Source organism: Cynocephalus volans, chromosome Y, assembly GCF_027409185.1.
Source record: "Cynocephalus volans isolate mCynVol1 chromosome Y, mCynVol1.pri, whole genome shotgun sequence".
Lineage (NCBI taxonomy): Eukaryota > Metazoa > Chordata > Mammalia > Dermoptera > Cynocephalidae > Cynocephalus > Cynocephalus volans.
The window spans coordinates 5546565-6123280 of NC_084479.1; positions in this window are offsets into that span (position 1 = coordinate 5546565).

Here is a 576716-nt window from a genome sequence, read left to right on the forward strand (position 1 = left end):
TACAGTGCGATTTCACGTATAATTTCCCACCCCAAACTGTTTGCAGCTCCGACACTGTTCTGACTACCATTTCTTCCCTTCAGTGAGATATGCTGGAATGGAAATGGGGAAGCTTCTCTGATGCTTTTTCACGGAGTCTTTGAAACACTAATCTCACAACCCCTTTCCACCACAGGCTCCATTGGGCTTCCCCATATAACATGCAATCCTGAATTGCAAAAGGCTAAATATGAGAAGCACATTCTGCTGCTTGTTCCCTTTGATTTAAACTTGCTTCTAAAAGCTCAACATCCAGTGAGTGTTTTTTGGCATAGATATACCACACTCTTTGGAAGCCTATTTGAATACCGTTTGCAGATCGATTTCGTGTATAATTTCCCAAACCAAGCTGTTTGCAGCTCTAACTCTCTCCTAACTACCACTTCTTCGTTTCAATGAGATATGCAGAAAATAGAAGTCGAAGATTCTCTGGCGCCTTTTTCACAGAAATTTTGAGACACAATTCGCCCAAGCCGTTTCCACCATCGGCTCCAAGGGGCTTCCCCATAGAGGTTGCAATCCTGAATTCCTACAAGCTGGATGTGTGAAGCACATTCTCGTGCTTGTTCGCTTAGAGTTAAACTTGCTTCTAAACGCTCAACTTCCACTGAGTGTTTTTGGCAGAGATATACAACACACTTTGGAAGCGTATTTGAATATCGTTTGCAGTGCGATTTCACGTGTAATTTCCCAAACCAAACTGATTGCAGCTCTAACTCTGTTCTACCACTTATTCGGTGCAGTGAGATATGCTGGTATCTAAATGGGGAAGCTTCTCTGATGCTTATTCACAGAGATTTTGAAACACTCATCTCACAACCCGTTTCCACCATAGGCTCCAATGGGCTTCCCCATAGAACATGCCAACCTGAATTGTTACAGGCTAGATGTGAGAAGAACATTCTGCTGCTTGGTCCCTTAGAGTTAAACTTGCTTGTCAAAAGGCAACGTCCAGTGAGTGTTTTTCACAGAGATAACCACATAATTTGGAAGCCTACTTGAATGCCGTTTTCAGTGCGATTTCACGTACAATTTCCCAAAACAAACTGTTTGCAGCTATGACACTGTTCTGACTACCACTTCTTCGATTCAGTGAGATATTTTGGAAGGTAAATGGGGAAGCCTTCTCTGACGCTTTCTCACAGAGATTTTGAAACACTCATCTCACAACCCGTTTCCACCGTAGGCTCCAATGGGCTTCCCCATCGAACGTGCAAACCTGATTCCTACAGGCTAGATGTGAGAGGCACATTCTGCTGCTTGTTCGCTTAGAGGTAAACTTCCTTCTAAAAGCTCAACGTCCAGTGAGCGTTTTGGGCAGAGATATACAAAACAATTTGGAAGCTTAGTCGAAGGCAGTTTGCAGTGTGATTTCGCGTGTAATTTCCCACACCAAACTGTTTGCTGCTCTAACTCTCTTCTGATTACCACTTATTCAGTTCAGTGAGATATGCTGGTACGTAAATGGGGAAGCTTCTCTGACACTTTTTCACAGAGATTTTGAAACACTCATCTCACAACCCGTTTCCACCATAGCCTCCAGTGGGATTCCCCATTGAACATGCAAACCTGAATTCTTAACGGCTACATGTGAGAAGCACTTTCTCCTGCTTGTTCTCCTAGAGGTAAACTTCCTTCTAAAAGCTCAAAGTCCCGTGATCGTTTTTGTCAGATATATACAAAACAATTTGGAAGCGTATTTGAGGGCCGTTTGCAGTGTGATTTAGCGTGTGATTTCCCAAACCACACTGTTTGCAGCTCTAACTCTTTTCTGCCTACCACGTATTCGGTTCAGTGAGATATGCTGGTATCTAAATGGGGATGCTTCTCTGAGGCTTATTCACAGAGACATTGAAACACTCATCTCACAACCCGTTTCCACCATAGGCTCCAATGGGATTCCCCTTAGAATTCGCAAACCGGATTCCTACCGGCTGGATGTGAGAACCCCATTCTGCTGCTTGTTCTCTTAGAGGTAAACTTGCTTCTTAAACCTCCAGGTCCAGTGAGTGTTTTTGGCAGAGATATACAGCATAATTTGGAGCCTATTTAAATGCCGTTTTCAGTGCGATTTCACGCATAATTTCCCACCCCACACTGTTTGCAGCTCCGACACTGTTCTGACTACCATTTCTTCCCTTCAGTGAGATATGCTGGAATGGAAATGGGGAAGCTTCTCTGATGCTTTTTCACGGAGTCTTTGAAACACTAATCTCACAACCCCTTTCCACCATAGGCTCCATTGGGCTTCCCCATATAACATGCAATCCTGAATTGCAAAAGGCTAAATATGAGAAGCACATTCTGCTGCTTGTTCCCTTTGATTTAAACTTGCTTCTAAAAGCTCAACATCCAGTGAGTGTTTTTTGGCATAGATATACCACACTCTTTGGAAGCCTATTTGAATACCGTTTGCAGTTCGATTTCGTGCATAATTTCCCAAACCAAGCTGTTTGCAGCTCTAACTCTCTCCTGACTACCACTTCTTCGTTTCAATGAGATATGGAGGAATCTAGAAGTCGAAGATTCTCTGGCGCCTTTTTCACAGAAATTTTGAGACACAATTCGCCCAAGCCGTTTCCACCATCGGCTCCAAGGGGCTTCCCCATAGAGGTTGCAATCCTGAATTCCCACAAGCTGGATGTGTGAAGCACATTCTCGTGCTTGTTCGCTTAGAGTTAAACTTGCTTCTAAACGCTCAACTTCCACTGAGTGTTTTTGGCAGAGATATACAACACACTTTGGAAGCGTATTTGAATATCGTTTGCAGTGCGATTTCGCGTGTAATTTCCCAAACCAAACTGTTTGCAGCTCTAACTCTGTTCTGACTACCACTTATTCGGTGCAGTGAGATATGCTGGTATCTAAATGGGGAAGCTTCTCTGATGCTTATTCACAGAGATTTTGAAACACTCATCTCACAACCCGTTTCCACCATAGGCTCCAATGGGCTTCCCCATAGAACATGCCAACCTGAATTGTTACAGGCTAGATGTGAGAAGAACATTCTGCTGCTTGGTCCCTTAGAGTTAAACTTGCTTGTCAAAAGGCAACGTCCAGTGAGTGTTTTTCACAGAGATAACCACATAATTTGGAAGCCTACTTGAATGCCGTTTTCAGTGCGATTTCACGTACAATTTCCCAAAACAAACTGTTTGCAGCTATGACACTGTTCTGACTACCACTTCTTCGATTCAGTGAGATATTTTGGATGGTAAATGGGGAAGCCTTCTCTGACGCTTTCTCACAGAGATTTTGAAACACTCATCTCACAACCCGTTTCCACCTTAGGCTCCAATGGGCTTCCCCATCGAACGTGCAAACCTGATTCCTACAGGCTAGATGTGAGAGGCACATTCTGCTGCTTGTTCGCTTAGAGGTAAACTTCCTTCTAAAAGCTCAACGTCCAGTGAGCGTTTTTGGCAGAGATATACAAAACAATTTGGAAGCTTAGTCGAAGGCAGTTTGCAGTGTGATTTCGCGTGTAATTTCCCACACCAAACTGTTTGCTGCTCTAACTCTCTTCTGATTACCACTTATTCAGTTCAGTGAGATATGCTGGTACATAAATGGGGAAGCTTCTCTGACACTTTTACACAGAGATTTTGAAACACTCATCTCACAACCCGTTTCCACCATAGCCTCCAGTGGGATTCCCCATTGAACATGCAAACCTGAAATCTTACCGGCTACATGTGAGAAGCACTTTCTCCTGCTTGTTCTCCTAGAGGTAAACTTCCTTCTAAAAGCTCAAAGTCCCGTGATCGTTTTTGTCAGATATATACAAAACAATTTGGAAGCGTATTTGAGGGCCGTTTGCAGTGTGATTTAGCGTGTGATTTCCCAAACCACACTGTTTACAGCTCTAACTCTTTTCTGCCTACCACGTATTCGGTTCAGTGAGATATGCTGGTATCTAAATGGGGATGCTTTTCTGATGCTTATTCACAGAGACATTGAAACACTCATCTCACAACCCGTTTCCACCATAGGCTCCAATGGGATTCCCCTTAGAATTCGCAAACCGGATTCCTACCGGCTGGATGTGAGAACCCCATTCTGCTGCTTGTTCTCTTAGAGGTAAACTTGCTTCTTAAACCTCCAGGTCCAGTGAGTGTTTTTGGCAGAGATATACAGCATAATTTGGAGCCTATTTAAATGCCGTTTACAGTGCGATTTCACGTATAATTTCCCACCCCAAACTGTTTGCAGCTCCGACACTGTTCTGACTACCATTTCTTCCCTTCAGTGAGATATGCTGGAATGGAAATGGGGAAGCTTCTCTGATGCTTTTTCACGGAGTCTTTGAAACACTAATCTCACAACCCCTTTCCACCACAGGCTCCATTGGGCTTCCCCATATAACATGCAATCCTGAATTGCAAAAGGCTAAATATGAGAAGCACATTCTGCTGCTTGTTCCCTTTGATTTAAACTTGCTTCTAAAAGCTCAACATCCAGTGAGTGTTTTTTGGCATAGATATACCACACTCTTTGGAAGCCTATTTGAATACCGTTTGCAGTTCGATTTCGTGTATAATTTCCCAAACCAAGCTGTTTGCAGCTCTAACTCTCTCCTAACTACCACTTCTTCGTTTCAATGAGATATGCAGAAAATAGAAGTCGAAGATTCTCTGGCGCCTTTTTCACAGAAATTTTGAGACACAATTCGCCCAAGCCGTTTCCACCATCGGCTCCAAGGGGCTTCCCCATAGAGGTTGCAATCCTGAATTCCTACAAGCTGGATGTGTGAAGCACATTCTCGTGCTTGTTCGCTTAGAGTTAAACTTGCTTCTAAACGCTCAACTTCCACTGAGTGTTTTTGGCAGAGATATACAACACACTTTGGAAGCGTATTTGAATATCGTTTGCAGTGCGATTTCACGTGTAATTTCCCAAACCAAACTGTTTGCAGCTCTAACTCTGTTCTGACTACCACTTATTCGGTGCAGTGAGATATGCTGGTATCTAAATGGGGAAGCTTCTCTGATGCTTATTCACAGAGATTTTGAAACACTCATCTCACAACCCGTTTCCCTCAGAGGCTCCAATGGGCTTCCCCATAGAACATGCCAACCTGAATTGTTACAGGCTAGATGTGAGAAGAACATTCTGCTGCTTGGTCCCTTAGAGTTAAACTTGCTTGTCAAAAGGCAACGTCCAGTGAGTGTTTTTCACAGAGATAACCACATAATTTGGAAGCCTACTTGAATGCCGTTTTCAGTGCGATTTCACGTACAATTTCCCAAAACAAACTGTTTGCAGCTATGACACTGTTCTGACTACCACTTCTTCGATTCAGTGAGATATTTTGGAAGGTAAATGGGGAAGCCTTCTCTGACGCTTTCTCACAGAGATTTTGAAACACTCATCTCACAACCCGTTTCCACCGTAGGCTCCAATGGGCTTCCCCATCGAACGTGCAAACCTGATTCCTACAGGCTAGATGTGAGAGGCACATTCTGCTGCTTGTTCGCTTAGAGGTAAACTTCCTTCTAAAAGCTCAACGTCCAGTGAGCGTTTTGGGCAGAGATATACAAAACAATTTGGAAGCTTAGTCGAAGGCAGTTTGCAGTGTGATTTCGCGTGTAATTTCCCACACCAAACTGTTTGCTGCTCTAACTCTCTTCTGATTACCACTTATTCAGTTCAGTGAGATATGCTGGTACGTAAATGGGGAAGCTTCTCTGACACTTTTTCACAGAGATTTTGAAACACTCATCTCACAACCCGTTTCCACCATAGCCTCCAGTGGGATTCCCCATTGAACATGCAAACCTGAATTCTTACCGGCTACATGTGAGAAGCACTTTCTCCTGCTTGTTCTCCTAGAGGTAAACTTCCTTCTAAAAGCTCAAAGTCCCGTGATCGTTTTTGTCAGATATATACAAAACAATTTGGAAGCGTATTTGAGGGCCGTTTGCAGTGTGATTTAGCGTGTGATTTCCCAAACCACACTGTTTGCAGCTCTAACTCTTTTCTGCCTACCACGTATTCGGTTCAGTGAGATATGCTGGTATCTAAATGGGGATGCTTCTCTGAGGCTTATTCACAGAGACATTGAAACACTCATCTCACAACCCGTTTCCACCATAGGCTCCAATGGGATTCCCCTTAGAATTCGCAAACCGGATTCCTACCGGCTGGATGTGAGAACCCCATTCTGCTGCTTGTTCTCTTAGAGGTAAACTTGCTTCTTAAACCTCCAGGTCCAGTGAGTGTTTTTGGCAGAGATATACAGCATAATTTGGAGCCTATTTAAATGCCGTTTTCAGTGCGATTTCACGCATAATTTCCCACCCCACACGGTTTGCAGCTCCGACACTGTTCTGACTACCATTTCTTCCCTTCAGTGAGATATGCTGGAATGGAAATGGGGAAGCTTCTCTGATGCTTTTTCACGGAGTCTTTGAAACACTAATCTCACAACCCCTTTCCACCATAGGCTCCATTGGGCTTCCCCATATAACATGCAATCCTGAATTGCAAAAGGCTAAATATGAGAAGCACATTCTGCTGCTTGTTCCCTTTGATTTAAACTTGCTTCTAAAAGCTCAACATCCAGTGAGTGTTTTTTGGCATAGATATACCACACTCTTTGGAAGCCTATTTGAATACCGTTTGCAGTTCGATTTCGTGTATAATTTCCCAAACCAAGCTGTTTGCAGCTCTAACTCTCTCCTGACTACCACTTCTTCGTTTCAATGAGATATGCAGGAATCTAGAAGTCGAAGATTCTCTGGCGCCTTTTTCACAGAAATTTTGAGACACAATTCGCCCAAGCCGTTTCCACCATCGGCTCCAAGGGGCTTCCCCATAGAGGTTGCAATCCTGAATTCCCACAAGCTGGATGTGTGAAGCACATTCTCGTGCTTGTTCGCTTAGAGTTAAACTTGCTTCTAAACGCTCAACTTCCACTGAGTGTTTTTGGCAGAGATATACAACACACTTTGGAAGCGTATTTGAATATCGTTTGCAGTGCGATTTCGCGTGTAATTTCCCAAACCAAACTGTTTGCAGCTCTAACTCTGTTCTGACTACCACTTATTCGGTGCAGTGAGATATGCTGGTATCTAAATGGGGAAGCTTCTCTGATGCTTATTCACAGAGATTTTGAAACACTCATCTCACAACCCGTTTCCACCATAGGCTCCAATGGGCTTCCCCATAGAACATGCCAACCTGAATTGTTACAGGCTAGATGTGAGAAGAACATTCTGCTGCTTGGTCCCTTAGAGTTAAACTTGCTTGTCAAAAGGCAACGTCCAGTGAGTGTTTTTCACAGAGATAACCACATAATTTGGAAGCCTACTTGAATGCCGTTTTCAGTGCGATTTCACGTACAATTTCCCAAAACAAACTGTTTGCAGCTATGACACTGTTCTGACTACCACTTCTTCGATTCAGTGAGATATTTTGGAAGGTAAATGGGGAAGCCTTCTCTGACGCTTTCTCACAGAGATTTTGAAACACTCATCTCACAACCCGTTTCCACCGTAGGCTCCAATGGGCTTCCCCATCGAACGTGCAAACCTGATTCCTACAGGCTAGATGTGAGAGGCACATTCTGCTGCTTGTTCGCTTAGAGGTAAACTTCCTTCTAAAAGCTCAACGTCCAGTGAGCGTTTTTGGCAGAGATATACAAAACAATTTGGAAGCTTAGTCGAAGGCAGTTTGCAGTGTGATTTCGCGTGTAATTTCCCACATCAAACTGTTTGCTGCTCTAACTCTCTTCTGATTACCACTTATTCAGTTCAGTGAGATATGCTGGTACGTAAATGGGGAAGCTTCTCTGACACTTTTTCACAGAGATTTTGAAACACTCATCTCACAACCCGTTTCCACCATAGCCTCCAGTGGGATTCCCCATTGAACATGCAAACCTGAATTCTTACCGGCTACATGTGAGAAGCACTTTCTCCTGCTTGTTCTCCTAGAGGTAAACTTCCTTCTAAAAGCTCAAAGTCCCGTGATCGTTTTTGTCAGATATATACAAAACAATTTGGAAGCGTATTTGAGGGCCGTTTGCAGTGTGATTTAGCGTGTGATTTCCCAAACCACACTGTTTGCAGCTTTAACTCTTTTCTGCCTACCACGTATTCGGTTCAGTGAGATATGCTGGTATCTAAATGGGGATGCTTCTCTGAGGCTTATTCACAGAGACATTGAAACACTCATCTCACAACCCGTTTCCACCATAGGCTCCAATGGGATTCCCCTTAGAATTCGCAAACCGGATTCCTACCGGCTGGATGTGAGAACCCCATTCTGCTGCTTGTTCTCTTAGAGGTAAACTTGCTTCTTAAACCTCCAGGTCCAGTGAGTGTTTTTGGCAGAGATATACAGCATAATTTGGAGCCTATTTAAATGCCGTTTTCAGTGCGATTTCACGTATAATTTCCCACCCCAAACTGTTTGCAGCTCCGACACTGTTCTGACTACCATTTCTTCCCTTCAGTGAGATATGCTGGAATGGAAATGGGGAAGCTTCTCTGATGCTTTTTCACGGAATCTTTGAAACACTAATCTCACAACCCCTTTCCACCATAGGCTCCATTGGGCTTCCCCATATAACATGCAATCCTGAATTGCAAAAGGCTAAATATGAGAAGCACATTCTGCTGCTTGTTCCCTTTGATTTAAACTTGCTTCTAAAAGCTCCACATCCAGTGAGTGGTTTTTGGCATAGATATACCACACTCTTTGGAAGCCTATTTGAATACCGTTTGCAGTTCGATTTCGTGCATAATTTCCCAAACCAAGCTGTTTGCAGCTCTAACTCTCTCCTGACTACCACTTCTTCGTTTCAATGAGATATGCAGGAATCTAGAAGTCGAAGATTCTCTGGCGCCTTTTTCACAGAAATTTTGAGACACAATTCGCCCAAGCCGTTTCCACCATCGGCTCCAAGGGGCTTCCCCATAGAGGTTGCAATCCTGAATTCCCACAAGCTGGATGTGTGAAGCACATTCTCGTGCTTGTTCGCTTAGAGTTCAACTTGCTTCTAAACGCTCAACTTCCACTGAGTGTTTTTGGCAGAGATATTCAGCACACTTTGGAAGCGTATTTGAATATCGTTTGCAGTGCGATTTCGCGTGTAATTTCCCAAACCAAACTGTTTGCAGCTCTAACTCTGTTCTGACTACCACTTATTCGGTGCAGTGAGATATGCTGGTATCTAAATGGGGAAGCTTCTCTGATGCTTATTCACAGAGATTTTGAAACACTCATCTCACAACCCGTTTCCACCATAGGCTCCAATGGGCTTCCCCATAGAACATGCCAACCTGATTTGTTACAGGCTAGATGTGAGAAGAACATTCTGCTGCTTGGTCCCTTAGAGTTAAACTTGCTTGTCAAAAGGCAACGTCCAGTGAGTGTTTTTCACAGAGATAACCACATAATTTGGAAGCCTACTTGAATGCCGTTTTCAGTGCGATTTCACGTACAATTTCCCAAAACAAACTGTTTGCAGCTATGACACTGTTCTGACTACCACTTCTTCGATTCAGTGAGATATTTTGGAAGGTAAATGGGGAAGCCTTCTCTGACGCTTTCTTACAGAGATTTTGAAACACTCATCTCACAACCCGTTTCCACCATAGGCTCCAATGGGCTTCCCCATCGAACGTGCAAACCTGATTCCTACAGGCTAGATGTGAGAGGCACATTCTGCTGCTTGATCGCTTAGAGGTAAACTTCCTTCTAAAAGCTCAACGTCCAGTGAGCGTTTTTGGCAGAGATATACAAAACAATTTGGAAGCTTAGTCGAAGGCAGTTTGCAGTGTGATTTCGCGTGTAATTTCCCACACCAAACTGTTTGCTGCTCTAACTCTCTTCTGATTACCACTTATTCAGTTCAGTGAGATATGCTGGTACGTAAATGGGGAAGCTTCTCTGACACTTTTTCACAGAGATTTTGAAACACTCATCTCACAACCCGTTTCCACCATAGCCTCCAGTGGGATTCCCCATTGAACATGCAAACCTGAATTCTTAACGGCTACATGTGAGAAGCACTTTCTCCTGCTTGTTCTCCTAGAGGTAAACTTCCTTCTAAAAGCTCAAAGTCCCGTGATCGTTTTTGTCAGATATATACAAAACAATTTGGAAGCGTATTTGAGGGCCGTTTGCAGTGTGATTTAGCGTGTGATTTCCCAAACCACACTGTTTGCAGCTCTAACTCTTTTCTGCCTACCACGTATTCGGTTCAGTGAGATATGCTGGTATCTAAATGGGGATGCTTCTCTGAGGCTTATTCACAGAGACATTGAAACACTCATCTCACAACCCGTTTCCACCATAGGCTCCAATGGGATTCCCCTTAGAATTCGCAAACCGGATTCCTACCGGCTGGATGTGAGAACCCCATTCTGCTGCTTGTTCTCTTAGAGGTAAACTTGCTTCTTAAACCTCCAGGTCCAGTGAGTGTTTTTGGCAGAGATATACAGCATAATTTGGAGCCTATTTAAATGCCGTTTTCAGTGCGATTTCACGCATAATTTCCCACCCCACACGGTTTGCAGCTCCGACACTGTTCTGACTACCATTTCTTCCCTTCAGTGAGATATGCTGGAATGGAAATGGGGAAGCTTCTCTGATGCTTTTTCACGGAGTCTTTGAAACACTAATCTCACAACCCCTTTCCACCATAGGCTCCATTGGGCTTCCCCATATAACATGCAATCCTGAATTGCAAAAGGCTAAATATGAGAAGCACATTCTGCTGCTTGTTCCCTTTGATTTAAACTTGCTTCTAAAAGCTCAACATCCAGTGAGTGTTTTTTGGCATAGATATACCACACTCTTTGGAAGCCTATTTGAATACCGTTTGCAGTTCGATTTCGTGTATAATTTCCCAAACCAAGCTGTTTGCAGCTCTAACTCTCTCCTGACTACCACTTCTTCGTTTCAATGAGATATGCAGGAATCTAGAAGTCGAAGATTCTCTGGCGCCTTTTTCACAGAAATTTTGAGACACAATTCGCCCAAGCCGTTTCCACCATCGGCTCCAAGGGGCTTCCCCATAGAGGTTGCAATCCTGAATTCCCACAAGCTGGATGTGTGAAGCACATTCTCGTGCTTGTTCGCTTAGAGTTCAACTTGCTTCTAAACGCTCAACTTCCACTGAGTGTTTTTGGCAGAGATATACAACACACTTTGGAAGCGTATTTGAATATCGTTTGCAGTGCGATTTCGCGTGTAATTTCCCAAACCAAACTGTTTGCAGCTCTAACTCTGTTCTGACTACCACTTATTCGGTGCAGTGAGATATGCTGGTATCTAAATGGGGAAGCTTCTCTGATGCTTATTCACAGAGATTTTGAAACACTCATCTCACAACCCGTTTCCACCATAGGCTCCAATGGGCTTCCCCATAGAACATGCCAACCTGAATTGTTACAGGCTAGATGTGAGAAGAACATTCTGCTGCTTGGTCCCTTAGAGTTAAACTTGCTTGTCAAAAGGCAACGTCCAGTGAGTGTTTTTCACAGAGATAACCACATAATTTGGAAGCCTACTTGAATGCCGTTTTCAGTGCGATTTCACGTACAATTTCCCAAAACAAACTGTTTGCAGCTATGACACTGTTCTGACTACCACTTCTTCGATTCAGTGAGATATTTTGGAAGGTAAATGGGGAAGCCTTCTCTGACGCTTTCTCACAGAGATTTTGAAACACTCATCTCACAACCCGTTTCCACCGTAGGCTCCAATGGGCTTCCCCATAGAACGTGCAAACCTGATTCCTACAGGCTAGATGTGAGAGGCACATTCTGCTGCTTGTTCGCTTAGAGGTAAACTTCCTTCTAAAAGCTCAACGTCCAGTGAGCGTTTTTGGCAGAGATATACAAAACAATTTGGAAGCTTAGTCGAAGGCAGTTTGCAGTGTGATTTCGCGTGTAATTTCCCACACCAAACTGTTTGCTGCTCTAACTCTCTTCTGATTACCACTTATTCAGTTCAGTGAGATATGCTGGTACGTAAATGGGGAAGCTTCTCTGACACTTTTACACAGAGATTTTGAAACACTCATCTCACAACCCGTTTCCACCATAGCCTCCAGTGGGATTCCCCATTGAACATGCAAACCTGAATTCTTACCGGCTACATGTGAGAAGCACTTTCTCCTGCTTGTTCTCCTAGAGGTAAACTTCCTTCTAAAAGCTCAAAGTCCCGTGATCGTTTTTGTCAGATATATACAAAACAATTTGGAAGCGTATTTGAGGGCCGTTTGCAGTGTGATTTAGCGTGTGATTTCCCAAACCACACTGTTTGCAGCTCTAACTCTTTTCTGCCTACCACGTATTCGGTTCAGTGAGATATGCTGGTATCTAAATGGGGATGCTTCTCTGAGGCTTATTCACAGAGACATTGAAACACTCATCTCACAACCCGTTTCCACCATAGGCTCCAATGGGATTCCCCTTAGAATTCGCAAACCGGATTCCTACCGGCTGGATGTGAGAACCCCATTCTGCTGCTTGTTCTCTTAGAGGTAAACTTGCTTCTTAAACCTCCAGGTCCAGTGAGTGTTTTTGGCAGAGATATACAGCATAATTTGGAGCCTATTTAAATGCCGTTTTCAGTGCGATTTCACGCATAATTTCCCACCCCACACTGTTTGCAGCTCCGACACTGTTCTGACTACCATTTCTTCCCTTCAGTGAGATATGCTGGAATGGAAATGGGGAAGCTTCTCTGATGCTTTTTCACGGAGTCTTTGAAACACTAATCTCACAACCCCTTTCCACCATAGGCTCCATTGGGCTTCCCCATATAACATGCAATCCTGAATTGCAAAAGGCTAAATATGAGAAGCACATTCTGCTGCTTGTTCCCTTTGATTTAAACTTGCTTCTAAAAGCTCAACATCCAGTGAGTGTTTTTTGGCATAGATATACCACACTCTTTGGAAGCCTATTTGAATACCGTTTGCAGTTCGATTTCGTGTATAATTTCCCAAACCAAGCTGTTTGCAGCTCTAACTCTCTCCTGACTACCACTTCTTCGTTTCAATGAGATATGCAGGAATCTAGAAGTCGAAGATTCTCTGGCGCCTTTTTCACAGGAATTTTGAGACACAATTCGCCCAAGCCGTTTCCACCATCGGCTCCAAGGGGCTTCCCCATAGAGGTTGCAATCCTGAATTCCCACAAGCTGGATGTGTGAAGCACATTCTCGTGCTTGTTCGCTTAGAGTTAAACTTGCTTCTAAACGCTCAACTTCCACTGAGTGTTTTTGGCAGAGTTATACAGCACACTTTGGAAGCGTATTTGAATATCGTTTGCAGTGCGATTTCGCGTGTAATTTCCCAAACCAAACTGTTTGCAGCTCTAACTCTCTTCTGACTACCACTTATTCGGTGCAGTGAGATATGCTGGTATCTAAATGGGGAAGCTTCTCTGATGCTTATTCACAGAGATTTTGAAACACTCATCTCACAACCCGTTTCCACCATAGGCTCCAATGGGCTTCCCCATAGAACATGCCAACCTGAATTGTTACAGGCTAGATGTGAGAAGAACATTCTGCTGCTTGGTCCCTTAGAGTTAAACTTGCTTGTCAAAAGGCAACGTCCAGTGAGTGTTTTTCACAGAGATAACCACATAATTTGGAGGCCTACTTGAATGCCGTTTTCAGTGCGATTTCACGTACAATTTCCCAAAACAAACTGTTTGCAGCTATGACACTGTTCTGACTACCACTTCTTCGATTCAGTGAGATATTTTGGAAGGTAAATGGGGAAGCCTTCTCTGACGCTTTCTCACAGAGATTTTGAAACACTCATCTCACAACCCGTTTCCACCTTAGGCTCCAATGGGCTTCCCCATCGAACGTGCAAACCTGATTCCTACAGGCTAGATGTGAGAGGCACATTCTGCTGCTTGTTCGCTTAGAGGTAAACTTCCTTCTAAAAGCTCAACGTCCAGTGAGCGTTTTTGGCAGAGATATACAAAACAATTTGGAAGCTTAGTCGAAGGCAGTTTGCAGTGTGATTTCGCGTGTAATTTCCCACATCAAACTGTTTGCTGCTCTAACTCTCTTCTGATTACCACTTATTCAGTTCAGTGAGATATGCTGGTACGTAAATGGGGAAGCTTCTCTGACACTTTTTCACAGAGATTTTGAAACACTCATCTCACAACCCGTTTCCACCATAGCCTCCAGTGGGATTCCCCATTGAACATGCAAACCTGAATTCTTACCGGCTACATGTGAGAAGCACTTTCTCCTGCTTGTTCTCCTAGAGGTAAACTTCCTTCTAAAAGCTCAAAGTCCCGTGATCGTTTTTGTCAGATATATACAAAACAATTTGGAAGCGTATTTGAGGGCCGTTTGCAGTGTGATTTAGCGTGTGATTTCCCAAACCACACTGTTTGCAGCTCTAACTCTTTTCTGCCTACCACGTATTCGGTTCAGTGAGATATGCTGGTATCTAAATGGGGATGCTTCTCTGAGGCTTATTCACAGAGACATTGAAACACTCATCTCACAACCCGTTTCCACCATAGGCTCCAATGGGATTCCCCTTAGAATTCGCAAACCGGATTCCTACCGGCTGGATGTGAGAACCCCATTCTGCTGCTTGTTCTCTTAGAGGTAAACTTGCTTCTTAAACCTCCAGGTCCAGTGAGTGTTTTTGGCAGAGATATACAGCATAATTTGGAGCCTATTTAAATGCCGTTTTCAGTGCGATTTCACGTATAATTTCCCACCCCAAACTGTTTGCAGCTCCGACACTGTTCTGACTACCATTTCTTCCCTTCAGTGAGATATGCTGGAATGGAAATGGGGAAGCTTCTCTAATGCTTTTTCACGGAGTCTTTGAAACACTAATCTCACAACCCCTTTCCACCATAGGCTCCATTGGGCTTCCCCATATAACATGCAATCCTGAATTGCAAAAGGCTAAATATGAGAAGCACATTCTGCTGCTTGTTCCCTTTGATTTAAACTTGCTTCTAAAAGCTCCACATCCAGTGAGTGGTTTTTGGCATAGATATACCACACTCTTTGGAAGCCTATTTGAATACCGTTTGCAGTTCGATTTCGTGCATAATTTCCCAAACCAAGCTGTTTGCAGCTCTAACTCTCTCCTGACTACCACTTCTTCGTTTCAATGAGATATGCAGGAATCTAGAAGTCGAAGATTCTCTGGCGCCTTTTTCACAGAAATTTTGAGACACAATTCGCCGAAGCCGTTTCCACCATCGGCTCCAAGGGGCTTCCCCATAGAGGTTGCAATCCTGAATTCCCACAAGCTGGATGTGTGAAGCACATTCTCGTGCTTGTTCGCTTAGAGTTCAACTTGCTTCTAAACGCTCAACTTCCACTGAGTGTTTTTGGCAGAGAAAAACAACACACTTTGGAAGCGTATTTGAATATCGTTTGCAGTGCGATTTCGCGTGTAATTTCCCAAACCAAACTGTTTGCAGCTCTAACTCTGTTCTGACTACCACTTATTCGGTGCAGTGAGATATGCTGGTATCTAAATGGGGAAGCTTCTCTGATGCTTATTCACAGAGATTTTGAAACACTCATCTCACAACCCGTTTCCACCATAGGCTCCAATGGGCTTCCCCATAGAACATGCCAACCTGATTTGTTACAGGCTAGATGTGAGAAGAACATTCTGCTGCTTGGTCCCTTAGAGTTAAACTTGCTTGTCAAAAGGCAACGTCCAGTGAGTGTTTTTCACAGAGATAACCACATAATTTGGAAGCCTACTTGAATGCCGTTTTCAGTGCGATTTCACGTACAATTTCCCAAAACAAACTGTTTGCAGCTATGACACTGTTCTGACTACCACTTCTTCGATTCAGTGAGATATTTTGGAAGGTAAATGGGGAAGCCTTCTCTGACGCTTTCTCACAGAGATTTTGAAACACTCATCTCACAACCCGTTTCCACCATAGGCTCCAATGGGCTTCCCCATCGAACGTGCAAACCTGATTCCTACAGGCTAGATGTGAGAGGCACATTCTGCTGCTTGATCGCTTAGAGGTAAACTTCCTTCTAAAAGCTCAACGTCCAGTGAGCGTTTTTGGCAGAGATATACAAAACAATTTTGAAGCTTAGTCGAAGGCAGTTTGCAGTGTGATTTCGCGTGTAATTTCCCACACCAAACTGTTTGCTGCTCTAACTCTCTTCTGATTACCACTTATTCAGTTCAGTGAGATATGTTGGTACGTAAATGGGGAAGCTTCTCTGACACTTTTTCACAGAGATTTTGAAACACTCATCTCACAACCCGTTTCCACCATAGCCTCCAGTGGGATTCCCCATTGAACATGCAAACCTGAATTCTTACCGGCTACATGTGAGAAGCACTTTCTCCTGCTTGTTCTCCTAGAGGTAAACTTCCTTCTAAAAGCTCAAAGTCCCGTGATCGTTTTTGTCAGATATATACAAAACAATTTGGAAGCGTATTTGAGGGCCGTTTGCAGTGTGATTTAGCGTGTGATTTCCCAAACCACACTGTTTGCATCTCTAACTCTTTTCTGCCTACCACGTATTCGGTTCAGTGAGATATGCTGGTATCTAAATGGGGATGCTTCTCTGAGGCTTATTCACAGAGACATTGAAACACTCATCTCACAACCCGTTTCCACCATAGGCTCCAATGGGATTCCCCTTAGAATTCGCAAACCGGATTCCTACCGGCTGGATGTGAGAACCCCATTCTGCTGCTTGTTCTCTTAGAGGTAAACTTGCTTCTTAAACCTCCAGGTCCAGTGAGTGTTTTTGGCAGAGATATACAGCATAATTTGGAGCCTATTTAAATGCCGTTTTCAGTGCGATTTCACGTATAATTTCCCACCCCAAACTGTTTGCAGCTCCGACACTGTTCTGACTACCATTTCTTCCCTTCAGTGAGATATGCTGGAATGGAAATGGGGAAGCTTCTCTAATGCTTTTTCACGGAGTCTTTGAAACACTAATCTCACAACCCCTTTCCACCATAGGCTCCATTGGGCTTCCCCATATAACATGCAATCCTGAATTGCAAAAGGCTAAATATGAGAAGCACATTCTGCTGCTTGTTCCCTTTGATTTAAACTTGCTTCTAAAAGCTCCACATCCAGTGAGTGGTTTTTGGCATAGATATACCACACTCTTTGGAAGCCTATTTGAATACCGTTTGCAGTTCGATTTCGTGCATAATTTCCCAAACCAAGCTGTTTGCAGCTCTAACTCTCTCCTGACTACCACTTCTTCGTTTCAATGAGATATGCAGGAATCTAGAAGTCGAAGATTCTCTGGCGCCTTTTTCACAGAAATTTTGAGACACAATTCGCCGAAGCCGTTTCCACCATCGGCTCCAAGGGGCTTCCCCATAGAGGTTGCAATCCTGAATTCCCACAAGCTGGATGTGTGAAGCACATTCTCGTGCTTGTTCGCTTAGAGTTCAACTTGCTTCTAAACGCTCAACTTCCACTGAGTGTTTTTGGCAGAGAAAAACAACACACTTTGGAAGCGTATTTGAATATCGTTTGCAGTGCGATTTCGCGTGTAATTTCCCAAACCAAACTGTTTGCAGCTCTAACTCTGTTCTGACTACCACTTATTCGGTGCAGTGAGATATGCTGGTATCTAAATGGGGAAGCTTCTCTGATGCTTATTCACAGAGATTTTGAAACACTCATCTCACAACCCGTTTCCACCATAGGCTCCAATGGGCTTCCCCATAGAACATGCCAACCTGATTTGTTACAGGCTAGATGTGAGAAGAACATTCTGCTGCTTGGTCCCTTAGAGTTAAACTTGCTTGTCAAAAGGCAACGTCCAGTGAGTGTTTTTCACAGAGATAACCACATAATTTGGAAGCCTACTTGAATGCCGTTTTCAGTGCGATTTCACGTACAATTTCCCAAAACAAACTGTTTGCAGCTATGACACTGTTCTGACTACCACTTCTTCGATTCAGTGAGATATTTTGGAAGGTAAATGGGGAAGCCTTCTCTGACGCTTTCTCACAGAGATTTTGAAACACTCATCTCACAACCCGTTTCCACCATAGGCTCCAATGGGCTTCCCCATCGAACGTGCAAACCTGATTCCTACAGGCTAGATGTGAGAGGCACATTCTGCTGCTTGATCGCTTAGAGGTAAACTTCCTTCTAAAAGCTCAACGTCCAGTGAGCGTTTTTGGCAGAGATATACAAAACAATTTTGAAGCTTAGTCGAAGGCAGTTTGCAGTGTGATTTCGCGTGTAATTTCCCACACCAAACTGTTTGCTGCTCTAACTCTCTTCTGATTACCACTTATTCAGTTCAGTGAGATATGTTGGTACGTAAATGGGGAAGCTTCTCTGACACTTTTTCACAGAGATTTTGAAACACTCATCTCACAACCCGTTTCCACCATAGCCTCCAGTGGGATTCCCCATTGAACATGCAAACCTGAATTCTTACCGGCTACATGTGAGAAGCACTTTCTCCTGCTTGTTCTCCTAGAGGTAAACTTCCTTCTAAAAGCTCAAAGTCCCGTGATCGTTTTTGTCAGATATATACAAAACAATTTGGAAGCGTATTTGAGGGCCGTTTGCAGTGTGATTTAGCGTGTGATTTCCCAAACCACACTGTTTGCATCTCTAACTCTTTTCTGCCTACCACGTATTCGGTTCAGTGAGATATGCTGGTATCTAAATGGGGATGCTTCTCTGAGGCTTATTCACAGAGACATTGAAACACTCATCTCACAACCCGTTTCCACCATAGGCTCCAATGGGATTCCCCTTAGAATTCGCAAACCGGATTCCTACCGGCTGGATGTGAGAACCCCATTCTGCTGCTTGTTCTCTTAGAGGTAAACTTGCTTCTTAAACCTCCAGGTCCAGTGAGTGTTTTTGGCAGAGATATACAGCATAATTTGGAGCCTATTTAAATGCCGTTTTCAGTGCGATTTCACGTATAATTTCCCACCCCACACTGTTTGCAGCTCCGACACTGTTCTGACTACCATTTCTTCCCTTCAGTGAGATATGCTGGAATGGAAATGGGGAAGCTTCTCTGATGCTTTTTCACGGAGTCTTTGAAACACTAATCTCACAACCCCTTTCCACCATAGGCTCCATTGGGCTTCCCCATATAACATGCAATCCTGAATTGCAAAAGGCTAAATATGAGAAGCACATTCTGCTGCTTGTTCCCTTTGATTTAAACTTGCTTCTAAAAGCTCAACATCCAGTGAGTGTTTTTTGGCATAGATATACCACACTCTTTGGAAGCCTATTTGAATACCGTTTGCAGTTCGATTTCGTGTATAATTTCCCAAACCAAGCTGTTTGCAGCTCTAACTCTCTCCTGACTACCACTTCTTCGTTTCAATGAGATATGCAGGAATCTAGAAGTCGAAGATTCTCTGGCGCCTTTTTCACAGGAATTTTGAGACACAATTCGCCCAAGCCGTTTCCACCATCGGCTCCAAGGGGCTTCCCCATAGAGGTTGCAATCCTGAATTCCCACAAGCTGGATGTGTGAAGCACATTCTCGTGCTTGTTCGCTTAGAGTTAAACTTGCTTCTAAACGCTCAACTTCCACTGAGTGTTTTTGGCAGAGATATACAGCACACTTTGGAAGCGTATTTGAATATCGTTTGCAGTGCGATTTCGCGTGTAATTTCCCAAACCAAACTGTTTGCAGCTCTAACTCTCTTCTGACTACCACTTATTCGGTGCAGTGAGATATGCTGGTATCTAAATGGGGAAGCTTCTCTGATGCTTATTCACAGAGATTTTGAAACACTCATCTCACAACCCGTTTCCACCATAGGCTCCAATGGGCTTCCCCATAGAACATGCCAACCTGAATTGTTACAGGCTAGATGTGAGAAGAACATTCTGCTGCTTGGTCCCTTAGAGTTAAACTTGCTTGTCAAAAGGCAACGTCCAGTGAGTGTTTTTCACAGAGATAACCACATAATTTGGAAGCCTACTTGAATGCCGTTTTCAGTGCGATTTCACGTACAATTTCCCAAAACAAACTGTTTGCAGCTATGACACTGTTCTGACTACCACTTCTTCGATTCAGTGAGATATTTTGGAAGGTAAATGGGGAAGCCTTCTCTGACGCTTTCTCACAGAGATTTTGAAACACTCATCTCACAACCCGTTTCCACCTTAGGCTCCAATGGGCTTCCCCATCGAACGTGCAAACCTGATTCCTACAGGCTAGATGTGAGAGGCACATTCTGCTGCTTGTTCGCTTAGAGGTAAACTTCCTTCTAAAAGCTCAACGTCCAGTGAGCGTTTTTGGCAGAGATATACAAAACAATTTGGAAGCTTAGTCGAAGGCAGTTTGCAGTGTGATTTCGCGTGTAATTTCCCACATCAAACTGTTTGCTGCTCTAACTCTCTTCTGATTACCACTTATTCAGTTCAGTGAGATATGCTGGTACGTAAATGGGGAAGCTTCTCTGACACTTTTTCACAGAGATTTTGAAACACTCATCTCACAACCCGTTTCCACCATAGCCTCCAGTGGGATTCCCCATTGAACATGCAAACCTGAATTCTTACCGGCTACATGTGAGAAGCACTTTCTCCTGCTTGTTCTCCTAGAGGTAAACTTCCTTCTAAAAGCTCAAAGTCCCGTGATCGTTTTTGTCAGATATATACAAAACAATTTGGAAGCGTATTTGAGGGCCGTTTGCAGTGTGATTTAGCGTGTGATTTCCCAAACCACACTGTTTGCAGCTCTAACTCTTTTCTGCCTACCACGTATTCGGTTCAGTGAGATATGCTGGTATCTAAATGGGGATGCTTCTCTGAGGCTTATTCACAGAGACATTGAAACACTCATCTCACAACCCGTTTCCACCATAGGCTCCAATGGGATTCCCCTTAGAATTCGCAAACCGGATTCCTACCGGCTGGATGTGAGAACCCCATTCTGCTGCTTGTTCTCTTAGAGGTAAACTTGCTTCTTAAACCTCCAGGTCCAGTGAGTGTTTTTGGCAGAGATATACAGCATAATTTGGAGCCTATTTAAATGCCGTTTTCAGTGCGATTTCACGTATAATTTCCCACCCCAAACTGTTTGCAGCTCCGACACTGTTCTGACTACCATTTCTTCCCTTCAGTGAGATATGCTGGAATGGAAATGGGGAAGCTTCTCTAATGCTTTTTCACGGAGTCTTTGAAACACTAATCTCACAACCCCTTTCCACCATAGGCTCCATTGGGCTTCCCCATATAACATGCAATCCTGAATTGCAAAAGGCTAAATATGAGAAGCACATTCTGCTGCTTGTTCCCTTTGATTTAAACTTGCTTCTAAAAGCTCCACATCCAGTGAGTGGTTTTTGGCATAGATATACCACACTCTTTGGAAGCCTATTTGAATACCGTTTGCAGTTCGATTTCGTGCATAATTTCCCAAACCAAGCTGTTTGCAGCTCTAACTCTCTCCTGACTACCACTTCTTCGTTTCAATGAGATATGCAGGAATCTAGAAGTCGAAGATTCTCTGGCGCCTTTTTCACAGAAATTTTGAGACACAATTCGCCCAAGCCGTTTCCACCATCGGCTCCAAGGGGCTTCCCCATAGAGGTTGCAATCCTGAATTCCCACAAGCTGGATGTGTGAAGCACATTCTCGTGCTTGTTCGCTTAGAGTTAAACTTGCTTCTAAACGCTCAACTTCCACTGAGTGTTTTTGGCAGAGAAAAACAACACACTTTGGAAGCGTATTTGAATATCGTTTGCAGTGCGATTTCGCGTGTAATTTCCCAAACCAAACTGTTTGCAGCTCTAACTCTGTTCTGACTACCACTTATTCGGTGCAGTGAGATATGCTGGTATCTAAATGGGGAAGCTTCTCTGATGCTTATTCACAGAGATTTTGAAACACTCATCTCACAACCCGTTTCCACCATAGGCTCCAATGGGCTTCCCCATAGAACATGCCAACCTGATTTGTTACAGGCTAGATGTGAGAAGAACATTCTGCTGCTTGGTCCCTTAGAGTTAAACTTGCTTGTCAAAAGGCAACGTCCAGTGAGTGTTTTTCACAGAGATAACCACATAATTTGGAAGCCTACTTGAATGCCGTTTTCAGTGCGATTTCACGTACAATTTCCCAAAACAAACTGTTTGCAGCTATGACACTGTTCTGACTACCACTTCTTCGATTCAGTGAGATATTTTGGAAGGTAAATGGGGAAGCCTTCTCTGACGCTTTCTCACAGAGATTTTGAAACACTCATCTCACAACCCGTTTCCACCATAGGCTCCAATGGGCTTCCCCATAGAACGTGCAAACCTGATTCCTACAGGCTAGATGTGAGAGGCACATTCTGCTGCTTGATCGCTTAGAGGTAAACTTCCTTCTAAAAGCTCAACGTCCAGTGAGCGTTTTTGGCAGAGATATACAAAACAATTTGGAAGCTTAGTCGAAGGCAGTTTGCAGTGTGATTTCGCGTGTAATTTCCCACACCAAACTGTTTGCTGCTCTAACTCTCTTCTGATTACCACTTATTCAGTTCAGTGAGATATGTTGGTACGTAAATGGGGAAGCTTCTCTGACACTTTTTCACAGAGATTTTGAAACACTCATCTCACAACCCGTTTCCACCATAGCCTCCAGTGGGATTCCCCATTGAACATGCAAACCTGAATTCTTACCGGCTACATGTGAGAAGCACTTTCTCCTGCTTGTTCTCCTAGAGGTAAACTTCCTTCTAAAAGCTCAAAGTCCCGTGATCGTTTTTGTCAGATATATACAAAACAATTTGGAAGCGTATTTGAGGGCCGTTTGCAGTGTGATTTAGCGTGTGATTTCCCAAACCACACTGTTTGCATCTCTAACTCTTTTCTGCCTACCACGTATTCGGTTCAGTGAGATATGCTGGTATCTAAATGGGGATGCTTCTCTGAGGCTTATTCACAGAGACATTGAAACACTCATCTCACAACCCGTTTCCACCATAGGCTCCAATGGGATTCCCCTTAGAATTCGCAAACCGGATTCCTACCGGCTGGATGTGAGAACCCCATTCTGCTGCTTGTTCTCTTAGAGGTAAACTTGCTTCTTAAACCTCCAGGTCCAGTGAGTGTTTTTGGCAGAGATATACACCATAATTTGGAGCCTATTTAAATGCCGTTTTCAGTGCGATTTCACGTATAATTTCCCACCCCAAACTGTTTGCAGCTCCGACACTGTTCTGACTACCATTTCTTCCCTTCAGTGAGATATGCTGGAATGGAAATGGGGAAGCTTCTCTGATGCTTTTTCACGGAGTCTTTGAAACACTAATCTCACAACCCCTTTCCACCATAGGCTCCATTGGGCTTCCCCATATAACATGCAATCCTGAATTGCAAAAGGCTAAATATGAGAAGCACATTCTGCTGCTTGTTCCCTTTGATTTAAACTTGCTTCTAAAAGCTCCACATCCAGTGAGTGGTTTTTGGCATAGATATACCACACTCTTTGGAAGCCTATTTGAATACCGTTTGCAGTTCGATTTCGTGCATAATTTCCCAAACCAAGCTGTTTGCAGCTCTAACTCTCTCCTGACTACCACTTCTTCGTTTCAATGAGATATGCAGGAATCTAGAAGTCGAAGATTCTCTGGCGCCTTTTTCACAGAAATTTTGAGACACAATTCGCCCAAGCCGTTTCCACCATCGGCTCCAAGGGGCTTCCCCATAGAGGTTGCAATCCTGAATTCCTACAAGCTGGATGTGTGAAGCACATTCTCGTGCTTGTTCGCTTAGAGTTAAACTTGCTTCTAAACGCTCAACTTCCACTGAGTGTTTTTGGCAGAGATATACAGCACACTTTGGAAGCGTATTTGAATATCGTTTGCAGTGCGATTTCGCGTGTAATTTCCCAAACCAAACTGTTTGCAGCTCTAACTCTGTTCTGACTACCACTTATTCGGTGCAGTGAGATATGCTGGTATCTAAATGGGGAAGCTTCTCTGATGCTTATTCACAGAGATTTTGAAACACTCATCTCACAACCCGTTTCCACCATAGGCTCCAATGGGCTTCCCCATAGAACATGCCAACCTGATTTGTTACAGGCTAGATGTGAGAAGAACATTCTGCTGCTTGGTCCCTTAGAGTTAAACTTGCTTGTCAAAAGGCAACGTCCAGTGAGTGTTTTTCACAGAGATAACCACATAATTTGGAAGCCTACTTGAATGCCGTTTTCAGTGCGATTTCACGTACAATTTCCCAAAACAAACTGTTTGCAGCTATGACACTGTTCTGACTACCACTTCTTCGATTCAGTGAGATATTTTGGAAGGTAAATGGGGAAGCCTTCTCTGACGCTTTCTCACAGAGATTTTGAAACACTCATCTCACAACCCGTTTCCACCGTAGGCTCCAATGGGCTTCCCCATCGAACGTGCAAACCTGATTCCTACAGGCTAGATGTGAGAGGCACATTCTGCTGCTTGTTCGCTTAGAGGTAAACTTCCTTCTAAAAGCTCAACGTCCAGTGAGCGTTTTTGGCAGAGATATACAAAACAATTTGGAAGCTTAGTCGAAGGCAGTTTGCAGTGTCATTTCGCGTGTAATTTCCCACACCAAACTGTTTGCTGCTCTAACTCTCTTCTGATTACCACTTATTCAGTTCAGTGAGATATGCTGGTACGTAAATGGGGAAGCTTCTCTGACACTTTTTCACAGAGATTTTGAAACACTCATCTCACAACCCGTTTCCACCATAGCCTCCAGTGGGATTCCCCATTGAACATGCAAACCTGAATTCTTACCGGCTACATGTGAGAAGCACTTTCTCTTGCTTGTTCTCCTAGAGGTAAACTTCCTTCTAAAAGCTCAAAGTCCCGTGATCGTTTTTGTCAGATATATACAAAACAATTTGGAAGCGTATTTGAGGGCCGTTTGCAGTGTGATTTAGCGTGTGATTTCCCAAACCACACTGTTTGCAGCTCTAACTCTTTTCTGCCTACCACGTATTCGGTTCAGTGAGATATGCTGGTATCTAAATGGGGATGCTTCTCTGAGGCTTATTCACAGAGACATTGAAACACTCATCTCACAACCCGTTTCCACCATAGGCTCCAATGGGATTCCCCTTAGAATTCGCAAACCGGATTCCTACCGGCTGGATGTGAGAACCCCATTCTGCTGCTTGTTCTCTTAGAGGTAAACTTGCTTCTTAAACCTCCAGGTCCAGTGAGTGTTTTTGGCAGAGATATACAGCATAATTTGGAGCCTATTTAAATGCCGTTTTCATTGCGATTTCACGCATAATTTCCCACCCCAAACTGTTTGCAGCTCCGACACTGTTCTGACTACCATTTCTTCCCTTCAGTGAGATATGCTGGAATGGAAATGGGGAAGCTTCTCTGATGCTTTTTCACGGAGTCTTTGAAACACTAATCTCACAACCCCTTTCCACCATAGGCTCCATTGGGCTTCCCCATATAACATGCAATCCTGAATTGCAAAAGGCTAAATATGAGAAGCACATTCTGCTGCTTGTTCCCTTTGATTTAAACTTGCTTCTAAAAGCTCCACATCCAGTGAGTGTTTTTTGGCATAGATATACCACACTCTTTGGAAGCCTATTTGAATACCGTTTGCAGTTCGATTTCGTGTATAATTTCCCAAACCAAGCTGTTTGCAGCTCTAACTCTCTCCTGACTACCACTTCTTCGTTTCAATGAGATATGCAGGAATCTAGAAGTCGAAGATTCTCTGGCGCCTTTTTCACAGAAATTTTGAGACACAATTCGCCCAAGCCGTTTCCACCATCGGCTCCAAGGGGCTTCCCCATAGAGGTTGCAATCCTGAATTCCTACAAGCTGGATGTGTGAAGCACATTCTCGTGCTTGTTCGCTTAGAGTTAAACTTGCTTCTAAACGCTCAACTTCCACTGAGTGTTTTTGGCAGAGATATACAACACACTTTGGAAGCGTATTTGAATATCGTTTGCAGTGCGATTTCGCGTGTAATTTCCCAAACCAAACTGTTTGCAGCTCTAACTCTGTTCTGACTACCACTTATTCGGTGCAGTGAGATATGCTGGTATCTAAATGGGGAAGCTTCTCTGATGCTTATTCACAGAGATTTTGAAACACTCATCTCACAACCCGTTTCCACCATAGGCTCCAATGGGCTTCCCCATAGAACATGCCAACCTGATTTGTTACAGGCTAGATGTGAGAAGAACATTCTGCTGCTTGGTCCCTTAGAGTTAAACTTGCTTGTCAAAAGGCAACGTCCAGTGAGTGTTTTTCACAGAGATAACCACATAATTTGGAAGCCTACTTGAATGCCGTTTTCAGTGCGATTTCACGTACAATTTCCCAAACAAACTGTTTGCAGCTATGACACTGTTCTGACTACCACTTCTTCGATTCAGTGAGATATTTTGGAAGGTAAATGGGGAAGCCTTCTCTGACGCTTTCTCACAGAGATTTTGAAACACTCATCTCACAACCCGTTTCCACCTTAGGCTCCAATGGGCTTCCCCATAGAACGTGCAAACCTGATTCCTACAGGCTAGATGTGAGAGGCACATTCTGCTGCTTGTTCGCTTAGAGGTAAACTTCCTTCTAAAAGCTCAACGTCCAGTGAGCGTTTTTGTCAGATGTATACAAAACAATTTGGAAGCGTATTTGAGGGCCGTTTGCAGTGTGAGTTAGCGTGTGATTTCCCAAACCACACTGTTTGCAGCTCTAACTCTTTTCTGCCTACCACGTATTCGGTTCAGTGAGATATGCTGGTATCTAAATGGGGATGCTTCTCTGAGGCTTATTCACAGAGACATTGAAACACTCATCTCACAACCCGTTTCCACCATAGGCTCCAATGGGATTCCCCTTAGAATTTGCAAACCGGATTCCTACCGGCTGGATGTGAGAACCCCATTCTGCTGCTTGTTCTCTTAGAGGTAAACTTGCTTCTTAAACCTCCAGGTCCAGTGAGTGTTTTTGGCAGAGATATACAGCATAATTTGGAGCCTATTTAAATGCCGTTTTCAGTGCGATTTCACGTATAATTTCCCACCCCAAACTGTTTGCAGCTCCGACACTGTTCTGACTACCATTTCTTCCCTTCAGTGAGATATGCTGGAATGGAAATGGGGAAGCTTCTCTGATGCTTTTTCACGGAGTCTTTGAAACACTAATCTCACAACCCCTTTCCACCATAGGCTCCATTGGGCTTCCCCATATAACATGCAATCCTGAATTGCAAAAGGCTAAATATGAGAAGCACATTCTGCTGCTTGTTCCCTTTGATTTAAACTTGCTTCTAAAAGCTCCACATCCAGTGAGTGGTTTTTGGCATAGATATACCACACTCTTTGGAAGCCTATTTGAATACCGTTTGCAGTTCGATTTCGTGCATAATTTCCCAAACCAAGCTGTTTGCAGCTCTAACTCTCTCCTGACTACCATTTCTTCGTTTCAATGAGATATGCAGGAATCTAGAAGTCGAAGATTCTCTGGCGCCTTTTTCACAGAAATTTTGAGACACAATTCGCCCAAGCCGTTTCCACCATCGGCTCCAATGGGCTTCCCCATAGAACATGCCAACCTGAATTGTTACAGGCTAGATGTGAGAAGAACATTCTGCTGCTTGGTCCCTTAGAGTTAAACTTGCTTGTCAAAAGGCAACGTCCAGTGAGTGTTTTTCACAGAGATAACCACATAATTTGGAAGCCTACTTGAATGCCGTTTTCAGTGCGATTTCACGTACAATTTCCCAAAACAAACTGTTTGCAGCTATGACACTGTTCTGACTACCACTTCTTCGATTCAGTGAGATATTTTGGAAGGTAAATGGGGAAGCCTTCTCTGACGCTTTCTCACAGAGATTTTGAAACACTCATCTCACAACCCGTTTCCACCGTAGGCTCCAATGGGCTTCCCCATCGAACGTGCAAACCTGATTCCTACAGGCTAGATGTGAGAGGCACATTCTGCTGCTTGTTCGCTTAGAGGTAAACTTCCTTCTAAAAGCTCAACGTCCAGTGAGCGTTTTTGGCAGAGATATACAAAACAATTTGGAAGCTTAGTCGAAGGCAGTTTGCAGTGTGATTTCGCGTGTAATTTCCCACACCAAACTGTTTGCTGCTCTAACTCTCTTCTGATTACCACTTATTCAGTTCAGTGAGATATGCTGGTACGTAAATGGGGAAGCTTCTCTGAAACTTTTACACAGAGATTTTGAAACACTCATCTCACAACCCGTTTCCACCATAGCCTCCAGTGGGATTCCCCATTGAACATGCAAACCTGAATTCTTACCGGCTACATGTGAGAAGCACTTTCTCCTGCTTGTTCTCCTAGAGGTAAACTTCCTTCTAAAAGCTCAAAGTCCCGTGATCGTTTTTGTCAGATATATACAAAACAATTTGGAAGCGTATTTGAGGGCCGTTTGCAGTGTGATTTAGCGTGTGATTTCCCAAACCACACTGTTTGCAGCTCTAACTCTTTTCTGCCTACCACGTATTCGGTTCAGTGAGATATGCTGGTATCTAAATGGGGATGCTTCTCTGAGGCTTATTCACAGAGACATTGAAACACTCATCTCACAACCCGTTTCCACCATAGGCTCCAATGGGATTCCCCTTAGAATTCGCAAACCGGATTCCTACCGGCTGGATGTGAGAACCCCATTCTGCTGCTTGTTCTCTTAGAGGTAAACTTGCTTCTTAAACCTCCAGGTCCAGTGAGTGTTTTTGGCAGAGATATACAGCATAATTTGGAGCCTATTTAAATGCCGTTTTCAGTGCGATTTCACGCATAATTTCCCACCCCACACTGTTTGCAGCTCCGACACTGTTCTGACTACCATTTCTTCCCTTCAGTGAGATATGCTGGAATGGAAATGGGGAAGCTTCTCTGATGCTTTTTCACGGAGTCTTTGAAACACTAATCTCACAACCCCTTTCCACCATAGGCTCCATTGGGCTTCCCCATATAACATGCAATCCTGAATTGCAAAAGGCTAAATATGAGAAGCACATTCTGCTGCTTGTTCCCTTTGATTTAAACTTGCTTCTAAAAGCTCAACATCCAGTGAGTGTTTTTTGGCATAGATATACCACACTCTTTGGAAGCCTATTTGAATACCGTTTGCAGTTCGATTTCGTGTATAATTTCCCAAACCAAGCTGTTTGCAGCTCTAACTCTCTCCTGACTACCACTTCTTCGTTTCAATGAGATATGCAGGAATCTAGAAGTCGAAGATTCTCTGGCGCCTTTTTCACAGGAATTTTGAGACACAATTCGCCCAAGCCGTTTCCACCATCGGCTCCAAGGGGCTTCCCCATAGAGGTTGCAATCCTGAATTCCCACAAGCTGGATGTGTGAAGCACATTCTCGTGCTTGTTCGCTTAGAGTTAAACTTGCTTCTAAACGCTCAACTTCCACTGAGTGTTTTTGGCAGAGATATACAGCACACTTTGGAAGCGTATTTGAATATCGTTTGCAGTGCGATTTCGCGTGTAATTTCCCAAACCAAACTGTTTGCAGCTCTAACTCTCTTCTGACTACCACTTATTCGGTGCAGTGAGATATGCTGGTATCTAAATGGGGAAGCTTCTCTGATGCTTATTCACAGAGATTTTGAAACACTCATCTCACAACCCGTTTCCACCATAGGCTCCAATGGGCTTCCCCATAGAACATGCCAACCTGAATTGTTACAGGCTAGATGTGAGAAGAACATTCTGCTGCTTGGTCCCTTAGAGTTAAACTTGCTTGTCAAAAGGCAACGTCCAGTGAGTGTTTTTCACAGAGATAACCACATAATTTGGAAGCCTACTTGAATGCCGTTTTCAGTGCGATTTCACGTACAATTTCCCAAAACAAACTGTTTGCAGCTATGACACTGTTCTGACTACCACTTCTTCGATTCAGTGAGATATTTTGGAAGGTAAATGGGGAAGCCTTCTCTGACGCTTTCTCACAGAGATTTTGAAACACTCATCTCACAACCCGTTTCCACCATAGGCTCCAATGGGCTTCCCCATCGAACGTGCAAACCTGATTCCTACAGGCTAGATGTGAGAGGCACATTCTGCTGCTTGATCGCTTAGAGGTAAACTTCCTTCTAAAAGCTCAACGTCCAGTGAGCGTTTTTGGCAGAGATATACAAAACAATTTGGAAGCTTAGTCGAAGGCAGTTTGCAGTGTGATTTCGCGTGTAATTTCCCACACCAAACTGTTTGCTGCTCTAACTCTCTTCTGATTACCACTTATTCAGTTCAGTGAGATATGCTGGTACGTAAATGGGGAAGCTTCTCTGACACTTTTTCACAGAGATTTTGAAACACTCATCTCACAACCCGTTTCCACCATAGCCTCCAGTGGGATTCCCCATTGAACATGCAAACCTGAATTCTTAACGGCTACATGTGAGAAGCACTTTCTCCTGCTTGTTCTCCTAGAGGTAAACTTCCTTCTAAAAGCTCAAAGTCCCGTGATCGTTTTTGTCAGATATATACAAAACAATTTGGAAGCGTATTTGAGGGCCGTTTGCAGTGTGATTTAGCGTGTGATTTCCCAAACCACACTGTTTGCAGCTCTAACTCTTTTCTGCCTACCACGTATTCGGTTCAGTGAGATATGCTGGTATCTAAATGGGGATGCTTCTCTGAGGCTTATTCACAGAGACATTGAAACACTCATCTCACAACCCGTTTCCACCATAGGCTCCAATGGGATTCCCCTTAGAATTCGCAAACCGGATTCCTACCGGCTGGATGTGAGAACCCCATTCTGCTGCTTGTTCTCTTAGAGGTAAACTTGCTTCTTAAACCTCCAGGTCCAGTGAGTGTTTTTGGCAGAGATATACAGCATAATTTGGAGCCTATTTAAATGCCGTTTTCAGTGCGATTTCACGCATAATTTCCCACCCCACACGGTTTGCAGCTCCGACACTGTTCTGACTACCATTTCTTCCCTTCAGTGAGATATGCTGGAATGGAAATGGGGAAGCTTCTCTGATGCTTTTTCACGGAGTCTTTGAAACACTAATCTCACAACCCCTTTCCACCATAGGCTCCATTGGGCTTCCCCATATAACATGCAATCCTGAATTGCAAAAGGCTAAATATGAGAAGCACATTCTGCTGCTTGTTCCCTTTGATTTAAACTTGCTTCTAAAAGCTCAACATCCAGTGAGTGTTTTTTGGCATAGATATACCACACTCTTTGGAAGCCTATTTGAATACCGTTTGCAGTTCGATTTCGTGTATAATTTCCCAAACCAAGCTGTTTGCAGCTCTAACTCTCTCCTGACTACCACTTCTTCGTTTCAATGAGATATGCAGGAATCTAGAAGTCGAAGATTCTCTGGCGCCTTTTTCACAGAAATTTTGAGACACAATTCGCCCAAGCCGTTTCCACCATCGGCTCCAAGGGGCTTCCCCATAGAGGTTGCAATCCTGAATTCCCACAAGCTGGATGTGTGAAGCACATTCTCGTGCTTGTTCGCTTAGAGTTAAACTTGCTTCTAAACGCTCAACTTCCACTGAGTGTTTTTGGCAGAGATATACAACACACTTTGGAAGCGTATTTGAATATCGTTTGCAGTGCGATTTCGCGTGTAATTTCCCAAACCAAACTGTTTGCAGCTCTAACTCTGTTCTGACTACCACTTATTCGGTGCAGTGAGATATGCTGGTATCTAAATGGGGAAGCTTCTCTGATGCTTATTCACAGAGATTTTGAAACACTCATCTCACAACCCGTTTCCACCATAGGCTCCAATGGGCTTCCCCATAGAACATGCCAACCTGAATTGTTACAGGCTAGATGTGAGAAGAACATTCTGCTGCTTGGTCCCTTAGAGTTAAACTTGCTTGTCAAAAGGCAACGTCCAGTGAGTGTTTTTCACAGAGATAACCACATAATTTGGAAGCCTACTTGAATGCCGTTTTCAGTGCGATTTCACGTACAATTTCCCAAAACAAACTGTTTGCAGCTATGACACTGTTCTGACTACCACTTCTTCGATTCAGTGAGATATTTTGGAAGGTAAATGGGGAAGCCTTCTCTGACGCTTTCTCACAGAGATTTTGAAACACTCATCTCACAACCCGTTTCCACCTTAGGCTCCAATGGGCTTCCCCATCGAACGTGCAAACCTGATTCCTACAGGCTAGATGTGAGAGGCACATTCTGCTGCTTGTTCGCTTAGAGGTAAACTTCCTTCTAAAAGCTCAACGTCCAGTGAGCGTTTTTGGCAGAGATATACAAAACAATTTGGAAGCTTAGTCGAAGGCAGTTTGCAGTGTGATTTCGCGTGTAATTTCCCACATCAAACTGTTTGCTGCTCTAACTCTCTTCTGATTACCACTTATTCAGTTCAGTGAGATATGCTGGTACGTAAATGGGGAAGCTTCTCTGACACTTTTTCACAGAGATTTTGAAACACTCATCTCACAACCCGTTTCCACCATAGCCTCCAGTGGGATTCCCCATTGAACATGCAAACCTGAATTCTTACCGGCTACATGTGAGAAGCACTTTCTCCTGCTTGTTCTCCTAGAGGTAAACTTCCTTCTAAAAGCTCAAAGTCCCGTGATCGTTTTTGTCAGATATATACAAAACAATTTGGAAGCGTATTTGAGGGCCGTTTGCAGTGTGATTTAGCGTGTGATTTCCCAAACCACACAGTTTGCAGCTTTAACTCTTTTCTGCCTACCACGTATTCGGTTCAGTGAGATATGCTGGTATCTAAATGGGGATGCTTCTCTGAGGCTTATTCACAGAGACATTGAAACACTCATCTCACAACCCGTTTCCACCATAGGCTCCAATGGGATTCCCCTTAGAATTCGCAAACCGGATTCCTACCGGCTGGATGTGAGAACCCCATTCTGCTGCTTGTTCTCTTAGAGGTAAACTTGCTTCTTAAACCTCCAGGTCCAGTGAGTGTTTTTGGCAGAGATATACAGCATAATTTGGAGCCTATTTAAATGCCGTTTTCAGTGCGATTTCACGCATAATTTCCCACCCCACACGGTTTGCAGCTCCGACACTGTTCTGACTACCATTTCTTCCCTTCAGTGAGATATGCTGGAATGGAAATGGGGAAGCTTCTCTGATGCTTTTTCACGGAGTCTTTGAAACACTAATCTCACAACCCCTTTCCACCATAGGCTCCATTGGGCTTCCCCATATAACATGCAATCCTGAATTGCAAAAGGCTAAATATGAGAAGCACATTCTGCTGCTTGTTCCCTTTGATTTAAACTTGCTTCTAAAAGCTCCACATCCAGTGAGTGGTTTTTGGCATAGATATACCACACTCTTTGGAAGCCTATTTGAATACGGTTTGCAGTTCGATTTCGTGCATAATTTCCCAAACCAAGCTGTTTGCAGCTCTAACTCTCTCCTGACTACCACTTCTTCGTTTCAATGAGATATGCAGGAATCTAGAAGTCGAAGATTCTCTGGCGCCTTTTTCACAGAAATTTTGAGACACAATTCGCCCAAGCCGTTTCCACCATCGGCTCCAAGGGGCTTCCCCATAGAGGTTGCAATCCTGAATTCCCACAAGCTGGATGTGTGAAGCACATTCTCGTGCTTGTTCGCTTAGAGTTCAACTTGCTTCTAAACGCTCAACTTCCACTGAGTGTTTTTGGCAGAGATATTCAGCACACTTTGGAAGCGTATTTGAATATCGTTTGCAGTGCGATTTCGCGTGTAATTTCCCAAACCAAACTGTTTGCAGCTCTAACTCTGTTCTGACTACCACTTATTCGGTGCAGTGAGATATGCTGGTATCTAAATGGGGAAGCTTCTCTGATGCTTATTCACAGAGATTTTGAAACACTCATCTCACAACCCGTTTCCACCATAGGCTCCAAAGGGCTGCCCCATAGAACATGCCAACCTGATTTGTTACAGGCTAGATGTGAGAAGAACATTCTGCTGCTTGGTCCCTTAGAGTTAAACTTGCTTGTCAAAAGGCAACGTCCAGTGAGTGTTTTTCACAGAGATAACCACATAATTTGGAAGCCTACTTGAATGCCGTTTTCAGTGCGATTTCACGTACAATTTCCCAAAACAAACTGTTTGCAGCTATGACACTGTTCTGACTACCACTTCTTCGATTCAGTGAGATATTTTGGAAGGTAAATGGGGAAGCCTTCTCTGACCCTTTCTCACAGAGATTTTGAAACACTCATCTCACAACCCGTTTCCACCATAGGCTCCAATGGGCTTCCCCATCGAACGTGCAAACCTGATTCCTACAGGCTAGATGTGAGAGGCACATTCTGCTGCTTGATCGCTTAGAGGTAAACTTCCTTCTAAAAGCTCAACGTCCAGTGAGCGTTTTTGGCAGAGATATACAAAACAATTTGGAAGCTTAGTCGAAGGCAGTTTGCAGTGTGATTTCGCGTGTAATTTCCCACACCAAACTGTTTGCTGCTCTAACTCTCTTCTGATTACCACTTATTCAGTTCAGTGAGATATGCTGGTACGTAAATGGGGAAGCTTCTCTGACACTTTTTCACAGAGATTTTGAAACACTCATCTCACAACCCGTTTCCACCATAGCCTCCAGTGGGATTCCCCATTGAACATGCAAACCTGAATTCTTAACGGCTACATGTGAGAAGCACTTTCTCCTGCTTGTTCTCCTAGAGGTAAACTTCCTTCTAAAAGCTCAAAGTCCCGTGATCGTTTTTGTCAGATATATACAAAACAATTTGGAAGCGTATTTGAGGGCCGTTTGCAGTGTGATTTAGCGTGTGATTTCCCAAACCACACTGTTTGCAGCTCTAACTCTTTTCTGCCTACCACGTATTCGGTTCAGTGAGATATGCTGGTATCTAAATGGGGATGCTTCTCTGAGGCTTATTCACAGAGACATTGAAACACTCATCTCACAACCCGTTTCCACCATAGGCTCCAATGGGATTCCCCTTAGAATTCGCAAACCGGATTCCTACCGGCTGGATGTGAGAACCCCATTCTGCTGCTTGTTCTCTTAGAGGTAAACTTGCTTCTTAAACCTCCAGGTCCAGTGAGTGTTTTTGGCAGAGATATACAGCATAATTTGGAGCCTATTTAAATGCCGTTTTCAGTGCGATTTCACGCATAATTTCCCACCCCACACGGTTTGCAGCTCCGACACTGTTCTGACTACCATTTCTTCCCTTCAGTGAGATATGCTGGAATGGAAATGGGGAAGCTTCTCTGATGCTTTTTCACGGAGTCTTTGAAACACTAATCTCACAACCCCTTTCCACCATAGGCTCCATTGGGCTTCCCCATATAACATGCAATCCTGAATTGCAAAAGGCTAAATATGAGAAGCACATTCTGCTGCTTGTTCCCTTTGATTTAAACTTGCTTCTAAAAGCTCAACATCCAGTGAGTGTTTTTTGGCATAGATATACCACACTCTTTGGAAGCCTATTTGAATACCGTTTGCAGTTCGATTTCGTGTATAATTTCCCAAACCAAGCTGTTTGCAGCTCTAACTCTCTCCTGACTACCACTTCTTCGTTTCAATGAGATATGCAGGAATCTAGAAGTCGAAGATTCTCTGGCGCCTTTTTCACAGAAATTTTGAGACACAATTCGCCCAAGCCGTTTCCACCATCGGCTCCAAGGGGCTTCCCCATAGAGGTTGCAATCCTGAATTCCCACAAGCTGGATGTGTGAAGCACATTCTCGTGCTTGTTCGCTTAGAGTTAAACTTGCTTCTAAACGCTCAACTTCCACTGAGTGTTTTTGGCAGAGATATACAACACACTTTGGAAGCGTATTTGAATATCGTTTGCAGTGCGATTTCGCGTGTAATTTCCCAAACCAAACTGTTTGCAGCTCTAACTCTGTTCTGACTACCACTTATTCGGTGCAGTGAGATATGCTGGTATCTAAATGGGGAAGCTTCTCTGATGCTTATTCACAGAGATTTTGAAACACTCATCTCACAACCCGTTTCCACCATAGGCTCCAATGGGCTTCCCCATAGAACATGCCAACCTGAATTGTTACAGGCTAGATGTGAGAAGAACATTCTGCTGCTTGGTCCCTTAGAGTTAAACTTGCTTGTCAAAAGGCAACGTCCAGTGAGTGTTTTTCACAGAGACACCACATAATTTGGAAGCCTACTTGAATGCCGTTTTCAGTGCGATTTCACGTACAATTTCCCAAAACAAACTGTTTGCAGCTATGACACTGTTCTGACTACCACTTCTTCGATTCAGTGAGATATTTTGGAAGGTAAATGGGGAAGCCTTCTCTGACGCTTTCTCACAGAGATTTTGAAACACTCATCTCACAACCCGTTTCCACCGTAGGCTCCAATGGGCTTCCCCATCGAACGTGCAAACCTGATTCCTACAGGCTAGATGTGAGAGGCACATTCTGCTGCTTGATCGCTTAGAGGTAAACTTCCTTCTAAAAGCTCAACGTCCAGTGAGCGTTTTTGGCAGAGATATACAAAACAATTTGGAAGCTTAGTCGAAGGCAGTTTGCAGTGTGATTTCGCGTGTAATTTCCCACACCAAACTGTTTGCTGCTCTAACTCTCTTCTGATTACCACTTATTCAGTTCAGTGAGATATGTTGGTACGTAAATGGGGAAGCTTCTCTGACACTTTTTCACAGAGATTTTGAAACACTCATCTCACAACCCGTTTCCACCATAGCCTCCAGTGGGATTCCCCATTGAACATGCAAACCTGAATTCTTACCGGCTACATGTGAGAAGCACTTTCTCCTGCTTGTTCTCCTAGAGGTAAACTTCCTTCTAAAAGCTCAAAGTCCCGTGATCGTTTTTGTCAGATATATACAAAACAATTTGGAAGCGTATTTGAGGGCCGTTTGCAGTGTGATTTAGCGTGTGATTTCCCAAACCACACTGTTTGCAGCTCTAACTCTTTTCTGCCTACCACGTATTCGGTTCAGTGAGATATGCTGGTATCTAAATGGGGATGCTTCTCTGAGGCTTATTCACAGAGACATTGAAACACTCATCTCACAACCCGTTTCCACCATAGGCTCCAATGGGATTCCCCTTAGAATTCGCAAACCGGATTCCTACCGGCTGGATGTGAGAACCCCATTCTGCTGCTTGTTCTCTTAGAGGTAAACTTGCTTCTTAAACCTCCAGGTCCAGTGAGTGTTTTTGGCAGAGATATACAGCATAATTTGGAGCCTATTTAAATGCCGTTTTCAGTGCGATTTCACGCATAATTTCCCACCCCACACTGTTTGCAGCTCCGACACTGTTCTGACTACCATTTCTTCCCTTCAGTGAGATATGCTGGAATGGAAATGGGGAAGCTTCTCTGATGCTTTTTCACGGAGTCTTTGAAACACTAATCTCACAACCCCTTTCCACCATAGGCTCCATTGGGCTTCCCCATATAACATGCAATCCTGAATTGCAAAAGGCTAAATATGAGAAGCACATTCTGCTGCTTGTTCCCTTTGATTTAAACTTGCTTCTAAAAGCTCCACATCCAGTGAGTGGTTTTTGGCATAGATATACCACACTCTTTGGAAGCCTATTTGAATACCGTTTGCAGTTCGATTTCGTGCATAATTTCCCAAACCAAGCTGTTTGCAGCTCTAACTCTCTCCTGACTACCACTTCTTCGTTTCAATGAGATATGCAGGAATCTAGAAGTCGAAGATTCTCTGGCGCCTTTTTCACAGAAATTTTGAGACACAATTCGCCCAAGCCGTTTCCACCATCGGCTCCAAGGGGCTTCCCCATAGAGGTTGCAATCCTGAATTCCCACAAGCTGGATGTGTGAAGCACATTCTCGTGCTTGTTCGCTTAGAGTTCAACTTGCTTCTAAACGCTCAACTTCCACTGAGTGTTTTTGGCAGAGATATTCAGCACACTTTGGAAGCGTATTTGAATATCGTTTGCAGTGCGATTTCGCGTGTAATTTCCCAAACCAAACTGTTTGCAGCTCTAACTCTGTTCTGACTACCACTTATTCGGTGCAGTGAGATATGCTGGTATCTAAATGGGGAAGCTTCTCTGATGCTTATTCACAGAGATTTTGAAACACTCATCTCACAACCCGTTTCCACCATAGGCTCCAATGGGCTTCCCCATAGAACATGCCAACCTGATTTGTTACAGGCTAGATGTGAGAAGAACATTCTGCTGCTTGGTCCCTTAGAGTTAAACTTGCTTGTCAAAAGGCAACGTCCAGTGAGTGTTTTTCACAGAGATAACCACATAATTTGGAAGCCTACTTGAATGCCGTTTTCAGTGCGATTTCACGTACAATTTCCCAAAACAAACTGTTTGCAGCTATGACACTGTTCTGACTACCACTTCTTCGATTCAGTGAGATATTTTGGAAGGTAAATGGGGAAGCCTTCTCTGACGCTTTCTCACAGAGATTTTGAAACACTCATCTCACAACCCGTTTCCACCATAGGCTCCAATGGGCTTCCCCATCGAACGTGCAAACCTGATTCCTACAGGCTAGATGTGAGAGGCACATTCTGCTGCTTGATCGCTTAGAGGTAAACTTCCTTCTAAAAGCTCAACGTCCAGTGAGCGTTTTTGGCAGAGATATACAAAACAATTTGGAAGCTTAGTCGAAGGCAGTTTGCAGTGTGATTTCGCGTGTAATTTCCCACATCAAACTGTTTGCTGCTCTAACTCTCTTCTGATTACCCCTTATTCAGTTCAGTGAGATATGCTGGTACGTAAATGGGGAAGCTTCTCTGACACTTTTTCACAGAGATTTTGAAACACTCATCTCACAACCCGTTTCCACCATAGCCTCCAGTGGGATTCCCCATTGAACATGCAAACCTGAATTCTTACCGGCTACATGTGAGAAGCACTTTCTCCTGCTTGTTCTCCTAGAGGTAAACTTCCTTCTAAAAGCTCAAAGTCCCGTGATCGTTTTTGTCAGATATATACAAAACAATTTGGAAGCGTATTTGAGGGCCGTTTGCAGTGTGATTTAGCGTGTGATTTCCCAAACCACACTGTTTGCAGCTCTAACTCTTTTCTGCCTACCACGTATTCGGTTCAGTGAGATATGCTGGTATCTAAATGGGGATGCTTCTCTGAGGCTTATTCACAGAGACATTGAAACACTCATCTCACAACCCGTTTCCACCATAGGCTCCAATGGGATTCCCCTTAGAATTCGCAAACCGGATTCCTACCGGCTGGATGTGAGAACCCCATTCTGCTGCTTGTTCTCTTAGAGGTAAACTTGCTTCTTAAACCTCCAGGTCCAGTGAGTGTTTTTGGCAGAGATATACAGCATAATTTGGAGCCTATTTAAATGCCGTTTTCAGTGCGATTTCACGTATAATTTCCCACCCCAAACTGTTTGCAGCTCCGACACTGTTCTGACTACCATTTCTTCCCTTCAGTGAGATATGCTGGAATGGAAATGGGGAAGCTTCTCTGATGCTTTTTCACGGAGTCTTTGAAACACTAATCTCACAACCCCTTTCCACCATAGGCTCCATTGGGCTTCCCCATATAACATGCAATCCTGAATTGCAAAAGGCTAAATATGAGAAGCACATTCTGCTGCTTGTTCCCTTTGATTTAAACTTGCTTCTAAAAGCTCCACATCCAGTGAGTGGTTTTTGGCATAGATATACCACACTCTTTGGAAGCCTATTTGAATACCGTTTGCAGTTCGATTTCGTGCATAATTTCCCAAACCAAGCTGTTTGCAGCTCTAACTCTCTCCTGACTACCACTTCTTCGTTTCAATGAGATATGCAGGAATCTAGAAGTCGAAGATTCTCTGGCGCCTTTTTCACAGAAATTTTGAGACACAATTCGCCCAAGCCGTTTCCACCATCGGCTCCAAGGGGCTTCCCCATAGAGGTTGCAATCCTGAATTCCCACAAGCTGGATGTGTGAAGCACATTCTCGTGCTTGTTCGCTTAGAGTTCAACTTGCTTCTAAACGCTCAACTTCCACTGAGTGTTTTTGGCAGAGATATACAGCACACTTTGGAAGCGTATTTGAATATCGTTTGCAGTGCGATTTCGCGTGTAATTTCCCAAACCAAACTGTTTGCAGCTCTAACTCTGTTCTGACTACCACTTATTCGGTGCAGTGAGATATGCTGGTATCTAAATGGGGAAGCTTCTCTGATGCTTATTCACAGAGATTTTGAAACACTCATCTCACAACCCGTTTCCACCATAGGCTCCAATGGGCTTCCCCATAGAACATGCCAACCTGAATTGTTACAGGCTAGATGTGAGAAGAACATTCTGCTGCTTGGTCCCTTAGAGTTAAACTTGCTTGTCAAAAGGCAACGTCCAGTGAGTGTTTTTCACAGAGATAACCACATAATTTGGAAGCCTACTTGAATGCCGTTTTCAGTGCGATTTCACGTACAATTTCCCAAAACAAACTGTTTGCAGCTATGACACTGTTCTGACTACCACTTCTTCGATTCAGTGAGATATTTTGGAAGGTAAATGGGGAAGCCTTCTCTGACGCTTTCTCACAGAGATTTTGAAACACTCATCTCACAACCCGTTTCCACCATAGGCTCCAATGGGCTTCCCCATCGAACGTGCAAACCTGATTCCTACAGGCTAGATGTGAGAGGCACATTCTGCTGCTTGTTCGCTTAGAGGTAAACTTCCTTCTAAAAGCTCAACGTCCAGTGAGCGTTTTTGGCAGAGATATACAAAACAATTTGGAAGCTTAGTCGAAGGCAGTTTGCAATGTGATTTCGCGTGTAATTTCCCACATCAAACTGTTTGCTGCTCTAACTCTCTTCTGATTACCACTTATTCAGTTCAGTGAGATATGCTGGTACGTAAATGGGGAAGCTTCTCTGACACTTTTTCACAGAGATTTTGAAACACTCATCTCACAACCCGTTTCCACCATAGCCTCCAGTGGGATTCCCCATTGAACATGCAAACCTGAATTCTTACCGGCTACATGTGAGAAGCACTTTCTCCTGCTTGTTCTCCTAGAGGTAAACTTCCTTCTAAAAGCTCAAAGTCCCGTGATCGTTTTTGTCAGATATATACAAAACTATTTGGAAGCGTATTTGAGGGCCGTTTGCAGTGTGATTTAGCGTGTGCTTTCCCAAACCACACAGTTTGCAGCTCTAACTCTTTTCTGCCTACAACGTATTCGGTTCAGTGAGATATGCTGGTATCTAAATGGGGATGCTTCTCTGAGGCTTATTCACAGAGACATTGAAACACTCATCTCACAACCCGTTTCCACCATAGGCTCCAATGGGATTCCCCTTAGAATTCGCAAACCGGATTCCTACCGGCTGGATGTGAGAACCCCATTCTGCTGCTTGTTCTCTTAGAGGTAAACTTGCTTCTTAAACCTCCAGGTCCAGTGAGTGTTTTTGGCAGAGATATACAGCATAATTTGGAGCCTATTTAAATGCCGTTTTCAGTGCGATTTCACGCATAATTTCCCACCCCACACTGTTTGCAGCTCCGACACTGTTCTGACTACCATTTCTTCCCTTCAGTGAGATATGCTGGAATGGAAATGGGGAAGCTTCTCTGATGCTTTTTCACGGAGACTTTGAAACACTAATCTCACAACCCCTTTCCACCATAGGCTCCATTGGGCTTCCCCATATAACATGCAATCCTGAATTGCAAAAGGCTAAATATGAGAAGCACATTCTGCTGCTTGTTCCCTTTGATTTAAACTTGCTTCTAAAAGCTCCACATCCAGTGAGTGGTTTTTGGCATAGATATACCACACTCTTTGGAAGCCTATTTGAATACCGTTTGCAGTTCGATTTCGTGCATAATTTCCCAAACCAAGCTGTTTGCAGCTCTAACTCTCTCCTGACTGCCACTTCTTCGTTTCAATGAGATATGCAGGAATCTAGAAGTCGAAGATTCTCTGGCGCCTTTTTCACAGAAATTTTGAGACACAATTCGCCCAAGCCGTTTCCACCATCGGCTCCAAGAGGCTTCCCCATAGAGGTTGCAATCCTGAATTCCCACAAGCTGGATGTGTGAAGCACATTCTCGTGCTTGTTCGCTTAGAGTTCAACTTGCTTCTAAACGCTCAACTTCCACTGAGTGTTTTTGGCAGAGATATACAGCACACTTTGGAAGCGTATTTGAATATCGTTTGCAGTGCGATTTCGCGTGTAATTTCCCAAACCAAACTGTTTGCAGCTCTAACTCTGTTCTGACTACCACTTATTCGGTGCAGTGAGATATGCTGGTATCTAAATGGGGAAGCTTCTCTGATGCTTATTCACAGAGATTTTGAAACACTCATCTCACAACCCGTTTCCACCATAGGCTCCAATGGGCTTCCCCATAGAACATGCCAACCTGAATTGTTACAGGCTAGATGTGAGAAGAACATTCTGCTGCTTGGTCCCTTAGAGTTAAACTTGCTTGTCAAAAGGCAACGTCCAGTGAGTGTTTTTCACAGAGATAACCACATAATTTGGAAGCCTACTTGAATGCCGTTTTCAGTGCGATTTCACGTACAATTTCCCAAAACAAACTGTTTGCAGCTATGACACTGTTCTGACTACCACTTCTTCGATTCAGTGAGATATTTTGGAAGGTAAATGGGGAAGCCTTCTCTGACGCTTTCTCACAGAGATTTTGAAACACTCATCTCACAACCCGTTTCCACCATAGGCTCCAATGGGCTTCCCCATCGAACGTGCAAACCTGATTCCTACAGGCTAGATGTGAGAGGCACATTCTGCTGCTTGATCGTTTAGAGGTAAACTTCCTTCTAAAAGCTCAACGTCCAGTGAGCGTTTTTGGCAGAGATATACAAAACAATTTGGAAGCTTAGTCGAAGGCAGTTTGCAGTGTGATTTCGCGTGTAATTTCCCACACCAAACTGTTTGCTGCTCTAACTCTCTTCTGATTACCACTTATTCAGTTCAGTGAGATATGCTGGTACGTAAATGGGGAAGCTTCTCTGACACTTTTTCACAGAGATTTTGAAACACTCATCTCACAACCCGTTTCCACCATAGCCTCCAGTGGGATTCCCCATTGAACATGCAAACCTGAATTCTTACCGGCTACATGTGAGAAGCACTTTCTCCTGCTTGTTCTCCTAGAGGTAAACTTCCTTCTAAAAGCTCAAAGTCCCGTGATCGTTTTTGTCAGATATATACAAAACAATTTGGAAGCGTATTTGAGGGCCGTTTGCAGTGTGATTTAGCGTGTGATTTCCCAAACCACACTGTTTGCAGCTCTAACTCTTTTCTGCCTACCACGTATTCGGTTCAGTGAGATATGCTGGTATCTAAATGGGGATGCTTCTCTGAGGCTTATTCACAGAGACATTGAAACACTCATCTCACAACCCGTTTCCACCATAGGCTCCAATGGGATTCCCCTTAGAATTCGCAAACCGGATTCCTACCGGCTGGATGTGAGAACCCCATTCTGCTGCTTGTTCTCTTAGAGGTAAACTTGCTTCTTAAACCTCCAGGTCCAGTGAGTGTTTTTGGCAGAGATATACAGCATAATTTGGAGCCTATTTAAATGCCGTTTTCAGTGCGATTTCACGTATAATTTCCCACCCCAAACTGTTTGCAGCTCCGACACTGTTCTGACTACCATTTCTTCCCTTCAGTGAGATATGCTGGAATGGAAATGGGGAAGCTTCTCTGATGCTTTTTCACGGAGTCTTTGAAACACTAATCTCACAACCCCTTTCCACCATAGGCTCCATTGGGCTTCCCCATATAACATGCAATCCTGAATTGCAAAAGGCTAAATATGAGAAGCACATTCTGCTGCTTGTTCCCTTTGATTTAAACTTGCTTCTAAAAGCTCAACATCCAGTGAGTGTTTTTTGGCATAGATATACCACACTCTTTGGAAGCCTATTTGAATACCGTTTGCAGTTCGATTTCGTGTATAATTTCCCAAACCAAGCTGTTTGCAGCTCTAACTCTCTCCTGACTACCACTTCTTCGTTTCAATGAGATATGCAGGAATCTAGAAGTCGAAGATTCTCTGGCGCCTTTTTCACAGAAATTTTGAGACACAATTCGCCCAAGCCGTTTCCACCATCGGCTCCAAGGGGCTTCCCCATAGAGGTTGCAATCCTGAATTCCTACAAGCTGGATGTGTGAAGCACATTCTCGTGCTTGTTCGCTTAGAGTTCAACTTGCTTCTAAACGCTCAACTTCCACTGAGTGTTTTTGGCAGAGATATACAACACACTCTGGAAGCGTATTTGAATATCGTTTGCAGTGCGATTTCGCGTGTAATTTCCCAAACCAAACTGTTTGCAGCTCTAACTCTGTTCTGACTACCTCTTATTCGGTGCAGTGAGATATGCTGGTATCTAAATGGGGAAGCTTCTCTGATGCTTATTCACAGAGATTTTGAAACACTCATCTCACAACCCGTTTCCACCATAGGCTCCAATGGGCTTCCCCATAGAACATGCCAACCTGATTTGTTACAGGCTAGATGTGAGAAGAACATTCTGCTGCTTGGTCCCTTAGAGTTAAACTTGCTTGTCAAAAGGCAACGTCCAGTGAGTGTTTTTCACAGAGATAACCACATAATTTGGAAGCCTACTTGAATGCCGTTTTCAGTGCGATTTCACGTACAATTTCCCAAAACAAACTGTTTGCAGCTATGACACTGTTCTGACTACCACTTCTTCGATTCAGTGAGATATTTTGGAAGGTAAATGGGGAAGCCTTCTCTGACGCTTTCTCACAGAGATTTTGAAACACTCATCTCACAACCCGTTTCCACCTTAGGCTCCCATGGGCTTCCCCATAGAACGTGCAAACCTGATTCCTACAGGCTAGATGTGAGAGGCACATTCTGCTGCTTGTTCGCTTAGAGGTAAACTTCCTTCTAAAAGCTCAACGTCCAGTTAGCGTTTTTGTCAGATATATACAAAAGAATTTGGAAGCGTATTTGAGGGCCGTTTGCAGTGTGATTTAGCGTGTGATTTCCCAAACCACACTGTTTGCAGCTCTAACTCTTTTCTGCCTACCACGTATTCGGTTCAGTGAGATATGCTGGTATCTAAATGGGGATGCTTCTCTGAGGCTTATTCACAGAGACATTGAAACACTCATCTCACAACCCGTTTCCACCATAGGCTCCAATGGGATTCCCCTTAGAATTCGCAAACCGGATTCCTACCGGCTGGATGTGAGAACCCCATTCTGCTGCTTGTTCTCTTAGAGGTAAACTTGCTTCTTAAACCTCCAGGTCCAGTGAGTGTTTTTGGCAGAGATATACAGCATAATTTGGAGCCTATTTAAATGCCGTTTTCAGTGCGATTTCACGTATAATTTCCCACCCCAAACTGTTTGCAGCTCCGACACTGTTCTGACTACCATTTCTTCCCTTCAGTGAGATATGCTGGAATGGAAATGGGGAAGCTTCTCTGATGCTTTTTCACGGAGTCTTTGAAACACTAATCTCACAACCCCTTTCCACCATAGGCTCCATTGGGCTTCCCCATATAACATGCAATCCTGAATTGCAAAAGGCTAAATATGAGAAGCACATTCTGCTGCTTGTTCCCTTTGATTTAAACTTGCTTCTAAAAGCTCCACATCCAGTGAGTGGTTTTTGGCATAGATATACCACACTCTTTGGAAGCCTATTTGAATACCGTTTGCAGTTCGATTTCGTGCATAATTTCCCAAACCAAGCTGTTTGCAGCTCTAACTCTCTCCTGACTACCACTTCTTCGTTTCAATGAGATATGCAGGAATCTAGAAGTCGAAGATTCTCTGGCGCCTTTTTCACAGAAATTTTGAGACACAATTCGCCCAAGCCGTTTCCACCATCGGCTCCAAGGGGCTTCCCCATAGAGGTTGCAATCCTGAATTCCCACAAGCTGGATGTGTGAAGCACATTCTCGTGCTTGTTCGCTTACAGTTCAACTTGCTTCTAAACGCTCAACTTCCACTGAGTGTTTTTGGCAGAGATATACAGCACACTTTGGAAGCGTATTTGAATATCGTTTGCAGTGCGATTTCGCGTGTAATTTCCCAAACCAAACTGTTTGCAGCTCTAACTCTGTTCTGACTACCACTTATTCGGTGCAGTGAGATATGCTGGTATCTAAATGGGGAAGCTTCTCTGATGCTTATTCACAGAGATTTTGAAACACTCATCTCACAACCCGTTTCCACCGTAGGCTCCAATGGGCTTCCCCATCGAACGTGCAAACCTGATTCCTACAGGCTAGATGTGAGAGGCACATTCTGCTGCTTGTTCGCTTAGAGGTAAACTTCCTTCTAAAAGCTCAACGTCCAGTGAGCGTTTTGGGCAGAGATATAAAAAAACAATTTGGAAGCTTAGTCGAAGGCAGTTTGCAGTGTGATTTCGCGTGTAATTTCCCACACCAAACTGTTTTCTGCTCTAACTCTCTTCTGATTACCACTTATTCAGTTCAGTGAGATATGCTGGTACATAAATGGGGAAGCTTCTCTGACACTTTTTCACAGAGATTTTGAAACACTCATCTCACAACCCGTTTCCACCATAGCCTCCAGTGGGATTCCCCATTGAACATGCAAACCTGAATTCTTACCGGCTACATGTGAGAAGCACTTTCTCCTGCTTGTTCTCCTAGAGGTAAACTTCCTTCTAAAAGCTCAAAGTCCCGTGATCGTTTTTGTCAGATATATACAAAACTATTTGGAAGCGTATTTGAGGGCCGTTTGCAGTGTGATTTAGCGTGTGCTTTCCCAAACCACACAGTTTGCAGCTCTAACTCTTTTCTGCCTACAACGTATTCGGTTCAGTGAGATATGCTGGTATCTAAATGGGGATGCTTCTCTGAGGCTTATTCACAGAGACATTGAAACACTCATCTCACAACCCGTTTCCACCATAGGCTCCAATGGGATTCCCCTTAGAATTCGCAAACCGGATTCCTACCGGCTGGATGTGAGAACCCCATTCTGCTGCTTGTTCTCTTAGAGGTAAACTTGCTTCTTAAACCTCCAGGTCCAGTGAGTGTTTTTGGCAGAGATATACAGCATAATTTGGAGCCTATTTAAATGCCGTTTTCATTGCGATTTCACGTATAATTTCCCACCCCAAACTGTTTGCAGCTCCGACACTGTTCTGACTACCATTTCTTCCCTTCAGTGAGATATGCTGGAATGGAAATGGGGAAGCTTCTCTGATGCTTTTTCACGGAGTCTTTGAAACACTAATCTCACAACCCCTTTCCACCATAGGCTCCATTGGGCTTCCCCATATAACATGCAATCCTGAATTGCAAAAGGCTAAATATGAGAAGCACATTCTGCTGCTTGTTCCCTTTGATTTAAACTTGCTTCTAAAAGCTCCACATCCAGTGAGTGGTTTTTGGCATAGATATACCACACTCTTTGGAAGCCTATTTGAATACCGTTTGCAGTTCGATTTCGTGTATAATTTCCCAAACCAAGCTGTTTGCAGCTCTAACTCTCTCGTGACTACCAATTCTTCGTTTCAATGAGATATGCAGGAATCTAGAAGTCGAAGATTGTCTGGCGCCTTTTTCACAGAAATTTTGAGACACAATTCGCCCAAGCCGTTTCCACCATCGGCTCCAAGGGGCTTCCCCATAGAGGTTGCAATCCTGAATTCCCACAAGCTGGATGTGTGAAGCACATTCTCGTGCTTGTTCGCTTAGAGTTCAACTTGCTTCTAAACGCTCAACTTCCACTGAGTGTTTTTGGCAGAGATATACAGCACACTTTGGAAGCGTATTTGAATATCGTTTGCAGTGCGATTTCGCGTGTAATTTCCCAAACCAAACTGTTTGCAGCTCTAACTCTGTTCTGACTACCACTTATTCGGTTCAGTGAGATATGCTGGTATCTAAATGGGGAAGCTTCTCTGATGCTTATTCACAGAGATTTTGAAACACTCATCTCACAACCCGTTTCCACCATAGGCTCCAATGGGCTTCCCCATAGAACATGCCAACCTGAATTTTTACAGGCTAGATGTGAGAAGAACATTCTGCTGCTTGGTCCCTTAGAGTTAAACTTGCTTGTCAAAAGGCAACGTCCAGTGAGTGTTTTTCACAGAGATAACCACATAATTTGGAAGCCTACTTGAATGCCGTTTTCAGTGCGATTTCACGTACAATTTCCCAAAACAAACTGTTTGCAGCTATGACACTGTTCTGACTACCACTTCTTCGATTCAGTGAGATATTTTGGAAGGAAAATGGGGAAGCCTTCTCTGACGCTTTCTCTGAGAGATTTTGAAACACTCATCTCACAACCCGTTTCCACCGTAGGCTCCAATGGGCTTCCCCATCGAACGTGCAAACCTGATTCCTACAGGCTAGATGTGAGAGGCACATTCTGCTGCTTGTTCGCTTAGAGGTAAACTTCCTTCTAAAAGCTCAACGTCCAGTGAGCGTTTTTGGCAGAGATATACAAAACAATTTGGAAGCTTAGTCGAAGGCAGTTTGCAGTGTGATTTCGCGTGTAATTTCCCACACCAAACTGTTTGCTGCTCTAACTCTCTTCTGATTACCACTTATTCAGTTCAGTGAGATATGCTGGTACGTAAATGGGGAAGCTTCTCTGACACTTTTTCACAGAGATTTTGAAACACTCATCTCACAACCCGTTTCCACCATAGCCTCCAGTGGGCTTCCCCATTGAACATGCAAACCTGAATTCTTACCGGCTACATGTGAGAAGCACTTTCTCCTGCTTGTTCTCCTAGAGGTAAACTTCCTTCTAAAAGCTCAAAGTCCCGTGATCGTTTTTGTCAGATATATACAAAACAATTTGGAAGCGTATTTGAGGGCCGTTTGCAGTGTGATTTAGCGTGTGATTTCCCAAACCACACTGTTTGCAGCTCTAACTCTTTTCTGCCTACCACGTATTCGGTTCAGTGAGATATGCTGGTATCTAAATGGGGATGCTTCTCTGAGGCTTATTCACAGAGACATTGAAACACTCATCTCACAACCCGTTTCCACCATAGGCTCCAATGGGATTCCCCTTAGAATTCGCAAACCGGGTTCCTACCGGCTGGATGTGAGAACCCCATTCTGCTACTTGTTCTCTTAGAGGTAAACTTGCTTCTTAAACCTCCAGGTCCAGTGCTTGTTTTTGGCAGAGATATACAGCATAATTTGGAGCCTATTTAAATGCCGTTTTCAGTGCGATTTCACGCATAATTTCCCACCCCACACTGTTTGCAGCTCCGACACTGTTCTGACTACCATTTCTTCCCTTCAGTGAGATATGCTGGAATGGAAATGGGGAAGCTTCTCTGATGCTTTTTCACGGAGTCTTTGAAACACTAATCTCACAACCCCTTTCCACCATAGGCTCCATTGGGCTTCCCCATATAACATGCAATCCTGAATTGCAAAAGGCTAAATATGAGAAGCACATTCTGCTGCTTGTTCCCTTTGATTTAAACTTGCTTCTAAAAGCTCAACATCCAGTGAGTGTTTTTTGGCATAGATATACCACACTCTTTGGAAGCCTATTTGAATACCGTTTGCAGTTCGATTTCGTGTATAATTTCCCAAACCAAGCTGTTTGCAGCTCTAACTCTCTCCTGACTACCACTTCTTCGTTTCAATGAGATATGCAGGAATCTAGAAGTCGAAGATTCTCTGGCGCCTTTTTCACAGAAATTTTGAGACACAATTCGCCCAAGCCGTTTCCACCATCGGCTCCAAGGGGCTTCCCCATAGAGGTTGCAATCCTGAATTCCCACAAGCTGGATGTGTGAAGCACATTCTCGTGCTTGTTCGCTTAGAGTTCAACTTGCTTCTAAACGCTCAACTTCCACTGAGTGTTTTTGGCAGAGATATACAACACACTTTGGAAGCGTATTTGAATATCGTTTGCAGTGCGATTTCACGTGTAATTTCCCAAACCAAACTGTTTGCAGCTCTAACTCTGTTCTGACTACCACTTATTCGGTGCAGTGAGATATGCTGGTATCTAAATGGGGAAGCTTCTCTGATGCTTATTCACAGAGATTTTGAAACACTCATCTCACAACCCGTTTCCACCATAGGCTCCAATGGGCTTCCCCATAGAACATGCCAACCTGAATTGTTACAGGCTAGATTTGAGAAGAACATTCTGCTGCTTGGTCCCTTAGAGTTAAACTTGCTTGTCAAAAGGCAACGTCCAGTGAGTGTTTTTCACAGAGATAACCACATAATTTGGAAGCCTACTTGAATGCCGTTTTCAGTGCGATTTCACGTACAATTTCCCAAAACAAACTGTTTGCAGCTATGACACTGTTCTGACTACCACTTCTTCGATTCAGTGAGATATTTTGGAAGGTAAATGGGGAAGCCTTCTCTGACGCTTTCTCACAGAGATTTTGAAACACTCATCTCACAACCCGTTTCCACCATAGGCTCCAATGGGCTTCCCCATCGAACGTGCAAACCTGATTCCTACAGGCTAGATGTGAGAGGCACATTCTGCTGCTTGATCGCTTAGAGGTAAACTTCCTTCTAAAAGCTCAACGTCCAGTGAGCGTTTTTGGCAGAGATATACAAAACAATTTGGAAGCTTAGTCGAAGGCAGTTTGCAGTGTGATTTCGCGTGTAATTTCCCACACCAAACTGTTTGCTGCTCTAACTCTCTTCTGATTACCACTTATTCAGTTCAGTGAGATATGCTGGTACGTAAATGGGGAAGCTTCTCTGACACTTTTTCACAGAGATTTTGAAACACTCATCTCACAACCCGTTTCCACCATAGCCTCCAGTGGGATTCCCCATTGAACATGCAAACCTGAATTCTTACCGGCTACATGTGAGAAGCACTTTCTCCTGCTTGTTCTCCTAGAGGTAAACTTCCTTCTAAAAGCTCAAAGTCCCGTGATCGTTTTTGTCAGATATATACAAAACAATTTGGAAGCGTATTTGAGGGCCGTTTGCAGTGTGATTTAGCGTGTGATTTCCCAAACCACACTGTTTGCAGCTCTAACTCTTTTCTGCCTACCACGTATTCGGTTCAGTGAGATATGCTGGTATCTAAATGGGGATGCTTCTCTGAGGCTTATTCACAGAGACATTGAAACACTCATCTCACAACCCGTTTCCACCATAGGCTCCAATGGGATTCCCCTTAGAATTCGCAAACCGGGTTCCTACCGGCTGGATGTGAGAACCCCATTCTGCTACTTGTTCTCTTAGAGGTAAACTTGCTTCTTAAACCTCCAGGTCCAGTGAGTGTTTTTGGCAGAGATATACAGCATAATTTGGAGCCTATTTAAATGCCGTTTTCAGTGCGATTTCACGCATAATTTCCCACCCCACACTGTTTGCAGCTCCGACACTGTTCTGACTACCATTTCTTCCCTTCAGTGAGATATGCTGGAATGGAAATGGGGAAGCTTCTCTGATGCTTTTTCACGGAGTCTTTGAAACACTAATCTCACAACCCCTTTCCACCATAGGCTCCATTGGGCTTCCCCATATAACATGCAATCCTGAATTGCAAAAGGCTAAATATGAGAAGCACATTCTGCTGCTTGTTCCCTTTGATTTAAACTTGCTTCTAAAAGCTCAACATCCAGTGAGTGTTTTTTGGCATAGATATACCACACTCTTTGGAAGCCTATTTGAATACCGTTTGCAGTTCGATTTCGTGTATAATTTCCCAAACCAAGCTGTTTGCAGCTCTAACTCTCTCCTGACTACCACTTCTTCGTTTCAATGAGATATGCAGGAATCTAGAAGTCGAAGATTCTCTGGCGCCTTTTTCACAGAAATTTTGAGACACAATTCGCCCAAGCCGTTTCCACCATCGGCTCCAAGGGGCTTCCCCATAGAGGTTGCAATCCTGAATTCCCACAAGCTGGATGTGTGAAGCACATTCTCGTGCTTGTTCGCTTAGAGTTCAACTTGCTTCTAAACGCTCAACTTCCACTGAGTGTTTTTGGCAGAGATATACAACACACTTTGGAAGCGTATTTGAATATCGTTTGCAGTGCGATTTCGCGTGTAATTTCCCAAACCAAACTGTTTGCAGCTCTAACTCTGTTCTGACTACCACTTATTCGGTTCAGTGAGATATGCTGGTATCTAAATGGGGAAGCTTCTCTGATGCTTATTCACAGAGATTTTGAAACACTCATCTCACAACCCGTTTCCACCATAGGCTCCAATGGGCTTCCCCATAGAACATGCCAACCTGAATTGTTACAGGCTAGATGTGAGAAGAACATTCTGCTGCTTGGTCCCTTAGAGTTAAACTTGCTTGTCAAAAGGCAACGTCCAGTGAGTGTTTTTCACAGAGATAACCACATAATTTGGAAGCCTACTTGAATGCCGTTTTCAGTGCGATTTCACGTACAATTTCCCAAAACAAACTGTTTGCAGCTATGACACTGTTCTGACTACCACTTCTTCGATTCAGTGAGATATTTTGGAAGGTAAATGGGGAAGCCTTCTCTGACGCTTTCTCACAGAGATTTTGAAACACTCATGTCACAACCCGTTTCCACCATAGGCTCCAATGGGCTTCCCCATCGAACGTGCAAACCTGATTCCTACAGGCTAGATGTGAGAGGCACATTCTGCTGCTTGATCGCTTAGAGGTAAACTTCCTTCTAAAAGCTCAACGTCCAGTGAGCGTTTTTGGCAGAGATATACAAAACAATTTGGAAGCTTAGTCGAAGGCAGTTTGCAGTGTGATTTCGCGTGTAATTTCCCACACCAAACTGTTTGCTGCTCTCACTCTCTTCTGATTACCACTTATTCAGTTCAGTGAGATATGCTGGTACGTAAATGGGGAAGCTTCTCTGACACTTTTTCACAGAGATTTTGAAACACTCATCTCACAACCCGTTTCCACCATAGCCTCCAGTGGGCTTCCCCATTGAACATGCAACCCTGAATTCTTACCGGCTACATGTGAGAAGCACTTTCTCCTGCTTGTTCTCCTAGAGGTAAACTTCCTTCTAAAAGCTCAAAGTCCCGTGATCGTTTTTGTCAGATATATACAAAACAATTTGGAAGCGTATTTGAGGGCCGTTTGCAGTGTGATTTAGCGTGTGATTTCCCAAACCACACTGTTTGCAGCTCTAACTCTTTTCTGCCTACCACGTATTCGGTTCAGTGAGATATGCTGGTATCTAAATGGGGATGCTTCTCTGAGGCTTATTCACAGAGACATTGAAACACTCATCTCACAACCCGTTTCCACCATAGGCTCCAATGGGATTCCCCTTAGAATTCGCAAACCGGATTCCTACCGGCTGGATGTGAGAACCCCATTCTGCTGCTTGTTCTCTTAGAGGTAAACTTGCTTCTTAAACCTCCAGGTCCAGTGAGTGTTTTTGGCAGAGATATACAGCATAATTTGGAGCCTATTTAAATGCCGTTTTCAGTGCGATTTCACGTATAATTTCCCACCCCAAACTGTTTGCAGCTCCGACACTGTTCTGACTACCATTTCTTCCCTTCAGTGAGATATGCTGGAATGGAAATGGGGAAGCTTCTCTGATGCTTTTTCACGGAGTCTTTGAAACACTAATCTCACAACCCCTTTCCACCATAGGCTCCATTGGGCTTCCCCATATAACATGCAATCCTGAATTGCAAAAGGCTAAATATGAGAAGCACATTCTGCTGCTTGTTCCCTTTGATTTAAACTTGCTTCTAAAAGCTCCACATCCAGTGAGTGGTTTTTGGCATAGATATACCACACTCTTTGGAAGCCTATTTGAATACCGTTTGCAGTTCGATATCGTGCATAATTTCCCAAACCAAGCTGTTTGCAGCTCTAACTCTCTCCTGACTACCACTTCTTCGTTTCAATGAGATATGCAGGAATCTAGAAGTCGAAGATTCTCTGGCGCCTTTTTCACAGAAATTTTGAGACACAATTCGCCCAAGCCGTTTCCACCATCGGCTCCAAGGGGCTTCCCCATAGAGGTTGCAATCCTGAATTCCCACAAGCTGGATGTGTGAAGCACATTCTCGTGCTTGTTCGCTTACAGTTCAACTTGCTTCTAAACGCTCAACTTCCACTGAGTGTTTTTGGCAGAGATATACAACACACTTTGGAAGCGTATTTGAATATCGTTTGCAGTGCGATTTCGCGTGTAATTTCCCAAACCAAACTGTTTGCAGCTCTAACTCTCTTCTGACTACCACTTATTCGGTTCAGTGAGATATGCTGGTATCTAAATGGGGAAGCTTCTCTGATGCTTATTCACAGAGATTTTGAAACACTCATCTCACAACCCGTTTCCACCATAGGCTCCAATGGGCTTCCCCATCGAACATGCCAACCTGAATTGTTACAGGCTAGATGTGAGAAGAACATTCTGCTGCTTGGTACCTTAGAGTTAAACTTGCTTGTCAAAAGGCAACGTCCAGTGAGTGTTTTTCACAGAGATAACCACATAATTTGGAAGCCTACTTGAATGCCGTTTTCAGTGCGATTTCACGTACAATTTCCCAAAACAAACTGTTTGCAGCTATGACACTGTTCTGACTACCACTTCTTCGATTCAGTGAGATATTTTGGAAGGTAAATGGGGAAGCCTTCTCTGACGCTTTCTCACAGAGATTTTGAAACACTCATCTCACAACCCGTTTCCACCGTAGGCTCCAATGGGCTTCCCCATCGAACGTGCAAACCTGATTCCTACAGGCTAGATGTGAGAGGCACATTCTGCTGCTTGATCGCTTAGAGGTAAACTTCCTTCTAAAAGCTCAACGTCCAGTGAGCGTTTTTGGCAGAGATATACAAAACAATTTGGAAGCTTAGTCGAAGGCAGTTTGCAGTGTGATTTCGCGTGTAATTTCCCACACCAAACTGTTTGCTGCTCTCACTCTCTTCTGATTACCACTTATTCAGTTCAGTGAGATATGCTGGTACGTAAATGGGGAAGCTTCTCTGACACTTTTTCACAGAGATTTTGAAACACTCATCTCACAACCCGTTTCCACCATAGCCTCCAGTGGGCTTCCCCATTGAACATGCAAACCTGAATTCTTACCGGCTACATGTGAGAAGCACTTTCTCCTGCTTGTTCTCCTAGAGGTAAACTTCCTTCTAAAAGCTCAAAGTCCCGTGATCGTTTTTGTCAGATATATACAAAACAATTTGGAAGCGTATTTGAGGGCCGTTTGCAGTGTGATTTAGCGTGTGATTTCCCAAACCACACTGTTTGCAGCTCTAACTCTTTTCTGCCTACCACGTATTCGGTTCAGTGAGATATGCTGGTATCTAAATGGGGATGCTTCTCTGAGGCTTATTCACAGAGACATTGAAACACTCATCTCACAACCCGTTTCCACCATAGGCTCCAATGGGATTCCCCTTAGAATTCGCAAACCGGATTCCTACCGGCTGGATGTGAGAACCCCATTCTGCTGCTTGTTCTCTTAGAGGTAAACTTGCTTCTTAAACCTCCAGGTCCAGTGAGTGTTTTTGGCAGAGATATACAGCATAATTTGGAGCCTATTTAAATGCCGTTTTCAGTGCGATTTCACGTATAATTTCCCACCCCAAACTGTTTGCAGCTCCGACACTGTTCTGACTACCATTTCTTCCCTTCAGTGAGATATGCTGGAATGGAAATGGGGAAGCTTCTCTGATGCTTTTTCACGGAGTCTTTGAAACACTAATCTCACAACCCCTTTCCACCATAGGCTCCATTGGGCTTCCCCATATAACATGCAATCCTGAATTGCAAAAGGCTAAATATGAGAAGCACATTCTGCTGCTTGTTCCCTTTGATTTAAACTTGCTTCTAAAAGCTCCACATCCAGTGAGTGGTTTTTGGCATAGATATACCACACTCTTTGGAAGCCTATTTGAATACCGTTTGCAGTTCGATATCGTGCATAATTTCCCAAACCAAGCTGTTTGCAGCTCTAACTCTCTCCTGACTACCACTTCTTCGTTTCAATGAGATATGCAGGAATCTAGAAGTCGAAGATTCTCTGGCGCCTTTTTCACAGAAATTTTGAGACACAATTCGCCCAAGCCGTTTCCACCATCGGCTCCAAGGGGCTTCCCCATAGAGGTTGCAATCCTGAATTCCCACAAGCTGGATGTGTGAAGCACATTCTCGTGCTTGTTCGCTTACAGTTCAACTTGCTTCTAAACGCTCAACTTCCACTGAGTGTTTTTGGCAGAGATATACAACACACTTTGGAAGCGTATTTGAATATCGTTTGCAGTGCGATTTCGCGTGTAATTTCCCAAACCAAACTGTTTGCAGCTCTAACTCTCTTCTGACTACCACTTATTCGGTTCAGTGAGATATGCTGGTATCTAAATGGGGAAGCTTCTCTGATGCTTATTCACAGAGATTTTGAAACACTCATCTCACAACCCGTTTCCACCATAGGCTCCAATGGGCTTCCCCATCGAACATGCCAACCTGAATTGTTACAGGCTAGATGTGAGAAGAACATTCTGCTGCTTGGTCCCTTAGAGTTAAACTTGCTTGTCAAAAGGCAACGTCCAGTGAGTGTTTTTCACAGAGATAACCACATAATTTGGAAGCCTACTTGAATGCCGTTTTCAGTGCGATTTCACGTACAATTTCCCAAAACAAACTGTTTGCAGCTATGACACTGTTCTGACTACCACTTCTTCGATTCAGTGAGATATTTTGGAAGGTAAATGGGGAAGCCTTCTCTGACGCTTTCTCACAGAGATTTTGAAACACTCATCTCACAACCCGTTTCCACCGTAGGCTCCAATGGGCTTCCCCATCGAACGTGCAAACCTGATTCCTACAGGCTAGATGTGAGAGGCACATTCTGCTGCTTGATCGCTTAGAGGTAAACTTCCTTCTAAAAGCTCAACGTCCAGTGAGCGTTTTTGGCAGAGATATACAAAACAATTTGGAAGCTTAGTCGAAGGCAGTTTGCAGTGTGATTTCGCGTGTAATTTCCCACACCAAACTGTTTGCTGCTCTCACTCTCTTCTGATTACCACTTATTCAGTTCAGTGAGATATGCTGGTACGTAAATGGGGAAGCTTCTCTGACACTTTTTCACAGAGATTTTGAAACACTCATCTCACAACCCGTTTCCACCATAGCCTCCAGTGGGCTTCCCCATTGAACATGCAAACCTGAATTCTTACCGGCTACATGTGAGAAGCACTTTCTCCTGCTTGTTCTCCTAGAGGTAAACTTCCTTCTAAAAGCTCAAAGTCCCGTGATCGTTTTTGTCAGATATATACAAAACAATTTGGAAGCGTATTTGAGGGCCGTTTGCAGTGTGATTTAGCGTGTGATTTCCCAAACCACACTGTTTGCAGCTCTAACTCTTTTCTGCCTACCACGTATTCGGTTCAGTGAGATATGCTGGTATCTAAATGGGGATGCTTCTCTGAGGCTTATTCACAGAGACATTGAAACACTCATCTCACAACCCGTTTCCACCATAGGCTCCAATGGGATTCCCCTTAGAATTCGCAAACCGGATTCCTACCGGCTGGATGTGAGAACCCCATTCTGCTGCTTGTTCTCTTAGAGGTAAACTTGCTTCTTAAACCTCCAGGTCCAGTGAGTGTTTTTGGCAGAGATATACAGCATAATTTGGAGCCTATTTAAATGCCGTTTTCAGTGCGATTTCACGTATAATTTCCCACCCCAAACTGTTTGCAGCTCCGACACTGTTCTGACTACCATTTCTTCCCTTCAGTGAGATATGCTGGAATGGAAATGGGGAAGCTTCTCTGATGCTTTTTCACGGAGTCTTTGAAACACTAATCTCACAACCCCTTTCCACCATAGGCTCCATTGGGCTTCCCCATATAACATGCAATCCTGAATTGCAAAAGGCTAAATATGAGAAGCACATTCTGCTGCTTGTTCCCTTTGATTTAAACTTGCTTCTAAAAGCTCCACATCCAGTGAGTGGTTTTTGGCATAGATATACCACACTCTTTGGAAGCCTATTTGAATACCGTTTGCAGTTCGATATCGTGCATAATTTCCCAAACCAAGCTGTTTGCAGCTCTAACTCTCTCCTGACTACCACTTCTTCGTTTCAATGAGATATGCAGGAATCTAGAAGTCGAAGATTCTCTGGCGCCTTTTTCACAGAAATTTTGAGACACAATTCGCCCAAGCCGTTTCCACCATCGGCTCCAAGGGGCTTCCCCATAGAGGTTGCAATCCTGAATTCCCACAAGCTGGATGTGTGAAGCACATTCTCGTGCTTGTTCGCTTACAGTTCAACTTGCTTCTAAACGCTCAACTTCCACTGAGTGTTTTTGGCAGAGATATACAACACACTTTGGAAGCGTATTTGAATATCGTTTGCAGTGCGATTTCGCGTGTAATTTCCCAAACCAAACTGTTTGCAGCTCTAACTCTCTTCTGACTACCACTTATTCGGTTCAGTGAGATATGCTGGTATCTAAATGGGGAAGCTTCTCTGATGCTTATTCACAGAGATTTTGAAACACTCATCTCACAACCCGTTTCCACCATAGGCTCCAATGGGCTTCCCCATCGAACATGCCAACCTGAATTGTTACAGGCTAGATGTGAGAAGAACATTCTGCTGCTTGGTCCCTTAGAGTTAAACTTGCTTGTCAAAAGGCAACGTCCAGTGAGTGTTTTTCACAGAGATAACCACATAATTTGGAAGCCTACTTGAATGCCGTTTTCAGTGCGATTTCACGTACAATTTCCCAAAACAAACTGTTTGCAGCTATGACACTGTTCTAACTACCACTTCTTCGATTCAGTGAGATATTTTGGAAGGTAAATGGGGAAGCCTTCTCTGACGCTTTCTCACAGAGATTTTGAAACACTCATCTCACAACCCGTTTCCACCGTAGGCTCCAATGGGCTTCCCCATCGAACGTGCAAACCTGATTCCTACAGGCTAGATGTGAGAGGCACATTCTGCTGCTTGTTCGCTTAGAGGTAAACTTCCTTCTAAAAGCTCAACGTCCAGTGAGCGTTTTTGGCAGAGATATACAAAACAATTTGGAAGCTTAGTCGAAGGCAGTTTGCAGTGTGATTTCGCGTGTAATTTCCCACACCAAACTGTTTGCTGCTCTAACTCTCTTCTGATTACCACTTATTCAGTTCAGTGAGATATGCTGGTACGTAAATGGGGAAGCTTCTCTGACACTTTTTCACAGAGATTTTGAAACACTCATCTCACAACCCGTTTCCACCATAGCCTCCAGTGGGCTTCCCCATTGAACATGCAAACCTGAATTCTTACCGGCTACATGTGAGAAGCACTTTCTCCTGCTTGTTCTCCTAGAGGTAAACTTCCTTCTAAAAGCTCAAAGTCCCGTGATCGTTTTTGTCAGATATATACAAAACAATTTGGAAGCGTATTTGAGGGCCGTTTGCAGTGTGATTTAGCGTGTGATTTCCCAAACCACACTGTTTGCAGCTCTAACTCTTTTCTGCCTACCACGTATTCGGTTCAGTGAGATATGCTGGTATCTAAATGGGGATGCTTCTCTGAGGCTTATTCACAGAGACATTGAAACACTCATCTCACAACCCGTTTCCACCATAGGCTCCAATGGGATTCCCCTTAGAATTCGCAAACCGGATTCCTACCGGCTGGATGTGAGAACCCCATTCTGCTGCTTGTTCTCTTAGAGGTAAACTTGCTTCTTAAACCTCCAGGTCCAGTGAGTGTTTTTGGCAGAGATATACAGCATAATTTGGAGCCTATTTAAATGCCGTTTTCAGTGCGATTTCACGCATAATTTCCCACCCCACACTGTTTGCAGCTCCGACACTGTTCTGACTACCATTTCTTCCCTTCAGTGAGATATGCTGGAATGGAAATGGGGAAGCTTCTCTGATGCTTTTTCACGGAGTCTTTGAAACACTAATCTCACAACCCCTTTCCGCCATAGGCTCCATTGGGCTTCCCCATATAACATGCAATCCTGAATTGCAAAAGGCTAAATATGAGAAGCACATTCTGCTGCTTGTTCCCTTTGATTTAAACTTGCTTCTAAAAGCTCCACATCCAGTGAGTGTTTTTTGGCATAGATATACCACACTCTTTGGAAGCCTATTTGAATACCGTTTGCAGTTCGATTTCGTGTATAATTTCCCAAACCAAGCTGTTTGCAGCTCTAACTCTCTCCTGACTACCACTTCTTCGTTTCAATGAGATATGCAGGAATCTAGAAGTCGAAGATTCTCTGGCGCCTTTTTCACAGAAATTTTGAGACACAATTCGCCCAAGCCGTTTCCACCATCGGCTCCAAGAGGCTTCCCCATAGAGGTTGCAATCCTGAATTCCCACAAGCTGGATGTGTGAAGCACATTCTCGTGCTTGTTCGCTTAGAGTTAAACTTGCTTCTAAACGCTCAACTTCCACTGAGTGTTTTTGGCAGAGATATACAACACACTTTGGAAGCGTATTTGAATATCGTTTGCAGTGCGATTTCGCGTGTAATTTCCCAAACCAAACTGTTTGCAGCTCTAACTCTCTTCTGACTACCACTTATTCGGTGCAGTGAGATATGCTGGTATCTAAATGGGGAAGCTTCTCTGATGCTTATTCACAGAGATTTTGAAACACTCATCTCACAACCCGTTTCCACCATAGGCTCCAATGGGCTTCCCCATAGAACATGCCAACCTGAATTGTTACAGGCTAGATGTGAGAAGAACATTCTGCTGCTTGGTCCCTTAGAGTTAAACTTGCTTGTCAAAAGGCAACGTCCAGTGAGTGTTTTTCACAGAGATAACCACATAATTTGGAAGCCTACTTGAATGCCGTTTTCAGTGCGATTTCACGTACAATTTCCCAAAACAAACTGTTTGCAGCTATGACACTGTTCTGACTACCACTTCTTCGATTCAGTGAGATATTTTGGAAGGTAAATGGGGAAGCCTTCTCTGACGCTTTCTCACAGAGATTTTGAAACACTCATCTCACAATCCGTTTCCACCTTAGGCTCCAATGGGCTTCCCCATCGAACATGCCAACCTGAATTGTTACAGGCTAGATGTGAGAAGAACATTCTGCTGCTTGGTCCCTTAGAGTTAAACTTGCTTGTCAAAAGGCAACGTCCAGGGAGTGTTTTTCACAGAGATAACCACATAATTTGGAAGCCTACTTGAATGCCGTTTTCAGTGCGATTTCACGTACAATTTCCCAAAACAAACTGTTTGCAGCTATGACACTGTTCTGACTACCACTTCTTCGATTCAGTGAGATATTTAGGAAGGTAAATGGGGAAGCCTTCTCTGACGCTTTCTCACAGAGATTTTGAAACACTCATCTCACAACCCGTTTCCACCTTAGGCTCCAATGGGCTTCCCCATAGAACGTGCAAACCTGATTCCTACAGTCTAGATGTGAGAGGCACATTCTGCTGCTTGTTCGCTTAGAGGTAAACTTCCTTCTAAAAGCTCAACGTCCAGTGAGCGTTTTTGGCAGAGATATACAAAACAATTTGGAAGCTTAGTCGAAGGCAGTTTGCAGTGTGATTTCGCGTGTAATTTCCCACACCAAACTGTTTGCTGCTCTAACTCTCTTCTGATTACCACTTATTCAGTTCAGTGAGATATGCTGGTACGTAAATGGGGAAGCTTCTCTGACACTTTTTCACAGAGATTTTGAAACACTCATCTCACAACCCGTTTCCACCATAGCCTCCAGTGGGCTTCCCCATTGAACATGCAAACCTGAATTCTTACCGGCTACATGTGAGAAGCACTTTCTCCTGCTTGTTCTCCTAGAGGTAAACTTCCTTCTAAAAGCTCAAAGTCCCGTGATCGTTTTTGTCAGATATATACAAAACAATTTGGAAGCGTATTTGAGGGCCGTTTGCAGTGTGATTTAGCGTGTGATTTCCCAAACCACACTGTTTGCAGCTCTAACTCTTTTCTGCCTACCACGTATTCGGTTCAGTGAGATATGCTGGTATCTAAATGGGGATGCTTCTCTGAGGCTTATTCACAGAGACATTGAAACACTCATCTCACAACCCGTTTCCACCATAGGCTCCAATGGGATTCCCCTTAGAATTCGCAAACCGGATTCCTACCGGCTGGATGTGAGAACCCCATTCTGCTGCTTGTTCTCTTAGAGGTAAACTTGCTTCTTAAACCTCCAGGTCCAGTAAGTGTTTTTGGCAGAGATATACAGCATAATTTGGAGCCTATTTAAATGCCGTTTTCAGTGCGATTTCACGCATAATTTCCCACCCCACACTGTTTGCAGCTCCGACACTGTTCTGACTACCATTTCTTCCCTTCAGTGAGATATGCTGGAATGGAAATGGGGAAGCTTCTCTGATGCTTTTTCACGGAGTCTTTGAAACACTAATCTCACAACCCCTTTCCACCATAGGCTCCATTGGGCTTCCCCATATAACATGCAATCCTGAATTGCAAAAGGCTAAATATGAGAAGCACATTCTGCTGCTTGTTCCCTTTGATTTAAACTTGCTTCTAAAAGCTCAACATCCAGTGAGTGTTTTTTGGCATAGATATACCACACTCTTTGGAAGCCTATTTGAATACCGTTTGCAGTTCGATTTCCTGTATAATTTCCCAAACCAAGCTGTTTGCAGCTCTAACTCTCTCCTGACTGCCACTTCTTCGTTTCAATGAGATATGCAGGAATCTAGAAGTCGAAGATTCCCTGGCGCCTTTTTCACAGAAATTTTGAGACACAATTCGCCCAAGCCGTTTCCACCATCGGCTCCAAGGGGCTTCCCCATAGAGGTTGCAATCCTGAATTCCCACAAGCTGGATGTGTGAAGCACATTCTCGTGCTTGTTCGCTTAGAGTTCAACTTGCTTCTAAACGCTCAACTTCCACTGAGTGTTTTTGGCAGAGATATACAACACACTTTGGAAGCGTATTTGAATATCGTTTGCAGTGCGATTTCGCGTGTAATTTCCCAAACCAAACTGTTTGCAGCTCTAACTCTGTTCTGACTACCACTTATACGGTTCAGTGAGATATGCTGGTATCTAAATGGGGAAGCTTCTCTGATGCTTATTCACAGAGATTTTGAAACACTCATCTCACAACCCGTTTCCACCATAGGCTCCAATGGGCTTCCCCATCGAACATGCCAACCTGAATTGTTACAGGCTAGATGTGAGAAGAACATTCTGCTGCTTGGTCCCTTAGAGTTAAACTTGCTTGTCAAAAGGCAACGTCCAGGGAGTGTTTTTCACAGAGATAACCACATAATTTGGAAGCCTACTTGAATGCCGTTTTCAGTGCGATTTCACGTACAATTTCCCAAAACAAAGTGTTTGCAGCTATGACACTGTTCTGACTACCACTTCTTCGATTCAGTGAGATATTTTGGAAGGTAAATGGGGAAGCCTTCTCTGACGCTTTCTCACAGAGATTTTGAAACACTCATCTCACAATCCGTTTCCACCTTAGGCTCCAATGGGCTTCCCCATCGAACATGCCAACCTGAATTGTTACAGGCTAGATGTGAGAAGAACATTCTGCTGCTTGGTCCCTTAGAGTTAAACTTGCTTGTCAAAAGGCAACGTCCAGGGAGTGTTTTTCACAGAGATAACCACATAATTTGGAAGCCTACTTGAATGCCGTTTTCAGTGCGATTTCACGTACAATTTCCCAAAACAAACTGTTTGCAGCTATGACACTGTTCTGACTACCACTTCTTCGATTCAGTGAGATATTTTGGAAGGTAAATGGGGAAGCCTTCTCTGACGCTTTCTCACAGAGATTTTGAAACACTCATCTCACAACCCGTTTCCACCTTAGGCTCCAATGGGCTTCCCCATAGAACGTGCAAACCTGATTCCTACAGTCTAGATGTGAGAGGCACATTCTGCTGCTTGTTCGCTTAGAGGTAAACTTCCTTCTAAAAGCTCAACGTCCAGTGAGCGTTTTTGGCAGAGATATACAAAACAATTTGGAAGCTTAGTCGAAGGCAGTTTGCAGTGTGATTTGGCGTGTAATTTCCCACACCAAACTGTTTGCTGCTCTAACTCTCTTCTGATTACCACTTATTCAGTTCAGTGAGATATGCTGGTACGTAAATGGGGAAGCTTCTCTGACACTTTTTCACAGAGATTTTGAAACACTCATCTCACAACCCGTTTCCACCATAGCCTCCAGTGGGCTTCCCCATTGAACATGCAAACCTGAATTCTTACCGGCTACATGTGAGAAGCACTTTCTCCTGCTTGTTCTCCTAGAGGTAAACTTCCTTCTAAAAGCTCAAAGTCCCGTGATCGTTTTTGTCAGATATATACAAAACAATTTGGAAGCGTATTTGAGGGCCGTTTGCAGTGTGATTTAGCGTGTGATTTCCCAAACCACACTGTTTGCAGCTCTAACTCTTTTCTGCCTACCACGTATTCGGTTCAGTGAGATATGCTGGTATCTAAATGGGGATGCTTCTCTGAGGCTTATTCACAGAGACATTGAAACACTCATCTCACAACCCGTTTCCACCATAGGCTCCAATGGGATTCCCCTTAGAATTCGCAAACCGGATTCCTACCGGCTGGATGTGAGAACCCCATTCTGCTGCTTGTTCTCTTAGAGGTAAACTTGCTTCTTAAACCTCCAGGTCCAGTAAGTGTTTTTGGCAGAGATATACAGCATAATTTGGAGCCTATTTAAATGCCGTTTTCAGTGCGATTTCACGCATAATTTCCCACCCCACACTGTTTGCAGCTCCGACACTGTTCTGACTACCATTTCTTCCCTTCAGTGAGATATGCTGGAATGGAAATGGGGAAGCTTCTCTGATGCTTTTTCACGGAGTCTTTGAAACACTAATCTCACAACCCCTTTCCACCATAGGCTCCATTGGGCTTCCCCATATAACATGCAATCCTGAATTGCAAAAGGCTAAATATGAGAAGCACATTCTGCTGCTTGTTCCCTTTGATTTAAACTTGCTTCTAAAAGCTCAACATCCAGTGAGTGTTTTTTGGCATAGATATACCACACTCTTTGGAAGCCTATTTGAATACCGTTTGCAGTTCGATTTCCTGTATAATTTCCCAAACCAAGCTGTTTGCAGCTCTAACTCTCTCCTGACTGCCACTTCTTCGTTTCAATGAGATATGCAGGAATCTAGAAGTCGAAGATTCCCTGGCGCCTTTTTCACAGAAATTTTGAGACACAATTCGCCCAAGCCGTTTCCACCATCGGCTCCAAGGGGCTTCCCCATAGAGGTTGCAATCCTGAATTCCCACAAGCTGGATGTGTGAAGCACATTCTCGTGCTTGTTCGCTTAGAGTTCAACTTGCTTCTAAACGCTCAACTTCCACTGAGTGTTTTTGGCAGAGATATACAACACACTTTGGAAGCGTATTTGAATATCGTTTGCAGTGCGATTTCGCGTGTAATTTCCCAAACCAAACTGTTTGCAGCTCTAACTCTGTTCTGACTACCACTTATTCGGTTCAGTGAGATATGCTGGTATCTAAATGGGGAAGCTTCTCTGATGCTTATTCACAGAGATTTTGAAACACTCATCTCACAACCCGTTTCCACCATAGGCTCCAATGGGCTTCCCCATCGAACATGCCAACCTGAATTGTTACAGGCTAGATGTGAGAAGAACATTCTGCTGCTTGGTCCCTTAGAGTTAAACTTGCTTGTCAAAAGGCAACGTCCAGGGAGTGTTTTTCACAGAGATAACCACATAATTTGGAAGCCTACTTGAATGCCGTTTTCAGTGCGATTTCACGTACAATTTCCCAAAACAAAGTGTTTGCAGCTATGACACTGTTCTGACTACCACTTCTTCGATTCAGTGAGATATTTTGGAAGGTAAATGGGGAAGCCTTCTCTGACGCTTTCTCACAGAGATTTTGAAACACTCATCTCACAATCCGTTTCCACCTTAGGCTCCAATGGGCTTCCCCATCGAACATGCCAACCTGAATTGTTACAGGCTAGATGTGAGAAGAACATTCTGCTGCTTGGTCCCTTAGAGTTAAACTTGCTTGTCAAAAGGCAACGTCCAGGGAGTGTTTTTCACAGAGATAACCACATAATTTGGAAGCCTACTTGAATGCCGTTTTCAGTGCGATTTCACGTACAATTTCCCAAAACAAACTGTTTGCAGCTATGACACTGTTCTGACTACCACTTCTTCGATTCAGTGAGATATTTTGGAAGGTAAATGGGGAAGCCTTCTCTGACGCTTTCTCACAGAGATTTTGAAACACTCATCTCACAACCCGTTTCCACCTTAGGCTCCAATGGGCTTCCCCATAGAACGTGCAAACCTGATTCCTACAGTCTAGATGTGAGAGGCACATTCTGCTGCTTGTTCGCTTAGAGGTAAACTTCCTTCTAAAAGCTCAACGTCCAGTGAGCGTTTTTGGCAGAGATATACAAAACAATTTGGAAGCTTAGTCGAAGGCAGTTTGCAGTGTGATTTGGCGTGTAATTTCCCACACCAAACTGTTTGCTGCTCTAACTCTCTTCTGATTACCACTTATTCAGTTCAGTGAGATATGCTGGTACGTAAATGGGGAAGCTTCTCTGACACTTTTTCACAGAGATTTTGAAACACTCATCTCACAACCCGTTTCCACCATAGCCTCCAGTGGGCTTCCCCATTGAACATGCAAACCTGAATTCTTACCGGCTACATGTGAGAAGCACTTTCTCCTGCTTGTTCTCCTAGAGGTAAACTTCCTTCTAAAAGCTCAAAGTCCCGTGATCGTTTTTGTCAGATATATACAAAACAATTTGGAAGCGTATTTGAGGGCCGTTTGCAGTGTGATTTAGCGTGTGATTTCCCAAACCACACTGTTTGCAGCTCTAACTCTTTTCTGCCTACCACGTATTCGGTTCAGTGAGATATGCTGGTATCTAAATGGGGATGCTTCTCTGAGGCTTATTCACAGAGACATTGAAACACTCATCTCACAACCCGTTTCCACCATAGGCTCCAATGGGATTCCCCTTAGAATTCGCAAACCGGATTCCTACCGGCTGGATGTGAGAACCCCATTCTGCTGCTTGTTCTCTTAGAGGTAAACTTGCTTCTTAAACCTCCAGGTCCAGTGAGTGTTTTTGGCAGAGATATACAGCATAATTTGGAGCCTATTTAAATGCAGTTTTCAGTGCGATTTCACGCATAATTTCCCACCCCACACTGTTTGCAGCTCCGACACTGTTCTGACTACCATTTCTTCCCTTCAGTGAGATATGCTGGAATGGAAATGGGGAAGCTTCTCTGATGCTTTTTCACGGAGTCTTTGAAACACTAATCTCACAACCCCTTTCCACCATAGGCTCCATTGGGCTTCCCCATATAACATGCAATCCTGAATTGCAAAAGGCTAAATATGAGAAGCACATTCTGCTGCTTGTTCCCTTTGACTTAAACTTGCTTCTAAAAGCTCAACATCCAGTGAGTGTTTTTTGGCATAGATATACCACACTCTTTGGAAGCCTATTTGAATACCGTTTGCAGTTCGATTTCCTGTATAATTTCCCAAACCAAGCTGTTTGCAGCTCTAACTCTCTCCTGACTGCCACTTCTTCGTTTCAATGAGATATGCAGGAATCTAGAAGTCGAAGATTCTCTGGCGCCTTTTTCACAGAAATTTTGAGACACAATTCGCCCAAGCCGTTTCCACCATCGGCTCCAAGAGGCTTCCCCATAGAGGTTGCAATCCTGAATTCCCACAAGCTGGATGTGTGAAGCACATTCTCGTGCTTGTTCGCTTAGAGTTAAACTTGCTTCTAAACGATCAACTTCCACTGAGTGTTTTTGGCAGAGATATACAACACACTTTGGAAGCGTATTTGAATATCGTTTGCAGTGCGATTTCGCGTGTAATTTCCCAAACCAAACTGTTTGCAGCTCTAACTCTCTTCTGACTACCACTTATTCGGTGCAGTGAGATATGCTGGTATCTAAATGGGGAAGCTTCTCTGATGCTTATTCACAGAGATTTTGAAACACTCATCTCACAACCCGTTTCCACCATAGGCTCCAATGGGCTTCCCCATAGAACATGCCAACCTGAATTGTTACAGGCTAGATGTGAGAAGAACATTCTGCTGCTTGGTCCCTTAGAGTTAAACTTGCTTGTCAAAAGGCAACGTCCAGTGAGTGTTTTTCACAGAGATAACCACATAATTTGGAAGCCTACTTGAATGCCGTTTTCAGTGCGATTTCACGTACAATTTCCCAAAACAAACTGTTTGCAGCTATGACACTGTTCTGACTACCACTTCTTCGATTCAGTGAGATATTTTGGAAGGTAAATGGGGAAGCCTTCTCTGACGCTTTCTCACAGAGATTTTGAAACACTCATCTCACAATCCGTTTCCACCTTAGGCTCCAATGGGCTTCCCCATCGAACATGCCAACCTGAATTGTTACAGGCTAGATGTGAGAAGAACATTCTGCTGCTTGGTCCCTTAGAGTTAAACTTGCTTGTCAAAAGGCAACGTCCAGGGAGTGTTTTTCACAGAGATAACCACATAATTTGGAAGCCTACTTGAATGCCGTTTTCAGTGCGATTTCACGTACAATTTCCCAAAACAAACTGTTTGCAGCTATGACACTGTTCTGACTACCACTTCTTCGATTCAGTGAGATATTTTGGAAGGTAAATGGGGAAGCCTTCTCTGACGCTTTCTCACAGAGATTTTGAAACACTCATCTCACAACCCGTTTCCACCTTAGGCTCCAATGGGCTTCCCCATCGAACGTGCAAACCTGATTCCTACAGGCTAGATGTGAGAGGCACATTCTGCTGCTTGTTCGCTTAGAGGTAAACTTCCTTCTAAAAGCTCAACGTCCAGTGAGCGTTTTTGGCAGAGATATACAAAACAATTTGGAAGCTTAGTCGAAGGCAGTTTGCAGTGTGATTTCGCGTGTAATTTCCCACACCAAACTGTTTGCTGCTCTAACTCTCTTCTGATTACCACTTATTCAGTTCAGTGAGATATGCTGGTACGTAAATGGGGAAGCTTCTCTGACACTTTTTCACAGAGATTTTGAAACACTCATCTCACAACCCGTTTCCACCATAGCCTCCAGTGGGATTCCCCATTGAACATGCAAACCTGAATTCTTACCGGCTACATGTGAGAAGCACTTTCTCCTGCTTGTTCTCCTAGAGGTAAACTTCCTTCTAAAAGCTCAAAGTCCCGTGATCGTTTTTGTCAGATATATACAAAACAATTTGGAAGCGTATTTGAGGGCCGTTTGCAGTGTGATTTAGCGTGTGATTTCCCAAACCACACTGTTTGCAGCTCTAACTCTTTTCTGCCTACCACGTATTCGGTTCAGTGAGATATGCTGGTATCTAAATGGGGATGCTTCTCTGAGGCTTATTCACAGAGACATTGAAACACTCATCTCACAACCCGTTTCCACCATAGGCTCCAATGGGATTCCCCTTAGAATTCGCAAACCGGATTCCTACCGGCTGGATGTGAGAACCCCATTCTGCTGCTTGTTCTCTTAGAGGTAAACTTGCTTCTTAAACCTCCAGGTCCAGTGAGTGTTTTTGGCAGAGATATACAGCATAATTTGGAGCCTATTTAAATGCCGTTTTCAGTGCGATTTCACGCATAATTTCCCACCCCACACTGTTTGCAGCTCCGACACTGTTCTGACTACCATTTCTTCCCTTCAGTGAGATATGCTGGAATGGAAATGGGGAAGCTTCTCTGATGCTTTTTCACGGAGTCTTTGAAACACTAATCTCACAACCCCTTTCCACCATAGGCTCCATTGGGCTTCCCCATATAACATGCAATCCTGAATTGCAAAAGGCTAAATATGAAAAGCACATTCTGCTGCTTGTTCCCTTTGATTTAAACTTGCTTCTAAAAGCTCAACATCCAGTGAGTGTTTTTTGGTATAGATATACCACACTCTTTGGAAGCCTATTTGAATACCGTTTGCAGTTCGATTTCCTGTATAATTTCCCAAACCAAGCTGTTTGCAGCTCTAACTCTCTCCTGACTACCACTTCTTCGTTTCAATGAGATATGCAGGAATCTAGAAGTAGAAGATTCTCTGGCGCCTTTTTCACAGAAATTTTGAGACACAATTCGCCCAAGCCGTTTCCACCATCGGCTCCAAGGGGCTTCCCCATAGAGGTTGCAATCCTGAATTCCCACAAGCTGGATGTGTGAAGCACATTCTCGTGCTTGTTCGCTTAGAGTTAAACTTGCTTCTAAACGCTCAACTTCCACTGAGTGTTTTTGGCACAGATATACAACACACTTTGGAAGCGTATTTGAATATCGTTTGCAGTGCGATTTCGCGTGTAATTTCCCAAACCAAACTGTTTGCAGCTCTAACTCTCTTCTGACTACCACTTATTCGGTGCAGTGAGATATGCTGGTATCTAAATGGGGAAGCTTCTCTGATGCTTATTCACAGAGATTTTGAAACACTCATCTCACAACCCGTTTCCACCATAGGCTCCAATGGGCTTCCCCATAGAACATGCCAACCTGAATTGTTACAGGCTAGATGTGAGAAGAACATTCTGCTGCTTGGTCCCTTAGAGTTAAACTTGCTTGTCAAAAGGCAACGTCCAGTGAGTGTTTTTCACAGAGATAACCACATAATTTGGAAGCCTACTTGAATGCCGTTTTCAGTGCGATTTCACGTACAATTTCCCAAAACAAACTGTTTGCAGCTATGACACTGTTCTGACTACCACTTCTTCGATTCAGTGAGATATTTTGGAAGGTAAATGGGGAAGCCTTCTCTGACGCTTTCTCACAGAGATTATGAAACACTCATCTCACAACCCGTTTCCACCTTAGGCTCCAATGGGCTTCCCCATAGAACGTGCAAACCTGATTCCTACAGGCTAGATGTGAGAGGCACATTCTGCTGCTTGTTCGCTTAGAGGTAAACTTCCTTCTAAAAGCTCAACGTCCAGTGAGCGTTTTTGGCAGAGATATACAAAACAATTTGGAAGCTTAGACGAAGGCAGTTTGCAGTGTGATTTCGCGTGTAATTTCCCACACCAAACTGTTTGCTGCTCTAACTCTCTTCTGATTATCACTTATTCAGTTCAGTGAGATATGCTGGTACGTAAATGGGGAAGCTTCTCTGACACTTTTTCACAGAGATTTTGAAACACTCATCTCACAACCCGTTTCCACCATAGCCTCCAGTGGGCTTCCCCATTGAACATGCAAACCTGAATTCTTACCGGCTACATGTGAGAAGCACTTTCTCCTGCTTGTTCTCCTAGAGGTAAACTTCCTTCTAAAAGCTCAAAGTCCCGTGATCGTTTTTGTCAGATATATACAAAACAATTTGGAAGCGTATTTGAGGGCCGTTTGCAGTGTGATTTAGCGTGTGATTTCCCAAACCACACTGTTTGCAGCTCTAACTCTTTTCTGCCTACCACGTATTCGGTTCAGTGAGATATGCTGGTATCTAAATGGGGATGCTTCTCTGAGGCTTATTCACAGAGACATTGAAACACTCATCTCACAACCCGTTTCCACCATAGGCTCCAATGGGATTCCCCTTAGAATTCGCAAACCGGATTCCTACCGGCTGGATGTGAGAACCCCATTCTGCTGCTTGTTCTCTTAGAGGTAAACTTGCTTCTTAAACCTCCAGGTCCAGTGAGTGTTTTTGGCAGAGATATACAGCATAATTTGGAGCCTATTTAAATGCCGTTTTCAGTGCGATTTCACGTATAATTTCCCACCCCACACTGTTTGCAGCTCCGACACTGTTCTGACTACCATTTCTTCCCTTCAGTGAGATATGCTGGAATGGAAATGGGGAAGCTTCTCTGATGCTTTTTCACGGAGTCTTTGAAACACTAATCTCACAACCCCTTTCCACCATAGGCTCCATTGGGCTTCCCCATATAACATGCAATCCTGAATTGCAAAAGGCTAAATATGAGAAGCACATTCTGCTGCTTGTTCCCTTTGATTTAAACTTGCTTCTAAAAGCTCAACATCCAGTGAGTGTTTTTTGGCATAGATATACCACACTCTTTGGAAGCCTATTTGAATACCGTTTGCAGTTCGATTTCCTGTATAATTTCCCAAACCAAGCTGATTGCAGCTCTAACTCTCTCCTGACTACCACTTCTTCGTTTCAATGAGATATGCAGGAATCTAGAAGTCGAAGATTCTCTGGCGCCTTTTTCACAGAAATTTTGAGACACAATTCGCCCAAGCCGTTTCCACCATCGGCTCCAAGGGGCTTCCCCATAGAGGTTGCAATCCTGAATTCCCACAAGCTGGATGTGTGAAGCACATTCTCGTGCTTGTTCGCTTAGAGTTAAACTTGCTTCTAAACGCTCAACTTCCACTGAGTGTTTTTGGCAGAGATATACAACACACTTTGGAAGCGTATTTGAATATCGTTTGCAGTGCGATTTCACGTGTAATTTCCCAAACCAAACTGTTTGCAGCTCTAACTCTGTTCTGACTACCATTTATTCGGTGCAGTGAGATATGCTGGTATCTAAATGGGGAAGCTTCTCTGATGCTTATTCACAGAGATTTTGAAACACTCATCTCACAACCCGTTTCCACCATAGGCTCCAATGGGCTTCCCCATAGAACATGCCAACCTGAATTGTTACAGGCTAGATGTGAGAAGAACATTCTGCTGCTTGGTCCCTTAGAGTTAAACTTGCTTGTCAAAAGGCAACGTCCAGTGAGTGTTTTTCACAGAGATAACCACATAATTTGGAAGCCTACTTGAATGCCGTTTTCAGTGCGATTTCACGTACAATTTCCCAAAACAAACTGTTTGCAGCTATGACACTGTTCTGACTACCACTTCTTCGATTCAGTGAGATATTTTGGAAGGTAAATGGGGAAGCCTTCTCTGACGCTTTCTCACAGAGATTTTGAAACACTCATCTCACAACCCGTTTCCACCGTAGGCTCCAATGGGCTTCCCCATAGAACGTGCAAACCTGATTCCTACAGGCTAGATGTGAGAGGCACATTCTGCTGCTTGTTCGCTTAGAGGTAAACTTCCTTCTAAAAGCTCAACGTCCAGTGAGCGTTTTTGGCAGAGATATACAAAACAATTTGGAAGCTTAGTCGAAGGCAGTTTGCAGTGTCATTTCGCGTGTAATTTCCCACACCAAACTGTTTGCTGCTCTAACTCTCTTCTGATTATCACTTATTCAGTTCAGTGAGATATGCAGGTACGTAAATGGGGAAGCTTCTCTGACACTTTTTCACAGAGATTTTGAAACACTCATCTCACAACCCGTTTCCACCATAGCCTCCAGTGGGCTTCCCCATTGAACATGCAAACCTGAATTCTTACCGGCTACATGTGAGAAGCACTTTCTCCTGCTTGTTCTCCTAGAGGTAAACTTCCTTCTAAAAGCTCAAAGTCCCGTGATCGTTTTTGTCAGATATATACAAAACAATTTGGAAGCGTATTTGAGGGCCGTTTGCAGTGTGATTTAGCGTGTGATTTCCCAAACCACACTGTTTGCAGCTCTAACTCTTTTCTGCCTACCACGTATTCGGTTCAGTGAGATATGCTGGTATCTAAATGGGGATGCTTCTCTGAGGCTTATTCACAGAGACATTGAAACACTCATCTCACAACCCGTTTCCACCATAGGCTCCAATGGGATTCCCCTTAGAATTCGCAAACCGGATTCCTACCGGCTGGATGTGAGAACCCCATTCTGCTGCTTGTTCTCTTAGAGGTAAACTTGCTTCTTAAACCTCCAGGTCCAGTGAGTGTTTTTGGCAGAGATATACAGCATAATTTGGAGCCTATTTAAATGCCGTTTTCAGTGCGATTTCACGTATAATTTCCCACCCCACACTGTTTGCAGCTCCGACACTGTTCTGACTACCATTTCTTCCCTTCAGTGAGATATGCTGGAATGGAAATGGGGAAGCTTCTCTGATGCTTTTTCACGGAGTCTTTGAAACACTAATCTCACAACCCCTTTCCACCATAGGCTCCATTGGGCTTCCCCATATAACATGCAATCCTGAATTGCAAAAGGCTAAATATGAGAAGCACATTCTGCTGCTTGTTCCCTTTGATTTAAACTTGCTTCTAAAAGCTCAACATCCAGTGAGTGTTTTTTGGCATAGATATACCACACTCTTTGGAAGCCTATTTGAATACCGTTTGTAGTTCGATTTCCTGTATAATTTCCCAAACCAAGCTGTTTGCAGCTCTAACTCTCTCCTGACTACCACTTCTTCGTTTCAATGAGATATGCAGGAATCTAGAAGTCGAAGATTCTCTGGGGCCTTTTTCACAGAAATTTTGAGACACAATTCGCCCAAGCCGTTTCCACCATCGGCTCCAAGGGGCTTCCCCATAGAGGTTGCAATCCTGAATTCCCACAAGCTGGATGTGTGAAGCACATTCTCGTGCTTGTTCGCTTAGAGTTAAACTTGCTTCTAAACGCTCAACTTCCACTGAGTGTTTTTGGCAGAGATATACAACACACTTTGGAAGCGTATTTGAATATCGTTTGCAGTGCGATTTCACGTGTAATTTCCCAAACCAAACTGTTTGCAGCTCTAACTCTGTTCTGACTACCATTTATTCGGTGCAGTGAGATATGCTGGTATCTAAATGGGGAAGCTTCTCTGATGCTTATTCACAGAGATTTTGAAACACTCATCTCACAACCCGTTTCCACCATAGGCTCCAATGGGCTTCCCCATAGAACATGCCAACCTGAATTGTTACATGCTAGATGTGAGAAAAACATTCTGCTGCTTGGTCCCTTAGAGTTAAACTTGCTTGTCAAAAGGCAACGTCCAGTGAGTGTTTTTCACAGAGATAACCACATAATTTGGAAGCCTACTTGAATGCCGTTTTCAGTGCGATTTCACGTACAATTTCCCAAAACAAACTGTTTGCAGCTATGACACTGTTCTGACTACCACTTCTTCGATTCAGTGAGATATTTTGGAAGGTAAATGGGGAAGCCTTCTCTGACGCTTTCTCACAGAGATTTTGAAACACTCATCTCACAACCCGTTTCCACCGTAGGCTCCAATGGGCTTCCCCATCGAACGTGCAAACCTGATTCCTACAGGCTAGATGTGAGAGGCACATTCTGCTGCTTGTTCGCTTAGAGGTAAACTTCCTTCTAAAAGCTCAACGTCCAGTGAGCGTTTTTGGCAGAGATATACAAAACAATTTGGAAGCTTAGTCGAAGGCAGTTTGCAGTGTCATTTCGCGTGTAATTTCCCACACCAAACTGTTTGCTGCTCTAACTCTCTTCTGATTATCACTTATTCAGTTCAGTGAGATATGCAGGTACGTAAATGGGGAAGCTTCTCTGACACTTTTTCACAGAGATTTTGAAACACTCATCTCACAACCCGTTTCCACCATAGCCTCCAGTGGGCTTCCCCATTGAACATGCAAACCTGAATTCTTACCGGCTACATGTGAGAAGCACTTTCTCCTGCTTGTTCTCCTAGAGGTAAACTTCCTTCTAAAAGCTCAAAGTCCCGTGATCGTTTTTGTCAGATATATACAAAACAATTTGGAAGCGTATTTGAGGGCCGTTTGCAGTGTGATTTAGCGTGTGATTTCCCAAACCACACTGTTTGCAGCTCTAACTCTTTTCTGCCTACCACGTATTCGGTTCAGTGAGATATGCTGGTATCTAAATGGGGATGCTTCTCTGAGGCTTATTCACAGAGACATTGAAACACTCATCTCACAACCCGTTTCCACCATAGGCTCCAATGGGATTCCCCTTAGAATTCGCAAACCGGATTCCTACCGGCTGGATGTGAGAACCCCATTCTGCTGCTTGTTCTCTTAGAGGTAAACTTGCTTCTTAAACCTCCAGGTCCAGTGAGTGTTTTTGGCAGAGATATACAGCATAATTTGGAGCCTATTTAAATGCCGTTTTCAGTGCGATTTCACGTATAATTTCCCACCCCACACTGTTTGCAGCTCCGACACTGTTCTGACTACCATTTCTTCCCTTCAGTGAGATATGCTGGAATGGAAATGGGGAAGCTTCTCTGATGCTTTTTCACGGAGTATTTGAAACACTAATCTCACAACCCCTTTCCACCATAGGCTCCATTGGGCTTCCCCATATAACATGCAATCCTGAATTGCAAAAGGCTAAATATGAGAAGCACATTCTGCTGCTTGTTCCCTTTGATTTAAACTTGCTTCTAAAAGCTCAACATCCAGTGAGTGTTTTTTGGCATAGATATACCACACTCTTTGGAAGCCTATTTGAATACCGTTTGCAGTTCGATTTCGTGTATAATTTCCCAAACCAAGCTGTTTGCAGCTCTAACTCTCTACTGACTACCACTTCTTCGTTTCAATGAGATATGCAGGAATCTAGAAGTCGAAGATTCTCTGGCGCCTTTTTCACAGAAATTTTGAGACACAATTCACCCAAGCCGTTTCCACCATCGGCTCCAAGGAGCTTCCCCATAGAGGTTGCAATCCTGAATTCCCACAAGCTGGATGTGTGAAGCACATTCTCGTGCTTGTTCGCTTAGAGTTAAACTTGCTTCTAAACGCTCAACTTCCACTGAGTGTTTTTGGCAGAGATATACAACACACTTTGGAAGCGTATTTGAATATCGTTTGCAGTGCGATTTCGCGTGTAATTTCCCAAACCAAACTGTTTGCAGCTCTAACTCTGTTCTGACTACCACTTATTCGGTTCAGTGAGATATGCTGGTATCTAAATGGGGAAGCTTCTCTGATGCTTATTCACAGAGATTTTGAAACACTCATCTCACAACCCGTTTCCACCATAGGCTCCAATGGGCTTCCCCATAGAACATGCCAACCTGAATTGTTACAGGCTAGATGTGAGAAGAACATTCTGCTGCTTGGTCCCTTAGAGTTAAACTTGCTTGTCAAAAGGCAACGTCCAGTGAGTGTTTTTCACAGAGATAACCACATAATTTGGAAGCCTACTTGAATGCCGTTTTCAGTGCGATTTCACGTACAATTTCCCAAAACAAACTGTTTGCAGCTATGACACTGTTCTGACTACCACTTCTTCGATTCAGTGAGATATTTTGGAAGGTAAATGGGGAAGCCTTCTCTGACGCTTTCTCACAGAGATTTTGAAACACTCATCTCACAACCCGTTTCCACCGTAGGCTCCAATGGGCTTCCCCATCGAACGTGCAAACCTGATTCCTACAGGCTAGATGTGAGAGGCACATTCTGCTGCTTGTTCGCTTAGAGGTAAACTTCCTTCTAAAAGCTCAACGTCCAGTGAGCGTTTTTGGCAGAGATATACAAAACAATTTGGAAGCTTAGTCGAAGGCAGTTTGCAGTGTGATTTCGCGTGTAATTTCCCACACCAAACTGTTTGCTGCTCTAACTCTCTTCTGATTACCACTTATTCAGTTCAGTGAGATATGCTGGTACGTAAATGGGGAAGCTTCTCTGACACTTTTTCACAGAGATTTTGAAACACTCATCTCACAACCCGTTTCCACCATAGCCTCCAGTGGGCTTCCCCATTGAACATGCAAACCTGAATTCTTACCGGCTACATGTGAGAAGCACTTTCTCCTGCTTGTTCTCCTAGAGGCAAACTTCCTTCTAAAAGCTCAAAGTCCCGTGATCGTTTTTGTGAGATTTATACAAAACAATTTGGAAGCGTATTTGAGGGCCGTTTGCAGTGTGATTTAGCGTGTGATTTCCCAAACCACACTGTTTGCAGCTCTAACTCTTTTCTGCCTACCACGTATTCGGTTCAGTGAGATATGCTGGTATCTAAATGGGGATGCTTCTCTGAGGCTTATTCACAGAGACATTGAAACACTCATCTCACAACCCGTTTCCACCATAGGCTCCAATGGGATTCCCCTTAGAATTCGCAAACCGGATTCCTACCGGCTGGATGTGAGAACCCCATTCTGCTGCTTGTTCTCTTAGAGGTAAACTTGCTTCTTAAACCTCCAGGTCCAGTGAGTGTTTTTGGCAGAGATATACAGCATAATTTGGAGCCTATTTAAATGCCGTTTTCAGTGCGATTTCACGCATAATTTCCCACCCCACACTGTTTGCAGCTCCGACACTGTTCTGACTACCATTTCTTCCCTTCAGTGAGATATGCTGGAATGGAATGGGGAAGCTTCTCTGATGCTTTTTCACGGAGTCTTTGAAACACTAATCTCACAACCCCTTTCCACCATAGGCTCCATTGGGCTTCCCCATATAACATGCAATCCTGAATTGCAAAAGGCTAAATATGAGAAGCACATTCTGCTGCTTGTTCCCTTTGATTTAAACTTGCTTCTAAAAGCTCAACATCCAGTGAGTGTTTTTTGGCATAGATATACCACACTCTTTGGAAGCCTATTTGAATACCGTTTGCAGTTCGATTTCGTGTATAATTTCCCAAACCAAGCTGTTTGCAGCTCTAACTCTCTCCTGACTACCACTTCTTCGTTTCAATGAGATATGCAGGAATCTAGAAGTCGAAGATTCTCTGGCGCCTTTTTCACAGAAATTTTGAGACACAATTCGCCCAAGCCGTTTCCACCATCGGCTCCAAGGGGCTTCCCCATAGAGGTTGCAATCCTGAATTCCCACAAGCTGGATGTGTGAAGCACATTCTCGTGCTTGTTCGCTTAGAGTTAAACTTGCTTCTAAACGCTCAACTTCCACTGAGTGTTTTTGGCAGAGATATACAACACACTTTGGAAGCGTATTTGAATATCGTTTGCAGTGCGATTTCGCGTGTAATTTCCCAAACCAAACTGTTTGCAGCTCTAACTCTGTTCTGACTACCACTTATTCGGTGCAGTGAGATATGCTGGTATCTAAATGGGGAAGCTTCTCTGATGCTTATTCACAGAGATTTTGAAACACTCATCTCACAACCCGTTTCCACCATAGGCTCCAATGGGCTTCCCCATAGAACATGCCAACCTGAATTGTTACAGGCTAGATGTGAGAAGAACATTCTGCTGCTTGGTCCCTTAGAGTTAAACTTGCTTGTCAAAAGGCAACGTCCAGTGAGTGTTTTTCACAGAGATAACCACATAATTTGGAAGCCTACTTGAATGCCGTTTTCAGTGCGATTTCACGTACAATTTCCCAAAACAAACTGTTTGCAGCTATGACACTGTTCTGACTACCACTTCTTCGATTCAGTGAGATATTTTGGAAGGTAAATGGGGAAGCCTTCTCTGACGCTTTCTCACAGAGATTTTGAAACACTCATCTCACAACCCGTTTCCACCGTAGGCTCCAATGGGCTTCCCCATAGAACGTGCAAACCTGATTCCTACAGGCTAGATGTGAGAGGCACATTCTGCTGCTTGTTCGCTTAGAGGTAAACTTCCTTCTAAAAGCTCAACGTCCAGTGAGCGTTTTTGGCAGAGATATACAAAACAATTTGGAAGCTTAGTCGAAGGCAGTTTGCAGTGTGATTTCGCGTGTAATTTCCCACACCAAACTGTTTGCTGCTCTAACTCTCTTCTGATTACCACTTATTCAGTTCAGTGAGATATGCTGGTACGTAAATGGGGAAGCTTCTCTGACACTTTTTCACAGAGATTTTGAAACACTCATCTCACAACCCGTTTCCACCATAGCCTCCAGTGGGCTTCCCCATTGAACATGCAAACCTGAATTCTTACCGGCTACATGTGAGAAGCACTTTCTCCTGCTTGTTCTCCTAGAGGCAAACTTCCTTCTAAAAGCTCAAAGTCCCGTGATCGTTTTTGTGAGATTTATACAAAACAATTTGGAAGCGTATTTGAGGGCCGTTTGCAGTGTGATTTAGCGTGTGATTTCCCAAACCACACTGTTTGCAGCTCTAACTCTTTTCTGCCTACCACGTATTCGGTTCAGTGAGATATGCTGGTATCTAAATGGGGATGCTTCTCTGAGGCTTATTCACAGAGACATTGAAACACTCATCTCACAACCCGTTTCCACCATAGGCTCCAATGGGATTCCCCTTAGAATTCGCAAACCGGATTCCTACCGGCTGGATGTGAGAACCCCATTCTGCTGCTTGTTCTCTTAGAGGTAAACTTGCTTCTTAAACCTCCAGGTCCAGTGAGTGTTTTTGGCAGAGATATACAGCATAATTTGGAGCCTATTTAAATGCCGTTTTCAGTGCGATTTCACGCATAATTTCCCACCCCACACTGTTTGCAGCTCCGACACTGTTCTGACTACCATTTCTTCCCTTCAGTGAGATATGCTGGAATGGAAATGGGGAAGCTTCTCTGATGCTTTTTCACGGAGTCTTTGAAACACTAATCTCACAACCCCTTTCCACCATAGGCTCCATTGGGCTTCCCCATATAACATGCAATCCTGAATTGCAAAAGGCTAAATATGAGAAGCACATTCTGCTGCTTGTTCCCTTTGATTTAAACTTGCTTCTAAAAGCTCAACATCCAGTGAGTGTTTTTTGGCATAGATATACCACACTCTTTGGAAGCCTATTTGAATACCGTTTGTAGTTCGATTTCCTGTATAATTTCCCAAACCAAGCTGTTTGCAGCTCTAACTCTCTCCTGACTACCACTTCTTCGTTTCAATGAGATATGCAGGAATCTAGAAGTCGAAGATTCTCTGGGGCCTTTTTCACAGAAATTTTGAGACACAATTCGCCCAAGCCGTTTCCACCATCGGCTCCAAGGGGCTTCCCCATAGAGGTTGCAATCCTGAATTCCCACAAGCTGGATGTGTGAAGCACATTCTCGTGCTTGTTCGCTTAGAGTTAAACTTGCTTCTAAACGCTCAACTTCCACTGAGTGTTTTTGGCAGAGATATACAACACACTTTGGAAGCGTATTTGAATATCGTTTGCAATGCGATTTCACGTGTAATTTCCCAAACCAAACTGTTTGCAGCTCTAACTCTGTTCTGACTACCATTTATTCGGTGCAGTGAGATATGCTGGTATCTAAATGGGGAAGCTTCTCTGATGCTTATTCACAGAGATTTTGAAACACTCATCTCACAACCCGTTTCCACCATAGGCTCCAATGGGCTTCCCCATAGAACATGCCAACCTGAATTGTTACAGGCTAGATGTGAGAAAAACATTCTGCTGCTTGGTCCCTTAGAGTTAAACTTGCTTGTCAAAAGGCAACGTCCAGTGAGTGTTTTTCACAGAGATAACCACATAATTTGGAAGCCTACTTGAATGCCGTTTTCAGTGCGATTTCACGTACAATTTCCCAAAACAAACTGTTTGCAGCTATGACACTGTTCTGACTACCACTTCTTCGATTCAGTGAGATATTTTGGAAGGTAAATGGGGAAGCCTTCTCTGACGCTTTCTCACAGAGATTTTGAAACACTCATCTCACAACCCGTTTCCACCGTAGGCTCCAATGGGCTTCCCCATAGAACGTGCAAACCTGATTCCTACAGGCTAGATGTGAGAGGCACATTCTGCTGCTTGTTCGCTTAGAGGTAAACTTCCTTCTAAAAGCTCAACGTCCAGTGAGCGTTTTTGGCAGAGATATACAAAACAATTTGGAAGCTTAGTCGAAGGCAGTTTGCAGTGTCATTTCGCGTGTAATTTCCCACACCAAACTGTTTGCTGCTCTAACTCTCTTCTGATTATCACTTATTCAGTTCAGTGAGATATGCAGGTACGTAAATGGGGAAGCTTCTCTGACACTTTTTCACAGAGATTTTGAAACACTCATCTCACAACCCGATTCCACCATAGCCTCCAGTGGGCTTCCCCATTGAACATGCAAACCTGAATTCTTACCGGCTACATGTGAGAAGCACTTTCTCCTGCTTGTTCTCCTAGACGTAAACTTCCTTCTAAAAGCTCAAAGTCCCGTGATCGTTTTTGTCAGATATATACAAAACAATTTGGAAGCGTATTTGAGGGCCGTTTGCAGTGTGATTTAGCGTGTGATTTAGCAAACCACACTGTTTGCAGCTCTAACTCTTTTCTGCCTACCACGTATTCGGTTCAGTGAGATATGCTGGTATCTAAATGGGGATGCTTCTCTGAGGCTTATTCACAGAGACATTGAAACACTCATCTCACAACCCGTTTCCACCATAGGCTCCAATGGGATTCCCCTTAGAATTCGCAAACCGGATTCCTACCGGCTGGATGTGAGAACCCCATTCTGCTGCTTGTTCTCTTAGAGGTAAACTTGCTTCTTAAACCTCCAGGTCCAGTGAGTGTTTTTGGCAGAGATATACAGCATAATTTGGAGCCTATTTAAATGCCGTTTTCAGTGCGATTTCACGCATAATTTCCCACCCCACACTGTTTGCAGCTCCGACACTGTTCTGACTACCATTTCTTCCCTTCAGTGAGATATGCTGGAATGGAAATGGGGAAGCTTCTCTGATGCTTTTTCACGGAGTCTTTGAAACACTAATCTCACAACCCCTTTCCACCATAGGCTCCATTGGGCTTCCCCATATAACATGCAATCCTGAATTGCAAAAGGCTAAATATGAGAAGCACATTCTGCTGCTTGTTCCCTTTGATTTAAACTTGCTTCTAAAAGCTCAACATCCAGTGAGTGTTTTTTGGCATAGATATACCACACTCTTTGGAAGCCTATTTGAATACCGTTTGTAGTTCGATTTCCTGTATAATTTCCCAAACCAAGCTGTTTGCAGCTCTAACTCTCTCCTGACTACCACTTCTTCGTTTCAATGAGATATGCAGGAATCTAGAAGTAGAAGATTCTCTGGCGCCTTTTTCACAGAAATTTTGAGACACAATTCGCCCAAGCCGTTTCCACCATCGGCTCCAAGGGGCTTCCCCATAGAGGTTGCAATCCTGAATTCCCACAAGCTGGATGTGTGAAGCACATTCTCGTGCTTGTTCGCTTAGAGTTAAACTTGCTTCTAAACGCTCAACTTCCACTGAGTGTTTTTGGCAGAGATATACAACACACTTTGGAAGCGTATTTGAATATCGTTTGCAGTGCGATTTCGCGTGTAATTTCCCAAACCAAACTGTTTGCAGCTCTAACTCTGTTCTGACTACCATTTATTCGGTGCAGTGAGATATGCTGGTATCTAAATGGGGAAGCTTCTCTGATGCTTATTCACAGAGATTTTGAAACACTCATCTCACAACCCGTTTCCACCATAGGCTCCAATGGGCTTCCCCAAAGAACATGCCAACCTGAATTGTTACAGGCTAGATGTGAGAAAAACATTCTGCTGCTTGGTCCCTTAGAGTTAAACTTGCTTGTCAAAAGGCAACGTCCAGTGAGTGTTTTTCACAGAGATAACCACATAATTTGGAAGCCTACTTGAATGCCGTTTTCAGTGCGATTTCACGTACAATTTCCCAAAACAAACTGTTTGCAGCTATGACACTGTTCTGACTACCACTTCTTCGATTCAGTGAGATATTTTGGAAGGTAAATGGGGAAGCCTTCTCTGACGCTTTCTCACAGAGATTTTGAAACACTCATCTCACAACCCGTTTCCACCGTAGGCTCCAATGGGCTTCCCCATAGAACGTGCAAACCTGATTCCTACAGGCTAGATGTGAGAGGCACATTCTGCTGCTTGTTCGCTTAGAGGTAAACTTCCTTCTAAAAGCTCAACGTCCAGTGAGCGTTTTTGGCAGAGATATACAAAACAATTTGGAAGCTTAGTCGAAGGCAGTTTGCAGTGTCATTTCGCGTGTAATTTCCCACACCAAACTGTTTGCTGCTCTAACTCTCTTCTGATTACCACTTATTCAGTTCAGTGAGATATGCAGGTACGTAAATGGGGAAGCTTCTCTGACACTTTTTCACAGAGATTTTGAAACACTCATCTCACAACCCGTTTCCACCATAGCCTCCAGTGGGCTTCCCCATTGAACATGCAAACCTGAATTCTTACCGGCTACATGTGAGAAGCACTTTCTCCTGCTTGTTCTCCTAGAGGTAAACTTCCTTCTAAAAGCTCAAAGTCCCGTGATCGTTTTTGTCAGATATATACAAAACAATTTGGAAGCGTATTTGAGGGCCGTTTGCAGTGTGATTTAGCGTGTGATTTCCCAAACCACACTGTTTGCAGCTCTAACTCTTTTCTGCCTACCACGTATTCGGTTCAGTGAGATATGCTGGTATCTAAATGGGGATGCTTCTCTGAGGCTTATTCACAGAGACATTGAAACACTCATCTCACAACCCGTTTCCACCATAGGCTCCAATGGGATTCCCCTTAGAATTCGCAAACCGGATTCCTACCGGCTGGATGTGAGAACCCCATTCTGCTGCTTGTTCTCTTAGAGGTAAACTTGCTTCTTAAACCTCCAGGTCCAGTGAGTGTTTTTGGCAGAGATATACAGCATAATTTGGAGCCTATTTAAATGCTGTTTTCAGTGCGATTTCACGTATAATTTCCCACCCCACACTGTTTGCAGCTCCGACACTGTTCTGACTACCATTTCTTCCCTTCAGTGAGATATGCTGGAATGGAAATGGGGAAGCTTCTCTGATGCTTTTTCACGGAGTCTTTGAAACACTAATCTCACAACCCCTTTCCACCATAGTCTCCATTGGGCTTCCCCATATAACATGCAATCCTGAATTGCAAAAGGCTAAATATGAGAAGCACATTCTGCTGCTTGTTCCCTTTGATTTAAACTTGCTTCTAAAAGCTCAACATCCAGTGAGTGTTTTTTGGCATAGATATACCACACTCTTTGGAAGCCTATTTGAATACCGTTTGCAGTTCAATTTCGTGTATAATTTCCCAAACCAAGCTGTTTGCAGCTCTAACTCTCTCCTGACTACCACTTCTTCGTTTCAATGAGATATGCAGGAATCTAGAAGTCGAAGATTCTCTGGCGCCTTTTTCACAGAAATTTTGAGACACAATTCGCCCAAGCCGTTTCCACCATCGGCTCCAAGGAGCTTCCCCATAGAGGTTGCAATCCTGAATTCCCACAAGCTGGATGTGTGAAGCACATTCTCGTGCTTGTTCGCTTAGAGTTAAACTTGCTTCTAAACGCTCAACTTCCACTGAGTGTTTTTGGCAGAGATATACAACACACTTTGGAAGCGTATTTGAATATCGTTTGCAGTGCGATTTCGCGTGTAATTTCCCAAACCAAACTGTTTGCAGCTCTAACTCTGTTCTGACTACCACTTATTCGGTTCAGTGAGATATGCTGGTATCTAAATGGGGAAGCTTCTCTGATGCTTATTCACAGAGATTTTGAAACACTCATCTCACAACCCGTTTCCACCATAGGCTCCAATGGGCTTCCCCATAGAACATGCCAACCTGAATTGTTACAGGCTAGATGTGAGAAGAACATTCTGCTGCTTGGTCCCTTAGAGTTAAACTTGCTTGTCAAAAGGCAACGTCCAGTGAGTGTTTTTCACAGAGATAACCACATAATTTGGAAGCCTACTTGAATGCCGTTTTCAGTGCGATTTCACGTACAATTTCCCAAAACAAACTGTTTGCAGCTATGACACTGTTCTGACTACCACTTCTTCGATTCAGTGAGATATTTTGGAAGGTAAATGGGGAAGCCTTCTCTGACGCTTTCTCACAGAGATTTTGAAACACTCATCTCACAACCCGTTTCCACCGTAGGCTCCAATGGGCTTCCCCATAGAACGTGCAAACCTGATTCCTACAGGCTAGATGTGAGAGGCACATTCTGCTGCTTGTTCGCTTAGAGGTAAACTTCCTTCTAAAAGCTCAACGTCCAGTGAGCGTTATTGGCAGAGATATACAAAACAATTTGGAAGCTTAGTCGAAGGCAGTTTGCAGTGTGATTTCGCGTGTAATTTCCCACACCAAACTGTTTGCTGCTCTAACTCTCTTCTGATTACCACTTATTCAGTTCAGTGAGATATGCTGGTACGTAAATGGGGAAGCTTCTCTGACACTTTTTCACAGAGATTTTGAAACACTCATCTCACAACCCGTTTCCACCATAGCCTCCAGTGGGCTTCCCCATTGAACATGCAAACCTGAATTCTTACCGGCTACATGTGAGAAGCACTTTCTCCTGCTTGTTCTCCTAGAGGTAAACTTCCTTCTAAAAGCTCAAAGTCCCGTGATCGTTTTTGTCAGATATATACAAAACAATTTGGAAGCGTATTTGAGGGCCGTTTGCAGTGTGATTTAGCGTGTGATTTCCCAAACCACACTGTTTGCAGCTCTAACTCTTTTCTGCCTACCACGTATTCGGTTCAGTGAGATATGCTGGTATCTAAATGGGGATGCTTCTCTGAGGCTTATTCACAGAGACATTGAAACACTCATCTCACAACCCGTTTCCACCATAGGCTCCAATGGGATTCCCCTTAGAATTCGCAAACCGGATTCCTACCGGCTGGATGTGAGAACCCCATTCTGCTGCTTGTTCTCTTAGAGGTAAACTTGCTTCTTAAACCTCCAGGTCCAGTGAGTGTTTTTGGCAGAGATATACAGCATAATTTGGAGCCTATTTAAATGCCGTTTTCAGTGCGATTTCACGTATAATTTCCCACCCCACACTGTTTGCAGCTCCGACACTGTTCTGACTACCATTTCTTCCCTTCAGTGAGATATGCTGGAATGGAAATGGGGAAGCTTCTCTGATGCTTTTTCACGGAGTCTTTGAAACACTAATCTCACAACCCCTTTCCACCATAGGCTCCATTGGGCTTCCCCATATAACATGCAATCCTGAATTGCAAAAGGCTAAATATGAGAAGCACATTCTGCTGCTTGTTCCCTTTGATTTAAACTTGCTTCTAAAAGCTCAACATCCAGTGAGTGTTTTTTGGCATAGATATACCACACTCTTTGGAAGCCTATTTGAATACCGTTTGCAGTTCGATTTCGTGTATAATTTCCCAAACCAAGCTGTTTGCAGCTCTAACTCTCTCCTGACTACCACTTCTTCGTTTCAATGAGATATGCAGGAATCTAGAAGTCGAAGATTGTCTGGCGCCTTTTTCACAGAAATTTTGAGACACAATTCGCCCAAGCCGTTTCCACCATCGGCTCCAAGGAGCTTCCCCATAGAGGTTGCAATCCTGAATTCCCACAAGCTGGATGTGTGAAGCACATTCTCGTGCTTGTTCGCTTAGAGTTAAACTTGCTTCTAAACGCTCAACTTCCACTGAGTGTTTTTGGCAGAGATATACAACACACTTTGGAAGCGTATTTGAATATCGTTTGCAGTGCGATTTCGCGTGTAATTTCCCAAACCAAACTGTTTGCAGCTCTAACTCTGTTCTGACTACCATTTATTCAGTGCAGTGAGATATGCTGGTATCTAAATGGGGAAGCTTCTCTGATGCTTATTCACAGAGATTTTGAAACACTCATCTCACAACCCGTTTCCACCATAGGCTCCAATGGGCTTCCCCAAAGAACATGCCAACCTGAATTGTTACAGGCTAGATGTGAGAAAAACATTCTGCTGCTTGGTCCCTTAGAGTTAAACTTGCTTGTCAAAAGGCAACGTCCAGTGAGTGTTTTTCACAGAGATAACCACATAATTTGGAAGCCTACTTGAATGCCGTTTTCAGTGCGATTTCACGTACAATTTCCCAAAACAAACTGTTTGCAGCTATGACACTGTTCTGACTACCACTTCTTCGATTCAGTGAGATATTTTGGAAGGTAAATGGGGAAGCCTTCTCTGACGCTTTCTCACAGAGATTTTGAAACACTCATCTCACAACCCGTTTCCACCGTAGGCTCCAATGGGCTTCCCCATAGAACGTGCAAACCTGATTCCTACAGGCTAGATGTGAGAGGCACATTCTGCTGCTTGTTCGCTTAGAGGTAAACTTCCTTCTAAAAGCTCAACGTCCAGTGAGCGTTTTTGGCAGAGATATACAAAACAATTTGGAAGCTTAGTCGAAGGCAGTTTGCAGTGTCATTTCGCGTGTAATTTCCCACACCAAACTGTTTGCTGCTCTAACTCTCTTCTGATTATCACTTATTCAGTTCAGTGAGATATGCAGGTACGTAAATGGGGAAGCTTCTCTGACACTTTTTCACAGAGATTTTGAAACACTCATCTCACAACCCGTTTATACCATAGCCTCCAGTGGGCTTCCCCATTGAACATGCAAACCTGAATTCTTACCGGCTACATGTGAGAAGCACTTTCTCCTGCTTGTTCTCCTAGAGGCAAACTTCCTTCTAAAAGCTCAAAGTCCCGTGATCGTTTTTGTGAGATTTATACAAAACAATTTGGAAGCGTATTTGAGGGCCGTTTGCAGTGTGATTTAGCGTGTGATTTCCCAAACCACACTGTTTGCAGCTCTAACTCTTTTCTGCCTACCACGTATTCGGTTCAGTGAGATATGCTGGTATCTAAATGGGGATGCTTCTCTGAGGCTTATTCACAGAGACATTGAAACACTCATCTCACAACCCGTTTCCACCATAGGCTCCAATGGGATTCCCCTTAGAATTCGCAAACCGGATTCCTACCGGCTGGATGTGAGAACCCCATTCTGCTGCTTGTTCTCTTAGAGGTAAACTTGCTTCTTAAACCTCCAGGTCCAGTGAGTGTTTTTGGCAGAGATATACAGCATAATTTGGAGCCTATTTAAATGCCGTTTTCAGTGCGATTTCACGCATAATTTCCCACCCCACACTGTTTGCAGCTCCGACACTGTTCTGACTACCATTTCTTCCCTTCAGTGAGATATGCTGGAATGGAAATGGGGAAGCTTCTCTGATGCTTTTTCACGGAGTCTTTGAAACACTAATCTCACAACCCCTTTCCACCATAGGCTCCATTGGGCTTCCCCATATAACATGCAATCCTGAATTGCAAAAGGCTAAATATGAGAAGCACATTCTGCTGCTTGTTCCCTTTGATTTAAACTTGCTTCTAAAAGCTCAACATCCAGTGAGTGTTTTTTGGCATAGATATACCACACTCTTTGGAAGCCTATTTGAATACCGTTTGCAGTTCGATTTCGTGTATAATTTCCCAAACCAAGCTGTTTGCAGCTCTAACTCTCTCCTGACTACCACTTCTTCGTTTCAATGAGATATGCAGGAATCTAGAAGTCGAAGATTCTCTGGCGCCTTTTTCACAGAAATTTTGAGACACAATTCGCCCAAGCCGTTTCCACCATCGGCTCCAAGGAGCTTCCCCATAGAGGTTGCAATCCTGAATTCCCACAAGCTGGATGTGTGAAGCACATTCTCGTGCTTGTTCGCTTAGAGTTAAACTTGCTTCTAAACGCTCAACTTCCACTGAGTGTTTTTGGCAGAGATATACAACACACTTTGGAAGCGTATTTGAATATCGTTTGCAGTGCGATTTCGCGTGTAATTTCCCAAACCAAACTGTTTGCAGCTCTAACTCTGTTCTGACTACCACTTATTCGGTTCAGTGAGATATGCTGGTATCTAAATGGGGAAGCTTCTCTGATGCTTATTCACAGAGATTTTGAAACACTCATCTCACAACCCGTTTCCACCATAGGCTCCAATGGGCTTCCCCATAGAACATGCCAACCTGAATTGTTACAGGCTAGATGTGAGAAGAACATTCTGCTGCTTGGTCCCTTAGAGTTAAACTTGCTTGTCAAAAGGCAACGTCCAGTGAGTGTTTTTCACAGAGATAACCACATAATTTGGAAGCCTACTTGAATGCCGTTTTCAGTGCGATTTCACGTACAATTTCCCAAAACAAACTGTTTGCAGCTATGACACTGTTCTGACTACCACTTCTTCGATTCAGTGAGATATTTTGGAAGGTAAATGGGGAAGCCTTCTCTGACGCTTTCTCACAGAGATTTTGAAACACTCATCTCACAACCCGTTTCCACCGTAGGCTCCAATGGGCTTCCCCATAGAACGTGCAAACCTGATTCCTACAGGCTAGATGTGAGAGGCACATTCTGCTGCTTGTTCGCTTAGAGGTAAACTTCCTTCTAAAAGCTCAACGTCCAGTGAGCGTTATTGGCAGAGATATACAAAACAATTTGGAAGCTTAGTCGAAGGCAGTTTGCAGTGTGATTTCGCGTGTAATTTCCCACACCAAACTGTTTGCTGCTCTAACTCTCTTCTGATTACCACTTATTCAGTTCAGTGAGATATGCTGGTACGTAAATGGGGAAGCTTCTCTGACACTTTTTCACAGAGATTTTGAAACACTCATCTCACAACCCGTTTCCACCATAGCCTCCAGTGGGCTTCCCCATTGAACATGCAAACCTGAATTCTTACCGGCTACATGTGAGAATCACTTTCTCCTGCTTGTTCTCCTAGAGGTAAACTTCCTTCTAAAAGCTCAAAGTCCCGTGATCGTTTTTGTCAGATATATACAAAACAATTTGGAAGCGTATTTGAGGGCCGTTTGCAGTGTGATTTAGCGTGTGATTTCCCAAACCACACTGTTTGCAGCTCTAACTCTTTTCTGCCTACCACGTATTCGGTTCAGTGAGATATGCTGGTATCTAAATGGGGATGCTTCTCTGAGGCTTATTCACAGAGACATTGAAACACTCATCTCACAACCCGTTTCCACCATAGGCTCCAATGGGATTCCCCTTAGAATTCGCAAACCGGATTCCTACCGGCTGGATGTGAGAACCCCATTCTGCTGCTTGTTCTCTTAGAGGTAAACTTGCTTCTTAAACCTCCAGGTCCAGTGAGTGTTTTTGGCATAGATATACAGCATAATTTGGAGCCTATTTAAATGCCGTTTTCAGTGCGATTTCACGTATAATTTCCCACCCCACACGGTTTGCAGCTCCGACACTGTTCTGACTACCATTTCTTCCCTTCAGTGAGATATGCTGGAATGGAAATGGGGAAGCTTCTCTGATGCTTTTTCACGGAGTCTTTGAAACACTAATCTCACAACCCCTTTCCACCATAGGCTCCATTGGGCTTCCCCATATAACATGCAATCCTGAATTGCAAAAGGCTAAATATGAGAAGCACATTCTGCTGCTTGTTCCCTTTGATTTAAACTTGCTTCTAAAAGCTCAACATCCAGTGAGTGTTTTTTGGCATAGATATACCACACTCTTTGGAAGCCTATTTGAATACCGTTTGCAGTTCGATTTCGTGTATAATTTCCCAAACCAAGCTGTTTGCAGCTCTAACTCTCTCCTGACTACCACTTCTTCGTTTCAATGAGATATGCAGGAATCTAGAAGTCGAAGATTGTCTGGCGCCTTTTTCACAGAAATTTTGAGACACAATTCGCCCAAGCCGTTTCCACCATCGGCTCCAAGGAGCTTCCCCATAGAGGTTGCAATCCTGAATTCCCACAAGCTGGATGTGTGAAGCACATTCTCGTGCTTGTTCGCTTAGAGTTAAACTTGCTTCTAAACGCTCAACTTCCACTGAGTGTTTTTGGCAGAGATATACAACACACTTTGGAAGCGTATTTGAATATCGTTTGCAGTGCGATTTCGCGTGTAATTTCCCAAACCAAACTGTTTGCAGCTCTAACTCTGTTCTGACTACCACTTATTCGGTTCAGTGAGATATGCTGGTATCTAAATGGGGAAGCTTCTCTGATGCTTATTCACAGAGATTTTGAAACACTCATCTCACAACCCGTTTCTACCATAGGCTCCAATGGGCTTCCCCATAGAACATGCCAACCTGAATTGTTACAGGCTAGATGTGAGAAGAACATTCTGCTGCTTGGTCCCTTAGAGTTAAACTTGCTTGTCAAAAGGCAACGTCCAGTGAGTGTTTTTCACAGAGATAACCACATAATTTGGAAGCCTACTTGAATGCCGTTTTCAGTGCGATTTCACGTACAATTTCCCAAAACAAACTGTTTGCAGCTATGACACTGTTCTGACTACCACTTCTTCGATTCAGTGAGATATTTTGGAAGTTAAATGGGGAAGCCTTCTCTGACGCTTTCTCACAGAGATTTTGAAACACTCATCTCACAACCCGTTTCCACCATAGGCTCCAATGGGCTTCCCCATCGAACGTGCAAACCTGATTCCTACAGGCTAGATGTGAGAGGCACATTCTGCTGCTTGTTCGCTTAGAGGTAAACTTCCTTCTAAAAGCTCAACGTCCAGTGAGCGTTTTTGGCAGAGATATACAAAACAATTTGGAAGCTTAGTCGAAGGCAGTTTGCAGTGTGATTTCGCGTGTAATTTCCCACACCAAACTGTTTGCTGCTCTAACTCTCTTCTGATTACCACTTATTCAGTTCAGTGAGATATGCTGGTACGTAAATGGGGAAGCTTCTCTGACACTTTTTCACAGAGATTTTGAAACACTCATCTCACAACCCGTTTCCACCATAGCCTCCAGTGGGCTTCCCCATTGAACATGCAAACCTGAATTCTTACCGGCTACATGTGAGAAGCACTTTCTCCTGCTTGTTCTCCTAGAGGCAAACTTCCTTCTAAAAGCTCAAAGTCCCGTGATCGTTTTTGTGAGATTTATACAAAACAATTTGGAAGCGTATTTGAGGGCCGTTTGCAGTGTGATTTAGCGTGTGATTTCCCAAACCACACTGTTTGCAGCTCTAACTCTTTTCTGCCTACCACGTATTCGGTTCAGTGAGATATGCTGGTATCTAAATGGGGATGCTTCTCTGAGGCTTATTCACAGAGACATTGAAACACTCATCTCACAACCCGTTTCCACCATAGGCTCCAATGGGATTCCCCTTAGAATTCGCAAACCGGATTCCTACCGGCTGGATGTGAGAACCCCATTCTGCTGCTTGTTCTCTTAGAGGTAAACTTGCTTCTTAAACCTCCAGGTCCAGTGAGTGTTTTTGGCAGAGATATACAGCATAATTTGGAGCCTATTTAAATGCCGTTTTCAGTGCGATTTCACGCATAATTTCCCACCCCACACTGTTTGCAGCTCCGACACTGTTCTGACTACCATTTCTTCCCTTCAGTGAGATATGCTGGAATGGAAATGGGGAAGCTTCTCTGATGCTTTTTCACGGAGTCTTTGAAACACTAATCTCACAACCCCTTTCCACCATAGGCTCCATTGGGCTTCCCCATATAACATGCAATCCTGAATTGCAAAAGGCTAAATATGAGAAGCACATTCTGCTGCTTGTTCCCTTTGATTTAAACTTGCTTCTAAAAGCTCAACATCCAGTGAGTGTTTTTTGGCATAGATATACCACACTCTTTGGAAGCCTATTTGAATACCGTTTGTAGTTCGATTTCCTGTATAATTTCCCAAACCAAGCTGTTTGCAGCTCTAACTCTCTCCTGACTACCACTTCTTCGTTTCAATGAGATATGCAGGAATCTAGAAGTCGAAGATTCTCTGGGGCCTTTTTCACAGAAATTTTGAGACACAATTCGCCCAAGCCGTTTCCACCATCGGCTCCAAGGGGCTTCCCCATAGAGGTTGCAATCCTGAATTCCCACAAGCTGGATGTGTGAAGCACATTCTCGTGCTTGTTCGCTTAGAGTTAAACTTGCTTCTAAACGCTCAACTTCCACTGAGTGTTTTTGGCAGAGATATACAACACACTTTGGAAGCGTATTTGAATATCGTTTGCAATGCGATTTCACGTGTAATTTCCCAAACCAAACTGTTTGCAGCTCTAACTCTGTTCTGACTACCATTTATTCGGTGCAGTGAGATATGCTGGTATCTAAATGGGGAAGCTTCTCTGATGCTTATTCACAGAGATTTTGAAACACTCATCTCACAACCCGTTTCCACCATAGGCTCCAATGGGCTTCCCCATAGAACATGCCAACCTGAATTGTTACAGGCTAGATGTGAGAAAAACATTCTGCTGCTTGGTCCCTTAGAGTTAAACTTGCTTGTCAAAAGGCAACGTCCAGTGAGTGTTTTTCACAGAGATAACCACATAATTTGGAAGCCTACTTGAATGCCGTTTTCAGTGCGATTTCACGTACAATTTCCCAAAACAAACTGTTTGCAGCTATGACACTGTTCTGACTACCACTTCTTCGATTCAGTGAGATATTTTGGAAGGTAAATGGGGAAGCCTTCTCTGACGCTTTCTCACAGAGATTTTGAAACACTCATCTCACAACCCGTTTCCACCGTAGGCTCCAATGGGCTTCCCCATAGAACGTGCAAACCTGATTCCTACAGGCTAGATGTGAGAGGCACATTCTGCTGCTTGTTCGCTTAGAGGTAAACTTCCTTCTAAAAGCTCAACGTCCAGTGAGCGTTTTTGGCAGAGATATACAAAACAATTTGGAAGCTTAGTCGAAGGCAGTTTGCAGTGTCATTTCGCGTGTAATTTCCCACACCAAACTGTTTGCTGCTCTAACTCTCTTCTGATTACCACTTATTCAGTTCAGTGAGATATGCTGGTACGTAAATGGGGAAGCTTCTCTGACACTTTTTCACAGAGATTTTGAAACACTCATCTCACAACCCGTTTCCACCATAGCCTCCAGTGGGATTCCCCATTGAACATGCAAACCTGAATTCTTACCGGCTACATGTGAGAAGCACTTTCTCCTGCTTGTTCTCCTAGAGGTAAACTTCCTTCTAAAAGCTCAAAGTCCCGTGATCGTTTTTGTCAGATATATACAAAACAATTTGGAAGCGTATTTGAGGGCCGTTTGCAGTGTGATTTAGCGTGTGATTTCCCAAACCACACTGTTTGCAGCTCTAACTCTTTTCTGCCTACCACGTATTCGGTTCAGTGAGATATGCTGGTATCTAAATGGGGATGCTTCTCTGAGGCTTATTCACAGAGACATTGAAACACTCATCTCACAACCCGTTTCCACCATAGGCTCCAATGGGATTCCCCTTAGAATTCGCAAACCGGATTCCTACCGGCTGGATGTGAGAACCCCATTCTGCTGCTTGTTCTCTTAGAGGTAAACTTGCTTCTTAAACCTCCAGGTCCAGTGAGTGTTTTTGGCAGAGATATACAGCATAATTTGGAGCCTATTTAAATGCTGTTTTCAGTGCGATTTCACGTATAATTTCCCACCCCACACTGTTTGCAGCTCCGACACTGTTCTGACTACCATTTCTTCCCTTCAGTGAGATATGCTGGAATGGAAATGGGGAAGCTTCTCTGATGCTTTTTCACGGAGTCTTTGAAACACTAATCTCACAACCCCTTTCCACCATAGGCTCCATTGGGCTTCCCCATATAACATGCAATCCTGAATTGCAAAAGGCTAAATATGAGAAGCACATTCTGCTGCTTGTTCCCTTTGATTTAAACTTGCTTCTAAAAGCTCAACATCCAGTGAGTGTTTTTTGGCATAGATATACCACACTCTTTGGAAGCCTATTTGAATACCGTTTGCAGTTCGATTTCGTGTATAATTTCCCAAACCAAGCTGTTTGCAGCTCTAACTCTCTCCTGACTACCACTTCTTCGTTTCAATGAGATATGCAGGAATCTAGAAGTCGAAGATTCTCTGGCGCCTTTTTCACAGAAATTTTGAGACACAATTCGCCCAAGCCGTTTCCACCATCGGCTCCAAGGAGCTTCCCCATAGAGGTTGCAATCCTGAATTCCCACAAGCTGGATGTGTGAAGCACATTCTCGTGCTTGTTCGCTTAGAGTTAAACTTGCTTCTAAACGCTCAACTTCCACTGAGTGTTTTTGGCAGAGATATACAACACACTTTGGAAGCGTATTTGAATATCGTTTGCAGTGCGATTTCGCGTGTAATTTCCCAAACCAAACTGTTTGCAGCTCTAACTCTGTTCTGACTACCACTTATTCGGTTCAGTGAGATATGCTGGTATCTAAATGGGGAAGCTTCTCTGATGCTTATTCACAGAGATTTTGAAACACTCATCTCACAACCCGTTTCCACCATAGGCTCCAATGGGCTTCCCCATAGAACATGCCAACCTGAATTGTTACAGGCTAGATGTGAGAAGAACATTCTGCTGCTTGGTCCCTTAGAGTTAAACTTGCTTGTCAAAAGGCAACGTCCAGTGAGTGTTTTTCACAGAGATAACCACATAATTTGGAAGCCTACTTGAATGCCGTTTTCAGTGCGATTTCACGTACAATTTCCCAAAACAAACTGTTTGCAGCTATGACACTGTTCTGACTACCACTTCTTCGATTCAGTGAGATATTTTGGAAGTTAAATGGGGAAGCCTTCTCTGACGCTTTCTCACAGAGATTTTGAAACACTCATCTCACAACCCGTTTCCACCATAGGCTCCAATGGGCTTCCCCATCGAACGTGCAAACCTGATTCCTACAGGCTAGATGTGAGAGGCACATTCTGCTGCTTGTTCGCTTAGAGGTAAACTTCCTTCTAAAAGCTCAACATCCAGTGAGCGTTTTTGGCAGAGATATACAAAACAATTTGGAAGCTTAGTCGAAGGCAGTTTGCAGTGTGATTTCGCGTGTAATTTCCCACACCAAACTGTTTGCTGCTCTAACTCTCTTCTGATTACCACTTATTCAGTTCAGTGAGATATGCTGGTACGTAAATGGGGAAGCTTCTCTGACACTTTTTCACAGAGATTTTGAAACACTCATCTCACAACCCGTTTCCACCATAGCCTCCAGTGGGCTTCCCCATTGAACATGCAAACCTGAATTCTTACCGGCTACATGTGAGAAGCACTTTCTCCTGCTTGTTCTCCTAGAGGCAAACTTCCTTCTAAAAGCTCAAAGTCCCGTGATCGTTTTTGTGAGATTTATACAAAACAATTTGGAAGCGTATTTGAGGGCCGTTTGCAGTGTGATTTAGCGTGTGATTTCCCAAACCACACTGTTTGCAGCTCTAACTCTTTTCTGCCTACCACGTATTCGGTTCAGTGAGATATGCTGGTATCTAAATGGGGATGCTTCTCTGAGGCTTATTCACAGAGACATTGAAACACTCATCTCACAACCCGTTTCCACCATAGGCTCCAATGGGATTCCCCTTAGAATTCGCAAACCGGATTCCTACCGGCTGGATGTGAGAACCCCATTCTGCTGCTTGTTCTCTTAGAGGTAAACTTGCTTCTTAAACCTCCAGGTCCAGTGAGTGTTTTTGGCAGAGATATACAGCATAATTTGGAGCCTATTTAAATGCCGTTTTCAGTGCGATTTCACGCATAATTTCCCACCCCACACTGTTTGCAGCTCCGACACTGTTCTGACTACCATTTCTTCCCTTCAGTGAGATATGCTGGAATGGAATGGGGAAGCTTCTCTGATGCTTTTTCACGGAGTCTTTGAAACACTAATCTCACAACCCCTTTCCACCATAGGCTCCATTGGGCTTCCCCATATAACATGCAATCCTGAATTGCAAAAGGCTAAATATGAGAAGCACATTCTGCTGCTTGTTCCCTTTGATTTAAACTTGCTTCTAAAAGCTCAACATCCAGTGAGTGTTTTTTGGCATAGATATACCACACTCTTTGGAAGCCTATTTGAATACCGTTTGCAGTTCGATTTCCTGTATAATTTCCCAAACCAAGCTGTTTGCAGCTCTAACTCTCTCCTGACTACCACTTCTTCGTTTCAATGAGATATGCAGGAATCTAGAAGTCGAAGATTCTCTGGCGCCTTTTTCACAGAAATTTTGAGACACAATTCGCCCAAGCCGTTTCCACCATCGGCTCCAAGGGGATTTCCCATTGAGGTTGCAATCCTGAATTCCCACAAGCTGGATGTGTGAAGCACATTCTCGTGCTTGTTCGCTTAGAGTTAAACTTGCTTCTAAACGCTCAACTTCCACTGAGTGTTTTTGGCAGAGATATACAACACACTTTGGAAGCGTATTTGAATATCGTTTGCAGTGCAATTTCGCGTGTAATTTCCCAAACCAAACTGTTTGCAGCTCTAACTCTGTTCTGACTACCACTTATTCGGTGCAGTGAGATATGCTGGTATCTAAATGGGGAAGCTTCTCTGATGCTTATTCACAGAGATTTTGAAACACTCATCTCACAACCCGTTTCCACCATAGGCTCCAATGGGATTCCCCATAGAACATGCCAACCTGAATTGTTACAGGCTAGATGTGTTAAGAACATTCTGCTGCTTGGTCCCTTAGAGTTAAACTTGCTTGTCAAAAGGCAACGTCCAGGGAGTGTTTTTCACAGAGATAACCACATAATTTGGAAGCCTACTTGAATGCCATTTTCAGTGCGATTTCACGTACAATTTCCCAAAACAAACTGTTTGCAGCTATGACACTGTTCTGACTACCACTTCTTCGATTCAGTGAGATATTTTGGAAGGTAAATGGGGAAGCCTTCTCTGACGCTTTCTCACAGAGATTTTGAAACACTCATCTCACAACCCGTTTCCACCGTAGGCTCCAATGGGCTTCCCCATAGAACGTGCAAACCTGATTCCTACAGGCTAGATGTGAGAGGCACATTCTGCTGCTTGTTCGCTTAGAGGTAAACTTCCTTCTAAAAGCTCAACGTCCAGTGAGCGTTTTTGGCAGAGATATACAAAACAATTTGGAAGCTTAGTCGAAGGCAGTTTGCAGTGTGATTTCGCGTGTAATTTCCCACACCAAACTGTTTGCTGCTCTAACTCTCTTCTGATTACCACTTATTCAGTTCAGTGAGATATGCTGGTACGTAAATGGGGAAGCTTCTCTGACACTTTTTCACAGAGATTTTGAAACACTCATCTCACAACCCGTTTCCACCATAGCCTCCAGTGGGATTCCCCATTGAACATGCAAACCTGAATTCTTACCGGCTACATGTGAGAAGCACTTTCTCCTGCTTGTTCTCCTAGAGGTAAACTTCCTTCTAAAAGCTCAAAGTCCCGTGATCGTTTTTGTCAGATATATACAAAACAATTTGGAAGCGTATTTGAGGGCCGTTTGCAGTGTGATTTAGCGTGTGATTTCCCAAACCACACTGTTTGCAGCTCTAACTCTTTTCTGCCTACCACGTATTCGGTTCAGTGAGATATGCTGGTATCTAAATGGGGATGCTTCTCTGATGCTTATTCACAGAGATTTTGAAACACTCATCTCACAACCCGTTTCCACCATAGGCTCCAATGGGATTCCCCTTAGAATTCGCAAACCGGATTCCTACCGGCTGGATGTGAGAACCCCATTCTGCTGCTTGTTCTCTTAGAGGTAAACTTGCTTCTTAAACCTCCAGGTCCAGTGAGTGTTTTTGGCAGAGATATACAGCATAATTTGGAGCCTATTTAAATGCCGTTTTCAGTGCGATTTCACGCATAATTTCCCACCCCACACTGTTTGCAGCTCCGACACTGTTCTGACTACCATTTCTTCCCTTCAGTGAGATATGCTGGAATGGAATGGGGAAGCTTCTCTGATGCTTTTTCACGGAGTCTTTGAAACACTAATCTCACAACCCCTTTCCACCATAGGCTCCATTGGGCTTCCCCATATAACATGCAATCCTGAATTGCAAAAGGCTAAATATGAGAAGCACATTCTGCTGCTTGTTCCCTTTGATTTAAACTTGCTTCTAAAAGCTCAACATCCAGTGAGTGTTTTTTGGCATAGATATACCACACTCTTTGGAAGCCTATTTGAATACCGTTTGCAGTTCGATTTCGTGTATAATTTCCCAAACCAAGCTGTTTGCAGCTCTAACTCTCTCCTGACTACCACTTCTTCGTTTCAATGAGATATGCAGGAATCTAGAAGTCGAAGATTCTCTGGCGCCTTTTTCACAGAAATTTTGAGACACAATTCGCCCAAGCCGTTTCCACCATCGGCTCCAAGGGGCTTCCCCATAGAGGTTGCAATCCTGAATTCCCACAAGCTGGATGTGTGAAGCACATTCTCGTGCTTGTTCGCTTAGAGTTCAACTTGCTTCTAAACGCTCAACTTCCACTGAGTGTTTTTGGCAGAGATATACAACACACTTTGGAAGCGTATTTGAATATCGTTTGCAGTGCGATTTCGCGTGTAATTTCCCAAACCAAACTGTTTGCAGCTCTAACTCTGTTCTGACTACCACTTATTCGGTGCAGTGAGATATGCTGGTATCTAAATGGGGAAGCTTCTCTGATGCTTATTCACAGAGATTTTGAAACACTCATCTCACAACCCGTTTCCACCATAGGCTCCAATGGGCTTCCCCATAGAACATGCCAACCTGAATTGTTACAGGCTAGATGTGAGAAGAACATTCTGCTGCTTGGTCCCTTAGAGTTAAACTTGCTTGTCAAAAGGCAACGTCCAGTGAGTGTTTTTCACAGAGATAACCACATAATTTGGAAGCCTACTTGAATGCCATTTTCAGTGCGATTTCACGTACAATTTCCCAAAACAAACTGTTTGCAGCTATGACACTGTTCTGACTACCACTTCTTCGATTCAGTGAGATATTTTGGAAGGTAAATGGGGAAGCCTTCTCTGACGCTTTCTCACAGAGATTTTGAAACACTCATCTCACAACCCGTTTCCACCGTAGGCTCCAATGGGCTTCCCCATAGAACGTGCAAACCTGATTCCTACAGGCTAGATGTGAGAGGCACATTCTGCTGCTTGTTCGCTTAGAGGTAAACTTCCTTCTAAAAGCTCAACGTCCAGTGAGCGTTTTTGGCAGAGATATACAAAACAATTTGGAAGCTTAGTCGAAGGCAGTTTGCAGTGTGATTTCGCGTGTAATTTCCCACACCAAACTGTTTGCTGCTCTAACTCTCTTCTGATTACCACTTATTCAGTTCAGTGAGATATGCTGGTACGTAAATGGGGAAGCTTCTCTGACACTTTTTCACAGAGATTTTGAAACACTCATCTCACAACCCCTTTCCACCATAGCCTCCAGTGGGCTTCCCCATTGAACATGCAAACCTGAATTCTTACCGGCTACATGTGAGAAGCACTTTCTCCTGCTTGTTCTCCTAGAGGTAAACTTCCTTCTAAAAGCTCAAAGTCCCGTGATCGTTTTTGTCAGATATATACAAAACAATTTGGAAGCGTATTTGAGGGCCGTTTGCAGTGTGATTTAGCGTGTGATTTCCCAAACCACACTGTTTGCAGCTCTAACTCTTTTCTGCCTACCACGTATTCGGTTCAGTGAGATATGCTGGTATCTAAATGGGGATGCTTCTCTGAGGCTTATTCACAGAGACATTGAAACACTCATCTCACAACCCGTTTCCACCATAGGCTCCAATGGGATTCCCCTTAGAATTCGCAAACCGGATTCCTACCGGCTGGATGTGAGAACCCCATTCTGCTGCTTGTTCTCTTAGAGGTAAACTTGCTTCTTAAACCTCCAGGTCCAGTGAGTGTTTTTGGCAGAGATATACAGCATAATTTGGAGCCTATTTAAATGCCGTTTTCAGTGCGATTTCACGCATAATTTCCCACCCCACACTGTTTGCAGCTCCGACACTGTTCTGACTACCATTTCTTCCCTTCAGTGAGATATGCTGGAATGGAATGGGGAAGCTTCTCTGATGCTTTTTCACGGAGTCTTTGAAACACTAATCTCACAACCCCTTTCCACCATAGGCTCCATTGGGCTTCCCCATATAACATGCAATCCTGAATTGCAAAAGGCTAAATATGAGAAGCACATTCTGCTGCTTGTTCCCTTTGATTTAAACTTGCTTCTAAAAGCTCAACATCCAGTGAGTGTTTTTTGGCATAGATATACCACACTCTTTGGAAGCCTATTTGAATACCGTTTGCAGTTCGATTTCGTGTATAATTTCCCAAACCAAGCTGTTTGCAGCTCTAACTCTCTCCTGACTACCACTTCTTCGTTTCAATGAGATATGCAGGAATCTAGAAGTCGAAGATTCTCTGGCGCCTTTTTCACAGAAATTTTGAGACACAATTCGCCCAAGCCGTTTCCACCATCGGCTCCAAGGGGCTTCCCCATAGAGGTTGCAATCCTGAATTCCCACAAGCTGGATGTGTGAAGCACATTCTCGTGCTTGTTCGCTTAGAGTTCAACTTGCTTCTAAACGCTCAACTTCCACTGAGTGTTTTTGGCAGAGATATACAACACACTTTGGAAGCGTATTTGAATATCGTTTGCAGTGCGATTTCGCGTGTAATTTCCCAAACCAAACTGTTTGCAGCTCTAACTCTGTTCTGACTACCACTTATTCGGTGCAGTGAGATATGCTGGTATCTAAATGGGGAAGCTTCTCTGATGCTTATTCACAGAGATTTTGAAACACTCATCTCACAACCCGTTTCCACCATAGGCTCCAATGGGCTTCCCCATAGAACATGCCAACCTGAATTGTTACAGGCTAGATGTGAGAAGAACATTCTGCTGCTTGGTCCCTTAGAGTTAAACTTGCTTGTCAAAAGGCAACGTCCAGTGAGTGTTTTTCACAGAGATAACCACATAATTTGGAAGCCTACTTGAATGCCATTTTCAGTGCGATTTCACGTACAATTTCCCAAAACAAACTGTTTGCAGCTATGACACTGTTCTGACTACCACTTCTTCGATTCAGTGAGATATTTTGGAAGGTAAATGGGGAAGCCTTCTCTGACGCTTTCTCACAGAGATTTTGAAACACTCATCTCACAACCCGTTTCCACCGTAGGCTCCAATGGGCTTCCCCATAGAACGTGCAAACCTGATTCCTACAGGCTAGATGTGAGAGGCACATTCTGCTGCTTGTTCGCTTAGAGGTAAACTTCCTTCTAAAAGCTCAACGTCCAGTGAGCGTTTTTGGCAGAGATATACAAAACAATTTGGAAGCTTAGTCGAAGGCAGTTTGCAGTGTGATTTCGCGTGTAATTTCCCACACCAAACTGTTTGCTGCTCTAACTCTCTTCTGATTACCACTTATTCAGTTCAGTGAGATATGCTGGTACGTAAATGGGGAAGCTTCTCTGACACTTTTTCACAGAGATTTTGAAACACTCATCTCACAACCCGTTTCCACCATAGCCTCCAGTGGGCTTCCCCATTGAACATGCAAACCTGAATTCTTACCGGCTACATGTGAGAAGCACTTTCTCCTGCTTGTTCTCCTAGAGGTAAACTTCCTTCTAAAAGCTCAAAGTCCCGTGATCGTTTTTGTCAGATATATACAAAACAATTTGGAAGCGTATTTGAGGGCCGTTTGCAGTGTGATTTAGCGTGTGATTTCCCAAACCACACTGTTTGCAGCTCTAACTCTTTTCTGCCTACCACGTATTCGGTTCAGTGAGATATGCTGGTATCTAAATGGGGATGCTTCTCTGAGGCTTATTCACAGAGACATTGAAACACTCATCTCACAACCCGTTTCCACCATAGGCTCCAATGGGATTCCCCTTAGAATTCGCAAACCGGATTCCTACCGGCTGGATGTGAGAACCCCATTCTGCTGCTTGTTCTCTTAGAGGTAAACTTGCTTCTTAAACCTCCAGGTCCAGTGAGTGTTTTTGGCAGAGATATACAGCATAATTTGGAGCCTATTTAAATGCTGTTTTCAGTGCGATTTCACGTATAATTTCCCACCCCACACTGATTGCAGCTCCGACACTGTTCTGACTACCATTTCTTCCCTTCAGTGAGATATGCTGGAATGGAAATGGGGAAGCTTCTCTGATGCTTTTTCACGGAGTCTTTGAAACACTAATCTCACAACCCCTTTCCACCATAGGCTCCATTGGGCTTCCCCATATAACATGCAATCCTGAATTGCAAAAGGCTAAATATGAGAAGCACATTCTGCTGCTTGTTCCCTTTGATTTAAACTTGCTTCTAAAAGCTCAACATCCAGTGAGTGTTTTTTGGCATAGATATACCACACTCTTTGGAAGCCTATTTGAATACCGTTTGCAGTTCGATTTCCTGTATAATTTCCCAAACCAAGCTGTTTGCAGCTCTAACTCTCTCCTGACTACCACTTCTTCGTTTCAATGAGATATGCAGGAATCTAGAAGTCGAAGATTCTCTGGGGCCTTTTTCACAGAAATTTTGAGACACAATTCGCCCAAGCCGTTTCCACCATCGGCTCCAAGGGGCTTCCCCATAGAGGTTGCAATCCTGAATTCCCACAAGCTGGATGTGTGAAGCACATTCTCGTGCTTGTTCGCTTAGAGTTCAACTTGCTTCTAAACGCTCAACTTCCACTGAGTGTTTTTGGCAGAGATATACAACACACTTTGGAAGCGTATTTGAATATCGTTTGCAGTGCGATTTCACGTGTAATTTCCCAAACCAAACTGTTTGCAGCTCTAACTCTGTTCTGACTACCACTGATTCGGTGCAGTGAGATATGCTGGTATCTAAATGGGGAAGCTTCTCTGATGCTTATTCACAGAGATTTTGAAACACTCATCTCACAACCCGTTTCCACCATAGGCTCCAATGGGCTTCCCCATAGAACATGCCAACCTGAATTGTTACAGGCTAGATGTGAGAAGAACATTCTGCTGCTTGGTCCCTTAGAGTTAAACTTGCTTGTCAAAAGGCAACGTCCAGTGAGTGTTTTTCACAGAGATAACCACATAATTTGGAAGCCTACTTGAATGCCGTTTTCAGTGCGATTTCACGTACAATTTCCCAAAACAAACTGTTTGCAGCTATGACACTGTTCTGACTACCACTTCTTCGATTCAGTGAGATATTTTGGAAGGTAAATGGGGAAGCCTTCTCTGACGCTTTCTCACAGAGATTTTGAAACACTCATCTCACAACCCGTTTCCACCATAGGCTCCAATGGGCTTCCCCATCGAACGTGCAAACCTGATTCCTACAGGCTAGATGTGAGAGGCACATTCTGCTGGTTGATCGATTAGAGGTAAACTTCCTTCTAAAAGCTCAACGTCCAGTGAGCGTTTTTGGCAGAGATATACAAAACAATTTGGAAGCTTAGTCGAAGGCAGTTTGCAGTGTGATTTCGCGTGTAATTTCCCACACCAAACTGTTTGCTGCTCTAACTCTCTTCTGATTACCACTTATTCAGTTCAGTGAGATATGCTGGTACGTAAATGGGGAAGCTTCTCTGACACTTTTTCACAGAGATTTTGAAACACTCATCTCACAACCCGTTTCCACCATAGCCTCCAGTGGGATTCCCCATTGAACATGCAAACCTGAATTCTTACCGGCTACATGTGAGAAGCACTTTCTCCTGCTTGTTCTCCTAGAGGTAAACTTCCTTCTAAAAGCTCAAAGTCCCGTGATCGTTTTTGTCAGATATATACAAAACAATTTGGAAGCGTATTTGAGGGCCGTTTGCAGTGTGATTTAGCGTGTGATTTCCCAAACCACACTGTTTGCAGCTCTAACTCTTTTCTGCCTACCACGTATTCGGTTCAGTGAGATATGCTGGTATCTAAATGGGGATGCTTCTCTGAGGCTTATTCACAGAGACATTGAAACACTCATCTCACAACCCGTTTCCACCATAGGCTCCAATGGGATTCCCCTTAGAATTCGCAAACCGGGTTCCTACCGGCTGGATATGAGAACCCCATTCTGCTGCTTGTTCTCTTAGAGGTAAACTTGCTTCTTAAACCTCCAGGTCCAGTGAGTGTTTTGGGCAGAGATATACAGCATAATTTGGAGCCTATTTAAATGCCGTTTTCAGTGCGATTTCACGCATAATTTCCCACCCCACACTGTTTGCAGCTCCGACACTGTTCTGACTACCATTTCTTCCCTTCAGTGAGATATGTTGGAATGGAAATGGGGAAGCTTCTCTGATGCTTTTTCACGGAGTCTTTGAAACACTAATCTCACAACCCCTTTCCACCATAGGCTCCATTGGGCTTCCCCATATAACATGCAATCCTGAATTGCAAAAGGCTAAATATGAGAAGCACATTCTGCTGCTTGTTCCCTTTGATTTAAACTTGCTTCTAAAAGCTCAACATCCAGTGAGTGTTTTTTGGCATAGATATACCACACTCTTTGGAAGCCTATTTGAATACCGTTTGCAGTTCGATTTCCTGTATAATTTCCCAAACCAAGCTGTTTGCAGCTCTAACTCTCTCCTGACTACCACTTCTTCGTTTCAATGAGATATGCAGGAATCTAGAAGTCGAAGATTCTCTGGCGCCTTTTTCACAGAAATTTTGAGACACAATTCGCCCAAGCCGTTTCCACCATCGGCTCCAAGGGGCTTCCCCATAGAGGTTGCAATCCTGAATTCCCACAAGCTGGATGTGTGAAGCACATTCTCGTGCTTGTTCGCTTAGAGTTCAACTTGCTTCTAAACGCTCAACTTCCACTGAGTGTTTTTGGCAGAGATATACAACACACTTTGGAAGCGTATTTGAATATCGTTTGCAGTGCGATTTCACGTGTAATTTCCCAAAACAAACTGTTTGTAGCTCTAACTCTGTTCTGACTACCACTTATTCGGTGCAGTGAGATATGCTGGTATCTAAATGGGGAAGCTTCTCTGATGCTTATTCACAGAGATTTTGAAACACTCATCTCACAACCCGTTTCCACCATAGGCTCCAATGGGCTTCCCCATAGAACATGCCAACCTGAATTGTTACAGGCTAGATGTGAGAAGAACATTCTGCTGCTTGGTCCCTTAGAGTTAAACTTGCTTGTCAAAAGGCAACGTCCAGGGAGTGTTTTTCACAGAGATAACCACATAATTTGGAAGCCTACTTGAATGCCGTTTTCAGTGCGATTTCACGTACAATTTCCCAAAACAAACTGTTTGCAGCTATGACACTGTTCTGACTACCACTTCTTCGATTCAGTGAGATATTTTGGAAGGTAAATGGGGAAGCCTTCTCTGACGCTTTCTCACAGAGATTTTGAAACACTCATCTCACAACCCGTTTCCACCATAGGCTCCAATGGGCTTCCCCATAGAACATGCCAACCTGAATTGTTACAGGCTAGATGTGAGAAGAACATTCTGCTGCTTGGTCCCTTAGAGTTAAACTTGCTTGTCAAAAGGCAACGTCCAGGGAGTGTTTTTCACAGAGATAACCACATAATTTGGAAGCCTACTTGAATGCCGTTTTCAGTGCGATTTCACGTACAATTTCCCAAAACAAACTGTTTGCAGCTATGACACTGTTCTGACTACCACTTCTTCGATTCAGTGAGATATTTTGGAAGGTAAATGGGGAAGCCTTCTCTGACGCTTTCTCACAGAGATTTTGAAACACTCATCTCACAACCCGTTTCCACCTTATGCTCCAATGGGATTCCGCATAGAACGTGCAAACCTGATTCCTACAGGCTAGATGTGAGAAGCACTTTCTCCTGCTTGTTCTCCTAGAGGTAAACTTCCTTCTAAAACCTCAACGTCCTGTTAGTGTTTTTCGCAGAGATATACAACATACTTTGGAAGCCTATTTGAATGCCGTTTTCAGTGTGATTTCACGTACAATTTCCAAAACCAAACTCTTAGGAGCTCTACCTTTCTTCTACCTACGACTTCTTCCGTTAAGTGAGTTATTCTTTATTCTAAACAGGATGCTTCTTTGACGCTTTTTCACTGAGATTTTGAAACACTAATGTCACAACCCGTTTCCAACATAGGCTCCAATGGGTTTCCCCATAGAACATGCACACGTGAATTGCTACAGGCTAGAGGAGAGATGCACATTCGGCTGCTTGTTCGCTTAGAGGTAAAATTCCTTCTCAAAGCTCAACGTCCAGGGAGCGAATTTGGCGGAGATACACAAAAAACACTTTGGAAGCGTATTGGAGTATCGTTTGCAGTGTGATTTCGCGTGTAATTTCCCAAACCAAACTGTTTGCAGCTCTAACTCTGTTCTGACTATCCCTTATTCGGTTCAGGGAGATATGCTGGTATCTAAATGGGGAAGCTTCTCTGACGCTTTTTCACAGAGATTTTGAAACATTAATCTCACAACCCGTTTCCACCTTACGCTCCAATGGGATTCCCCATAGAACATGCAAACCTGAATTCTTACCGGCTAGATGTGAGAAGCACTTTCTGCTGCTTGTTCTCCTAGAGGAAAACTTCTTTCCAAAAGCTCACCGTCCCGTGACCGTTTTTGGCAGAGATATACAAAACAATTTGGAAGCGTATTTGAAGGCCGTTTGCAGTGTGACTTAGCGTGTAATTTCCCAAAGCAAACTCTTTGCAGCTCTAACTCTGTTCTGCCTACCACTTATTCGGTTCAGTGAGATATGCTGGTACCTAAATGGGGAAGCTTCTCTGATGCTTATTCACAGAGATTTTGAAACACTCATCTCACAACCCGTTTCCACCATAGGCTCCAATGGGCTTCCCCATAGAACATGCAAACCTGAATTGTTACAGGCTAGATGTGAGAAGAACATTCTGCTGCTTGGTCCCTTAGAGTTAAACTTGCTTGTCAAAAGGCAACGTCCAGTGAGTGTTTTTCGCAGAGATAACCACATAATTTGGAAGCCTACTTGAATGCCGTTTTCAGTGCGATTTCACGTACAATTTCCCAAAACAAACTGTTTGCAGCTATGACACTGTTCTGACTACCACTTCTTCGATTCAGTGAGATATTTTGGAAGGTAAATGGGGAAGCCTTCTCTGACGCTTTCTCACAGAGATTTTGAAACACTCATCTCTCAACACGTTTCCACCTTAGGCTCCAATGGGCTTCCCCATCGAACGTGCAAACCTGATTCCTACAGGCTAGATGTGAGAGGCACATTCTGCTGCTTGTTCGCTTAGAGGTATACTTTCTTCTAAAAGCTCGACGTCCAGTGAGCGTTTTGGGCAGAGATATACAAAACAATTTGGAAGCGTATTTGAATATCTTTTGCAGTGTGATTTCGCGTGTAATTTCCCACACCAAACTGTTTGCTGCTCTAACTCTCTTCTGATTACCACTTATTCAGTTCAGTGAGATATGCTGGTACATAAATGGGGAAGCTTCTCTGACACTTTATCACAGAGATTTTGAAACACTCATCTCACAACCCGTTTCCACCATAGCCTCCAGTGGGATTCCCCATTGAACATGCAAACCTGAATTCTTACCGGCTACCTGTGAGAAGCACTTTCTCCTGCTTGTTCTCCTAGAGGTAAACTTCATTCTAAAAGCTCAACGTCCCGTGATCGTTTTTGGCAGAGATATACAAAATAATTTGGAAGCGTATTTGAAGGCCCTTTGCAGTGTGACTTAGCGTGTAATTTCCCAAACCAAACTCTTTGCAGCTCTAACTCTGTTCTGACTACCACTTATTCGGTTCAGTGAGATATGCTTGTATCTAAATGGGGGAGCTTCTCTGCTGCTTATTCACAGTGATTTTGAAACACTCATCTCACAACCCGTGTCCACCATAGGCTCCAATGGGCTTCCCCATAGAACATGCAAACCTGAATTGTTACAGGCTAGATGTGAGAAGAACATTCTGCTGCTTGGTCCCTTAGAGTTAAACTTGCTTGTCAAAAGGCAACGTCCAGTGAGTGTTTTCCGCAGAGATAACCACATAATTTGGAAGCCTACTTGAATGCCGTTTTCAGTGCGATTTCACGTACAATTTCCCAAAACAAACTGTTTGCAGCTATGACACTGTTCTGACTACCACTTCTTCGATTCAGTGAGATATTTTGGAAGGTAAATGGGGAAGCCTTCTCTGACGCTTTCTCACAGAGATTTTGAAACACTCATCTCACAACGCGTTTCCACCTTATGCTCCAATGGGCTTCCCCATAGAACGTGCAAACCTGATTCCTACAGGCTAGATGTGAGAAGCACTTTCTCCTGCTTGTTCTCCTAGAGGTAAACTTCCTTCTAAAAGCTCAACGTCCTGTTAGTGTTTTTCGCAGAGATATACAACATACTTTGGAAGCCTATTTGAATGCCGTTTTCAGTGTGATTTCACGTACAATTTCCAAAACCAAACTCTTAGGAGCTCTACCTTTCTTCTACCTACGACTTCTTCCGTTAAGTGAGTTATTCTTTATTCTAAACAGGATGCTTCTCTGACGCTTTTTCACTGAGATTTTGAAAAACTAATGTCACAACCCGTTTCCAGCATAGGCTCCAATGGGTTTCCCCATAGAACATGCACACGTGAATTGCTACAGGCTAGAGGAGAGATGCACATTCGGCTGCTTGTTCGCTTAGAGGTAAAATTCCTTCTCAAAGCTCAACGTCCAGGGAGCGAATTTGGCGGAGATACACAAAAAAAACTTTGGAAGCGTATTGGAGTATCGTTTGCAGAGTGATTTCGCGTGTAATTTCCCAAACCAAACTGTTTGCAGCTCTAACTCTGTTCTGACTAACCCTTATTCTGTTCAGGGAGATATGCTGGTATCTAAATGGGGAAGCTTCTCTGACGCTTTTTCACAGAGATTTTGAAACATTAATCTCACAACCCGTTTCCACCTTAGGCTCCAATGGGATTCCCCATAGAACATGCAAACCTGAATTCTTACCGGCTAGATGTGAGAAGCACTTTCTGCTGCTTGTTCTCCTAGAGGAAAACGTCCTTCCAAAAGCTCAACGACCCGTGATCATTTTTGGCAGAGATATACAAAACAATTTGGAAGCGTATTTGAAGGCCGTTTGCAATGTGACTTAGCGTGTAATTTCCCAAACCAAACACTTTGCAGCTCTAACTCTGTTCTGACTACCACTTATTCGGTGCAGTGAGATATGCTGGTATCTAAATGGGGAAGCTTCTCTGATGCTTATTCACAGAGATTTTGAAACACTCATCTCACAACCCGTTTCCACCATAGGCTCCAATGGGCTTCCCCATCGAACATGCAAACCTGAATTGTTAAAGGCTAGATGTGAGAAGAACATTCTGCTGCTTGGTCGCTTAGAGTTAAAATTGCTTGTCAAAAGGCAACGTCCAGTGAGTGTTTTTCGCAGTGATAACCACATAATTTGGAAGCCTACTTGAATGCCGTTTTCAGTGCGATTTCACGTACAATTTCCCAAAACAAACTGTTTGCAGCTATGACACTGTTCTGACTACCACTTCTTCGATTCAGTGAGATATTTTGGAAGGTAAATGGGGAAGCCTTCTCTGACGCTTTCTCACAGAGATTTTGAAACACTCATCTCACAACCCGTTTCCACCATAGGCTCCAATGGGCTTCCCCATCGAACGTGCAAACCTGATTCCTACAGGCTAGATGTGAGAGGCACATTCTGCTGCTTGTTCGCTTAGAGGTAAACTTCCTTCTAAAAGCTCAACGTCCAGTGAGCGTTTTTGGCAGAGATATACAAAACAATTTGGAAGCTTAGTCGAAGGCAGTTTGCAGTGTGATTTCGCGTGTAATTTCCCACACCAAACTGTTTGCTGCTCTAACTCTCTTCTGATTACCACTTATTCAGTTCAGTGAGATATGCTGGTACGTAAATGGGGAAGCTTCTCTGACACTTTTTCACAGAGATTTTGAAACACTCATCTCACAACCCGTTTCCACCATAGCCTCCAGTGGGATTCCCCATTGAACATGCAAACCTGAATTCTTACCGGCTACATGTGAGAAGCACTTTCTCCTGCTTGTTCTCCTAGAGGTAAACTTCCTTCTAAAAGCTCAAAGTCCCGTGATCGTTTTTGTCAGATATATACAAAACAATTTGGAAGCGTATTTGAGGGCCGTTTGCAGTGTGATTTAGCGTGTGATTTCCCAAACCACACTGTTTGCAGCTCTAACTCTTTTCTGCCTACCACGTATTCGGTTCAGTGAGATATGCTGGTATCTAAATGGGGATGCTTCTCTGAGGCTTATTCACAGAGACATTGAAACACTCATCTCACAACCCGTTTCCACCATAGGCTCCAATGGGATTCCCCTTAGAATTCGCAAACCGGGTTCCTACCGGCTGGATGTGAGAACCCCATTCTGCTGCTTGTTCTCTTAGAGGTAAACTTGCTTCTTAAACCTCCAGGTCCAGTGAGTGTTTTTGGCAGAGATATACAGCATAATTTGGAGCCTATTTAAATGCCGTTTTCAGTGCGATTTCACGCATAATTTCCCACCCCACACTGGTTGCAGCTCCGACACTGTTCTGACTACCATTTCTTCCCTTCAGTGAGATATGCTGGAATGGAAATGGGGAAGCTTCTCTGATGCGTTTTCACGGAGTCTTTGAAACACTAATCTCACAACCCCTTTCCACCATAGGCTCCATTGGGCTTCCCCATATAACATGCAATCCTGAATTGCAAAAGGCTAAATATGAGAAGCACATTCTGCTGCTTGTTCCCTTTGATTTAAACTTGCTTCTAAAAGCTCAACATCCAGTGAGTGTTTTTTGGCATAGATATACCACACTCTTTGGAAGCCTATTTGAATACCGTTTGCAGTTCGATTTCGTGTATAATTTCCCAAACCAAGCTGTTTGCAGCTCTAACTCTCTCCTGACTACCACTTCTTCGTTTCAATGAGATATGCAGGAATCTAGAAGTCGAAGATTCTCTGGCGCCTTTTTCACAGAAATTTTGAGACACAATTCGCCCAAGCCGTTTCCACCATCGGCTCAAAGGGGCTTCCCCATAGAGGTTGCAATCCTGAATTCCTACAAGCTGGATGTGTGAAGCACATTCTCGTGCTTGTTCGCTTAGAGTTAAACTTGCTTCTAAACGCTCAACTTCCACTGAGTGTTTTTGGCAGAGAAAAACAACACACTTTGGAAGCGTATTTGAATATCGTTTGCAGTGCGATTTCGCGTGTAATTTCCCAAACCAAACTGTTTGCAGCTCTAACTCTGTTCTGACTACCACTTATTCGCTGCAGTGAGATATGCTGGTATCTAAATGGGGAAGCTTCTCTGATGCTTATTCACAGAGATTTTGAAACACTCATCTCACAACCCGTTTCCACCATAGGCTCCAATGGGCTTCCCCATAGAACATGCCAACCTGATTTGTTACAGGCTAGATGTGAGAAGAACATTCTGCTGCTTGGTCCCTTAGAGTTAAACTTGCTTGTCAAAAGGCAACGTCCAGTGAGTGTTTTTCACAGAGATAACCACATAATTTGGAAGCCTACTTGAATGCCGTTTTCAGTGCGATTTCACGTACAATTTCCCAAAACAAACTGTTTGCAGCTATGACACTGTTCTGACTACCACTTCTTCGATTCAGTGAGATATTTTGGAAGGTAAATGGGGAAGCCTTCTCTGACGCTTTCTCACAGAGATTTTGAAACACTCATCTCACAACCCGTTTCCACCTTATGCTCCAATGGTCTTCCCCATAGAACGTGCAAACCTGATTCCTACAGGCTAGATGTGAGAGGCACATTCTGCTGCTTGTTCGCTTAGAGGTAAACTTCCTTCTAAAAGCTCAACGTCCAGTGAGCGTTTTTGGCAGAGATATACAAAACAATTTGGAAGCTTAGTCGAAGGCAGTTTGCAGTGTGATTTCGCGTGTAATTTCCCACACCAAACTGTTTGCTGCTCTAACTCTCTTCTGATTATCACTTATTCAGTTCAGTGCGATATGCTGGTACGTAAAAGGGGAAGTTTCTCTGACACTTTTTCACAGAGATTTTGAAACACTCATCTCACAACCCGTTTCCACCATAGCCTCCAGTGGGATTCCCCATTGAACATGCAAACCTGAATTCTTACCGGCTACATGTGAGAAGCACTTTCTCCTGCTTGTTCTCCTAGAGGTAAACTTCCTTCTAAAAGCTCAAAGTCCCGTGATCGTTTTTGTCAGATATATACAAAACAATTTGGAAGCGTATTTGAGGGCCGTTTGCAGTGTGATTTCGCGTGTGATTTCCCAAACCACACTGTTTGCAGCTCTAACTCTTTTCTGCCTACCACGTATTCGGTTCAGTGAGATATGCTGGTATCTAAATGGGGATGCTTCTCTGATGCTTATTCACAGAGACATTGAAACACTCATCTCACAACCCGTTTCCACCATAGGCTCCAATGGGATTCCCCTTAGAATTCGCAAACCGGATTCCTACCGGCTGGATGTGAGAACCCCATTCTGCTGCTTGTTCTCTTAGAGGTAAACTTGCTTCTTAAACCTCCAGGTCCAGTGAGTGTTTTTGGCAGAGATATACAGCATAATTTGGAGCCTATTTAAATGCCGTTTTCAGTGCGATTTCACGTATAATTTCCCACCCCAAACTGTTTGCAGCTCCGACACTGTTCTGACTACCATTTCTTCCCTTCAGTGAGATATGCTGGAATGGAAATGGGGAAGCTTCTCTGATGCTTTTTCACGGAGTCTTTGAAACACTAATCTCACAACCCCTTTCCACCATAGGCTCCATTGGGCTTCCCCATATAACATGCAATCCTGAATTGCAAAAGGCTAAATATGAGAAGCACATTCTGCTGCTTGTTCCCTTTGATTTAAACTTGCTTCTAAAAGCTCCACATCCAGTGAGTGGTTTTTGGCATAGATATACCACACTCTTTGGAAGCCTATTTGAATACCGTTTGCAGTTCGATTTCGTGCATAATTTCCCAAACCAAGCTGTTTGCAGCTCTAACTCTCTCCTGACTACCACTTCTTCGTTTCAATGAGATATGCAGGAATCTAGAAGTCGAAGATTGTCTGGCGCCTTTTTCACAGAAATTTTGAGACACAATTCGCCCAAGCCGTTTCCACCATCGGCTCCAAGGGGCTTCCCCATAGAGGTTGCAATCCTGAATTCCCACAAGCTGGATGTGTGAAGCACATTCTCGTGCTTGTTCGCTTAGAGTTAAACTTGCTTCTAAACGCTCAACTTCCACTGAGTGTTTTTGGCAGAGATATACAGCACACTTTGGAAGCGTATTTGAATATCGTTTGCAGTGCGATTTCGCGTGTAATTTCCCAAACCAAACTGTTTGCAGCTCTAACTCTGTTCTGACTACCACTTATTCGGTGCAGTGAGATATGCTGGTATCTAAATGGGGAAGCTTCTCTGATGCTTATTTACAGAGATTTTGAAACACTCATCTCACAATCCGTTTCCACCTTAGGCTCCAATGGGCTTCCCCATAGAACATGCCAACCTGAATTGTTACAGGCTAGATGTGAGAAGAACATTCTGCTGCTTGGTCCCTTAGAGTTAAACTTGCTTGTCAAAAGGCAACGTCCAGTGAGTGTTTTTCACAGAGATAACCACATAATTTGGAAGCCTACTTGAATGCCGTTTTCAGTGCGATTTCACGTACAATTTCCCAAAACAAACTGTTTGCAGCTATGACACTGTTCTGACTACCACTTCTTCGATTCAGTGAGATATTTTGGAAGGTAAATGGGGAAGCCTTCTCTGACGCTTTCTCACAGAGATTTTGAAACACTCATCTCACAACCCGTTTCCACCTTATGCTCCAATGGTCTTCCCCATAGAACGTGCAAACCTGATTCCTACAGGCTAGATGTGAGAGGCACATTCTGCTGCTTGTTCGCTTAGAGGTAAACTTCCTTCTAAAAGCTCAACGTCCAGTGAGCGTTTTTGGCAGAGATATACAAAACAATTTGGAAGCTTAGTCGAAGGCAGTTTGCAGTGTGATTTCGCGTGTAATTTCCCACACCAAACTGTTTGCTGCTCTAACTCTCTTCTGATTATCACTTATTCAGTTCAGTGCGATATGCTGGTACGTAAATGGGGAAGCTTCTCTGACACTTTTTCACAGAGATTTTGAAACACTCATCTCACAACCCGTTTCCACCATAGCCTCCAGTGGGATTCCCCATTGAACATGCAAACCTGAATTCTTACCGGCTACATGTGAGAAGCACTTTCTCCTGCTTGTTCTCCTAGAGGTAAACTTCCTTCTAAAAGCTCAAAGTCCCGTGATCGTTTTTGTCAGATATATACAAAACAATTTGGAAGCGTATTTGAGGGCCGTTTGCAGTGTGATTTCGCGTGTGATTTCCCAAACCACACTGTTTGCAGCTCTAACTCTTTTCTGCCTACCACGTATTCGGTTCAGTGAGATATGCTGGTATCTAAATGGGGATGCTTCTCTGATGCTTATTCACAGAGACATTGAAACACTCATCTCACAACCCGTTTCCACCATAGGCTCCAATGGGATTCCCCTTAGAATTCGCAAACCGGATTCCTACCGGCTGGATGTGAGAACCCCATTCTGCTGCTTGTTCTCTTAGAGGTAAACTTGCTTCTTAAACCTCCAGGTCCAGTGAGTGTTTTTGGCAGAGATATACAGCATAATTTGGAGCCTATTTAAATGCCGTTTTCAGTGCGATTTCACGTATAATTTCCCACCCCAAACTGTTTGCAGCTCCGACACTGTTCTGACTACCATTTCTACCCTTCAGTGAGATATGCTGGAATGGAAATGGGGAAGCTTCTCTGATGCTTTTTCACGGAGTCTTTGAAACACTAATCTCACAACCCCTTTCCACCATAGGCTCCATTGGGCTTCCCCATATAACATGCAATCCTGAATTGCAAAAGGCTAAATATGAGAAGCACATTCTGCTGCTTGTTCCCTTTTATTTAAACTTGCTTCTAAAAGCTCAACATCCAGTGAGTGTTTTTTGGCATAGATATACCACACTCTTTGGAAGCCTATTTGAATACCGTTTGCAGTTCGATTTCGTGCATAATTTCCCAAACCAAGCTGTTTGCAGCTCTAACTCTCTCCTGACTACCACTTCTTCGTTTCAATGAGATATGCAGGAATCTAGAAGTCGAAGATTCTCTGGGGCCTTTTTCACAGAAATTTTGAGACACAATTCGCCCAAGCCGTTTCCACCATCGGCTCCAAGGGGCTTCCCCATAGAGGTTGCAATCCTGAATTCCTACAAGCTGGATGTGTGAAGCACATTCTCGTGCTTGTTCGCTTAGAGTTAAACTTGCTTCTAAACGCGCAAATTCCACTGAGTGTTTTTGGCAGAGATATACAGCACACTTTGGAAGCGTATTTGAATATCGTTTGCAGTGCGATTTCGCGTGTAATTTCCCAAACCAAACTGTTTGCAGCTCTAACTCTGTTCTGACTACCACTTATTCGGTTCAGTGAGATATGCTGGTATCTAAATGGGGAAGCTTCTCTGATGCTTATTCACAGAGATTTTGAAACACTCATCTCACAACCCGTTTCCACCATAGGCTCCAATGGGCTTCCCCATAGAACATGCCAACCTGAATTTTTACAGGCTAGATGTGAGAAGAACATTCTGCTGCTTGGTCCCTTAGAGTTAAACTTGCTTGTCAAAAGGCAACGTCCAGTGAGTGTTTTTCACAGAGATAACCACATAATTTGGATGCCTACTTGAATGCCGTTTTCAGTGCGATTTCACGTACAATTTCCCAAAACAAACTGTTTGCAGCTATGACACTGTTCTGACTACCACTTCTTCGATTCAGTGAGATATTTTGGAAGGTAAATGGGGAAGCCTTCTCTGACGCTTTCTCACAGAGATTTTGAAACAATCATCTCACAACCCGTTTCCACCGTAGGCTCCAATGGGCTTCCCCATCGAACGTGCAAACCTGATTCCTACAGGCTAGATATGAGAGGCACATTCTGCTGCTTGTTCGCTTAGAGGTAAACTTCCTTCTAAAAGCTCAACGTCCAGTGAGCGTTTTTGGCAGAGATATACAAAACAATTTGGAAGCTTAGTCGAAGGCAGTTTGCAGTGTGATTTCGCGTGTAATTTCCCACACCAAACTGTTTGCTGCTCTAACTCTCTTCTCATTACCACTTATTCAGTTCAGTGAGATATGCTGGTACGTAAATGGGGAAGCTTCTCTGACACTTTTTCACAGAGATTTTGAAACACTCATCTCACAACCCGTTTCCACCATAGCCTCCAGTGGGATTCCCCATTGAACATGCAAACCTGAATTCTTACCGGCTACATGTGAGAAGCACTTTCTCCTGCTTGTTCTCCTAGAGGTAAACTTCCTTCTAAAAGCTCAAAGTCCCGTGATCGTTTTTGTCAGATATATACAAAACAATTTGGAAGCGTATTTGAGGGCCGTTTGCAGTGTGATTTAGCGTGTGATTTCCCAAACCACACTGTTTGCAGCTCTAACTCTTTTCTGCCTACCACGTATTCGGTTCAGTGAGATATGCTGGTATCTAAATGGGGATGCTTCTCTGAGGCTTATTCACAGAGACATTGAAACACTCATCTCACAACCCGTTTCCACCATAGGCTCCAATGGGATTCCCCTTAGAATTCGCAAACCGGATTCCTACCGGCTGGATGTGAGAACCCCATTCTGCTGCTTGTTCTCTTAGAGGTAAACTTGCTTCTTAAACCTCCAGGTCCAGTGAGTGTTTTTGGCAGAGATATACAGCATAATTTGGAGCCTATTTATTTATTTATTTATTTATTTATTTTTTTCTTTTTCGTGACCGGCACTCAGCCAGTGAGTGTACCGGCCATTCCTATATAGGATCCGAACCCGCGGCCGCTGGGAGCGTCGCCGCGCTCCCAGCGCAGCACCCTCCCGAGTGCGCCACAGGCTCGGCCCATTTGGAGCCTATTTAAATGCCGTTTTCATTGCGATTTCACGTATAATTTCCCACCCCAAACTGTTTGCAGCTCCGACACTGTTCTGACTACCATTTCTTCCCTTCAGTGAGATATGCTGGAATGGAATTGGGAAGCTTCTCTGATGCTTTTTCACGGACTCTTTGAAACACTAATCTCACAACCCATTTCCACCATAGGCTCCATTGGGCTTCCCCATATAACATGCAATCCTGAATTGCAAAAGGCTAAATATGAGAAGCACATTCTGCTGCTTGTTCCCTTTGATTTAAACTTGCTTCTAAAAGCTGAACATCCAGTGAGTGTTTTTTGGCATAGATATACCACACTCTTGGAAGCCTATTTGAATACCGTTTGCAGTTCGATTTCGTGTATAATTTCCCAAACCAAGCTGTTTGCAGCTCTAACTCTCTCCTGACTACCACTTCTTCGTTTCAATGAGATATGCAGGAATCTAGAAGTAGAAGATTCTCTGGCGCCTTTTTCACAGAAATTTTGAGACACAATTCGCCCAAGCCGTTTCCACCATCGGCTCAAAGGGGCTTCCCCATAGAGGTTGCAATCCTGAATTCCTACAAGCTGGATGTGTGAAGCACATTCTCGTGCTTGTTCGCTTAGAGTTCAACTTGCTTCTAAACGCTCAACTTCCACTGAGTGTTTTTGGCAGAGATATACAGCACACTTTGAAGCGTATTTGAATATCGTTTGCAGGGCGATTTCGCGTGTAATTTCCCAAACCAAACTGTTTGCAGCTCTAAATCTGTTCTGACTTCCACTTATTCGGTGCAGTGAGATATGCTGGTATCTAAATGGGGAAGCTTCTCTGATGCTTATTCACAGAGATTTTGAAACACTCATCTCACAACCCGTTTCCACCATAGGCTCCAATGGGCTTCCCCATAGAACATGCCAACCTGATTTGTTACAGGCTAGATGTGAGAAGAACATTCTGCTGCTTGGTCCCTTAGAGTTAAACTTGCTTGTCAAAAGGCAACGTCCAGTGAGTGTTTTTCACAGAGATAACCACATAATTTGGAAGCCTACTTGAATGCCGTTTTCAGTGCGATTTCACGTACAATTTCCCAAAACAAACTGTTTGCAGCTATGACACTGTTCTGACTACCACTTCTTCGATTCAGTGAGATATTTTGGAAGGTAAATGGGGAAGCCTTCTCTGACGCTTTCTCACAGAGATTTTGAAACACTCATCTCACAACCCGTTTCCACCTTAGGCTCCAATGGGCTTCCCCATCGAACGTGCAAACCTGATTCCTACAGGCTAGATGTGAGAGGCACATTCTGCTGCTTGTTCGCTTAGAGGTAAACTTCCTTCTAAAAGCTCAACGTCCAGTGAGCGTTTTTGGCAGAGATATACAACACAATTTGGAAGCTTAGTCGAAGGCACTTTGCAGTGTGATTTCGCGTGTAATTTCCCACAACAAACTGTTTGCTGCTCTAACTCTCTTCTGATTATCACTTATTCAGTTCAGTGAGATATGCTGGTACGTAAATGGGGAAGCTTCTCTGACACTTTTTCACAGACATTTTGAAACACTCATCTCACAACCCGTTTCCACCATAGCCTCCAGTGGGATTCCCCATTGAACATGCAAACCTGAATTCTTACCGGCTACATGTGAGAAGCACTTTCTCCTGCTTGTTCTCCTAGAGGTAAACTTCCTTCTAAAAGCTCAAAGTCCCGTGATCGTTTTTGTCAGATATATACAAAACAATTTGGAAGCGTATTTGAGGGCCGTTTGCAGTGTGATTTCGCGTGTGATTTCCCAAACCACACTGTTTGCAGCTCTAACTCTTTTCTGCCTACCACGTATTCGGTTCAGTGACATATGCTGGTATCTAAATGGGGATGCTTCTCTGATGCTTATTCACAGAGACATTGAAACACTCATCTCACAACCCGTTTCCACCATAGGGTCCAATGGGATTCCCCTTAGAATTCGCAAACCGGATTCCTACCGGCTGGATGTGAGAACCCCATTCTGCTGCTTGTTCTCTTAGAGGTAAACTTGCTTCTTAAACCTCCAGGTCCAGTGAGTGTTTTTGGCAGAGATATACAGCATAATTTGGAGTCTATTTAAATGCCGTTTTCAGTGCGATTTCACGTATAATTTCCCGCCCCAAACTGTTTGCAGCTCCGACACTGTTCTGACTACCATTTCTACCCTTCAGTGAGATATGCTGGAATGGAAATGGGGAAGCTTCTCTGATGCTTTTTCACGGAGTCTTTGAAACACTAATCTCACAACCCCTTTCCACCATAGGCTCCATTGGGCTTCCCCATATAACATGCAATCCTGAATTGCAAAAGGCTAAATATGAGAAGCACATTCTGCTGCTTGTTCCCTTTGATTTAAACTTGCTTCTAAAAGCTCAACATCCAGTGAGTGTTTTTTGGCATAGATATACCACACTCTTTGGAAGCCTATTTGAATACCGTTTGTAGTTCGATTTCCTGTATAATTTCCCAAACCAAGCTGTTTGCAGCTCTAACTCTCTCCTGACTACCACTTCTTCGTTTCAATGAGATATGCAGGAATCTAGAAGTCGAAGATTCTCTGGGGCCTTTTTCACAGAAATTTTGAGACACAATTCGCCCAAGCCGTTTCCACCATCGGCTCCAAGGGGCTTCCCCATAGAGGTTGCAATCCTGAATTCCCACAAGCTGGATGTGTGAAGCACATTCTCGTGCTTGTTCGCTTAGAGTTAAACTTGCTTCTAAACGCTCAACTTCCACTGAGTGTTTTTGGCAGAGATATACAACACACTTTGGAAGCGTATTTGAATATCGTTTGCAGTGCGATTTCACGTGTAATTTCCCAAACCAAACTGTTTGCAGCTCTAACTCTGTTCTGACTACCATTTATTCGGTGCAGTGAGATATGCTGGTATCTAAATGGGGAAGCTTCTCTGATGCTTATTCACAGAGATTTTGAAACACTCATCTCACAACCCGTTTCCACCATAGGCTCCAATGGGCTTCCCCATAGAACATGCCAACCTGAATTGTTACAGGCTAGATGTGAGAAAAACATTCTGCTGCTTGGTCCCTTAGAGTTAAACTTGCTTGTCAAAAGGCAACGTCCAGTGAGTGTTTTTCACAGAGATAACCACATAATTTGGAAGCCTACTTGAATGCCGTTTTCAGTGCGATTTCACGTACAATTTCCCAAAACAAACTGTTTGCAGCTATGACACTGTTCTGACTACCACTTCTTCGATTCAGTGAGATATTTTGCAAGGTAAATGGGGAAGCCTTCTCTGACGCTTTCTCACAGAGATTTTGAAACACTCATCTCACAACCCGTTTCCACCGTAGGCTCCAATGGGCTTCCCCATAGAACGTGCAAACCTGATTCCTACAGGCTAGATGTGAGAGGCACATTCTGCTGCTTGTTCGCTTAGAGGTAAACTTCCTTCTAAAAGCTCAACGTCCAGTGAGCGTTTTTGGCAGAGATATACAAAACAATTTGGAAGCTTAGTCGAAGGCAGTTTGCAGTGTGATTTCGCGTGTAATTTCCCACACCAAACTGTTTGCTGCTCTAACTCTCTTCTGATTACCACTTATTCAGTTCAGTGAGATATGCTGGTACGTAAATGGGGAAGCTTCTCTGACACTTTTTCACAGAGATTTTGAAACACTCATCTCACAACCCGTTTCCACCATAGCCTCCAGTGGGCTTCCCCATTGAACATGCAAACCTGAATTCTTACAGGCTACATGTGAGAAGCACTTTCTCCTGCTTGTTCTCCTAGAGGCAAACTTCCTTCTAAAAGCTCAAAGTCCCGTGATCGTTTTTGTCAGATATATACAAAACAATTTGGAAGCGTATTTGAGGGCCGTTTGCAGTGTGATTTAGCGTGTGATTTCCCAAACCACACTGTTTGCAGCTCTAACTCTTTTCTGCCTACCACGTATTCGGTTCAGTGAGATATGCTGGTATCTAAATGGGGATGCTTCTCTGAGGCTTATTCACAGAGACATTGAAACACTCATCTCACAACCCGTTTCCACCATAGGCTCCAATGGGATTCCCCTTAGAATTCGCAAACCGGATTCCTACCGGCTGGATGTGAGAACCCCATTCTGCTGCTTGTTCTCTTAGAGGTAAACTTGCTTCTTAAACCTCCAGGTCCAGTGAGTGTTTTTGGCAGAGATATACAGCATAATTTGGAGCCTATTTAAATGCTGTTTTCAGTGCGATTTCACGTATAATTTCCCACCCCACACTGTTTGCAGCTCCGACACTGTTCTGACTACCATTTCTTCCCTTCAGTGAGATATGCTGGAATGGAAATGGGGAAGCTTCTCTGATGCTTTTTCACGGAGTCTTTGAAACACTAATCTCACAACCCCTTTCCACCATAGGCTCCATTGGGCTTCCCCATATAACATGCAATCCTGAATTGCAAAAGGCTAAATATGAGAAGCACATTCTGCTGCTTGTTCCCTTTGATTTAAACTTGCTTCTAAAAGCTCAACATCCAGTGAGTGTTTTTTGGCATAGATATACCACACTCTTTGGAAGCCTATTTGAATACCGTTTGCAGTTCGATATCGTGTATAATTTCCCAAACCAAGCTGTTTGCAGCTCTAACTCTCTCCTGACTACCACTTCTTCGTTTCAATGAGATATGCAGGAATCTAGAAGTCGAAGATTCTCTGGCGCCTTTTTCACAGAAATTTTGAGACACAATTCGCCCAAGCCGTTTCCACCATCGGCTCCAAGGAGCTTCCCCATAGAGGTTGCAATCCTGAATTCCCACAAGCTGGATGTGTGAAGCACATTCTCGTGCTTGTTCGCTTAGAGTTAAACTTGCTTCTAAACGCTCAACTTCCACTGAGTGTTTTTGGCAGAGATATACAACACACTTTGGAAGCGTATTTGAATATCGTTTGCAGTGCGATTTCGCGTGTAATTTCCCAAACCAAACTGTTTGCAGCTCTAACTCTGTTCTGACTACCACTTATTCGGTTCAGTGAGATATGCTGGTATCTAAATGGGGAAGCTTCTCTGATGCTTATTCACAGAGATTTTGAAACACTCATCTCACAACCCGTTTCCACCATAGGCTCCAATGGGCTTCCCCATAGAACATGCCAACCTGAATTGTTACAGGCTAGATGTGAGAAGAACATTCTGCTGCTTGGTCCCTTAGAGTTAAACTTGCTTGTCAAAAGGCAACGTCCAGTGAGTGTTTTTCACAGAGATAACCACATAATTTGGAAGCCTACTTGAATGCCGTTTTCAGTGCGATTTCACGTACAATTTCCCAAAACAAACTGTTTGCAGCTATGACACTGTTCTGACTACCACTTCTTCGATTCAGTGAGATATTTTGGAAGGTAAATGGGGAAGCCTTCTCTGACGCTTTCTCACAGAGATTTTGAAACACTCATCTCACAACCCGTTTCCACCGTAGGCTCCAATGGGCTTCCCCATAGAACGTGCAAACCTGATTCCTACAGGCTAGATGTGAGAGGCACATTCTGCTGCTTGTTCTCTTAGAGGTAAACTTCCTTCTAAAAGCTCAACGTCCAGTGAGCGTTTTTGGCAGAGATATACAAAACAATTTGGAAGCTTAGTCGAAGGCAGTTTGCAGTGTGATTTCGCGTGTAATTTCCCACACCAAACTGTTTGCTGCTCTAACTCTCTTCTGATTATCACTTATTCAGTTCAGTGAGATATGCAGGTACGTAAATGGGGAAGCTTCTCTGACACTTTTTCACAGAGATTTTGAAACACTCATCTCACAACCCGTTTCCACCATAGCCTCCAGTGGGCTTCCCCATTGAACATGCAAACCTGAATTCTTACCGCCTACATGTGAGAAGCACTTTCTCCTGCTTGTTCTCCTAGAGGCAAACTTCCTTCTAAAAGCTCAAAGTCCCGTGATCGTTTTTGTGAGATTTATACAAAACAATTTGGAAGCGTATTTGAGGGCCGTTTGCAGTGTGATTTAGCGTGTGATTTCCCAAACCACACTGTTTGCAGCTCTAACTCTTTTCTGCCTACCACGTATTCGGTTCAGTGAGATATGCTGGTATCTAAATGGGGATGCTTCTCTGAGGCTTATTCACAGAGACATTGAAACACTCATCTCACAACCCGTTTCCACCATAGGCTCCAATGGGATTCCCCTTAGAATTCGCAAACCGGATTCCTACCGGCTGGATGTGAGAACCCCATTCTGCTGCTTGTTCTCTTAGAGGTAAACTTGCTTCTTAAACCTCCAGGTCCAGTGAGTGTTTTTGGCAGAGATATACAGCATAATTTGGAGCCTATTTAAATGCCGTTTTCAGTGCGATTTCACGCATAATTTCCCACCCCACACTGTTTGCAGCTCCGACACTGTTCTGACTACCATTTCTTCCCTTCAGTGAGATATGCTGGAATGGAAATGGGGAAGCTTCTCTGATGCTTTTTCACGGAGTCTTTGAAACACTAATCTCACAACCCCTTTCCACCATAGGCTCCATTGGGCTTCCCCATATAACATGCAATCCTGAATTGCAAAAGGCTAAATATGAGAAGCACATTCTGCTGCTTGTTCCCTTTGATTTAAACTTGCTTCTAAAAGCTCAACATCCAGTGAGTGTTTTTTGGCATAGATATACCACACTCTTTGGAAGCCTATTTGAATACCGTTTGCAGTTCGATTTCGTGTATAATTTCCCAAACCAAGCTGTTTGCAGCTCTAACTCTCTCCTGACTACCACTTCTTCGTTTCAATGAGATATGCAGGAATCTAGAAGTCGAAGATTCTCTGGCGCCTTTTTCACAGAAATTTTGAGACACAATTCGCCCAAGCCGTTTCCACCATCGGCTCCAAGGAGCTTCCCCATAGAGGTTGCAATCCTGAATTCCCACAAGCTGGATGTGTGAAGCACATTCTCGTGCTTGTTCGCTTAGAGTTAAACTTGCTTCTAAACGCTCAACTTCCACTGAGTGTTTTTGGCAGAGATATACAACACACTTTGGAAGCATATTTGAATATCGTTTGCAGTGCGATTTCGCGTGTAATTTCCCAAACCAAACTGTTTGCAGCTCTAACTCTGTTCTGACTACCATTTATTCGGTGCAGTGAGATATGCTGGTATCTAAATGGGGAAGCTTCTCTGATGCTTATTCACAGAGATTTTGAAACACTCATCTCACAACCCGTTTCCACCATAGGCTCCAATGGGCTTCCCCATAGAACATGCCAACCTGAATTGTTACAGGCTAGATGTGAGAAGAACATTCTGCTGCTTGGTCCCTTAGAGTTAAACTTGCTTGTCAAAAGGCAACGTCCAGTGAGTGTATTTCACAGAGATAACCACATAATTTGGAAGCCTACTTGAATGCCGTTTTCAGTGCGATTTCACGTACAATTTCCCAAAACAAACTGTTTGCAGCTATGACACTGTTCTGACTACCACTTCTTCGATTCAGTGAGATATTTTGGAAGGTAAATGGGGAAGCCTTCTCTGACGCTTTCTCACAGAGATTTTGAAACACTCATCTCACAACCCGTTTCCACCGTAGGCTCCAATGGGCTTCCCCATCGAACGTGCAAACCTGATTCCTACAGGCTAGATGTGAGAGGCACATTCTGCTGCTTGTTCGCTTAGAGGTAAACTTCCTTCTAAAAGCTCAACGTCCAGTGAGCGTTTTTGGCAGAGATATACAAAACAATTTGGAAGCTTAGTCGAAGGCAGTTTGCAGTGTGATTTCGCGTGTAATTTCCCACACCAAACTGTTTGCTGCTCTAACTCTCTTCTGATTACCACTTATTCAGTTCAGTGAGATATGCTGGTACGTAAATGGGGAAGCTTCTCTGACACTTTTTCACAGAGATTTTGAAACACTCATCTCACAACCCGTTTCCACCATAGCCTCCAGTGGGCTTCCCCATTGAACATGCAAACCTGAATTCTTACCGGCTACATGTGAGAAGCACTTTCTCCTGCTTGTTCTCCTAGAGGTAAACTTCCTTCTAAAAGCTCAAAGTCCCGTGATCGTTTTTGTCAGATATATACAAAACAATTTGGAAGCGTATTTGAGGGCCGTTTGCAGTGTGATTTAGCGTGTGATTTCCCAAACCACACTGTTTGCAGCTCTAACTCTTTTCTGCCTACCACGTATTCGGTTCAGTGAGATATGCTGGTATCTAAATGGGGATGCTTCTCTGAGGCTTATTCACAGAGACATTGAAACACTCATCTCACAACCCGTTTCCACCATAGGCTCCAATGGGATTCCCCTTAGAATTCGCAAACCGGATTCCTACCGGCTGGATGTGAGAACCCCATTCTGCTGCTTGTTCTCTTAGAGGTAAACTTGCTTCTTAAACCTCCAGGTCCAGTGAGTGTTTTTGGCAGAGATATACAGCATAATTTGGAGCCTATTTAAATGCTGTTTTCAGTGCGATTTCACGTATAATTTCCCACCCCACACTGTTTGCAGCTCCGACACTGTTCTGACTACCATTTCTTCCCTTCAGTGAGATATGCTGGAATGGAAATGGGGAAGCTTCTCTGATGCTTTTTCACGGAGTCTTTGAAACACTAATCTCACAACCCCTTTCCACCATAGGCTCCATTGGGCTTCCCCATATAACATGCAATCCTGAATTGCAAAAGGCTAAATATGAGAAGCACATTCTGCTGCTTGTTCCCTTTGATTTAAACTTGCTTCTAAAAGCTCAACATCCAGTGAGTGTTTTTTGGCATAGATATACCACACTCTTTGGAAGCCTATTTGAATACCGTTTGCAGTTCGATTTCGTGTATAATTTCCCAAACCAAGCTGTTTGCAGCTCTAACTCTCTCCTGACTACCACTTCTTCGTTTCAATGAGATATGCAGGAATCTAGAAGTCGAAGATTCTCTGGCGCCTTTTTCACAGAAATTTTGAGACACAATTCGCCCAAGCCGTTTCCACCATCGGCTCCAAGGAGCTTCCCCATAGAGGTTGCAATCCTGAATTCCCACAAGCTGGATGTGTGAAGCACATTCTCGTGCTTGTTCGCTTAGAGTTAAACTTGCTTCTAAACGCTCAACTTCCACTGAGTGTTTTTGGCAGAGATATACAACACACTTTGGAAGCGTATTTGAATATCGTTTGCAGTGCGATTTCGCGTGTAATTTCCCAAACCAAACTGTTTGCAGCTCTAACTCTGTTCTGACTACCACTTATTCGGTTCAGTGAGATATGCTGGTATCTAAATGGGGAAGCTTCTCTGATGCTTATTCACAGAGATTTTGAAACACTCATCTCACAACCCGTTTCCACCATAGGCTCCAATGGGCTTCCCCATAGAACATGCCAACCTGAATTGTTACAGGCTAGATGTGAGAAGAACATTCTGCTGCTTGGTCCCTTAGAGTTAAACTTGCTTGTCAAAAGGCAACGTCCAGTGAGTGTTTTTCACAGAGATAACCACATAATTTGGAAGCCTACTTGAATGCCGTTTTCAGTGCGATTTCACGTACAATTTCCCAAAACAAACTGTTTGCAGCTATGACACTGTTCTGACTACCACTTCTTCGATTCAGTGAGATATTTTGCAAGGTAAATGGGGAAGCCTTCTCTGACGCTTTCTCACAGAGATTTTGAAACACTCATCTCACAACCCGTTTCCACCATAGGCTCCAATGGGCTTCCCCATCGAACGTGCAAACCTGATTCCTACAGGCTAGATGTGAGAGGCACATTCTGCTGCTTGTTCGCTTAGAGGTAAACTTCCTTCTAAAAGCTCAACATCCAGTGAGCGTTTTTGGCAGAGATATACAAAACAATTTGGAAGCTTAGTCGAAGGCAGTTTGCAGTGTGATTTCGCGTGTAATTTCCCACACCAAACTGTTTGCTGCTCTAACTCTCTTCTGATTACCACTTATTCAGTTCAGTGAGATATGCTGGTACGTAAATGGGGAAGCTTCTCTGACACTTTTTCACAGAGATTTTGAAACACTCATCTCACAACCCGTTTCCACCATAGCCTCCAGTGGGCTTCCCCATTGAACATGCAAACCTGAATTCTTACCAGCTACATGTGAGAAGCACTTTCTCCTGCTTGTTCTCCTAGAGGCAAACTTCCTTCTAAAAGCTCAAAGTCCCGTGATCGTTTTTGTGAGATTTATACAAAACAATTTGGAAGCGTATTTGAGGGCCGTTTGCAGTGTGATTTAGCGTGTGATTTCCCAAACCACACTGTTTGCAGCTCTAACTCTTTTCTGCCTACCACGTATTCGGTTCAGTGAGATATGCTGGTATCTAAATGGGGATGCTTCTCTGAGGCTTATTCACAGAGACATTGAAACACTCATCTCACAACCCGTTTCCACCATAGGCTCCAATGGGATTCCCCTTAGAATTCGCAAACCGGATTCCTACCGGCTGGATGTGAGAACCCCATTCTGCTGCTTGTTCTCTTAGAGGTAAACTTGCTTCTTAAACCTCCAGGTCCAGTGAGTGTTTTTGGCAGAGATATACAGCATAATTTGGAGCCTATTTAAATGCCGTTTTCAGTGCGATTTCACGCATAATTTCCCACCCCACACTGTTTGCAGCTCCGACACTGTTCTGACTACCATTTCTTCCCTTCAGTGAGATATGCTGGAATGGAATGGGGAAGCTTCTCTGATGCTTTTTCACGGAGTCTTTGAAACACTAATCTCACAACCCCTTTCCACCATAGGCTCCATTGGGCTTCCCCATATAACATGCAATCCTGAATTGCAAAAGGCTAAATATGAGAAGCACATTCTGCTGCTTGTTCCCTTTGATTTAAACTTGCTTCTAAAAGCTCAACATCCAGTGAGTGTTTTTTGGCATAGATATACCACACTCTTTGGAAGCCTATTTGAATACCGTTTGCAGTTCGATTTCGTGTATAATTTCCCAAACCAAGCTGTTTGCAGCTCTAACTCTCTCCTGACTACCACTTCTTCGTTTCAATGAGATATGCAGGAATCTAGAAGTCGAAGATTCTCTGGCGCCTTTTTCACAGAAATTTTGAGACACAATTCGCCCAAGCCGTTTCCACCATCGGCTCCAAGGGGCTTCCCCATAGAGGTTGCAATCCTGAATTCCCACAAGCTGGATGTGTGAAGCACATTCTCGTGCTTGTTCGCTTAGAGTTAAACTTGCTTCTAAACGCTCAACTTCCACTGAGTGTTTTTGGCAGAGATATACAACACACTTTGGAAGCGTATTTGAATATCGTTTGCAGTGCGATTTCGCGTGTAATTTCCCAAACCAAACTGTTTGCAGCTCTAACTCTGTTCTGACTACCACTTATTCGGTGCAGTGAGATATGCTGGTATCTAAATGGGGAAGCTTCTCTGATGCTTATTCACAGAGATTTTGAAACACTCATCTCACAACCCGTTTCCACCATAGGCTCCAATGGGCTTCCCCATAGAACATGCCAACCTGAATTGTTACAGGCTAGATGTGAGAAGAACATTCTGCTGCTTGGTCCCTTAGAGTTAAACTTGCTTGTCAAAAGGCAACGTCCAGTGAGTGTTTTTCACAGAGATAACCACATAATTTGGAAGCCTACTTGAATGCCGTTTTCAGTGCGATTTCACGTACAATTTCCCAAAACAAACTGTTTGCAGCTATGACACTGTTCTGACTACCACTTCTTCGATTCAGTGAGATATTTTGGAAGGTAAATGGGGAAGCCTTCTCTGACGCTTTCTCACAGAGATTTTGAAACACTCATCTCACAACCCGTTTCCACCGTAGGCTCCAATGGGCTTCCCCATAGAACGTGCAAACCTGATTCCTACAGGCTAGATGTGAGAGGCACATTCTGCTGCTTGTTCGCTTAGAGGTAAACTTCCTTCTAAAAGCTCAACGTCCAGTGAGCGTTTTTGGCAGAGATATACAAAACAATTTGGAAGCTTAGTCGAAGGCAGTTTGCAGTGTGATTTCGCGTGTAATTTCCCACACCAAACTGTTTGCTGCTCTAACTCTCTTCTGATTACCACTTATTCAGTTCAGTGAGATATGCTGGTACGTAAATGGGGAAGCTTCTCTGACACTTTTTCACAGAGATTTTGAAACACTCATCTCACAACCCGTTTCCACCATAGCCTCCAGTGGGCTTCCCCATTGAACATGCAAACCTGAATTCTTACCGGCTACATGTGAGAAGCACTTTCTCCTGCTTGTTCTCCTAGAGGTAAACTTCCTTCTAAAAGCTCAAAGTCCCGTGATCGTTTTTGTCAGATATATACAAAACAATTTGGAAGCGTATTTGAGGGCCGTTTGCAGTGTGATTTCGCGTGTGATTTCCCAAACCACACTGTTTGCAGCTCTAACTCTTTTCTGCCTACCACGTATTCGGTTCAGTGAGATATGCTGGTATCTAAATGGGGATGCTTCTCTGAGGCTTATTCACAGAGACATTGAAACACTCATCTCACAACCCGTTTCCACCATAGGCTCCAATGGGATTCCCCTTAGAATTCGCAAACCGGATTCCTACCGGCTGGATGTGAGAACCCCATTCTGCTGCTTGTTCTCTTAGAGGTAAACTTGCTTCTTAAACCTCCAGGTCCAGTGAGTGTTTTTGGCAGAGATATACAGCATAATTTGGAGCCTATTTAAATGCCGTTTTCAGTGCGATTTCACGTATAATTTCCCACCCCACACTGTTTGCAGCTCCGACACTGTTCTGACTACCATTTCTTCCCTTCAGTGAGATATGCTGGAATGGAAATGGGGAAGCTTCTCTGATGCTTTTTCACGGAGTCTTTGAAACACTAATCTCACAACCCCTTTCCACCATAGGCTCCATTGGGCTTCCCCATATAACATGCAATCCTGAATTGCAAAAGGCTAAATATGAGAAGCACATTCTGCTGCTTGTTCCCTTTGATTTAAACTTGCTTCTAAAAGCTCAACATCCAGTGAGTGTTTTTTGGCATAGATATACCACACTCTTTGGAAGCCTATTTGAATACCGTTTGCAGTTCGATTTCGTGTATAATTTCCCAAACCAAGCTGTTTGCAGCTCTAACTCTCTCCTGACTACCACTTCTTCGTTTCAATGAGATATGCAGGAATCTAGAAGTCGAAGATTCTCTGGCGCCTTTTTCACAGAAATTTTGAGACACAATTCGCCCAAGCCGTTTCCACCATCGGCTCCAAGGAGCTTCCCCATAGAGGTTGCAATCCTGAATTCCCACAAGCTGGATGTGTGAAGCACATTCTCGTGCTTGTTCGCTTAGAGTTAAACTTGCTTCTAAACGCTCAACTTCCACTGAGTGTTTTTGGCAGAGATATACAACACACTTTGGAAGCATATTTGAATATCGTTTGCAGTGCGATTTCGCGTGTAATTTCCCAAACCAAACTGTTTGCAGCTCTAACTCTGTTCTGACTACCACTTATTCGGTTCAGTGAGATATGCTGGTATCTAAATGGGGAAGCTTCTCTGATGCTTATTCACAGAGATTTTGAAACACTCATCTCACAACCCGTTTCCACCATAGGCTCCAATGGGCTTCCCCATAGAACATGCCAACCTGAATTGTTACAGGCTAGATGTGAGAAGAACATTCTGCTGCTTGGTCCCTTAGAGTTAAACTTGCTTGTCAAAAGGCAACGTCCAGTGAGTGTTTTTCACAGAGATAACCACATAATTTGGAAGCCTACTTGAATGCCGTTTTCAGTGCGATTTCACGTACAATTTCCCAAAACAAACTGTTTGCAGCTATGACACTGTTCTGACTACCACTTCTTCGATTCAGTGAGATATTTTGCAAGGTAAATGGGGAAGCCTTCTCTGACGCTTTCTCACAGAGATTTTGAAACACTCATCTCACAACCCGTTTCCACCATAGGCTCCAATGGGCTTCCCCATCGAACGTGCAAACCTGATTCCTACAGGCTAGATGTGAGAGGCACATTCTGCTGCTTGTTCGCTTAGAGGTAAACTTCCTTCTAAAAGCTCAACATCCAGTGAGCGTTTTTGGCAGAGATATACAAAACAATTTGGAAGCTTAGTCGAAGGCAGTTTGCAGTGTGATTTCGCGTGTAATTTCCCACACCAAACTGTTTGCTGCTCTAACTCTCTTCTGATTACCACTTATTCAGTTCAGTGAGATATGCTGGTACGTAAATGGGGAAGCTTCTCTGACACTTTTTCACAGAGATTTTGAAACACTCATCTCACAACCCGTTTCCACCATAGCCTCCAGTGGGCTTCCCCATTGAACATGCAAACCTGAATTCTTACCGCCTACATGTGAGAAGCACTTTCTCCTGCTTGTTCTCCTAGAGGCAAACTTCCTTCTAAAAGCTCAAAGTCCCGTGATCGTTTTTGTGAGATTTATACAAAACAATTTGGAAGCGTATTTGAGGGCCGTTTGCAGTGTGATTTAGCGTGTGATTTCCCAAACCACACTGTTTGCAGCTCTAACTCTTTTCTGCCTACCACGTATTCGGTTCAGTGAGATATGCTGGTATCTAAATGGGGATGCTTCTCTGAGGCTTATTCACAGAGACATTGAAACACTCATCTCACAACCCGTTTCCACCATAGGCTCCAATGGGATTCCCCTTAGAATTCGCAAACCGGATTCCTACCGGCTGGATGTGAGAACCCCATTCTGCTGCTTGTTCTCTTAGAGGTAAACTTGCTTCTTAAACCTCCAGGTCCAGTGAGTGTTTTTGGCAGAGATATACAGCATAATTTGGAGCCTATTTAAATGCCGTTTTCAGTGCGATTTCACGCATAATTTCCCACCCCACACTGTTTGCAGCTCCGACACTGTTCTGACTACCATTTCTTCCCTTCAGTGAGATATGCTGGAATGGAATGGGGAAGCTTCTCTGATGCTTTTTCACGGAGTCTTTGAAACACTAATCTCACAACCCCTTTCCACCATAGGCTCCATTGGGCTTCCCCATATAACATGCAATCCTGAATTGCAAAAGGCTAAATATGAGAAGCACATTCTGCTGCTTGTTCCCTTTGATTTAAACTTGCTTCTAAAAGCTCAACATCCAGTGAGTGTTTTTTGGCATAGATATACCACACTCTTTGGAAGCCTATTTGAATACCGTTTGTAGTTCGATTTCCTGTATAATTTCCCAAACCAAGCTGTTTGCAGCTCTAACTCTCTCCTGACTACCACTTCTTCGTTTCAATGAGATATGCAGGAATCTAGAAGTCGAAGATTCTCTGGGGCCTTTTTCACAGAAATTTTGAGACACAATTCGCCCAAGCCGTTTCCACCATCGGCTCCAAGGGGCTTCCCCATAGAGGTTGCAATCCTGAATTCCCACAAGCTGGATGTGTGAAGCACATTCTCGTGCTTGTTCGCTTAGAGTTAAACTTGCTTCTAAACGCTCAACTTCCACTGAGTGTTTTTGGCAGAGATATACAACACACTTTGGAAGCGTATTTGAATATCGTTTGCAGTGCGATTTCACGTGTAATTTCCCAAACCAAACTGTTTGCAGCTCTAACTCTGTTCTGACTACCATTTATTCGGTGCAGTGAGATATGCTGGTATCTAAATGGGGAAGCTTCTCTGATGCTTATTCACAGAGATTTTGAAACACTCATCTCACAACCCGTTTCCACCATAGGCTCCAATGGGCTTCCCCATAGAACATGCCAACCTGAATTGTTACAGGCTAGATGTGAGAAAAACATTCTGCTGCTTGGTCCCTTAGAGTTAAACTTGCTTGTCAAAAGGCAACGTCCAGTGAGTGTTTTTCACAGAGATAACCACATAATTTGGAAGCCTACTTGAATGCCGTTTTCAGTGCGATTTCACGTACAATTTCCCAAAACAAACTGTTTGCAGCTATGACACTGTTCTGACTACCACTTCTTCGATTCAGTGAGATATTTTGCAAGGTAAATGGGGAAGCCTTCTCTGACGCTTTCTCACAGAGATTTTGAAACACTCATCTCACAACCCGTTTCCACCGTAGGCTCCAATGGGCTTCCCCATAGAACGTGCAAACCTGATTCCTACAGGCTAGATGTGAGAGGCACATTCTGCTGCTTGTTCGCTTAGAGGTAAACTTCCTTCTAAAAGCTCAACGTCCAGTGAGCGTTTTTGGCAGAGATATACAAAACAATTTGGAAGCTTAGTCGAAGGCAGTTTGCAGTGTGATTTCGCGTGTAATTTCCCACACCAAACTGTTTGCTGCTCTAACTCTCTTCTGATTACCACTTATTCAGTTCAGTGAGATATGCTGGTACGTAAATGGGGAAGCTTCTCTGACACTTTTTCACAGAGATTTTGAAACACTCATCTCACAACCCGTTTCCACCATAGCCTCCAGTGGGCTTCCCCATTGAACATGCAAACCTGAATTCTTACCGGCTACATGTGAGAAGCACTTTCTCCTGCTTGTTCTCCTAGAGGTAAACTTCCTTCTAAAAGCTCAAAGTCCCGTGATCGTTTTTGTCAGATATATACAAAACAATTTGGAAGCGTATTTGAGGGCCGTTTGCAGTGTGATTTAGCGTGTGATTTCCCAAACCACACTGTTTGCAGCTCTAACTCTTTTCTGCCTACCACGTATTCGGTTCAGTGAGATATGCTGGTATCTAAATGGGGATGCTTCTCTGAGGCTTATTCACAGAGACATTGAAACACTCATCTCACAACCCGTTTCCACCATAGGCTCCAATGGGATTCCCCTTAGAATTCGCAAACCGGATTCCTACCGGCTGGATGTGAGAACCCCATTCTGCTGCTTGTTCTCTTAGAGGTAAACTTGCTTCTTAAACCTCCAGGTCCAGTGAGTGTTTTTGGCAGAGATATACAGCATAATTTGGAGCCTATTTAAATGCCGTTTTCAGTGCGATTTCACGCATAATTTCCCACCCCACACTGTTTGCAGCTCCGACACTGTTCTGACTACCATTTCTTCCCTTCAGTGAGATATGCTGGAATGGAAATGGGGAAGCTTCTCTGATGCTTTTTCACGGAGTCTTTGAAACACTAATCTCACAACCCCTTTCCACCATAGGCTCCATTGGGCTTCCCCATATAACATGCAATCCTGAATTGCAAAAGGCTAAATATGAGAAGCACATTCTGCTGCTTGTTCCCTTTGATTTAAACTTGCTTCTAAAAGCTCAACATCCAGTGAGTGTTTTTTGGCATAGATATACCACACTCTTTGGAAGCCTATTTGAATACCGTTTGTAGTTCGATTTCCTGTATAATTTCCCAAACCAAGCTGTTTGCAGCTCTAACTCTCTCCTGACTACCACTTCTTCGTTTCAATGAGATATGCAGGAATCTAGAAGTCGAAGATTCTCTGGGGCCTTTTTCACAGAAATTTTGAGACACAATTCGCCCAAGCCGTTTCCACCATCGGCTCCAAGGGGCTTCCCCATAGAGGTTGCAATCCTGAATTCCCACAAGCTGGATGTGTGAAGCACATTCTCGTGCTTGTTCGCTTAGAGTTAAACTTGCTTCTAAACGCTCAACTTCCACTGAGTGTTTTTGGCAGAGATATACAACACACTTTGGAAGCGTATTTGAATATCGTTTGCAGTGCGATTTCACGTGTAATTTCCCAAACCAAACTGTTTGCAGCTCTAACTCTGTTCTGACTACCATTTATTCGGTGCAGTGAGATATGCTGGTATCTAAATGGGGAAGCTTCTCTGATGCTTATTCACAGAGATTTTGAAACACTCATCTCACAACCCGTTTCCACCATAGGCTCCAATGGGCTTCCCCATAGAACATGCCAACCTGAATTGTTACAGGCTAGATGTGAGAAAAACATTCTGCTGCTTGGTCCCTTAGAGTTAAACTTGCTTGTCAAAAGGCAACGTCCAGTGAGTGTTTTTCACAGAGATAACCACATAATTTGGAAGCCTACTTGAATGCCGTTTTCAGTGCGATTTCACGTACAATTTCCCAAAACAAACTGTTTGCAGCTATGACACTGTTCTGACTACCACTTCTTCGATTCAGTGAGATATTTTGCAAGGTAAATGGGGAAGCCTTCTCTGACGCTTTCTCACAGAGATTTTGAAACACTCATCTCACAACCCGTTTCCACCGTAGGCTCCAATGGGCTTCCCCATAGAACGTGCAAACCTGATTCCTACAGGCTAGATGTGAGAGGCACATTCTGCTGCTTGTTCGCTTAGAGGTAAACTTCCTTCTAAAAGCTCAACGTCCAGTGAGCGTTTTTGGCAGAGATATACAAAACAATTTGGAAGCTTAGTCGAAGGCAGTTTGCAGTGTGATTTCGCGTGTAATTTCCCACACCAAACTGTTTGCTGCTCTAACTCTCTTCTGATTACCACTTATTCAGTTCAGTGAGATATGCTGGTACGTAAATGGGGAAGCTTCTCTGACACTTTTTCACAGAGATTTTGAAACACTCATCTCACAACCCGTTTCCACCATAGCCTCCAGTGGGCTTCCCCATTGAACATGCAAACCTGAATTCTTACAGGCTACATGTGAGAAGCACTTTCTCCTGCTTGTTCTCCTAGAGGTAAACTTCCTTCTAAAAGCTCAAAGTCCCGTGATCGTTTTTGTCAGATATATACAAAACAATTTGGAAGCGTATTTGAGGGCCGTTTGCAGTGTGATTTAGCGTGTGATTTCCCAAACCACACTGTTTGCAGCTCTAACTCTTTTCTGCCTACCACGTATTCGGTTCAGTGAGATATGCTGGTATCTAAATGGGGATGCTTCTCTGAGGCTTATTCACAGAGACATTGAAACACTCATCTCACAACCCGTTTCCACCATAGGCTCCAATGGGATTCCCCTTAGAATTCGCAAACCGGATTCCTACCGGCTGGATGTGAGAACCCCATTCTGCTGCTTGTTCTCTTAGAGGTAAACTTGCTTCTTAAACCTCCAGGTCCAGTGAGTGTTTTTGGCAGAGATATACAGCATAATTTGGAGCCTATTTAAATGCTGTTTTCAGTGCGATTTCACGTATAATTTCCCACCCCACACTGTTTGCAGCTCCGACACTGTTCTGACTACCATTTCTTCCCTTCAGTGAGATATGCTGGAATGGAAATGGGGAAGCTTCTCTGATGCTTTTTCACGGAGTCTTTGAAACACTAATCTCACAACCCCTTTCCACCATAGGCTCCATTGGGCTTCCCCATATAACATGCAATCCTGAATTGCAAAAGGCTAAATATGAGAAGCACATTCTGCTGCTTGTTCCCTTTGATTTAAACTTGCTTCTAAAAGCTCAACATCCAGTGAGTGTTTTTTGGCATAGATATACCACACTCTTTGGAAGCCTATTTGAATACCGTTTGCAGTTCGATATCGTGTATAATTTCCCAAACCAAGCTGTTTGCAGCTCTAACTCTCTCCTGACTACCACTTCTTCGTTTCAATGAGATATGCAGGAATCTAGAAGTCGAAGATTCTCTGGCGCCTTTTTCACAGAAATTTTGAGACACAATTCGCCCAAGCCGTTTCCACCATCGGCTCCAAGGAGCTTCCCCATAGAGGTTGCAATCCTGAATTCCCACAAGCTGGATGTGTGAAGCACATTCTCGTGCTTGTTCGCTTAGAGTTAAACTTGCTTCTAAACGCTCAACTTCCACTGAGTGTTTTTGGCAGAGATATACAACACACTTTGGAAGCGTATTTGAATATCGTTTGCAGTGCGATTTCGCGTGTAATTTCCCAAACCAAACTGTTTGCAGCTCTAACTCTGTTCTGACTACCACTTATTCGGTGCAGTGAGATATGCTGGTATCTAAATGGGGAAGCTTCTCTGATGCTTATTCACAGAGATTTTGAAACACTCATCTCACAACCCGTTTCCACCATAGGCTCCAATGGGCTTCCCCATAGAACATGCCAACCTGAATTGTTACAGGCTAGATGTGAGAAGAACATTCTGCTGCTTGGTCCCTTAGAGTTAAACTTGCTTGTCAAAAGGCAACGTCCAGTGAGTGTTTTTCACAGAGATAACCACATAATTTGGAAGCCTACTTGAATGCCGTTTTCAGTGCGATTTCACGTACAATTTCCCAAAACAAACTGTTTGCAGCTATGACACTGTTCTGACTACCACTTCTTCGATTCAGTGAGATATTTTGCAAGGTAAATGGGGAAGCCTTCTCTGACGCTTTCTCACAGAGATTTTGAAACACTCATCTCACAACCCGTTTCCACCATAGGCTCCAATGGGCTTCCCCATCGAACGTGCAAACCTGATTCCTACAGGCTAGATGTGAGAGGCACATTCTGCTGCTTGTTCGCTTAGAGGTAAACTTCCTTCTAAAAGCTCAACATCCAGTGAGCGTTTTTGGCAGAGATATACAAAACAATTTGGAAGCTTAGTCGAAGGCAGTTTGCAGTGTGATTTCGCGTGTAATTTCCCACACCAAACTGTTTGCTGCTCTAACTCTCTTCTGATTACCACTTATTCAGTTCAGTGAGATATGCTGGTACGTAAATGGGGAAGCTTCTCTGACACTTTTTCACAGAGATTTTGAAACACTCATCTCACAACCCGTTTCCACCATAGCCTCCAGTGGGCTTCCCCATTGAACATGCAAACCTGAATTCTTACCGGCTACATGTGAGAAGCACTTTCTCCTGCTTGTTCTCCTAGAGGCAAACTTCCTTCTAAAAGCTCAAAGTCCCGTGATCGTTTTTGTGAGATTTATACAAAACAATTTGGAAGCGTATTTGAGGGCCGTTTGCAGTGTGATTTAGCGTGTGATTTCCCAAACCACACTGTTTGCAGCTCTAACTCTTTTCTGCCTACCACGTATTCGGTTCAGTGAGATATGCTGGTATCTAAATGGGGATGCTTCTCTGAGGCTTATTCACAGAGACATTGAAACACTCATCTCACAACCCGTTTCCACCATAGGCTCCAATGGGATTCCTCTTAGAATTCGCAAACCGGATTCCTACCGGCTGGATGTGAGAACCCCATTCTGCTGCTTGTTCTCTTAGAGGTAAACTTGCTTCTTAAACCTCCAGGTCCAGTGAGTGTTTTTCGCAGAGATATACAGCATAATTTGGAGCCTATTTAAATGCCGTTTTCAGTGCGATTTCACGTATAATTTCCCACCCCACACTGTTTGCAGCTCCGACACTGTTCTGACTACCATTTCTTCCCTTCAGTGAGATATGCTGGAATGGAAATGGGGAAGCTTCTCTGATGCTTTTTCACGGAGTCTTTGAAACACTAATCTCACAACCCCTTTCCACCATAGGCTCCATTGGGCTTCCCCATATAACATGCAATCCTGAATTGCAAAAGGCTAAATATGAGAAGCACATTCTGCTGCTTGTTCCCTTTCATTTAAACTTGCTTCTAAAAGCTCAACATCCAGTGAGTGTTTTTTGGCATAGATATACCACACTCTTTGGAAGCCTATTTGAATACCGTTTGCAGTTCGATTTCGTGTATAATTTCCCAAACCAAGCTGTTTGCAGCTCTAACTCTCTCCTGACTACCACTTCTTCGTTTCAATGAGATATGCAGGAATCTAGAAGTCGAAGATTCTCTGGCGCCTTTTTCACAGAAATTTTGAGACACAATTCGCCCAAGCCGTTTCCACCATCGGCTCCAAGGAGCTTCCCCATAGAGGTTGCAATCCTGAATTCCCACAAGCTGGATGTGTGAAGCACATTCTCGTGCTTGTTCGCTTAGAGTTAAACTTGCTTCTAAACGCTCAACTTCCACTGAGTGTTTTTGGCAGAGATATACAACACACTTTGGAAGCATATTTGAATATCGTTTGCAGTGCGATTTCGCGTGTAATTTCCCAAACCAAACTGTTTGCAGCTCTAACTCTGTTCTGACTACCACTTATTCGGTTCAGTGAGATATGCTGGTATCTAAATGGGGAAGCTTCTCTAATGCTTATTCACAGAGATTTTGAAACACTCATCTCACAACCCGTTTCCACCATAGGCTCCAATGGGCTTCCCCATAGAACATGCCAACCTGAATTGTTACAGGCTAGATGTGAGAAGAACATTCTGCTGCTTGGTCCCTTAGAGTTAAACTTGCTTGTCAAAAGGCAACGTCCAGTGAGTGTTTTTCACAGAGATAACCACATAATTTGGAAGCCAACTTGAATGCCGTTTTCAGTGCGATTTCACGTACAATTTCCCAAAACAAACTGTTTGCAGCTATGACACTGTTCTGACTACCACTTCTTCGATTCAGTGAGATATTTTGGAAGGTAAATGGGGAAGCCTTCTCTGACGCTTTCTCACAGAGATTTTGAAACACTCATCTCACAACCCGTTTCCACCGTAGGCTCCAATGGGCTTCCCCATAGAACGTGCAAACCTGATTCCTACAGGCTAGATGTGAGAGGCACATTCTGCTGCTTGTTCGCTTAGAGGTAAACTTCCTTCTAAAAGCTCAACGTCCAGTGAGCGTTTTTGGCAGAGATATACAAAACAATTTGGAAGCTTAGTCGAAGGCAGTTTGCAGTGTGATTTCGCGTGTAATTTCCCACACCAAACTGTTTGCTGCTCTAACTCTCTTCTGATTACCACTTATTCAGTTCAGTGAGATATGCTGGTACGTAAATGGGGAAGCTTCTCTGACACTTTTTCACAGAGATTTTGAAACACTCATCTCACAACCCGTTTCCACCATAGCCTCCAGTGGGCTTCCCCATTGAACATGCAAACCTGAATTCTTACCGGCTACATGTGAGAAGCACTTTCTCCTGCTTGTTCTCCTAGAGGTAAACTTCCTTCTAAAAGCTCAAAGTCCCGTGATCGTTTTTGTCAGATATATACAAAACAATTTGGAAGCGTATTTGAGGGCCGTTTGCAGTGTGATTTCGCGTGTGATTTCCCAAACCACACTGTTTGCAGCTCTAACTCTTTTCTGCCTACCACGTATTCGGTTCAGTGAGATATGCTGGTATCTAAATGGGGATGCTTCTCTGAGGCTTATTCACAGAGACATTGAAACACTCATCTCACAACCCGTTTCCACCATAGGCTCCAATGGGATTCCCCTTAGAATTCGCAAACCGGATTCCTACCGGCTGGATGTGAGAACCCCATTCTGCTGCTTGTTCTCTTAGAGGTAAACTTGCTTCTTAAACCTCCAGGTCCAGTGAGTGTTTTTGGCAGAGATATACAGCATTATTTGGAGCCTATTTAAATGCCGTTTTCAGTGCGATTTCACGTATAATTTCCCACCCCACACTGTTTGCAGCTCCGACACTGTTCTGACTACCATTTCTTCCCTTCAGTGAGATATGCTGGAATGGAAATGGGGAAGCTTCTCTGATGCTTTTTCACGGAGTCTTTGAAACACTAATCTCACAACCCCTTTCCACCATAGGCTCCATTGGGCTTCCCCATATAACATGCAATCCTGAATTGCAAAAGGCTAAATATGAGAAGCACATTCTGCTGCTTGTTCCCTTTGATTTAAACTTGCTTCTAAAAGCTCAACATCCAGTGAGTGTTTTTTGGCATAGATATACCACACTCTTTGGAAGCCTATTTGAATACCGTTTGCAGTTCGATTTCGTGTATAATTTCCCAAACCAAGCTGTTTGCAGCTCTAACTCTCTCCTGACTACCACTTCTTCGTTTCAATGAGATATGCAGGAATCTAGAAGTCGAAGATTCTCTGGCGCCTTTTTCACAGAAATTTTGAGACACAATTCGCCCAAGCCGTTTCCACCATCGGCTCCAAGGAGCTTCCCCATAGAGGTTGCAATCCTGAATTCCCACAAGCTGGATGTGTGAAGCACATTCTCGTGCTTGTTCGCTTAGAGTTAAACTTGCTTCTAAACGCTCAACTTCCACTGAGTGTTTTTGGCAGAGATATACAACACACTTTGGAAGCATATTTGAATATCGTTTGCAGTGCGATTTCGCGTGTAATTTCCCAAACCAAACTGTTTGCAGCTCTAACTCTGTTCTGACTACCACTTATTCGGTTCAGTGAGATATGCTGGTATCTAAATGGGGAAGCTTCTCTGATGCTTATTCACAGAGATTTTGAAACACTCATCTCACAACCCGTTTCCACCATAGGCTCCAATGGGCTTCCCCATAGAACATGCCAACCTGAATTGTTACAGGCTAGATGTGAGAAGAACATTCTGCTGCTTGGTCCCTTAGAGTTAAACTTGCTTGTCAAAAGGCAACGTCCAGTGAGTGTTTTTCACAGAGATAACCACATAATTTGGAAGCCTACTTGAATGCCGTTTTCAGTGCGATTTCACGTACAATTTCCCAAAACAAACTGTTTGCAGCTATGACACTGTTCTGACTACCACTTCTTCGATTCAGTGAGATATTTTGGAAGGTAAATGGGGAAGCCTTCTCTGACGCTTTCTCACAGAGATTTTGAAACACTCATCTCACAACCCGTTTCCACCATAGGCTCCAATGGGCTTCCCCATCGAACGTGCAAACCTGATTCCTACAGGCTAGATGTGAGAGGCACATTCTGCTGCTTGTTCGCTTAGAGGTAAACTTCCTTCTAAAAGCTCAACATCCAGTGAGCGTTTTTGGCAGAGATATACAAAACAATTTGGAAGCTTAGTCGAAGGCAGTTTGCAGTGTGATTTCGCGTGTAATTTCCCACACCAAACTGTTTGCTGCTCTAACTCTCTTCTGATTACCACTTATTCAGTTCAGTGAGATATGCTGGTACGTAAATGGGGAAGCTTCTCTGACACTTTTTCACAGAGATTTTGAAACACTCATCTCACAACCCGTTTCCACCATAGCCTCCAGTGGGCTTCCCCATTGAACATGCAAACCTGAATTCTTACCGGCTACATGTGAGAAGCACTTTCTCCTGCTTGTTCTCCTAGAGGCAAACTTCCTTCTAAAAGCTCAAAGTCCCGTGATCGTTTTTGTGAGATTTATACAAAACAATTTGGAAGCGTATTTGAGGGCCGTTTGCAGTGTGATTTAGCGTGTGATTTCCCAAACCACACTGTTTGCAGCTCTAACTCTTTTCTGCCTACCACGTATTCGGTTCAGTGAGATATGCTGGTATCTAAATGGGGATGCTTCTCTGAGGCTTATTCACAGAGACATTGAAACACTCATCTCACAACCCGTTTCCACCATAGGCTCCAATGGGATTCCCCTTAGAATTCGCAAACCGGATTCCTACCGGCTGGATGTGAGAACCCCATTCTGCTGCTTGTTCTCTTAGAGGTAAACTTGCTTCTTAAACCTCCAGGTCCAGTGAGTGTTTTTGGCAGAGATATACAGCATAATTTGGAGCCTATTTAAATGCCGTTTTCAGTGCGATTTCACGCATAATTTCCCACCCCACACTGTTTGCAGCTCCGACACTGTTCTGACTACCATTTCTTCCCTTCAGTGAGATATGCTGGAATGGAATGGGGAAGCTTCTCTGATGCTTTTTCACGGAGTCTTTGAAACACTAATCTCACAACCCCTTTCCACCATAGGCTCCATTGGGCTTCCCCATATAACATGCAATCCTGAATTGCAAAAGGCTAAATATGAGAAGCACATTCTGCTGCTTGTTCCCTTTGATTTAAACTTGCTTCTAAAAGCTCAACATCCAGTGAGTGTTTTTTGGCATAGATATACCACACTCTTTGGAAGCCTATTTGAATACCGTTTGCAGTTCGATTTCGTGTATAATTTCCCAAACCAAGCTGTTTGCAGCTCTAACTCTCTCCTGACTACCACTTCTTCGTTTCAATGAGATATGCAGGAATCTAGAAGTCGAAGATTCTCTGGCGCCTTTTTCACAGAAATTTTGAGACACAATTCGCCCAAGCCGTTTCCACCATCGGCTCCAAGGGGCTTCCCCATAGAGGTTGCAATCCTGAATTCCCACAAGCTGGATGTGTGAAGCACATTCTCGTGCTTGTTCGCTTAGAGTTAAACTTGCTTCTAAACGCTCAACTTCCACTGAGTGTTTTTGGCAGAGATATACAACACACTTTGGAAGCGTATTTGAATATCGTTTGCAGTGCGATTTCGCGTGTAATTTCCCAAACCAAACTGTTTGCAGCTCTAACTCTGTTCTGACTACCACTTATTCGGTGCAGTGAGATATGCTGGTATCTAAATGGGGAAGCTTCTCTGATGCTTATTCACAGAGATTTTGAAACACTCATCTCACAACCCGTTTCCACCATAGGCTCCAATGGGCTTCCCCATAGAACATGCCAACCTGAATTGTTACAGGCTAGATGTGAGAAGAACATTCTGCTGCTTGGTCCCTTAGAGTTAAACTTGCTTGTCAAAAGGCAACGTCCAGTGAGTGTTTTTCACAGAGATAACCACATAATTTGGAAGCCTACTTGAATGCCGTTTTCAGTGCGATTTCACGTACAATTTCCCAAAACAAACTGTTTGCAGCTATGACACTGTTCTGACTACCACTTCTTCGATTCAGTGAGATATTTTGCAAGGTAAATGGGGAAGCCTTCTCTGACGCTTTCTCACAGAGATTTTGAAACACTCATCTCACAACCCGTTTCCACCATAGGCTCCAATGGGCTTCCCCATCGAACGTGCAAACCTGATTCCTACAGGCTAGATGTGAGAGGCACATTCTGCTGCTTGTTCGCTTAGAGGTAAACTTCCTTCTAAAAGCTCAACATCCAGTGAGCGTTTTTGGCAGAGATATACAAAACAATTTGGAAGCTTAGTCGAAGGCAGTTTGCAGTGTGATTTCGCGTGTAATTTCCCACACCAAACTGTTTGCTGCTCTAACTCTCTTCTGATTACCACTTATTCAGTTCAGTGAGATATGCTGGTACGTAAATGGGGAAGCTTCTCTGACACTTTTTCACAGAGATTTTGAAACACTCATCTCACAACCCGTTTCCACCATAGCCTCCAGTGGGCTTCCCCATTGAACATGCAAACCTGAATTCTTACCGGCTACATGTGAGAAGCACTTTCTCCTGCTTGTTCTCCTAGAGGCAAACTTCCTTCTAAAAGCTCAAAGTCCCGTGATCGTTTTTGTGAGATTTATACAAAACAATTTGGAAGCGTATTTGAGGGCCGTTTGCAGTGTGATTTAGCGTGTGATTTCCCAAACCACACTGTTTGCAGCTCTAACTCTTTTCTGCCTACCACGTATTCGGTTCAGTGAGATATGCTGGTATCTAAATGGGGATGCTTCTCTGAGGCTTATTCACAGAGACATTGAAACACTCATCTCACAACCCGTTTCCACCATAGGCTCCAATGGGATTCCTCTTAGAATTCGCAAACCGGATTCCTACCGGCTGGATGTGAGAACCCCATTCTGCTGCTTGTTCTCTTAGAGGTAAACTTGCTTCTTAAACCTCCAGGTCCAGTGAGTGTTTTTCGCAGAGATATACAGCATAATTTGGAGCCTATTTAAATGCCGTTTTCAGTGCGATTTCACGTATAATTTCCCACCCCACACTGTTTGCAGCTCCGACACTGTTCTGACTACCATTTCTTCCCTTCAGTGAGATATGCTGGAATGGAAATGGGGAAGCTTCTCTGATGCTTTTTCACGGAGTCTTTGAAACACTAATCTCACAACCCCTTTCCACCATAGGCTCCATTGGGCTTCCCCATATAACATGCAATCCTGAATTGCAAAAGGCTAAATATGAGAAGCACATTCTGCTGCTTGTTCCCTTTCATTTAAACTTGCTTCTAAAAGCTCAACATCCAGTGAGTGTTTTTTGGCATAGATATACCACACTCTTTGGAAGCCTATTTGAATACCGTTTGCAGTTCGATTTCGTGTATAATTTCCCAAACCAAGCTGTTTGCAGCTCTAACTCTCTCCTGACTACCACTTCTTCGTTTCAATGAGATATGCAGGAATCTAGAAGTCGAAGATTCTCTGGCGCCTTTTTCACAGAAATTTTGAGACACAATTCGCCCAAGCCGTTTCCACCATCGGCTCCAAGGAGCTTCCCCATAGAGGTTGCAATCCTGAATTCCCACAAGCTGGATGTGTGAAGCACATTCTCGTGCTTGTTCGCTTAGAGTTAAACTTGCTTCTAAACGCTCAACTTCCACTGAGTGTTTTTGGCAGAGATATACAACACACTTTGGAAGCATATTTGAATATCGTTTGCAGTGCGATTTCGCGTGTAATTTCCCAAACCAAACTGTTTGCAGCTCTAACTCTGTTCTGACTACCACTTATTCGGTTCAGTGAGATATGCTGGTATCTAAATGGGGAAGCTTCTCTAATGCTTATTCACAGAGATTTTGAAACACTCATCTCACAACCCGTTTCCACCATAGGCTCCAATGGGCTTCCCCATAGAACATGCCAACCTGAATTGTTACAGGCTAGATGTGAGAAGAACATTCTGCTGCTTGGTCCCTTAGAGTTAAACTTGCTTGTCAAAAGGCAACGTCCAGTGAGTGTTTTTCACAGAGATAACCACATAATTTGGAAGCCAACTTGAATGCCGTTTTCAGTGCGATTTCACGTACAATTTCCCAAAACAAACTGTTTGCAGCTATGACACTGTTCTGACTACCACTTCTTCGATTCAGTGAGATATTTTGGAAGGTAAATGGGGAAGCCTTCTCTGACGCTTTCTCACAGAGATTTTGAAACACTCATCTCACAACCCGTTTCCACCGTAGGCTCCAATGGGCTTCCCCATAGAACGTGCAAACCTGATTCCTACAGGCTAGATGTGAGAGGCACATTCTGCTGCTTGTTCGCTTAGAGGTAAACTTCCTTCTAAAAGCTCAACGTCCAGTGAGCGTTTTTGGCAGAGATATACAAAACAATTTGGAAGCTTAGTCGAAGGCAGTTTGCAGTGTGATTTCGCGTGTAATTTCCCACACCAAACTGTTTGCTGCTCTAACTCTCTTCTGATTACCACTTATTCAGTTCAGTGAGATATGCTGGTACGTAAATGGGGAAGCTTCTCTGACACTTTTTCACAGAGATTTTGAAACACTCATCTCACAACCCGTTTCCACCATAGCCTCCAGTGGGCTTCCCCATTGAACATGCAAACCTGAATTCTTACCGGCTACATGTGAGAAGCACTTTCTCCTGCTTGTTCTCCTAGAGGTAAACTTCCTTCTAAAAGCTCAAAGTCCCGTGATCGTTTTTGTCAGATATATACAAAACAATTTGGAAGCGTATTTGAGGGCCGTTTGCAGTGTGATTTCGCGTGTGATTTCCCAAACCACACTGTTTGCAGCTCTAACTCTTTTCTGCCTACCACGTATTCGGTTCAGTGAGATATGCTGGTATCTAAATGGGGATGCTTCTCTGAGGCTTATTCACAGAGACATTGAAACACTCATCTCACAACCCGTTTCCACCATAGGCTCCAATGGGATTCCCCTTAGAATTCGCAAACCGGATTCCTACCGGCTGGATGTGAGAACCCCATTCTGCTGCTTGTTCTCTTAGAGGTAAACTTGCTTCTTAAACCTCCAGGTCCAGTGAGTGTTTTTGGCAGAGATATACAGCATTATTTGGAGCCTATTTAAATGCCGTTTTCAGTGCGATTTCACGTATAATTTCCCACCCCACACTGTTTGCAGCTCCGACACTGTTCTGACTACCATTTCTTCCCTTCAGTGAGATATGCTGGAATGGAAATGGGGAAGCTTCTCTGATGCTTTTTCACGGAGTCTTTGAAACACTAATCTCACAACCCCTTTCCACCATAGGCTCCATTGGGCTTCCCCATATAACATGCAATCCTGAATTGCAAAAGGCTAAATATGAGAAGCACATTCTGCTGCTTGTTCCCTTTGATTTAAACTTGCTTCTAAAAGCTCAACATCCAGTGAGTGTTTTTTGGCATAGATATACCACACTCTTTGGAAGCCTATTTGAATACCGTTTGCAGTTCGATTTCGTGTATAATTTCCCAAACCAAGCTGTTTGCAGCTCTAACTCTCTCCTGACTACCACTTCTTCGTTTCAATGAGATATGCAGGAATCTAGAAGTCGAAGATTCTCTGGCGCCTTTTTCACAGAAATTTTGAGACACAATTCGCCCAAGCCGTTTCCACCATCGGCTCCAAGGAGCTTCCCCATAGAGGTTGCAATCCTGAATTCCCACAAGCTGGATGTGTGAAGCACATTCTCGTGCTTGTTCGCTTAGAGTTAAACTTGCTTCTAAACGCTCAACTTCCACTGAGTGTTTTTGGCAGAGATATACAACACACTTTGGAAGCATATTTGAATATCGTTTGCAGTGCGATTTCGCGTGTAATTTCCCAAACCAAACTGTTTGCAGCTCTAACTCTGTTCTGACTACCACTTATTCGGTTCAGTGAGATATGCTGGTATCTAAATGGGGAAGCTTCTCTGATGCTTATTCACAGAGATTTTGAAACACTCATCTCACAACCCGTTTCCACCATAGGCTCCAATGGGCTTCCCCATAGAACATGCCAACCTGAATTGTTACAGGCTAGATGTGAGAAGAACATTCTGCTGCTTGGTCCCTTAGAGTTAAACTTGCTTGTCAAAAGGCAACGTCCAGTGAGTGTTTTTCACAGAGATAACCACATAATTTGGAAGCCTACTTGAATGCCGTTTTCAGTGCGATTTCACGTACAATTTCCCAAAACAAACTGTTTGCAGCTATGACACTGTTCTGACTACCACTTCTTCGATTCAGTGAGATATTTTGGAAGGTAAATGGGGAAGCCTTCTCTGACGCTTTCTCACAGAGATTTTGAAACACTCATCTCACAACCCGTTTCCACCATAGGCTCCAATGGGCTTCCCCATCGAACGTGCAAACCTGATTCCTACAGGCTAGATGTGAGAGGCACATTCTGCTGCTTGTTCGCTTAGAGGTAAACTTCCTTCTAAAAGCTCAACATCCAGTGAGCGTTTTTGGCAGAGATATACAAAACAATTTGGAAGCTTAGTCGAAGGCAGTTTGCAGTGTGATTTCGCGTGTAATTTCCCACACCAAACTGTTTGCTGCTCTAACTCTCTTCTGATTACCACTTATTCAGTTCAGTGAGATATGCTGGTACGTAAATGGGGAAGCTTCTCTGACACTTTTTCACAGAGATTTTGAAACACTCATCTCACAACCCGTTTCCACCATAGCCTCCAGTGGGCTTCCCCATTGAACATGCAAACCTGAATTCTTACCGGCTACATGTGAGAAGCACTTTCTCCTGCTTGTTCTCCTAGAGGCAAACTTCCTTCTAAAAGCTCAAAGTCCCGTGATCGTTTTTGTGAGATTTATACAAAACAATTTGGAAGCGTATTTGAGGGCCGTTTGCAGTGTGATTTAGCGTGTGATTTCCCAAACCACACTGTTTGCAGCTCTAACTCTTTTCTGCCTACCACGTATTCGGTTCAGTGAGATATGCTGGTATCTAAATGGGGATGCTTCTCTGAGGCTTATTCACAGAGACATTGAAACACTCATCTCACAACCCGTTTCCACCATAGGCTCCAATGGGATTCCCCTTAGAATTCGCAAACCGGATTCCTACCGGCTGGATGTGAGAACCCCATTCTGCTGCTTGTTCTCTTAGAGGTAAACTTGCTTCTTAAACCTCCAGGTCCAGTGAGTGTTTTTGGCAGAGATATACAGCATAATTTGGAGCCTATTTAAATGCCGTTTTCAGTGCGATTTCACGCATAATTTCCCACCCCACACTGTTTGCAGCTCCGACACTGTTCTGACTACCATTTCTTCCCTTCAGTGAGATATGCTGGAATGGAATGGGGAAGCTTCTCTGATGCTTTTTCACGGAGTCTTTGAAACACTAATCTCACAACCCCTTTCCACCATAGGCTCCATTGGGCTTCCCCATATAACATGCAATCCTGAATTGCAAAAGGCTAAATATGAGAAGCACATTCTGCTGCTTGTTCCCTTTGATTTAAACTTGCTTCTAAAAGCTCAACATCCAGTGAGTGTTTTTTGGCATAGATATACCACACTCTTTGGAAGCCTATTTGAATACCGTTTGCAGTTCGATTTCGTGTATAATTTCCCAAACCAAGCTGTTTGCAGCTCTAACTCTCTCCTGACTACCACTTCTTCGTTTCAATGAGATATGCAGGAATCTAGAAGTCGAAGATTCTCTGGCGCCTTTTTCACAGAAATTTTGAGACACAATTCGCCCAAGCCGTTTCCACCATCGGCTCCAAGGGGCTTCCCCATAGAGGTTGCAATCCTGAATTCCCACAAGCTGGATGTGTGAAGCACATTCTCGTGCTTGTTCGCTTAGAGTTAAACTTGCTTCTAAACGCTCAACTTCCACTGAGTGTTTTTGGCAGAGATATACAACACACTTTGGAAGCGTATTTGAATATCGTTTGCAGTGCGATTTCGCGTGTAATTTCCCAAACCAAACTGTTTGCAGCTCTAACTCTGTTCTGACTACCACTTATTCGGTGCAGTGAGATATGCTGGTATCTAAATGGGGAAGCTTCTCTGATGCTTATTCACAGAGATTTTGAAACACTCATCTCACAACCCGTTTCCACCATAGGCTCCAATGGGCTTCCCCATAGAACATGCCAACCTGAATTGTTACAGGCTAGATGTGAGAAGAACATTCTGCTGCTTGGTCCCTTAGAGTTAAACTTGCTTGTCAAAAGGCAACGTCCAGTGAGTGTTTTTCACAGAGATAACCACATAATTTGGAAGCCTACTTGAATGCCATTTTCAGTGCGATTTCACGTACAATTTCCCAAAACAAACTGTTTGCAGCTATGACACTGTTCTGACTACCACTTCTTCGATTCACTGAGATATTTTGGAAGGTAAATGGGGAAGCCTTCTCTGACGCTTTCTCACAGAGATTTTGAAACACTCATCTCACAACCCGTTTCCACCGTAGGCTCCAATGGGCTTCCCCATAGAACGTGCAAACCTGATTCCTACAGGCTAGATGTGAGAGGCACATTCTGCTGCTTGTTCGCTTAGAGGTAAACTTCCTTCTAAAAGCTCAACGTCCAGTGAGCGTTTTTGGCAGAGATATACAAAACAATTTGGAAGCTTAGTCGAAGGCAGTTTGCAGTGTGATTTCGCGTGTAATTTCCCACACCAAACTGTTTGCTGCTCTAACTCTCTTCTGATTACCACTTATTCAGTTCAGTGAGATATGCTGGTACGTAAATGGGGAAGCTTCTCTGACACTTTTTCACAGAGATTTTGAAACACTCATCTCACAACCCGTTTCCACCATAGCCTCCAGTGGGCTTCCCCATTGAACATGCAAACCTGAATTCTTACCGGCTACATGTGAGAAGCACTTTCTCCTGCTTGTTCTCCTAGAGGCAAACTTCCTTCTAAAAGCTCAAAGTCCCGTGATCGTTTTTGTCAGATATATACAAAACAATTTGGAAGCGTATTTGAGGGCCGTTTGCAGTGTGATTTAGCGTGTGATTTCCCAAACCACACTGTTTGCAGCTCTAACTCTTTTCTGCCTACCACGTATTCGGTTCAGTGAGATATGCTGGTATCTAAATGGGGATGCTTCTCTGAGGCTTATTCACAGAGACATTGAAACACTCATCTCACAACCCGTTTCCACCATAGGCTCCAATGGGATTCCCCTTAGAATTCGCAAACCGGATTCCTACCGGCTGGATGTGAGAACCCCATTCTGCTGCTTGTTCTCTTAGAGGTAAACTTGCTTCTTAAACCTCCAGGTCCAGTGAGTGTTTTTGGCAGAGATATACAGCATAATTTGGAGCCTATTTAAATGCCGTTTTCAGTGCGATTTCACGCATAATTTCCCACCCCACACTGTTTGCAGCTCCGACACTGTTCTGACTACCATTTCTTCCCTTCAGTGAGATATGCTGGAATGGAATGGGGAAGCTTCTCTGATGCTTTTTCACGGAGTCTTTGAAACACTAATCTCACAACCCCTTTCCACCATAGGCTCCATTGGGCTTCCCCATATAACATGCAATCCTGAATTGCAAAAGGCTAAATATGAGAAGCACATTCTGCTGCTTGTTCCCTTTGATTTAAACTTGCTTCTAAAAGCTCAACATCCAGTGAGTGTTTTTTGGCATAGATATACCACACTCTTTGGAAGCCTATTTGAATACCGTTTGCAGTTCGATTTCGTGTATAATTTCCCAAACCAAGCTGTTTGCAGCTCTAACTCTCTCCTGACTACCACTTCTTCGTTTCAATGAGATATGCAGGAATCTAGAAGTCGAAGATTCTCTGGCGCCTTTTTCACAGAAATTTTGAGACACAATTCGCCCAAGCCGTTTCCACCATCGGCTCCAAGGGGCTTCCCCATAGAGGTTGCAATCCTGAATTCCCACAAGCTGGATGTGTGAAGCACATTCTCGTGCTTGTTCGCTTAGAGTTAAACTTGCTTCTAAACGCTCAACTTCCACTGAGTGTTTTTGGCAGAGATATACAACACACTTTGGAAGCGTATTTGAATATCGTTTGCAGTGCGATTTCGCGTGTAATTTCCCAAACCTAACTGTTTGCAGCTCTAACTCTGTTCTGACTACCACTTATTCGGTGCAGTGAGATATGCTGGTATCTAAATGGGGAAGCTTCTCTGATGCTTATTCACAGAGATTTTGAAACACTCATCTCACAACCCGTTTCCACCATAGGCTCCAATGGGCTTCCCCATAGAACATGCCAACCTGAATTGTTACAGGCTAGATGTGAGAAGAACATTCTGCTGCTTGGTCCCTTAGAGTTAAACTTGCTTGTCAAAAGGCAACGTCCAGTGAGTGTTTTTCACAGAGATAACCACATAATTTGGAAGCCTACTTGAATGCCATTTTCAGTGCGATTTCACGTACAATTTCCCAAAACAAACTGTTTGCAGCTATGACACTGTTCTGACTACCACTTCTTCGATTCAGTGAGATATTTTGGAAGGTAAATGGGGAAGCCTTCTCTGACGCTTTCTCACAGAGATTTTGAAACACTCATCTCACAACCCGTTTCCACCGTAGGCTCCAATGGGCTTCCCCATAGAACGTGCAAACCTGATTCCTACAGGCTAGATGTGAGAGGCACATTCTGCTGCTTGTTCGCTTAGAGGTAAACTTCCTTCTAAAAGCTCAACGTCCAGTGAGCGTTTTTGGCAGAGATATACAAAACAATTTGGAAGCTTAGTCGAAGGCAGTTTGCAGTGTGATTTCGCGTGTAATTTCCCACACCAAACTGTTTGCTGCTCTAACTCTCTTCTGATTACCACTTATTCAGTTCAGTGAGATATGCTGGTACGTAAATGGGGAAGCTTCTCTGACACTTTTTCACAGAGATTTTGAAACACTCATCTCACAACCCGTTTCCACCATAGCCTCCAGTGGGCTTCCCCATTGAACATGCAAACCTGAATTCTTACCGGCTACATGTGAGAAGCACTTTCTCCTGCTTGTTCTCCTAGAGGCAAACTTCCTTCTAAAAGCTCAAAGTCCCGTGATCGTTTTTGTCAGATATATACAAAACAATTTGGAAGCGTATTTGAGGGCCGTTTGCAGTGTGATTTAGCGTGTGATTTCCCAAACCACACTGTTTGCAGCTCTAACTCTTTTCTGCCTACCACGTATTCGGTTCAGTGAGATATGCTGGTATCTAAATGGGGATGCTTCTCTGATGCTTATTCACAGAGATTTTGAAACACTCATCTCACAACCCGTTTCCACCATAGGCTCCAATGGGATTCCCCTTAGAATTCGCAAACCGGATTCCTACCGGCTGGATGTGAGAACCCCATTCTGCTGCTTGTTCTCTTAGAGGTAAACTTGCTTCTTAAACCTCCAGGTCCAGTGAGTGTTTTTGGCAGAGATATACAGCATAATTTGGAGCCTATTTAAATGCCGTTTTCAGTGCGATTTCACGCATAATTTCCCACCCCACACTGTTTGCAGCTCCGACACTGTTCTGACTACCATTTCTTCCCTTCAGTGAGATATGCTGGAATGGAATGGGGAAGCTTCTCTGATGCTTTTTCACGGAGTCTTTGAAACACTAATCTCACAACCCCTTTCCACCATAGGCTCCATTGGGCTTCCCCATATAACATGCAATCCTGAATTGCAAAAGGCTAAATATGAGAAGCACATTCTGCTGCTTGTTCCCTTTGATTTAAACTTGCTTCTAAAAGCTCCACATCCAGTGAGTGTTTTTTGGCATAGTTATACCACACTCTTTGGAAGCCTATTTGAATACCGTTTGCAGTTCGATTTCGTGTATAATTTCCCAAACCAAGCTGTTTGCAGCTCTAACTCTCTCCTGACTACCACTTCTTCGTTTCAATGAGATATGCAGGAATCTAGAAGTCGAAGATTCTCTGGCGCCTTTTTCACAGAAATTTTGAGACACAATTCGCCCAAGCCGTTTCCACCATCGGCTCCAAGGGGCTTCCCCATAGAGGTTGCAATCCTGAATTCCCACAAGCTGGATGTGTGAAGCACATTCTCGTGCTTGTTCGCTTAGAGTTAAACTTGCTTCTAAACGCTCAACTTCCACTGAGTGTTTTTGGCAGAGATATACAACACACTTTGGAAGCGTATTTGAATATCGTTTGCAGTGCGATTTCGCGTGTAATTTCCCAAACCAAACTGTTTGCAGCTCTAACTCTGTTCTGACTACCACTTATTCGGTGCAGTGAGATATGCTGGTATCTAAATGGGGAAGCTTCTCTGATGCTTATTCACAGAGATTTTGAAACACTCATCTCACAACCCGTTTCCACCATAGGCTCCAATGGGCTTCCCCATAGAACATGCCAACCTGAATTGTTACAGGCTAGATGTGAGAAGAACATTCTGCTGCTTGGTCCCTTAGAGTTAAACTTGCTTGTCAAAAGGCAACGTCCAGTGAGTGTTTTTCACAGAGATAACCACATAATTTGGAAGCCTACTTGAATGCCGTTTTCAGTGCGATTTCACGTACAATTTCCCAAAACAAACTGTTTGCAGCTATGACACTGTTCTGACTACCACTTCTTCGATTCAGTGAGATATTTTGCAAGGTAAATGGGGAAGCCTTCTCTGACGCTTTCTCACAGAGATTTTGAAACACTCATCTCACAACCCGTTTCCACCGTAGGCTCCAATGGGCTTCCCCATCGAACGTGCAAACCTGATTCCTACAGGCTAGATGTGAGAGGCACATTCTGCTGCTTGTTCGCTTAGAGGTAAACTTCCTTCTAAAAGCTCAACGTCCAGTGAGCGTTTTTGGCAGAGATATACAAAACAATTTGGAAGCTTATTCGAAGGCAGTTTGCAGTGTGATTTCGCGTGTAATTTCCCACACCAAACTGTTTGCTGCTCTAACTCTCTTCTGATTACCACTTATTCAGTTCAGTGAGATATGCTGGTACGTAAATGGGGAAGCTTCTCTGACACTTTTTCACAGAGATTTTGAAACACTCATCTCACAACCCGTTTCCACCATAGCCTCCAGTGGGATTCCCCATTGAACATGCAAACCTGAATTCTTACCGGCTACATGTGAGAAGCACTTTCTCCTGCTTGTTCTCCTAGAGGTAAACTTCCTTCTAAAAGCTCAATGTCCCGTGATCGTTTTTGTCAGATATATACAAAACAATTTGGAAGCGTATTTGAGGGCCGTTTGCAGTGTGATTTAGCGTGTGATTTCCCAAACCACACTGTTTGCAGCTCTAACTCTTTTCTGCCTACCACGTATTCGGTTCAGTGAGATATGCTGGTATCTAAATGGGGATGCTTCTCTGAGGCTTATTCACAGAGACATTGAAACACTCATCTCACAACCCGTTTCCACCATAGGCTCCAATGGGATTCCCCTTAGAATTCGCAAACCGGATTCCTACCGGCTGGATGTGAGAACCCCATTCTGCTGCTTGTTCTCTTAGAGGTAAACTTGCTTCTTAAACCTCCAGGTCCAGTGAGTGTTTTTGGCAGAGATATACAGCATAATTTGGAGCCTATTTAAATGCCGTTTTCAGTGCGATTTCACGCATAATTTCCCACCCCACACTGTTTGCAGCTCCGACACTGTTCTGACTACCATTTCTTCCCTTCAGTGAGATATGCTGGAATGGAAATGGGGAAGCTTCTCTGATGCTTTTTCACGGAGTCTTTGAAACACTAATCTCACAACCCCTTTCCACCATAGGCTCCATTGGGCTTCCCCATATAACATGCAATCCTGAATTGCAAAAGGCTAAATATGAGAAGCACATTCTGCTGCTTGTTCCCTTTGATTTAAACTTGCTTCTAAAAGCTCAACATCCAGTGAGTGTTTTTTGGCATAGATATACCACACTCTTTGGAAGCCTATTTGAATACCGTTTGCAGTTCGATTTCGTGCATAATTTCCCAAACCAAGCTGTTTGCAGCTCTAACTCTCTCCTGACTACCACTTCTTCGTTTCAATGAGATATGCAGGAATCTAGAAGTCGAAGATTGTCTGGCGCCTTTTTCACAGAAATTTTGAGACACAATTCGCCCAAGCCGTTTCCACCATCGGCTCCAAGGGGCTTCCCCATAGAGGTTGCAATCCTGAATTCCTACAAGCTGGATGTGTGAAGCACATTCTCGTGCTTGTTCGCTTAGAGTTAAACTTGCTTCTAAACGCTCAACTTCCACTGAGTGTTTTTGGCAGAGATATACAGCACACTTTGGAAGCGTATTTGAATATCGTTTGCAGTGCGATTTCGCGTGTAATTTCCCAAACCAAACTGTTTGCAGCTCTGACTCTGTTCTGACTACCGCTTATTCGGTTCAGTGAGATATGCTGGTATCTAAATGGGGAAGCTTCTCTGATGCTTATTCACAGAGATTTTGAAACACTCATCTCACAACCCGTTTCCACCATAGGCTCCAATGGGCTTCCCCATAGAACATGCCAACCTGAATTGTTACAGGCTAGATGTGAGAAGAACATTCTGCTGCTTGGTCCCTTAGAGTTAAACTTGCTTGTCAAAAGGCAACGTCCAGTGAGTGTTTTTGACAGAGATAACCACATAATTTGGATGCCTACTTGAATGCCGTTTTCAGTGCGATTTCACGTACAATTTCCCAAAACAAACTGTTTGCAGCTATGACACTCTTCTGACTACCACTTCTTCGATTCAGTGAGATATTTTGGAAGGTAAATGGGGAAGCCTTCTCTGACGCTTTCTCACAGAGATTTTGAAACACTCATCTCACAACCCGTTTCCACCTTAGGCTCCAATGGGCTTCCCCATCGAACGTGCAAACCTGATTCCTACAGGCTAGATGTGAGAGGCACATTCTGCTGCTTGTTCGCTTAGAGGTAAACTTCCTTCTAAAAGCTCAACGTCCAGTGAGCGTTTTTGGCAGAGATATACAAAACAATTTGGAAGCTTAGTCGATGGCAGTTTGCAGTGTGATTTCGCGTGTAATTTCCCACACCAAACTGTTTGCTGCTCTAACTCTCTTCTGATTACCACTTATTCAGTTCAGTGAGATATGCTGGTACGTAAATGGGGAAGCTTCTCTGACACTTTTTCACAGAGATTTTGAAACAGTCATCTCACAACCCGTTTCCACCATAGCCTCCAGTGGAATTCCCCATTGAACATGCAAACCTGAATTCTTACCGGCTACATGTGAGAAGCACATTCTCCTGCTTGTTCTCCTAGAGGTAAACTTCCTTCTAAAAGCTCAAAGTCCCGTGATCGTTTTTGTCAGATATATACAAAACAATTTGGAAGCGTATTTGAGGGCCGTTTGCAGTGTGATTTAGCGTGTGATTTCCCAAACCACACTGTTTGCAGCTCTAACTCTTTTCTGCCTACCACGTATTCGGTTCAGTGACATATGCTGGTATCTAAATGGGGATGCTTTTCTGAGGCTTATTCACAGAGACATTGAAACACTCATCTCACAACCCGTTTCCACCGTAGGCTCCAATGGGATTCCCCTTAGAATTCGCAAACCGGATTCCTACCGGCTGGATGTGAGAACCCCATTCTGCTGCTTGTTCTCTTAGAGGTAAACTTGCTTCTTAAACCTCCAGGTCCAGTGAGTGTTTTTGGCAGAGATATACAGCATAATTTGGAGCCTATTTATTTATTTATTTATTTATTTATTTTTTTCTTTTTCGTGACCGGCACTCAGCCAGTGAGTGTACCGGCCATTCCTATATAGGATCCGAACCCGCGGCCGCTGGGAGCGTCGCCGCGCTCCCAGCGCAGCACCCTCCCGAGTGCGCCACAGGCTCGGCCCATTTGGAGCCTATTTAAATGCCGTTTTCATTGCGATTTCACGTATAATTTCCCACCCCAAACTGTTTGCAGCTCCGACACTGTTCTGACTACCATTTCTTCCCTTCAGTGAGATATGCTGGAATGGAAATGGGGAAGCTTCTCTGATGCTTTTTCACGGAGTCTTTGAAACACTAATCTCACAACCCCTTTCCACCATAGGCTCCATTGGGCTTCCCCATATAACATGCAATCCTGAATTGCAAAAGGCTAAATATGAGAAGCACATTCTGCTGCTTGTTCGCTTTGATTTAAACTTGTTTCTAAAAGCTCAACATCCAGTGAGTGTTTTTTGGCATAGATATACCACACTCTTGGAAGCCTATTTGAATACCGTTTGCAGTTCGATTTCGTGTATAACTTCCCAAACCAAGCTGTTTGCAGCTCTAACTCTCTCCTTACTACCACTTCTTAGTTTCAATGAGATATGCAGGAATCTAGAAGTCGAAGATTCTCTGGCGCCTTTTTCACAGAAATTTTGAGACACAATTCGCCCAAGCCGTTTCCACCATCGGCTCCAAGGGGCTTCCCCATAGAGGTTGCAATCCTGAATTCCCACAAGCTGGATGTGTGAAGCACATTCTCGTGCTTGTTCGCTTAGAGTTAAACTTGCTTCTAAACGCTCAACTTCCACTGAGTGTTTTTGGCAGAGATATACAACACACTTTGGAAGCGTATTTGAATATCGTTTGCAGTGCGATTTCGCGTGTAATTTCCCAAACCAAACTGTTTGCAGCTCTAACTCTGTTCTGACTACCACTTATTCGGTGCAGTGAGATATGCTGGTATCTAAATGGGGAAGCTTCTCTGATGCTTATTCACAGAGATTTTGAAACACTCATCTCACAACCCGTTTCCACCATAGGCTCCAATGGGCTTCCCCATAGAACATGCCAACCTGAATTGTTACAGGCTAGATGTGAGAAGAACATTCTGCTGCTTGGTCCCTTAGAGTTAAACTTGCTTGTCAAAAGGCAACGTCCAGTGAGTGTTTTTCACAGAGATAACCACATAATTTGGAAGCCTACTTGAATGCCATTTTCAGTGCGATTTCACGTACAATTTCCCAAAACAAACTGTTTGCAGCTATGACACTGTTCTGACTACCACTTCTTCGATTCACTGAGATATTTTGGAAGGTAAATGGGGAAGCCTTCTCTGACGCTTTCTCACAGAGATTTTGAAACACTCATCTCACAACCCGTTTCCACCGTAGGCTCCAATGGGCTTCCCCATAGAACGTGCAAACCTGATTCCTACAGGCTAGATGTGAGAGGCACATTCTGCTGCTTGTTCGCTTAGAGGTAAACTTCCTTCTAAAAGCTCAACGTCCAGTGAGCGTTTTTGGCAGAGATATACAAAACAATTTGGAAGCTTAGTCGAAGGCAGTTTGCAGTGTGATTTCGCGTGTAATTTCCCACACCAAACTGTTTGCTGCTCTAACTCTCTTCTGATTACCACTTATTCAGTTCAGTGAGATATGCTGGTACGTAAATGGGGAAGCTTCTCTGACACTTTTTCACAGAGATTTTGAAACACTCATCTCACAACCCGTTTCCACCATAGCCTCCAGTGGGCTTCCCCATTGAACATGCAAACCTGAATTCTTACCGGCTACATGTGAGAAGCACTTTCTCCTGCTTGTTCTCCTAGAGGCAAACTTCCTTCTAAAAGCTCAAAGTCCCGTGATCGTTTTTGTCAGATATATACAAAACAATTTGGAAGCGTATTTGAGGGCCGTTTGCAGTGTGATTTAGCGTGTGATTTCCCAAACCACACTGTTTGCAGCTCTAACTCTTTTCTGCCTACCACGTATTCGGTTCAGTGAGATATGCTGGTATCTAAATGGGGATGCTTCTCTGAGGCTTATTCACAGAGACATTGAAACACTCATCTCACAACCCGTTTCCACCATAGGCTCCAATGGGATTCCCCTTAGAATTCGCAAACCGGATTCCTACCGGCTGGATGTGAGAACCCCATTCTGCTGCTTGTTCTCTTAGAGGTAAACTTGCTTCTTAAACCTCCAGGTCCAGTGAGTGTTTTTGGCAGAGATATACAGCATAATTTGGAGCCTATTTAAATGCCGTTTTCAGTGCGATTTCACGCATAATTTCCCACCCCACACTGTTTGCAGCTCCGACACTGTTCTGACTACCATTTCTTCCCTTCAGTGAGATATGCTGGAATGGAATGGGGAAGCTTCTCTGATGCTTTTTCACGGAGTCTTTGAAACACTAATCTCACAACCCCTTTCCACCATAGGCTCCATTGGGCTTCCCCATATAACATGCAATCCTGAATTGCAAAAGGCTAAATATGAGAAGCACATTCTGCTGCTTGTTCCCTTTGATTTAAACTTGCTTCTAAAAGCTCAACATCCAGTGAGTGTTTTTTGGCATAGATATACCACACTCTTTGGAAGCCTATTTGAATACCGTTTGCAGTTCGATTTCGTGTATAATTTCCCAAACCAAGCTGTTTGCAGCTCTAACTCTCTCCTGACTACCACTTCTTCGTTTCAATGAGATATGCAGGAATCTAGAAGTCGAAGATTCTCTGGCGCCTTTTTCACAGAAATTTTGAGACACAATTCGCCCAAGCCGTTTCCACCATCGGCTCCAAGGGGCTTCCCCATAGAGGTTGCAATCCTGAATTCCCACAAGCTGGATGTGTGAAGCACATTCTCGTGCTTGTTCGCTTAGAGTTAAACTTGCTTCTAAACGCTCAACTTCCACTGAGTGTTTTTGGCAGAGATATACAACACACTTTGGAAGCGTATTTGAATATCGTTTGCAGTGCGATTTCGCGTGTAATTTCCCAAACCTAACTGTTTGCAGCTCTAACTCTGTTCTGACTACCACTTATTCGGTGCAGTGAGATATGCTGGTATCTAAATGGGGAAGCTTCTCTGATGCTTATTCACAGAGATTTTGAAACACTCATCTCACAACCCGTTTCCACCATAGGCTCCAATGGGCTTCCCCATAGAACATGCCAACCTGAATTGTTACAGGCTAGATGTGAGAAGAACATTCTGCTGCTTGGTCCCTTAGAGTTAAACTTGCTTGTCAAAAGGCAACGTCCAGTGAGTGTTTTTCACAGAGATAACCACATAATTTGGAAGCCTACTTGAATGCCATTTTCAGTGCGATTTCACGTACAATTTCCCAAAACAAACTGTTTGCAGCTATGACACTGTTCTGACTACCACTTCTTCGATTCAGTGAGATATTTTGGAAGGTAAATGGGGAAGCCTTCTCTGACGCTTTCTCACAGAGATTTTGAAACACTCATCTCACAACCCGTTTCCACCGTAGGCTCCAATGGGCTTCCCCATAGAACGTGCAAACCTGATTCCTACAGGCTAGATGTGAGAGGCACATTCTGCTGCTTGTTCGCTTAGAGGTAAACTTCCTTCTAAAAGCTCAACGTCCAGTGAGCGTTTTTGGCAGAGATATACAAAACAATTTGGAAGCTTAGTCGAAGGCAGTTTGCAGTGTGATTTCGCGTGTAATTTCCCACACCAAACTGTTTGCTGCTCTAACTCTCTTCTGATTACCACTTATTCAGTTCAGTGAGATATGCTGGTACGTAAATGGGGAAGCTTCTCTGACACTTTTTCACAGAGATTTTGAAACACTCATCTCACAACCCGTTTCCACCATAGCCTCCAGTGGGCTTCCCCATTGAACATGCAAACCTGAATTCTTACCGGCTACATGTGAGAAGCACTTTCTCCTGCTTGTTCTCCTAGAGGCAAACTTCCTTCTAAAAGCTCAAAGTCCCGTGATCGTTTTTGTCAGATATATACAAAACAATTTGGAAGCGTATTTGAGGGCCGTTTGCAGTGTGATTTAGCGTGTGATTTCCCAAACCACACTGTTTGCAGCTCTAACTCTTTTCTGCCTACCACGTATTCGGTTCAGTGAGATATGCTGGTATCTAAATGGGGATGCTTCTCTGATGCTTATTCACAGAGATTTTGAAACACTCATCTCACAACCCGTTTCCACCATAGGCTCCAATGGGATTCCCCTTAGAATTCGCAAACCGGATTCCTACCGGCTGGATGTGAGAACCCCATTCTGCTGCTTGTTCTCTTAGAGGTAAACTTGCTTCTTAAACCTCCAGGTCCAGTGAGTGTTTTTGGCAGAGATATACAGCATAATTTGGAGCCTATTTAAATGCCGTTTTCAGTGCGATTTCACGCATAATTTCCCACCCCACACTGTTTGCAGCTCCGACACTGTTCTGACTACCATTTCTTCCCTTCAGTGAGATATGCTGGAATGGAATGGGGAAGCTTCTCTGATGCTTTTTCACGGAGTCTTTGAAACACTAATCTCACAACCCCTTTCCACCATAGGCTCCATTGGGCTTCCCCATATAACATGCAATCCTGAATTGCAAAAGGCTAAATATGAGAAGCACATTCTGCTGCTTGTTCCCTTTGATTTAAACTTGCTTCTAAAAGCTCCACATCCAGTGAGTGTTTTTTGGCATAGTTATACCACACTCTTTGGAAGCCTATTTGAATACCGTTTGCAGTTCGATTTCGTGTATAATTTCCCAAACCAAGCTGTTTGCAGCTCTAACTCTCTCCTGACTACCACTTCTTCGTTTCAATGAGATATGCAGGAATCTAGAAGTCGAAGATTCTCTGGCGCCTTTTTCACAGAAATTTTGAGACACAATTCGCCCAAGCCGTTTCCACCATCGGCTCCAAGGGGCTTCCCCATAGAGGTTGCAATCCTGAATTCCCACAAGCTGGATGTGTGAAGCACATTCTCGTGCTTGTTCGCTTAGAGTTAAACTTGCTTCTAAACGCTCAACTTCCACTGAGTGTTTTTGGCAGAGATATACAACACACTTTGGAAGCGTATTTGAATATCGTTTGCAGTGCGATTTCGCGTGTAATTTCCCAAACCAAACTGTTTGCAGCTCTAACTCTGTTCTGACTACCACTTATTCGGTGCAGTGAGATATGCTGGTATCTAAATGGGGAAGCTTCTCTGATGCTTATTCACAGAGATTTTGAAACACTCATCTCACAACCCGTTTCCACCATAGGCTCCAATGGGCTTCCCCATAGAACATGCCAACCTGAATTGTTACAGGCTAGATGTGAGAAGAACATTCTGCTGCTTGGTCCCTTAGAGTTAAACTTGCTTGTCAAAAGGCAACGTCCAGTGAGTGTTTTTCACAGAGATAACCACATAATTTGGAAGCCTACTTGAATGCCGTTTTCAGTGCGATTTCACGTACAATTTCCCAAAACAAACTGTTTGCAGCTATGACACTGTTCTGACTACCACTTCTTCGATTCAGTGAGATATTTTGCAAGGTAAATGGGGAAGCCTTCTCTGACGCTTTCTCACAGAGATTTTGAAACACTCATCTCACAACCCGTTTCCACCGTAGGCTCCAATGGGCTTCCCCATAGAACGTGCAAACCTGATTCCTACAGGCTAGATGTGAGAGGCACATTCTGCTGCTTGTTCGCTTAGAGGTAAACTTCCTTCTAAAAGCTCAACGTCCAGTGAGCGTTTTTGGCAGAGATATACAAAACAATTTGGAAGCTTATTCGAAGGCAGTTTGCAGTGTGATTTCGCGTGTAATTTCCCACACCAAACTGTTTGCTGCTCTAACTCTCTTCTGATTACCACTTATTCAGTTCAGTGAGATATGCTGGTACGTAAATGGGGAAGCTTCTCTGACACTTTTTCACAGAGATTTTGAAACACTCATCTCACAACCCGTTTCCACCATAGCCTCCAGTGGGATTCCCCATTGAACATGCAAACCTGAATTCTTACCGGCTACATGTGAGAAGCACTTTCTCCTGCTTGTTCTCCTAGAGGTAAACTTCCTTCTAAAAGCTCAATGTCCCGTGATCGTTTTTGTCAGATATATACAAAACAATTTGGAAGCGTATTTGAGGGCCGTTTGCAGTGTGATTTAGCGTGTGATTTCCCAAACCACACTGTTTGCAGCTCTAACTCTTTTCTGCCTACCACGTATTCGGTTCAGTGAGATATGCTGGTATCTAAATGGGGATGCTTCTCTGAGGCTTATTCACAGAGACATTGAAACACTCATCTCACAACCCGTTTCCACCATAGGCTCCAATGGGATTCCCCTTAGAATTCGCAAACCGGATTCCTACCGGCTGGATGTGAGAACCCCATTCTGCTGCTTGTTCTCTTAGAGGTAAACTTGCTTCTTAAACCTCCAGGTCCAGTGAGTGTTTTTGGCAGAGATATACAGCATAATTTGGAGCCTATTTAAATGCCGTTTTCAGTGCGATTTCACGCATAATTTCCCACCCCACACTGTTTGCAGCTCCGACACTGTTCTGACTACCATTTCTTCCCTTCAGTGAGATATGCTGGAATGGAAATGGGGAAGCTTCTCTGATGCTTTTTCACGGAGTCTTTGAAACACTAATCTCACAACCCCTTTCCACCATAGGCTCCATTGGGCTTCCCCATATAACATGCAATCCTGAATTGCAAAAGGCTAAATATGAGAAGCACATTCTGCTGCTTGTTCCCTTTGATTTAAACTTGCTTCTAAAAGCTCAACATCCAGTGAGTGTTTTTTGGCATAGATATACCACACTCTTTGGAAGCCTATTTGAATACCGTTTGCAGTTCGATTTCGTGCATAATTTCCCAAACCAAGCTGTTTGCAGCTCTAACTCTCTCCTGACTACCACTTCTTCGTTTCAATGAGATATGCAGGAATCTAGAAGTCGAAGATTGTCTGGCGCCTTTTTCACAGAAATTTTGAGACACAATTCGCCCAAGCCGTTTCCACCATCGGCTCCAAGGGGCTTCCCCATAGAGGTTGCAATCCTGAATTCCTACAAGCTGGATGTGTGAAGCACATTCTCGTGCTTGTTCGCTTAGAGTTAAACTTGCTTCTAAACGCTCAACTTCCACTGAGTGTTTTTGGCAGAGATATACAGCACACTTTGGAAGCGTATTTGAATATCGTTTGCAGTGCGATTTCGCGTGTAATTTCCCAAACCAAACTGTTTGCAGCTCTGACTCTGTTCTGACTACCGCTTATTCGGTTCAGTGAGATATGCTGGTATCTAAATGGGGAAGCTTCTCTGATGCTTATTCACAGAGATTTTGAAACACTCATCTCACAACCCGTTTCCACCATAGCCTCCAGTGGAATTCCCCATTGAACATGCAAACCTGAATTCTTACCGGCTACATGTGAGAAGCACATTCTCCTGCTTGTTCTCCTAGAGGTAAACTTCCTTCTAAAAGCTCAAAGTCCCGTGATCGTTTTTGTCAGATATATACAAAACAATTTGGAAGCGTATTTGAGGGCCGTTTGCAGTGTGATTTAGCGTGTGATTTCCCAAACCACACTGTTTGCAGCTCTAACTCTTTTCTGCCTACCACGTATTCGGTTCAGTGACATATGCTGGTATCTAAATGGGGATGCTTTTCTGAGGCTTATTCACAGAGACATTGAAACACTCATCTCACAACCCGTTTCCACCATAGGCTCCAATGGGATTCCCCTTAGAATTCGCAAACCGGATTCCTACCGGCTGGATGTGAGAACCCCATTCTGCTGCTTGTTCTCTTAGAGGTAAACTTGCTTCTTAAACCTCCAGGTCCAGTGAGTGTTTTTGGCAGAGATATACAGCATAATTTGGAGCCTATTTATTTATTTATTTATTTATTTATTTTTTTCTTTTTCGTGACCGGCACTCAGCCAGTGAGTGTACCGGCCATTCCTATATAGGATCCGAACCCGCGGCCGCTGGGAGCGTCGCCGCGCTCCCAGCGCAGCACCCTCCCGAGTGCGCCACAGGCTCGGCCCATTTGGAGCCTATTTAAATGCCGTTTTCATTGCGATTTCACGTATAATTTCCCACCCCAAACTGTTTGCAGCTCCGACACTGTTCTGACTACCATTTCTTCCCTTCAGTGAGATATGCTGGAATGGAAATGGGGAAGCTTCTCTGATGCTTTTTCACGGAGTCTTTGAAACACTAATCTCACAACCCCTTTCCACCATAGGCTCCATTGGGCTTCCCCATATAACATGCAATCCTGAATTGCAAAAGGCTAAATATGAGAAGCACATTCTGCTGCTTGTTCGCTTTGATTTAAACTTGTTTCTAAAAGCTCAACATCCAGTGAGTGTTTTTTGGCATAGATATACCACACTCTTGGAAGCCTATTTGAATACCGTTTGCAGTTCGATTTCGTGTATAACTTCCCAAACCAAGCTGTTTGCAGCTCTAACTCTCTCCTTACTACCACTTCTTAGTTTCAATGAGATATGCAGGAATCTAGAAGTCGAAGATTCTCTGGCGCCTTTTTCACAGAAATTTTGAGACACAATTCGCCCAAGCCGTTTCCACCATCGGCTCCAAGGGGCTTCCCCATAGAGGTTGCAATCCTGAATTCCTTCAAGCTGGATGTGTGAAGCACATTCCCGTGCTTGTTCGCTTAGAGTTCAACTTGCTTCTAAACGCTCAACTTCCACTGAGTGTTTTTGGCAGAGATATACAGCACACTTTGGAAGCGTATTTGAATATCGTTTGCAGTGCGATTTCGCGTGTAATTTCCCAAACCAAACTGTTTGCAGCTCTAACTCTGTTCTGACTTCCATTTATTCGGTGCAGTGAGATATGCTGGTATCTAAATGGGGAAGCTTCTCTGATGCTTATTCACAGAGATTTTGAAACACTCATCTCACAACCCGTTTCCACCATAGGCTCCAATGGGCTTCCCCATAGAACATGCCAACCTGATTTGTTACAGGCTAGATGTGAGAAGAACATTCTGCTGCTTGGTCCCTTAGAGTTAAACTTGCTTGTCAAAAGGCAACGTCCAGTGAGTGTTTTTCACAGAGATAACCACATAATTTGGAAGCCTACTTGAATGCCGTTTTCAGTGCGATTTCACGTACATTTTCCCAAAACACACTGTTTGCGGCTATGACACTGTTCTGACTACCACTTCTTCGATTCAGTGAGATATTTTGGAAGGTAAATGGGGAAGCCTTCTCTGACGCTTTCTCACAGAGATTTTGAAACACTCATCTCACAACCCGTTTCCACCTTAGGCTCCAATGGGCTTCCCCATAGAACGTGCAAACCTGATTCCTACAGGCTAGATGTGAGAGGCACATTCTGCTGCTTGTTCGCTTAGAGGTAAACTTCCTTCTAAAAGCTCAACGTCCAGTGAGCGTTTTTGGCAGAGATATACAAAACAATTTGGAAGCTTAGTCGAAGGCAGTTTGCAGTGTGATTTCGCGTGTAATTTCCCACACCAAACTGTTTGCTGCTCTAACTCTCTTCTGATTATCACTTATTCAGTTCAGTGAGATATGCTGGTACGTAAATGGGGAAGCTTCTCTGACACTTTTTCACAGAGATTTTGAAACACTCATCTCACAACCCGTTTCCACCATAGCCTCCAGTGGGATTCCCCATTGAACATGCAAACCTGAATTCTTACCGGCTACATGTGAGAAGCACTTTCTCCTGCTTGTTCTCCTAGAGGTAAACTTCCTTCTAAAAGCTCAAAGTCCCGTGATCGTTTTTGTCAGATATATACAAAACAATTTGGAAGCGTATTTGAGGGCCGTTTGCAGTGTGATTTCGCGTGTGATTTCCCAAACCACACTGTTTGCAGCTCTAACTCTTTTCTGCCTACCACGTATTCGGTTCAGTGAGATATGCTGGTATCTAAATGGGGATGCTTCTCTGATGCTTATTCACAGAGACATTGAAACACTCATCTCACAACCCGTTTCCACCATAGGGTCCAATGGGATTCCCCTTAGAATTCGCAAACCGGATTCCTACCGGCTGGATGTGAGAACCCCATTCTGCTGCTTGTTCTCTTAGAGGTAAACTTGCTTCTTAAACCTCCAGGTCCAGTGAGTGTTTTTGGCAGAGATATACAGCATAATTTGGAGCCTATTTAAATGCCGTTTTCAGTGCGATTTCACGTATAATTTCCCGCCCCAAACTGTTTGCAGCTCCGACACTGTTCTGACTACCATTTCTACCCTTCAGTGAGATATGCTGGAATGGAAATGGGGAAGCTTCTCTGATGCTTTTTCACGGAGTCTTTGAAACACTAATCTCACAACCCCTTTCCACCATAGGCTCCATTGGGCTTCCCCATATAACATGCAATCCTGAATTGCAAAAGGCTAAATATGAGAAGCACATTCTGCTGCTTGTTCCCTTTGATTTAAACTTGCTTCTAAAAGCTCAACATCCAGTGAGTGTTTTTTGGCATAGATATACCACACTCTTTGGAAGCCTATTTGAATACAGTTTGCAGTTCGATTTCGTGCATAATTTCCCAAACCAAGCTGTTTGCAGCTCTAACTCTCTCCTGACTACCACTTCTTCGTTTCAATGAGATATGCAGGAATCTAGAAGTCGAAGATTGTCTGGCGCCTTTTTCACAGAAATTTTGAGACACAATTCGCCCAAGCCGTTTCCACCATCGGCTCCAAGGGGCTTCCCCATAGAGGTTGCAATCCTGAATTCCTACAAGCTGGATGTGTGAAGCACATTCTCGTGCTTGTTCGCTTAGAGTTAAACTTGCTTCTAAACGCTCAACTTCCACTGAGTGTTTTTGGCAGAGATATACAGCACACTTTGGAAGCGTATTTGAATATCGTTTGCAGTGCGATTACGCGTGTAATTTCCCAAACCAAACTGTTTGCAGCTCTAACTCTGTTCTGACTACCGCTTATTCGGTTCAGTGAGATATGCTGGTATCTAAATGGGGAAGCTTCTCTGATGCTTATTCACAGAGATTTTGAAACACTCATCTCACAACCCGTTTCCACCATAGGCTCCAATGGGCTTCCCAATAGAACATGCCAACCTGAATTGTTACAGGCTAGATGTGAGAAGAACATTCTGCTGCTTGGTCCCTTAGAGTTAAACTTGCTTGTCAAAAGGCAACGTCCAGTGAGTGTTTTTGACAGAGATAACCACATAATTTGGATGCCTACTTGAATGCCGTTTTCAGTGCGATTTCACGTACAATTTCCCAAAACAAACTGTTTGCAGCTATGACACTGTTCTGACTACCACTTCTTCGATTCAGTGAGATATTTTGGAAGGTAAATGGGGAAGCCTTCTCTGACGCTTTCTCACAGAGATTTTGAAACACTCATCTCACAACCCGTTTCCACCTTAGGCTCCAATGGGCTTCCCCATAGAACGTGCAAACCTGATTCCTACAGGCTAGATGTGAGAGGCACATTCTGCTGCTTGTTCGCTTAGAGGTAAACTTCCTTCTAAAAGCTCAACGTCCAGTGAGCGTTTTTGGCAGAGATATACAAAACAATTTGGAAGCTTAGTCGAAGGCAGTTTGCAGTGTGATTTCGCGTGTAATTTCCCACACCAAACTGTTTGCTGCTCTAACTCTCTTCTGATTATCACTTATTCAGTTCAGTGAGATATGCTGGTACGTAAATGGGGAAGCTTCTCTGACACTTTTTCACAGAGATTTTGAAACACTCATCTCACAACCCGTTTCCACCATAGCCTCCAGTGGGATTCCCCATTGAACATGCAAACCTGAATTCTTACCGGCTACATGTGAGAAGCACTTTCTCCTGCTTGTTCTCCTAGAGGTAAACTTCCTTCTAAAAGCTCAAAGTCCCGTGATCGTTTTTGTCAGATATATACAAAACAATTTGGAAGCGTATTTGAGGGCCGTTTGCAGTGTGATTTCGCGTGTGATTTCCCAAACCACACTGTTTGCAGCTCTAACTCTTTTCTGCCTACCACGTATTCGGTTCAGTGAGATATGCTGGTATCTAAATGGGGATGCTTCTCTGATGCTTATTCACAGAGACATTGAAACACTCATCTCACAACCCGTTTCCACCATAGGGTCCAATGGGATTCCCCTTAGAATTCGCAAACCGGATTCCTACCGGCTGGATGTGAGAACCCCATTCTGCTGCTTGTTCTCTTAGAGGTAAACTTGCTTCTTAAACCTCCAGGTCCAGTGAGTGTTTTTGGCAGAGATATACAGCATAATTTGGAGCCTATTTAAATGCCGTTTTCAGTGCGATTTCACGTATAATTTCCCGCCCCAAACTGTTTGCAGCTCCGACACTGTTCTGACTACCATTTCTACCCTTCAGTGAGATATGCTGGAATGGAAATGGGGAAGCTTCTCTGATGCTTTTTCACGGAGTCTTTGAAACACTAATCTCACAACCCCTTTCCACCATAGGCTCCATTGGGCTTCCCCATATAACATGCAATCCTGAATTGCAAAAGGCTAAATATGAGAAGCACATTCTGCTGCTTGTTCCCTTTGATTTAAACTTGCTTCTAAAAGCTCAACATCCAGTGAGTGTTTTTTGGCATAGATATACCACACTCTTTGGAAGCCTATTTGAATACAGTTTGCAGTTCGATTTCGTGCATAATTTCCCAAACCAAGCTGTTTGCAGCTCTAACTCTCTCCTGACTACCACGTCTTCGTTTCAATGAGATATGCAGGAATCTAGAAGTCGAAGATTGTCTGGCGCCTTTTTCACAGAAATTTTGAGACACAATTCGCCCAAGCCGTTTCCACCATCGGCTCCAAGGGGCTTCCCCATAGAGGTTGCAATCCTGAATTCCTACAAGCTGGATGTGTGAAGCACATTCTCGTGCTTGTTCGCTTAGAGTTAAACTTGCTTCTAAACGCTCAACTTCCACTGAGTGTTTTTGGCAGAGATATACAGCACACTTTGGAAGCGTATTTGAATATCGTTTGCAGTGCGATTCCGCGTGTAATTTCCCAAACCAAACTGTTTGCAGCTCTAACTCTGTTCTGACTACCGCTTATTCGGTTCAGTGAGATATGCTGGTATCTAAATGGGGAAGCTTCTCTGATGCTTATTCACAGAGATTTTGAAACACTCATCTCACAACCCGTTTCCACCATAGGCTCCAATGGGCTTCCCAATAGAACATGCCAACCTGAATTGTTACAGGCTAGATGTGAGAAGAACATTCTGCTGCTTGGTCCCTTAGAGTTAAACTTGCTTGTCAAAAGGCAACGTCCAGTGAGTGTTTTTGACAGAGATAACCACATAATTTGGATGCCTACTTGAATGCCGTTTTCAGTGCGATTTCACGTACAATTTCCCAAAACAAACTGTTTGCAGCTATGACACTGTTCTGACTACCACTTCTTCGATTCAGTGAGATATTTTGGAAGGTAAATGGGGAAGCCTTCTCTGACGCTTTCTCACAGAGATTTTGAAACACTCATCTCACAACCCGTTTCCACCTTAGGCTCCAATGGGCTTCCCCATCGAACGTGCAAACCTGATTCCTACAGGCTAGATGTGAGAGGCACATTCTGCTGCTTGTTCGCTTAGAGGTAAACTTCCTTCTAAAAGCTCAACGTCCAGTGAGCGTTTTTGGCAGAGATATACAAAACAATTTGGAAGCTTAGTCGAAGGCAGTTTGCAGTGTGATTTCGGGTGTAATTTCCCACACCAAACTGTTTGCTGCTCTAACTCTCTTCTGATTACCACTTATTCAGTTCAGTGAGATATGCTGGTACGTAAATGGGGAAGCTTCTCTGACACTTTTTCAAAGAGATTTTGAAACACTCATCTCACAACCCGTTTCCACCATAGCCTCCAGTGGGATTCCCCATTGAACATGCAAACCTGAATTCTTACCGGCTACATGTGAGAAGCACTTTCTCCTGCTTGTTCTCCTAGAGGTAAACTTCCTTATAAAAGCTCAAAGTCCCGTGATCGTTTTTGTCAGATATATACAAAACAATTTGGAAGCGTATTTGAGGGCCGTTTGCAGTGTGATTTAGCGTGTGATTTCCCAAACCACACTGTTTGCAGCTCTAACTCTTTTCTGCCTACCACGTATTCGGTTCAGTGACATATGCTGGTATCTAAATGGGGATGCTTCTCTGAGGCTTATTCACAGAGACATTGAAACACTCATCTCACAACCCGTTTCCACCATAGGCTCCAATGGGATTCCCCTTAGAATTCGCAAACCGGATTCCTACCGGCTGGATGTGAGAACCCCATTCTGCTGCTTGTTCTCTTAGAGGTAAACTTGCTTCTTAAACCTCCAGGTCCAGTGAGTGTTTTTGGCAGAGATATACAGCATAATTTGGAGCCTATTTATTTATTTATTTATTTTTTTTTTTTTTTCTTTTTCGTGACCGGCACTCAGCCAGTGAGTGTACCGGCCATTCCTATATAGGATCCGAACCCGCGGCCGCTGGGAGCGTCGCCGCGCTCCCAGCGCAGCACCCTCCCCAGTGCGCCACAGGCTCGGCCCATTTGGAGCCTATTTAAATGCCGTTTTCATTGCGATTTCACGTATAATTTCCCACCCCAAACTGTTTGCAGCTCCGACACTGTTCTGACTACCATTTCTTCCCTTCAGTGAGATATGCTGGAATGGAAATGGGGAAGCTTCTCTGATGCTTTTTCACGGAGTCTTTGAAACACTAATCTCACAACCCCTTTCCACCATAGGCTCCATTGGGCTTCCCCATATAACATGCAATCCTGAATTGCAAAAGGCTAAATATGAGAAGCACATTCTGCTGCTTGTTCCCTTTGATTTAAACTTGCTTCTAAAAGCTCAACATCCAGTGAGTGTTTTTTGGCATAGATATACCACACTCTTGGAAGCCTATTTGAATACCGTTTGCAGTTCGATTTCGTGTATAACTTCCCAAACCAAGCTGTTTGCAGCTCTAACTCTCTCCTGACTACCACTTCTTCGTTTCAATGAGATATGCAGGAATCTAGAAGTCGAAGATTGTCTGGCGCCTTTTTCACAGAAATTTTGAGACACAATTCGCCCAAGCCGTTTCCACCATCGGCTCCAAGGGGCTTCGCCATAGAGGTTGCAATCCTGAATTCCTACAAGCTGGATGTGTGAAGCACATTCTCGTGCTTGTTCGCTTAGAGTTAAACTTGCTTCTAAACGCTCAACTTCCACTGAGTGTTTTTGGCAGAGATATACAGCACACTTTGGAAGCGTATTTGAATATCGTTTGCAGTGCGATTCTGCGTGTAATTTCCCAAACCAAACTGTTTGCAGCTCTAACTCTGTTCTGACTACCGCTTATTCGGTTCAGTGAGATATGCTGGTATCTAAATGGGGAAGCTTCTCTGATGCTTATTCACAGAGATTTTGAAACACTCATCTCACAACCCGTTTCCACCATAGGCTCCAATGGGCTTCCCCATAGAACATGCAAACCTGAATTGTTACAGGCTAGATGTGAGAAGAACATTCTGCTGCTTGGTCCCTTAGAGTTAAACTTGCTTGTCAAAAGGCAACGTCCAGTGAGTGTTTTTGACAGAGATAACCACATAATTTGGATGCCTACTTGAATGCCGTTTTCAGTGCGATTTCACGTACAATTTCCCAAAACAAACTGTTTGCGGCTATGACACTGTTCTGACTACCACTTCTTCGATTCAGTGAGATATTTTGGAAGGTAAATGGGGAAGCCTTCTCTGACGCTTTCTCACAGAGATTTTGAAACACTCATCTCACAACCCGTTTCCACCTTAGGCTCCAATGGGCTTCCCCATCGAACGTGCAAACCTGATTCCTACAGGCTAGATGTGAGAGGCACATTCTGCTGCTTGTTCGCTTAGAGGTAAACTTCCTTCTAAAAGCTCAACGTCCAGTGAGCGTTTTTGGCAGAGATATACAAAACAATTTGGAAGCTTAGTCCAAGGCAGTTTGCAGTGTGATTTCGCGTGTAATTTCCCACACCAAACTGTTTGCTGCTCTAACTCTCTTCTGATTACCACTTTATTCAGTTCAGTGAGATATGCTGGTACGTAAATGGGGAAGCTTCTCTGACACTTTTTCACAGAGATTTTGAAACACTCATCTCACAACCCGTTTCCACCATAGCCTCCAGTGGGATTCCCCATTGAACATGCAAACCTGAATTCTTACCGGCTACATGTGAGAAGCACTTTCTCCTGCTTGTTCTCCTAGAGGTAAACTTCCTTCTAAAAGCTCAAAGTCCCGTGATCGTTTTTGTCAGATATATACAAAACAATTTGGAAGCGTATTTGAGGGCCGTTTGCAGTGTGATTTCGCGTGTGATTTCCCAAACCACACTGTTTGCAGCTCTAACTCTTTTCTGCCTACCACGTATTCGGTTCAGTGAGATATGCTGGTATCTAAATGGGGATGCTTCTCTGATGCTTATTCACAGAGACATTGAAACACTCATCTCACAACCCGTTTCCACCATAGGCTCCAATGGGATTCCCCTTAGAATTCGCAAACCGGATTCCTACCGGCTGGATGTGAGAACCCCATTCTGCTGCTTGTTCTCTTAGAGGTAAACTTGCTTCTTAAACCTCCAGGTCCAGTGAGTGTTTTTGGCAGAGATATACAGCATAATTTGGAGCCTATTTAAATGCCGTTTTCAGTGCGATTTCACGTATAATTTCCCGCCCCAAACTGTTTGCAGCTCCGACACTGTTCTGACTACCATTTCTACCCTTCAGTGAGATATGCTGGAATGGAAATGGGGAAGCTTCTCTGATGCTTTTTCACGGAGTCTTTGAAACACTAATCTCACAACCCCTTTCCACCATAGGCTCCATTGGGCTTCCCCATATAACATGCAATCCTGAATTGCAAAAGGCTAAATATGAGAAGCACATTCTGCTGCTTGTTCCCTTTGATTTAAACTTGCTTCTAAAAGCTCAACATCCAGTGAGTGTTTTTTGGCATAGATATACCACACTCTTTGGAAGCCTATTTGAATACAGTTTGCAGTTCGATTTCGTGCATAATTTCCCAAACCAAGCTGTTTGCAGCTCTAACTCTCTCCTGACTACCACTTCTTCGTTTCAATGAGATATGCAGGAATCTAGAAGTCGAAGATTGTCTGGCGCCTTTTTCACAGAAATTTTGAGACACAATTCGCCCAAGCCGTTTCCACCATCGGCTCCAAGGGGCTTCCCCATAGAGGTTGCAATCCTGAATTCCTACAAGCTGGATGTGTGAAGCACATTCTCGTGCTTGTTCGCTTAGAGTTAAACTTGCTTCTAAACGCTCAACTTCCACTGAGTGTTTTTGGCAGAGATATACAGCACACTTTGGAAGCGTATTTGAATATCGTTTGCAGTGCGATTCCGCGTGTAATTTCCCAAACCAAACTGTTTGCAGCTCTAACTCTGTTCTGACTACCGCTTATTCGGTTCAGTGAGATATGCTGGTATCTAAATGGGGAAGCTTCTCTGATGCTTATTCACAGAGATTTTGAAACACTCATCTCACAACCCGTTTCCACCATAGGCTCCAATGGGCTTCCCCATAGAACATGCCAACCTGAATTGTTACAGGCTAGATGTGAGAAGAACATTCTGCTGCTTGGTCCCTTAGAGTTAAACTTGCTTGTCAAAAGGCAACGTCCAGTGAGTGTTTTTGACAGAGATAACCACATAATTTGGATGCCTACTTGAATGCCATTTTCAGTGCGATTTCACGTACAATTTCCCAAAACAAACTGTTTGCAGCTATGACACTGTTCTGACTACCACTTCTTCGATTCAGTGAGATATTTTGGAAGGTAAATGGGGAAGCCTTCTCTGACGCTTTCTCACAGAGATTTTGAAACACTCATCTCACAACCCGTTTCCACCTTAGGCTCCAATGGGCTTCCCCATCGAACGTGCAAACCTGATTCCTACAGGCTAGATGTGAGAGGCACATTCTGCTGCTTGTTCGCTTAGAGGTAAACTTCCTTCTAAAAGCTCAACGTCCAGTGAGCGTTTTTGGCAGAGATATACAAAACAATTTGGAAGCTTAGTCGAAGGCAGTTTGCAGTGTGATTTCGGGTGTAATTTCCCACACCAAACTGTTTGCTGCTCTAACTCTCTTCTGATTACCACTTATTCAGTTCAGTGAGATATGCTGGTACGTAAATGGGGAAGCTTCTCTGACACTTTTTCACAGAGATTTTGAAACACTCATCTCACAACCCGTTTCCACCATAGCCTCCAGTGGGATTCCCCATTGAACATGCAAACCTGAATTCTTACCGGCTACATGTGAGAAGCACTTTCTCCTGCTTGTTCTCCTAGAGGTAAACTTCCTTCTAAAAGCTCAAAGTCCCGTGATCGTTTTTGTCAGATATATACAAAACAATTTGGAAGCGTATTTGAGGGCCGTTTGCAGTGTGATTTAGCGTGTGATTTCCCAAACCACACTGTTTGCAGCTCTAACTCTTTTCTGCCTACCACGTATTCGGTTCAGTGACATATGCTGGTATCTAAATGGGGATGCTTCTCTGAGGCTTATTCACAGAGACATTGAAACACTCATCTCACAACCCGTTTCCACCATAGGCTCCAATGGGATTCCCCTTAGAATTCGCAAACCGGATTCCTACCGGCTGGATGTGAGAACCCCATTCTGCTGCTTGTTCTCTTAGAGGTAAACTTGCTTCTTAAACCTCCAGGTCCATTGAGTGTTTTTGGCAGAGATATACAGCATAATTTGGAGCCTATTTATTTATTTATTTATTTATTTATTTATTTTTTTCTTTTTCGTGACCGGCACTCAGCCAGTGAGTGTACCGGCCATTCCTATATAGGATCCGAACCCGCGGCCGCTGGGAGCGTCGCCGCGCTCCCAGCGCAGCACCCTCCCCAGTGCGCCACAGGCTCGGCCCATTTGGAGCCTATTTAAATGCCGTTTTCATTGCGATTTCACGTATAATTTCCCACCCCAAACTGTTTGCAGCTCCGACACTGTTCTGACTACCATTTCTTCCCTTCAGTGAGATATGCTGGAATGGAAATGGGGAAGCTTCTCTGATGCTTTTTCACGGAGTCTTTGAAACACTAATCTCACAACCCCTTTCCACCATAGGCTCCATTGGGCTTCCCCATATAACATGCAATCCTGAATTGCAAAAGGCTAAATATGAGAAGCACATTCTGCTGCTTGTTCCCTTTGATTTAAACTTGCTTCTAAAAGCTCAACATCCAGTGAGTGTTTTTTGGCATAGATATACCACACTCTTGGAAGCCTATTTGAATACTGTTTGCAGTTCGATTTCGTGTATAACTTCCCAAACCAAGCTGTTTGCAGCTCTAACTCTCTCCTGACTACCACTTCTTAGTTTCAATGAGATATGCAGGAATCTAGAAGTCGAAGATTCTCTGGCGCCTTTTTCACAGAAATTTTGAGACACAATTCGCCCAAGCCGTTTCCACCATCGGCTCCAAGGGGCTTCCCCATAGAGGTTGCAATCCTGAATTCCTACAAGCTGGATGTGTGAAGCACATTCTCGTGCTTGTTCGCTTAGAGTTAAACTTGCTTCTAAACGCTCAACTTCCACTGAGTGTTTTTGGCAGAGATATACAACACACTTTGGAAGCGTATTTGAATATCGTTTGCAGTGCGATTTCGCGTGTAATTTCCCAAACCAAACTGTTTGCAGCTCTAACTCTGTTCTGACTACCACTTATTCGGTGCAGTGAGATATGCTGGTATCTAAATGGGGAAGCTTCTCTGATGCTTATTCACAGAGATTTTGAAACACTCATCTCACAACCCGTTTCCACCATAGGCTCCAATGGGCTTCCCCATAGAACATGCCAACCTGATTTGTTACAGGCTAGATGTGAGAAGAACATTCTGCTGCTTGGTCCCTTAGAGTTAAACTTGCTTGTCAAAAGGCAACGTCCAGTGAGTGTTTTTCACAGAGATAACCACATAATTTGGAAGCCTACTTGAATGCCGTTTTCAGTGCGATTTCACGTACAATTTCCCAAAACAAACTGTTTGCGGCTATGACACTGTTCTGACTACCACTTCTTCGATTCAGTGAGATATTTTGGAAGGTAAATGGGGAAGCCTTCTCTGACGCTTTCTCACAGAGATTTTGAAACACTCATCTCACAACCCGTTTCCACCTTAGGCTCCAATGGGCTTCCCCATAGAACGTGCAAACCTGATTCCTACAGGCTAGATGTGAGAGGCACATTCTGCTGCTTGTTCGCTTAGAGGTAAACTTCCTTCTAAAAGCTCAACGTCCAGTGAGCGTTTTTGGCAGAGATATACAAAACAATTTGGAAGCTTAGTCGAAGGCAGTTTGCAGTGTGATTGCGCGTGTAATTTCCCACACCAAACTGTTTGCTGCTCTAACTCTCTTCTGATTACCACTTATTCAGTTCAGTGAGATATGCTGGTACGTAAATGGGGAAGCTTCTCTGACACTTTTTCACAGAGATTTTGAAACACTCATCTCACAACCCGTTTCCACCATAGCCTCCAGTGGGATTCCCCATTGAACATGCAAACCTGAATTCTTACCGGCTACATGTGAGAAGCACTTTCTCCTGCTTGTTCTCCTAGAGGTAAACTTCCTTCTAAAAGCTCAAAGTCCCGTGATCGTTTTTGTCAGATATATACAAAACAATTTGGAAGCGTATTTGAGGGCCGTTTGCAGTGTGATTTAGCGTGTGATTTCCCAAACCACACTGTTTGCAGCTCTAACTCTTTTCTGCCTACCACGTATTCGGTTCAGTGACATATGCTGGTATCTAAATGGGGATGCTTCTCTGAGGCTTATTCACAGAGACATTGAAACACTCATCTCACAACCCGTTTCCACCATAGGCTCCAATGGGATTCCCCTTAGAATTCGCAAACCGGATTCCTACCGGCTGGATGTGAGAACCCCATTCTGCTGCTTGTTCTCTTAGAGGTAAACTTGCTTCTTAAACCTCCAGGTCCAGTGAGTGTTTTTGGCAGAGATATACAGCATAATTTGGAGCCTATTTATTTATTTATTTATTATTTTTTTTTTTTCTTTTTCGTGACCGGCACTCAGCCAGTGAGTGTACCGGCCATTCCTATATAGGATCCGAACCCGCGGCCGCTGGGAGCGTCGCCGCGCTCCCAGCGCAGCACCCTCCCCAGTGTGCCACAGGCTCGGCCCATTTGGAGCCTATTTAAATGCCGTTTTCATTGCGATTTCACGTATAATTTCCCACCCCAAACTGTTTGCAGCTCCGACACTGTTCTGACTACCATTTCTTCCCTTCAGTGAGATATGCTGGAATGGAAATGGGGAAGCTTCTCTGATGCTTTTTCACGGAGTCTTTGAAACACTAATCTCACAACCCCTTTCCACCATAGGCTCCATTGGGCTTCCCCATATAACATGCAATCCTGAATTGCAAAAGGCTAAATATGCGAAGCACATTCTGCTGCTTGTTCCCTTTGATTTAAACTTGCTTCTAAAAGCTCAACATCCAGTGAGTGTTTTTTGGCATAGATATACCACACTCTTGGAAGCCTATTTGAATACCGTTTGCAGTTCGATTTCGTGTATAACTTCCCAAACCAAGCTGTTTGCAGCTCTAACTCTCTCCTGACTACCACTTCTTAGTTTCAATGAGATATGCAGGAATCTAGAAGTCGAAGATTCTCTGGCGCCTTTTTCACAGAAATTTTGAGACACAATTCGCCCAAGCCGTTTCCACCATCGGCTCCAAGGGGCTTCCCCATAGAGGTTGCAATCCTGAATTCCTACAAGCTGGATGTGTGAAGCACATTCTCGTGCTTGTTCGCTTAGAGTTAAACTTGCTTCTAAACGCTCAACTTCCACTGAGTGTTTTTGGCAGAGATATACAACACACTTTGGAAGCGTATTTGAATATCGTTTGCAGTGCGATTTCGCGTGTAATTTCCCAAACCAAACTGTTTGCAGCTCTAACTCTGTTCTGACTACCACTTATTCGGTGCAGTGAGATATGCTGGTATCTAAATGGGGAAGCTTCTCTGATGCTTATTCACAGAGATTTTGAAACACTCATCTCACAACCCGTTTCCACCATAGGCTCCAATGGGCTTCCCCATAGAACATGCCAACCTGATTTGTTACAGGCTAGATGTGAGAAGAACATTCTGCTGCTTGGTCCCTTAGAGTTAAACTTGCTTGTCAAAAGGCAACGTCCAGTGAGTGTTTTTCACAGAGATAACCACATAATTTGGAAGCCTACTTGAATGCCGTTTTCAGTGCGATTTCACGTACAATTTCCCAAAACAAACTGTTTGCGGCTATGACACTGTTCTGACTACCACTTCTTCGATTCAGTGAGATATTTTGGAAGGTAAATGGGGAAGCCTTCTCTGACGCTTTCTCACAGAGATTTTGAAACACTCATCTCACAACCCGTTTCCACCTTAGGCTCCAATGGGCTTCCCCATAGAACGTGCAAACCTGATTCCTACAGGCTAGATGTGAGAGGCACATTCTGCTGCTTGTTCGCTTAGAGGTAAACTTCCTTCTAAAACCTCAACGTCCAGTGAGCGTTTTTGGCAGAGATATACAAAACAATTTGGAAGCTTAGTCGAAGGCAGTTTGCAGTGTGATTTCGCGTGTAATTTCCCACACCAAACTGTTTGCTGCTCTAACTCTCTTCTGATTATCACTTATTCAGTTCAGTGAGATATGCTGGTACGTAAATGGGGAAGCTTCTCTGACACTTTTTCACAGAGATTTTGAAACACTCATCTCACAACCCGTTTCCACCATAGCCTCCAGTGGGATTCCCCATTGAACATGCAAACCTGAATTCTTACCGGCTACATGTGAGAGGCACTTTCTCCTGCTTGTTCTCCTAGAGGTAAACTTCCTTCTAAAAGCTCAAAGTCCCGTGATCGTTTTTGTCAGATATATACAAAACAATTTGGAAGCGTATTTGAGGGCCGTTTGCAGTGTGATTTCGCGTGTGATTTCCCAAACCACACTGTTTGCAGCTCTAACTCTTTTCTGCCTACCACGTATTCGGTTCAGTGAGATATGCTGGTATCTAAATGGGGATGCTTCTCTGATGCTTATTCACAGAGACATTGAAACACTCATCTCACAACCCGTTTCCACCATAGGGTCCAATGGGATTCCCCTTAGAATTCGCAAACCGGATTCCTACCGGCTGGATGTGAGAACCCCATTCTGCTGCTTGTTCTCTTAGAGGTAAACTTGCTTCTTAAACCTCCAGGTCCAGTGAGTGTTTTTGGCAGAGATATACAGCATAATTTGGAGCCTATTTAAATGCCGTATTCAGTGCGATTTCACGTATAATTTCCCGCCCCAAACTGTTTGCAGCTCCGACACTGTTCTGACTACCATTTCTACCCTTCAGTGAGATATGCTGGAATGGAAATGGGGAAGCTTCTCTGATGCTTTTTCACGGAGTCTTTGAAACACTAATCTCACAACCCCTTTCCACCATAGGCTCCATTGGGCTTCCCCATATAACATGCAATCCTGAATTGCAAAAGGCTAAATATGAGAAGCACATTCTGCTGCTTGTTCCCTTTTATTTAAACTTGCTTCTAAAAGCTCAACATCCAGTGAGTGTTTTTTGGCATAGATATACCACACTCTTTGGAAGCCTATTTGAATACCGTTTGCAGTTCGATTTCGTGCATAATTTCCCAAACCAAGCTGTTTGCAGCTCTAACTCTCTCCTGACTTCCACTTCTTCGTTTCAATGAGATATGCAGGAATCTAGAAGTCGAAGATTGTCTGGCGCCTTTTTCACAGAAATTTTGAGACACAATTCGCCCAAGCCGTTTCCACCATCGGCTCCAAGGGGCTTCCCCATAGAGGTTGCAATCCTGAATTCCTACAAGCTGGATGTGTGAAGCACATTCTCGTGCTTGTTCGCTTAGAGTTAAACTTGCTTCTAAACGCTCAACTTCCACTGAGTGTTTTTGGCAGAGATATACAGCACACTTTGGAAGCGTATTTGAATATCGTTTGCAGTGCGATTCCGCGTGTAATTTCCCAAACCAAACTGTTTGCAGCTCTAACTCTGTTCTGACTACCGCTTATTCGGTTCAGTGAGATATGCTGGTATCTAAATGGGGAAGCTTCTCTGATGCTTATTCACAGAGATTTTGAAACACTCATCTCACAACCCGTTTCCACCATAGGCTCCAATGGGCTTCCCCATAGAACATGCCAACCTGAATTGTTACAGGCTAGATGTGAGAAGAACATTCTGCTGCTTGGTCCCTTAGAGTTAAACTTGCTTGTCAAAAGGCAACGTCCAGTGAGTGTTTTTCACAGAGATAACCACATAATTTGGATGCCTACTTGAATGCCGTTTTCAGTGCGATTTCACGTACAATTTCCCAAAACAAACTGTTTGCAGCTATGACACTGTTCTGACTACCACTTCTTCGATTCAGTGAGATATTTTGGAAGGTAAATGGGGAAGCCTTCTCTGACGCTTTCTCACAGAGATTTTGAAACACTCATCTCACAACCCGTTTCCACCTTAGGCTCCAATGGGCTTCCCCATAGAACGTGCAAACCTGATTCCTACAGGCTAGATGTGAGAGGCACATTCTGCTGCTTGATCGCTTAGAGGTAAACTTCCTTCTAAAAGCTCAACGTCCAGTGAGCGTTTTTGGCAGAGATATACAAAACAATTTGGAAGCTTAGTCGAAGGCAGTTTGCAGTGTGATTTCGCGTGCAATTTCCCACACCAAACTGTTTGCTGCTCTAACTCTCTTCTGATTACCACTTATTCAGTTCAGTGAGATATGCTGGTACGTAAATGGGGCAGCTTCTCTGACACTTTTTCACAGAGATTTTGAAACACTCATCTCACAACCCGTTTCCACCATAGCCTCCAGTGGGATTCCCCATTGAACATGCAAACCTGAATTCTTACCGGCTACATGTGAGAAGCACTTTCTCCTGCTTGTTCTCCTAGAGGTAAACTTCCTTCTAAGAGCTCAAAGTCCCGTGATCGTTTTTGTCAGATACATACAAAACAATTTGGAAGCGTATTTGAGGGCCGTTTGCAGTGTGATTTAGCGTGTGATTTCCCAAACCACACTGTTTGCAGCTCTAACTCTTTTCTGCCTACCACGTATTCGGTTCAGTGAGATATGCTGGTATCTAAATGGGGATGCTTCTCTGAGGCTTATTCACAGAGACATTGAAACACTCATCTCACAACCCGTTTCCACCATAGGCTCCAATGGGATTCCCCTTAGAATTCGCAAACCGGATTCCTACCGGCTGGATGTAGGAACCCCATTCTGCTGCTTGTTCTCTTAGAGGTAAACTTGCTTCTTAAACCTCCAGGTCCAGTGAGTGTTTTTGGCAGAGATATACAGCATAATTTGGAGACTATTTAAATGCCGTTTTCAGTGCGATTTCACGCATAATTTCCCACCCCACACTGTTTGCAGCTCCGACACTGTTCTGACTACCATTTCTTCCCTTCAGTGAGATATGCTGGAATGGAAATGGGGAAGCTTCTCTGATGCTTTTTCACGGAGTCTTTGAAACACTAATCTCACAACCCCTTTCCACCATAGGCTCCATTGGGCTTCCCCATATAACATGCAATCCTGAATTGCAAAAGGCTAAATATGAGAAGCACATTCTGCTGCTTGTTCCCTTTGATTTAAACTTGCTTCTAAAAGCTCAACATCCAGTGAGTGTTTTTTGGCATAGATATACCACACTCTTTGGAAGCCTATTTGAATACCGTTTGCAGTTCGATTTCGTGTATAATTTCCCAAACCAAGCTGTTTGCAGCTCTAACTCTCTCCTGACTACCACTTCTTCGTTTCAATGAGATATGCAGGAATCTAGAAGTCGAAGATTCTCTGGCGCCTTTTTCACAGAAATTTTGAGACACAATTCGCCCAAGCCGTTTCCACCATCGGCTCCAAGGGGCTTCCCCATAGAGGTTGCAATCCTGAATTCCCACAAGCTGGATGTGTGAAGCACATTCTCGTGCTTGTTCGCTTAGAGTTAAACTTGCTTCTAAACGCTCAACTTCCACTGAGTGTTTTTGGCAGAGATATACAACACACTTTGGAAGCGTATTTGAATATCGTTTGCAGTGCGATTTCGCGTGTAATTTCCCAAACCAAACTGTTTGCAGCTCTAACTCTCTTCTGACTACCACTTATTCGGTTCAGTGAGATATGCTGGTATCTAAATGGGGAAGCTTCTCTGATGCTTATTCACAGAGATTTTGAAACACTCATCTCACAACCCGTTTCCACCATAGGCTCCAATGGGCTTCCCCATAGAACATGCCAACCTGATTTGTTACAGGCTAGATGTGAGAAGAACATTCTGCTGCTTGGTCCCTTAGAGTTAAACTTGCTTGTCAAAAGGCAACGTCCAGTGAGTGTTTTTCACAGAGATAACCACATAATTTGGAAGCCTACTTGAATGCCGTTTTCAGTGCGATTTCACGTAGAATTTCCCAAAACAAACTGTTTGCAGCTATGACACTGTTCTGACTACCACTTCTTCGATTCAGTGAGATATTTTGGAAGGTAAATGGGGAAGCCTTCTCTGACGCTTTCTCACAGAGATTTTGAAACACTCATCTCACAATCCGTTTCCACCTTAGGCTCCAATGGGCTTCCCCATCGAACATGCCAACCTGAATTGTTACAGGCTAGATGTGAGAAGAACATTCTGCTGCTTGGTCCCTTAGAGTTAAACTTGCTTGTCAAAAGGCAACGTCCAGTGAGTGTTTTCCGCAGAGATAACCACATAATTTGGAAGCCTACTTGAATGCCGTTTTCAGTGCGATTTCACGTACAATTTCCCAAAACAAACTGTTTGCAGCTATGACACTGTTCTGACTACCACATCTTCGATTCAGTGAGATATTTTGGAAGGTAAATGGGGAAGCCTTCTCTGACGCTTTCTCACAGAGATTTTGAAACACTCATCTCACAATCCGTTTCCACCTTAGGCTCCAATGGGCTTCCCCATCGAACGTGCAAACCTGATTCCTACAGGCTAGATGTGAGAGGCACATTCTGCTGCTTGATCGCTTAGAGGTAAACTTCCTTCTAAAAGCTCAACGTCCAGTGAGCGTTTTTGGCAGAGATATACAAAACAATTTGGAAGCTTAGTCGAAGGCAGTTTGCAGTGTGATTTCGCGTGTAATTTCCCACACCAAACTGTTTGCTGCTCTAACTCTCTTCTGATTACCACTTATTCAGTTCAGTGAGATATGCTGGTACGTAAATGGGGAAGCTTCTCTGACACTTTTTCACAGAGATTTTGAAACACTCATCTCACAACCCGTTTCCACCATAGCCTCCAGTGGGATTCCCCATTGAACATGCAAACCTGAATTCTTACCGGCTACATGTGAGAAGCACTTTCTCCTGCTTGTTCTCCTAGAGGTAAACTTCCTTCTAAGAGCTCAAAGTCCCGTGATCGTTTTTGTCAGATATATACAAAACAATTTGGAAGCGTATTTGAGGGCCGTTTGCAGTGTGATTTAGCGTGTGATTTCCCAAACCACACTGTTTGCAGCTCTAACTCTTTTCTGCCTACCACGTATTCGGTTCAGTGAGATATGCTGGTATCTAAATGGGGATGCTTCTCTGATGCTTATTCACAGAGACATTGAAACACTCATCTCACAACCCGTTTCCACCATAGGCTCCAATGGGATTCCCCTTAGAATTCGCAAACCGGATTCCTACCGGCTGGATGTGAGAACCCCATTCTGCTGCTTGTTCTCTTAGAGGTAAACTTGCTTCTTAAACCTCCAGGTCCAGTGAGTGTTTTTGGCAGAGATATACAGCATAATTTGGAGCCTATTTAAATGCCGTTTTCAGTGCGATTTCACGCATAATTTCCCACCCCACACTGTTTGCAGCTCCGACACTGTTCTGACTACCATTTCTTCCCTTCAGTGAGATATGCTGGAATGGAAATGGGGAAGCTTCTCTGATGCTTTTTCACGGAGTCTTTGAAACACTAATCTCACAACCCCTTTCCACCATAGGCTCCATTGGGCTTCCCCATATAACATGCAATCCTGAATTGCAAAAGGCTAAATATGAGAAGGACATTCTGCTGCTTGTTCCCTTTGATTTAAACTTGCTTCTAAAAGCTCAACATCCAGTGAGTGTTTTTTGGCATAGATATACCACACTCTTTGGAAGCCTATTTGAATACCGTTTGCAGTTCGATTTCGTGTATAATTTCCCAAACCAAGCTGTTTGCAGCTCTAACTCTCTCCTGACTACCACTTCTTCGTTTCAATGAGATATGCAGGAATGTAGAAGTCGAAGATTCTCTGGCGCCTTTTTCACAGAAATTTTGAGACACAATTCGCCCAAGCCGTTTCCACCATCGGCTCCAAGGGGCTTCCCCATAGAGGTTGCAATCCTGAATTCCCACAAGCTGGATGTGTGAAGCACATTCTCGTGCTTGTTCGCTTAGAGTTAAACTTGCTTCTAAACGCTCAACTTCCACTGAGTGTTTTTGGCAGAGATATACAACACACTTTGGAAGCGTATTTGAATATCGTTTGCAGTGCGATTTCGCGTGTAATTTCCCAAACCAAACTGTTTGCAGCTCTAACTCTGTTCTGACTACCACTTATTCGGTGCAGTGAGATATGCTGGTATCTAAATGGGGAAGCTTCTCTGATGCTTATTCACAGAGATTTTGAAACACTCATCTCACAACCCGTTTCCACCATAGGCTCCAATGGGCTTCCCCATAGAACATGCCAACCTGAATTGTTACAGGCTAGATGTGAGAAGAACATTCTGCTGCTTGGTCCCTTAGAGTTAAACTTGCTTGTCAAAAGGCAACGTCCAGTGAGTGTTTTTCACAGAGATAACCACATAATTTGGAAGCCTACTTGAATGCCGTTTTCAGTGCGATTTCACGTACAATTTCCCAAAACAAACTGTTTGCAGCTATGACACTGTTCTGACTACCACTTCTTCGATTCAGTGAGATATTTTGGAAGGTAAATGGGGAAGCCTTCTCTGACGCTTTCTCACAGAGATTTTGAAACACTCATCTCACAATCCGTTTCCACCTTAGGCTCCAACGGGCTTCCCCATCGAACATGCCAACCTGAATTGTTACAGGCTAGATGTGAGAAGAACATTCTGCTGCTTGGTCCCTTAGAGTTAAACTTGCTTGTCAAAAGGCAACGTCCATTGAGTGTTTTTCACAGAGATAACCACATAATTTGGAAGCCTACTTGAATGCCGTTTTCAGTGCGATTTCACGTACAATTTCCCAAAACAAACTGTTTGCAGCTATGACACTGTTCTGACTACCACTTCTTCGATTCAGTGAGATATTTTGGAAGGTAAATGGGGAAGCCTTCTCTGACGCTTTCTCACAGAGATTTTGAAACACTCATCTCACAATCCGTTTCCACCTTAGGCTCCAATGGGCTTCCCCATCGAACGTGCAAACCTGATTCCTACAGGCTAGATGTGAGAGGCACATTCTGCTGCTTGATCGCTTAGAGGTAAACTTCCTTCTAAAAGCTCAACGTCCAGTGAGCGTTTTTGGCAGAGATATACAAAACAATTTGGAAGCTTAGTCGAAGGCAGTTTGCAGTGTGATTTCGCGTGTAATTTCCCACACCAAACTGTTTGCTGCTCTAACTCTCTTCTGATTACCACTTATTCAGTTCAGTGAGATATGCTGGTACGTAAATGGGGAAGCTTCTCTGACACTTTTTCACAGAGATTTTGAAACACTCATCTCACAACCCGTTTCCACCATAGCCTCCAGTGGGATTCCCCATTGAACATGCAAACCTGAATTCTTACCGGCTACATGTGAGAAGCACTTTCTCCTGCTTGTTCTCCTAGAGGTAAACTTCCTTCTAAAAGCTCAAAGTCCCGTGATCGTTTTTGTCAGATACATACAAAACAATTTGGAAGCGTATTTGAGGGCCGTTTGCAGTGTGATTTAGCGTGTGATTTCCCAAACCACACTGTTTGCAGCTCTAACTCTTCTCTGCCTACCACCTATTCGGTTCAGTGATATATGCTGGTATCTAAATGGGGATGCTTCTCTGAGGCTTATTCGCAGAGACATTGAAACACTCATCTCACAACCCGTTTCCACCATAGGCTCCAATGGGATTCCCCTTAGAATTCGCAAACCGGATTTCTACCGGCTGGATGTGAGAACCCCATTCTGCTGCTTGTTCTCTTAGAGGTAAACTTGCTTCTTAAACCTCCAGGTCCAGTGAGTGTTTTTGGCAGAGATATACAGCATAATTTGGAGCCTATTTAAATGCCGTTTTCAGTGCGATTTCACGCATAATTTCCCACCCCACACTGTTTGCAGCTCCGACACTGTTCTGACTACCATTTCTTCCCTTCAGTGAGATATGCTGGAATGGAAATGGGGAAGCTTCTCTGATGCTTTTTCACGGAGTCTTTGAAACACTAATCTCACAACCCCTTTCCACCATAGGCTCCATTGGGCTTCCCCATATAACATGCAATCCTGAATTGCAAAAGGCTAAATATGAGAAGCACATTCTGCTGCTTGTTCCCTTTGATTTAAACTTGCTTCTAAAAGCTCAACATCCAGTGAGTGTTTTTTGGCATAGATATACCACACTCTTTGGAAGCCTATTTGAATACCGTTTGCAGTTCGATTTCGTGTATAATTTCCCAAACCAAGCTGTTTGCAGCTCTAACTCTCTCCTGACTACCACTTCTTCGTTTCAATGAGATATGCAGGAATCTAGAAGTCGAAGATTCCCTGGCGCCTTTTTCACAGAAATTTTGAGACACAATTCGCCCAAGCCGTTTCCACCATCGGCTCCAAGGGGCTTCCCCATAGAGGTTGCAATCCTGAATTCCCACAAGCTGGATGTGTGAAGCACATTCTCGTGCTTGTTCGCTTAGAGTTAAACTTGCTTCTAAACGCTCAACTTCCACTGAGTGTTTTTGGCAGAGATATACAACACACTTTGGAAGCGTATTTGAATATCGTTTGCAGTGCGATTTCGCGTGTAATTTCCCAAACCAAACTGTTTGCAGCTCTAACTCTCTTCTGACTACCACTTATTCGGTTCAGTGAGATATGCTGGTATCTAAATGGGGAAGCTTCTCTGATGCTTATTCACAGAGATTTTGAAACACTCATCTCACAACCCGTTTCCACCATAGGCTCCAATGGGCTTCCCCATAGAACATGCCAACCTGAATTGTTACAGGCTAGATGTGAGAAGAACATTCTGCTGCTTGGTCCCTTAGAGTTAAACTTGCTTGTCAAAAGGCAACGTCCAGTGAGTGTTTTTCACAGAGATAACCACATAATTTGGAAGCCTACTTGAATGCCGTTTTCAGTGCGATTTCACGTACAATTTCCCAAAACAAACTGTTTGCAGCTATGACACTGTTCTGACTACCACTTCTTCGATTCAGTGAGATATTTTGGAAGGTAAATGGGGAAGCCTTCTCTGACGCTTTCTCACAGAGATTTTGAAACACTCATCTCACAATCCGTTTCCACCTTAGGCTCCAATGGGCTTCCCCATCGAACATGCCAACCTGAATTGTTACAGGCTAGATGTGAGAAGAACATTCTGCTGCTTGGTCCCTTAGAGTTAAACTTGCTTGTCAAAAGGCAACGTCCAGTGAGTGTTTTTCACAGAGATAACCACATAATTTGGAAGCCTACTTGAATGCCGTTTTCAGTGCGATTTCACGTACAATTTCCCAAAACAAACTGTTTGCAGCTATGACACTGTTCTGACTACCACTTCTTCGATTCAGTGAGATATTTTGCAAGGTAAATGGGGAAGCCTTCTCTGACGCTTTCTCACAGAGATTTTGAAACACTCATCTCACAATCCGTTTCCACCTTAGGCTCCAATGGGCTTCCCCATCGAACGTGCAAACCTGATTCCTACAGGCTAGATGTGAGAGGCACATTCTGCTGCTTGATCGCTTAGAGGTAAACTTCCTTCTAAAAGCTCAACGTCCAGTGAGCGTTTTTGGCAGAGATATACAAAACAATTTGGAAGCTTAGTCCAAGGCAGTTTGCAGTGTGATTTCGCGTGTAATTTCCCACACCAAACTGTTTGCTGCTCTAACTCTCTTCTGATTACCACTTATTCAGTTCAGTGAGATATGCTGGTACGTAAATGGGGAAGCTTCTCTGACACTTTTTCACAGAGATTTTGAAGCACTCATCTCACAATCCGTTTCCACCATAGCCTCCAGTGGGCTTCCCCATTGAACATGCAAACCTGAATTCTTACCGGCTACATGTGAGAAGCACTTTCTCCTGCTTGTTCTCCTAGAGGCAAACTTCCTTCTAAAAGCTCAAAGTCCCGTGATCGTTTTTGTGAGATTTATACAAAACAATTTGGAAGCGTATTTGAGGGCCGTTTGCAGTGTGATTTAGCGTGTGATTTCCCAAACCACACTGTTTGCAGCTCTAACTCTTTTCTGCCTACCACGTATTCGGTTCAGTGAGATATGCTGGTATCTAAATGGGGATGCTTCTCTGAGGCTTATTCACAGAGACATTGAAACACTCATCTCACAACCCGTTTCCACCATAGGCTCCAATGGGATTCCCCTTAGAATTCGCAAACCGGATTCCTACCGGCTGGATGTGAGAACCCCATTCTGCTGCTTGTTCTCTTAGAGGTAAACTTGCTTCTTAAACCTCCAGGTCCAGTGAGTGTTTTTGGCAGAGATATACAGCATAATTTGGAGCCTATTTAAATGCCGTTTTCAGTGCGATTTCACGCATAATTTCCCACCCCACACTGTTTGCAGCTCCGACACTGTTCTGACTACCATTTCTTCCCTTCAGTGAGATATGCTGGAATTTAAATGGGGAAGCTTCTCTGATGCTTTTTCACGGAGTCTTTGAAACACTAATCTCACAACCCCTTTCCACCATAGGCTCCATTGGGCTTCCCCATATAACATGCAATCCTGAATTGCAAAAGGCTAAATATGAGAAGCACATTCTGCTGCTTGTTCCCTTTGATTTAAACTTGCTTCTAAAAGCTCAACATCCAGTGAGTGTTTTTTGGCATAGATATACCACACTCTTTGGAAGCCTATTTGAATACCGTTTGCAGTTCGATTTCGTGTATAATTTCCCAAACCAAGCTGTTTGCAGCTCTAACTCTCTCCTGACTACCACTTCTTCGTTTCAATGAGATATGCAGGAATCTAGAAGTCGAAGATTCTCTGGCGCCTTTTTCACAGAAATTTTGAGACACAATTCGCCCAAGCCGTTTCCACCATCGGCTCCAAGGGGCTTCCCCATAGAGGTTGCAATCCTGAATTCCCACAAGCTGGATGTGTGAAGCACATTCTCGTGCTTGTTCGCTTAGAGTTAAACTTGCTTCTAAACGCTCAACTTCCACTGAGTGTTTTTGGCAGAGATATACAACACACTTTGGAAGCGTATTTGAATATCGTTTGCAGTGCGATTTCGCGTGTAATTTCCCAAACCAAACTGTTTGCAGCTCTAACTCTCTTCTGACTACCACTTATTCGGTTCAGTGAGATATGCTGGTATCTAAATGGGGAAGCTTCTCTGATGCTTATTCACAGAGATTTTGAAACACTCATCTCACAACCCGTTTCCACCATAGGCTCCAATGGGCTTCCCCATAGAACATGCCAACCTGAATTGTTACAGGCTAGATGTGAGAAGAACATTCTGCTGCTTGGTCCCTTAGAGTTAAACTTGCTTGTCAAAAGGCAACGTCCAGTGAGTGTTTTTCACAGAGATAACCACATAATTTGGAAGCCTACTTGAATGCCGTTTCAGTGCGATTTCACGTACAATTTCCCAAAACAAACTGTTTGCAGCTATGACACTGTTCTGACTACCACTTCTTCGATTCAGTGAGATATTTTGGAAGGTAAATGGGGAAGCCTTCTCTGACGCTTTCTCACAGAGATTTTGAAACACTCATCTCACAATCCGTTTCCACCTTATGCTCCAATGGGCTTCCCCATCGAACGTGCAAACCTGATTCCTACAGGCTAGATGTGAGAGGCACATTCTGCTGCTTGATCGCTTAGAGGTAAACTTCCTTCTAAAAGCTCAACGTCCAGTGAGCGTTTTTGGCAGAGATATACAAAACAATTTGGAAGCTTAGTCGAAGGCAGTTTGCAGTGTGATTTCGCGTGTAATTTCCCACACCAAACTGTTTGCTGCTCTAACTCTCTTCTGATTACCACTTATTCAGTTCAGTGAGATATGCTGGTACGTAAATGGGGAAGCTTCTCTGACACTTTTTCACAGAGATTTTGATACACTCATCTCACAACCCGTTTCCACCATAGCCTCCAGTGGGATTCCCCATTGAACATGCAAACCTGAATTCTTACCGGCTACATGTGAGAAGCACTTTCTCCTGCTTGTTCTCCTAGAGGTAAACTTCCTTCTAAAAGCTCAAAGTCCCGTGATCGTTTTTGTCAGATACATACAAAACAATTTGGAAGCGTATTTGAGGGCCGATTGCAGTGTGATTTAGCGTGTGATTTCCCAAACCACACTGTTTGCAGCTCTAACTCTTTTCTGCCTACCACGTATTCGGTTCAGTGAGATATGCTGGTATCTAAATGGGGATGCTTCTCTGAGGCTTATTCACAGAGACATTGAAACACTCATCTCACAACCCGTTTCCACCATAGGCTCCAATGGGATTCCCCTTAGAATTCGCAAACCGGATTTCTACCGGCTGGATGTGAGAACCCCATTCTGCTGCTTGTTCTCTTAGAGGTAAACTTGCTTCTTAAACCTCCAGGTCCAGTGAGTGTTTTTGGCAGAGATATACAGCATAATTTGGAGCCTATTTAAATGCCGTTTTCAGTGCGATTTCACGCATAATTTCCCACCCCACACTGTTTGCAGCTCCGACACTGTTCTGACTACCATTTCTTCCCTTCAGTGAGATATGCTGGAATGGAAATGGGGAAGCTTCTCTGATGCTTTTTCACGGAGTCTTTGAAACACTAATCTCACAACCCCTTTCCACCATAGGCTCCATTGGGCTTCCCCATATAACATGCAATCCTGAATTGCAAAAGGCTAAATATGAGAAGCACATTCTGCTGCTTGTTCCCTTTGATTTAAACTTGCTTCTAAAAGCTCAACATCCAGTGAGTGTTTTTTGGCATAGATATACCACACTCTTTGGAAGCCTATTTGAATACCGTTTGCAGTTCGATTTCGTGTATAATTTCCCAAACCAAGCTGTTTGCAGCTCTAACTCTCTCCTGACTACCACTTCTTCGTTTCAATGAGATATGCAGGAATCTAGAAGTCGAAGATTCTCTGGCGCCTTTTTCACAGAAATTTTGAGACACAATTCGCCCAAGCCGTTTCCACCATCGGCTCCAAGGGGCTTCCCCATAGAGGTTGCAATCCTGAATTCCCACAAGCTGGATGTGTGAAGCACATTCTCGTGCTTGTTCGCTTAGAGTTAAACTTGCTTCTAAACGCTCAACTTCCACTGAGTGTTTTTGGCAGAGATATACAACACACTTTGGAAGCGTATTTGAATATCGTTTGCAGTGCGATTTCGCGTGTAATTTCCCAAACCAAACTGTTTGCAGCTCTAACTCTCTTCTGACTACCACTTATTCGGTTCAGTGAGATATGCTGGTATCTAAATGGGGAAGCTTCTCTGATGCTTATTCACAGAGATTTTGAAACACTCATCTCACAACCCGTTTCCACCATAGGCTCCAATGGGCTTCCCCATAGAACATGCCAACCTGAATTGTTACAGGCTAGATGTGAGAAGAACATTCTGCTGCTTGGTCCCTTAGAGTTAAACTTGCTTGTCAAAAGGCAACGTCCAGTGAGTGTTTTTCACAGAGATAACCACATAATTTGGAAGCCTACTTGAATGCCGTTTCAGTGCGATTTCACGTACAATTTCCCAAAACAAACTGTTTGCAGCTATGACACTGTTCTGACTACCACTTCTTCGATTCAGTGAGATATTTTGGAAGGTAAATGGGGAAGCCTTCTCTAACGCTTTCTCACAGAGATTTTGAAACACTCATCTCACAATCCGTTTCCACCTTAGGCTCCAATGGGCTTCCCCATCGAACGTGCAAACCTGATTCCTACAGGCTAGATGTGGGAGGCACATTCTGCTGCTTGATCGCTTAGAGGTAAACTTCCTTCTAAAAGCTCAACGTCCAGTGAGCGTTTTTGGCAGCGATATACAAAACAATTTGGAAGCTTAGTCGAAGGCAGTTTGCAGTGTGATTTCGCGTGTAATTTCCCACACCAAACTGTTTGCTGCTCTAACTCTCTTCTGATTACCACTTATTCAGTTCAGTGAGATATGCTGGTACGTAAATGGGGAAGCTTCTCTGACACTTTTTCACAGAGATTTTGATACACTCATCTCACAACCCGTTTCCACCATAGCCTCCAGTGGGATTCCCCATTGAACATGCAAACCTGAATTCTTACCGGCTACATGTGAGAAGCACTTTCTCCTGCTTGTTCTCCTAGAGGTAAACTTCCTTCTAAAAGCTCAAAGTCCCGTGATCGTTTTTGTCAGATACATACAAAACAATTTGGAAGCGTATTTGAGGGCCGATTGCAGTGTGATTTAGCGTGTGATTTCCCAAACCACACTGTTTGCAGCTCTAACTCTTTTCTGCCTACCACGTATTCGGTTCAGTGAGATATGCTGGTATCTAAATGGGGATGCTTCTCTGAGGCTTATTCACAGAGACATTGAAACACTCATCTCACAACCCGTTTCCACCATAGGCTCCAATGGGATTCCCCTTAGAATTCGCAAACCGGATTTCTACCGGCTGGATGTGAGAACCCCATTCTGCTGCTTGTTCTCTTAGAGGTAAACTTGCTTCTTAAACCTCCAGGTCCAGTGAGTGTTTTTGGCAGAGATATACAGCATAATTTGGAGCCTATTTAAATGCCGTTTTCAGTGCGATTTCACGCATAATTTCCCACCCCACACTGTTTGCAGCTCCGACACTGTTCTGACTACCATTTCTTCCCTTCAGTGAGATATGCTGGAATGGAAATGGGGAAGCTTCTCTGATGCTTTTTCACGGAGTCTTTGAAACACTAATCTCACAACCCCTTTCCACCATAGGCTCCATTGGGCTTCCCCATATAACATGCAATCCTGAATTGCAAAAGGCTAAATATGAGAAGCACATTCTGCTGCTTGTTCCCTTTGATTTAAACTTGCTTCTAAAAGCTCAACATCCAGTGAGTGTTTTTTGGCATAGATATACCACACTCTTTGGAAGCCTATTTGAATACCGTTTGCAGTTCGATTTCGTGTATAATTTCCCAAACCAAGCTGTTTGCAGCTCTAACTCTCTCCTGACTACCACTTCTTCGTTTCAATGAGATATGCAGGAATCTAGAAGTCGAAGATTCCCTGGCGCCTTTTTCACAGAAATTTTGAGACACAATTCGCCCAAGCCGTTTCCACCATCAGCTCCAAGGGGCTTCCCCATAGAGTTTGCAATCCTGAATTCCCACAAGCTGGATGTGTGAAGCACATTCTCGTGCTTGTTCGCTTAGAGTTAAACTTGCTTCTAAACGCTCAACTTCCACTGAGTGTTTTTGGCAGAGATATACAACACACTTTGGAAGCGTATTTGAATATCGTTTGCAGTGCGATTTCGCGTGTAATTTCCCAAACCAAACTGTTTGCAGCTCTAACTCTCTTCTGACTACCACTTATTCGGTTCAGTGAGATATGCTGGTATCTAAATGGGGAAGCTTCTCTGATGCTTATTCACAGAGATTTTGAAACACTCATCTCACAACCCGTTTCCACCATAGGCTCCAATGGGCTTCCCCATAGAACATGCCAACCTGAATTGTTACAGGCTAGATGTGAGAAGAACATTCTGCTGCTTGGTCCCTTAGAGTTAAACTTGCTTGTCAAAAGGCAACGTCCAGTGAGTGTTTTTCACAGAGATAACCACATAATTTGGAAGCCTACTTGAATGCCGATTTCAGTGCGATTTCACGTACAATTTCCCAAAACAAACTGTTTGCAGCTATGACACTGTTCTGACTACCACTTCTTCGATTCAGTGAGATATTTTGGAATTTAAATGGGGAAGCCTTCTCTGACGCTTTCTCACAGAGATTTTGAAACACTCATCTCACAATCCGTTTCCACCTTAGGCTCCAATGGGCTTCCCCATCGAACATGCCAACCTGAATTGTTACAGGCTTGATGTGAGAAGAACATTCTGCTGCTTGGTCCCTTAGAGTTAAACTTGCTTGTCAAAAGGCAACGTCCAGTGAGTGTTTTTCACAGAGATAACCACATAATTTGGAAGCCTACTTGAATGCCGTTTTCAGTGCGATTTCACGTACAATTTCCCAAAACAAACTGTTTGCAGCTATGACACTGTTCTGACTACCACTTCTTCGATTCAGTGAGATATTTTGGAAGGTAAATGGGGAAGCCTTCTCTGACGCCTTCTCACAGAGATTTTGAAACACTCATCTCACAATCCGTTTCCACCTTAGGCTCCAATGGGCTTCCCCATCGAACGTGCAAACCTGATTCCTACAGGCTAGATGTGAGAGGCACATTCTGCTGCTTGATCGCTTAGAGGTAAACTTCCTTCTAAAAGCTCAACGTCCAGTGAGCGTTTTTGGCAAGGATATACAAAACAATTTGGAAGCTTAGTCGAAGGCAGTTTGCAGTGTGATTTCGCGTGTAATTTCCCACACCAAACTGTTTGCTGCTCTAACTCTCTTCTGATTACCACTTATTCAGTTCAGTGAGATATGCTGGTACGTAAATGGGGAAGCTTCTCTGACACTTTTTCACAGAGATTTTGAAACACTCATCTCACAATCCTTTTCCACCATAGCCTCCAGTGGGATTCCCCATTGAACATGCAAACCTGAATTCTTACCGGCTACATGTGAGAAGCACTTTCTCCTGCTTGTTCTCCTAGAGGTAAACTTCCTTCTAAAAGCTCAAAGTCCCGTGATCGTTTTTGTCAGATATATACAAAACAATTTGGAAGCGTATTTGAGGGCCGTTTGCAGTGTGATTTAGCGTGTGATTTCCCAAACCACACTGTTTGCAGCTCTAACTCTTTTCTGCCTACCACGTATTCGGTTCAGTGAGATATGCTGGTATCTAAATGGGGATGCTTCTCTGAGGCTTATTCACAGAGACATTGAAACACTCATCTCACAACCCGTTTCCACCATAGGCTCCAATGGGATTCCCCTTAGAATTCGCAAACCGGATTCCTACCGGCTGGATGTGAGAACCCCATTCTGCTGCTTGTTCTCTTAGAGGTAAACTTGCTTCTTAAACCTCCAGGTCCAGTGAGTGTTTTTGGCAGAGATATACAGCATAATTTGGAGCCTATTTAAATGCCGTTTTCAGTGCGATTTCACGTATAATTTCCCACCCCACACTGTTTGCAGCTCCGACACTGTTCTGACTACCATTTCTTCCCTTCAGTGAGATATGCTGGAATGGAAATGGGGAAGCTTCTCTGATGCTTTTTCACGGAGTCTTTGAAACACTAATCTCACAACCCCTTTCCACCATAGGCTCCATTGGGCTTCCCCATATAACATGCAATCCTGAATTGCAAAAGGCTAAATATGAGAAGCACATTCTGCTGCTTGTTCCCTTTGATTTAAACTTGCTTCTAAAAGCTCAACATCCAGTGAGTGTTTTTTGGCATAGATATACCACACTCTTTGGAAGCCTATTTGAATACCGTTTGCAGTTCGATTTCGTGTATAATTTCCCAAACCAAGCTGTTTGCAGCTCTAACTCTCTCCTGACTACCACTTCTTCGTTTCAATGAGATATGCAGGAATCTAGAAGTCGAAGATTCTCTGGCGCCTTTTTCACAGAAATTTTGAGACACAATTCGCCCAAGCCGTTTCCACCATCGGCTCCAAGGGGCTTCCCCATAGAGGTTGCAATCCTGAATTCCCACAAGCTGGATGTGTGAAGCACATTCTCGTGCTTGTTCGCTTAGAGTTAAACTTGCTTCTAAACGCTCAACTTCCACTGAGTGTTTTTGGCAGAGATATACAACACACTTTGGAAGCGTATTTGAATATCGTTTGCAGTGCGATTTCGCTTGTAATTTCCCAAACCAAACTGTTTGCAGCTCTAACTCTCTTCTGACTACCACTTATTCGGTTCAGTGAGATATGCTGGTATCTAAATGGGGAAGCTTCTCTGATGCTTATTCACAGAGATTTTGAAACACTCATCTCACAACCCGTTTCCACCATAGGCTCCAATGGGCTTCCCCATAGAACATGCCAACCTGAATTGTTACAGGCTAGATGTGAGAAGAACATTCTGCTGCTTGGTCCCTTAGAGTTAAACTTGCTTGTCAAAAGGCAACGTCCAGTGAGTGTTTTTCACAGAGATAACCACATAATTTGGAAGCCTACTTGAATGCCGTTTCAGTGCGATTTCACGTACAATTTCCCAAAACAAACTGTTTGCAGCTATGACACTGTTCTGACTACCACTTCTTCGATTCAGTGAGATATTTTGGAAGGTAAATGGGGAAGCCTTCTCTGACGCTTTCTCACAGAGATTTTGAAACACTCATCTCACAATCCGTTTCCACCTTAGGCTCCAATGGGCTTCCCCATCGAACGTGCAAACCTGATTCCTACAGGCTAGATGTGAGAGGCACATTCTGCTGCTTGATCGCTTAGAGGTAAACTTCCTTCTAAAAGCTCAACGTCCAGTGAGCGTTTTTGGCAGAGATATACAAAACAATTTGGAAGCTTAGTCGAAGGCAGTTTGCAGTGTGATTTCGCGTGTAATTTCCCACACCAAACTGTTTGCTGCTCTAACTCTCTTCTGATTACCACTTATTCAGTTCAGTGAGATATGCTGGTACGTAAATGGGGAAGCTTCTCTGACACTTTTTCACAGAGATTTTGATACACTCATCTCACAACCCGTTTCCACCATAGCCTCCAGTGGGATTCCCCATTGAACATGCAAACCTGAATTCTTACCGGCTACATGTGAGAAGCACTTTCTCCTGCTTGTTCTCCTAGAGGTAAACTTCCTTCTAAAAGCTCAAAGTCCCGTGATCGTTTTTGTCAGATACATACAAAACAATTTGGAAGCGTATTTGAGGGCCGATTGCAGTGTGATTTAGCGTGTGATTTCCCAAACCACACTGTTTGCAGCTCTAACTCTTTTCTGCCTACCACGTATTCGGTTCAGTGAGATATGCTGGTATCTAAATGGGGATGCTTCTCTGAGGCTTATTCACAGAGACATTGAAACACTCATCTCACAACCCGTTTCCACCATAGGCTCCAATGGGATTCCCCTTAGAATTCGCAAACCGGATTTCTACCGGCTGGATGTGAGAACCCCATTCTGCTGCTTGTTCTCTTAGAGGTAAACTTGCTTCTTAAACCTCCAGGTCCAGTGAGTGTTTTTGGCAGAGATATACAGCATAATTTGGAGCCTATTTAAATGCCGTTTTCAGTGCGATTTCACGCATAATTTCCCACCCCACACTGTTTGCAGCTCCGACACTGTTCTGACTACCATTTCTTCCCTTCAGTGAGATATGCTGGAATGGAAATCGGGAAGCTTCTCTGATGCTTTTTCACGGAGTCTTTGAAACACTAATCTCACAACCCCTTTCCACCATAGGCTCCATTGGGCTTCCCCATATAACATGCAATCCTGAATTGCAAAAGGCTAAATATGAGAAGCACATTCTGCTGCTTGTTCCCTTTGATTTAAACTTGCTTCTAAAAGCTCAACATCCAGTGAGTGTTTTTTGGCATAGATATACCACACTCTTTGGAAGCCTATTTGAATACCGTTTGCAGTTCGATTTCGTGTATAATTTCCCAAACCAAGCTGTTTGCAGCTCTAACTCTCTCCTGACTACCACTTCTTCGTTTCAATGAGATATGCAGGAATCTAGAAGTCGAAGATTCCCTGGCGCCTTTTTCACAGAAATTTTGAGACACAATTCGCCCAAGCCGTTTCCACCATCAGCTCCAAGGGGCTTCCCCATAGAGTTTGCAATCCTGAATTCCCACAAGCTGGATGTGTGAAGCACATTCTCGTGCTTGTTCGCTTAGAGTTAAACTTGCTTCTAAACGCTCAACTTCCACTGAGTGTTTTTGGCAGAGATATACAACACACTTTGGAAGCGTATTTGAATATCGTTTGCAGTGCGATTTCGCGTGTAATTTCCCAAACCAAACTGTTTGCAGCTCTAACTCTCTTCTGACTACCACTTATTCGGTTCAGTGAGATATGCTGGTATCTAAATGGGGAAGCTTCTCTGATGCTTATTCACAGAGATTTTGAAACACTCATCTCACAACCCGTTTCCACCATAGGCTCCAATGGGCTTCCCCATAGAACATGCCAACCTGAATTGTTACAGGCTAGATGTGAGAAGAACATTCTGCTGCTTGGTCCCTTAGAGTTAAACTTGCTTGTCAAAAGGCAACGTCCAGTGAGTGTTTTTCACAGAGATAACCACATAATTTGGAAGCCTACTTGAATGCCGTTTTCAGTGCGATTTCACGTACAATTTCCCAAAACAAACTGTTTGCAGCTATGACACTGTTCTGACTACCACTTCTTCGATTCAGTGAGATATTTTGGAATTTAAATGGGGAAGCCTTCTCTGACGCTTTCTCACAGAGATTTTGAAACACTCATCTCACAATCCGTTTCCACCTTAGGCTCCAATGGGCTTCCCCATCGAACATGCCAACCTGAATTGTTACAGGCTAGATGTGAGAAGAACATTCTGCTGCTTGGTCCCTTAGAGTTAAACTTGCTTGTCAAAAGGCAACGTCCAGTGAGTGTTTTTCACAGAGATAACCACATAATTTGGAAGCCTACTTGAATGCCGTTTTCAGTGCGATTTCACGTACAATTTCCCAAAACAAACTGTTTGCAGCTATGACACTGTTCTGACTACCACTTCTTCGATTCAGTGAGATATTTTGGAAGGTAAATGGGGAAGCCTTCTCTGACGCTTTCTCACAGAGATTTTGAAACACTCATCTCACAATCCGTTTCCACCTTAGGCTCCAATGGGCTTCCCCATCGAACGTGCAAACCTGATTCCTACAGGCTAGATGTGAGAGGCACATTCTGCTGCTTGATCGCTTAGAGGTAAACTTCCTTCTAAAAGCTCAACGTCCAGTGAGCGTTTTTGGCAAGGATATACAAAACAATTTGGAAGCTTAGTCGAAGGCAGTTTGCAGTGTGATTTCGCGTGTAATTTCCCACACCAAACTGTTTGCTGCTCTAACTCTCTTCTGATTACCACTTATTCAGTTCAGTGAGATATGCTGGTACGTAAATGGGGAAGCTTCTCTGACACTTTTTCACAGAGATTTTGAAACACTCATCTCACAATCCGTTTCCACCATAGCCTCCAGTGGGATTCCCCATTGAACATGCAAACCTGAATTCTTACCGGCTACATGTGAGAAGCACTTTCTCCTGCTTGTTCTCCTAGAGGTAAACTTCCTTCTAAAAGCTCAAAGTCCCGTGATCGTTTTTGTCAGATACATACAAAACAATTTGGAAGCGTATTTGAGGGCCGTTTGCAGTGTGATTTAGCGTGTGATTTCCCAAACCACACTGTTTGCAGCTCTAACTCTTTTCTGCCTACCACGTATTCGGTTCAGTGAGATATGCTGGTATCTAAATGGGGATGCTTCTCTGAGGCTTATTCACAGAGACATTGAAACACTCATCTCACAACCCGTTTCCACCATAGGCTCCAATGGGATTCCCCTTAGAATTCGCAAACCGGATTCCTACCGGCTGGATGTGAGAACCCCATTCTGCTGCTTGTTCTCTTAGAGGTAAACTTGCTTCTTAAACCTCCAGGTCCAGTGAGTGTTTTTGGCAGAGATATACAGCATAATTTGGAGCCTATTTAAATGCCGTTTTCAGTGCGATTTCACGCATAATTTCCCACCCCACACTGTTTGCAGCTCCGACACTGTTCTGACTACCATTTCTTCCCTTCAGTGAGATATGCTGGAATGGAAATGGGGAAGCTTCTCTGATGCTTTTTCACGGAGTCTTTGAAACACTAATCTCACAACCCCTTTCCACCATAGGCTCCATTGGGCTTCCCCATATAACATGCAATCCTGAATTGCAAAAGGCTAAATATGAGAAGCACATTCTGCTGCTTGTTCCCTTTGATTTAAACTTGCTTCTAAAAGCTCAACATCCAGTGAGTGTTTTTTGGCATAGATATACCACACTCTTTGGAAGCCTATTTGAATACCGTTTGCAGTTCGATTTCGTGTATAATTTCCCAAACCAAGCTGTTTGCAGCTCTAACTCTCTCCTGACTACCACTTCTTCGTTTCAATGAGATATGCAGGAATCTAGAAGTCGAAGATTCCCTGGCGCCTTTTTCACAGAAATTTTGAGACACAATTCGCCCAAGCCGTTTCCACCATCAGCTCCAAGGGGCTTCCCCATAGAGTTTGCAATCCTGAATTCCCACAAGCTGGATGTGTGAAGCACATTCTCGTGCTTGTTCGCTTAGAGTTAAACTTGCTTCTAAACGCTCAACTTCCACTGAGTGTTTTTGGCAGAGATATACAACACACTTTGGAAGCGTATTTGAATATCGTTTGCAGTGCGATTTCGCGTGTAATTTCCCAAACCAAACTGTTTGCAGCTCTAACTCTCTTCTGACTACCACTTATTCGGTTCAGTGAGATATGCTGGTATCTAAATGGGGAAGCTTCTCTGATGCTTATTCACAGAGATTTTGAAACACTCATCTCACAACCCGTTTCCACCATAGGCTCCAATGGGCTTCCCCATAGAACATGCCAACCTGAATTGTTACAGGCTAGATGTGAGAAGAACATTCTGCTGCTTGGTCCCTTAGAGTTAAACTTGCTTGTCAAAAGGCAACGTCCAGTGAGTGTTTTTCACAGAGATAACCACATAATTTGGAAGCCTACTTGAATGCCGTTTTCAGTGCGATTTCACGTACAATTTCCCAAAACAAACTGTTTGCAGCTATGACACTGTTCTGACTACCACTTCTTCGATTCAGTGAGATATTTTGGAATTTAAATGGGGAAGCCTTCTCTGACGCTTTCTCACAGAGATTTTGAAACACTCATCTCACAATCCGTTTCCACCTTAGGCTCCAATGGGCTTCCCCATCGAACATGCCAACCTGAATTGTTACAGGCTAGATGTGAGAAGAACATTCTGCTGCTTGGTCCCTTAGAGTTAAACTTGCTTGTCAAAAGGCAACGTCCAGTGAGTGTTTTTCACAGAGATAACCACATAATTTGGAAGCCTACTTGAATGCCGTTTCAGTGCGATTTCACGTACAATTTCCCAAAACAAACTGTTTGCAGCTATGACACTGTTCTGACTACCACTTCTTCGATTCAGTGAGATATTTTGGAAGGTAAATGGGGAAGCCTTCTCTGACGCTTTCTCACAGAGATTTTGAAACACTCATCTCACAATCCGTTTCCACCTTAGGCTCCAATGGGCTTCCCCATCGAACGTGCAAACCTGATTCCTACAGGCTAGATGTGAGAGGCACATTCTGCTGCTTGATCGCTTAGAGGTAAACTTCCTTCTAAAAGCTCAACGTCCAGTGAGCGTTTTTGGCAGAGATATACAAAACAATTTGGAAGCTTAGTCGAAGGCAGTTTGCAGTGTGATTTCGCGTGTAATTTCCCACACCAAACTGTTTGCTGCTCTAACTCTCTTCTGATTACCACTTATTCAGTTCAGTGAGATATGCTGGTACGTAAATGGGGAAGCTTCTCTGACACTTTTTCACAGAGATTTTGATACACTCATCTCACAACCCGTTTCCACCATAGCCTCCAGTGGGATTCCCCATTGAACATGCAAACCTGAATTCTTACCGGCTACATGTGAGAAGCACTTTCTCCTGCTTGTTCTCCTAGAGGTAAACTTCCTTCTAAAAGCTCAAAGTCCCGTGATCGTTTTTGTCAGATACATACAAAACAATTTGGAAGCGTATTTGAGGGCCGATTGCAGTGTGATTTAGCGTGTGATTTCCCAAACCACACTGTTTGCAGCTCTAACTCTTTTCTGCCTACCACGTATTCGGTTCAGTGAGATATGCTGGTATCTAAATGGGGATGCTTCTCTGAGGCTTATTCACAGAGACATTGAAACACTCATCTCACAACCCGTTTCCACCATAGGCTCCAATGGGATTCCCCTTAGAATTCGCAAACCGGATTTCTACCGGCTGGATGTGAGAACCCCATTCTGCTGCTTGTTCTCTTAGAGGTAAACTTGCTTCTTAAACCTCCAGGTCCAGTGAGTGTTTTTGGCAGAGATATACAGCATAATTTGGAGCCTATTTAAATGCCGTTTTCAGTGCGATTTCACGCATAATTTCCCACCCCACACTGTTTGCAGCTCCGACACTGTTCTGACTACCATTTCTTCCCTTCAGTGAGATATGCTGGAATGGAAATGGGGAAGCTTCTCTGATGCTTTTTCACGGAGTCTTTGAAACACTAATCTCACAACCCCTTTCCACCATAGGCTCCATTGGGCTTCCCCATATAACATGCAATCCTGAATTGCAAAAGGCTAAATATGAGAAGCACATTCTGCTGCTTGTTCCCTTTGATTTAAACTTGCTTCTAAAAGCTCAACATCCAGTGAGTGTTTTTTGGCATAGATATACCACACTCTTTGGAAGCCTATTTGAATACCGTTTGCAGTTCGATTTCGTGTATAATTTCCCAAACCAAGCTGTTTGCAGCTCTAACTCTCTCCTGACTACCACTTCTTCGTTTCAATGAGATATGCAGGAATCTAGAAGTCGAAGATTCCCTGGCGCCTTTTTCACAGAAATTTTGAGACACAATTCGCCCAAGCCGTTTCCACCATCAGCTCCAAGGGGCTTCCCCATAGAGTTTGCAATCCTGAATTCCCACAAGCTGGATGTGTGAAGCACATTCTCGTGCTTGTTCGCTTAGAGTTAAACTTGCTTCTAAACGCTCAACTTCCACTGAGTGTTTTTGGCAGAGATATACAACACACTTTGGAAGCGTATTTGAATATCGTTTGCAGTGCGATTTCGCGTGTAATTTCCCAAACCAAACTGTTTGCAGCTCTAACTCTCTTCTGACTACCACTTATTCGGTTCAGTGAGATATGCTGGTATCTAAATGGGGAAGCTTCTCTGATGCTTATTCACAGAGATTTTGAAACACTCATCTCACAACCCGTTTCCACCATAGGCTCCAATGGGCTTCCCCATAGAACATGCCAACCTGAATTGTTACAGGCTAGATGTGAGAAGAACATTCTGCTGCTTGGTCCCTTAGAGTTAAACTTGCTTGTCAAAAGGCAACGTCCAGTGAGTGTTTTTCACAGAGATAACCACATAATTTGGAAGCCTACTTGAATGCCGTTTTCAGTGCGATTTCACGTACAATTTCCCAAAACAAACTGTTTGCAGCTATGACACTGTTCTGACTACCACTTCTTCGATTCAGTGAGATATTTTGGAATTTAAATGGGGAAGCCTTCTCTGACGCTTTCTCACAGAGATTTTGAAACACTCATCTCACAATCCGTTTCCACCTTAGGCTCCAATGGGCTTCCCCATCGAACATGCCAACCTGAATTGTTACAGGCTAGATGTGAGAAGAACATTCTGCTGCTTGGTCCCTTAGAGTTAAACTTGCTTGTCAAAAGGCAACGTCCAGTGAGTGTTTTTCACAGAGATAACCACATAATTTGGAAGCCTACTTGAATGCCGTTTTCAGTGCGATTTCACGTACAATTTCCCAAAACAAACTGTTTGCAGCTATGACACTGTTCTGACTACCACTTCTTCGATTCAGTGAGATATTTTGGAAGGTAAATGGGGAAGCCTTCTCTGACGCTTTCTCACAGAGATTTTGAAACACTCATCTCACAATCCGTTTCCACCTTAGGCTCCAATGGGCTTCCCCATCGAACGTGCAAACCTGATTCCTACAGGCTAGATGTGAGAGGCACATTCTGCTGCTTGATCGCTTAGAGGTAAACTTCCTTCTAAAAGCTCAACGTCCAGTGAGCGTTTTTGGCAAGGATATACAAAACAATTTGGAAGCTTAGTCGAAGGCAGTTTGCAGTGTGATTTCGCGTGTAATTTCCCACACCAAACTGTTTGCTGCTCTAACTCTCTTCTGATTACCACTTATTCAGTTCAGTGAGATATGCTGGTACGTAAATGGGGAAGCTTCTCTGACACTTTTTCACAGAGATTTTGAAACACTCATCTCACAATCCGTTTCCACCATAGCCTCCAGTGGGATTCCCCATTGAACATGCAAACCTGAATTCTTACCGGCTACATGTGAGAAGCACTTTCTCCTGCTTGTTCTCCTAGAGGTAAACTTCCTTCTAAAAGCTCAAAGTCCCGTGATCGTTTTTGTCAGATATATACAAAACAATTTGGAAGCGTATTTGAGGGCCGTTTGCAGTGTGATTTAGCGTGTGATTTCCCAAACCACACTGTTTGCAGCTCTAACTCTTTTCTGCCTACCACGTATTCGGTTCAGTGAGATATGCTGGTATCTAAATGGGGATGCTTCTCTGAGGCTTATTCACAGAGACATTGAAACACTCATCTCACAACCCGTTTCCACCATAGGCTCCAATGGGATTCCCCTTAGAATTCGCAAACCGGATTCCTACCGGCTGGATGTGAGAACCCCATTCTGCTGCTTGTTCTCTTAGAGGTAAACTTGCTTCTTAAACCTCCAGGTCCAGTGAGTGTTTTTGGCAGAGATATACAGCATAATTTGGAGCCTATTTAAATGCCGTTTTCAGTGCGATTTCACGTATAATTTCCCACCCCACACTGTTTGCAGCTCCGACACTGTTCTGACTACCATTTCTTCCCTTCAGTGAGATATGCTGGAATGGAAATGGGGAAGCTTCTCTGATGCTTTTTCACGGAGTCTTTGAAACACTAATCTCACAACCCCTTTCCACCATAGGCTCCATTGGGCTTCCCCATATAACATGCAATCCTGAATTGCAAAAGGCTAAATATGAGAAGCACATTCTGCTGCTTGTTCCCTTTGATTTAAACTTGCTTCTAAAAGCTCAACATCCAGTGAGTGTTTTTTGGCATAGATATACCACACTCTTTGGAAGCCTATTTGAATACCGTTTGCAGTTCGATTTCGTGTATAATTTCCCAAACCAAGCTGTTTGCAGCTCTAACTCTCTCCTGACTACCACTTCTTCGTTTCAATGAGATATGCAGGAATCTAGAAGTCGAAGATTCTCTGGCGCCTTTTTCACAGAAATTTTGAGACACAATTCGCCCAAGCCGTTTCCACCATCGGCTCCAAGGGGCTTCCCCATAGAGGTTGCAATCCTGAATTCCCACAAGCTGGATGTGTGAAGCACATTCTCGTGCTTGTTCGCTTAGAGTTAAACTTGCTTCTAAACGCTCAACTTCCACTGAGTGTTTTTGGCAGAGATATACAGCACACTTTGGAAGCGTATTTGAATATCGTTTGCAGTGCGATTTCGCGTGTAATTTCCCAAACCAAACTGTTTGCAGCTCTAACTCTCTTCTGACTACCACTTATTCGGTTCAGTGAGATATGCTGGTATCTAAATGGGGAAGCTTCTCTGATGCTTATTCACAGAGATTTTGAAACACTCATCTCACAACCCGTTTCCACCATAGGCTCCAATGGGCTTCCCCATAGAACATGCCAACCTGAATTGTTACAGGCTAGATGTGAGAAGAACATTCTGCTGCTTGGTCCCTTAGAGTTAAACTTGCTTGTCAAAAGGCAACGTCCAGTGAGTGTTTTTCACAGAGATAACCACATAATTTGGAAGCCTACTTGAATGCCGTTTCAGTGCGATTTCACGTACAATTTCCCAAAACAAACTGTTTGCAGCTATGACACTGTTCTGACTACCACTTCTTCGATTCAGTGAGATATTTTGGAAGGTAAATGGGGAAGCCTTCTCTGACGCTTTCTCACAGAGATTTTGAAACACTCATCTCACAATCCGTTTCCACCTTAGGCTCCAATGGGCTTCCCCATCGAACGTGCAAACCTGATTCCTACAGGCTAGATGTGAGAGGCACATTCTGCTGCTTGATCGCTTAGAGGTAAACTTCCTTCTAAAAGCTCAACGTCCAGTGAGCGTTTTTGGCAGAGATATACAAAACAATTTGGAAGCTTAGTCCAAGGCAGTTTGCAGTGTGATTTCGCGTGTAATTTCCCACACCAAACTGTTTGCTGCTCTAACTCTCTTCTGATTACCACTTATTCAGTTCAGTGAGATATGCTGGTACGTAAATGGGGAAGCTTCTCTGACACTTTTTCACAGAGATTTTGATACACTCATCTCACAACCCGTTTCCACCATAGCCTCCAGTGGGATTCCCCATTGAACATGCAAACCTGAATTCTTACCGGCTACATGTGAGAAGCACTTTCTCCTGCTTGTTCTCCTAGAGGTAAACTTCCTTCTAAAAGCTCAAAGTCCCGTGATCGTTTTTGTCAGATACATACAAAACAATTTGGAAGCGTATTTGAGGGCAGATTGCAGTGTGATTTAGCGTGTGATTTCCCAAACCACACTGTTTGCAGCTCTAACTCTTTTCTGCCTACCACGTATTCGGTTCAGTGAGATATGCTGGTATCTAAATGGGGATGCTTCTCTGAGGCTTATTCACAGAGACATTGAAACACTCATCTCACAACCCGTTTCCACCATAGGCTCCAATGGGATTCCCCTTAGAATTCGCAAACCGGATTCCTACCGGCTGGATGTGAGAACCCCATTCTGCTGCTTGTTCTCTTAGTGGTAAACTTGCTTCTTAAACCTCCAGGTCCAGTGAGTGTTTTTGGCAGAGATATACAGCATAATTTGGAGCCTATTTAAATGCCGTTTTCAGTGCGATTTCACGCATAATTTCCCACCCCACACTGTTTGCAGCTCCGACACTGTTCTGACTACCATTTCTTCCCTTCAGTGAGATATGCTGGAATGGAAATGGGGAAGCTTCTCTGATGCTTTTTCACGGAGTCTTTGAAACACTAATCTCACAACCCCTTTCCACCATAGGCTCCATTGGGCTTCCCCATATAACATGCAATCCTGAATTGCAAAAGGCTAAATATGAGAAGCACATTCTGCTGCTTGTTCCCTTTGATTTAAACTTGCTTCTAAAAGCTCAACATCCAGTGAGTGTTTTTTGGCATAGATATACCACACTCTTTGGAAGCCTATTTGAATACCGTTTGCAGTTCGATTTCGTGTATAATTTCCCAAACCAAGCTGTTTGCAGCTCTAACTCTCTCCTGACTACCACTTCTTCGTTTCAATGAGATATGCAGGAATCTAGAAGTCGAAGATTCTCTGGCGCCTTTTTCACAGAAATTTTGAGACACAATTCGCCCAAGCCGTTTCCACCATCGGCTCCAAGGGGCTTCCCCATAGAGGTTGCAATCCTGAATTCCCACAAGCTGGATGTGTGAAGCACATTCTCGTGCTTGTTCGCTTAGAGTTAAACTTGCTTCTAAACGCTCAACTTCCACTGAGTGTTTTTGGCAGAGATATACAACACACTTTGGAAGCGTATTTGAATATCGTTTGCAGTGCGATTTCGCGTGTAATTTCCCAAACCAAACTGTTTGCAGCTCTAACTCTCTTCTGACTACCACTTATTCGGTTCAGTGAGATATGCTGGTATCTAAATGGGGAAGCTTCTCTGATGCTTATTCACAGAGATTTTGAAACACTCATCTCACAACCCGTTTCCACCATAGGCTCCAATGGGCTTCCCCATAGAACATGCCAACCTGAATTGTTACAGGCTAGATGTGAGAAGAACATTCTGCTGCTTGGTCCCTTAGAGTTAAGCTTGCTTGTCAAAAGGCAACGTCCAGTGAGTGTTTTTCACAGAGATAACCACATAATTTGGAAGCCTACTTGAATGCCGTTTTCAGTGCGATTTCACGTACAATTTCCCAAAACAAACTGTTTGCAGCTATGACACTGTTCTGACTACCACTTCTTCGATTCAGTGAGATATTTTGGAAGGTAAATGGGGAAGCCTTCTCTGACGCTTTCTCACAGAGATTTTGAAACACTCATCTCACAACCCGTTTCCACCGTAGGCTCCAATGGGCTTCCCCATCGAACGTGCAAACCTGATTCCTACAGGCTAGATGTGAGAGGCACATTCTGCTGCTTGTTCGCTTAGAGGTAAACTTCCTTCTAAAAGTTCAACGTCCAGTGAGCGTTTTTGGCAGAGATATACAAAACAATTTGGAAGCTTAGTCGAAGGCAGTTTGCAGTGTGATTTCGCGTGTAATTTCCCACACCAAACTGTTTGCTGCTCTAACTCTCTTCTGATTACCACTTATTCAGTTCAGTGAGATATGCTGGTACGTAAATGGGGAAGCTTCTCTGACACTTTTTCACAGAGATTTTGAAACACTCATCTCACAACCCGTTTCCACCATAGCCTCCAGTGGGATTCCCCATTGAACATGCAAACCTGAATTCTTACCGGCTACATGTGAGAAGCACTTTCTCCTGCTTGTTCTCCTAGAGGTAAACTTCCTTCTAAAAGCTCAATGTCCCGTGATCGTTTTTGTCAGATATATACAAAACAATTTGGAAGCGTATTTGAGGGCCGTTTGCAGTGTGATTTAGCGTGTGATTTCCCAAACCACACTGTTTGCAGCTCTAACTCTTTTCTGCCTACCACGTATTCGGTTCAGTGAGATATGCTGGTATCTAAATGGGGATGCTTCTCTGAGGCTTATTCACAGAGACATTGAAACACTCATCTCACAACCCGTTTCCACCATAGGCTCCAATGGGATTCCCCTTAGAATTCGCAAACCGGATTCCTACCGGCTGGATGTGAGAACCCCATTCTGCTGCTTGTTCTCTTAGAGGTAAACTTGCTTCTTAAACCTCCAGGTCCAGTGAGTGTTTTTGGCAGAGATATACAGCATAATTTGGAGCCTATTTAAATGCCGTTTTCAGTGCGATTTCACGCATAATTTCCCACCCCACACTGTTTGCAGCTCCGACACTGTTCTGACTACCATTTCTTCCCTTCAGTGAGATATGCTGGAATGGAAATGGGGAAGCTTCTCTGATGCTTTTTCACGGAGTCTTTGAAACACTAATCTCACAACCCCTTTCCACCATAGGCTCCATTGGGCTTCCCCATATAACATGCAATCCTGAATTGCAAAAGGCTAAATATGAGAAGCACATTCTGCTGCTTGTTCCCTTTGATTTAAACTTGCTTCTAAAAGCTCAACATCCAGTGAGTGTTTTTTGGCATAGATATACCACACTCTTTGGAAGCCTATTTGAATACCGTTTGCAGTTCGATTTCGTGTATAATTTCCCAAACCAAGCTGTTTGCAGCTCTAACTCTCTCCTGACTACCACTTCTTCGTTTCAATGAGATATGCAGGAATCTAGAAGTCGAAGATTCTCTGGCGCCTTTTTCACAGAAATTTTGAGACACAATTCGCCCAAGCTGTTTCCACCATCGGCTCCAAGGGGCTTCCCCATAGAGGTTGCAATCCTGAATTCCCACAAGCTGGATGTGTGAAGCACATTCTCGTGCTTGTTCGCTTAGAGTTAAACTTGCTTCTAAACGCTCAACTTCCACTGAGTGTTTTTGGCAGTGATATACAACACACTTTGGAAGCGTATTTGAATATCGTTTGCAGTGCGATTTCGCGTGTAATTTCCCAAACCAAACTGTTTGCAGCTCTAACTCTGTTCTGCCTACCACTTATTCGGTTCAGTGAGATATGCTGGTATCTAAATGGGGAAGCTTCTCTGATGCTTATTCACAGAGATTTTGAAACACTAATGTCACAACCCGTTTCCACCATAGGCTCCAATGGTTTCCCCATAGAACATGCACACGTGAATTGCTACAGGCTAGAGGAGAGATGCACATTCGGCTGCTTGTTCGCTTAGAGGTAAAATTCCTTCTCAAAGCTCAACGTCCAGGGAGCGAATTTGGCGGAGATACACAAAAAACCCTTTGGAAGCGTATTGGAGTATCGTTTGCAGTGTGATTTCGCGTGTAATTTCCCAAACCATACTGTTTGCAGCTCTAACTCTGTTCTGACTATCCATTATTCAGTTCAGGGAGATATGCTGGTATCTAAATGGGGAAGCTTCTCTGACGCTTTTTCACAGAGATTTTGAAACATTAATCTCACAACCCGTTTCCACCTTAGGCTCCAATGGGATTCCCCATAGAACATGCAAACCTGAATTCTTACCGGCTAGATGTGAGAAGCACTTTCTGCTGCTTCTTTTCCCAGAGGAAAACTTCCTTCCAAAAGCTCAACGTCCCGTGATCGTTTTTGGCAGAGATATACAAAACAATTTGGAAGCGTATTTGAAGGCCGTTTGCAGTGTGACTTAGCGTGTAATTTCCCAAACCAAACTCTTTGCAGCTCTAACTCTGTTCTGACTACCACTTATTCGGTTCAGTGAGATATGCTGGTACCTAAATGGGGAAGCTTCTCTGATGCTTATTCACAGAGATTTTGAAACACTCATCTCACAACCCGTTTCCACCATAGGCTCCAATGGGCTTCCCCATAGAACATGCAAACCTGAATTGTTACAGGCTAGATGTGAGAAGAACATTCTGCTGCTTGGTCCCTTAGAGTTAAACTTGCTTGTCAAAAGGCAACGTCCAGTGAGTGTTTTTCGCAGAGATAACCACATAATTTGGAAGCCTACTTGAATGCCGTTTTCAGTGCGATTTCACGTACAATTTCCCAAAACAAACTGTTTGCAGCTATGACACTGTTCTGACTACCACTTCTTCGATTCAGTGAGATATTTTGGAAGGTAAATGGGGAAGCCTTCTCTGACGCTTTCTCACAGAGATTTTGAAACACTCATCTCACAACACGTTTCCACCTTAGGCTCCAATGGGCTTCCCCATCGAACGTGCAAACCTGATTCCTACAGGCTAGATGTGAGAGGCACATTCTGCTGCTTGTTCGCTTAGAGGTAAACTTTCTTCTAAAAGCTCGACGTCCAGTGAGCGTTTTGGGCAGAGATATACAAAACAATTTGGAAGCGTATTTGAATATCTTTTGCAGTGTGATTTCGCGTGTAATTTTCCAAACCAAACTGTTTGCTGCTCTAACTCTCTTCTGATTACCACTTATTCAGTTCAGTGAGATATGCTGGTACATAAATGGGGAAGATTCTCAGACACTTTATCACAGAGATTTTGAAACACTCATCTCAAAACCCGTTTCCACCATAGCCTCCAGTGGGATTCCCCATTGAACATGCAAACCTGAATTCTTACCGGCTACCTGTGAGAAGCACTTTCTCCTGCTTGTTCTCGTAGAGGTAAACTTCATTCTAAAAGCTCAACGTCCCGTGATCGTTTTTGGCAGAGATATACAAAACAATTTGGAAGCGTATTTGAAGGCCGTTTGCAGTGTGACTTAGCGTGTAATTTCCCAAACCAAACTCTTTGCAGCTCTAACTCTGTTCTGACTACCACTTATTCGGTTCAGTGAGATATGCTGGTATCTAAATGGGGGAGCTTCTCTGATGCTTATTCACAGAGATTTTGAAACACTCATCTCACAACCCGTGTCCACCATAGGCTCCAATGGGCTTCCCCATAGAACATGCAAACCTGAATTGTTACAGGCTAGATGTGAGAAGAACATCTGCTGCTTGGTCCCTTAGAGTTAAACTTGCTTGTCAAAAGGCAACGTCCAGTGAGTGTTTTTCGCAGAGATAACCACATAATTTGGAAGCCTACTTGAATGCCGTTTTCAGTGCGATTTCACGTACAATTTCCCAAAACAAACTGTTTGCAGCTATGACACTGTTCTGACTACCACTTCTTCGATTCAGTGAGATATTTTGGAAGGTAAATGGGGAAGCCTTCTCTGACGCTTTCTCACAGAGATTTTGAAACACTCATCTCACAACCCGTTTCCACCTCATGCTCCAATGGGCTTCCCCATAGAACGTGCAAACCTGATTCCTACAGGCTAGATGTGAGAAGCACTTTCTCCTGCTTGTTCTCCTAGAGGTAAACTTCCTTCTAAAAGCTCAACGTCCTGTTAGTGTTTTTCGCAGAGATATACAACATACTTTGGAAGCCTATTTGAATGCCGTTTTCAGTGTGATTTCACGTACAATTTCCAAAACCAAACTCTTAGGAGCTCTACCTTTCTTCTACCTACGACTTCTTCCGTTAAGTGAGTTATTCTTTATTCTAAACAGGATGCTTCTCTGACGCTTTTTCACTGAGATTTTGAAACACTAATGTCACAACCCGTTTCCACCATAGGCTCCAATGGGTTTCCCCATAGAACATGCACACGTGAATTGCTACAGGCTAGAGGAGAGATGCACATTCGGCTGCTTGTTCGCTTAGAGGTAAAATTCCTTCTCAAAGCTCAACGTCCAGGGAGCGAATTTGGCGGCGATACACAGAAAACACTTTGGAAGCGTATTGGAGTATCGTTTGCAGTGTGATTTCGCGTGTAATTTCCCAAACCAAACTGTTTGCAGCTCTAACTCTGTTCTGACTATCCCTTATTCGGTTCAGGGAGATATGCTGGTATCTAAATGGGGAAGCTTCTCTGACGCTTTTTCACAGAGATTTTGAAACATTAATCTCACAACCCGTTTCCACCTTAGGCTCCAATGGGATTCCCCATAGAACATGCAAACCTGAATTCTTTCCGGCTAGATGTGAGAAGCACTTTCTGCTGCTTGTTCTCCTAGAGGAAAACTTCCTTCCAAAAGCTCAACGTCCCGTGATCATTTTTGGCAGAGATATACAAACCAATTTGGAAGCGTATTTGAAGGCCGTTTGCAGTGTGACTTAGCGTGTAATTTCCCAAACCAAACTCTTTGCAGCTCTAACTCTGTTCTGACTACCACTTAATCGGTTCAGTGAGATATGCTGGTATCTAAATGGGGAAGCTTCTCTGATGCTTATTCACAGAGATTTTGAAACACTCATCTCACAACCCGTTTCCACCATAGGCTCCAATGGGCTTCCCCATCGAACATGCAAACCTGAATTGTTACAGGCTAGATGTGAGAAGAACATTCTGCTGCTTGGTCCCTTAGAGTTAAACTTGCTTGTCAAAAGGCAACGTCCAGTGAGTGTTTTTCGCAGAGATAACCACATAATTTGGAAGCCTACTTGAATGCCGTTTTCAGTGCGATTTCACGTACAATTTCCCAAAACAAACTGTTTGCAGCTATGACACTGTTCTGACTACCACTTCTTCGATTCAGTGAGATATTTTGGAAGGTAAATGGGGAAGCCTTCTCTGACGCTTTCTCACAGAGATTTTGAAACACTCATCTCACAACCCGTTTCCACCTTATGCTGCAATGGGCTTCCCCATAGAACGTGCAAACCTGATTCCTACAGGCTAGATGTGAGAAGCACTTTCTCCTGCTTGTTCTCCTAGAGGTAAACTTCCTTCTAAAAGCTCAACGTCCTGTTAGTGTTTTTCGCAGAGATATACAACATACTTTGGAAGCCTATTTGAATGCCGTTTTCAGTGTGAGTTCACGTACAATTTCCAAAACCAAACTCTTAGGAGCTCTACCTTTCTTCTACCTACGACTTCTTCCGTTAAGTGAGTTATTCTTTATTCTAAACAGGATGCTTCTCTGACGCTTTTTCACTGAGATTTTGAAACACTAATGTCACAACCCGTTTCCACCATAGGCTCCAATGGGTTTCCCCATAGAACATGCACACGTGAATTGCTACAGGCTAGAGGAGAGATGCACATTCGGCTGCTTGTTCGCTTAGAGGTAAAATTCCTTCTCAAAGCTCAACGTCCAGGGAGCGAATTTGGCGGCGATACACAGAAAACACTTTGGAAGCGTATTGGAGTATCGTTTGCAGTGTGATTTCGCGTGTAATTTCCCAAACCAAACTGTTTGCAGCTCTAACTCTGTTCTGACTATCCCTTATTCGGTTCAGGGAGATATGCTGGTATCTAATTGGGGAAGCTTCTCTGACGCTTTTTCACAGAGATTTTGAAACATTAATCTCACAACCCGTTTCCACCTTAGGCTCCAATGGGATTCCCCATAGAACATGCAAACCTGAATTCTTTCCGGCTAGATGTGAGAAGCACTTTCTGCTGCTTGTTCTCCTAGAGGAAAACTTCCTTCCAAAAGCTCAACGTCCCGTGATCGTTTTTGGCAGAGATATACAAAACAATTTGGAAGCGTATTTGGAGGCCGTTTGCAGTGTGACTTAGCGTGTAATTTCCCAAACCAAACTCTTTGCAGCTCTAACTCTGTTCTGACTACCACTTATTCGGTTCAGTGAGATATGCTGGTATCTAAATGGGGAAGCTTCTCTGATGCTTATTCACAGAGATTTTGAAACACTCATCTCACAACCCGTTTCCACCATAGGCTCCAATGGGCTTCCCCATCGAACATGCAAACCTGAATTGTTACAGGCTAGATGTGAGAAGAACATTCTGCTGCTTGGTCCCTTAGAGTTAAACTTGCTTGTCAAAAGGCAACGTCCAGTGAGTGTTTTTCGCAGAGATAACCACATAATTTGGAAGCCTACTTGAATGCCGTTTTCAGTGCGATTTCACGTACAATTTCCCAAAACAAACTGTTTGCAGCTATGACACTGTTCTGACTACCACTTCTTCGATTCAGTGAGATATTTTGGAAGGTAAATGGGGAAGCCTTCTCTGACGCTTTCTCACAGAGATTTTGAAACACTCATCTCACAACCCGTTTCCACCTTATGCTCCAATGGGCTTCCCCATAGAACGTGCAAACCTGATTCCTACAGGCTAGATGTGAGAAGCACTTTCTCCTGCTTGTTCTCCTAGAGGTAAACTTCCTTTTAAAAGCTCAACGTCCTGTTAGTGTTTTTCGCAGAGATATACAACATACTTTGGAAGCCTATTTGAATGCCGTTTTCAGTGTGATTTCACGTACAATTTCCAAAACCAAACTCTTAGGAGCTCTACCTTTCTTCTACCTACGACTTCTTCCGTTAAGTGAGTTATTCTTTATTCTAAACAGGATGCTTCTCTGACGCTTTTTCACTGAGATTTTGAAACACTAATGTCACAACCCGTTTCCACCATAGGCTCCAATGGGTTTCCCCATAGAACATGCACACGTGAATTGCTACAGGCTAGAGGAGAGATGCACATTCGGCTGCTTGTTCGCTTAGAGGTAAAATTCCTTCTCAAAGCTCAACGTCCAGGGAGCGAATTTGGCGGCGATACACAGAAAACACTTTGGAAGCGTATTGGAGTATCGTTTGCAGTGTGATTTCGCGTGTAATTTCCCAAACCAAACTGTATGCAGCTCTAACTCTGTTCTGACTATCCCTTATTCGGTTCAGGGAGATATGCTGGTATCTAAATGGGGAAGCTTCTCTGACGCTTTTTCAAAGAGATTTTGAAACATTAATCTCACAACCCGTTTCCACCTTAGGCTCCAATGGGATTCCCCATAGAACATGCAAACCTGAATTCTTACCGGCTAGATGTGAGAAGCACTTTCTGCTGCTTGTACTCCTAGAGGAAAACTTCCTTCCAAAAGCTCAACGTCCCGTGATCGTTTTTGGCAGAGATATACAAAACAATTTGGAAGCGTATTTGAAGGCCGTTTGCAGTGTGACTAAGCGTGTAATTTCCCAAACCAAACTCTTTGCAGCTCTAACTCTGTTCTGACTACCACTTATTCGGTTCAGTGAGATATGCTGGTATCTAAATGGGGAAGCTTCTCTGATGCTTATTCACAGAGATTTTGAAACACTGATCTCACAACCCGTTTCCACCATAGGCTCCTATGGGCTTCCCCATCGAACATGCAAACCTGAATTGTTACAGGCTAGATGTGAGAAGAACATTCTGCTGCTTGGTCCCTTAGAGTTAAACTTGCTTGTCAAAAGGCAACGTCCAGTGAGTGTTTTCCGCAGAGATAACCACATAATTTGGAAGCCTACTTGAATGCCGTTTTCAGTGCGATTTCACGTACAATTTCCCAAAACAAACTGTTTGCAGCTATGACACTGTTCTGACTACCACTTCTTCGATTCAGTGAGATATTTTGGAAGGTAAATGGGGAAGCCTTCTCTGACGCTTTCTCACAGAGATTTTGAAACACTCATCTCACAACCCGTTTCCACCTTATGCTCCAATGGGCTTCCCCATAGAACATGCAAACCTGATTCCTACAGGCTAGATGTGAGAAGCACTTTCTCCTGCTTGTTCTCCTAGAGGTAAACTTCCTTCTAAAAGCTCAACGTCCTGTTAGTGTTTTTCGCAGAGATATACAACATACTTTGGAAGCCTATTTGAATGCCGTTTTCAGTGTGATTTCACGTACAATTTCCAAAACCAAACTCTTAGGAGCTCTACCTTTCTTCTACCTACGACTTCTTCCGTTAAGTGAGTTATTCTTTATTCTAAACAGGATGCTTCTCTGACGCTTTTTCACTGAGATTTTGAAACACTAATGTCACAACCCGTTTCCACCATAGGCTCCAATGGGTTTCCCCATAGAACATGCACACGTGAATTGCTACAGGCTAGAGGAGAGATGCACATTCGGCTGCTTGTTCGCTTAGAGGTAAAATTCCTTCTCAAAGCTCAACGTCCAGGGAGCGAATTTGGCGGCGATACACAGAAAACACTTTGGAACCGTATTGGAGTATCGTTTGCAGTGTGATTTCGCGTGTAATTTCCCAAACCAAACTGTTTGCAGCTCTAACTCTTTTCTGACTATCCCTTATTCGGTTCAGGGAGATATGCTGGTATCTAAATGGGGAAGCTTCTCTGACGCTTTTTCACAGAGATTTTGAAACATTAATCTCACAACCCGTTTCCACCTTAGGCTCCAATGGGATTCCCCATAGAACATGCAAACCTGAATTCTTTCCGGCTAGATGTGAGAAGCACTTTCTGCTGCTTGTTCTCCTAGAGGAAAACTTCCTTCCAAAAGCTCAACGTCCCGTGATCGTTTTTGGCAGAGATATACAAAACAATTTGGAAGCGTATTTGGAGGCCGTTTGCAGTGTGACTTAGCGTGTAATTTCCCAAACCAAACTCTTTGCAGCTCTAACTCTGTTCTGACTACCACTTAATCGGTTCAGTGAGATATGCTGGTATCTAAATGGGGAAGCTTCTCTGATGCTTATTCACAGAGATTTTGAAACACTCATCTCACAACCCGTTTCCACCATAGGCTCCAATGGGCTTCCCCATCGAACATGCAAACCTGAATTGTTACAGGCTAGATGTGAGAAGAACATTCTGCTGCTTGGTCCCTTAGAGTTAAACTTGCTTGTCAAAAGGCAACGTCCAGTGAGTGTTTTTCGCAGAGATAACCACATAATTTGGAAGCCTACTTGAATGCCGTTTTCAGTGCGATTTCACGTACAATTTCCCAAAACAAACTGTTTGCAGCTATGACACTGTTCTGACTACCACTTCTTCGATTCAGTGAGATATTTTGGAAGGTAAATGGGGAAGCCTTCTCTGACGCTTTCTCACAGAGATTTTGAAACACTCATCTCACAACCCGTTTCCACCTTATGCTGCAATGGGCTTCCCCATAGAACGTGCAAACCTGATTCCTACAGGCTAGATGTGAGAAGCACTTTCTCCTGCTTGTTCTCCTAGAGGTAAACTTCCTTCTAAAAGCTCAACGTCCTGTTAGTGTTTTTCGCAGAGATATACAACATACTTTGGAAGCCTATTTGAATGCCGTTTTCAGTGTGAGTTCACGTACAATTTCCAAAACCAAACTCTTAGGAGCTCTACCTTTCTTCTACCTACGACTTCTTCCGTTAAGTGAGTTATTCTTTATTCTAAACAGGATGCTTCTCTGACGCTTTTTCACTGAGATTTTGAAACACTAATGTCACAACCCGTTTCCACCATAGGCTCCAATGGGTTTCCCCATAGAACATGCACACGTGAATTGCTACAGGCTAGAGGAGAGATGCACATTCGGCTGCTTGTTCGCTTAGAGGTAAAATTCCTTCTCAAAGCTCAACGTCCAGGGAGCGAATTTGGCGGCGATACACAGAAAACACTTTGGAAGCGTATTGGAGTATCGTTTGCAGTGTGATTTCGCGTGTAATTTCCCAAACCAAACTGTTTGCAGCTCTAACTCTGTTCTGACTATCCCTTATTCGGTTCAGGGAGATATGCTGGTATCTAAATGGGGAAGCTTCTCTGACGCTTTTTCACAGAGATTTTGAAACATTAATCTCACAACCCGTTTCCACCTTAGGCTCCAATGGGATTCCCCATAGAACATGCAAACCTGAATTCTTTCCGGCTAGATGTGAGAAGCACTTTCTGCTGCTTGTTCTCCTAGAGGAAAACTTCCTTCCAAAAGCTCAACGTCCCGTGATCGTTTTTGGCAGAGATATACAAAACAATTTGGAAGCGTATTTGGAGGCCGTTTGCAGTGTGACTTAGCGTGTAATTTCCCAAACCAAACTCTTTGCAGCTCTAACTCTGTTCTGACTACCACTTATTCGGTTCAGTGAGATATGCTGGTATCTAAATGGGGAAGCTTCTCTGATGCTTATTCACAGAGATTTTGAAACACTCATCTCACAACCCGTTTCCACCATAGGCTCCAATGGGCTTCCCCATCGAACATGCAAACCTGAATTGTTACAGGCTAGATGTGAGAAGAACATTCTGCTGCTTGGTCCCTTAGAGTTAAACTTGCTTGTCAAAAGGCAACGTCCAGTGAGTGTTTTTCGCAGAGATAACCACATAATTTGGAAGCCTACTTGAATGCCGTTTTCAGTGCGATTTCACGTACAATTTCCCAAAACAAACTGTTTGCAGCTATGACACTGTTCTGACTACCACTTCTTCGATTCAGTGAGATATTTTGGAAGGTAAATGGGGAAGCCTTCTCTGACGCTTTCTCACAGAGATTTTGAAACACTCATCTCACAACCCGTTTCCACCTTATGCTCCAATGGGCTTCCCCATAGAACGTGCAAACCTGATTCCTACAGGCTAGATGTGAGAAGCACTTTCTCCTGCTTGTTCTCCTAGAGGTAAACTTCCTTTTAAAAGCTCAACGTCCTGTTAGTGTTTTTCGCAGAGATATACAACATACTTTGGAAGCCTATTTGAATGCCGTTTTCAGTGTGATTTCACGTACAATTTCCAAAACCAAACTCTTAGGAGCTCTACCTTTCTTCTACCTACGACTTCTTCCGTTAAGTGAGTTATTCTTTATTCTAAACAGGATGCTTCTCTGACGCTTTTTCACTGAGATTTTGAAACACTAATGTCACAACCCGTTTCCACCATAGGCTCCAATGGGTTTCCCCATAGAACATGCACACGTGAATTGCTACAGGCTAGAGGAGAGATGCACATTCGGCTGCTTGTTCGCTTAGAGGTAAAATTCCTTCTCAAAGCTCAACGTCCAGGGAGCGAATTTGGCGGCGATACACAGAAAACACTTTGGAAGCGTATTGGAGTATCGTTTGCAGTGTGATTTCACGTGTAATTTCCCAAACCAAACTGTTTGCAGCTCTAACTCTGTTCTGACTATCCCTTATTCGGTTCAGGGAGATATGCTGGTATCTAAATGGGGAAGCTTCTCTGACGCTTTTTCACAGAGATTTTGAAACATTAATCTCACAACCCGTTTCCACCTTAGGCTCCAATGGGATTCCCCATAGAACATGCAAACCTGAATTCTTTCCGGCTAGATGTGAGAAGCACTTTCTGCTGCTTGTTCTCCTAGAGGAAAACTTCCTTCCAAAAGCTCAACGTCCCGTGATCGTTTTTGGCAGAGATATACAAAACAATTTGGAAGCGTATTTGGAGGCCGTTTGCAGTGTGACTTAGCGTGTAATTTCCCAAACCAAACTCTTTGCAGCTCTAACTCTGTTCTGACTACCACTTATTCGGTTCAGTGAGATATGCTGGTATCTAAATGGGGAAGCTTCTCTGATGCTTATTCACAGAGATTTTGAAACACTCATCTCACAACCCGTTTCCACCATAGGCTCCAATGGGCTTCCCCATCGAACATGCAAACCTGAATTGTTACAGGCTAGATGTGAGAAGAACATTCTGCTGCTTGGTCCCTTAGAGTTAAACTTGCTTGTCAAAAGGCAACGTCCAGTGAGTGTTTTTCGCAGAGATAACCACATAATTTGGAAGCCTACTTGAATGCCGTTTTCAGTGCGATTTCACGTACAATTTCCCAAAACAAACTGTTTGCAGCTATGACACTGTTCTGACTACCACTTCTTCGATTCAGTGAGATATTTTGGAAGGTAAATGGGGAAGCCTTCTCTGACGCTTTCTCACAGAGATTTTGAAACACTCATCTCACAACCCGTTTCCACCTTATGCTGCAATGGGCTTCCCCATAGAACGTGCAAACCTGATTCCTACAGGCTAGATGTGAGAAGCACTTTCTCCTGCTTGTTCTCCTAGAGGTAAACTTCCTTCTAAAAGCTCAACGTCCTGTTAGTGTTTTTCGCAGAGATATACAACATACTTTGGAAGCCTATTTGAATGCCGTTTTCAGTGTGATTTCACGTACAATTTCCAAAACCAAACTCTTAGGAGCTCTACCTTTCTTCTACCTACGACTTCTTCCGTTAAGTGAGTTATTCTTTATTCTAAACAGGATGCTTCTCTGACGCTTTTTCACTGAGATTTTGAAACACTAATGTCACAACCCGTTTCCACCATAGGCTCCAATGGGTTTCCCCATAGAACATGCACACGTGAATTGCTACAGGCTAGAGGAGAGATGCACATTCGGCTGCTTGTTCGCTTAGAGGTAAAATTCCTTCTCAAAGCTCAACGTCCAGGGAGCGAATTTGGCGGCGATACACAGAAAACACTTTGGAACCGTATTGGAGTATCGTTTGCAGTGTGATTTCGCGTGTAATTTCCCAAACCAAACTGTTTGCAGCTCTAACTCTTTTCTGACTATCCCTTATTCGGTTCAGGGAGATATGCTGGTATCTAAATGGGGAAGCTTCTCTGACGCTTTTTCACAGAGATTTTGAAACATTAATCTCACAACCCGTTTCCACCTTAGGCTCCAATGGGATTCCCCATAGAACATGCAAACCTGAATTCTTTCCGGCTAGATGTGAGAAGCACTTTCTGCTGCTTGTTCTCCTAGAGGAAAACTTCCTTCCAAAAGCTCAACGTCCCGTGATCGTTTTTGGCAGAGATATACAAAACAATTTGGAAGCGTATTTGGAGGCCGTTTGCAGTGTGACTTAGCGTGTAATTTCCCAAACCAAACTCTTTGCAGCTCTAACTCTGTTCTGACTACCACTTAATCGGTTCAGTGAGATATGCTGGTATCTAAATGGGGAAGCTTCTCTGATGCTTATTCACAGAGATTTTGAAACACTCATCTCACAACCCGTTTCCACCATAGGCTCCAATGGGCTTCCCCATCGAACATGCAAACCTGAATTGTTACAGGCTAGATGTGAGAAGAACATTCTGCTGCTTGGTCCCTTAGAGTTAAACTTGCTTGTCAAAAGGCAACGTCCAGTGAGTGTTTTTCGCAGAGATAACCACATAATTTGGAAGCCTACTTGAATGCCGTTTTCAGTGCGATTTCACGTACAATTTCCCAAAACAAACTGTTTGCAGCTATGACACTGTTCTGACTACCACTTCTTCGATTCAGTGAGATATTTTGGAAGGTAAATGGGGAAGCCTTCTCTGACGCTTTCTCACAGAGATTTTGAAACACTCATCTCACAACCCGTTTCCACCTTATGCTGCAATGGGCTTCCCCATAGAACGTGCAAACCTGATTCCTACAGGCTAGATGTGAGAAGCACTTTCTCCTGCTTGTTCTCCTAGAGGTAAACTTCCTTCTAAAAGCTCAACGTCCTGTTAGTGTTTTTCGCAGAGATATACAACATACTTTGGAAGCCTATTTGAATGCCGTTTTCAGTGTGAGTTCACGTACAATTTCCAAAACCAAACTCTTAGGAGCTCTACCTTTCTTCTACCTACGACTTCTTCCGTTAAGTGAGTTATTCTTTATTCTAAACAGGATGCTTCTCTGACGCTTTTTCACTGAGATTTTGAAACACTAATGTCACAACCCGTTTCCACCATAGGCTCCAATGGGTTTCCCCATAGAACATGCACACGTGAATTGCTACAGGCTAGAGGAGAGATGCACATTCGGCTGCTTGTTCGCTTAGAGGTAAAATTCCTTCTCAAAGCTCAACGTCCAGGGAGCGAATTTGGCGGCGATACACAGAAAACACTTTGGAAGCGTATTGGAGTATCGTTTGCAGTGTGATTTCGCGTGTAATTTCCCAAACCAAACTGTTTGCAGCTCTAACTCTGTTCTGACTATCCCTTATTCGGTTCAGGGAGATATGCTGGTATCTAAATGGGGAAGCTTCTCTGACGCTTTTTCACAGAGATTTTGAAACATTAATCTCACAACCCGTTTCCACCTTAGGCTCCAATGGGATTCCCCATAGAACATGCAAACCTGAATTCTTTCCGGCTAGATGTGAGAAGCACTTTCTGCTGCTTGTTCTCCTAGAGGAAAACTTCCTTCCAAAAGCTCAACGTCCCGTGATCGTTTTTGGCAGAGATATACAAAACAATTTGGAAGCGTATTTGGAGGCCGTTTGCAGTGTGACTTAGCGTGTAATTTCCCAAACCAAACTCTTTGCAGCTCTAACTCTGTTCTGACTACCACTTATTCGGTTCAGTGAGATATGCTGGTATCTAAATGGGGAAGCTTCTCTGATGCTTATTCACAGAGATTTTGAAACACTCATCTCACAACCCGTTTCCACCATAGGCTCCAATGGGCTTCCCCATCGAACATGCAAACCTGAATTGTTACAGGCTAGATGTGAGAAGAACATTCTGCTGCTTGGTCCCTTAGAGTTAAACTTGCTTGTCAAAAGGCAACGTCCAGTGAGTGTTTTTCGCAGAGATAACCACATAATTTGGAAGCCTACTTGAATGCCGTTTTCAGTGCGATTTCACGTACAATTTCCCAAAACAAACTGTTTGCAGCTATGACACTGTTCTGACTACCACTTCTTCGATTCAGTGAGATATTTTGGAAGGTAAATGGGGAAGCCTTCTCTGACGCTTTCTCACAGAGATTTTGAAACACTCATCTCACAACCCGTTTCCACCTTATGCTCCAATGGGCTTCCCCATAGAACGTGCAAACCTGATTCCTACAGGCTAGATGTGAGAAGCACTTTCTCCTGCTTGTTCTCCTAGAGGTAAACTTCCTTTTAAAAGCTCAACGTCCTGTTAGTGTTTTTCGCAGAGATATACAACATACTTTGGAAGCCTATTTGAATGCCGTTTTCAGTGTGATTTCACGTACAATTTCCAAAACCAAACTCTTAGGAGCTCTACCTTTCTTCTACCTACGACTTCTTCCGTTAAGTGAGTTATTCTTTATTCTAAACAGGATGCTTCTCTGACGCTTTTTCACTGAGATTTTGAAACACTAATGTCACAACCCGTTTCCACCATAGGCTCCAATGGGTTTCCCCATAGAACATGCACACGTGAATTGCTACAGGCTAGAGGAGAGATGCACATTCGGCTGCTTGTTCGCTTAGAGGTAAAATTCCTTCTCAAAGCTCAACGTCCAGGGAGCGAATTTGGCGGCGATACACAGAAAACACTTTGGAAGCGTATTGGAGTATCGTTTGCAGTGTGATTTCACGTGTAATTTCCCAAACCAAACTGTTTGCAGCTCTAACTCTGTTCTGACTATCCCTTATTCGGTTCAGGGAGATATGCTGGTATCTAAATGGGGAAGCTTCTCTGACGCTTTTTCACAGAGATTTTGAAACATTAATCTCACAACCCGTTTCCACCTTAGGCTCCAATGGGATTCCCCATAGAACATGCAAACCTGAATTCTTTCCGGCTAGATGTGAGAAGCACTTTCTGCTGCTTGTTCTCCTAGAGGAAAACTTCCTTCCAAAAGCTCAACGTCCCGTGATCGTTTTTGGCAGAGATATACAAAACAATTTGGAAGCGTATTTGGAGGCCGTTTGCAGTGTGACTTAGCGTGTAATTTCCCAAACCAAACTCTTTGCAGCTCTAACTCTGTTCTGACTACCACTTATTCGGTTCAGTGAGATATGCTGGTATCTAAATGGGGAAGCTTCTCTGATGCTTATTCACAGAGATTTTGAAACACTCATCTCACAACCCGTTTCCACCATAGGCTCCAATGGGCTTCCCCATCGAACATGCAAACCTGAATTGTTACAGGCTAGATGTGAGAAGAACATTCTGCTGCTTGGTCCCTTAGAGTTAAACTTGCTTGTCAAAAGGCAACGTCCAGTGAGTGTTTTTCGCAGAGATAACCACATAATTTGGAAGCCTACTTGAATGCCGTTTTCAGTGCGATTTCACGTACAATTTCCCAAAACAAACTGTTTGCAGCTATGACACTGTTCTGACTACCACTTCTTCGATTCAGTGAGATATTTTGGAAGGTAAATGGGGAAGCCTTCTCTGACGCTTTCTCACAGAGATTTTGAAACACTCATCTCACAACCCGTTTCCACCTTATGCTGCAATGGGCTTCCCCATAGAACGTGCAAACCTGATTCCTACAGGCTAGATGTGAGAAGCACTTTCTCCTGCTTGTTCTCCTAGAGGTAAACTTCCTTCTAAAAGCTCAACGTCCTGTTAGTGTTTTTCGCAGAGATATACAACATACTTTGGAAGCCTATTTGAATGCCGTTTTCAGTGTGATTTCACGTACAATTTCCAAAACCAAACTCTTAGGAGCTCTACCTTTCTTCTACCTACGACTTCTTCCGTTAAGTGAGTTATTCTTTATTCTAAACAGGATGCTTCTCTGACGCTTTTTCACTGAGATTTTGAAACACTAATGTCACAACCCGTTTCCACCATAGGCTCCAATGGGTTTCCCCATAGAACATGCACACGTGAATTGCTACAGGCTAGAGGAGAGATGCACATTCGGCTGCTTGTTCGCTTAGAGGTAAAATTCCTTCTCAAAGCTCAACGTCCAGGGAGCGAATTTGGCGGCGATACACAGAAAACACTTTGGAAGCGTATTGGAGTATCGTTTGCAGTGTGATTTCGCGTGTAATTTCCCAAACCAAACTGTTTGCAGCTCTAACTCTGTTCTGACTATCCCTTATTCGGTTCAGGGAGATATGCTGGTATCTAAATGGGGAAGCTTCTCTGACGCTTTTTCACAGAGATTTTGAAACATTAATCTCACAACCCGTTTCCACCTTAGGCTCCAATGGGATTCCCCATAGAACATGCAAACCTGAATTCTTTCCGGCTAGATGTGAGAAGCACTTTCTGCTGCTTGTTCTCCTAGAGGAAAACTTCCTTCCAAAAGCTCAACGTCCCGTGATCGTTTTTGGCAGAGATATACAAAACAATTTGGAAGCGTATTTGGAGGCCGTTTGCAGTGTGACTTAGCGTGTAATTTCCCAAACCAAACTCTTTGCAGCTCTAACTCTGTTCTGACTACCACTTATTGGGTTCAGTGAGATATGCTGGTATCTAAATGGGGAAGCTTCTCTGATGCTTATTCACAGAGATTTTGAAACACTCATCTCACAACCCGTTTCCACCATAGGCTCCAATGGGTTTCCCCATAAAACATGCACACGTGAATTGCTACAGGCTAGAGGAGAGATGCACATTCGGCTGCTTGTTCGCTTAGAGGTAAAATTCCTTCTCAAAGCTCAACGTCCAGGGAGCGAATTTGGCGCCGATACACAGAAAACACTTTGGAAGCGTATTGGAGTATCGTTTGCAGTGTGATTTCGCGTGTAATTTCCCAAACCAAACTGTTTGCAGCTCTAACTCTGTTCTGACTATCCCTTATTCGGTTCAGGGAGATATGCTGGTATCTAAATGGGGAAGCTTCTCTGACGCTTTTTCACAGAGATTTTGAAACATTAATCTCACAACCCGTTTCCACCTTAGGCTCCAATGGGATTCCCCATAGAACATGCAAACCTGAATTCTTTCCGGCTAGATGTGAGAAGCACTTTCTGCTGCTTGTTCTCCTAGAGGAAAACTTCCTTCCAAAAGCTCAACGTCCCGTGATCGTTTTTGGCAGAGATATACAAAACAATTTGGAAGCGTATTTGGAGGCCGTTTGCAGTGTGACTTAGCGTGTAATTTCCCAAACCAAACTCTTTGCAGCTCTAACTCTGTTCTGACTACCACTTATTCGGTTCAGTGAGATATGCTGGTATCTAAATGGGGAAGCTTCTCTGATGCTTATTCACAGAGATTTTGAAACACTGATCTCACAACCCGTTTCCACCATAGGCTCCTATGGGCTTCCCCATCGAACATGCAAACCTGAATTGTTACAGGCTAGATGTGAGAAGAACATTCTGCTGCTTGGTCCCTTAGAGTTAAACTTGCTTGTCAAAAGGCAACGTCCAGTGAGTGTTTTCCGCAGAGATAACCACATAATTTGGAAGCCTACTTGAATGCCGTTTTCAGTGCGATTTCACGTACAATTTCCCAAAACAAACTGTTTGCAGCTATGACACTGTTCTGACTACCACTTCTTCGATTCAGTGAGATATTTTGGAAGGTAAATGGGGAAGCCTTCTCTGACGCTTTCTCACAGAGATTTTGAAACACTCATCTCACAACCCGTTTCCACCTTATGCTCCAATGGGCTTCCCCATAGAACATGCAAACCTGATTCCTACAGGCTAGATGTGAGAAGCACTTTCTCCTGCTTGTTCTCCTAGAGGTAAACTTCCTTCTAAAAGCTCAACGTCCTGTTAGTGTTTTTCGCAGAGATATACAACATACTTTGGAAGCCTATTTGAATGCCGTTTTCAGTGTGATTTCACGTACAATTTCCAAAACCAAACTCTTAGGAGCTCTACCTTTCTTCTACCTACGACTTCTTCCGTTAAGTGAGTTATTCTTTATTCTAAACAGGATGCTTCTCTGACGCTTTTTCACTGAGATTTTGAAACACTAATGTCACAACCCGTTTCCACCATAGGCTCCAATGGGTTTCCCCATAGAACATGCACACGTGAATTGCTACAGGCTAGAGGAGAGATGCACATTCGGCTGCTTGTTCGCTTAGAGGTAAAATTCCTTCTCAAAGCTCAACGTCCAGGGAGCGAATTTGGCGGCGATACACAGAAAACACTTTGGAACCGTATTGGAGTATCGTTTGCAGTGTGATTTCGCGTGTAATTTCCCAAACCAAACTGTTTGCAGCTCTAACTCTTTTCTGACTATCCCTTATTCGGTTCAGGGAGATATGCTGGTATCTAAATGGGGAAGCTTCTCTGACGCTTTTTCACAGAGATTTTGAAACATTAATCTCACAACCCGTTTCCACCTTAGGCTCCAATGGGATTCCCCATAGAACATGCAAACCTGAATTCTTTCCGGCTAGATGTGAGAAGCACTTTCTGCTGCTTGTTCTCCTAGAGGAAAACTTCCTTCCAAAAGCTCAACGTCCCGTGATCGTTTTTGGCAGAGATATACAAAACAATTTGGAAGCGTATTTGGAGGCCGTTTGCAGTGTGACTTAGCGTGTAATTTCCCAAACCAAACTCTTTGCAGCTCTAACTCTGTTCTGACTACCACTTAATCGGTTCAGTGAGATATGCTGGTATCTAAATGGGGAAGCTTCTCTGATGCTTATTCACAGAGATTTTGAAACACTCATCTCACAACCCGTTTCCACCATAGGCTCCAATGGGCTTCCCCATCGAACATGCAAACCTGAATTGTTACAGGCTAGATGTGAGAAGAACATTCTGCTGCTTGGTCCCTTAGAGTTAAACTTGCTTGTCAAAAGGCAACGTCCAGTGAGTGTTTTTCGCAGAGATAACCACATAATTTGGAAGCCTACTTGAATGCCGTTTTCAGTGCGATTTCACGTACAATTTCCCAAAACAAACTGTTTGCAGCTATGACACTGTTCTGACTACCACTTCTTCGATTCAGTGAGATATTTTGGAAGGTAAATGGGGAAGCCTTCTCTGACGCTTTCTCACAGAGATTTTGAAACACTCATCTCACAACCCGTTTCCACCTTATGCTGCAATGGGCTTCCCCATAGAACGTGCAAACCTGATTCCTACAGGCTAGATGTGAGAAGCACTTTCTCCTGCTTGTTCTCCTAGAGGTAAACTTCCTTCTAAAAGCTCAACGTCCTGTTAGTGTTTTTCGCAGAGATATACAACATACTTTGGAAGCCTATTTGAATGCCGTTTTCAGTGTGAGTTCACGTACAATTTCCAAAACCAAACTCTTAGGAGCTCTACCTTTCTTCTACCTACGACTTCTTCCGTTAAGTGAGTTATTCTTTATTCTAAACAGGATGCTTCTCTGACGCTTTTTCACTGAGATTTTGAAACACTAATGTCACAACCCGTTTCCACCATAGGCTCCAATGGGTTTCCCCATAGAACATGCACACGTGAATTGCTACAGGCTAGAGGAGAGATGCACATTCGGCTGCTTGTTCGCTTAGAGGTAAAATTCCTTCTCAAAGCTCAACGTCCAGGGAGCGAATTTGGCGGCGATACACAGAAAACACTTTGGAAGCGTATTGGAGTATCGTTTGCAGTGTGATTTCGCGTGTAATTTCCCAAACCAAACTGTTTGCAGCTCTAACTCTGTTCTGACTATCCCTTATTCGGTTCAGGGAGATATGCTGGTATCTAAATGGGGAAGCTTCTCTGACGCTTTTTCACAGAGATTTTGAAACATTAATCTCACAACCCGTTTCCACCTTAGGCTCCAATGGGATTCCCCATAGAACATGCAAACCTGAATTCTTTCCGGCTAGATGTGAGAAGCACTTTCTGCTGCTTGTTCTCCTAGAGGAAAACTTCCTTCCAAAAGCTCAACGTCCCGTGATCGTTTTTGGCAGAGATATACAAAACAATTTGGAAGCGTATTTGGAGGCCGTTTGCAGTGTGACTTAGCGTGTAATTTCCCAAACCAAACTCTTTGCAGCTCTAACTCTGTTCTGACTACCACTTATTCGGTTCAGTGAGATATGCTGGTATCTAAATGGGGAAGCTTCTCTGATGCTTATTCACAGAGATTTTGAAACACTCATCTCACAACCCGTTTCCACCATAGGCTCCAATGGGCTTCCCCATCGAACATGCAAACCTGAATTGTTACAGGCTAGATGTGAGAAGAACATTCTGCTGCTTGGTCCCTTAGAGTTAAACTTGCTTGTCAAAAGGCAACGTCCAGTGAGTGTTTTTCGCAGAGATAACCACATAATTTGGAAGCCTACTTGAATGCCGTTTTCAGTGCGATTTCACGTACAATTTCCCAAAACAAACTGTTTGCAGCTATGACACTGTTCTGACTACCACTTCTTCGATTCAGTGAGATATTTTGGAAGGTAAATGGGGAAGCCTTCTCTGACGCTTTCTCACAGAGATTTTGAAACACTCATCTCACAACCCGTTTCCACCTTATGCTCCAATGGGCTTCCCCATAGAACGTGCAAACCTGATTCCTACAGGCTAGATGTGAGAAGCACTTTCTCCTGCTTGTTCTCCTAGAGGTAAACTTCCTTTTAAAAGCTCAACGTCCTGTTAGTGTTTTTCGCAGAGATATACAACATACTTTGGAAGCCTATTTGAATGCCGTTTTCAGTGTGATTTCACGTACAATTTCCAAAACCAAACTCTTAGGAGCTCTACCTTTCTTCTACCTACGACTTCTTCCGTTAAGTGAGTTATTCTTTATTCTAAACAGGATGCTTCTCTGACGCTTTTTCACTGAGATTTTGAAACACTAATGTCACAACCCGTTTCCACCATAGGCTCCAATGGGTTTCCCCATAGAACATGCACACGTGAATTGCTACAGGCTAGAGGAGAGATGCACATTCGGCTGCTTGTTCGCTTAGAGGTAAAATTCCTTCTCAAAGCTCAACGTCCAGGGAGCGAATTTGGCGGCGATACACAGAAAACACTTTGGAAGCGTATTGGAGTATCGTTTGCAGTGTGATTTCACGTGTAATTTCCCAAACCAAACTGTTTGCAGCTCTAACTCTGTTCTGACTATCCCTTATTCGGTTCAGGGAGATATGCTGGTATCTAAATGGGGAAGCTTCTCTGACGCTTTTTCACAGAGATTTTGAAACATTAATCTCACAACCCGTTTCCACCTTAGGCTCCAATGGGATTCCCCATAGAACATGCAAACCTGAATTCTTTCCGGCTAGATGTGAGAAGCACTTTCTGCTGCTTGTTCTCCTAGAGGAAAACTTCCTTCCAAAAGCTCAACGTCCCGTGATCGTTTTTGGCAGAGATATACAAAACAATTTGGAAGCGTATTTGGAGGCCGTTTGCAGTGTGACTTAGCGTGTAATTTCCCAAACCAAACTCTTTGCAGCTCTAACTCTGTTCTGACTACCACTTATTCGGTTCAGTGAGATATGCTGGTATCTAAATGGGGAAGCTTCTCTGATGCTTATTCACAGAGATTTTGAAACACTCATCTCACAACCCGTTTCCACCATAGGCTCCAATGGGCTTCCCCATCGAACATGCAAACCTGAATTGTTACAGGCTAGATGTGAGAAGAACATTCTGCTGCTTGGTCCCTTAGAGTTAAACTTGCTTGTCAAAAGGCAACGTCCAGTGAGTGTTTTCCGCAGAGATAACCACATAATTTGGAAGCCTACTTGAATGCCGTTTTCAGTGCGATTTCACGTACAATTTCCCAAAACAAACTGTTTGCAGCTATGACACTGTTCTGACTACCACTTCTTCGATTCAGTGAGATATTTTGGAAGGTAAATGGGGAAGCCTTCTCTGACGCTTTCTCACAGAGATTTTGAAACACTCATCTCACAACCCGTTTCCACCTTATGCTGCAATGGGCTTCCCCATAGAACGTGCAAACCTGATTCCTACAGGCTAGATGTGAGAAGCACTTTCTCCTGCTTGTTCTCCTAGAGGTAAACTTCCTTCTAAAAGCTCAACGTCCTGTTAGTGTTTTTCGCAGAGATATACAACATACTTTGGAAGCCTATTTGAATGCCGTTTTCAGTGTGATTTCACGTACAATTTCCAAAACCAAACTCTTAGGAGCTCTACCTTTCTTCTACCTACGACTTCTTCCGTTAAGTGAGTTATTCTTTATTCTAAACAGGATGCTTCTCTGACGCTTTTTCACTGAGATTTTGAAACACTAATGTCACAACCCGTTTCCACCATAGGCTCCAATGGGTTTCCCCATAGAACATGCACACGTGAATTGCTACAGGCTAGAGGAGAGATGCACATTCGGCTGCTTGTTCGCTTAGAGGTAAAATTCCTTCTCAAAGCTCAACGTCCAGGGAGCGAATTTGGCGGCGATACACAGAAAACACTTTGGAACCGTATTGGAGTATCGTTTGCAGTGTGATTTCGCGTGTAATTTCCCAAACCAAACTGTTTGCAGCTCTAACTCTTTTCTGACTATCCCTTATTCGGTTCAGGGAGATATGCTGGTATCTAAATGGGGAAGCTTCTCTGACGCTTTTTCACAGAGATTTTGAAACATTAATCTCACAACCCGTTTCCACCTTAGGCTCCAATGGGATTCCCCATAGAACATGCAAACCTGAATTCTTTCCGGCTAGATGTGAGAAGCACTTTCTGCTGCTTGTTCTCCTAGAGGAAAACTTCCTTCCAAAAGCTCAACGTCCCGTGATCGTTTTTGGCAGAGATATACAAAACAATTTGGAAGCGTATTTGGAGGCCGTTTGCAGTGTGACTTAGCGTGTAATTTCCCAAACCAAACTCTTTGCAGCTCTAACTCTGTTCTGACTACCACTTAATCGGTTCAGTGAGATATGCTGGTATCTAAATGGGGAAGCTTCTCTGATGCTTATTCACAGAGATTTTGAAACACTCATCTCACAACCCGTTTCCACCATAGGCTCCAATGGGCTTCCCCATCGAACATGCAAACCTGAATTGTTACAGGCTAGATGTGAGAAGAACATTCTGCTGCTTGGTCCCTTAGAGTTAAACTTGCTTGTCAAAAGGCAACGTCCAGTGAGTGTTTTTCGCAGAGATAACCACATAATTTGGAAGCCTACTTGAATGCCGTTTTCAGTGCGATTTCACGTACAATTTCCCAAAACAAACTGTTTGCAGCTATGACACTGTTCTGACTACCACTTCTTCGATTCAGTGAGATATTTTGGAAGGTAAATGGGGAAGCCTTCTCTGACGCTTTCTCACAGAGATTTTGAAACACTCATCTCACAACCCGTTTCCACCTTATGCTGCAATGGGCTTCCCCATAGAACGTGCAAACCTGATTCCTACAGGCTAGATGTGAGAAGCACTTTCTCCTGCTTGTTCTCCTAGAGGTAAACTTCCTTCTAAAAGCTCAACGTCCTGTTAGTGTTTTTCGCAGAGATATACAACATACTTTGGAAGCCTATTTGAATGCCGTTTTCAGTGTGAGTTCACGTACAATTTCCAAAACCAAACTCTTAGGAGCTCTACCTTTCTTCTACCTACGACTTCTTCCGTTAAGTGAGTTATTCTTTATTCTAAACAGGATGCTTCTCTGACGCTTTTTCACTGAGATTTTGAAACACTAATGTCACAACCCGTTTCCACCATAGGCTCCAATGGGTTTCCCCATAGAACATGCACACGTGAATTGCTACAGGCTAGAGGAGAGATGCACATTCGGCTGCTTGTTCGCTTAGAGGTAAAATTCCTTCTCAAAGCTCAACGTCCAGGGAGCGAATTTGGCGGCGATACACAGAAAACACTTTGGAAGCGTATTGGAGTATCGTTTGCAGTGTGATTTCGCGTGTAATTTCCCAAACCAAACTGTTTGCAGCTCTAACTCTGTTCTGACTATCCCTTATTCGGTTCAGGGAGATATGCTGGTATCTAAATGGGGAAGCTTCTCTGACGCTTTTTCACAGAGATTTTGAAACATTAATCTCACAACCCGTTTCCACCTTAGGCTCCAATGGGATTCCCCATAGAACATGCAAACCTGAATTCTTTCCGGCTAGATGTGAGAAGCACTTTCTGCTGCTTGTTCTCCTAGAGGAAAACTTCCTTCCAAAAGCTCAACGTCCCGTGATCGTTTTTGGCAGAGATATACAAAACAATTTGGAAGCGTATTTGGAGGCCGTTTGCAGTGTGACTTAGCGTGTAATTTCCCAAACCAAACTCTTTGCAGCTCTAACTCTGTTCTGACTACCACTTATTCGGTTCAGTGAGATATGCTGGTATCTAAATGGGGAAGCTTCTCTGATGCTTATTCACAGAGATTTTGAAACACTCATCTCACAACCCGTTTCCACCATAGGCTCCAATGGGCTTCCCCATCGAACATGCAAACCTGAATTGTTACAGGCTAGATGTGAGAAGAACATTCTGCTGCTTGGTCCCTTAGAGTTAAACTTGCTTGTCAAAAGGCAACGTCCAGTGAGTGTTTTCCGCAGAGATAACCACATAATTTGGAAGCCTACTTGAATGCCGTTTTCAGTGCGATTTCACGTACAATTTCCCAAAACAAACTGTTTGCAGCTATGACACTGTTCTGACTACCACTTCTTCGATTCAGTGAGATATTTTGGAAGGTAAATGGGGAAGCCTTCTCTGACGCTTTCTCACAGAGATTTTGAAACACTCATCTCACAACCCGTTTCCACCTTATGCTCCAATGGGCTTCCCCATAGAACGTGCAAACCTGATTCCTACAGGCTAGATGTGAGAAGCACTTTCTCCTGCTTGTTCTCCTAGAGGTAAACTTCCTTTTAAAAGCTCAACGTCCTGTTAGTGTTTTTCGCAGAGATATACAACATACTTTGGAAGCCTATTTGAATGCCGTTTTCAGTGTGATTTCACGTACAATTTCCAAAACCAAACTCTTAGGAGCTCTACCTTTCTTCTACCTACGACTTCTTCCGTTAAGTGAGTTATTCTTTATTCTAAACAGGATGCTTCTCTGACGCTTTTTCACTGAGATTTTGAAACACTAATGTCACAACCCGTTTCCACCATAGGCTCCAATGGGTTTCCCCATAGAACATGCACACGTGAATTGCTACAGGCTAGAGGAGAGATGCACATTCGGCTGCTTGTTCGCTTAGAGGTAAAATTCCTTCTCAAAGCTCAACGTCCAGGGAGCGAATTTGGCGGCGATACACAGAAAACACTTTGGAAGCGTATTGGAGTATCGTTTGCAGTGTGATTTCACGTGTAATTTCCCAAACCAAACTGTTTGCAGCTCTAACTCTGTTCTGACTATCCCTTATTCGGTTCAGGGAGATATGCTGGTATCTAAATGGGGAAGCTTCTCTGACGCTTTTTCACAGAGATTTTGAAACATTAATCTCACAACCCGTTTCCACCTTAGGCTCCAATGGGATTCCCCATAGAACATGCAAACCTGAATTCTTTCCGGCTAGATGTGAGAAGCACTTTCTGCTGCTTGTTCTCCTAGAGGAAAACTTCCTTCCAAAAGCTCAACGTCCCGTGATCGTTTTTGGCAGAGATATACAAAACAATTTGGAAGCGTATTTGGAGGCCGTTTGCAGTGTGACTTAGCGTGTAATTTCCCAAACCAAACTCTTTGCAGCTCTAACTCTGTTCTGACTACCACTTATTCGGTTCAGTGAGATATGCTGGTATCTAAATGGGGAAGCTTCTCTGATGCTTATTCACAGAGATTTTGAAACACTCATCTCACAACCCGTTTCCACCATAGGCTCCAATGGGCTTCCCCATCGAACATGCAAACCTGAATTGTTACAGGCTAGATGTGAGAAGAACATTCTGCTGCTTGGTCCCTTAGAGTTAAACTTGCTTGTCAAAAGGCAACGTCCAGTGAGTGTTTTTCGCAGAGATAACCACATAATTTGGAAGCCTACTTGAATGCCGTTTTCAGTGCGATTTCACGTACAATTTCCCAAAACAAACTGTTTGCAGCTATGACACTGTTCTGACTACCACTTCTTCGATTCAGTGAGATATTTTGGAAGGTAAATGGGGAAGCCTTCTCTGACGCTTTCTCACAGAGATTTTGAAACACTCATCTCACAACCCGTTTCCACCTTATGCTGCAATGGGCTTCCCCATAGAACGTGCAAACCTGATTCCTACAGGCTAGATGTGAGAAGCACTTTCTCCTGCTTGTTCTCCTAGAGGTAAACTTCCTTCTAAAAGCTCAACGTCCTGTTAGTGTTTTTCGCAGAGATATACAACATACTTTGGAAGCCTATTTGAATGCCGTTTTCAGTGTGATTTCACGTACAATTTCCAAAACCAAACTCTTAGGAGCTCTACCTTTCTTCTACCTACGACTTCTTCCGTTAAGTGAGTTATTCTTTATTCTAAACAGGATGCTTCTCTGACGCTTTTTCACTGAGATTTTGAAACACTAATGTCACAACCCGTTTCCACCATAGGCTCCAATGGGTTTCCCCATAGAACATGCACACGTGAATTGCTACAGGCTAGAGGAGAGATGCACATTCGGCTGCTTGTTCGCTTAGAGGTAAAATTCCTTCTCAAAGCTCAACGTCCAGGGAGCGAATTTGGCGGCGATACACAGAAAACACTTTGGAAGCGTATTGGAGTATCGTTTGCAGTGTGATTTCGCGTGTAATTTCCCAAACCAAACTGTTTGCAGCTCTAACTCTGTTCTGACTATCCCTTATTCGGTTCAGGGAGATATGCTGGTATCTAAATGGGGAAGCTTCTCTGACGCTTTTTCACAGAGATTTTGAAACATTAATCTCACAACCCGTTTCCACCTTAGGCTCCAATGGGATTCCCCATAGAACATGCAAACCTGAATTCTTTCCGGCTAGATGTGAGAAGCACTTTCTGCTGCTTGTTCTCCTAGAGGAAAACTTCCTTCCAAAAGCTCAACGTCCCGTGATCGTTTTTGGCAGAGATATACAAAACAATTTGGAAGCGTATTTGGAGGCCGTTTGCAGTGTGACTTAGCGTGTAATTTCCCAAACCAAACTCTTTGCAGCTCTAACTCTGTTCTGACTACCACTTATTGGGTTCAGTGAGATATGCTGGTATCTAAATGGGGAAGCTTCTCTGATGCTTATTCACAGAGATTTTGAAACACTCATCTCACAACCCGTTTCCACCATAGGCTCCAATGGGTTTCCCCATAAAACATGCACACGTGAATTGCTACAGGCTAGAGGAGAGATGCACATTCGGCTGCTTGTTCGCTTAGAGGTAAAATTCCTTCTCAAAGCTCAACGTCCAGGGAGCGAATTTGGCGCCGATACACAGAAAACACTTTGGAAGCGTATTGGAGTATCGTTTGCAGTGTGATTTCGCGTGTAATTTCCCAAACCAAACTGTTTGCAGCTCTAACTCTGTTCTGACTATCCCTTATTCGGTTCAGGGAGATATGCTGGTATCTAAATGGGGAAGCTTCTCTGACGCTTTTTCACAGAGATTTTGAAACATTAATCTCACAACCCGTTTCCACCTTAGGCTCCAATGGGATTCCCCATAGAACATGCAAACCTGAATTCTTTCCGGCTAGATGTGAGAAGCACTTTCTGCTGCTTGTTCTCCTAGAGGAAAACTTCCTTCCAAAAGCTCAACGTCCCGTGATCGTTTTTGGCAGAGATATACAAAACAATTTGGAAGCGTATTTGGAGGCCGTTTGCAGTGTGACTTAGCGTGTAATTTCCCAAACCAAACTCTTTGCAGCTCTAACTCTGTTCTGACTACCACTTATTCGGTTCAGTGAGATATGCTGGTATCTAAATGGGGAAGCTTCTCTGATGCTTATTCACAGAGATTTTGAAACACTCATCTCACAACCCGTTTCCACCATAGGCTCCAATGGGCTTCCCCATCGAACATGCAAACCTGAATTGTTACAGGCTAGATGTGAGAAGAACATTCTGCTGCTTGGTCCCTTAGAGTTAAACTTGCTTGTCAAAAGGCAACGTCCAGTGAGTGTTTTTCGCAGAGATAACCACATAATTTGGAAGCCTACTTGAATGCCGTTTTCAGTGCGATTTCACGTACAATTTCCCAAAACAAACTGTTTGCAGCTATGACACTGTTCTGACTACCACTTCTTCGATTCAGTGAGATATTTTGGAAGGTAAATGGGGAAGCCTTCTCTGACGCTTTCTCACAGAGATTTTGAAACACTCATCTCACAACCCGTTTCCACCTTATGCTGCAATGGGCTTCCCCATAGAACGTGCAAACCTGATTCCTACAGGCTAGATGTGAGAAGCACTTTCTCCTGCTTGTTCTCCTAGAGGTAAACTTCCTTCTAAAAGCTCAACGTCCTGTTAGTGTTTTTCGCAGAGATATACAACATACTTTGGAAGCCTATTTGAATGCCGTTTTCAGTGTGATTTCACGTACAATTTCCAAAACCAAACTCTTAGGAGCTCTACCTTTCTTCTACCTACGACTTCTTCCGTTAAGTGAGTTATTCTTTATTCTAAACAGGATGCTTCTCTGACGCTTTTTCACTGAGATTTTGAAACACTAATGTCACAACCCGTTTCCACCATAGGCTCCAATGGGTTTCCCCATAGAACATGCACACGTGAATTGCTACAGGCTAGAGGAGAGATGCACATTCGGCTGCTTGTTCGCTTAGAGGTAAAATTCCTTCTCAAAGCTCAACGTCCAGGGAGCGAATTTGGCGGCGATACACAGAAAACACTTTGGAAGCGTATTGGAGTATCGTTTGCAGTGTGATTTCGCGTGTAATTTCCCAAACCAAACTGTTTGCAGCTCTAACTCTGTTCTGACTATCCCTTATTCGGTTCAGGGAGATATGCTGGTATCTAAATGGGGAAGCTTCTCTGACGCTTTTTCACAGAGATTTTGAAACATTAATCTCACAACCCGTTTCCACCTTAGGCTCCAATGGGATTCCCCATAGAACATGCAAACCTGAATTCTTTCCGGCTAGATGTGAGAAGCACTTTCTGCTGCTTGTTCTCCTAGAGGAAAACTTCCTTCCAAAAGCTCAACGTCCCGTGATCGTTTTTGGCAGAGATATACAAAACAATTTGGAAGCGTATTTGGAGGCCGTTTGCAGTGTGACTTAGCGTGTAATTTCCCAAACCAAACTCTTTGCAGCTCTAACTCTGTTCTGACTACCACTTATTGGGTTCAGTGAGATATGCTGGTATCTAAATGGGGAAGCTTCTCTGATGCTTATTCACAGAGATTTTGAAACACTCATCTCACAACCCGTTTCCACCATAGGCTCCAATGGGTTTCCCCATAAAACATGCACACGTGAATTGCTACAGGCTAGAGGAGAGATGCACATTCGGCTGCTTGTTCGCTTAGAGGTAAAATTCCTTCTCAAAGCTCAACGTCCAGGGAGCGAATTTGGCGCCGATACACAGAAAACACTTTGGAAGCGTATTGGAGTATCGTTTGCAGTGTGATTTCGCGTGTAATTTCCCAAACCAAACTGTTTGCAGCTCTAACTCTGTTCTGACTATACCTTATTCGGTTCAGGGAGATATGCTGGTATCTAAATGGGGAAGCTTCTCTGACGCTTTTTCACAGAGATTTTGAAACATTAATCTCACAACCCGTTTCCACCTTAGGCTCCAATGGGATTCCCCATAGAACATGCAAACCTGAATTCTTACCGGCAAGATGTGAGAAGCACTTTCTGCTGCTTGTTCTCCTAGAGGAAAACTTCCTTCCAAAAGCTCAACGTCCCGTGACCATTTTTGGCAGAGATATACAAACCAATTTGGAAGCGTATTTGAAGGCCGTTTGCAGTGTGACTAAGCGTGTAATTTCCCAAACCAAACTCTTTGCAGCTCTAACTCTGTTCTGACTACCACTTATTCGGTTCAGTGAGATATGCTGGTATCTAAATGGGGAAGCTTCTCTGATGCTTATTCACAGAGATTTTGAAACACTCATCTCACAACCCGTTTCCAAAATAGGCTCCAATGGGCTTCCCCATAGAACATGCAAACCTGAATTTTTACAGGCTAGATGTGAGAAGAACATTCTGCTGCTTGGTCCCTTAGAGTTAAACTTGCTTGTCAAAAGGCAACGTCCAGTGAGTGTTTTCCGCAGAGATAACCACATAATTTGGAAGCCTTCTTGAATGCCGTTTTCAGTGCGATTTCACGTACAATTTCCCAAAACAAACTGTTTGCAGCTATGACACTGTTCTGACTACCACTTCTTCGATTCAGTGAGATATTTTGGAAGGTAAATGGGGAAGCCTTCTCTGACGCTTTCTCACAGAGATTTTGAAACACTCATCTCACAACCCGTTTCCACCTTATGCTCCAATGGGCTTCCCCATAGAACGTGCAAACCTGATTCCTACAGGCTAGATGTGAGAAGCACTTTCTCCTGCTTGTTCTCCTAGAGGTAAACTTCCTTCTAAAAGCTCAACGTCCTGTTAGTGTTTTTCGCAGAGATATACAACATACTTTGGAAGCCTATTTGAATGCCGTTTTCAGTGTGATTTCACGTACAATTTCCAAAACCAAACTCTTAGGAGCTCTACCTTTCTTCTACCTACGACTTCTTCCGTTAAGTGAGTTATTCTTTATTCTAAACAGGATGCTTCTCTGACGCTTTTTCACTGAGATTTTGAAACACTAATGTCACAACCCGTTTCCACCATAGGCTCCAATGGGTTTCCCCATAGAACATGCACACGTGAATTGCTACAGGCTAGAGGAGAGATGCACATTCGGCTGCTTGTTCGCTTAGAGGTAAAATTCCTTCTCAAAGCTCAACGTCCAGGGAGCGAATTTGGCGGCGATACACAGAAAACACTTTGGAAGCGTATTGGAGTATCGTTTGCAGTGTGATTTCGCGTGTAATTTCCCAAAAGAAACTGTTTGCAGCTCTAACTCTGTTCTGACTATCCCTTATTCGGTTCAGGGAGATATGCTGGTATCTAAATGGGGAAGCTTCTCTGACGCTTTTTCACAGAGATTTTGAAACATTAATCTCACAACCCGTTTCCACCTTAGGCTCCAATGGGATTCCCCATAGAACATGCAAACCTGAATTCTTTCCGGCTAGATGTGAGAAGCACTTTCTGCTGCTTGTTCTCCTAGAGGAAAACTTCCTTCCAAAAGCTCAACGTCCCGTGATCGTTTTTGGCAGAGATATACAAAACAATTTGGAAGCGTATTTGGAGGCCGTTTGCAGTGTGACTTAGCGTGTAATTTCCCTAACCAAACTCTTTGCAGCTCTAACTCTGTTCTGACTACCACTTATTCGGTTCAGTGAGATATGCTGGTATCTAAATGGGGAAGCTTCTCTGATGCTTATTCACAGAGATTTTGAAACACTCATCTCACAACCCGTTTCCACCATAGGCTCCAATGGGCTTCCCCATAGAACATGCAAACCTGAATTGTTACAGGCTAGATGTGAGAAGAACATTCTGCTGCTTGGTCCCTTAGAGTTAAACTTGCTTGTCAAAAGGCAACGTCCAGTGAGTGTTTTTCGCAGAGATAACCACATAATTTGGAAGCCTACTTGAATGCCGTTTTCAGTGCGATTTCACGTACAATTTCCCAAAACAAACTGTTTGCAGCTATGACACTGTTCTGACTACCACTTCTTCGATTCAGTGAGATATTTTGGAAGGTAAATGGGGAAGCCTTCTCTGACGCTTTCTCACAGAGATTTTGAAACACTCATCTCACAATCCGTTTCCACCTTAGGCTCCAATGGGCTTCCCCATCGAACGTGCAAACCTGATTCCTACAGGCTAGATGTGAGAGGCACATTCTGCTGCTTGATCGCTTAGAGGTAAACTTCCTTCTAAAAGCTCAATGTCCCGTGATCGTTTTTGTCAGATATATACAAAACAATTTGGAAGCGTATTTGAGGGCCGTTTGCAGTGTGATTTAGCGTGTGATTTCCCAAACCACACTGTTTGCAGCTCTAACTCTTTTCTGCCTACCACGTATTCGGTTCAGTGAGATATGCTGGTATCTAAATGGGGATGCTTCTCTGAGGCTTATTCACAGAGACATTGAAACACTCATCTCACAACCCGTTTCCACCATAGGCTCCAATGGGATTCCCCTTAGAATTCGCAAACCGGATTCCTACCGGCTGGATGTGAGAACCCCATTCTGCTGCTTGTTCTCTTAGAGGTAAACTTGCTTCTTAAACCTCCAGGTCCAGTGAGTGTTTTTGGCAGAGATATACAGCATAATTTTGAGCCTATTTAAATGCCGTTTTCAGTGCGATTTCACGCATAATTTCCCACCCCACACTGTTTGCAGCTCCGACACTGTTCTGACTACCATTTCTTCCCTTCAGTGAGATATGCTGGAATGGAAATGGGGAAGCTTCTCTGATGCTTTTTCACGGAGTCTTTGAAACACTAATCTCACAACCCCTTTCCACCATAGGCTCCATTGGGCTTCCCCATATAACATGCAATCCTGAATTGCAAAAGGCTAAATATGAGAAGCACATTCTGCTGCTTGTTCCCTTTGATTTAAACTTGCTTCTAAAAGCTCAACATCCAGTGAGTGTTTTTTGGCATAGATATACCACACTCTTTGGAAGCCTATTTGAATACCGTTTGCAGTTCGATTTCGTGTATAATTTCCCAAACCAAGCTGTTTGCAGCTCTAACTCTCTCCTGACTACCACTTCTTCGTTTCAATGAGATATGCAGGAATCTAGAAGTCGAAGATTCTCTGGCGCCTTTTTCACAGAAATTTTGAGACACAATTCGCCCAAGCTGTTTCCACCATCGGCTCCAAGGGGCTTCCCCATAGAGGTTGCAATCCTGAATTCCCACAAGCTGGATGTGTGAAGCACATTCTCGTGCTTGTTCGCTTAGAGTTAAACTTGCTTCTAAACGCTCAACTTCCACTGAGTGTTTTTGGCAGTGATATACAACACACTTTGGAAGCGTATTTGAATATCGTTTGCAGTGCGATTTCGCGTGTAATTTCCCAAACCAAACTGTTTGCAGCTCTAACTCTGTTCTGCCTACCACTTATTCGGTTCAGTGAGATATGCTGGTATCTAAATGGGGAAGCTTCTCTGATGCTTATTCACAGAGATTTTGAAACACTAATGTCACAACCCGTTTCCACCATAGGCTCCAATGGGTTTCCCCATAGAACTTGCACACGTGAATTGCTACAGGCTAGAGGAGAGATGCACATTCGGCTGCTTGTTCGCTTAGAGGTAAAATTCCTTCTCAAAGCTCAACGTCCAGGGAGCGAATTTGGCGGAGATACACAAAAAACCCTTTGGAAGCGTATTGGAGTATCGTTTGCAGTGTGATTTCGCGTGTAATTTCCCAAACCATACTGTTTGCAGCTCTAACTCTGTTCTGACTATCCATTATTCGGTTCAGGGAGATATGCTGGTATCTAAATGGGGAAGCTTCTCTGACGCTTTTTCACAGAGATTTTGAAACATTAATCTCACAACCCGTTTCCACCTTAGGCTCCAATGGGATTCCCCATAGAACATGCAAACCTGAATTCTTACCGGCTAGATGTGAGAAGCACTTTCTGCTGCTTCTTTTCCCAGAGGAAAACTTCCTTCCAAAAGCTCAACGTCCCGTGATCGTTTTTGGCAGAGATATACAAAACAATTTGGAAGCGTATTTGAAGGCCGTTTGCAGTGTGACTTAGCGTGTAATTTCCCAAACCAAACTCTTTGCAGCTCTAACTCTGTTCTGACTACCACTTATTCGGTTCAGTGAGATATGCTGGTACCTAAATGGGGAAGCTTCTCTGATGCTTATTCACAGAGATTTTGAAACACTCATCTCACAACCCGTTTCCACCATAGGCTCCAATGGGCTTCCCCATAGAACATGCAAACCTGAATTGTTACAGGCTAGATGTGAGAAGAACATTCTGCTGCTTGGTCCCTTAGAGTTAAACTTGCTTGTCAAAAGGCAACGTCCAGTGAGTGTTTTTCGCAGAGATAACCACATAATTTGGAAGCCTACTTGAATGCCGTTTTCAGTGCGATTTCACGTACAATTTCCCAAAACAAACTGTTTGCAGCTATGACACTGTTCTGACTACCACTTCTTCGATTCAGTGAGATATTTTGGAAGGTAAATGGGGAAGCCTTCTCTGACGCTTTCTCACAGAGATTTTGAAACACTCATCTCACAACACGTTTCCACCTTAGGCTCCAATGGGCTTCCCCATCGAACGTGCAAACCTGATTCCTACAGGCTAGATGTGAGAGGCACATTCTGCTGCTTGTTCGCTTAGAGGTAAACTTTCTTCTAAAAGCTCGACGTCCAGTGAGCGTTTTGGGCAGAGATATACAAAACAATTTGGAAGCGTATTTGAATATCTTTTGCAGTGTGATTTCGCGTGTAATTTTCCAAACCAAACTGTTTGCTGCTCTAACTCTCTTCTGATTACCACTTATTCAGTTCAGTGAGATATGCTGGTACATAAATGGGGAAGATTCTCAGACACTTTATCACAGAGATTTTGAAACACTCATCTCAAAACCCGTTTCCACCATAGCCTCCAGTGGGATTCCCCATTGAACATGCAAACCTGAATTCTTACCGGCTACCTGTGAGAAGCACTTTCTCCTGCTTGTTCTCGTAGAGGTAAACTTCATTCTAAAAGCTCAACGTCCCGTGATCGTTTTTGGCAGAGATATACAAAACAATTTGGAAGCGTATTTGAAGGCCTTTTGCAGTGTGACTTAGCGTGTAATTTCCCAAACCAAACTCTTTGCAGCTCTAACTCTGTTCTGACTACCACTTATTCGGTTCAGTGAGATATGCTGTTATCTAAATGGGGGAGCTTCTCTGATGCTTATTCACAGAGATTTTGAAACACTCATCTCACAACCCGTGTCCACCATAGGCTCCAATGGGCTTCCCCATAGAACATGCAAACCTGAATTGTTACAGGCTAGATGTGAGAAGAACATCTGCTGCTTGGTCCCTTAGAGTTAAACTTGCTTGTCAAAAGGCAACGTCCAGTGAGTGTTTTTCGCAGAGATAACCACATAATTTGGAAGCCTACTTGAATGCCGTTTTCAGTGCGATTTCACGTACAATTTCCCAAAACAAACTGTTTGCAGCTATGACACTGTTCTGACTACCACTTCTTCGATTCAGTGAGATATTTTGGAAGGTAAATGGGGAAGCCTTCTCTGACGCTTTCTCACAGAGATTTTGAAACACTCATCTCACAACCCGTTTCCACCTTATGCTCCAATGGGCTTCCCCATAGAACGTGCAAACCTGATTCCTACAGGCTAGATGTGAGAAGCACTTTCTCCTGCTTGTTCTCCTAGAGGTAAACTTCCTTCTAAAAGCTCAACGTCCTGTTAGTGTTTTTCGCAGAGATATACAACATACTTTGGAAGCCTATTTGAATGCCGTTTTCAGTGTGATTTCACGTACAATTTCCAAAACCAAACTCTTAGGAGCTCTACCTTTCTTCTACCTACGACTTCTTCCGTTAAGTGAGTTATTCTTTATTCTAAACAGGATGCTTCTCTGACGCTTTTTCACTGAGATTTTGAAACACTAATGTCACAACCCGTTTCCACCATAGGCTCCAATGGGTTTCCCCATAGAACATGCACACGTGAATTGCTACAGGCTAGAGGAGAGATGCACATTCGGCTGCTTGTTCGCTTAGAGGTAAAATTCCTTCTCAAAGCTCAACGTCCAGGGAGCGAATTTGGCGGCGATACACAGAAAACACTTTGGAAGCGTATTGGAGTATCGTTTGCAGTGTGATTTCGCGTGTAATTTCCCAAACCAAACTGTTTGCAGCTCTAACTCTGTTCTGACTATCCCTTATTCGGTTCAGGGAGATATGCTGGTATCAAAATGGGGAAGCTTCTCTGACGCTTTTTCACAGAGATTTTGAAACATTAATCTCACAACCCGTTTCCACCTTAGGCTCCAATGGGATTCCCCATAGAACATGCAAACCTGAATTCTTTCCGGCTAGATGTGAGAAGCACTTTCTGCTGCTTGTTCTCCTAGAGGAAAACTTCCTTCCAAAAGCTCAACGTCCCGTGATCGTTTTTGGCAGAGATATACAAAACAATTTGGAAGCGTATTTGGAGGCCGTTTGCAGTGTGACTTAGCGTGTAATTTCCCAAACCAAACTCTTTGCAGCTCTAACTCTGTTCTGACTACCACTTATTCGGTTCAGTGAGATATGCTGGTATCTAAATGGGGAAGCTTCTCTGATGCTTATTCACAGAGATTTTGAAACACTCATCTCACAACCCGTTTCCACCATAGGCTCCAATGGGCTTCCCCATCGAACATGCAAACCTGAATTGTTACAGGCTAGATGTGAGAAGAACATTCTGCTGCTTGGTCCCTTAGAGTTAAACTTGCTTGTCAAAAGGCAACGTCCAGTGAGTGTTTTCCGCAGAGATAACCACATAATTTGGAAGCCTACTTGAATGCCGTTTTCAGTGCGATTTCACGTACAATTTCCCAAAACAAACTGTTTGCAGCTATGACACTGTTCTGACTACCACTTCTTCGATTCAGTGAGATATTTTGGAAGGTAAATGGGGAAGCCTTCTCTGACGCTTTCTCACAGAGATTTTGAAACACTCATCTCACAACCCGTTTCCACCTTATGCTCCAATGGGCTTCCCCATAGAACGTGCAAACCTGATTCCTACAGGCTAGATGTGAGAAGCACTTTCTCCTGCTTGTTCTCCTAGAGGTAAACTTCCTTTTAAAAGCTCAACGTCCTGTTAGTGTTTTTCGCAGAGATATACAACATACTTTGGAAGCCTATTTGAATGCCGTTTTCAGTGTGATTTCACGTACAATTTCCAAAACCAAACTCTTAGGAGCTCTACCTTTCTTCTACCTACGACTTCTTCCGTTAAGTGAGTTATTCTTTATTCTAAACAGGATGCTTCTCTGACGCTTTTTCACTGAGATTTTGAAACACTAATGTCACAACCCGTTTCCACCATAGGCTCCAATGGGTTTCCCCATAGAACATGCACACGTGAATTGCTACAGGCTAGAGGAGAGATGCACATTCGGCTGCTTGTTCGCTTAGAGGTAAAATTCCTTCTCAAAGCTCAACGTCCAGGGAGCGAATTTGGCGGCGATACACAGAAAACACTTTGGAAGCGTATTGGAGTATCGTTTGCAGTGTGATTTCGCGTGTAATTTCCCAAACCAAACTGTTTGCAGCTCTAACTCTGTTCTGACTATCCCTTATTCGGTTCAGGGAGATATGCTGGTATCTAAATGGGGAAGCTTCTCTGACGCTTTTTCACAGAGATTTTGAAACATTAATCTCACAACCCGTTTCCACCTTAGGCTCCAATGGGATTCCCCATAGAACATGCAAACCTGAATTCTTTCCGGCTAGATGTGAGAAGCACTTTCTGCTGCTTGTTCTCCTAGAGGAAAACTTCCTTCCAAAAGCTCAACGTCCCGTGATCGTTTTTGGCAGAGATATACAAAACAATTTGGAAGCGTATTTGGAGGCCGTTTGCAGTGTGACTTAGCGTGTAATTTCCCAAACCAAACTCTTTGCAGCTCTAACTCTGTTCTGACTACCACTTATTCGGTTCAGTGAGATATGCTGGTATCTAAATGGGGAAGCTTCTCTGATGCTTATTCACAGAGATTTTGAAACACTCATCTCACAACCCGTTTCCACCATAGGCTCCAATGGGCTTCCCCATCGAACATGCAAACCTGAATTGTTACAGGCTAGATGTGAGAAGAACATTCTGCTGCTTGGTCCCTTAGAGTTAAACTTGCTTGTCAAAAGGCAACGTCCAGTGAGTGTTTTTCGCAGAGATAACCACATAATTTGGAAGCCTACTTGAATGCCGTTTTCAGTGCGATTTCACGTACAATTTCCCAAAACAAACTGTTTGCAGCTATGACACTGTTCTGACTACCACTTCTTCGATTCAGTGAGATATTTTGGAAGGTAAATGGGGAAGCCTTCTCTGACGCTTTCTCACAGAGATTTTGAAACACTCATCTCACAACCCGTTTCCACCTTATGCTCCAATGGGCTTCCCCATAGAACGTGCAAACCTGATTCCTACAGGCTAGATGTGAGAAGCACTTTCTCCTGCTTGTTCTCCTAGAGGTAAACTTCCTTTTAAAAGCTCAACGTCCTGTTAGTGTTTTTCGCAGAGATATACAACATACTTTGGAAGCCTATTTGAATGCCGTTTTCAGTGTGATTTCACGTACAATTTCCAAAACCAAACTCTTAGGAGCTCTACCTTTCTTCTACCTACGACTTCTTCCGTTAAGTGAGTTATTCTTTATTCTAAACAGGATGCTTCTCTGACGCTTTTTCACTGAGATTTTGAAACACTAATGTCACAACCCGTTTCCACCATAGGCTCCAATGGGTTTCCCCATAGAACATGCACACGTGAATTGCTACAGGCTAGAGGAGAGATGCACATTCGGCTGCTTGTTCGCTTAGAGGTAAAATTCCTTCTCAAAGCTCAACGTCCAGGGAGCGAATTTGGCGGCGATACACAGAAAACACTTTGGAAGCGTATTGGAGTATCGTTTGCAGTGTGATTTCGCGTGTAATTTCCCAAACCAAACTGTTTGCAGCTCTAACTCTGTTCTGACTATCCCTTATTCGGTTCAGGGAGATATGCTGGTATCTAAATGGGGAAGCTTCTCTGACGCTTTTTCACAGAGATTTTGAAACATTAATCTCACAACCCGTTTCCACCTTAGGCTCCAATGGGATTCCCCATAGAACATGCAAACCTGAATTCTTTCCGGCTAGATGTGAGAAGCACTTTCTGCTGCTTGTTCTCCTAGAGGAAAACTTCCTTCCAAAAGCTCAACGTCCCGTGATCGTTTTTGGCAGAGATATACAAAACAATTTGGAAGCGTATTTGGAGGCCGTTTGCAGTGTGACTTAGCGTGTAATTTCCCAAACCAAACTCTTTGCAGCTCTAACTCTGTTCTGACTACCACTTAATCGGTTCAGTGAGATATGCTGGTATCTAAATGGGGAAGCTTCTCTGATGCTTATTCACAGAGATTTTGAAACACTCATCTCACAACCCGTTTCCACCATAGGCTCCAATGGGCTTCCCCATCGAACATGCAAACCTGAATTGTTACAGGCTAGATGTGAGAAGAACATTCTGCTGCTTGGTCCCTTAGAGTTAAACTTGCTTGTCAAAAGGCAACGTCCAGTGAGTGTTTTTCGCAGAGATAACCACATAATTTGGAAGCCTATTGAATGCCGTTTTCAGTGCGATTTCACGTACAATTTCCCAAAACAAACTGTTTGCAGCTATGACACTGTTCTGACTACCACTTCTTCGATTCAGTGAGATATTTTGGAAGGTAAATGGGGAAGCCTTCTCTGACGCTTTCTCACAGAGATTTTGAAACACTCATCTCACAACCCGTTTCCACCTTATGCTGCAATGGGCTTCCCCATAGAACGTGCAAACCTGATTCCTACAGGCTAGATGTGAGAAGCACTTTCTCCTGCTTGTTCTCCTAGAGGTAAACTTCCTTCTAAAAGCTCAACGTCCTGTTAGTGTTTTTCGCAGAGATATACAACATACTTTGGAAGCCTATTTGAATGCCGTTTTCAGTGTGATTTCACGTACAATTTCCAAAACCAAACTCTTAGGAGCTCTACCTTTCTTCTACCTACGACTTCTTCCGTTAAGTGAGTTATTCTTTATTCTAAACAGGATGCTTCTCTGACGCTTTTTCACTGAGATTTTGAAACACTAATGTCACAACCCGTTTCCACCATAGGCTCCAATGGGTTTCCCCATAGAACATGCACACGTGAATTGCTACAGGCTAGAGGAGAGATGCACATTCGGCTGCTTGTTCGCTTAGAGGTAAAATTCCTTCTCAAAGCTCAACGTCCAGGGAGCGAATTTGGCGGCGATACACAGAAAACACTTTGGAAGCGTATTGGAGTATCGTTTGCAGTGTGATTTCGCGTGTAATTTCCCAAACCAAACTGTTTGCAGCTCTAACTCTGTTCTGACTATCCCTTATTCGGTTCAGGGAGATATGCTGGTATCTAAATGGGGAAGCTTCTCTGACGCTTTTTCACAGAGATTTTGAAACATTAATCTCACAACCCGTTTCCACCTTAGGCTCCAATGGGATTCCCCATAGAACATGCAAACCTGAATTCTTTCCGGCTAGATGTGAGAAGCACTTTCTGCTGCTTGTTCTCCTAGAGGAAAACTTCCTTCCAAAAGCTCAACGTCCCGTGATCGTTTTTGGCAGAGATATACAAAACAATTTGGAAGCGTATTTGGAGGCCGTTTGCAGTGTGACTTAGCGTGTAATTTCCCAAACCAAACTCTTTGCAGCTCTAACTCTGTTCTGACTACCACTTATTCGGTTCAGTGAGATATGCTGGTATCTAAATGGGGAAGCTTCTCTGATGCTTATTCACAGAGATTTTGAAACACTCATCTCACAACCCGTTTCCACCATAGGCTCCAATGGGTTTCCCCATAAAACATGCACACGTGAATTGCTACAGGCTAGAGGAGAGATGCACATTCGGCTGCTTGTTCGCTTAGAGGTAAAATTCCTTCTCAAAGCTCAACGTCCAGGGAGCGAATTTGGCGGCGATACACAGAAAACACTTTGGAAGCGTATTGGAGTATCGTTTGCAGTGTGATTTCGCGTGTAATTTCCCAAACCAAACTGTTTGCAGCTCTAACTCTGTTCTGACTATACCTTATTCGGTTCAGGGAGATATGCTGGTATCTAAATGGGGAAGCTTCTCTGACGCTTTTTCACAGAGATTTTGAAACATTAATCTCACAACCCGTTTCCACCTTAGGCTCCAATGGGATTCCCCATAGAACATGCAAACCTGAATTCTTACCGGCAAGATGTGAGAAGCACTTTCTGCTGCTTGTTCTCCTAGAGGAAAACTTCCTTACAAAAGCTCAACGTCCCGTGACCATTTTTGGCAGAGATATACAAACCAATTTGGAAGCGTATTTGAAGGCCGTTTGCAGTGTGACTAAGCGTGTAATTTCCCAAACCAAACTCTTTGCAGCTCTAACTCTGTTCTGACTACCACTTATTCGGTTCAGTGAGATATGCTGGTATCTAAATGGGGAAGCTTCTCTGATGCTTATTCACAGAGATTTTGAAACACTCATCTCACAACCCGTTTCCAAAATAGGCTCCAATGGGCTTCCCCATAGAACATGCAAACCTGAATTTTTACAGGCTAGATGTGAGAAGAACATTCTGCTGCTTGGTCCCTTAGAGTTAAACTTGCTTGTCAAAAGGCAACGTCCAGTGAGTGTTTTCCGCAGAGATAACCACATAATTTGGAAGCCTTCTTGAATGCCGTTTTCAGTGCGATTTCACGTACAATTTCCCAAAACAAACTGTTTGCAGCTATGACACTGTTCTGACTACCACTTCTTCGATTCAGTGAGATATTTTGGAAGGTAAATGGGGAAGCCTTCTCTGACGCTTTCTCACAGAGATTTTGAAACACTCATCTCACAACCCGTTTCCACCTTATGCTCCAATGGGCTTCCCCATAGAACGTGCAAACCTGATTCCTACAGGCTAGATGTGAGAAGCACTTTCTCCTGCTTGTTCTCCTAGAGGTAAACTTCCTTCTAAAAGCTCAACGTCCTGTTAGTGTTTTTCGCAGAGATATACAACATACTTTGGAAGCCTATTTGAATGCCGTTTTCAGTGTGATTTCACGTACAATTTCCAAAACCAAACTCTTAGGAGCTCTACCTTTCTTCTACCTACGACTTCTTCCGTTAAGTGAGTTATTCTTTATTCTAAACAGGATGCTTCTCTGACGCTTTTTCACTGAGATTTTGAAACACTAATGTCACAACCCGTTTCCACCATAGGCTCCAATGGGTTTCCCCATAGAACATGCACACGTGAATTGCTACAGGCTAGAGGAGAGATGCACATTCGGCTGCTTGTTCGCTTAGAGGTAAAATTCCTTCTCAAAGCTCAACGTCCAGGGAGCGAATTTGGCGGCGATACACAGAAAACACTTTGGAAGCGTATTGGAGTATCGTTTGCAGTGTGATTTCGCGTGTAATTTCCCAAAAGAAACTGTTTGCAGCTCTAACTCTGTTCTGACTATCCCTTATTCGGTTCAGGGAGATATGCTGGTATCTAAATGGGGAAGCTTCTCTGACGCTTTTTCACAGAGATTTTGAAACATTAATCTCACAACCCGTTTCCACCTTAGGCTCCAATGGGATTCCCCATAGAACATGCAAACCTGAATTCTTTCCGGCTAGATGTGAGAAGCACTTTCTGCTGCTTGTTCTCCTAGAGGAAAACTTCCTTCCAAAAGCTCAACGTCCCGTGATCGTTTTTGGCAGAGATATACAAAACAATTTGGAAGCGTATTTGGAGGCCGTTTGCAGTGTGACTTAGCGTGTAATTTCCCTAACCAAACTCTTTGCAGCTCTAACTCTGTTCTGACTACCACTTATTCGGTTCAGTGAGATATGCTGGTATCTAAATGGGGAAGCTTCTCTGATGCTTATTCACAGAGATTTTGAAACACTCATCTCACAACCCGTTTCCACCATAGGCTCCAATGGGCTTCCCCATAGAACATGCAAACCTGAATTGTTACAGGCTAGATGTGAGAAGAACATTCTGCTGCTTGGTCCCTTAGAGTTAAACTTGCTTGTCAAAAGGCAACGTCCAGTGAGTGTTTTTCGCAGAGATAACCACATAATTTGGAAGCCTACTTGAATGCCGTTTTCAGTGCGATTTCACGTACAATTTCCCAAAACAAACTGTTTGCAGCTATGACACTGTTCTGACTACCACTTCTTCGATTCAGTGAGATATTTTGGAAGGTAAATGGGGAAGCCTTCTCTGACGCTTTCTCACAGAGATTTTGAAACACTCATCTCACAACCCGTTTCCACCTTATGCTGCAATGGGCTTCCCCATAGAACGTGCAAACCTGATTCCTACAGGCTAGATGTGAGAAGCACTTTCTCCTGCTTGTTCTCCTAGAGGTAAACTTCCTTCTAAAAGCTCAACGTCCTGTTAGTGTTTTTCGCAGAGATATACAACATACTTTGGAAGCCTATTTGAATGCCGTTTTCAGTGTGATTTCACGTACAATTTCCAAAACCAAACTCTTAGGAGCTCTACCTTTCTTCTACCTACGACTTCTTCCGTTAAGTGAGTTATTCTTTATTCTAAACAGGATGCTTCTCTGACGCTTTTTCACTGAGATTTTGAAGCACTAATGTCACAACCCGTTTCCACCATAGGCTCCAATGGGTTTCCCCATAAAACATGCACACGTGAATTGCTACAGGCTAGAGGAGAGATGCACATTCGGCTGCTTGTTCGCTTAGAGGTAAAATTCCTTCTCAAAGCTCAACGTCCAGGGAGCGAATTTGGCGGCGATACACAGAAAACACTTTGGAAGCGTATTGGAGTATCGTTTGCAGTGTGATTTCGCGTGTCATTTCCCAAACCAAACTGTTTGCAGCTCTAACTCTGTTCTGACTATCCCTTATTCGGTTCAGAGAGATATGCTGGTATCTAAATGGGGAAGCTTCTCTGACGCTTTTTCACAGAGATTTTGAAACATTAATCTCACAACCCGTTTCCACCTTAGGCTCCAATGGGATTCCCCATAGAACATGCAAACCTGAATTCTTACCGGCTAGATGTGAGAAGCACTTTCTGCTGCTTGTTCTCCTAGAGGAAAACTTCCTTCCAAAAGCTCAACGTCCCGTGACCATTTTTGGCAGAGATATACAAAACAATTTGGAAGCGTATTTGAAGGCCGTTTGCAGTGTGACTAAGCGTGTAATTTCCCAAACCAAACTCTTTGCAGCTCTAACTCTGTTCTGACTACCACTTATTCGGTTCAGTGAGATATGCTGGTATCTAAATGGGGAAGCTTCTCTGATGCTTATTCACAGAGATTTTGAAACACTCATCTCACAACCCGTTTCCAAAATAGGCTCCAATGGGCTTCCCCATAGAACATGCAAACCTGAATTTTTACAGGCTAGATGTGAGAAGAACATTCTGCTGCTTGGTCCCTTAGAGTTAAACTTGCTTGTCAAAAGGCAACGTCCAGTGAGTGTTTTCCGCAGAGATAACCACATAATTTGGAAGCCTACTTGAATGCCGTTTTCAGTGCGATTTCACGTACAATTTCCCAAAACAAACTGTTTGCAGCTATGACACTGTTCTGACTACCACTTCTTCGATTCAGTGAGATATTTTGGAAGGTAAATGGGGAAGCCTTCTCTGACGCTTTCTCACAGAGATTTTGAAACACTCATCTCACAACCCGTTTCCACCTTATGCTGCAATGGGCTTCCCCATAGAACGTGCAAACCTGATTCCTACAGGCTAGATGTGAGAAGCACTTTCTCCTGCTTGTTCTCCTAGAGGTAAACTTCCTTCTAAAAGCTCAACGTCCTGTTAGTGTTTTTCGCAGAGATATACAACATACTTTGGAAGCCTATTTGAATGCCGTTTTCAGTGTGATTTCACGTACAATTTCCAAAACCAAACTCTTAGGAGCTCTACCTTTCTTCTACCTACGACTTCTTCCGTTAAGTGAGTTATTCTTTATTCTAAACAGGATGCTTCTCTGACGCTTTTTCACTGAGATTTTGAAACACTAATGTCACAACCCGTTTCCACCATAGGCTCCAATGGGTTTCCCCATAGAACATGCACACGTGAATTGCTACAGGCTAGAGGAGAGATGCACATTCGGCTGCTTGTTCGCTTAGAGGTAAAATTCCTTCTCAAAGCTCAACGTCCAGGGAGCGAATTTGGCGGCGATACACAGAAAACACTTTGGAAGCGTATTGGAGTATCGTTTGCAGTGTGATTTCGCGTGTAATTTCCCAAACCAAACTGTTTGCAGCTCTAACTCTGTTCTGACTATCCCTTATTCGGTTCAGGGAGATATGCTGGTATCAAAATGGGGAAGCTTCTCTGACGCTTTTTCACAGAGATTTTGAAACATTAATCTCACAACCCGTTTCCACCTTAGGCTCCAATGGGATTCCCCATAGAACATGCAAACCTGAATTCTTTCCGGCTAGATGTGAGAAGCACTTTCTGCTGCTTGTTCTCCTAGAGGAAAACTTCCTTCCAAAAGCTCAACGTCCCGTGATCGTTTTTGGCAGAGATATACAAAACAATTTGGAAGCGTATTTGGAGGCCGTTTGCAGTGTGACTTAGCGTGTAATTTCCCAAACCAAACTCTTTGCAGCTCTAACTCTGTTCTGACTACCACTTATTCGGTTCAGTGAGATATGCTGGTATCTAAATGGGGAAGCTTCTCTGATGCTTATTCACAGAGATTTTGAAACACTCATCTCACAACCCGTTTCCACCATAGGCTCCAATGGGCTTCCCCATCGAACATGCAAACCTGAATTGTTACAGGCTAGATGTGAGAAGAACATTCTGCTGCTTGGTCCCTTAGAGTTAAACTTGCTTGTCAAAAGGCAACGTCCAGTGAGTGTTTTTCGCAGAGATAACCACATAATTTGGAAGCCTACTTGAATGCCGTTTTCAGTGCGATTTCACGTACAATTTCCCAAAACAAACTGTTTGCAGCTATGACACTGTTCTGACTACCACTTCTTCGATTCAGTGAGATATTTTGGAAGGTAAATGGGGAAGCCTTCTCTGACGCTTTCTCACAGAGATTTTGAAACACTCATCTCACAACCCGTTTCCACCTTATGCTCCAATGGGCTTCCCCATAGAACGTGCAAACCTGATTCCTACAGGCTAGATGTGAGAAGCACTTTCTCCTGCTTGTTCTCCTAGAGGTAAACTTCCTTCTAAAAGCTCAACGTCCTGTTAGTGTTTTTCGCAGAGATATACAACATACTTTGGAAGCCTATTTGAATGCCGTTTTCAGTGTGATTTCACGTACAATTTCCAAAACCAAACTCTTAGGAGCTCTACCTTTCTTCTACCTACGACTTCTTCCGTTAAGTGAGTTATTCTTTATTCTAAACAGGATGCTTCTCTGACGCTTTTTCACTGAGATTTTGAAACACTAATGTCACAACCCGTTTCCACCATAGGCTCCAATGGGTTTCCCCATAGAACATGCACACGTGAATTGCTACAGGCTAGAGGAGAGATGCACATTCGGCTGCTTGTTCGCTTAGAGGTAAAATTCCTTCTCAAAGCTCAACGTCCAGGGAGCGAATTTGGCGGCGATACACAGAAAACACTTTGGAAGCGTATTGGAGTATCGTTTGCAGTGTGATTTCGCGTGTAATTTCCCAAACCAAACTGTTTGCAGCTCTAACTCTGTTCTGACTATCCCTTATTCGGTTCAGGGAGATATGCTGGTATCTAAATGGGGAAGCTTCTCTGACGCTTTTTCACAGAGATTTTGAAACATTAATCTCACAACCCGTTTCCACCTTAGGCTCCAATGGGATTCCCCATAGAACATGCAAACCTGAATTCTTACCGGCTAGATGTGAGAAGCACTTTCTGCTGCTTGTTCTCCTAGAGGAAAACTTCCTTCCAAAAGCTCAACGTCCCGTGATCATTTTTGGCAGAGATATACAAAACAATTTGGAAGCGTATTTGAAGGCCGTTTGCAGTGTGACTAAGCGTGTAATTTCCCAAACCAAACTCTTTGCAGCTCTAACTCTGTTCTGACTACCACTTATTCGGTTCAGTGAGATATGCTGGTATCTAAATGGGGAAGCTTCTCTGATGCTTATTCACAGAGATTTTGAAACACTCATCTCACAACCCGTTTCCAAAATAGGCTCCAATGGGCTTCCCCATAGAACATGCAAACCTGAATTTTTACAGGCTAGATGTGAGAAGAACATTCTGCTGCTTGGTCCCTTAGAGTTAAACTTGCTTGTCAAAAGGCAACGTCCAGTGAGTGTTTTCCGCAGAGATAACCACATAATTTGGAAGCCTACTTGAATGCCGTTTTCAGTGCGATTTCACGTACAATTTCCCAAAACAAACTGTTTGCAGCTATGACACTGTTCTGACTACCACTTCTTCGATTCAGTGAGATATTTTGGAAGGTAAATGGGGAAGCCTTCTCTGACGCTTTCTCACAGAGATTTTGAAACACTCATCTCACAACCCGTTTCCACCTTATGCTCCAATGGGTTTCCCCATAGAACGTGCAAACCTGATTCCTACAGGCTAGATGTGAGAAGCACTTTCTCCTGCTTGTTCTCCTAGAGGTAAACTTCCTTCTAAAAGCTCAACGTCCTGTTAGTGTTTTTCGCAGAGATATACAACATACTTTGGAAGCCTATTTGAATGCCGTTTTCAGTGTGATTTCACGTACAATTTCCAAAACCAAACTCTTAGGAGCTCTACCTTTCTTCTACCTACGACTTCTTCCGTTAAGTGAGTTATTCTTTATTCTAAACAGGATGCTTCTCTGACGCTTTTTCACTGAGATTTTGAAACACTAATGTCACAACCCGTTTCCACCATAGGCTCCAATGGGTTTCCCCATAGAACATGCACACGTGAATTGCTACAGGCTAGAGGAGAGATGCACATTGGGCTGCTTGTTCGCTTAGAGGTAAAATTCCTTCTCAAAGCTCAACGTCCAGGGAGCGAATTTGGCGGCGATACACAGAAAACACTTTGGAAGCGTATTGGAGTATCGTTTGCAGTGTGATTTCGCGTGTAATTTCCCAAACCAAACTGTTTGCAGCTCTAACTCTGTTCTGACTATCCCTTATTCGGTTCAGGGAGATATGCTGGTATCAAAATGGGGAAGCTTCTCTGACGCTTTTTCACAGAGATTTTGAAACATTAATCTCACAACCCGTTTCCACATTAGGCTCCAATGGGATTCCCCATAGAACATGCAAACCTGAATTCTTTCCGGCTAGATGTGAGAAGCACTTTCTGCTGCTTGTTCTCCTAGAGGAAAACTTCCTTCCAAAAGCTCAACGTCCCGTGATCGTTTTTGGCAGAGATATACAAAACAATTTGGAAGCGTATTTGGAGGCCGTTTGCAGTGTGACTTAGCGTGTAATTTCCCAAACCAAACTCTTTGCAGCTCTAACTCTGTTCTGACTACCACTTATTCGGTTCAGTGAGATATGCTGGTATCTAAATGGGAAAGCTTCTCTGATGCTTATTCACAGAGATTTTGAGACACTCATCTCACAACCCGTTTCCACCTTAGGCTCAAATGGGATTCACCATAGAACATGGAAACCTGAATTCTTTCCGGCTAGATGTGAGAAGCACTTTCTGCTGCTGTTCTCCTAGAGGAAAACTTCCTTCCAAAAGCTCAACGTCCCGTGATCATTTTTGGCAGAGATATACAAAACAATTTGGAAGCGTATTTGAAGACCGTTTGCAGTGTGACTAAGCGTGTAATTTCCCAAACCAAACTCTTTGCAGCTCTAACTCTGTTCTGACTACCACTTATTCGGTTCAGTGAGATATGCTGGTATCTAAATGGGGAAGCTTCTCTGATGCTTATTCACAGAGATTTTGACACACTCATCTCACAACCCGTTTCCAAAATAGGCTCCAATGGGCTTCCCCATAGAACATGCAAACCTGAATTTTTACAGGCTAGATGTGAGAAGAACATTCTGCTGCTTGGTCCCTTAGAGTTAAACTTGCTTGTCAAAAGGCAACGTCCAGTGAGTGTTTTCCGCAGAGATAACCACATAATTTGGAAGCCTACTTGAATGCCGTTTTCAGTGCGATTTCACGTACAATTTCCCAAAACAAACTGTTTGCAGCTATGACACTGTTCTGACTACCACTTCTTCGATTCAGTGAGATATTTTGGAAGGTAAATGGGGAAGCCTTCTCTGACGCTTTCTCACAGAGATTTTGAAACACTCATCTCACAACCCGTTTCCACCTTATGCTCCAATGGGCTTCCCCATAGAACGTGCAAACCTGATTCCTACAGGCTAGATGTGAGAAGCACTTTCTCCTGCTTGTTCTCCTAGAGGTAAACTTCCTTCTAAAAGCTCAACGTCCTGTTAGTGTTTTTCGCAGAGATATACAACATACTTTGGAAGCCTATTTGAATGCCGTTTTCAGTGTGATTTCACGTACAATTTCCAAAACCAAACTCTTAGGAGCTCTACCTTTCTTCTACCTACGACTTCTTCCGTTAAGTGAGTTATTCTTTATTCTAAACAGGATGCTTCTCTGACGCTTTTTCACTGAGATTTTGAAACACTAATGTCACAACCCGTTTCCACCATAGGCTCCAATGGGTTTCCCCATAGAACATGCACACGTGAATTGCTACAGGCTAGAGGAGAGATGCACATTTGGCTGCTTGTTCGCTTAGAGGTAAAATTCCTTCTCAAAGCTCAACGTCCAGGGAGCGAATTTGGCGGCGATACACAGAAAACACTTTGGAAGCGTATTGGAGTATCGTTTGCAGTGTGATTTCGCGTGTAATTTCCCAAACCAAACTGTTTGCAGCTCTAACTCTGTTCTGACTATCCCTTATTCGGTTCAGGGAGATATGCTGGTATCAAAATGGGGAAGCTTCTCTGACGCTTTTTCACAGAGATTTTGAAACATTAATCTCACAACCCGTTTCCACCTTAGGCTCCAATGGGATTCCCCATAGAACATGCAAACCTGAATTCTTTCCGGCTAGATGTGAGAAGCACTTTCTGCTGCTTGTTCTCCTAGAGGAAAACTTCCTTCCAAAAGCTCAACGTCCCGTGATCGTTTTTGGCAGAGATATACAAAACAATTTGGAAGCGTATTTGGAGGCCGTTTGCAGTGTGACTTAGCGTGTAATTTCCCAAACCAAACTCTTTGCAGCTCTAACTCTGTTCTGACTACCACTTATTCGGTTCAGTGAGATATGCTGGTATCTAAATGGGGAAGCTTCTCTGATGCTTATTCACAGAGATTTTGAAACACTCATCTCACAACCCGTTTCCACCATAGGCTCCAATGGGCTTCCCCATCGAACATGCAAACCTGAATTGTTACAGGCTAGATGTGAGAAGAACATTCTGCTGCTTGGTCCCTTAGAGTTAAACTTGCTTGTCAAAAGGCAACGTCCAGTGAGTGTTTTTCGCAGAGATAACCACATAATTTGGAAGCCTACTTGAATGCCGTTTTCAGTGCGATTTCACGTACAATTTCCCAAAACAAACTGTTTGCAGCTATGACACTGTTCTGACTACCACTTCTTCGATTCAGTGAGATATTTTGGAAGGTAAATGGGGAAGCCTTCTCTGACGCTTTCTCACAGAGATTTTGAAACACTCATCTCACAACCCGTTTCCACCTTATGCTCCAATGGGCTTCCCCATAGAACGTGCAAACCTGATTCCTACAGGCTAGATGTGAGAAGCACTTTCTCCTGCTTGTTCTCCTAGAGGTAAACTTCCTTCTAAAAGCTCAACGTCCTGTTAGTGTTTTTCGCAGAGATATACAACATACTTTGGAAGCCTATTTGAATGCCGTTTTCAGTGTGATTTCACGTACAATTTCCAAAACCAAACTCTTAGGAGCTCTACCTTTCTTCTACCTACGACTTCTTCCGTTAAGTGAGTTATTCTTTATTCTAAACAGGATGCTTCTCTGACGCTTTTTCACTGAGATTTTGAAACACTAATGTCACAACCTGTTTCCACCATAGGCTCCAATGGGTTTCCCCATAGAACATGCACACGTGAATTGCTACAGGCTAGAGGAGAGATGCACATTCGGCTGCTTGTTCGCTTAGAGGTAAAATTCCTTCTCAAAGCTCAACGTCCAGGGAGCGAATTTGGCGGCGATACACAGAAAACACTTTGGAAGCGTATTGGAGTATCGTTTGCAGTGTGATTTCGCGTGTAATTTCCCAAACCAAACTGTTTGCAGCTCTAACTCTGTTCTGACTATCCCTTATTCGGTTCAGGGAGATATGCTGGTATCTAAATGGGGAAGCTTCTCTGACGCTTTTTCACAGAGATTTTGAAACATTAATCTCACAACCCGTTTCCACCTTAGGCTCCAATGGGATTCCCCATAGAACATGCAAACCTGAATTCTTTCCGGCTAGATGTGAGAAGCACTTTCTGCTGCTTGTTCTCCTAGAGGAAAACTTCCTTCCAAAAGCTCAACGTCCCGTGATCGTTTTTGGCAGAGATATACAAAACAATTTGGAAGCGTATTTGGAGGCCGTTTGCAGTGTGACTTAGCGTGTAATTTCCCAAACCAAACTCTTTGCAGCTCTAACTCTGTTCTGACTACCACTTATTCGGTTCAGTGAGATATGCTGGTATCTAAATGGGGAAGCTTCTCTGATGCTTATTCACAGAGATTTTGAAACACTCATCTCACAACCCGTTTCCACCATAGGCTCCAATGGGCTTCCCCATAGAACATGCAAACCTGAATTGTTACAGGCTAGATGTGAGAAGAACATTCTGCTGCTTGGTCCCTTAGAGTTAAACTTGCTTGTCAAAAGGCAACGTCCAGTGAGTGTTTTTCGCAGAGATAACCACATAATTTGGAAGCCTACTTGAATGCCGTTTTCAGTGCGATTTCACGTACAATTTCCCAAAACAAACTGTTTGCAGCTATGACACTGTTCTGACTACCACTTCTTCGATTCAGTGAGATATTTTGGAAGGTAAATGGGGAAGCCTTCTCTGACGCTTTCTCACAGAGATTTTGAAACACTCATCTCACAACCCGTTTCCACCTTATGCTCCAATGGGCTTCCCCATAGAACGTGCAAACCTGATTCCTACAGGCTAGATGTGAGAAGCACTTTCTCCTGCTTGTTCTCCTAGAGGTAAACTTCCTTCTAAAAGCTCAACGTCCTGTTAGTGTTTTTCGCAGAGATATACAACATACTTTGGAAGCCTATTTGAATGCCGTTTTCAGTGTGATTTCACGTACAATTTCCAAAACCAAACTCTTAGGAGCTCTACCTTTCTTCTACCTACGACTTCTTCCGTTAAGTGAGTTATTCTTTATTCTAAACAGGATGCTTCTCTGACGCTTTTTCACTGAGATTTTGAAACACTAATGTCACAACCCGTTTCCACCATAGGCTCCAATGGGTTTCCCCATAGAACATGCACACGTGAATTGCTACAGGCTAGAGGAGAGATGCACATTCGGCTGCTTGTTCGCTTAGAGGTAAAATTCCTTCTCAAAGCTCAACGTCCAGGGAGCGAATTTGGCGGCGATACACAGAAAACACTTTGGAAGCGTATTGGAGTATCGTTTGCAGTGTGATTTCGCGTGTAATTTCCCAAACCAAACTGTTTGCAGCTCTAACTCTGTTCTGACTATCCCTTATTCGGTTCAGGGAGATATGCTGGTATCTAAATGGGGAAGCTTCTCTGACGCTTTTTCACAGAGATTTTGAAACATTAATCTCACAACCCATTTCCACCATAGGCTCCAATGGGCTTCCCCATAGAACATGCAAACCTGAATTGTTACAGGCTAGATGTGAGAAGAACATTCTGCTGCTTGGTCCCTTAGAGTTAAACTTGCTTGTCAAAAGGCAACGTCCAGTGAGTGTTTTCCGCAGAGATAACCACATAATTTGGAAGCCTACTTGAATGCCGTTTTCAGTGCGATTTCACGTACAATTTCCCAAAACAAACTGTTTGCAGCTATGACACTGTTCTGACTACCACTTCTTCGATTCAGTGAGATATTTTGGAAGGTAAATGGGGAAGCCTTCTCTGACGCTTTCTCACAGAGATTTTGAAACACTCATCTCACAACCCGTTTCCACCTTATGCTCCAATGGGCTTCCCCATAGAACGTGCAAACCTGATTCCTACAGGCTAGATGTGAGAAGCACTTTCTCCTGCTTGTTCTCCTAGAGGTAAACTTCCTTCTAAAAGCTCAACGTCCTGTTAGTGTTTTTCGCAGAGATATACAACATACTTTGGAAGCCTATTTGAATGCCGTTTTCAGTGTGATTTCACGTACAATTTCCAAAACCAAACTCTTAGGAGCTCTACCTTTCTTCTACCTACGACTTCTTCCGTTAAGTGAGTTATTCTTTATTCTAAACAGGATGCTTCTCTGACGCTTTTTCACTGAGATTTTGAAACACTAATGTCACAACCCGTTTCCACCATAGGCTCCAATGGGTTTCCCCATAGAACATGCACACGTGAATTGCTACAGGCTAGAGGAGAGATGCACATTCGGCTGCTTGTTCGCTTAGAGGTAAAATTCCTTCTCAAAGCTCAACGTCCAGGGAGCGAATTTGGCGGCGATACACAGAAAACACTTTGGAAGCGTATTGGAGTATCGTTTGCAGTGTGATTTCGCGTGTAATTTCCCAAACCAAACTGTTTGCAGCTCTAACTCTGTTCTGACTATCCCTTATTCGGTTCAGGGAGATATGCTGGTATCAAAATGGGGAAGCTTCTCTGACGCTTTTTCACAGAGATTTTGAAACATTAATCTCACAACCCGTTTCCACCTTAGGCTCCAATGGGATTCCCCATAGAACATGCAAACCTGAATTCTTTCCGGCTAGATGTGAGAAGCACTTTCTGCTGCTTGTTCTCCTAGAGGAAAACTTCCTTCCAAAAGCTCAACGTCCCGTGATCGTTTTTGGCAGAGATATACAAAACAATTTGGAAGCGTATTTGGAGGCCGTTTGCAGTGTGACTTAGCGTGTAATTTCCCAAACCAAACTCTTTGCAGCTCTAACTCTGTTCTGACTACCACTTATTCGGTTCAGTGAGATATGCTGGTATCTAAATGGGGAAGCTTCTCTGATGCTTATTCACAGAGATTTTGAAACACTCATCTCACAACCCGTTTCCACCATAGGCTCCAATGGGCTTCCCCATCGAACATGCAAACCTGAATTGTTACAGGCTAGATGTGAGAAGAACATTCTGCTGCTTGGTCCCTTAGAGTTAAACTTGCTTGTCAAAAGGCAACGTCCAGTGAGTGTTTTTCGCAGAGATAACCACATAATTTGGAAGCCTACTTGAATGCCGTTTTCAGTGCGATTTCACGTACAATTTCCCAAAACAAACTGTTTGCAGCTATGACACTGTTCTGACTACCACTTCTTCGATTCAGTGAGATATTTTGGAAGGTAAATGGGGAAGCCTTCTCTGACGCTTTCTCACAGAGATTTTGAAACACTCATCTCACAACCCGTTTCCACCTTATGCTCCAATGGGCTTCCCCATAGAACGTGCAAACCTGATTCCTACAGGCTAGATGTGAGAAGCACTTTCTCCTGCTTGTTCTCCTAGAGGTAAACTTCCTTCTAAAAGCTCAACGTCCTGTTAGTGTTTTTCGCAGAGATATACAACATACTTTGGAAGCCTATTTGAATGCCGTTTTCAGTGTGATTTCACGTACAATTTCCAAAACCAAACTCTTAGGAGCTCTACCTTTCTTCTACCTACGACTTCTTCCGTTAAGTGAGTTATTCTTTATTCTAAACAGGATGCTTCTCTGACGCTTTTTCACTGAGATTTTGAAACACTAATGTCACAACCCGTTTCCACCATAGGCTCCAATGGGTTTCCCCATAGAACATGCACACGTGAATTGCTACAGGCTAGAGGAGAGATGCACATTCGGCTGCTTGTTCGCTTAGAGGTAAAATTCCTTCTCAAAGCTCAACGTCCAGGGAGCGAATTTGGCGGCGATACACAGAAAACACTTTGGAAGCGTATTGGAGTATCGTTTGCAGTGTGATTTCGCGTGTAATTTCCCAAACCAAACTGTTTGCAGCTCTAACTCTGTTCTGACTATCCCTTATTCGGTTCAGGGAGATATGCTGGTATCTAAATGGGGAAGCTTCTCTGACGCTTTTTCACAGAGATTTTGAAACATTAATCTCACAACCCGTTTCCACCTTAGGCTCCAATGGGATTCCCCATAGAACATGCAAACCTGAATTCTTTCCGGCTAGATGTGAGAAGCACTTTCTGCTGCTTGTTCTCCTAGAGGAAAACTTCCTTCCAAAAGCTCAACGTCCCGTGACCGTTTTTGGCAGAGATATACAAAACAATTTGGAAGCGTATTTGGAGGCCGTTTGCAGTGTGACTTAGCGTGTAATTTCCCAAACCAAACTCTTTGCAGCTCTAACTCTGTTCTGACTACCACTTATTCGGTTCAGTGAGATATGCTGGTATCTAAATGGGGAAGCTTCTCTGATGCTTATTCACAGAGATTTTGACACACTCATCTCACAACCCGTTTCCGAAATAGGCTCCAATGGGCTTCCCCATCGAACATGCAAACCTGAATTGTTACAGGCTAGATGTGAGAAGAACATTCTGCTGCTTGGTCCCTTAGAGTTAAACTTGCTTGTCAAAAGGCAACGTCCAGTGAGTGTTTTCCGCAGAGATAACCACATAATTTGGAAGCCTACTTGAATGCCGTTTTCAGTGCGATTTCACGTACAATTTCCCAAAACAAACTGTTTGCAGCTATGACACTGTTCTGACTACCACTTCTTCGATTCAGTGAGATATTTTGGAAGGTAAATGGGGAAGCCTTCTCTGACGCTTTCTCACAGAGATTTTGAAACACTCATCTCACAACCCGTTTCCACCTTATGCTCCAATGGGCTTCCCCATAGAACGTGCAAACCTGATTCCTACAGGCTAGATGTGAGAAGCACTTTCTCCTGCTTGTTCTCCTAGAGGTAAACTTCCTTCTAAAAGCTCAACGTCCTGTTAGTGTTTTTCGCAGAGATATACAACATACTTTGGAAGCCTATTTGAATGCCGTTTTCAGTGTGATTTCACGTACAAATTCCAAAACCAAACTCTTAGGAGCTCTACCTTTCTTCTACCTACGACTTCTTCCGTTAAGTGAGTTATTCTTTATTCTAAACAGGATGCTTCTCTGACGCTTTTTCACTGAGATTTTGAAACACTAATGTCACAACCCGTTTCCACCATAGGCTCCAATGGGTTTCCCCATAGAACATGCACACGTGAATTGCTACAGGCTAGAGGAGAGATGCACATTCGGCTGCTTGTTCGCTTAGAGGTAAAATTCCTTCTCAAAGCTCAACGTCCAGGGAGCGAATTTGGCGGCGATACACAGAAAACACTTTGGAAGCGTATTGGAGTATCGTTTGCAGTGTGATTTCGCGTGTAATTTCCCAAACCAAACTGTTTGCAGCTCTAACTCTGTTCTGACTATCCCTTATTCGGTTCAGGGAGATATGCTAGTATCTAAATGGGGAAGCTTCTCTGACGCTTTTTCACAGAGATTTTGAAACATTAATCTCACAACCCGTTTCCACCTTAGGCTCCAATGGGATTCCCCATAGAACATGCAAACCTGAATTCTTTCCGGCTAGATGTGAGAAGCACTTTCTGCTGCTTGTTCTCCTAGAGGAAAACTTCCTTCCAAAAGCTCAACGTCCCGTGATCGTTTTTGGCAGAGATATACAAAACAATTTGGAAGCGTATTTGGAGGCCGTTTGCAGTGTGACTTAGCGTGTAATTTCCCAAACCAAACTCTTTGCAGCTCTAACTCTGTTCTGACTACCACTTATTCGGTTCAGTGAGATATGCTGGTATCTAAATGGGGAAGCTTCTCTGATGCTTATTCACAGAGATTTTGAAACACTCATCTCACAACCCGTTTCCACCATAGGCTCCAATGGGCTTCCCCATCGAACATGCAAACCTGAATTGTTACAGGCTAGATGTGAGAAAAACATTCTGCTGCTTGGTCCCTTAGAGTTAAACTTGCTTGTCAAAAGGCAACGTCCAGTGAGTGTTTTTCGCAGAGATAACCACATAATTTGGAAGCCTACTTGAATGCCGTTTTCAGTGCGATTTCACGTACAATTTCCCAAAACAAACTGTTTGCAGCTATGACACTGTTCTGACTACCACTTCTTCGATTCAGTGAGATATTTTGGAAGGTAAATGGGGAAGCCTTCTCTGACGCTTTCTCACAGAGATTTTGAAACACTCATCTCACAACCCGTTTCCACCTTATGCTCCAATGGGCTTCCCCATAGAACGTGCAAACCTGATTCCTACAGGCTAGATGTGAGAAGCACTTTCTCCTGCTTGTTCTCCTAGAGGTAAACTTCCTTCTAAAAGCTCAACGTCCTGTTAGTGTTTTTCGCAGAGATATACAACATACTTTGGAAGCCTATTTGAATGCCGTTTTCAGTGTGATTTCACGTACAATTTCCAAAACCAAACTCTTAGGAGCTCTACCTTTCTTCTACCTACGACTTCTTCCGTTAAGTGAGTTATTCTTTATTCTAAACAGGATGCTTCTCTGACGCTTTTTCACTGAGATTTTGAAACACTAATGTCACAACCCGTTTCCACCATAGGCTCCAATGGGTTTCCCCATAGAACATGCACACGTGAATTGCTACAGGCTAGAGGAGAGATGCACATTCGGCTGCTTGTTCGCTTAGAGGTAAAATTCCTTCTCAAAGCTCAACGTCCAGGGAGCGAATTTGGCGGAGATACACAGAAAACACTTTGGAAGCGTATTGGAGTATCGTTTGCAGTGTGATTTCGCGTGTAATTTCCCAAACCAAACTGTTTGCAGCTCTAACTCTGTTCTGACTATCCCTTATTCGGTTCAGGGAGATATGCTGGTATCTAAATGGGGAAGCTTCTTTAACGCTTTTTCACAGAGATTTTGAAACATTAATCTCACAACCCGTTTCCACCTTAGGCTCCAATGGGATTCCCCATAGAACATGCAAACCTGAATTCTTTCCGGCTAGATGTGAGAAGCACTTTCTGCTGCTTGTTCTCCTAGAGGAAAACTTCCTTCCAAAAGCTCAACGTCCCGTGATCGTTTTTGGCAGAGATATACAAAACAATTTGGAAGCGTATTTGGAGGCCGTTTGCAGTGTGACTTAGCGTGTAATTTCCCAAACCAAACTCTTTGCAGCTCTAACTCTGTTCTGACTACCACTTATTCGGTTCAGTGAGATATGCTGGTATCTAAATGGGGAAGCTTCTCTGATGCTTATTCACAGAGATTTTGAAACACTCATCTCACAACCCGTTTCCACCATAGGCTCCAATGGGCTTCCCCATCGAACATGCAAACCTGAATTGTTACAGGCTAGATGTGAGAAGAACATTCTGCTGCTTGGTCCCTTAGAGTTAAACTTGCTTGTCAAAAGGCAACGTCCAGTGAGTGTTTTTCGCAGAGATAACCACATAATTTGGAAGCCTACTTGAATGCCGTTTTCAGTGCGATTTCACGTACAATTTCCCAAAACAAACTGTTTGCAGCTATGACACTGTTCTGACTACCACTTCTTCGATTCAGTGAGATATTTTGGAAGGTAAATGGGGAAGCCTTCTCTGACGCTTTCTCACAGAGATTTTGAAACACTCATCTCACAACCCGTTTCCACCTTATGCTCCAATGGGCTTCCCCATAGAACGTGCAAACCTGATTCCTACAGGCTAGATGTGAGAAGCACTTTCTCCTGCTTGTTCTCCTAGAGGTAAACTTCCTTCTAAAAGCTCAACGTCCTGTTAGTGTTTTTCGCAGAGATATACAACATACTTTGGAAGCCTATTTGAATGCCGTTTTCAGTGTGATTTCACGTACAATTTCCAAAACCAAACTCTTAGGAGCTCTACCTTTCTTCTACCTACGACTTCTTCCGTTAAGTGAGTTATTCTTTATTCTAAACAGGATGCTTCTCTGACGCTTTTTCACTGAGATTTTGAAACACTAATGTCACAACCCGTTTCCACCATAGGCTCCAATGGGTTTCCCCATAGAACATGCACACGTGAATTGCTACAGGCTAGAGGAGAGATGCACATTCGGCTGCTTGTTCGCTTAGAGGTAAAATTCCTTCTCAAAGCTCAACGTCCAGGGAGCGAATTTGGCGGAGATACACAGAAAACACTTTGGAAGCGTATTGGAGTATCGTTTGCAGTGTGATTTCGCGTGTAATTTCCCAAACCAAACTGTTTGCAGCTCTAACTCTGTTCTGACTATCCCTTATTCGGTTCAGGGAGATATGCTGGTATCTAAATGGGGAAGCTTCTTTAACGCTTTTTCACAGAGATTTTGAAACATTAATCTCACAACCCGTTTCCACCTTAGGCTCCAATGGGATTCCCCATAGAACATGCAAACCTGAATTCTTTCCGGCTAGATGTGAGAAGCACTTTCTGCTGCTTGTTCTCCTAGAGGAAAACTTCCTTCCAAAAGCTCAACGTCCCGTGATCGTTTTTGGCAGAGATATACAAAACAATTTGGAAGCGTATTTGGAGGCCGTTTGCAGTGTGACTTAGCGTGTAATTTCCCAAACCAAACTCTTTGCAGCTCTAACTCTGTTCTGACTACCACTTATTCGGTTCAGTGAGATATGCTGGTATCTAAATGGGGAAGCTTCTCTGATGCTTATTCACAGAGATTTTGAAACACTCATCTCACAACCCGTTTCCACCATAGGCTCCAATGGGCTTCCCCATCGAACATGCAAACCTGAATTGTTACAGGCTAGATGTGAGAAGAACATTCTGCTGCTTGGTCCCTTAGAGTTAAACTTGCTTGTCAAAAGGCAACGTCCAGTGAGTGTTTTTCGCAGAGATAACCACATAATTTGGAAGCCTACTTGAATGCCGTTTTCAGTGCGATTTCACGTACAATTTCCCAAAACAAACTGTTTGCAGCTATGACACTGTTCTGACTACCACTTCTTCGATTCAGTGAGATATTTTGGAAGGTAAATGGGGAAGCCTTCTCTGACGCTTTCTCACAGAGATTTTGAAACACTCATCTCACAACCCGTTTCCACCTTATGCTCCAATGGGCTTCCCCATAGAACGTGCAAACCTGATTCCTACAGGCTAGATGTGAGAAGCACTTTCTCCTGCTTGTTCTCCTAGAGGTAAACTTCCTTCTAAAAGCTCAACGTCCTGTTAGTGTTTTTCGCAGAGATATACAACATACTTTGGAAGCCTATTTGAATGCCGTTTTCAGTGTGATTTCACGTACAATTTCCAAAACCAAACTCTTAGGAGCTCTACCTTTCTTCTACCTACGACTTCTTCCGTTAAGTGAGTTATTCTTTATTCTAAACAGGATGCTTCTCTGACGCTTTTTCACTGAGATTTTGAAACACTAATGTCACAACCCGTTTCCACCATAGGCTCCAATGGGTTTCCCCATAGAACATGCACACGTGAATTGCTACAGGCTAGAGGAGAGATGCACATTCGGCTGCTTGTTCGCTTAGAGGTAAAATTCCTTCTCAAAGCTCAACGTCCAGGGAGCGAATTTGGCGGAGATACACAGAAAACACTTTGGAAGCGTATTGGAGTATCGTTTGCAGTGTGATTTCGCGTGTAATTTCCCAAACCAAACTGTTTGCAGCTCTAACTCTGTTCTGACTATCCCTTATTCGGTTCAGGGAGATATGCTGGTATCTAAATGGGGAAGCTTCTTTAACGCTTTTTCACAGAGATTTTGAAACATTAATCTCACAACCCGTTTCCACCTTAGGCTCCAATGGGATTCCCCATAGAACATGCAAACCTGAATTCTTTCCGGCTAGATGTGAGAAGCACTTTCTGCTGCTTGTTCTCCTAGAGGAAAACTTCCTTCCAAAAGCTCAACGTCCCGTGATCGTTTTTGGCAGAGATATACAAAACAATTTGGAAGCGTATTTGGAGGCCGTTTGCAGTGTGACTTAGCGTGTAATTTCCCAAACCAAACTCTTTGCAGCTCTAACTCTGTTCTGACTACCACTTATTCGGTTCAGTGAGATATGCTGGTATCTAAATGGGGAAGCTTCTCTGATGCTTATTCACAGAGATTTTGAAACACTCATCTCACAACCCGTTTCCACCATAGGCTCCAATGGGCTTCCCCATCGAACATGCAAACCTGAATTGTTACAGGCTAGATGTGAGAAGAACATTCTGCTGCTTGGTCCCTTAGAGTTAAACTTGCTTGTCAAAAGGCAACGTCCAGTGAGTGTTTTTCGCAGAGATAACCACATAATTTGGAAGCCTACTTGAATGCCGTTTTCAGTGCGATTTCACGTACAATTTCCCAAAACAAACTGTTTGCAGCTATGACACTGTTCTGACTACCACTTCTTCGATTCAGTGAGATATTTTGGAAGGTAAATGGGGAAGCCTTCTCTGACGCTTTCTCACAGAGATTTTGAAACACTCATCTCACAACCCGTTTCCACCTTATGCTCCAATGGGCTTCCCCATAGAACGTGCAAACCTGATTCCTACAGGCTAGATGTGAGAAGCACTTTCTCCTGCTTGTTCTCCTAGAGGTAAACTTCCTTCTAAAAGCTCAACGTCCTGTTAGTGTTTTTCGCAGAGATATACAACATACTTTGGAAGCCTATTTGAATGCCGTTTTCAGTGTGATTTCACGTACAATTTCCAAAACCAAACTCTTAGGAGCTCTACCTTTCTTCTACCTACGACTTCTTCCGTTAAGTGAGTTATTCTTTATTCTAAACAGGATGCTTCTCTGACGCTTTTTCACTGAGATTTTGAAACACTAATGTCACAACCCGTTTCCACCATAGGCTCCAATGGGTTTCCCCATAGAACATGCACACGTGAATTGCTACAGGCTAGAGGAGAGATGCACATTCGGCTGCTTGTTCGCTTAGAGGTAAAATTCCTTCTCAAAGCTCAACGTCCAGGGAGCGAATTTGGCGGAGATACACAGAAAACACTTTGGAAGCGTATTGGAGTATCGTTTGCAGTGTGATTTCGCGTGTAATTTCCCAAACCAAACTGTTTGCAGCTCTAACTCTGTTCTGACTATCCCTTATTCGGTTCAGGGAGATATGCTGGTATCTAAATGGGGAAGCTTCTTTAACGCTTTTTCACAGAGATTTTGAAACATTAATCTCACAACCCGTTTCCACCTTAGGCTCCAATGGGATTCCCCATAGAACATGCAAACCTGAATTCTTTCCGGCTAGATGTGAGAAGCACTTTCTGCTGCTTGTTCTCCTAGAGGAAAACTTCCTTCCAAAAGCTCAACGTCCCGTGATCGTTTTTGGCAGAGATATACAAAACAATTTGGAAGCGTATTTGGAGGCCGTTTGCAGTGTGACTTAGCGTGTAATTTCCCAAACCAAACTCTTTGCAGCTCTAACTCTGTTCTGACTACCACTTATTCGGTTCAGTGAGATATGCTGGTATCTAAATGGGGAAGCTTCTCTGATGCTTATTCACAGAGATTTTGAAACACTCATCTCACAACCCGTTTCCACCATAGGCTCCAATGGGCTTCCCCATCGAACATGCAAACCTGAATTGTTACAGGCTAGATGTGAGAAGAACATTCTGCTGCTTGGTCCCTTAGAGTTAAACTTGCTTGTCAAAAGGCAACGTCCAGTGAGTGTTTTTCGCAGAGATAACCACATAATTTGGAAGCCTACTTGAATGCCGTTTTCAGTGCGATTTCACGTACAATTTCCCAAAACAAACTGTTTGCAGCTATGACACTGTTCTGACTACCACTTCTTCGATTCAGTGAGATATTTTGGAAGGTAAATGGGGAAGCCTTCTCTGACGCTTTCTCACAGAGATTTTGAAACACTCATCTCACAACCCGTTTCCACCTTATGCTCCAATGGGCTTCCCCATAGAACGTGCAAACCTGATTCCTACAGGCTAGATGTGAGAAGCACTTTCTCCTGCTTGTTCTCCTAGAGGTAAACTTCCTTCTAAAAGCTCAACGTCCTGTTAGTGTTTTTCGCAGAGATATACAACATACTTTGGAAGCCTATTTGAATGCCGTTTTCAGTGTGATTTCACGTACAATTTCCAAAACCAAACTCTTAGGAGCTCTACCTTTCTTCTACCTACGACTTCTTCCGTTAAGTGAGTTATTCTTTATTCTAAACAGGATGCTTCTCTGACGCTTTTTCACTGAGATTTTGAAACACTAATGTCACAACCCGTTTCCACCATAGGCTCCAATGGGTTTCCCCATAGAACATGCACACGTGAATTGCTACAGGCTAGAGGAGAGATGCACATTCGGCTGCTTGTTCGCTTAGAGGTAAAATTCCTTCTCAAAGCTCAACGTCCAGGGAGCGAATTTGGCGGAGATACACAGAAAACACTTTGGAAGCGTATTGGAGTATCGTTTGCAGTGTGATTTCGCGTGTAATTTCCCAAACCAAACTGTTTGCAGCTCTAACTCTGTTCTGACTATCCCTTATTCGGTTCAGGGAGATATGCTGGTATCTAAATGGGGAAGCTTCTTTAACGCTTTTTCACAGAGATTTTGAAACATTACTCTCACAACCCGTTTCCACCTTAGGCTCCAATGGGATTCCCCATAGAACATGCAAACCTGAATTCTTTCCGGCTAGATGTGAGAAGCACTTTCTGCTGCTTGTTCTCCTAGAGGAAAACTTCCTTCCAAAAGCTCAACGTCCCGTGATCGTTTTTGGCAGAGATATACAAAACAATTTGGAAGCGTATTTGGAGGCCGTTTGCAGTGTGACTTAGCGTGTAATTTCCCAAACCAAACTCTTTGCAGCTCTAACTCTGTTCTGACTACCACTTATTCGGTTCAGTGAGATATGCTGGTATCTAAATGGGGAAGCTTCTCTGATGCTTATTCACAGAGATTTTGAAACACTCATCTCACAACCCGTTTCCACCATAGGCTCCAATGGGCTTCCCCATCGAACATGCAAACCTGAATTGTTACAGGCTAGATGTGAGAAGAACATTCTGCTGCTTGGTCCCTTAGAGTTAAACTTGCTTGTCAAAAGGCAACGTCCAGTGAGTGTTTTTCGCAGAGATAACCACATAATTTGGAAGCCTACTTGAATGCCGTTTTCAGTGCGATTTCACGTACAATTTCCCAAAACAAACTGTTTGCAGCTATGACACTGTTCTGACTACCACTTCTTCGATTCAGTGAGATATTTTGGAAGGTAAATGGGGAAGCCTTCTCTGACGCTTTCTCACAGAGATTTTGAAACACTCATCTCACAACCCGTTTCCACCTTATGCTCCAATGGGCTTCCCCATAGAACGTGCAAACCTGATTCCTACAGGCTAGATGTGAGAAGCACTTTCTCCTGCTTGTTCTCCTAGAGGTAAACTTCCTTCTAAAAGCTCAACGTCCTGTTAGTGTTTTTCGCAGAGATATACAACATACTTTGGAAGCCTATTTGAATGCCGTTTTCAGTGTGATTTCACGTACAATTTCCAAAACCAAACTCTTAGGAGCTCTACCTTTCTTCTACCTACGACTTCTTCCGTTAAGTGAGTTATTCTTTATTCTAAACAGGATGCTTCTCTGACGCTTTTTCACTGAGATTTTGAAACACTAATGTCACAACCCGTTTCCACCATAGGCTCCAATGGGTTTCCCCATAGAACATGCACACGTGAATTGCTACAGGCTAGAGGAGAGATGCACATTCGGCTGCTTGTTCGCTTAGAGGTAAAATTCCTTCTCAAAGCTCAACGTCCAGGGAGCGAATTTGGCGGAGATACACAGAAAACACTTTGGAAGCGTATTGGAGTATCGTTTGCAGTGTGATTTCGCGTGTAATTTCCCAAACCAAACTGTTTGCAGCTCTAACTCTGTTCTGACTATCCCTTATTCGGTTCAGGGAGATATGCTGGTATCTAAATGGGGAAGCTTCTTTAACGCTTTTTCACAGAGATTTTGAAACATTAATCTCACAACCCGTTTCCACCTTAGGCTCCAATGGGATTCCCCATAGAACATGCAAACCTGAATTCTTTCCGGCTAGATGTGAGAAGCACTTTCTGCTGCTTGTTCTCCTAGAGGAAAACTTCCTTCCAAAAGCTCAACGTCCCGTGATCGTTTTTGGCAGAGATATACAAAACAATTTGGAAGCGTATTTGGAGGCCGTTTGCAGTGTGACTTAGCGTGTAATTTCCCAAACCAAACTCTTTGCAGCTCTAACTCTGTTCTGACTACCACTTATTCGGTTCAGTGAGATATGCTGGTATCTAAATGGGGAAGCTTCTCTGATGCTTATTCACAGAGATTTTGAAACACTCATCTCACAACCCGTTTCCACCATAGGCTCCAATGGGCTTCCCCATCGAACATGCAAACCTGAATTGTTACAGGCTAGATGTGAGAAGAACATTCTGCTGCTTGGTCCCTTAGAGTTAAACTTGCTTGTCAAAAGGCAACGTCCAGTGAGTGTTTTTCGCAGAGATAACCACATAATTTGGAAGCCTACTTGAATGCCGTTTTCAGTGCGATTTCACGTACAATTTCCCAAAACAAACTGTTTGCAGCTATGACACTGTTCTGACTACCACTTCTTCGATTCAGTGAGATATTTTGGAAGGTAAATGGGGAAGCCTTCTCTGACGCTTTCTCACAGAGATTTTGAAACACTCATCTCACAACCCGTTTCCACCTTATGCTCCAATGGGCTTCCCCATAGAACGTGCAAACCTGATTCCTACAGGCTAGATGTGAGAAGCACTTTCTCCTGCTTGTTCTCCTAGAGGTAAACTTCCTTCTAAAAGCTCAACGTCCTGTTAGTGTTTTTCGCAGAGATATACAACATACTTTGGAAGCCTATTTGAATGCCGTTTTCAGTGTGATTTCACGTACAATTTCCAAAACCAAACTCTTAGGAGCTCTACCTTTCTTCTACCTACGACTTCTTCCGTTAAGTGAGTTATTCTTTATTCTAAACAGGATGCTTCTCTGACGCTTTTTCACTGAGATTTTGAAACACTAATGTCACAACCCGTTTCCACCATAGGCTCCAATGGGTTTCCCCATAGAACATGCACACGTGAATTGCTACAGGCTAGAGGAGAGATGCACATTCGGCTGCTTGTTCGCTTAGAGGTAAAATTCCTTCTCAAAGCTCAACGTCCAGGGAGCGAATTTGGCGGAGATACACAGAAAACACTTTGGAAGCGTATTGGAGTATCGTTTGCAGTGTGATTTCGCGTGTAATTTCCCAAACCAAACTGTTTGCAGCTCTAACTCTGTTCTGACTATCCCTTATTCGGTTCAGGGAGATATGCTGGTATCTAAATGGGGAAGCTTCTTTAACGCTTTTTCACAGAGATTTTGAAACATTAATCTCACAACCCGTTTCCACCTTAGGCTCCAATGGGATTCCCCATAGAACATGCAAACCTGAATTCTTTCCGGCTAGATGTGAGAAGCACTTTCTGCTGCTTGTTCTCCTAGAGGAAAACTTCCTTCCAAAAGCTCAACGTCCCGTGATCGTTTTTGGCAGAGATATACAAAACAATTTGGAAGCGTATTTGGAGGCCGTTTGCAGTGTGACTTAGCGTGTAATTTCCCAAACCAAACTCTTTGCAGCTCTAACTCTGTTCTGACTACCACTTATTCGGTTCAGTGAGATATGCTGGTATCTAAATGGGGAAGCTTCTCTGATGCTTATTCACAGAGATTTTGAAACACTCATCTCACAACCCGTTTCCACCATAGGCTCCAATGGGCTTCCCCATCGAACATGCAAACCTGAATTGTTACAGGCTAGATGTGAGAAGAACATTCTGCTGCTTGGTCCCTTAGAGTTAAACTTGCTTGTCAAAAGGCAACGTCCAGTGAGTGTTTTTCGCAGAGATAACCACATAATTTGGAAGCCTACTTGAATGCCGTTTTCAGTGCGATTTCACGTACAATTTCCCAAAACAAACTGTTTGCAGCTATGACACTGTTCTGACTACCACTTCTTCGATTCAGTGAGATATTTTGGAAGGTAAATGGGGAAGCCTTCTCTGACGCTTTCTCACAGAGATTTTGAAACACTCATCTCACAACCCGTTTCCACCTTATGCTCCAATGGGCTTCCCCATAGAACGTGCAAACCTGATTCCTACAGGCTAGATGTGAGAAGCACTTTCTCCTGCTTGTTCTCCTAGAGGTAAACTTCCTTCTAAAAGCTCAACGTCCTGTTAGTGTTTTTCGCAGAGATATACAACATACTTTGGAAGCCTATTTGAATGCCGTTTTCAGTGTGATTTCACGTACAATTTCCAAAACCAAACTCTTAGGAGCTCTACCTTTCTTCTACCTACGACTTCTTCCGTTAAGTGAGTTATTCTTTATTCTAAACAGGATGCTTCTCTGACGCTTTTTCACTGAGATTTTGAAACACTAATGTCACAACCCGTTTCCACCATAGGCTCCAATGGGTTTCCCCATAGAACATGCACACGTGAATTGCTACAGGCTAGAGGAGAGATGCACATTCGGCTGCTTGTTCGCTTAGAGGTAAAATTCCTTCTCAAAGCTCAACGTCCAGGGAGCGAATTTGGCGGCGATACACAGAAAACACTTTGGAAGCGTATTGGAGTATCGTTTGCAGTGTGATTTCGCGTGTAATTTCCCAAACCAAACTGTTTGCAGCTCTAACTCTGTTCTGACTATCCCTTATTCGGTTCAGGGAGATATGCTGGTATCTAAATGGGGAAGCTTCTCTGACGCTTTTTCACAGAGATTTTGAAACATTAATCTCACAACCCGTTTCCACCTTAGGCTCCAATGGGATTCCCCATAGAACATGCAAACCTGAATTCTTTCCGGCTAGATGTGAGAAGCACTTTCTGCTGCTTGTTCTCCTAGAGGAAAACTTCCTTCCAAAAGCTCAACGTCCCGTGACCGTTTTTGGCAGAGATATACAAAACAATTTGGAAGCGTATTTGGAGGCCGTTTGCAGTGTGACTTAGCGTGTAATTTCCCAAACCAAACTCTTTGCAGCTCTAACTCTGTTCTGACTACCACTTATTCGGTTCAGTGAGATATGCTGGTATCTAAATGGGGAAGCTTCTCTGATGCTTATTCACAGAGATTTTGACACACTCATCTCACAACCCGTTTCCGAAATAGGCTCCAATGGGCTTCCCCATAGAACATGCAAACCTGAATTGTTACAGGCTAGATGTGAGAAGAACATTCTGCTGCTTGGTCCCTTAGAGTTAAACTTGCTTGTCAAAAGGCAACGTCCAGTGAGTGTTTTCCGCAGAGATAACCACATAATTTGGAAGCCTACTTGAATGCCGTTTTCAGTGCGATTTCACGTACAATTTCCCAAAACAAACTGTTTGCAGCTATGACACTGTTCTGACTACCACTTCTTCGATTCAGTGAGATATTTTGGAAGGTAAATGGGGAAGCCTTCTCTGACGCTTTCTCACAGAGATTTTGAAACACTCATCTCACAACCCGTTTCCACCTTATGCTCCAATGGGCTTCCCCATAGAACGTGCAAACCTGATTCCTACAGGCTAGATGTGAGAAGCACTTTCTCCTGCTTGTTCTCCTAGAGGTAAACTTCCTTCTAAAAGCTCAACGTCCTGTTAGTGTTTTTCGCAGAGATATACAACATACTTTGGAAGCCTATTTGAATGCCGTTTTCAGTGTGATTTCACGTACAATTTCCAAAACCAAACTCTTAGGAGCTCAACCTTTCTTCTACCTACGACTTCTTCCGTTAAGTGAGTTATTCTTTATTCTAAACAGGATGCTTCTCTGATGCTTTTTCACTGAGATTTTGAAACACTAATGTCACAACCCGTTTCCACCATAGGCTCCAATGGGTTTCCCCATAGAACATGCACACGTGAATTGCTACAGGCTAGAGGAGAGATGCACATTCGGCTGCTTGTTCGCTTAGAGGTAAAATTCCTTCTCAAAGCTCAACGTCCAGGGAGCGAATTTGGCGGCGATACACAGAAAACACTTTGGAAGCGTATTGGAGTATCGTTTGCAGTGTGATTTCGCGTGTAATTTCCCAAACCAAACTGTTTGCAGCTCTAACTCTGTTCTGACTATCCCTTATTCGGTTCAGGGAGATATGCTGGTATCAAAATGGGGAAGCTTCTCTGACGCTTTTTCACAGAGATTTTGAAACATTAATCTCACAACCCGTTTCCACCTTAGGCTCCAATGGGATTCCCCATAGAACATGCAAACCTGAATTCTTTCCGGCTAGATGTGAGAAGCACTTTCTGCTGCTTGTTCTCCTAGAGGAAAACTTCCTTCCAAAAGCTCAACGTCCCGTGATCGTTTTTGGCAGAGATATACAAAACAATTTGGAAGCGTATTTGGAGGCCGTTTGCAGTGTGACTTAGCGTGTAATTTCCCAAACCAAACTCTTTGCAGCTCTAACTCTGTTCTGACTACCACTTATTCGGTTCAGTGAGATATGCTGGTATCTAAATGGGGAAGCTTCTCTGATGCTTATTCACAGAGATTTTGAAACACTCATCTCACAACCCGTTTCCACCATAGGCTCCAATGGGCTTCCCCATCGAACATGCAAACCTGAATTGTTACAGGCTAGATGTGAGAAGAACATTCTGCTGCTTGGTCCCTTAGAGTTAAACTTGCTTGTCAAAAGGCAACGTCCAGTGAGTGTTTTTCGCAGAGATAACCACATAATTTGGAAGCCTACTTGAATGCCGTTTTCAGTGCGATTTCACGTACAATTTCCCAAAACAAACTGTTTGCAGCTATGACACTGTTCTGACTACCACTTCTTCGATTCAGTGAGATATTTTGGAAGGTAAATGGGGAAGCCTTCTCTGACGCTTTCTCACAGAGATTTTGAAACACTCATCTCACAACCCGTTTCCACCTTATGCTCCAATGGGCTTCCCCATAGAACGTGCAAACCTGATTCCTACAGGCTAGATGTGAGAAGCACTTTCTCCTGCTTGTTCTCCTAGAGGTAAACTTCCTTCTAAAAGCTCAACGTCCTGTTAGTGTTTTTCGCAGAGATATACAACATACTTTGGAAGCCTATTTGAATGCCGTTTTCAGTGTGATTTCACGTACAATTTCCAAAACCAAACTCTTAGGAGCTCTACCTTTCTTCTACCTACGACTTCTTCCGTTAAGTGAGTTATTCTTTATTCTAAACAGGATGCTTCTCTGACGCTTTTTCACTGAGATTTTGAAACACTAATGTCACAACCCGTTTCCACCATAGGCTCCAATGGGTTTCCCCATAGAACATGCACACGTGAATTGCTACAGGCTAGAGGAGAGATGCACATTCGGCTGCTTGTTCGCTTAGAGGTAAAATTCCTTCTCAAAGCTCAACGTCCAGGGAGCGAATTTGGCGGCGATACACAGAAAACACTTTGGAAGCGTATTGGAGTATCGTTTGCAGTGTGATTTCGCGTGTAATTTCCCAAACCAAACTGTTTGCAGCTCTAACTCTGTTCTGACTATCCCTTATTCGGTTCAGGGAGATATGCTGGTATCTAAATGGGGAAGCTTCTCTGACGCTTTTTCACAGAGATTTTGAAACATTAATCTCACAACCCGTTTCCACCTTAGGCTCCAATGGGATTCCCCATAGAACATGCAAACCTGAATTCTTTCCGGCTAGATGTGAGAAGCACTTTCTGCTGCTTGTTCTCCTAGAGGAAAACTTCCTTCCAAAAGCTCAACGTCCCGTGACCGTTTTTGGCAGAGATATACAAAACAATTTGGAAGCGTATTTGGAGGCCGTTTGCAGTGTGACTTAGCGTGTAATTTCCCAAACCAAACTCTTTGCAGCTCTAACTCTGTTCTGACTACCACTTATTCGGTTCAGTGAGATATGCTGGTATCTAAATGGGGAAGCTTCTCTGATGCTTATTCACAGAGATTTTGACACACTCATCTCACAACCCGTTTCCGAAATAGGCTCCAATGGGCTTCCCCATAGAACATGCAAACCTGAATTGTTACAGGCTAGATGTGAGAAGAACATTCTGCTGCTTGGTCCCTTAGAGTTAAACTTGCTTGTCAAAAGGCAACGTCCAGTGAGTGTTTTCCGCAGAGATAACCACATAATTTGGAAGCCTACTTGAATGCCGTTTTCAGTGCGATTTCACGTACAATTTCCCAAAACAAACTGTTTGCAGCTATGACACTGTTCTGACTACCACTTCTTCGATTCAGTGAGATATTTTGGAAGGTAAATGGGGAAGCCTTCTCTGACGCTTTCTCACAGAGATTTTGAAACACTCATCTCACAACCCGTTTCCACCTTATGCTCCAATGGGCTTCCCCATAGAACGTGCAAACCTGATTCCTACAGGCTAGATGTGAGAAGCACTTTCTCCTGCTTGTTCTCCTAGAGGTAAACTTCCTTCTAAAAGCTCAACGTCCTGTTAGTGTTTTTCGCAGAGATATACAACATACTTTGGAAGCCTATTTGAATGCCGTTTTCAGTGTGATTTCACGTACAATTTCCAAAACCAAACTCTTAGGAGCTCAACCTTTCTTCTACCTACGACTTCTTCCGTTAAGTGAGTTATTCTTTATTCTAAACAGGATGCTTCTCTGATGCTTTTTCACTGAGATTTTGAAACACTAATGTCACAACCCGTTTCCACCATAGGCTCCAATGGGTTTCCCCATAGAACATGCACACGTGAATTGCTACAGGCTAGAGGAGAGATGCACATTCGGCTGCTTGTTCGCTTAGAGGTAAAATTCCTTCTCAAAGCTCAACGTCCAGGGAGCGAATTTGGCGGCGATACACAGAAAACACTTTGGAAGCGTATTGGAGTATCGTTTGCAGTGTGATTTCGCGTGTAATTTCCCAAACCAAACTGTTTGCAGCTCTAACTCTGTTCTGACTATCCCTTATTCGGTTCAGGGAGATATGCTGGTATCAAAATGGGGAAGCTTCTCTGACGCTTTTTCACAGAGATTTTGAAACATTAATCTCACAACCCGTTTCCACCTTAGGCTCCAATGGGATTCCCCATAGAACATGCAAACCTGAATTCTTTCCGGCTAGATGTGAGAAGCACTTTCTGCTGCTTGTTCTCCTAGAGGAAAACTTCCTTCCAAAAGCTCAACGTCCCGTGATCGTTTTTGGCAGAGATATACAAAACAATTTGGAAGCGTATTTGGAGGCCGTTTGCAGTGTGACTTAGCGTGTAATTTCCCAAACCAAACTCTTTGCAGCTCTAACTCTGTTCTGACTACCACTTATTCGGTTCAGTGATATATGCTGGTATCTAAATGGGGAAGCTTCTCTGATGCTTATTCACAGAGATTTTGAAACACTCATCTCACAACCCGTTTCCACCATAGGCTCCAATGGGCTTCCCCATAGAACATGCAAACCTGAATTGTTACAGGCTAGATGTGAGAAGAACATTCTGCTGCTTGGTCCCTTAGAGTTAAACTTGCTTGTCAAAAGGCAACGTCCAGTGAGTGTTTTCCGCAGAGATAACCACATAATTTGGAAGCCTACTTGAATGCCGTTTTCAGTGCGATTTCACGTACAATTTCCCAAAACAAACTGTTTGCAGCTATGACACTGTTCTGACTACCACTTCTTCGATTCAGTGAGATATTTTGGAAGGTAAATGGGGAAGCCTTCTCTGACGCTTTCTCACAGAGATTTTGAAACACTCATCTCACAACCCGTTTCCACCTTATGCTCCAATGGGCTTCCCCATAGAACGTGCAAACCTGATTCCTACAGGCTAGATGTGAGAAGCACTTTCTCCTGCTTGTTCTCCTAGAGGTAAACTTCCTTCTAAAAGCTCAACGTCCTGTTAGTGTTTTTCGCAGAGATATACAACATACTTTGGAAGCCTATTTGAATGCCGTTTTCAGTGTGATTTCACGTACAATTTCCAAAACCAAACTCTTAGGAGCTCTACCTTTCTTCTACCTACGACTTCTTCCGTTAAGTGAGTTATTCTTTATTCTAAACAGGATGCTTCTCTGACGCTTTTTCACTGAGATTTTGAAACACTAATGTCACAACCCGTTTCCACCATAGGCTCCAATGGGTTTCCCCATAGAACATGCACACGTGAATTGCTACAGGCTAGAGGAGAGATGCACATTCGGCTGCTTGTTCGCTTAGAGGTAAAATTCCTTCTCAAAGCTCAACGTCCAGGGAGCGAATGTGGCGGCGATACACAGAAAACACTTTGGAAGCGTATTGGAGTATCGTTTGCAGTGTGATTTCGCGTGTAATTTCCCAAACCAAACTGTTTGCAGCTCTAACTCTGTTCTGACTATCCCTTATTCGGTTCAGGGAGATATGCTGGTATCAAAATGGGGAAGCTTCTCTGACGCTTTTTCACAGAGATTTTGAAACATTAATCTCACAACCCGTTTCCACCTTAGGCTCCAATGGGATTCCCCATAGAACATGCAAACCTGAATTCTTTCCGGCTAGATGTGAGAAGCACTTTCTGCTGCTTGTTCTCCTAGAGGAAAACTTCCTTCCAAAAGCTCAACGTCCCGTGATCGTTTTTGGCAGAGATATACAAAACAATTTGGAAGCGTATTTGGAGGCCGTTTGCAGTGTGACTTAGCGTGTAATTTCCCAAACCAAACTCTTTGCAGCTCTAACTCTGTTCTGACTACCACTTATTCGGTTCAGTGAGATATGCTGGTATCTAAATGGGGAAGCTTCTCTGATGCTTATTCACAGAGATTTTGAAACACTCATCTCACAACCCGTTTCCACCATAGGCTCCAATGGGCTTCCCCATCGAACATGCAAACCTGAATTGTTACAGGCTAGATGTGAGAAGAACATTCTGCTGCTTGGTCCTTTAGAGTTAAACTTGCTTGTCAAAAGGCAACGTCCAGTGAGTGTTTTTCGCAGAGATAACCACATAATTTGGAAGCCTACTTGAATGCCGTTTTCAGTGCGATTTCACGTACAATTTCCCAAAACAAACTGTTTGCAGCTATGACACTGTTCTGACTACCACTTCTTCGATTCAGTGAGATATTTTGGAAGGTAAATGGGGAAGCCTTCTCTGACGCTTTCTCACAGAGATTTTGAAACACTCATCTCACAACCCGTTTCCACCTTATGCTCCAATGGGCTTCCCCATAGAACGTGCAAACCTGATTCCTACAGGCTAGATGTGAGAAGCACTTTCTCCTGCTTGTTCTCCTAGAGGTAAACTTCCTTCTAAAAGCTCAACGTCCTGTTAGTGTTTTTCGCAGAGATATACAACATACTTTGGAAGCCTATTTGAATGCCGTTTTCAGTGTGATTTCACGTACAATTTCCAAAACCAAACTCTTAGGAGCTCTACCTTTCTTCTACCTACGACTTCTTCCGTTAAGTGAGTTATTCTTTATTCTAAACAGGATGCTTCTCTGACGCTTTTTCACTGAGATTTTGAAACACTAATGTCACAACCCGTTTCCACCATAGGCTCCAATGGGTTTCCCCATAGAACATGCACACGTGAATTGCTACAGGCTAGAGGAGAGATGCACATTCGGCTGCTTGTTCGCTTAGAGGTAAAATTCCTTCTCAAAGCTCAACGTCCAGGGAGCGAATTTGGCGGAGATACACAGAAAACACTTTGGAAGCGTATTGGAGTATCGTTTGCAGTGTGATTTCGCGTGTAATTTCCCAAACCAAACTGTTTGCAGCTCTAACTCTGTTCTGACTATCCCTTATTCGGTTCAGGGAGATATGCTGGTATCTAAATGGGGAAGCTTCTCTGACGCTTTTTCACAGAGATTTTGAAACATTAATCACACAACCCGTTTCCACCTTAGGCTCCAATGGGATTCCCCATAGAACATGCAAACCTGAATTCTTTCCGGCTAGATGTGAGAAGCACTTTCTGCTGCTTGTTCTCCTAGAGGAAAACTTCCTTCCAAAAGCTCAACGTCCCGTGATCGTTTTTGGCAGAGATATACAAAACAATTTGGAAGCGTATTTGGAGGCCGTTTGCAGTGTGACTTAGCGTGTAATTTCCCAAACCAAACTCTTTGCAGCTCTAACTCTGTTCTGACTACCACTTATTCGGTTCAGTGAGATATGCTGGTATCTAAATGGGGAAGCTTCTCTGATGCTTATTCACAGAGATTTTGAAACACTCATCTCACAACCCGTTTCCACCATAGGCTCCAATGGGCTTCCCCATCGAACATGCAAACCTGAATTGTTACAGGCTAGATGTGAGAAGAACATTCTGCTGCTTGGTCCCTTAGAGTTAAACTTGCTTGTCAAAAGGCAACGTCCAGTGAGTGTTTTTCGCAGAGATAACCACATAATTTGGAAGCCTACTTGAATGCCGTTTTCAGTGCGATTTCACGTACAATTTCCCAAAACAAACTGTTTGCAGCTATGACACTGTTCTGACTACCACTTCTTCGATTCAGTGAGATATTTTGGAAGGTAAATGGGGAAGCCTTCTCTGACGCTTTCTCACAGAGATTTTGAAACACTCATCTCACAACCCGTTTCCACCTTATGCTCCAATGGGCTTCCCCATAGAACGTGCAAACCTGATTCCTACAGGCTAGATGTGAGAAGCACTTTCTCCTGCTTGTTCTCCTAGAGGTAAACTTCCTTCTAAAAGCTCAACGTCCTGTTAGTGTTTTTCGCAGAGATATACAACATACTTTGGAAGCCTATTTGAATGCCGTTTTCAGTGTGATTTCACGTACAATTTCCAAAACCAAACTCTTAGGAGCTCTACCTTTCTTCTACCTACGACTTCTTCCGTTAAGTGAGTTATTCTTTATTCTAAACAGGATGCTTCTCTGACGCTTTTTCACTGAGATTTTGAAACACTAATGTCACAACCCGTTTCCACCATAGGCTCCAATGGGTTTCCCCATAGAACATGCACACGTGAATTGCTACAGGCTAGAGGAGAGATGCACATTCGGCTGCTTGTTCGCTTAGAGGTAAAATTCCTTCTCAAAGCTCAACGTCCAGGGAGCGAATTTGGCGGCGATACACAGAAAACACTTTGGAAGCGTATTGGAGTATCGTTTGCAGTGTGATTTCGCGTGTAATTTCCCAAACCAAACTGTTTGCAGCTCTAACTCTGTTCTGACTATCCCTTATTCGGTTCAGGGAGATATGCTGGTATCAAAATGGGGAAGCTTCTCTGACGCTTTTTCACAGAGATTTTGAAACATTAATCTCACAACCCGTTTCCACCTTAGGCTCCAATGGGATTCCCCATAGAACATGCAAACCTGAATTCTTTCCGGCTAGATGTGAGAAGCACTTTCTGCTGCTTGTTCTCCTAGAGGAAAACTTCCTTCCAAAAGCTCAACGTCCCGTGACCGTTTTTGGCAGAGATATACAAAACAATTTGGAAGCGTATTTGGAGGCCGTTTGCAGTGTGACTTAGCGTGTAATTTCCCAAACCAAACTCTTTGCAGCTCTAACTCTGTTCTGACTACCACTTATTCGGTTCAGTGAGATATGCTGGTATCTAAATGGGGAAGCTTCTCTGATGCTTATTCACAGAGATTTTGACACACTCATCTCACAACCCGTTTCCGAAATAGGCTCCAATGGGCTTCCCCATAGAACATGCAAACCTGAATTGTTACAGGCTAGATGTGAGAAGAACATTCTGCTGCTTGGTCCCTTAGAGTTAAACTTGCTTGTCAAAAGGCAACGTCCAGTGAGTGTTTTCCGCAGAGATAACCACATAATTTGGAAGCCTACTTGAATGCCGTTTTCAGTGCGATTTCACGTACAATTTCCCAAAACAAACTGTTTGCAGCTATGACACTGTTCTGACTACCACTTCTTCGATTCAGTGAGATATTTTGGAAGGTAAATGGGGAAGCCTTCTCTGACGCTTTCTCACAGAGATTTTGAAACACTCATCTCACAACCCGTTTCCACCTTATGCTCCAATGGGCTTCCCCATAGAACGTGCAAACCTGATTCCTACAGGCTAGATGTGAGAAGCACTTTCTCCTGCTTGTTCTCCTAGAGGTAAACTTCCTTCTAAAAGCTCAACGTCCTGTTAGTGTTTTTCGCAGAGATATACAACATACTTTGGAAGCCTATTTGAATGCCGTTTTCAGTGTGATTTCACGTACAATTTCCAAAACCAAACTCTTAGGAGCTCAACCTTTCTTCTACCTACGACTTCTTCCGTTAAGTGAGTTATTCTTTATTCTAAACAGGATGCTTCTCTGACGCTTTTTCACTGAGATTTTGAAACACTAATGTCACAACCCGTTTCCACCATAGGCTCCAATGGGTTTCCCCATAGAACATGCACACGTGAATTGCTACAAGCTAGAGGAGAGATGCACATTCGGCTGCTTGTTCGCTTAGAGGTAAAATTCCTTCTCAAAGCTCAACGTCCAGGGAGCGAATTTGGCGGCGATACACAGAAAACACTTTGGAAGCGTATTGGAGTATCGTTTGCAGTGTGATTTCGCGTGTAATTTCCCAAACCAAACTGTTTGCAGCTCTAACTCTGTTCTGACTATCCCTTATTCGGTTCAGGGAGATATGCTGGTATCAAAATGGGGAAGCTTCTCTGACGCTTTTTCACAGAGATTTTGAAACATTAATCTCACAACCCGTTTCCACCTTAGGCTCCAATGGGATTCCCCATAGAACATGCAAACCTGAATTCTTTCCGGCTAGATGTGAGAAGCACTTTCTGCTGCTTGTTCTCCTAGAGGAAAACTTCCTTCCAAAAGCTCAACGTCCCGTGATCGTTTTTGGCAGAGATATACAAAACAATTTGGAAGCGTATTTGGAGGCCGTTTGCAGTGTGACTTAGCGTGTAATTTCCCAAACCAAACTCTTTGCAGCTCTAACTCTGTTCTGACTACCACTTATTCGGTTCAGTGAGATATGCTGGTATCTAAATGGGGAAGCTTCTCTGATGCTTATTCACAGAGATTTTGAAACACTCATCTCACAACCCGTTTCCACCATAGGCTCCAATGGGCTTCCCCATCGAACATGCAAACCTGAATTGTTACAGGCTAGATGTGAGAAGAACATTCTGCTGCTTGGTCCCTTAGAGTTAAACTTGCTTGTCAAAAGGCAACGTCCAGTGAGTGTTTTCCGCAGAGATAACCACATAATTTGGAAGCCTACTTGAATGCCGTTTTCAGTGCGATTTCACGTACAATTTCCCAAAACAAACTGTTTGCAGCTATGACACTGTTCTGACTACCACTTCTTCGATTCAGTGAGATATTTTGGAAGGTAAATGGGGAAGCCTTCTCTGACGCTTTCTCACAGAGATTTTGAAACACTCATCTCACAACCCGTTTCCACCTTATGCTCCAATGGGCTTCCCCATAGAACGTGCAAACCTGATTCCTACAGGCTAGATGTGAGAAGCACTTTCTCCTGCTTGTTCTCCTAGAGGTAAACTTCCTTCTAAAAGCTCAACGTCCTGTTAGTGTTTTTCGCAGAGATATACAACATACTTTGGAAGCCTATTTGAATGCCGTTTTCAGTGTGATTTCACGTACAATTTCCAAAACCAATCTCTTAGGAGCTCTACCTTTCTTCTACCTACGACTTCTTCCGTTAAGTGAGTTATTCTTTATTCTAAACAGGATGCTTCTCTGACGCTTTTTCACTGAGATTTTGAAACACTAATGTCACAACCCGTTTCCACCATAGGCTCCAATGGGTTTCCCCATAGAACATGCACACGTGAATTGCTACAGGCTAGAGGAGAGATGCACATTCGGCTGCTTGTTCGCTTAGAGGTAAAATTCCTTCTCAAAGCTCAACGTCCAGGGAGCGAATGTGGCGGCGATACACAGAAAACACTTTGGAAGCGTATTGGAGTATCGTTTGCAGTGTGATTTCGCGTGTAATTTCCCAAACCAAACTGTTTGCAGCTCTAACTCTGTTCTGACTATCCCTTATTCGGTTCAGGGAGATATGCTGGTATCAAAATGGGGAAGCTTCTCTGACGCTTTTTCACAGAGATTTTGAAACATTAATCTCACAACCCGTTTCCACCTTAGGCTCCAATGGGATTCCCCATAGAACATGCAAACCTGAATTCTTTCCGGCTAGATGTGAGAAGCACTTTCTGCTGCTTGTTCTCCTAGAGGAAAACTTCCTTCCAAAAGCTCAACGTCCCGTGATCGTTTTTGGCAGAGATATACAAAACAATTTGGAAGCGTATTTGGAGGCCGTTTGCAGTGTGACTTAGCGTGTAATTTCCCAAACCAAACTCTTTGCAGCTCTAACTCTGTTCTGACTACCACTTATTCGGTTCAGTGAGATATGCTGGTATCTAAATGGGGAAGCTTCTCTGATGCTTATTCACAGAGATTTTGAAACACTCATCTCACAACCCGTTTCCACCATAGGCTCCAATGGGCTTCCCCATCGAACATGCAAACCTGAATTGTTACAGGCTAGATGTGAGAAGAACATTCTGCTGCTTGGTCCCTTAGAGTTAAACTTGCTTGTCAAAAGGCAACGTCCAGTGAGTGTTTTTCGCAGAGATAACCACATAATTTGGAAGCCTACTTGAATGCCGTTTTCAGTGCGATTTCACGTACAATTTCCCAAAACAAACTGTTTGCAGCTATGACACTGTTCTGACTACCACTTCTTCGATTCAGTGAGATATTTTGGAAGGTAAATGGGGAAGCCTTCTCTGACGCTTTCTCACAGAGATTTTGAAACACTCATCTCACAACCCGTTTCCACCTCATGCTCCAATGGGCTTCCCCATAGAACGTGCAAACCTGATTCCTACAGGCTAGATGTGAGAAGCACTTTCTCCTGCTTGTTCTCCTAGAGGTAAACTTCCTTCTAAAAGCTCAACGTCCTGTTAGTGTTTTTCGCAGAGATATACAACATACTTTGGAAGCCTATTTGAATGCCGTTTTCAGTGTGATTTCACGTACAATTTCCAAAACCAAACTCTTAGGAGCTCTACCTTTCTTCTACCTACGACTTCTTCCGTTAAGTGAGTTATTCTTTATTCTAAACAGGATGCTTCTCTGACGCTTTTTCACTGAGATTTTGAAACACTAATGTCACAACCCGTTTCCACCATAGGCTCCAATGGGTTTCCCCATAGAACATGCACACGTGAATTGCTACAGGCTAGAGGAGAGATGCACATTCGGCTGCTTGTTCGCTTAGAGGTAAAATTCCTTCTCAAAGCTCAACGTCCAGGGAGCGAATTTGGCGGCGATACACAGAAAACACTTTGGAAGCGTATTGGAGTATCGTTTGCAGTGTGATTTCGCGTGTAATTTCCCAAACCAAACTGTTTGCAGCTCTAACTCTGTTCTGACTATCCCTTATTCGGTTCAGGGAGATATGCTGGTATCTAAATGGGGAAGCTTCTCTGACGCTTTTTCACAGAGATTTTGAAACATTAATCTCACAACCCGTTTCCACCTTAGGCTCCAATGGGATTCCCCATAGAACATGCAAACCTGAATTCTTTCCGGCTAGATGTGAGAAGCACTTTCTGCTGCTTGTTCTCCTAGAGGAAAACTTCCTTCCAAAAGCTCAACGTCCCGTGACCGTTTTTGGCAGAGATATACAAAACAATTTGGAAGCGTATTTGGAGGCCGTTTGCAGTGTGACTTAGCGTGTAATTTCCCAAACCAAACTCTTTGCAGCTCTAACTCTGTTCTGACTACCACTTATTCGGTTCAGTGAGATATGCTGGTATCTAAATGGGGAAGCTTCTCTGATGCTTATTCACAGAGATTTTGACACACTCATCTCACAACCCGTTTCCGAAATAGGCTCCAATGGGCTTCCCCATAGAACATGCAAACCTGAATTGTTACAGGCTAGATGTGAGAAGAACATTCTGCTGCTTGGTCCCTTAGAGTTAAACTTGCTTGTCAAAAGGCAACGTCCAGTGAGTGTTTTCCGCAGAGATAACCACATAATTTGGAAGCCTACTTGAATGCCGTTTTCAGTGCGATTTCACGTACAATTTCCCAAAACAAACTGTTTGCAGCTATGACACTGTTCTGACTACCACTTCTTCGATTCAGTGAGATATTTTGGAAGGTAAATGGGGAAGCCTTCTCTGACGCTTTCTCACAGAGATTTTGAAACACTCATCTCACAACCCGTTTCCACCTTATGCTCCAATGGGCTTCCCCATAGAACGTGCAAACCTGATTCCTACAGGCTAGATGTGAGAAGCACTTTCTCCTGCTTGTTCTCCTAGAGGTAAACTTCCTTCTAAAAGCTCAACGTCCTGTTAGTGTTTTTCGCAGAGATATACAACATACTTTGGAAGCCTATTTGAATGCCGTTTTCAGTGTGATTTCACGTACAATTTCCAAAACCAAACTCTTAGGAGCTCTACCTTTCTTCTACCTACGACTTCTTCCGTTAAGTGAGTTATTCTTTATTCTAAACAGGATGCTTCTCTGACGCTTTTTCACTGAGATTTTGAAACACTAATGTCACAACCCGTTTCCACCATAGGCTCCAATGGGTTTCCCCATAGAACATGCACACGTGAATTGCTACAGGCTAGAGGAGAGATGCACATTCGGCTGCTTGTTCGCTTAGAGGTAAAATTCCTTCTCAAAGCTCAACGTCCAGGGAGCGAATTTGGCGGCGATACACAGAAAACACTTTGGAAGCGTATTGGAGTATCGTTTGCAGTGTGATTTCGCGTGTAATTTCCCAAACCAAACTGTTTGCAGCTCTAACTCTGTTCTGACTATCCCTTATACGGTTCAGGGAGATATGCTGGTATCTAAATGGGGAAGCTTCTCTGACGCTTTTTCACAGAGATTTTGAAACATTAATCTCACAACCCGTTTCCACCTTAGGCTCCAATGGGATTCCCCATAGAACATGCAAACCTGAATTCTTTCCGGCTAGATGTGAGAAGCACTTTCTGCTGTTTGTTCTCCTAGAGGAAAACTTCCTTCCAAAAGCTCAACGTCCCGTGATCGTTTTTGGCAGAGATATAGAAAACAATTTGGAAGCGTATTTGGAGGCCGTTTGCAGTGTGACTTAGCGTGTAATTTCCCAAACCAAACTCTTTGCAGCTCTAACTCTGTTCTGACTACCACTTATTCGGTTCAGTGAGATATGCTGGTATCTAAATGGGGAAGCTTCTCTGATGCTTATTCACAGAGATTTTGAAACACTCATCTCACAACCCGTTTCCACCATAGGCTCCAATGGGCTTCCCCATCGAACATGCAAACCTGAATTGTTACAGGCTAGATGTGAGAAGAACATTCTGCTGCTTGGTCCCTTAGAGTTAAACTTGCTTGTCAAAAGGCAACGTCCAGTGAGTGTTTTTCGCAGAGATAACCACATAATTTGGAAGCCTACTTGAATGCCGTTTTCAGTGCGATTTCACGTACAATTTCCCAAAACAAACTGTTTGCAGCTATGACACTGTTCTGACTACCACTTCTTCGATTCAGTGAGATATTTTGGAAGGTAAATGGGGAAGCCTTCTCTGACGCTTTCTCACAGAGATTTTGAAACACTCATCTCACAACCCGTTTCCACCTTATGCTCCAATGGGCTTCCCCATAGAACGTGCAAACCTGATTCCTACAGGCTAGATGTGAGAAGCACTTTCTCCTGCTTGTTCTCCTAGAGGTAAACTTCCTTCTAAAAGCTCAACGTCCTGTTAGTGTTTTTCGCAGAGATATACAACATACTTTGGAAGCCTATTTGAATGCCGTTTTCAGTGTGATTTCACGTACAATTTCCAAAACCAAACTCTTAGGAGCTCAACCTTTCTTCTACCTACGACTTCTTCCGTTAAGTGAGTTATTCTTTATTCTAAACAGGATGCTTCTCTGACGCTTTTTCACTGAGATTTTGAAACACTAATGTCACAACCCGTTTCCACCATAGGCTCCAATGGGTTTCCCCATAGAACATGCACACGTGAATTGCTACAGGCTAGAGGAGAGATGCACATTCGGCTGCTTGTTCGCTTAGAGGTAAAATTCCTTCTCAAAGCTCAACGTCCAGGGAGCGAATTTGGCGGCGATACACAGAAAACACTTTGGAAGCGTATTGGAGTATCGTTTGCAGTGTGATTTCGCGTGTAATTTCCCAAACCAAACTGTTTGCAGCTCTAACTCTGTTCTGACTATCCCTTATTCGGTTCAGGGAGATATGCTGGTATCAAAATGGGGAAGCTTCTCTGACGCTTTTTCACAGAGATTTTGAAACATTAATCTCACAACCCGTTTCCACCTTAGGCTCCAATGGGATTCCCCATAGAACATGCAAACCTGAATTCTTTCCGGCTAGATGTGAGAAGCACTTTCTGCTGCTTGTTCTCCTAGAGGAAAACTTCCTTCCAAAAGCTCAACGTCCCGTGATCGTTTTTGGCAGAGATATACAAAACAATTTGGAAGCGTATTTGGAGGCCGTTTGCAGTGTGACTTAGCGTGTAATTTCCCAAACCAAACTCTTTGCAGCTCTAACTCTGTTCTGACTACCACTTATTCGGTTCAGTGAGATATGCTGGTATCTAAATGGGGAAGCTTCTCTGATGCTTATTCACAGAGATTTTGAAACACTCATCTCACAACCCGTTTCCACCATAGGCTCCAATGGGCTTCCCCATAGAACATGCAAACCTGAATTGTTACAGGCTAGATGTGAGAAGAACATTCTGCTGCTTGGTCCCTTAGAGTTAAACTTGCTTGTCAAAAGGCAACGTCCAGTGAGTGTTTTCCGCAGAGATAACCACATAATTTGGAAGCCTACTTGAATGCCGTTTTCAGTGCGATTTCACGTACAATTTCCCAAAACAAACTGTTTGCAGCTATGACACTGTTCTGACTACCACTTCTTCGATTCAGTGAGATATTTTGGAAGGTAAATGGGGAAGCCTTCTCTGACGCTTTCTCACAGAGATTTTGAAACACTCATCTCACAACCCGTTTCCACCTTATGCTCCAATGGGCTTCCCCATAGAACGTGCAAACCTGATTCCTACAGGCTAGATGTGAGAAGCACTTTCTCCTGCTTGTTCTCCTAGAGGTAAACTTCCTTCTAAAAGCTCAACGTCCTGTTAGTGTTTTTCGCAGAGATATACAACATACTTTGGAAGCCTATTTGAATGCCGTTTTCAGTGTGATTTCACGTACAATTTCCAAAACCAAACTCTTAGGAGCTCTACCTTTCTTCTACCTACGACTTCTTCCGTTAAGTGAGTTATTCTTTATTCTAAACAGGATGCTTCTCTGACGCTTTTTCACTGAGATTTTGAAACACTAATGTCACAACCCGTTTCCACCATAGGCTCCAATGGGTTTCCCCATAGAACATGCACACGTGAATTGCTACAGGCTAGAGGAGAGATGCACATTCGGCTGCTTGTTCGCTTAGAGGTAAAATTCCTTCTCAAAGCTCAACGTCCAGGGAGCGAATGTGGCGGCGATACACAGAAAACACTTTGGAAGCGTATTGGAGTATCGTTTGCAGTGTGATTTCGCGTGTAATTTCCCAAACCAAACTGTTTGCAGCTCTAACTCTGTTCTGACTATCCCTTATTCGGTTCAGGGAGATATGCTGGTATCAAAATGGGGAAGCTTCTCTGACGCTTTTTCACAGAGATTTTGAAACATTAATCTCACAACCCGTTTCCACCTTAGGCTCCAATGGGATTCCCCATAGAACATGCAAACCTGAATTCTTTCCGGCTAGATGTGAGAAGCACTTTCTGCTGCTTGTTCTCCTAGAGGAAAACTTCCTTCCAAAAGCTCAACGTCCCGTGATCGTTTTTGGCAGAGATATACAAAACAATTTGGAAGCGTATTTGGAGGCCGTTTGCAGTGTGACTTAGCGTGTAATTTCCCAAACCAAACTCTTTGCAGCTCTAACTCTGTTCTGACTACCACTTATTCGGTTCAGTGAGATATGCTGGTATCTAAATGGGGAAGCTTCTCTGATGCTTATTCACAGAGATTTTGACACACTCATCTCACAACCCGTTTCCGAAATAGGCTCCAATGGGCTTCCCCATAGAACATGCAAACCTGAATTGTTACAGGCTAGATGTGAGAAGAACATTCTGCTGCTTGGTCCCTTAGAGTTAAACTTGCTTGTCAAAAGGCAACGTCCAGTGAGTGTTTTCCGCAGAGATAACCACATAATTTGGAAGCCTACTTGAATGCCGTTTTCAGTGCGATTTCACGTACAATTTCCCAAAACAAACTGTTTGCAGCTATGACACTGTTCTGACTACCACTTCTTCGATTCAGTGAGATATTTTGGAAGGTAAATGGGGAAGCCTTCTCTGACGCTTTCTCACAGAGATTTTGAAACACTCATCTCACAACCCGTTTCCACCTTATGCTCCAATGGGCTTCCCCATAGAACGTGCAAACCTGATTCCTACAGGCTAGATGTGAGAAGCACTTTCTCCTGCTTGTTCTCCTAGAGGTAAACTTCCTTCTAAAAGCTCAACGTCCTGTTAGTGTTTTTCGCAGAGATATACAACATACTTTGGAAGCCTATTTGAATGCCGTTTTCAGTGTGATTTCACGTACAATTTCCAAAACCAAACTCTTAGGAGCTCAACCTTTCTTCTACCTACGACTTCTTCCGTTAAGTGAGTTATTCTTTATTCTAAACAGGATGCTTCTCTGACGCTTTTTCACTGAGATTTTGAAACACTAATGTCACAACCCGTTTCCACCATAGGCTCCAATGGGTTTCCCCATAGAACATGCACACGTGAATTGCTACAGGCTAGAGGAGAGATGCACATTCGGCTGCTTGTTCGCTTAGAGGTAAAATTCCTTCTCAAAGCTCAACGTCCAGGGAGCGAATTTGGCGGCGATACACAGAAAACACTTTGGAAGCGTATTGGAGTATCGTTTGCAGTGTGATTTCGCGTGTAATTTCCCAAACCAAACTGTTTGCAGCTCTAACTCTGTTCTGACTATCCCTTATTCGGTTCAGGGAGATATGCTGGTATCAAAATGGGGAAGCTTCTCTGACGCTTTTTCACAGAGATTTTGAAACATTAATCTCACAACCCGTTTCCACCTTAGGCTCCAATGGGATTCCCCATAGAACATGCAAACCTGAATTCTTTCCGGCTAGATGTGAGAAGCACTTTCTGCTGCTTGTTCTCCTAGAGGAAAACTTCCTTCCAAAAGCTCAACGTCCCGTGATCGTTTTTGGCAGAGATATACAAAACAATTTGGAAGCGTATTTGGAGGCCGTTTGCAGTGTGACTTAGCGTGTAATTTCCCAAACCAAACTCTTTGCAGCTCTAACTCTGTTCTGACTACCACTTATTCGGTTCAGTGAGATATGCTGGTATCTAAATGGGGAAGCTTCTCTGATGCTTATTCACAGAGATTTTGAAACACTCATCTCACAACCCGTTTCCACCATAGGCTCCAATGGGCTTCCCCATAGAACATGCAAACCTGAATTGTTACAGGCTAGATGTGAGAAGAACATTCTGCTGCTTGGTCCCTTAGAGTTAAACTTGCTTGTCAAAAGGCAACGTCCAGTGAGTGTTTTCCGCAGAGATAACCACATAATTTGGAAGCCTACTTGAATGCCGTTTTCAGTGCGATTTCACCTACAATTTCCCAAAACAAACTGTTTGCAGCTATGACACTGTTCTGACTACCACTTCTTCGATTCAGTGAGATATTTTGGAAGGTAAATGGGGAAGCCTTCTCTGACGCTTTCTCACAGAGATTTTGAAACACTCATCTCACAACCCGTTTCCACCTTATGCTCCAATGGACTTCCCCATAGAACGTGCAAACCTGATTCCTACAGGCTAGATGTGAGAAGCACTTTCTCCTGCTTGTTCTCCTAGAGGTAAACTTCCTTCTAAAAGCTCAACGTCCTGTTAGTGTTTTTCGCAGAGATATACAACATACTTTGGAAGCCTATTTGAATGCCGTTTTCAGTGTGATTTCACGTACAATTTCCAAAACCAAACTCTTAGGAGCTCTACCTTTCTTCTACCTACGACTTCTTCCGTTAAGTGAGTTATTCTTTATTCTAAACAGGATGCTTCTCTGACGCTTTTTCACTGAGATTTTGAAACACTAATGTCACAACCCGTTTCCACCATAGGCTCCAATGGGTTTCCCCATAGAACATGCACACGTGAATTGCTACAGGCTAGAGGAGAGATGCACATTCGGCTGCTTGTTCGCTTAGAGGTAAAATTCATTCTCAAAGCTCAACGTCCAGGGAGCGAATGTGGCGGCGATACACAGAAAACACTTTGGAAGCGTATTGGAGTATCGTTTGCAGTGTGATTTCGCGTGTAATTTCCCAAACCATACTGTTTGCAGCTCTAACTCTGTTCTGACTATCCCTTATTCGGTTCAGGGAGATATGCTGGTATCAAAATGGGGAAGCTTCTCTGACGCTTTTTCACAGAGATTTTGAAACATTAATCTCACAACCCGTTTCCACCTTAGGCTCCAATGGGATTCCCCATAGAACATGCAAACCTGAATTCTTTCCGGCTAGATGTGAGAAGCACTTTCTGCTGCTTGTTCTCCTAGAGGAAAACTTCCTTCCAAAAGCTCAACGTCCCGTGATCGTTTTTGGCAGAGATATACAAAACAATTTGGAAGCGTATTTGGAGGCCGTTTGCAGTGTGACTTAGCGTGTAATTTCCCAAACCAAACTCTTTGCAGCTCTAACTCTGTTCTGACTACCACTTATTCGGTTCAGTGAGATATGCTGGTATCTAAATGGGGAAGCTTCTCTGATGCTTATTCACAGAGATTTTGAAACACTCATCTCACAACCCGTTTCCACCATAGGCTCCAATGGGCTTCCCCATCGAACATGCAAACCTGAATTGTTACAGGCTAGATGTGAGAAGAACATTCTGCTGCTTGGTCCCTTAGAGTTAAACTTGCTTGTCAAAAGGCAACGTCCAGTGAGTGTTTTTCGCAGAGATAACCACATAATTTGGAAGCCTACTTGAATGCCGTTTTCAGTGCGATTTCACGTACAATTTCCCAAAACAAACTGTTTGCAGCTATGACACTGTTCTGACTACCACTTCTTCGATTCAGTGAGATATTTTGGAAGGTAAATGGGGAAGCCTTCTCTGACGCTTTCTCACAGAGATTTTGAAACACTCATCTCACAACCCGTTTCCACCTTATGCTCCAATGGGCTTCCCCATAGAACGTGCAAACCTGATTCCTACAGGCTAGATGTGAGAAGCACTTTCTCCTGCTTGTTCTCCTAGAGGTAAACTTCCTTCTAAAAGCTCAACGTCCTGTTAGTGTTTTTCGCAGAGATATACAACATACTTTGGAAGCCTATTTGAATGCCGTTTTCAGTGTGATTTCACGTACAATTTCCAAAACCAAACTCTTAGGAGCTCTACCTTTCTTCTACCTACGACTTCTTCCGTTAAGTGAGTTATTCTTTATTCTAAACAGGATGCTTCTCTGACGCTTTTTCACTGAGATTTTGAAACACTAATGTCACAACCCGTTTCCACCATAGGCTCCAATGGGTTTCCCCATAGAACATGCACACGTGAATTGCTACAGGCTAGAGGAGAGATGCACATTCGGCTGCTTGTTCGCTTAGAGGTAAAATTCCTTCTCAAAGCTCAACGTCCAGGGAGCGAATGTGGCGGCGATACACAGAAAACACTTTGGAAGCGTATTGGAGTATCGTTTGCAGTGTGATTTCGCGTGTAATTTCCCAAACCAAACTGTTTGCAGCTCTAACTCTGTTCTGACTATCCCTTATTCGGTTCAGGGAGATATGCTGGTATCTAAATGGGGAAGCTTCTCTGACGCTTTTTCACAGAGATTTTGAAACATTAATCTCACAACCCGTTTCCACCTTAGGCTCCAATGGGATTCCCCATAGAACATGCAAACCTGAATTCTTTCCGGCTAGATGTGAGAAGCACTTTCTGCTGCTTGTTCTCCTAGAGGAAAACTTCCTTCCAAAAGCTCAACGTCCCGTGATCGTTTTTGGCAGAGATATACAAAACAATTTGGAAGCGTATTTGGAGGCCGTTTGCAGTGTGACTTAGCGTGTAATTTCCCAAACCAAACTCTTTGCAGCTCTAACTCTGTTCTGACTACCACTTATTCGGTTCAGTGAGATATGCTGGTATCTAAATGGGGAAGCTTCTCTGATGCTTATTCACAGAGATTTTGAAACACTCATCTCACAACCCGTTTCCACCATAGGCTCCAATGGGCTTCCCCATCGAACATGCAAACCTGAATTGTTACAGGCTAGATGTGAGAAGAACATTCTGCTGCTTGGTCCCTTAGAGTTAAACTTGCTTGTCAAAAGGCAACGTCCAGTGAGTGTTTTTCGCAGAGATAACCACATAATTTGGAAGCCTACTTGAATGCCGTATTCAGTGCGATTTCACGTACAATTTCCCAAAACAAACTGTTTGCAGCTATGACACTGTTCTGACTACCACTTCTTCGATTCAGTGAGATATTTTGGAAGGTAAATGGGGAAGCCTTCTCTGACGCTTTCTCACAGAGATTTTGAAACACTCATCTCACAACCCGTTTCCACCTTATGCTCCAATGGGCTTCCCCATAGAACGTGCAAACCTGATTCCTACAGGCTAGATGTGAGAAGCACTTTCTCCTGCTTGTTCTCCTAGAGGTAAACTTCCTTCTAAAAGCTCAACGTCCTGTTAGTGTTTTTCGCAGAGATATACAACATACTTTGGAAGCCTATTTGAATGCCGTTTTCAGTGTGATTTCACGTACAATTTCCAAAACCAAACTCTTAGGAGCTCTACCTTTCTTCTACCTACGACTTCTTCCGTTAAGTGAGTTATTCTTTATTCTAAACAGGATGCTTCTCTGACGCTTTTTCACTGAGATTTTGAAACACTAATGTCACAACCTGTTTCCACCATAGGCTCCAATGCGTTTCCCCATAGAACATGCACACGTGAATTGCTACAGGCTAGAGGAGAGATGCACATTCGGCTGCTTGTTCGCTTAGAGGTAAAATTCCTTCTCAAAGCTCAACGTCCAGGGAGCGAATTTGGCGGAGATACACAGAAAACACTTTGGAAGCGTATTGGAGTATCGTTTGCAGTGTGATTTCGTGTGTAATTTCCCAAACCAAACTGTTTGCAGCTCTAACTCTGTTCTGACTATCCCTTATTCGGTTCAGGGAGATATGCTGGTATCTAAATGGGGAAGCTTCTCTGACGCTTTTTCACAGAGATTTTGAAACATTAATCTCACAACCCGTTTCCACCTTAGGCTCCAATGGGATTCCCCATAGAACATGCAAACCTGAATTCTTACCGGCTAGATGTGAGAAGCACTTTCTGCTGCTTGTTCTCCTAGAGGAAAACTTCCTTCCAAAAGCTCAACGTCCCGTGATCGTTTTTGGCAGAGATATAGAAAACAATTTGGAAGCGTATTTGGAGGCCGTTTGCAGTGTGACTTAGCGTGTAATTTCCCAAACCAAACTCTTTGCAGCTCTAACTCTGTTCTGACTACCACTTATTCGGTTCAGTGAGATATGCTGGTATCTAAATGGGGAAGCTTCTCTGATGCTTATTCACAGAGATTTTGAAACACTCATCTCACAACCCGTTTCCACCATAGGCTCCAATGGGCTTCCCCATCGAACATGCAAACCTGAATTGTTACAGGCTAGATGTGAGAAGAACATTCTGCTGCTTGGTCCCTTAGAGTTAAACTTGCTTGTCAAAAGGCAACGTCCAGTGAGTGTTTTTCGCACTGATAACCACATAATTTGGAAGCCTACTTGAATGCCGTTTTCAGTTCGATTTCACGTACAATTTCCCAAAACAAACTGTTTGCAGCTATGACACTGTTCTGACTACCACTTCTTCGATTCAGTGAGATATTTTGGAAGGTAAATGGGGAAGCCTTCTCTGACGCTTTCTCACAGAGATTTTGAAACACTCATCTCACAACCCGTTTCCACCTTATGCTCCAATGGGCTTCCCCATAGAACGTGCAAACCTGATTCCTACAGGCTAGATGTGAGAAGCACTTTCTCCTGCTTGTTCTCCTAGAGGTAAACTTCCTTCTAAAAGCTCAACGTCCTGTTAGTGTTTTTCGTAGAGATATACAACATACTTTGGAAGCCTATTTGAATGCCGTTTTCAGTGTGATTTCACGTACAATTTCCAAAACCAAACTCTTAGGAGCTCTACCTTTCTTCTACCTACGACTTCTTCCGTTAAGTGAGTTATTCTTTATTCTAAACAGGATGCTTCTCTGACGCTTTTTCACTGAGATTTTGAAACACTAATGTCACAACCCGTTTCCACCATAGGCTCCAATGGGTTTCCCCATAGAACATGCACACGTGAATTGCTACAGGCTAGAGGAGAGATGCACATTCGGCTGCTTGTTCGCTTAGAGGTAAAATTCCTTCTCAAAGCTCAACGTCCAGGGAGCGAATTTGGCGGCGATACACAGAAAACACTTTGGAAGCGTATTGGAGTATCGTTTGCAGTGTGATTTCGCGTGTAATTTCCCAAACCAAACTGTTTGCAGCTCTAACTCTGTTCTGACTATCCCTTATTCGGTTCAGGGATATATGCTGGTATCTAAATGGGGAAGCTTCTCTGACGCTTTTTCACAGAGATTTTGAAACATTAATCTCACAACCCGTTTCCACCTTAGGCTCCAATGGGATTCCCCATAGAACATGCAAACCTGAATTCTTTCCGGCTAGATGTGAGAAGCACTTTCTGCTGCTTGTTCTCCTAGAGGAAAACTTCCTTCCAAAAGCTCAACGTCCCGTGATCGTTTTTGGCAGAGATATAGAAAACAATTTGGAAGCGTATTTGGAGGCCGTTTGCAGTGTGACTTAGCGTGTAATTTCCCAAACCAAACTCTTTGCAGCTCTAACTCTGTTCTGACTACCACTTATTCGGTTCAGTGAGATATGCTGGTATCTAAATGGGGAAGCTTCTCTGATGCTTATTCACAGAGATTTTGAAACACTCATCTCACAACCCGTTTCCACCATAGGCTCCAATGGGCTTCCCCATCGAACATGCAAACCTGAATTGTTACAGGCTAGATGTGAGAAGAACATTCTGCTGCTTGGTCCCTTAGAGTTAAACTTGCTTGTCAAAAGGCAACGTCCAGTGAGTGTTTTTCGCAGAGATAACCACATAATTTGGAAGCCTACTTGAATGCCGTTTTCAGTGCGATTTCACGTACAATTTCCCAAAACAAACTGTTTGCAGCTATGACACTGTTCTGACTACCACTTCTTCGATTCAGTGAGATATTTTGGAAGGTAAATGGGGAAGCCTTCTCTGACGCTTTCTCACAGAGATTTTGAAACACTCATCTCACAACCCGTTTCCACCTTATGCTCCAATGGGCTTCCCCATAGAACGTGCAAACCTGATTCCTACAGGCTAGATGTGAGAAGCACTTTCTCCTGCTTGTTCTCCTAGAGGTAAACTTCCTTCTAAAAGCTCAACGTCCTGTTAGTGTTTTTCGCAGAGATATACAACATACTTTGGAAGCCTATTTGAATGCCGTTTTCAGTGTGATTTCACGTACAATTTCCAAAACCAAACTCTTAGGAGCTCTACCTTTCTTCTACCTACGACTTCTTCCGTTAAGTGAGTTATTCTTTATTCTAAACAGGATGCTTCTCTGACGCTTTTTCACTGAGATTTTGAAACACTAATGTCACAACCCGTTTCCACCATAGGCTCCAATGGGTTTCCCCATAGAACATGCACACGTGAATTGCTACAGGCTAGAGGAGAGATGCACATTCGGCTGCTTGTTCGCTTAGAGGTAAAATTCCTTCTCAAAGCTCAACGTCCAGGGAGCGAATTTCGCGGCGATACACAGAAAACACTGTGGAAGCGTATTGGAGTATCGTTTGCAGTGTGATTTCGCGTGTAATTTCCCAAACCAAACTGTTTGCAGCTCTAACTCTGTTCTGACTATCCCTTATTCGGTTCAGGGAGATATGCTGGTATCTAAATGGGGAAGCTTCTCTAACGCTTTTTCACAGAGATTTTGAAACATTAATCTCACAACCCGTTTCCACCTTAGGCTCCAATGGGATTCCCCATAGAACATGCAAACCTGAATTCTTTCCGGCTAGATGTGAGAAGCACTTTCTGCTGCTTGTTCTCCTAGAGGAAAACTTCCTTCCAAAAGCTCAACGTCCCGTGATCGTTTTTGGCAGAGATATACAAAACAATTTGGAAGCGTATTTGGAGGCCGTTTGCAGTGTGACTTAGCGTGTAATTTCCCAAACCAAACTCTTTGCAGCTCTAACTCTGTTCTGACTACCACTTATTCGGTTCAGTGAGATATGCTGGTATCTAAATGGGGAAGCTTCTCTGATGCTTATTCACAGAGATTTTGAAACACTCATCTCACAACCCGTTTCCACCATAGGCTCCAATGGGCTTCCCCATCGAACATGCAAACCTGAATTGTTACAGGCTAGATGTGAGAAGAACATTCTGCTGCTTGGTCCCTTAGAGTTAAACTTGCTTGTCAAAAGGCAACGTCCAGTGAGTGTTTTTCGCAGAGATAACCACATAATTTGGAAGCCTACTTGAATGCCGTTTTCAGTGCGATTTCACGTACAATTTCCCAAAACAAACTGTTTGCAGCTATGACACTGTTCTGACTACCACTTCTTCGATTCAGTGAGATATTTTGGAAGGTAAATGGGGAAGCCTTCTCTGACGCTTTCTCACAGAGATTTTGAAACACTCATCTCACAACCCGTTTCCACCTTATGCTCCAATGGGCTTCCCCATAGAACGTGCAAACCTGATTCCTACAGGCTAGATGTGAGAAGCACTTTCTCCTGCTTGTTCTCCTAGAGGTAAACTTCCTTCTAAAAGCTCAACGTCCTGTTAGTGTTTTTCGCAGAGATATACAACATACTTTGGAAGCCTATTTGAATGCCGTTTTCAGTGTGATTTCACGTACAATTTCCAAAACCAAACTCTTAGGAGCTCTACCTTTCTTCTACCTACGACTTCTTCCGTTAAGTGAGTTATTCTTTATTCTAAACAGGATGCTTCTCTGACGCTTTTTCACTGAGATTTTGAAACACTAATGTCACAACCCGTTTCCACCATAGGCTCCAATGGGTTTCCCCATAGAACATGCACACGTGAATTGCTACAGGCTAGAGGAGAGATGCACATTCGGCTGCTTGTTCGCTTAGAGGTAAAATTCCTTCTCAAAGCTCAACGTCCAGGGAGCGAATTTCGCGGCGATACACAGAAAACACTTTGGAAGCGTATTGGAGTATCGTTTGCAGTGTGATTTCGCGTGTAATTTCCCAAACCAAACTGTTTGCAGCTCTAACTCTGTTCTGACTATCCCTTATTCGGTTCAGGGAGATATGCTGGTATCTAAATGGGGAAGCTTCTCTGACGCTTTTTCACAGAGATTTTGAAACATTAATCTCACAACCCGTTTCCACCTTAGGCTCCAATGGGATTCCCCATAGAACATGCAAACCTGAATTCTTTCCGGCTAGATGTGAGAAGCACTTTCTGCTGCTTGTTCTCCTAGAGGAAAACTTCCTTCCAAAAGCTCAACGTCCCGTGATCGTTTTTGACAGAGATATACAAAACAATTTGGAAGCGTATTTGGAGGCCGTTTGCAGTGTGACTTAGCGTGTAATTTCCCAAACCAAACTCTTTGCAGCTCTAACTCTGTTCTGACTACCACTTATTCGGTTCAGTGAGATATGCTGGTATCTAAATGGGGAAGCTTCTCTGATGCTTATTCACAGAGATTTTGAAACACTCATCTCACAACCCGTTTCCACCATAGGCTCCAATGGGCTTCCCCATCGAACATGCAAACCTGAATTGTTACAGGCTAGATGTGAGAAGAACATTCTGCTGCTTGGTCCCTTAGAGTTAAACTTGCTTGTCAAAAGGCAACGTCCAGTGAGTGTTTTCCGCAGAGATAACCACATAATTTGGAAGCCTACTTGAATGCCGTTTTCAGTGCGATTTCACGTACAATTTCCCAAAACAAACTGTTTGCAGCTATGACACTGTTCTGACTACCACTTCTTCGATTCAGTCAGATATTTTGGAAGGTAAATGGGGAAGCCTTCTCTGACGCTTTCTCACAGAGATTTTGAAACACTCATCTCACAACCCGTTTCCACCTTATGCTCCAATGGGCTTCCCCATAGAACGTGCAAACCTGATTCCTACAGGCTAGATGTGAGAAGCACTTTCTCCTGCTTGTTCTCCTAGAGGTAAACTTCCTTCTAAAAGCTCAACGTCCTGTTAGTGTTTTTCGCAGAGATATACAACATACTTTGGAAGCCTATTTGAATGCCGTTTTCAGTGTGATTCCACGTACAATTTCCAAAACCAAACTCTTAGGAGCTCTACCTTTCTTCTACCTACGACTTCTTCCGTTAAGTGAGTTATTCTTTATTCTAAACAGGATGCTTCTCTGACGCTTTTTCACTGAGATTTTGAAACACTAATGTCACAACCCGTTTCCACCATAGGCTCCAATGGGTTTCCCCATAGAACATGCACACGTGAATTGCTACAGGCTAGAGGAGAGATGCACATTCGGCTGCTTGTTCGCTTAGAGGTAAAATTCCTTCTCAAAGCTCAACGTCCAGGGAGCGAATTTGGCGGCGATACACAGAAAACACTTTGGAAGCGTATTGGAGTATCGTTTGCAGTGTGATTTCGCGTGTAATTTCCCAAACCAAACTGTTTGCAGCTCTAACTCTGTTCTGACTATCCCTTATTCGGTTCAGGGAGATATGCTGGTATCTAAATGGGGAAGCTTCTCTGACGCTTTTTCACAGAGATTTTGAAACATTAATCTCACAACCCGTTTCCACCTTTGGCTCCAATGGGATTCCCCATAGAACATGGAAACCTGAATTCTTACCGGCTAGATGTCAGAAGCACTTTCTGCTGCTTGTTCTCCTAGAGGAAAACTTCCTTCCAAAAGCTCAACGTCCCGTGATCGTTTTTGGCAGAGATATACAAAACAATTTGGAAGCGTATTTGAAGGCCGTTTGCAGTGTGACTAAGCGTGTAATTTCCCAAACCAAACTCTTTGCAGCTCTAACTCTGTTCTGACTACCACTTATTCGGTTCAGTGAGATATGCTGGTATCTAAATGGGGAAGCTTCTCTGATGCTTATTCACAGAGATTTTGACACACTCATCTCACAACCCGTCTCCAAAATAGGCTCCAATGGGCTTCCCCATAGAACATGCAAACCTGAATTGTTACAGGCTAGATGTGAGAAGAACATTCTGCTGCTTGGTCCCTTAGAGTTAAACTTGCTTGTCAAAAGGCAACGTCCAGTGAGTGTTTTCCGCAGAGATAACCACATAATTTGGAAGCCTACTTGAATGCCGTTTTCAGTGCGATTTCACGTACAATTTCCCAAAACAAACTGTTTGCAGCTATGACACTGTTCTGACTACCACTTCTTCGATTCAGTGAGATATTTTGGAAGGTAAATGGGGAAGCCTTCTCTGACGCTTTCTCACAGAGATTTTGAAACACTCATCTCACAACCCGTTTCCACCTTATGCTCCAATGGGCTTCCCCATAGAACGTGCAAACCTGATTCCTACAGGCTAGATGTGAGAAGCACTTTCTCCTGCTTGTTCTCCAAGAGGTAAACTTCCTTCTACAAGCTCAACGTCCGGTAATCGTTTTTGGCAGAGATATACAAAACAATTTGGAAGCGTATTTGAATATCTTTTGCAGTGTGATTTCGCGTGAAATTTCCCAAACCAAACTGTTTGCTGCTCTAACTCTCTTCTGATTACCACTTATTCAGTTCAGTGAAATATGCTGGTTCGTAAATGGGGAAGCTTCTCTGACACTTTTTTACAGAGATTTTGAAACACTCATCTCACAACCCGTTTCCACCATAGCCTCCAGTGGGATTCCCCATTGAACATGCAAACCTGAATTCTTACCGGCTACATGTGAGAAGCAATTTCTCCTGCTTGTTCTCCTAGAGGTAAACTTCCTTCTAAAAGCTCAACGTCCTGTTAGTGTTTTTCGCAGAGATATACAACATACTTTGGAAGCCTATTTGAATGCCGTTTTCAGTGTGATTTCACGTACAATTTCCAAAACCAAACTCTTAGGAGCTCTACCTTTCTTCTACCTACGACTTCTTCCGTTAAGTGAGTTATTCTTTATTCTAAACAGGATGCTTCTCTGACGCTTTTTCACTGAGATTTTGAAACACTAATGTCACAACCCGTTTCCACCTTAGGCTCCAATGGGTTTCCCCATAGAACATGCACACGTGAATTGCTATAGGCTAGAGGAGAGATGCACATTCGGCTGCTTGTTCGCTTGGAGGAAAAATTCCTTCTAAAAGCTCAACGTCCAGGGTGCGATTTTGGCGGAGACATACCAAAAACACATTGGAAGCGTATTGGAGTATCGTTTGCAGTGTGATTTCGCGTGTAATTTCCCAAACCAAACTGTTTGCAGCTCTAACTCTGTTCTGACTATCCCTTATTCGGTTCAGGGAGATATGCTGGTATCTAAATGGGGAAGCTTCTCTGACGCTTTTCCACAGAGATTTTGAAACATTAATCTCACAACCCGTTTCCACCTTAGGCTCCAATGGGATTCCCCATAGAACATGCAAACCTGAATTCTTTCCGGCTAGATGTGAGAAGCACTTTCTGCTGCTTGTTCTCCTAGAGGAAAACTTCCTTCCAAAAGCTCAACGTCCCGTGACCGTTTTTGGCAGATATATACAAAACAATTTGGAAGCGTATTTGGAGGCCGTTTGCAGTGTGACTTAGCGTGTAATTTCCCAAACCAAACTCTTTGCAGCTCTAACTCTGTTCTGACTACCACTTATTCGGTTCAGTGAGATATGCTGGTATCTAAATGGGGAAGCTTCTCTGATGCTTATTCACAGAGATTTTGAAACACTCATCTCACAACCCGTTTCCACCATAGGCTCCAATGGGCTTCCCCATCGAACATGCAAACCTGAATTGTTACAGGCTAGATGTGAGAAGAACATTCTGATGCTTGGTCCCTTAGAGTTAAACTTGCTTGTCAAAAGGCAACGTCCAGTGAGTGTTTTTCGCAGAGATAACCACATAATTTGGAAGCCTACTTGAATGCCGTTTTCAGTGCGATTTCACGTACAATTTCCCAAAACAAACTGTTCGCAGCTATGACACTGTTCTGACTACCACTTCTTCGATTCAGTGAGATATTTTGGAAGGTAAATGGGGAAGCCTTCTCTGACGCTTTCTCACAGAGATTTTGAAACACTCATCTCACAACCCGTTTCCACCTTATGCTCCAATGGGCTTCCCCATAGAACGTGCAAACCTGATTCCTACAGGCTAGATGTGAGAAGCACTTTCTCCTGCTTGTTCTCCTAGAGGTAAACTTCCTTCTAAAAGCTCAACGTCCTGTTAGTGTTTTTCGCAGAGATATACAACATACTTTGGAAGCCTATTTGAATGCCGTTTTCAGTGTGATTTCACGTACAATTTCCAAAACCAAACTCTTAGGAGCTCTACCTTTCTTCTACCTACGACTTCTTCCGTTAAGTGAGTTATTCTTTATTCTAAACAGGATGCTTCTCTGACGCTTTTTCACTGAGATTTTGAAACACTAATGTCACAACCCGTTTCCACCATAGGCTCCAATGGGTTTCCCCATAGAACATGCACACGTGAATTGCTACAGGCTAGAGGAGAGATGCACATTCGGCTGCTTGTTCGCTTAGAGGTAAAATTCCTTCTCAAAGCTCAACGTCCAGGGAGCGAATTTGGCGGCGATACACAGAAAACACTTTGGAAGCGTATTGGAGTATCGTTTGCAGTGTGATTTCGCGTGTAATTTCCCAAACCAAACTGTTTGCAGCTCTAACTCTGTTCTGACTATCCCTTATTCGGTTCAGGGAGATATGCTGGTATCTAAATGGGGAAGCTTCTCTGACGCTTTTTCACAGAGATTTTGAAACATTAATCTCACAACCCGTTTCCACCTTAGGCTCCAATGGGATTCCCCATAGAACATGCAAACCTGAATTCTTTCCGGCTAGATGTGAGAAGCACTTTCTGCTGCTTGTTCTCCTAGAGGAAAACTTCCTTCCAAAAGCTCAACGTCCCGTGACCGTTTTTGGCAGAGATATACAAAACAATTTGGAAGCGTATTTGGAGGCCGTTTGCAGTGTGACTTAGCGTGTAATTTCCCAAACCAAACTCTTTGCAGCTCTAACTCTGTTCTGACTACCACTTATTCGGTTCAGTGAGATATGCTGGTATCTAAATGGGGAAGCTTCTCTGATGCTTATTCACAGAGATTTTGAAACACTCATCTCACAACCCGTTTCCACCATAGGCTCCAATGGGCTTCCCCATCGAACATGCAAACCTGAATTGTTACAGGCTAGATGTGAGAAGAACATTCTGCTGCTTGGTCCCTTAGAGTTAAACTTGCTTGTCAAAAGGCAACGTCCAGTGAGTGTTTTTCGCAGAGATAACCACATAATTTGGAAGCCTACTTGAATGCCGTTTTCAGTGCGATTTCACGTACAATTTCCCAAAACAAACTGTTTGCAGCTATGACACTGTTCTGACTACCACTTCTTCGATTCAGTGAGATATTTTGGAAGGTAAATGGGGAAGCCTTCTCTGACGCTTTCTCACAGAGATTTTGAAACACTCATCTCACAACCCGTTTCCACCTTATGCTCCAATGGGCTTCCCCATAGAACGTGCAAACCTGATTCCTACAGGCTAGATGTGAGAAGCACTTTCTCCTGCTTGTTCTCCTAGAGGTAAACTTCCTTCTAAAAGCTCAACGTCCTGTTAGTGTTTTTCGCAGAGATATACAACATACTTTGGAAGCCTATTTGAATGCCGTTTTCAGTGTGATTTCACGTACAATTTCCAAAACCAAACTCTTAGGAGCTCTACCTTTCTTCTACCTACGACTTCTTCCGTTAAGTGAGTTATTCTTTATTCTAAACAGGATGCTTCTCTGACGCTTTTTCACTGAGATTTTGAAACACTAATGTCACAACCCGTTTCCACCATAGGCTCCAATGGGTTTCCCCATAGAACATGCACACGTGAATTGCTACAGGCTAGAGGAGAGATGCACATTCGGCTGCTTGTTCGCTTAGAGGTAAAATTCCTTCTCAAAGCTCAACGTCCAGGGAGCGAATTTGGCGGCGATACACAGAAAACACTTTGGAAGCGTATTGGAGTATCGTTTGCAGTGTGATTTCGCGTGTAATTTCCCAAACCAAACTGTTTGCAGCTCTAACTCTGTTCTGACTATCCCTTATTCGGTTCAGGGAGATATGCTGGTATCTAAATGGGGAAGCTTCTCTGACGCTTTTTCACAGAGATTTTGAAACATTAATCTCACAACCCGTTTCCACCTTAGGCTCCAATGGGATTCCCCATAGAACATGGAAACCTGAATTCTTACCGGCTAGATGTGAGAAGCACTTTCTGCTGCTTGTTCTCCTAGAGGTAAACTTCCTTCTAAAAGCTCAACGTCCTGTTAGTGTTTTTCGCAGAGATATACAACATACTTTGGAAGCCTATTTGAATGCCGTTTTCAGTGTGATTTCACGTACAATTTCCAAAACCAAACTCTTAGGAGCTCTACCTTTCTTCTACCTACGACTTCTTCCGTTAAGTGAGTTATTCTTTATTCTAAACAGGATGCTTCTCTGACGCTTTTCCACTGAGATTTTGAAACACTAATGTCACAACCCGTTTCCACCATAGGCTCCAATGGGTTTCCCCATAGAACATGCACACGTGAATTGCTACAGGCTAGAGGAGAGATGCACATTCGGCTGCTTGTTCGCTTAGAGGTAAAATTCCTTCTCAAAGCTCAACGTCCAGGGAGCGAATTTGGCGGCGATACACAGAAAACACTTTGGAAGCGTATTGGAGTATCGTTTGCAGTGTGATTTCGCGTGTAATTTCCCAAACCAAACTGTTTGCAGCTCTAACTCTGTTCTGACTATCCCTTATTCGGTTCAGGGAGATATGCTGGTATCTAAATGGGGAAGCTTCTCTGACGCTTTTTCACAGAGATTTTGAAACATTAATCTCACAACCCGTTTCCACCTTAGGCTCCAATGGGATTCCCCATAGAACATGCAAACCTGAATTCTTTCCGGCTAGATGTGAGAAGCACTTTCTGCTGCTTGTTCTCCTAGAGGAAAACTTCCTTCCAAAAGCTCAACGTCCCGTGACCGTTTTTGGCAGAGATATACAAAACAATTTGGAAGCGTATTTGGAGGCCGTTTGCAGTGTGACTTAGCGTGTAATTTCCCAAACCAAACTCTTTGCAGCTCTAACTCTGTTCTGACTACCACTTATTCGGTTCAGTGAGATATGCTGGTATCTAAATGGGGAAGCTTCTCTGATGCTTATTCACAGAGATTTTGAAACACTCATCTCACAACCCGTTTCCACCATAGGCTCCAATGGGCTTCCCCATCGAACATGCAAACCTGAATTGTTACAGGCTAGATGTGAGAAGAACATTCTGCTGCTTGGTCCCTTAGAGTTAAACTTGCTTGTCAAAAGGCAACGTCCAGTGAGTGTTTTTCGCAGAGATAACCACATAATTTGGAAGCCTACTTGAATGCCGTTTTCAGTGCGATTTCACGTACAATTTCCCAAAACAAACTGTTTGCAGCTATGACACTGTTCTGACTACCACTTCTTCGATTCAGTGAGATATTTTGGAAGGTAAATGGGGAAGCCTTCTCTGACGCTTTCTCACAGAGATTTTGAAACACTCATCTCACAACCCGTTTCCACCTTATGCTCCAATGGGCTTCCCCATAGAACGTGCAAACCTGATTCCTACAGGCTAGATGTGAGAAGCACTTTCTCCTGCTTGTTCTCCTAGAGGTAAACTTCCTTCTAAAAGCTCAACGTCCTGTTAGTGTTTTTCGCAGAGATATACAACATACTTTGGAAGCCTATTTGAATGCCGTTTTCAGTGTGATTTCACGTACAATTTCCAAAACCAAACTCTTAGGAGCTCTACCTTTCTTCTACCTACGACTTCTTCCGTTAAGTGAGTTATTCTTTATTCTAAACAGGATGCTTCTCTGACGCTTTTTCACTGAGATTTTGAAACACTAATGTCACAACCCGTTTCCACCATAGGCTCCAATGGGTTTCCCCATAGAACATGCACACGTGAATTGCTACAGGCTAGAGGAGAGATGCACATTCGGCTGCTTGTTCGCTTAGAGGTAAAATTCCTTCTCAAAGCTCAACGTCCAGGGAGCGAATTTCGCGGCGATACACAGAAAACACTTTGGAAGCGTATTGGAGTATCGTTTGCAGTGTGATTTCGCGTGTAATTTCCCAACCCAAACTGTTTGCAGCTCTAACTCTGTTCTGACTATCCCTTATTCGGTTCAGGGAGATATGCTGGTATCTAAATGGGGAAGCTTCTCTGACGCTTTTTCACAGAGATTTTGAAACATTAATCTCACAACCCGTTTCCACCTTAGGCTCCAAAGGGATTCCCCATAGAACATGGAAACCTGAATTCTTACCGGCTAGATGTGAGAAGCACTTTCTGCTGCTTGTTCTCCTAGAGGTAAACTTCCTTCTAAAAGCTCAACGTCCTGTTAGTGTTTTTCGCAGAGATATACAACATACTTTGGAAGCCTATTTGAATGCCGTTTTCAGTGTGATTTCACGTACAATTTCCAAAACCAAACTCTTAGGAGCTCTACCTTTCTTCTACCTACGACTTCTTCCGTTAAGTGAGTTATTCTTTATTCTAAACAGGATGCTTCTCTGACGCTTTTCCACTGAGATTTTGAAACACTAATGTCACAACCCGTTTCCACCATAGGCTCCAATGGGTTTCCCCATAGAACATGCACACGTGAATTGCTACAGGCTAGAGGAGAGATGCACATTCGGCTGCTTGTTCGCTTAGAGGTAAAATTCCTTCTCAAAGCTCAACGTCCAGGGAGCGAATTTGGCGGCGATACACAGAAAACACTTTGGAAGCGTATTGGAGTATCGTTTGCAGTGTGATTTCGCGTGTAATTTCCCAAACCAAACTGTTTGCAGCTCTAACTCTGTTCTGACTATCCCTTATTCGGTTCAGGGAGATATGCTGGTATCTAAATGGGGAAGCTTCTCTGACGCTTTTTCACAGAGATTTTGAAACATTAATCTCACAACCCGTTTCCACCTTAGGCTCCAATGGGATTCCCCATAGAACATGCAAACCTGAATTCTTTCCGGCTAGATGTGAGAAGCACTTTCTGCTGCTTGTTCTCCTAGAGGAAAACTTCCTTCCAAAAGCTCAACGTCCCGTGACCGTTTTTGGCAGAGATATACAAAACAATTTGGAAGCGTATTTGGAGGCCGTTTGCAGTGTGACTTAGCGTGTAATTTCCCAAACCAAACTCTTTGCAGCTCTAACTCTGTTCTGACTACCACTTATTCGGTTCAGTGAGATATGCTGGTATCTAAATGGGGAAGCTTCTCTGATGCTTATTCACAGAGATTTTGAAACACTCATCTCACAACCCGTTTCCACCATAGGCTCCAATGGGCTTCCCCATCGAACATGCAAACCTGAATTGTTACAGGCTAGATGTGAGAAGAACATTCTGCTGCTTGGTCCCTTAGAGTTAAACTTGCTTGTCAAAAGGCAACGTCCAGTGAGTGTTTTTCGCAGAGATAACCACATAATTTGGAAGCCTACTTGAATGCCGTTTTCAGTGCGATTTCACGTACAATTTCCCAAAACAAACTGTTTGCAGCTATGACACTGTTCTGACTACCACTTCTTCGATTCAGTGAGATATTTTGGAAGGTAAATGGGGAAGCCTTCTCTGACGCTTTCTCACAGAGATTTTGAAACACTCATCTCACAACCCGTTTCCACCTTATGCTCCAATGGGCTTCCCCATAGAACGTGCAAACCTGATTCCTACAGGCTAGATGTGAGAAGCACTTTCTCCTGCTTGTTCTCCTAGAGGTAAACTTCCTTCTAAAAGCTCAACGTCCTGTTAGTGTTTTTCGCAGAGATATACAACATACTTTGGAAGCCTATTTGAATGCCGTTTTCAGTGTGATTTCACGTACAATTTCCAAAACCAAACTCTTAGGAGCTCTACCTTTCTTCTACCTACGACTTCTTCCGTTAAGTGAGTTATTCTTTATTCTAAACAGGATGCTTCTCTGACGCTTTTTCACTGAGATTTTGAAACACTAATGTCACAACCCGTTTCCACCATAGGCTCCAATGGGTTTCCCCATAGAACATGCACACGTGAATTGCTACAGGCTAGAGGAGAGATGCACATTGGGCTGCTTGTTCGCTTAGAGGTAAAATTCCTTCTCAAAGCTCAACGTCCAGGGAGCGAATTTGGCGGCGATACACAGAAAACACTTTGGAAGCGTATTGGAGTATCGTTTGCAGTGTGATTTCGCGTGTAATTTCCCAAACCAAACTGTTTGCAGCTCTAACTCTGTTCTGACTATCCCTTATTCGGTTCAGGGAGATATGCTGGTATCTAAATGGGGAAGCTTCTCTGACGCTTTTTCACAGAGATTTTGAAACATTAATCTCACAACCCGTTTCCACCTTAGGCTCCAATGGGATTCCCCATAGAACATGCAAACCTGAATTCTTTCCGGCTAGATGTGAGAAGCACTTTCTGCTGCTTGTTCTCCTAGAGGAAAACTTCCTTCCAAAAGCTCAACGTCCCGTGACCGTTTTTGGCAGAGATATACAAAACAATTTGGAAGCGTATTTGGAGGCCGTTTGCAGTGTGACTTAGCGTGTAATTTCCCAAACCAAACTCTTTGCAGCTCTAACTCTGTTCTGACTACCACTTATTCGGTTCAGTGAGATATGCTGGTATCTAAATGGGGAAGCTTCTCTGATGCTTATTCACAGAGATTTTGAAACACTCATCTCACAACCCGTTTCCACCATAGGCTCCAATGGGCTTCCCCATCGAACATGCAAACCTGAATTGTTACAGGCTAGATGTGAGAAGAACATTCTGCTGCTTGGTCCCTTAGAGTTAAACTTGCTTGTCAAAAGGCAACGTCCAGTGAGTGTTTTTCGCAGAGATAACCACATAATTTGGAAGCCTACTTGAATGCCGTTTTCAGTGCGATTTCACGTACAATTTCCCAAAACAAACTGTTTGCAGCTATGACACTGTTCTGACTACCACTTCTTCGATTCAGTGAGATATTTTGGAAGGTAAATGGGGAAGCCTTCTCTGACGCTTTCTCACAGAGATTTTGAAACACTCATCTCACAACCCGTTTCCACCTTATGCTCCAATGGGCTTCCCCATAGAACGTGCAAACCTGATTCCTACAGGCTAGATGTGAGAAGCACTTTCTCCTGCTTGTTCTCCTAGAGGTAAACTTCCTTCTAAAAGCTCAACGTCCTGTTAGTGTTTTTCGCAGAGATATACAACATACTTTGGAAGCCTATTTGAATGCCGTTTTCAGTGTGATTTCACGTACAATTTCCAAAACCAAACTCTTAGGAGCTCTACCTTTCTTCTACCTACGACTTCTTCCGTTAAGTGAGTTATTCTTTATTCTAAACAGGATGCTTCTCTGACGCTTTTTCACTGAGATTTTGAAACACTAATGTCACAACCCGTTTCCACCATAGGCTCCAATGGGTTTCCCCATAGAACATGCACACGTGAATTGCTACAGGCTAGAGGAGAGATGCACATTCGGCTGCTTGTTCGCTTAGAGGTAAAATTCCTTCTCAAAGCTCAACGTCCAGGGAGCGAATTTGGCGGCGATACACAGAAAACACTTTGGAAGCGTATTGGAGTATCGTTTGCAGTGTGATTTCGCGTGTAATTTCCCAAACCAAACTGTTTGCAGCTCTAACTCTGTTCTGACTATCCCTTATTCGGTTCAGGGAGATATGCTGGTATCTAAATGGGGAAGCTTCTCTGACGCTTTTTCACAGAGATTTTGAAACATTAATCTCACAACCCGTTTCCACCTTAGGCTCCAATGGGATTCCCCATAGAACATGCAAACCTGAATTCTTTCCGGCTAGATGTGAGAAGCACTTTCTGCTGCTTGTTCTCCTAGAGGTAAACTTCCTTCTAAAAGCTCAACGTCCTGTTAGTGTTTTTCGCAGAGATATACAACATACTTTGGAAGCCTATTTGAATGCCGTTTTCAGTGTGATTTCACGTACAATTTCCAAAACCAAACTCTTAGGAGCTCTACCTTTCTTCTACCTACGACTTCTTCCGTTAAGTGAGTTATTCTTTATTCTAAACAGGATGCTTCTCTGACGCTTTTCCACTGAGATTTTGAAACACTAATGTCACAACCCGTTTCCACCATAGGCTCCAATGGGTTTCCCCATAGAACATGCACACGTGAATTGCTACAGGCTAGAGGAGAGATGCACATTCGGCTGCTTGTTCGCTTAGAGGTAAAATTCCTTCTCAAAGCTCAACGTCCAGGGAGCGAATTTGGCGGCGATACACAGAAAACACTTTGGAAGCGTATTGGAGTATCGTTTGCAGTGTGATTTCGCGTGTAATTTCCCAAACCAAACTGTTTGCAGCTCTAACTCTGTTCTGACTATCCCTTATTCGGTTCAGGGAGATATGCTGGTATCTAAATGGGGAAGCTTCTCTGACGCTTTTTCACAGAGATTTTGAAACATTAATCTCACAACCCGTTTCCACCTTAGGCTCCAATGGGATTCCCCATAGAACATGCAAACCTGAATTCTTTCCGGCTAGATGTGAGAAGCACTTTCTGCTGCTTGTTCTCCTAGAGGAAAACTTCCTTCCAAAAGCTCAACGTCCCGTGATCGTTTTTGGCAGAGATATAGAAAACAATTTGGAAGCGTATTTGGAGGCCGTTTGCAGTGTGACTTAGCGTGTAATTTCCCAAACCAAACTCTTTGCAGCTCTAACTCTGTTCTGACTACCACTTATTCGGTTCAGTGAGATATGCTGGTATCTAAATGGGGAAGCTTCTCTGATGCTTATTCACAGAGATTTTGAAACACTCATCTCACAACCCGTTTCCACCATAGGCTCCAATGGGCTTCCCCATCGAACATGCAAACCTGAATTGTTACAGGCTAGATGTGAGAAGAACATTCTGCTGCTTGGTCCCTTAGAGTTAAACTTGCTTGTCAAAAGGCAACGTCCAGTGAGTGTTTTTCGCAGAGATAACCACATAATTTGGAAGCCTACTTGAATGCCGTTTTCAGTGCGATTTCACGTACAATTTCCCAAAACAAACTGTTTGCAGCTATGACACTGTTCTGACTACCACTTCTTCGATTCAGTGAGATATTTTGGAAGGTAAATGGGGAAGCCTTCTCTGACGCTTTCTCACAGAGATTTTGAAACACTCATCTCACAACCCGTTTCCACCTTATGCTCCAATGGGCTTCCCCATAGAACGTGCAAACCTGATTCCTACAGGCTAGATGTGAGAAGCACTTTCTCCTGCTTGTTCTCCTAGAGGTAAACTTCCTTCTAAAAGCTCAACGTCCTGTTAGTGTTTTTCGCAGAGATATACAACATACTTTGGAAGCCTATTTGAATGCCGTTTTCAGTGTGATTTCACGTACAATTTCCAAAACCAAACTCTTAGGAGCTCTACCTTTCTTCTACCTACGACTTCTTCCGTTAAGTGAGTTATTCTTTATTCTAAACAGGATGCTTCTCTGACGCTTTTTCACTGAGATTTTGAAACACTAATGTCACAACCCGTTTCCACCATAGGCTCCAATGGGTTTCCCCATAGAACATGCACACGTGAATTGCTACAGGCTAGAGGAGAGATGCACATTCGGCTGCTTGTTCGCTTAGAGGTAAAATTCCTTCTCAAAGCTCAACGTCCAGGGAGCGAATTTCGCGGCGATACTCAGAAAACACTGTGGAAGCGTATTGGAGTATCGTTTGCAGTGTGATTTCGCGTGTAATTTCCCAAACCAAACTGTTTGCAGCTCTAACTCTGTTCTGACTATCCCTTATTCGGTTCAGGGAGATATGCTGGTATCTAAATGGGGAAGCTTCTCTAACGCTTTTTCACAGAGATTTTGAAACATTAATCTCACAACCCGTTTCCACCTTAGGCTCCAATGGGATTCCCCATAGAACATGCAAACCTGAATTCTTTCCGGCTAGATGTGAGAAGCACTTTCTGCTGCTTGTTCTCCTAGAGGAAAACTTCCTTCCAAAAGCTCAACGTCCCGTGATCGTTTTTGACAGAGATATACAAAACAATTTGGAAGCGTATTTGGAGGCCGTTTGCAGTGTGACTTAGCGTGTAATTTCCCAAACCAAACTCTTTGCAGCTCTAACTCTGTTCTGACTACCACTTATTCGGTTCAGTGAGATATGCTGGTATCTAAATGGGGAAGCTTCTCTGATGCTTATTCACAGAGATTTTGAAACACTCATCTCACAACCCGTTTCCACCATAGGCTCCAATGGGCTTCCCCATCGAACATGCAAACCTGAATTGTTACAGGCTAGATGTGAGAAGAACATTCTGCTGCTTGGTCCCTTAGAGTTAAACTTGCTTGTCAAAAGGCAACGTCCAGTGAGTGTTTTTCGCAGAGATAACCACATAATTTGGAATCCTACTTGAATGCCGTTTTCAGTGCGATTTCACGTAAAATTTCCCAAAACAAACTGTTTGCAGCTATGACACTGTTCTGACTACCACTTCTTCGATTCAGTGAGATATTTTGGAAGGTAAATGGGGAAGCCTTCTCTGACGCTTTCTCACAGAGATTTTGAAACACTCATCTCACAACCCGTTTCCACCTTATGCTCCAATGGGCTTCCCCATAGAACGTGCAAACCTGATTCCTACAGGCTAGATGTGAGAAGCACTTTCTCCTGCTTGTTCTCCTAGAGGTAAACTTCCTTCTAAAAGCTCAACGTCCTGTTAGTGTTTTTCGCAGAGATATACAACATACTTTGGAAGCCTATTTGAATGCCGTTTTCAGTGTGATTTCACGTACAATTTCCAAAACCAAACTCTTAGGAGCTCTACCTTTCTTCTACCTACGACTTCTTCCGTTAAGTGAGTTATTCTTTATTCTAAACAGGATGCTTCTCTGACGCTTTTTCACTGAGATTTTGAAACACTAATGTCACAACCCGTTTCCACCATAGGCTCCAATGGGTTTCCCCATAGAACATGCACACGTGAATTGCTACAGGCTAGAGGAGAGATGCACATTCGGCTGCTTGTTCGCTTAGAGGTAAAATTCCTTCTCAAAGCTCAACGTCCAGGGAGCGAATTTCGCGGCGATACACAGAAAACACTTTGGAAGCGTATTGGAGTATCGTTTGCAGTGTGATTTCGCGTGTAATTTCCCAAACCAAACTGTTTGCAGCTCTAACTCTGTTCTGACTATCCCTTATTCGGTTCAGGGAGATATGCTGGTATCTAAATGGGGAAGCTTCTCTGACGCTTTTTCACAGAGATTTTGAAACATTAATCTCACAACCCGTTTCCACCTTAGGCTCCAATGGGATTCCCCATAGAACATGCAAACCTGAATTCTTTCCGGCTAGATGTGAGAAGCACTTTCTGCTGCTTGTTCTCCTAGAGGAAAACTTCCTTCCAAAAGCTCAACGTCCCGTGATCGTTTTTGACAGAGATATACAAAACAATTTGGAAGCGTATTTGGAGGCCGTTTGCAGTGTGACTTAGCGTGTAATTTCCCAAACCAAACTCTTTGCAGCTCTAACTCTGTTCTGACTACCACTTATTCGGTTCAGTGAGATATGCTGGTATCTAAATGGGGAAGCTTCTCTGATGCTTATTCACAGAGATTTTGAAACACTCATCTCACAACCCGTTTCCACCATAGGCTCCAATGGGCTTCCCCATCGAACATGCAAACCTGAATTGTTACAGGCTAGATGTGAGAAGAACATTCTGCTGCTTGGTCCCTTAGAGTTAAACTTGCTTGTCAAAAGGCAACGTCCAGTGAGTGTTTTCCGCAGAGATAACCACATAATTTGGAAGCCTACTTGAATGCCGTTTTCAGTGCGATTTCACGTACAATTTCCCAAAACAAACTGTTTGCAGCTATGACACTGTTCTGACTACCACTTCTTCGATTCAGTGAGATATTTTGGAAGGTAAATGGGGAAGCCTTCTCTGACGCTTTCTCACAGAGATTTTGAAACACTCATCTCACAACCCGTTTCCACCTTATGCTCCAATGGGCTTCCCCATAGAACGTGCAAACCTGATTCCTACAGGCTAGATGTGAGAAGCACTTTCTCCTGCTTGTTCTCCTAGAGGTAAACTTCCTTCTAAAAGCTCAACGTCCTGTTAGTGTTTTTCGCAGAGATATACAACATACTTTGGAAGCCTATTTGAATGCCGTTTTCAGTGTGATTCCACGTACAATTTCCAAAACCAAACTCTTAGGAGCTCTACCTTTCTTCTACCTACGACTTCTTCCGTTAAGTGAGTTATTCTTTATTCTAAACAGGATGCTTCTCTGACGCTTTTTCACTGAGATTTTGAAACACTAATGTCACAACCCGTTTCCACCATAGGCTCCAATGGGTTTCCCCATAGAACATGCACACGTGAATTGCTACAGGCTAGAGGAGAGATGCACATTCGGCTGCTTGTTCGCTTAGAGGTAAAATTCCTTCTCAAAGCTCAACGTCCAGGGAGCGAATTTGGCGGCGATACACAGAAAACACTTTGGAAGCGTATTGGAGTATCGTTTGCAGTGTGATTTCGCGTGTAATTTCCCAAACCAAACTGTTTGCAGCTCTAACTCTGTTCTGACTATCCCTTATTCGGTTCAGGGAGATATGCTGGTATCTAAATGGGGAAGCTTCTCTGACGCTTTTTCACAGAGATTTTGAAACATTAATCTCACAACCCGTTTCCACCTTAGGCTCCAATGGGATTCCCCATAGAACATGCAAACCTGAATTCTTTCCGGCTAGATGTGAGAAGCACTTTCTGCTGCTTGTTCTCCTAGAGGTAAACTTCCTTCTAAAAGCTCAACGTCCTGTTAGTGTTTTTCGCAGAGATATACAACATACTTTGGAAGCCTATTTGAATGCCGTTTTCAGTGTGATTTCACGTACAATTTCCAAAACCAAACTCTTAGGAGCTCTACCTTTCTTCTACCTACGACTTCTTCCGTTAAGTGAGTTATTCTTTATTCTAAACAGGATGCTTCTCTGACGCTTTTCCACTGAGATTTTGAAACACTAATGTCACAACCCGTTTCCACCATAGGCTCCAATGGGTTTCCCCATAGAACATGCACACGTGAATTGCTACAGGCTAGAGGAGAGATGCACATTCGGCTGCTTGTTCGCTTAGAGGTAAAATTCCTTCTCAAAGCTCAACGTCCAGGGAGCGAATTTGGCGGCGATACACAGAAAACACTTTGGAAGCGTATTGGAGTATCGTTTGCAGTGTGATTTCGCGTGTAATTTCCCAAACCAAACTGTTTGCAGCTCTAACTCTGTTCTGACTATCCCTTATTCGGTTCAGGGAGATATGCTGGTATCTAAATGGGGAAGCTTCTCTGACGCTTTTTCACAGAGATTTTGAAACATTAATCTCACAACCCGTTTCCACCTTAGGCTCCAATGGGATTCCCCATAGAACATGCAAACCTGAATTCTTTCCGGCTAGATGTGAGAAGCACTTTCTGCTGCTTGTTCTCCTAGAGGAAAACTTCCTTCCAAAAGCTCAACGTCCCGTGATCGTTTTTGGCAGAGATATAGAAAACAATTTGAAAGCGTATTTGGAGGCCGTTTGCAGTGTGACTTAGCGTGTAATTTCCCAAACCAAACTCTTTGCAGCTCTAACTCTGTTCTGACTACCACTTATTCGGTTCAGTGAGATATGCTGGTATCTAAATGGGGAAGCTTCTCTGATGCTTATTCACAGAGATTTTGAAACACTCATCTCACAACCCGTTTCCACCATAGGCTCCAATGGGCTTCCCCATCGAACATGCAAACCTGAATTGTTACAGGCTAGATGTGAGAAGAACATTCTGCTGCTTGGTCCCTTAGAGTTAAACTTGCTTGTCAAAAGGCAACGTCCAGTGAGTGTTTTTCGCAGAGATAACCACATAATTTGGAAGCCTACTTGAATGCCGTTTTCAGTGCGATTTCACGTACAATTTCCCAAAACAAACTGTTTGCAGCTATGACACTGTTCTGACTACCACTTCTTCGATTCAGTGAGATATTTTGGAAGGTAAATGGGGAAGCCTTCTCTGACGCTTTCTCACAGAGATTTTGAAACACTCATCTCACAACCCGTTTCCACCTTATGCTCCAATGGGCTTCCCCATAGAACGTGCAAACCTGATTCCTACAGGCTAGATGTGAGAAGCACTTTCTCCTGCTTGTTCTCCTAGAGGTAAACTTCCTTCTAAAAGCTCAACGTCCTGTTAGTGTTTTTCGCAGAGATATACAACATACTTTGGAAGCCTATTTGAATGCCGTTTTCAGTGTGATTTCACGTACAATTTCCAAAACCAAACTCTTAGGAGCTCTACCTTTCTTCTACCTACGACTTCTTCCGTTAAGTGAGTTATTCTTTATTCTAAACAGGATGCTTCTCTGACGCTTTTTCACTGAGATTTTGAAACACTAATGTCACAACCCGTTTCCACCATAGGCTCCAATGGGTTTCCCCATAGAACATGCACACGTGAATTGCTACAGGCTAGAGGAGAGATGCACATTCGGCTGCTTGTTCGCTTAGAGGTAAAATTCCTTCTCAAAGCTCAACGTCCAGGGAGCGAATTTCGCGGCGATACTCAGAAAACACTGTGGAAGCGTATTGGAGTATCGTTTGCAGTGTGATTTCGCGTGTAATTTCCCAAACCAAACTGTTTGCAGCTCTAACTCTGTTCTGACTATCCCTTATTCGGTTCAGGGAGATATGCTGGTATCTAAATGGGGAAGCTTCTCTAACGCTTTTTCACAGAGATTTTGAAACATTAATCTCACAACCCGTTTCCACCTTAGGCTCCAATGGGATTCCCCATAGAACATGCAAACCTGAATTCTTTCCGGCTAGATGTGAGAAGCACTTTCTGCTGCTTGTTCTCCTAGAGGAAAACTTCCTTCCAAAAGCTCAACGTCCCGTGATCGTTTTTGACAGAGATATACAAAACAATTTGGAAGCGTATTTGGAGGCCGTTTGCAGTGTGACTTAGCGTGTAATTTCCCAAACCAAACTCTTTGCAGCTCTAACTCTGTTCTGACTACCACTTATTCGGTTCAGTGAGATATGCTGGTATCTAAATGGGGAAGCTTCTCTGATGCTTATTCACAGAGATTTTGAAACACTCATCTCACAACCCGTTTCCACCATAGGCTCCAATGGGCTTCCCCATCGAACATGCAAACCTGAATTGTTACAGGCTAGATGTGAGAAGAACATTCTGCTGCTTGGTCCCTTAGAGTTAAACTTGCTTGTCAAAAGGCAACGTCCAGTGAGTGTTTTTCGCAGAGATAACCACATAATTTGGAATCCTACTTGAATGCCGTTTTCAGTGCGATTTCACGTAAAATTTCCCAAAACAAACTGTTTGCAGCTATGACACTGTTCTGACTACCACTTCTTCGATTCAGTGAGATATTTTGGAAGGTAAATGGGGAAGCCTTCTCTGACGCTTTCTCACAGAGATTTTGAAACACTCATCTCACAACCCGTTTCCACCTTATGCTCCAATGGGCTTCCCCATAGAACGTGCAAACCTGATTCCTACAGGCTAGATGTGAGAAGCACTTTCTCCTGCTTGTTCTCCTAGAGGTAAACTTCCTTCTAAAAGCTCAACGTCCTGTTAGTGTTTTTCGCAGAGATATACAACATACTTTGGAAGCCTATTTGAATGCCGTTTTCAGTGTGATTTCACGTACAATTTCCAAAACCAAACTCTTAGGAGCTCTACCTTTCTTCTACCTACGACTTCTTCCGTTAAGTGAGTTATTCTTTATTCTAAACAGGATGCTTCTCTGACGCTTTTTCACTGAGATTTTGAAACACTAATGTCACAACCCGTTTCCACCATAGGCTCCAATGGGTTTCCCCATAGAACATGCACACGTGAATTGCTACAGGCTAGAGGAGAGATGCACATTCGGCTGCTTGTTCGCTTAGAGGTAAAATTCCTTCTCAAAGCTCAACGTCCAGGGAGCGAATTTCGCGGCGATACACAGAAAACACTTTGGAAGCGTATTGGAGTATCGTTTGCAGTGTGATTTCGCGTGTAATTTCCCAAACCAAACTGTTTGCAGCTCTAACTCTGTTCTGACTATCCCTTATTCGGTTCAGGGAGATATGCTGGTATCTAAATGGGGAAGCTTCTCTGACGCTTTTTCACAGAGATTTTGAAACATTAATCTCACAACCCGTTTCCACCTTAGGCTCCAATGGGATTCCCCATAGAACATGCAAACCTGAATTCTTTCCGGCTAGATGTGAGAAGCACTTTCTGCTGCTTGTTCTCCTAGAGGAAAACTTCCTTCCAAAAGCTCAACGTCCCGTGATCGTTTTTGACAGAGATATACAAAACAATTTGGAAGCGTATTTGGAGGCCGTTTGCAGTGTGACTTAGCGTGTAATTTCCCAAACCAAACTCTTTGCAGCTCTAACTCTGTTCTGACTACCACTTATTCGGTTCAGTGAGATATGCTGGTATCTAAATGGGGAAGCTTCTCTGATGCTTATTCACAGAGATTTTGAAACACTCATCTCACAACCCGTTTCCACCATAGGCTCCAATGGGCTTCCCCATCGAACATGCAAACCTGAATTGTTACAGGCTAGATGTGAGAAGAACATTCTGCTGCTTGGTCCCTTAGAGTTAAACTTGCTTGTCAAAAGGCAACGTCCAGTGAGTGTTTTCCGCAGAGATAACCACATAATTTGGAAGCCTACTTGAATGCCGTTTTCAGTGCGATTTCACGTACAATTTCCCAAAACAAACTGTTTGCAGCTATGACACTGTTCTGACTACCACTTCTTCGATTCAGTGAGATATTTTGGAAGGTAAATGGGGAAGCCTTCTCTGACGCTTTCTCACAGAGATTTTGAAACACTCATCTCACAACCCGTTTCCACCTTATGCTCCAATGGGCTTCCCCATAGAACGTGCAAACCTGATTCCTACAGGCTAGATGTGAGAAGCACTTTCTCCTGCTTGTTCTCCTAGAGGTAAACTTCCTTCTAAAAGCTCAACGTCCTGTTAGTGTTTTTCGCAGAGATATACAACATACTTTGGAAGCCTATTTGAATGCCGTTTTCAGTGTGATTCCACGTACAATTTCCAAAACCAAACTCTTAGGAGCTCTACCTTTCTTCTACCTACGACTTCTTCCGTTAAGTGAGTTATTCTTTATTCTAAACAGGATGCTTCTCTGACGCTTTTTCACTGAGATTTTGAAACACTAATGTCACAACCCGTTTCCACCATAGGCTCCAATGGGTTTCCCCATAGAACATGCACACGTGAATTGCTACAGGCTAGAGGAGAGATGCACATTCGGCTGCTTGTTCGCTTAGAGGTAAAATTCCTTCTCAAAGCTCAACGTCCAGGGAGCGAATTTGGCGGCGATACACAGAAAACACTTTGGAAGCGTATTGGAGTATCGTTTGCAGTGTGATTTCGCGTGTAATTTCCCAAACCAAACTGTTTGCAGCTCTAACTCTGTTCTGACTATCCCTTATTCGGTTCAGGGAGATATGCTGGTATCTAAATGGGGAAGCTTCTCTGACGCTTTTTCACAGAGATTTTGAAACATTAATCTCACAACCCGTTTCCACCTTAGGCTCCAATGGGATTCCCCATAGAACATGGAAACCTGAATTCTTACCGGCTAGATGTCAGAAGCACTTTCTGCTGCTTGTTCTCCTAGAGGAAAACTTCCTTCCAAAAGCTCAACGTCCCGTGATCGTTTTTGGCAGAGATATACAAAACAATTTGGAAGCGTATTTGAAGGCCGTTTGCAGTGTGACTAAGCGTGTAATTTCCCAAACCAAACTCTTTGCAGCTCTAACTCTGTTCTGACTACCACTTATTCGGTTCAGTGAGATATGCTGGTATCTAAATGGGGAAGCTTCTCTGATGCTTATTCACAGAGATTTTGACACACTCATCTCACAACCCGTCTCCAAAATAGGCTCCAATGGGCTTCCCCATAGAACATGCAAACCTGAATTGTTACAGGCTAGATGTGAGAAGAACATTCTGCTGCTTGGTCCCTTAGAGTTAAACTTGCTTGTCAAAAGGCAACGTCCAGTGAGTGTTTTCCGCAGAGATAACCACATAATTTGGAAGCCTACTTGAATGCCGTTTTCAGTGCGATTTCACGTACAATTTCCCAAAACAAACTGTTTGCAGCTATGACACTGTTCTGACTACCACTTCTTCGATTCAGTGAGATATTTTGGAAGGTAAATGGGGAAGCCTTCTCTGACGCTTTCTCACAGAGATTTTGAAACACTCATCTCACAACCCGTTTCCACCTTATGCTCCAATGGGCTTCCCCATAGAACGTGCAAACCTGATTCCTACAGGCTAGATGTGAGAAGCACTTTCTCCTGCTTGTTCTCCAAGAGGTAAACTTCCTTCTACAAGCTCAACGTCCGGTAATCGTTTTTGGCAGAGATATACAAAACAATTTGGAAGCGTATTTGAATATCTTTTGCAGTGTGATTTCGCGTGAAATTTCCCAAACCAAACTGTTTGCTGCTCTAACTCTCTTCTGATTACCACTTATTCAGTTCAGTGAAATATGCTGGTTCGTAAATGGGGAAGCTTCTCTGACACTTTTTTACAGAGATTTTGAAACACTCATCTCACAACCCGTTTCCACCATAGCCTCCAGTGGGATTCCCCATTGAACATGCAAACCTGAATTCTTACCGGCTACATGTGAGAAGCAATTTCTCCTGCTTGTTCTCCTAGAGGTAAACTTCCTTCTAAAAGCTCAACGTCCTGTTAGTGTTTTTCGCAGAGATATACAACATACTTTGGAAGCCTATTTGAATGCCGTTTTCAGTGTGATTTCACGTACAATTTCCAAAACCAAACTCTTAGGAGCTCTACCTTTCTTCTACCTACGACTTCTTCCGTTAAGTGAGTTATTCTTTATTCTAAACAGGATGCTTCTCTGACGCTTTTTCACTGAGATTTTGAAACACTAATGTCACAACCCGTTTCCACCTTAGGCTCCAATGGGTTTCCCCATAGAACATGCACACGTGAATTGCTATAGGCTAGAGGAGAGATGCACATTCGGCTGCTTGTTCGCTTGGAGGAAAAATTCCTTCTAAAAGCTCAACGTCCATGGTGCGATTTTGGCGGAGACATACCAAAAACACATTGGAAGCGTATTGGAGTATCGTTTGCAGTGTGATTTCGCGTGTAATTTCCCAAACCAAACTGTTTGCAGCTCTAACTCTGTTCTGACTATCCCTTATTCGGTTCAGGGAGATATGCTGGTATCTAAATGGGGAAGCTTCTCTGACGCTTTTCCACAGAGATTTTGAAACATTAATCTCACAACCCGTTTCCACCTTAGGCTCCAATGGGATTCCCCATAGAACATGCAAACCTGAATTCTTTCCGGCTAGATGTGAGAAGCACTTTCTGCTGCTTGTTCTCCTAGAGGAAAACTTCCTTCCAAAAGCTCAACGTCCCGTGACCGTTTTTGGCAGAGATATACAAAACAATTTGGAAGCGTATTTGGAGGCCGTTTGCAGTGTGACTTAGCGTGTAATTTCCCAAACCAAACTCTTTGCAGCTCTAACTCTGTTCTGACTACCACTTATTCGGTTCAGTGAGATATGCTGGTATCTAAATGGGGAAGCTTCTCTGATGCTTATTCACAGAGATTTTGAAACACTCATCTCACAACCCGTTTCCACCATAGGCTCCAATGGGCTTCCCCATCGAACATGCAAACCTGAATTGTTACAGGCTAGATGTGAGAAGAACATTCTGCTGCTTGGTCCCTTAGAGTTAAACTTGCTTGTCAAAAGGCAACGTCCAGTGAGTGTTTTCCGCAGAGATAACCACATAATTTGGAAGCCTACTTGAATGCCGTTTTCAGTGCGATTTCACGTACAATTTCCCAAAACAAACTGTTCGCAGCTATGACACTGTTCTGACTACCACTTCTTCGATTCAGTGAGATATTTTGGAAGGTAAATGGGGAAGCCTTCTCTGACGCTTTCTCACAGAGATTTTGAAACACTCATCTCACAACCCGTTTCCACCTTATGCTCCAATGGGCTTCCCCATAGAACGTGCAAACCTGATTCCTACAGGCTAGATGTGAGAAGCACTTTCTCCTGCTTGTTCTCCTAGAGGTAAACTTCCTTCTAAAAGCTCAACGTCCTGTTAGTGTTTTTCGCAGAGATATACAACATACTTTGGAAGCCTATTTGAATGCCGTTTTCAGTGTGATTTCACGTACAATTTCCAAAACCAAACTCTTAGGAGCTCTACCTTTCTTCTACCTACGACTTCTTCCGTTAAGTGAGTTATTCTTTATTCTAAACAGGATGCTTCTCTGACGCTTTTTCACTGAGATTTTGAAACACTAATGTCACAACCCGTTTCCACCATAGGCTCCAATGGGTTTCCCCATAGAACATGCACACGTGAATTGCTACAGGCTAGAGGAGAGATGCACATTCGGCTGCTTGTTCGCTTAGAGGTAAAATTCCTTCTCAAAGCTCAACGTCCAGGGAGCGAATTTGGCGGCGATACACAGAAAACACTTTGGAAGCGTATTGGAGTATCGTTTGCAGTGTGATTTCGCGTGTAATTTCCCAAACCAAACTGTATGCAGCTCTAACTCTGTTCTGACTATCCCTTATTCGGTTCAGGGAGATATGCTGGTATCTAAATGGGGAAGCTTCTCTGACGCTTTTTCAAAGAGATTTTGAAACATTAATCTCACAACCCGTTTCCACCTTAGGCTCCAATGGGATTCCCCATAGAACATGCAAACCTGAATTCTTACCGGCTAGATGTGAGAAGCACTTTCTGCTGCTTGTACTCCTAGAGGAAAACTTCCTTCCAAAAGCTCAACGTCCCGTGATCGTTTTTGGCAGAGATATACAAAACAATTTGGAAGCGTATTTGAAGGCCGTTTGCAGTGTGACTAAGCGTGTAATTTCCCAAACCAAACTCTTTGCAGCTCTAACTCTGTTCTGACTACCACTTATTCGGTTCAGTGAGATATGCTGGTATCTAAATGGGGAAGCTTCTCTGATGCTTATTCACAGAGATTTTGAAACACTGATCTCACAACCCGTTTCCACCATAGGCTCCTATGGGCTTCCCCATCGAACATGCAAACCTGAATTGTTACAGGCTAGATGTGAGAAGAACATTCTGCTGCTTGGTCCCTTAGAGTTAAACTTGCTTGTCAAAAGGCAACGTCCAGTGAGTGTTTTCCGCAGAGATAACCACATAATTTGGAAGCCTACTTGAATGCCGTTTTCAGTGCGATTTCACGTACAATTTCCCAAAACAAACTGTTTGCAGCTATGACACTGTTCTGACTACCACTTCTTCGATTCAGTGAGATATTTTGGAAGGTAAATGGGGAAGCCTTCTCTGACGCTTTCTCACAGAGATTTTGAAACACTCATCTCACAACCCGTTTCCACCTTATGCTCCAATGGGCTTCCCCATAGAACATGCAAACCTGATTCCTACAGGCTAGATGTGAGAAGCACTTTCTCCTGCTTGTTCTCCTAGAGGTAAACTTCCTTCTAAAAGCTCAACGTCCTGTTAGTGTTTTTCGCAGAGATATACAACATACTTTGGAAGCCTATTTGAATGCCGTTTTCAGTGTGATTTCACGTACAATTTCCAAAACCAAACTCTTAGGAGCTCTACCTTTCTTCTACCTACGACTTCTTCCGTTAAGTGAGTTATTCTTTATTCTAAACAGGATGCTTCTCTGACGCTTTTTCACTGAGATTTTGAAACACTAATGTCACAACCCGTTTCCACCATAGGCTCCAATGGGTTTCCCCATAGAACATGCACACGTGAATTGCTACAGGCTAGAGGAGAGATGCACATTCGGCTGCTTGTTCGCTTAGAGGTAAAATTCCTTCTCAAAGCTCAACGTCCAGGGAGCGAATTTGGCGGCGATACACAGAAAACACTTTGGAACCGTATTGGAGTATCGTTTGCAGTGTGATTTCGCGTGTAATTTCCCAAACCAAACTGTTTGCAGCTCTAACTCTTTTCTGACTATCCCTTATTCGGTTCAGGGAGATATGCTGGTATCTAAATGGGGAAGCTTCTCTGACGCTTTTTCACAGAGATTTTGAAACATTAATCTCACAACCCGTTTCCACCTTAGGCTCCAATGGGATTCCCCATAGAACATGCAAACCTGAATTCTTTCCGGCTAGATGTGAGAAGCACTTTCTGCTGCTTGTTCTCCTAGAGGAAAACTTCCTTCCAAAAGCTCAACGTCCCGTGATCGTTTTTGGCAGAGATATACAAAACAATTTGGAAGCGTATTTGGAGGCCGTTTGCAGTGTGACTTAGCGTGTAATTTCCCAAACCAAACTCTTTGCAGCTCTAACTCTGTTCTGACTACCACTTAATCGGTTCAGTGAGATATGCTGGTATCTAAATGGGGAAGCTTCTCTGATGCTTATTCACAGAGATTTTGAAACACTCATCTCACAACCCGTTTCCACCATAGGCTCCAATGGGCTTCCCCATCGAACATGCAAACCTGAATTGTTACAGGCTAGATGTGAGAAGAACATTCTGCTGCTTGGTCCCTTAGAGTTAAACTTGCTTGTCAAAAGGCAACGTCCAGTGAGTGTTTTTCGCAGAGATAACCACATAATTTGGAAGCCTACTTGAATGCCGTTTTCAGTGCGATTTCACGTACAATTTCCCAAAACAAACTGTTTGCAGCTATGACACTGTTCTGACTACCACTTCTTCGATTCAGTGAGATATTTTGGAAGGTAAATGGGGAAGCCTTCTCTGACGCTTTCTCACAGAGATTTTGAAACACTCATCTCACAACCCGTTTCCACCTTATGCTGCAATGGGCTTCCCCATAGAACGTGCAAACCTGATTCCTACAGGCTAGATGTGAGAAGCACTTTCTCCTGCTTGTTCTCCTAGAGGTAAACTTCCTTCTAAAAGCTCAACGTCCTGTTAGTGTTTTTCGCAGAGATATACAACATACTTTGGAAGCCTATTTGAATGCCGTTTTCAGTGTGAGTTCACGTACAATTTCCAAAACCAAACTCTTAGGAGCTCTACCTTTCTTCTACCTACGACTTCTTCCGTTAAGTGAGTTATTCTTTATTCTAAACAGGATGCTTCTCTGACGCTTTTTCACTGAGATTTTGAAACACTAATGTCACAACCCGTTTCCACCATAGGCTCCAATGGGTTTCCCCATAGAACATGCACACGTGAATTGCTACAGGCTAGAGGAGAGATGCACATTCGGCTGCTTGTTCGCTTAGAGGTAAAATTCCTTCTCAAAGCTCAACGTCCAGGGAGCGAATTTGGCGGCGATACACAGAAAACACTTTGGAAGCGTATTGGAGTATCGTTTGCAGTGTGATTTCGCGTGTAATTTCCCAAACCAAACTGTTTGCAGCTCTAACTCTGTTCTGACTATCCCTTATTCGGTTCAGGGAGATATGCTGGTATCTAAATGGGGAAGCTTCTCTGACGCTTTTTCACAGAGATTTTGAAACATTAATCTCACAACCCGTTTCCACCTTAGGCTCCAATGGGATTCCCCATAGAACATGCAAACCTGAATTCTTTCCGGCTAGATGTGAGAAGCACTTTCTGCTGCTTGTTCTCCTAGAGGAAAACTTCCTTCCAAAAGCTCAACGTCCCGTGATCGTTTTTGGCAGAGATATACAAAACAATTTGGAAGCGTATTTGGAGGCCGTTTGCAGTGTGACTTAGCGTGTAATTTCCCAAACCAAACTCTTTGCAGCTCTAACTCTGTTCTGACTACCACTTATTCGGTTCAGTGAGATATGCTGGTATCTAAATGGGGAAGCTTCTCTGATGCTTATTCACAGAGATTTTGAAACACTCATCTCACAACCCGTTTCCACCATAGGCTCCAATGGGCTTCCCCATCGAACATGCAAACCTGAATTGTTACAGGCTAGATGTGAGAAGAACATTCTGCTGCTTGGTCCCTTAGAGTTAAACTTGCTTGTCAAAAGGCAACGTCCAGTGAGTGTTTTCCGCAGAGATAACCACATAATTTGGAAGCCTACTTGAATGCCGTTTTCAGTGCGATTTCACGTACAATTTCCCAAAACAAACTGTTTGCAGCTATGACACTGTTCTGACTACCACTTCTTCGATTCAGTGAGATATTTTGGAAGGTAAATGGGGAAGCCTTCTCTGACGCTTTCTCACAGAGATTTTGAAACACTCATCTCACAACCCGTTTCCACCTTATGCTCCAATGGGCTTCCCCATAGAACGTGCAAACCTGATTCCTACAGGCTAGATGTGAGAAGCACTTTCTCCTGCTTGTTCTCCTAGAGGTAAACTTCCTTTTAAAAGCTCAACGTCCTGTTAGTGTTTTTCGCAGAGATATACAACATACTTTGGAAGCCTATTTGAATGCCGTTTTCAGTGTGATTTCACGTACAATTTCCAAAACCAAACTCTTAGGAGCTCTACCTTTCTTCTACCTACGACTTCTTCCGTTAAGTGAGTTATTCTTTATTCTAAACAGGATGCTTCTCTGACGCTTTTTCACTGAGATTTTGAAACACTAATGTCACAACCCGTTTCCACCATAGGCTCCAATGGGTTTCCCCATAGAACATGCACACGTGAATTGCTACAGGCTAGAGGAGAGATGCACATTCGGCTGCTTGTTCGCTTAGAGGTAAAATTCCTTCTCAAAGCTCAACGTCCAGGGAGCGAATTTCGCGGCGATACACAGAAAACACTTTGGAAGCGTATTGGAGTATCGTTTGCAGTGTGATTTCACGTGTAATTTCCCAAACCAAACTGTTTGCAGCTCTAACTCTGTTCTGACTATCCCTTATTCGGTTCAGGGAGATATGCTGGTATCTAAATGGGGAAGCTTCTCTGACGCTTTTTCACAGAGATTTTGAAACATTAATCTCACAACCCGTTTCCACCTTAGGCTCCAATGGGATTCCCCATAGAACATGCAAACCTGAATTCTTTCCGGCTAGATGTGAGAAGCACTTTCTGCTGCTTGTTCTCCTAGAGGAAAACTTCCTTCCAAAAGCTCAACGTCCCGTGATCGTTTTTGGCAGAGATATACAAAACAATTTGGAAGCGTATTTGGAGGCCGTTTGCAGTGTGACTTAGCGTGTAATTTCCCAAACCAAACTCTTTGCAGCTCTAACTCTGTTCTGACTACCACTTATTCGGTTCAGTGAGATATGCTGGTATCTAAATGGGGAAGCTTCTCTGATGCTTATTCACAGAGATTTTGAAACACTCATCTCACAACCCGTTTCCACCATAGGCTCCAATGGGCTTCCCCATCGAACATGCAAACCTGAATTGTTACAGGCTAGATGTGAGAAGAACATTCTGCTGCTTGGTCCCTTAGAGTTAAACTTGCTTGTCAAAAGGCAACGTCCAGTGAGTGTTTTTCGCAGAGATAACCACATAATTTGGAAGCCTACTTGAATGCCGTTTTCAGTGCGATTTCACGTACAATTTCCCAAAACAAACTGTTTGCAGCTATGACACTGTTCTGACTACCACTTCTTCGATTCAGTGAGATATTTTGGAAGGTAAATGGGGAAGCCTTCTCTGACGCTTTCTCACAGAGATTTTGAAACACTCATCTCACAACCCGTTTCCACCTTATGCTCCAATGGGCTTCCCCATAGAACGTGCAAACCTGATTCCTACAGGCTAGATGTGAGAAGCACTTTCTCCTGCTTGTTCTCCTAGAGGTAAACTTCCTTTTAAAAGCTCAACGTCCTGTTAGTGTTTTTCGCAGAGATATACAACATACTTTGGAAGCCTATTTGAATGCCGTTTTCAGTGTGATTTCACGTACAATTTCCAAAACCAAACTCTTAGGAGCTCTACCTTTCTTCTACCTACGACTTCTTCCGTTAAGTGAGTTATTCTTTATTCTAAACAGGATGCTTCTCTGACGCTTTTTCACTGAGATTTTGAAACACTAATGTCACAACCCGTTTCCACCATAGGCTCCAATGGGTTTCCCCATAGAACATGCACACGTGAATTGCTACAGGCTAGAGGAGAGATGCACATTCGGCTGCTTGTTCGCTTAGAGGTAAAATTCCTTCTCAAAGCTCAACGTCCAGGGAGCGAATTTGGCGGCGATACACAGAAAACACTTTGGAAGCGTATTGGAGTATCGTTTGCAGTGTGATTTCGCGTGTAATTTCCCAAACCAAACTGTTTGCAGCTCTAACTCTGTTCTGACTATCCCTTATTCGGTTCAGGGAGATATGCTGGTATCTAAATGGGGAAGCTTCTCTGACGCTTTTTCACAGAGATTTTGAAACATTAATCTCACAACCCGTTTCCACCTTAGGCTCCAATGGGATTCCCCATAGAACATGCAAACCTGAATTCTTTCCGGCTAGATGTGAGAAGCACTTTCTGCTGCTTGTTCTCCTAGAGGAAAACTTCCTTCCAAAAGCTCAACGTCCCGTGATCGTTTTTGGCAGAGATATACAAAACAATTTGGAAGCGTATTTGGAGGCCGTTTGCAGTGTGACTTAGCGTGTAATTTCCCAAACCAAACTCTTTGCAGCTCTAACTCTGTTCTGACTACCACTTAATCGGTTCAGTGAGATATGCTGGTATCTAAATGGGGAAGCTTCTCTGATGCTTATTCACAGAGATTTTGAAACACTCATCTCACAACCCGTTTCCACCATAGGCTCCAATGGGCTTCCCCATCGAACATGCAAACCTGAATTGTTACAGGCTAGATGTGAGAAGAACATTCTGCTGCTTGGTCCCTTAGAGTTAAACTTGCTTGTCAAAAGGCAACGTCCAGTGAGTGTTTTTCGCAGAGATAACCACATAATTTGGAAGCCTACTTGAATGCCGTTTTCAGTGCGATTTCACGTACAATTTCCCAAAACAAACTGTTTGCAGCTATGACACTGTTCTGACTACCACTTCTTCGATTCAGTGAGATATTTTGGAAGGTAAATGGGGAAGCCTTCTCTGACGCTTTCTCACAGAGATTTTGAAACACTCATCTCACAACCCGTTTCCACCTTATGCTGCAATGGGCTTCCCCATAGAACGTGCAAACCTGATTCCTACAGGCTAGATGTGAGAAGCACTTTCTCCTGCTTGTTCTCCTAGAGGTAAACTTCCTTCTAAAAGCTCAACGTCCTGTTAGTGTTTTTCGCAGAGATATACAACATACTTTGGAAGCCTATTTGAATGCCGTTTTCAGTGTGATTTCACGTACAATTTCCAAAACCAAACTCTTAGGAGCTCTACCTTTCTTCTACCTACGACTTCTTCCGTTAAGTGAGTTATTCTTTATTCTAAACAGGATGCTTCTCTGACGCTTTTTCACTGAGATTTTGAAACACTAATGTCACAACCCGTTTCCACCATAGGCTCCAATGGGTTTCCCCATAGAACATGCACACGTGAATTGCTACAGGCTAGAGGAGAGATGCACATTCGGCTGCTTGTTCGCTTAGAGGTAAAATTCCTTCTCAAAGCTCAACGTCCAGGGAGCGAATTTGGCGGCGATACACAGAAAACACTTTGGAAGCGTATTGGAGTATCGTTTGCAGTGTGATTTCGCGTGTAATTTCCCAAACCAAACTGTTTGCAGCTCTAACTCTGTTCTGACTATCCCTTATTCGGTTCAGGGAGATATGCTGGTATCTAAATGGGGAAGCTTCTCTGACGCTTTTTCACAGAGATTTTGAAACATTAATCTCACAACCCGTTTCCACCTTAGGCTCCAATGGGATTCCCCATAGAACATGCAAACCTGAATTCTTTCCGGCTAGATGTGAGAAGCACTTTCTGCTGCTTGTTCTCCTAGAGGAAAACTTCCTTCCAAAAGCTCAACGTCCCGTGATCGTTTTTGGCAGAGATATACAAAACAATTTGGAAGCGTATTTGGAGGCCGTTTGCAGTGTGACTTAGCGTGTAATTTCCCAAACCAAACTCTTTGCAGCTCTAACTCTGTTCTGACTACCACTTAATCGGTTCAGTGAGATATGCTGGTATCTAAATGGGGAAGCTTCTCTGATGCTTATTCACAGAGATTTTGAAACACTCATCTCACAACCCGTTTCCACCATAGGCTCCAATGGGCTTCCCCATCGAACATGCAAACCTGAATTGTTACAGGCTAGATGTGAGAAGAACATTCTGCTGCTTGGTCCCTTAGAGTTAAACTTGCTTGTCAAAAGGCAACGTCCAGTGAGTGTTTTTCGCAGAGATAACCACATAATTTGGAAGCCTACTTGAATGCCGTTTTCAGTGCGATTTCACGTACAATTTCCCAAAACAAACTGTTTGCAGCTATGACACTGTTCTGACTACCACTTCTTCGATTCAGTGAGATATTTTGGAAGGTAAATGGGGAAGCCTTCTCTGACGCTTTCTCACAGAGATTTTGAAACACTCATCTCACAACCCGTTTCCACCTTATGCTGCAATGGGCTTCCCCATAGAACGTGCAAACCTGATTCCTACAGGCTAGATGTGAGAAGCACTTTCTCCTGCTTGTTCTCCTAGAGGTAAACTTCCTTCTAAAAGCTCAACGTCCTGTTAGTGTTTTTCGCAGAGATATACAACATACTTTGGAAGCCTATTTGAATGCCGTTTTCAGTGTGAGTTCACGTACAATTTCCAAAACCAAACTCTTAGGAGCTCTACCTTTCTTCTACCTACGACTTCTTCCGTTAAGTGAGTTATTCTTTATTCTAAACAGGATGCTTCTCTGACGCTTTTTCACTGAGATTTTGAAACACTAATGTCACAACCCGTTTCCACCATAGGCTCCAATGGGTTTCCCCATAGAACATGCACACGTGAATTGCTACAGGCTAGAGGAGAGATGCACATTCGGCTGCTTGTTCGCTTAGAGGTAAAATTCCTTCTCAAAGCTCAACGTCCAGGGAGCGAATTTGGCGGCGATACACAGAAAACACTTTGGAAGCGTATTGGAGTATCGTTTGCAGTGTGATTTCGCGTGTAATTTCCCAAACCAAACTGTTTGCAGCTCTAACTCTGTTCTGACTATCCCTTATTCGGTTCAGGGAGATATGCTGGTATCTAAATGGGGAAGCTTCTCTGACGCTTTTTCACAGAGATTTTGAAACATTAATCTCACAACCCGTTTCCACCTTAGGCTCCAATGGGATTCCCCATAGAACATGCAAACCTGAATTCTTTCCGGCTAGATGTGAGAAGCACTTTCTGCTGCTTGTTCTCCTAGAGGAAAACTTCCTTCCAAAAGCTCAACGTCCCGTGATCGTTTTTGGCAGAGATATACAAAACAATTTGGAAGCGTATTTGGAGGCCGTTTGCAGTGTGACTTAGCGTGTAATTTCCCAAACCAAACTCTTTGCAGCTCTAACTCTGTTCTGACTACCACTTATTCGGTTCAGTGAGATATGCTGGTATCTAAATGGGGAAGCTTCTCTGATGCTTATTCACAGAGATTTTGAAACACTCATCTCACAACCCGTTTCCACCATAGGCTCCAATGGGCTTCCCCATCGAACATGCAAACCTGAATTGTTACAGGCTAGATGTGAGAAGAACATTCTGCTGCTTGGTCCCTTAGAGTTAAACTTGCTTGTCAAAAGGCAACGTCCAGTGAGTGTTTTCCGCAGAGATAACCACATAATTTGGAAGCCTACTTGAATGCCGTTTTCAGTGCGATTTCACGTACAATTTCCCAAAACAAACTGTTTGCAGCTATGACACTGTTCTGACTACCACTTCTTCGATTCAGTGAGATATTTTGGAAGGTAAATGGGGAAGCCTTCTCTGACGCTTTCTCACAGAGATTTTGAAACACTCATCTCACAACCCGTTTCCACCTTATGCTGCAATGGGCTTCCCCATAGAACGTGCAAACCTGATTCCTACAGGCTAGATGTGAGAAGCACTTTCTCCTGCTTGTTCTCCTAGAGGTAAACTTCCTTCTAAAAGCTCAACGTCCTGTTAGTGTTTTTCGCAGAGATATACAACATACTTTGGAAGCCTATTTGAATGCCGTTTTCAGTGTGAGTTCACGTACAATTTCCAAAACCAAACTCTTAGGAGCTCTACCTTTCTTCTACCTACGACTTCTTCCGTTAAGTGAGTTATTCTTTATTCTAAACAGGATGCTTCTCTGACGCTTTTTCACTGAGATTTTGAAACACTAATGTCACAACCCGTTTCCACCATAGGCTCCAATGGGTTTCCCCATAGAACATGCACACGTGAATTGCTACAGGCTAGAGGAGAGATGCACATTCGGCTGCTTGTTCGCTTAGAGGTAAAATTCCTTCTCAAAGCTCAACGTCCAGGGAGCGAATTTGGCGGCGATACACAGAAAACACTTTGGAAGCGTATTGGAGTATCGTTTGCAGTGTGATTTCGCGTGTAATTTCCCAAACCAAACTGTTTGCAGCTCTAACTCTGTTCTGACTATCCCTTATTCGGTTCAGGGAGATATGCTGGTATCTAAATGGGGAAGCTTCTCTGACGCTTTTTCACAGAGATTTTGAAACATTAATCTCACAACCCGTTTCCACCTTAGGCTCCAATGGGATTCCCCATAGAACATGCAAACCTGAATTCTTTCCGGCTAGATGTGAGAAGCACTTTCTGCTGCTTGTTCTCCTAGAGGAAAACTTCCTTCCAAAAGCTCAACGTCCCGTGATCGTTTTTGGCAGAGATATACAAAACAATTTGGAAGCGTATTTGGAGGCCGTTTGCAGTGTGACTTAGCGTGTAATTTCCCAAACCAAACTCTTTGCAGCTCTAACTCTGTTCTGACTACCACTTATTCGGTTCAGTGAGATATGCTGGTATCTAAATGGGGAAGCTTCTCTGATGCTTATTCACAGAGATTTTGAAACACTCATCTCACAACCCGTTTCCACCATAGGCTCCAATGGGCTTCCCCATCGAACATGCAAACCTGAATTGTTACAGGCTAGATGTGAGAAGAACATTCTGCTGCTTGGTCCCTTAGAGTTAAACTTGCTTGTCAAAAGGCAACGTCCAGTGAGTGTTTTCCGCAGAGATAACCACATAATTTGGAAGCCTACTTGAATGCCGTTTTCAGTGCGATTTCACGTACAATTTCCCAAAACAAACTGTTTGCAGCTATGACACTGTTCTGACTACCACTTCTTCGATTCAGTGAGATATTTTGGAAGGTAAATGGGGAAGCCTTCTCTGACGCTTTCTCACAGAGATTTTGAAACACTCATCTCACAACCCGTTTCCACCTTATGCTCCAATGGGCTTCCCCATAGAACGTGCAAACCTGATTCCTACAGGCTAGATGTGAGAAGCACTTTCTCCTGCTTGTTCTCCTAGAGGTAAACTTCCTTTTAAAAGCTCAACGTCCTGTTAGTGTTTTTCGCAGAGATATACAACATACTTTGGAAGCCTATTTGAATGCCGTTTTCAGTGTGATTTCACGTACAATTTCCAAAACCAAACTCTTAGGAGCTCTACCTTTCTTCTACCTACGACTTCTTCCGTTAAGTGAGTTATTCTTTATTCTAAACAGGATGCTTCTCTGACGCTTTTTCACTGAGATTTTGAAACACTAATGTCACAACCCGTTTCCACCATAGGCTCCAATGGGTTTCCCCATAGAACATGCACACGTGAATTGCTACAGGCTAGAGGAGAGATGCACATTCGGCTGCTTGTTCGCTTAGAGGTAAAATTCCTTCTCAAAGCTCAACGTCCAGGGAGCGAATTTCGCGGCGATACACAGAAAACACTTTGGAAGCGTATTGGAGTATCGTTTGCAGTGTGATTTCACGTGTAATTTCCCAAACCAAACTGTTTGCAGCTCTAACTCTGTTCTGACTATCCCTTATTCGGTTCAGGGAGATATGCTGGTATCTAAATGGGGAAGCTTCTCTGACGCTTTTTCACAGAGATTTTGAAACATTAATCTCACAACCCGTTTCCACCTTAGGCTCCAATGGGATTCCCCATAGAACATGCAAACCTGAATTCTTTCCGGCTAGATGTGAGAAGCACTTTCTGCTGCTTGTTCTCCTAGAGGAAAACTTCCTTCCAAAAGCTCAACGTCCCGTGATCGTTTTTGGCAGAGATATACAAAACAATTTGGAAGCGTATTTGGAGGCCGTTTGCAGTGTGACTTAGCGTGTAATTTCCCAAACCAAACTCTTTGCAGCTCTAACTCTGTTCTGACTACCACTTATTCGGTTCAGTGAGATATGCTGGTATCTAAATGGGGAAGCTTCTCTGATGCTTATTCACAGAGATTTTGAAACACTCATCTCACAACCCGTTTCCACCATAGGCTCCAATGGGCTTCCCCATCGAACATGCAAACCTGAATTGTTACAGGCTAGATGTGAGAAGAACATTCTGCTGCTTGGTCCCTTAGAGTTAAACTTGCTTGTCAAAAGGCAACGTCCAGTGAGTGTTTTTCGCAGAGATAACCACATAATTTGGAAGCCTACTTGAATGCCGTTTTCAGTGCGATTTCACGTACAATTTCCCAAAACAAACTGTTTGCAGCTATGACACTGTTCTGACTACCACTTCTTCGATTCAGTGAGATATTTTGGAAGGTAAATGGGGAAGCCTTCTCTGACGCTTTCTCACAGAGATTTTGAAACACTCATCTCACAACCCGTTTCCACCTTATGCTCCAATGGGCTTCCCCATAGAACGTGCAAACCTGATTCCTACAGGCTAGATGTGAGAAGCACTTTCTCCTGCTTGTTCTCCTAGAGGTAAACTTCCTTTTAAAAGCTCAACGTCCTGTTAGTGTTTTTCGCAGAGATATACAACATACTTTGGAAGCCTATTTGAATGCCGTTTTCAGTGTGATTTCACGTACAATTTCCAAAACCAAACTCTTAGGAGCTCTACCTTTCTTCTACCTACGACTTCTTCCGTTAAGTGAGTTATTCTTTATTCTAAACAGGATGCTTCTCTGACGCTTTTTCACTGAGATTTTGAAACACTAATGTCACAACCCGTTTCCACCATAGGCTCCAATGGGTTTCCCCATAGAACATGCACACGTGAATTGCTACAGGCTAGAGGAGAGATGCACATTCGGCTGCTTGTTCGCTTAGAGGTAAAATTCCTTCTCAAAGCTCAACGTCCAGGGAGCGAATTTGGCGGCGATACACAGAAAACACTTTGGAAGCGTATTGGAGTATCGTTTGCAGTGTGATTTCGCGTGTAATTTCCCAAACCAAACTGTTTGCAGCTCTAACTCTGTTCTGACTATCCCTTATTCGGTTCAGGGAGATATGCTGGTATCTAAATGGGGAAGCTTCTCTGACGCTTTTTCACAGAGATTTTGAAACATTAATCTCACAACCCGTTTCCACCTTAGGCTCCAATGGGATTCCCCATAGAACATGCAAACCTGAATTCTTTCCGGCTAGATGTGAGAAGCACTTTCTGCTGCTTGTTCTCCTAGAGGAAAACTTCCTTCCAAAAGCTCAACGTCCCGTGATCGTTTTTGGCAGAGATATACAAAACAATTTGGAAGCGTATTTGGAGGCCGTTTGCAGTGTGACTTAGCGTGTAATTTCCCAAACCAAACTCTTTGCAGCTCTAACTCTGTTCTGACTACCACTTAATCGGTTCAGTGAGATATGCTGGTATCTAAATGGGGAAGCTTCTCTGATGCTTATTCACAGAGATTTTGAAACACTCATCTCACAACCCGTTTCCACCATAGGCTCCAATGGGCTTCCCCATCGAACATGCAAACCTGAATTGTTACAGGCTAGATGTGAGAAGAACATTCTGCTGCTTGGTCCCTTAGAGTTAAACTTGCTTGTCAAAAGGCAACGTCCAGTGAGTGTTTTTCGCAGAGATAACCACATAATTTGGAAGCCTACTTGAATGCCGTTTTCAGTGCGATTTCACGTACAATTTCCCAAAACAAACTGTTTGCAGCTATGACACTGTTCTGACTACCACTTCTTCGATTCAGTGAGATATTTTGGAAGGTAAATGGGGAAGCCTTCTCTGACGCTTTCTCACAGAGATTTTGAAACACTCATCTCACAACCCGTTTCCACCTTATGCTGCAATGGGCTTCCCCATAGAACGTGCAAACCTGATTCCTACAGGCTAGATGTGAGAAGCACTTTCTCCTGCTTGTTCTCCTAGAGGTAAACTTCCTTCTAAAAGCTCAACGTCCTGTTAGTGTTTTTCGCAGAGATATACAACATACTTTGGAAGCCTATTTGAATGCCGTTTTCAGTGTGATTTCACGTACAATTTCCAAAACCAAACTCTTAGGAGCTCTACCTTTCTTCTACCTACGACTTCTTCCGTTAAGTGAGTTATTCTTTATTCTAAACAGGATGCTTCTCTGACGCTTTTTCACTGAGATTTTGAAACACTAATGTCACAACCCGTTTCCACCATAGGCTCCAATGGGTTTCCCCATAGAACATGCACACGTGAATTGCTACAGGCTAGAGGAGAGATGCACATTCGGCTGCTTGTTCGCTTAGAGGTAAAATTCCTTCTCAAAGCTCAACGTCCAGGGAGCGAATTTGGCGGCGATACACAGAAAACACTTTGGAAGCGTATTGGAGTATCGTTTGCAGTGTGATTTCGCGTGTAATTTCCCAAACCAAACTGTTTGCAGCTCTAACTCTGTTCTGACTATCCCTTATTCGGTTCAGGGAGATATGCTGGTATCTAAATGGGGAAGCTTCTCTGACGCTTTTTCACAGAGATTTTGAAACATTAATCTCACAACCCGTTTCCACCTTAGGCTCCAATGGGATTCCCCATAGAACATGCAAACCTGAATTCTTTCCGGCTAGATGTGAGAAGCACTTTCTGCTGCTTGTTCTCCTAGAGGAAAACTTCCTTCCAAAAGCTCAACGTCCCGTGATCGTTTTTGGCAGAGATATACAAAACAATTTGGAAGCGTATTTGGAGGCCGTTTGCAGTGTGACTTAGCGTGTAATTTCCCAAACCAAACTCTTTGCAGCTCTAACTCTGTTCTGACTACCACTTATTCGGTTCAGTGAGATATGCTGGTATCTAAATGGGGAAGCTTCTCTGATGCTTATTCACAGAGATTTTGAAACACTCATCTCACAACCCGTTTCCACCATAGGCTCCAATGGGCTTCCCCATCGAACATGCAAACCTGAATTGTTACAGGCTAGATGTGAGAAGAACATTCTGCTGCTTGGTCCCTTAGAGTTAAACTTGCTTGTCAAAAGGCAACGTCCAGTGAGTGTTTTCCGCAGAGATAACCACATAATTTGGAAGCCTACTTGAATGCCGTTTTCAGTGCGATTTCACGTACAATTTCCCAAAACAAACTGTTTGCAGCTATGACACTGTTCTGACTACCACTTCTTCGATTCAGTGAGATATTTTGGAAGGTAAATGGGGAAGCCTTCTCTGACGCTTTCTCACAGAGATTTTGAAACACTCATCTCACAACCCGTTTCCACCTTATGCTCCAATGGGCTTCCCCATAGAACGTGCAAACCTGATTCCTACAGGCTAGATGTGAGAAGCACTTTCTCCTGCTTGTTCTCCTAGAGGTAAACTTCCTTTTAAAAGCTCAACGTCCTGTTAGTGTTTTTCGCAGAGATATACAACATACTTTGGAAGCCTATTTGAATGCCGTTTTCAGTGTGATTTCACGTACAATTTCCAAAACCAAACTCTTAGGAGCTCTACCTTTCTTCTACCTACGACTTCTTCCGTTAAGTGAGTTATTCTTTATTCTAAACAGGATGCTTCTCTGACGCTTTTTCACTGAGATTTTGAAACACTAATGTCACAACCCGTTTCCACCATAGGCTCCAATGGGTTTCCCCATAGAACATGCACACGTGAATTGCTACAGGCTAGAGGAGAGATGCACATTCGGCTGCTTGTTCGCTTAGAGGTAAAATTCCTTCTCAAAGCTCAACGTCCAGGGAGCGAATTTCGCGGCGATACACAGAAAACACTTTGGAAGCGTATTGGAGTATCGTTTGCAGTGTGATTTCGCGTGTAATTTCCCAAACCAAACTGTTTGCAGCTCTAACTCTGTTCTGACTATCCCTTATTCGGTTCAGGGAGATATGCTGGTATCTAAATGGGGAAGCTTCTCTGACGCTTTTTCACAGAGATTTTGAAACATTAATCTCACAACCCGTTTCCACCTTAGGCTCCAATGGGATTCCCCATAGAACATGCAAACCTGAATTCTTTCCGGCTAGATGTGAGAAGCACTTTCTGCTGCTTGTTCTCCTAGAGGAAAACTTCCTTCCAAAAGCTCAACGTCCCGTGATCGTTTTTGGCAGAGATATACAAAACAATTTGGAAGCGTATTTGGAGGCCGTTTGCAGTGTGACTTAGCGTGTAATTTCCCAAACCAAACTCTTTGCAGCTCTAACTCTGTTCTGACTACCACTTATTCGGTTCAGTGAGATATGCTGGTATCTAAATGGGGAAGCTTCTCTGATGCTTATTCACAGAGATTTTGAAACACTCATCTCACAACCCGTTTCCACCATAGGCTCCAATGGGCTTCCCCATCGAACATGCAAACCTGAATTGTTACAGGCTAGATGTGAGAAGAACATTCTGCTGCTTGGTCCCTTAGAGTTAAACTTGCTTGTCAAAAGGCAACGTCCAGTGAGTGTTTTTCGCAGAGATAACCACATAATTTGGAAGCCTACTTGAATGCCGTTTTCAGTGCGATTTCACGTACAATTTCCCAAAACAAACTGTTTGCAGCTATGACACTGTTCTGACTACCACTTCTTCGATTCAGTGAGATATTTTGGAAGGTAAATGGGGAAGCCTTCTCTGACGCTTTCTCACAGAGATTTTGAAACACTCATCTCACAACCCGTTTCCACCTTATGCTCCAATGGGCTTCCCCATAGAACGTGCAAACCTGATTCCTACAGGCTAGATGTGAGAAGCACTTTCTCCTGCTTGTTCTCCTAGAGGTAAACTTCCTTTTAAAAGCTCAACGTCCTGTTAGTGTTTTTCGCAGAGATATACAACATACTTTGGAAGCCTATTTGAATGCCGTTTTCAGTGTGATTTCACGTACAATTTCCAAAACCAAACTCTTAGGAGCTCTACCTTTCTTCTACCTACGACTTCTTCCGTTAAGTGAGTTATTCTTTATTCTAAACAGGATGCTTCTCTGACGCTTTTTCACTGAGATTTTGAAACACTAATGTCACAACCCGTTTCCACCATAGGCTCCAATGGGTTTCCCCATAGAACATGCACACGTGAATTGCTACAGGCTAGAGGAGAGATGCACATTCGGCTGCTTGTTCGCTTAGAGGTAAAATTCCTTCTCAAAGCTCAACGTCCAGGGAGCGAATTTGGCGGCGATACACAGAAAACACTTTGGAAGCGTATTGGAGTATCGTTTGCAGTGTGATTTCGCGTGTAATTTCCCAAACCAAACTGTTTGCAGCTCTAACTCTGTTCTGACTATCCCTTATTCGGTTCAGGGAGATATGCTGGTATCTAAATGGGGAAGCTTCTCTGACGCTTTTTCACAGAGATTTTGAAACATTAATCTCACAACCCGTTTCCACCTTAGGCTCCAATGGGATTCCCCATAGAACATGCAAACCTGAATTCTTTCCGGCTAGATGTGAGAAGCACTTTCTGCTGCTTGTTCTCCTAGAGGAAAACTTCCTTCCAAAAGCTCAACGTCCCGTGATCGTTTTTGGCAGAGATATACAAAACAATTTGGAAGCGTATTTGGAGGCCGTTTGCAGTGTGACTTAGCGTGTAATTTCCCAAACCAAACTCTTTGCAGCTCTAACTCTGTTCTGACTACCACTTAATCGGTTCAGTGAGATATGCTGGTATCTAAATGGGGAAGCTTCTCTGATGCTTATTCACAGAGATTTTGAAACACTCATCTCACAACCCGTTTCCACCATAGGCTCCAATGGGCTTCCCCATCGAACATGCAAACCTGAATTGTTACAGGCTAGATGTGAGAAGAACATTCTGCTGCTTGGTCCCTTAGAGTTAAACTTGCTTGTCAAAAGGCAACGTCCAGTGAGTGTTTTTCGCAGAGATAACCACATAATTTGGAAGCCTACTTGAATGCCGTTTTCAGTGCGATTTCACGTACAATTTCCCAAAACAAACTGTTTGCAGCTATGACACTGTTCTGACTACCACTTCTTCGATTCAGTGAGATATTTTGGAAGGTAAATGGGGAAGCCTTCTCTGACGCTTTCTCACAGAGATTTTGAAACACTCATCTCACAACCCGTTTCCACCTTATGCTGCAATGGGCTTCCCCATAGAACGTGCAAACCTGATTCCTACAGGCTAGATGTGAGAAGCACTTTCTCCTGCTTGTTCTCCTAGAGGTAAACTTCCTTCTAAAAGCTCAACGTCCTGTTAGTGTTTTTCGCAGAGATATACAACATACTTTGGAAGCCTATTTGAATGCCGTTTTCAGTGTGATTTCACGTACAATTTCCAAAACCAAACTCTTAGGAGCTCTACCTTTCTTCTACCTACGACTTCTTCCGTTAAGTGAGTTATTCTTTATTCTAAACAGGATGCTTCTCTGACGCTTTTTCACTGAGATTTTGAAACACTAATGTCACAACCCGTTTCCACCATAGGCTCCAATGGGTTTCCCCATAGAACATGCACACGTGAATTGCTACAGGCTAGAGGAGAGATGCACATTCGGCTGCTTGTTCGCTTAGAGGTAAAATTCCTTCTCAAAGCTCAACGTCCAGGGAGCGAATTTGGCGGCGATACACAGAAAACACTTTGGAAGCGTATTGGAGTATCGTTTGCAGTGTGATTTCGCGTGTAATTTCCCAAACCAAACTGTTTGCAGCTCTAACTCTGTTCTGACTATCCCTTATTCGGTTCAGGGAGATATGCTGGTATCTAAATGGGGAAGCTTCTCTGACGCTTTTTCACAGAGATTTTGAAACATTAATCTCACAACCCGTTTCCACCTTAGGCTCCAATGGGATTCCCCATAGAACATGCAAACCTGAATTCTTTCCGGCTAGATGTGAGAAGCACTTTCTGCTGCTTGTTCTCCTAGAGGAAAACTTCCTTCCAAAAGCTCAACGTCCCGTGATCGTTTTTGGCAGAGATATACAAAACAATTTGGAAGCGTATTTGGAGGCCGTTTGCAGTGTGACTTAGCGTGTAATTTCCCAAACCAAACTCTTTGCAGCTCTAACTCTGTTCTGACTACCACTTATTCGGTTCAGTGAGATATGCTGGTATCTAAATGGGGAAGCTTCTCTGATGCTTATTCACAGAGATTTTGAAACACTCATCTCACAACCCGTTTCCACCATAGGCTCCAATGGGTTTCCCCATAAAACATGCACACGTGAATTGCTACAGGCTAGAGGAGAGATGCACATTCGGCTGCTTGTTCGCTTAGAGGTAAAATTCCTTCTCAAAGCTCAACGTCCAGGGAGCGAATTTGGCGGCGATACACAGAAAACACTTTGGAAGCGTATTGGAGTATCGTTTGCAGTGTGATTTCGCGTGTAATTTCCCAAACCAAACTGTTTGCAGCTCTAACTCTGTTCTGACTATACCTTATTCGGTTCAGGGAGATATGCTGGTATCTAAATGGGGAAGCTTCTCTGACGCTTTTTCACAGAGATTTTGAAACATTAATCTCACAACCCGTTTCCACCTTAGGCTCCAATGGGATTCCCCATAGAACATGCAAACCTGAATTCTTACCGGCAAGATGTGAGAAGCACTTTCTGCTGCTTGTTCTCCTAGAGGAAAACTTCCTTACAAAAGCTCAACGTCCCGTGACCATTTTTGGCAGAGATATACAAACCAATTTGGAAGCGTATTTGAAGGCCGTTTGCAGTGTGACTAAGCGTGTAATTTCCCAAACCAAACTCTTTGCAGCTCTAACTCTGTTATGACTACCACTTATTCGGTTCAGTGAGATATGCTGGTATCTAAATGGGGAAGCTTCTCTGATGCTTATTCACAGAGATTTTGAAACACTCATCTCACAACCCGTTTCCAAAATAGGCTCCAATGGGCTTCCCCATAGAACATGCAAACCTGAATTTTTACAGGCTAGATGTGAGAAGAACATTCTGCTGCTTGGTCCCTTAGAGTTAAACTTGCTTGTCAAAAGGCAACGTCCAGTGAGTGTTTTCCGCAGAGATAACCACATAATTTGGAAGCCTTCTTGAATGCCGTTTTCAGTGCGATTTCACGTACAATTTCCCAAAACAAACTGTTTGCAGCTATGACACTGTTCTGACTACCACTTCTTCGATTCAGTGAGATATTTTGGAAGGTAAATGGGGAAGCCTTCTCTGACGCTTTCTCACAGAGATTTTGAAACACTCATCTCACAACCCGTTTCCACCTTATGCTCCAATGGGCTTCCCCATAGAACGTGCAAACCTGATTCCTACAGGCTAGATGTGAGAAGCACTTTCTCCTGCTTGTTCTCCTAGAGGTAAACTTCCTTCTAAAAGCTCAACGTCCTGTTAGTGTTTTTCGCAGAGATATACAACATACTTTGGAAGCCTATTTGAATGCCGTTTTCAGTGTGATTTCACGTACAATTTCCAAAACCAAACTCTTAGGAGCTCTACCTTTCTTCTACCTACGACTTCTTCCGTTAAGTGAGTTATTCTTTATTCTAAACAGGATGCTTCTCTGACGCTTTTTCACTGAGATTTTGAAACACTAATGTCACAACCCGTTTCCACCATAGGCTCCAATGGGTTTCCCCATAGAACATGCACACGTGAATTGCTACAGGCTAGAGGAGAGATGCACATTCGGCTGCTTGTTCGCTTAGAGGTAAAATTCCTTCTCAAAGCTCAACGTCCAGGGAGCGAATTTGGCGGCGATACACAGAAAACACTTTGGAAGCGTATTGGAGTATCGTTTGCAGTGTGATTTCGCGTGTAATTTCCCAAAAGAAACTGTTTGCAGCTCTAACTCTGTTCTGACTATCCCTTATTCGGTTCAGGGAGATATGCTGGTATCTAAATGGGGAAGCTTCTCTGACGCTTTTTCACAGAGATTTTGAAACATTAATCTCACAACCCGTTTCCACCTTAGGCTCCAATGGGATTCCCCATAGAACATGCAAACCTGAATTCTTTCCGGCTAGATGTGAGAAGCACTTTCTGCTGCTTGTTCTCCTAGAGGAAAACTTCCTTCCAAAAGCTCAACGTCCCGTGATCGTTTTTGGCAGAGATATACAAAACAATTTGGAAGCGTATTTGGAGGCCGTTTGCAGTGTGACTTAGCGTGTAATTTCCCTAACCAAACTCTTTGCAGCTCTAACTCTGTTCTGACTACCACTTATTCGGTTCAGTGAGATATGCTGGTATCTAAATGGGGAAGCTTCTCTGATGCTTATTCACAGAGATTTTGAAACACTCATCTCACAACCCGTTTCCACCATAGGCTCCAATGGGCTTCCCCATAGAACATGCAAACCTGAATTGTTACAGGCTAGATGTGAGAAGAACATTCTGCTGCTTGGTCCCTTAGAGTTAAACTTGCTTGTCAAAAGGCAACGTCCAGTGAGTGTTTTTCGCAGAGATAACCACATAATTTGGAAGCCTACTTGAATGCCGTTTTCAGTGCGATTTCACGTACAATTTCCCAAAACAAACTGTTTGCAGCTATGACACTGTTCTGACTACCACTTCTTCGATTCAGTGAGATATTTTGGAAGGTAAATGGGGAAGCCTTCTCTGACGCTTTCTCACAGAGATTTTGAAACACTCATCTCACAACCCGTTTCCACCTTATGCTGCAATGGGCTTCCCCATAGAACGTGCAAACCTGATTCCTACAGGCTAGATGTGAGAAGCACTTTCTCCTGCTTGTTCTCCTAGAGGTAAACTTCCTTCTAAAAGCTCAACGTCCTGTTAGTGTTTTTCGCAGAGATATACAACATACTTTGGAAGCCTATTTGAATGCCGTTTTCAGTGTGATTTCACGTACAATTTCCAAAACCAAACTCTTAGGAGCTCTACCTTTCTTCTACCTACGACTTCTTCCGTTAAGTGAGTTATTCTTTATTCTAAACAGGATGCTTCTCTGACGCTTTTTCACTGAGATTTTGAAGCACTAATGTCACAACCCGTTTCCACCATAGGCTCCAATGGGTTTCCCCATAAAACATGCACACGTGAATTGCTACAGGCTAGAGGAGAGATGCACATTCGGCTGCTTGTTCGCTTAGAGGTAAAATTCCTTCTCAAAGCTCAACGTCCAGGGAGCGAATTTGGCGGCGATACACAGAAAACACTTTGGAAGCGTATTGGAGTATCGTTTGCAGTGTGATTTCGCGTGTAATTTCCCAAACCAAACTGTTTGCAGCTCTAACTCTGTTCTGACTATCCCTTATTCGGTTCAGGGAGATATGCTGGTATCAAAATGGGGAAGCTTCTCTGACGCTTTTTCACAGAGATTTTGAAACATTAATCTCACAACCCGTTTCCACCTTAGGCTCCAATGGGATTCCCCATAGAACATGCAAACCTGAATTCTTTCCGGCTAGATGTGAGAAGCACTTTCTGCTGCTTGTTCTCCTAGAGGAAAACTTCCTTCCAAAAGCTCAACGTCCCGTGATCGTTTTTGGCAGAGATATACAAAACAATTTGGAAGCGTATTTGGAGGCCGTTTGCAGTGTGACTTAGCGTGTAATTTCCCAAACCAAACTCTTTGCAGCTCTAACTCTGTTCTGACTACCACTTATTCGGTTCAGTGAGATATGCTGGTATCTAAATGGGGAAGCTTCTCTGATGCTTATTCACAGAGATTTTGAAACACTCATCTCACAACCCGTTTCCACCATAGGCTCCAATGGGCTTCCCCATCGAACATGCAAACCTGAATTGTTACAGGCTAGATGTGAGAAGAACATTCTGCTGCTTGGTCCCTTAGAGTTAAACTTGCTTGTCAAAAGGCAACGTCCAGTGAGTGTTTTTCGCAGAGATAACCACATAATTTGGAAGCCTACTTGAATGCCGTTTTCAGTGCGATTTCACGTACAATTTCCCAAAACAAACTGTTTGCAGCTATGACACTGTTCTGACTACCACTTCTTCGATTCAGTGAGATATTTTGGAAGGTAAATGGGGAAGCCTTCTCTGACGCTTTCTCACAGAGATTTTGAAACACTCATCTCACAACCCGTTTCCACCTTATGCTCCAATGGGCTTCCCCATAGAACGTGCAAACCTGATTCCTACAGGCTAGATGTGAGAAGCACTTTCTCCTGCTTGTTCTCCTAGAGGTAAACTTCCTTCTAAAAGCTCAACGTCCTGTTAGTGTTTTTCGCAGAGATATACAACATACTTTGGAAGCCTATTTGAATGCCGTTTTCAGTGTGATTTCACGTACAATTTCCAAAACCAAACTCTTAGGAGCTCTACCTTTCTTCTACCTACGACTTCTTCCGTTAAGTGAGTTATTCTTTATTCTAAACAGGATGCTTCTCTGACGCTTTTTCACTGAGATTTTGAAACACTAATGTCACAACCCGTTTCCACCATAGGCTCCAATGGGTTTCCCCATAGAACATGCACACGTGAATTGCTACAGGCTAGAGGAGAGATGCACATTCGGCTGCTTGTTCGCTTAGAGGTAAAATTCCTTCTCAAAGCTCAACGTCCAGGGAGCGAATTTGGCGGCGATACACAGAAAACACTTTGGAAGCGTATTGGAGTATCGTTTGCAGTGTGATTTCGCGTGTAATTTCCCAAACCAAACTGTTTGCAGCTCTAACTCTGTTCTGACTATCCCTTATTCGGTTCAGGGAGATATGCTGGTATCTAAATGGGGAAGCTTCTCTGACGCTTTTTCACAGAGATTTTGAAACATTAATCTCACAACCCGTTTCCACCTTAGGCTCCAATGGGATTCCCCATAGAACATGCAAACCTGAATTCTTACCGGCTAGATGTGAGAAGCACTTTCTGCTGCTTGTTCTCCTAGAGGAAAACTTCCTTCCAAAAGCTCAACGTCCCGTGATCATTTTTGGCAGAGATATACAAAACAATTTGGAAGCGTATTTGAAGGCCGTTTGCAGTGTGACTAAGCGTGTAATTTCCCAAACCAAACTCTTTGCAGCTCTAACTCTGTTCTGACTACCACTTATTCGGTTCAGTGAGATATGCTGGTATCTAAATGGGGAAGCTTCTCTGATGCTTATTCACAGAGATTTTGAAACACTCATCTCACAACCCGTTTCCAAAATAGGCTCCAATGGGCTTCCCCATAGAACATGCAAACCTGAATTTTTACAGGCTAGATGTGAGAAGAACATTCTGCTGCTTGGTCCCTTAGAGTTAAACTTGCTTGTCAAAAGGCAACGTCCAGTGAGTGTTTTCCGCAGAGATAACCACATAATTTGGAAGCCTTCTTGAATGCCGTTTTCAGTGCGATTTCACGTACAATTTCCCAAAACAAACTGTTTGCAGCTATGACACTGTTCTGACTACCACTTCTTCGATTCAGTGAGATATTTTGGAAGGTAAATGGGGAAGCCTTCTCTGACGCTTTCTCACAGAGATTTTGAAACACTCATCTCACAACCCGTTTCCACCTTATGCTCCAATGGGCTTCCCCATAGAACGTGCAAACCTGATTCCTACAGGCTAGATGTGAGAAGCACTTTCTCCTGCTTGTTCTCCTAGAGGTAAACTTCCTTCTAAAAGCTCAACGTCCTGTTAGTGTTTTTCGCAGAGATATACAACATACTTTGGAAGCCTATTTGAATGCCGTTTTCAGTGTGATTTCACGTACAATTTCCAAAACCAAACTCTTAGGAGCTCTACCTTTCTTCTACCTACGACTTCTTCCGTTAAGTGAGTTATTCTTTATTCTAAACAGGATGCTTCTCTGACGCTTTTTCACTGAGATTTTGAAACACTAATGTCACAACCCGTTTCCACCATAGGCTCCAATGGGTTTCCCCATAGAACATGCACACGTGAATTGCTACAGGCTAGAGGAGAGATGCACATTGGGCTGCTTGTTCGCTTAGAGGTAAAATTCCTTCTCAAAGCTCAACGTCCAGGGAGCGAATTTGGCGGCGATACACAGAAAACACTTTGGAAGCGTATTGGAGTATCGTTTGCAGTGTGATTTCGCGTGTAATTTCCCAAACCAAACTGTTTGCAGCTCTAACTCTGTTCTGACTATCCCTTATTCGGTTCAGGGAGATATGCTGGTATCAAAATGGGGAAGCTTCTCTGACGCTTTTTCACAGAGATTTTGAAACATTAATCTCACAACCCGTTTCCACATTAGGCTCCAATGGGATTCCCCATAGAACATGCAAACCTGAATTCTTTCCGGCTAGATGTGAGAAGCACTTTCTGCTGCTTGTTCTCCTAGAGGAAAACTTCCTTCCAAAAGCTCAACGTCCCGTGATCGTTTTTGGCAGAGATATACAAAACAATTTGGAAGCGTATTTGGAGGCCGTTTGCAGTGTGACTTAGCGTGTAATTTCCCAAACCAAACTCTTTGCAGCTCTAACTCTGTTCTGACTACCACTTATTCGGTTCAGTGAGATATGCTGGTATCTAAATGGGAAAGCTTCTCTGATGCTTATTCACAGAGATTTTGAGACACTCATCTCACAACCCGTTTCCACCTTAGGCTCAAATGGGATTCACCATAGAACATGGAAACCTGAATTCTTTCCGGCTAGATGTGAGAAGCACTTTCTGCTGCTGTTCTCCTAGAGGAAAACTTCCTTCCAAAAGCTCAACGTCCCGTGATCATTTTTGGCAGAGATATACAAAACAATTTGGAAGCGTATTTGAAGACCGTTTGCAGTGTGACTAAGCGTGTAATTTCCCAAACCAAACTCTTTGCAGCTCTAACTCTGTTCTGACTACCACTTATTCGGTTCAGTGAGATATGCTGGTATCTAAATGGGGAAGCTTCTCTGATGCTTATTCACAGAGATTTTGACACACTCATCTCACAACCCGTTTCCAAAATAGGCTCCAATGGGCTTCCCCATAGAACATGCAAACCTGAATTTTTACAGGCTAGATGTGAGAAGAACATTCTGCTGCTTGGTCCCTTAGAGTTAAACTTGCTTGTCAAAAGGCAACGTCCAGTGAGTGTTTTCCGCAGAGATAACCACATAATTTGGAAGCCTACTTGAATGCCGTTTTCAGTGCGATTTCACGTACAATTTCCCAAAACAAACTGTTTGCAGCTATGACACTGTTCTGACTACCACTTCTTCGATTCAGTGAGATATTTTGGAAGGTAAATGGGGAAGCCTTCTCTGACGCTTTCTCACAGAGATTTTGAAACACTCATCTCACAACCCGTTTCCACCTTATGCTCCAATGGGCTTCCCCATAGAACGTGCAAACCTGATTCCTACAGGCTAGATGTGAGAAGCACTTTCTCCTGCTTGTTCTCCTAGAGGTAAACTTCCTTCTAAAAGCTCAACGTCCTGTTAGTGTTTTTCGCAGAGATATACAACATACTTTGGAAGCCTATTTGAATGCCGTTTTCAGTGTGATTTCACGTACAATTTCCAAAACCAAACTCTTAGGAGCTCTACCTTTCTTCTACCTACGACTTCTTCCGTTAAGTGAGTTATTCTTTATTCTAAACAGGATGCTTCTCTGACGCTTTTTCACTGAGATTTTGAAACACTAATGTCACAACCCGTTTCCACCATAGGCTCCAATGGGTTTCCCCATAGAACATGCACACGTGAATTGCTACAGGCTAGAGGAGAGATGCACATTGGGCTGCTTGTTCGCTTAGAGGTAAAATTCCTTCTCAAAGCTCAACGTCCAGGGAGCGAATTTGGCGGCGATACACAGAAAACACTTTGGAAGCGTATTGGAGTATCGTTTGCAGTGTGATTTCGCGTGTAATTTCCCAAACCAAACTGTTTGCAGCTCTAACTCTGTTCTGACTATCCCTTATTCGGTTCAGGGAGATATGCTGGTATCTAAATGGGGAAGCTTCTCTGACGCTTTTTCACAGAGATTTTGAAACATTAATCTCACAACCCGTTTCCACCTTAGGCTCCAATGGGATTCCCCATAGAACATGCAAACCTGAATTCTTTCCGGCTAGATGTGAGAAGCACTTTCTGCTGCTTGTTCTCCTAGAGGAAAACTTCCTTCCAAAAGCTCAACGTCCCGTGATCGTTTTTGGCAGAGATATACAAAACAATTTGGAAGCGTATTTGGAGGCCGTTTGCAGTGTGACTTAGCGTGTAATTTCCCAAACCAAACTCTTTGCAGCTCTAACTCTGTTCTGACTACCACTTATTCGGTTCAGTGAGATATGCTGGTATCTAAATGGGGAAGCTTCTCTGATGCTTATTCACAGAGATTTTGAAACACTCATCTCACAACCCGTTTCCACCATAGGCTCCAATGGGCTTCCCCATCGAACATGCAAACCTGAATTGTTACAGGCTAGATGTGAGAAGAACATTCTGCTGCTTGGTCCCTTAGAGTTAAACTTGCTTGTCAAAAGGCAACGTCCAGTGAGTGTTTTTCGCAGAGATAACCACATAATTTGGAAGCCTACTTGAATGCCGTTTTCAGTGCGATTTCACGTACAATTTCCCAAAACAAACTGTTTGCAGCTATGACACTGTTCTGACTACCACTTCTTCGATTCAGTGAGATATTTTGGAAGGTAAATGGGGAAGCCTTCTCTGACGCTTTCTCACAGAGATTTTGAAACACTCATCTCACAACCCGTTTCCACCTTATGCTCCAATGGGCTTCCCCATAGAACGTGCAAACCTGATTCCTACAGGCTAGATGTGAGAAGCACTTTCTCCTGCTTGTTCTCCTAGAGGTAAACTTCCTTCTAAAAGCTCAACGTCCTGTTAGTGTTTTTCGCAGAGATATACAACATACTTTGGAAGCCTATTTGAATGCCGTTTTCAGTGTGATTTCACGTACAATTTCCAAAACCAAACTCTTAGGAGCTCTACCTTTCTTCTACCTACGACTTCTTCCGTTAAGTGAGTTATTCTTTATTCTAAACAGGATGCTTCTCTGACGCTTTTTCACTGAGATTTTGAAACACTAATGTCACAACCTGTTTCCACCATAGGCTCCAATGGGTTTCCCCATAGAACATGCACACGTGAATTGCTACAGGCTAGAGGAGAGATGCACATTCGGCTGCTTGTTCGCTTAGAGGTAAAATTCCTTCTCAAAGCTCAACGTCCAGGGAGCGAATTTGGCGGCGATACACAGAAAACACTTTGGAAGCGTATTGGAGTATCGTTTGCAGTGTGATTTCGCGTGTAATTTCCCAAACCAAACTGTTTGCAGCTCTAACTCTGTTCTGACTATCCCTTATTCGGTTCAGGGAGATATGCTGGTATCTAAATGGGGAAGCTTCTCTGACGCTTTTTCACAGAGATTTTGAAACATTAATCTCACAACCCGTTTCCACCTTAGGCTCCAATGGGATTCCCCATAGAACATGCAAACCTGAATTCTTTCCGGCTAGATGTGAGAAGCACTTTCTGCTGCTTGTTCTCCTAGAGGAAAACTTCCTTCCAAAAGCTCAACGTCCCGTGATCGTTTTTGGCAGAGATATACAAAACAATTTGGAAGCGTATTTGGAGGCCGTTTGCAGTGTGACTTAGCGTGTAATTTCCCAAACCAAACTCTTTGCAGCTCTAACTCTGTTCTGACTACCACTTATTCGGTTCAGTGAGATATGCTGGTATCTAAATGGGGAAGCTTCTCTGATGCTTATTCACAGAGATTTTGAAACACTCATCTCACAACCCGTTTCCACCATAGGCTCCAATGGGCTTCCCCATAGAACATGCAAACCTGAATTGTTACAGGCTAGATGTGAGAAGAACATTCTGCTGCTTGGTCCCTTAGAGTTAAACTTGCTTGTCAAAAGGCAACGTCCAGTGAGTGTTTTTCGCAGAGATAACCACATAATTTGGAAGCCTACTTGAATGCCGTTTTCAGTGCGATTTCACGTACAATTTCCCAAAACAAACTGTTTGCAGCTATGACACTGTTCTGACTACCACTTCTTCGATTCAGTGAGATATTTTGGAAGGTAAATGGGGAAGCCTTCTCTGACGCTTTCTCACAGAGATTTTGAAACACTCATCTCACAACCCGTTTCCACCTTATGCTCCAATGGGCTTCCCCATAGAACGTGCAAACCTGATTCCTACAGGCTAGATGTGAGAAGCACTTTCTCCTGCTTGTTCTCCTAGAGGTAAACTTCCTTCTAAAAGCTCAACGTCCTGTTAGTGTTTTTCGCAGAGATATACAACATACTTTGGAAGCCTATTTGAATGCCGTTTTCAGTGTGATTTCACGTACAATTTCCAAAACCAAACTCTTAGGAGCTCTACCTTTCTTCTACCTACGACTTCTTCCGTTAAGTGAGTTATTCTTTATTCTAAACAGGATGCTTCTCTGACGCTTTTTCACTGAGATTTTGAAACACTAATGTCACAACCCGTTTCCACCATAGGCTCCAATGGGTTTCCCCATAGAACATGCACACGTGAATTGCTACAGGCTAGAGGAGAGATGCACATTGGGCTGCTTGTTCGCTTAGAGGTAAAATTCCTTCTCAAAGCTCAACGTCCAGGGAGCGAATTTGGCGGCGATACACAGAAAACACTTTGGAAGCGTATTGGAGTATCGTTTGCAGTGTGATTTCGCGTGTAATTTCCCAAACCAAACTGTTTGCAGCTCTAACTCTGTTCTGACTATCCCTTATTCGGTTCAGGGAGATATGCTGGTATCTAAATGGGGAAGCTTCTCTGACGCTTTTTCACAGAGATTTTGAAACATTAATCTCACAACCCATTTCCACCATAGGCTCCAATGGGCTTCCCCATAGAACATGCAAACCTGAATTGTTACAGGCTAGATGTGAGAAGAACATTCTGCTGCTTGGTCCCTTAGAGTTAAACTTGCTTGTCAAAAGGCAACGTCCAGTGAGTGTTTTCCGCAGAGATAACCACATAATTTGGAAGCCTACTTGAATGCCGTTTTCAGTGCGATTTCACGTACAATTTCCCAAAACAAACTGTTTGCAGCTATGACACTGTTCTGACTACCACTTCTTCGATTCAGTGAGATATTTTGGAAGGTAAATGGGGAAGCCTTCTCTGACGCTTTCTCACAGAGATTTTGAAACACTCATCTCACAACCCGTTTCCACCTTATGCTCCAATGGGCTTCCCCATAGAACGTGCAAACCTGATTCCTACAGGCTAGATGTGAGAAGCACTTTCTCCTGCTTGTTCTCCTAGAGGTAAACTTCCTTCTAAAAGCTCAACGTCCTGTTAGTGTTTTTCGCAGAGATATACAACATACTTTGGAAGCCTATTTGAATGCCGTTTTCAGTGTGATTTCACGTACAATTTCCAAAACCAAACTCTTAGGAGCTCTACCTTTCTTCTACCTACGACTTCTTCCGTTAAGTGAGTTATTCTTTATTCTAAACAGGATGCTTCTCTGACGCTTTTTCACTGAGATTTTGAAACACTAATGTCACAACCCGTTTCCACCATAGGCTCCAATGGGTTTCCCCATAGAACATGCACACGTGAATTGCTACAGGCTAGAGGAGAGATGCACATTCGGCTGCTTGTTCGCTTAGAGGTAAAATTCCTTCTCAAAGCTCAACGTCCAGGGAGCGAATTTGGCGGCGATACACAGAAAACACTTTGGAAGCGTATTGGAGTATCGTTTGCAGTGTGATTTCGCGTGTAATTTCCCAAACCAAACTGTTTGCAGCTCTAACTCTGTTCTGACTATCCCTTATTCGGTTCAGGGAGATATGCTGGTATCAAAATGGGGAAGCTTCTCTGACGCTTTTTCACAGAGATTTTGAAACATTAATCTCACAACCCGTTTCCACCTTAGGCTCCAATGGGATTCCCCATAGAACATGCAAACCTGAATTCTTTCCGGCTAGATGTGAGAAGCACTTTCTGCTGCTTGTTCTCCTAGAGGAAAACTTCCTTCCAAAAGCTCAACGTCCCGTGATCGTTTTTGGCAGAGATATACAAAACAATTTGGAAGCGTATTTGGAGGCCGTTTGCAGTGTGACTTAGCGTGTAATTTCCCAAACCAAACTCTTTGCAGCTCTAACTCTGTTCTGACTACCACTTATTCGGTTCAGTGAGATATGCTGGTATCTAAATGGGGAAGCTTCTCTGATGCTTATTCACAGAGATTTTGAAACACTCATCTCACAACCCGTTTCCACCATAGGCTCCAATGGGCTTCCCCATCGAACATGCAAACCTGAATTGTTACAGGCTAGATGTGAGAAGAACATTCTGCTGCTTGGTCCCTTAGAGTTAAACTTGCTTGTCAAAAGGCAACGTCCAGTGAGTGTTTTTCGCAGAGATAACCACATAATTTGGAAGCCTACTTGAATGCCGTTTTCAGTGCGATTTCACGTACAATTTCCCAAAACAAACTGTTTGCAGCTATGACACTGTTCTGACTACCACTTCTTCGATTCAGTGAGATATTTTGGAAGGTAAATGGGGAAGCCTTCTCTGACGCTTTCTCACAGAGATTTTGAAACACTCATCTCACAACCCGTTTCCACCTTATGCTCCAATGGGCTTCCCCATAGAACGTGCAAACCTGATTCCTACAGGCTAGATGTGAGAAGCACTTTCTCCTGCTTGTTCTCCTAGAGGTAAACTTCCTTCTAAAAGCTCAACGTCCTGTTAGTGTTTTTCGCAGAGATATACAACATACTTTGGAAGCCTATTTGAATGCCGTTTTCAGTGTGATTTCACGTACAATTTCCAAAACCAAACTCTTAGGAGCTCTACCTTTCTTCTACCTACGACTTCTTCCGTTAAGTGAGTTATTCTTTATTCTAAACAGGATGCTTCTCTGACGCTTTTTCACTGAGATTTTGAAACACTAATGTCACAACCCGTTTCCACCATAGGCTCCAATGGGTTTCCCCATAGAACATGCACACGTGAATTGCTACAGGCTAGAGGAGAGATGCACATTCGGCTGCTTGTTCGCTTAGAGGTAAAATTCCTTCTCAAAGCTCAACGTCCAGGGAGCGAATTTGGCGGAGATACACAGAAAACACTTTGGAAGCGTATTGGAGTATCGTTTGCAGTGTGATTTCGCGTGTAATTTCCCAAACCAAACTGTTTGCAGCTCTAACTCTGTTCTGACTATCCCTTATTCGGTTCAGGGAGATATGCTGGTATCTAAATGGGGAAGCTTCTTTAACGCTTTTTCACAGAGATTTTGAAACATTAATCTCACAACCCGTTTCCACCTTAGGCTCCAATGGGATTCCCCATAGAACATGCAAACCTGAATTCTTTCCGGCTAGATGTGAGAAGCACTTTCTGCTGCTTGTTCTCCTAGAGGAAAACTTCCTTCCAAAAGCTCAACGTCCCGTGATCGTTTTTGGCAGAGATATACAAAACAATTTGGAAGCGTATTTGGAGGCCGTTTGCAGTGTGACTTAGCGTGTAATTTCCCAAACCAAACTCTTTGCAGCTCTAACTCTGTTCTGACTACCACTTATTCGGTTCAGTGAGATATGCTGGTATCTAAATGGGGAAGCTTCTCTGATGCTTATTCACAGAGATTTTGAAACACTCATCTCACAACCCGTTTCCACCATAGGCTCCAATGGGCTTCCCCATCGAACATGCAAACCTGAATTGTTACAGGCTAGATGTGAGAAGAACATTCTGCTGCTTGGTCCCTTAGAGTTAAACTTGCTTGTCAAAAGGCAACGTCCAGTGAGTGTTTTTCGCAGAGATAACCACATAATTTGGAAGCCTACTTGAATGCCGTTTTCAGTGCGATTTCACGTACAATTTCCCAAAACAAACTGTTTGCAGCTATGACACTGTTCTGACTACCACTTCTTCGATTCAGTGAGATATTTTGGAAGGTAAATGGGGAAGCCTTCTCTGACGCTTTCTCACAGAGATTTTGAAACACTCATCTCACAACCCGTTTCCACCTTATGCTCCAATGGGCTTCCCCATAGAACGTGCAAACCTGATTCCTACAGGCTAGATGTGAGAAGCACTTTCTCCTGCTTGTTCTCCTAGAGGTAAACTTCCTTCTAAAAGCTCAACGTCCTGTTAGTGTTTTTCGCAGAGATATACAACATACTTTGGAAGCCTATTTGAATGCCGTTTTCAGTGTGATTTCACGTACAATTTCCAAAACCAAACTCTTAGGAGCTCTACCTTTCTTCTACCTACGACTTCTTCCGTTAAGTGAGTTATTCTTTATTCTAAACAGGATGCTTCTCTGACGCTTTTTCACTGAGATTTTGAAACACTAATGTCACAACCCGTTTCCACCATAGGCTCCAATGGGTTTCCCCATAGAACATGCACACGTGAATTGCTACAGGCTAGAGGAGAGATGCACATTCGGCTGCTTGTTCGCTTAGAGGTAAAATTCCTTCTCAAAGCTCAACGTCCAGGGAGCGAATTTGGCGGAGATACACAGAAAACACTTTGGAAGCGTATTGGAGTATCGTTTGCAGTGTGATTTCGCGTGTAATTTCCCAAACCAAACTGTTTGCAGCTCTAACTCTGTTCTGACTATCCCTTATTCGGTTCAGGGAGATATGCTGGTATCTAAATGGGGAAGCTTCTTTAACGCTTTTTCACAGAGATTTTGAAACATTAATCTCACAACCCGTTTCCACCTTAGGCTCCAATGGGATTCCCCATAGAACATGCAAACCTGAATTCTTTCCGGCTAGATGTGAGAAGCACTTTCTGCTGCTTGTTCTCCTAGAGGAAAACTTCCTTCCAAAAGCTCAACGTCCCGTGATCGTTTTTGGCAGAGATATACAAAACAATTTGGAAGCGTATTTGGAGGCCGTTTGCAGTGTGACTTAGCGTGTAATTTCCCAAACCAAACTCTTTGCAGCTCTAACTCTGTTCTGACTACCACTTATTCGGTTCAGTGAGATATGCTGGTATCTAAATGGGGAAGCTTCTCTGATGCTTATTCACAGAGATTTTGAAACACTCATCTCACAACCCGTTTCCACCATAGGCTCCAATGGGCTTCCCCATCGAACATGCAAACCTGAATTGTTACAGGCTAGATGTGAGAAGAACATTCTGCTGCTTGGTCCCTTAGAGTTAAACTTGCTTGTCAAAAGGCAACGTCCAGTGAGTGTTTTTCGCAGAGATAACCACATAATTTGGAAGCCTACTTGAATGCCGTTTTCAGTGCGATTTCACGTACAATTTCCCAAAACAAACTGTTTGCAGCTATGACACTGTTCTGACTACCACTTCTTCGATTCAGTGAGATATTTTGGAAGGTAAATGGGGAAGCCTTCTCTGACGCTTTCTCACAGAGATTTTGAAACACTCATCTCACAACCCGTTTCCACCTTATGCTCCAATGGGCTTCCCCATAGAACGTGCAAACCTGATTCCTACAGGCTAGATGTGAGAAGCACTTTCTCCTGCTTGTTCTCCTAGAGGTAAACTTCCTTCTAAAAGCTCAACGTCCTGTTAGTGTTTTTCGCAGAGATATACAACATACTTTGGAAGCCTATTTGAATGCCGTTTTCAGTGTGATTTCACGTACAATTTCCAAAACCAAACTCTTAGGAGCTCTACCTTTCTTCTACCTACGACTTCTTCCGTTAAGTGAGTTATTCTTTATTCTAAACAGGATGCTTCTCTGACGCTTTTTCACTGAGATTTTGAAACACTAATGTCACAACCCGTTTCCACCATAGGCTCCAATGGGTTTCCCCATAGAACATGCACACGTGAATTGCTACAGGCTAGAGGAGAGATGCACATTCGGCTGCTTGTTCGCTTAGAGGTAAAATTCCTTCTCAAAGCTCAACGTCCAGGGAGCGAATTTGGCGGAGATACACAGAAAACACTTTGGAAGCGTATTGGAGTATCGTTTGCAGTGTGATTTCGCGTGTAATTTCCCAAACCAAACTGTTTGCAGCTCTAACTCTGTTCTGACTATCCCTTATTCGGTTCAGGGAGATATGCTGGTATCTAAATGGGGAAGCTTCTTTAACGCTTTTTCACAGAGATTTTGAAACATTAATCTCACAACCCGTTTCCACCTTAGGCTCCAATGGGATTCCCCATAGAACATGCAAACCTGAATTCTTTCCGGCTAGATGTGAGAAGCACTTTCTGCTGCTTGTTCTCCTAGAGGAAAACTTCCTTCCAAAAGCTCAACGTCCCGTGATCGTTTTTGGCAGAGATATACAAAACAATTTGGAAGCGTATTTGGAGGCCGTTTGCAGTGTGACTTAGCGTGTAATTTCCCAAACCAAACTCTTTGCAGCTCTAACTCTGTTCTGACTACCACTTATTCGGTTCAGTGAGATATGCTGGTATCTAAATGGGGAAGCTTCTCTGATGCTTATTCACAGAGATTTTGAAACACTCATCTCACAACCCGTTTCCACCATAGGCTCCAATGGGCTTCCCCATCGAACATGCAAACCTGAATTGTTACAGGCTAGATGTGAGAAGAACATTCTGCTGCTTGGTCCCTTAGAGTTAAACTTGCTTGTCAAAAGGCAACGTCCAGTGAGTGTTTTTCGCAGAGATAACCACATAATTTGGAAGCCTACTTGAATGCCGTTTTCAGTGCGATTTCACGTACAATTTCCCAAAACAAACTGTTTGCAGCTATGACACTGTTCTGACTACCACTTCTTCGATTCAGTGAGATATTTTGGAAGGTAAATGGGGAAGCCTTCTCTGACGCTTTCTCACAGAGATTTTGAAACACTCATCTCACAACCCGTTTCCACCTTATGCTCCAATGGGCTTCCCCATAGAACGTGCAAACCTGATTCCTACAGGCTAGATGTGAGAAGCACTTTCTCCTGCTTGTTCTCCTAGAGGTAAACTTCCTTCTAAAAGCTCAACGTCCTGTTAGTGTTTTTCGCAGAGATATACAACATACTTTGGAAGCCTATTTGAATGCCGTTTTCAGTGTGATTTCACGTACAATTTCCAAAACCAAACTCTTAGGAGCTCTACCTTTCTTCTACCTACGACTTCTTCCGTTAAGTGAGTTATTCTTTATTCTAAACAGGATGCTTCTCTGACGCTTTTTCACTGAGATTTTGAAACACTAATGTCACAACCCGTTTCCACCATAGGCTCCAATGGGTTTCCCCATAGAACATGCACACGTGAATTGCTACAGGCTAGAGGAGAGATGCACATTCGGCTGCTTGTTCGCTTAGAGGTAAAATTCCTTCTCAAAGCTCAACGTCCAGGGAGCGAATTTGGCGGAGATACACAGAAAACACTTTGGAAGCGTATTGGAGTATCGTTTGCAGTGTGATTTCGCGTGTAATTTCCCAAACCAAACTGTTTGCAGCTCTAACTCTGTTCTGACTATCCCTTATTCGGTTCAGGGAGATATGCTGGTATCTAAATGGGGAAGCTTCTTTAACGCTTTTTCACAGAGATTTTGAAACATTAATCTCACAACCCGTTTCCACCTTAGGCTCCAATGGGATTCCCCATAGAACATGCAAACCTGAATTCTTTCCGGCTAGATGTGAGAAGCACTTTCTGCTGCTTGTTCTCCTAGAGGAAAACTTCCTTCCAAAAGCTCAACGTCCCGTGATCGTTTTTGGCAGAGATATACAAAACAATTTGGAAGCGTATTTGGAGGCCGTTTGCAGTGTGACTTAGCGTGTAATTTCCCAAACCAAACTCTTTGCAGCTCTAACTCTGTTCTGACTACCACTTATTCGGTTCAGTGAGATATGCTGGTATCTAAATGGGGAAGCTTCTCTGATGCTTATTCACAGAGATTTTGAAACACTCATCTCACAACCCGTTTCCACCATAGGCTCCAATGGGCTTCCCCATCGAACATGCAAACCTGAATTGTTACAGGCTAGATGTGAGAAGAACATTCTGCTGCTTGGTCCCTTAGAGTTAAACTTGCTTGTCAAAAGGCAACGTCCAGTGAGTGTTTTTCGCAGAGATAACCACATAATTTGGAAGCCTACTTGAATGCCGTTTTCAGTGCGATTTCACGTACAATTTCCCAAAACAAACTGTTTGCAGCTATGACACTGTTCTGACTACCACTTCTTCGATTCAGTGAGATATTTTGGAAGGTAAATGGGGAAGCCTTCTCTGACGCTTTCTCACAGAGATTTTGAAACACTCATCTCACAACCCGTTTCCACCTTATGCTCCAATGGGCTTCCCCATAGAACGTGCAAACCTGATTCCTACAGGCTAGATGTGAGAAGCACTTTCTCCTGCTTGTTCTCCTAGAGGTAAACTTCCTTCTAAAAGCTCAACGTCCTGTTAGTGTTTTTCGCAGAGATATACAACATACTTTGGAAGCCTATTTGAATGCCGTTTTCAGTGTGATTTCACGTACAATTTCCAAAACCAAACTCTTAGGAGCTCTACCTTTCTTCTACCTACGACTTCTTCCGTTAAGTGAGTTATTCTTTATTCTAAACAGGATGCTTCTCTGACGCTTTTTCACTGAGATTTTGAAACACTAATGTCACAACCCGTTTCCACCATAGGCTCCAATGGGTTTCCCCATAGAACATGCACACGTGAATTGCTACAGGCTAGAGGAGAGATGCACATTCGGCTGCTTGTTCGCTTAGAGGTAAAATTCCTTCTCAAAGCTCAACGTCCAGGGAGCGAATTTGGCGGCGATACACAGAAAACACTTTGGAAGCGTATTGGAGTATCGTTTGCAGTGTGATTTCGCGTGTAATTTCCCAAACCAAACTGTTTGCAGCTCTAACTCTGTTCTGACTATCCCTTATTCGGTTCAGGGAGATATGCTGGTATCTAAATGGGGAAGCTTCTCTGACGCTTTTTCACAGAGATTTTGAAACATTAATCTCACAACCCGTTTCCACCTTAGGCTCCAATGGGATTCCCCATAGAACATGCAAACCTGAATTCTTTCCGGCTAGATGTGAGAAGCACTTTCTGCTGCTTGTTCTCCTAGAGGAAAACTTCCTTCCAAAAGCTCAACGTCCCGTGACCGTTTTTGGCAGAGATATACAAAACAATTTGGAAGCGTATTTGGAGGCCGTTTGCAGTGTGACTTAGCGTGTAATTTCCCAAACCAAACTCTTTGCAGCTCTAACTCTGTTCTGACTACCACTTATTCGGTTCAGTGAGATATGCTGGTATCTAAATGGGGAAGCTTCTCTGATGCTTATTCACAGAGATTTTGACACACTCATCTCACAACCCGTTTCCGAAATAGGCTCCAATGGGCTTCCCCATAGAACATGCAAACCTGAATTGTTACAGGCTAGATGTGAGAAGAACATTCTGCTGCTTGGTCCCTTAGAGTTAAACTTGCTTGTCAAAAGGCAACGTCCAGTGAGTGTTTTCCGCAGAGATAACCACATAATTTGGAAGCCTACTTGAATGCCGTTTTCAGTGCGATTTCACGTACAATTTCCCAAAACAAACTGTTTGCAGCTATGACACTGTTCTGACTACCACTTCTTCGATTCAGTGAGATATTTTGGAAGGTAAATGGGGAAGCCTTCTCTGACGCTTTCTCACAGAGATTTTGAAACACTCATCTCACAACCCGTTTCCACCTTATGCTCCAATGGGCTTCCCCATAGAACGTGCAAACCTGATTCCTACAGGCTAGATGTGAGAAGCACTTTCTCCTGCTTGTTCTCCTAGAGGTAAACTTCCTTCTAAAAGCTCAACGTCCTGTTAGTGTTTTTCGCAGAGATATACAACATACTTTGGAAGCCTATTTGAATGCCGTTTTCAGTGTGATTTCACGTACAATTTCCAAAACCAAACTCTTAGGAGCTCAACCTTTCTTCTACCTACGACTTCTTCCGTTAAGTGAGTTATTCTTTATTCTAAACAGGATGCTTCTCTGATGCTTTTTCACTGAGATTTTGAAACACTAATGTCACAACCCGTTTCCACCATAGGCTCCAATGGGTTTCCCCATAGAACATGCACACGTGAATTGCTACAGGCTAGAGGAGAGATGCACATTCGGCTGCTTGTTCGCTTAGAGGTAAAATTCCTTCTCAAAGCTCAACGTCCAGGGAGCGAATTTGGCGGCGATACACAGAAAACACTTTGGAAGCGTATTGGAGTATCGTTTGCAGTGTGATTTCGCGTGTAATTTCCCAAACCAAACTGTTTGCAGCTCTAACTCTGTTCTGACTATCCCTTATTCGGTTCAGGGAGATATGCTGGTATCAAAATGGGGAAGCTTCTCTGACGCTTTTTCACAGAGATTTTGAAACATTAATCTCACAACCCGTTTCCACCTTAGGCTCCAATGGGATTCCCCATAGAACATGCAAACCTGAATTCTTTCCGGCTAGATGTGAGAAGCACTTTCTGCTGCTTGTTCTCCTAGAGGAAAACTTCCTTCCAAAAGCTCAACGTCCCGTGATCGTTTTTGGCAGAGATATACAAAACAATTTGGAAGCGTATTTGGAGGCCGTTTGCAGTGTGACTTAGCGTGTAATTTCCCAAACCAAACTCTTTGCAGCTCTAACTCTGTTCTGACTACCACTTATTCGGTTCAGTGAGATATGCTGGTATCTAAATGGGGAAGCTTCTCTGATGCTTATTCACAGAGATTTTGAAACACTCATCTCACAACCCGTTTCCACCATAGGCTCCAATGGGCTTCCCCATAGAACATGCAAACCTGAATTGTTACAGGCTAGATGTGAGAAGAACATTCTGCTGCTTGGTCCCTTAGAGTTAAACTTGCTTGTCAAAAGGCAACGTCCAGTGAGTGTTTTCCGCAGAGATAACCACATAATTTGGAAGCCTACTTGAATGCCGTTTTCAGTGCGATTTCACGTACAATTTCCCAAAACAAACTGTTTGCAGCTATGACACTGTTCTGACTACCACTTCTTCGATTCAGTGAGATATTTTGGAAGGTAAATGGGGAAGCCTTCTCTGACGCTTTCTCACAGAGATTTTGAAACACTCATCTCACAACCCGTTTCCACCTTATGCTCCAATGGGCTTCCCCATAGAACGTGCAAACCTGATTCCTACAGGCTAGATGTGAGAAGCACTTTCTCCTGCTTGTTCTCCTAGAGGTAAACTTCCTTCTAAAAGCTCAACGTCCTGTTAGTGTTTTTCGCAGAGATATACAACATACTTTGGAAGCCTATTTGAATGCCGTTTTCAGTGTGATTTCACGTACAATTTCCAAAACCAAACTCTTAGGAGCTCTACCTTTCTTCTACCTACGACTTCTTCCGTTAAGTGAGTTATTCTTTATTCTAAACAGGATGCTTCTCTGACGCTTTTTCACTGAGATTTTGAAACACTAATGTCACAACCCGTTTCCACCATAGGCTCCAATGGGTTTCCCCATAGAACATGCACACGTGAATTGCTACAGGCTAGAGGAGAGATGCACATTCGGCTGCTTGTTCGCTTAGAGGTAAAATTCCTTCTCAAAGCTCAACGTCCAGGGAGCGAATGTGGCGGCGATACACAGAAAACACTTTGGAAGCGTATTGGAGTATCGTTTGCAGTGTGATTTCGCGTGTAATTTCCCAAACCAAACTGTTTGCAGCTCTAACTCTGTTCTGACTATCCCTTATTCGGTTCAGGGAGATATGCTGGTATCAAAATGGGGAAGCTTCTCTGACGCTTTTTCACAGAGATTTTGAAACATTAATCTCACAACCCGTTTCCACCTTAGGCTCCAATGGGATTCCCCATAGAACATGCAAACCTGAATTCTTTCCGGCTAGATGTGAGAAGCACTTTCTGCTGCTTGTTCTCCTAGAGGAAAACTTCCTTCCAAAAGCTCAACGTCCCGTGATCGTTTTTGGCAGAGATATACAAAACAATTTGGAAGCGTATTTGGAGGCCGTTTGCAGTGTGACTTAGCGTGTAATTTCCCAAACCAAACTCTTTGCAGCTCTAACTCTGTTCTGACTACCACTTATTCGGTTCAGTGAGATATGCTGGTATCTAAATGGGGAAGCTTCTCTGATGCTTATTCACAGAGATTTTGAAACACTCATCTCACAACCCGTTTCCACCATAGGCTCCAATGGGCTTCCCCATCGAACATGCAAACCTGAATTGTTACAGGCTAGATGTGAGAAGAACATTCTGCTGCTTGGTCCCTTAGAGTTAAACTTGCTTGTCAAAAGGCAACGTCCAGTGAGTGTTTTTCGCAGAGATAACCACATAATTTGGAAGCCTACTTGAATGCCGTTTTCAGTGCGATTTCACGTACAATTTCCCAAAACAAACTGTTTGCAGCTATGACACTGTTCTGACTACCACTTCTTCGATTCAGTGAGATATTTTGGAAGGTAAATGGGGAAGCCTTCTCTGACGCTTTCTCACAGAGATTTTGAAACACTCATCTCACAACCCGTTTCCACCTTATGCTCCAATGGGCTTCCCCATAGAACGTGCAAACCTGATTCCTACAGGCTAGATGTGAGAAGCACTTTCTCCTGCTTGTTCTCCTAGAGGTAAACTTCCTTCTAAAAGCTCAACGTCCTGTTAGTGTTTTTCGCAGAGATATACAACATACTTTGGAAGCCTATTTGAATGCCGTTTTCAGTGTGATTTCACGTACAATTTCCAAAACCAAACTCTTAGGAGCTCTACCTTTCTTCTACCTACGACTTCTTCCGTTAAGTGAGTTATTCTTTATTCTAAACAGGATGCTTCTCTGACGCTTTTTCACTGAGATTTTGAAACACTAATGTCACAACCCGTTTCCACCATAGGCTCCAATGGGTTTCCCCATAGAACATGCACACGTGAATTGCTACAGGCTAGAGGAGAGATGCACATTCGGCTGCTTGTTCGCTTAGAGGTAAAATTCCTTCTCAAAGCTCAACGTCCAGGGAGCGAATTTGGCGGAGATACACAGAAAACACTTTGGAAGCGTATTGGAGTATCGTTTGCAGTGTGATTTCGCGTGTAATTTCCCAAACCAAACTGTTTGCAGCTCTAACTCTGTTCTGACTATCCCTTATTCGGTTCAGGGAGATATGCTGGTATCTAAATGGGGAAGCTTCTTTAACGCTTTTTCACAGAGATTTTGAAACATTAATCTCACAACCCGTTTCCACCTTAGGCTCCAATGGGATTCCCCATAGAACATGCAAACCTGAATTCTTTCCGGCTAGATGTGAGAAGCACTTTCTGCTGCTTGTTCTCCTAGAGGAAAACTTCCTTCCAAAAGCTCAACGTCCCGTGATCGTTTTTGGCAGAGATATACAAAACAATTTGGAAGCGTATTTGGAGGCCGTTTGCAGTGTGACTTAGCGTGTAATTTCCCAAACCAAACTCTTTGCAGCTCTAACTCTGTTCTGACTACCACTTATTCGGTTCAGTGAGATATGCTGGTATCTAAATGGGGAAGCTTCTCTGATGCTTATTCACAGAGATTTTGAAACACTCATCTCACAACCCGTTTCCACCATAGGCTCCAATGGGCTTCCCCATCGAACATGCAAACCTGAATTGTTACAGGCTAGATGTGAGAAGAACATTCTGCTGCTTGGTCCCTTAGAGTTAAACTTGCTTGTCAAAAGGCAACGTCCAGTGAGTGTTTTTCGCAGAGATAACCACATAATTTGGAAGCCTACTTGAATGCCGTTTTCAGTGCGATTTCACGTACAATTTCCCAAAACAAACTGTTTGCAGCTATGACACTGTTCTGACTACCACTTCTTCGATTCAGTGAGATATTTTGGAAGGTAAATGGGGAAGCCTTCTCTGACGCTTTCTCACAGAGATTTTGAAACACTCATCTCACAACCCGTTTCCACCTTATGCTCCAATGGGCTTCCCCATAGAACGTGCAAACCTGATTCCTACAGGCTAGATGTGAGAAGCACTTTCTCCTGCTTGTTCTCCTAGAGGTAAACTTCCTTCTAAAAGCTCAACGTCCTGTTAGTGTTTTTCGCAGAGATATACAACATACTTTGGAAGCCTATTTGAATGCCGTTTTCAGTGTGATTTCACGTACAATTTCCAAAACCAAACTCTTAGGAGCTCTACCTTTCTTCTACCTACGACTTCTTCCGTTAAGTGAGTTATTCTTTATTCTAAACAGGATGCTTCTCTGACGCTTTTTCACTGAGATTTTGAAACACTAATGTCACAACCCGTTTCCACCATAGGCTCCAATGGGTTTCCCCATAGAACATGCACACGTGAATTGCTACAGGCTAGAGGAGAGATGCACATTCGGCTGCTTGTTCGCTTAGAGGTAAAATTCCTTCTCAAAGCTCAACGTCCAGGGAGCGAATTTGGCGGAGATACACAGAAAACACTTTGGAAGCGTATTGGAGTATCGTTTGCAGTGTGATTTCGCGTGTAATTTCCCAAACCAAACTGTTTGCAGCTCTAACTCTGTTCTGACTATCCCTTATTCGGTTCAGGGAGATATGCTGGTATCTAAATGGGGAAGCTTCTTTAACGCTTTTTCACAGAGATTTTGAAACATTAATCTCACAACCCGTTTCCACCTTAGGCTCCAATGGGATTCCCCATAGAACATGCAAACCTGAATTCTTTCCGGCTAGATGTGAGAAGCACTTTCTGCTGCTTGTTCTCCTAGAGGAAAACTTCCTTCCAAAAGCTCAACGTCCCGTGATCGTTTTTGGCAGAGATATACAAAACAATTTGGAAGCGTATTTGGAGGCCGTTTGCAGTGTGACTTAGCGTGTAATTTCCCAAACCAAACTCTTTGCAGCTCTAACTCTGTTCTGACTACCACTTATTCGGTTCAGTGAGATATGCTGGTATCTAAATGGGGAAGCTTCTCTGATGCTTATTCACAGAGATTTTGAAACACTCATCTCACAACCCGTTTCCACCATAGGCTCCAATGGGCTTCCCCATCGAACATGCAAACCTGAATTGTTACAGGCTAGATGTGAGAAGAACATTCTGCTGCTTGGTCCCTTAGAGTTAAACTTGCTTGTCAAAAGGCAACGTCCAGTGAGTGTTTTTCGCAGAGATAACCACATAATTTGGAAGCCTACTTGAATGCCGTTTTCAGTGCGATTTCACGTACAATTTCCCAAAACAAACTGTTTGCAGCTATGACACTGTTCTGACTACCACTTCTTCGATTCAGTGAGATATTTTGGAAGGTAAATGGGGAAGCCTTCTCTGACGCTTTCTCACAGAGATTTTGAAACACTCATCTCACAACCCGTTTCCACCTTATGCTCCAATGGGCTTCCCCATAGAACGTGCAAACCTGATTCCTACAGGCTAGATGTGAGAAGCACTTTCTCCTGCTTGTTCTCCTAGAGGTAAACTTCCTTCTAAAAGCTCAACGTCCTGTTAGTGTTTTTCGCAGAGATATACAACATACTTTGGAAGCCTATTTGAATGCCGTTTTCAGTGTGATTTCACGTACAATTTCCAAAACCAAACTCTTAGGAGCTCTACCTTTCTTCTACCTACGACTTCTTCCGTTAAGTGAGTTATTCTTTATTCTAAACAGGATGCTTCTCTGACGCTTTTTCACTGAGATTTTGAAACACTAATGTCACAACCCGTTTCCACCATAGGCTCCAATGGGTTTCCCCATAGAACATGCACACGTGAATTGCTACAGGCTAGAGGAGAGATGCACATTCGGCTGCTTGTTCGCTTAGAGGTAAAATTCCTTCTCAAAGCTCAACGTCCAGGGAGCGAATTTGGCGGAGATACACAGAAAACACTTTGGAAGCGTATTGGAGTATCGTTTGCAGTGTGATTTCGCGTGTAATTTCCCAAACCAAACTGTTTGCAGCTCTAACTCTGTTCTGACTATCCCTTATTCGGTTCAGGGAGATATGCTGGTATCTAAATGGGGAAGCTTCTTTAACGCTTTTTCACAGAGATTTTGAAACATTAATCTCACAACCCGTTTCCACCTTAGGCTCCAATGGGATTCCCCATAGAACATGCAAACCTGAATTCTTTCCGGCTAGATGTGAGAAGCACTTTCTGCTGCTTGTTCTCCTAGAGGAAAACTTCCTTCCAAAAGCTCAACGTCCCGTGATCGTTTTTGGCAGAGATATACAAAACAATTTGGAAGCGTATTTGGAGGCCGTTTGCAGTGTGACTTAGCGTGTAATTTCCCAAACCAAACTCTTTGCAGCTCTAACTCTGTTCTGACTACCACTTATTCGGTTCAGTGAGATATGCTGGTATCTAAATGGGGAAGCTTCTCTGATGCTTATTCACAGAGATTTTGAAACACTCATCTCACAACCCGTTTCCACCATAGGCTCCAATGGGCTTCCCCATCGAACATGCAAACCTGAATTGTTACAGGCTAGATGTGAGAAGAACATTCTGCTGCTTGGTCCCTTAGAGTTAAACTTGCTTGTCAAAAGGCAACGTCCAGTGAGTGTTTTTCGCAGAGATAACCACATAATTTGGAAGCCTACTTGAATGCCGTTTTCAGTGCGATTTCACGTACAATTTCCCAAAACAAACTGTTTGCAGCTATGACACTGTTCTGACTACCACTTCTTCGATTCAGTGAGATATTTTGGAAGGTAAATGGGGAAGCCTTCTCTGACGCTTTCTCACAGAGATTTTGAAACACTCATCTCACAACCCGTTTCCACCTTATGCTCCAATGGGCTTCCCCATAGAACGTGCAAACCTGATTCCTACAGGCTAGATGTGAGAAGCACTTTCTCCTGCTTGTTCTCCTAGAGGTAAACTTCCTTCTAAAAGCTCAACGTCCTGTTAGTGTTTTTCGCAGAGATATACAACATACTTTGGAAGCCTATTTGAATGCCGTTTTCAGTGTGATTTCACGTACAATTTCCAAAACCAAACTCTTAGGAGCTCTACCTTTCTTCTACCTACGACTTCTTCCGTTAAGTGAGTTATTCTTTATTCTAAACAGGATGCTTCTCTGACGCTTTTTCACTGAGATTTTGAAACACTAATGTCACAACCCGTTTCCACCATAGGCTCCAATGGGTTTCCCCATAGAACATGCACACGTGAATTGCTACAGGCTAGAGGAGAGATGCACATTCGGCTGCTTGTTCGCTTAGAGGTAAAATTCCTTCTCAAAGCTCAACGTCCAGGGAGCGAATTTGGCGGAGATACACAGAAAACACTTTGGAAGCGTATTGGAGTATCGTTTGCAGTGTGATTTCGCGTGTAATTTCCCAAACCAAACTGTTTGCAGCTCTAACTCTGTTCTGACTATCCCTTATTCGGTTCAGGGAGATATGCTGGTATCTAAATGGGGAAGCTTCTTTAACGCTTTTTCACAGAGATTTTGAAACATTAATCTCACAACCCGTTTCCACCTTAGGCTCCAATGGGATTCCCCATAGAACATGCAAACCTGAATTCTTTCCGGCTAGATGTGAGAAGCACTTTCTGCTGCTTGTTCTCCTAGAGGAAAACTTCCTTCCAAAAGCTCAACGTCCCGTGATCGTTTTTGGCAGAGATATACAAAACAATTTGGAAGCGTATTTGGAGGCCGTTTGCAGTGTGACTTAGCGTGTAATTTCCCAAACCAAACTCTTTGCAGCTCTAACTCTGTTCTGACTACCACTTATTCGGTTCAGTGAGATATGCTGGTATCTAAATGGGGAAGCTTCTCTGATGCTTATTCACAGAGATTTTGAAACACTCATCTCACAACCCGTTTCCACCATAGGCTCCAATGGGCTTCCCCATCGAACATGCAAACCTGAATTGTTACAGGCTAGATGTGAGAAGAACATTCTGCTGCTTGGTCCCTTAGAGTTAAACTTGCTTGTCAAAAGGCAACGTCCAGTGAGTGTTTTTCGCAGAGATAACCACATAATTTGGAAGCCTACTTGAATGCCGTTTTCAGTGCGATTTCACGTACAATTTCCCAAAACAAACTGTTTGCAGCTATGACACTGTTCTGACTACCACTTCTTCGATTCAGTGAGATATTTTGGAAGGTAAATGGGGAAGCCTTCTCTGACGCTTTCTCACAGAGATTTTGAAACACTCATCTCACAACCCGTTTCCACCTTATGCTCCAATGGGCTTCCCCATAGAACGTGCAAACCTGATTCCTACAGGCTAGATGTGAGAAGCACTTTCTCCTGCTTGTTCTCCTAGAGGTAAACTTCCTTCTAAAAGCTCAACGTCCTGTTAGTGTTTTTCGCAGAGATATACAACATACTTTGGAAGCCTATTTGAATGCCGTTTTCAGTGTGATTTCACGTACAATTTCCAAAACCAAACTCTTAGGAGCTCTACCTTTCTTCTACCTACGACTTCTTCCGTTAAGTGAGTTATTCTTTATTCTAAACAGGATGCTTCTCTGACGCTTTTTCACTGAGATTTTGAAACACTAATGTCACAACCCGTTTCCACCATAGGCTCCAATGGGTTTCCCCATAGAACATGCACACGTGAATTGCTACAGGCTAGAGGAGAGATGCACATTCGGCTGCTTGTTCGCTTAGAGGTAAAATTCCTTCTCAAAGCTCAACGTCCAGGGAGCGAATTTGGCGGCGATACACAGAAAACACTTTGGAAGCGTATTGGAGTATCGTTTGCAGTGTGATTTCGCGTGTAATTTCCCAAACCAAACTGTTTGCAGCTCTAACTCTGTTCTGACTATCCCTTATTCGGTTCAGGGAGATATGCTGGTATCTAAATGGGGAAGCTTCTCTGACGCTTTTTCACAGAGATTTTGAAACATTAATCTCACAACCCGTTTCCACCTTAGGCTCCAATGGGATTCCCCATAGAACATGCAAACCTGAATTCTTTCCGGCTAGATGTGAGAAGCACTTTCTGCTGCTTGTTCTCCTAGAGGAAAACTTCCTTCCAAAAGCTCAACGTCCCGTGATCGTTTTTGGCAGAGATATACAAAACAATTTGGAAGCGTATTTGGAGGCCGTTTGCAGTGTGACTTAGCGTGTAATTTCCCAAACCAAACTCTTTGCAGCTCTAACTCTGTTCTGACTACCACTTATTCGGTTCAGTGAGATATGCTGGTATCTAAATGGGGAAGCTTCTCTGATGCTTATTCACAGAGATTTTGAAACACTCATCTCACAACCCGTTTCCACCATAGGCTCCAATGGGCTTCCCCATAGAACATGCAAACCTGAATTGTTACAGGCTAGATGTGAGAAGAACATTCTGCTGCTTGGTCCCTTAGAGTTAAACTTGCTTGTCAAAAGGCAACGTCCAGTGAGTGTTTTCCGCAGAGATAACCACATAATTTGGAAGCCTACTTGAATGCCGTTTTCAGTGCGATTTCACGTACAATTTCCCAAAACAAACTGTTTGCAGCTATGACACTGTTCTGACTACCACTTCTTCGATTCAGTGAGATATTTTGGAAGGTAAATGGGGAAGCCTTCTCTGACGCTTTCTCACAGAGATTTTGAAACACTCATCTCACAACCCGTTTCCACCTTATGCTCCAATGGGCTTCCCCATAGAACGTGCAAACCTGATTCCTACAGGCTAGATGTGAGAAGCACTTTCTCCTGCTTGTTCTCCTAGAGGTAAACTTCCTTCTAAAAGCTCAACGTCCTGTTAGTGTTTTTCGCAGAGATATACAACATACTTTGGAAGCCTATTTGAATGCCGTTTTCAGTGTGATTTCACGTACAATTTCCAAAACCAAACTCTTAGGAGCTCTACCTTTCTTCTACCTACGACTTCTTCCGTTAAGTGAGTTATTCTTTATTCTAAACAGGATGCTTCTCTGACGCTTTTTCACTGAGATTTTGAAACACTAATGTCACAACCCGTTTCCACCATAGGCTCCAATGGGTTTCCCCATAGAACATGCACACGTGAATTGCTACAGGCTAGAGGAGAGATGCACATTCGGCTGCTTGTTCGCTTAGAGGTAAAATTCCTTCTCAAAGCTCAACGTCCAGGGAGCGAATGTGGCGGCGATACACAGAAAACACTTTGGAAGCGTATTGGAGTATCGTTTGCAGTGTGATTTCGCGTGTAATTTCCCAAACCAAACTGTTTGCAGCTCTAACTCTGTTCTGACTATCCCTTATTCGGTTCAGGGAGATATGCTGGTATCAAAATGGGGAAGCTTCTCTGACGCTTTTTCACAGAGATTTTGAAACATTAATCTCACAACCCGTTTCCACCTTAGGCTCCAATGGGATTCCCCATAGAACATGCAAACCTGAATTCTTTCCGGCTAGATGTGAGAAGCACTTTCTGCTGCTTGTTCTCCTAGAGGAAAACTTCCTTCCAAAAGCTCAACGTCCCGTGATCGTTTTTGGCAGAGATATACAAAACAATTTGGAAGCGTATTTGGAGGCCGTTTGCAGTGTGACTTAGCGTGTAATTTCCCAAACCAAACTCTTTGCAGCTCTAACTCTGTTCTGACTACCACTTATTCGGTTCAGTGAGATATGCTGGTATCTAAATGGGGAAGCTTCTCTGATGCTTATTCACAGAGATTTTGAAACACTCATCTCACAACCCGTTTCCACCATAGGCTCCAATGGGCTTCCCCATCGAACATGCAAACCTGAATTGTTACAGGCTAGATGTGAGAAGAACATTCTGCTGCTTGGTCCCTTAGAGTTAAACTTGCTTGTCAAAAGGCAACGTCCAGTGAGTGTTTTTCGCAGAGATAACCACATAATTTGGAAGCCTACTTGAATGCCGTTTTCAGTGCGATTTCACGTACAATTTCCCAAAACAAACTGTTTGCAGCTATGACACTGTTCTGACTACCACTTCTTCGATTCAGTGAGATATTTTGGAAGGTAAATGGGGAAGCCTTCTCTGACGCTTTCTCACAGAGATTTTGAAACACTCATCTCACAACCCGTTTCCACCTTATGCTCCAATGGGCTTCCCCATAGAACGTGCAAACCTGATTCCTACAGGCTAGATGTGAGAAGCACTTTCTCCTGCTTGTTCTCCTAGAGGTAAACTTCCTTCTAAAAGCTCAACGTCCTGTTAGTGTTTTTCGCAGAGATATACAACATACTTTGGAAGCCTATTTGAATGCCGTTTTCAGTGTGATTTCACGTACAATTTCCAAAACCAAACTCTTAGGAGCTCTACCTTTCTTCTACCTACGACTTCTTCCGTTAAGTGAGTTATTCTTTATTCTAAACAGGATGCTTCTCTGACGCTTTTTCACTGAGATTTTGAAACACTAATGTCACAACCCGTTTCCACCATAGGCTCCAATGGGTTTCCCCATAGAACATGCACACGTGAATTGCTACAGGCTAGAGGAGAGATGCACATTCGGCTGCTTGTTCGCTTAGAGGTAAAATTCCTTCTCAAAGCTCAACGTCCAGGGAGCGAATTTGGCGGAGATACACAGAAAACACTTTGGAAGCGTATTGGAGTATCGTTTGCAGTGTGATTTCGCGTGTAATTTCCCAAACCAAACTGTTTGCAGCTCTAACTCTGTTCTGACTATCCCTTATTCGGTTCAGGGAGATATGCTGGTATCTAAATGGGGAAGCTTCTCTGACGCTTTTTCACAGAGATTTTGAAACATTAATCTCACAACCCGTTTCCACCTTAGGCTCCAATGGGATTCCCCATAGAACATGCAAACCTGAATTCTTTCCGGCTAGATGTGAGAAGCACTTTCTGCTGCTTGTTCTCCTAGAGGAAAACTTCCTTCCAAAAGCTCAACGTCCCGTGATCGTTTTTGGCAGAGATATACAAAACAATTTGGAAGCGTATTTGGAGGCCGTTTGCAGTGTGACTTAGCGTGTAATTTCCCAAACCAAACTCTTTGCAGCTCTAACTCTGTTCTGACTACCACTTATTCGGTTCAGTGAGATATGCTGGTATCTAAATGGGGAAGCTTCTCTGATGCTTATTCACAGAGATTTTGAAACACTCATCTCACAACCCGTTTCCACCATAGGCTCCAATGGGCTTCCCCATCGAACATGCAAACCTGAATTGTTACAGGCTAGATGTGAGAAGAACATTCTGCTGCTTGGTCCCTTAGAGTTAAACTTGCTTGTCAAAAGGCAACGTCCAGTGAGTGTTTTTCGCAGAGATAACCACATAATTTGGAAGCCTACTTGAATGCCGTTTTCAGTGCGATTTCACGTACAATTTCCCAAAACAAACTGTTTGCAGCTATGACACTGTTCTGACTACCACTTCTTCGATTCAGTGAGATATTTTGGAAGGTAAATGGGGAAGCCTTCTCTGACGCTTTCTCACAGAGATTTTGAAACACTCATCTCACAACCCGTTTCCACCTTATGCTCCAATGGGCTTCCCCATAGAACGTGCAAACCTGATTCCTACAGGCTAGATGTGAGAAGCACTTTCTCCTGCTTGTTCTCCTAGAGGTAAACTTCCTTCTAAAAGCTCAACGTCCTGTTAGTGTTTTTCGCAGAGATATACAACATACTTTGGAAGCCTATTTGAATGCCGTTTTCAGTGTGATTTCACGTACAATTTCCAAAACCAAACTCTTAGGAGCTCTACCTTTCTTCTACCTACGACTTCTTCCGTTAAGTGAGTTATTCTTTATTCTAAACAGGATGCTTCTCTGACGCTTTTTCACTGAGATTTTGAAACACTAATGTCACAACCCGTTTCCACCATAGGCTCCAATGGGTTTCCCCATAGAACATGCACACGTGAATTGCTACAGGCTAGAGGAGAGATGCACATTCGGCTGCTTGTTCGCTTAGAGGTAAAATTCCTTCTCAAAGCTCAACGTCCAGGGAGCGAATTTGGCGGCGATACACAGAAAACACTTTGGAAGCGTATTGGAGTATCGTTTGCAGTGTGATTTCGCGTGTAATTTCCCAAACCAAACTGTTTGCAGCTCTAACTCTGTTCTGACTATCCCTTATTCGGTTCAGGGAGATATGCTGGTATCTAAATGGGGAAGCTTCTCTGACGCTTTTTCACAGAGATTTTGAAACATTAATCTCACAACCCGTTTCCACCTTAGGCTCCAATGGGATTCCCCATAGAACATGCAAACCTGAATTCTTTCCGGCTAGATGTGAGAAGCACTTTCTGCTGCTTGTTCTCCTAGAGGAAAACTTCCTTCCAAAAGCTCAACGTCCCGTGACCGTTTTTGGCAGAGATATACAAAACAATTTGGAAGCGTATTTGGAGGCCGTTTGCAGTGTGACTTAGCGTGTAATTTCCCAAACCAAACTCTTTGCAGCTCTAACTCTGTTCTGACTACCACTTATTCGGTTCAGTGAGATATGCTGGTATCTAAATGGGGAAGCTTCTCTGATGCTTATTCACAGAGATTTTGACACACTCATCTCACAACCCGTTTCCGAAATAGGCTCCAATGGGCTTCCCCATAGAACATGCAAACCTGAATTGTTACAGGCTAGATGTGAGAAGAACATTCTGCTGCTTGGTCCCTTAGAGTTAAACTTGCTTGTCAAAAGGCAACGTCCAGTGAGTGTTTTCCGCAGAGATAACCACATAATTTGGAAGCCTACTTGAATGCCGTTTTCAGTGCGATTTCACGTACAATTTCCCAAAACAAACTGTTTGCAGCTATGACACTGTTCTGACTACCACTTCTTCGATTCAGTGAGATATTTTGGAAGGTAAATGGGGAAGCCTTCTCTGACGCTTTCTCACAGAGATTTTGAAACACTCATCTCACAACCCGTTTCCACCTTATGCTCCAATGGGCTTCCCCATAGAACGTGCAAACCTGATTCCTACAGGCTAGATGTGAGAAGCACTTTCTCCTGCTTGTTCTCCTAGAGGTAAACTTCCTTCTAAAAGCTCAACGTCCTGTTAGTGTTTTTCGCAGAGATATACAACATACTTTGGAAGCCTATTTGAATGCCGTTTTCAGTGTGATTTCACGTACAATTTCCAAAACCAAACTCTTAGGAGCTCAACCTTTCTTCTACCTACGACTTCTTCCGTTAAGTGAGTTATTCTTTATTCTAAACAGGATGCTTCTCTGATGCTTTTTCACTGAGATTTTGAAACACTAATGTCACAACCCGTTTCCACCATAGGCTCCAATGGGTTTCCCCATAGAACATGCACACGTGAATTGCTACAAGCTAGAGGAGAGATGCACATTCGGCTGCTTGTTCGCTTAGAGGTAAAATTCCTTCTCAAAGCTCAACGTCCAGGGAGCGAATTTGGCGGCGATACACAGAAAACACTTTGGAAGCGTATTGGAGTATCGTTTGCAGTGTGATTTCGCGTGTAATTTCCCAAACCAAACTGTTTGCAGCTCTAACTCTGTTCTGACTATCCCTTATTCGGTTCAGGGAGATATGCTGGTATCAAAATGGGGAAGCTTCTCTGACGCTTTTTCACAGAGATTTTGAAACATTAATCTCACAACCCGTTTCCACCTTAGGCTCCAATGGGATTCCCCATAGAACATGCAAACCTGAATTCTTTCCGGCTAGATGTGAGAAGCACTTTCTGCTGCTTGTTCTCCTAGAGGAAAACTTCCTTCCAAAAGCTCAACGTCCCGTGATCGTTTTTGGCAGAGATATACAAAACAATTTGGAAGCGTATTTGGAGGCCGTTTGCAGTGTGACTTAGCGTGTAATTTCCCAAACCAAACTCTTTGCAGCTCTAACTCTGTTCTGACTACCACTTATTCGGTTCAGTGAGATATGCTGGTATCTAAATGGGGAAGCTTCTCTGATGCTTATTCACAGAGATTTTGAAACACTCATCTCACAACCCGTTTCCACCATAGGCTCCAATGGGCTTCCCCATCGAACATGCAAACCTGAATTGTTACAGGCTAGATGTGAGAAGAACATTCTGCTGCTTGGTCCCTTAGAGTTAAACTTGCTTGTCAAAAGGCAACGTCCAGTGAGTGTTTTCCGCAGAGATAACCACATAATTTGGAAGCCTACTTGAATGCCGTTTTCAGTGCGATTTCACGTACAATTTCCCAAAACAAACTGTTTGCAGCTATGACACTGTTCTGACTACCACTTCTTCGATTCAGTGAGATATTTTGGAAGGTAAATGGGGAAGCCTTCTCTGACGCTTTCTCACAGAGATTTTGAAACACTCATCTCACAACCCGTTTCCACCTTATGCTCCAATGGGCTTCCCCATAGAACGTGCAAACCTGATTCCTACAGGCTAGATGTGAGAAGCACTTTCTCCTGCTTGTTCTCCTAGAGGTAAACTTCCTTCTAAAAGCTCAACGTCCTGTTAGTGTTTTTCGCAGAGATATACAACATACTTTGGAAGCCTATTTGAATGCCGTTTTCAGTGTGATTTCACGTACAATTTCCAAAACCAATCTCTTAGGAGCTCTACCTTTCTTCTACCTACGACTTCTTCCGTTAAGTGAGTTATTCTTTATTCTAAACAGGATGCTTCTCTGACGCTTTTTCACTGAGATTTTGAAACACTAATGTCACAACCCGTTTCCACCATAGGCTCCAATGGGTTTCCCCATAGAACATGCACACGTGAATTGCTACAGGCTAGAGGAGAGATGCACATTCGGCTGCTTGTTCGCTTAGAGGTAAAATTCCTTCTCAAAGCTCAACGTCCAGGGAGCGAATGTGGCGGCGATACACAGAAAACACTTTGGAAGCGTATTGGAGTATCGTTTGCAGTGTGATTTCGCGTGTAATTTCCCAAACCAAACTGTTTGCAGCTCTAACTCTGTTCTGACTATCCCTTATTCGGTTCAGGGAGATATGCTGGTATCAAAATGGGGAAGCTTCTCTGACGCTTTTTCACAGAGATTTTGAAACATTAATCTCACAACCCGTTTCCACCTTAGGCTCCAATGGGATTCCCCATAGAACATGCAAACCTGAATTCTTTCCGGCTAGATGTGAGAAGCACTTTCTGCTGCTTGTTCTCCTAGAGGAAAACTTCCTTCCAAAAGCTCAACGTCCCGTGATCGTTTTTGGCAGAGATATACAAAACAATTTGGAAGCGTATTTGGAGGCCGTTTGCAGTGTGACTTAGCGTGTAATTTCCCAAACCAAACTCTTTGCAGCTCTAACTCTGTTCTGACTACCACTTATTCGGTTCAGTGAGATATGCTGGTATCTAAATGGGGAAGCTTCTCTGATGCTTATTCACAGAGATTTTGAAACACTCATCTCACAACCCGTTTCCACCATAGGCTCCAATGGGCTTCCCCATCGAACATGCAAACCTGAATTGTTACAGGCTAGATGTGAGAAGAACATTCTGCTGCTTGGTCCCTTAGAGTTAAACTTGCTTGTCAAAAGGCAACGTCCAGTGAGTGTTTTTCGCACTGATAACCACATAATTTGGAAGCCTACTTGAATGCCGTTTTCAGTGCGATTTCACGTACAATTTCCCAAAACAAACTGTTTGCAGCTATGACACTGTTCTGACTACCACTTCTTCGATTCAGTGAGATATTTTGGAAGGTAAATGGGGAAGCCTTCTCTGACGCTTTCTCACAGAGATTTTGAAACACTCATCTCACAACCCGTTTCCACCTCATGCTCCAATGGGCTTCCCCATAGAACGTGCAAACCTGATTCCTACAGGCTAGATGTGAGAAGCACTTTCTCCTGCTTGTTCTCCTAGAGGTAAACTTCCTTCTAAAAGCTCAACGTCCTGTTAGTGTTTTTCGCAGAGATATACAACATACTTTGGAAGCCTATTTGAATGCCGTTTTCAGTGTGATTTCACGTACAATTTCCAAAACCAAACTCTTAGGAGCTCTACCTTTCTTCTACCTACGACTTCTTCCGTTAAGTGAGTTATTCTTTATTCTAAACAGGATGCTTCTCTGACGCTTTTTCACTGAGATTTTGAAACACTAATGTCACAACCCGTTTCCACCATAGGCTCCAATGGGTTTCCCCATAGAACATGCACACGTGAATTGCTACAGGCTAGAGGAGAGATGCACATTCGGCTGCTTGTTCGCTTAGAGGTAAAATTCCTTCTCAAAGCTCAACGTCCAGGGAGCGAATTTGGCGGCGATACACAGAAAACACTTTGGAAGCGTATTGGAGTATCGTTTGCAGTGTGATTTCGCGTGTAATTTCCCAAACCAAACTGTTTGCAGCTCTAACTCTGTTCTGACTATCCCTTATTCGGTTCAGGGAGATATGCTGGTATCTAAATGGGGAAGCTTCTCTGACGCTTTTTCACAGAGATTTTGAAACATTAATCTCACAACCCGTTTCCACCTTAGGCTCCAATGGGATTCCCCATAGAACATGCAAACCTGAATTCTTTCCGGCTAGATGTGAGAAGCACTTTCTGCTGCTTGTTCTCCTAGAGGAAAACTTCCTTCCAAAAGCTCAACGTCCCGTGACCGTTTTTGGCAGAGATATACAAAACAATTTGGAAGCGTATTTGGAGGCCGTTTGCAGTGTGACTTAGCGTGTAATTTCCCAAACCAAACTCTTTGCAGCTCTAACTCTGTTCTGACTACCACTTATTCGGTTCAGTGAGATATGCTGGTATCTAAATGGGGAAGCTTCTCTGATGCTTATTCACAGAGATTTTGACACACTCATCTCACAACCCGTTTCCGAAATAGGCTCCAATGGGCTTCCCCATAGAACATGCAAACCTGAATTGTTACAGGCTAGATGTGAGAAGAACATTCTGCTGCTTGGTCCCTTAGAGTTAAACTTGCTTGTCAAAAGGCAACGTCCAGTGAGTGTTTTCCGCAGAGATAACCACATAATTTGGAAGCCTACTTGAATGCCGTTTTCAGTGCGATTTCACGTACAATTTCCCAAAACAAACTGTTTGCAGCTATGACACTGTTCTGACTACCACTTCTTCGATTCAGTGAGATATTTTGGAAGGTAAATGGGGAAGCCTTCTCTGACGCTTTCTCACAGAGATTTTGAAACACTCATCTCACAACCCGTTTCCACCTTATGCTCCAATGGGCTTCCCCATAGAACGTGCAAACCTGATTCCTACAGGCTAGATGTGAGAAGCACTTTCTCCTGCTTGTTCTCCTAGAGGTAAACTTCCTTCTAAAAGCTCAACGTCCTGTTAGTGTTTTTCGCAGAGATATACAACATACTTTGGAAGCCTATTTGAATGCCGTTTTCAGTGTGATTTCACGTACAATTTCCAAAACCAAACTCTTAGGAGCTCTACCTTTCTTCTACCTACGACTTCTTCCGTTAAGTGAGTTATTCTTTATTCTAAACAGGATGCTTCTCTGACGCTTTTTCACTGAGATTTTGAAACACTAATGTCACAACCCGTTTCCACCATAGGCTCCAATGGGTTTCCCCATAGAACATGCACACGTGAATTGCTACAGGCTAGAGGAGAGATGCACATTCGGCTGCTTGTTCGCTTAGAGGTAAAATTCCTTCTCAAAGCTCAACGTCCAGGGAGCGAATTTGGCGGCGATACACAGAAAACACTTTGGAAGCGTATTGGAGTATCGTTTGCAGTGTGATTTCGCGTGTAATTTCCCAAACCAAACTGTTTGCAGCTCTAACTCTGTTCTGACTATCCCTTATACGGTTCAGGGAGATATGCTGGTATCTAAATGGGGAAGCTTCTCTGACGCTTTTTCACAGAGATTTTGAAACGTTAATCTCACAACCCGTTTCCACCTTAGGCTCCAATGGGATTCCCCATAGAACATGCAAACCTGAATTCTTTCCGGCTAGATGTGAGAAGCACTTTCTGCTGCTTGTTCTCCTAGAGGAAAACTTCCTTCCAAAAGCTCAACGTCCCGTGATCGTTTTTGGCAGAGATATAGAAAACAATTTGGAAGCGTATTTGGAGGCCGTTTGCAGTGTGACTTAGCGTGTAATTTCCCAAACCAAACTCTTTGCAGCTCTAACTCTGTTCTGACTACCACTTATTCGGTTCAGTGAGATATGCTGGTATCTAAATGGGGAAGCTTCTCTGATGCTTATTCACAGAGATTTTGAAACACTCATCTCACAACCCGTTTCCACCATAGGCTCCAATGGGCTTCCCCATCGAACATGCAAACCTGAATTGTTACAGGCTAGATGTGAGAAGAACATTCTGCTGCTTGGTCCCTTAGAGTTAAACTTGCTTGTCAAAAGGCAACGTCCAGTGAGTGTTTTTCGCAGAGATAACCACATAATTTGGAAGCCTACTTGAATGCCGTTTTCAGTGCGATTTCACGTACAATTTCCCAAAACAAACTGTTTGCAGCTATGACACTGTTCTGACTACCACTTCTTCGATTCAGTGAGATATTTTGGAAGGTAAATGGGGAAGCCTTCTCTGACGCTTTCTCACAGAGATTTTGAAACACTCATCTCACAACCCGTTTCCACCTTATGCTCCAATGGGCTTCCCCATAGAACGTGCAAACCTGATTCCTACAGGCTAGATGTGAGAAGCACTTTCTCCTGCTTGTTCTCCTAGAGGTAAACTTCCTTCTAAAAGCTCAACGTCCTGTTAGTATTTTTCGCAGAGATATACAACATACTTTGGAAGCCTATTTGAATGCCGTTTTCAGTGTGATTTCACGTACAATTTCCAAAACCAAACTCTTAGGAGCTCTACCTTTCTTCTACCTACGACTTCTTCCGTTAAGTGAGTTATTCTTTATTCTAAACAGGATGCTTCTCTGACGCTTTTTCACTGAGATTTTGAAACACTAATGTCACAACCCGTTTCCACCATAGGCTCCAATGGGTTTCCCCATAGAACATGCACACGTGAATTGCTACAGGCTAGAGGAGAGATGCACATTCGGCTGCTTGTTCGCTTAGAGGTAAAATTCCTTCTCAAAGCTCAACGTCCAGGGAGCGAATTTGGCGGCGATACACAGAAAACACTTTGGAAGCGTATTGGAGTATCGTTTGCAGTGTGATTTCGCGTGTAATTTCCCAAACCAAACTGTTTGCAGCTCTAACTCTGTTCTGACTATCCCTTATTCGGTTCAGGGAGATATGCTGGTATCTAAATGGGGAAGCTTCTCTGACGCTTTTTCACAGAGATTTTGAAACATTAATCTCACAACCCGTTTCCACCTTAGGCTCCAATGGGATTCCCCATAGAACATGCAAACCTGAATTCTTTCCGGCTAGATGTGAGAAGCACTTTCTGCTGCTTGTTCTCCTAGAGGAAAACTTCCTTCCAAAAGCTCAACGTCCCGTGACCGTTTTTGGCAGAGATATACAAAACAATTTGGAAGCGTATTTGGAGGCCGTTTGCAGTGTGACTTAGCGTGTAATTTCCCAAACCAAACTCTTTGCAGCTCTAACTCTGTTCTGACTACCACTTATTCGGTTCAGTGAGATATGCTGGTATCTAAATGGGGAAGCTTCTCTGATGCTTATTCACAGAGATTTTGACACACTCATCTCACAACCCGTTTCCGAAATAGGCTCCAATGGGCTTCCCCATAGAACATGCAAACCTGAATTGTTACAGGCTAGATGTGAGAAGAACATTCTGCTGCTTGGTCCCTTAGAGTTAAACTTGCTTGTCAAAAGGCAACGTCCAGTGAGTGTTTTCCGCAGAGATAACCACATAATTTGGAAGCCTACTTGAATGCCGTTTTCAGTGCGATTTCACGTACAATTTCCCAAAACAAACTGTTTGCAGCTATGACACTGTTCTGACTACCACTTCTTCGATTCAGTGAGATATTTTGGAAGGTAAATGGGGAAGCCTTCTCTGACGCTTTCTCACAGAGATTTTGAAACACTCATCTCACAACCCGTTTCCACCTTATGCTCCAATGGGCTTCCCCATAGAACGTGCAAACCTGATTCCTACAGGCTAGATGTGAGAAGCACTTTCTCCTGCTTGTTCTCCTAGAGGTAAACTTCCTTCTAAAAGCTCAACGTCCTGTTAGTGTTTTTCGCAGAGATATACAACATACTTTGGAAGCCTATTTGAATGCCGTTTTCAGTGTGATTTCACGTACAATTTCCAAAACCAAACTCTTAGGAGCTCAACCTTTCTTCTACCTACGACTTCTTCCGTTAAGTGAGTTATTCTTTATTCTAAACAGGATGCTTCTCTGACGCTTTTTCACTGAGATTTTGAAACACTAATGTCACAACCCGTTTCCACCATAGGCTCCAATGGGTTTCCCCATAGAACATGCACACGTGAATTGCTACAGGCTAGAGGAGAGATGCACATTCGGCTGCTTGTTCGCTTAGAGGTAAAATTCCTTCTCAAAGCTCAACGTCCAGGGAGCGAATTTGGCGGCGATACACAGAAAACACTTTGGAAGCGTATTGGAGTATCGTTTGCAGTGTGATTTCGCGTGTAATTTCCCAAACCAAACTGTTTGCAGCTCTAACTCTGTTCTGACTATCCCTTATTCGGTTCAGGGAGATATGCTGGTATCTAAATGGGGAAGCTTCTCTGACGCTTTTTCACAGAGATTTTGAAACATTAATCTCACAACCCGTTTCCACCTTAGGCTCCAATGGGATTCCCCATAGAACATGCAAACCTGAATTCTTTCCGGCTAGATGTGAGAAGCACTTTCTGCTGCTTGTTCTCCTAGAGGAAAACTTCCTTCCAAAAGCTCAACGTCCCGTGATCGTTTTTGGCAGAGATATACAAAACAATTTGGAAGCGTATTTGGAGGCCGTTTGCAGTGTGACTTAGCGTGTAATTTCCCAAACCAAACTCTTTGCAGCTCTAACTCTGTTCTGACTACCACTTATTCGGTTCAGTGAGATATGCTGGTATCTAAATGGGGAAGCTTCTCTGATGCTTATTCACAGAGATTTTGACACACTCATCTCACAACCCGTTTCCGAAATAGGCTCCAATGGGCTTCCCCATAGAACATGCAAACCTGAATTGTTACAGGCTAGATGTGAGAAGAACATTCTGCTGCTTGGTCCCTTAGAGTTAAACTTGCTTGTCAAAAGGCAACGTCCAGTGAGTGTTTTCCGCAGAGATAACCACATAATTTGGAAGCCTACTTGAATGCCGTTTTCAGTGCGATTTCACGTACAATTTCCCAAAACAAACTGTTTGCAGCTATGACACTGTTCTGACTACCACTTCTTCGATTCAGTGAGATATTTTGGAAGGTAAATGGGGAAGCCTTCTCTGACGCTTTCTCACAGAGATTTTGAAACACTCATCTCACAACCCGTTTCCACCTTATGCTCCAATGGGCTTCCCCATAGAACGTGCAAACCTGATTCCTACAGGCTAGATGTGAGAAGCACTTTCTCCTGCTTGTTCTCCTAGAGGTAAACTTCCTTCTAAAAGCTCAACGTCCTGTTAGTGTTTTTCGCAGAGATATACAACATACTTTGGAAGCCTATTTGAATGCCGTTTTCAGTGTGATTTCACGTACAATTTCCAAAACCAAACTCTTAGGAGCTCAACCTTTCTTCTACCTACGACTTCTTCCGTTAAGTGAGTTATTCTTTATTCTAAACAGGATGCTTCTCTGACGCTTTTTCACTGAGATTTTGAAACACTAATGTCACAACCCGTTTCCACCATAGGCTCCAATGGGTTTCCCCATAGAACATGCACACGTGAATTGCTACAGGCTAGAGGAGAGATGCACATTCGGCTGCTTGTTCGCTTAGAGGTAAAATTCCTTCTCAAAGCTCAACGTCCAGGGAGCGAATTTGGCGGCGATACACAGAAAACACTTTGGAAGCGTATTGGAGTATCGTTTGCAGTGTGATTTCGCGTGTAATTTCCCAAACCAAACTGTTTGCAGCTCTAACTCTGTTCTGACTATCCCTTATTCGGTTCAGGGAGATATGCTGGTATCAAAATGGGGAAGCTTCTCTGACGCTTTTTCACAGAGATTTTGAAACATTAATCTCACAACCCGTTTCCACCTTAGGCTCCAATGGGATTCCCCATAGAACATGCAAACCTGAATTCTTTCCGGCTAGATGTGAGAAGCACTTTCTGCTGCTTGTTCTCCTAGAGGAAAACTTCCTTCCAAAAGCTCAACGTCCCGTGATCGTTTTTGGCAGAGATATACAAAACAATTTGGAAGCGTATTTGGAGGCCGTTTGCAGTGTGACTTAGCGTGTAATTTCCCAAACCAAACTCTTTGCAGCTCTAACTCTGTTCTGACTACCACTTATTCGGTTCAGTGAGATATGCTGGTATCTAAATGGGGAAGCTTCTCTGATGCTTATTCACAGAGATTTTGAAACACTCATCTCACAACCCGTTTCCACCATAGGCTCCAATGGGCTTCCCCATAGAACATGCAAACCTGAATTGTTACAGGCTAGATGTGAGAAGAACATTCTGCTGCTTGGTCCCTTAGAGTTAAACTTGCTTGTCAAAAGGCAACGTCCAGTGAGTGTTTTCCGCAGAGATAACCACATAATTTGGAAGCCTACTTGAATGCCGTTTTCAGTGCGATTTCACCTACAATTTCCCAAAACAAACTGTTTGCAGCTATGACACTGTTCTGACTACCACTTCTTCGATTCAGTGAGATATTTTGGAAGGTAAATGGGGAAGCCTTCTCTGACGCTTTCTCACAGAGATTTTGAAACACTCATCTCACAACCCGTTTCCACCTTATGCTCCAATGGACTTCCCCATAGAACGTGCAAACCTGATTCCTACAGGCTAGATGTGAGAAGCACTTTCTCCTGCTTGTTCTCCTAGAGGTAAACTTCCTTCTAAAAGCTCAACGTCCTGTTAGTGTTTTTCGCAGAGATATACAACATACTTTGGAAGCCTATTTGAATGCCGTTTTCAGTGTGATTTCACGTACAATTTCCAAAACCAAACTCTTAGGAGCTCTACCTTTCTTCTACCTACGACTTCTTCCGTTAAGTGAGTTATTCTTTATTCTAAACAGGATGCTTCTCTGACGCTTTTTCACTGAGATTTTGAAACACTAATGTCACAACCCGTTTCCACCATAGGCTCCAATGGGTTTCCCCATAGAACATGCACACGTGAATTGCTACAGGCTAGAGGAGAGATGCACATTCGGCTGCTTGTTCGCTTAGAGGTAAAATTCCTTCTCAAAGCTCAACGTCCAGGGAGCGAATTTCGCGGCGATACACAGAAAACACTTTGGAAGCGTATTGGAGTATCGTTTGCAGTGTGATTTCGCGTGTAATTTCCCAAACCATACTGTTTGCAGCTCTAACTCTGTTCTGACTATCCCTTATTCGGTTCAGGGAGATATGCTGGTATCAAAATGGGGAAGCTTCTCTGACGCTTTTTCACAGAGATTTTGAAACATTAATCTCACAACCCGTTTCCACCTTAGGCTCCAATGGGATTCCCCATAGAACATGCAAACCTGAATTCTTTCCGGCTAGATGTGAGAAGCACTTTCTGCTGCTTGTTCTCCTAGAGGAAAACTTCCTTCCAAAAGCTCAACGTCCCGTGATCGTTTTTGGCAGAGATATACAAAACAATTTGGAAGCGTATTTGGAGGCCGTTTGCAGTGTGACTTAGCGTGTAATTTCCCAAACCAAACTCTTTGCAGCTCTAACTCTGTTCTGACTACCACTTATTCGGTTCAGTGAGATATGCTGGTATCTAAATGGGGAAGCTTCTCTGATGCTTATTCACAGAGATTTTGAAACACTCATCTCACAACCCGTTTCCACCATAGGCTCCAATGGGCTTCCCCATCGAACATGCAAACCTGAATTGTTACAGGCTAGATGTGAGAAGAACATTCTGCTGCTTGGTCCCTTAGAGTTAAACTTGCTTGTCAAAAGGCAACGTCCAGTGAGTGTTTTTCGCAGAGATAACCACATAATTTGGAAGCCTACTTGAATGCCGTTTTCAGTGCGATTTCACGTACAATTTCCCAAAACAAACTGTTTGCAGCTATGACACTGTTCTGACTACCACTTCTTCGATTCAGTGAGATATTTTGGAAGGTAAATGGGGAAGCCTTCTCTGACGCTTTCTCACAGAGATTTTGAAACACTCATCTCACAACCCGTTTCCACCTTATGCTCCAATGGGCTTCCCCATAGAACGTGCAAACCTGATTCCTACAGGCTAGATGTGAGAAGCACTTTCTCCTGCTTGTTCTCCTAGAGGTAAACTTCCTTCTAAAAGCTCAACGTCCTGTTAGTGTTTTTCGCAGAGATATACAACATACTTTGGAAGCCTATTTGAATGCCGTTTTCAGTGTGATTTCACGTACAATTTCCAAAACCAAACTCTTAGGAGCTCTACCTTTCTTCTACCTACGACTTCTTCCGTTAAGTGAGTTATTCTTTATTCTAAACAGGATGCTTCTCTGACGCTTTTTCACTGAGATTTTGAAACACTAATGTCACAACCCGTTTCCACCATAGGCTCCAATGGGTTTCCCCATAGAACATGCACACGTGAATTGCTACAGGCTAGAGGAGAGATGCACATTCGGCTGCTTGTTCGCTTAGAGGTAAAATTCCTTCTCAAAGCTCAACGTCCAGGGAGCGAATTTGGCGGAGATACACAGAAAACACTTTGGAAGCGTATTGGAGTATCGTTTGCAGTGTGATTTCGCGTGTAATTTCCCAAACCAAACTGTTTGCAGCTCTAACTCTGTTCTGACTATCCCTTATTCGGTTCAGGGAGATATGCTGGTATCTAAATGGGGAAGCTTCTTTAACGCTTTTTCACAGAGATTTTGAAACATTAATCTCACAACCCGTTTCCACCTTAGGCTCCAATGGGATTCCCCATAGAACATGCAAACCTGAATTCTTTCCGGCTAGATGTGAGAAGCACTTTCTGCTGCTTGTTCTCCTAGAGGAAAACTTCCTTCCAAAAGCTCAACGTCCCGTGATCGTTTTTGGCAGAGATATACAAAACAATTTGGAAGCGTATTTGGAGGCCGTTTGCAGTGTGACTTAGCGTGTAATTTCCCAAACCAAACTCTTTGCAGCTCTAACTCTGTTCTGACTACCACTTATTCGGTTCAGTGAGATATGCTGGTATCTAAATGGGGAAGCTTCTCTGATGCTTATTCACAGAGATTTTGAAACACTCATCTCACAACCCGTTTCCACCATAGGCTCCAATGGGCTTCCCCATCGAACATGCAAACCTGAATTGTTACAGGCTAGATGTGAGAAGAACATTCTGCTGCTTGGTCCCTTAGAGTTAAACTTGCTTGTCAAAAGGCAACGTCCAGTGAGTGTTTTTCGCAGAGATAACCACATAATTTGGAAGCCTACTTGAATGCCGTTTTCAGTGCGATTTCACGTACAATTTCCCAAAACAAACTGTTTGCAGCTATGACACTGTTCTGACTACCACTTCTTCGATTCAGTGAGATATTTTGGAAGGTAAATGGGGAAGCCTTCTCTGACGCTTTCTCACAGAGATTTTGAAACACTCATCTCACAACCCGTTTCCACCTTATGCTCCAATGGGCTTCCCCATAGAACGTGCAAACCTGATTCCTACAGGCTAGATGTGAGAAGCACTTTCTCCTGCTTGTTCTCCTAGAGGTAAACTTCCTTCTAAAAGCTCAACGTCCTGTTAGTGTTTTTCGCAGAGATATACAACATACTTTGGAAGCCTATTTGAATGCCGTTTTCAGTGTGATTTCACGTACAATTTCCAAAACCAAACTCTTAGGAGCTCTACCTTTCTTCTACCTACGACTTCTTCCGTTAAGTGAGTTATTCTTTATTCTAAACAGGATGCTTCTCTGACGCTTTTTCACTGAGATTTTGAAACACTAATGTCACAACCCGTTTCCACCATAGGCTCCAATGGGTTTCCCCATAGAACATGCACACGTGAATTGCTACAGGCTAGAGGAGAGATGCACATTCGGCTGCTTGTTCGCTTAGAGGTAAAATTCCTTCTCAAAGCTCAACGTCCAGGGAGCGAATTTGGCGGAGATACACAGAAAACACTTTGGAAGCGTATTGGAGTATCGTTTGCAGTGTGATTTCGCGTGTAATTTCCCAAACCAAACTGTTTGCAGCTCTAACTCTGTTCTGACTATCCCTTATTCGGTTCAGGGAGATATGCTGGTATCTAAATGGGGAAGCTTCTTTAACGCTTTTTCACAGAGATTTTGAAACATTAATCTCACAACCCGTTTCCACCTTAGGCTCCAATGGGATTCCCCATAGAACATGCAAACCTGAATTCTTTCCGGCTAGATGTGAGAAGCACTTTCTGCTGCTTGTTCTCCTAGAGGAAAACTTCCTTCCAAAAGCTCAACGTCCCGTGATCGTTTTTGGCAGAGATATACAAAACAATTTGGAAGCGTATTTGGAGGCCGTTTGCAGTGTGACTTAGCGTGTAATTTCCCAAACCAAACTCTTTGCAGCTCTAACTCTGTTCTGACTACCACTTATTCGGTTCAGTGAGATATGCTGGTATCTAAATGGGGAAGCTTCTCTGATGCTTATTCACAGAGATTTTGAAACACTCATCTCACAACCCGTTTCCACCATAGGCTCCAATGGGCTTCCCCATCGAACATGCAAACCTGAATTGTTACAGGCTAGATGTGAGAAGAACATTCTGCTGCTTGGTCCCTTAGAGTTAAACTTGCTTGTCAAAAGGCAACGTCCAGTGAGTGTTTTTCGCAGAGATAACCACATAATTTGGAAGCCTACTTGAATGCCGTTTTCAGTGCGATTTCACGTACAATTTCCCAAAACAAACTGTTTGCAGCTATGACACTGTTCTGACTACCACTTCTTCGATTCAGTGAGATATTTTGGAAGGTAAATGGGGAAGCCTTCTCTGACGCTTTCTCACAGAGATTTTGAAACACTCATCTCACAACCCGTTTCCACCTTATGCTCCAATGGGCTTCCCCATAGAACGTGCAAACCTGATTCCTACAGGCTAGATGTGAGAAGCACTTTCTCCTGCTTGTTCTCCTAGAGGTAAACTTCCTTCTAAAAGCTCAACGTCCTGTTAGTGTTTTTCGCAGAGATATACAACATACTTTGGAAGCCTATTTGAATGCCGTTTTCAGTGTGATTTCACGTACAATTTCCAAAACCAAACTCTTAGGAGCTCTACCTTTCTTCTACCTACGACTTCTTCCGTTAAGTGAGTTATTCTTTATTCTAAACAGGATGCTTCTCTGACGCTTTTTCACTGAGATTTTGAAACACTAATGTCACAACCCGTTTCCACCATAGGCTCCAATGGGTTTCCCCATAGAACATGCACACGTGAATTGCTACAGGCTAGAGGAGAGATGCACATTCGGCTGCTTGTTCGCTTAGAGGTAAAATTCCTTCTCAAAGCTCAACGTCCAGGGAGCGAATTTGGCGGCGATACACAGAAAACACTTTGGAAGCGTATTGGAGTATCGTTTGCAGTGTGATTTCGCGTGTAATTTCCCAAACCAAACTGTTTGCAGCTCTAACTCTGTTCTGACTATCCCTTATTCGGTTCAGGGAGATATGCTGGTATCTAAATGGGGAAGCTTCTCTGACGCTTTTTCACAGAGATTTTGAAACATTAATCTCACAACCCGTTTCCACCTTAGGCTCCAATGGGATTCCCCATAGAACATGCAAACCTGAATTCTTTCCGGCTAGATGTGAGAAGCACTTTCTGCTGCTTGTTCTCCTAGAGGAAAACTTCCTTCCAAAAGCTCAACGTCCCGTGACCGTTTTTGGCAGAGATATACAAAACAATTTGGAAGCGTATTTGGAGGCCGTTTGCAGTGTGACTTAGCGTGTAATTTCCCAAACCAAACTCTTTGCAGCTCTAACTCTGTTCTGACTACCACTTATTCGGTTCAGTGAGATATGCTGGTATCTAAATGGGGAAGCTTCTCTGATGCTTATTCACAGAGATTTTGACACACTCATCTCACAACCCGTTTCCGAAATAGGCTCCAATGGGCTTCCCCATAGAACATGCAAACCTGAATTGTTACAGGCTAGATGTGAGAAGAACATTCTGCTGCTTGGTCCCTTAGAGTTAAACTTGCTTGTCAAAAGGCAACGTCCAGTGAGTGTTTTCCGCAGAGATAACCACATAATTTGGAAGCCTACTTGAATGCCGTTTTCAGTGCGATTTCACGTACAATTTCCCAAAACAAACTGTTTGCAGCTATGACACTGTTCTGACTACCACTTCTTCGATTCAGTGAGATATTTTGGAAGGTAAATGGGGAAGCCTTCTCTGACGCTTTCTCACAGAGATTTTGAAACACTCATCTCACAACCCGTTTCCACCTTATGCTCCAATGGGCTTCCCCATAGAACGTGCAAACCTGATTCCTACAGGCTAGATGTGAGAAGCACTTTCTCCTGCTTGTTCTCCTAGAGGTAAACTTCCTTCTAAAAGCTCAACGTCCTGTTAGTGTTTTTCGCAGAGATATACAACATACTTTGGAAGCCTATTTGAATGCCGTTTTCAGTGTGATTTCACGTACAATTTCCAAAACCAAACTCTTAGGAGCTCTACCTTTCTTCTACCTACGACTTCTTCCGTTAAGTGAGTTATTCTTTATTCTAAACAGGATGCTTCTCTGACGCTTTTTCACTGAGATTTTGAAACACTAATGTCACAACCTGTTTCCACCATAGGCTCCAATGGGTTTCCCCATAGAACATGCACACGTGAATTGCTACAGGCTAGAGGAGAGATGCACATTCGGCTGCTTGTTCGCTTAGAGGTAAAATTCCTTCTCAAAGCTCAACGTCCAGGGAGCGAATTTGGCGGAGATACACAGAAAACACTTTGGAAGCGTATTGGAGTATCGTTTGCAGTGTGATTTCGCGTGTAATTTCCCAAACCAAACTGTTTGCAGCTCTAACTCTGTTCTGACTATCCCTTATTCGGTTCAGGGAGATATGCTGGTATCTAAATGGGGAAGCTTCTCTGACGCTTTTTCACAGAGATTTTGAAACATTAATCTCACAACCCGTTTCCACCTTAGGCTCCAATGGGATTCCCCATAGAACATGCAAACCTGAATTCTTACCGGCTAGATGTGAGAAGCACTTTCTGCTGCTTGTTCTCCTAGAGGAAAACTTCCTTCCAAAAGCTCAACGTCCCGTGATCGTTTTTGGCAGAGATATAGAAAACAATTTGGAAGCGTATTTGGAGGCCGTTTGCAGTGTGACTTAGCGTGTAATTTCCCAAACCAAACTCTTTGCAGCTCTAACTCTGTTCTGACTACCACTTATTCGGTTCAGTGAGATATGCTGGTATCTAAATGGGGAAGCTTCTCTGATGCTTATTCACAGAGATTTTGAAACACTCATCTCACAACCCGTTTCCACCATAGGCTCCAATGGGCTTCCCCATCGAACATGCAAACCTGAATTGTTACAGGCTAGATGTGAGAAGAACATTCTGCTGCTTGGTCCCTTAGAGTTAAACTTGCTTGTCAAAAGGCAACGTCCAGTGAGTGTTTTTCGCACTGATAACCACATAATTTGGAAGCCTACTTGAATGCCGTTTTCAGTTCGATTTCACGTACAATTTCCCAAAACAAACTGTTTGCAGCTATGACACTGTTCTGACTACCACTTCTTCGATTCAGTGAGATATTTTGGAAGGTAAATGGGGAAGCCTTCTCTGACGCTTTCTCACAGAGATTTTGAAACACTCATCTCACAACCCGTTTCCACCTTATGCTCCAATGGGCTTCCCCATAGAACGTGCAAACCTGATTCCTACAGGCTAGATGTGAGAAGCACTTTCTCCTGCTTGTTCTCCTAGAGGTAAACTTCCTTCTAAAAGCTCAACGTCCTGTTAGTGTTTTTCGCAGAGATATACAACATACTTTGGAAGCCTATTTGAATGCCGTTTTCAGTGTGATTTCACGTACAATTTCCAAAACCAAACTCTTAGGAGCTCTACCTTTCTTCTACCTACGACTTCTTCCGTTAAGTGAGTTATTCTTTATTCTAAACAGGATGCTTCTCTGACGCTTTTTCACTGAGATTTTGAAACACTAATGTCACAACCCGTTTCCACCATAGGCTCCAATGGGTTTCCCCATAGAACATGCACACGTGAATTGCTACAGGCTAGAGGAGAGATGCACATTCGGCTGCTTGTTCGCTTAGAGGTAAAATTCCTTCTCAAAGCTCAACGTCCAGGGAGCGAATTTGGCGGCGATACACAGAAAACACTTTGGAAGCGTATTGGAGTATCGTTTGCAGTGTGATTTCGCGTGTAATTTCCCAAACCAAACTGTTTGCAGCTCTAACTCTGTTCTGACTATCCCTTATTCGGTTCAGGGAGATATGCTGGTATCTAAATGGGGAAGCTTCTCTGACGCTTTTTCACAGAGATTTTGAAACATTAATCTCACAACCCGTTTCCACCTTAGGCTCCAATGGGATTCCCCATAGAACATGCAAACCTGAATTCTTTCCGGCTAGATGTGAGAAGCACTTTCTGCTGCTTGTTCTCCTAGAGGAAAACTTCCTTCCAAAAGCTCAACGTCCCGTGACCGTTTTTGGCAGAGATATACAAAACAATTTGGAAGCGTATTTGGAGGCCGTTTGCAGTGTGACTTAGCGTGTAATTTCCCAAACCAAACTCTTTGCAGCTCTAACTCTGTTCTGACTACCACTTATTCGGTTCAGTGAGATATGCTGGTATCTAAATGGGGAAGCTTCTCTGATGCTTATTCACAGAGATTTTGAAACACTCATCTCACAACCCGTTTCCACCATAGGCTCCAATGGGCTTCCCCATCGAACATGCAAACCTGAATTGTTACAGGCTAGATGTGAGAAGAACATTCTGCTGCTTGGTCCCTTAGAGTTAAACTTGCTTGTCAAAAGGCAACGTCCAGTGAGTGTTTTTCGCAGAGATAACCACATAATTTGGAAGCCTACTTGAATGCCGTATTCAGTGCGATTTCACGTACAATTTCCCAAAACAAACTGTTTGCAGCTATGACACTGTTCTGACTACCACTTCTTCGATTCAGTGAGATATTTTGGAAGGTAAATGGGGAAGCCTTCTCTGACGCTTTCTCACAGAGATTTTGAAACACTCATCTCACAACCCGTTTCCACCTTATGCTCCAATGGGCTTCCCCATAGAACGTGCAAACCTGATTCCTACAGGCTAGATGTGAGAAGCACTTTCTCCTGCTTGTTCTCCTAGAGGTAAACTTCCTTCTAAAAGCTCAACGTCCTGTTAGTGTTTTTCGCAGAGATATACAACATACTTTGGAAGCCTATTTGAATGCCGTTTTCAGTGTGATTTCACGTACAATTTCCAAAACCAAACTCTTAGGAGCTCAACCTTTCTTCTACCTACGACTTCTTCCGTTAAGTGAGTTATTCTTTATTCTAAACAGGATGCTTCTCTGATGCTTTTTCACTGAGATTTTGAAACACTAATGTCACAACCCGTTTCCACCATAGGCTCCAATGGGTTTCCCCATAGAACATGCACACGTGAATTGCTACAGGCTAGAGGAGAGATGCACATTCGGCTGCTTGTTCGCTTAGAGGTAAAATTCCTTCTCAAAGCTCAACGTCCAGGGAGCGAATTTGGCGGCGATACACAGAAAACACTTTGGAAGCGTATTGGAGTATCGTTTGCAGTGTGATTTCGCGTGTAATTTCCCAAACCAAACTGTTTGCAGCTCTAACTCTGTTCTGACTATCCCTTATTCGGTTCAGGGAGATATGCTGGTATCAAAATGGGGAAGCTTCTCTGACGCTTTTTCACAGAGATTTTGAAACATTAATCTCACAACCCGTTTCCACCTTAGGCTCCAATGGGATTCCCCATAGAACATGCAAACCTGAATTCTTTCCGGCTAGATGTGAGAAGCACTTTCTGCTGCTTGTTCTCCTAGAGGAAAACTTCCTTCCAAAAGCTCAACGTCCCGTGATCGTTTTTGGCAGAGATATACAAAACAATTTGGAAGCGTATTTGGAGGCCGTTTGCAGTGTGACTTAGCGTGTAATTTCCCAAACCAAACTCTTTGCAGCTCTAACTCTGTTCTGACTACCACTTATTCGGTTCAGTGAGATATGCTGGTATCTAAATGGGGAAGCTTCTCTGATGCTTATTCACAGAGATTTTGAAACACTCATCTCACAACCCGTTTCCACCATAGGCTCCAATGGGCTTCCCCATAGAACATGCAAACCTGAATTGTTACAGGCTAGATGTGAGAAGAACATTCTGCTGCTTGGTCCCTTAGAGTTAAACTTGCTTGTCAAAAGGCAACGTCCAGTGAGTGTTTTCCGCAGAGATAACCACATAATTTGGAAGCCTACTTGAATGCCGTTTTCAGTGCGATTTCACGTACAATTTCCCAAAACAAACTGTTTGCAGCTATGACACTGTTCTGACTACCACTTCTTCGATTCAGTGAGATATTTTGGAAGGTAAATGGGGAAGCCTTCTCTGACGCTTTCTCACAGAGATTTTGAAACACTCATCTCACAACCCGTTTCCACCTTATGCTCCAATGGGCTTCCCCATAGAACGTGCAAACCTGATTCCTACAGGCTAGATGTGAGAAGCACTTTCTCCTGCTTGTTCTCCTAGAGGTAAACTTCCTTCTAAAAGCTCAACGTCCTGTTAGTGTTTTTCGCAGAGATATACAACATACTTTGGAAGCCTATTTGAATGCCGTTTTCAGTGTGATTTCACGTACAATTTCCAAAACCAAACTCTTAGGAGCTCTACCTTTCTTCTACCTACGACTTCTTCCGTTAAGTGAGTTATTCTTTATTCTAAACAGGATGCTTCTCTGACGCTTTTTCACTGAGATTTTGAAACACTAATGTCACAACCCGTTTCCACCATAGGCTCCAATGGGTTTCCCCATAGAACATGCACACGTGAATTGCTACAGGCTAGAGGAGAGATGCACATTCGGCTGCTTGTTCGCTTAGAGGTAAAATTCCTTCTCAAAGCTCAACGTCCAGGGAGCGAATGTGGCGGCGATACACAGAAAACACTTTGGAAGCGTATTGGAGTATCGTTTGCAGTGTGATTTCGCGTGTAATTTCCCAAACCAAACTGTTTGCAGCTCTAACTCTGTTCTGACTATCCCTTATTCGGTTCAGGGAGATATGCTGGTATCAAAATGGGGAAGCTTCTCTGACGCTTTTTCACAGAGATTTTGAAACATTAATCTCACAACCCGTTTCCACCTTAGGCTCCAATGGGATTCCCCATAGAACATGCAAACCTGAATTCTTTCCGGCTAGATGTGAGAAGCACTTTCTGCTGCTTGTTCTCCTAGAGGAAAACTTCCTTCCAAAAGCTCAACGTCCCGTGATCGTTTTTGGCAGAGATATACAAAACAATTTGGAAGCGTATTTGGAGGCCGTTTGCAGTGTGACTTAGCGTGTAATTTCCCAAACCAAACTCTTTGCAGCTCTAACTCTGTTCTGACTACCACTTATTCGGTTCAGTGAGATATGCTGGTATCTAAATGGGGAAGCTTCTCTGATGCTTATTCACAGAGATTTTGAAACACTCATCTCACAACCCGTTTCCACCATAGGCTCCAATGGGCTTCCCCATCGAACATGCAAACCTGAATTGTTACAGGCTAGATGTGAGAAGAACATTCTGCTGCTTGGTCCCTTAGAGTTAAACTTGCTTGTCAAAAGGCAACGTCCAGTGAGTGTTTTTCGCAGAGATAACCACATAATTTGGAAGCCTACTTGAATGCCGTTTTCAGTGCGATTTCACGTACAATTTCCCAAAACAAACTGTTTGCAGCTATGACACTGTTCTGACTACCACTTCTTCGATTCAGTGAGATATTTTGGAAGGTAAATGGGGAAGCCTTCTCTGACGCTTTCTCACAGAGATTTTGAAACACTCATCTCACAACCCGTTTCCACCTTATGCTCCAATGGGCTTCCCCATAGAACGTGCAAACCTGATTCCTACAGGCTAGATGTGAGAAGCACTTTCTCCTGCTTGTTCTCCTAGAGGTAAACTTCCTTCTAAAAGCTCAACGTCCTGTTAGTGTTTTTCGCAGAGATATACAACATACTTTGGAAGCCTATTTGAATGCCGTTTTCAGTGTGATTTCACGTACAATTTCCAAAACCAAACTCTTAGGAGCTCTACCTTTCTTCTACCTACGACTTCTTCCGTTAAGTGAGTTATTCTTTATTCTAAACAGGATGCTTCTCTGACGCTTTTTCACTGAGATTTTGAAACACTAATGTCACAACCCGTTTCCACCATAGGCTCCAATGGGTTTCCCCATAGAACATGCACACGTGAATTGCTACAGGCTAGAGGAGAGATGCACATTCGGCTGCTTGTTCGCTTAGAGGTAAAATTCCTTCTCAAAGCTCAACGTCCAGGGAGCGAATTTGGCGGCGATACACAGAAAACACTTTGGAAGCGTATTGGAGTATCGTTTGCAGTGTGATTTCGCGTGTAATTTCCCAAACCAAACTGTTTGCAGCTCTAACTCTGTTCTGACTATCCCTTATTCGGTTCAGGGAGATATGCTGGTATCTAAATGGGGAAGCTTCTCTGACGCTTTTTCACAGAGATTTTGAAACATTAATCTCACAACCCGTTTCCACCTTAGGCTCCAATGGGATTCCCCATAGAACATGCAAACCTGAATTCTTTCCGGCTAGATGTGAGAAGCACTTTCTGCTGCTTGTTCTCCTAGAGGAAAACTTCCTTCCAAAAGCTCAACGTCCCGTGATCGTTTTTGGCAGAGATATACAAAACAATTTGGAAGCGTATTTGGAGGCCGTTTGCAGTGTGACTTAGCGTGTAATTTCCCAAAACAAACTCTTTGCAGCTCTAACTCTGTTCTGACTACCACTTATTCGGTTCAGTGAGATATGCTGGTATCTAAATGGGGAAGCTTCTCTGATGCTTATTCACAGAGATTTTGAAACACTCATCTCACAACCCGTTTCCACCATAGGCTCCAATGGGCTTCCCCATCGAACATGCAAACCTGAATTGTTACAGGCTAGATGTGAGAAGAACATTCTGCTGCTTGGTCCCTTAGAGTTAAACTTGCTTGTCAAAAGGCAACGTCCAGTGAGTGTTTTTCGCAGAGATAACCACATAATTTGGAAGCCTACTTGAATGCCGTTTTCAGTGCGATTTCACGTACAATTTCCCAAAACAAACTGTTTGCAGCTATGACACTGTTCTGACTACCACTTCTTCGATTCAGTGAGATATTTTGGAAGGTAAATGGGGAAGCCTTCTCTGACGCTTTCTCACAGAGATTTTGAAACACTCATCTCACAACCCGTTTCCACCTTATGCTCCAATGGGCTTCCCCATAGAACGTGCAAACCTGATTCCTACAGGCTAGATGTGAGAAGCACTTTCTCCTGCTTGTTCTCCTAGAGGTAAACTTCCTTCTAAAAGCTCAACGTCCTGTTAGTGTTTTTCGCAGAGATATACAACATACTTTGGAAGCCTATTTGAATGCCGTTTTCAGTGTGATTTCACGTACAATTTCCAAAACCAAACTCTTAGGAGCTCTACCTTTCTTCTACCTACGACTTCTTCCGTTAAGTGAGTTATTCTTTATTCTAAACAGGATGCTTCTCTGACGCTTTTTCACTGAGATTTTGAAACACTAATGTCACAACCCGTTTCCACCATAGGCTCCAATGGGTTTCCCCATAGAACATGCACACGTGAATTGCTACAGGCTAGAGGAGAGATGCACATTCGGCTGCTTGTTCGCTTAGAGGTAAAATTCCTTCTCAAAGCTCAACGTCCAGGGAGCGAATTTGGCGGAGATACACAGAAAACACTTTGGAAGCGTATTGGAGTATCGTTTGCAGTGTGATTTCGCGTGTAATTTCCCAAACCAAACTGTTTGCAGCTCTAACTCTGTTCTGACTATCCCTTATTCGGTTCAGGGAGATATGCTGGTATCTAAATGGGGAAGCTTCTTTAACGCTTTTTCACAGAGATTTTGAAACATTAATCTCACAACCCGTTTCCACCTTAGGCTCCAATGGGATTCCCCATAGAACATGCAAACCTGAATTCTTTCCGGCTAGATGTGAGAAGCACTTTCTGCTGCTTGTTCTCCTAGAGGAAAACTTCCTTCCAAAAGCTCAACGTCCCGTGATCGTTTTTGGCAGAGATATACAAAACAATTTGGAAGCGTATTTGGAGGCCGTTTGCAGTGTGACTTAGCGTGTAATTTCCCAAACCAAACTCTTTGCAGCTCTAACTCTGTTCTGACTACCACTTATTCGGTTCAGTGAGATATGCTGGTATCTAAATGGGGAAGCTTCTCTGATGCTTATTCACAGAGATTTTGAAACACTCATCTCACAACCCGTTTCCACCATAGGCTCCAATGGGCTTCCCCATCGAACATGCAAACCTGAATTGTTACAGGCTAGATGTGAGAAGAACATTCTGCTGCTTGGTCCCTTAGAGTTAAACTTGCTTGTCAAAAGGCAACGTCCAGTGAGTGTTTTTCGCAGAGATAACCACATAATTTGGAAGCCTACTTGAATGCCGTTTTCAGTGCGATTTCACGTACAATTTCCCAAAACAAACTGTTTGCAGCTATGACACTGTTCTGACTACCACTTCTTCGATTCAGTGAGATATTTTGGAAGGTAAATGGGGAAGCCTTCTCTGACGCTTTCTCACAGAGATTTTGAAACACTCATCTCACAACCCGTTTCCACCTTATGCTCCAATGGGCTTCCCCATAGAACGTGCAAACCTGATTCCTACAGGCTAGATGTGAGAAGCACTTTCTCCTGCTTGTTCTCCTAGAGGTAAACTTCCTTCTAAAAGCTCAACGTCCTGTTAGTGTTTTTCGCAGAGATATACAACATACTTTGGAAGCCTATTTGAATGCCGTTTTCAGTGTGATTTCACGTACAATTTCCAAAACCAAACTCTTAGGAGCTCTACCTTTCTTCTACCTACGACTTCTTCCGTTAAGTGAGTTATTCTTTATTCTAAACAGGATGCTTCTCTGACGCTTTTTCACTGAGATTTTGAAACACTAATGTCACAACCCGTTTCCACCATAGGCTCCAATGGGTTTCCCCATAGAACATGCACACGTGAATTGCTACAGGCTAGAGGAGAGATGCACATTCGGCTGCTTGTTCGCTTAGAGGTAAAATTCCTTCTCAAAGCTCAACGTCCAGGGAGCGAATTTGGCGGAGATACACAGAAAACACTTTGGAAGCGTATTGGAGTATCGTTTGCAGTGTGATTTCGCGTGTAATTTCCCAAACCAAACTGTTTGCAGCTCTAACTCTGTTCTGACTATCCCTTATTCGGTTCAGGGAGATATGCTGGTATCTAAATGGGGAAGCTTCTTTAACGCTTTTTCACAGAGATTTTGAAACATTAATCTCACAACCCGTTTCCACCTTAGGCTCCAATGGGATTCCCCATAGAACATGCAAACCTGAATTCTTTCCGGCTAGATGTGAGAAGCACTTTCTGCTGCTTGTTCTCCTAGAGGAAAACTTCCTTCCAAAAGCTCAACGTCCCGTGATCGTTTTTGGCAGAGATATACAAAACAATTTGGAAGCGTATTTGGAGGCCGTTTGCAGTGTGACTTAGCGTGTAATTTCCCAAACCAAACTCTTTGCAGCTCTAACTCTGTTCTGACTACCACTTATTCGGTTCAGTGAGATATGCTGGTATCTAAATGGGGAAGCTTCTCTGATGCTTATTCACAGAGATTTTGAAACACTCATCTCACAACCCGTTTCCACCATAGGCTCCAATGGGCTTCCCCATCGAACATGCAAACCTGAATTGTTACAGGCTAGATGTGAGAAGAACATTCTGCTGCTTGGTCCCTTAGAGTTAAACTTGCTTGTCAAAAGGCAACGTCCAGTGAGTGTTTTTCGCAGAGATAACCACATAATTTGGAAGCCTACTTGAATGCCGTTTTCAGTGCGATTTCACGTACAATTTCCCAAAACAAACTGTTTGCAGCTATGACACTGTTCTGACTACCACTTCTTCGATTCAGTGAGATATTTTGGAAGGTAAATGGGGAAGCCTTCTCTGACGCTTTCTCACAGAGATTTTGAAACACTCATCTCACAACCCGTTTCCACCTTATGCTCCAATGGGCTTCCCCATAGAACGTGCAAACCTGATTCCTACAGGCTAGATGTGAGAAGCACTTTCTCCTGCTTGTTCTCCTAGAGGTAAACTTCCTTCTAAAAGCTCAACGTCCTGTTAGTGTTTTTCGCAGAGATATACAACATACTTTGGAAGCCTATTTGAATGCCGTTTTCAGTGTGATTTCACGTACAATTTCCAAAACCAAACTCTTAGGAGCTCAACCTTTCTTCTACCTACGACTTCTTCCGTTAAGTGAGTTATTCTTTATTCTAAACAGGATGCTTCTCTGATGCTTTTTCACTGAGATTTTGAAACACTAATGTCACAACCCGTTTCCACCATAGGCTCCAATGGGTTTCCCCATAGAACATGCACACGTGAATTGCTACAGGCTAGAGGAGAGATGCACATTCGGCTGCTTGTTCGCTTAGAGGTAAAATTCCTTCTCAAAGCTCAACGTCCAGGGAGCGAATGTGGCGGCGATACACAGAAAACACTTTGGAAGCGTATTGGAGTATCGTTTGCAGTGTGATTTCGCGTGTAATTTCCCAAACCAAACTGTTTGCAGCTCTAACTCTGTTCTGACTATCCCTTATTCGGTTCAGGGAGATATGCTGGTATCAAAATGGGGAAGCTTCTCTGACGCTTTTTCACAGAGATTTTGAAACATTAATCTCACAACCCGTTTCCACCTTAGGCTCCAATGGGATTCCCCATAGAACATGCAAACCTGAATTCTTTCCGGCTAGATGTGAGAAGCACTTTCTGCTGCTTGTTCTCCTAGAGGAAAACTTCCTTCCAAAAGCTCAACGTCCCGTGATCGTTTTTGGCAGAGATATACAAAACAATTTGGAAGCGTATTTGGAGGCCGTTTGCAGTGTGACTTAGCGTGTAATTTCCCAAACCAAACTCTTTGCAGCTCTAACTCTGTTCTGACTACCACTTATTCGGTTCAGTGAGATATGCTGGTATCTAAATGGGGAAGCTTCTCTGATGCTTATTCACAGAGATTTTGAAACACTCATCTCACAACCCGTTTCCACCATAGGCTCCAATGGGCTTCCCCATAGAACATGCAAACCTGAATTGTTACAGGCTAGATGTGAGAAGAACATTCTGCTGCTTGGTCCCTTAGAGTTAAACTTGCTTGTCAAAAGGCAACGTCCAGTGAGTGTTTTCCGCAGAGATAACCACATAATTTGGAAGCCTACTTGAATGCCGTTTTCAGTTCGATTTCACGTACAATTTCCCAAAACAAACTGTTTGCAGCTATGACACTGTTCTGACTACCACTTCTTCGATTCAGTGAGATATTTTGGAAGGTAAATGGGGAAGCCTTCTCTGACGCTTTCTCACAGAGATTTTGAAACACTCATCTCACAACCCGTTTCCACCTTATGCTCCAATGGGCTTCCCCATAGAACGTGCAAACCTGATTCCTACAGGCTAGATGTGAGAAGCACTTTCTCCTGCTTGTTCTCCTAGAGGTAAACTTCCTTCTAAAAGCTCAACGTCCTGTTAGTGTTTTTCGCAGAGATATACAACATACTTTGGAAGCCTATTTGAATGCCGTTTTCAGTGTGATTTCACGTACAATTTCCAAAACCAAACTCTTAGGAGCTCTACCTTTCTTCTACCTACGACTTCTTCCGTTAAGTGAGTTATTCTTTATTCTAAACAGGATGCTTCTCTGACGCTTTTTCACTGAGATTTTGAAACACTAATGTCACAACCCGTTTCCACCATAGGCTCCAATGGGTTTCCCCATAGAACATGCACACGTGAATTGCTACAGGCTAGAGGAGAGATGCACATTCGGCTGCTTGTTCGCTTAGAGGTAAAATTCCTTCTCAAAGCTCAACGTCCAGGGAGCGAATGTGGCGGCGATACACAGAAAACACTTTGGAAGCGTATTGGAGTATCGTTTGCAGTGTGATTTCGCGTGTAATTTCCCAAACCAAACTGTTTGCAGCTCTAACTCTGTTCTGACTATCCCTTATTCGGTTCAGGGAGATATGCTGGTATCAAAATGGGGAAGCTTCTCTGACGCTTTTTCACAGAGATTTTGAAACATTAATCTCACAACCCGTTTCCACCTTAGGCTCCAATGGGATTCCCCATAGAACATGCAAACCTGAATTCTTTCCGGCTAGATGTGAGAAGCACTTTCTGCTGCTTGTTCTCCTAGAGGAAAACTTCCTTCCAAAAGCTCAACGTCCCGTGATCGTTTTTGGCAGAGATATACAAAACAATTTGGAAGCGTATTTGGAGGCCGTTTGCAGTGTGACTTAGCGTGTAATTTCCCAAACCAAACTCTTTGCAGCTCTAACTCTGTTCTGACTACCACTTATTCGGTTCAGTGAGATATGCTGGTATCTAAATGGGGAAGCTTCTCTGATGCTTATTCACAGAGATTTTGAAACACTCATCTCACAACCCGTTTCCACCATAGGCTCCAATGGGCTTCCCCATCGAACATGCAAACCTGAATTGTTACAGGCTAGATGTGAGAAGAACATTCTGCTGCTTGGTCCCTTAGAGTTAAACTTGCTTGTCAAAAGGCAACGTCCAGTGAGTGTTTTTCGCAGAGATAACCACATAATTTGGAAGCCTACTTGAATGCCGTTTTCAGTGCGATTTCACGTACAATTTCCCAAAACAAACTGTTTGCAGCTATGACACTGTTCTGACTACCACTTCTTCGATTCAGTGAGATATTTTGGAAGGTAAATGGGGAAGCCTTCTCTGACGCTTTCTCACAGAGATTTTGAAACACTCATCTCACAACCCGTTTCCACCTTATGCTCCAATGGGCTTCCCCATAGAACGTGCAAACCTGATTCCTACAGGCTAGATGTGAGAAGCACTTTCTCCTGCTTGTTCTCCTAGAGGTAAACTTCCTTCTAAAAGCTCAACGTCCTGTTAGTGTTTTTCGCAGAGATATACAACATACTTTGGAAGCCTATTTGAATGCCGTTTTCAGTGTGATTTCACGTACAATTTCCAAAACCAAACTCTTAGGAGCTCAACCTTTCTTCTACCTACGACTTCTTCCGTTAAGTGAGTTATTCTTTATTCTAAACAGGATGCTTCTCTGACGCTTTTTCACTGAGATTTTGAAACACTAATGTCACAACCCGTTTCCACCATAGGCTCCAATGGGTTTCCCCATAGAACATGCACACGTGAATTGCTACAGGCTAGAGGAGAGATGCACATTCGGCTGCTTGTTCGCTTAGAGGTAAAATTCCTTCTCAAAGCTCAACGTCCAGGGAGCGAATTTGGCGGCGATACACAGAAAACACTTTGGAAGCGTATTGGAGTATCGTTTGCAGTGTGATTTCGCGTGTAATTTCCCAAACCAAACTGTTTGCAGCTCTAACTCTGTTCTGACTATCCCTTATTCGGTTCAGGGAGATATGCTGGTATCAAAATGGGGAAGCTTCTCTGACGCTTTTTCACAGAGATTTTGAAACATTAATCTCACAACCCGTTTCCACCTTAGGCTCCAATGGGATTCCCCATAGAACATGCAAACCTGAATTCTTTCCGGCTAGATGTGAGAAGCACTTTCTGCTGCTTGTTCTCCTAGAGGAAAACTTCCTTCCAAAAGCTCAACGTCCCGTGATCGTTTTTGGCAGAGATATACAAAACAATTTGGAAGCGTATTTGGAGGCCGTTTGCAGTGTGACTTAGCGTGTAATTTCCCAAACCAAACTCTTTGCAGCTCTAACTCTGTTCTGACTACCACTTATTCGGTTCAGTGAGATATGCTGGTATCTAAATGGGGAAGCTTCTCTGATGCTTATTCACAGAGATTTTGAAACACTCATCTCACAACCCGTTTCCACCATAGGCTCCAATGGGCTTCCCCATAGAACATGCAAACCTGAATTGTTACAGGCTAGATGTGAGAAGAACATTCTGCTGCTTGGTCCCTTAGAGTTAAACTTGCTTGTCAAAAGGCAACGTCCAGTGAGTGTTTTCCGCAGAGATAACCACATAATTTGGAAGCCTACTTGAATGCCGTTTTCAGTGCGATTTCACGTACAATTTCCCAAAACAAACTGTTTGCAGCTATGACACTGTTCTGACTACCACTTCTTCGATTCAGTGAGATATTTTGGAAGGTAAATGGGGAAGCCTTCTCTGACGCTTTCTCACAGAGATTTTGAAACACTCATCTCACAACCCGTTTCCACCTTATGCTCCAATGGGCTTCCCCATAGAACGTGCAAACCTGATTCCTACAGGCTAGATGTGAGAAGCACTTTCTCCTGCTTGTTCTCCTAGAGGTAAACTTCCTTCTAAAAGCTCAACGTCCTGTTAGTGTTTTTCGCAGAGATATACAACATACTTTGGAAGCCTATTTGAATGCCGTTTTCAGTGTGATTTCACGTACAATTTCCAAAACCAAACTCTTAGGAGCTCAACCTTTCTTCTACCTACGACTTCTTCCGTTAAGTGAGTTATTCTTTATTCTAAACAGGATGCTTCTCTGATGCTTTTTCACTGAGATTTTGAAACACTAATGTCACAACCCGTTTCCACCATAGGCTCCAATGGGTTTCCCCATAGAACATGCACACGTGAATTGCTACAGGCTAGAGGAGAGATGCACATTCGGCTGCTTGTTCGCTTAGAGGTAAAATTCCTTCTCAAAGCTCAACGTCCAGGGAGCGAATTTGGCGGCGATACACAGAAAACACTTTGGAAGCGTATTGGAGTATCGTTTGCAGTGTGATTTCGCGTGTAATTTCCCAAACCAAACTGTTTGCAGCTCTAACTCTGTTCTGACTATCCCTTATTCGGTTCAGGGAGATATGCTGGTATCAAAATGGGGAAGCTTCTCTGACGCTTTTTCACAGAGATTTTGAAACATTAATCTCACAACCCGTTTCCACCTTAGGCTCCAATGGGATTCCCCATAGAACATGCAAACCTGAATTCTTTCCGGCTAGATGTGAGAAGCACTTTCTGCTGCTTGTTCTCCTAGAGGAAAACTTCCTTCCAAAAGCTCAACGTCCCGTGATCGTTTTTGGCAGAGATATACAAAACAATTTGGAAGCGTATTTGGAGGCCGTTTGCAGTGTGACTTAGCGTGTAATTTCCCAAACCAAACTCTTTGCAGCTCTAACTCTGTTCTGACTACCACTTATTCGGTTCAGTGAGATATGCTGGTATCTAAATGGGGAAGCTTCTCTGATGCTTATTCACAGAGATTTTGAAACACTCATCTCACAACCCGTTTCCACCATAGGCTCCAATGGGCTTCCCCATAGAACATGCAAACCTGAATTGTTACAGGCTAGATGTGAGAAGAACATTCTGCTGCTTGGTCCCTTAGAGTTAAACTTGCTTGTCAAAAGGCAACGTCCAGTGAGTGTTTTCCGCAGAGATAACCACATAATTTGGAAGCCTACTTGAATGCCGTTTTCAGTGCGATTTCACGTACAATTTCCCAAAACAAACTGTTTGCAGCTATGACACTGTTCTGACTACCACTTCTTCGATTCAGTGAGATATTTTGGAAGGTAAATGGGGAAGCCTTCTCTGACGCTTTCTCACAGAGATTTTGAAACACTCATCTCACAACCCGTTTCCACCTTATGCTCCAATGGGCTTCCCCATAGAACGTGCAAACCTGATTCCTACAGGCTAGATGTGAGAAGCACTTTCTCCTGCTTGTTCTCCTAGAGGTAAACTTCCTTCTAAAAGCTCAACGTCCTGTTAGTGTTTTTCGCAGAGATATACAACATACTTTGGAAGCCTATTTGAATGCCGTTTTCAGTGTGATTTCACGTACAATTTCCAAAACCAAACTCTTAGGAGCTCTACCTTTCTTCTACCTACGACTTCTTCCGTTAAGTGAGTTATTCTTTATTCTAAACAGGATGCTTCTCTGACGCTTTTTCACTGAGATTTTGAAACACTAATGTCACAACCCGTTTCCACCATAGGCTCCAATGGGTTTCCCCATAGAACATGCACACGTGAATTGCTACAGGCTAGAGGAGAGATGCACATTCGGCTGCTTGTTCGCTTAGAGGTAAAATTCCTTCTCAAAGCTCAACGTCCAGGGAGCGAATGTGGCGGCGATACACAGAAAACACTTTGGAAGCGTATTGGAGTATCGTTTGCAGTGTGATTTCGCGTGTAATTTCCCAAACCAAACTGTTTGCAGCTCTAACTCTGTTCTGACTATCCCTTATTCGGTTCAGGGAGATATGCTGGTATCAAAATGGGGAAGCTTCTCTGACGCTTTTTCACAGAGATTTTGAAACATTAATCTCACAACCCGTTTCCACCTTAGGCTCCAATGGGATTCCCCATAGAACATGCAAACCTGAATTCTTTCCGGCTAGATGTGAGAAGCACTTTCTGCTGCTTGTTCTCCTAGAGGAAAACTTCCTTCCAAAAGCTCAACGTCCCGTGATCGTTTTTGGCAGAGATATACAAAACAATTTGGAAGCGTATTTGGAGGCCGTTTGCAGTGTGACTTAGCGTGTAATTTCCCAAACCAAACTCTTTGCAGCTCTAACTCTGTTCTGACTACCACTTATTCGGTTCAGTGAGATATGCTGGTATCTAAATGGGGAAGCTTCTCTGATGCTTATTCACAGAGATTTTGAAACACTCATCTCACAACCCGTTTCCACCATAGGCTCCAATGGGCTTCCCCATCGAACATGCAAACCTGAATTGTTACAGGCTAGATGTGAGAAGAACATTCTGCTGCTTGGTCCCTTAGAGTTAAACTTGCTTGTCAAAAGGCAACGTCCAGTGAGTGTTTTTCGCAGAGATAACCACATAATTTGGAAGCCTACTTGAATGCCGTTTTCAGTGCGATTTCACGTACAATTTCCCAAAACAAACTGTTTGCAGCTATGACACTGTTCTGACTACCACTTCTTCGATTCAGTGAGATATTTTGGAAGGTAAATGGGGAAGCCTTCTCTGACGCTTTCTCACAGAGATTTTGAAACACTCATCTCACAACCCGTTTCCACCTTATGCTCCAATGGGCTTCCCCATAGAACGTGCAAACCTGATTCCTACAGGCTAGATGTGAGAAGCACTTTCTCCTGCTTGTTCTCCTAGAGGTAAACTTCCTTCTAAAAGCTCAACGTCCTGTTAGTGTTTTTCGCAGAGATATACAACATACTTTGGAAGCCTATTTGAATGCCGTTTTCAGTGTGATTTCACGTACAATTTCCAAAACCAAACTCTTAGGAGCTCTACCTTTCTTCTACCTACGACTTCTTCCGTTAAGTGAGTTATTCTTTATTCTAAACAGGATGCTTCTCTGACGCTTTTTCACTGAGATTTTGAAACACTAATGTCACAACCCGTTTCCACCATAGGCTCCAATGGGTTTCCCCATAGAACATGCACACGTGAATTGCTACAGGCTAGAGGAGAGATGCACATTCGGCTGCTTGTTCGCTTAGAGGTAAAATTCCTTCTCAAAGCTCAACGTCCAGGGAGCGAATTTGGCGGCGATACACAGAAAACACTTTGGAAGCGTATTGGAGTATCGTTTGCAGTGTGATTTCGCGTGTAATTTCCCAAACCAAACTGTTTGCAGCTCTAACTCTGTTCTGACTATCCCTTATTCGGTTCAGGGAGATATGCTGGTATCTAAATGGGGAAGCTTCTCTGACGCTTTTTCACAGAGATTTTGAAACATTAATCTCACAACCCGTTTCCACCTTAGGCTCCAATGGGATTCCCCATAGAACATGCAAACCTGAATTCTTTCCGGCTAGATGTGAGAAGCACTTTCTGCTGCTTGTTCTCCTAGAGGAAAACTTCCTTCCAAAAGCTCAACGTCCCGTGACCGTTTTTGGCAGAGATATACAAAACAATTTGGAAGCGTATTTGGAGGCCGTTTGCAGTGTGACTTAGCGTGTAATTTCCCAAACCAAACTCTTTGCAGCTCTAACTCTGTTCTGACTACCACTTATTCGGTTCAGTGAGATATGCTGGTATCTAAATGGGGAAGCTTCTCTGATGCTTATTCACAGAGATTTTGACACACTCATCTCACAACCCGTTTCCGAAATAGGCTCCAATGGGCTTCCCCATAGAACATGCAAACCTGAATTGTTACAGGCTAGATGTGAGAAGAACATTCTGCTGCTTGGTCCCTTAGAGTTAAACTTGCTTGTCAAAAGGCAACGTCCAGTGAGTGTTTTCCGCAGAGATAACCACATAATTTGGAAGCCTACTTGAATGCCGTTTTCAGTGCGATTTCACGTACAATTTCCCAAAACAAACTGTTTGCAGCTATGACACTGTTCTGACTACCACTTCTTCGATTCAGTGAGATATTTTGGAAGGTAAATGGGGAAGCCTTCTCTGACGCTCTCTCACAGAGATTTTGAAACACTCATCTCACAACCCGTTTCCACCTTATGCTCCAATGGGCTTCCCCATAGAACGTGCAAACCTGATTCCTACAGGCTAGATGTGAGAAGCACTTTCTCCTGCTTGTTCTCCTAGAGGTAAACTTCCTTCTAAAAGCTCAACGTCCTGTTAGTGTTTTTCGCAGAGATATACAACATACTTTGGAAGCCTATTTGAATGCCGTTTTCAGTGTGATTTCACGTACAATTTCCAAAACCAAACTCTTAGGAGCTCAACCTTTCTTCTACCTACGACTTCTTCCGTTAAGTGAGTTATTCTTTATTCTAAACAGGATGCTTCTCTGACGCTTTTTCACTGAGATTTTGAAACACTAATGTCACAACCCGTTTCCACCATAGGCTCCAATGGGTTTCCCCATAGAACATGCACACGTGAATTGCTACAAGCTAGAGGAGAGATGCACATTCGGCTGCTTGTTCGCTTAGAGGTAAAATTCCTTCTCAAAGCTCAACGTCCAGGGAGCGAATTTGGCGGCGATACACAGAAAACACTTTGGAAGCGTATTGGAGTATCGTTTGCAGTGTGATTTCGCGTGTAATTTCCCAAACCAAACTGTTTGCAGCTCTAACTCTGTTCTGACTATCCCTTATTCGGTTCAGGGAGATATGCTGGTATCAAAATGGGGAAGCTTCTCTGACGCTTTTTCACAGAGATTTTGAAACATTAATCTCACAACCCGTTTCCACCTTAGGCTCCAATGGGATTCCCCATAGAACATGCAAACCTGAATTCTTTCCGGCTAGATGTGAGAAGCACTTTCTGCTGCTTGTTCTCCTAGAGGAAAACTTCCTTCCAAAAGCTCAACGTCCCGTGATCGTTTTTGGCAGAGATATACAAAACAATTTGGAAGCGTATTTGGAGGCCGTTTGCAGTGTGACTTAGCGTGTAATTTCCCAAACCAAACTCTTTGCAGCTCTAACTCTGTTCTGACTACCACTTATTCGGTTCAGTGAGATATGCTGGTATCTAAATGGGGAAGCTTCTCTGATGCTTATTCACAGAGATTTTGAAACACTCATCTCACAACCCGTTTCCACCATAGGCTCCAATGGGCTTCCCCATCGAACATGCAAACCTGAATTGTTACAGGCTAGATGTGAGAAGAACATTCTGCTGCTTGGTCCCTTAGAGTTAAACTTGCTTGTCAAAAGGCAACGTCCAGTGAGTGTTTTCCGCAGAGATAACCACATAATTTGGAAGCCTACTTGAATGCCGTTTTCAGTGCGATTTCACGTACAATTTCCCAAAACAAACTGTTTGCAGCTATGACACTGTTCTGACTACCACTTCTTCGATTCAGTGAGATATTTTGGAAGGTAAATGGGGAAGCCTTCTCTGACGCTTTCTCACAGAGATTTTGAAACACTCATCTCACAACCCGTTTCCACCTTATGCTCCAATGGGCTTCCCCATAGAACGTGCAAACCTGATTCCTACAGGCTAGATGTGAGAAGCACTTTCTCCTGCTTGTTCTCCTAGAGGTAAACTTCCTTCTAAAAGCTCAACGTCCTGTTAGTGTTTTTCGCAGAGATATACAACATACTTTGGAAGCCTATTTGAATGCCGTTTTCAGTGTGATTTCACGTACAATTTCCAAAACCAATCTCTTAGGAGCTCTACCTTTCTTCTACCTACGACTTCTTCCGTTAAGTGAGTTATTCTTTATTCTAAACAGGATGCTTCTCTGACGCTTTTTCACTGAGATTTTGAAACACTAATGTCACAACCCGTTTCCACCATAGGCTCCAATGGGTTTCCCCATAGAACATGCACACGTGAATTGCTACAGGCTAGAGGAGAGATGCACATTCGGCTGCTTGTTCGCTTAGAGGTAAAATTCCTTCTCAAAGCTCAACGTCCAGGGAGCGAATGTGGCGGCGATACACAGAAAACACTTTGGAAGCGTATTGGAGTATCGTTTGCAGTGTGATTTCGCGTGTAATTTCCCAAACCAAACTGTTTGCAGCTCTAACTCTGTTCTGACTATCCCTTATTCGGTTCAGGGAGATATGCTGGTATCAAAATGGGGAAGCTTCTCTGACGCTTTTTCACAGAGATTTTGAAACATTAATCTCACAACCCGTTTCCACCTTAGGCTCCAATGGGATTCCCCATAGAACATGCAAACCTGAATTCTTTCCGGCTAGATGTGAGAAGCACTTTCTGCTGCTTGTTCTCCTAGAGGAAAACTTCCTTCCAAAAGCTCAACGTCCCGTGATCGTTTTTGGCAGAGATATACAAAACAATTTGGAAGCGTATTTGGAGGCCGTTTGCAGTGTGACTTAGCGTGTAATTTCCCAAACCAAACTCTTTGCAGCTCTAACTCTGTTCTGACTACCACTTATTCGGTTCAGTGAGATATGCTGGTATCTAAATGGGGAAGCTTCTCTGATGCTTATTCACAGAGATTTTGAAACACTCATCTCACAACCCGTTTCCACCATAGGCTCCAATGGGCTTCCCCATCGAACATGCAAACCTGAATTGTTACAGGCTAGATGTGAGAAGAACATTCTGCTGCTTGGTCCCTTAGAGTTAAACTTGCTTGTCAAAAGGCAACGTCCAGTGAGTGTTTTTCGCAGAGATAACCACATAATTTGGAAGCCTACTTGAATGCCGTTTTCAGTGCGATTTCACGTACAATTTCCCAAAACAAACTGTTTGCAGCTATGACACTGTTCTGACTACCACTTCTTCGATTCAGTGAGATATTTTGGAAGGTAAATGGGGAAGCCTTCTCTGACGCTTTCTCACAGAGATTTTGAAACACTCATCTCACAACCCGTTTCCACCTCATGCTCCAATGGGCTTCCCCATAGAACGTGCAAACCTGATTCCTACAGGCTAGATGTGAGAAGCACTTTCTCCTGCTTGTTCTCCTAGAGGTAAACTTCCTTCTAAAAGCTCAACGTCCTGTTAGTGTTTTTCGCAGAGATATACAACATACTTTGGAAGCCTATTTGAATGCCGTTTTCAGTGTGATTTCACGTACAATTTCCAAAACCAAACTCTTAGGAGCTCTACCTTTCTTCTACCTACGACTTCTTCCGTTAAGTGAGTTATTCTTTATTCTAAACAGGATGCTTCTCTGACGCTTTTTCACTGAGATTTTGAAACACTAATGTCACAACCCGTTTCCACCATAGGCTCCAATGGGTTTCCCCATAGAACATGCACACGTGAATTGCTACAGGCTAGAGGAGAGATGCACATTCGGCTGCTTGTTCGCTTAGAGGTAAAATTCCTTCTCAAAGCTCAACGTCCAGGGAGCGAATTTGGCGGCGATACACAGAAAACACTTTGGAAGCGTATTGGAGTATCGTTTGCAGTGTGATTTCGCGTGTAATTTCCCAAACCAAACTGTTTGCAGCTCTAACTCTGTTCTGACTATCCCTTATTCGGTTCAGGGAGATATGCTGGTATCTAAATGGGGAAGCTTCTCTGACGCTTTTTCACAGAGATTTTGAAACATTAATCTCACAACCCGTTTCCACCTTAGGCTCCAATGGGATTCCCCATAGAACATGCAAACCTGAATTCTTTCCGGCTAGATGTGAGAAGCACTTTCTGCTGCTTGTTCTCCTAGAGGAAAACTTCCTTCCAAAAGCTCAACGTCCCGTGACCGTTTTTGGCAGAGATATACAAAACAATTTGGAAGCGTATTTGGAGGCCGTTTGCAGTGTGACTTAGCGTGTAATTTCCCAAACCAAACTCTTTGCAGCTCTAACTCTGTTCTGACTACCACTTATTCGGTTCAGTGAGATATGCTGGTATCTAAATGGGGAAGCTTCTCTGATGCTTATTCACAGAGATTTTGACACACTCATCTCACAACCCGTTTCCGAAATAGGCTCCAATGGGCTTCCCCATAGAACATGCAAACCTGAATTGTTACAGGCTAGATGTGAGAAGAACATTCTGCTGCTTGGTCCCTTAGAGTTAAACTTGCTTGTCAAAAGGCAACGTCCAGTGAGTGTTTTCCGCAGAGATAACCACATAATTTGGAAGCCTACTTGAATGCCGTTTTCAGTGCGATTTCACGTACAATTTCCCAAAACAAACTGTTTGCAGCTATGACACTGTTCTGACTACCACTTCTTCGATTCAGTGAGATATTTTGGAAGGTAAATGGGGAAGCCTTCTCTGACGCTTTCTCACAGAGATTTTGAAACACTCATCTCACAACCCGTTTCCACCTTATGCTCCAATGGGCTTCCCCATAGAACGTGCAAACCTGATTCCTACAGGCTAGATGTGAGAAGCACTTTCTCCTGCTTGTTCTCCTAGAGGTAAACTTCCTTCTAAAAGCTCAACGTCCTGTTAGTGTTTTTCGCAGAGATATACAACATACTTTGGAAGCCTATTTGAATGCCGTTTTCAGTGTGATTTCACGTACAATTTCCAAAACCAAACTCTTAGGAGCTCTACCTTTCTTCTACCTACGACTTCTTCCGTTAAGTGAGTTATTCTTTATTCTAAACAGGATGCTTCTCTGACGCTTTTTCACTGAGATTTTGAAACACTAATGTCACAACCCGTTTCCACCATAGGCTCCAATGGGTTTCCCCATAGAACATGCACACGTGAATTGCTACAGGCTAGAGGAGAGATGCACATTCGGCTGCTTGTTCGCTTAGAGGTAAAATTCCTTCTCAAAGCTCAACGTCCAGGGAGCGAATTTGGCGGCGATACACAGAAAACACTTTGGAAGCGTATTGGAGTATCGTTTGCAGTGTGATTTCGCGTGTAATTTCCCAAACCAAACTGTTTGCAGCTCTAACTCTGTTCTGACTATCACTTATACGGTTCAGGGAGATATGCTGGTATCTAAATGGGGAAGCTTCTCTGACGCTTTTTCACAGAGATTTTGAAACATTAATCTCACAACCCGTTTCCACCTTAGGCTCCAATGGGATTCCCCATAGAACATGCAAACCTGAATTCTTTCCGGCTAGATGTGAGAAGCACTTTCTGCTGCTTGTTCTCCTAGAGGAAAACTTCCTTCCAAAAGCTCAACGTCCCGTGATCGTTTTTGGCAGAGATATAGAAAACAATTTGGAAGCGTATTTGGAGGCCGTTTGCAGTGTGACTTAGCGTGTAATTTCCCAAACCAAACTCTTTGCAGCTCTAACTCTGTTCTGACTACCACTTATTCGGTTCAGTGAGATATGCTGGTATCTAAATGGGGAAGCTTCTCTGATGCTTATTCACAGAGATTTTGAAACACTCATCTCACAACCCGTTTCCACCATAGGCTCCAATGGGCTTCCCCATCGAACATGCAAACCTGAATTGTTACAGGCTAGATGTGAGAAGAACATTCTGCTGCTTGGTCCCTTAGAGTTAAACTTGCTTGTCAAAAGGCAACGTCCAGTGAGTGTTTTTCGCAGAGATAACCACATAATTTGGAAGCCTACTTGAATGCCGTTTTCAGTGCGATTTCACGTACAATTTCCCAAAACAAACTGTTTGCAGCTATGACACTGTTCTGACTACCACTTCTTCGATTCAGTGAGATATTTTGGAAGGTAAATGGGGAAGCCTTCTCTGACGCTTTCTCACAGAGATTTTGAAACACTCATCTCACAACCCGTTTCCACCTTATGCTCCAATGGGCTTCCCCATAGAACGTGCAAACCTGATTCCTACAGGCTAGATGTGAGAAGCACTTTCTCCTGCTTGTTCTCCTAGAGGTAAACTTCCTTCTAAAAGCTCAACGTCCTGTTAGTATTTTTCGCAGAGATATACAACATACTTTGGAAGCCTATTTGAATGCCGTTTTCAGTGTGATTTCACGTACAATTTCCAAAACCAAACTCTTAGGAGCTCTACCTTTCTTCTACCTACGACTTCTTCCGTTAAGTGAGTTATTCTTTATTCTAAACAGGATGCTTCTCTGACGCTTTTTCACTGAGATTTTGAAACACTAATGTCACAACCCGTTTCCACCATAGGCTCCAATGGGTTTCCCCATAGAACATGCACACGTGAATTGCTACAGGCTAGAGGAGAGATGCACATTCGGCTGCTTGTTCGCTTAGAGGTAAAATTCCTTCTCAAAGCTCAACGTCCAGGGAGCGAATTTGGCGGCGATACACAGAAAACACTTTGGAAGCGTATTGGAGTATCGTTTGCAGTGTGATTTCGCGTGTAATTTCCCAAACCAAACTGTTTGCAGCTCTAACTCTGTTCTGACTATCCCTTATTCGGTTCAGGGAGATATGCTGGTATCTAAATGGGGAAGCTTCTCTGACGCTTTTTCACAGAGATTTTGAAACATTAATCTCACAACCCGTTTCCACCTTAGGCTCCAATGGGATTCCCCATAGAACATGCAAACCTGAATTCTTTCCGGCTAGATGTGAGAAGCACTTTCTGCTGCTTGTTCTCCTAGAGGAAAACTTCCTTCCAAAAGCTCAACGTCCCGTGACCGTTTTTGGCAGAGATATACAAAACAATTTGGAAGCGTATTTGGAGGCCGTTTGCAGTGTGACTTAGCGTGTAATTTCCCAAACCAAACTCTTTGCAGCTCTAACTCTGTTCTGACTACCACTTATTCGGTTCAGTGAGATATGCTGGTATCTAAATGGGGAAGCTTCTCTGATGCTTATTCACAGAGATTTTGACACACTCATCTCACAACCCGTTTCCGAAATAGGCTCCAATGGGCTTCCCCATAGAACATGCAAACCTGAATTGTTACAGGCTAGATGTGAGAAGAACATTCTGCTGCTTGGTCCCTTAGAGTTAAACTTGCTTGTCAAAAGGCAACGTCCAGTGAGTGTTTTCCGCAGAGATAACCACATAATTTGGAAGCCTACTTGAATGCCGTTTTCAGTGCGATTTCACGTACAATTTCCCAAAACAAACTGTTTGCAGCTATGACACTGTTCTGACTACCACTTCTTCGATTCAGTGAGATATTTTGGAAGGTAAATGGGGAAGCCTTCTCTGACGCTTTCTCACAGAGATTTTGAAACACTCATCTCACAACCCGTTTCCACCTTATGCTCCAATGGGCTTCCCCATAGAACGTGCAAACCTGATTCCTACAGGCTAGATGTGAGAAGCACTTTCTCCTGCTTGTTCTCCTAGAGGTAAACTTCCTTCTAAAAGCTCAACGTCCTGTTAGTGTTTTTCGCAGAGATATACAACATACTTTGGAAGCCTATTTGAATGCCGTTTTCAGTGTGATTTCACGTACAATTTCCAAAACCAAACTCTTAGGAGCTCAACCTTTCTTCTACCTACGACTTCTTCCGTTAAGTGAGTTATTCTTTATTCTAAACAGGATGCTTCTCTGACGCTTTTTCACTGAGATTTTGAAACACTAATGTCACAACCCGTTTCCACCATAGGCTCCAATGGGTTTCCCCATAGAACATGCACACGTGAATTGCTACAGGCTAGAGGAGAGATGCACATTCGGCTGCTTGTTCGCTTAGAGGTAAAATTCCTTCTCAAAGCTCAACGTCCAGGGAGCGAATTTGGCGGCGATACACAGAAAACACTTTGGAAGCGTATTGGAGTATCGTTTGCAGTGTGATTTCGCGTGTAATTTCCCAAACCAAACTGTTTGCAGCTCTAACTCTGTTCTGACTATCCCTTATTCGGTTCAGGGAGATATGCTGGTATCAAAATGGGGAAGCTTCTCTGACGCTTTTTCACAGAGATTTTGAAACATTAATCTCACAACCCGTTTCCACCTTAGGCTCCAATGGGATTCCCCATAGAACATGCAAACCTGAATTCTTTCCGGCTAGATGTGAGAAGCACTTTCTGCTGCTTGTTCTCCTAGAGGAAAACTTCCTTCCAAAAGCTCAACGTCCCGTGATCGTTTTTGGCAGAGATATACAAAACAATTTGGAAGCGTATTTGGAGGCCGTTTGCAGTGTGACTTAGCGTGTAATTTCCCAAACCAAACTCTTTGCAGCTCTAACTCTGTTCTGACTACCACTTATTCGGTTCAGTGAGATATGCTGGTATCTAAATGGGGAAGCTTCTCTGATGCTTATTCACAGAGATTTTGAAACACTCATCTCACAACCCGTTTCCACCATAGGCTCCAATGGGCTTCCCCATAGAACATGCAAACCTGAATTGTTACAGGCTAGATGTGAGAAGAACATTCTGCTGCTTGGTCCCTTAGAGTTAAACTTGCTTGTCAAAAGGCAACGTCCAGTGAGTGTTTTCCGCAGAGATAACCACATAATTTGGAAGCCTACTTGAATGCCGTTTTCAGTGCGATTTCACGTACAATTTCCCAAAACAAACTGTTTGCAGCTATGACACTGTTCTGACTACCACTTCTTCGATTCAGTGAGATATTTTGGAAGGTAAATGGGGAAGCCTTCTCTGACGCTTTCTCACAGAGATTTTGAAACACTCATCTCACAACCCGTTTCCACCTTATGCTCCAATGGGCTTCCCCATAGAACGTGCAAACCTGATTCCTACAGGCTAGATGTGAGAAGCACTTTCTCCTGCTTGTTCTCCTAGAGGTAAACTTCCTTCTAAAAGCTCAACGTCCTGTTAGTGTTTTTCGCAGAGATATACAACATACTTTGGAAGCCTATTTGAATGCCGTTTTCAGTGTGATTTCACGTACAATTTCCAAAACCAAACTCTTAGGAGCTCAACCTTTCTTCTACCTACGACTTCTTCCGTTAAGTGAGTTATTCTTTATTCTAAACAGGATGCTTCTCTGACGCTTTTTCACTGAGATTTTGAAACACTAATGTCACAACCCGTTTCCACCATAGGCTCCAATGGGTTTCCCCATAGAACATGCACACGTGAATTGCTACAGGCTAGAGGAGAGATGCACATTCGGCTGCTTGTTCGCTTAGAGGTAAAATTCCTTCTCAAAGCTCAACGTCCAGGGAGCGAATTTGGCGGCGATACACAGAAAACACTTTGGAAGCGTATTGGAGTATCGTTTGCAGTGTGATTTCGCGTGTAATTTCCCAAACCAAACTGTTTGCAGCTCTAACTCTGTTCTGACTATCCCTTATTCGGTTCAGGGAGATATGCTGGTATCAAAATGGGGAAGCTTCTCTGACGCTTTTTCACAGAGATTTTGAAACATTAATCTCACAACCCGTTTCCACCTTAGGCTCCAATGGGATTCCCCATAGAACATGCAAACCTGAATTCTTTCCGGCTAGATGTGAGAAGCACTTTCTGCTGCTTGTTCTCCTAGAGGAAAACTTCCTTCCAAAAGCTCAACGTCCCGTGATCGTTTTTGGCAGAGATATACAAAACAATTTGGAAGCGTATTTGGAGGCCGTTTGCAGTGTGACTTAGCGTGTAATTTCCCAAACCAAACTCTTTGCAGCTCTAACTCTGTTCTGACTACCACTTATTCGGTTCAGTGAGATATGCTGGTATCTAAATGGGGAAGCTTCTCTGATGCTTATTCACAGAGATTTTGAAACACTCATCTCACAACCCGTTTCCACCATAGGCTCCAATGGGCTTCCCCATAGAACATGCAAACCTGAATTGTTACAGGCTAGATGTGAGAAGAACATTCTGCTGCTTGGTCCCTTAGAGTTAAACTTGCTTGTCAAAAGGCAACGTCCAGTGAGTGTTTTCCGCAGAGATAACCACATAATTTGGAAGCCTACTTGAATGCCGTTTTCAGTGCGATTTCACGTACAATTTCCCAAAACAAACTGTTTGCAGCTATGACACTGTTCTGACTACCACTTCTTCGATTCAGTGAGATATTTTGGAAGGTAAATGGGGAAGCCTTCTCTGACGCTTTCTCACAGAGATTTTGAAACACTCATCTCACAACCCGTTTCCACCTTATGCTCCAATGGGCTTCCCCATAGAACGTGCAAACCTGATTCCTACAGGCTAGATGTGAGAAGCACTTTCTCCTGCTTGTTCTCCTAGAGGTAAACTTCCTTCTAAAAGCTCAACGTCCTGTTAGTGTTTTTCGCAGAGATATACAACATACTTTGGAAGCCTATTTGAATGCCGTTTTCAGTGTGATTTCACGTACAATTTCCAAAACCAAACTCTTAGGAGCTCTACCTTTCTTCTACCTACGACTTCTTCCGTTAAGTGAGTTATTCTTTATTCTAAACAGGATGCTTCTCTGACGCTTTTTCACTGAGATTTTGAAACACTAATGTCACAACCCGTTTCCACCATAGGCTCCAATGGGTTTCCCCATAGAACATGCACACGTGAATTGCTACAGGCTAGAGGAGAGATGCACATTCGGCTGCTTGTTCGCTTAGAGGTAAAATTCCTTCTCAAAGCTCAACGTCCAGGGAGCGAATGTGGCGGCGATACACAGAAAACACTTTGGAAGCGTATTGGAGTATCGTTTGCAGTGTGATTTCGCGTGTAATTTCCCAAACCAAACTGTTTGCAGCTCTAACTCTGTTCTGACTATCCCTTATTCGGTTCAGGGAGATATGCTGGTATCAAAATGGGGAAGCTTCTCTGACGCTTTTTCACAGAGATTTTGAAACATTAATCTCACAACCCGTTTCCACCTTAGGCTCCAATGGGATTCCCCATAGAACATGCAAACCTGAATTCTTTCCGGCTAGATGTGAGAAGCACTTTCTGCTGCTTGTTCTCCTAGAGGAAAACTTCCTTCCAAAAGCTCAACGTCCCGTGATCGTTTTTGGCAGAGATATACAAAACAATTTGGAAGCGTATTTGGAGGCCGTTTGCAGTGTGACTTAGCGTGTAATTTCCCAAACCAAACTCTTTGCAGCTCTAACTCTGTTCTGACTACCACTTATTCGGTTCAGTGAGATATGCTGGTATCTAAATGGGGAAGCTTCTCTGATGCTTATTCACAGAGATTTTGACACACTCATCTCACAACCCGTTTCCGAAATAGGCTCCAATGGGCTTCCCCATAGAACATGCAAACCTGAATTGTTACAGGCTAGATGTGAGAAGAACATTCTGCTGCTTGGTCCCTTAGAGTTAAACTTGCTTGTCAAAAGGCAACGTCCAGTGAGTGTTTTCCGCAGAGATAACCACATAATTTGGAAGCCTACTTGAATGCCGTTTTCAGTGCGATTTCACGTACAATTTCCCAAAACAAACTGTTTGCAGCTATGACACTGTTCTGACTACCACTTCTTCGATTCAGTGAGATATTTTGGAAGGTAAATGGGGAAGCCTTCTCTGACGCTTTCTCACAGAGATTTTGAAACACTCATCTCACAACCCGTTTCCACCTTATGCTCCAATGGGCTTCCCCATAGAACGTGCAAACCTGATTCCTACAGGCTAGATGTGAGAAGCACTTTCTCCTGCTTGTTCTCCTAGAGGTAAACTTCCTTCTAAAAGCTCAACGTCCTGTTAGTGTTTTTCGCAGAGATATACAACATACTTTGGAAGCCTATTTGAATGCCGTTTTCAGTGTGATTTCACGTACAATTTCCAAAACCGAACTCTTAGGAGCTCAACCTTTCTTCTACCTACGACTTCTTCCGTTAAGTGAGTTATTCTTTATTCTAAACAGGATGCTTCTCTGACGCTTTTTCACTGAGATTTTGAAACACTAATGTCACAACCCGTTTCCACCATAGGCTCCAATGGGTTTCCCCATAGAACATGCACACGTGAATTGCTACAGGCTAGAGGAGAGATGCACATTCGGCTGCTTGTTCGCTTAGAGGTAAAATTCCTTCTCAAAGCTCAACGTCCAGGGAGCGAATTTGGCGGCGATACACAGAAAACACTTTGGAAGCGTATTGGAGTATCGTTTGCAGTGTGATTTCGCGTGTAATTTCCCAAACCAAACTGTTTGCAGCTCTAACTCTGTTCTGACTATCCCTTATTCGGTTCAGGGAGATATGCTGGTATCAAAATGGGGAAGCTTCTCTGACGCTTTTTCACAGAGATTTTGAAACATTAATCTCACAACCCGTTTCCACCTTAGGCTCCAATGGGATTCCCCATAGAACATGCAAACCTGAATTCTTTCCGGCTAGATGTGAGAAGCACTTTCTGCTGCTTGTTCTCCTAGAGGAAAACTTCCTTCCAAAAGCTCAACGTCCCGTGATCGTTTTTGGCAGAGATATACAAAACAATTTGGAAGCGTATTTGGAGGCCGTTTGCAGTGTGACTTAGCGTGTAATTTCCCAAACCAAACTCTTTGCAGCTCTAACTCTGTTCTGACTACCACTTATTCGGTTCAGTGAGATATGCTGGTATCTAAATGGGGAAGCTTCTCTGATGCTTATTCACAGAGATTTTGAAACACTCATCTCACAACCCGTTTCCACCATAGGCTCCAATGGGCTTCCCCATAGAACATGCAAACCTGAATTGTTACAGGCTAGATGTGAGAAGAACATTCTGCTGCTTGGTCCCTTAGAGTTAAACTTGCTTGTCAAAAGGCAACGTCCAGTGAGTGTTTTCCGCAGAGATAACCACATAATTTGGAAGCCTACTTGAATGCCGTTTTCAGTGCGATTTCACCTACAATTTCCCAAAACAAACTGTTTGCAGCTATGACACTGTTCTGACTACCACTTCTTCGATTCAGTGAGATATTTTGGAAGGTAAATGGGGAAGCCTTCTCTGACGCTTTCTCACAGAGATTTTGAAACACTCATCTCACAACCCGTTTCCACCTTATGCTCCAATGGACTTCCCCATAGAACGTGCAAACCTGATTCCTACAGGCTAGATGTGAGAAGCACTTTCTCCTGCTTGTTCTCCTAGAGGTAAACTTCCTTCTAAAAGCTCAACGTCCTGTTAGTGTTTTTCGCAGAGATATACAACATACTTTGGAAGCCTATTTGAATGCCGTTTTCAGTGTGATTTCACGTACAATTTCCAAAACCAAACTCTTAGGAGCTCTACCTTTCTTCTACCTACGACTTCTTCCGTTAAGTGAGTTATTCTTTATTCTAAACAGGATGCTTCTCTGACGCTTTTTCACTGAGATTTTGAAACACTAATGTCACAACCCGTTTCCACCATAGGCTCCAATGGGTTTCCCCATAGAACATGCACACGTGAATTGCTACAGGCTAGAGGAGAGATGCACATTCGGCTGCTTGTTCGCTTAGAGGTAAAATTCCTTCTCAAAGCTCAACGTCCAGGGAGCGAATTTCGCGGCGATACACAGAAAACACTTTGGAAGCGTATTGGAGTATCGTTTGCAGTGTGATTTCGCGTGTAATTTCCCAAACCATACTGTTTGCAGCTCTAACTCTGTTCTGACTATCCCTTATTCGGTTCAGGGAGATATGCTGGTATCAAAATGGGGAAGCTTCTCTGACGCTTTTTCACAGAGATTTTGAAACATTAATCTCACAACCCGTTTCCACCTTAGGCTCCAATGGGATTCCCCATAGAACATGCAAACCTGAATTCTTTCCGGCTAGATGTGAGAAGCACTTTCTGCTGCTTGTTCTCCTAGAGGAAAACTTCCTTCCAAAAGCTCAACGTCCCGTGATCGTTTTTGGCAGAGATATACAAAACAATTTGGAAGCGTATTTGGAGGCCGTTTGCAGTGTGACTTAGCGTGTAATTTCCCAAACCAAACTCTTTGCAGCTCTAACTCTGTTCTGACTACCACTTATTCGGTTCAGTGAGATATGCTGGTATCTAAATGGGGAAGCTTCTCTGATGCTTATTCACAGAGATTTTGAAACACTCATCTCACAACCCGTTTCCACCATAGGCTCCAATGGGCTTCCCCATCGAACATGCAAACCTGAATTGTTACAGGCTAGATGTGAGAAGAACATTCTGCTGCTTGGTCCCTTAGAGTTAAACTTGCTTGTCAAAAGGCAACGTCCAGTGAGTGTTTTTCGCAGAGATAACCACATAATTTGGAAGCCTACTTGAATGCCGTTTTCAGTGCGATTTCACGTACAATTTCCCAAAACAAACTGTTTGCAGCTATGACACTGTTCTGACTACCACTTCTTCGATTCAGTGAGATATTTTGGAAGGTAAATGGGGAAGCCTTCTCTGACGCTTTCTCACAGAGATTTTGAAACACTCATCTCACAACCCGTTTCCACCTTATGCTCCAATGGGCTTCCCCATAGAACGTGCAAACCTGATTCCTACAGGCTAGATGTGAGAAGCACTTTCTCCTGCTTGTTCTCCTAGAGGTAAACTTCCTTCTAAAAGCTCAACGTCCTGTTAGTGTTTTTCGCAGAGATATACAACATACTTTGGAAGCCTATTTGAATGCCGTTTTCAGTGTGATTTCACGTACAATTTCCAAAACCAAACTCTTAGGAGCTCTACCTTTCTTCTACCTACGACTTCTTCCGTTAAGTGAGTTATTCTTTATTCTAAACAGGATGCTTCTCTGACGCTTTTTCACTGAGATTTTGAAACACTAATGTCACAACCCGTTTCCACCATAGGCTCCAATGGGTTTCCCCATAGAACATGCACACGTGAATTGCTACAGGCTAGAGGAGAGATGCACATTCGGCTGCTTGTTCGCTTAGAGGTAAAATTCCTTCTCAAAGCTCAACGTCCAGGGAGCGAATTTGGCGGCGATACACAGAAAACACTTTGGAAGCGTATTGGAGTATCGTTTGCAGTGTGATTTCGCGTGTAATTTCCCAAACCAAACTGTTTGCAGCTCTAACTCTGTTCTGACTATCCCTTATTCGGTTCAGGGAGATATGCTGGTATCTAAATGGGGAAGCTTCTCTGACGCTTTTTCACAGAGATTTTGAAACATTAATCTCACAACCCGTTTCCACCTTAGGCTCCAATGGGATTCCCCATAGAACATGCAAACCTGAATTCTTTCCGGCTAGATGTGAGAAGCACTTTCTGCTGCTTGTTCTCCTAGAGGAAAACTTCCTTCCAAAAGCTCAACGTCCCGTGACCGTTTTTGGCAGAGATATACAAAACAATTTGGAAGCGTATTTGGAGGCCGTTTGCAGTGTGACTTAGCGTGTAATTTCCCAAACCAAACTCTTTGCAGCTCTAACTCTGTTCTGACTACCACTTATTCGGTTCAGTGAGATATGCTGGTATCTAAATGGGGAAGCTTCTCTGATGCTTATTCACAGTGATTTTGACACACTCATCTCACAACCCGTTTCCGAAATAGGCTCCAATGGGCTTCCCCATAGAACATGCAAACCTGAATTGTTACAGGCTAGATGTGAGAAGAACATTCTGCTGCTTGGTCCCTTAGAGTTAAACTTGCTTGTCAAAAGGCAACGTCCAGTGAGTGTTTTCCGCAGAGATAACCACATAATTTGGAAGCCTACTTGAATGCCGTTTTCAGTGCGATTTCACGTACAATTTCCCAAAACAAACTGTTTGCAGCTATGACACTGTTCTGACTACCACTTCTTCGATTCAGTGAGATATTTTGGAAGGTAAATGGGGAAGCCTTCTCTGACGCTTTCTCACAGAGATTTTGAAACACTCATCTCACAACCCGTTTCCACCTTATGCTCCAATGGGCTTCCCCATAGAACGTGCAAACCTGATTCCTACAGGCTAGATGTGAGAAGCACTTTCTCCTGCTTGTTCTCCTAGAGGTAAACTTCCTTCTAAAAGCTCAACGTCCTGTTAGTGTTTTTCGCAGAGATATACAACATACTTTGGAAGCCTATTTGAATGCCGTTTTCAGTGTGATTTCACGTACAATTTCCAAAACCAAACTCTTAGGAGCTCTACCTTTCTTCTACCTACGACTTCTTCCGTTAAGTGAGTTATTCTTTATTCTAAACAGGATGCTTCTCTGACGCTTTTTCACTGAGATTTTGAAACACTAATGTCACAACCTGTTTCCACCATAGGCTCCAATGGGTTTCCCCATAGAACATGCACACGTGAATTGCTACAGGCTAGAGGAGAGATGCACATTCGGCTGCTTGTTCGCTTAGAGGTAAAATTCCTTCTCAAAGCTCAACGTCCAGGGAGCGAATTTGGCGGAGATACACAGAAAACACTTTGGAAGCGTATTGGAGTATCGTTTGCAGTGTGATTTCGTGTGTAATTTCCCAAACCAAACTGTTTGCAGCTCTAACTCTGTTCTGACTATCCCTTATTCGGTTCAGGGAGATATGCTGGTATCTAAATGGGGAAGCTTCTCTGACGCTTTTTCACAGAGATTTTGAAACATTAATCTCACAACCCGTTTCCACCTTAGGCTCCAATGGGATTCCCCATAGAACATGCAAACCTGAATTCTTTCCGGCTAGATGTGAGAAGCACTTTCTGCTGCTTGTTCTCCTAGAGGAAAACTTCCTTCCAAAAGCTCAACGTCCCGTGATCGTTTTTGGCAGAGATATAGAAAACAATTTGGAAGCGTATTTGGAGGCCGTTTGCAGTGTGACTTAGCGTGTAATTTCCCAAACCAAACTCTTTGCAGCTCTAACTCTGTTCTGACTACCACTTATTCGGTTCAGTGAGATATGCTGGTATCTAAATGGGGAAGCTTCTCTGATGCTTATTCACAGAGATTTTGAAACACTCATCTCACAACCCGTTTCCACCATAGGCTCCAATGGGCTTCCCCATCGAACATGCAAACCTGAATTGTTACAGGCTAGATGTGAGAAGAACATTCTGCTGCTTGGTCCCTTAGAGTTAAACTTGCTTGTCAAAAGGCAACGTCCAGTGAGTGTTTTTCGCACTGATAACCACATAATTTGGAAGCCTACTTGAATGCCGTTTTCAGTTCGATTTCACGTACAATTTCCCAAAACAAACTGTTTGCAGCTATGACACTGTTCTGACTACCACTTCTTCGATTCAGTGAGATATTTTGGAAGGTAAATGGGGAAGCCTTCTCTGACGCTTTCTCACAGAGATTTTGAAACACTCATCTCACAACCCGTTTCCACCTTATGCTCCAATGGGCTTCCCCATAGAACGTGCAAACCTGATTCCTACAGGCTAGATGTGAGAAGCACTTTCTCCTGCTTGTTCTCCTAGAGGTAAACTTCCTTCTAAAAGCTCAACGTCCTGTTAGTGTTTTTCGCAGAGATATACAACATACTTTGGAAGCCTATTTGAATGCCGTTTTCAGTGTGATTTCACGTACAATTTCCAAAACCAAACTCTTAGGAGCTCTACCTTTCTTCTACCTACGACTTCTTCCGTTAAGTGAGTTATTCTTTATTCTAAACAGGATGCTTCTCTGACGCTTTTTCACTGAGATTTTGAAACACTAATGTCACAACCCGTTTCCACCATAGGCTCCAATGGGTTTCCCCATAGAACATGCACACGTGAATTGCTACAGGCTAGAGGAGAGATGCACATTCGGCTGCTTGTTCGCTTAGAGGTAAAATTCCTTCTCAAAGCTCAACGTCCAGGGAGCGAATGTGGCGGCGATACACAGAAAACACTTTGGAAGCGTATTGGAGTATCGTTTGCAGTGTGATTTCGCGTGTAATTTCCCAAACCAAACTGTTTGCAGCTCTAACTCTGTTCTGACTATCCCTTATTCGGTTCAGGGAGATATGCTGGTATCTAAATGGGGAAGCTTCTCTGACGCTTTTTCACAGAGATTTTGAAACATTAATCTCACAACCCGTTTCCACCTTAGGCTCCAATGGGATTCCCCATAGAACATGCAAACCTGAATTCTTTCCGGCTAGATGTGAGAAGCACTTTCTGCTGCTTGTTCTCCTAGAGGAAAACTTCCTTCCAAAAGCTCAACGTCCCGTGATCGTTTTTGGCAGAGATATACAAAACAATTTGGAAGCGTATTTGGAGGCCGTTTGCAGTGTGACTTAGCGTGTAATTTCCCAAACCAAACTCTTTGCAGCTCTAACTCTGTTCTGACTACCACTTATTCGGTTCAGTGAGATATGCTGGTATCTAAATGGGGAAGCTTCTCTGATGCTTATTCACAGAGATTTTGAAACACTCATCTCACAACCCGTTTCCACCATAGGCTCCAATGGGCTTCCCCATCGAACATGCAAACCTGAATTGTTACAGGCTAGATGTGAGAAGAACATTCTGCTGCTTGGTCCCTTAGAGTTAAACTTGCTTGTCAAAAGGCAACGTCCAGTGAGTGTTTTTCGCAGAGATAACCACATAATTTGGAAGCCTACTTGAATGCCGTATTCAGTGCGATTTCACGTACAATTTCCCAAAACAAACTGTTTGCAGCTATGACACTGTTCTGACTACCACTTCTTCGATTCAGTGAGATATTTTGGAAGGTAAATGGGGAAGCCTTCTCTGACGCTTTCTCACAGAGATTTTGAAACACTCATCTCACAACCCGTTTCCACCTTATGCTCCAATGGGCTTCCCCATAGAACGTGCAAACCTGATTCCTACAGGCTAGATGTGAGAAGCACTTTCTCCTGCTTGTTCTCCTAGAGGTAAACTTCCTTCTAAAAGCTCAACGTCCTGTTAGTGTTTTTCGCAGAGATATACAACATACTTTGGAAGCCTATTTGAATGCCGTTTTCAGTGTGATTTCACGTACAATTTCCAAAACCAAACTCTTAGGAGCTCTACCTTTCTTCTACCTACGACTTCTTCCGTTAAGTGAGTTATTCTTTATTCTAAACAGGATGCTTCTCTGACGCTTTTTCACTGAGATTTTGAAACACTAATGTCACAACCTGTTTCCACCATAGGCTCCAATGCGTTTCCCCATAGAACATGCACACGTGAATTGCTACAGGCTAGAGGAGAGATGCACATTCGGCTGCTTGTTCGCTTAGAGGTAAAATTCCTTCTCAAAGCTCAACGTCCAGGGAGCGAATTTGGCGGAGATACACAGAAAACACTTTGGAAGCGTATTGGAGTATCGTTTGCAGTGTGATTTCGTGTGTAATTTCCCAAACCAAACTGTTTGCAGCTCTAACTCTGTTCTGACTATCCCTTATTCGGTTCAGGGAGATATGCTGGTATCTAAATGGGGAAGCTTCTCTGACGCTTTTTCACAGAGATTTTGAAACATTAATCTCACAACCCGTTTCCACCTTAGGCTCCAATGGGATTCCCCATAGAACATGCAAACCTGAATTCTTACCGGCTAGATGTGAGAAGCACTTTCTGCTGCTTGTTCTCCTAGAGGAAAACTTCCTTCCAAAAGCTCAACGTCCCGTGATCGTTTTTGGCATAGATATAGAAAACAATTTGGAAGCGTATTTGGAGGCCGTTTGCAGTGTGACTTAGCGTGTAATTTCCCAAACCAAACTCTTTGCAGCTCTAACTCTGTTCTGACTACCACTTATTCGGTTCAGTGAGATATGCTGGTATCTAAATGGGGAAGCTTCTCTGATGCTTATTCACAGAGATTTTGAAACACTCATCTCACAACCCGTTTCCACCATAGGCTCCAATGGGCTTCCCCATCGAACATGCAAACCTGAATTGTTACAGGCTAGATGTGAGAAGAACATTCTGCTGCTTGGTCCCTTAGAGTTAAACTTGCTTGTCAAAAGGCAACGTCCAGTGAGTGTTTTTCGCACTGATAACCACATAATTTGGAAGCCTACTTGAATGCCGTTTTCAGTTCGATTTCACGTACAATTTCCCAAAACAAACTGTTTGCAGCTATGACACTGTTCTGACTACCACTTCTTCGATTCAGTGAGATATTTTGGAAGGTAAATGGGGAAGCCTTCTCTGACGCTTTCTCACAGAGATTTTGAAACACTCATCTCACAACCCGTTTCCACCTTATGCTCCAATGGGCTTCCCCATAGAACGTGCAAACCTGATTCCTACAGGCTAGATGTGAGAAGCACTTTCTCCTGCTTGTTCTCCTAGAGGTAAACTTCCTTCTAAAAGCTCAACGTCCTGTTAGTGTTTTTCGTAGAGATATACAACATACTTTGGAAGCCTATTTGAATGCCGTTTTCAGTGTGATTTCACGTACAATTTCCAAAACCAAACTCTTAGGAGCTCTACCTTTCTTCTACCTACGACTTCTTCCGTTAAGTGAGTTATTCTTTATTCTAAACAGGATGCTTCTCTGACGCTTTTTCACTGAGATTTTGAAACACTAATGTCACAACCCGTTTCCACCATAGGCTCCAATGGGTTTCCCCATAGAACATGCACACGTGAATTGCTACAGGCTAGAGGAGAGATGCACATTCGGCTGCTTGTTCGCTTAGAGGTAAAATTCCTTCTCAAAGCTCAACGTCCAGGGAGCGAATTTGGCGGCGATACACAGAAAACACTTTGGAAGCGTATTGGAGTATCGTTTGCAGTGTGATTTCGCGTGTAATTTCCCAAACCAAACTGTTTGCAGCTCTAACTCTGTTCTGACTATCCCTTATTCGGTTCAGGGAGATATGCTGGTATCTAAATGGGGAAGCTTCTCTGACGCTTTTTCACAGAGATTTTGAAACATTAATCTCACAACCCGTTTCCACCTTAGGCTCCAATGGGATTCCCCATAGAACATGCAAACCTGAATTCTTTCCGGCTAGATGTGAGAAGCACTTTCTGCTGCTTGTTCTCCTAGAGGAAAACTTCCTTCCAAAAGCTCAACGTCCCGTGATCGTTTTTGGCAGAGATATAGAAAACAATTTGGAAGCGTATTTGGAGGCCGTTTGCAGTGTGACTTAGCGTGTAATTTCCCAAACCAAACTCTTTGCAGCTCTAACTCTGTTCTGACTACCACTTATTCGGTTCAGTGAGATATGCTGGTATCTAAATGGGGAAGCTTCTCTGATGCTTATTCACAGAGATTTTGAAACACTCATCTCACAACCCGTTTCCACCATAGGCTCCAATGGGCTTCCCCATCGAACATGCAAACCTGAATTGTTACAGGCTAGATGTGAGAAGAACATTCTGCTGCTTGGTCCCTTAGAGTTAAACTTGCTTGTCAAAAGGCAACGTCCAGTGAGTGTTTTTCGCAGAGATAACCACATAATTTGGAAGCCTACTTGAATGCCGTTTTCAGTGCGATTTCACGTACAATTTCCCAAAACAAACTGTTTGCAGCTATGACACTGTTCTGACTACCACTTCTTCGATTCAGTGAGATATTTTGGAAGGTAAATGTGGAAGCCTTCTCTGACGCTTTCTCACAGAGATTTTGAAACACTCATCTCACAACCCGTTTCCACCTTATGCTCCAATGGGCTTCCCCATAGAACGTGCAAACCTGATTCCTACAGGCTAGATGTGAGAAGCACTTTCTCCTGCTTGTTCTCCTAGAGGTAAACTTCCTTCTAAAAGCTCAACGTCCTGTTAGTGTTTTTCGCAGAGATATACAACATACTTTGGAAGCCTATTTGAATGCCGTTTTCAGTGTGATTTCACGTACAATTTCCAAAACCAAACTCTTAGGAGCTCTACCTTTCTTCTACCTACGACTTCTTCCGTTAAGTGAGTTATTCTTTATTCTAAACAGGATGCTTCTCTGACGCTTTTTCACTGAGATTTTGAAACACTAATGTCACAACCCGTTTCCACCATAGGCTCCAATGGGTTTCCCCATAGAACATGCACACGTGAATTGCTACAGGCTAGAGGAGAGATGCACATTCGGCTGCTTGTTCGCTTAGAGGTAAAATTCCTTCTCAAAGCTCAACGTCCAGGGAGCGAATTTCGCGGCGATACACAGAAAACACTGTGGAAGCGTATTGGAGTATCGTTTGCAGTGTGATTTCGCGTGTAATTTCCCAAACCAAACTGTTTGCAGCTCTAACTCTGTTCTGACTATCCCTTATTCGGTTCAGGGAGATATGCTGGTATCTAAATGGGGAAGCTTCTCTAACGCTTTTTCACAGAGATTTTGAAACATTAATCTCACAACCCGTTTCCACCTTAGGCTCCAATGGGATTCCCCATAGAACATGCAAACCTGAATTCTTTCCGGCTAGATGTGAGAAGCACTTTCTGCTGCTTGTTCTCCTAGAGGAAAACTTCCTTCCAAAAGCTCAACGTCCCGTGATCGTTTTTGGCAGAGATATACAAAACAATTTGGAAGCGTATTTGGAGGCCGTTTGCAGTGTGACTTAGCGTGTAATTTCCCAAACCAAACTCTTTGCAGCTCTAACTCTGTTCTGACTACCACTTATTCGGTTCAGTGAGATATGCTGGTATCTAAATGGGGAAGCTTCTCTGATGCTTATTCACAGAGATTTTGAAACACTCATCTCACAACCCGTTTCCACCATAGGCTCCAATGGGCTTCCCCATCGAACATGCAAACCTGAATTGTTACAGGCTAGATGTGAGAAGAACATTCTGCTGCTTGGTCCCTTAGAGTTAAACTTGCTTGTCAAAAGGCAACGTCCAGTGAGTGTTTTTCGCAGAGATAACCACATAATTTGGAATCCTACTTGAATGCCGTTTTCAGTGCGATTTCACGTACAATTTCCCAAAACAAACTGTTTGCAGCTATGACACTGTTCTGACTACCACTTCTTCGATTCAGTGAGATATTTTGGAAGGTAAATGGGGAAGCCTTCTCTGACGCTTTCTCACAGAGATTTTGAAACACTCATCTCACAACCCGTTTCCACCTTATGCTCCAATGGGCTTCCCCATAGAACGTGCAAACCTGATTCCTACAGGCTAGATGTGAGAAGCACTTTCTCCTGCTTGTTCTCCTAGAGGTAAACTTCCTTCTAAAAGCTCAACGTCCTGTTAGTGTTTTTCGCAGAGATATACAACATACTTTGGAAGCCTATTTGAATGCCGTTTTCAGTGTGATTTCACGTACAATTTCCAAAACCAAACTCTTAGGAGCTCTACCTTTCTTCTACCTACGACTTCTTCCGTTAAGTGAGTTATTCTTTATTCTAAACAGGATGCTTCTCTGACGCTTTTTCACTGAGATTTTGAAACACTAATGTCACAACCCGTTTCCACCATAGGCTCCAATGGGTTTCCCCATAGAACATGCACACGTGAATTGCTACAGGCTAGAGGAGAGATGCACATTCGGCTGCTTGTTCGCTTAGAGGTAAAATTCCTTCTCAAAGCTCAACGTCCAGGGAGCGAATTTCGCGGCGATACACAGAAAACACTTTGGAAGCGTATTGGAGTATCGTTTGCAGTGTGATTTCGCGTGTAATTTCCCAAACCAAACTGTTTGCAGCTCTAACTCTGTTCTGACTATCCCTTATTCGGTTCAGGGAGATATGCTGGTATCTAAATGGGGAAGCTTCTCTGACGCTTTTTCACAGAGATTTTGAAACATTAATCTCACAACCCGTTTCCACCTTAGGCTCCAATGGGATTCCCCATAGAACATGCAAACCTGAATTCTTTCCGGCTAGATGTGAGAAGCACTTTCTGCTGCTTGTTCTCCTAGAGGAAAACTTCCTTCCCAAAGCTCAACGTCCCGTGATCGTTTTTGACAGAGATATACAAAACAATTTGGAAGCGTATTTGGAGGCCGTTTGCAGTGTGACTTAGCGTGTAATTTCCCAAACCAAACTCTTTGCAGCTCTAACTCTGTTCTGACTACCACTTATTCGGTTCAGTGAGATATGCTGGTATCTAAATGGGGAAGCTTCTCTGATGCTTATTCACAGAGATTTTGAAACACTCATCTCACAACCCGTTTCCACCATAGGCTCCAATGGGCTTCCCCATCGAACATGCAAACCTGAATTGTTACAGGCTAGATGTGAGAAGAACATTCTGCTGCTTGGTCCCTTAGAGTTAAACTTGCTTGTCAAAAGGCAACGTCCAGTGAGTGTTTTCCGCAGAGATAACCACATAATTTGGAAGCCTACTTGAATGCCGTTTTCAGTGCGATTTCACGTACAATTTCCCAAAACAAACTGTTTGCAGCTATGACACTGTTCTGACTACCACTTCTTCGATTCAGTGAGATATTTTGGAAGGTAAATGGGGAAGCCTTCTCTGACGCTTTCTCACAGAGATTTTGAAACACTCATCTCACAACCCGTTTCCACCTTATGCTCCAATGGGCTTCCCCATAGAACGTGCAAACCTGATTCCTACAGGCTAGATGTGAGAAGCACTTTCTCCTGCTTGTTCTCCTAGAGGTAAACTTCCTTCTAAAAGCTCAACGTCCTGTTAGTGTTTTTCGCAGAGATATACAACATACTTTGGAAGCCTATTTGAATGCCGTTTTCAGTGTGATTCCACGTACAATTTCCAAAACCAAACTCTTAGGAGCTCTACCTTTCTTCTACCTACGACTTCTTCCGTTAAGTGAGTTATTCTTTATTCTAAACAGGATGCTTCTCTGACGCTTTTTCACTGAGATTTTGAAACACTAATGTCACAACCCGTTTCCACCATAGGCTCCAATGGGTTTCCCCATAGAACATGCACACGTGAATTGCTACAGGCTAGAGGAGAGATGCACATTCGGCTGCTTGTTCGCTTAGAGGTAAAATTCCTTCTCAAAGCTCAACGTCCAGGGAGCGAATTTGGCGGCGATACACAGAAAACACTTTGGAAGCGTATTGGAGTATCGTTTGCAGTGTGATTTCGCGTGTAATTTCCCAAACCAAACTGTTTGCAGCTCTAACTCTGTTCTGACTATCCCTTATTCGGTTCAGGGAGATATGCTGGTATCTAAATGGGGAAGCTTCTCTGACGCTTTTTCACAGAGATTTTGAAACATTAATCTCACAACCCGTTTCCACCTTAGGCTCCAAAGGGATTCCCCATAGAACATGGAAACCTGAATTCTTACCGGCTAGATGTCAGAAGCACTTTCTGCTGCTTGTTCTCCTAGAGGAAAACTTCCTTCCAAAAGCTCAACGTCCCGTGATCGTTTTTGGCAGAGATATACAAAACAATTTGGAAGCGTATTTGAAGGCCGTTTGCAGTGTGACTAAGCGTGTAATTTCCCAAACCAAACTCTTTGCAGCTCTAACTCTGTTCTGACTACCACTTATTCGGTTCAGTGAGATATGCTGGTATCTAAATGGGGAAGCTTCTCTGATGCTTATTCACAGAGATTTTGACACACTCATCTCACAACCCGTCTCCAAAATAGGCTCCAATGGGCTTCCCCATAGAACATGCAAACCTGAATTGTTACAGGCTAGATGTGAGAAGAACATTCTGCTGCTTGGTCCCTTAGAGTTAAACTTGCTTGTCAAAAGGCAACGTCCAGTGAGTGTTTTCCGCAGAGATAACCACATAATTTGGAAGCCTACTTGAATGCCGTTTTCAGTGCGATTTCACGTACAATTTCCCAAAACAAACTGTTTGCAGCTATGACACTGTTCTGACTACCACTTCTTCGATTCAGTGAGATATTTTGGAAGGTAAATGGGGAAGCCTTCTCTGACGCTTTCTCACAGAGATTTTGAAACACTCATCTCACAACCCGTTTCCACCTTATGCTCCAATGGGCTTCCCCATAGAACGTGCAAACCTGATTCCTACAGGCTAGATGTGAGAAGCACTTTCTCCTGCTTGTTCTCCAAGAGGTAAACTTCCTTCTACAAGCTCAACGTCCGGTAATCGTTTTTGGCAGAGATATACAAAACAATTTGGAAGCGTATTTGAATATCTTTTGCAGTGTGATTTCGCGTGAAATTTCCCAAACCAAACTGTTTGCTGCTCTAACTCTCTTCTGATTACCACTTATTCAGTTCAGTGAAATATGCTGGTTCGTAAATGGGGAAGCTTCTCTGACACTTTTTTACAGAGATTTTGAAACACTCATCTCACAACCCGTTTCCACCATAGCCTCCAGTGGGATTCCCCATTGAACATGCAAACCTGAATTCTTACCGGCTACATGTGAGAAGCAATTTCTCCTGCTTGTTCTCCTAGAGGTAAACTTCCTTCTAAAAGCTCAACGTCCTGTTAGTGTTTTTCGCAGAGATATACAACATACTTTGGAAGCCTATTTGAATGCCGTTTTCAGTGTGATTTCACGTACAATTTCCAAAACCAAACTCTTAGGAGCTCTACCTTTCTTCTACCTACGACTTCTTCCGTTAAGTGAGTTATTCTTTATTCTAAACAGGATGCTTCTCTGACGCTTTTTCACTGAGATTTTGAAACACTAATGTCACAACCCGTTTCCACCTTAGGCTCCAATGGGTTTCCCCATAGAACATGCACACGTGAATTGCTATAGGCTAGAGGAGAGATGCACATTCGGCTGCTTGTTCGCTTGGAGGAAAAATTCCTTCTAAAAGCTCAACGTCCAGGGTGCGATTTTGGCGGAGATATACCAAAAACACATTGGAAGCGTATTGGAGTATCGTTTGCAGTGTGATTTCGCGTGTAATTTCCCAAACCAAACTGTTTGCAGCTCTAACTCTGTTCTGACTATCCCTTATTCGGTTCAGGGAGATATGCTGGTATCTAAATGGGGAAGCTTCTCTGACGCTTTTCCACAGAGATTTTGAAACATTAATCTCACAACCCGTTTCCACCTTAGGCTCCAATGGGATTCCCCATAGAACATGCAAACCTGAATTCTTTCCGGCTAGATGTGAGAAGCACTTTCTGCTGCTTGTTCTCCTAGAGGAAAACTTCCTTCCAAAAGCTCAACGTCCCGTGACCGTTTTTGGCAGAGATATACAAAACAATTTGGAAGCGTATTTGGAGGCCGTTTGCAGTGTGACTTAGCGTGTAATTTCCCAAACCAAACTCTTTGCAGCTCTAACTCTGTTCTGACTACCACTTATTCGGTTCAGTGAGATATGCTGGTATCTAAATGGGGAAGCTTCTCTGATGCTTATTCACAGAGATTTTGAAACACTCATCTCACAACCCGTTTCCACCATAGGCTCCAATGGGCTTCCCCATCGAACATGCAAACCTGAATTGTTACAGGCTAGATGTGAGAAGAACATTCTGCTGCTTGGTCCCTTAGAGTTAAACTTGCTTGTCAAAAGGCAACGTCCAGTGAGTGTTTTTCGCAGAGATAACCACATAATTTGGAAGCCTACTTGAATGCCGTTTTCAGTGCGATTTCACGTACAATTTCCCAAAACAAACTGTTTGCAGCTATGACACTGTTCTGACTACCACTTCTTCGATTCAGTGAGATATTTTGGAAGGTAAATGGGGAAGCCTTCTCTGACGCTTTCTCACAGAGATTTTGAAACACTCATCTCACAACCCGTTTCCACCTTATGCTCCAATGGGCTTCCCCATAGAACGTGCAAACCTGATTCCTACAGGCTAGATGTGAGAAGCACTTTCTCCTGCTTGTTCTCCTAGAGGTAAACTTCCTTCTAAAAGCTCAACGTCCTGTTAGTGTTTTTCGCAGAGATATACAACATACTTTGGAAGCCTATTTGAATGCCGTTTTCAGTGTGATTTCACGTACAATTTCCAAAACCAAACTCTTAGGAGCTCTACCTTTCTTCTACCTACGACTTCTTCCGTTAAGTGAGTTATTCTTTATTCTAAACAGGATGCTTCTCTGACGCTTTTTCACTGAGATTTTGAAACACTAATGTCACAACCCGTTTCCACCATAGGCTCCAATGGGTTTCCCCATAGAACATGCACACGTGAATTGCTACAGGCTAGAGGAGAGATGCACATTCGGCTGCTTGTTCGCTTAGAGGTAAAATTCCTTCTCAAAGCTCAACGTCCAGGGAGCGAATTTGGCGGCGATACACAGAAAACACTTTGGAAGCGTATTGGAGTATCGTTTGCAGTGTGATTTCGCGTGTAATTTCCCAAACCAAACTGTTTGCAGCTCTAACTCTGTTCTGACTATCCCTTATTCGGTTCAGGGAGATATGCTGGTATCTAAATGGGGAAGCTTCTCTGACGCTTTTTCACAGAGATTTTGAAACATTAATCTCACAACCCGTTTCCACCTTAGGCTCCAATGGGATTCCCCATAGAACATGGAAACCTGAATTCTTACCGGCTAGATGTGAGAAGCACTTTCTGCTGCTTGTTCTCCTAGAGGTAAACTTCCTTCTAAAAGCTCAACGTCCTGTTAGTGTTTTTCGCAGAGATATACAACATACTTTGGAAGCCTATTTGAATGCCGTTTTCAGTGTGATTTCACGTACAATTTCCAAAACCAAACTCTTAGGAGCTCTACCTTTCTTCTACCTACGACTTCTTCCGTTAAGTGAGTTATTCTTTATTCTAAACAGGATGCTTCTCTGACGCTTTTCCACTGAGATTTTGAAACACTAATGTCACAACCCGTTTCCACCATAGGCTCCAATGGGTTTCCCCATAGAACATGCACACGTGAATTGCTACAGGCTAGAGGAGAGATGCACATTCGGCTGCTTGTTCGCTTAGAGGTAAAATTCCTTCTCAAAGCTCAACGTCCAGGGAGCGAATTTGGCGGCGATACACAGAAAACACTTTGGAAGCGTATTGGAGTATCGTTTGCAGTGTGATTTCGCGTGTAATTTCCCAAACCAAACTGTTTGCAGCTCTAACTCTGTTCTGACTATCCCTTATTCGGTTCAGGGAGATATGCTGGTATCTAAATGGGGAAGCTTCTCTGACGCTTTTTCACAGAGATTTTGAAACATTAATCTCACAACCCGTTTCCACCTTAGGCTCCAATGGGATTCCCCATAGAACATGCAAACCTGAATTCTTTCCGGCTAGATGTGAGAAGCACTTTCTGCTGCTTGTTCTCCTAGAGGAAAACTTCCTTCCAAAAGCTCAACGTCCCGTGACCGTTTTTGGCAGAGATATACAAAACAATTTGGAAGCGTATTTGGAGGCCGTTTGCAGTGTGACTTAGCGTGTAATTTCCCAAACCAAACTCTTTGCAGCTCTAACTCTGTTCTGACTACCACTTATTCGGTTCAGTGAGATATGCTGGTATCTAAATGGGGAAGCTTCTCTGATGCTTATTCACAGAGATTTTGAAACACTCATCTCACAACCCGTTTCCACCATAGGCTCCAATGGGCTTCCCCATCGAACATGCAAACCTGAATTGTTACAGGCTAGATGTGAGAAGAACATTCTGCTGCTTGGTCCCTTAGAGTTAAACTTGCTTGTCAAAAGGCAACGTCCAGTGAGTGTTTTTCGCAGAGATAACCACATAATTTGGAAGCCTACTTGAATGCCGTTTTCAGTGCGATTTCACGTACAATTTCCCAAAACAAACTGTTTGCAGCTATGACACTGTTCTGACTACCACTTCTTCGATTCAGTGAGATATTTTGGAAGGTAAATGGGGAAGCCTTCTCTGACGCTTTCTCACAGAGATTTTGAAACACTCATCTCACAACCCGTTTCCACCTTATGCTCCAATGGGCTTCCCCATAGAACGTGCAAACCTGATTCCTACAGGCTAGATGTGAGAAGCACTTTCTCCTGCTTGTTCTCCTAGAGGTAAACTTCCTTCTAAAAGCTCAACGTCCTGTTAGTGTTTTTCGCAGAGATATACAACATACTTTGGAAGCCTATTTGAATGCCGTTTTCAGTGTGATTTCACGTACAATTTCCAAAACCAAACTCTTAGGAGCTCTACCTTTCTTCTACCTACGACTTCTTCCGTTAAGTGAGTTATTCTTTATTCTAAACAGGATGCTTCTCTGACGCTTTTTCACTGAGATTTTGAAACACTAATGTCACAACCCGTTTCCACCATAGGCTCCAATGGGTTTCCCCATAGAACATGCACACGTGAATTGCTACAGGCTAGAGGAGAGATGCACATTCGGCTGCTTGTTCGCTTAGAGGTAAAATTCCTTCTCAAAGCTCAACGTCCAGGGAGCGAATTTGGCGGCGATACACAGAAAACACTTTGGAAGCGTATTGGAGTATCGTTTGCAGTGTGATTTCGCGTGTAATTTCCCAAACCAAACTGTTTGCAGCTCTAACTCTGTTCTGACTATCCCTTATTCGGTTCAGGGAGATATGCTGGTATCTAAATGGGGAAGCTTCTCTGACGCTTTTTCACAGAGATTTTGAAACATTAATCTCACAACCCGTTTCCACCTTAGGCTCCAATGGGATTCCCCATAGAACATGCAAACCTGAATTCTTTCCGGCTAGATGTGAGAAGCACTTTCTGCTGCTTGTTCTCCTAGAGGTAAACTTCCTTCTAAAAGCTCAACGTCCTGTTAGTGTTTTTCGCAGAGATATACAACATACTTTGGAAGCCTATTTGAATGCCGTTTTCAGTGTGATTTCACGTACAATTTCCAAAACCAAACTCTTAGGAGCTCTACCTTTCTTCTACCTACGACTTCTTCCGTTAAGTGAGTTATTCTTTATTCTAAACAGGATGCTTCTCTGACGCTTTTCCACTGAGATTTTGAAACACTAATGTCACAACCCGTTTCCACCATAGGCTCCAATGGGTTTCCCCATAGAACATGCACACGTGAATTGCTACAGGCTAGAGGAGAGATGCACATTCGGCTGCTTGTTCGCTTAGAGGTAAAATTCCTTCTCAAAGCTCAACGTCCAGGGAGCGAATTTGGCGGCGATACACAGAAAACACTTTGGAAGCGTATTGGAGTATCGTTTGCAGTGTGATTTCGCGTGTAATTTCCCAAACCAAACTGTTTGCAGCTCTAACTCTGTTCTGACTATCCCTTATTCGGTTCAGGGAGATATGCTGGTATCTAAATGGGGAAGCTTCTCTGACGCTTTTTCACAGAGATTTTGAAACATTAATCTCACAACCCGTTTCCACCTTAGGCTCCAATGGGATTCCCCATAGAACATGCAAACCTGAATTCTTTCCGGCTAGATGTGAGAAGCACTTTCTGCTGCTTGTTCTCCTAGAGGAAAACTTCCTTCCAAAAGCTCAACGTCCCGTGATCGTTTTTGGCAGAGATATAGAAAACAATTTGGAAGCGTATTTGGAGGCCGTTTGCAGTGTGACTTAGCGTGTAATTTCCCAAACCAAACTCTTTGCAGCTCTAACTCTGTTCTGACTACCACTTATTCGGTTCAGTGAGATATGCTGGTATCTAAATGGGGAAGCTTCTCTGATGCTTATTCACAGAGATTTTGAAACACTCATCTCACAACCCGTTTCCACCATAGGCTCCAATGGGCTTCCCCATCGAACATGCAAACCTGAATTGTTACAGGCTAGATGTGAGAAGAACATTCTGCTGCTTGGTCCCTTAGAGTTAAACTTGCTTGTCAAAAGGCAACGTCCAGTGAGTGTTTTTCGCAGAGATAACCACATAATTTGGAAGCCTACTTGAATGCCGTTTTCAGTGCGATTTCACGTACAATTTCCCAAAACAAACTGTTTGCAGCTATGACACTGTTCTGACTACCACTTCTTCGATTCAGTGAGATATTTTGGAAGGTAAATGTGGAAGCCTTCTCTGACGCTTTCTCACAGAGATTTTGAAACACTCATCTCACAACCCGTTTCCACCTTATGCTCCAATGGGCTTCCCCATAGAACGTGCAAACCTGATTCCTACAGGCTAGATGTGAGAAGCACTTTCTCCTGCTTGTTCTCCTAGAGGTAAACTTCCTTCTAAAAGCTCAACGTCCTGTTAGTGTTTTTCGCAGAGATATACAACATACTTTGGAAGCCTATTTGAATGCCGTTTTCAGTGTGATTTCACGTACAATTTCCAAAACCAAACTCTTAGGAGCTCTACCTTTCTTCTACCTACGACTTCTTCCGTTAAGTGAGTTATTCTTTATTCTAAACAGGATGCTTCTCTGACGCTTTTTCACTGAGATTTTGAAACACTAATGTCACAACCCGTTTCCACCATAGGCTCCAATGGGTTTCCCCATAGAACATGCACACGTGAATTGCTACAGGCTAGAGGAGAGATGCACATTCGGCTGCTTGTTCGCTTAGAGGTAAAATTCCTTCTCAAAGCTCAACGTCCAGGGAGCGAATTTCGCGGCGATACACAGAAAACACTGTGGAAGCGTATTGGAGTATCGTTTGCAGTGTGATTTCGCGTGTAATTTCCCAAACCAAACTGTTTGCAGCTCTAACTCTGTTCTGACTATCCCTTATTCGGTTCAGGGAGATATGCTGGTATCTAAATGGGGAAGCTTCTCTAACGCTTTTTCACAGAGATTTTGAAACATTAATCTCACAACCCGTTTCCACCTTAGGCTCCAATGGGATTCCCCATAGAACATGCAAACCTGAATTCTTTCCGGCTAGATGTGAGAAGCACTTTCTGCTGCTTGTTCTCCTAGAGGAAAACTTCCTTCCAAAAGCTCAACGTCCCGTGATCGTTTTTGGCAGAGATATACAAAACAATTTGGAAGCGTATTTGGAGGCCGTTTGCAGTGTGACTTAGCGTGTAATTTCCCAAACCAAACTCTTTGCAGCTCTAACTCTGTTCTGACTACCACTTATTCGGTTCAGTGAGATATGCTGGTATCTAAATGGGGAAGCTTCTCTGATGCTTATTCACAGAGATTTTGAAACACTCATCTCACAACCCGTTTCCACCATAGGCTCCAATGGGCTTCCCCATCGAACATGCAAACCTGAATTGTTACAGGCTAGATGTGAGAAGAACATTCTGCTGCTTGGTCCCTTAGAGTTAAACTTGCTTGTCAAAAGGCAACGTCCAGTGAGTGTTTTTCGCAGAGATAACCACATAATTTGGAAGCCTACTTGAATGCCGTTTTCAGTGCGATTTCACGTAAAATTTCCCAAAACAAACTGTTTGCAGCTATGACACTGTTCTGACTACCACTTCTTCGATTCAGTGAGATATTTTGGAAGGTAAATGGGGAAGCCTTCTCTGACGCTTTCTCACAGAGATTTTGAAACACTCATCTCACAACCCGTTTCCACCTTATGCTCCAATGGGCTTCCCCATAGAACGTGCAAACCTGATTCCTACAGGCTAGATGTGAGAAGCACTTTCTCCTGCTTGTTCTCCTAGAGGTAAACTTCCTTCTAAAAGCTCAACGTCCTGTTAGTGTTTTTCGCAGAGATATACAACATACTTTGGAAGCCTATTTGAATGCCGTTTTCAGTGTGATTTCACGTACAATTTCCAAAACCAAACTCTTAGGAGCTCTACCTTTCTTCTACCTACGACTTCTTCCGTTAAGTGAGTTATTCTTTATTCTAAACAGGATGCTTCTCTGACGCTTTTTCACTGAGATTTTGAAACACTAATGTCACAACCCGTTTCCACCATAGGCTCCAATGGGTTTCCCCATAGAACATGCACACGTGAATTGCTACAGGCTAGAGGAGAGATGCACATTGGGCTGCTTGTTCGCTTAGAGGTAAAATTCCTTCTCAAAGCTCAACGTCCAGGGAGCGAATTTGGCGGCGATACACAGAAAACACTTTGGAAGCGTATTGGAGTATCGTTTGCAGTGTGATTTCGCGTGTAATTTCCCAAACCAAACTGTTTGCAGCTCTAACTCTGTTCTGACTATCCCTTATTCGGTTCAGGGAGATATGCTGGTATCTAAATGGGGAAGCTTCTCTGACGCTTTTTCACAGAGATTTTGAAACATTAATCTCACAACCCGTTTCCACCTTAGGCTCCAATGGGATTCCCCATAGAACATGCAAACCTGAATTCTTTCCGGCTAGATGTGAGAAGCACTTTCTGCTGCTTGTTCTCCTAGAGGAAAACTTCCTTCCAAAAGCTCAACGTCCCGTGACCGTTTTTGGCAGAGATATACAAAACAATTTGGAAGCGTATTTGGAGGCCGTTTGCAGTGTGACTTAGCGTGTAATTTCCCAAACCAAACTCTTTGCAGCTCTAACTCTGTTCTGACTACCACTTATTCGGTTCAGTGAGATATGCTGGTATCTAAATGGGGAAGCTTCTCTGATGCTTATTCACAGAGATTTTGAAACACTCATCTCACAACCCGTTTCCACCATAGGCTCCAATGGGCTTCCCCATCGAACATGCAAACCTGAATTGTTACAGGCTAGATGTGAGAAGAACATTCTGCTGCTTGGTCCCTTAGAGTTAAACTTGCTTGTCAAAAGGCAACGTCCAGTGAGTGTTTTTCGCAGAGATAACCACATAATTTGGAAGCCTACTTGAATGCCGTTTTCAGTGCGATTTCACGTACAATTTCCCAAAACAAACTGTTTGCAGCTATGACACTGTTCTGACTACCACTTCTTCGATTCAGTGAGATATTTTGGAAGGTAAATGGGGAAGCCTTCTCTGACGCTTTCTCACAGAGATTTTGAAACACTCATCTCACAACCCGTTTCCACCTTATGCTCCAATGGGCTTCCCCATAGAACGTGCAAACCTGATTCCTACAGGCTAGATGTGAGAAGCACTTTCTCCTGCTTGTTCTCCTAGAGGTAAACTTCCTTCTAAAAGCTCAACGTCCTGTTAGTGTTTTTCGCAGAGATATACAACATACTTTGGAAGCCTATTTGAATGCCGTTTTCAGTGTGATTTCACGTACAATTTCCAAAACCAAACTCTTAGGAGCTCTACCTTTCTTCTACCTACGACTTCTTCCGTTAAGTGAGTTATTCTTTATTCTAAACAGGATGCTTCTCTGACGCTTTTTCACTGAGATTTTGAAACACTAATGTCACAACCCGTTTCCACCATAGGCTCCAATGGGTTTCCCCATAGAACATGCACACGTGAATTGCTACAGGCTAGAGGAGAGATGCACATTCGGCTGCTTGTTCGCTTAGAGGTAAAATTCCTTCTCAAAGCTCAACGTCCAGGGAGCGAATTTGGCGGCGATACACAGAAAACACTTTGGAAGCGTATTGGAGTATCGTTTGCAGTGTGATTTCGCGTGTAATTTCCCAAACCAAACTGTTTGCAGCTCTAACTCTGTTCTGACTATCCCTTATTCGGTTCAGGGAGATATGCTGGTATCTAAATGGGGAAGCTTCTCTGACGCTTTTTCACAGAGATTTTGAAACATTAATCTCACAACCCGTTTCCACCTTAGGCTCCAATGGGATTCCCCATAGAACATGCAAACCTGAATTCTTACCGGCTAGATGTGAGAAGCACTTTCTGCTGCTTGTTCTCCTAGAGGTAAACTTCCTTCTAAAAGCTCAACGTCCTGTTAGTGTTTTTCGCAGAGATATACAACATACTTTGGAAGCCTATTTGAATGCCGTTTTCAGTGTGATTTCACGTACAATTTCCAAAACCAAACTCTTAGGAGCTCTACCTTTCTTCTACCTACGACTTCTTCCGTTAAGTGAGTTATTCTTTATTCTAAACAGGATGCTTCTCTGACGCTTTTCCACTGAGATTTTGAAACACTAATGTCACAACCCGTTTCCACCATAGGCTCCAATGGGTTTCCCCATAGAACATGCACACGTGAATTGCTACAGGCTAGAGGAGAGATGCACATTCGGCTGCTTGTTCGCTTAGAGGTAAAATTCCTTCTCAAAGCTCAACGTCCAGGGAGCGAATTTGGCGGCGATACACAGAAAACACTTTGGAAGCGTATTGGAGTATCGTTTGCAGTGTGATTTCGCGTGTAATTTCCCAAACCAAACTGTTTGCAGCTCTAACTCTGTTCTGACTATCCCTTATTCGGTTCAGGGAGATATGCTGGTATCTAAATGGGGAAGCTTCTCTGACGCTTTTTCACAGAGATTTTGAAACATTAATCTCACAACCCGTTTCCACCTTAGGCTCCAATGGGATTCCCCATACAACATGCAAACCTGAATTCTTTCCGGCTAGATGTGAGAAGCACTTTCTGCTGCTTGTTCTCCTAGAGGAAAACTTCCTTCCAAAAGCTCAACGTCCCGTGATCGTTTTTGGCAGAGATATAGAAAACAATTTGGAAGCGTATTTGGAGGCCGTTTGCAGTGTGACTTAGCGTGTAATTTCCCAAACCAAACTCTTTGCAGCTCTAACTCTGTTCTGACTACCACTTATTCGGTTCAGTGAGATATGCTGGTATCTAAATGGGGAAGCTTCTCTGATGCTTATTCACAGAGATTTTGAAACACTCATCTCACAACCCGTTTCCACCATAGGCTCCAATGGGCTTCCCCATCGAACATGCAAACCTGAATTGTTACAGGCTAGATGTGAGAAGAACATTCTGCTGCTTGGTCCCTTAGAGTTAAACTTGCTTGTCAAAAGGCAACGTCCAGTGAGTGTTTTTCGCAGAGATAACCACATAATTTGGAAGCCTACTTGAATGCCGTTTTCAGTGCGATTTCACGTACAATTTCCCAAAACAAACTGTTTGCAGCTATGACACTGTTCTGACTACCACTTCTTCGATTCAGTGAGATATTTTGGAAGGTAAATGTGGAAGCCTTCTCTGACGCTTTCTCACAGAGATTTTGAAACACTCATCTCACAACCCGTTTCCACCTTATGCTCCAATGGGCTTCCCCATAGAACGTGCAAACCTGATTCCTACAGGCTAGATGTGAGAAGCACTTTCTCCTGCTTGTTCTCCTAGAGGTAAACTTCCTTCTAAAAGCTCAACGTCCTGTTAGTGTTTTTCGCAGAGATATACAACATACTTTGGAAGCCTATTTGAATGCCGTTTTCAGTGTGATTTCACGTACAATTTCCAAAACCAAACTCTTAGGAGCTCTACCTTTCTTCTACCTACGACTTCTTCCGTTAAGTGAGTTATTCTTTATTCTAAACAGGATGCTTCTCTGACGCTTTTTCACTGAGATTTTGAAACACTAATGTCACAACCCGTTTCCACCATAGGCTCCAATGGGTTTCCCCATAGAACATGCACACGTGAATTGCTACAGGCTAGAGGAGAGATGCACATTCGGCTGCTTGTTCGCTTAGAGGTAAAATTCCTTCTCAAAGCTCAACGTCCAGGGAGCGAATTTCGCGGCGATACACAGAAAACACTGTGGAAGCGTATTGGAGTATCGTTTGCAGTGTGATTTCGCGTGTAATTTCCCAAACCAAACTGTTTGCAGCTCTAACTCTGTTCTGACTATCCCTTATTCGGTTCAGGGAGATATGCTGGTATCTAAATGGGGAAGCTTCTCTAACGCTTTTTCACAGAGATTTTGAAACATTAATCTCACAACCCGTTTCCACCTTAGGCTCCAATGGGATTCCCCATAGAACATGCAAACCTGAATTCTTTCCGGCTAGATGTGAGAAGCACTTTCTGCTGCTTGTTCTCCTAGAGGAAAACTTCCTTCCAAAAGCTCAACGTCCCGTGATCGTTTTTGGCAGAGATATACAAAACAATTTGGAAGCGTATTTGGAGGCCGTTTGCAGTGTGACTTAGCGTGTAATTTCCCAAACCAAACTCTTTGCAGCTCTAACTCTGTTCTGACTACCACTTATTCGGTTCAGTGAGATATGCTGGTATCTAAATGGGGAAGCTTCTCTGATGCTTATTCACAGAGATTTTGAAACACTCATCTCACAACCCGTTTCCACCATAGGCTCCAATGGGCTTCCCCATCGAACATGCAAACCTGAATTGTTACAGGCTAGATGTGAGAAGAACATTCTGCTGCTTGGTCCCTTAGAGTTAAACTTGCTTGTCAAAAGGCAACGTCCAGTGAGTGTTTTTCGCAGAGATAACCACATAATTTGGAATCCTACTTGAATGCCGTTTTCAGTGCGATTTCACGTAAAATTTCCCAAAACAAACTGTTTGCAGCTATGACACTGTTCTGACTACCACTTCTTCGATTCAGTGAGATATTTTGGAAGGTAAATGGGGAAGCCTTCTCTGACGCTTTCTCACAGAGATTTTGAAACACTCATCTCACAACCCGTTTCCACCTTATGCTCCAATGGGCTTCCCCATAGAACGTGCAAACCTGATTCCTACAGGCTAGATGTGAGAAGCACTTTCTCCTGCTTGTTCTCCTAGAGGTAAACTTCCTTCTAAAAGCTCAACGTCCTGTTAGTGTTTTTCGCAGAGATATACAACATACTTTGGAAGCCTATTTGAATGCCGTTTTCAGTGTGATTTCACGTACAATTTCCAAAACCAAACTCTTAGGAGCTCTACCTTTCTTCTACCTACGACTTCTTCCGTTAAGTGAGTTATTCTTTATTCTAAACAGGATGCTTCTCTGACGCTTTTTCACTGAGATTTTGAAACACTAATGTCACAACCCGTTTCCACCATAGGCTCCAATGGGTTTCCCCATAGAACATGCACACGTGAATTGCTACAGGCTAGAGGAGAGATGCACATTCGGCTGCTTGTTCGCTTAGAGGTAAAATTCCTTCTCAAAGCTCAACGTCCAGGGAGCGAATTTGGCGGCGATACACAGAAAACACTTTGGAAGCGTATTGGAGTATCGTTTGCAGTGTGATTTCGCGTGTAATTTCCCAAACCAAACTGTTTGCAGCTCTAACTCTGTTCTGACTATCCCTTATTCGGTTCAGGGAGATATGCTGGTATCTAAATGGGGAAGCTTCTCTGACGCTTTTTCACAGAGATTTTGAAACATTAATCTCACAACCCGTTTCCACCTTAGGCTCCAATGGGATTCCCCATAGAACATGCAAACCTGAATTCTTTCCGGCTAGATGTGAGAAGCACTTTCTGCTGCTTGTTCTCCTAGAGGAAAACTTCCTTCCAAAAGCTCAACGTCCCGTGACCGTTTTTGGCAGAGATATACAAAACAATTTGGAAGCGTATTTGGAGGCCGTTTGCAGTGTGACTTAGCGTGTAATTTCCCAAACCAAACTCTTTGCAGCTCTAACTCTGTTCTGACTACCACTTATTCGGTTCAGTGAGATATGCTGGTATCTAAATGGGGAAGCTTCTCTGATGCTTATTCACAGAGATTTTGAAACACTCATCTCACAACCCGTTTCCACCATAGGCTCCAATGGGCTTCCCCATCGAACATGCAAACCTGAATTGTTACAGGCTAGATGTGAGAAGAACATTCTGCTGCTTGGTCCCTTAGAGTTAAACTTGCTTGTCAAAAGGCAACGTCCAGTGAGTGTTTTCCGCAGAGATAACCACATAATTTGGAAGCCTACTTGAATGCCGTTTTCAGTGCGATTTCACGTACAATTTCCCAAAACAAACTGTTTGCAGCTATGACACTGTTCTGACTACCACTTCTTCGATTCAGTGAGATATTTTGGAAGGTAAATGGGGAAGCCTTCTCTGACGCTTTCTCACAGAGATTTTGAAACACTCATCTCACAACCCGTTTCCACCTTATGCTCCAATGGGCTTCCCCATAGAACGTGCAAACCTGATTCCTACAGGCTAGATGTGAGAAGCACTTTCTCCTGCTTGTTCTCCTAGAGGTAAACTTCCTTCTAAAAGCTCAACGTCCTGTTAGTGTTTTTCGCAGAGATATACAACATACTTTGGAAGCCTATTTGAATGCCGTTTTCAGTGTGATTCCACGTACAATTTCCAAAACCAAACTCTTAGGAGCTCTACCTTTCTTCTACCTACGACTTCTTCCGTTAAGTGAGTTATTCTTTATTCTAAACAGGATGCTTCTCTGACGCTTTTTCACTGAGATTTTGAAACACTAATGTCACAACCCGTTTCCACCATAGGCTCCAATGGGTTTCCCCATAGAACATGCACACGTGAATTGCTACAGGCTAGAGGAGAGATGCACATTCGGCTGCTTGTTCGCTTAGAGGTAAAATTCCTTCTCAAAGCTCAACGTCCAGGGAGCGAATTTGGCGGCGATACACAGAAAACACTTTGGAAGCGTATTGGAGTATCGTTTGCAGTGTGATTTCGCGTGTAATTTCCCAAACCAAACTGTTTGCAGCTCTAACTCTGTTCTGACTATCCCTTATTCGGTTCAGGGAGATATGCTGGTATCTAAATGGGGAAGCTTCTCTGACGCTTTTTCACAGAGATTTTGAAACATTAATCTCACAACCCGTTTCCACCTTAGGCTCCAATGGGATTCCCCATAGAACATGCAAACCTGAATTCTTTCCGGCTAGATGTGAGAAGCACTTTCTGCTGCTTGTTCTCCTAGAGGAAAACTTCCTTCCAAAAGCTCAACGTCCCGTGACCGTTTTTGGCAGAGATATACAAAACAATTTGGAAGCGTATTTGGAGGCCGTTTGCAGTGTGACTTAGCGTGTAATTTCCCAAACCAAACTCTTTGCAGCTCTAACTCTGTTCTGACTACCACTTATTCGGTTCAGTGAGATATGCTGGTATCTAAATGGGGAAGCTTCTCTGATGCTTATTCACAGAGATTTTGAAACACTCATCTCACAACCCGTTTCCACCATAGGCTCCAATGGGCTTCCCCATCGAACATGCAAACCTGAATTGTTACAGGCTAGATGTGAGAAGAACATTCTGCTGCTTGGTCCCTTAGAGTTAAACTTGCTTGTCAAAAGGCAACGTCCAGTGAGTGTTTTCCGCAGAGATAACCACATAATTTGGAAGCCTACTTGAATGCCGTTTTCAGTGCGATTTCACGTACAATTTCCCAAAACAAACTGTTTGCAGCTATGACACTGTTCTGACTACCACTTCTTCGATTCAGTGAGATATTTTGGAAGGTAAATGGGGAAGCCTTCTCTGACGCTTTCTCACAGAGATTTTGAAACACTCATCTCACAACCCGTTTCCACCTTATGCTCCAATGGGCTTCCCCATAGAACGTGCAAACCTGATTCCTACAGGCTAGATGTGAGAAGCACTTTCTCCTGCTTGTTCTCCTAGAGGTAAACTTCCTTCTAAAAGCTCAACGTCCTGTTAGTGTTTTTCGCAGAGATATACAACATACTTTGGAAGCCTATTTGAATGCCGTTTTCAGTGTGATTCCACGTACAATTTCCAAAACCAAACTCTTAGGAGCTCTACCTTTCTTCTACCTACGACTTCTTCCGTTAAGTGAGTTATTCTTTATTCTAAACAGGATGCTTCTCTGACGCTTTTTCACTGAGATTTTGAAACACTAATGTCACAACCCGTTTCCACCATAGGCTCCAATGGGTTTCCCCATAGAACATGCACACGTGAATTGCTACAGGCTAGAGGAGAGATGCACATTCGGCTGCTTGTTCGCTTAGAGGTAAAATTCCTTCTCAAAGCTCAACGTCCAGGGAGCGAATGTGGCGGCGATACACAGAAAACACTTTGGAAGCGTATTGGAGTATCGTTTGCAGTGTGATTTCGCGTGTAATTTCCCAAACCAAACTGTTTGCAGCTCTAACTCTGTTCTGACTATCCCTTATTCGGTTCAGGGAGATATGCTGGTATCTAAATGGGGAAGCTTCTCTGACGCTTTTTCACAGAGATTTTGAAACATTAATCTCACAACCCGTTTCCACCTTAGGCTCCAATGGGATTCCCCATAGAACATGGAAACCTGAATTCTTACGGGCTAGATGTCAGAAGCACTTTCTGCTGCTTGTTCTCCTAGAGGAAAACTTCCTTCCAAAAGCTCAACGTCCCGTGATCGTTTTTGGCAGAGATATACAAAACAATTTGGAAGCGTATTTGAAGGCCGTTTGCAGTGTGACTAAGCGTGTAATTTCCCAAACCAAACTCTTTGCAGCTCTAACTCTGTTCTGACTACCACTTATTCGGTTCAGTGAGATATGCTGGTATCTAAATGGGGAAGCTTCTCTGATGCTTATTCACAGAGATTTTGACACACTCATCTCACAACCCGTCTCCAAAATAGGCTCCAATGGGCTTCCCCATAGAACATGCAAACCTGAATTGTTACAGGCTAGATGTGAGAAGAACATTCTGCTGCTTGGTCCCTTAGAGTTAAACTTGCTTGTCAAAAGGCAACGTCCAGTGAGTGTTTTCCGCAGAGATAACCACATAATTTGGAAGCCTACTTGAATGCCGTTTTCAGTGCGATTTCACGTACAATTTCCCAAAACAAACTGTTTGCAGCTATGACACTGTTCTGACTACCACTTCTTCGATTCAGTGAGATATTTTGGAAGGTAAATGGGGAAGCCTTCTCTGACGCTTTCTCACAGAGATTTTGAAACACTCATCTCACAACCCGTTTCCACCTTATGCTCCAATGGGCTTCCCCATAGAACGTGCAAACCTGATTCCTACAGGCTAGATGTGAGAAGCACTTTCTCCTGCTTGTTCTCCAAGAGGTAAACTTCCTTCTACAAGCTCAACGTCCGGTAATCGTTTTTGGCAGAGATATACAAAACAATTTGGAAGCGTATTTGAATATCTTTTGCAGTGTGATTTCGCGTGAAATTTCCCAAACCAAACTGTTTGCTGCTCTAACTCTCTTCTGATTACCACTTATTCAGTTCAGTGAAATATGCTGGTTCGTAAATGGGGAAGCTTCTCTGACACTTTTTTACAGAGATTTTGAAACACTCATCTCACAACCCGTTTCCACCATAGCCTCCAGTGGGATTCCCCATTGAACATGCAAACCTGAATTCTTACCGGCTACATGTGAGAAGCAATTTCTCCTGCTTGTTCTCCTAGAGGTAAACTTCCTTCTAAAAGCTCAACGTCCTGTTAGTGTTTTTCGCAGAGATATACAACATACTTTGGAAGCCTATTTGAATGCCGTTTTCAGTGTGATTTCACGTACAATTTCCAAAACCAAACTCTTAGGAGCTCTACCTTTCTTCTACCTACGACTTCTTCCGTTAAGTGAGTTATTCTTTATTCTAAACAGGATGCTTCTCTGACGCTTTTTCACTGAGATTTTGAAACACTAATGTCACAACCCGTTTCCACCTTAGGCTCCAATGGGTTTCCCCATAGAACATGCACACGTGAATTGCTATAGGCTAGAGGAGAGATGCACATTCGGCTGCTTGTTCGCTTGGAGGAAAAATTCCTTCTAAAAGCTCAACGTCCAGGGTGCGATTTTGGCGGAGACATACCAAAAACACATTGGAAGCGTATTGGAGTATCGTTTGCAGTGTGATTTCGCGTGTAATTTCCCAAACCAAACTGTTTGCAGCTCTAACTCTGTTCTGACTATCCCTTATTCGGTTCAGGGAGATATGCTGGTATCTAAATGGGGAAGCTTCTCTGACGCTTTTCCACAGAGATTTTGAAACATTAATCTCACAACCCGTTTCCACCTTAGGCTCCAATGGGATTCCCCATAGAACATGCAAACCTGAATTCTTTCCGGCTAGATGTGAGAAGCACTTTCTGCTGCTTGTTCTCCTAGAGGAAAACTTCCTTCCAAAAGCTCAACGTCCCGTGACCGTTTTTGGCAGAGATATACAAAACAATTTGGAAGCGTATTTGGAGGCCGTTTGCAGTGTGACTTAGCGTGTAATTTCCCAAACCAAACTCTTTGCAGCTCTAACTCTGTTCTGACTACCACTTATTCGGTTCAGTGAGATATGCTGGTATCTAAATGGGGAAGCTTCTCTGATGCTTATTCACAGAGATTTTGAAACACTCATCTCACAACCCGTTTCCACCATAGGCTCCAATGGGCTTCCCCATCGAACATGCAAACCTGAATTGTTACAGGCTAGATGTGAGAAGAACATTCTGCTGCTTGGTCCCTTAGAGTTAAACTTGCTTGTCAAAAGGCAACGTCCAGTGAGTGTTTTTCGCAGAGATAACCACATAATTTGGAAGCCTACTTGAATGCCGTTTTCAGTGCGATTTCACGTACAATTTCCCAAAACAAACTGTTCGCAGCTATGACACTGTTCTGACTACCACTTCTTCGATTCAGTGAGATATTTTGGAAGGTAAATGGGGAAGCCTTCTCTGACGCTTTCTCACAGAGATTTTGAAACACTCATCTCACAACCCGTTTCCACCTTATGCTCCAATGGGCTTCCCCATAGAACGTGCAAACCTGATTCCTACAGGCTAGATGTGAGAAGCACTTTCTCCTGCTTGTTCTCCTAGAGGTAAACTTCCTTCTAAAAGCTCAACGTCCTGTTAGTGTTTTTCGCAGAGATATACAACATACTTTGGAAGCCTATTTGAATGCCGTTTTCAGTGTGATTTCACGTACAATTTCCAAAACCAAACTCTTAGGAGCTCTACCTTTCTTCTACCTACGACTTCTTCCGTTAAGTGAGTTATTCTTTATTCTAAACAGGATGCTTCTCTGACGCTTTTTCACTGAGATTTTGAAACACTAATGTCACAACCCGTTTCCACCATAGGCTCCAATGGGTTTCCCCATAGAACATGCACACGTGAATTGCTACAGGCTAGAGGAGAGATGCACATTCGGCTGCTTGTTCGCTTAGAGGTAAAATTCCTTCTCAAAGCTCAACGTCCAGGGAGCGAATTTGGCGGCGATACACAGAAAACACTTTGGAAGCGTATTGGAGTATCGTTTGCAGTGTGATTTCGCGTGTAATTTCCCAAACCAAACTGTTTGCAGCTCTAACTCTGTTCTGACTATCCCTTATTCGGTTCAGGGAGATATGCTGGTATCTAAATGGGGAAGCTTCTCTGACGCTTTTTCACAGAGATTTTGAAACATTAATCTCACAACCCGTTTCCACCTTAGGCTCCAATGGGATTCCCCATAGAACATGCAAACCTGAATTCTTTCCGGCTAGATGTGAGAAGCACTTTCTGCTGCTTGTTCTCCTAGAGGAAAACTTCCTTCCAAAAGCTCAACGTCCCGTGACCGTTTTTGGCAGAGATATACAAAACAATTTGGAAGCGTATTTGGAGGCCGTTTGCAGTGTGACTTAGCGTGTAATTTCCCAAACCAAACTCTTTGCAGCTCTAACTCTGTTCTGACTACCACTTATTCGGTTCAGTGAGATATGCTGGTATCTAAATGGGGAAGCTTCTCTGATGCTTATTCACAGAGATTTTGAAACACTCATCTCACAACCCGTTTCCACCATAGGCTCCAATGGGCTTCCCCATCGAACATGCAAACCTGAATTGTTACAGGCTAGATGTGAGAAGAACATTCTGCTGCTTGGTCCCTTAGAGTTAAACTTGCTTGTCAAAAGGCAACGTCCAGTGAGTGTTTTTCGCAGAGATAACCACATAATTTGGAAGCCTACTTGAATGCCGTTTTCAGTGCGATTTCACGTACAATTTCCCAAAACAAACTGTTTGCAGCTATGACACTGTTCTGACTACCACTTCTTCGATTCAGTGAGATATTTTGGAAGGTAAATGGGGAAGCCTTCTCTGACGCTTTCTCACAGAGATTTTGAAACACTCATCTCACAACCCGTTTCCACCTTATGCTCCAATGGGCTTCCCCATAGAACGTGCAAACCTGATTCCTACAGGCTAGATGTGAGAAGCACTTTCTCCTGCTTGTTCTCCTAGAGGTAAACTTCCTTCTAAAAGCTCAACGTCCTGTTAGTGTTTTTCGCAGAGATATACAACATACTTTGGAAGCCTATTTGAATGCCGTTTTCAGTGTGATTTCACGTACAATTTCCAAAACCAAACTCTTAGGAGCTCTACCTTTCTTCTACCTACGACTTCTTCCGTTAAGTGAGTTATTCTTTATTCTAAACAGGATGCTTCTCTGACGCTTTTTCACTGAGATTTTGAAACACTAATGTCACAACCCGTTTCCACCATAGGCTCCAATGGGTTTCCCCATAGAACATGCACACGTGAATTGCTACAGGCTAGAGGAGAGATGCACATTCGGCTGCTTGTTCGCTTAGAGGTAAAATTCCTTCTCAAAGCTCAACGTCCAGGGAGCGAATTTGGCGGCGATACACAGAAAACACTTTGGAAGCGTATTGGAGTATCGTTTGCAGTGTGATTTCGCGTGTAATTTCCCAAACCAAACTGTTTGCAGCTCTAACTCTGTTCTGACTATCCCTTATTCGGTTCAGGGAGATATGCTGGTATCTAAATGGGGAAGCTTCTCTGACGCTTTTTCACAGAGATTTTGAAACATTAATCTCACAACCCGTTTCCACCTTAGGCTCCAATGGGATTCCCCATAGAACATGGAAACCTGAATTCTTACCGGCTAGATGTGAGAAGCACTTTCTGCTGCTTGTTCTCCTAGAGGTAAACTTCCTTCTAAAAGCTCAACGTCCTGTTAGTGTTTTTCGCAGAGATATACAACATACTTTGGAAGCCTATTTGAATGCCGTTTTCAGTGTGATTTCACGTACAATTTCCAAAACCAAACTCTTAGGAGCTCTACCTTTCTTCTACCTACGACTTCTTCCGTTAAGTGAGTTATTCTTTATTCTAAACAGGATGCTTCTCTGACGCTTTTCCACTGAGATTTTGAAACACTAATGTCACAACCCGTTTCCACCATAGGCTCCAATGGGTTTCCCCATAGAACATGCACACGTGAATTGCTACAGGCTAGAGGAGAGATGCACATTCGGCTGCTTGTTCGCTTAGAGGTAAAATTCCTTCTCAAAGCTCAACGTCCAGGGAGCGAATTTGGCGGCGATACACAGAAAACACTTTGGAAGCGTATTGGAGTATCGTTTGCAGTGTGATTTCGCGTGTAATTTCCCAAACCAAACTGTTTGCAGCTCTAACTCTGTTCTGACTATCCCTTATTCGGTTCAGGGAGATATGCTGGTATCTAAATGGGGAAGCTTCTCTGACGCTTTTTCACAGAGATTTTGAAACATTAATCTCACAACCCGTTTCCACCTTAGGCTCCAATGGGATTCCCCATAGAACATGCAAACCTGAATTCTTTCCGGCTAGATGTGAGAAGCACTTTCTGCTGCTTGTTCTCCTAGAGGAAAACTTCCTTCCAAAAGCTCAACGTCCCGTGACCGTTTTTGGCAGAGATATACAAAACAATTTGGAAGCGTATTTGGAGGCCGTTTGCAGTGTGACTTAGCGTGTAATTTCCCAAACCAAACTCTTTGCAGCTCTAACTCTGTTCTGACTACCACTTATTCGGTTCAGTGAGATATGCTGGTATCTAAATGGGGAAGCTTCTCTGATGCTTATTCACAGAGATTTTGAAACACTCATCTCACAACCCGTTTCCACCATAGGCTCCAATGGGCTTCCCCATCGAACATGCAAACCTGAATTGTTACAGGCTAGATGTGAGAAGAACATTCTGCTGCTTGGTCCCTTAGAGTTAAACTTGCTTGTCAAAAGGCAACGTCCAGTGAGTGTTTTTCGCAGAGATAACCACATAATTTGGAAGCCTACTTGAATGCCGTTTTCAGTGCGATTTCACGTACAATTTCCCAAAACAAACTGTTTGCAGCTATGACACTGTTCTGACTACCACTTCTTCGATTCAGTGAGATATTTTGGAAGGTAAATGGGGAAGCCTTCTCTGACGCTTTCTCACAGAGATTTTGAAACACTCATCTCACAACCCGTTTCCACCTTATGCTCCAATGGGCTTCCCCATAGAACGTGCAAACCTGATTCCTACAGGCTAGATGTGAGAAGCACTTTCTCCTGCTTGTTCTCCTAGAGGTAAACTTCCTTCTAAAAGCTCAACGTCCTGTTAGTGTTTTTCGCAGAGATATACAACATACTTTGGAAGCCTATTTGAATGCCGTTTTCAGTGTGATTTCACGTACAATTTCCAAAACCAAACTCTTAGGAGCTCTACCTTTCTTCTACCTACGACTTCTTCCGTTAAGTGAGTTATTCTTTATTCTAAACAGGATGCTTCTCTGACGCTTTTTCACTGAGATTTTGAAACACTAATGTCACAACCCGTTTCCACCATAGGCTCCAATGGGTTTCCCCATAGAACATGCACACGTGAATTGCTACAGGCTAGAGGAGAGATGCACATTGGGCTGCTTGTTCGCTTAGAGGTAAAATTCCTTCTCAAAGCTCAACGTCCAGGGAGCGAATTTGGCGGCGATACACAGAAAACACTTTGGAAGCGTATTGGAGTATCGTTTGCAGTGTGATTTCGCGTGTAATTTCCCAAACCAAACTGTTTGCAGCTCTAACTCTGTTCTGACTATCCCTTATTCGGTTCAGGGAGATATGCTGGTATCTAAATGGGGAAGCTTCTCTGACGCTTTTTCACAGAGATTTTGAAACATTAATCTCACAACCCGTTTCCACCTTAGGCTCCAATGGGATTCCCCATAGAACATGCAAACCTGAATTCTTTCCGGCTAGATGTGAGAAGCACTTTCTGCTGCTTGTTCTCCTAGAGGAAAACTTCCTTCCAAAAGCTCAACGTCCCGTGACCGTTTTTGGCAGAGATATACAAAACAATTTGGAAGCGTATTTGGAGGCCGTTTGCAGTGTGACTTAGCGTGTAATTTCCCAAACCAAACTCTTTGCAGCTCTAACTCTGTTCTGACTACCACTTATTCGGTTCAGTGAGATATGCTGGTATCTAAATGGGGAAGCTTCTCTGATGCTTATTCACAGAGATTTTGAAACACTCATCTCACAACCCGTTTCCACCATAGGCTCCAATGGGCTTCCCCATCGAACATGCAAACCTGAATTGTTACAGGCTAGATGTGAGAAGAACATTCTGCTGCTTGGTCCCTTAGAGTTAAACTTGCTTGTCAAAAGGCAACGTCCAGTGAGTGTTTTTCGCAGAGATAACCACATAATTTGGAAGCCTACTTGAATGCCGTTTTCAGTGCGATTTCACGTACAATTTCCCAAAACAAACTGTTTGCAGCTATGACACTGTTCTGACTACCACTTCTTCGATTCAGTGAGATATTTTGGAAGGTAAATGGGGAAGCCTTCTCTGACGCTTTCTCACAGAGATTTTGAAACACTCATCTCACAACCCGTTTCCACCTTATGCTCCAATGGGCTTCCCCATAGAACGTGCAAACCTGATTCCTACAGGCTAGATGTGAGAAGCACTTTCTCCTGCTTGTTCTCCTAGAGGTAAACTTCCTTCTAAAAGCTCAACGTCCTGTTAGTGTTTTTCGCAGAGATATACAACATACTTTGGAAGCCTATTTGAATGCCGTTTTCAGTGTGATTTCACGTACAATTTCCAAAACCAAACTCTTAGGAGCTCTACCTTTCTTCTACCTACGACTTCTTCCGTTAAGTGAGTTATTCTTTATTCTAAACAGGATGCTTCTCTGACGCTTTTTCACTGAGATTTTGAAACACTAATGTCACAACCCGTTTCCACCATAGGCTCCAATGGGTTTCCCCATAGAACATGCACACGTGAATTGCTACAGGCTAGAGGAGAGATGCACATTCGGCTGCTTGTTCGCTTAGAGGTAAAATTCCTTCTCAAAGCTCAACGTCCAGGGAGCGAATTTGGCGGCGATACACAGAAAACACTTTGGAAGCGTATTGGAGTATCGTTTGCAGTGTGATTTCGCGTGTAATTTCCCAAACCAAACTGTTTGCAGCTCTAACTCTGTTCTGACTATCCCTTATTCGGTTCAGGGAGATATGCTGGTATCTAAATGGGGAAGCTTCTCTGACGCTTTTTCACAGAGATTTTGAAACATTAATCTCACAACCCGTTTCCACCTTAGGCTCCAATGGGATTCCCCATAGAACATGGAAACCTGAATTCTTACCGGCTAGATGTGAGAAGCACTTTCTGCTGCTTGTTCTCCTAGAGGTAAACTTCCTTCTAAAAGCTCAACGTCCTGTTAGTGTTTTTCGCAGAGATATACAACATACTTTGGAAGCCTATTTGAATGCCGTTTTCAGTGTGATTTCACGTACAATTTCCAAAACCAAACTCTTAGGAGCTCTACCTTTCTTCTACCTACGACTTCTTCCGTTAAGTGAGTTATTCTTTATTCTAAACAGGATGCTTCTCTGACGCTTTTCCACTGAGATTTTGAAACACTAATGTCACAACCCGTTTCCACCATAGGCTCCAATGGGTTTCCCCATAGAACATGCACACGTGAATTGCTACAGGCTAGAGGAGAGATGCACATTCGGCTGCTTGTTCGCTTAGAGGTAAAATTCCTTCTCAAAGCTCAACGTCCAGGGAGCGAATTTGGCGGCGATACACAGAAAACACTTTGGAAGCGTATTGGAGTATCGTTTGCAGTGTGATTTCGCGTGTAATTTCCCAAACCAAACTGTTTGCAGCTCTAACTCTGTTCTGACTATCCCTTATTCGGTTCAGGGAGATATGCTGGTATCTAAATGGGGAAGCTTCTCTGACGCTTTTTCACAGAGATTTTGAAACATTAATCTCACAACCCGTTTCCACCTTAGGCTCCAATGGGATTCCCCATAGAACATGCAAACCTGAATTCTTTCCGGCTAGATGTGAGAAGCACTTTCTGCTGCTTGTTCTCCTAGAGGAAAACTTCCTTCCAAAAGCTCAACGCCCCGTGATCGTTTTTGGCAGAGATATACAAAACAATTTGGAAGCGTATTTGGAGGCCGTTTGCAGTGTGACTTAGCGTGTAATTTCCCAAACCAAACTCTTTGCAGCTCTAACTCTGTTCTGACTACCACTTATTCGGTTCAGTGAGATATGCTGGTATCTAAATGGGGAAGCTTCTCTGATGCTTATTCACAGAGATTTTGAAACACTCATCTCACAACCCGTTTCCACCATAGGCTCCAATGGGCTTCCCCATCGAACATGCAAACCTGAATTGTTACAGGCTAGATGTGAGAAGAACATTCTGCTGCTTGGTCCCTTAGAGTTAAACTTGCTTGTCAAAAGGCAACGTCCAGTGAGTGTTTTTCGCAGAGATAACCACATAATTTGGAAGCCTACTTGAATGCCGTTTTCAGTGCGATTTCACGTACAATTTCCCAAAACAAACTGTTTGCAGCTATGACACTGTTCTGACTACCACTTCTTCGATTCAGTGAGATATTTTGGAAGGTAAATGGGGAAGCCTTCTCTGACGCTTTCTCACAGAGATTTTGAAACACTCATCTCACAACCCGTTTCCACCTTATGCTCCAATGGGCTTCCCCATAGAACGTGCAAACCTGATTCCTACAGGCTAGATGTGAGAAGCACTTTCTCCTGCTTGTTCTCCTAGAGGTAAACTTCCTTCTAAAAGCTCAACGTCCTGTTAGTGTTTTTCGCAGAGATATACAACATACTTTGGAAGCCTATTTGAATGCCGTTTTCAGTGTGATTTCACGTACAATTTCCAAAACCAAACTCTTAGGAGCTCTACCTTTCTTCTACCTACGACTTCTTCCGTTAAGTGAGTTATTCTTTATTCTAAACAGGATGCTTCTCTGACGCTTTTTCACTGAGATTTTGAAACACTAATGTCACAACCCGTTTCCACCATAGGCTCCAATGGGTTTCCCCATAGAACATGCACACGTGAATTGCTACAGGCTAGAGGAGAGATGCACATTCGGCTGCTTGTTCGCTTAGAGGTAAAATTCCTTCTCAAAGCTCAACGTCCAGGGAGCGAATTTCGCGGCGATACACAGAAAACACTTTGGAAGCGTATTGGAGTATCGTTTGCAGTGTGATTTCGCGTGTAATTTCCCAACCCAAACTGTTTGCAGCTCTAACTCTGTTCTGACTATCCCTTATTCGGTTCAGGGAGATATGCTGGTATCTAAATGGGGAAGCTTCTCTGACGCTTTTTCACAGAGATTTTGAAACATTAATCTCACAACCCGTTTCCACCTTAGGCTCCAATGGGATTCCCCATAGAACATGGAAACCTGAATTCTTACCGGCTAGATGTGAGAAGCACTTTCTGCTGCTTGTTCTCCTAGAGGTAAACTTCCTTCTAAAAGCTCAACGTCCTGTTAGTGTTTTTCGCAGAGATATACAACATACTTTGGAAGCCTATTTGAATGCCGTTTTCAGTGTGATTTCACGTACAATTTCCAAAACCAAACTCTTAGGAGCTCTACCTTTCTTCTACCTACGACTTCTTCCGTTAAGTGAGTTATTCTTTATTCTAAACAGGATGCTTCTCTGACGCTTTTCCACTGAGATTTTGAAACACTAATGTCACAACCCGTTTCCACCATAGGCTCCAATGGGTTTCCCCATAGAACATGCACACGTGAATTGCTACAGGCTAGAGGAGAGATGCACATTCGGCTGCTTGTTCGCTTAGAGGTAAAATTCCTTCTCAAAGCTCAACGTCCAGGGAGCGAATTTGGCGGCGATACACAGAAAACACTTTGGAAGCGTATTGGAGTATCGTTTGCAGTGTGATTTCGCGTGTAATTTCCCAAACCAAACTGTTTGCAGCTCTAACTCTGTTCTGACTATCCCTTATTCGGTTCAGGGAGATATGCTGGTATCTAAATGGGGAAGCTTCTCTGACGCTTTTTCACAGAGATTTTGAAACATTAATCTCACAACCCGTTTCCACCTTAGGCTCCAATGGGATTCCCCATAGAACATGCAAACCTGAATTCTTTCCGGCTAGATGTGAGAAGCACTTTCTGCTGCTTGTTCTCCTAGAGGAAAACTTCCTTCCAAAAGCTCAACGTCCCGTGACCGTTTTTGGCAGAGATATACAAAACAATTTGGAAGCGTATTTGGAGGCCGTTTGCAGTGTGACTTAGCGTGTAATTTCCCAAACCAAACTCTTTGCAGCTCTAACTCTGTTCTGACTACCACTTATTCGGTTCAGTGAGATATGCTGGTATCTAAATGGGGAAGCTTCTCTGATGCTTATTCACAGAGATTTTGAAACACTCATCTCACAACCCGTTTCCACCATAGGCTCCAATGGGCTTCCCCATCGAACATGCAAACCTGAATTGTTACAGGCTAGATGTGAGAAGAACATTCTGCTGCTTGGTCCCTTAGAGTTAAACTTGCTTGTCAAAAGGCAACGTCCAGTGAGTGTTTTTCGCAGAGATAACCACATAATTTGGAAGCCTACTTGAATGCCGTTTTCAGTGCGATTTCACGTACAATTTCCCAAAACAAACTGTTTGCAGCTATGACACTGTTCTGACTACCACTTCTTCGATTCAGTGAGATATTTTGGAAGGTAAATGGGGAAGCCTTCTCTGACGCTTTCTCACAGAGATTTTGAAACACTCATCTCACAACCCGTTTCCACCTTATGCTCCAATGGGCTTCCCCATAGAACGTGCAAACCTGATTCCTACAGGCTAGATGTGAGAAGCACTTTCTCCTGCTTGTTCTCCTAGAGGTAAACTTCCTTCTAAAAGCTCAACGTCCTGTTAGTGTTTTTCGCAGAGATATACAACATACTTTGGAAGCCTATTTGAATGCCGTTTTCAGTGTGATTTCACGTACAATTTCCAAAACCAAACTCTTAGGAGCTCTACCTTTCTTCTACCTACGACTTCTTCCGTTAAGTGAGTTATTCTTTATTCTAAACAGGATGCTTCTCTGACGCTTTTTCACTGAGATTTTGAAACACTAATGTCACAACCCGTTTCCACCATAGGCTCCAATGGGTTTCCCCATAGAACATGCACACGTGAATTGCTACAGGCTAGAGGAGAGATGCACATTCGGCTGCTTGTTCGCTTAGAGGTAAAATTCCTTCTCAAAGCTCAACGTCCAGGGAGCGAATTTGGCGGCGATACACAGAAAACACTTTGGAAGCGTATTGGAGTATCGTTTGCAGTGTGATTTCGCGTGTAATTTCCCAACCCAAACTGTTTGCAGCTCTAACTCTGTTCTGACTATCCCTTATTCGGTTCAGGGAGATATGCTGGTATCTAAATGGGGAAGCTTCTCTGACGCTTTTTCACAGAGATTTTGAAACATTAATCTCACAACCCGTTTCCACCTTAGGCTCCAATGGGATTCCCCATAGAACATGGAAACCTGAATTCTTACCGGCTAGATGTGAGAAGCACTTTCTGCTGCTTGTTCTCCTAGAGGTAAACTTCCTTCTAAAAGCTCAACGTCCTGTTAGTGTTTTTCGCAGAGATATACAACATACTTTGGAAGCCTATTTGAATGCCGTTTTCAGTGTGATTTCACGTACAATTTCCAAAACCAAACTCTTAGGAGCTCTACCTTTCTTCTACCTACGACTTCTTCCGTTAAGTGAGTTATTCTTTATTCTAAACAGGATGCTTCTCTGACGCTTTTTCACTGAGATTTTGAAACACTAATGTCACAACCCGTTTCCACCATAGGCTCCAATGGGTTTCCCCATAGAACATGCACACGTGAATTGCTACAGGCTAGAGGAGAGATGCACATTCGGCTGCTTGTTCGCTTAGAGGTAAAATTCCTTCTCAAAGCTCAACGTCCAGGGAGCGAATTTGGCGGCGATACACAGAAAACACTTTGGAAGCGTATTGGAGTATCGTTTGCAGTGTGATTTCGCGTGTAATTTCCCAAACCAAACTGTTTGCAGCTCTAACTCTGTTCTGACTATCCCTTATTCGGTTCAGGGAGATATGCTGGTATCTAAATGGGGAAGCTTCTCTGACGCTTTTTCACAGAGATTTTGAAACATTAATCTCACAACCCGTTTCCACCTTAGGCTCCAATGGGATTCCCCATAGAACATGCAAACCTGAATTCTTTCCGGCTAGATGTGAGAAGCACTTTCTGCTGCTTGTTCTCCTAGAGGAAAACTTCCTTCCAAAAGCTCAACGTCCCGTGACCGTTTTTGGCAGAGATATACAAAACAATTTGGAAGCGTATTTGGAGGCCGTTTGCAGTGTGACTTAGCGTGTAATTTCCCAAACCAAACTCTTTGCAGCTCTAACTCTGTTCTGACTACCACTTATTCGGTTCAGTGAGATATGCTGGTATCTAAATGGGGAAGCTTCTCTGATGCTTATTCACAGAGATTTTGAAACACTCATCTCACAACCCGTTTCCACCATAGGCTCCAATGGGCTTCCCCATCGAACATGCAAACCTGAATTGTTACAGGCTAGATGTGAGAAGAACATTCTGCTGCTTGGTCCCTTAGAGTTAAACTTGCTTGTCAAAAGGCAACGTCCAGTGAGTGTTTTTCGCAGAGATAACCACATAATTTGGAAGCCTACTTGAATGCCGTTTTCAGTGCGATTTCACGTACAATTTCCCAAAACAAACTGTTTGCAGCTATGACACTGTTCTGACTACCACTTCTTCGATTCAGTGAGATATTCTGGAAGGTAAATGGGGAAGCCTTCTCTGACGCTTTCTCACAGAGATTTTGAAACACTCATCTCACAACCCGTTTCCACCTTATGCTCCAATGGGCTTCCCCATAGAACGTGCAAACCTGATTCCTACAGGCTAGATGTGAGAAGCACTTTCTCCTGCTTGTTCTCCTAGAGGTAAACTTCCTTCTAAAAGCTCAACGTCCTGTTAGTGTTTTTCGCAGAGATATACAACATACTTTGGAAGCCTATTTGAATGCCGTTTTCAGTGTGATTTCACGTACAATTTCCAAAACCAAACTCTTAGGAGCTCTACCTTTCTTCTACCTACGACTTCTTCCGTTAAGTGAGTTATTCTTTATTCTAAACAGGATGCTTCTCTGACGCTTTTTCACTGAGATTTTGAAACACTAATGTCACAACCCGTTTCCACCATAGGCTCCAATGGGTTTCCCCATAGAACATGCACAGGTGAATTGCTACAGGCTAGAGGAGAGATGCACATTCGGCTGCTTGTTCGCTTAGAGGTAAAATTCCTTCTCAAAGCTCAACGTCCAGGGAGCGAATTTCGCGGCGATACACAGAAAACACTTTGGAAGTGTATTGGAGTATCGTTTGCAGTGTGATTTCGCGTGTAATTTCCCAACCCAAACTGTTTGCAGCTCTAACTCTGTTCTGACTATCCCTTATTCGGTTCAGGGAGATATGCTGGTATCTAAATGGGGAAGCTTCTCTGACGCTTTTTCACAGAGATTTTGAAACATTAATCTCACAACCCGTTTCCACCTTAGGCTCCAATGGGATTCCCCATAGAACATGGAAACCTGAATTCTTACCGGCTAGATGTGAGAAGCACTTTCTGCTGCTTGTTCTCCTAGAGGTAAACTTCCTTCTAAAAGCTCAACGTCCTGTTAGTGTTTTTCGCAGAGATATACAACATACTTTGGAAGCCTATTTGAATGCCGTTTTCAGTGTGATTTCACGTACAATTTCCAAAACCAAACTCTTAGGAGCTCTACCTTTCTTCCACCTACGACTTCTTCCGTTAAGTGAGTTATTCTTTATTCTAAACAGGATGCTTCTCTGACGCTTTTTCACTGAGATTTTGAAACACTAATGTCACAACCCGTTTCCACCATAGGCTCCAATGGGTTTCCCCATAGAACATGCACACGTGAATTGCTACAGGCTAGAGGAGAGATGCACATTCGGCTGCTTGTTCGCTTAGAGGTAAAATTCCTTCTCAAAGCTCAACGTCCAGGGAGCGAATTTGGCGGCGATACACAGAAAACACTTTGGAAGCGTATTGGAGTATCGTTTGCAGTGTGATTTCGCGTGTAATTTCCCAAACCAAACTGTTTGCAGCTCTAACTCTGTTCTGACTATCCCTTATTCGGTTCAGGGAGATATGCTGGTATCTAAATGGGGAAGCTTCTCTGACGCTTTTTCACAGAGATTTTGAAACATTAATCTCACAACCCGTTTCCACCTTAGGCTCCAATGGGATTCCCCATAGAACATGCAAACCTGAATTCTTTCCGGCTAGATGTGAGAAGCACTTTCTGCTGCTTGTTCTCCTAGAGGAAAACTTCCTTCCAAAAGCTCAACGTCCCGTGACCGTTTTTGGCAGAGATATACAAAACAATTTGGAAGCGTATTTGGAGGCCGTTTGCAGTGTGACTTAGCGTGTAATTTCCCAAACCAAACTCTTTGCAGCTCTAACTCTGTTCTGACTACCACTTATTCGGTTCAGTGAGATATGCTGGTATCTAAATGGGGAAGCTTCTCTGATGCTTATTCACAGAGATTTTGAAACACTCATCTCACAACCCGTTTCCACCATAGGCTCCAATGGGCTTCCCCATCGAACATGCAAACCTGAATTGTTACAGGCTAGATGTGAGAAGAACATTCTGCTGCTTGGTCCCTTAGAGTTAAACTTGCTTGTCAAAAGGCAACGTCCAGTGAGTGTTTTTCGCAGAGATAACCACATAATTTGGAAGCCTACTTGAATGCCGTTTTCAGTGCGATTTCACGTACAATTTCCCAAAACAAACTGTTTGCAGCTATGACACTGTTCTGACTACCACTTCTTCGATTCAGTGAGATATTCTGGAAGGTAAATGGGGAAGCCTTCTCTGACGCTTTCTCACAGAGATTTTGAAACACTCATCTCACAACCCGTTTCCACCTTATGCTCCAATGGGCTTCCCCATAGAACGTGCAAACCTGATTCCTACAGGCTAGATGTGAGAAGCACTTTCTCCTGCTTGTTCTCCTAGAGGTAAACTTCCTTCTAAAAGCTCAACGTCCTGTTAGTGTTTTTCGCAGAGATATACAACATACTTTGGAAGCCTATTTGAATGCCGTTTTCAGTGTGATTTCACGTACAATTTCCAAAACCAAACTCTTAGGAGCTCTACCTTTCTTCTACCTACGACTTCTTCCGTTAAGTGAGTTATTCTTTATTCTAAACAGGATGCTTCTCTGACGCTTTTTCACTGAGATTTTGAAACACTAATGTCACAACCCGTTTCCACCATAGGCTCCAATGGGTTTCCCCATAGAACATGCACACGTGAATTGCTACAGGCTAGAGGAGAGATGCACATTCGGCTGCTTGTTCGCTTAGAGGTAAAATTCCTTCTCAAAGCTCAACGTCCAGGGAGCGAATTTCGCGGCGATACACAGAAAACACTTTGGAAGCGTATTGGAGTATCGTTTGCAGTGTGATTTCGCGTGTAATTTCCCAACCCAAACTGTTTGCAGCTCTAACTCTGTTCTGACTATCCCTTATTCGGTTCAGGGAGATATGCTGGTATCTAAATGGGGAAGCTTCTCTGACGCTTTTTCACAGAGATTTTGAAACATTAATCTCACAACCCGTTTCCACCTTAGGCTCCAATGGGATTCCCCATAGAACATGGAAACCTGAATTCTTACCGGCTAGATGTGAGAAGCACTTTCTGCTGCTTGTTCTCCTAGAGGTAAACTTCCTTCTAAAAGCTCAACGTCCTGTTAGTGTTTTTCGCAGAGATATACAACATACTTTGGAAGCCTATTTGAATGCCGTTTTCAGTGTGATTTCACGTACAATTTCCAAAACCAAACTCTTAGGAGCTGTACCTTTCTTCCACCTACGACTTCTTCCGTTAAGTGAGTTATTCTTTATTCTAAACAGGATGCTTCTCTGACGCTTTTTCACTGAGATTTTGAAACACTAATGTCACAACCCGTTTCCACCATAGGCTCCAATGGGTTTCCCCATAGAACATGCACACGTGAATTGCTACAGGCTAGAGGAGAGATGCACATTCGGCTGCTTGTTCGCTTAGAGGTAAAATTCCTTCTCAAAGCTCAACGTCCAGGGAGCGAATTTGGCGGCGATACACAGAAAACACTTTGGAAGCGTATTGGAGTATCGTTTGCAGTGTGATTTCGCGTGTCATTTCCCAAACCAAACTGTTTGCAGCTCTAACTCTGTTCTGACTATCCCTTATTCGGTTCAGGGAGATATGCTGGTATCTAAATGGGGAAGCTTCTCTGACGCTTTTTCACAGAGATTTTGAAACATTAATCTCACAACCCGTTTCCACCTTAGGCTCCAATGGGATTCCCCATAGAACATGCAAACCTGAATTCTTTCCGGCTAGATGTGAGAAGCACTTTCTGCTGCTTGTTCTCCTAGAGGAAAACTTCCTTCCAAAAGCTCAACGTCCCGTGACCGTTTTTGGCAGAGATATAGAAAACAATTTGGAAGCGTATTTGGAGGCCGTTTGCAGTGTGACTTAGCGTGTAATTTCCCAAACCAAACTCTTTGCAGCTCTAACTCTGTTCTGACTACCACTTATTCGGTTCAGTGAGATATGCTGGTATCTAAATGGGGAAGCTTCTCTGATGCTTATTCACAGAGATTTTGAAACACTCATCTCACAACCCGTTTCCACCATAGGCTCCAATAGGCTTCCCCATCGAACATGCAAACCTGAATTGTTACAGGCTAGATGTGAGAAGAACATTCTGCTGCTTGGTCCCTTAGAGTTAAACTTGCTTGTGAAAAGGCAACGTCCAGTGAGTGTTTTTCGCAGAGATAACCACATAATTTGGAAGCCTACTTGAATGCCGTTTTCAGTGCGATTTCACGTACAATTTCCCAAAACAAACTGTTTGCAGCTATGACACTGTTCTGACTACCACTTCTTCGATTCAGTGAGATATTCTGGAAGGTAAATGGGGAAGCCTTCTCTGACGCTTTCTCACAGAGATTTTGAAACACTCATCTCACAACCCGTTTCCACCTTATGCTCCAATGGGCTTCCCCATAGAACGTGCAAACCTGATTCCTACAGGCTAGATGTGAGAAGCACTTTCTCCTGCTTGTTCTCCTAGAGGTAAACTTCCTTCTAAAAGCTCAACGTCCTGTTAGTGTTTTTCGCAGAGATATACAACATACTTTGGAAGCCTATTTGAATGCCGTTTTCAGTGTGATTTCACGTACAATTTCCAAAACCAAACTCTTAGGAGCTCTACCTTTCTTCTACCTACGACTTCTTCCGTTAAGTGAGTTATTCTTTATTCTAAACAGGATGCTTCTCTGACGCTTTTTCACTGAGATTTTGAAACACTAATGTCACAACCCGTTTCCACCATAGGCTCCAATGGGTTTCCCCATAGAACATGCACACGTGAATTGCTACAGGCTAGAGGAGAGATGCACATTCGGCTGCTTGTTCGCTTAGAGGTAAAATTCCTTCTCAAAGCTCAACGTCCAGGGAGCGAATTTCGCGGCGATACACAGAAAACACTTTGGAAGCGTATTGGAGTATCGTTTGCAGTGTGATTTCGCGTGTAATTTCCCAACCCAAACTGTTTGCAGCTCTAACTCTGTTCTGACTATCCCTTATTCGGTTCAGGGAGATATGCTGGTATCTAAATGGGGAAGCTTCTCTGACGCTTTTTCACAGAGATTTTGAAACATTAATCTCACAACCCGTTTCCACCTTAGGCTCCAATGGGATTCCCCATAGAACATGGAAACCTGAATTCTTACCGGCTAGATGTGAGAAGCACTTTCTGCTGCTTGTTCTCCTAGAGGTAAACTTCCTTCTAAAAGCTCAACGTCCTGTTAGTGTTTTTCGCAGAGATATACAACATACTTTGGAAGCCTATTTGAATGCCGTTTTCAGTGTGATTTCACGTACAATTTCCAAAACCAAACTCTTAGGAGCTCTACCTTTCTTCTACCTACGACTTCTTCCGTTAAGTGAGTTATTCTTTATTCTAAACAGGATGCTTCTCTGACGCTTTTTCACTGAGATTTTGAAACACTAATGTCACAACCCGTTTCCACCATAGGCTCCAATGGGTTTCCCCATAGAACATGCACACGTGAATTGCTACAGGCTAGAGGAGAGATGCACATTCGGCTGCTTGTTCGCTTAGAGGTAAAATTCCTTCTCAAAGCTCAACGTCCAGGGAGCGAATTTGGCGGCGATACACAGAAAACACTTTGGAAGCGTATTGGAGTATCGTTTGCAGTGTGATTTCGCGTGTAATTTCCCAAACCAAACTGTTTGCAGCTCTAACTCTGTTCTGACTATCCCTTATTCGGTTCAGGGAGATATGCTGGTATCTAAATGGGGAAGCTTCTCTGACGCTTTTTCACAGAGATTTTGAAACATTAATCTCACAACCCGTTTCCACCTTAGGCTCCAATGGGATTCCCCATAGAACATGCAAACCTGAATTCTTTCCGGCTAGATGTGAGAAGCACTTTCTGCTGCTTGTTCTCCTAGAGGAAAACTTCCTTCCAAAAGCTCAACGTCCCGTGACCGTTTTTGGCAGAGATATACAAAACAATTTGGAAGCGTATTTGGAGGCCGTTTGCAGTGTGACTTAGCGTGTAATTTCCCAAACCAAACTCTTTGCAGCTCTAACTCTGTTCTGACTACCACTTATTCGGTTCAGTGAGATATGCTGGTATCTAAATGGGGAAGCTTCTCTGATGCTTATTCACAGAGATTTTGAAACACTCATCTCACAACCCGTTTCCACCATAGGCTCCAATGGGCTTCCCCATCGAACATGCAAACCTGAATTGTTACAGGCTAGATGTGAGAAGAACATTCTGCTGCTTGGTCCCTTAGAGTTAAACTTGCTTGTCAAAAGGCAACGTCCAGTGAGTGTTTTTCGCAGAGATAACCACATAATTTGGAAGCCTACTTGAATGCCGTTTTCAGTGCGATTTCACGTACAATTTCCCAAAACAAACTGTTTGCAGCTATGACACTGTTCTGACTACCACTTCTTCGATTCAGTGAGATATTCTGGAAGGTAAATGGGGAAGCCTTCTCTGACGCTTTCTCACAGAGATTTTGAAACACTCATCTCACAACCCGTTTCCACCTTATGCTCCAATGGGCTTCCCCATAGAACGTGCAAACCTGATTCCTACAGGCTAGATGTGAGAAGCACTTTCTCCTGCTTGTTCTCCTAGAGGTAAACTTCCTTCTAAAAGCTCAACGTCCTGTTAGTGTTTTTCGCAGAGATATACAACATACTTTGGAAGCCTATTTGAATGTCGTTTTCAGTGTGATTTCACGTACAATTTCCAAAACCAAACTCTTAGGAGCTCTACCTTTCTTCTACCTACGACTTCTTCCGTTAAGTGAGTTATTCTTTATTCTAAACAGGATGCTTCTCTGACGCTTTTTCACTGAGATTTTGAAACACTAATGTCACAACCCGTTTCCACCATAGGCTCCAATGGGTTTCCCCATAGAACATGCACACGTGAATTGCTACAGGCTAGAGGAGAGATGCACATTCGGCTGCTTGTTCGCTTAGAGGTAAAATTCCTTCTCAAAGCTCAACGTCCAGGGAGCGAATTTGGCGGCGATACACAGAAAACACTTTGGAAGCGTATTGGAGTATCGTTTGCAGTGTGATTTCGCGTGTAATTTCCCAAACCAAACTGTTTGCAGCTCTAACTCTGTTCTGACTATCCCTTATTCGGTTCAGGGAGATATGCTGGTATCTAAATGGGGAAGCTTCTCTGACGCTTTTTCACAGAGATTTTGAAACATTAATCTCACAACCCGTTTCCACCTTAGGCTCCAATGGGATTCCCCATAGAACATGCAAACCTGAATTCTTTCCGGCTAGATGTGAGAAGCACTTTCTGCTGCTTGTTCTCCTAGAGGAAAACTTCCTTCCAAAAGCTCAACGTCCCGTGACCGTTTTTGGCAGAGATATACAAAACAATTTGGAAGCGTATTTGGAGGCCGTTTGCAGTGTGACTTAGCGTGTAATTTCCCAAACCAAACTCTTTGCAGCTCTAACTCTGTTCTGACTACCACTTATTCGGTTCAGTGAGATATGCTGGTATCTAAATGGGGAAGCTTCTCTGATGCTTATTCACAGAGATTTTGAAACACTCATCTCACAACCCGTTTCCACCATAGGCTCCAATGGGCTTCCCCATCGAACATGCAAACCTGAATTGTTACAGGCTAGATGTGAGAAGAACATTCTGCTGCTTGGTCCCTTAGAGTTAAACTTGCTTGTCAAAAGGCAACGTCCAGTGAGTGTTTTTCGCAGAGATAACCACATAATTTGGAAGCCTACTTGAATGCCGTTTTCAGTGCGATTTCACGTACAATTTCCCAAAACAAACTGTTTGCAGCTATGACACTGTTCTGACTACCACTTCTTCGATTCAGTGAGATATTTTGGAAGGTAAATGGGGAAGCCTTCTCTGACGCTTTCTCACAGAGATTTTGAAACACTCATCTCACAACCCGTTTCCACCTTATGCTCCAATGGGCTTCCCCATAGAACGTGCAAACCTGATTCCTACAGGCTAGATGTGAGAAGCACTTTCTCCTGCTTGTTCTCCTAGAGGTAAACTTCCTTCTAAAAGCTCAACGTCCTGTTAGTGTTTTTCGCAGAGATATACAACATACTTTGGAAGCCTATTTGAATGCCGTTTTCAGTGTGATTTCACGTACAATTTCCAAAACCAAACTCTTAGGAGCTCTACCTTTCTTCTACCTACGACTTCTTCCGTTAAGTGAGTTATTCTTTATTCTAAACAGGATGCTTCTCTGACGCTTTTTCACTGAGATTTTGAAACACTAATGTCACAACCCGTTTCCACCATAGGCTCCAATGGGTTTCCCCATAGAACATGCACACGTGAATTGCTACAGGCTAGAGGAGAGATGCACATTCGGCTGCTTGTTCGCTTAGAGGTAAAATTCCTTCTCAAAGCTCAACGTCCAGGGAGCGAATTTGGCGGCGATACACAGAAAACACTTTGGAAGCGTATTGGAGTATCGTTTGCAGTGTGATTTCGCGTGTAATTTCCCAAACCAAACTGTTTGCAGCTCTAACTCTGTTCTGACTATCCCTTATTCGGTTCAGGGAGATATGCTGGTATCTAAATGGGGAAGCTTCTCTGACGCTTTTTCACAGAGATTTTGAAACATTAATCTCACAACCCGTTTCCACCTTAGGCTCCAATGGGATTCCCCATAGAACATGCAAACCTGAATTCTTTCCGGCTAGATGTGAGAAGCACTTTCTGCTGCTTGTTCTCCTAGAGGAAAACTTCCTTCCAAAAGCTCAACGTCCCGTGACCGTTTTTGGCAGAGATATACAAAACAATTTGGAAGCGTATTTGGAGGCCGTTTGCAGTGTGACTTAGCGTGTAATTTCCCAAACCAAACTCTTTGCAGCTCTAACTCTGTTCTGACTACCACTTATTCGGTTCAGTGAGATATGCTGGTATCTAAATGGGGAAGCTTCTCTGATGCTTATTCACAGAGATTTTGAAACACTCATCTCACAACCCGTTTCCACCATAGGCTCCAATGGGCTTCCCCATCGAACATGCAAACCTGAATTGTTACAGGCTAGATGTGAGAAGAACATTCTGCTGCTTGGTCCCTTAGAGTTAAACTTGCTTGTCAAAAGGCAACGTCCAGTGAGTGTTTTTCGCAGAGATAACCACATAATTTGGAAGCCTACTTGAATGCCGTTTTCAGTGCGATTTCACGTACAATTTCCCAAAACAAACTGTTTGCAGCTATGACACTGTTCTGACTACCACTTCTTTGATTCAGTGAGATATTTTGGAAGGTAAATGGGGAAGCCTTCTCTGACGCTTTCTCACAGAGATTTTGAAACACTCATCTCACAACCCGTTTCCACCTTATGCTCCAATGGGCTTCCCCATAGAACGTGCAAACCTGATTCCTACAGGCTAGATGTGAGAAGCACTTTCTCCTGCTTGTTCTCCTAGAGGTAAACTTCCTTCTAAAAGCTCAACGTCCTGTTAGTGTTTTTCGCAGAGATATACAACATACTTTGGAAGCCTATTTGAATGCCGTTTTCAGTGTGATTTCACGTACAATTTCCAAAACCAAACTCTTAGGAGCTCTACCTTTCTTCTACCTACGACTTCTTCCGTTAAGTGAGTTATTCTTTATTCTAAACAGGATGCTTCTCTGACGCTTTTTCACTGAGATTTTGAAACACTAATGTCACAACCCGTTTCCACCATAGGCTCCAATGGGTTTCCCCATAGAACATGCACACGTGAATTGCTACAGGCTAGAGGAGAGATGCACATTCGGCTGCTTGTTCGCTTAGAGGTAAAATTCCTTCTCAAAGCTCAACGTCCAGGGAGCGAATTTGGCGGCGATACACAGAAAACACTTTGGAAGCGTATTGGAGTATCGTTTGCAGTGTGATTTCGCGTGTAATTTCCCAAACCAAACTGTTTGCAGCTCTAACTCTGTTCTGACTATCCCTTATTCGGTTCAGGGAGATATGCTGGTATCTAAATGGGGAAGCTTCTCTGACGCTTTTTCACAGAGATTTTGAAACATTAATCTCACAACCCGTTTCCACCTTAGGCTCCAATGGGATTCCCCATAGAACATGCAAACCTGAATTCTTTCCGGCTAGATGTGAGAAGCACTTTCTGCTGCTTGTTCTCCTAGAGGAAAACTTCCTTCCAAAAGCTCAACGTCCCGTGACCGTTTTTGGCAGAGATATACAAAACAATTTGGAAGCGTATTTGGAGGCCGTTTGCAGTGTGACTTAGCGTGTAATTTCCCAAACCAAACTCTTTGCAGCTCTAACTCTGTTCTGACTACCACTTATTCGGTTCAGTGAGATATGCTGGTATCTAAATGGGGAAGCTTCTCTGATGCTTATTCACAGAGATTTTGAAACACTCATCTCACAACCCGTTTCCACCATAGGCTCCAATGGGCTTCCCCATCGAACATGCAAACCTGAATTGTTACAGGCTAGATGTGAGAAGAACATTCTGCTGCTTGGTCCCTTAGAGTTAAACTTGCTTGTCAAAAGGCAACGTCCAGTGAGTGTTTTCCGCAGAGATAACCACATAATTTGGAAGCCTACTTGAATGCCCTTTTCAGTGCGATTTCACGTACAATTTCCCAAAACAAACTGTTTGCAGCTATGACACTGTTCTGACTACCACTTCTTCGATTCAGTGAGATATTTTGGAAGGTAAATGGGGAAGCCTTCTCTGACGCTTTCTCACAGAGATTTTGAAACACTCATCTCACAACCCGTTTCCACCTTATGCTCCAATGGGCTTCCCCATAGAACGTGCAAACCTGATTCCTACAGGCTAGATGTGAGAAGCACTTTCTCCTGCTTGTTCTCCTAGAGGTAAACTTCCTTCTAAAAGCTCAACGTCCTGTTAGTGTTTTTCGCAGAGATATACAACATACTTTGGAAGCCTATTTGAATGCCGTTTTCAGTGTGATTTCACGTACAATTTTCAAAACCAAACTCTTAGGAGCTCTACCTTTCTTCTACCTACGACTTCTTCCGTTAAGTGAGTTATTCTTTATTCTAAACAGGATGCTTCTCTGACGCTTTTTCACTGAGATTTTGAAACACTAATGTCACAACCCGTTTCCACCATAGGCTCCAATGGGTTTCCCCATAGAACATGCACACGTGAATTGCTACAGGCTAGAGGAGAGATGCACATTCGGCTGCTTGTTCGCTTAGAGGTAAAATTCCTTCTCAAAGCTCAACGTCCAGGGAGCGAATTTCGCGGCGATACACAGAAAACACTTTGGAAGCGTATTGGAGTATCGTTTGCAGTGTGATTTCGCGTGTAATTTCCCAACCCAAACTGTTTGCAGCTCTAACTCTGTTCTGACTATCCCTTATTCGGTTCAGGGAGATATGCTGGTATCTAAATGGGGAAGCTTCTCTGACGCTTTTTCACAGAGATTTTGAAACATTAATCTCACAACCCGTTTCCACCTTAGGCTCCAATGGGATTCCCCATAGAACATGGAAACCTGAATTCTTACCGGCTAGATGTGAGAAGCACTTTCTGCTGCTTGTTCTCCTAGAGGTAAACTTCCTTCTAAAAGCTCAACGTCCTGTTAGTGTTTTTCGCAGAGATATACAACATACTTTGGAAGCCTATTTGAATGCCGTTTTCAGTGTGATTTCACGTACAATTTCCAAAACCAAACTCTTAGGAGCTCTACCTTTCTTCTACCTACGACTTCTTCCGTTAAGTGAGTTATTCTTTATTCTAAACAGGATGCTTCTCTGACGCTTTTTCACTGAGATTTTGAAACACTAATGTCACAACCCGTTTCCACCATAGGCTCCAATGGGTTTCCCCATAGAACATGCACACGTGAATTGCTACAGGCTAGAGGAGAGATGCACATTCGGCTGCTTGTTCGCTTAGAGGTAAAATTCCTTCTCAAAGCTCAACGTCCAGGGAGCGAATTTCGCGGCGATACACAGAAAACACTTTGGAAGCGTATTGGAGTATCGTTTGCAGTGTGATTTCGCGTGTAATTTCCCAAACCAAACTGTTTGCAGCTCTAACTCTGTTCTGACTATCCCTTATTCGGTTCAGGGAGATATGCTGGTATCTAAATGGGGAAGCTTCTCTGACGCTTTTTCACAGAGATTTTGAAACATTAATCTCACAACCCGTTTCCACCTTAGGCTCCAATGGGATTCCCCATAGAACATGCAAACCTGAATTCTTTCCGGCTAGATGTGAGAAGCACTTTCTGCTGCTTGTTCTCCTAGAGGAAAACTTCCTTCCAAAAGCTCAACGTCCCGTGACCGTTTTTGGCAGAGATATACAAAACAATTTGGAAGCGTATTTGGAGGCCGTTTGCAGTGTGACTTAGCGTGTAATTTCCCAAACCAAACTCTTTGCAGCTCTAACTCTGTTCTGACTACCACTTATTCGGTTCAGTGAGATATGCTGGTATCTAAATGGGGAAGCTTCTCTGATGCTTATTCACAGAGATTTTGACACACTCATCTCACAACCCGTTTCCACCATAGGCTCCAATGGGCTTCCCCATCGAACATGCAAACCTGAATTGTTACAGGCTAGATGTGAGAAGAACATTCTGCTGCTTGGTCCCTTAGAGTTAAACTTGCTTGTCAAAAGGCAACGTCCAGTGAGTGTTTTTCGCAGAGATAACCACATAATTTGGAAGCCTACTTGAATGCCGTTTTCAGTGCGATTTCACGTACAATTTCCCAAAACAAACTGTTTGCAGCTATGACACTGTTCTGACTACCACTTCTTCGATTCAGTGAGATATTTTGGAAGGTAAATGGGGAAGCCTTCTCTGACGCTTTCTCACAGAGATTTTGAAACACTCATCTCACAACCCGTTTCCACCTTATGCTCCAATGGGCTTCCCCATAGAACGTGCAAACCTGATTCCTACAGGCTAGATGTGAGAAGCACTTTCTCCTGCTTGTTCTCCTAGAGGTAAACTTCCTTCTAAAAGCTCAACGTCCTGTTAGTGTTTTTCGCAGAGATATACAACATACTTTGGAAGCCTATTTGAATGCTGTTTTCAGTGTGATTTCACGTACAATTTCCAAAACCAAACTCTTAGGAGCTCTACCTTTCTTCTACCTACGACTTCTTCCGTTCAGTGAGTTATTCTTTATTCTAAACAGGATGCTTCTCTGACGCTTTTTCACTGAGATTTTGAAACACTAATGTCACAACCCGTTTCCACCATAGGCTCCAATGGGTTTCCCCATAGAACATGCACAGGTGAATTGCTACAGGCTAGAGGAGAGATGCACATTCGGCTGCTTGTTCGCTTAGAGGTAAAATTCCTTCTCAAAGCTCAACGTCCAGGGAGCGAATTTGGCGGCGATACACAGAAAACACTTTGGAAGCGTATTGGAGTATCGTTTGCAGTGTGATTTCGCGTGTAATTTCCCAAACCAAACTGTTTGCAGCTCTAACTCTGTTCTGACTATCCCTTATTCGGTTCAGGGAGATATGCTGGTATCTAAATGGGGAAGCTTCTCTGACGCTTTTTCACAGAGATTTTGAAACATTAATCTCACAACCCGTTTCCACCTTAGGCTCCAATGGGATTCCCCATAGAACATGCAAACCTGAATTCTTTCTGGCTAGATGTGAGAAGCACTTTCTGCTGCTTGTTCTCCTAGAGGAAAACTTCCTTCCAAAAGCTCAACGTCCCGTGACCGTTTTTGGCAGAGATATACAAAACAATTTGGAAGCGTATTTGGAGGCCGTTTGCAGTGTGACTTAGCGTGTAATTTCCCAAACCAAACTCTTTGCAGCTCTAACTCTGTTCTGACTACCACTTATTCGGTTCAGTGAGATATGCTGGTATCTAAATGGGGAAGCTTCTCTGATGCTTATTCACAGAGATTTTGAAACACTCATCTCACAACCCGTTTCCACCATAGGCTCCAATGGGCTTCCCCATCGAACATGCAAACCTGAATTGTTACAGGCTAGATGTGAGAAGAACATTCTGCTGCTTGGTCCCTTAGAGTTAAACTTGCTTGTCAAAAGGCAACGTCCAGTGGGTGTTTTCCGCAGAGATAACCACATAATTTGGAAGCCTACTTGAATGCCGTTTTCAGTGCGATTTCACGTACAATTTCCCAAAACAAACTGTTTGCAGCTATGACACTGTTCTGACTACCACTTCTTCGATTCAGTGAGATATTTTGGAAGGTAAATGGGGAAGCCTTCTCTGACGCTTTCTCACAGAGATTTTGAAACACTCATCTCACAACCCGTTTCCACCTTATGCTCCAATGGGCTTCCCCATAGAACGTGCAAACCTGATTCCTACAGGCTAGATGTGAGAAGCACTTTCTCCTGCTTGTTCTCCTAGAGGTAAACTTCCTTCTAAAAGCTCAACGTCCTGTTAGTGTTTTTCGCAGAGATATACAACATACTTTGGAAGCCTATTTGAATGCCGTTTTCAGTGTGATTTCACGTACAATTTCCAAAACCAAACTCTTAGGAGCTCTACCTTTCTTCTACCTACGACTTCTTCCGTTAAGTGAGTTATTCTTTATTCTAAACAGGATGCTTCTCTGACGCTTTTTCACTGAGATTTTGAAACACTAATGTCACAACCCGTTTCCACCATAGGCTCCAATGGGTTTCCCCATAGAACATGCACACGTGAATTGCTACAGGCTAGAGGAGAGATGCACATTTGGCTGCTTGTTCGCTTAGAGGTAAAATTCCTTCTCAAAGCTCAACGTCCAGGGAGCGAATTTCGCGGCGATACACAGAAAACACTTTGGAAGCGTATTGGAGTATCGTTTGCAGTGTGATTTCGCGTGTAATTTCCCAAACCAAACTGTTTGCAGCTCTAACTCTGTTCTGACTATCCCTTATTCGGTTCAGGGAGATATGCTGGTATCTAAATGGGGAAGCTTCTCTGACGCTTTTTCACAGAGATTTTGAAACATTAATCTCACAACCCGTTTCCACCTTAGGCTCCAATGGGATTCCCCATAGAACATGGAAACCTGAATTCTTACCGGCTAGATGTGAGAAGCACTTTCTGCTGCTTGTTCTCCTAGAGGTAAACTTCCTTCTAAAAGCTCAACGTCCTGTTAGTGTTTTTCGCAGAGATATACAACATACTTTGGAAGCCTATTTGAATGCCGTTTTCAGTGTGATTTCACGTACAATTTCCAAAACCAAACTCTTAGGAGCTCTACCTTTCTTCTACCTACGACTTCTTCCGTTAAGTGAGTTATTCTTTATTCTAAACAGGATGCTTCTCTGACGCTTTTTCACTGAGATTTTGAAACACTAATGTCACAACCCGTTTCCACCATAGGCTCCAATGGGTTTCCCCATAGAACATGCACACGTGAATTGCTACAGGCTAGAGGAGAGATGCACATTCGGCTGCTTGTTCGCTTAGAGGTAAAATTCCTTCTCAAAGCTCAACGTCCAGGGAGCGAATTTGGCGGCGATACACAGAAAACACTTTGGAAGCGTATTGGAGTATCGTTTGCAGTGTGATTTCGCGTGTAATTTCCCAAACCAAACTGTTTGCAGCTCTAACTCTGTTCTGACTATCCCTTATTCGGTTCAGGGAGATATGCTGGTATCTAAATGGGGAAGCTTCTCTGACGCTTTTTCACAGAGATTTTGAAACATTAATCTCACAACCCGTTTCCACCTTAGGCTCCAATGGGATTCCCCATAGAACATGCAAACCTGAATTCTTTCCGGCTAGATGTGAGAAGCACTTTCTGCTGCTTGTTCTCCTAGAGGAAAACTTCCTTCCAAAAGCTCAACGTCCCGTGACCGTTTTTGGCAGAGATATACAAAACAATTTGGAAGCGTATTTGGAGGCCGTTTGCAGTGTGACTTAGCGTGTAATTTCCCAAACCAAACTCTTTGCAGCTCTAACTCTGTTCTGACTACCACTTATTGGGTTCAGTGAGATATGCTGGTATCTAAATGGGGAAGCTTCTCTGATGCTTATTCACAGAGATTTTGAAACACTCATCTCACAACCCGTTTCCACCATAGGCTCCAATGGGCTTCCCCATCGAACATGCAAACCTGAATTGTTACAGGCTAGATGTGAGAAGAACATTCTGCTGCTTGGTCCTTTAGAGTTAAACTTGCTTGTCAAAAGGCAACGTCCAGTGAGTGTTTTTCGCAGAGATAACCACATAATTTGGAAGCCTACTTGAATGCCGTTTTCAGTGCGATTTCACGTACAATTTCCCAAAACAAACTGTTTGCAGCTATGACACTGTTCTGACTACCACTTCTTCGATTCAGTGAGATATTTTGGAAGGTAAATGGGGAAGCCTTCTCTGACGCTTTCTCACAGAGATTTTGAAACACTCATCTCACAACCCGTTTCCACCTTATGCTCCAATGGGCTTCCCCATAGAACGTGCAAACCTGATTCCTACAGGCTAGATGTGAGAAGCACTTTCTCCTGCTTGTTCTCCTAGAGGTAAACTTCCTTCTAAAAGCTCAACGTCCTGTTAGTGTTTTTCGCAGAGATATACAACATAATTTGGAAGCCTATTTGAATGCCGTTTTCAGTGTGATTTCACGTACAATTTCCAAAACCAAACTCTTAGGAGCTCTACCTTTCTTCTACCTACGACTTCTTCCGTTAAGTGAGTTATTCTTTATTCTAAACAGGATGCTTCTCTGACGCTTTTTCACTGAGATTTTGAAACACTAATGTCACAACCCGTTTCCACCATAGGCTCCAATGGGTTTCCCCATAGAATATGCACACGTGAATTGCTACAGGCTAGAGGAGAGATGCACATTCGGCTGCTTGTTCGCTTAGAGGTAAAATTCCTTCTCAAAGCTCAACGTCCAGGGAGCGAATTTGGCGGCGATACACAGAAAACACTTTGGAAGCGTATTGGAGTATCGTTTGCAGTGTGATTTCGCGTGTAATTTCCCAAACCAAACTGTTTGCAGCTCTAACTCTGTTCTGACTATCCCTTATTCGGTTCAGGGAGATATGCTGGTATCTAAATGGGGAAGCTTCTCTGACGCTTTTTCACAGAGATTTTGAAACATTAATCTCACAACCCGTTTCCACCTTAGGCTCCAATGGGATTCCCCATAGAACATGGAAACCTGAATTCTTACCGGCTAGATGTGAGAAGCACTTTCTGCTGCTTGTTCTCCTAGAGGTAAACTTCCTTCTAAAAGCTCAACGTCCTGTTAGTGTTTTTCGCAGAGATATACAACATACTTTGGAAGCCTATTTGAATGCCGTTTTCAGTGTGATTTCACGTATAATTTCCAAAACCAAACTCTTAGGAGCTCTACCTTTCTTCTACCTACGACTTCTTCCGTTAAGTGAGTTATTCTTTATTCTAAACAGGATGCTTCTCTGACGCTTTTTCACTGAGATTTTGAAATACTAATGTCACAACCCGTTTCCACCATAGGCTCCAATGGGATTCCCCATAGAACATGCAAACCTGAATTCTTTCCGGCTAGATGTGAGAAGCACCTTCTGCTGCTTGTTCTCCTAGAGGAAAACTTCCTTCCAAAAGCTCAACGTCCCGTGACCGTTTTTGGCAGAGATATACAAAACAATTTGGAAGCGTATTTGGAGGCCGTTTGCAGTGTGACTTAGCGTGTAATTTCCCAAACCAAACTCTTTGCAGCTCTAACTCTGTTCTGACTACCACTTATTCGGTTCAGTGAGATATGCTGGTATCTAAATGGGGAAGCTTCTCTGATGCTTATTCACAGAGATTTTGAAACACTCATCTCACAACCCGTTTCCACCATAGGCTCCAATGGGCTTCCCCATCGAACATGCAAACCTGAATTGTTACAGGCTAGATGTGAGAAGAACATTCTGCTGCTTGGTCCCTTAGAGTTAAACTTTCTTGTCAAAAGGCAACGTCCAGTGAGTGTTTTTCGCAGAGATAACCACATAATTTGGAAGCCTACTTGAATGCCGTTTTCAGTGCGATTTCACGTACAATTTCCCAAAACAAACTGTTTGCAGCTATGACACTGTTCTGACTACCACTTCTTCGATTCAGTGAGATATTTTGGAAGGTAAATGGGGAAGCCTTCTCTGACGCTTTCTCACAGAGATTTTGAAACACTCATCTCACAACCCGTTTCCACCTTATGCTCCAATGGGCTTCCCCATAGAACGTGCAAACCTGATTCCTACAGGCTAGATGTGAGAAGCACTTTCTGCTGCTTGTTCTCCTAGAGGTAAACTTCCTTCTAAAAGCTCAACGTCCTGTTAGTGTTTTTCGCAGAGATATACAACATACTTTGGAAGCCTATTTGAATGTCGTTTTCAGTGTGATTTCACGTACAATTTCCAAAACCAAACTCTTAGGAGCTCTACCTTTCTTCTACCTACGACTTCTTCCGTTAAGTGAGTTATTCTTTATTCTAAACAGGATGCTTCTCTGACGCTTTTTCACTGAGATTTTGAAACACTAATGTCACAACCCGTTTCCACCATAGGCTCCAATGGGTTTCCCCATAGAACATGCACACGTGAATTGCTACAGGCTAGAGGAGAGATGCACATTCGGCTGCTTGTTCGCTTAGAGGTAAAATTCCTTCTCAAAGCTCAACGTCCAGGGAGCGAATTTCGCGGCGATACACAGAAAACACTTTGGAAGCGTATTGGAGTATCGTTTGCAGTGTGATTTCGCGTGTAATTTCCCAAACCAAACTGTTTGCAGCTCTAACTCTGTTCTGACTATCCCTTATTCGGTTCAGGGAGATATGCTGGTATCTAAATGGGGAAGCTTCTCTGACGCTTTTTCACAGAGATTTTGAAACATTAATCTCACAACCCGTTTCCACCTTAGGCTCCAATGGGATTCCCCATAGAACATGCAAACCTGAATTCTTTCCGGCTAGATGTGAGAAGCACTTTCTGCTGCTTGTTCTCCTAGAGGAAAACTTCCTTCCAAAAGCTCAACGTCCCGTGACCGTTTTTGGCAGAGATATACAAAACAATTTGGAAGCGTATTTGGAGGCCGTTTGCAGTGTGACTTAGCGTGTAATTTCCCAAACCAAACTCTTTGCAGCTCTAACTCTGTTCTGACTACCACTTATTCGGTTCAGTGAGATATGCTGGTATCTAAATGGGGAAGCTTCTCTGATGCTTATTCACAGAGATTTTGAAACACTCATCTCACAACCCGTTTCCACCATAGGCTCCAATGGGCTTCCCCATCGAACATGCAAACCTGAATTGTTACAGGCTAGATGTGAGAAGAACATTCTGCTGCTTGGTCCCTTAGAGTTAAACTTGCTTTTCAAAAGGCAACGTCCAGTGAGTGTTTTTCGCAGAGATAACCACATAATTTGGAAGCCTACTTGAATGCCGTTTTCAGTGCGATTTCACGTACAATTTCCCAAAACAAACTGTTTGCAGCTATGACACTGTTCTGACTACCACTTCTTCGATTCAGTGAGATATTTTGGAAGGTAAATGGGGAAGCCTTCTCTGACGCTTTCTCACAGAGATTTTGAAACACTCATCTCACAACCCGTTTCCACCTTATGCTCCAATGGGCTTCCCCATAGAACGTGCAAACCTGATTCCTACAGGCTAGATGTGAGAAGCACTTTCTGCTGCTTGTTCTCCTAGAGGTAAACTTCCTTCTAAAAGCTCAACGTCCTGTTAGTGTTTTTCGCAGAGATATACAACATACTTTGGAAGCCTATTTGAATGCCGTTTTCAGTGTGATTTCACGTACAATTTCCAAAACCAAACTCTTAGGAGCTCTACCTTTCTTCTACCTACGACTTCTTCCGTTAAGTGAGTTATTCTTTATTCTAAACAGGATGCTTCTCTGACGCTTTTTCACTGAGATTTTGAAACACTAATGTCACAACCCGTTTCCACCATAGGCTCCAATGGGTTTCCCCATAGAACATGCACACGTGAATTGCTACAGGCTAGAGGAGAGATGCACATTCGGCTGCTTGTTCGCTTAGAGGTAAAATTCCTTCTCAAAGCTCAACGTCCAGGGAGCGAATTTGGCGGCGATACACAGAAAACTCTTTGGAAGCGTATTGGAGTATCGTTTGCAGTGTGATTTCGCGTGTAATTTCCCAAACCAAACTGTTTGCAGCTCTAACTCTGTTCTGACTATCCCTTATTCGGTTCAGGGAGATATGCTGGTATCTAAATGGGGAAGCTTCTCTGACGCTTTTTCACAGAGATTTTGAAACATTAATCTCACAACCCGTTTCCACCTTAGGCTCCAATGGGATTCCCCATAGAACATGCAAACCTGAATTCTTTCCGGCTAGATGTGAGAAGCACTTTCTGCTGCTTGTTCTCCTAGAGGAAAACTTCCTTCCAAAAGCTCAACGTCCCGTGACCGTTTTTGGCAGAGATATACAAAACAATTTGGAAGCGTATTTGGAGGCCGTTTGCAGTGTGACTTAGCGTGTAATTTCCCAAACCAAACTCTTTGCAGCTCTAACTCTGTTCTGACTACCACTTATTCGGTTCAGTGAGATATGCTGGTATCTAAATGGGGAAGCTTCTCTGATGCTTATTCACAGAGATTTTGAAACACTCATCTCACAACCCGTTTCCACCATAGGCTCCAATGGGCTTCCCCATCGAACATGCAAACCTGAATTGTTACAGGCTAGATGTGAGAAGAACATTCTGCTGCTTGGTCCCTTAGAGTTAAACTTGCTTGTCAAAAGGCAACGTCCAGTGAGTGTTTTCCGCAGAGATAACCACATAATTTGGAAGCCTACTTGAATGCCGTTTTCAGTGCGATTTCACGTACAATTTCCCAAAACAAACTGTTTGCAGCTATGACACTGTTCTGACTACCACTTCTTCGATTCAGTGAGATATTTTGGAAGGTAAATGGGGAAGCCTTCTCTGACGCTTTCTCACAGAGATTTTGAAACACTCATCTCACAACCCGTTTCCACCTTATGCTCCAATGGGCTTCCCCATAGAACGTGCAAACCTGATTCCTACAGGCTAGATGTGAGAAGCACTTTCTCCTGCTTGTTCTCCTAGAGGTAAACTTCCTTCTAAAAGCTCAACGTCCTGTTAGTGTTTTTCGCAGAGATATACAACATACTTTGGAAGCCTATTTGAATGCCGTTTTCAGTGTGATTTCACGTACAATTTCCAAAACCAAACTCTTAGGAGCTCTACCTTTCTTCTACCTACGACTTCTTCCGTTAAGTGAGTTATTCTTTATTCTAAACAGGATGCTTCTCTGACGCTTTTTCACTGAGATTTTGAAACACTAATGTCACAACCCGTTTCCACCATAGGCTCCAATGGGTTTCCCCATAGAACATGCACACGTGAATTGCTACAGGCTAGAGGAGAGATGCACATTCGGCTGCTTGTTCGCTTAGAGGTAAAATTCCTTCTCAAAGCTCAACGTCCAGGGAGCGAATTTGGCGGCGATACACAGAAAACACTTTGGAAGCGTATTGGAGTATCGTTTGCAGTGTGATTTCGCGTGTAATTTCCCAAACCAAACTGTTTGCAGCTCTAACTCTGTTCTGACTATCCCTTATTCGGTTCAGGGAGATATGCTGGTATCGAAATGGGGAAGCTTCTCTGACGCTTTTTCACAGAGATTTTGAAACATTAATCTCACAACCCGTTTCCACCTTAGGCTCCAATGGGATTCCCCATAGAACATGCAAACCTGAATTCTTTCCGGCTAGATGTGAGAAGCACTTTCTGCTGCTTGTTCTCCTAGAGGAAAACTTCCTTCCAAAAGCTCAACGTCCCGTGACCGTTTTTGGCAGAGATATACAAAACAATTTGGAAGCGTATTTGGAGGCCGTTTGCAGTGTGACTTAGCGTGTAATTTCCCAAACCAAACTCTTTGCAGCTCTAACTCTGTTCTGACTACCACTTATTCGGTTCAGTGAGATATGCTGGTATCTAAATGGGGAAGCTTCTCTGATGCTTATTCACAGAGATTTTGAAACACTCATCTCACAACCCGTTTCCACCATAGGCTCCAATGGGCTTCCCCATCGAACATGCAAACCTGAATTGTTACAGGCTAGATGTGAGAAGAACATTCTGCTGCTTGGTCCCTTAGAGTTAAACTTGCTTGTCAAAAGGCAACGTCCAGTGAGTGTTTTCCGCAGAGATAACCACATAATTTGGAAGCCTACTTGAATGCCCTTTTCAGTGCGATTTCACGTACAATTTCCCAAAACAAACTGTTTGCAGCTATGACACTGTTCTGACTACCACTTCTTCGATTCAGTGAGATATTTTGGAAGGTAAATGGGGAAGCCTTCTCTGACGCTTTCTCACAGAGATTTTGAAACACTCATCTCACAACCCGTTTCCACCTTATGCTCCAATGGGCTTCCCCATAGAACGTGCAAACCTGATTCCTACAGGCTAGATGTGAGAAGCACTTTCTGCTGCTTGTTCTCCTAGAGGTAAACTTCCTTCTAAAAGCTCAACGTCCTGTTAGTGTTTTTCGCAGAGATATACAACATACTTTGGAAGCCTATTTGAATGCCGTTTTCAGTGTGATTTCACGTACAATTTCCAAAACCAAACTCTTAGGAGCTCTACCTTTCTTCTACCTACGACTTCTTCCGTTAAGTGAGTTATTCTTTATTCTAAACAGGATGCTTCTCTGACGCTTTTTCACTGAGATTTTGAAACACTAATGTCACAACCCGTTTCCACCATAGGCTCCAATGGGTTTCCCCATAGAACATGCACACGTGAATTGCTACAGGCTAGAGGAGAGATGCACATTCGGCTGCTTGTTCGCTTAGAGGTAAAATTCCTTCTCAAAGCTCAACGTCCAGGGAGCGAATTTGGCGGCGATACACAGAAAACTCTTTGGAAGCGTATTGGAGTATCGTTTGCAGTGTGATTTCGCGTGTAATTTCCCAAACCAAACTGTTTGCAGCTCTAACTCTGTTCTGACTATCCCTTATTCGGTTCAGGGAGATATGCTGGTATCTAAATGGGGAAGCTTCTCTGACGCTTTTTCACAGAGATTTTGAAACATTAATCTCACAACCCGTTTCCACCTTAGGCTCCAATGGGATTCCCCATAGAACATGCAAACCTGAATTCTTTCCGGCTAGATGTGAGAAGCACTTTCTGCTGCTTGTTCTCCTAGAGGAAAACTTCCTTCCAAAAGCTCAACGTCCCGTGACCGTTTTTGGCAGAGATATACAAAACAATTTGGAAGCGTATTTGGAGGCCGTTTGCAGTGTGACTTAGCGTGTAATTTCCCAAACCAAACTCTTTGCAGCTCTAACTCTGTTCTGACTACCACTTATTCGGTTCAGTGAGATATGCTGGTATCTAAATGGGGAAGCTTCTCTGATGCTTATTCACAGAGATTTTGAAACACTCATCTCACAACCCGTTTCCACCATAGGCTCCAATGGGCTTCCCCATCGAACATGCAAACCTGAATTGTTACAGGCTAGATGTGAGAAGAACATTCTGCTGCTTGGTCCCTTAGAGTTAAACTTGCTTGTCAAAAGGCAACGTCCAGTGAGTGTTTTTCGCAGAGATAACCACATAATTTGGAAGCCTACTTGAATGCCGTTTTCAGTGCGATTTCACGTACAATTTCCCAAAACAAACTGTTTGCAGCTATGACACTGTTCTGACTACCACTTCTTCGATTCAGTGAGATATTTTGGAAGGTAAATGGGGAAGCCTTCTCTGACGCTTTCTCACAGAGATTTTGAAACACTCATCTCACAACCCGTTTCCACCTTATGCTCCAATGGGCTTCCCCATAGAACGTGCAAACCTGATTCCTACAGGCTAGATGTGAGAAGCACTTTCTCCTGCTTGTTCTCCTAGAGGTAAACTTCCTTCTAAAAGCTCAACGTCCTGTTAGTGTTTTTCGCAGAGATATACAACATACTTTGGAAGCCTATTTGAATGCCGTTTTCAGTGTGATTTCACGTACAATTTCCAAAACCAAACTCTTAGGAGCTCTACCTTTCTTCTACCTACGACTTCTTCCGTTAAGTGAGTTATTCTTTATTCTAAACAGGATGCTTCTCTGACGCTTTTTCACTGAGATTTTGAAACACTAATGTCACAACCCGTTTCCACCATAGGCTCCAATGGGTTTCCCCATAGAACATGCACACGTGAATTGCTACAGGCTAGAGGAGAGATGCACATTCGGCTGCTTGTTCGCTTAGAGGTAAAATTCCTTCTCAAAGTTCAACGTCCAGGGAGCGAATTTGGCGGCGATACACAGAAAACCCTTTGGAAGCGTATTGGAGTATCGTTTGCAGTGTGATTTCGCGTGTAATTTCCCAAACCAAACTGTTTGCAGCTCTAACTCTGTTCTGACTATCCCTTATTCGGTTCAGGGAGATATGCTGGTATCTAAATGGGGAAGCTTCTCTGACGCTTTTTCACAGAGATTTTGAAACATTAATCTCACAACCCGTTTCCACCTTAGGCTCCAATGGGATTCCCCATAGAACATGCAAACCTGAATTCTTTCCGGCTAGATGTGAGAAGCACTTTCTGCTGCTTGTTCTCCTAGAGGAAAACTTCCTTCCAAAAGCTCAACGTCCCGTGACCGTTTTTGGCAGAGATATACAAAACAATTTGGAAGCGTATTTGGAGGCCGTTTGCAGTGTGACTTAGCGTGTAATTTCCCAAACCAAACTCTTTGCAGCTCTAACTCTGTTCTGACTACCACTTATTCGGTTCAGTGAGATATGCTGGTATCTAAATGGGGAAGCTTCTCTGATGCTTATTCACAGAGATTTTGAAACACTCATCTCACAACCCGTTTCCACCATAGGCTCCAATGGGCTTCCCCATCGAACATGCAAACCTGAATTGTTACAGGCTAGATGTGAGAAGAACATTCTGCTGCTTGGTCCCTTAGAGTTAAACTTGCTTGTCAAAAGGCAACGTCCAGTGAGTGTTTTCCGCAGAGATAACCACATAATTTGGAAGCCTACTTGAATGCCCTTTTCAGTGCGATTTCACGTACAATTTCCCAAAACAAACTGTTTGCAGCTATGACACTGTTCTGACTACCACTTATTCGATTCAGTGAGATATTTTGGAAGGTAAATGGGGAAGCCTTCTCTGACGCTTTCTCACAGAGATTTTGAAACACTCATCTCACAACCCGTTTCCACCTTATGCTCCAATGGGCTTCCCCATAGAACGTGCAAACCTGATTCCTACAGGCTAGATGTGAGAAGCACTTTCTCCTGCTTGTTCTCCTAGAGGTAAACTTCCTTCTAAAAGCTCAACGTCCTGTTAGTGTTTTTCGCAGAGATATACAACATACTTTGGAAGCCTATTTGAATGCCGTTTTCAGTGTGATTTCACGTACAATTTTCAAAACCAAACTCTTAGGAGCTCTACCTTTCTTCTACCTACGACTTCTTCCGTTAAGTGAGTTATTCTTTATTCTAAACAGGATGCTTCTCTGACGCTTTTTCACTGAGATTTTGAAACACTAATGTCACAACCCGTTTCCACCATAGGCTCCAATGGGTTTCCCCATAGAACATGCACACGTGAATTGCTACAGGCTAGAGGAGAGATGCACATTCGGCTGCTTGTTCACTTAGAGGTAAAATTCCTTCTCAAAGCTCAACGTCCAGGGAGCGAATTTCGCGGCGATACACAGAAAACACTTTGGAAGCGTATTGGAGTATCGTTTGCAGTGTGATTTCGCGTGTAATTTCCCAACCCAAACTGTTTGCAGCTCTAACTCTGTTCTGACTATCCCTTATTCGGTTCAGGGAGATATGCTGGTATCTAAATGGGGAAGCTTCTCTGACGCTTTTTCACAGAGATTTTGAAACATTAATCTCACAACCCGTTTCCACCTTAGGCTCCAATGGGATTCCCCATAGAACATGGAAACCTGAATTCTTACCGGCTAGATGTGAGAAGCACTTTCTGCTGCTTGTTCTCCTAGAGGTAAACTTCCTTCTAAAAGCTCAACGTCCTGTTAGTGTTTTTCGCAGAGATATACAACATACTTTGGAAGCCTATTTGAATGCCGTTTTCAGTGTGATTTCACGTACAATTTCCAAAACCAAACTCTTAGGAGCTCTACCTTTCTTCTACCTACGACTTCTTCCGTTAAGTGAGTTATTCTTTATTCTAAACAGGATGCTTCTCTGACGCTTTTTCACTGAGATTTTGAAACACTAATGTCACAACCCGTTTCCACCATAGGCTCCAATGGGTTTCCCCATAGAACATGCACACGTGAATTGCTACAGGCTAGAGGAGAGATGCACATTCGGCTGCTTGTTCGCTTAGAGGTAAAATTCCTTCTCAAAGCTCAACGTCCAGGGAGCGAATTTGGCGGCGATACACAGAAAACACTTTGGAAGCGTATTGGAGTATCGTTTGCAGTGTGATTTCGCGTGTAATTTCCCAAACCAAACTGTTTGCAGCTCTAACTCTGTTCTGACTATCCCTTATTCGGTTCAGGGAGATATGCTGGTATCTAAATGGGGAAGCTTCTCTGACGCTTTTTCACAGAGATTTTGAAACATTAATCTCACAACCCGTTTCCACCTTAGGCTCCAATGGGATTCCCCATAGAACATGCAAACCTGAATTCTTTCCGGCTAGATGTGAGAAGCACTTTCTGCTGCTTGTTCTCCTAGAGGAAAACTTCCTTCCAAAAGCTCAACGTCCCGTGACCGTTTTTGGCAGAGATATACAAAACAATTTGGAAGCGTATTTGGAGGCCGTTTGCAGTGTGACTTAGCGTGTAATTTCCCAAACCAAACTCTTTGCAGCTCTAACTCTGTTCTGACTACCCCTTATTCGGTTCAGTGAGATATGCTGGTATCTAAATGGGGAAGCTTCTCTGATGCTTATTCACAGAGATTTTGAAACACTCATCTCACAACCCGTTTCCACCATAGGCTCCAATGGGCTTCCCCATCGAACATGCAAACCTGAATTGTTACAGGCTAGATGTGAGAAGAACATTCTGCTGCTTGGTCCCTTAGAGTTAAACTTGCTTGTCAAAAGGCAACGTCCAGTGAGTGTTTTTCGCAGAGATAACCACATAATTTGGAAGCCTACTTGAATGCCGTTTTCAGTGCGATTTCACGTACAATTTCCCAAAACAAACTGTTTGCAGCTATGACACTGTTCTGACTACCACTTCTTCGATTCAGTGAGATATTTTGGAAGGTAAATGGGGAAGCCTTCTCTGACGCTCTCTCACAGAGATTTTGAAACACTCATCTCACAACCCGTTTCCACCTTATGCTCCAATGGGCTTCCCCATAGAACGTGCAAACCTGATTCCTACAGGCTAGATGTGAGAAGCACTTTCTCCTGCTTGTTCTCCTAGAGGTAAACTTCCTTCTAAAAGCTCAACGTCCTGTTAGTGTTTTTCGCAGAGATATACAACATACTTTGGAAGCCTATTTGAATGCTGTTTTCAGTGTGATTTCACGTACAATTTCCAAAACCAAACTCTTAGGAGCTCTACCTTTCTTCTACCTACGACTTCTTCCGTTAAGTGAGTTATTCTTTATTCTAAACAGGATGCTTCTCTGACGCTTTTTCACTGAGATTTTGAAACACTAATGTCACAACCCGTTTCCACCATAGGCTCCAATGGGTTTCCCCATAGAACATGCACAGGTGAATTGCTACAGGCTAGAGGAGAGATGCACATTCGGCTGCTTGTTCGCTTAGAGGTAAAATTCCTTCTCAAAGCTCAACGTCCAGGGAGCGAATTTGGCGGCGATACACAGAAAACACTTTGGAAGCGTATTGGAGTATCGTTTGCAGTGTGATTTCGCGTGTAATTTCCCAAACCAAACTGTTTGCAGCTCTAACTCTGTTCTGACTATCCCTTATTCGGTTCAGGGAGATATGCTGGTATCTAAATGGGGAAGCTTCTCTGACGCTTTTTCACAGAGATTTTGAAACATTAATCTCACAACCCGTTTCCACCTTAGGCTCCAATGGGATTCCCCATAGAACATGCAAACCTGAATTCTTTCCGGCTAGATGTGAGAAGCACTTTCTGCTGCTTGTTCTCCTAGAGGAAAACTTCCTTCCAAAAGCTCAACGTCCCGTGACCGTTTTTGGCAGAGATATACAAAACAATTTGGAAGCGTATTTGGAGGCCGTTTGCAGTGTGACTTAGCGTGTAATTTCCCAAACCAAACTCTTTGCAGCTCTAACTCTGTTCTGACTACCACTTATTCGGTTCAGTGAGATATGCTGGTATCTAAATGGGGAAGCTTCTCTGATGCTTATTCACAGAGATTTTGAAACACTCATCTCACAACCCGTTTCCACCATAGGCTCCAATGGGCTTCCCCATCGAACATGCAAACCTGAATTGTTACAGGCTAGATGTGAGAAGAACATTCTGCTGCTTGGTCCCTTAGAGTTAAACTTGCTTGTCAAAAGGCAACGTCCAGTGAGTGTTTTCCGCAGAGATAACCACATAATTTGGAAGCCTACTTGAATGCCGTTTTCAGTGCGATTTCACGTACAATTTCCCAAAACAAACTGTTTGCAGCTATGACACTGTTCTGACTACCACTTCTTCGATTCAGTGAGATATTCTGGAAGGTAAATGGGGAAGCCTTCTCTGACGCTTTCTCACAGAGATTTTGAAACACTCATCTCACAACCCGTTTCCACCTTATGCTCCAATGGGCTTCCCCATAGAACGTGCAAACCTGATTCCTACAGGCTAGATGTGAGAAGCACTTTCTCCTGCTTGTTCTCCTAGAGGTAAACTTCCTTCTAAAAGCTCAACGTCCTGTTAGTGTTTTTCGCAGAGATATACAACATACTTTGGAAGCCTATTTGAATGCCGTTTTCAGTGTGATTTCACGTACAATTTCCAAAACCAAACTCTTAGGAGCTCTACCTTTCTTCTACCTACGACTTCTTCCGTTAAGTGAGTTATTCTTTATTCTAAACAGGATGCTTCTCTGACGCTTTTTCACTGAGATTTTGAAACACTAATGTCACAACCCGTTTCCACCATAGGCTCCAATGGGTTTCCCCATAGAACATGCACACGTGAATTGCTACAGGCTAGAGGAGAGATGCACATTTGGCTGCTTGTTCGCTTAGAGGTAAAATTCCTTCTCAAAGCTCAACGTCCAGGGAGCGAATTTCGCGGCGATACACAGAAAACACTTTGGAAGCGTATTGGAGTATCGTTTGCAGTGTGATTTCGCGTGTAATTTCCCAAACCAAACTGTTTGCAGCTCTAACTCTGTTCTGACTATCCCTTATTCGGTTCAGGGAGATATGCTGGTATCTAAATGGGGAAGCTTCTCTGACGCTTTTTCACAGAGATTTTGAAACATTAATCTCACAACCCGTTTCCACCTTAGGCTCCAATGGGATTCCCCATAGAACATGGAAACCTGAATTCTTACCGGCTAGATGTGAGAAGCACTTTCTGCTGCTTGTTCTCCTAGAGGTAAACTTCCTTCTAAAAGCTCAACGTCCTGTTAGTGTTTTTCGCAGAGATATACAACATACTTTGGAAGCCTATTTGAATGCCGTTTTCAGTGTGATTTCACGTACAATTTCCAAAACCAAACTCTTAGGAGCTCTACCTTTCTTCTACCTACGACTTCTTCCGTTAAGTGAGTTATTCTTTATTCTAAACAGGATGCTTCTCTGACGCTTTTTCACTGAGATTTTGAAACACTAATGTCACAACCCGTTTCCACCATAGGCTCCAATGGGTTTCCCCATAGAACATGCACACGTGAATTGCTACAGGCTAGAGGAGAGATGCACATTCGGCTGCTTGTTCGCTTAGAGGTAAAATTCCTTCTCAAAGCTCAACGTCCAGGGAGCGAATTTGGCGGCGATACACAGAAAACACTTTGGAAGCGTATTGGAGTATCGTTTGCACTGTGATTTCGCGTGTAATTTCCCAAACCAAACTGTTTGCAGCTCTAACTCTGTTCTGACTATCCCTTATTCGGTTCAGGGAGATATGCTGGTATCTAAATGGGGAAGCTTCTCTGACGCTTTTTCACAGAGATTTTGAAACATTAATCTCACAACCCGTTTCCACCTTAGGCTCCAATGGGATTCCCCATAGAACATGCAAACCTGAATTCTTTCCGGCTAGATGTGAGAAGCACTTTCTGCTGCTTGTTCTCCTAGAGGAAAACTTCCTTCCAAAAGCTCAACGTCCCGTGACCGTTTTTGGCAGAGATATACAAAACAATTTGGAAGCGTATTTGGAGGCCGTTTGCAGTGTGACTTAGCGTGTAATTTCCCAAACCAAACTCTTTGCAGCTCTAACTCTGTTCTGACTACCACTTATTCGGTTCAGTGAGATATGCTGGTATCTAAATGGGGAAGCTTCTCTGATGCTTATTCACAGAGATTTTGAAACACTCATCTCACAACCCGTTTCCACCATAGGCTCCAATGGGCTTCCCCATCGAACATGCAAACCTGAATTGTTACAGGCTAGATGTGAGAAGAACATTCTGCTGCTTGGTCCTTTAGAGTTAAACTTGCTTGTCAAAAGGCAACGTCCAGTGAGTGTTTTTCGCAGAGATAACCACATAATTTGGAAGCCTACTTGAATGCCGTTTTCAGTGCGATTTCACGTACAATTTCCCAAAACAAACTGTTTGCAGCTATGACACTGTTCTGACTACCACTTCTTCGATTCAGTGAGATATTTTGGAAGGTAAATGGGGAAGCCTTCTCTGACGCTTTCTCACAGAGATTTTGAAACACTCATCTCACAACCCGTTTCCACCTTATGCTCCAATGGGCTTCCCCATAGAACGTGCAAACCTGATTCCTACAGGCTAGATGTGAGAAGCACTTTCTCCTGCTTGTTCTCCTAGAGGTAAACTTCCTTCTAAAAGCTCAACGTCCTGTTAGTGTTTTTCGCAGAGATATACAACATAATTTGGAAGCCTATTTGAATGCCGTTTTCAGTGTGATTTCACGTACAATTTCCAAAACCAAACTCTTAGGAGCTCTACCTTTCTTCTACCTACGACTTCTTCCGTTAAGTGAGTTATTCTTTATTCTAAACAGGATGCTTCTCTGACGCTTTTTCACTGAGATTTTGAAACACTAATGTCACAACCCGTTTCCACCATAGGCTCCAATGGGTTTCCCCATAGAATATGCACACGTGAATTGCTACAGGCTAGAGGAGAGATGCACATTCGGCTGCTTGTTCGCTTAGAGGTAAAATTCCTTCTCAAAGCTCAACGTCCAGGGAGCGAATTTGGCGGCGATACACAGAAAACACTTTGGAAGCGTATTGGAGTATCGTTTGCAGTGTGATTTCGCGTGTAATTTCCCAAACCAAACTGTTTGCAGCTCTAACTCTGTTCTGACTATCCCTTATTCGGTTCAGGGAGATATGCTGGTATCTAAATGGGGAAGCTTCTCTGACGCTTTTTCACAGAGATTTTGAAACATTAATCTCACAACCCGTTTCCACCTTAGGCTCCAATGGGATTCCCCATAGAACATGGAAACCTGAATTCTTACCGGCTAGATGTGAGAAGCACTTTCTGCTGCTTGTTCTCCTAGAGGTAAACTTCCTTCTAAAAGCTCAACGTCCTGTTAGTGTTTTTCGCAGAGATATACAACATACTTTGGAAGCCTATTTGAATGCCGTTTTCAGTGTGATTTCACGTATAATTTCCAAAACCAAACTCTTAGGAGCTCTACCTTTCTTCTACCTACGACTTCTTCCGTTAAGTGAGTTATTCTTTATTCTAAACAGGATGCTTCTCTGACGCTTTTTCACTGAGATTTTGAAATACTAATGTCACAACCCGTTTCCACCATAGGCTCCAATGGGTTTCCCCATAGAACATGCACACGTGAATTGCTACAGGCTAGAGGAGAGATGCACATTCGGCTGCTTGTTCGCTTAGAGGTAAAATTCCTTCTCAAAGCTCAACGTCCAGGGAGCGAATTTGGCGGCGATACACAGAAAACACTTTGGAAGCGTATTGGAGTATCGTTTGCAGTGTGATTTCGCGTGTAATTTCCCAAACCAAACTGTTTGCAGCTCTAACTCTGTTCTGACTATCCCTTATTCGGTTCAGGGAGATATGCTGGTATCTAAATGGGGAAGCTTCTCTGACGCTTTTTCACAGAGATTTTGAAACATTAATCTCACAACCCGTTTCCACCTTAGGCTCCAATGGGATTCCCCATAGAACATGCAAACCTGAATTCTTTCCGGCTAGATGTGAGAAGCACTTTCTGCTGCTTGTTCTCCTAGAGGAAAACTTCCTTCCAAAAGCTCAACGTCCCGTGACCGTTTTTGGCAGAGATATACAAAACAATTTGGAAGCGTATTTGGAGGCCGTTTGCAGTGTGACTTAGCGTGTAATTTCCCAAACCAAACTCTTTGCAGCTCTAACTCTGTTCTGACTACCACTTATTCGGTTCAGTGAGATATGCTGGTATCTAAATGGGGAAGCTTCTCTGATGCTTATTCACAGAGATTTTGAAACACTCATCTCACAACCCGTTTCCACCATAGGCTCCAATGGGCTTCCCCATCGAACATGCAAACCTGAATTGTTACAGGCTAGATGTGAGAAGAACATTCTGCTGCTTGGTCCCTTAGAGTTAAACTTGCTTTTCAAAAGGCAACGTCCAGTGAGTGTTTTTCGCAGAGATAACCACATAATTTGGAAGCCTACTTGAATGCCGTTTTCAGTGCGATTTCACGTACAATTTCCCAAAACAAACTGTTTGCAGCTATGACACTGTTCTGACTACCACTTCTTCGATTCAGTGAGATATTTTGGAAGGTAAATGGGGAAGCCTTCTCTGACGCTTTCTCACAGAGATTTTGAAACACTCATCTCACAACCCGTTTCCACCTTATGCTCCAATGGGCTTCCCCATAGAACGTGCAAACCTGATTCCTACAGGCTAGATGTGAGAAGCACTTTCTCCTGCTTGTTCTCCTAGAGGTAAACTTCCTTCTAAAAGCTCAACGTCCTGTTAGTGTTTTTCGCAGAGATATACAACATACTTTGGAAGCCTATTTGAATGTCGTTTTCAGTGTGATTTCACGTACAATTTCCAAAACCAAACTCTTAGGAGCTCTACCTTTCTTCTACCTACGACTTCTTCCGTTAAGTGAGTTATTCTTTATTCTAAACAGGATGCTTCTCTGACGCTTTTTCACTGAGATTTTGAAACACTAATGTCACAACCCGTTTCCACCATAGGCTCCAATGGGTTTCCCCATAGAACATGCACACGTGAATTGCTACAGGCTAGAGGAGAGATGCACATTCGGCTGCTTGTTCGCTTAGAGGTAAAATTCCTTCTCAAAGCTCAACGTCCAGGGAGCGAATTTGGCGGCGATACACAGAAAACACTTTGGAAGCGTATTGGAGTATCGTTTGCAGTGTGATTTCGCGTGTAATTTCCCAAACCAAACTGTTTGCAGCTCTAACTCTGTTCTGACTATCCCTTATTCGGTTCAGGGAGATATGCTGGTATCTAAATGGGGAAGCTTCTCTGACGCTTTTTCACAGAGATTTTGAAACATTAATCTCACAACCCGTTTCCACCTTAGGCTCCAATGGGATTCCCCATAGAACATGCAAACCTGAATTCTTTCCGGCTAGATGTGAGAAGCACTTTCTGCTGCTTGTTCTCCTAGAGGAAAACTTCCTTCCAAAAGCTCAACGTCCCGTGACCGTTTTTGGCAGAGATATACAAAACAATTTGGAAGCATATTTGGAGGCCGTTTGCAGTGTGACTTAGCGTGTAATTTCCCAAACCAAACTCTTTGCAGCTCTAACTCTGTTCTGACTACCACTTATTCGGTTCAGTGAGATATGCTGGTATCTAAATGGGGAAGCTTCTCTGATGCTTATTCACAGAGATTTTGAAACACTCATCTCACAACCCGTTTCCACCATAGGCTCCAATGGGCTTCCCCATCGAACATGCAAACCTGAATTGTTACAGGCTAGATGTGAGAAGAACATTCTGCTGCTTGGTCCCTTAGAGTTAAACTTGCTTTTCAAAAGGCAACGTCCAGTGAGTGTTTTTCGCAGAGATAACCACATAATTTGGAAGCCTACTTGAATGCCGTTTTCAGTGCGATTTCACGTACAATTTCCCAAAACAAACTGTTTGCAGCTATGACACTGTTCTGACTACCACTTCTTCGATTCAGTGAGATATTTTGGAAGGTAAATGGGGAAGCCTTCTCTGACGCTTTCTCACAGAGATTTTGAAACACTCATCTCACAACCCGTTTCCACCTTATGCTCCAATGGGCTTCCCCATAGAAGGTGCAAACCTGATTCCTACAGGCTAGATGTGAGAAGCACTTTCTGCTGCTTGTTCTCCTAGAGGTAAACTTCCTTCTAAAAGCTCAACGTCCTGTTAGTGTTTTTCGCAGAGATATACAACATACTTTGGAAGCCTATTTGAATGCCGTTTTCAGTGTGATTTCACGTATAATTTCCAAAACCAAACTCTTAGGAGCTCTACCTTTCTTCTACCTACGACTTCTTCCGTTAAGTGAGTTATTCTTTATTCTAAACAGGATGCTTCTCTGACGCTTTTTCACTGAGATTTTGAAACACTAATGTCACAACCCGTTTCCACCATAGGCTCCAATGGGTTTCCCCATAGAACATGCACACGTGAATTGCTACAGGCTAGAGAAGAGATGCACATTCGGCTGCTTGTTCGCTTAGAGGTAAAATTCCTTCTCAAAGCTCAACGTCCAGGGAGCGAATTTGGCGGCGATACACAGAAAACTCTTTGGAAGCGTATTGGAGTATCGTTTGCAGTGTGATTTCGCGTGTAATTTCCCAAACCAAACTGTTTGCAGCTCTAACTCTGTTCTGACTATCCCTTATTCGGTTCAGGGAGATATGCTGGTATCTAAATGGGGAAGCTTCTCTGACGCTTTTTCACAGAGATTTTGAAACATTAATCTCACAACCCGTTTCCACCTTAGGCTCCAATGGGATTCCCCATAGAACATGCAAACCTGAATTCTTTCCGGCTAGATGTGAGAAGCACTTTCTGCTGCTTGTTCTCCTAGAGGAAAACTTCCTTCCAAAAGCTCAACGTCCCGTGACCGTTTTTGGCAGAGATATACAAAACAATTTGGAAGCGTATTTGGAGGCCGTTTGCAGTGTGACTTAGCGTGTAATTTCCCAAACCAAACTCTTTGCAGCTCTAACTCTGTTCTGACTACCACTTATTCGGTTCAGTGAGATATGCTGGTATCTAAATGGGGAAGCTTCTCTGATGCTTATTCACAGAGATTTTGAAACACTCATCTCACAACCCGTTTCCACCATAGGCTCCAATGGGCTTCCCCATCGAACATGCAAACCTGAATTGTTACAGGCTAGATGTGAGAAGAACATTCTGCTGCTTGGTCCCTTAGAGTTAAACTTGCTTGTCAAAAGGCAACGTCCAGTGAGTGTTTTTCGCAGAGATAACCACATAATTTGGAAGCCTACTTGAATGCCGTTTTCAGTGCGATTTCACGTACAATTTCCCAAAACAAACTGTTTGCAGCTATGACACTGTTCTGACTACCACTTCTTCGATTCAGTGAGATATTTTGGAAGGTAAATGGGGAAGCCTTCTCTGACGCTTTCTCACAGAGATTTTGAAACACTCATCTCACAACCCGTTTCCACCTTATGCTCCAATGGGCTTCCCCATAGAACGTGCAAACCTGATTCCTACAGGCTAGATGTGAGAAGCACTTTCTCCTGCTTGTTCTCCTAGAGGTAAACTTCCTTCTAAAAGCTCAACGTCCTGTTAGTGTTTTTCGCAGAGATATACAACATACTTTGGAAGCCTATTTGAATGCCGTTTTCAGTGTGATTTCACGTACAATTTCCAAAACCAAACTCTTAGGAGCTCTACCTTTCTTCTACCTACGACTTCTTCCGTTAAGTGAGTTATTCTTTATTCTAAACAGGATGCTTCTCTGACGCTTTTTCACTGAGATTTTGAAACACTAATGTCACAACCCGTTTCCACCATAGGCTCCAATGGGTTTCCCCATAGAACATGCACAGGTGAATTGCTACAGGCTAGAGGAGAGATGCACATTCGGCTGCTTGTTCGCTTAGAGGTAAAATTCCTTCTCAAAGCTCAACGTCCAGGGAGCGAATTTGGCGGCGATACACAGAAAACACTTTGGAAGCGTATTGGAGTATCGTTTGCAGTGTGATTTCGCGTGTAATTTCCCAAACCAAACTGTTTGCAGCTCTAACTCTGTTCTGACTATCCCTTATTCGGTTCAGGGAGATATGCTGGTATCTAAATGGGGAAGCTTCTCTGACGCTTTTTCACAGAGATTTTGAAACATTAATCTCACAACCCGTTTCCACCTTAGGCTCCAATGGGATTCCCCATAGAACATGCAAACCTGAATTCTTTCCGGCTAGATGTGAGAAGCACTTTCTGCTGCTTGTTCTCCTAGAGGAAAACTTCCTTCCAAAAGCTCAACGTCCCGTGACCGTTTTTGGCAGAGATATACAAAACAATTTGGAAGCGTATTTGGAGGCCGTTTGCAGTGTGACTTAGCGTGTAATTTCCCAAACCAAACTCTTTGCAGCTCTAACTCTGTTCTGACTACCACTTATTCGGTTCAGTGAGATATGCTGGTATCTAAATGGGGAAGCTTCTCTGATGCTTATTCACAGAGATTTTGAAACACTCATCTCACAACCCGTTTCCACCATAGGCTCCAATGGGCTTCCCCATCGAACATGCAAACCTGAATTGTTACAGGCTAGATGTGAGAAGAACATTCTGCTGCTTGGTCCCTTAGAGTTAAACTTGCTTGTCAAAAGGCAACGTCCAGTGAGTGTTTTTCGCAGAGATAACCACATAATTTGGAAGCCTACTTGAATGCCGTTTTCAGTGCGATTTCACGTACAATTTCCCAAAACAAACTGTTTGCAGCTATGACACTGTTCTGACTACCACTTCTTCGATTCAGTGAGATATTTTGGAAGGTAAATGGGGAAGCCTTCTCTGACGCTTTCTCACAGAGATTTTGAAACACTCATCTCACAACCCGTTTCCACCTTATGCTCCAATGGGCTTCCCCATAGAACGTGCAAACCTGATTCCTACAGGCTAGATGTGAGAAGCACTTTCTCCTGCTTGTTCTCCTAGAGGTAAACTTCCTTCTAAAAGCTCAACGTCCTGTTAGTGTTTTTCGCAGAGATATACAACATACTTTGGAAGCCTATTTGAATGCCGTTTTCAGTGTGATTTCACGTACAATTTCCAAAACCAAACTCTTAGGAGCTCTACCTTTCTTCTACCTACGACTTCTTCCGTTAAGTGAGTTATTCTTTATTCTAAACAGGATGCTTCTCTGACGCTTTTTCACTGAGATTTTGAAACACTAATGTCACAACCCGTTTCCACCATAGGCTCCAATGGGTTTCCCCATAGAACATGCACAGGTGAATTGCTACAGGCTAGAGGAGAGATGCACATTCGGCTGCTTGTTCGCTTAGAGGTAAAATTCCTTCTCAAAGCTCAACGTCCAGGGAGCGAATTTCGCGGCGATACACAGAAAACACTTTGGAAGCGTATTGGAGTATCGTTTGCAGTGTGATTTCGCGTGTAATTTCCCAAACCAAACTGTTTGCAGCTCTAACTCTGTTCTGACTATCCCTTATTCGGTTCAGGGAGATATGCTGGTATCCAAATGGGGAAGCTTCTCTGACGCTTTTTCACAGAGATTTTGAAACATTAATCTCACAACCCGTTTCCACCTTAGGCTCCAATGGGATTCCCCATAGAACATGGAAACCTGAATTCTTACCGGCTAGATGTGAGAAGCACTTTCTGCTGCTTATTCTCCTAGAGGTAAACTTCCTTCTAAAAGCTCAACGTCCTGTTAGTGTTTTTCGCAGAGATATACAACATACTTTGGAAGCCTATTTGAATGCCGTTTTCAGTGTGATTTCACGTACAATTTCCAAAACCAAACTCTTAGGAGCTCTACCTTTCTTCTACCTACGACTTCTTCCGTTAAGTGAGTTATTCTTTATTCTAAACAGGATGCTTCTCTGACGCTTTTTCACTGAGATTTTGAAACACTAATGTCACAACCCGTTTCCACCATAGGCTCCAATGGGTTTCCCCATAGAACATGCACACGTGAATTGCTACAGGCTAGAGGAGAGATGCACATTCGGCTGCTTGTTCGCTTAGAGGTAAAATTCCTTCTCAAAGCTCAACGTCCAGGGAGCGAATTTCGCGGCGATACACAGAAAACACTTTGGAAGCGTATTGGAGTATCGTTTGCAGTGTGATTTCGCGTGTAATTTCCCAAACCAAACTGTTTGCAGCTCTAACTCTGTTCTGACTATCCCTTATTCGGTTCAGGGAGATATGCTGGTATCTAAATGGGGAAGCTTCTCTGACGCTTTTTCACAGAGATTTTGAAACATTAATCTCACAACCCGTTTCCACCTTAGGCTCCAATGGGATTCCCCATAGAACATGCAAACCTGAATTCTTTCCGGCTAGATGTGAGAAGCACTTTCTGCTGCTTGTTCTCCTAGAGGAAAACTTCCTTCCAAAAGCTCAACGTCCCGTGACCGTTTTTGGCAGAGATATACAAAACAATTTGGAAGCGTATTTGGAGGCCGTTTGCAGTGTGACTTAGCGTGTAATTTCCCAAACCAAACTCTTTGCAGCTCTAACTCTGTTCTGACTACCACTTATTCGGTTCAGTGAGATATGCTGGTATCTAAATGGGGAAGCTTCTCTGATGCTTATTCACAGAGATTTTGAAACACTCATCTCACAACCCGTTTCCACCATAGGCTCCAATGGGCTTCCCCATCGAACATGCAAACCTGAATTGTTACAGGCTAGATGTGAGAAGAACATTCTGCTGCTTGGTCCCTTAGAGTTAAACTTGCTTGTCAAAAGGCAACGTCCAGTGAGTGTTTTTCGCAGAGATAACCACATAATTTGGAAGCCTACTTGAATGCCGTTTTCAGTGCGATTTCACGTACAATTTCCCAAAACAAACTGTTTGCAGCTATGACACTGTTCTGACTACCACTTCTTCGATTCAGTGAGATATTTTGGAAGGTAAATGGGGAAGCCTTCTCTGACGCTTTCTCACAGAGATTTTGAAACACTCATCTCACAACCCGTTTCCACCTTATGCTCCAATGGGCTTCCCCATAGAACGTGCAAACCTGATTCCTACAGGCTAGATGTGAGAAGCACTTTCTCCTGCTTGTTCTCCTAGAGGTAAACTTCCTTCTAAAAGCTCAACGTCCTGTTAGTGTTTTTCGCAGAGATATACAACATACTTTGGAAGCCTATTTGAATGCCGTTTTCAGTGTGATTTCACGTACAATTTCCAAAACCAAACTCTTAGGAGCTCTACCTTTCTTCTACCTACGACTTCTTCCGTTAAGTGAGTTATTCTTTATTCTAAACAGGATGCTTCTCTGACGCTTTTTCACTGAGATTTTGAAACACTAATGTCACAACCCGTTTCCACCATAGGCTCCAATGGGTTTCCCCATAGAACATGCACAGGTGAATTGCTACAGGCTAGAGGAGAGATGCACATTCGGCTGCTTGTTCGCTTAGAGGTAAAATTCCTTCTCAAAGCTCAACGTCCAGGGAGCGAATTTGGCGGCGATACACAGAAAACACTTTGGAAGCGTATTGGAGTATCGTTTGCAGTGTGATTTCGCGTGTAATTTCCCAAACCAAACTGTTTGCAGCTCTAACTCTGTTCTGACTATCCCTTATTCGGTTCAGGGAGATATGCTGGTATCTAAATGGGGAAGCTTCTCTGACGCTTTTTCACAGAGATTTTGAAACATTAATCTCACAACCCGTTTCCACCTTAGGCTCCAATGGGATTCCCCATAGAACATGGAAACCTGAATTCTTACCGGCTAGATGTGAGAAGCACTTTCTGCTGCTTGTTCTCCTAGAGGTAAACTTCCTTCTAAAAGCTCAACGTCCTGTTAGTGTTTTTCGCAGAGATATACAACATACTTTGGAAGCCTATTTGAATGCCGTTTTCAGTGTGATTTCACGTACAATTTCCAAAACCAAACTCTTAGGAGCTCTACCTTTCTTCTACCTACGACTTCTTCCGTTAAGTGAGTTATTCTTTATTCTAAACAGGATGCTTCTCTGACGCTTTTTCACTGAGATTTTGAAACACTAATGTCACAACCCGTTTCCACCATAGGCTCCAATGGGTTTCCCCATAGAACATGCACACGTGAATTGCTACAGGCTAGAGGAGAGATGCACATTCGGCTGCTTGTTCGCTTAGAGGTAAAATTCCTTCTCAAAGCTCAACGTCCAGGGAGCGAATTTGGCGGCGATACACAGAAAACACTTTGGAAGCGTATTGGAGTATCGTTTGCAGTGTGATTTCGCGTGTAATTTCCCAAACCAAACTGTTTGCAGCTCTAACTCTGTTCTGACTATCCCTTATTCGGTTCAGGGAGATATGCTGGTATCTAAATGGGGAAGCTTCTCTGACGCTTTTTCACAGAGATTTTGAAACATTAATCTCACAACCCGTTTCCACCTTAGGCTCCAATGGGATTCCCCATAGAACATGCAAACCTGAATTCTTTCCGGCTAGATGTGAGAAGCACTTTCTGCTGCTTGTTCTCCTAGAGGAAAACTTCCTTCCAAAAGCTCAACGTCCCGTGACCGTTTTTGGCAGAGATATACAAAACAATTTGGAAGCGTATTTGGAGGCCGTTTGCAGTGTGACTTAGCGTGTAATTTCCCAAACCAAACTCTTTGCAGCTCTAACTCTGTTCTGACTACCACTTATTCGGTTCAGTGAGATATGCTGGTATCTAAATGGGGAAGCTTCTCTGATGCTTATTCACAGAGATTTTGAAACACTCATCTCACAACCCGTTTCCACCATAGGCTCCAATGGGCTTCCCCATCGAACATGCAAACCTGAATTGTTACAGGCTAGATGTGAGAAGAACATTCTGCTGCTTGGTCCCTTAGGGTTAAACTTGCTTGTCAAAAGGCAACGTCCAGTGAGTGTTTTTCGCAGAGATAACCACATAATTTGGAAGCCTACTTGAATGCCGTTTTCAGTGCGATTTCACGTACAATTTCCCAAAACAAACTGTTTGCAGCTATGACACTGTTCTGACTACCACTTCTTCGATTCAGTGAGATATTTTGGAAGGTAAATGGGGAAGCCTTCTCTGACGCTTTCTCACAGAGATTTTGAAACACTCATCTCACAACCCGTTTCCACCTTATGCTCCAATGGGCTTCCCCATAGAACGTGCAAACCTGATTCCTACAGGCTAGATGTGAGAAGCACTTTCTCCTGCTTGTTCTCCTAGAGGTAAACTTCCTTCTAAAAGCTCAACGTCCTGTTAGTGTTTTTCGCAGAGATATACAACATACTTTGGAAGCCTATTTGAATGCCGTTTTCAGTGTGATTTCACGTACAATTTCCAAAACCAAACTCTTAGGAGCTCTACCTTTCTTCTACCTACGACTTCTTCCGTTAAGTGAGTTATTCTTTATTCTAAACAGGATGCTTCTCTGACGCTTTTTCACTGAGATTTTGAAACACTAATGTCACAACCCGTTTCCACCATAGGCTCCAATGGGTTTCCCCATAGAACATGCACAGGTGAATTGCTACAGGCTAGAGGAGAGATGCACATTCGGCTGCTTGTTCGCTTAGAGGTAAAATTCCTTCTCAAAGCTCAACGTCCAGGGAGCGAATTTCGCGGCGATACACAGAAAACACTTTGGAAGCGTATTGGAGTATCGTTTGCAGTGTGATTTCGCGTGTAATTTCCCAAACCAAACTGTTTGCAGCTCTAACTCTGTTCTGACTATCCCTTATTCGGTTCAGGGAGATATGCTGGTATCTAAATGGGGAAGCTTCTCTGACGCTTTTTCACAGAGATTTTGAAACATTAATCTCACAACCCGTTTCCACCTTAGGCTCCAATGGGATTCCCCATAGAACATGCAAACCTGAATTCTTTCCGGCTAGATGTGAGAAGCACTTTCTGCTGCTTGTTCTCCTAGAGGAAAACTTCCTTCCAAAAGCTCAACGTCCCGTGACCGTTTTTGGCAGAGATATACAAAACAATTTGGAAGCGTATTTGGAGGCCGTTTGCAGTGTGACTTAGCGTGTAATTTCCCAAACCAAACTCTTTGCAGCTCTAACTCTGTTCTGACTACCACTTATTGGGTTCAGTGAGATATGCTGGTATCTAAATGGGGAAGCTTCTCTGATGCTTATTCACAGAGATTTTGAAACACTCATCTCACAACCCGTTTCCACCATAGGCTCCAATGGGCTTCCCCATCGAACATGCAAACCTGAATTGTTACAGGCTAGATGTGAGAAGAACATTCTGCTGCTTGGTCCTTTAGAGTTAAACTTGCTTGTCAAAAGGCAACGTCCAGTGAGTGTTTTTCGCAGAGATAACCACATAATTTGGAAGCCTACTTGAATGCCGTTTTCAGTGCGATTTCACGTACAATTTCCCAAAACAAACTGTTTGCAGCTATGACACTGTTCTGACTACCACTTCTTCGATTCAGTGAGATATTTTGGAAGGTAAATGGGGAAGCCTTCTCTGACGCTTTCTCACAGAGATTTTGAAACACTCATCTCACAACCCGTTTCCACCTTATGCTCCAATGGGCTTCCCCATAGAACGTGCAAACCTGATTCCTACAGGCTAGATGTGAGAAGCACTTTCTCCTGCTTGTTCTCCTAGAGGTAAACTTCCTTCTAAAAGCTCAACGTCCTGTTAGTGTTTTTCGCAGAGATATACAACATACTTTGGAAGCCTATTTGAATGCCGTTTTCAGTGTGATTTCACGTACAATTTCCAAAACCAAACTCTTAGGAGCTCTACCTTTCTTCTACCTACGACTTCTTCCGTTAAGTGAGTTATTCTTTATTCTAAACAGGATGCTTCTCTGACGCTTTTTCACTGAGATTTTGAAACACTAATGTCACAACCCGTTTCCACCATAGGCTCCAATGGGTTTCCCCATAGAATATGCACACGTGAATTGCTACAGGCTAGAGGAGAGATGCACATTCGGCTGCTTGTTCGCTTAGAGGTAAAATTCCTTCTCAAAGCTCAACGTCCAGGGAGCGAATTTGGCGGCGATACACAGAAAACACTTTGGAAGCGTATTGGAGTATCGTTTGCAGTGTGATTTCGCGTGTAATTTCCCAAACCAAACTGTTTGCAGCTCTAACTCTGTTCTGACTATCCCTTATTCGGTTCAGGGAGATATGCTGGTATCTAAATGGGGAAGCTTCTCTGACGCTTTTTCACAGAGATTTTGAAACATTAATCTCACAACCCGTTTCCACCTTAGGCTCCAATGGGATTCCCCATAGAACATGGAAACCTGAATTCTTACCGGCTAGATGTGAGAAGCACTTTCTGCTGCTTGTTCTCCTAGAGGTAAACTTCCTTCTAAAAGCTCAACGTCCTGTTAGTGTTTTTCGCAGAGATATACAACATACTTTGGAAGCCTATTTGAATGTCGTTTTCAGTGTGATTTCACGTACAATTTCCAAAACCAAACTCTTAGGAGCTCTACCTTTCTTCTACCTACGACTTCTTCCGTTAAGTGAGTTATTCTTTATTCTAAACAGGATGCTTCTCTGACGCTTTTTCACTGAGATTTTGAAACACTAATGTCACAACCCGTTTCCACCATAGGCTCCAATGGGTTTCCCCATAGAACATGCACACGTGAATTGCTACAGGCTAGAGAAGAGATGCACATTCGGCTGCTTGTTCGCTTAGAGGTAAAATTCCTTCTCAAAGCTCAACGTCCAGGGAGCGAATTTGGCGGCGATACACAGAAAACTCTTTGGAAGCGTATTGGAGTATCGTTTGCAGTGTGATTTCGCGTGTAATTTCCCAAACCAAACTGTTTGCAGCTCTAACTCTGTTCTGACTATCCCTTATTCGGTTCAGGGAGATATGCTGGTATCTAAATGGGGAAGCTTCTCTGACGCTTTTTCACAGAGATTTTGAAACATTAATCTCACAACCCGTTTCCACCTTAGGCTCCAATGGGATTCCCCATAGAACATGCAAACCTGAATTCTTTCCGGCTAGATGTGAGAAGCACTTTCTGCTGCTTGTTCTCCTAGAGGAAAACTTCCTTCCAAAAGCTCAACGTCCCGTGACCGTTTTTGGCAGAGATATACAAAACAATTTGGAAGCATATTTGGAGGCCGTTTGCAGTGTGACTTAGCGTGTAATTTCCCAAACCAAACTCTTTGCAGCTCTAACTCTGTTCTGACTACCACTTATTCGGTTCAGTGAGATATGCTGGTATCTAAATGGGGAAGCTTCTCTGATGCTTATTCACAGAGATTTTGAAACACTCATCTCACAACCCGTTTCCACCATAGGCTCCAATGGGCTTCCCCATCGAACATGCAAACCTGAATTGTTACAGGCTAGATGTGAGAAGAACATTCTGCTGCTTGGTCCCTTAGAGTTAAACTTGCTTGTCAAAAGGCAACGTCCAGTGAGTGTTTTTCGCAGAGATAACCACATAATTTGGAAGCCTACTTGAATGCCGTTTTCAGTGCGATTTCACGTACAATTTCCCAAAACAAACTGTTTGCAGCTATGACACTGTTCTGACTACCACTTCTTCGATTCAGTGAGATATTTTGGAAGGTAAATGGGGAAGCCTTCTCTGACGCTTTCTCACAGAGATTTTGAAACACTCATCTCACAACCCGTTTCCACCTTATGCTCCAATGGGCTTCCCCATAGAACGTGCAAACCTGATTCCTACAGGCTAGATGTGAGAAGCACTTTCTCCTGCTTGTTCTCCTAGAGGTAAACTTCCTTCTAAAAGCTCAACGTCCTGTTAGTGTTTTTCGCAGAGATATACAACATACTTTGGAAGCCTATTTGAATGCCGTTTTCAGTGTGATTTCACGTACAATTTCCAAAACCAAACTCTTAGGAGCTCTACCTTTCTTCTACCTACGACTTCTTCCGTTAAGTGAGTTATTCTTTATTCTAAACAGGATGCTTCTCTGACGCTTTTTCACTGAGATTTTGAAACACTAATGTCACAACCCGTTTCCACCATAGGCTCCAATGGGTTTCCCCATAGAACATGCACAGGTGAATTGCTACAGGCTAGAGGAGAGATGCACATTCGGCTGCTTGTTCGCTTAGAGGTAAAATTCCTTCTCAAAGCTCAACGTCCAGGGAGCGAATTTCGCGGCGATACACAGAAAACACTTTGGAAGCGTATTGGAGTATCGTTTGCAGTGTGATTTCGCGTGTAATTTCCCAAACCAAACTGTTTGCAGCTCTAACTCTGTTCTGACTATCCCTTATTCGGTTCAGGGAGATATGCTGGTATCTAAATGGGGAAGCTTCTCTGACGCTTTTTCACAGAGATTTTGAAACATTAATCTCACAACCCGTTTCCACCTTAGGCTCCAATGGGATTCCCCATAGAACATGCAAACCTGAATTCTTTCCGGCTAGATGTGAGAAGCACTTTCTGCTGCTTGTTCTCCTAGAGGAAAACTTCCTTCCAAAAGCTCAACGTCCCGTGACCGTTTTTGGCAGAGATATACAAAACAATTTGGAAGCGTATTTGGAGGCCGTTTGCAGTGTGACTTAGCGTGTAATTTCCCAAACCAAACTCTTTGCAGCTCTAACTCTGTTCTGACTACCACTTATTGGGTTCAGTGAGATATGCTGGTATCTAAATGGGGAAGCTTCTCTGATGCTTATTCACAGAGATTTTGAAACACTCATCTCACAACCCGTTTCCACCATAGGCTCCAATGGGCTTCCCCATCGAACATGCAAACCTGAATTGTTACAGGCTAGATGTGAGAAGAACATTCTGCTGCTTGGTCCTTTAGAGTTAAACTTGCTTGTCAAAAGGCAACGTCCAGTGAGTGTTTTTCGCAGAGATAACCACATAATTTGGAAGCCTACTTGAATGCCGTTTTCAGTGCGATTTCACGTACAATTTCCCAAAACAAACTGTTTGCAGCTATGACACTGTTCTGACTACCACTTCTTCGATTCAGTGAGATATTTTGGAAGGTAAATGGGGAAGCCTTCTCTGACGCTTTCTCACAGAGATTTTGAAACACTCATCTCACAACCCGTTTCCACCTTATGCTCCAATGGGCTTCCCCATAGAACGTGCAAACCTGATTCCTACAGGCTAGATGTGAGAAGCACTTTCTCCTGCTTGTTCTCCTAGAGGTAAACTTCCTTCTAAAAGCTCAACGTCCTGTTAGTGTTTTTCGCAGAGATATACAACATACTTTGGAAGCCTATTTGAATGCCGTTTTCAGTGTGATTTCACGTACAATTTCCAAAACCAAACTCTTAGGAGCTCTACCTTTCTTCTACCTACGACTTCTTCCGTTAAGTGAGTTATTCTTTATTCTAAACAGGATGCTTCTCTGACGCTTTTTCACTGAGATTTTGAAACACTAATGTCACAACCCGTTTCCACCATAGGCTCCAATGGGTTTCCCCATAGAATATGCACACGTGAATTGCTACAGGCTAGAGGAGAGATGCACATTCGGCTGCTTGTTCGCTTAGAGGTAAAATTCCTTCTCAAAGCTCAACGTCCAGGGAGCGAATTTGGCGGCGATACACAGAAAACACTTTGGAAGCGTATTGGAGTATCGTTTGCAGTGTGATTTCGCGTGTAATTTCCCAAACCAAACTGTTTGCAGCTCTAACTCTGTTCTGACTATCCCTTATTCGGTTCAGGGAGATATGCTGGTATCTAAATGGGGAAGCTTCTCTGACGCTTTTTCACAGAGATTTTGAAACATTAATCTCACAACCCGTTTCCACCTTAGGCTCCAATGGGATTCCCCATAGAACATGGAAACCTGAATTCTTACCGGCTAGATGTGAGAAGCACTTTCTGCTGCTTGTTCTCCTAGAGGTAAACTTCCTTCTAAAAGCTCAACGTCCTGTTAGTGTTTTTCGCAGAGATATACAACATACTTTGGAAGCCTATTTGAATGTCGTTTTCAGTGTGATTTCACGTACAATTTCCAAAACCAAACTCTTAGGAGCTCTACCTTTCTTCTACCTACGACTTCTTCCGTTAAGTGAGTTATTCTTTATTCTAAACAGGATGCTTCTCTGACGCTTTTTCACTGAGATTTTGAAACACTAATGTCACAACCCGTTTCCACCATAGGCTCCAATGGGTTTCCCCATAGAACATGCACACGTGAATTGCTACAGGCTAGAGGAGAGATGCACATTCGGCTGCTTGTTCGCTTAGAGGTAAAATTCCTTCTCAAAGCTCAACGTCCAGGGAGCGAATTTGGCGGCGATACACAGAAAACACTTTGGAAGCGTATTGGAGTATCGTTTGCAGTGTGATTTCGCGTGTAATTTCCCAAACCAAACTGTTTGCAGCTCTAACTCTGTTCTGACTATCCCTTATTCGGTTCAGGGAGATATGCTGGTATCTAAATGGGGAAGCTTCTCTGACGCTTTTTCACAGAGATTTTGAAACATTAATCTCACAACCCGTTTCCACCTTAGGCTCCAATGGGATTCCCCATAGAACATGCAAACCTGAATTCTTTCCGGCTAGATGTGAGAAGCACTTTCTGCTGCTTGTTCTCCTAGAGGAAAACTTCCTTCCAAAAGCTCAACGTCCCGTGACCGTTTTTGGCAGAGATATACAAAACAATTTGGAAGCATATTTGGAGGCCGTTTGCAGTGTGACTTAGCGTGTAATTTCCCAAACCAAACTCTTTGCAGCTCTAACTCTGTTCTGACTACCACTTATTCGGTTCAGTGAGATATGCTGGTATCTAAATGGGGAAGCTTCTCTGATGCTTATTCACAGAGATTTTGAAACACTCATCTCACAACCCATTTCCACCATAGGCTCCAATGGGCTTCCCCATCGAACATGCAAACCTGAATTGTTACAGGCTAGATGTGAGAAGAACATTCTGCTGCTTGGTCCCTTAGAGTTAAACTTGCTTGTCAAAAGGCAACGTCCAGTGAGTGTTTTTCGCAGAGATAACCACATAATTTGGAAGCCTACTTGAATGCCGTTTTCAGTGCGATTTCACGTACAATTTCCCAAAACAAACTGTTTGCAGCTATGACACTGTTCTGACTACCACTTCTTCGATTCAGTGAGATATTTTGGAAGGTAAATGGGGAAGCCTTCTCTGACGCTTTCTCACAGAGATTTTGAAACACTCATCTCACAACCCGTTTCCACCTTATGCTCCAATGGGCTTCCCCATAGAACGTGCAAACCTGATTCCTACAGGCTAGATGTGAGAAGCACTTTCTGCTGCTTGTTCTCCTAGAGGTAAACTTCCTTCTAAAAGCTCAACGTCCTGTTAGTGTTTTTCGCAGAGATATACAACATACTTTGGAAGCCTATTTGAATGCCGTTTTCAGTGTGATTTCACGTACAATTTCCAAAACCAAACTCTTAGGAGCTCTACCTTTCTTCTACCTACGACTTCTTCCGTTAAGTGAGTTATTCTTTATTCTAAACAGGATGCTTCTCTGACGCTTTTTCACTGAGATTTTGAAACACTAATGTCACAACCCGTTTCCACCATAGGCTCCAATGGGTTTCCCCATAGAACATGCACACGTGAATTGCTACAGGCTAGAGAAGAGATGCACATTCGGCTGCTTGTTCGCTTAGAGGTAAAATTCCTTCTCAAAGCTCAACGTCCAGGGAGCGAATTTGGCGGCGATACACAGAAAACTCTTTGGAAGCGTATTGGAGTATCGTTTGCAGTGTGATTTCGCGTGTAATTTCCCAAACCAAACTGTTTGCAGCTCTAACTCTGTTCTGACTATCCCTTATTCGGTTCAGGGAGATATGCTGGTATCTAAATGGGGAAGCTTCTCTGACGCTTTTTCACAGAGATTTTGAAACATTAATCTCACAACCCGTTTCCACCTTAGGCTCCAATGGGATTCCCCATAGAACATGCAAACCTGAATTCTTTCCGGCTAGATGTGAGAAGCACTTTCTGCTGCTTGTTCTCCTAGAGGAAAACTTCCTTCCAAAAGCTCAACGTCCCGTGACCGTTTTTGGCAGAGATATACAAAACAATTTGGAAGCGTATTTGGAGGCCGTTTGCAGTGTGACTTAGCGTGTAATTTCCCAAACCAAACTCTTTGCAGCTCTAACTCTGTTCTGACTACCACTTATTCGGTTCAGTGAGATATGCTGGTATCTAAATGGGGAAGCTTCTCTGATGCTTATTCACAGAGATTTTGAAACACTCATCTCACAACCCGTTTCCACCATAGGCTCCAATGGGCTTCCCCATCGAACATGCAAACCTGAATTGTTACAGGCTAGATGTGAGAAGAACATTCTGCTGCTTGGTCCCTTAGAGTTAAACTTGCTTGTCAAAAGGCAACGTCCAGTGAGTGTTTTTCGCAGAGATAACCACATAATTTGGAAGCCTACTTGAATGCCGTTTTCAGTGCGATTTCACGTACAATTTCCCAAAACAAACTGTTTGCAGCTATGACACTGTTCTGACTACCACTTCTTCGATTCAGTGAGATATTTTGGAAGGTAAATGGGGAAGCCTTCTCTGACGCTTTCTCACAGAGATTTTGAAACACTCATCTCACAACCCGTTTCCACCTTATGCTCCAATGGGCTTCCCCATAGAACGTGCAAACCTGATTCCTACAGGCTAGATGTGAGAAGCACTTTCTCCTGCTTGTTCTCCTAGAGGTAAACTTCCTTCTAAAAGCTCAACGTCCTGTTAGTGTTTTTCGCAGAGATATACAACATACTTTGGAAGCCTATTTGAATGCCGTTTTCAGTGTGATTTCACGTACAATTTCCAAAACCAAACTCTTAGGAGCTCTACCTTTCTTCTACCTACGACTTCTTCCGTTAAGTGAGTTATTCTTTATTCTAAACAGGATGCTTCTCTGACGCTTTTTCACTGAGATTTTGAAACACTAATGTCACAACCCGTTTCCACCATAGGCTCCAATGGGTTTCCCCATAGAACATGCACACGTGAATTGCTACAGGCTAGAGGAGAGATGCACATTCGGCTGCTTGTTCGCTTAGAGGTAAAATTCCTTCTCAAAGCTCAACGTCCAGGGAGCGAATTTGGCGGCGATACACAGAAAACACTTTGGAAGCGTATTGGAGTATCGTTTGCAGTGTGATTTCGCGTGTAATTTCCCAAACCAAACTGTTTGCAGCTCTAACTCTGTTCTGACTATCCCTTATTCGGTTCAGGGAGATATGCTGGTATCTAAATGGGGAAGCTTCTCTGACGATTTTTCACAGAGATTTTGAAACATTAATCTCACAACCCGTTTCCACCTTAGGCTCCAATGGGATTCCCCATAGAACATGCAAACCTGAATTCTTTCCGGCTAGATGTGAGAAGCACTTTCTGCTGCTTGTTCTCCTAGAGGAAAACTTCCTTCCAAAAGCTCAACGTCCCGTGACCGTTTTTGGCAGAGATATACAAAACAATTTGGAAGCGTATTTGGAGGCCGTTTGCAGTGTGACTTAGCGTGTAATTTCCCAAACCAAACTCTTTGCAGCTCTAACTCTGTTCTGACTACCACTTATTCGGTTCAGTGAGATATGCTGGTATCTAAATGGGGAAGCTTCTCTGATGCTTATTCACAGAGATTTTGAAACACTCATCTCACAACCCGTTTCCACCATAGGCTCCAATGGGCTTCCCCATCGAACATGCAAACCTGAATTGTTACAGGCTAGATGTGAGAAGAACATTCTGCTGCTTGGTCCCTTAGAGTTAAACTTGCTTGTCAAAAGGCAACGTCCAGTGAGTGTTTTTCGCAGAGATAACCACATAATTTGGAAGCCTACTTGAATGCCGTTTTCAGTGCGATTTCACGTACAATTTCCCAAAACAAACTGTTTGCAGCTATGACACTGTTCTGACTACCACTTCTTCGATTCAGTGAGATATTTTGGAAGGTAAATGGGGAAGCCTTCCCTGACGCTTTCTCACAGAGATTTTGAAACACTCATCTCACAACCCGTTTCCACCTTATGCTCCAATGGGCTTCCCCATAGAACGTGCAAACCTGATTCCTACAGGCTAGATGTGAGAAGCACTTTCTCCTGCTTGTTCTCCTAGAGGTAAACTTCCTTCTAAAAGCTCAACGTCCTGTTAGTGTTTTTCGCAGAGATATACAACATACTTTGGAAGCCTATTTGAATGCCGTTTTCAGTGTGATTTCACGTACAATTTCCAAAACCAAACTCTTAGGAGCTCTACCTTTCTTCTACCTACGACTTCTTCCGTTAAGTGAGTTATTCTTTATTCTAAACAGGATGCTTCTCTGACGCTTTTTCACTGAGATTTTGAAACACTAATGTCACAACCCGTTTCCACCATAGGCTCCAATGGGTTTCCCCATAGAACATGCACACGTGAATTGCTACAGGCTAGAGGAGAGATGCACATTCGGCTGCTTGTTCGCTTAGAGGTAAAATTCCTTCTCAAAGCTCAACGTCCAGGGAGCGAATTTGGCGGCGATACACAGAAAACACTTTGGAAGCGTATTGGAGTATCGTTTGCAGTGTGATTTCGCGTGTAATTTCCCAAACCAAACTGTTTGCAGCTCTAACTCTGTTCTGACTATCCCTTATTCGGTTCAGGGAGATATGCTGGTATCTAAATGGGGAAGCTTCTCTGACGCTTTTTCACAGAGATTTTGAAACATTAATCTCACAACCCGTTTCCACCTTAGGCTCCAATGGGATTCCCCATAGAACATGCAAACCTGAATTCTTTCCGGCTAGATGTGAGAAGCACTTTCTGCTGCTTGTTCTCCTAGAGGAAAACTTCCTTCCAAAAGCTCAACGTCCCGTGACCGTTTTTGGCAGAGATATACAAAACAATTTGGAAGCGTATTTGGAGGCCGTTTGCAGTGTGACTTAGCGTGTAATTTCCCAAACCAAACTCTTTGCAGCTCTAACTCTGTTCTGACTACCACTTATTCGGTTCAGTGAGATATGCTGGTATCTAAATGGGGAAGCTTCTCTGATGCTTATTCACAGAGATTTTGAAACACTCATCTCACAACCCGTTTCCACCATAGGCTCCAATGGGCTTCCCCATCGAACATGCAAACCTGAATTGTTACAGGCTAGATGTGAGAAGAACATTCTGCTGCTTGGTCCCTTAGAGTTAAACTTGCTTGTCAAAAGGCAACGTCCAGTGAGTGTTTTTCGCAGAGATAACCACATAATTTGGAAGCCTACTTGAATGCCGTTTTCAGTGCGATTTCACGTACAATTTCCCAAAACAAACTGTTTGCAGCTATGACACTGTTCTGACTACCACTTCTTCGATTCAGTGAGATATTTTGGAAGGTAAATGGGGAAGCCTTCTCTGACGCTTTCTCACAGAGATTTTGAAACACTCATCTCACAACCCGTTTCCACCTTATGCTCCAATGGGCTTCCCCATAGAACGTGCAAACCTGATTCCTACAGGCTAGATGTGAGAAGCACTTTCTCCTGCTTGTTCTCCTAGAGGTAAACTTCCTTCTAAAAGCTCAACGTCCTGTTAGTGTTTTTCGCAGAGATATACAACATACTTTGGAAGCCTATTTGAATGCCGTTTTCAGTGTGATTTCACGTACAATTTCCAAAACCAAACTCTTAGGAGCTCTACCTTTCTTCTACCTACGACTTCTTCCGTTAAGTGAGTTATTCTTTATTCTAAACAGGATGCTTCTCTGACGCTTTTTCACTGAGATTTTGAAACACTAATGTCACAACCCGTTTCCACCATAGGCTCCAATGGGTTTCCCCATAGAACATGCACAGGTGAATTGCTACAGGCTAGAGGAGAGATGCACATTCGGCTGCTTGTTCGCTTAGAGGTAAAATTCCTTCTCAAAGCTCAACGTCCAGGGAGCGAATTTCGCGGCGATACACAGAAAACACTTTGGAAGCGTATTGGAGTATCGTTTGCAGTGTGATTTCGCGTGTAATTTCCCAAACCAAACTGTTTGCAGCTCTAACTCTGTTCTGACTATCCCTTATTCGGTTCAGGGAGATATGCTGGTATCCAAATGGGGAAGCTTCTCTGACGCTTTTTCACAGAGATTTTGAAACATTAATCTCACAACCCGTTTCCACCTTAGGCTCCAATGGGATTCCCCATAGAACATGGAAACCTGAATTCTTACCGGCTAGATGTGAGAAGCACTTTCTGCTGCTTGTTCTCCTAGAGGTAAACTTCCTTCTAAAAGCTCAACGTCCTGTTAGTGTTTTTCGCAGAGATATACAACATACTTTGGAAGCCTATTTGAATGCCGTTTTCAGTGTGATTTCACGTACAATTTCCAAAACCAAACTCTTAGGAGCTCTACCTTTCTTCTACCTACGACTTCTTCCGTTAAGTGAGTTATTCTTTATTCTAAACAGGATGCTTCTCTGACGCTTTTTCACTGAGATTTTGAAACACTAATGTCACAACCCGTTTCCACCATAGGCTCCAATGGGTTTCCCCATAGAACATGCACACGTGAATTGCTACAGGCTAGAGGAGAGATGCACATTCGGCTGCTTGTTCGCTTAGAGGTAAAATTCCTTCTCAAAGCTCAACGTCCAGGGAGCGAATTTGGCGGCGATACACAGAAAACACTTTGGAAGCGTATTGGAGTATCGTTTGCAGTGTGATTTCGCGTGTAATTTCCCAAACCAAACTGTTTGCAGCTCTAACTCTGTTCTGACTATCCCTTATTCGGTTCAGGGAGATATGCTGGTATCTAAATGGGGAAGCTTCTCTGACGCTTTTTCACAGAGATTTTGAAACATTAATCTCACAACCCGTTTCCACCTTAGGCTCCAATGGGATTCCCCATAGAACATGCAAACCTGAATTCTTTCCGGCTAGATGTGAGAAGCACTTTCTGCTGCTTGTTCTCCTAGAGGAAAACTTCCTTCCAAAAGCTCAACGTCCCGTGACCGTTTTTGGCAGAGATATACAAAACAATTTGGAAGCGTATTTGGAGGCCGTTTGCAGTGTGACTTAGCGTGTAATTTCCCAAACCAAACTCTTTGCAGCTCTAACTCTGTTCTGACTACCACTTATTCGGTTCAGTGAGATATGCTGGTATCTAAATGGGGAAGCTTCTCTGATGCTTATTCACAGAGATTTTGAAACACTCATCTCACAACCCGTTTCCACCATAGGCTCCAATGGGCTTCCCCATAGAACATGCAAACCTGAATTGTTACAGGCTAGATGTGAGAAGAACATTCTGCTGCTTGGTCCCTTAGAGTTAAACTTGCTTGTCAAAAGGCAACGTCCAGTGAGTGTTTTTCGCAGAGATAACCACATAATTTGGAAGCCTACTTGAATGCCGTTTTCAGTGCGATTTCACGTACAATTTCCCAAAACAAACTGTTTGCAGCTATGACACTGTTCTGACTACCACTTCTTCGATTCAGTGAGATATTTTGGAAGGTAAATGGGGAAGCCTTCTCTGACGCTTTCTCACAGAGATTTTGAAACACTCATCTCACAACCCGTTTCCACCTTATGCTCCAATGGGCTTCCCCATAGAACGTGCAAACCTGATTCCTACAGGCTAGATGTGAGAAGCACTTTCTCCTGCTTGTTCTCCTAGAGGTAAACTTCCTTCTAAAAGCTCAACGTCCTGTTAGTGTTTTTCGCAGAGATATACAACATACTTTGGAAGCCTATTTGAATGCCGTTTTCAGTGTGATTTCACGTACAATTTCCAAAACCAAACTCTTAGGAGCTCTACCTTTCTTCTACCTACGACTTCTTCCGTTAAGTGAGTTATTCTTTATTCTAAACAGGATGCTTCTCTGACGCTTTTTCACTGAGATTTTGAAACACTAATGTCACAACCCGTTTCCACCATAGGCTCCAATGGGTTTCCCCATAGAACATGCACAGGTGAATTGCTACAGGCTAGAGGAGAGATGCACATTCGGCTGCTTGTTCGCTTAGAGGTAAAATTCCTTCTCAAAGCTCAACGTCCAGGGAGCGAATTTGGCGGCGATACACAGAAAACACTTTGGAAGCGTATTGGAGTATCGTTTGCAGTGTGATTTCGCGTGTAATTTCCCAAACCAAACTGTTTGCAGCTCTAACTCTGTTCTGACTATCCCTTATTCGGTTCAGGGAGATATGCTGGTATCTAAATGGGGAAGCTTCTCTGACGCTTTTTCACAGAGATTTTGAAACATTAATCTCACAACCCGTTTCCACCTTAGGCTCCAATGGGATTCCCCATAGAACATGGAAACCTGAATTCTTACCGGCTAGATGTGAGAAGCACTTTCTGCTGCTTGTTCTCCTAGAGGTAAACTTCCTTCTAAAAGCTCAACGTCCTGTTAGTGTTTCTCGCAGAGATATACAACATACTTTGGAAGCCTATTTGAATGCCGTTTTCAGTGTGATTTCACGTACAATTTCCAAAACCAAACTCTTAGGAGCTCTACCTTTCTTCTACCTACGACTTCTTCCGTTAAGTGAGTTATTCTTTATTCTAAACAGGATGCTTCTCTGACGCTTTTTCACTGAGATTTTGAAACACTAATGTCACAACCCGTTTCCACCATAGGCTCCAATGGGTTTCCCCATAGAACATGCACACGTGAATTGCTACAGGCTAGAGGAGAGATGCACATTCGGCTGCTTGTTCGCTTAGAGGTAAAATTCCTTCTCAAAGCTCAACGTCCAGGGAGCGAATGTGGCGGCGATACACAGAAAACACTTTGGAAGCGTATTGGAGTATCGTTTGCAGTGTGATTTCGCGTGTAATTTCCCAAACCAAACTGTTTGCAGCTCTAACTCTGTTCTGACTATCCCTTATTCGGTTCAGGGAGATATGCTGGTATCTAAATGGGGAAGCTTCTCTGACGCTTTTTCACAGAGATTTTGAAACATTAATCTCACAACCCGTTTCCACCTTAGGCTCCAATGGGATTCCCCATAGAACATGCAAACCTGAATTCTTTCCGGCTAGATGTGAGAAGCACTTTCTGCTGCTTGTTCTCCTAGAGGAAAACTTCCTTCCAAAAGCTCAACGTCCCGTGATCGTTTCTGGCAGAGATATACAAAACAATTTGGAAGCGTATTTGGAGGCCGTTTGCAGTGTGACTTAGCGTGTAATTTCCCAAACCAAACTCTTTGCAGCTCTAACTCTGTTCTGACTACCACTTATTCGGTTCAGTGAGATATGCTGGTATCTAAATGGGGAAGCTTCTCTGATGCTTATTCACAGAGATTTTGAAACACTCATCTCACAACCCGTTTCCACCATAGGCTCCAATGGGCTTCCCCATAGAACATGCAAACCTGAATTGTTACAGGCTAGATGTGAGAAGAACATTCTGCTGCTTGGTCCCTTAGAGTTAAACTTGCTTGTCAAAAGGCAACGTCCAGTGAGTGTTTTCCGCAGAGATAACCACATAATTTGGAAGCCTACTTGAATGCCGTTTTCAGTGCGATTTCACGTACAATTTCCCAAAACAAACTGTTTGCAGCTATGACACTGTTCTGACTACCACTTCTTCGATTCAGTGAGATATTTTGGAAGGTAAATGGGGAAGCCTTCTCTGACGCTTTCTCACAGAGATTTTGAAACACTCATCTCACAACCCGTTTCCACCTTATGCTCCAATGGGCTTCCCCATAGAACGTGCAAACCTGATTCCTACAGGCTAGATGTGAGAAGCACTTTCTCCTGCTTGTTCTCCTAGAGGTAAACTTCCTTCTAAAAGCTCAACGTCCTGTTAGTGTTTTTCGAAGAGATATACAACATACTTTGGAAGCCTATTTGAATGCCGTTTTCAGTGTGATTTCACGTACAATTTCCAAAACCAAACTCTTAGGAGCTCTACCTTTCTTCTACCTACGACTTCTTCCGTTAAGTGAGTTATTCTTTATTCTAAACAGGATGCTTCTCTGACGCTTTTTCACTGAGATTTTGAAACACTAATGTCACAACCCGTTTCCACCATAGGCTCCAATGGGTTTCCCCATAGAACATGCACACGTGAATTTCTACAGGCTAGAGGAGAGATGCACATTCGGCTGCTTGTTCGCTTAGAGGTAAAAGTCCTTCTCAAAGCTCAACGTCCAGGGAGCGAATTTGGCGGCGATACACAGAAAACACTTTGGAAGCGTATTGGAGTATCGTTTGCAGTGTGATTTCGCGTGTAATTTCCCAAACCAAACTGTTTGCAGCTCTAACTCTGTTCTGACTATCCCTTATTCGGTTCAGGGAGATATGCTGGTATCTAAATGGGGAAGCTTCTCTGACGCTTTTTCACAGAGATTTTGAAACACTCATCTCACAACCCGTTTCCACCATAGGCTCCAATGGGCTTCCCCATAGAACATGCAAAAATGAATTCTTACCGGCTAGATGTGAGAAGCACTTTCTGCTGCTTGTTCTCCTAGAGGAAAACTTCCTTCCAAAAGCTCAACGTCCCGTGATCGTTTTTGGCAGAGATATACAAAACAATTTGGAAGCGTATTTGGAGGCCGTTTGCAGTGTGACTTAGCGTGTAATTTCCCAAACCAAACTCTTTGCAGCTCTAACTCTGTTCTGACTACCACTTATTCGGTTCAGTGAGATATGCTGGTATCTAAATGGGGAAGCTTCTCTGATGCTTATTCACAGAGATTTTGAAACACTCATCTCACAACCCGTTTCCACCATAGGCTCCAATGGGCTTCCCCATCGAACATGCAAACCTGAATTGTTACAGGCTAGATGTGAGAAGAACATTCTGCTGCTTGGTCCCTTAGAGTTAAACTTGCTTGTCAAAAGGCAACGTCCAGTGAGTGTTTTTCGCAGAGATAACCACATAATTTGGAAGCCTACTTGAGTGCCGTTTTCAGTGCGATTTCACGTACAATTTCCCAAAACAAACTGTTTGCAGCTATGACACTGTTCTGACTACCACTTCTTCGATTCAGTGAGATATTTTGGAAGGTAAATGGGGAAGCTTTCTCTGACGCTTTCTCACAGAGATTTTGAAACACTCATCTCACAACCCGTTTCCACCTTATGCTCCAATGGGCTTCCCCATAGAACGTGCAAACCTGATTCCTACAGGCTACATGTGAGAAGCACTTTCTCCTGCTTGTTCTCCTAGAGGTAAACTTCCTTCTAAAAGCTCAACGTCCTGTTAGTGTTTTTCGCAGAGATATACAACATACTTTGGAAGCCTATTTGAATGCCGTTTTCAGTGTGATTTCACGTACAATTTCCAAAACCAAACTCTTAGGAGCTCTACCTTTCTTCTACCTACGACTTCTTCCGTTAAGTGAGTTATTCTTTATTCTAAACAGGATGCTTCTCTGACGCTTTTTCACTGAGATTTTGAAACACTAATGTCACAACCCGTTTCCACCATAGGCTCCAATGGGTTTCCCCATAGAACATGCACACGTGAATTTCTACAGGCTAGAGGAGAGATGCACATTCGGCTGCTTGTTCGCTTAGAGGTAAAAGTCCTTCTCAAAGCTCAACGTCCAGGGAGCGAATTTGGCGGCGATACACAGAAAACACTTTGGAAGCGTATTGGAGTATCGTTTGCAGTGTGATTTCGCGTGTAATTTCCCAAACCAAACTGTTTGCAGCTCTAACTCTGTTCTGACTATCCCTTATTCGGTTCAGGGAGATATGCTGGTATCTAAATGGGGAAGCTTCTCTGACGCTTTTTCACAGAGATTTTGAAACACTCATCTCACAACCCGTTTCCACCATAGGCTCCAATGGGCTTCCCCATAGAACATGCAAAAATGAATTCTTTCCGGCTAGATGTGAGAAGCACTTTCTGCTGCTTGTTCTCCTAGAGGAAAACTTCCTTCCAAAAGCTCAACGTCCCGTGATCGTTTTTGGCAGAGATATACAAAACAATTTGGAAGCGTATTTGGAGGCCGTTTGCAGTGTGACTTAGCGTGTAATTTCCCAAACCAAACTCTTTGCAGCTCTAACTCTGTTCTGACTACCACTTATTCGGTTCAGTGAGATATGCTGGTATCTAAATGGGGAAGCTTCTCTGATGCTTATTCACAGAGATTTTGAAACACTCATCTCACAACCCGTTTCCACCATAGGCTCCAATGGGCTTCCCCATCGAACATGCAAACCTGAATTGTTACAGGCTAGATGTGAGAAGAACATTCTGCTGCTTGGTCCCTTAGAGTTAAACTTGCTTGTCAAAAGGCAACGTCCAGTGAGTGTTTTTCGCAGAGATAACCACATAATTTGGAAGCCTACTTGAATGCCGTTTTCAGTGCGATTTCACGTACAATTTCCCAAAACAAACTGTTTGCAGCTATGACACTGTTCTGACTACCACTTCTTCGATTCAGTGAGATATTTTGGAAGGTAAATGGGGAAGCTTTCTCTGACGCTTTCTCACAGAGATTTTGAAACACTCATCTCACAACCCGTTTCCACCTTATGCTCCAATGGGCTTCCCCATAGAACGTGCAAACCTGATTCCTACAGGCTAGATGTGAGAAGCACTTTCTCCTGCTTGTTCTCCTAGAGGTAAACTTCCTTCTAAAAGCTCAACGTCCTGTTAGTGTTTTTCGCAGAGATATACAACATACTTTGGAAGCCTATTTGAATGCCGTTTTCAGTGTGATTTCACGTACAATTTCCAAAACCAAACTCTTAGGAGCTCTACCTTTCTTCTACCTACGACTTCTTCCGTTAAGTGAGTTATTCTTTATTCTAAACAGGATGCTTCTCTGACGCTTTTTCACTGAGATTTTGAAACACTAATGTCACAACCCGTTTCCACCATAGGCTCCAATGGGTTTCCCCATAGAACATGCACACGTGAATTTCTACAGGCTAGAGGAGAGATGCACATTCGGCTGCTTGTTCGCTTAGAGGTAAAAGTCCTTCTCAAAGCTCAACGTCCAGGGAGCGAATTTGGCGGCGATACACAGAAAACACTTTGGAAGCGTATTGGAGTATCGTTTGCAGTGTGATTTCGCGTGTAATTTCCCAAACCAAACTGTTTGCAGCTCTAACTCTGTTCTGACTATCCCTTATTCGGTTCAGGGAGATATGCTGGTATCTAAATGGGGAAGCTTCTCTGACGCTTTTTCACAGAGATTTTGAAACACTCATCTCACAACCCGTTTCCACCATAGGCTCCAATGGGCTTCCCCATAGAACATGCAAAAATGAATTCTTTCCGGCTAGATGTGAGAAGCACTTTCTGCTGCTTGTTCTCCTAGAGGAAAACTTCCTTCCAAAAGCTCAACGTCCCGTGATCGTTTTTGGCAGAGATATACAAAACAATTTGGAAGCGTATTTGGAGGCCGTTTGCAGTGTGACTTAGCGTGTAATTTCCCAAACCAAACTCTTTGCAGCTCTAACTCTGTTCTGACTACCACTTATTCGGTTCAGTGAGATATGCTGGTATCTAAATGGGGAAGCTTCTCTGATGCTTATTCACAGAGATTTTGAAACACTCATCTCACAACCCGTTTCCACCATAGGCTCCAATGGGCTTCCCCATCGAACATGCAAACCTGAATTGTTACAGGCTAGATGTGAGAAGAACATTCTGCTGCTTGGTCCCTTAGAGTTAAACTTGCTTGTCAAAAGGCAACGTCCAGTGAGTGTTTTTCGCAGAGATAACCACATAATTTGGAAGCCTACTTGAATGCCGTTTTCAGTGCGATTTCACGTACAATTTCCCAAAACAAACTGTTTGCAGCTATGACACTGTTCTGACTACCACTTCTTCGATTCAGTGAGATATTTTGGAAGGTAAATGGGGAAGCTTTCTCTGACGCTTTCTCACAGAGATTTTGAAACACTCATCTCACAACCCGTTTCCACCTTATGCTCCAATGGGCTTCCCCATAGAACGTGCAAACCTGATTCCTACAGGCTAGATGTGAGAAGCACTTTCTCCTGCTTGTTCTCCTAGAGGTAAACTTCCTTCTAAAAGCTCAACGTCCTGTTAGTGTTTTTCGCAGAGATATACAACATACTTTGGAAGCCTATTTGAATGCCGTTTTCAGTGTGATTTCACGTACAATTTCCAAAACCAAACTCTTAGGAGCTCTACCTTTCTTCTACCTACGACTTCTTCCGTTAAGTGAGTTATTCTTTATTCTAAACAGGATGCTTCTCTGACGCTTTTTCACTGAGATTTTGAAACACTAATGTCACAACCCGTTTCCACCATAGGCTCCAATGGGTTTCCCCATAGAACATGCACACGTGAATTTCTACAGGCTAGAGGAGAGATGCACATTCGGCTGCTTGTTCGCTTAGAGGTAAAAGTCCTTCTCAAAGCTCAACGTCCAGGGAGCGAATTTGGCGGCGATACACAGAAAACACTTTGGAAGCGTATTGGAGTATCGTTTGCAGTGTGATTTCGCGTGTAATTTCCCAAACCAAACTGTTTGCAGCTCTAACTCTGTTCTGACTATCCCTTATTCGGTTCAGGGAGATATGCTGGTATCTAAATGGGGAAGCTTCTCTGACGCTTTTTCACAGAGATTTTGAAACACTCATCTCACAACCCGTTTCCACCATAGGCTCCAATGGGCTTCCCCATAGAACATGCAAAAATGAATTCTTTCCGGCTAGATGTGAGAAGCACTTTCTGCTGCTTGTTCTCCTAGAGGAAAACTTCCTTCCAAAAGCTCAACGTCCCGTGATCGTTTTTGGCAGAGATATACAAAACAATTTGGAAGCGTATTTGGAGGCCGTTTGCAGTGTGACTTAGCGTGTAATTTCCCAAACCAAACTCTTTGCAGCTCTAACTCTGTTCTGACTACCACTTATTCGGTTCAGTGAGATATGCTGGTATCTAAATGGGGAAGCTTCTCTGATGCTTATTCACAGAGATTTTGAAACACTCATCTCACAACCCGTTTCCACCATAGGCTCCAATGGGCTTCCCCATCGAACATGCAAACCTGAATTGTTACAGGCTAGATGTGAGAAGAACATTCTGCTGCTTGGTCCCTTAGAGTTAAACTTGCTTGTCAAAAGGCAACGTCCAGTGAGTGTTTTTCGCAGAGATAACCACATAATTTGGAAGCCTACTTGAATGCCGTTTTCAGTGCGATTTCACGTACAATTTCCCAAAACAAACTGTTTGCAGCTATGACACTGTTCTGACTACCACTTCTTCGATTCAGTGAGATATTTTGGAAGGTAAATGGGGAAGCTTTCTCTGACGCTTTCTCACAGAGATTTTGAAACACTCATCTCACAACCCGTTTCCACCTTATGCTCCAATGGGCTTCCCCATAGAACGTGCAAACCTGATTCCTACAGGCTAGATGTGAGAAGCACTTTCTCCTGCTTGTTCTCCTAGAGGTAAACTTCCTTCTAAAAGCTCAACGTCCTGTTAGTGTTTTTCGCAGAGATATACAACATACTTTGGAAGCCTATTTGAATGCCGTTTTCAGTGTGATTTCACGTACAATTTCCAAAACCAAACTCTTAGGAGCTCTACCTTTCTTCTACCTACGACTTCTTCCGTTAAGTGAGTTATTCTTTATTCTAAACAGGATGCTTCTCTGACGCTTTTTCACTGAGATTTTGAAACACTAATGTCACAACCCGTTTCCACCATAGGCTCCAATGGGTTTCCCCATAGAACATGCACACGTGAATTGCTACAGGCTAGAGGAGAGATGCACATTCGGCTGCTTGTTCTCTTAGAGGTAAAATTCCTTCTCAAAGCTCACCGTCCAGGGAGCGAATTTCGCGGCGATACACAGAAAACACTTTGGAAGCGTATTGGAGTATCGTTTGCAGTGTGATTTCGCGTGTAATTTCCCAAACCAAACTGTTTGCAGCTCTAACTCTGTTCTGACTATCCCTTATTCGGTTCAGGGAGATATGCTGGTATCTAAATGGGGAAGCTTCTCTGACGCTTTTTCACAGAGATTTTGAAACATTAATCTCACAACCCGTTTCCACCTTAGGCTCCAATGGGATTCCCCATAGAACATGGAAACCTGAATTCTTACCGGCTAGATGTGAGAAGCACTTTCTGTTGCTTGTTCTCCTAGAGGTAAACTTCCTTCTAAAAGCTCAACGTCCTGTTAGTGTTTTTCGCAGAGATATACAACATACTTTGGAAGCCTATTTGAATGCCGTTTTCAGTGTGATTTCACGTACAATTTCCAAAACCAAACTCTTAGGAGCTCTACCTTTCTTCTACCTACGACTTCTTCCGTTAAGTGAGTTATTCTTTATTCTAAACAGGATGCTTCTCTGATGCTTTTTCACTGAGATTTTGAAACACTAATGTCACAACCCGTTTCCACCATAGGCTCCAATGGGTTTCCCCATAGAACATGCACACGTGAATTGCTACAGGCTAGAGGAGAGATGCACATTCGGCTGCTTGTTCGCTTAGAGGTAAAATTCCTTCTCAAAGCTCAACGTCCAGGGAGCGAATTTGGCGGCGATACACAGAAAACACTTTGGAAGCGTATTGGAGTATCGTTTGCAGTGTGATTTCGCGTGTAATTTCCCAAACCAAACTGTTTGCAGCTCTAACTCTGTTCTGACTATCCCTTATTCGGTTCAGGGAGATATGCTGGTATCGAAATGGGGAAGCTTCTCTGACGCTTTTTCACAGAGATTTTGAAACATTAATCTCACAACCCGTTTCCACCTTAGGCTCCAATGGGATTCCCCATAGAACATGCAAACCTGAATTCTTTCCGGCTAGATGTGAGAAGCACTTTCTGCTGCTTGTTCTCCTAGAGGAAAACTTCCTTCCAAAAGCTCAACGTCCCGTGATCGTTTTTGGCAGAGATATACAAAACAATTTGGAAGCGTATTTGGAGGCCGTTTGCAGTGTGACTTAGCGTGTAATTTCCCAAACCAAACTCTTTGCAGCTCTAACTCTGTTCTGACTACCACTTATTCGGTTCAGTGAGATATGCTGGTATCTAAATGGGGAAGCTTCTCTGATACTTATTCACAGAGATTTTGAAACACTCATCTCACAACCCGTTTCCACCATAGGCTCCAATGGGCTTCCCCATCGAACATGCAAACCTGAATTGTTACAGGCTAGATGTGAGAAGAACATTCTGCTGCTTGGTCCCTTAGAGTTAAACTTGCTTGTCAAAAGGCAACGTCCAGTGAGTGTTTTTCGCAGAGATAACCACATAATTTGGAAGCCTACTTGAATGCCGTTTTCAGTGCGATTTCACGTACAATTTCCCAAAACAAACTGTTTGCAGCTATGACACTGTTCTGACTACCACTTCTTCGATTCAGTGAGATATTTTGGAAGGTAAATGGGGAAGCCTTCTCTGACGCTTTCTCACAGAGATTTTGAAACACTCATCTCACAACCCGTTTCCACCTTATGCTCCAATGGGCTTCCCCATAGAACGTGCAAACCTGATTCCTACAGGCTAGATGTGAGAAGCACTTTCTCCTGCTTGTTCTCCTAGAGGTAAACTTCCTTCTAAAAGCTCAACGTCCTGTTAGTGTTTTTCGCAGAGATATACAACATACTTTGGAAGCCTATTTGAATGCCGTTTTCAGTGTGATTTCACGTACAATTTCCAAAACCAAACTCTTAGGAGCTCTACCTTTCTTCTACCTACGACTTCTTCCGTTAAGTGAGTTATTCTTTATTCTAAACAGGATGCTTCTCTGACGCTTTTTCACTGAGATTTTGAAACACTAATGTCACAACCCGTTTCCACCATAGGCTCCAATGGGTTTCCCCATAGAACATGCACACGTGAATTTCTACAGGCTAGAGGAGAGATGCACATTCGGCTGCTTGTTCGCTTAGAGGTAAAATTCCTTCTCAAAGCTCAACGTCCAGGGAGCGAATTTGGCGGCGATACACAGAAAACACTTTGGAAGCGTATTGGAGTATCGTTTGCAGTGTGATTTCGCGTGTAATTTCCCAAACCAAACTGTTTGCAGCTCTAACTCTGTTCTGACTATCCCTTATTCGGTTCAGGGAGATATGCTGGTATCTAAATGGGGAAGCTTCTCTGACGCTTTTTCACAGAGATTTTGAAACATTAATCTCACAACCCGTTTCCACCTTAGGCTCCAATGGGATCCCCCATAGAACATGCAAACCTGAATTCTTTCCGGCTAGATGTGAGAAGCACTTTCTGCTGCTTGTTCTCCTAGAGGAAAACTTCCTTCCAAAAGCTCAACGTCCCGTGATCGTTTTTGGCAGAGATATACAAAACAATTTGGAAGCGTATTTGGAGGCCGTTTGCAGTGTGACTTAGCGTGTAATTTCCCAAACCAAACTCTTTGCAGCTCTAACTCTGTTCTGACTACCACTTATTCGGTTCAGTGAGATATGCTGGTATCTAAATGGGGAAGCTTCTCTGATGCTTATTCACAGAGATTTTGAAACACTCATCTCACAACCCGTTTCCACCATAGGCTCCAATGGGCTTCCCCATCGAACATGCAAACCTGAATTGTTACAGGCTAGATGTGAGAAGAACATTCTGCTGCTTGGTCCCTTAGAGTTAAACTTGCTTGTCAAAAGGCAACGTCCAGTGAGTGTTTTTCGCAGAGATAACCACATAATTTGGAAGCCTACTTGAATGCCGTTTTCAGTGCGATTTCACGTACAATTTCCCAAAACAAACTGTTTGCAGCTATGACACTGTTCTGACTACCACTTCTTCGATTCAGTGAGATATTTTGGAAGGTAAATGGGGAAGCCTTCTCTGACGCTTTCTCACAGAGATTTTGAAACACTCATCTCACAACCCGTTTCCACCTTATGCTCCAATGGGCTTCCCCATAGAACGTGCAAACCTGATTCCTACAGGCTAGATGTGAGAAGCACTTTCTGCTGCTTGTTCTCCTAGAGGTAAACTTCCTTCTAAAAGCTCAACGTCCTGTTAGTGTTTTTCGCAGAGATATACAACATACTTTGGAAGCCTATTTGAATGCCGTTTTCAGTGTGATTTCACGTACAATTTCCAAAACCAAACTCTTAGGAGCTCTACCTTTCTTCTACCTACGACTTCTTCCGTTAAGTGAGTTATTCTTTATTCTAAACAGGATGCTTCTCTGACGCTTTTTCACTGAGATTTTGAAACACTAATGTCACAACCCGTTTCCACCATAGGCTCCAATGGGTTTCCCCATAGAACATGCACACGTGAATTGCTACAGGCTAGAGGAGAGATGCACATTCGGCTGCTTGTTCGCTTAGAGGTAAAATTCCTTCTCAAAGCTCAACGTCCAGGGAGCGAATGTGGCGGCGATACACAGAAAACACTTTGGAAGCGTATTGGAGTATCGTTTGCAGTGTGATTTCGCGTGTAATTTCCCAAACCAAACTGTTTGCAGCTCTAACTCTGTTCTGACTATCCCTTATTCGGTTCAGGGAGATATGCTGGTATCTAAATGGGGAAGCTTCTCTGACGCTTTTTCACAGAGATTTTGAAACATTAATCTCACAACCCGTTTCCACCTTAGGCTCCAATGGGATTCCCCATAGAACATGGAAACCTGAATTCTTTCCGGCTAGATGTGAGAAGCACTTTCTGCTGCTTGTTCTCCTAGAGGAAAACTTCCTTCCAAAAGCTCAACGTCCCGTGATCGTTTTTGGCAGAGATATAGAAAACAATTTGGAAGCGTATTTGGAGGCCGTTTGCAGTGTGACTTAGCGTGTAATTTCCCAAACCAAACTCTTTGCAGCTCTAACTCTGTTCTGACTACCACTTATTCGGTTCAGTGAGATATGCTGGTATCTAAATGGGGAAGCTTCTCTGATGCTTATTCACAGAGATTTTGAAACACTCATCTCACAACCCGTTTCCACCATAGGCTCCAATGGGCTTCCCCATCGAACATGCAAACCTGAATTGTTACAGGCTAGATGTGAGAAGAACATTCTGCTGCTTGGTCCCTTAGAGTTAAACTTGCTTGTCAAAAGGCAACGTCCAGTGAGTGTTTTTCGCAGAGATAACCACATAATTTGGAAGCCTACTTGAATGCCGTTTTCAGTGCGATTTCACGTACAATTTCCCAAAACAAACTGTTTGCAGCTATGACACTGTTCTGACTACCACTTCTTCGATTCAGTGAGATATTTTGGAAGGTAAATGGGGAAGCCTTCTCTGACGCTTTCTCACAGAGATTTTGAAACACTCATCTCACAACCCGTTTCCACCTTATGCTCCAATGGGCTTCCCCATAGAACGTGCAAACCTGATTCCTACAGGCTAGATGTGAGAAGCACTTTCTGCTGCTTGTTCTCCTAGAGGTAAACTTCCTTCTAAAAGCTCAACGTCCTGTTAGTGTTTTTCGCAGAGATATACAACATACTTTGGAAGCCTATTTGAATGCCGTTTTCAGTGTGATTTCACGTACAAATTCCAAAACCAAACTCTTAGGAGCTCTACCTTTCTTCTACCTACGACTTCTTCCGTTAAGTGAGTTATTCTTTATTCTAAACAGGATGCTTCTCTGACGCTTTTTCACTGAGATTTTGAAACACTAATGTCACAACCCGTTTCCACCATAGGCTCCAATGGGTTTCCCCATAGAACATGCACACGTGAATTGCTACAGGCTAGAGGAGAGATGCACATTCGGCTGCTTGTTCGCTTAGAGGTAAAATTCCTTCTCAAAGCTCACCGTCCAGGGAGCGAATGTGGCGGCGATACACAGAAAACACTTTGGAAGCGTATTGGAGTATCGTTTGCAGTGTGATTTCGCGTGTAATTTCCCAAACCAAACTGTTTGCAGCTCTAACTCTGTTCTGACTATCCCTTATTCGGTTCAGGGAGATATGCTGGTATCTAAATGGGGAAGCTTCTCTGACGCTTTTTCACAGAGATTTTGAAACATTAATCTCACAACCCGTTTCCACCTTAGGCTCCAATGGGATTCCCCATAGAACATGGAAACCTGAATTCTTACCGGCTAGATGTGAGAAGCACTTTCTGTTGCTTGTTCTCCTAGAGGTAAACTTCCTTCTAAAAGCTCAACGTCCTGTTAGTGTTTTTCGCAGAGATATACAACATACTTTGGAAGCCTATTTGAATGCCGTTTTCAGTGTGATTTCACGTACAATTTCCAAAACCAAACTCTTAGGAGCTCTACCTTTCTTCTACCTACGACTTCTTCCGTTAAGTGAGTTATTCTTTATTCTAAACAGGATGCTTCTCTGATGCTTTTTCACTGAGATTTTGAAACACTAATGTCACAACCCGTTTCCACCATAGGCTCCAATGGGTTTCCCCATAGAACATGCACACGTGAATTGCTACAGGCTAGAGGAGAGATGCACATTCGGCTGCTTGTTCGCTTAGAGGTAAAATTCCTTCTCAAAGCTCAACGTCCAGGGAGCGAATTTGGCGGCGATACACAGAAAACACTTTGGAAGCGTATTGGAGTATCGTTTGCAGTGTGATTTCGCGTGTAATTTCCCAAACCAAACTGTTTGCAGCTCTAACTCTGTTCTGACTATCCCTTATTCGGTTCAGGGAGATATGCTGGTATCGAAATGGGGAAGCTTCTCTGACGCTTTTTCACAGAGATTTTGAAACATTAATCTCACAACCCGTTTCCACCTTAGGCTCCAATGGGATTCCCCATAGAACATGCAAACCTGAATTCTTTCCGGCTAGATGTGAGAAGCACTTTCTGCTGCTTGTTCTCCTAGAGGAAAACTTCCTTCCAAAAGCTCAACGTCCCGTGATCGTTTTTGGCAGAGATATACAAAACAATTTGGAAGCGTATTTGGAGGCCGTTTGCAGTGTGACTTAGCGTGTAATTTCCCAAACCAAACTCTTTGCAGCTCTAACTCTGTTCTGACTACCACTTATTCGGTTCAGTGAGATATGCTGGTATCTAAATGGGGAAGCTTCTCTGATACTTATTCACAGAGATTTTGAAACACTCATCTCACAACCCGTTTCCACCATAGGCTCCAATGGGCTTCCCCATCGAACATGCAAACCTGAATTGTTACAGGCTAGATGTGAGAAGAACATTCTGCTGCTTGGTCCCTTAGAGTTAAACTTGCTTGTCAAAAGGCAACGTCCAGTGAGTGTTTTTCGCAGAGATAACCACATAATTTGGAAGCCTACTTGAATGCCGTTTTCAGTGCGATTTCACGTACAATTTCCCAAAACAAACTGTTTGCAGCTATGACACTGTTCTGACTACCACTTCTTCGATTCAGTGAGATATTTTGGAAGGTAAATGGGGAAGCCTTCTCTGACGCTTTCTCACAGAGATTTTGAAACACTCATCTCACAACCCGTTTCCACCTTATGCTCCAATGGGCTTCCCCATAGAACGTGCAAACCTGATTCCTACAGGCTAGATGTGAGAAGCACTTTCTCCTGCTTGTTCTCCTAGAGGTAAACTTCCTTCTAAAAGCTCAACGTCCTGTTAGTGTTTTTCGCAGAGATATACAACATACTTTGGAAGCCTATTTGAATGCCGTTTTCAGTGTGATTTCACGTACAATTTCCAAAACCAAACTCTTAGGAGCTCTACCTTTCTTCTACCTACGACTTCTTCCGTTAAGTGAGTTATTCTTTATTCTAAACAGGATGCTTCTCTGACGCTTTTTCACTGAGATTTTGAAACACTAATGTCACAACCCGTTTCCACCATAGGCTCCAATGGGTTTCCCCATAGAACATGCACACGTGAATTTCTACAGGCTAGAGGAGAGATGCACATTCGGCTGCTTGTTCGCTTAGAGGTAAAATTCCTTCTCAAAGCTCAACGTCCAGGGAGCGAATTTGGCGGCGATACACAGAAAACACTTTGGAAGCGTATTGGAGTATCGTTTGCAGTGTGATTTCGCGTGTAATTTCCCAAACCAAACTGTTTGCAGCTCTAACTCTGTTCTGACTATCCCTTATTCGGTTCAGGGAGATATGCTGGTATCTAAATGGGGAAGCTTCTCTGACGCTTTTTCACAGAGATTTTGAAACATTAATCTCACAACCCGTTTCCACCTTAGGCTCCAATGGGATCCCCCATAGAACATGCAAACCTGAATTCTTTCCGGCTAGATGTGAGAAGCACTTTCTGCTGCTTGTTCTCCTAGAGGAAAACTTCCTTCCAAAAGCTCAACGTCCCGTGATCGTTTTTGGCAGAGATATACAAAACAATTTGGAAGCGTATTTGGAGGCCGTTTGCAGTGTGACTTAGCGTGTAATTTCCCAAACCAAACTCTTTGCAGCTCTAACTCTGTTCTGACTACCACTTATTCGGTTCAGTGAGATATGCTGGTATCTAAATGGGGAAGCTTCTCTGATGCTTATTCACAGAGATTTTGAAACACTCATCTCACAACCCGTTTCCACCATAGGCTCCAATGGGCTTCCCCATCGAACATGCAAACCTGAATTGTTACAGGCTAGATGTGAGAAGAACATTCTGCTGCTTGGTCCCTTAGAGTTAAACTTGCTTGTCAAAAGGCAACGTCCAGTGAGTGTTTTTCGCAGAGATAACCACATAATTTGGAAGCCTACTTGAATGCCGTTTTCAGTGCGATTTCACGTACAATTTCCCAAAACAAACTGTTTGCAGCTATGACACTGTTCTGACTACCACTTCTTCGATTCAGTGAGATATTTTGGAAGGTAAATGGGGAAGCCTTCTCTGACGCTTTCTCACAGAGATTTTGAAACACTCATCTCACAACCCGTTTCCACCTTATGCTCCAATGGGCTTCCCCATAGAACGTGCAAACCTGATTCCTACAGGCTAGATGTGAGAAGCACTTTCTGCTGCTTGTTCTCCTAGAGGTAAACTTCCTTCTAAAAGCTCAACGTCCTGTTAGTGTTTTTCGCAGAGATATACAACATACTTTGGAAGCCTATTTGAATGCCGTTTTCAGTGTGATTTCACGTACAATTTCCAAAACCAAACTCTTAGGAGCTCTACCTTTCTTCTACCTACGACTTCTTCCGTTAAGTGAGTTATTCTTTATTCTAAACAGGATGCTTCTCTGACGCTTTTTCACTGAGATTTTGAAACACTAATGTCACAACCCGTTTCCACCATAGGCTCCAATGGGTTTCCCCATAGAACATGCACACGTGAATTGCTACAGGCTAGAGGAGAGATGCACATTCGGCTGCTTGTTCGCTTAGAGGTAAAATTCCTTCTCAAAGCTCAACGTCCAGGGAGCGAATGTGGCGGCGATACACAGAAAACACTTTGGAAGCGTATTGGAGTATCGTTTGCAGTGTGATTTCGCGTGTAATTTCCCAAACCAAACTGTTTGCAGCTCTAACTCTGTTCTGACTATCCCTTATTCGGTTCAGGGAGATATGCTGGTATCTAAATGGGGAAGCTTCTCTGACGCTTTTTCACAGAGATTTTGAAACATTAATCTCACAACCCGTTTCCACCTTAGGCTCCAATGGGATTCCCCATAGAACATGGAAACCTGAATTCTTTCCGGCTAGATGTGAGAAGCACTTTCTGCTGCTTGTTCTCCTAGAGGAAAACTTCCTTCCAAAAGCTCAACGTCCCGTGATCGTTTTTGGCAGAGATATAGAAAACAATTTGGAAGCGTATTTGGAGGCCGTTTGCAGTGTGACTTAGCGTGTAATTTCCCAAACCAAACTCTTTGCAGCTCTAACTCTGTTCTGACTACCACTTATTCGGTTCAGTGAGATATGCTGGTATCTAAATGGGGAAGCTTCTCTGATGCTTATTCACAGAGATTTTGAAACACTCATCTCACAACCCGTTTCCACCATAGGCTCCAATGGGCTTCCCCATCGAACATGCAAACCTGAATTGTTACAGGCTAGATGTGAGAAGAACATTCTGCTGCTTGGTCCCTTAGAGTTAAACTTGCTTGTCAAAAGGCAACGTCCAGTGAGTGTTTTTCGCAGAGATAACCACATAATTTGGAAGCCTACTTGAATGCCGTTTTCAGTGCGATTTCACGTACAATTTCCCAAAACAAACTGTTTGCAGCTATGACACTGTTCTGACTACCACTTCTTCGATTCAGTGAGATATTTTGGAAGGTAAATGGGGAAGCCTTCTCTGACGCTTTCTCACAGAGATTTTGAAACACTCATCTCACAACCCGTTTCCACCTTATGCTCCAATGGGCTTCCCCATAGAACGTGCAAACCTGATTCCTACAGGCTAGATGTGAGAAGCACTTTCTCCTGCTTGTTCTCCTAGAGGTAAACTTCCTTCTAAAAGCTCAACGTCCTGTTAGTGTTTTTCGCAGAGATATACAACATACTTTGGAAGCCTATTTGAATGCCGTTTTCAGTGTGATTTCACGTACAAATTCCAAAACCAAACTCTTAGGAGCTCTACCTTTCTTCTACCTACGACTTCTTCCGTTAAGTGAGTTATTCTTTATTCTAAACAGGATGCTTCTCTGACGCTTTTTCACTGAGATTTTGAAACACTAATGTCACAACCCGTTTCCACCATAGGCTCCAATGGGTTTCCCCATAGAACATGCACACGTGAATTGCTACAGGCTAGAGGAGAGATGCACATTCGGCTGCTTGTTCGCTTAGAGGTAAAATTCCTTCTCAAAGCTCAACGTCCAGGGAGCGAATGTGGCGGCGATACACAGAAAACACTTTGGAAGCGTATTGGAGTATCGTTTGCAGTGTGATTTCGCGTGTAATTTCCCAAACCAAACTGTTTGCAGCTCTAACTCTGTTCTGACTATCCCTTATTCGGTTCAGGGAGATATGCTGGTATCGAAATGGGGAAGCTTCTCTGACGCTTTTTCACAGAGATTTTGAAACATTAATCTCACAACCCGTTTCCACCTTAGGCTCCAATGGGATTCCCCATAGAACATGCAAACCTGAATTCTTTCCGGCTAGATGTGAGAAGCACTTTCTGCTGCTTGTTCTCCTAGAGGAAAACTTCCTTCCAAAAGCTCAACGTCCCGTGATCGTTTTTGGCAGAGATATACAAAACAATTTGGAAGCGTATTTGGAGGCCGTTTGCAGTGTGACTTAGCGTGTAATTTCCCAAACCAAACTCTTTGCAGCTCTAACTCTGTTCTGACTACCACTTATTCGGTTCAGTGAGATATGCTGGTATCTAAATGGGGAAGCTTCTCTGATGCTTATTCACAGAGATTTTGAAACACTCATCTCACAACCCGTTTCCACCATAGGCTCCAATGGGCTTCCCCATCGAACATGCAAACCTGAATTGTTACAGGCTAGATGTGAGAAGAACATTCTGCTGCTTGGTCCCTTAGAGTTAAACTTGCTTGTCAAAAGGCAACGTCCAGTGAGTGTTTTTCGCAGAGATAACCACATAATTTGGAAGCCTACTTGAATGCCGTTTTCAGTGCGATTTCACGTACAATTTCCCAAAACAAACTGTTTGCAGCTATGACACTGTTCTGACTACCACTTCTTCGATTCAGTGAGATATTTTGGAAGGTAAATGGGGAAGCCTTCTCTGACGCTTTCTCACAGAGATTTTGAAACACTCATCTCACAACCCGTTTCCACCTTATGCTCCAATGGGCTTCCCCATAGAACGTGCAAACCTGATTCCTACAGGCTAGATGTGAGAAGCACTTTCTCCTGCTTGTTCTCCTAGAGGTAAACTTCCTTCTAAAAGCTCAACGTCCTGTTAGTGTTTTTCGCAGAGATATACAACATACTTTGGAAGCCTATTTGAATGCCGTTTTCAGTGTGATTTCACGTACAATTTCCAAAACCAAACTCTTAGGAGCTCTACCTTTCTTCTACCTACGACTTCTTCCGTTAAGTGAGTTATTCTTTATTCTAAACAGGATGCTTCTCTGACGCTTTTTCACTGAGATTTTGAAACACTAATGTCACAACCCGTTTCCACCATAGGCTCCAATGGGTTTCCCCATAGAACATGCACACGTGAATTGCTACAGGCTAGAGGAGAGATGCACATTCGGCTGCTTGTTCGCTTAGAGGTAAAATTCCTTCTCAAAGCTCAACGTCCAGGGAGCGAATGTGGCGGCGATACACAGAAAACACTTTGGAAGCGTATTGGAGTATCGTTTGCAGTGTGATTTCGCGTGTAATTTCCCAAACCAAACTGTTTGCAGCTCTAACTCTGTTCTGACTATCCCTTATTCGGTTCAGGGAGATATGCTGGTATCTAAATGGGGAAGCTTCTCTGACGCTTTTTCACAGAGATTTTGAAACATTAATCTCACAACCCGTTTCCACCTTAGGCTCCAATGGGATTCCCCATAGAACATGCAAACCTGAATTCTTTCCGGCTAGATGTGAGAAGCACTTTCTGCTGCTTGTTCTCCTAGAGGAAAACTTCCTTCCAAAAGCTCAACGTCCCGTGATCGTTTCTGGCAGAGATATAGAAAACAATTTGGAAGCGTATTTGGAGGCCGTTTGCAGTGTGACTTAGCGTGTAATTTCCCAAACCAAACTCTTTGCAGCTCTAACTCTGTTCTGACTACCACTTATTCGGTTCAGTGAGATATGCTGGTATCTAAATGGGGAAGCTTCTCTGATGCTTATTCACAGAGATTTTGAAACACTCATCTCACAACCCGTTTCCACCATAGGCTCCAATGGGCTTCCCCATAGAACATGCAAACCTGAATTGTTACAGGCTAGATGTGAGAAGAACATTCTGCTGCTTGGTCCCTTAGAGTTAAACTTGCTTGTCAAAAGGCAACGTCCAGTGAGTGTTTTTCGCAGAGATAACCACATAATTTGGAAGCCTACTTGAATGCCGTTTTCAGTGCGATTTCACGTACAATTTCCCAAAACAAACTGTTTGCAGCTATGACACTGTTCTGACTACCACTTCTTCGATTCAGTGAGATATTTTGGAAGGTAAATGGGGAAGCCTTCTCTGACGCTTTCTCACAGAGATTTTGAAACACTCATCTCACAACCCGTTTCCACCTTATGCTCCAATGGGCTTCCCCATAGAACGTGCAAACCTGATTCCTACAGGCTAGATGTGAGAAGCACTTTCTCCTGCTTGTTCTCCTAGAGGTAAACTTCCTTCTAAAAGCTCAACGTCCTGTTAGTGTTTTTCGCAGAGATATACAACATACTTTGGAAGCCTATTTGAATGCCGTTTTCAGTGTGATTTCACGTACAATTTCCAAAACCAAACTCTTAGGAGCTCTACCTTTCTTCTACCTACGACTTCTTCCGTTAAGTGAGTTATTCTTTATTCTAAACAGGATGCTTCTCTGACGCTTTTTCACTGAGATTTTGAAACACTAATGTCACAACCCGTTTCCACCATAGGCTCCAATGGGTTTCCCCATAGAACATGCACACGTGAATTTCTACAGGCTAGAGGAGAGATGCACATTCGGCTGCTTGTTCGCTTAGAGGTAAAAGTCCTTCTCAAAGCTCAACGTCCAGGGAGCGAATTTGGCGGCGATACACAGAAAACTCTTTGGAAGCGTATTGGAGTATCGTTTGCAGTGTGATTTCGCGTGTAATTTCCCAAACCAAACTGTTTGCAGCTCTAACTCTGTTCTGACTATCCCTTATTCGGTTCAGGGAGATATGCTGGTATCTAAATGGGGAAGCTTCTCTGACGCTTTTTCACAGAGATTTTGAAACATTAATCTCACAACCCGTTTCCACCTTAGGCTCCAATGGGATTCCCCATAGAACATGGAAACCTGAATTCTTTCCGGCTAGATGTGAGAAGCACTTTCTGCTGCTTGTTCTCCTAGAGGAAAACTTCCTTCCAAAAGCTCAACGTCCCGTGATCGTTTTTGGCAGAGATATACAAAACAATTTGGAAGCGTATTTGGAGGCCGTTTGCAGTGTGACTTAGCGTGTAATTTCCCAAACCAAACTCTTTGCAGCTCTAACTCTGTTCTGACTACCACTTATTCGGTTCAGTGAGATATGCTGGTATCTAAATGGGGAAGCTTCTCTGATGCTTATTCACAGAGATTTTGAAACACTCATCTCACAACCCGTTTCCACCATAGGCTCCAATGGGCTTCCCCATCGAACATGCAAACCTGAATTGTTACAGGCTAGATGTGAGAAGAACATTCTGCTGCTTGGTCCCTTAGAGTTAAACTTGCTTGTCAAAAGGCAACGTCCAGTGAGTGTTTTTCGCAGAGATAACCACATAATTTGGAAGCCTACTTGAATGCCGTTTTCAGTGCGATTTCACGTACAATTTCCCAAAACAAACTGTTTGCAGCTATGACACTGTTCTGACTACCACTTCTTCGATTCAGTGAGATATTTTGGAAGGTAAATGGGGAAGCCTTCTCTGACGCTTTCTCACAGAGATTTTGAAACACTCATCTCACAACCCGTTTCCACCTTATGCTCCAATGGGCTTCCCCATAGAACGTGCAAACCTGATTCCTACAGGCTAGATGTGAGAAGCACTTTCTCCTGCTTGTTCTCCTAGAGGTAAACTTCCTTCTAAAAGCTCAACGTCCTGTTAGTGTTTTTCGCAGAGATATACAACATACTTTGGAAGCCTATTTGAATGCCGTTTTCAGTGTGATTTCACGTACAATTTCCAAAACCAAACTCTTAGGAGCTCTACCTTTCTTCTACCTACGACTTCTTCCGTTAAGTGAGTTATTCTTTATTCTAAACAGGATGCTTCTCTGACGCTTTTTCACTGAGATTTTGAAACACTAATGTCACAACCCGTTTCCACCATAGGCTCCAATGGGTTTCCCCATAGAACATGCACACGTGAATTGCTACAGGCTAGAGGAGAGATGCACATTCGGCTGCTTGTTCGCTTAGAGGTAAAATTCCTTCTCAAAGCTCAACGTCCAGGGAGCGAATGTGGCGGCGATACACAGAAAACACTTTGGAAGCGTATTGGAGTATCGTTTGCAGTGTGATTTCGCGTGTAATTTCCCAAACCAAACTGTTTGCAGCTCTAACTCTGTTCTGTCTATCCCTTATTCGGTTCAGGGAGATATGCTGGTATCTAAATGGGGAAGCTTCTCTGACGCTTTTTCACAGAGATTTTGAAACATTAATCTCACAACCCGTTTCCACCTTAGGCTCCAATGGGATTCCCCATAGAACATGGAAACCTGAATTCTTACCGGCTAGATGTGAGAAGCACTTTCTGCTGCTTGTTCTCCTAGAGGAAAACTTCCTTCCAAAAGCTCAACGTCCCGTGATCGTTTTTGGCAGAGATATAGAAAACAATTTGGAAGCGTATTTGGAGGCCGTTTGCAGTGTGACTTAGCGTGTAATTTCCCAAACCAAACTCTTTGCAGCTCTAACTCTGTTCTGACTACCACTTATTCGGTTCAGTGAGATATGCTGGTATCTAAATGGGGAAGCTTCTCTGATGCTTATTCACAGAGATTTTGAAACACTCATCTCACAACCCGTTTCCACCATAGGCTCCAATGGGCTTCCCCATCGAACATGCAAACCTGAATTGTTACAGGCTAGATGTGAGAAGAACATTCTGCTGCTTGGTCCCTTAGAGTTAAACTTGCTTGTCAAAAGGCAACGTCCAGTGAGTGTTTTCCGCAGAGATAACCACATAATTTGGAAGCCTACTTGAATGCCGTTTTCAGTGCGATTTCACGTACAATTTCCCAAAACAAACTGTTTGCAGCTATGACACTGTTCTGACTACCACTTCTTCGATTCAGTGAGATATTTTGGAAGGTAAATGGGGAAGCCTTCTCTGACGCTTTCTCACAGAGATTTTGAAACACTCATCTCACAACCCGTTTCCACCTTATGCTCCAATGGGCTTCCCCATAGAACGTGCAAACCTGATTCCTACAGGCTAGATGTGAGAAGCACTTTCTCCTGCTTGTTCTCCTAGAGGTAAACTTCCTTCTAAAAGCTCAACGTCCTGTTAGTGTTTTTCGCAGAGATATACAACATACTTTGGAAGCCTATTTGAATGCCGTTTTCAGTGTGATTTCACGTACAATTTCCAAAACCAAACTCTTAGGAGCTCTACCTTTCTTCTACCTACGACTTCTTCCGTTAAGTGAGTTATTCTTTATTCTAAACAGGATGCTTCTCTGACGCTTTTTCACTGAGATTTTGAAACACTAATGTCACAACCCGTTTCCACCATAGGCTCCAATGGGTTTCCCCATAGAACATGCACACGTGAATTTCTACAGGCTAGAGGAGAGATGCACATTCGGCTGCTTGTTCGCTTAGAGGTAAAAGTCCTTCTCAAAGCTCAACGTCCAGGGAGCGAATTTGGCGGCGATACACAGAAAACTCTTTGGAAGCGTATTGGAGTATCGTTTGCAGTGTGATTTCGCGTGTAATTTCCCAAACCAAACTGTTTGCAGCTCTAACTCTGTTCTGACTATCCCTTATTCGGTTCAGGGAGATATGCTGGTATCTAAATGGGGAAGCTTCTCTGACGCTTTTTCACAGAGATTTTGAAACATTAATCTCACAACCCGTTTCCACCTTAGGCTCCAATGGGATTCCCCATAGAACATGGAAACCTGAATTCTTTCCGGCTAGATGTGAGAAGCACTTTCTGCTGCTTGTTCTCCTAGAGGAAAACTTCCTTCCAAAAGCTCAACGTCCCGTGATCGTTTTTGGCAGAGATATACAAAACAATTTGGAAGCGTATTTGGAGGCCGTTTGCAGTGTGACTTAGCGTGTAATTTCCCAAACCAAACTCTTTGCAGCTCTAACTCTGTTCTGACTACCACTTATTCGGTTCAGTGAGATATGCTGGTATCTAAATGGGGAAGCTTCTCTGATGCTTATTCACAGAGATTTTGAAACACTCATCTCACAACCCGTTTCCACCATAGGCTCCAATGGGCTTCCCCATCGAACATGCAAACCTGAATTGTTACAGGCTAGATGTGAGAAGAACATTCTGCTGCTTGGTCCCTTAGAGTTAAACTTGCTTGTCAAAAGGCAACGTCCAGTGAGTGTTTTTCGCAGAGATAACCACATAATTTGGAAGCCTACTTGAATGCCGTTTTCAGTGCGATTTCACGTACAATTTCCCAAAACAAACTGTTTGCAGCTATGACACTGTTCTGACTACCACTTCTTCGATTCAGTGAGATATTTTGGAAGGTAAATGGGGAAGCCTTCTCTGACGCTTTCTCACAGAGATTTTGAAACACTCATCTCACAACCCGTTTCCACCTTATGCTCCAATGGGCTTCCCCATAGAACGTGCAAACCTGATTCCTACAGGCTAGATGTGAGAAGCACTTTCTCCTGCTTGTTCTCCTAGAGGTAAACTTCCTTCTAAAAGCTCAACGTCCTGTTAGTGTTTTTCGCAGAGATATACAACATACTTTGGAAGCCTATTTGAATGCCGTTTTCAGTGTGATTTCACGTACAATTTCCAAAACCAAACTCTTAGGAGCTCTACCTTTCTTCTACCTACGACTTCTTCCGTTAAGTGAGTTATTCTTTATTCTAAACAGGATGCTTCTCTGACGCTTTTTCACTGAGATTTTGAAACACTAATGTCACAACCCGTTTCCACCATAGGCTCCAATGGGTTTCCCCATAGAACATGCACACGTGAATTGCTACAGGCTAGAGGAGAGATGCACATTCGGCTGCTTGTTCGCTTAGAGGTAAAATTCCTTCTCAAAGCTCAACGTCCAGGGAGCGAATGTGGCGGCGATACACAGAAAACACTTTGGAAGCGTATTGGAGTATCGTTTGCAGTGTGATTTCGCGTGTAATTTCCCAAACCAAACTGTTTGCAGCTCTAACTCTGTTCTGTCTATCCCTTATTCGGTTCAGGGAGATATGCTGGTATCTAAATGGGGAAGCTTCTCTGACGCTTTTTCACAGAGATTTTGAAACATTAATCTCACAACCCGTTTCCACCTTAGGCTCCAATGGGATTCCCCATAGAACATGGAAACCTGAATTCTTACCGGCTAGATGTGAGAAGCACTTTCTGCTGCTTGTTCTCCTAGAGGAAAACTTCCTTCCAAAAGCTCAACGTCCCGTGATCGTTTTTGGCAGAGATATAGAAAACAATTTGGAAGCGTATTTGGAGGCCGTTTGCAGTGTGACTTAGCGTGTAATTTCCCAAACCAAACTCTTTGCAGCTCTAACTCTGTTCTGACTACCACTTATTCGGTTCAGTGAGATATGCTGGTATCTAAATGGGGAAGCTTCTCTGATGCTTATTCACAGAGATTTTGAAACACTCATCTCACAACCCGTTTCCACCATAGGCTCCAATGGGCTTCCCCATCGAACATGCAAACCTGAATTGTTACAGGCTAGATGTGAGAAGAACATTCTGCTGCTTGGTCCCTTAGAGTTAAACTTGCTTGTCAAAAGGCAACGTCCAGTGAGTGTTTTCCGCAGAGATAACCACATAATTTGGAAGCCTACTTGAATGCCGTTTTCAGTGCGATTTCACGTACAATTTCCCAAAACAAACTGTTTGCAGCTATGACACTGTTCTGACTACCACTTCTTCGATTCAGTGAGATATTTTGGAAGGTAAATGGGGAAGCCTTCTCTGACGCTTTCTCACAGAGATTTTGAAACACTCATCTCACAACCCGTTTCCACCTTATGCTCCAATGGGCTTCCCCATAGAACGTGCAAACCTGATTCCTACAGGCTAGATGTGAGAAGCACTTTCTCCTGCTTGTTCTCCTAGAGGTAAACTTCCTTCTAAAAGCTCAACGTCCTGTTAGTGTTTTTCGCAGAGATATACAACATACTTTGGAAGCCTATTTGAATGCCGTTTTCAGTGTGATTTCACGTACAATTTCCAAAACCAAACTCTTAGGAGCTCTACCTTTCTTCTACCTACGACTTCTTCCGTTAAGTGAGTTATTCTTTATTCTAAACAGGATGCTTCTCTGACGCTTTTTCACTGAGATTTTGAAACACTAATGTCACAACCCGTTTCCACCATAGGCTCCAATGGGTTTCCCCATAGAACATGCACACGTGAATTGCTACAGGCTAGAGGAGAGATGCACATTCGGCTGCTTGTTCGCTTAGAGGTAAAATTCCTTCTCAAAGCTCAACGTCCAGGGAGCGAATTTGGCGACGATACACAGAAAACACTTTGGAAGCGTATTGGAGTATCGTTTGCAGTGTGATTTCGCGTGTAATTTCCCAAACCAAACTGTTTGCAGCTCTAACTCTGTTCTGACTATCCCTTATTCGGTTCAGGGAGATATGCTGGTATCTAAATGGGGAAGCTTCTCTGACGCTTTTTCACAGAGATTTTGAAACATTAATCTCACAACCCGTTTCCACCTTAGGCTCCAATGGGATTCCCCATAGAACATGCAAACCTGAATTCTTTCCGGCTAGATGTGAGAAGCACTTTCTGCTGCTTGTTCTCCTAGAGGAAAACTTCCTTCCAAAAGCTCAACGTCCCGTGATCGTTTTTGGCAGAGATATACAAAACAATTTGGAAGCGTATTTGGAGGCCGTTTGCAGTGTGACTTAGCGTGTAATTTCCCAAACCAAACTCTTTGCAGCTCTAACTCTGTTCTGACTACCACTTATTCGGTTCAGTGAGATATGCTGGTATCTAAATGGGGAAGCTTCTCTGATGCTTATTCACAGAGATTTTGAAACACTCATCTCACAACCCGTTTCCACCATAGGCTCCAATGGGCTTCCCCATCGAACATGCAAACCTGAATTGTTACAGGCTAGATGTGAGAAGAACATTCTGCTGCTTGGTCCCTTAGAGTTAAACTTGCTTGTCAAAAGGCAACGTCCAGTGAGTGTTTTTCGCAGAGATAACCACATAATTTGGAAGCCTACTTGAATGCCGTTTTCAGTGCGATTTCACGTACAATTTCCCAAAACAAACTGTTTGCAGCTATGACACTGTTCTGACTACCACTTCTTCGATTCAGTGAGATATTTTGGAAGGTAAATGGGGAAGCCTTCTCTGACGCTTTCTCACAGAGATTTTGAAACACTCATCTCACAACCCGTTTCCACCTTATGCTCCAATGGGCTTCCCCATAGAACGTGCAAACCTGATTCCTACAGGCTAGATGTGAGAAGCACTTTCTCCTGCTTGTTCTCCTAGAGGTAAACTTCGTTCTAAAAGCTCAACGTCCTGTTAGTGTTTTTCGCAGAGATATACAACATACTTTGGAAGCCTATTTAAATGCCGTTTTCAGTGTGATTTCACGTACAATTTCCAAAACCAAACTCTTAGGAGCTCTACCTTTCTTCTACCTACGACTTCTTCCGTTAAGTGAGTTATTCTTTATTCTAAACAGGATGCTTCTCTGACGCTTTTTCACTGAGATTTTGAAACACTAATGTCACAACCCGTTTCCACCATAGGCTCCAATGGGTTTCCCCATAGAACATGCACACGTGAATTGCTACAGGCTAGAGGAGAGATGCACATTCGGCTGCTTGTTCGCTTAGAGGTAAAATTCCTTCTCAAAGCTCAACGTCCAGGGAGCGAATGTGGTGGCGATACACAGAAAACACTTTGGAAGCGTATTGGAGTATCGTTTGCAGTGTGATTTCGCGTGTAATTTCCCAAACCAAACTGTTTGCAGCTCTAACTCTGTTCTGACTATCCCTTATTCGGTTCAGGGAGATATGCTGGTATCTAAATGGGGAAGCTTCTCTGACGCTTTTTCACAGAGATTTTGAAACATTAATCTCACAACCCGTTTCCACCTTAGGCTCCAATGGGATTCCCCATAGAACATGCAAACCTGAATTCTTTCCGGCTAGATGTGAGAAGCACTTTCTGCTGCTTGTTCTCCTAGAGGAAAACTTCCTTCCAAAAGCTCAACGTCCCGTGATCGTTTCTGGCAGAGATATAGAAAACAATTTGGAAGCGTATTTGGAGGCCGTTTGCAGTGTGACTTAGCGTGTAATTTCCCAAACCAAACTCTTTGCAGCTCTAACTCTGTTCTGACTACCACTTATTCGGTTCAGTGAGATATGCTGGTATCTAAATGGGGAAGCTTCTCTGATGCTTATTCACAGAGATTTTGAAACACTCATCTCACAACCCGTTTCCACCATAGGCTCCAATGGGCTTCCCCATAGAACATGCAAACCTGAATTGTTACAGGCTAGATGTGAGAAGAACATTCTGCTGCTTGGTCCCTTAGAGTTAAACTTGCTTGTCAAAAGGCAACGTCCAGTGAGTGTTTTTCGCAGAGATAACCACATAATTTGGAAGCCTACTTGAATGCCGTTTTCAGTGCGATTTCACGTACAATTTCCCAAAACAAACTGTTTGCAGCTATGACACTGTTCTGACTACCACTTCTTCGATTCAGTGAGATATTTTGGAAGGTAAATGGGGAAGCCTTCTCTGACGCTTTCTCACAGAGATTTTGAAACACTCATCTCACAACCCGTTTCCACCTTATGCTCCAATGGGCTTCCCCATAGAACGTGCAAACCTGATTCCTACAGGCTAGATGTGAGAAGCACTTTCTCCTGCTTGTTCTCCTAGAGGTAAACTTCCTTCTAAAAGCTCAACGTCCTGTTAGTGTTTTTCGCAGAGATATACAACATACTTTGGAAGCCTATTTGAATGCCGTTTTCAGTGTGATTTCACGTACAATTTCCAAAACCAAACTCTTAGGAGCTCTACCTTTCTTCTACCTACGACTTCTTCCGTTAAGTGAGTTATTCTTTATTCTAAACAGGATGCTTCTCTGACGCTTTTTCACTGAGATTTTGAAACACTAATGTCACAACCCGTTTCCACCATAGGCTCCAATGGGTTTCCCCATAGAACATGCACACGTGAATTTCTACAGGCTAGAGGAGAGATGCACATTCGGCTGCTTGTTCGCTTAGAGGTAAAAGTCCTTCTCAAAGCTCAACGTCCAGGGAGCGAATTTGGCGGCGATACACAGAAAACACTTTGGAAGCGTATTGGAGTATCGTTTGCAGTGTGATTTCGCGTGTAATTTCCCAAACCAAACTGTTTGCAGCTCTAACTCTGTTCTGACTATCCCTTATTCGGTTCAGGGAGATATGCTGGTATCTAAATGGGGAAGCTTCTCTGACGCTTTTTCACAGAGATTTTGAAACATTAATCTCACAACCCGTTTCCACCTTAGGCTCCAATGGGATTCCCCATAGAACATGCAAACCTGAATTCTTTCCGGCTAGATGTGAGAAGCACTTTCTGCTGCTTGTTCTCCTAGAGGAAAACTTCCTTCCAAAAGCTCAACGTCCCGTGATCGTTTTTGGCAGAGATATAGAAAACAATTTGGAAGCGTATTTGGAGGCCGTTTGCAGTGTGACTTAGCGTGTAATTTCCCAAACCAAACTCTTTGCAGCTCTAACTCTGTTCTGACTACCACTTATTCGGTTCAGTGAGATATGCTGGTATCTAAATGGGGAAGCTTCTCTGATGCTTATTCACAGAGATTTTGAAACACTCATCTCACAACCCGTTTCCACCATAGGCTCCAATGGGCTTCCCCATCGAACATGCAAACCTGAATTGTTACAGGCTAGATGTGAGAAGAACATTCTGCTGCTTGGTCCCTTAGAGTTAAACTTGCTTGTCAAAAGGCAACGTCCAGTGAGTGTTTTTCGCAGAGATAACCACATAATTTGGAAGCCTACTTGAATGCCGTTTTCAGTGCGATTTCACGTACAATTTCCCAAAACAAACTGTTTGCAGCTATGACACTGTTCTGACTACCACTTCTTCGATTCAGTGAGATATTTTGGAAGGTAAATGGGGAAGCCTTCTCTGACGCTTTCTCACAGAGATTTTGAAACACTCATCTCACAACCCGTTTCCACCTTATGCTCCAATGGGCTTCCCCATAGAACGTGCAAACCTGATTCCTACAGGCTAGATGTGAGAAGCACTTTCTCCTGCTTGTTCTCCTAGAGGTAAACTTCCTTCTAAAAGCTCAACGTCCTGTTAGTGTTTTTCGCAGAGATATACAACATACTTTGGAAGCCTATTTGAATGCCGTTTTCAGTGTGATTTCACGTACAATTTCCAAAACCAAACTCTTAGGAGCTCTACCTTTCTTCTACCTACGACTTCTTCCGTTAAGTGAGTTATTCTTTATTCTAAACAGGATGCTTCTCTGACGCTTTTTCACTGAGATTTTGAAACACTAATGTCACAACCCGTTTCCACCATAGGCTCCAATGGGTTTCCCCATAGAACATGCACACGTGAATTGCTACAGGCTAGAGGAGAGATGCACATTCGGCTGCTTGTTCGCTTAGAGGTAAAATTCCTTCTCAAAGCTCAACGTCCAGGGAGCGAATGTGGCGGCGATACACAGAAAACACTTTGGAAGCGTATTGGAGTATCGTTTGCAGTGTGATTTCGCGTGTAATTTCCCAAACCAAACTGTTTGCAGCACTAACTCTGTTCTGTCTATCCCTTATTCGGTTCAGGGAGATATGCTGGTATCTAAATGGGGAAGCTTCTCTGACGCTTTTTCACAGAGATTTTGAAACATTAATCTCACAACCCGTTTCCACCTTAGGCTCCAATGGGATTCCCCATAGAACATGGAAACCTGAATTCTTACCGGCTAGATGTGAGAAGCACTTTCTGCTGCTTGTTCTCCTAGAGGAAAACTTCCTTCCAAAAGCTCAACGTCCCGTGATCGTTTTTGGCAGAGATATAGAAAACAATTTGGAAGCGTATTTGGAGGCCGTTTGCAGTGTGACTTAGCGTGTAATTTCCCAAACCAAACTCTTTGCAGCTCTAACTCTGTTCTGACTACCACTTATTCGGTTCAGTGAGATATGCTGGTATCTAAATGGGGAAGCTTCTCTGATGCTTATTCACAGAGATTTTGAAACACTCATCTCACAACCCGTTTCCACCATAGGCTCCAATGGGCTTCCCCATCGAACATGCAAACCTGAATTGTTACAGGCTAGATGTGAGAAGAACATTCTGCTGCTTGGTCCCTTAGAGTTAAACTTGCTTGTCAAAAGGCAACGTCCAGTGAGTGTTTTCCGCAGAGATAACCACATAATTTGGAAGCCTACTTGAATGCCGTTTTCAGTGCGATTTCACGTACAATTTCCCAAAACAAACTGTTTGCAGCTATGACACTGTTCTGACTACCACTTCTTCGATTCAGTGAGATATTTTGGAAGGTAAATGGGGAAGCCTTCTCTGACGCTTTCTCACAGAGATTTTGAAACACTCATCTCACAACCCGTTTCCACCTTATGCTCCAATGGGCTTCCCCATAGAACGTGCAAACCTGATTCCTACAGGCTAGATGTGAGAAGCACTTTCTCCTGCTTGTTCTCCTAGAGGTAAACTTCCTTCTAAAAGCTCAACGTCCTGTTAGTGTTTTTCGCAGAGATATACAACATACTTTGGAAGCCTATTTGAATGCCGTTTTCAGTGTGATTTCACGTACAATTTCCAAAACCAAACTCTTAGGAGCTCTACCTTTCTTCTACCTACGACTTCTTCCGTTAAGTGAGTTATTCTTTATTCTAAACAGGATGCTTCTCTGACGCTTTTTCACTGAGATTTTGAAACACTAATGTCACAACCCGTTTCCACCATAGGCTCCAATGGGTTTCCCCATAGAACATGCACACGTGAATTGCTACAGGCTAGAGGAGAGATGCACATTCGGCTGCTTGTTCGCTTAGAGGTAAAATTCCTTCTCAAAGCTCAACGTCCAGGGAGCGAATTTGGCGACGATACACAGAAAACACTTTGGAAGCGTATTGGAGTATCGTTTGCAGTGTGATTTCGCGTGTAATTTCCCAAACCAAACTGTTTGCAGCTCTAACTCTGTTCTGACTATCCCTTATTCGGTTCAGGGAGATATGCTGGTATCTAAATGGGGAAGCTTCTCTGACGCTTTTTCACAGAGATTTTGAAACATTAATCTCACAACCCGTTTCCACCTTAGGCTCCAATGGGATTCCCCATAGAACATGCAAACCTGAATTCTTTCCGTCTAGATGTGAGAAGCACTTTCTGCTGCTTGTTCTCCTAGAGGAAAACTTCCTTCCAAAAGCTCAACGTCCCGTGATCGTTTTTGGCAGAGATATAGAAAACAATTTGGAAGCGTATTTGGAGGCCGTTTGCAGTGTGACTTAGCGTGTAATTTCCCAAACCAAACTCTTTGCAGCTCTAACTCTGTTCTGACTACCACTTATTCGGTTCAGTGAGATATGCTGGTATCTAAATGGGGAAGCTTCTCTGATGCTTATTCACAGAGATTTTGAAACACTCATCTCACAACCCGTTTCCACCATAGGCTCCAATGGGCTTCCCCATCGAACATGCAAACCTGAATTGTTACAGGCTAGATGTGAGAAGAACATTCTGCTGCTTGGTCCCTTAGAGTTAAACTTGCTTGTCAAAAGGCAACGTCCAGTGAGTGTTTTTCGCAGAGATAACCACATAATTTGGAAGCCTACTTGAATGCCGTTTTCAGTGCGATTTCACGTACAATTTCCCAAAACAAACTGTTTGCAGCTATGACACTGTTCTGACTACCACTTCTTCGATTCAGTGAGATATTTTGGAAGGTAAATGGGGAAGCCTTCTCTGACGCTTTCTCACAGAGATTTTGAAACACTCATCTCACAACCCGTTTCCACCTTATGCTCCAATGGGCTTCCCCATAGAACGTGCAAACCTGATTCCTACAGGCTAGATGTGAGAAGCACTTTCTCCTGCTTGTTCTCCTAGAGGTAAACTTCCTTCTAAAAGCTCAACGTCCTGTTAGTGTTTTTCGCAGAGATATACAACATACTTTGGAAGCCTATTTGAATGCCGTTTTCAGTGTGATTTCACGTACAATTTCCAAAACCAAACTCTTAGGAGCTCTACCTTTCTTCTACCTACGACTTCTTCCGTTAAGTGAGTTATTCTTTATTCTAAACAGGATGCTTCTCTGACGCTTTTTCACTGAGATTTTGAAACACTAATGTCACAACCCGTTTCCACCATAGGCTCCAATGGGTTTCCCCATAGAACATGCACACGTGAATTGCTACAGGCTAGAGGAGAGATGCACATTCGGCTGCTTGTTCGCTTAGAGGTAAAATTCCTTCTCAAAGCTCAACGTCCAGGGAGCGAATGTGGCGGCGATACACAGAAAACACTTTGGAAGCGTATTGGAGTATCGTTTGCAGTGTGATTTCGCGTGTAATTTCCCAAACCAAACTGTTTGCAGCACTAACTCTGTTCTGTCTATCCCTTATTCGGTTCAGGGAGATATGCTGGTATCTAAATGGGGAAGCTTCTCTGACGCTTTTTCACAGAGATTTTGAAACATTAATCTCACAACCCGTTTCCACCTTAGGCTCCAATGGGATTCCCCATAGAACATGGAAACCTGAATTCTTACCGGCTAGATGTGAGAAGCACTTTCTGCTGCTTGTTCTCCTAGAGGAAAACTTCCTTCCAAAAGCTCAACGTCCCGTGATCGTTTTTGGCAGAGATATAGAAAACAATTTGGAAGCGTATTTGGAGGCCGTTTGCAGTGTGACTTAGCGTGTAATTTCCCAAACCAAACTCTTTGCAGCTCTAACTCTGTTCTGACTACCACTTATTCGGTTCAGTGAGATATGCTGGTATCTAAATGGGGAAGCTTCTCTGATGCTTATTCACAGAGATTTTGAAACACTCATCTCACAACCCGTTTCCACCATAGGCTCCAATGGGCTTCCCCATCGAACATGCAAACCTGAATTGTTACAGGCTAGATGTGAGAAGAACATTCTGCTGCTTGGTCCCTTAGAGTTAAACTTGCTTGTCAAAAGGCAACGTCCAGTGAGTGTTTTCCGCAGAGATAACCACATAATTTGGAAGCCTACTTGAATGCCGTTTTCAGTGCGATTTCACGTACAATTTCCCAAAACAAACTGTTTGCAGCTATGACACTGTTCTGACTACCACTTCTTCGATTCAGTGAGATATTTTGGAAGGTAAATGGGGAAGCCTTCTCTGACGCTTTCTCACAGAGATTTTGAAACACTCATCTCACAACCCGTTTCCACCTTATGCTCCAATGGGCTTCCCCATAGAACGTGCAAACCTGATTCCTACAGGCTAGATGTGAGAAGCACTTTCTCCTGCTTGTTCTCCTAGAGGTAAACTTCCTTCTAAAAGCTCAACGTCCTGTTAGTGTTTTTCGCAGAGATATACAACATACTTTGGAAGCCTATTTGAATGCCGTTTTCAGTGTGATTTCACGTACAATTTCCAAAACCAAACTCTTAGGAGCTCTACCTTTCTTCTACCTACGACTTCTTCCGTTAAGTGAGTTATTCTTTATTCTAAACAGGATGCTTCTCTGACGCTTTTTCACTGAGATTTTGAAACACTAATGTCACAACCCGTTTCCACCATAGGCTCCAATGGGTTTCCCCATAGAACATGCACACGTGAATTGCTACAGGCTAGAGGAGAGATGCACATTCGGCTGCTTGTTCGCTTAGAGGTAAAATTCCTTCTCAAAGCTCAACGTCCAGGGAGCGAATTTGGCGACGATACACAGAAAACACTTTGGAAGCGTATTGGAGTATCGTTTGCAGTGTGATTTCGCGTGTAATTTCCCAAACCAAACTGTTTGCAGCTCTAACTCTGTTCTGACTATCCCTTATTCGGTTCAGGGAGATATGCTGGTATCTAAATGGGGAAGCTTCTCTGACGCTTTTTCACAGAGATTTTGAAACATTAATCTCACAACCCGTTTCCACCTTAGGCTCCAATGGGATTCCCCATAGAACATGCAAACCTGAATTCTTTCCGTCTAGATGTGAGAAGCACTTTCTGCTGCTTGTTCTCCTAGAGGAAAACTTCCTTCCAAAAGCTCAACGTCCCGTGATCGTTTTTGGCAGAGATATAGAAAACAATTTGGAAGCGTATTTGGAGGCCGTTTGCAGTGTGACTTAGCGTGTAATTTCCCAAACCAAACTCTTTGCAGCTCTAACTCTGTTCTGACTACCACTTATTCGGTTCAGTGAGATATGCTGGTATCTAAATGGGGAAGCTTCTCTGATGCTTATTCACAGAGATTTTGAAACACTCATCTCACAACCCGTTTCCACCATAGGCTCCAATGGGCTTCCCCATCGAACATGCAAACCTGAATTGTTACAGGCTAGATGTGAGAAGAACATTCTGCTGCTTGGTCCCTTAGAGTTAAACTTGCTTGTCAAAAGGCAACGTCCAGTGAGTGTTTTTCGCAGAGATAACCACATAATTTGGAAGCCTACTTGAATGCCGTTTTCAGTGCGATTTCACGTACAATTTCCCAAAACAAACTGTTTGCAGCTATGACACTGTTCTGACTACCACTTCTTCGATTCAGTGAGATATTTTGGAAGGTAAATGGGGAAGCCTTCTCTGACGCTTTCTCACAGAGATTTTGAAACACTCATCTCACAACCCGTTTCCACCTTATGCTCCAATGGGCTTCCCCATAGAACGTGCAAACCTGATTCCTACAGGCTAGATGTGAGAAGCACTTTCTCCTGCTTGTTCTCCTAGAGGTAAACTTCCTTCTAAAAGCTCAACGTCCTGTTAGTGTTTCTCGCAGAGATATACAACATACTTTGGAAGCCTATTTGAATGCCGTTTTCAGTGTGATTTCACGTACAATTTCCAAAACCAAACTCTTAGGAGCTCTACCTTTCTTCTACCTACGACTTCTTCCGTTAAGTGAGTTATTCTTTATTCTAAACAGGATGCTTCTCTGACGCTTTTTCACTGAGATTTTGAAACACTAATGTCACAACCCGTTTCCACCATAGGCTCCAATGGGTTTCCCCATAGAACATGCACACGTGAATTGCTACAGGCTAGAGGAGAGATGCACATTCGGCTGCTTGTTCGCTTAGAGGTAAAATTCCTTCTCAAAGCTCAACGTCCAGGGAGCGAATGTGGCGGCGATACACAGAAAACACTTTGGAAGCGTATTGGAGTATCGTTTGCAGTGTGATTTCGCGTGTAATTTCCCAAACCAAACTGTTTGCAGCTCTAACTCTGTTCTGACTATCCCTTATTCGGTTCAGGGAGATATGCTGGTATCGAAATGGGGAAGCTTCTCTGACGCTTTTTCACAGAGATTTTGAAACATTAATCTCACAACCCGTTTCCACCTTAGGCTCCAATGGGATTCCCCATAGAACATGCAAACCTGAATTCTTTCCGGCTAGATGTGAGAAGCACTTTCTGCTGCTTGTTCTCCTAGAGGAAAACTTCCTTCCAAAAGCTCAACGTCCCGTGATCGTTTCTGGCAGAGATATACAAAACAATTTGGAAGCGTATTTGGAGGCCGTTTGCAGTGTGACTTAGCGTGTAATTTCCCAAACCAAACTCTTTGCAGCTCTAACTCTGTTCTGACTACCACTTATTCGGTTCAGTGAGATATGCTGGTATCTAAATGGGGAAGCTTCTCTGATGCTTATTCACAGAGATTTTGAAACACTCATCTCACAACCCGTTTCCACCATAGGCTCCAATGGGCTTCCCCATAGAACATGCAAACCTGAATTGTTACAGGCTAGATGTGAGAAGAACATTCTGCTGCTTGGTCCCTTAGAGTTAAACTTGCTTGTCAAAAGGCAACGTCCAGTGAGTGTTTTCCGCAGAGATAACCACATAATTTGGAAGCCTACTTGAATGCCGTTTTCAGTGCGATTTCACGTACAATTTCCCAAAACAAACTGTTTGCAGCTATGACACTGTTCTGACTACCACTTCTTCGATTCAGTGAGATATTTTGGAAGGTAAATGGGGAAGCCTTCTCTGACGCTTTCTCACAGAGATTTTGAAACACTCATCTCACAACCCGTTTCCACCTTATGCTCCAATGGGCTTCCCCATAGAACGTGCAAACCTGATTCCTACAGGCTAGATGTGAGAAGCACTTTCTCCTGCTTGTTCTCCTAGAGGTAAACTTCCTTCTAAAAGCTCAACGTCCTGTTAGTGTTTTTCGAAGAGATATACAACATACTTTGGAAGCCTATTTGAATGCCGTTTTCAGTGTGATTTCACGTACAATTTCCAAAACCAAACTCTTAGGAGCTCTACCTTTCTTCTACCTACGACTTCTTCCGTTAAGTGAGTTATTCTTTATTCTAAACAGGATGCTTCTCTGACGCTTTTTCACTGAGATTTTGAAACACTAATGTCACAACCCGTTTCCACCATAGGCTCCAATGGGTTTCCCCATAGAACATGCACACGTGAATTTCTACAGGCTAGAGGAGAGATGCACATTCGGCTGCTTGTTCGCTTAGAGGTAAAAGTCCTTCTCAAAGCTCAACGTCCAGGGAGCGAATTTGGCGGCGATACACAGAAAACACTTTGGAAGCGTATTGGAGTATCGTTTGCAGTGTGATTTCGCGTGTAATTTCCCAAACCAAACTGTTTGCAGCTCTAACTCTGTTCTGACTATCCCTTATTCGGTTCAGGGAGATATGCTGGTATCTAAATGGGGAAGCTTCTCTGACGCTTTTTCACAGAGATTTTGAAACACTCATCTCACAACCCGTTTCCACCATAGGCTCCAATGGGCTTCCCCATCGAACATGCAAACCTGAATTGTTACAGGCTAGATGTGAGAAGAACATTCTGCTGCTTGGTCCCTTAGAGTTAAACTTGCTTGTCAAAAGGCAACGTCCAGTGAGTGTTTTTCGCAGAGATAACCACATAATTTGGAAGCCTACTTGAATGCCGTTTTCAGTGCGATTTCACGTACAATTTCCCAAAACAAACTGTTTGCAGCTATGACACTGTTCTGACTACCACTTCTTCGATTCAGTGAGATATTTTGGAAGGTAAATGGGGAAGCCTTCTCTGACGCTTTCTCACAGAGATTTTGAAACACTCATCTCACAACCCGTTTCCACCTTATGCTCCAATGGGCTTCCCCATAGAACGTGCAAACCTGATTCCTACAGGCTAGATGTGAGAAGCACTTTCTCCTGCTTGTTCTCCTAGAGGTAAACTTCCTTCTAAAAGCTCAACGTCCTGTTAGTGTTTTTCGCAGAGATATACAACATACTTTGGAAGCCTATTTGAATGCCGTTTTCAGTGTGATTTCACGTACAATTTCCAAAACCAAACTCTTAGGAGCTCTACCTTTCTTCTACCTACGACTTCTTCCGTTAAGTGAGTTATTCTTTATTCTAAACAGGATGCTTCTCTGACGCTTTTTCACTGAGATTTTGAAACACTAATGTCACAACCCGTTTCCACCATAGGCTCCAATGGGTTTCCCCATAGAACATGCACACGTGAATTGCTACAGGCTAGAGGAGAGATGCACATTCGGCTGCTTGTTCGCTTAGAGGTAAAATTCCTTCTCAAAGCTCAACGTCCAGGGAGCGAATGTGGCGGCGATACACAGAAAACACTTTGGAAGCGTATTGGAGTATCGTTTGCAGTGTGATTTCGCGTGTAATTTCCCAAACCAAACTGTTTGCAGCACTAACTCTGTTCTGTCTATCCCTTATTCGGTTCAGGGAGATATGCTGGTATCTAAATGGGGAAGCTTCTCTGACGCTTTTTCACAGAGATTTTGAAACATTAATCTCACAACCCGTTTCCACCTTAGGCTCCAATGGGATTCCCCATAGAACATGGAAACCTGAATTCTTACCGGCTAGATGTGAGAAGCACTTTCTGCTGCTTGTTCTCCTAGAGGAAAACTTCCTTCCAAAAGCTCAACGTCCCGTGATCGTTTTTGGCAGAGATATAGAAAACAATTTGGAAGCGTATTTGGAGGCCGTTTGCAGTGTGACTTAGCGTGTAATTTCCCAAACCAAACTCTTTGCAGCTCTAACTCTGTTCTGACTACCACTTATTCGGTTCAGTGAGATATGCTGGTATCTAAATGGGGAAGCTTCTCTGATGCTTATTCACAGAGATTTTGAAACACTCATCTCACAACCCGTTTCCACCATAGGCTCCAATGGGCTTCCCCATCGAACATGCAAACCTGAATTGTTACAGGCTAGATGTGAGAAGAACATTCTGCTGCTTGGTCCCTTAGAGTTAAACTTGCTTGTCAAAAGGCAACGTCCAGTGAGTGTTTTCCGCAGAGATAACCACATAATTTGGAAGCCTACTTGAATGCCGTTTTCAGTGCGATTTCACGTACAATTTCCCAAAACAAACTGTTTGCAGCTATGACACTGTTCTGACTACCACTTCTTCGATTCAGTGAGATATTTTGGAAGGTAAATGGGGAAGCCTTCTCTGACGCTTTCTCACAGAGATTTTGAAACACTCATCTCACAACCCGTTTCCACCTTATGCTCCAATGGGCTTCCCCATAGAACGTGCAAACCTGATTCCTACAGGCTAGATGTGAGAAGCACTTTCTCCTGCTTGTTCTCCTAGAGGTAAACTTCCTTCTAAAAGCTCAACGTCCTGTTAGTGTTTTTCGCAGAGATATACAACATACTTTGGAAGCCTATTTGAATGCCGTTTTCAGTGTGATTTCACGTACAATTTCCAAAACCAAACTCTTAGGAGCTCTACCTTTCTTCTACCTACGACTTCTTCCGTTAAGTGAGTTATTCTTTATTCTAAACAGGATGCTTCTCTGACGCTTTTTCACTGAGATTTTGAAACACTAATGTCACAACCCGTTTCCACCATAGGCTCCAATGGGTTTCCCCATAGAACATGCACACGTGAATTGCTACAGGCTAGAGGAGAGATGCACATTCGGCTGCTTGTTCGCTTAGAGGTAAAATTCCTTCTCAAAGCTCAACGTCCAGGGAGCGAATTTGGCGACGATACACAGAAAACACTTTGGAAGCGTATTGGAGTATCGTTTGCAGTGTGATTTCGCGTGTAATTTCCCAAACCAAACTGTTTGCAGCTCTAACTCTGTTCTGACTATCCCTTATTCGGTTCAGGGAGATATGCTGGTATCTAAATGGGGAAGCTTCTCTGACGCTTTTTCACAGAGATTTTGAAACATTAATCTCACAACCCGTTTCCACCTTAGGCTCCAATGGGATTCCCCATAGAACATGCAAACCTGAATTCTTTCCGTCTAGATGTGAGAAGCACTTTCTGCTGCTTGTTCTCCTAGAGGAAAACTTCCTTCCAAAAGCTCAACGTCCCGTGATCGTTTTTGGCAGAGATATAGAAAACAATTTGGAAGCGTATTTGGAGGCCGTTTGCAGTGTGACTTAGCGTGTAATTTCCCAAACCAAACTCTTTGCAGCTCTAACTCTGTTCTGACTACCACTTATTCGGTTCAGTGAGATATGCTGGTATCTAAATGGGGAAGCTTCTCTGATGCTTATTCACAGAGATTTTGAAACACTCATCTCACAACCCGTTTCCACCATAGGCTCCAATGGGCTTCCCCATCGAACATGCAAACCTGAATTGTTACAGGCTAGATGTGAGAAGAACATTCTGCTGCTTGGTCCCTTAGAGTTAAACTTGCTTGTCAAAAGGCAACGTCCAGTGAGTGTTTTTCGCAGAGATAACCACATAATTTGGAAGCCTACTTGAATGCCGTTTTCAGTGCGATTTCACGTACAATTTCCCAAAACAAACTGTTTGCAGCTATGACACTGTTCTGACTACCACTTCTTCGATTCAGTGAGATATTTTGGAAGGTAAATGGGGAAGCCTTCTCTGACGCTTTCTCACAGAGATTTTGAAACACTCATCTCACAACCCGTTTCCACCTTATGCTCCAATGGGCTTCCCCATAGAACGTGCAAACCTGATTCCTACAGGCTAGATGTGAGAAGCACTTTCTCCTGCTTGTTCTCCTAGAGGTAAACTTCCTTCTAAAAGCTCAACGTCCTGTTAGTGTTTCTCGCAGAGATATACAACATACTTTGGAAGCCTATTTGAATGCCGTTTTCAGTGTGATTTCACGTACAATTTCCAAAACCAAACTCTTAGGAGCTCTACCTTTCTTCTACCTACGACTTCTTCCGTTAAGTGAGTTATTCTTTATTCTAAACAGGATGCTTCTCTGACGCTTTTTCACTGAGATTTTGAAACACTAATGTCACAACCCGTTTCCACCATAGGCTCCAATGGGTTTCCCCATAGAACATGCACACGTGAATTGCTACAGGCTAGAGGAGAGATGCACATTCGGCTGCTTGTTCGCTTAGAGGTAAAATTCCTTCTCAAAGCTCAACGTCCAGGGAGCGAATGTGGCGGCGATACACAGAAAACACTTTGGAAGCGTATTGGAGTATCGTTTGCAGTGTGATTTCGCGTGTAATTTCCCAAACCAAACTGTTTGCAGCTCTAACTCTGTTCTGACTATCCCTTATTCGGTTCAGGGAGATATGCTGGTATCGAAATGGGGAAGCTTCTCTGACGCTTTTTCACAGAGATTTTGAAACATTAATCTCACAACCCGTTTCCACCTTAGGCTCCAATGGGATTCCCCATAGAACATGCAAACCTGAATTCTTTCCGGCTAGATGTGAGAAGCACTTTCTGCTGCTTGTTCTCCTAGAGGAAAACTTCCTTCCAAAAGCTCAACGTCCCGTGATCGTTTCTGGCAGAGATATACAAAACAATTTGGAAGCGTATTTGGAGGCCGTTTGCAGTGTGACTTAGCGTGTAATTTCCCAAACCAAACTCTTTGCAGCTCTAACTCTGTTCTGACTACCACTTATTCGGTTCAGTGAGATATGCTGGTATCTAAATGGGGAAGCTTCTCTGATGCTTATTCACAGAGATTTTGAAACACTCATCTCACAACCCGTTTCCACCATAGGCTCCAATGGGCTTCCCCATAGAACATGCAAACCTGAATTGTTACAGGCTAGATGTGAGAAGAACATTCTGCTGCTTGGTCCCTTAGAGTTAAACTTGCTTGTCAAAAGGCAACGTCCAGTGAGTGTTTTCCGCAGAGATAACCACATAATTTGGAAGCCTACTTGAATGCCGTTTTCAGTGCGATTTCACGTACAATTTCCCAAAACAAACTGTTTGCAGCTATGACACTGTTCTGACTACCACTTCTTCGATTCAGTGAGATATTTTGGAAGGTAAATGGGGAAGCCTTCTCTGACGCTTTCTCACAGAGATTTTGAAACACTCATCTCACAACCCGTTTCCACCTTATGCTCCAATGGGCTTCCCCATAGAACGTGCAAACCTGATTCCTACAGGCTAGATGTGAGAAGCACTTTCTCCTGCTTGTTCTCCTAGAGGTAAACTTCCTTCTAAAAGCTCAACGTCCTGTTAGTGTTTTTCGAAGAGATATACAACATACTTTGGAAGCCTATTTGAATGCCGTTTTCAGTGTGATTTCACGTACAATTTCCAAAACCAAACTCTTAGGAGCTCTACCTTTCTTCTACCTACGACTTCTTCCGTTAAGTGAGTTATTCTTTATTCTAAACAGGATGCTTCTCTGACGCTTTTTCACTGAGATTTTGAAACACTAATGTCACAACCCGTTTCCACCATAGGCTCCAATGGGTTTCCCCATAGAACATGCACACGTGAATTTCTACAGGCTAGAGGAGAGATGCACATTCGGCTGCTTGTTCGCTTAGAGGTAAAAGTCCTTCTCAAAGCTCAACGTCCAGGGAGCGAATTTGGCGGCGATACACAGAAAACACTTTGGAAGCGTATTGGAGTATCGTTTGCAGTGTGATTTCGCGTGTAATTTCCCAAACCAAACTGTTTGCAGCTCTAACTCTGTTCTGACTATCCCTTATTCGGTTCAGGGAGATATGCTGGTATCTAAATGGGGAAGCTTCTCTGACGCTTTTTCACAGAGATTTTGAAACACTCATCTCACAACCCGTTTCCACCATAGGCTCCAATGGGCTTCCCCATAGAACATGCAAAAATGAATTCTTACCGGCTAGATGTGAGAAGCACTTTCTGCTGCTTGTTCTCCTAGAGGAAAACTTCCTTCCAAAAGCTCAACGTCCCGTGATCGTTTTTGGCAGAGATATACAAAACAATTTGGAAGCGTATTTGGAGGCCGTTTGCAGTGTGACTTAGCGTGTAATTTCCCAAACCAAACTCTTTGCAGCTCTAACTCTGTTCTGACTACCACTTATTCGGTTCAGTGAGATATGCTGGTATCTAAATGGGGAAGCTTCTCTGATGCTTATTCACAGAGATTTTGAAACACTCATCTCACAACCCGTTTCCACCATAGGCTCCAATGGGCTTCCCCATCGAACATGCAAACCTGAATTGTTACAGGCTAGATGTGAGAAGAACATTCTGCTGCTTGGTCCCTTAGAGTTAAACTTGCTTGTCAAAAGGCAACGTCCAGTGAGTGTTTTTCGCAGAGATAACCACATAATTTGGAAGCCTACTTGAGTGCCGTTTTCAGTGCGATTTCACGTACAATTTCCCAAAACAAACTGTTTGCAGCTATGACACTGTTCTGACTACCACTTCTTCGATTCAGTGAGATATTTTGGAAGGTAAATGGGGAAGCTTTCTCTGACGCTTTCTCACAGAGATTTTGAAACACTCATCTCACAACCCGTTTCCACCTTATGCTCCAATGGGCTTCCCCATAGAACGTGCAAACCTGATTCCTACAGGCTACATGTGAGAAGCACTTTCTCCTGCTTGTTCTCCTAGAGGTAAACTTCCTTCTAAAAGCTCAACGTCCTGTTAGTGTTTTTCGCAGAGATATACAACATACTTTGGAAGCCTATTTGAATGCCGTTTTCAGTGTGATTTCACGTACAATTTCCAAAACCAAACTCTTAGGAGCTCTACCTTTCTTCTACCTACGACTTCTTCCGTTAAGTGAGTTATTCTTTATTCTAAACAGGATGCTTCTCTGACGCTTTTTCACTGAGATTTTGAAACACTAATGTCACAACCCGTTTCCACCATAGGCTCCAATGGGTTTCCCCATAGAACATGCACACGTGAATTTCTACAGGCTAGAGGAGAGATGCACATTCGGCTGCTTGTTCGCTTAGAGGTAAAAGTCCTTCTCAAAGCTCAACGTCCAGGGAGCGAATTTGGCGGCGATACACAGAAAACACTTTGGAAGCGTATTGGAGTATCGTTTGCAGTGTGATTTCGCGTGTAATTTCCCAAACCAAACTGTTTGCAGCTCTAACTCTGTTCTGACTATCCCTTATTCGGTTCAGGGAGATATGCTGGTATCTAAATGGGGAAGCTTCTCTGACGCTTTTTCACAGAGATTTTGAAACACTCATCTCACAACCCGTTTCCACCATAGGCTCCAATGGGCTTCCCCATAGAACATGCAAAAATGAATTCTTTCCGGCTAGATGTGAGAAGCACTTTCTGCTGCTTGTTCTCCTAGAGGAAAACTTCCTTCCAAAAGCTCAACGTCCCGTGTTCGTTTTTGGCAGAGATATAGAAAACAATTTGGAAGCGTATTTGGAGGCCGTTTGCAGTGTGACTTAGCGTGTAATTTCCCAAACCAAACTCTTTGCAGCTCTAACTCTGTTCTGACTACCACTTATTCGGTTCAGTGAGATATGCTGGTATCTAAATGGGGAAGCTTCTCTGATGCTTATTCACAGAGATTTTGAAACACTCATCTCACAACCCGTTTCCACCATAGGCTCCAATGGGCTTCCCCATCGAACATGCAAACCTGAATTGTTACAGGCTAGATGTGAGAAGAACATTCTGCTGCTTGGTCCCTTAGAGTTAAACTTGCTTGTCAAAAGGCAACGTCCAGTGAGTGTTTTTCGCAGAGATAACCACATAATTTGGAAGCCTACTTGAATGCCGTTTTCAGTGCGATTTCACGTACAATTTCCCAAAACAAACTGTTTGCAGCTATGACACTGTTCTGACTACCACTTCTTCGATTCAGTGAGATATTTTGGAAGGTAAATGGGGAAGCTTTCTCTGACGCTTTCTCACAGAGATTTTGAAACACTCATCTCACAACCCGTTTCCACCTTATGCTCCAATGGGCTTCCCCATAGAACGTGCAAACCTGATTCCTACAGGCTAGATGTGAGAAGCACTTTCTCCTGCTTGTTCTCCTAGAGGTAAACTTCCTTCTAAAAGCTCAACGTCCTGTTAGTGTTTTTCGCAGAGATATACAACATACTTTGGAAGCCTATTTGAATGCCGTTTTCAGTGTGATTTCACGTACAAATTCCAAAACCAAACTCTCAGGAGCTCTACCTTTCTTCTACCTACGACTTCTTCCGTTAAGTGAGTTATTCTTTATTCTAAACAGGATGCTTCTCTGACGCTTTTTCACTGAGATTTTGAAACACTAATGTCACAACCCGTTTCCACCATAGGCTCCAATGGGTTTCCCCATAGAACATGCACACGTGAATTGCTACAGGCTAGAGGAGAGATGCACATTCGGCTGCTTGTTCGCTTAGAGGTAAAATTCCTTCTCAAAGCTCAACGTCCAGGGAGCGAATGTGGCGGCGATACACAGAAAACACTTTGGAAGCGTATTGGAGTATCGTTTGCAGTGTGATTTCGCGTGTAATTTCCCAAACCAAACTGTTTGCAGCTCTAACTCTGTTCTGACTATCCCTTATTCGGTTCAGGGAGATATGCTGGTATCTAAATGGGGAAGCTTCTCTGACGCTTTTTCACAGAGATTTTGAAACACTCATCTCACAACCCGTTTCCACCATAGGCTCCAATGGGCTTCCCCATAGAACATGCAAAAATGAATTCTTTCCGGCTAGATGTGAGAAGCACTTTCTGCTGCTTGTTCTCCTAGAGGAAAACTTCCTTCCAAAAGCTCAACGTCCCGTGATCGTTTCTGGCAGAGATATACAAAACAATTTGGAAGCGTATTTGGAGGCCGTTTGCAGTGTGACTTAGCGTGTAATTTCCCAAACCAAACTCTTTGCAGCTCTAACTCTGTTCTGACTACCACTTATTCGGTTCAGTGAGATATGCTGGTATCTAAATGGGGAAGCTTCTCTGATGCTTATTCACAGAGATTTTGAAACACTCATCTCACAACCCGTTTCCACCATAGGCTCCAATGGGCTTCCCCATCGAACATGCAAACCTGAATTGTTACAGGCTAGATGTGAGAAGAACATTCTGCTGCTTGGTCCCTTAGAGTTAAACTTGCTTGTCAAAAGGCAACGTCCAGTGAGTGTTTTTCGCAGAGATAACCACATAATTTGGAAGCCTACTTGAATGCCGTTTTCAGTGCGATTTCACGTACAATTTCCCAAAACAAACTGTTTGCAGCTATGACACTGTTCTGACTACCACTTCTTCGATTCAGTGAGATATTTTGGAAGGTAAATGGGGAAGCCTTCTCTGACGCTTTCTCACAGAGATTTTGAAACACTCATCTCACAACCCGTTTCCACCTTATGCTCCAATGGGCTTCCCCATAGAACGTGCAAACCTGATTCCTACAGGCTAGATGTGAGAAGCACTTTCTCCTGCTTGTTCTCCTAGAGGTAAACTTCCTTCTAAAAGCTCAACGTCCTGTTAGTGTTTTTCGCAGAGATATACAACATACTTTGGAAGCCTATTTGAATGCCGTTTTCAGTGTGATTTCACGTACAAATTCCAAAACCAAACTCTCAGGAGCTCTACCTTTCTTCTACCTACGACTTCTTCCGTTAAGTGAGTTATTCTTTATTCTAAACAGGATGCTTCTCTGACGCTTTTTCACTGAGATTTTGAAACACTAATGTCACAACCCGTTTCCACCATAGGCTCCAATGGGTTTCCCCATAGAACATGCACACGTGAATTGCTACAGGCTAGAGGAGAGATGCACATTCGGCTGCTTGTTCGCTTAGAGGTAAAATTCCTTCTCAAAGCTCAACGTCCAGGGAGCGAATGTGGCGGCGATACACAGAAAACACTTTGGAAGCGTATTGGAGTATCGTTTGCAGTGTGATTTCGCGTGTAATTTCCCAAACCAAACTGTTTGCAGCTCTAACTCTGTTCTGACTATCCCTTATTCGGTTCAGGGAGATATGCTGGTATCTAAATGGGGAAGCTTCTCTGACGCTTTTTCACAGAGATTTTGAAACACTCATCTCACAACCCGTTTCCACCATAGGCTCCAATGGGCTTCCCCATAGAACATGCAAAAATGAATTCTTTCCGGCTAGATGTGAGAAGCACTTTCTGCTGCTTGTTCTCCTAGAGGAAAACTTCCTTCCAAAAGCTCAACGTCCCGTGATCGTTTCTGGCAGAGATATACAAAACAATTTGGAAGCGTATTTGGAGGCCGTTTGCAGTGTGACTTAGCGTGTAATTTCCCAAACCAAACTCTTTGCAGCTCTAACTCTGTTCTGACTACCACTTATTCGGTTCAGTGAGATATGCTGGTATCTAAATGGGGAAGCTTCTCTGATGCTTATTCACAGAGATTTTGAAACACTCATCTCACAACCCGTTTCCACCATAGGCTCCAATGGGCTTCCCCATCGAACATGCAAACCTGAATTGTTACAGGCTAGATGTGAGAAGAACATTCTGCTGCTTGGTCCCTTAGAGTTAAACTTGCTTGTCAAAAGGCAACGTCCAGTGAGTGTTTTTCGCAGAGATAACCACATAATTTGGAAGCCTACTTGAATGCCGTTTTCAGTGCGATTTCACGTACAATTTCCCAAAACAAACTGTTTGCAGCTATGACACTGTTCTGACTACCACTTCTTCGATTCAGTGAGATATTTTGGAAGGTAAATGGGGAAGCCTTCTCTGACGCTTTCTCACAGAGATTTTGAAACACTCATCTCACAACCCGTTTCCACCTTATGCTCCAATGGGCTTCCCCATAGAACGTGCAAACCTGATTCCTACAGGCTAGATGTGAGAAGCACTTTCTCCTGCTTGTTCTCCTAGAGGTAAACTTCCTTCTAAAAGCTCAACGTCCTGTTAGTGTTTTTCGCAGAGATATACAACATACTTTGGAAGCCTATTTGAATGCCGTTTTCAGTGTGATTTCACGTACAATTTCCAAAACCAAACTCTTAGGAGCTCTACCTTTCTTCTACCTACGACTTCTTCCGTTAAGTGAGTTATTCTTTATTCTAAACAGGATGCTTCTCTGACGCATTTTCACTGAGATTTTGAAACACTAATGTCACAACCCGTTTCCACCATAGGCTCCAATGGGTTTCCCCATAGAACATGCACACGTGAATTGCTACAGGCTAGAGGAGAGATGCACATTCGGCTGCTTGTTCTCTTAGAGGTAAAATTCCTTCTCAAAGCTCACCGTCCAGGGAGCGAATTTGGCGGCGATACACAGAAAACACTTTGGAAGCGTATTGGAGTATCGTTTGCAGTGTGATTTCGCGTGTAATTTCCCAAACCAAACTGTTTGCAGCTCTAACTCTGTTCTGACTATCCCTTATTCGGTTCAGGGAGATATGCTGGTATCTAAATGGGGAAGCTTCTCTGACGCTTTTTCACAGAGATTTTGAAACATTAATCTCACAACCCGTTTCCACCTTAGGCTCCAATGGGATTCCCCATAGAACATGGAAACCTGAATTCTTACCGGCTAGATGTGAGAAGCACTTTCTGCTGCTTGTTCTCCTAGAGGTAAACTTCCTTCTAAAAGCTCAACGTCCTGTTAGTGTTTTTCGCAGAGATATACAACATACTTTGGAAGCCTATTTGAATGCCGTTTTCAGTGTGATTTCACGTACAATTTCCAAAACCAAACTCTTAGGAGCTCTACCTTTCTTCTACCTACGACTTCTTCCGTTAAGTGAGTTATTCTTTATTCTAAACAGGATGCTTCTCTGACGCTTTTTCACTGAGATTTTGAAACACTAATGTCACAACCCGTTTCCACCATAGGCTCCAATGGGTTTCCCCATAGAACATGCACACGTGAATTTCTACAGGCTAGAGGAGAGATGCACATTCGGCTGCTTGTTCGCTTAGAGGTAAAATTCCTTCTCAAACCTCAACGTCCAGGGAGCGAATTTGGCGGCGATACACAGAAAACACTTTGGAAGCGTATTGGAGTATCGTTTGCAGTGTGATTTCGCGTGTAATTTCCCAAACCAAACTGTTTGCAGCTCTAACTCTGTTCTGACTATCCCTTATTCGGTTCAGGGAGATATGCTGGTATCGAAATGGGGAAGCTTCTCTGACGCTTTTTCACAGAGATTTTGAAACATTAATCTCACAACCCGTTTCCACCTTAGGCTCCAATGGGATTCCCCATAGAACATGCAAACCTGAATTCTTTCCGGCTAGATGTGAGAAGCACTTTCTGCTGCTTGTTCTCCTAGAGGAAAACTTCCTTCCAAAAGCTCAACGTCCCGTGATCGTTTTTGGCAGAGATATACAAAACAATTTGGAAGCGTATTTGGAGGCCGTTTGCAGTGTGACTTAGCGTGTAATTTCCCAAACCAAACTCTTTGCAGCTCTAACTCTGTTCTGACTACCACTTATTCGGTTCAGTGAGATATGCTGGTATCTAAATGGGGAAGCTTCTCTGATACTTATTCACAGAGATTTTGAAACACTCATCTCACAACCCGTTTCCACCATAGGCTCCAATGGGCTTCCCCATCGAACATGCAAACCTGAATTGTTACAGGCTAGATGTGAGAAGAACATTCTGCTGCTTGGTCCCTTAGAGTTAAACTTGCTTGTCAAAAGGCAACGTCCAGTGAGTGTTTTTCGCAGAGATAACCACATAATTTGGAAGCCTACTTGAATGCCGTTTTCAGTGCGATTTCACGTACAATTTCCCAAAACAAACTGTTTGCAGCTATGACACTGTTCTGACTACCACTTCTTCGATTCAGTGAGATATTTTGGAAGGTAAATGGGGAAGCCTTCTCTGACGCTTTCTCACAGAGATTTTGAAACACTCATCTCACAACCCGTTTCCACCTTATGCTCCAATGGGCTTCCCCATAGAACGTGCAAACCTGATTCCTACAGGCTAGATGTGAGAAGCACTTTCTCCTGCTTGTTCTCCTAGAGGTAAACTTCCTTCTAAAAGCTCAACGTCCTGTTAGTGTTTTTCGCAGAGATATACAACATACTTTGGAAGCCTATTTGAATGCCGTTTTCAGTGTGATTTCACGTACAATTTCCAAAACCAAACTCTTAGGAGCTCTACCTTTCTTCTACCTACGACTTCTTCCGTTAAGTGAGTTATTCTTTATTCTAAACAGGATGCTTCTCTGACGCATTTTCACTGAGATTTTGAAACACTAATGTCACAACCCGTTTCCACCATAGGCTCCAATGGGTTTCCCCATAGAACATGCACACGTGAATTGCTACAGGCTAGAGGAGAGATGCACATTCGGCTGCTTGTTCTCTTAGAGGTAAAATTCCTTCTCAAAGCTCACCGTCCAGGGAGCGAATTTGGCGGCGATACACAGAAAACACTTTGGAAGCGTATTGGAGTATCGTTTGCAGTGTGATTTCGCGTGTAATTTCCCAAACCAAACTGTTTGCAGCTCTAACTCTGTTCTGACTATCCCTTATTCGGTTCAGGGAGATATGCTGGTATCTAAATGGGGAAGCTTCTCTGACGCTTTTTCACAGAGATTTTGAAACATTAATCTCACAACCCGTTTCCACCTTAGGCTCCAATGGGATTCCCCATAGAACATGGAAACCTGAATTCTTACCGGCTAGATGTGAGAAGCACTTTCTGCTGCTTGTTCTCCTAGAGGTAAACTTCCTTCTAAAAGCTCAACGTCCTGTTAGTGTTTTTCGCAGAGATATACAACATACTTTGGAAGCCTATTTGAATGCCGTTTTCAGTTTGATTTCACGTACAATTTCCAAAACCAAACTCTTAGGAGCTCTACCTTTCTTCTACCTACGACTTCTTCCGTTAAGTGAGTTATTCTTTATTCTAAACAGGATGCTTCTCTGACGCTTTTTCACTGAGATTTTGAAACACTAATGTCACAACCCGTTTCCACCATAGGCTCCAATGGGTTTCCCCATAGAACATGCACACGTGAATTTCTACAGGCTAGAGGAGAGATGCACATTCGGCTGCTTGTTCGCTTAGAGGTAAAATTCCTTCTCAAACCTCAACGTCCAGGGAGCGAATTTGGCGGCGATACACAGAAAACACTTTGGAAGCGTATTGGAGTATCGTTTGCAGTGTGATTTCGCGTGTAATTTCCCAAACCAAACTGTTTGCAGCTCTAACTCTGTTCTGACTATCCCTTATTCGGTTCAGGGAGATATGCTGGTATCGAAATGGGGAAGCTTCTCTGACGCTTTTTCACAGAGATTTTGAAACATTAATCTCACAACCCGTTTCCACCTTAGGCTCCAATGGGATTCCCCATAGAACATGCAAACCTGAATTCTTTCCGGCTAGATGTGAGAAGCACTTTCTGCTGCTTGTTCTCCTAGAGGAAAACTTCCTTCCAAAAGCTCAACGTCCCGTGATCGTTTTTGGCAGAGATATACAAAACAATTTGGAAGCGTATTTGGAGGCCGTTTGCAGTGTGACTTAGCGTGTAATTTCCCAAACCAAACTCTTTGCAGCTCTAACTCTGTTCTGACTACCACTTATTCGGTTCAGTGAGATATGCTGGTATCTAAATGGGGAAGCTTCTCTGATACTTA